The sequence below is a fragment of the Martes martes genome (genome assembly GCF_963455335.1).
Source record: "Martes martes genome assembly, chromosome: 14".
NCBI classification, from domain to species: Eukaryota; Metazoa; Chordata; class Mammalia; order Carnivora; family Mustelidae; genus Martes; species Martes martes.
The window spans coordinates 26,290,609-26,865,464 of record NC_137902.1 but is presented as its reverse complement, the minus strand read 5'-3'; the positions used below and the strand labels follow the sequence as shown (position 1 = coordinate 26,865,464).

At 45.5% G+C, this 574,856-nt stretch overlaps 13 protein-coding genes and 3 pseudogenes across 42 annotated transcripts in view; 6 read left to right on the top strand and 10 right to left on the bottom strand.

Annotated features, from left to right (window-relative positions):
* BTRC (beta-transducin repeat containing E3 ubiquitin protein ligase) overlaps positions 1-46,212 on the top strand; it is a 182,160-nt gene extending 135,948 nt beyond the window's left edge. For all 3 annotated transcript variants that reach the window (XM_080823445.1, XM_080823443.1, XM_080823444.1), the window contains 11 exons: positions 20,345-20,576; positions 24,120-24,306; positions 28,703-28,799; positions 29,579-29,716; positions 30,198-30,316; positions 31,976-32,225; positions 32,726-32,844; positions 34,733-34,843; positions 36,281-36,359; positions 43,071-43,263; positions 45,165-46,212. In XM_080823445.1, the coding sequence (XP_080679571.1) occupies positions 20,345-20,576; positions 24,120-24,306; positions 28,703-28,799; positions 29,579-29,716; positions 30,198-30,316; positions 31,976-32,225; positions 32,726-32,844; positions 34,733-34,843; positions 36,281-36,359; positions 43,071-43,232 (1,494 nt within the window). In that variant the 3' untranslated portion in view covers positions 43,233-43,263; positions 45,165-46,212. The remainder of the gene's footprint in view (positions 1-20,344; positions 20,577-24,119; positions 24,307-28,702; positions 28,800-29,578; positions 29,717-30,197; positions 30,317-31,975; positions 32,226-32,725; positions 32,845-34,732; positions 34,844-36,280; positions 36,360-43,070; positions 43,264-45,164) is intronic.
* A 23,331-nt stretch (positions 46,213-69,543) lies between these two features.
* On the bottom strand, positions 69,544-78,070 carry POLL (DNA polymerase lambda). 3 transcript variants are annotated; one of them, XM_080822784.1, is made up of 9 exons: positions 77,984-78,070; positions 76,993-77,157; positions 75,953-76,247; positions 75,602-75,767; positions 74,909-75,226; positions 74,002-74,175; positions 73,303-73,431; positions 70,874-71,042; positions 69,544-70,442 (listed from the first exon to the last, which is right to left on the bottom strand). In XM_080822784.1, exons 2-9 carry the CDS (start codon positions 77,105-77,107, stop codon positions 70,078-70,080), a joined length of 1,731 nt encoding a protein of 576 aa, XP_080678910.1. In that variant the 5' UTR covers positions 77,108-77,157; positions 77,984-78,070; the 3' UTR covers positions 69,544-70,077. The 3 variants fall into 3 exon arrangements, with proteins under 3 accessions (XP_080678910.1, XP_080678911.1, XP_080678909.1); XM_080822785.1 differs by having other exon boundaries at positions 75,602-75,764; positions 76,993-77,990; XM_080822783.1 differs by having other exon boundaries at positions 76,993-77,985.
* DPCD (deleted in primary ciliary dyskinesia homolog (mouse)) lies at positions 78,064-95,601 on the top strand. The gene is made up of 6 exons (XM_080822786.1): positions 78,064-78,203; positions 83,089-83,169; positions 87,850-87,974; positions 88,313-88,446; positions 94,784-94,886; positions 95,277-95,601. The coding sequence occupies exons 1-6, from the start codon at positions 78,140-78,142 to the stop codon at positions 95,379-95,381; spliced, it is 612 nt and encodes a 203-aa protein (XP_080678912.1). The 5' UTR covers positions 78,064-78,139; the 3' UTR covers positions 95,382-95,601.
* Positions 95,602-96,258: 657 nt separating this feature from the next.
* FBXW4 (F-box and WD repeat domain containing 4) lies at positions 96,259-176,898 on the bottom strand (the record flags this gene model as incomplete). The annotated part of the gene is made up of 9 exons (XM_080822782.1): positions 96,259-96,998; positions 97,199-97,340; positions 97,761-97,901; positions 109,554-109,619; positions 149,708-149,802; positions 154,932-155,064; positions 155,513-155,698; positions 158,530-158,625; positions 176,177-176,898. The coding sequence occupies 9 exons, from the start codon at positions 176,896-176,898 to the stop codon at positions 96,879-96,881; spliced, it is 1,701 nt and encodes a 566-aa protein (XP_080678908.1). The 3' UTR covers positions 96,259-96,878.
* A 64,796-nt stretch (positions 176,899-241,694) lies between these two features.
* FGF8 (fibroblast growth factor 8) lies at positions 241,695-247,415 on the bottom strand (the record flags this gene model as incomplete). Of its 4 annotated transcripts, none has more annotated exons than XM_080823173.1 (6): positions 241,695-241,985; positions 242,854-242,960; positions 246,204-246,384; positions 246,611-246,706; positions 247,243-247,279; positions 247,384-247,415. In XM_080823173.1, the coding sequence occupies 6 exons, from the start codon at positions 247,413-247,415 to the stop codon at positions 241,695-241,697; spliced, it is 744 nt and encodes a 247-aa protein (XP_080679299.1). The 4 variants fall into 4 exon arrangements, with proteins under 4 accessions (XP_080679299.1, XP_080679300.1, XP_080679301.1 ...); XM_080823174.1 differs by having other exon boundaries at positions 246,204-246,351; XM_080823175.1 differs by lacking the exon at positions 246,611-246,706.
* Positions 247,416-252,750: 5,335 nt separating this feature from the next.
* Positions 252,751-254,762, bottom strand: NPM3 (nucleophosmin/nucleoplasmin 3). 3 transcript variants are annotated; one of them, XM_080823584.1, is made up of 6 exons: positions 254,611-254,762; positions 254,216-254,301; positions 253,911-254,030; positions 253,686-253,779; positions 253,198-253,321; positions 252,751-252,905 (listed from the first exon to the last, which is right to left on the bottom strand). In XM_080823584.1, exons 1-5 carry the CDS (start codon positions 254,726-254,728, stop codon positions 253,206-253,208), a joined length of 534 nt encoding a protein of 177 aa, XP_080679710.1. In that variant the 5' UTR covers positions 254,729-254,762; the 3' UTR covers positions 252,751-252,905; positions 253,198-253,205. The 3 variants fall into 3 exon arrangements, with proteins under 3 accessions (XP_080679710.1, XP_080679711.1, XP_080679709.1); XM_080823585.1 differs by having other exon boundaries at positions 252,751-253,104; positions 254,611-254,747; XM_080823583.1 differs by having other exon boundaries at positions 253,217-253,321; positions 254,611-254,747.
* Positions 254,763-256,006: 1,244 nt separating this feature from the next.
* OGA (O-GlcNAcase) lies at positions 256,007-283,895 on the bottom strand. The gene is made up of 16 exons (XM_080823582.1): positions 283,262-283,895; positions 279,358-279,409; positions 278,638-278,735; positions 276,552-276,682; positions 273,937-274,108; positions 272,689-272,787; positions 271,793-272,077; positions 269,515-269,673; positions 268,428-269,041; positions 267,872-268,046; positions 264,573-264,658; positions 263,511-263,615; positions 262,455-262,540; positions 261,999-262,191; positions 259,546-259,705; positions 256,007-258,210 (listed from the first exon to the last, which is right to left on the bottom strand). The coding sequence occupies exons 1-16, from the start codon at positions 283,458-283,460 to the stop codon at positions 258,074-258,076; spliced, it is 2,751 nt and encodes a 916-aa protein (XP_080679708.1). The 5' UTR covers positions 283,461-283,895; the 3' UTR covers positions 256,007-258,073.
* Positions 283,896-288,315: 4,420 nt separating this feature from the next.
* On the bottom strand, positions 288,316-306,512 carry KCNIP2 (potassium voltage-gated channel interacting protein 2). Of its 10 annotated transcripts, none has more exons than XM_080823114.1 (10): positions 306,187-306,504; positions 293,141-293,236; positions 292,182-292,235; positions 291,399-291,523; positions 290,959-291,028; positions 290,718-290,788; positions 290,485-290,592; positions 290,185-290,289; positions 289,985-290,047; positions 288,316-289,671 (listed from the first exon to the last, which is right to left on the bottom strand). In XM_080823114.1, the coding sequence occupies exons 1-10, from the start codon at positions 306,257-306,259 to the stop codon at positions 289,624-289,626; spliced, it is 813 nt and encodes a 270-aa protein (XP_080679240.1). In that variant the 5' UTR covers positions 306,260-306,504; the 3' UTR covers positions 288,316-289,623. The 10 variants fall into 10 exon arrangements, with proteins under 10 accessions (XP_080679240.1, XP_080679242.1, XP_080679243.1 ...); XM_080823111.1 differs by having other exon boundaries at positions 288,320-288,752; positions 293,126-293,236; positions 306,187-306,407; XM_080823116.1 differs by lacking the exon at positions 292,182-292,235 and having other exon boundaries at positions 306,187-306,506.
* A 1,668-nt stretch (positions 306,513-308,180) lies between these two features.
* ARMH3 (armadillo like helical domain containing 3) lies at positions 308,181-482,938 on the bottom strand. 3 transcript variants are annotated; one of them, XM_080822779.1, is made up of 27 exons: positions 482,817-482,933; positions 475,524-475,603; positions 470,947-471,059; positions 467,637-467,693; positions 467,344-467,490; positions 465,383-465,490; positions 460,891-460,983; positions 460,042-460,116; positions 459,835-459,921; positions 455,512-455,568; positions 454,359-454,402; positions 453,223-453,283; positions 451,146-451,192; positions 450,548-450,623; positions 448,619-448,712; positions 444,987-445,088; positions 441,759-441,817; positions 439,717-439,782; positions 438,799-438,868; positions 437,667-437,727; positions 426,712-426,800; positions 408,972-409,054; positions 407,676-407,802; positions 389,447-389,522; positions 341,179-341,257; positions 312,131-312,247; positions 308,181-309,869 (listed from the first exon to the last, which is right to left on the bottom strand). In XM_080822779.1, exons 2-27 carry the CDS (start codon positions 475,600-475,602, stop codon positions 309,777-309,779), a joined length of 2,160 nt encoding a protein of 719 aa, XP_080678905.1. In that variant the 5' UTR covers position 475,603; positions 482,817-482,933; the 3' UTR covers positions 308,181-309,776. The 3 variants fall into 3 exon arrangements, with proteins under 3 accessions (XP_080678905.1, XP_080678906.1, XP_080678907.1); XM_080822780.1 differs by lacking the exon at positions 475,524-475,603 and having other exon boundaries at positions 482,817-482,938; XM_080822781.1 differs by lacking the exons at positions 308,181-309,869; positions 312,131-312,247; positions 475,524-475,603 and adding an exon at positions 338,224-339,825 and having other exon boundaries at positions 482,817-482,938.
* On the top strand, positions 367,571-369,081 carry LOC308355109 (large ribosomal subunit protein eL21-like; annotated as a pseudogene). Its single transcript has one exon. The product of its transcript is annotated as a large ribosomal subunit protein eL21-like (transcript).
* Positions 409,832-410,135, bottom strand: LOC308355366 (10 kDa heat shock protein, mitochondrial-like; annotated as a pseudogene). The gene has a single exon. The product of its transcript is annotated as a 10 kDa heat shock protein, mitochondrial-like (transcript).
* Positions 482,939-488,570: 5,632 nt separating the features above from the next.
* On the top strand, positions 488,571-491,097 carry HPS6 (HPS6 biogenesis of lysosomal organelles complex 2 subunit 3; the record flags this gene model as incomplete). The annotated part of the gene is made up of 1 exon (XM_080822412.1): positions 488,571-491,097. One exon carries the CDS (start codon positions 488,571-488,573, stop codon positions 490,977-490,979), a length of 2,409 nt encoding a protein of 802 aa, XP_080678538.1. The 3' UTR covers positions 490,980-491,097.
* A 26,148-nt stretch (positions 491,098-517,245) lies between these two features.
* LDB1 (LIM domain binding 1) lies at positions 517,246-530,904 on the bottom strand. 3 transcript variants are annotated; one of them, XM_080823393.1, is made up of 11 exons: positions 530,856-530,904; positions 522,223-522,325; positions 522,056-522,100; positions 521,865-521,940; positions 521,633-521,735; positions 521,288-521,460; positions 520,687-520,809; positions 520,363-520,446; positions 520,146-520,269; positions 519,798-519,946; positions 517,246-519,100 (listed from the first exon to the last, which is right to left on the bottom strand). In XM_080823393.1, the coding sequence occupies exons 2-11, from the start codon at positions 522,240-522,242 to the stop codon at positions 518,870-518,872; spliced, it is 1,128 nt and encodes a 375-aa protein (XP_080679519.1). In that variant the 5' UTR covers positions 522,243-522,325; positions 530,856-530,904; the 3' UTR covers positions 517,246-518,869. The 3 variants fall into 3 exon arrangements, with proteins under 3 accessions (XP_080679519.1, XP_080679520.1, XP_080679518.1); XM_080823394.1 differs by lacking the exon at positions 530,856-530,904 and adding an exon at positions 530,493-530,681; XM_080823392.1 differs by lacking the exon at positions 530,856-530,904 and adding an exon at positions 530,493-530,657 and having other exon boundaries at positions 519,804-519,946.
* An 11,932-nt stretch (positions 530,905-542,836) lies between these two features.
* Positions 542,837-559,222, top strand: PPRC1 (PPARG related coactivator 1; the record flags this gene model as incomplete). Of its 4 annotated transcripts, none has more annotated exons than XM_080822729.1 (14): positions 542,837-542,989; positions 546,754-546,942; positions 547,733-547,879; positions 548,011-548,112; positions 548,227-551,137; positions 551,437-551,490; positions 552,332-552,389; positions 553,384-553,451; positions 554,663-555,386; positions 556,357-556,503; positions 556,614-556,680; positions 556,799-556,920; positions 557,170-557,321; positions 557,624-559,222. In XM_080822729.1, the coding sequence occupies 14 exons, from the start codon at positions 542,837-542,839 to the stop codon at positions 557,725-557,727; spliced, it is 4,998 nt and encodes a 1,665-aa protein (XP_080678855.1). In that variant the 3' UTR covers positions 557,728-559,222. The 4 variants fall into 4 exon arrangements, with proteins under 4 accessions (XP_080678855.1, XP_080678854.1, XP_080678856.1 ...); XM_080822728.1 differs by having other exon boundaries at positions 553,381-553,451; XM_080822731.1 differs by lacking the exon at positions 542,837-542,989 and having other exon boundaries at positions 546,788-546,942; positions 547,834-547,879; positions 553,381-553,451.
* A 276-nt stretch (positions 559,223-559,498) lies between these two features.
* NOLC1 (nucleolar and coiled-body phosphoprotein 1) lies at positions 559,499-571,185 on the top strand. 2 transcript variants are annotated; one of them, XM_080822580.1, is made up of 13 exons: positions 559,499-559,705; positions 563,203-563,258; positions 563,366-563,508; positions 563,612-563,742; positions 565,767-565,932; positions 568,088-568,215; positions 568,342-568,480; positions 568,761-568,889; positions 569,085-569,195; positions 569,283-569,927; positions 570,113-570,219; positions 570,445-570,537; positions 570,687-571,185. In XM_080822580.1, exons 1-13 carry the CDS (start codon positions 559,586-559,588, stop codon positions 570,843-570,845), a joined length of 2,127 nt encoding a protein of 708 aa, XP_080678706.1. In that variant the 5' UTR covers positions 559,499-559,585; the 3' UTR covers positions 570,846-571,185. The 2 variants fall into 2 exon arrangements, with proteins under 2 accessions (XP_080678706.1, XP_080678707.1); XM_080822581.1 differs by having other exon boundaries at positions 559,541-559,705; positions 563,369-563,508.
* A 2,800-nt stretch (positions 571,186-573,985) lies between these two features.
* LOC308354991 (translation machinery-associated protein 7-like) lies at positions 573,986-574,176 on the bottom strand (annotated as a pseudogene). Its single transcript has one exon. The product of its transcript is annotated as a translation machinery-associated protein 7-like (transcript).
* Between the last annotated feature and the right edge of the window lie 680 nt (positions 574,177-574,856).

Below are 574,856 nucleotides of genomic sequence, written 5' to 3'. Positions count from 1 at the left end.
ATGAATATAATCATCTCTTTCTAATACAGTATTCGGGAGACCCTGAATTTGGCTCAGTGAATTTTCACAAAGTGAACACACCTGGATAGTCACTGAGGGGTTTTTTGTTTGTTTGTTTGTTTGTTTGTTTTTTAAGAAAAAGAAGAAAAGAAAAAGAACATTACCAGAAGCCCATTCCTGTCCTCTTTGTCACTCCCCTCCCGAGGGTAACACTAGTTTTGCCTCCTTTTAAACCTCATATAAATAGAATCATACAACACATATTCTTTATTGTCTGACTTGTTTCACTCAACATAATGTTTTTTGAGAGTCACATTGTATATCATTCTAATTTTTAAATTTTCATTGATGTGTCATGTTTCCTTATATAAATGTACCACATTTATCCATTTTGCTATAGATGTACATTTGGGTTGCCTTCAGATTTTGATAACTACAAGAAATTTGTGTATATTTGTTGGTAAATATGTACAATGAATACATGTATCCTATTGGGTATGTATCTAGGTGAGGAATTGGAATTTCCAAACTGGTATACAAATTTATACTCCCGAAAGTAGGGAATGAGAGTTCCATTGTTCCTTTTCCTCACTAACCAACACTTGATTTTTTGGCTTTTTCATTGTAGCATTCTGATGGTATATAGTGGAATCATGTTATGGTTGTTTTTTTTTTTTTTATTGTTAAAAAACAAAATTTACAATCTTAACTGTTTTTTAAAAAATATTTTATTTATTTGAGAGAGAGACAAACAGCAAGAGAGAACATAAGTGGGGAGGAGAGGGAGAAACAAAATTATATTTCTAATATAAAAAGGAGAAAAATAAGTATATGCACACTGTTATATTGTGTTTTTTAATTTAAATTTCCCTTAAAAGTTAAAAATTGAGCCTCTTTTTATATGTTGATTGACCATTTAGATGTGAAGAAAGCCTGTTTGGGTTTTCGGCCCATTTTCTATTGAGTTTTATGTATTTTTCTGAATGATTTATAAGGACTCTGGGATCATGACCTGAGCCAAAGGCAGATGCTCAGTGACCGAGCCATCCAGGCGTTCCTATGTGTAGGTCTTGAACTATGTGAAATCTTGAACTCTGAGAGTAAGCCCTCCAGCTTTGTTGTTATTCTTCAATATTACCTTGATGTTTATTGGCCATTTGCATTTCCATATACGTTTTATAATCAGCTTGTCAATATTTGCCCTCCGTTTGCATCACCTAGTATAGCACTTAGCACACAGAAAGTCTTTAATGTATTTGTTTAAATGAGATAACTCCGCACACCGCAAATTCCCGAAGTTGTAGTTTCCCTGATTTCTGATAAACCTAATCACATCTTAAATTTTCGTTATTTCCTTAACAGTTCTGTCCCTGATCATACCAACTAATGGTGGCCAGACAAGTTAGCATATTTTAAAATATTCTAATTCATAATTTCCCTTCTGAAATTCAGAGTTTCATTTAAAACTTTAGCTTCAGAGTTCGGTGGGCAGATCCTGATGCCGCCTGAATTGCCCAAATGGCTTTTATGTACTAGCAAATGATAACAGCTACCTTTATTGAGTGTTTATGTGACACACCCTTAATATGCTTAGCGGTTTATAGATGATCTCCTGTTATTCTTTTAACAACCCTGGGAAATGGGTGGTACTATTTGTTCCCCTTTACGTGTGAAAAAACTTGAGGCTTTAACCTCAGGCTGGGTAACCAGCTCGTTCAGGCCTACGTACATAGTTTGTACATTGCTGACGCAAGGATTGCACAAGGCTTGTCTAACACTATCTTTAAAATAATAAGTTGTTTGACTTAGTCCTTCAGTAATATCCAGGCTCCTTGCTATTATCCCTAAGAAAGTATCTACCAAAATGTCTTGATTCTGTCTTTTTCTCACCCTCACCCCACATTGTCACTGCTACTCTCTTGGTGCATGTCCATTCTGATACCAGCCCACTCTTGCAGCCTTATTTAATTTACAGGTAGGCCTGTTAGATCGATCACCACCAAAAAATACTATCTCCATGGAAGATGTGCTACAAATTCTGTGTGTAATTTCCAGTGAAACTTAATCTTTCAAATGGAAATTAAGGCTCAGTTCTTCTCCATATTCATTTTCAATACACTACCTTGACCTTGAGGACACTTGATGGCCTTTGGAATCTGAAAGAAAAAGGTCTCTAAGATACAGTGAGCTGTGGACTATAATGCAAAAATTAAACTGGTAGAGAACAACAGCTATCTGATCGTGAGCACTATAACCTTGATGAAGCATTAAGATCCCAGTAAGTTTTTCCTGTCTATTGGCAGACTCTTCATGTAGCCCTACTATTTTGATTTGGCCCTAAATAAGACAAACTGGTATATTGAATTGATAACGTTTTTTGAAAACGCATGAAGGAGTTTTTTGTTTTTGTTTTTGGGGATTTTTAAAAGATTTTATTTATTTATGACAGAGTGAGATACCAAGAGAGGAAATACAAGCACGCGGGAGCTGAGGAGGGAGAAGCAGGCTTCCCACTGAGCAGGGAGCCCTATATGGGGCTCAATCCCAGGACCCAGGACACATAGGATCATGACCTGAGCTGAAGGAAGACACTCAATAACTGACCACCCAGGCACCCCAGGAAGGGGTTTTTAATAGGACATTTATGGACATTTTTCTAGAAAACCTTTCCTTAAATGCTGGGAACTATGGAGAGAGGTGGATGGAGGAAATGAGAGTAAATATGAAAGAAATAAGTTATATTAAAACACAGAAAACTTCAAGATGACATTATTAGGTCTTCAGTCTTTAGTGTCAGCCCTAAGAAAGTTTATCACTTTTAAAATGTTAATTTCTTAATTATGGTATATTTTAGCATGTAGAAAAGTGAGAGAATAATAATGTTACCTGTGTACCTGTCAGTCAGAATGATAGCATTTCTTTACATTAGAAATGCAGTCCTTTTAGAAAAAGCATACTTATTCTTCAGATGCTGGAATATTTGCTTGGCCAAATAATATAAAGAAAATATTTCTCTTTTCACTTGAGGGGCATATACTTAAATTCTAATTTGTTAGTTTTTAAATAAGAAAATACAAAGAATGAATCTCTATTTTTAAATTTATTTACTCAGTTCTATTTTAATTTACCATGGAACTGAAATCATAGACACTCAAAATATAAAAGCCAGACTGAGCCTTAGATTATCCCGTCCACCCATTCATTTTACAGACGTGGTCCCATGACAGTAGAAACTTGCCCATGATCACATAGCTACTTAGTGATAGGGCTGGTCCATCATTCTGCTTCCCTGTTGCCGTGGGCCTGTTTATGTCTGTCAGCTATAGGAGAACTTTTCATGATGGTTTGTTTCCAGAGTATCAACGTTCAGTATGTGTTCCTTAAAAAGAAAATAAAGATAGAGTAACTTCAGAACATTTGATACAGAAAATTTCAAGAGAAAAAGTGGGTACCCTTGAGTTTCATATTTATAGTTTCCAGGTGAGCTTAAGCCTCACCCAGGTGAGTTTAAAAAGTTGGGTAGTAAATCAGGAAATACCTTTACAGAAACCATTTCATGTTTTAAGAAAAGGCCAAGTTCTCCAATGAAAGGTTGTGATTTCTATTTCTAAATCAAGTGCATAAACATTATGAAGTAATTGTCTTCTTGATTTTCATTTCTTACTGATTTCATTTCATCTCCCACCTCCACCCCCAACAAATACACACATGAAATCCTGGGTGGAAGTTTGCCCTATTCTGAAAAAAAAATTTTTGTGACCCTCTTTCCTCAGAAAAATAAAAAATCTAGTCTCTGGCCCACAAAAATCCCATAAAAATAGTGCCCTTGGTGGAGGGGTGTTAAATAACCTTGAAACTAAGTCACATGGGAACAGTTTTTCTGCCATTTTGTTTGTTTGTTTGTTTGTTTGTTTGTTTTGTGTTGTGTTGAGTGGAGGGAGAGAGAAGCAGAGGGAAAGAGAGAGAGAATCCTAAACAAGCTCCACATCGAGCATGGAGGCCGATACTGGACTCAATCTCACGACCCTGAGATCATGACCTCAGCCAAAATTAAGAGTTGGTCACTTAACCAACTGAGCCACCCAGGTGCCCCTTTCTGCCAGTTTTTGAGAGAGAAGAGGGTGGGTGCTGATGACAGCTGGAATTTTAGTCTGCTTTCAGCACAGCTCTGTCTTTGCTAATCACTAAAACAAAGTACAAAGTCTGAAGGAAGCAAAATGTGCTCTGTACACAGGATGTTAGCTCTTGGTAGAAACCAGTAAAGTGGAATTTGGAAATTATAATAATGCATTGAAAGTCTTGTTAGCATTCTAATAATTTCCTTATTGCTCTTCCCTCACTAAATTAGAGTGTTATGGGAATGTTTTGGCAATTGCTCTGAAAGATTGAAAAAAAAAATCACTGTGCACATGTCTTTTATTCCATGTTGTAGAACTTATTTCAAGGTCTTCCTTTTGCTCTTCTCTTTCTCTTCAACTTAAACTTAGTGGAAACATCAGTGTAATGGCAAACATCATTCCTTTTGGAACTTCTTTCTTACTTTGAGTCTTGGGTTTTTGCATAGTACTGTTTTACGTATTTTACTATACAAAACATTGAAACGAAACTTAGTATATGTGCTGCCGAAGCGAGCACCATTGAAATGAAACTTAAAAAACTTAATGGATTAAGGATTGCCACATAAGAGTACTTATGGCCAAAGCATCAGTGTATGGATAGTTGGCATCCTTGTGGGTGAGATAAGGGGACTCCAAATATGTTTTACTGTTGTACTCCCAAAAAAACAATATCTACTCTTTGAATTAGTTTGGATTAAAAATTCAGTTTACCAAACATTTTTGAGCTGCTGTTACATAGATGTAAAGGGCTTATATCATAATTTCTATTCTTCAGAGTTTATTTTAATTTTTTTATTTTTAAAGATTATTTATTTATTTGACAGAGATCAAATAATGGTGTCACATATATACCAAGTGACTTGTAGCAAACCCAGGCCTCCTCCTATAAGTAGCTATATTCTTTTTTTTTTTTTTTTAATTTTTTTAAACATAGGCTCCATGCCCAATGTGAGGCTTGAACTCATGACCCTGAGATCAGGAGTCACTTGAGCTACTGGTTGGGCCAGTTAGGTACTCTAGCTATTTTTTTTTTTTTTTTTTGAGGGGGTTAAAAAGGCCCTTGGTTCTTTATTGGGCCATGAGAAGTACCTCCACTGTAGCATGGCACAGGCTCCACATAGTGCCCTGATGTGCTATAGAAAATAGGAACTTTCTCCAAGCCTCATCCATGTTCTCCCATCTCTTGATAATGAAATGGAGATGTGATGGGAATCATCACCCTTCACTTTTATTTTTTTTTTAAAGATTTCATTTATTTGACAGACAGATCACAAGTAGGCAGAGAGGCAGGCGCGGGGAGGGGCGGAGGGCAGGGAAGCATGCTCCCCGCTGAGCAGAGAGCCCCATACGGGGCTCACCCTGAGACCATGACCTGAGCCAAAGGCAAAGGCTCAACCCACTGAGCCACTCAGGGGCCCTGTCCTTCAGAGTTTAAAATCTAATGTGAAAGTAAAGGTTTCTAGACGTAAAATTATTATAAAAGCAAAGAAGATTGTATTTGATAAAGGATTAAGCTAATTATAATCAGCAACTAAGTGTATTAAAGTCTTCTCTAGTTATTAAAAGCATAATGACAGCCCATGTCCTTACTATGTGCCAGGTACTCTTCTGAATGTCTTTACCTGTATTATTTTATTTTTAATCCTGACATTAACCCCTCAAAGCAAGTACTATAAGAATCACCTTTTTACAAATGAGGAAATTGAGGCACAGGTAAATTAAGTAATTTACCCCAGATCACACAGATCACACATTGAGTAAATGGTAGAGCTGGGATAGAATGAGTACCAAATTATGGCGTCGTTTTTTATGACATTCCATTACATAAACATAAATTCCTTCAAAATGATATCTGAACCAGCTTCAGTGTGGCACTTGTGGTCTTGGTGCTCATGTAAAACACTTTTGGCTGTAGAAAATATATTTATCCATCTATACAAAGAAGTCCTGGTCTTTTACATTTAGTCTTAGTCATTGACCTGGAGCTTTATAGTCATTAAAAAGAGGAAGGGCCAAAATTTCATTTTAGAAAAACTGTTCACTTTATGTAACAACTGCATTTTGAAATTTAATCTGAACTCAACTAACTTCTGTGAATCTGAGCAAGTTATTTTGATCACCTCTGCTAAAAAAACAGATGCTGCATCCAAACTAAGCTTCTCCTTGGATAAATTAAGAAAACAATTACCCAAGTATTCCAGAGAGAAATGTCTTTAGTCCCTTGATGCTCCAAGGGTTATTAAAGTTTTACCTGCAGATAACCAAGACTTCCAGAAGTTACAAGTCATTTACCTCATTCACTGCAGCTAAGAGAGGCCTGTGCTGCTGCCTCATAGGATTATTTCTTGCTGCATTTAACATGCATTAACAAGCATTTGGAAAGAGTTGAATTTCTCCTGGAAAGCTGAGTTGGCTTCTTAAGATCCCATTTAAAAAAAAAAAAAAAAAAAAGCAAAGAACAAAACAAAAAAAACCAAAAACAAAAAAACAAAACAAAGCAAAAACCCTTGTATTTTTCTAATCCAGGTTTTAGATCTACCTTCTCAAAGGCTTTCTTCAGGAACAAGTTTTACCAAGTCATTGAGTCCTTTTTTATTGGACACAAAAATGTAAGGATTAGAGCGCAAAGAGGAGGAGGGCAGTATTTTTTTTCTTTCCTTATTTAAAACTGGCTATATTTTTCCCATACTTTTTAATTGTGCTGTAAGTGTGTCTCTGTTTTCCTCTGGCAGCCAGTGCTTCTATCGTTCCCTGTTATTTATGGTAGAACTTAACTTTCTAATGCTAAAATAAAGGGAGGATGTGAGGGGGAAGTTGGGGAGAAGACTCTTAGTTTAAACTTTCTCCATCACAGAAATTTTATTTTGGTACTATTAACATTATTTAACATCCAGATGAGCAACCTCTCTCTGAGGAAGTTTACAGAAAGAGCAACCAGATTCCAGACAATTAAACTTTATTACTCTGCCTGAAACATTAAGTAGTGGTTTAGGAAAATGGTTTTTCATCTCCTCTCCTCTTGATGTTTATTGGTTATTGTGTGGGAGAGGACCTGTTTGTCCAACGAGCATATTGCCAGTGAACTTGGTCATGCTAGGTCCCTGTTGAACTTGGTTATATTTATTCTTGTCCCCCTCATCCCTCTCCCTCCCTACTTACCTCCCCATCTCTTTCCTAGGTCCTCATCTTTCTCCCCCTCCCCATCTCTCCCTACCCATACTTATCTCTCCAGCTCTTTCAGGACCCTTACCTACCCCCTCCCAAGTGCCCAAATGTCTCTTCTCCCCCATTCCCAGACATTCCTCTCCCTTCTCTCCTCCTCCCTCTCCCCCTTCTCTCACAACCTTCTCTCTTTCCCTGTCTTCCCTTTCCTCTAGCCTTCTCCCCTTCTGTCTCCTTATTCCTCCCTCCTCTTCCTCCTCTTCTCTCTCCTCCTCTCCATAGTCACAGTGATCTGTAATTCTGTATCCTCCAGGATCAGATCTTGACTTCTCTGAGTCAAAGGAGATAAATTTTGCCTGCTCTGATTAATTTGATGTTATAGACAAAAAAAAGTCCTCTAGATGGCACAGAAACATCCTCCTCCCCTACACATCAAATAATTGGCTGGTGTATATTTTTTTCAAGACCAGAAAGATATATACCCATCAAAATGTAAATGTTCTTTATTTGTTGATTGTGGAAATTATGGGCAATTTTTATGTTCTTTGTGCTTCCATGTTTTTCATATTGTCTATAGTATATCTATTATAAATGCTTTTTTTTTTAAACAAATCAGTCTTTCTCTGCTTGACCTCCCTCCAGATCCTTATATAATGAAAAGAAAAACAAAACAAAATGAAGAATCAGATTTGACGCTCTTGCAAGTATGAATTTGGTTTGCTATTTTGATGTTTAGTTTTCCAGATCATTTTAACTTTCAAAACTGTGGCCCCTTGGACTGCAGCATGAAGCCTTCAAGAATTGACATTATCGGGCGTTTGGGTGGCTCAGTGGGTTAAGCCTCCTGCCTTGGGCTCAGGTCATGTTCTCAGGGGTCCTGGGATCCAGCCCTACATCAGGCTCTCTGCTCAGCAGGGAGCCTACTTCCCTCCACCCCCTGCCCACCGCCTGCCTCTCTGCCTACTTGTGATCTGTCTGTCAAATAAATACAATCTTTAAAAAAAAAAAAAAAAGATTTGGCATTATCATAGCACATGGTGGATGTTAAATACAGTCTCACAAGTTAGGCTCAACTCAAAGTTCTATAGGACTTTTTCTGCCTTTCTCTGCCCTCCCAAAAATGTAGTTCATGTTTTGTTTTTTGCAGTCTTCTATACTATGAGTGTGGTCAGTGTGAATGGACTTGGTGATTTGTACATAGATTTGGTTTCAGCACTGTTCCCAGTTTTAGGGGTTAGAGGGAACTGGTATTGGTGAGCTGCCATTCTATTTTTGTTAGGCCTCATTATTGGCCCTTGTTTACTGCCCTTAGTACTGTTGATTATAAAAGGCATAAAATTCATACCGTACTAGGCTGTGATATCATCTCTGTTACAGTTAAATGTTAAAATTCCAAGTTTAGATTCAAGTTTGGCCAAAAGAAAAACTTCTAGACTATTTCCTTCTCATTGGCTAACTGAGGTGTGGGAGTTAAACATAAGATTAGATGGACTGTTTGAGACAAAGTTATGCGTTTCCTAGCTATAGTGTGCTCATTTAAGAAAGGGTTAAATGGTGTAGTTCGTGAATGGTTTTCTAGCTGCAGGGGTTTTTGAAAAGAGATCTAGGAATTATGCAGTTAATTGAATTCTTCAGGCATGGACTTATGGTCATTGAAAACATGTGAGTGAGCAAAATTCTCTTGCTTTGCTCCCAGATATAGTTCATACAGTGTCTAAGAAGTCCTGAATTCTTTTTTCTTTTTAAGAATTTTATGCCTATTTATGCAGGTTGGACATTTTATATGATAAATAGGACATTTTAAGAGAGTTTACACAGTGTATTTGTTCTCTTGCCTTGCCTCTCTCCCTGTTTGGTTTGTTTCTTTTGTTTTTGTTTTGTTTGTTTTTTTCATTTTCTTCTTATTTCCTCACTTCCCCAAGTCTGCATTACTGGTGCTTTTTCCCGTTTTTCCCCATCTTGTGAGCAAAGTTTTAACAGTACGTAGGAAGTTAACTGCCTGGAGTCTTTTAAATATAAGTAACACGCAACCAGTAATAAGCTTCGGTTGTTTTTTTGCTGCCTGCAAAGAAACATAAACACAGCGCTCATTTCTGGCAGGTTTTTACTGTCAGAGTTTCTCCTATTATATTTATCTTACAATTTGCCAGGGGGTGAAGTTATTAAGTTTTAGCAGCAGCCATCGATCAAGTTCACAAGTTAACACGATAAAGGCTCTGTGCCGCTCCGATTCGGGGAAATGATGATCCTCACTCGGTAATTAACTAAATGAGAAAGTTAAATCTTACTTGAGAGCTGGGAGAGATGAAAGAGAGGTGTTTGTCAGTTTCTCAGTGGAAATTAGAAGCAGTTTTCTGCAATTCCCTAAGCTGCTGCTCTGTCATATTTTACATAAGCTCTGGGAAAACGTCTTGTAATTAGTGCTGTCATGGAGGATTTTTTTTTTGCTGAAGGATGTTGGAATAATTCATTAGATTATCAAGAAAGGCTTGTGTCCTGAAATGATTAGCACAGTGAAATTTAAACCATTAACGATAACAAGTTTAGAGCTTGCTGCAGTGCAGAGGCACCCGGGGTATGTCTGTGCCTATTTCAATCATTTCTTATAATTAAACATTATGTCCTTTTTTCCCCCCATCAGTAAGACCCATCCAAAAATCCTTTTAAGGTGGCACTGCCTACATCAGGGGGTTTACCAGCCTTGGAGGTGTGTGTAGTTAGTAGCTGTAATAATGCAGCAGTAAATTAAACTGCTGTGAGTTTTTGGTTTAGAACAAAAGAACCTATTGGCCTGGAAGCTATGCAGTTGCAAGAGGGAACCCACTACAGAAACAAGAGCCCCAGTTTTGAAGCCTAGCAGTGTTAAGTGACTATCTTATCTCTTGAACTAGCCCCAGAAACCTGGAAATAATCAAAATGGCTTTGTTTTGATTTTGATGAATTTTTTATATGGCTTTTCCTATAATTAGTAAGTTAAAAAAAAAAAAAGAAAAGATTGGCAAGTGTCCAGTCTTTAAGTAATCATGTATACTGGGATATTTGTGAGTTTGTTTTTAGTGAGTTTTATTTGAAAGAATTGAAGTGATTGCAGGCTTTTTCTTGTTGGTTGTTAGAAACCAGTCAGATTCATAATGTGAACTTTCCTTCTGCTGACAAATCTGCCCCTTCCTGTCTTCCATGTTCACTAATCAGATCTGACATATTTATGAGTTCACCTAATATGTAATCATATTTAGTAGAAGCTGTTAAAATATTAATATAATAATCCCACTGAGAAATGTGATGCTTACTTCTGTTGAAATGTATGTCCCATTCTATATGTAGGGCCACCATTTTCTTTTCATTTGCACTCTCACTTCACCCTCCCCACCACCCCCCTCAAAAGAGAATGGAACAACAGACTACTTCTTTGGTTGCTGAAAGTTATAGTGGTTTTTTAACTGAAAATTAGAACAATAAAAGCTATGATCCCACTTTTGAACACTCATCACCTCTCATTCTGCATGTTCAATTTGTGGCCAGATCCTTTCTTTAATCCTTTAAAATTCTTAAATTAAAATCCTTTAAAATTCTTAAAAAGAAAAAAGAACTCAGGACTTCTAAGACACTGTATGAAGTTCAAGTTTTTCTTGAAATCCCCTGTTAAATAAAAGATACCCAGATACCAATGGTTCCTAACCCTTCTGGGATCCGTTTTGTTTCTGTCCTACCTCTTTGGGATCTCTAGAGCTGTTCTGGATCTCCCTAATATCACCACATCCCCATCTCTCTATGTGCTTGCTTATTTCGGTCCTAATCAAAATGCAGACAACACCGTTTCCATTTAATTTGGCCAGGACAATGTTGAACTTCCGTAAGAGATATTTTTGCCAAGAAATCAAGGAAAAACAAAAAAACTTTAAAGTCAGTGCTTTTGAATTTTTATTTAACTAAAATCTGGCAACCGCCAATAGAGAGTATAGTATAGCCCTTTTAAAAATCCTTTCTTTTCCCCCTCAAAGTTCTTGAATGTTTTACCCTTTTTCTTCTGGCCACAGGAACAAGAACCCTGGTTCTGTCACCTTCCAGGTTAATAACCAGATTAAACATTTGAAGGACCAGCCCTATTGAAGAAGTCAATTATTATATTGAAATAAGTGTGTATTATAACCCAAACTTAGAATTCTCAGCAGGTACTCCTTCCTCTAGTGAGGATAAAATACGTTTCTTCCAAATACTTCCTAATCCACCTCTTCTAATCTTGGCCATGATCTCCTCTTGCCTGGATTATTTTATCCACCTGATAATTGGTCCTCCTCTGTTATGCAGCTTGTTCTTGTTATCCCCTCACCATTCTCTACATGGCAGCTAGTATAAATATTTCTAAAAGATAAATCAGATGGGGGCACCTGGGTGGCTCAGTGGGTTAAAGCCTCAGCCTTCAGCTCAGGTCATGATCCCAGCATCCTGGGATTGAGCCCCGCATCGGGCTCCCTGCTCAGCAGGGAGCCTGCTTCCTCCTCTCTCTCAGCCTGCCTCTCTGCCTACTTGTGATCTCTGTCTGTCAAATAAATCAATAAAATCTCAAAAAAAAAAAAAAAAGGATAAATCAGATGATGTCATACTTGTCTCATTCGGAACCTCCAGGGGTTTTCCTTTACACTTTGGATGAAATCCAAACTCCTTACTGTGGCCCAGAAGGCCTTTGTGATCTGGCCCCAGGCCACCTCACTAACCTCATTTCCTGACATTCACTCTGTGCCAACCATACTAACCTTCTTTCTGTCTTTCATTTGAACGCACACCTTTGACTCCTTCATATCTGGGGGCCTATTCCCAGATCTTCACAAGACTGACCCTCATTATTCAGATCTCAGCTCTAGTGTTAACTCCTTTGCATCATTTCATGACCACCTCAGTTACAGTAGGCTGTACTATTCCCTTCCTTTTTTATCTTACCTTATTTTGTTTTCTTGACAATATTTATTGGTTTCTGAAGTTAACGTTTTTATTATATATTCTCTCCCTACTCCTCTCTAGAGAAGGTAAAGAAGCTGTGGTGCTACAGTTTCTCTAGCACCTAGAAAAGTGGCCAAAGAAGTAACTCAATAAATGGTTGTTGGTTGACTGATAACTCTAAGGTTCCAGCCTTAGTCCAAGTTCTTGTCCTATCCCTCCTAGGCTACAGCCTTATCCCCATTAGAACCCTTGCCCATTTTATTCTTAGACTCATTCCTCAGCTTAATCATTATGTCCCCTTTCCCCTGCTATGGGTTTCAATGCCTGAGTCTTTCCTCAAAGCCCTTTTTTAGAAGTTTTTATTTTAATCATCCAGTGTTCATCACAGCAAGTGCACTCCTTAATCCCCATTAACTGTGTCAAGCCCCCCCTTCTCAAAGCTCTTCTTAAAGCCAAACAGAATCCTTAAATATCATTTGCCTCTCTCTGGTCATAGATATTACTCTGTCTAGCCCTTACATCCCCAGTTCCAAAGGGTGTCCTATGTCTGGAAAATTTTTTTTCTCTACTTAACCCACACCCTTCCCTATGATTAAAGCAGGGTTTGATTGCCAGCTAGAAACATCTATCATCATTTCACCATCAAGTTCATCCAGTCCATACTGCATCTTCCAACCTGCACTCAATACAGTTAGCAAAGTGAGCTCACTTGATACTGCAGTGGTGGTGGTTAGGCTAGTTGATGTCTGTATTTTCCCTCCTGGCTCAGCTTCAAAGGAATTCATGGTAATTTTGAAAGTGGTGCTTGTAATATTTTTCAGGGGTGGTAGGTGGGAAATGTTAGCCTTTAGCCTTTGAGGACTAAGCTGAGGAGAGTCATATAAATGCTTAAGTCCTTTCATTTTATGTGCCTGTCATCTGACAGCTTCTTTCTTCCTTTCTTTCTTTTGGAACTGTTCGTTGTAAACAGAAAAGCAGAAGATCTGTGCAGTTAGTGTTACCATTAAACTGAGGTTGTTTGTCAGCTTTCCTAGACATTTGAACAGTAGTGGTTGAGTCATCAAGCTTTTGTTGGGAAAACCAAATCAATTCTATTGCCACCAGTCACCATTACCCTTTCTCCCATACACTCTAATATACAACCTTTTGATTTTTTAATAATTGAACTTTTCACTGTGCCCTTGTGGATTTTCAAAGGTTCTCAAATTGAAATTTTGCTACTTTTACTTTAGCCATTAGTAGAAAAATCTGTATGGGAGAATGATAGAGGGAAGAGGCTTGATAACAAAGACCTTTATCTCCTGAGCGCTCTATAAATGTAATATCTTAGTTACAAATGAAACTAATATTGCAGTAACATTTATCCTTAGGAATACTCTATCCTTGGAACTTTCAATTTTATTAAAATGTAATTTACATACAATAAAATACACCCATTTTAAGTATATAGTTTGATGAATTTTGGCAAATGTATACAGACAGCTGTGTAACAGTCAAGCTGTAGAACACGTTTATTGCCCCAGAAACTTCCCTTGCGTCCTTACCCAGTCAGTCCCATCCCCACATCCAGCTCCAGTCAGCCACTGATCTGTTTTTATCATTACAAATTAGATTGTTGTTCCTAGAGTTTCATATAAGTAGAGTCGTAAAGTATGAGTTTTGGTACCTGACTTCTTTTGTTCAGCATGTGTTTGAGATTCATACATATGATTTTGTGTATCTGTGGTTCATTCCTTTTATTGCTGAGTACTGTTCCATTTTTTTTTAAATTTTTTATTTATTTTCAGCGTAACAGTATTCATTGTTTTTTCACCACACCCAGTGCTCCATGCAATCTGTGCCCTCCCTAATACCCACCACCTGGTTCCCCCACCCTCCCACCCCGCCCCTTCAAAACCCTCAGGTTGTTTTTCAGAGTCCATAGTCTCTCATGGTTCACCTCCCCTTCCAATTTCCCTCAACTCCCTTCTCCTCTCCATCTACCCTTGTCCTCTATATTATTTGTTATGCTCCACCAATAAGTGAAACCATATGATACTTGACTTTCTCTGTTTGACTTATTTCACTCAGCATAATCTCTTCCAGTCCTGTCCATGTTGCTACAAAAGTTGGGTATTCGTCCTTTCTGATGGAGGCATAATACTCCATAGTGTGTATGGACCACATCTTCCTTATCCATTCATCCGTTGAAGGGCATCTTGGTACTGTTCCATTTTACAGATAGGTTTCAGTTTGCTTTTCAACTTTTGGTGGACATTGAGGTTTTTTTTTTCAGCTTGGGACTATTACAAATAAAACAGCTATGAACACATATATACAAGTATTTGTGTAAAGATGTTTTCATTTTGTAGGGGAGGTAAATGCCTAGCAGTGGAGTTGCTGGGTCATATGATAAGTATGTGTTCAATTTTTTAAGAAACTGCTCCCTGTGTTCTAAAGTAGTTGTATCTTTAACCATTATTGCCAGCAATGTATGAGAGTCCAAGTTGCTCTTCATCCTTGCCAGTATGTTCAGTATTTTTCATCTTAGCCATTCTCGTAAGTGTATAGTAGTATCTCATTGTGATTGTTTTTTAAAGATTTTTATTTATTTATTTGACAGAAAGAGATCACAAGTAGGCAGAGAGGCAGGCAGAGAGAGAGGGGAAGCAGGCTCCCCACGAAGCAGAGAGCCTGATGCAGGGCTCAATCCCAGGACCCTGGGACCATGACCTGAGCCAAAGGCAGAGGCTGAACCCACTGAGCCTCCCAGACGCCCCTCTCATGGTGATTTTAATTGCATTTCCCTAGTGACTCATGATATTGAATATCTTTACATGAGCTTGTTGGCCATCCATGATTCTTTTCTTGTGAAATGTCTATTCAGATCTTTGGTTCATTAAAAAGAAAAAACGAAACAAAACAAAACAAAAAACTAGGGTTATTTGTTTTCTTATTATCGAGTTTTAAGAGTTCTCTATATATACTGGATACAAGTCCTTTGTCAAAAATATGTATTGCAAATGTTTTCTCCCAGTTTGTGGTTTGTATTTTTTTTTTAAAGATTTTATTTATTTATTTGACAGACAGATCACAAGTAGGCAGAGAGGCAGGCAGAGAGAGAAGGGAGGAAGCAGGCTCCCTGCTGAGCAGAGAGCCCAATGTGGGGCTCGATCCCAGAACGCTGGGATCATGACCTGAGCCGAAGGCAGCGGCTTTAACCCACTGAGCCACTCAGGCGCCCCTGTGGTTTGTATTTTTATTTTAACTTTTTCTTTTTTAGAAATCAGAAGTTTAAAATTTTGCCACATGCTAATTTATCATTTATCTATTTTTTCCTTTAAAACAAAAAAGTCTGTGCTCTTGTGCCCTGGGTGTAAAATGTTTGCCTGTCTCAAGAGTACCAAGATTTTCTTCTATGTTTGCTTCTAGACATTCTGTGTTAGCTCCTCCACATAAGTCCAGAATCCACCTAAGTTAATTTTTGTACATGGTTGATAGTAAAAAACAAAGTCTGTTGTTTCTGTATGGGTATCCAGACGTTTCAGCATCATCTTTTTAAAGGATTATATTTTCCTTATTGGATTATCTTGGCACCTTTCTCAAAAATCACCTGGCCATATGTAAGTCTCTTTGTGGAGTCTGTATTCTGTTTCATCAATCTACATGTTTGTCCTTACAGCAAAGTCACACTTTCTTGATTACTATTGCTTTATTGTTAAGTCTTGAAATTCAGTCGTGTGAGTCTTCCATCTTTGTTTTTATTTTGTAAGATCGCTTGGCTAACATTTGGGTCCTTGCATTTTCATTCAAATTTTAGAATCTGCTTGTTAGTTTGCTTGCTGGAATTTCATTGCTACTACATTGACTCTTATCAATGGATCGATTGGAAAGATGAACATCTTAACCATATTCAGTCCCATTTGTGAACATAGTATCTCTCTCCATTTATTGAAGTCTTTTAAAATTTCCCTCAGCACTGTTTTGTTGTTTTCAGTTTTACAGGTATTAACACATATGTTGTTAAATTTATCCCTAAGAATTACATTTTTTAAATGCTACTGTACATTGTATAGGTAGACAGTTTTAAAAAGTGTATATAAATATATATATGTATGTGTGTATATATTTATTTATTTATTTAAATGAAATAAATAAAGTGCTTACTCTTGGTGGGGCTAGTGACCCAACAAAAGGAGCACAAGGCAGGGGTTATAAGGCTCATGGTAATCTGCTTCTTGATCTAGGCTCTAGTTATATTCTGAAAATTCATCGAGCTAATACACTTGAGATTATGCAGTTCCATGTACATTTGCGGCATGAAAATTTTAAAAATATATATTACACAGTGAGAAAGAAGGATGTGTTTTCAAAAGGAGAAGGAAAGGCCAACTCCAGCGGTGTCAGAAGTTCATTAAGAGTGTTGGTTTATTGAGTGTTTTCCTGTGTGCCAGGTGGTGAGCTAAGCATGGTTTTCTTAGATTATTTTATTTGATCCTCACAAAAACCCAGTGGAATATATCCTATAATTTGGCAGCTGAGGGAAGCAGAGACTCGGGGGTGGGGGGAATCAAGTTGTTTATGCCATGACACACAGCTAGTAAATTGAGGGGCTAGAATTTGAAACCAGGTCTTTGTATTGTAAGACCAAAGCTCTTAACGCAGTGTGGTGTAGTAGTTAAGAGTAACTCATTCAAAGTGATGATGGCTGAGGTGTGTGTCTTTCTACCTCACAAGGAAATACTCTGTTTTGGGGGTGGTAACTAAAATGCAGTGCCCGCTGGTGTAGCCTAGACAGTTGGGAAATTCATGAACTCTCAGTTGATATTTCATTTCTAATAGCCAAATAGTTTAGGTCCCATTTATGATTTGATCATTGGAAGTATAAGAAAGTCCTGGGGAGTCTGGGTGGTTCAGTTGATTGGCCATCAATATTTGGCTCTGGTCATGATCTAAGGTTCCTGGGATCGAGTCCCATATCCAGCTCCCTGCTCAGTGGGGAGCCTGCTTCTTTCTCCCTCTCCCTCTGTGATCTCTCTTGCTCTCATTTTCTCTCAAATAAATTTTTTTAAAAAGTATATGTATATGAAAGTCCTGACTGAACTTTAGCTCCTGCAGTGGAATAATCAAATAATCAAATCCTTAGGCATTTTTATCTGTTACTAGTCTTGATAAATACTGATCAAAGCATGACTCCCTGTGATTATAGAAACATCTGGTTTGTTGAAGGTTATAAATAGAATCATTTCATTACCATTGCTGATTATTGTTCTCTGTTACTGGCATTTCTGGAAAACAATACCCTGGGTAGCATCCAACTCCAGTCCATTTCTACCTTTCAAAAGACAAAAGGACAAATTTATAAAAGATGACGGAGTGGGAGGTTTGGGTTGTTGAGGTGAGAAGTGCCATTTGGTCAAGCTTGTACACCCACCCGTTCATTAGCTCACTAAATCTTACTCCATATTTCACTAGTTTTCCTTTTCTGAAATGCAAACAAATAACCTACACAAAAGGCAGCTCCGAAATCCCCCAAGGCCTGTGTCCAGCAAGGTTCTTATTAATCATTTTTAGTCTCTATCATAGATAAGAGTGGCACTTATGCTAGAAAACATCCAGCTCCATACACCAGGGCTTGCTTCTTACAGGTGTTGGCTTTTTCTGTGTAAGCAAAACGGCTAATACCATTCTTGAAAATATACTTTCAGATATCTATCAGGAGTCATTTGTAAAGAAGCCTGTATGCAGGATTTAACGTTTAGAAATTAAGCCAGCCTATGCCTCAAATTGATTATACAAATATGTTAGCTTTATGGCACATTCAGCATGTCCAGGCAGGTATGAGCTCCATAGTAACATTGGCCTCCCTGCCAGATTGGGATTGCCTCAGACAAATATGCTGAAGATCTATCAGATTACTTTGAAAAGTACCAGTTGTACCGCTTTGTGATTATCCTTTAAAGAAAGCCAACTTTTTTCAGAGTAGCAAGAGTTTCTCTTGATTTCTGAATCTTCTCCAAGTGTCAAATTTGCACATGATCCTTGTCTTTTTTTTTTTTTTCTCATACCCAGTCTGTCAGCAAATCCAGTTTGCTCTGCCTTCAAAATACACATTGAGTCCCAATTATTTCTTACCACCTCTACAGCTACCACTCAAGTCCAAAAGATTGTTCTCTTCCATGGACTACTGTGAAGTTGTCTCTTAATTAGTCTCCTTATTTCCATTTATGTCCCCTGTAGTCTATTCTTCACACAGTAGTGATCCTTTTAGAAGGTGTCAGATCATGTTACTCTCGGGCTTCTAGGTGATTCTCCATGTGACCTTTCTCTCTGCATAGCTTCCCATCTTCCCAACTTCCCTCTCCAGGAGGGTAGCCTGAATCTCTTACAGGGTGGCTCAAGGCTCTCAGAAGAAGTAAGCAGAAACTGTGGGCTTAGGAGTCCTAGAATGTCACTTTGTCCCCATTCTGTCAGCCAAAGCCCAGATTCAAAAGCTAAGATAAACTCTACCTTTTCATGGGAGGAATGGCATTCGTGTTCAGGCAGGGATGGAATTGTCCCAAGCCATCACTGGAGATAAGCTGTCACCACATAAATGATCTGGATGATCTGGCTTGGAATACTCCAACTTTACCCTCCACCCTGGGCCTCTTACCTATTCCTTGAACATGTCAGAGAGACTGCTACCGAGGACCTTTGCCCTCAAATTCCCTTTGCCCTAGATGTTTCTTCCCCCCTGTAACAAAATGTCTAGTTCCCACATTTCCTTCATGTCTCAGTTTAAATGTCATCTCTTTAGAGAAGCTATCTCTGACCCCTCAGACTTAAATAACTATATTAGTTTTTTGTTTGTTTGTTTGTTTTAAATTGCTACATAACAAATTATTAGGTTAAAATGGCACCCATTCATCAGCTCACAGTTTTCTAGGTCAGAATTCTGGCACAGCATGGCTCGGGTTCCTCAGCTCCTAGTATCACAAGACTGAAGTGAAGATGCTGACCAGGCTGAGTTCACATCTGGAGGCTCTGAGGGAAAATTCTCTTCTCAGATCATTGTTGTCAGAATGCAGTACCTTGCCTCTGTAGGCTTGAGGTCCCCATTTCCTTACTGGCTGTCATCTGGGGGCTCAGTCAGCTCCCAGAGGCTGACCACATCCTTTTACATGCGGTCCCCCTTCTTCTTCCGCAACCAGTTAGAACGAACTTTCTGCTTTTAAAGGGCTCATTTGATAGGTCAGACCCATTGCAGTAATCTCCCCATCTTAAGGCCAGCCGATTTGGCACCTTAATTAAATCAAAGCAGTACCTATGTGTTTGTTTGAATACCCGAGGGAAGATATGTGTACACCATCAGCTGAGAATCTTGGGGTCAACCATCTTAGAGTTTTGCCTACTACAATAACATGTAGTTTTTTCCTATTCCCTTATTTTTCTTAATAGCACTATCCACATTATATTTTCTATTTGTTTATGGTTTTATCATGCTGTACACACTGCAGTATAAGTGCCTGATGATGGAGACTGCTATTTTTGTTCAGTGTTGTATTCCTAGCACTTAGGACAGTGTTTAACACGTTGTAGGTGCTCAGTTGATACTTACTGAATGAACTAATAAATAAAAAGATTTTATGGCATGTAATTTTGATTTCTTTTTTAGAAGGAAAAGGTTAGATTGAGCATATAAATGTTACAGTTAAGCTTTATCTCCAAAGGTACTACAGTCTCAAATTATTCATCAGCCTTTCTTTGCATGGAAGGTTTCTTATTTGACTATTAAAAAATAAATTGTAATTGTATAAATGCCCAGTAACTGGTGTATACAAGAAAAAACAAATTAGCTTTTTTGCTTGCTAGTAATAACAACTTAGCATGCTTTCAGCTTTCAGTTTTCATCTGTAGATCTCCAAATATCTTCCTGTGAACTTTTAGAAAGGGATGCCTAGTTGACCAGCATTGTTCCTGATTTACCAATTTGCCGTGGTCTTTGTGTGGCTTTCTGTGTATTTGTTCACAAATATCCAGTTACTAATGAGTAACAGCGTGAGCTCCAACATACAGACGTAACAAAGCATGCCAGATAAGAAAAGTATCTATTTCCCTCATTTTCAATACTTACTGTCTATGTTTCTTTTAATCCAATCCTACAGACAAAACTTGCCAATGGCACTTCCAGTATGATTGTGCCCAAGCAACGAAAGCTCTCAGCAAGCTATGAGAAGGAAAAAGAACTGTGTGTCAAATATTTTGAGCAGTGGTCAGAGTCCGATCAAGTGGAATTTGTGGAACATCTTATATCCCAAATGTGTCATTACCAACATGGGCACATAAACTCGTATCTTAAACCTATGTTGCAGAGGGATTTCATAACTGCTCTGCCAGGTATGTCTACGTGTATTTGTGCGCTGTTAATTTGCCTGGAAGATATGTTACAATGGTAGTGGAACTAGAGTTTCATCTCTCTTTTTAAAAGTCTTTACTGGCTTGATTTTTATAAACTGAGTCCTTTAATCATACCTTCTTGGGGGTATAAATACCCAAAATCACTCTCTGGAAATAGAGACTCCTCTTTCCCCTGTCTTCTCTGTATCTCATGCCCTTCTAGTCATCCTGTTCTTACCCACTGAGAGATGCAAATAAAATATTTTCCGAGGTATTAACTTGATAATGTGTCTTAGTTTTTAAGATATGCTAACTTATATACTTGGATTTCTGTGGGAATTTACCAACAGAATATTTAAATTATAGGACTGAATAGGAAGCATTTTTAATTGAGTATTTTAGAAAGAAAAGTATCTCAGGAGTCTTATGACATTAAATATGTAAACTCCCAGCTTTGCAGTCTCACTGTTTGCAATAACCAAAGAGCTCTCAAAAACTGTATATATATAAGTATATATATTTAAATACAACACATGCACATACACACTTAAAATATTTTTTTTTCAGGGGAGGATGATGTGGTTTTACTGAATGCTCAATGTGATCCTAGGACACTATGTAGACATCAGTATTTGGGGCAAATACTATCTCAAGAAAACATAAGATTGTCCTCTTTGTTAAAAGTTTATTTTAGAAGAAAATATAGTGCAGGGATGCCTGGGTGGCTCAGTCAGATTGTCTGATTCTTGATTTTGGCTCAGGTCATGATCTCAGGGTCAGGTCAGGAGATCAAGCCCTGCCTTGGGCTCTATTCTCTCTCTCCCTCTCCATTTCTTCCTCCCTCACACTAGCCTCTTTCTAAAAAAAAAAAAAAGGAAAGAAAGAAAGAAAGAAGATAGAGTACAAAAGATGAGTGAATCTGTAAAATACCATATCTTGGTGTTTTTTTTTTAATTTTTCCAGTTTCCTGATTATAGAAGTTACAGGAAATTTAGGAAATTCAGAACAGTTTAAAATATAAAAATGAAATTTCCCAGTACCCCACCATTCAGAGAGAGCTGCTAATATGCTATTAATATTTGGGCCCTACTATTTAACTAATAGCTAATATGCTATAAATATTTGGCCTATTTTTTCTAGTTGTGTATATTTCTTTCTAAAGCTGGGATCATAAGTGTTTGTAACATTTTCTCTCACTGTGTTTTCTTAATGTATTTTCCTATGTGTTCTTTTAAAACATAATTATTTATAGTATTATATATTCTTTATGATGGCCGAAACACATATTATTTAACACCTTTTTGGAACATATGGGTAGTTTAAAATGTTTTTCCTATTATAAACTTTGCTGTGGTGGACATTCTTACTAATCTTTTGGGCATCCTAGGAAAAAATAACAGAAGTGGGATTCTTACATTAAAGAATTATGAACGTTTTCAAGGTTTTTAATACTTGTGCCAAACTGTCCTCCATGAAAAATATACCAGCCCTCTGTAAAACTGTGTATTACCCTCTTTGCTTAATCTTTGCCAATTATCTTTTTGTAAATTTGTTTTTCCAAAATTGAAATTTAAATCCCCCTTTAAAACAAAAGAAATACCTATTTATAGCTTAGAAATAACCATTTTGAAGCTCAATTTGTACCTATATTTTTTTGTTAAATAGAATAGACTTCTGCCCCCTCTTCACTCATTGGATTTTGTTTTAGCCATAGGCAAACAGTTTTCATTGTGTGAACAGTCCATGTGTACCTCATTACTGTGCTCTCCCCAATTACCAAGACATGCCACTATCTTAAGCATATATCACTAAGAACTGAACAGGAGTTGATTAGACCTGTGTATCCTTTGCCTAATCCTGATCCCTGGTGTGTATCTGCTGACCATTTTCTAAGATATTAAATCATCAGTCTAATGTTTTATGGCCATTTTAACTTAAAAACCTACACCATCTGGCTACATTTAGTAAACCAAACTACTTCAAAAAATGCCTATAATCCATTAATGTAATGGGTTTGTTTGGAGTGTTAGGTGAAATTACTTCCAAAGACTTACTGTAGGGACATAGTGAAAGATCAGGAACAATTTGATGATAGCCGTTAAAAACACAGGAATGGATTTTGGAAACTTCTGATGGCGTAGAAAGTTTCAATTTAAACATGCAGGAATTGTACCATCACTGTTTTTTGCACGAAGAACTAATTATTATATCTTTAATTGGCTTATAGTCATTTTCCTTTAATAAGAATTAGGTGATGGATGCCTCCATCTGCTTATGCTTAAATATGAACATGTGATGCCAGCCAAATGAAATCCATTTAATGCTTTCTTTTCCAAATCTGCTGAAAAATGTGACTGATATCCATACAATTTTATAATTAGAATAATGTTTAAGCACATTTGGATTGTTGCTAATGGCGTCCAAGTGTGTCTTTGTGTGCTTCAAGGAAAAGGCACAAAATGAAATGTGGTATTCTCTTTCCTATTTGTTAAGTTTGTGCCTCAGGGAGTCAGAGTATGAAGGAATCCTTCTGCACTGTTTAAGTCTTTAGCAAACCTCTGATATGTAACCTGAAAGAGAAGTAACTTCGAATGTGTTTGTCTCACTTGTGAATTAGAACAGCAACCAAAAGCTTTATTAGTATGATCATCCTATTTTATAGGATCTATTCCTCTGAGGCCTCAGTTACAGATTTGGGTGGTAGAGTATTTTAATTGGGAAGCCCATCCAGTTTAGTCACCCCAAGATCTACTTCCACTGTTTTCCTCTATACATCCTACAAAATGGTCTCTGAAATGCTAACCAAGTTATTTATTGGCCTGGGGTGTTTTTTGTTTTTTGTTTTATTTATTTGTTTTTGTTTTTGTTTGGTCAGCTGTCATTTAGGTTTTATAGCAGCAACTACTCTCAAATGTAGTTTTTTAAAACATCTGAAATTAAAGTCATACTTGAACTTAAACCTCTCTGTCTTTCCTCTCAGGATGTTCCTATTACCAGTCTGTATTTCCTTCTTCTCTTCTTTCTACATGCCCAAAATTCTATAACCCAGCACATTCTGACTTAGTGCCTCTCCCCCAGTACATTTAAAGGATATTTCTTTTACTGAACAGCTTTGGAACTGCAGCAGTAATAGAAAGAGAATGAGAAATGGACCTAATATAGAGATTTGGGGGGGTCTGAATCACAGACTTTGAGATGCCATCCATAGAACATCCCCTAGTGCTGAAATCCATATAGATAGATGTGAATTGTTTTTCTGGAATCCTTTTTATTTTTAATGTCTTGGGGGGTTTGCTGGTTGTTAGCTTTAACTTCCTTATCTAAAGGAAGATGGAAAATATTGTTCATTTCTGTAACCTTATGGAAAAATTATTGACACTCATTTTACCCAAGTTTCTGTTTGAAAAAGAAACTGGACCACACTAGGGACAATGATGTGCCTTCGGAGCAGAATGAATGCTATTCTGTTTTCAAGGACCTTTTGTAAAAAATAATTCACCACCTATATTCTTCTTCTTTGCCTGCACCCCCCTCCGCCAACAGCTCGGGGTTTGGATCACATTGCTGAGAACATTCTGTCATACCTGGATGCCAAATCACTATGTGCTGCTGAACTTGTATGTAAGGAATGGTACCGAGTGACATCTGATGGCATGTTATGGAAGAAGCTCATCGAGAGGATGGTCAGGACAGATTCTCTGTGGCGAGGCCTGGCAGAACGAAGAGGGTGGTAAGCCTTTTAACTTTCTTACTGTTACAGATGAACTTCAGGACCTGGCTGTTCAGAATCTTTGGAATAACACTGGGAACTAGTGAGACTGCTTATCATTAATAGGTGATTTTAGCTGGTTTATAGTACAAAATATAAAATAGTTGTACATGTACTTAGGCATTTTTCTTCTGGCCAATCACTGATAAATGACATCATAATGTGTTAATATGGCTTTACAAAAAAAATTATTAAAAACTGACTTCTATTGAGAGCATTCTGTTCTCTGGGCAGAAACTAGTGTCCTGACAAAGGGCTGAGAGGCAGTTTGTAAGACAGATGACTTTAAATCACACAGAAGCCATCAGATGCCTGAAATAATCCTGAACAAATAAGTATTTTCTCCTTCGGAAGATTTCTTGTCTTTAATCCATGCCTGTGGTGTTTTCTCACCTTTGTAATCAAAATTATTTTTACACTCAACTAGAATTAGAACTCTAGTCATCAGAAAGAATGAAGTGTGGGATCTAGAGTATATCACTTTTTCTTCATAAGATCCATATTTTCTCAAGATTGTACTGCTTAATCCCAAATTCCTTAAGGCATTATATAGTTAGCAGCCTAAGAGACTTCACCAATTTTGTTGTTCTTTTAACATACAGGTACCATTTCATTAGAACTTACAGAAGATACCTTCTGTATGTAATTTCCTCTCAGAGGATATCTCTAGAATGTCACTATAAGAAAGTTAGGTGTGAATATTTCATAAGTAAAATAAAGGTGACATAGTAAGTATTTTAGCTGATAGATATGCACCAGCAGGCATATGTGTGCTCAGGGATTTCCTGAGCAATTAATTTTATCAATTATTTATCTTGGACCATAAAAAGATACAAAACAGTTAAGAAAAGAGGATCAGCTTTTCTTAGCAATTTTCATTAAAATATAGTTGGCTGCTTTTTTTTTTTTTTGCAGCTTTGAAATTCATTAATATATTATAAACATAATGACCTCTAAGTATTATACTAAGTGCTTCAAGAAATTTTTGTCATTCTGGCTATTAAGAAGACTTTAAAATTTCTTTCAAATTCAGTTAAAGGAAGCAAACATCAGGCAGTTGTTTGGCTATATAAAAATGAATAAATGGAAGCATAATGTTATTCTTCTCAGATATGTTTTTATTTTTACTGTATAGAAAAATCAAAGCCTTCCATAACTTACTTTATACTTTGGAAATAAACTCTTTATAGTTTAAAAAAGCAAAAAAGTGTATAGTTATATGGGATTCCAAGTCCATCATTTTGTTAAGCATGTCAGGACCAGCCTTAGATACAGAGCAGTTGCTGACATGGGAGAATTTTAGGGTAGCTAGGAATATTCTACTACCCCTCATGGGAAAAGAAAAGAACAAAAAAAAAAAAAAAAGAAGGTCCTCCAAATTGGAACTCCTGGCCTGAAATCTCTTATCACAGGAATTCACTCCCATAGTGATAAAGGTTTTCTTCCCTGTTAAAATACACTTTGCTCACATTTGGACTGTAAATAATAGTAAACCTTTATCAGACATTGGGAGTTCCCAGATTCTTTTTTTGAAGGCAAGAAGAAGAAATAGATGGGCAGATTTGGGCAGATGCGTGTGAAAATGCCAAAGATAAGTGTAGGCTCCTGCTTGGCGGTGGCACTAAATAGCAAGATCTGTTACATTAGTTATAAAGAAAGAAAACAAACAAGATCATTGAAGAGATGGCCTTTTGGCCTTTTAAAGGGGTATGTGAAGGGATGGCTAAGGAATAATCTAGGATCCAGTATTAATTTTATTACTCTTTCCACTATCTGTTCAATCACAGGAACCCATTCCTGTTCTTTTGAGTATCCTTCAGAGTTGAGACCATATTCCTTTGTCTTAAACCACATTTGTCATCTTAGCTTGATAAAGCCCCATGAAATTACAAGTATTTGTCCATCCCATGAAGACCTCCACTAATAGTCCCTTGACTTTTCTCTGGCTGCTTCTATTTTTAAACGTTGCCTTTCTTCTTGTGTTAGTGTCCTCCCCAACTTTTTAAAAAATTTAATCTAGGATCACTTTCTCATCTTCTTTCAGATGGTTTTACTAAGCCTACTGTGTCAATAAAGTCTTTCTGTCATACCTTTCCCCAGATGCTGGCTTTGAAAGTTTCTTCCATTTCCTCCAACCAAAAATAAATAAATAAATAAAATAAGTAAATATAGTTCTGTAGTGAAACTTCAGGTTTAAATTCTACTCCACTGTTGTATTTTGTATCTACATGAATTTGACAGTTCATGACATGAACTCTTTTCGTTTTCTGTCTCGAATAATATTGAATGTGCTCTTTCTGCTCAGTAATGGTAACTCTTAAAAGTGTAATAAAAGATCACTTGGGGAAGTCCATTTTCTTAATCAGCAGATCACATTTTACGATAACATTCTAAATTTAATATTTAGCATTTATCATGTACTCACTTTCTCAGAGGTACTAGGCATTTCACATAGAAGTGGTCCCTGTTGTCAGAAGCTTCCATCATAAAAGGTTTTGACTTACAACACAGATCTAGACTGAAAAACTGATTTTTAACACTTTTTTGTAGCACCTTTAACTTGAAAGAAATTTAGATGCTTTAGCCAAGCATGAGATCAGAGGCTTATATGGTTTCTCTTTTCTTTAGAGAAAAGTTTCTGTAGAGATAAGTTTCATTACGTATGAAGAAAATCCTGGGGTGCCTGTATTCAATTATCAAAGATTAAATGGGGGGACAGGAATCTATGAGGGATGGTGGGCCCTGGGAGACAATAAAGTAGGTAAGAGTATAGGCTCTGAAGTAAGACTTAGATTCAAATTCCAGGTCTACTCGCTGGCTATGTGACCTTGAACAAGCTACCTAATGTCCATGACATTTGATTTATTTACCTGCAATACAAATGTAGTGATTCTTACCTCATGAAAGGATGTTGGAATTGAAATTACCAAGTCACATTTATTAACCAGACTTAAAATTTCTGCATGCAAAATCTGTTGTTTTCTTGCAGTGTGTTTACACAGGATAAGATTGTTCAGGAAAGTGTACTTGTAACCTAGAATTATCTCATAATGTGTCTTCTTTGCCCTTTATGTTGGCATATCATGTTTCTTGTTCCTATTAGCTCCCTTTTAAAAACTGTTACTTTAGCTTCTCCATTGTAGATTTCACAGAACTGAAAGCCAGTTACCTTCCTGATAGGAAATTTTCTCAACTGATTTTCAAGGTGTATAATAGAAGAGGGCAGGGGAGAAGCGCTCCTGGAGACATTGAACAATTAATTATATTGTAATGGAGCTATAGAGGGAGGAGTGGATGACTGGCCCAGAGAAAACATGATTTCTCTGGTGCCAGGATTACACTCAGAGGCATTTCTGCCTATCTCCACTTTGCAAGGCACGGTGCCAGTGAGAACAGCAGTTAGTACACCCATAGTGGGGTTTACTAGCTTCCACACCGTGTTTGGTGAGTTCTTAACTTCAGGATGAGGAATTAAATTTTTTACCCAGCAGGAAGTGATTGCCATTTACTGATTTTTTTTTGTAGCAAAGATCTAGCTTGGGATATGAGTATTCCAGAGATGTGCTGTCATAAGGAAGGAGATGCTAACAAATGTTGCTCACTGGGATCAAGCAAAGGCAGTAAAACGCATGTATGTATGTGCATAGCCAGGAACACACCTGTGAAAGAATGTCAAGCCTTAGACTTGAGAGCACAGTGCTCTTAGGCATTTTCGTCTTCTTCTATACCTGCTGCTGGACACTCCTGTGTTCCCTTTGTTTTCTGTCGAAATGAACTGAATTGCTGCTTTTAAAGCATAGCTATGCTGATCATGAGCAGCCTGGGCGCCTGAGCTGCCACTCAACCTTACCCCACGTAAGTTCAGACTAGAAAAAATGATCTCCATAACAGAGACATTCTCACTGCCCACAGTGCTAGGCTCCACTGACACAGGCACAGACTTACTCAGTTGGGGGGAGGGGGGACTGGAGGCAGGTGCTCAGTTCAGAGATAGTAGTTTTCATCACCAACAAAACTTTCAAAAGATAAGACCAATGCATCTATGTGTTACAGAGGTCTGAAAGACGAGTTGATAAGTTCTGATTATACATATTTTGTTTGTTGACCTTATAACATTATACTCTGATGGCTATACTGCAATTCATCATGTTGATAGTCAGTATTGACCTAGTTCTTTAGAATCTAGAAAGTTATTCCTTGGCATGGGACTCCTGAAATCAGGCTTAGCTTTGTGCCTTTCCAGGCTAGTCATAGATACCATATGGAATGGTGACTGTGAAAGCACTTTGAAGAACTATGAAGCTCCTTGTAAATGTATAATATTTTGATTTTTTATTGGGAAATATTTGTTTTTTAGGGGACAGTATTTATTCAAAAACAAACCTCCTGATGGGAATGCTCCTCCCAACTCTTTTTACAGAGCACTTTATCCTAAAATTATACAAGACATTGAGGTAAGAATCTATGTATATTTGAGTATTTGCCAAATAAAGTTGTTTTTGGTAAATAGGGCAGGTAAAATATAGTAAATTGCCAGGCAAAAAATTTTAAAGCTTTTAAAGATTGTTTACTGGTAGCTAAATGAGAGAGCAAAGATGGTATCTTCATGCAATAGCAGTGAGACTGTTAAAGTTGTACTTACAATCTGATACTCAGATATCTTCTGAATTGAGCCTCCCTGGAAGTTCACTAGTAGAAATGGCCACTACATATGTATGAGGAGCACTGAGCACATAACCTTATGTAGTTTAGAGCTTGACCTCTGTTGCCCTTTTTCCACCAGTTTATCATTTAATTGAATGAGTTATATCTGGGAGAGCGCTGGAAAATAAATCTTTAATAACTTTGCAAATGGAAAAATGTTATGCAATTTTAAACAGTGGCTTTTTTTTTTTTTAAAGATTTTATTTATTCATTTGACAGAGATCACAAGTAGGCAGAGAGAGAGAGAGAGGAAGGGAAGCAGGCTCCCTGCCGAGCAGATAGCCCGATGCGGGGCTCAATCCCAGGACCCTGGGATCATGACCTGAGCCGAAGGCAGAGGCTTTAACCCACTGAGCCACCCAGGCGCCCCAAACAGTGGCTTTTTAAAAACATTTTTAGTTTGCCGTAAGGTCTATATATTTAATAGAGTGAAGCATTGAACATTTGTCATTGGTTGCCATGAAAGTCAGATAAGAACTTAGTCCTGGTCCTTTCCTAATTACTTCCTCTTTACCATTCCTTCCCTCAGACAATAGAATCTAATTGGAGATGTGGAAGACATAGTTTACAGAGAATCCACTGCCGAAGTGAAACAAGCAAAGGAGTTTACTGTTTACAGTATGATGATCAGAAGATAGTAAGCGGCCTTCGAGACAACACAATCAAGGTGAGATCTGTTTAGTTATGGGAAGGTAGATGAATGAACAAGGGTGTCCACATTAATAAGGCAGTCTGAACATCTTATCTAAGCATTATTTCCAGAAAGTAAATGAGAGTTTTAGGTTGTTTCCAGTCCCAAAGCCTGAATCATTTCCTTAAAGGACAGTTACCTGCTTCCCGCCAGAAGCATGTACAGATAGATAGTCCTAGGGTTAAATTCTCTTCTTAAAGTGCATTGAATGTGCTATTGCTCCTTTGGGCCTCACATAATTATAGCCTACCCCTGTTCCTTAATGAAAAGGATAAAGTCTGCATTAGTATTGAAGCCACACATATATATAGTGCTTAGCTATACCTATAGAAAAGAATGCATTCTACATTGCTCTGGGCTTTGATTCTTTCGGGGAATCAAACACATAATAGAGCCAACAAGTCTCAGCAGCACCCCATTATCACATTGATCAAAAGGATCTTGTTTGCTATCCTAGATCTGGGATAAAAGCACGTTGGAATGCAAGCGAATTCTCACAGGCCACACGGGTTCTGTCCTGTGTCTCCAGTATGATGAGAGGGTGATCATAACTGGATCATCGGATTCCACAGTCAGGTAGAAAATTTCAAATGATCTTTCAAACTCTCGAGAATCAGATCTGCTCTGTTATTTGTCATAGATAGTAATTTTGTATATAGCTGCATGAACACAGTTCTGAAACTTCCTAACTAAAGAGGAATAAGCCATCAACTCTCCACATCATTGCGTCCACCTAGAAACCTTGATTTAGAAATGATTAAGGCAAGTTTACATTTTTGTACACTGAAGAAAACTACATATTCTGTTTTAATTTGGGGGAATCATCTATTACAGAAACTTGGTAAACCTTGCATTCTTTACAAAAACCAGCTCACAGAGGAATGATGTGAATGGAATAAAGCCTCCTTTCAGGTGGTTATAACTGTGGTATAGGCATGCATTATCTCCTTTAAAATGTGTACAGGTGAGCAATGCTCTCTCTTTGCCAGCCCCTCCCCTGCTGTCCCTGCAGTTTTTAATTGCAAGCTTTACTCAGGGAGGGGCCTTCAATTTCCAGAGGCGTTAGTGATTTGATGACACAGCCATTATGCTGCTGGAGTCCAGTGTAGCTTGAGTTCTGGGTACCAGCAGCACTGCTGGAAACCTCTGTTAGGAGTTTTGCCTTAAGCTAAAGGATTTAGCAAACATAATGCATCAAAAGTAACTTAAAAAAAAAAAAAGAAAGAAAAAAGGCAGTTAACTGCATTGTTAGACTCTCTAAAGTTAAATGTTTACCACTCGAAATTATCCTCTGTGAAGAGAAAAGGCTGTTCCTGTTTCTTGTCTTTTGACTTAAAGGCATAGCAAACTCAGTTCTTATAGTTATCGACATTTAACATTTATTGATGTTGTGGAGTGCCTCAAGGAAGCTAATCATTGTAGAGACTAACATCATTTATAGGATAAGGGACAAAATGATTTTCTAAAAGATGGGGTTAAATTGGAAAAGGAAATAAAATGTGTTATGAAAATCAAAGTAAATATATAAAAATAGAGTAATCAAAGTTAAATATATCATCACACAAAATTCCCAGGCTATCAACATCCCACACTCTGCTGCTGTAAGTTCCCATTTACAATGGGATGGCTATTTTTGATCTCTACCCCCATTCAAGGCACAGAAATGGGGCCTTAGACTTAGAGTGTAGTTCATCTTGCGCCTGGCCTGTATATGGTGAAATCGAAGATCCAGGGTAATTAGGCTCAAATCCATAGTACTAAGTCAGTGTGTTACAGAAGCTTCTTGGCCCATGTCAGTTCTGTTTCCTGAGGGCTACCCATGGGACACTAATGCTACTGTTATGGATCCGATTCCTACTTCAAAATGTATCTCATTAAAGGTATCAGATTGAATGTCATAAATTTTATAATAATCTTGAAGTCTGGGACCAGTTAGTAGGTGATCGTGGTTACATCTTCATTCCTAGTCCTCATAACTCACCTAGATTTCAAGTAGTTTGTCTTAAGGGTTTCACACTGGCAGCATCCTTTCCCTTACTTTTCCTGCTCTCCTAGTCCAGCCCTCTGTCTATGACTTCCCCCATGGTCCATCAGAACTCTTCACCTCAGCTCAGCCTCAAAGCTGCTAATTATGAAAATGGGGCGGGATGGATGGGGAATGTGGTGGTCAAATAGGATTATAGCCAGGAGCACCATCGAAACCTCAGATAACCTTTTTAATGTTGTTTGTTTCAGGGTATGGGATGTAAATACAGGTGAAATGCTAAACACGTTGATTCACCATTGTGAAGCAGTTCTGCACTTGCGTTTCAATAATGGCATGATGGTGACGTGCTCCAAAGACCGTTCCATTGCTGTATGGGATATGGCCTCCCCAACTGACATCACCCTCCGGAGGGTGCTAGTCGGACACCGAGCTGCTGTCAATGTTGTAGATTTTGATGACAAGTACATTGTTTCTGCCTCTGGAGATAGGACTATAAAGGTAATGAGGCATTTTTCAGTAAGTCCCCAACTTAGAGTAAGGGAGTTCATGTGAAAATATGAACAAACCAAATTTCATATTTAAACATCAGTGTAGAGTAATTTAATATTCAGGTACTAGTCTATGTGTAAAAAGGCAACGAGTTAGACAAGCCTTATGAAAATCTTAGGTATCTTATTCCTATAAATAATGGTGAGTATAAGAAGGGCAGGGGTAAATTTAGCTTCAAGAAAATTTGGCTGCAAATGAGATTAGCACCATAAGAGTAAATCAATTTGAGGAATTCTCATGTGATAGCAGCCAACTATAAATTAGCCCTTTGTTGTTGTGAATTAAACTTGTCCATTTTTTCCCCTCTCTGTTTTTGATTTGGTGTGGTTTGAGAAGTTGTCTTCCCCCTATTGGCTCAGTGCTATTTTCTGCTTTCCCAACACTCCAGTTGCCATAGATCTTACTAGTAAAAGCACCAAATAAACTGCCAAATGCTATTTCTGTTTCAGGTATGGAACACAAGTACTTGTGAATTTGTGAGGACCTTAAATGGACACAAACGCGGCATTGCCTGTTTGCAGTACCGAGACAGACTGGTCGTGAGTGGCTCATCTGACAACACTATTAGGTGAGCAGCAGGTGCTCTTACCCAGAAGGGATCACTGTTACCCTGCCATTCATTGTTAGCACACAGAAGTCTGGGTGTGTTATCTTCAAGTGTGTTATGTTTCTAATAAAATGTTTTTCTTTTTTTTTCTTTTCTTTTTTAAGTTTTGTATTTTTAAGTAATCTCTACCTCCAACATGGGGCTCCAACTTACAACCCTAAGATTAGGAGTCATCCCCGTCTCCAGCTGAACCAGCCAGGCGCCCCAGATATTTTTCCTTTCTGTAGCTTCTCATGGGTCAAAGGTTGGCCAAAAAAAAAAAAAGTTTGCCCCAAGCAGAAAGCACAGCAAAGCCTTTTGTTGATGTGTTTTCTTCCTGTAATAGTTTTATTACCAGATAGACCTGTTTTAAAGGCACTGCTTGAATGAAGAAGTGGACAAGAATGATAAGTAGTTGGAGGTTGAAGGCCCTCCTGTTTAAATTCCTCCTGTGTACAGTTGAAAAGTGCTAATAAATAGCCAATGGCCTTTTCTCTCCACCAGTGTTCTTAAAAAAAAAAAGAAGAAGAAGAAGAAGAAAGAAAAGATTTGTTTCCCTACTACATATTGTGCACTTTTGTTTTCTTCGCATTATGTAATTATCCAGGGAGTTGCCAGTCTTTGAAATTATGAAGAATCCACAGATTGAAATACTTTTTGGCGTTTTCCCTTCACAAAGGTGAATGACAGAGATACGAGTAGAATTTGGAAGATTTATCAGTCCTCTCCCTTCCTTCAAAAAGTACTAAGGTGAAAAGGCCATTTTAAAAACAAAACTGTTGGGGCGCCCGGGTGGCTCAGTGGGTTAGGCCGCTGCCTTCAGCTCGGGTCGTGATCTCAGGGTCCTGGGATCGAGTCCCGCATCGGGGGGTCTCTGCTCAGCAGGGGGCCTCCTTCCCTCTCTCTCTCTCTGCCTGCCTCTCTGTCTACTTGTGATCTCTCTCTGTCAAATAAATAAATAAAATCTTTAAAAAAACAAACAAACAAACAAACTGGGGCACCTGGGTGGCTCAGTGGGTTAAAGCCTCTGCCTTCGGCTCAGGTCATGATCCCAGGGTCCTGGGATCGAGCCCCGCATCAGGCTCTCTGCTTGGCAGGGAGCCTGCTTCCCCTTCTCTCTCTGCCTGCCTCTCTGCCTACTTGTGATCTCTTTCTGTCAAATAAATAAATAAAATCTTTAAAAAAAAAACAAAACTATTATTTTATCTAAGGAAATTGTCATTTCATTTGGTTCGGTCTGAAAGCATGCAATTTTAAGATTTTATTTAAGTAATCTTTACACCTAACATGGGGCTCACTAACCCACAACCCTGAGATCAAGAGTCTCACACTCTTCTGACAGCCAGCCAGGCACCGCCAGCTTTTTAAGTTAGTATATAAACGTTTTTGAGAACTTGCTTTTTGTTTCCATTATAGAGAAAGATTGTCCTGGACAGTGGGTGAAAACAGAGTGTCCTTAGTAACAGAGGTGGACATGCTTTGTGAAGGCAGGATGTCAGTGGCACCCAACATCTCTCGTTCTTATTGGTGATTTCAGGAAGCATTACTTTTCTTGGCTTGGTCATTTCCTTCACAGGCAACTGGGTACATTGAATTCATCCTTTTTATGCCTTGGAGACCCTGGTTACAGGATTATATAAAGTATTGTGCTTTGAAAATATATACTTCATTTGAACTTAAATCATACATTTTTTCTGCCTGAGTTATAAAGCAGAAAGGAAATAAATTACATTGAAAGCAATACATTTTTGAATGAATGTTGATTGATTTTATTTGGGGGCATTTTCTTAAGACATAAGTATATTATTACAACATGCCAAGCTTAGAAGAGAATACATGAAAATTCACTTGACTTAATTTTCTCTTCCAGATTATGGGACATAGAATGTGGTGCGTGTTTACGAGTATTAGAAGGCCATGAGGAACTGGTGCGCTGTATTCGATTCGATAACAAGAGGATAGTCAGTGGGGCCTATGATGGGTGAGTTTGCTAACAGGGTTTTAAAAAAAATGTACATCTTGATCCCTTCTCCCTTAGGATGTTAAATATAGTATTAACCTGACTCTGAAACATTTCGATCTCACAGAAAGGATCTGATAAAATATTTTTTGTGTCTAATTATGATAGACACAATTATGTTCTCCTCTCCTTTGTTTACTTTTCTAAAATGTTCTTCCCAGTCATTTATTTGCACTTGCTTGCTCATGATTTTCATTAACATTTTAGTTATTTGGTTATACATTTGTCTGTTTTACCCTATAAAACAAAGAACTGGGGAAACCCAGTATACCAGCATATGTGTGTAAAATAATGACTTAATAAAACTGAAATATTGAAGGCAGTATCTTTGGGGCATAGTGTGATAGGCTCTTGAATTTGGATCTCTTTGAATAATTCCTAAAAGTGCAGCTCTCTTGTCTTCACTTCTCCTAGCGTTTTAGTGACAAGTTTGGTCATCTTTATTTACTTTGGTCTAATTTCCAGTGGTTTTAGAATCCATTCATGTTGTGAATGGATCCCATGTCCAGCACTGCTAAACACATAGTAAACTCATACAAAAGTGTATTCACTTCTGAAGGACTCTTTATCATTTCTTCTTGTCAGAGTGCCTGACGTGGGGGGTAGAAGGCTGTAGTTCACATACTGACAGCTTTTTAAAAATCAGAAACTACCTTAAAATATTAGCTTAGTTTAGGAGCTGGCTATAGTGGTGAAGACAACTCATGCAGCAGGAATAGACCGTTCCTTCTGCTTTAAGTCGGCCATCACTGTTCTACCCGTGGGAAATTGTTCAGGGTATGAGGACATATTCCAGCTATGTGATATTTTCTCATTGCCCTGGTTTTGATCTGTTCCCATCTTTCTTGGATTTTGTCTGTTATTTACCTTGAGGAGACATGACTGTATGTTTGATTTTCAGAAGGGCTAAACTTTTCTTACTTAAATCAAAATATGAGAATTTGCTTGTATAAACTCCATAGTTCTTCAGTGGGCTCCAGTTGTCTGGTACGTGTTACGTGCGCCATTCTTAGAATTGACCAGAAAGAAGATGCCTCAGAATTACAGGTTTCTAGGTCTAAGTTACCTCTTATATCATTAAGACGTCTAATGTATAAGATCTCTTCCCAGCCAGAAAGTGTGGTGTAACTTTGCCATTCACTATCTTCGGCTTGGTTAAAGCTAACCTATTTCTCGTGTTTAGGTTAAACCCATACATTTTCCCATTAAGACCAATAGCCTCTATCCAAGAATGAATGCAAGAACCAAGTCTCCAAAACAAAAAAGTTTTTATATATTCGTGTGAACTGCATTTATCATATAAATCACATTCATCATACATATTTATTGCCATGACTTTTTGCTATTCTTCCTTAATTTTGCTTTTAATTAAGATTTTGTCCCCTTTTTGATCTTTAGAAAAATTAAAGTGTGGGATCTTGTAGCTGCTCTGGACCCCCGTGCTCCTGCAGGGACACTCTGTCTACGGACCCTTGTGGTAAGAGCCTCATTGTTTAGAAGGGGTTGGGGAACAGGAAGGAGAAGAAACTAAACATTGATGTGCTGTGGAATACAGATCTGGATTTGATACTTAGAAGCTCACAAAACCTACTACTAAGTGGAAAGGCAACCAATACATGACAATAAAATATGTTTATATAGCGCCTTTCATCCAAAAGTGCTTTAGAGACTATGTATGGAGAGGAGCGTGGCAGCTGTTTAACAGCTGCACAGCAACTCTACACCACAGTTTAGTACAGGAAGTGAGTAAGAATTCTGTATCCACCAGAAACGGTAGGGGGTACTTAGGGAAAGAGAGCATAATTACTCAAATTGGAACCTGTCCAGAAGCTGAGGACCTGCACACCTGTGCCTGCAAAAAGTGCCGTGGGAGCCTGTGGGAACCCCCGGTCAGCCCCCTAGCTCTGCAGCCTGTTCGAGGCATGCTGCCTCCAGCAACGTGAATCCCACTGCTTTTATTCCTCATATACCCCCTTGCCATGAACATCTTGACATTTGAAGAAAGAAGTGACTCAAAAGGAGGAAAGTCACATTTGAAAGCACTAAATTCTTTATCATGATGTTCACCAAACGCCCGGATGAGAAAATGGCCTAAGGTTAAAAGCTGCTGCCATTTGAAAAAGAAGATTAGGTGGGGCACCAGGGAGCGCAACACAGGAAAAAGATGAGAGGTAGCATTTGAAGCCCAGTATTCTGAATCCTAACTCTGAACATTTGGTGGTCTCTGCTCTGGAGAATCGAGAGAGAGAGAGAGAGAGAGAGAGGCAGGCATTTCTTTGTCTTCCTTGTTGGATTTAAAGCTCATTCTTGCAGCACCAGATCTGCTTTATCTGCATGTTTCACACATGTTTTTTACAATGTGTATTTTCATTCATTTACAATTAGTCTAAGTGAGGTCTAATTTACATACGGCAGAATTTACCCTTTTTCAGTGTATTTTTTCTGAATTTTGCAGTGTGTAAAACACCTCAACCGAGATCTAGAACATTTCCACCACCCCAAAAATGATGCCCCTTTATATTAATTCCCTCTTCCCCCACCCCAGCAACTATTCATGTGATCTCTTCCAGTGCTTCTGCTGTCTCAAGAATGTCCTGTAAAGTAAATCATGTAGTGTGTAGCTTTCCGAGATTCGTTCATGTTACTGCCTGTGTTCGTGCTCTGTTCTTTTGTACTGCTGAGTAGTAGTCCACAGTGTGGATGAGCCAGTTTGTTTATTTGCTCACCAGCTGAAGGACATTTGGAACGCTTCCAGTTTGGGGTGATGCTGAAAACATTGCCTTATAGATCTTTGTGTATACATACTGTTTTCCTTCCTCTAAGGGAAATACCTAGGAGTGCAGTTTCTGGATCTATGATAAGTGAGTGTTTAAATTTGAAAGAAACTACAGGCTGTTTCCCAAAGTGGCATTTTGGGAGTTCACAAATGCAAGCCATTTTGTATTTCCACTGCTGGAATGTATGAGAGTCCCATTTTTCCTTTTTTCCACATCCTTGATAGCACTTGGTATTGTCAGCTTTTTAAGAATCATAGCCATTTGAGTGGGTGTGTAGTGGTTGTAGTTTTAATTTGCATTTCTGTGATAATTAATGGTGTAGAACATCTTTTTATTTGCTTTTCTTTTATGCAGTGTCTGTTCCTATCTTGTCCTCATTCATTTATTGGGTTGTCTATGTAAGTTTTAAAAACCGACTTATTGAGATAAAATCGACATAAAATATAGAGGACATACTTTAAGTGTACAACTCAATAAATTCTGATATGTGTACATACCAGTTAAACCATCTACTTCAACCAAGATAATGAACATATCTTCATGCCCCCTCTGTAATCTCTCCTTCCAATCCCACCCCACTTTCTGCTGTTCCAATCCCCAGGTAACCACTGATCTGCTTTCTGCCAATATTGATTAGGTGGCATTTTCTAGGTTTTATTAACAGAATCATACAGTACAGTATTTACTCTTTTTTGTCTATCTCTTTTCACTAAGCATAATTATTTTGAGATTCACCCATGTTGTTGATTTATATCAATAGTTCATTGCTTTTTAAAAATTGCTGAGTAGGTACTATACTGTATGGTTATACTATAATTTGTTTATTCTTTTGCCGATTGATGAAAATTTGGGTTGTTTCCAGTTTGGGGCTATTATAAATAAAGTTTTTATAAACATTTGTATGCAGTGAAATGAACATATGCTTTCATTTCTCTGGGGTGATTGATAAGAACAGAATAGTTAAGTCATATGTTAAGTGTATGTTTTGCATTTTTAGAAACTGCCAAACTGTTTTCCAAAACGGTTTTATCATGTTACAGTGCATGAGAGTTCCAGTTACTCCACGTCCCCCGATACTTAGTACAGTGTTTTTGAGTCATTCTAATAGTATGTCGTGATATCTCATTGTGATTTTAATTTGCATATACCTAATGTTAATAATGTTCAGCATCTTCTCATGCATTTATTTGCCATCTGTATATCTACTTTGGTGAAGTATCTGTTTGAATCTTTTGCTAATTTTTTTTTTAAGATTTTATTCATTCATTAGACAGAAGAGATCGCAAGTAGGCAGAGAGGCAGGCAGAGAAAGAGGAGGAAACAGACTCCCCGCTGAGCAGAGAGCCCGATGCGGGGCTCAATACCAGGACCCTGAGATCATGACCTGAGCTGAAGGCAGAGGCTTAACCCATTGAGTCACTCAGGTGCCCCTGCTAATTTTTTTAATTGGTTGGGTTTCTTACTGAGTTTTAAGATTTCTTTCATATATTCAGGATAATATAAGTCCTTTCTGAGATTGGTGATTCACAAATATATTCTCCCAGTCCATATTTTGTTTTTCATTCTTTTAAGAGTACCTTTTGGAAATTCTTAATTTTTGTTAAGTCCAGTGTTTTAGCTTTTTCTGTTATGGATTGTGTCATTTGCAGTTATATCTAAAAAAAAAATCTTTACCTAATCCAGAGTTGCAAAGATCTTCCCCTGTGTTTTCTTCTAGAATTTTTATAGTTTTAGGCTTTACATTTTGGTCTGTGATTCATTTTGAGTCCATTTTTATAGATGGTACAGGTATGGATCAAAGTTATATGGATATCCAGTATTCCAGCACTGTTTATTCAAAAGACTATCTTTTTTCGTCTGAATTGCCTTCTGTAGCTTTGTCAAAAATCAGTTGACTATATTATGTGGGTCTACTTATGGACCTATTCAGGTCCATTGATCTTTTTGTCTGTCATGATGCCAGTATCATACTTTCTTGGTTACTACAGCTTTTTATTAATTCTTGAAGTGTACATCCTTCAACTTCGTTCCTTTTCAAAGTTTTTTGGGTCCTTTGAATTTTCATGTGAATTTTAGAATCTGCCAATTTTGGATTTTGATGGATCTAGATCAGTTTGGAGAGAAATAACTTCTTAACAACACTGTCTTCTGGTCCATGAACAAAGACATTAAAAACAAATGGAGCATTTTTGTTTAGGTCTTTAAATTTCTCAACAATGTTTTATAGCCTTCAGTGTAAAGGTCTGACACATCTTTTGTCATGTTTATCACTAAGTATTTCATATTTTTAGTGCTGTTGTAAATGATATTTTAATTTGGGGTATTTAAAATTTTTAATTTCTGATCTGTGCATTACAAGCATATAGAAATACGCTTGTTACTTCTTTTGCAATATGTGTACCTTTCATTTCCCTTGTTTCGTTGTACTGACTAAGACCTTCAGTACAATGTTCAAGAGAATTGGTAAGAGTGGTTGTCCTTATCTTGGGGAAAAGACACTTGGTCTTTCATCATTTTCACATACACGTATATAGATATATGTTAGCTGTAGATTTTTTGTAGATACCCATTATCAGGGGATTATAAAGTTTCTTTGTATTCCTCTATTGTTGAGAATCTTTATTAGGAATGGATTTTGTTAACTAACCGCTTTTATGTACACCCAAATGTTAAACCCAGTTTTACATCTCTGTGGATCCTATGAACATTAAAAAGAATAGTAATCAAGGAATACAATGAACAACTCTATGCCCCCAAATTTGATAACGTAGATGAAATGGATCAATTCCTTGAAAGATACAATCTTCTATAATTCACATAGGAAGAAATAGACAATCCGAATTGGACTATACCTATTAAAGAAATTGAATCAATAATTAATAACTTTACAAAACAGCACCAGGCCCAGATGGGTTCACTGGTGAATTCTACCAAGGTTTAAGGAAGAAATTATACCAATTCTTCACATCTTTCACAGAAGATAGAAGCAGAGTGAATACTTCCTGACTCATTCTATGAGACCAGCATTACCCTCATACCAAAAGCAAGCAAAGGTGTTAAAAGTACAGATCAGTATGTCTCATGAACACAGGTGCTCATCTCTGAGCTCATTTACTTCTTGTAAAGAATGTAAAATGCTGCAACTCTATGGAAAGCAGTATGGGGTTTCTCAAAATATTAAAGGTAGAGTTATGCTATGATCTAGCACCCTCAATTCTGAGTATATATCCCAAAGAATTGAAAGCAGGATCTCAAGGTAATATTTCCACTCCCATATTCATATCAGTATTATTCACAGTAGCCAAGAGGTAGAAGCAACCCAAGTGTTCATCAGCAGATGAATGAATTGGAATATATGTACAATAGAATATTATTCAGCCTTAAGAAGGGAAATACTGTCACATACTCCAACATGGATAATACTTGAGAACATTATTTTAGGTGAAGCAGATGAGTCACAAAAGACAAATACCTTATTATTCCACTTAGAAGAAGTAAGTAAAGTCTACACTGGTCAAATCCAAAAAGTAGAATGGTGGTTGCCAGGGGTTGGGGGCGAGAGAAATAGGGAGTTGTTGTTAAATGGGTATAGAGTTTCAGTTTTGCAAGATGAAAAAGTTCTAGAGATTGATTGTATAGCAGTGGGAATGTACTTAACAACACTGAACTATACAACGTTAACAATAGATAAAATGGTAAATTTTATGTGGTTTTTACCATGATGCAAATAAAATATTTTTAAAAATAAGGTAATAGGCAAACACAATTGTATAACTAATAAAAGTTTATTAGGCAGGATTTTTTGGTAATATTTTAAACACTTTGCTTAAAATCTAAGTGTAGTCTTGTCATGGTCCTTATATTTAGTGATTTCACAGTAAAGAAAATACCTATACTTAATTAAAAGGTAGCAAAATGCCAGGAAAATGAAGTAACTCTTTAAAAAAATACTCATCAAAATATTAGCAAAGTGAATCCAGTGATGTTTAATGTATATATGTGCATACACCATGACCCAAGTGGTATTTATTCCAGGTATTCAGAACTGGTGTAATATTCAAAAATTCAACTGTATAATCCATCTTATCAAAAAGCTAAAGAAGAAAAATCACATTATTATATCAGTACATGCAGAAAAGGCATTTGGCAAAATCCAGTGTCCATTTATGATAAAAACTCTTCAACAAGCTAGAATAGAGGAGGTACTTCCTCAACTTCATACAGAAAAATGCAAATTGAAACTCCAGTAACATACCAAAATGTTTAAAATTAAAAAGATTGATAGTATCAGTTTGTTGGTGAAGATGTGGAGCAACTGGAACTCTGATACATTGCTGGTGAGAGTATAAATTGGCACAACTTTCATAAAACTGGAAAAAAAAAAAAACTGTTTCCCTGTTCGTACTTAAACTAACATATACCTGCTCCATCTGCAGCCCCACAGCACTACTAGGTGAAATGAGAGCATATATCCTTCAAAAAACATGGAGATAAATCTTCATAGCAGATTCACTAAATAGCCAAAACTACAGTCAACCCATATGTCCACCACAAGAGAAAAGATTAAATGTGTTTTCATTTAATGGAATGGCAACCAGTAATTTTACAAAAGAACATTACATGCAGTAACAAAGAGGTATCTTGCACTGTTGAGTAAGAGAAACTAGGCACAAAAGAATATATACTATATGAGTGTATTTATATGAAATTCAGGAACAGAAAAAATGAATTGATGCTGAAAGCATTGGGGTGAAGGTAAACTTGAGAAGTAAGGAGCATGAGAGCAATTTTCAGGGTGCTGGAAATACTCTACATCTTGAACAAGGTGGTAGTTAATGCCAGTGTGCACTAGAGCAGGCTTGAACCTTGCTTATGAGAGACAGTTCTCAAATTTTCATGAGTTTTGCAAGTCGGTTGGTCTTACATGGGTAGTTTGAGATTAGCCACTGTAGCAGTTTTTACGCCATAAAAATGTATGAATACATTTACAAATTGGGGAGAATTAATTGATAAACATGTAGCAGCACACCTCGTATTACTGGTCATCAGTCTTGGCCTCTGATTTTAAAGGAATCCAACAGATACAGAAAGAAGGTAAGGCCAGGGAGGTACTGAGGAATGTTCTCATTCAGCCTAAACCAAGGAGAGTTAGCAGTAAGAAACCAGCATACTCTTTGTCATGGCTCAGCTCTAGTGAACATAACTTTGATTGTACAAAATCAACTGCCCAGTGTTTGACTTTTCCATTTTGCCCTTAATCCAGATTGCTTTTTCTCTGTGTTCTTGACACAGCTAAATATTAGAGATTATCGTCATTCACATAGTCTTTCCATAGACTTCTTTGATATGTTGCTGAATTTGTGTCCTTTTGATTTTGAGTAGTTCAAAAGTTTTTGTTTCTGCTGCTTTAGGAGCATTCTGGAAGAGTTTTCCGACTCCAGTTTGATGAATTCCAGATTGTCAGTAGTTCACATGATGACACAATCCTCATCTGGGACTTCCTAAACGATCCAGCTGCCCAAGCTGAACCCCCCCGCTCCCCTTCTCGAACATACACCTATATCTCCAGATAAATAATCATACAGTGACCTCATATTTGCCCAGGTATGAAAAAAAATTGTGTACATAGCACTGTGGGTAGGAGATGGAATATTGTCTATTGCTAGCTCATGGAGCCTTTTCGTACCCTTTATCTCCAATTCCTGTAAAGCAGGTGAAGCAACAGCTTGAGACAGGGCTGGGGCTGCACATTGGACACTGTCTTTCATCAAGGTAGCTAGCCTCTGTTCTAGACGATTCTTGATCTAGATATAGATGATCCTTATGTAGTAGAATGAATCATTTCTGCTCCAGTTATCTAATAGGATTGTTAAGAAAATAAAATGAGATTTGAATCAGTTTCAAAGCTAAGAGTAAGCTGTAAGGCCCATGACTTTGTAGTTCGCAGATCAAAGCAGTTCCTGTAACAGAGAGCCTTTAAACCAAGTAAATAATGTGTGGGTAGAAAATTTTTTGGTGACATCTCTTAGATGACTTCTCACAGCTCTGCCTTGTCAGTGTCATTGGATTATAAAACATGGCTTTTTTATCCTTATCCCCACCCACACCCCTTCAAAAAAGACCTTGAAAGTCACTCTGGAGTTGGTGACAACTCCTTGTATTCTCCCACTTAAGTCTCCAACCTTCCTCTGAGGCAGGAGAACATCCTACATTTCATCTTTATCTATGTGATGATATATTCAGATCACACCCAGTGTCAAGTAGTTCAGATCCGTTAAGTAGGTCATCACTGGGTTGGGGAAACTGCACTAGTGGGGAATGTTGCTGTCGTTATGGTTTCTTATTTCCCAGACTTGCCTTAGTTCTGTGGCAGAGGTACAAATTTAGTATACTTTTCTGCACGTCTTTCTGCAGTGGTTCTAAAGGGGGTGGTCCATGCCCTGCTGGACTCACTTCAGCGCTCACTGTTCTCACAGAGAACACGCTGCTTCCTGTCCCTTAGCCGGGTCACACAGGCAGGCTCAGGTGAGAATTCTAGATATGTGTCCCTGAGCAAGCAACTTCCAGAGCCTTATATTCCGTCTTAGTAAGATGGGTTGCAGTCCCTACCTCATAGAGCTGTTGTGAGGATTGCATTGAAATGTCATATTCTTATGTCAGAATTCTTAGAGCCCAGGACAGAACAAGCCCTCAGTAAAAAGTGGTCATCGTTAGTAATACTGTAATCATCATGTACCTATCCCCTCCTTTGCCAAATGAGATTATTATGGCATTTTGCCATATTTAATATTTTTCCTCTCTGTTTGTGTCTCTTTTCTCCTCTTCACCCCTGAAACAAAACCATTCCCTAAGAGTGTATCCCAGACTTTTTTTCCTTATCAAAGCTTGCTTTTTGGGGTGCTTTTTGTCCTCCTGAGGCTTCAGCTCTTGTCTTAACATAGGTGACCCTCAAACTTGTATCTCTAGTCCTAACCTCTGTCTTTATCTCCAGGCCACATTACAGCCACCACCTATACATCCGTCCTTGACGTTCTGAGGAGTGTGTCTGGTGCACACTTCCAACACTCAGACTTTCCCCTCGTCCACTCTGCCAGGACCCTCTGCCAAGTGGCCAGACAGCTTCATCCAGCTGCCCCACTTCTGCTGGTGGCACAACTGTGCTTCTGGCCACTGGGGGCCAGCACCTCGGAGCTAGCCTCACCTGCTCCACCATTACAGAGAGCAGGTGAGATCTTAGCAACAATCAGAGTGACTCTTAATCTCAAGATGTCAAGAGTCACTCTGCACGGGCGCTGTGGCCCTGAGCATGTCCGTGAGTCCTACCGTGTCCCCAGGCAGGCTCCGCAGCCCTTGACAGAAGCTCCTGCTTGGCATGGGCAGGGAGCAGGTGTTAGGAAGGACCTCTGAGCCTTTCTCCCAATTGACAGCTAAAATTCTTCTCCTCTTAGAGCAAGTGAGAAATGTAAGGAAAGGGACTAATGACTCTATGCTCTGTTTTCACACAGGACTCATTAAAGTTGCGGTATTTAACATATCTGCCAATACCAGGATGAGCAACAACAGTAACAATCAAACTACTACCCACTTCCCCGGATTAGCCGAGGAGTGGGGCTCTGAGACTCCTGTTGGGACACAGTTGGTCTGCAGTCGGCCCAGGATGGTCTGCTCAGCACAGCTGACTGCTTCCGTGCTGCTATCAGAAGATGTCTTTTATCTTTTGTGAATGATTGGAACTTTTAAACCTCACCTCACCTCCCCTCCTCTCCTCTCTGCACCTGTTTTTCCTCATTTGGTTCCAGACAAAGATGACTTATAAATATATTTAGTGTTTTGCCAGAATCTCTCTTGCTTTGCCGTTAAGCAGAAGAACTAGTTTCCCTATATAGCCTTCTGTGAGACCCAACTTCTAGGGGACAGGGGGTACAACTTCAAGCCAGACAGCACCCAGTTTCTCCCTGTGAACTCCAGGAGTGCCCAGCACCTGGCAGGACCAGCCCAGCCCCACTGTGCTTAGGAGAAGACAGCTGTCGTATAGCCTTTGGGGCGAAAAAGCAAGAAAAACAGTACACAACTAGAAGATCTGGGCCTCTTGCCTTTCATCTCTTTCTGTTTCTGTCCCTCCTCCCCTTTCTCCCACTCTCCTTCAACCTGTTTCTCTGCTGCACCTGCGAAGAAAGCGTATGAAGAGAAGTTCTCAGTTAACATGAGGCAAATCAGCGAGAAAATGCCACACTCGGAAGAGTTAAATGCTGTCCAGTCAAAATTTCAAACCCAGGCTTTTGCTGCAAGTGACCCTGTGTGGCAGCAGTGGGTTCTTAGAAGGTACTCTCATCATATTTGCAACTCTTCTCTCTCTCCTTCTAACAACACCCCCCTCCAAAAAAGGTGGGGGCAGGGGCAGAAATTGCCTGGGCTCCATCAATGGCCACATCTTTTCTGGACTCAGCAGTCTCCTTGATTCCATGTAGAGTGTGGAAAGGAGTTGCTGATTGCATTTCCTCTCATTAACAATTAGATGTGTAATAAAAAGCATTGTACTTCATCTTAAATCACTGGTAAGGCTCAGCCTCAAGAAAGATTTGAAATGGCCAGAGCCAGTCGCTGGGTGCATTCTGCATAATCGTTCACGTCTCTGACTTGCTCATCAGGGTCTGTGGGCACCCAGCTCCTGTGTCTTTGCCAAGACCATGATCAGAGTAGCTGAAGAGGTGGTCAGGGATAAAAGTGGATTTCTCTCTCATTTAGAACAGTAAATATCATCTCTCAGAAAGCAAGCTAATCACCTCAACCTTGCACTACAAAACCTTCCTCCTGCTTTTCCCAAACCCGGTATTTACAAAAGGGCAAAGCTGCCAGAAAGAGGATCAGGGTGAAGTTTGGCACACAGGGTTTACTAATGGGGCAGAAACTGCCTTCTCGTTCCTTTTCTTTCTCCTCTGGCCTTATTTAACTCTCCACTCTCCCCAGCCAATAAAATTTCTCTGGAAATTGGTAAGCAACATAAACAAGTGGACCTCAGCAAGGCCAGGCCACCCTGGCCACTTAAAAGGCAGCTGTATGAGCATCGGGCAGGGCGCATGTGCCTCCCCAACTCGGGAATGCAGGGAATACTACCAGCATGGGCTGTGCCAGCTTGTTTCCCGGGAGAGACACGGCGCTGCATGAGCCCCTTCATGTGGCGTGGGCACACCCATCGCAGGTCCAGAGCCACACTGCAGTCTCTAGCTTCCCTCTGAAGCTGAGCAGTCAGTCCGGCCTTTGTTTCTGTTCCTAAGCAAAGCAGTTGAGTAAAAGAAAAGCCTGCTTTTAGTCAGCTGCTGTTGAAAACATCAGAATGGAATCCAGTTGCAGATGACCTCAAAGCCAGACCACCTTTAGTTCAGCAAGGGGGAGAGGGAGAGAAAGCCATCTTCACCTTTCCCTTCGGATTTGACTAAATGTTGTTACTATGTATTGAGAGGCAAGTTGTGCATACGCGTTTTTCCTTTCCAGCTTTAGGAGTGCTTTTAAGCTTTTGGTTCCAGGTTACATTCAGAAAATATTTCACAGTGTAATATGTCATTGCCTGGGAAATACTTCCTGAGTATAATTCCCTTCCCAACCACCCAAATGCTACAGAGAAATGTTTTCTATTTCGCTGTCCTCAGAGTTCCTTGTCTATTGTGTTGATTGACTATTTTTGGCTTTTTGATTGGTTAAGGATTTTGCAACAGGTGAGGCAGAGGGCTGTCCGCCCTGAGTAAGGTCATACAGGTCAGGCATTAAAGAGGCATGGATTTCAAGCTGTTTGAAAATGTCCAATAGCCATAACTTTACTAGCCCTTCTGTTATATGCTGCTATTTAAAAGTGGGAGCTGTTGAATATTCATTGGTGCCCGGGGTTTTGCTCTCCCATTTAGGTTCAGTTGAAGGTAGATTATTTCTAAGATTGTTCTGAAGCCTGTCCAGTACATCATAAATGAGATCAAGGGTGGAGCCCACAGTCTGGAGCCATTAGCTCCATCGAGCATGTTCTCCAAGTTGTCCTTTGCTGCTGATGGAAATGGGAATGATGTTAAGTGGTCTGAAAAACTGAGTCAGTCACATTTCTCAGCTCTGGGGGTCATTTACCAGTTCATTGTAGAAGAAATAATCAGGTAAGTAGAAGTTCATTTCCAGAGAAGGTAAACCCCACTTACCATCTCTGCATGATTTCGGTGGGAATTGATTATCACTAATCCCCAACTGGGCTAGAATAAATGTAAAGTTTGACCTTTTTAAAAAGAAAAGAGAAACAAAGAAAGTCTCAATACATTGAAAGGACTGGTAGAAAAGGAGCTGAAGGAGTCTCTTGGCTCTGAAATGGCATGTCTCCATTGTAAATGAGTCTCTTCTCACTAAAATTCCTGTGTGGGCCTGAAAGAGGTGTTTCTTAAAGATGAGAGGAAGCCCCCTCAAAGGCGGACACACAGTGAGCGCGTGCATGCGCCTGCACCCGGGAGCTCTCTGGGCACGCGGGAGCTCTCCAGTCACACCCGGGCTGCTCGGACAAAACCAGCATGCCTTGCTGCACGTGTATTTTCACTGCTGAGAACATCCTTTTCCTTTCTTATGTGCAGTTTGAAAGTGGACATGAATTATGAATGGAGGCCTTTTACACTTGTCCCTTGGCAAAATTTTTTCTGGCGACTCTTCACCAGAAACTTCAGAGACAGGACTCTCTGGAACTCTTTTGACAAGTAATAAAGTCTGGCCCTCATAACTTGTTTCTGAACTGGAAAAAAAAACCCTGGGACCCCTAAATCATTCTGTTTTCTGCTTGAGTAAGAAGAAGCCTTTTTATTTTTCTTTTGTAAAGTCATAAGCTGAAGAGAAGAAAATATGCACTCTTCTCCTCTGCCATCTCCTGGTACCGTTGGTCGGAACAGCTGTGGTTGGTTTACTCCTTACTTACCATTTGATTGTATCTGGAAACCAAGGGCTTGAGGTGGGGCAGGGGGGATATTGGAAATAGTTAGGGTGGTTATTTTCTTTCCTAGAAGTAGATTAGATACCTTGGTATTGTTGACCTTCTTGGCATTTTCCATTTATTTTAGATGATAATACCTTCCTGGCTGATGTGCGAGCAGTCCAGCCCAGAATAGTGCAGGCATGAGAGCCTAGGCTGCAGGCTTAATTCTGGAGGAATCCAAAGGTACTTCCTGGTAGAAAAAGTGATGCTTAGATACCCACCACCTGTGACCATCACACACACTGCTGATCAGGTTTACCATATGACTTTAATCCACATTTCTGATCTTCCCTATTTGGATGAGCTGAACAGACTTTTCCAAGAGCTGGAGAACATGAAAAGGTGCCCTTGCTTCTCCTTGCTTCCTCTTTTCCCTTCTAGAATAACTCTTACTTGTAACCAGCACACCCAAAGCCTGCAGGCTGAGTTCATCTCCCAGGGCTTCATACAGCTGATCACTGAAAGACCAGAGCCCCTTAACTTGACCATTGGCTCAACATAATCAGTGCCAGAAAGATAGCCATCTCTTAGGGTAATAAAGCTGAGTTTTGCTTCTGCTGTTTTTATCTGTAGTTCATTTGTGACTTCACAATACTTGGAACTGAGGAGAGAAACCAAAAGAGCACAAATATGGGTGCCTGATTTCCGGTGGAACTTAATGCATTGATATCTGGAAACCTCTTCTGTTGGAAGTTGAGTACCTGTGATCTAAAATTTCCTGGAGGCAGATGACCTCTAAAACGTGTTCTCCAGCCCACCCAGCTCTTAGCTCGTGGTTGGCTATGTGTGTATTTAAGGGTCAGTGTGGAAAATGGCATTATAAAGTGTCCCTTCCCCTCTATCCCTTTCTCTTCTTGGACACCGAGGGGAAAGACCAACAAGGAGGGTGAGACCTTTGGGTACCAAGGAAACTAACACTTTCCCAAATCAGTGATCACCCAAGCCCACCCAGACTGTTGTGAGGTATGTTCGCTGGACTCCAGCTATGGGGCAGGCCTGGCAACGAATGTGAGCTTCCCTGAGAGCTTTTATTTGGCTCAGCCCTCTGTTCTCTAAACTCTAGTACTGACTGCTTTGACTTTTGTGGTTATGTTATCGTGATGTGTAGTCAAGGTACCAATATGTTCACAACCTAGGATCATGGTAAAATGGTGTGTTCTGGTTTTTTTTTTTTTAAACTGTTCAGAAAAAAGTAACAAATTACAAATACAAGATTAAAGAGTTTTCTAAGTGTCTTGTCTCTTTGCCCCAACATCAAGAGGACAATGAATCTCAATATATAAATTGAGAGAGTGAACCTTCTAAGATAATCTGACTTGAGAAAAGAACATTTAGAGAAGTCAGGGCCAAATGGTGTGGAAAAATGTGGGGCCCCTGGCAGACAATTAATGTTGCATGTTGAATTAAATCAAAGCCAAAATGATGTCTAATTTGGGAACTGGTCACTATAGCCTCAGCCTGGCACATCCCAGCCGGGCCCCAGAACTTCGATTTTCCTCTGCCTCCTCAGTGACTGAGAAGATGGGTTACCCCTGCATCCCATTTGATCAGTTTCTGGAAAGGTGAGCTCACATTTAGGAACAATTTCCAGAGAAACTCCACCAAGCTACAAAAATTAAGGGAGCTGGGCACCTGGCTGGCTCAGTAGGTAGAGCTTGCAACTCTTGATCTCAGGGTTTTAAGTTGGAGCCTCATGTTGGGTGTAGAGATTAGTTAAAAATAAAATCATTAGGGTTTTTTTGTGGGGGTTTTTTTGGTGCGTTGACCATCTGAGGGAAAACACTGCTACTCCAGGTAAACCCACCCCCTTCCCTCCTTAAACCAAACCTTGGCCAAACCTTGGAAGATGGGTACAAGGTTATCAGCATAGACAGACCCCCTGCACTCCCTCTTGTTTTCCATCTATGGGCTTTCAGTAGTAGTGCTCCTCCCTGCTTGACCAGACTCCTTGGATCTGTCACCTGTGGTCTCAGTGCCTGTCCTACCTGGACTGACACTGTGGTCGTGGGAGCTCTCAGACTGTTAGATGTCAGGGCCCCAGTGCAAAACTACCCTGCTAGGACTGAAGGCACATCAGATGCTCAGGAGCACCTGGCATTTTGCAGGTGGGGAATCCGAGCTGCAAGAAAGGGGGTCTCCTCACATTGCCTGAGACCACACCAGAGTCTCCTCCCTAACAACTAAGGACAGGGAGGGAGGAGTCAGCAGAGACCACCCAAGCCACTGGCACCTACTCAGTTATCACTCACCAGCTAGGCTCCCGAGCCCAGAATTGAGCAGAAGCTGGGCCTGGGTTTTCTGGGCCCCACTTTCAAGCCAGTGTCTGGAGAGCTGACAGGTAGGGCATGCCCTTGGAAGAGTCAGCCCTGAAGTCACTGTGTCCTAAAACAAGGCTGGCCTGGAATCCCTCTCCCCTTGAAACCCAGAGCTGCACAACCATCTGCAATGACTAAGGGAGGAGACCTCTCTTCTTCCTGATTGGCTCTTGCCAATTAAGAGCATTTTATTAGGCTGCTAATTAAAGGCACTTCGTTAGCAGCGGGAGAGGCCAGGTGGGTGCCTGGTGAGGTAGAGCTGAAGCCAGGAGAAATTGTTTTCCTCCCCCCATGGAAGCAGAGCCTCTAAGGGAGCCCTCTCAGTCCCCCAACGTTTCCTGCTGCGCCTGCCACACCCCTTGCTTTCAATTAGCAGCTCTGAGGGGAGTGAGGTCATTACCGAGCCCTCCCCTGCCTAAGGACCCAGGAGGCCCCAGGGGCTGCCCCAGTCCAGCTTCCAGTCTGTCCATGCACCTTGTTTGGAGTGACCCAGGGAAGGAGAGTCTGGGCCACCCAAGGGTTTGTGTTTGTTCTCCCCACTGAGGAATGGCCCACAGGTGCCCATCCCTGAGGCTGTTCGGTAAACAGGATGACCAGTCACTTGATCACATGCTGTGAATCCCTATGGCCCCTTCCTCACCAAAGGCTCACTATGTTACTAGGAAGTATATATAACCTTCCTACCAATCACTTTAGAGGAGCTGAGCCCACAGAGACCCAGAGTGGGCCCTCGCTAAGGGGATGATGGGTTTACAGTCCCAGCCACAAAAGATCCTGAGAGGACTCTGGTCCTGAGCTCATCACACATGGAGGCACTTCCTCTGCACGGTCCACATGAGCCCAGGCAAGTCCCCCTCCTCCAGCAAGAGAGGAGGGCCTGGCTGTGACTTAGGAGGCTGGCACACAGGGTCAGATTTAGCCCCTCTCCCGAAACCTCCCTGTCCCATCCTGCTGCCCTCCTCACCCCCTCACTTAACTGTAGAATTAACACCAGCCCAGACCGGGAGGGCAGATTTATGGCTAGGCCTGCCTCCCTCCATTTAACCCGAGGCCGGCCCGGGCTCCAGACACTAAATTAGATTTTTGACAATTAGAGAGACTAATGGGCACATAGCCATCCCCAGAGCCAGATATCCAGCAAGGCCGTCTTTTAATATCCACCACTGCCCAGCCGGCTTCTCCTGGCTGGCCTCCTCTCTTCCCAGATGGGCGTTTCTCTCCCATGCCCTGTACCTCTCCACTGGGGCTCTGCATGCACTACTGAGGTTCCTCTGGCTCCCTCTCTCTCAGGTTTCTTATGCCCACCTTCCCGCCCCATGCCCAGTGCCAGCTCTGTTCTAGGGCTCTGCCCCTCCTCACCCTCAGGACACCTCTCCCATCTCCACCTTCACCAGAGCCCATCCCTCTAATCCTCTCCATCTGCTGCTAGTGGACTGCAAGCCCCTTGAGGGCAGGGATTTGTGCCCTGTCTGTATCCTACATGCTCAGCCACCAGTGCATTCTCAGTAAACGTTTTCCTGAGCCTGCCTCCCGTCCTCCTCCCCCAGGGCCCCTGGACTTGCAAGACCGCCCACCTGCCCTCCTGGCCCCAGGCCCAGCCCTGGCCCTGGCCTGGCTCTGGTCTGGCTCCGCTCCAGCGTGGGCTGGATCCCCCTTCCCTGCCTCCCCTCAGCTCTGGCCAGTCTTGGGCTGGGCGGGTAATGAGATTGCAGTAAGTGGTGTTGGGGGGGGAAGCTGCTCACATTCACTCAGGCAGACTCATAGCTCTGTCAGGCTGATTGGTCCTGAGTGGAGGCGCAAACGGCCCCCCATGGACACGCTGAGATTGGTTATAAAATTACAAGCATTTGTTCTGCTGTCAGTGGCCTTCCCTCCCTCCCCTCTGCCTGCCTGCCTGGGCTCCCCACCCTCCCCGCCCCCAGCTCTCTCTCCCCTGGGGTCAGCCCACACACCCTGAGGGACCCTGGCCAGGGGCCACCACAGCAGACGGAGCCAGGAGGGTAGGGCCATCGAGCTTCCATCCAAGCAGGCCTTCATGCCTTGGCCCTAGGATAGTCACAGCTCAGGCTGGCCTCAGAGTGACCTGACCCGTTTCTCAGTGTTTCCCATTCCCTGAGGGTAAGTGAGGGAGGGTGGGGGCCCAGGACACATAGGTCTTGGAATCCAGATGCCCGCTCAGATCCCAAGCAGAGGAAGATGTCCTGAGCTCAGGCCTCCCGGACAGCCAATGCCCACAACTTCTGAGGTGGGTCTGTGAAGTGGCCCTGGACAGGGGTAAGGGGTATGGAGGGGTTAGTTGGAGGCCTTTCTTCCTGAAGGGAGGAGTAGCAGCTCCTCGGGGCCTCCCAGTTCACTGGGAGGAGTCCCCCTCTCTTCTCTTCCTGTGGCCAATCCCCTGCCCACTACCCTGACCCCAGATAAGGATAAATCAGGCCTCAGGATAGTACCCCCCACCCCAGTCCCTGAACCTGGGCCAGACCCAGAAGCCAGTATGGCCCACCAGACCCCCCACTGGAGTTACCCTGTACAAGTTGAGTCTCCTTGGCTTGCCCTCTGCATTCACCCTCAAAGGCCAAGGGTCAGTGGCCTTTGCAGGGCCCCAGTTCCCCCCAAGCTGGTATGCCCTGAAATGCAATTTTGTTCTCTGGTGATACTCTCACAGAGATACCACTCTTCACTGGCCCTGCTCCCCTGCCTGCTGCAAACCAGCCCAGTCCCACTCATGCTGCCTCTTGGCCTCCTTCCACGCTCAGTCCTCCAACAAGACCCCAGCCCCTGGCCCTTGCCTGGCCCTTCAACCCCAACCTCAATCTCTGCCTGTCTGTCCAGAGGCACCAGGACATCCGGTACCCGGCTGGGGACCGCTGCTGAGAGGACGGTTCCCCAGCTTGGAGTAGGGAGCTTTGGGGGGCAGCATGTCCTGGTTGTGGGCTACAAGGTGCTTTCCTGCCATCCATCATTCATTCTCAGCCTGGAATGTATTTGCTGTAATTACATCTTTAATTAGGGTGGTGACGGCTCATTGTTCACCAACAATGATGGATCAGATCCTCCTGCTTGCCATCCTCCCTCTGTCCAGCACCCTCCAGGTCAGCTCTCCCCCAGCTCTGGGGTTGGGAAGAATATGAGAACCTGCCGTTATCTCACTGAAGCCCAGAGCAGCCATGAGCTCCGCCCCAATAGTGATTATGTGCTTTTAGACCCCCGGGGACTCCGGGGAGGACTGGTTGGATAGACCCTGATTCCTCCACCCAGGGCTCCTTACAAAAAGGCAAGGCCACCAGATATCTCTTTGGTCCAAACTGGCCACATTGGGGGTGGGGTGGTGCTATGTTGCCCATCACCACCTCCAGGCCGGGCCCTGGGCCACAAGTTCTTCATTCACAGGGCTGACAAGTGCAACTCTAAGCTGTGGGGTATATGGGTGGGCAGTCCTATTTCCAGGCTCTCCTGTGCCTTAACCAGTGTCTTCAACCAAGGCCTCCACTGCCATGAGCTTACACTAACCCAGGCAATATAGGTCCAGGCCCAAGTCTGCATGTGGTGGGTGCTCAGTGACTACGGGAATGAACATTGGTCAGCAGAAATGTGTTCTGGGAGGGCAAGGCTTAGAGTGCCTCATTACATGCCATGGGGTGGTTGGAGCCCAGGCTTTGCAGAGGGGCCAGGATGGGCAGTGGACCCTTGAGGAGGCCTCCTGAGGAATAAAAACCCTAACCTGGGTTAAAATTCCAGCCTGGCACTTACTGGCTATATGATGTTGGGTGAGTTCCCTAACCTATGTCTCAGTTTACTCATTTATAAAATGGAGATGAAAGCAGTGCCCTGTTTCATAAGATGACTGCAGATTCACTCAGCCGCTGCACATGCAGTGGAGTCCAGGCTAAGGTGGTGGTAGCTGCAGGGGAAGGTGGCAGCTGAGCCTCTGCAGAGAACCTGCCTCTGCTGTGGCTGGTTCATGGCACCGGGAGCTAGGAGGTGGTCTCCATCTCAGTTTGAGGAAGGCCTTGCCCACTGCAGGCACTGTTGGGCACAGCTGGGGGAGTGGCAGGGCTGTGATCAGGCTGGTGTAAGGTAAGGGGCTCAGCAGTTGCACAGGACATGCTTGCTGATGGGAACTGGCTGACCACCTTTCACGACTATAGGGGTTTTTCCCCAGTGTAGTCAGAACCTAGTCTGTGTAGGAGCCCTGGTGGGAGAGGCCACCGTGCCCTGTCCTCATGTGGGGGGGTGGTGCTGGGAGGGAGAGCCTGGCGGCCCAGCAGGGGAGCCTAGCCTACCATATCTTTAAGGGTACTGAGCCTCAGGAAGGGGGGAGCGGGGGGAGGAAGACAAGTGGAGTCCACCATCTGCCCCTTCTACCTTCCAGCTCTAAAATTCCGACGTGACTTCCCTCCCTCTGTGGGGCCTTGTCATCTTCCCTACTCCCAGGGCTGGCTCCCTGCGCAGTCCCTCTTCCCCAGTGACCCTCTCCACCCTGCAGGGACCACCCCCCCTCCCCAGGGTAACTCCAGGGCCCAGGCTGGAAAGATGAGCCATACGTAGCGGTAAGTATGCGCAACATTACATATGTATATTGGAGAGTAAATAACCCCAAAAAGCGCCTTGTAAATAGACTCCGAGTTTATCCTTTATTAATGAGGCACCGAGTGCCCTGCTGTTTTAGAGCAGCGAGACTTTCATAATATCAAAACCTAAATTACACTTGTGTCTCTCATCCCAGGGACGAGCATCTTTAGGCTCTGTTTGCAGAGTGAGGAAGCAGGGATCCTTCCCTGCAGGCCTGGGATTTGTGGGCACCTTTCTCCTGGCTGGAGGGGGTGGGGGGGATGTACACCCACACCCAAGTCCCCAGAGAGCTCTGTGTCTAAGGCTTCAGGGTCTGGTGGGTGAGGGCTGCTTGGGATGCTGGCCTTCATTCTGTGGACAGTTTACAAGATCAAGGGGTGGCCCCTGGCTCTGGGGTTTGGAGGCATCGGATGGGACAGTTGACACTTCCCTGCACCCTCTGTGACCAAGTTACTCCCTGTCTCTCAGCTTCAGTTAACCCATGTGTAAAATGGGGATTGTATCTTCCTTGTAGGATGGTTGTGAGGAGTCAGAAGTGGGGGTCACTGCACACTAGGTGCTTGGTAGAAGTGCTGATGGTGATCGTGCAGACAGCAGTTAGCTCCCCTCTTTGGAAGAGGACACCAGTGTCTTCATTTGCTGGATCAGACCATGTGTGGGGCCACAGAGCTCCAGCCTCACCCTGACACCAAGGTCCTGTGCTTAGAGGGCATTACCAGGGCCTTGACCTGACCCCCAGCATGATCAAGATGTGACCTGCCAGTGGCCCCCACTCAACCCTGAGCTCAGACAGGGCCAGGAGCCTGCACCCTCTTGGCCCCCATGATTGTCAAGGTCAAAGGCCCCTCTCAGGCCCCTTGGGGATTGTGCTCACCAGACCCCAGGCCTAGGCCAAGCCAGGCTAGGTCAGCAGGTGGACAGACAGGCGCCGTGGGCAGGATTTACAGCCTGGCCAGCCAGGCTCCTGGTGCTCCGGTGGGCGTCATGTCGAATCTGTCCCATTATATGGACAGTTGAGTTTAATAGTCATTGTGTGCTTGCTCAGAGCCCAGCAAACATCGCGGGGCGACACCCCCTCCATGCGAGCAGCCTGCTCCCCAGCCACACGGCCCATCCGTACAGTAAATTAAAAATATGAATCACTTCTCCCCACTGCCTCCCCAAACGCTCATCTTGTCAGCCTCTATGTTGCCTTCATTTGTATTACCTTAATTTAATGTTAATTATGGTCTTCATTTACAAGGAACAAGCAAGCCCTGCTCTGCCAGGGGAACTTGCCCCTACCCCCTCCCCCTCAGCCCAGGAGGGAGAAGCCGGGGAAGAAAGGGAATTTGGGGGGCTACAAAGGAGTGAGGAAAGGAGTTGGGGGTGGGCCGGAGATGAGATCTGGGCCATTAGTGGCTGGTGGCCACTCAAGGAGGACCAGGGAGACTCCCCACCTCCACACGCCCTATCTTCAATCATTTATTCATTCAGCAGTTACTTATTGAGCACCTAGTATGTGCCAGACAGCAAGGGACCAGAATGATTGGGAAAGGAGACACCTCCCTCCCTGATGAGGGCTAGTGGAGTCCCCAACACCATCCTGAAGGGAATATGCCAGAAGGCAGCACCAGGAACACATCTTCCATGCCCCCGTTGGGCTGGTACCTGAGTCAGTCCAGAAAGCTAGGATATGGGCAAGAGAGCTCTCCCTTCCAAGCTCCCCCTCTTGGCTACTAGTGTCATGCCTACCCCAAACTGCTTAGTACCTGGTCCAGACAGGAAGTTCTTTCTGGAGTCTTTCCTGAGTCTCTCTCGCAGCACATCAGCCTAGGCTCAGAGCCTGAGTATGGCCAGGAGTGGAAGGGTGACTCCCAAGCTACACTGCCTCTGGAGGGCTGGGAGGAAGACATCATGGGGACCACCACCCATCACCCCACCACCCACCATCCCACCACCCACCCCTGCAGACTTGCCCAAAGTCCTTGCGTCTGAGAGGCCATGTGGCTGTCCCTGCGCTGTCACACTCTGCCGATAGAACACACAAGCCTGTAGAGCCTGCAACCGTCTCAGTAAATGTTGGTGGCTGATGTCACACGTGTGCACACAGGGAGCTGGCAGAGGGCCACCTGCACTCAAGCTGCCATTAACCACGAACCAGCCCCTCCCCCAGCACATGTCTCCTCGACTGGGGAAGAGGATCTCCAGCTGGGAATAGCTGCTTGACAGATGAGGCTGTTCTGAGTGTGTGTCTGCATGTGTGTCCGTCTCCGGGGAGCTTTGATCCACACACAGGGGCTTGCACCCCTCCAGGTTCCGTGTGCCCCCTCGGGTTCCGTGTGCCCCCTCGGGTTCCGTGTGCCTATTTGTATGTGCAAGAGCTTGTGTCCACCAGGCCCACGCGCATGTGTGTGCGCGCCTGTGCTCATGCACACGACACTCCCCCCCCCCCACCTCCGCCCCGGCTGTCAGCGGCGCTGATGACATTGGCGCAGAGGAAAGTGATGACAAATGCCCGTTATCAGCGAACGAGGCCGATGACAAATGGGCGGGCGCCCGAGCAGCCCCATTACGCTGTAATAACAGAAGATGGATGGCCTGGCGCCCCCCCCCACCCCCACCCCTACCCCCTGCGCCGGTAACGGGAGCCGATCCGGCTCCGCCCGCCCTGGAGGGAGCCGAGCTGCCCACCCGGCCGCCAATCACGGCGGGGCCCAGACGCCCAGGCCCAGGAGCCAGGAGCCCACGCGGCCGCCCGCGGAGGAGGAACAAAGCGGTGAGCTCAGCGGGAGCTCTGGTCGCACTGGGCGGCAGGCCTGCCTGCGGCCAGGACACGCAGCTGTGCACACACATGGCCCGTACACGCGCCAGCCGCCTGTGTCCTTGCACGGTGCACCTGCAGCTCCTGTCCAGGCACAACCCCCCACCTCATGGGTCCACGCACACGTGTTTTTGTGCCATGTATGGACATACATCTGCCGCCCAGATCTAGGTACACACCCACCAACATAAATCCATGCACACAGAGCTTGCATACTCATGCACCTGTGATTAGTACACATCGCTACAGAAACAGCCCTTATGTCTGTGCACATGTGTGCTCCCAACATTCCTGTACATGTGTGGATATGGAAGTATGTATACACATAAGAAGAAATGCTTGTTTGTGGACACAGCCCTACACACCTCTGCACACATAATTCAGGGCTTCCAAACACACACACACACACAGCTGTATCAACAAATATTAACTGAGCCCCTATGTGTCAGCCAGGTACTGTGGAGTTACAGTGATAAATATGACACCATCCCTGTCTTCCAGAATTTTAAGTCTACTAGAAGGAGCAGACAAATGGCTATGAGTGAAGGCAGAAGATAATTTGTGCTTTGACCCAAGTACCTAGTTGTAATGTGAGATTTCCAACAGAAAAATCAGAAAAGTCTTCCTGGAGGAGGTGGCTAAAGGAAGAATAAATGCTCAAAAGGAACTGAATTCTGTTTAAAAAAAGGGGGGGGGTATGAAATTGGGAACCTGTAAGAGGGAGTGTTTTGGGCCAAGGAGTCTAAGGGGTCAAGAGTCCAGGTGAACGGCACGGGGTGAGACTGTGGGAATGAGATTTATCACACAGATTAGGGCCAGGATGCTGGAGCTGGGAAGAGTCCATTCACTACCACACATCAGAGACCTATTCTATGTGCTCCTTTTGCTAGAATATAAGCTCCCCAGGGCATGGCACATGGTTGCCACTCAAGACCCGTTTATCGAAGGAATAAGTGATAGTGTGAATGAATGAGCACACGAGTCCACACATGTGCACGCTCTGGGCATCCAGTCCCCCAACTTAAGGGGTACATGCAAGCCAAATATGTTCCCCTATCCTATTGCCACTGCCCTATACTTTCTCCAGGGTTGTTCTGTTACCCTGTCTACTTTGGCAGAAGAGCGCCCTTGCCTCAGTGGTCCCCACATTGGGTGTCTCCTTTGCAGACAAAGCAGGACAGGAGTTCAGGATGAGCTGATTGGGGAGGAGCCCAGAACCCTGGGGTGACAGGGTGAGAAGAGGATATGATTTGGACCCAGAGGAGCTGAATTCAAGTCTCAGCTCTTCCCTCTGCTGACTATGCCTCTGAGCTTCAACTTTTTCATCCACAAAATGAACTATAAGGTGGAAAAGCACTTATACAGGCACCTGGATGCAGAGGTTTTTAGGGGAGATCTAATCTAGAGGTCAGGTATTGAGAAAGTTAATTCCTTCCTCTCCACTCTGGGGTTCCTGGGGTGTCAAAAATAGACTGAGGACTCAGAGGATGACCCAGTGACCTCAAAGAAGGGGAAGGGAGTCGCCAGACTGGGAGGAAAAGAGTTTGATCCACTATCAGTAGGAACCAGATGACCTAGGAGTTGAGACTCAGGCCCCTCCCTGCCTCCCCAGACTACCTGCAAGCAGGGAATGGGCCAAATATTAGGTGCCCCCAGACTAAAGTAAACACTCTGACTTTGGGTAACTTGGAGTGAGGGGAGACAGAGGACACCTCCAAAGATATGGGCCAGGGGAGGGACCTAAGTGGAAGGGATGGGGGGGCACCAAGGTTCCTCCCTATTTCTCTCCCAGGGTGCCCTGCCTTCTGCCAGAAAGGAACTGACCTGCTAACTTTGGCTCCCCAACATGTAACTGTCTCCTGTCTACAGAATGCAAGGAGAGGGAAGGGTTTCCAGGACCGAGGCACCTTTCTCCCTCACTGTCATGGGACCCACTTGGGGTCTCTGCAGTTCTTCCTCCCCCTCTCCTATTTTAGCTGTGTTAACCATCACCTTTCAGTCGCATCAAGAGGCCTTCAGGGAAAAAAAAACCAGCAAGGAGACTGCAGTGAAAGGCACCAGGATTAGAAAGAAAATGCCGGCTAATGGGCTTCATCCCTCCTCCCTTACCAGTTCACTTTTTCTGTAGCGTTATTGACCCGTCATTAGTTATCCATCCAAGGTCGCTGGGCCTGGCCAAGCTATAAATCTTGGCGGCTGGAGCAGGGCTCCAGGCAGAGCAATGGTTCCTGGGATGCAGGGGAGAGCTCAGCCCCCAGCACCGCCTGGAGAGTCACAGATTGCCTAAGCCCTGGGAGGGCTTCCGCTGAGGGGCTAGGCCCCTCTTCCTACCCACCCTCGCAACTACCACCCTCCCACTCCACTCTTCCCTTCCATTTGCTTCTCCAGCGCCACCTCTTCCTTCATCACTCACTCTTTTCTCCTCTCCCCATCTTTCTCTTGTTTTCCCCCAAGCTCAGAGTACAGGTTGGGGAGGGAAGGGGGGATGGGAGGGAGCGGGAAGGTACTGGTCTAACTGGTAGCCTCTTACTGAGTCATCTCACCCCACCTGATCTCCCAGTTTAGAGCTTCCAGGAGCAAGGACAGAACTCACCCAGGGGGAACCTGAGGCACAGAATCCGGACCAGAGGTGAGTCTGGGGAAACCATCCCACCCTATTCAGCATCTCGGTCACTAGTCCAGGACCTTGCTAGGTGATGGGGAGGGTCTACCCACCCAAGGAGGGGCGTTAGGCCACATCCCCAGTGGCTGCCTCCGGAGGAGGAGCGAGGGGCTGCGTATCGGCAGCGCATTCTGGACCCTTCCAGCCCTATCCTTCTTCTCCCCCGCTTCCTCGACGCCGGAGGAGCTCCGCTGAGCGGTTCCTCCCGGTACCTGGAACCCTGTCTGCCACACCCCCAGCCCGGCCTTGGCTCACTGCCGGCCTTCTTCGCGGGTCCTCTTCGTTGGTCCTCGCGTGCCCTCTGCTGGCGCATTCTGGGAAGCGCGCCCTTCGGCCTCAATATCTACCCCGTTCCGGCCCTGTACACCTGGCTGCAGCCACCCAGCCCAACCTAAGGCCCGCTGGTAGGAAACCCATTTGCGACGACGCCCCTTTCCCTGAAGATGACCTCTGGGGCATTCCTCCGTTTCGCCATCACCCTGCGTCAGAACAGCCGCTCCCATTCCAGATCCCAGAGAAGCCTGATTTTCTGTTCCTGTGGGGTGGAGGGAATGAGGTCCAGAAAAATAGAGCTTGAAGCATGGAGAAGAGAGCTTACCTCTTGCCTCTTGCCAGGCTCTGGAGTGGCATCTGTCTGAGTCTGTACTTCACTAGGGACTGTGAAGCCACATGGTTGGATACTACAGACTGGGCGGCAAGTAGGACTTCTCTAGGGCATCTTCCTGGAGCCCTGCTCCTACACTTGGTCCTGCAGCTTCCATAGGCACTTGGGTGGGGGAGGGTCATGGAGGCCCTTAAGGTGCGGGGTGGGGAACCTTGGCTCTCAGAATCTCTGAGGTGGGGACTGCAGTCCTTAGCCCCTGAGGTGAGAAGCTGGAGCTGCCCAGAGTTCCAGGACTATTCTCTGTCAGGGACAAGAAGGGCATGGCCTCTAGAGTCCTCTCTCCTGGGGTCAGACACTGAGGGTCCTGGGCTCTTTCCCCATTAGGCTGTTTAGAGGGAAGAGCGACAGGCCAGGGGGTGATTCCTTTCCAGTGGGCATGTGGCCTTGCAGGCAGGTAGGGTGGCCTAACTAGAGCCCCCTGTCAAAGTGCTCCCATGCATCACTGAGTCCAAGGTCACAGTGAAGAGAAAAGATATGTCAGCTGGGGGGAGGTGGGGTCTCGGGCCAGGCTGGGCACCCATCAGTCCCTGTGTGGCGCCCATGTGAGATCAAGTCAGGCATGAGTGGGGCTGACCGGGAGGGGTCAGAGGTATGCAGGGACATGGGTGGGGGCCATCTCTCAGGCATGTATAGGAATATGTATGAGCTCTAGAGCCAGGACCCCTGCTTCCAGCGGGGTTGGAGCTTAGAGTCTGTGCCCCCCACACCACTAATTCCCTAAGGGAGGTTAGAGATCAGGGACTCCCATCTCAGGGCAAGTGGGCATTTGCTGATTCAAAACCCCACGTTTCAGGGCCAGGGACTCTGTCCTTAGGAACCCTCCACAGACTAACAACTTAGGCCTCTTTGTTTTAGATACATGGGAGAAGAAGAGAGAGAGAGGCTAGAAACAAAGCCCAATGAGATCTGGCTATCGAGGAGCCAGGGAAACCAATTGGGCTTTCTGGGTCACAGAGACCAAAGCTGAAACCCAGCTCTGTTTCTTCACGTGCTGCATAACTTAGCTCAAGTGAATGCACCTCTCTGGACCTTACTTTCCTCATCTGTAAAATGAGGGTAATGCCACAACCCGTGGGGCTGTTGGGAAGGTCGCAGGATATAATCCACATGCAAGCTAGGTTAGAGGTGGACTGGCCAGGCTTAATCAGTAAACACTGCTAAAATCTTGCTGAAATAAACCAGGAATATGGTACACCTAACCTAGGTCTCCTCACTGAAGACTTGCCAGAGCTTGGGAAATAGCAACTGGTCTTCTCCAACCTACAGAGGAGCTAGTGCCTTCCAGTAGGAATCAAAAATATCTTCTAGGACCCACCCAGGCTCCATGTATAAATATATTTAAAAACTCTGGTTTGGAAATAGGGAGGGGATCTCTGGCTTGCAAGTGTACTGAATTATTCAGCCCGCCTCTACCTATATCCTAGAAGGCTCTGCCTGACCCCATTCCATAGAACGTCCTCCTGTCAAGGAACCTTTCCTGTGCGAGGTGAATCCCTGCTCCTCATAACTCAGGGGTCCAAGCTTCACCTGGCAGAAGTTACAGATTTCAGTGCTTGTAAGGGTTGGGTCCCAGGTAAGACAATAGGGAGCACTGAGGACTTTGGCAGCTCCAGTCAATTGCTGCCCGGTGGGAATACGGGGGAAGGGAAATGGCATGAGGATATAGCCCCAGACTTCTTCCAACTTCATCTCCCTCCTTGCCATCATAGAAGCCTCCTAAAACACCCTTCCTCTAAGTCTCCGTATTAGTTTTCTATTGCTGCGTAACAAATCATCACAAACTTAGTCCCTAAAAACAAAATCCATTAATTCTGTCAGTTCTTTAGGCTGAAAGTGCAGGAGGGCTCAGCTGGGTTCTCTGCTTACAGCCCCACAAGGCTGAAATCGAGGCGTTGGCTGGGCCAAGTTCTCACCTGGAAGCTATGGGAAAGGTCAGTTTCTTTGCTCCTTCTCACTGTTGGCAGAATTTGGTTCCTTGTGGTTGTAGGACTAAGGTCCCCATTTCCTTGCTGGCTGTTAGCTGGAGGCCACTCCCAGCTGCCCCAGGACTCTCCCTGGTCCTCGAACGCAGCCTCCTCCATCTTCGGAGCCAACGAATGTGTATTGACTCCTCCCCATGCTTCAAATCTCACTGCCCCTTCGCTACTAGCCAGAAAAAACTCTGCTTTTAAAGGGCTCATCGGATTAGACTCGGCCCACCCAGATCATCTCCCTTTTACCATACAAGGTAACATAACCATGGGAATAATACCTCGTAACTGAAGACTCCAGCCACACTCAAGACAGAGGGGATAAAGGTCCCTGAGGGTCTTCCTTTGAATCCTGCCCATCCCAGTCTTGGGGGGTGGTGGTGAAATCATCCCTCTCTCCTAGTCCCACCCCCCTGACTTCTGTGAGACCCTAGCTCGGCCAGTCATCTCCCACCTCTCAGAGATCAGTTTCCTCATCTGTACAATAGGGCAAAGATACAGTCTAAATCCCTCCCAGTTTCACGTACTCGTTGTGAGTCAAGAAGATGGAGAATCCTGCCCCTTTGGACGGTGGGGCCCCACTGAGAAGAGCAGGCCCTCAGTATCCACCCAGCAACCTTGCTGCGGGCCTTGGGAAAGGGCCTCACCAAGGAAGAGCAGTAGCTGGGGCAATCAAGTGGCCTAGCCAGGGTACGCAGTGTCAGAGGGTCAGCCACCCAGCTGGCCTAGGCTGCAGAGGCGCCACTTCTGCTGGCCAGAGCCGATGGGCACCAGCGAGGCCCCATAGAGGAGGCCGGGTCCCCACTGGAGTCTGTCCAGGGGAAGGTGGCCTGCGCCTCGTCAGCAGGACTGTGGGGCAAAGACCAGGTCAGGTGGGCAGCCGACCCTCCTCCCTGCCTTCTCAGCTGGAACTAGCCTCCAAAATCCATCTCCCGAATCCATCCTGTCTGCCCCCAGTCTGGGCCTCTGGGTCTCCAAAAGGGCCTTCGAAGATTTTTCCTACCCCTCCCGCCTCACCCTTGCTGGGCCGGGGTAGTTGAGCCTCACACCCTGGACCCTCTGGGCTGTTTCTGCCCAAGAACCAGCAGGGGGCCTCAGGGCCCCTCATCCGGGAGCCCCTGTCAGTCATATCTCACACACACACACACACACACACACACACACACACGCACACACACACCCATAACAGAGCTGCCTCTTCCCCCTGGCTCCCCTCCAGTCCTCCCCAGGCTCCACTTTCTTTTCTTCACACAAGCTCCCCTTCAGGGCTCCCGCCAAGGCCTGGCCAAGGGGCTGGAAGGAGACCCTCCCCAACTCCAGCCAAGCGGGGAGCTGGGTAAGAGGCGGGGAAATGAATATTAATTTATCATGATTAGGCAAATCCGGCAGGGAGAGCCGATTCCGGAGGAGGCTAAAAAGATGAATTTCAGCAATAAAATTAAATAAGGACGGACGGGCAGCCCCTCCTCCCTCCTGCTTTGCTGATCTCTCTCTTTCTTACAATTTATGAGGCCAATTATGAAGATGAGGTTGGAAGTTCCTGGAACTTCACTAAATGCAAACGGCGGTCCCTGCTGTTCCCATCAAATTAATTAACCGCGCGCTATTGATGGCCGCTCAAGGCTGACGCAGGCGGCCCGCCCTGCGGCCGCCTCCACGGACACGAGGACCCGGGGTCCAGAGCTAGCCAGGGCCCCACCACCTTCTGCAGTCCCTGCCCAGCGCTGCAGGGGACTCCAGGGACCGCCCTTCCAGCCCCCAGGCCCTGCCCAAGCTCTTGACAACATAGGGGCATGCCCATGGAGGTCTGGACCAAGTGCGCACACGGACTCGTATGTGGGGCGGCCCACACATACAGATACAAAATCCTGAATGTGCAGCACACAGACATGCAGCCTGGAATGCACATTAGACACATAGGCCAAAGAACATGCAGTCGAATAGACACAGGCACAGTGACAGCTCAGCTGAGGGACCAGAGCCCAGTGGGTGAGGGTATCTTGCTGTAGCGGGACCACTGTGCCTAAGGTCATGGACCTGCTTGGTCAGGGCCAGGCCGGAGTCCTGCAGAGCCTCGGGTCAGGTGAGGTTCCATAGCCACTCAGGGAGCAAGCAATGGCCCCCTTACGTGGTGCTGCTGGATTTGGGAAATATCCTCCATGGCATCCTCAGACTCCTTCAACCCCTGGGTCCTCTCCTCATCTCCAGGCCCTTCTTCAGGAAGGTTCCCTCTGGGTCTTTTGCTGGGGCTCAGCTTCTGCACTGACCTCCAGTGTGGACAACCAGGGCTTTGGAGGTCCCCATTCAGATGACGGGGATGAGGCTTGGCCCAGGGTCTCGGGCCACCTTTGGGTCTTCAACCCTGAGGGTTCCCCTGTTCCAGAGCTCAGAAGCAGGGCTGCCCAGTGGCTTGGGAGTTCTAGAAAACTAGCCGGCCGCTGCCTGGACTGAAGGGCAGAGTGGACATGGGGCTAAAGGTCTTGGGACTGGGCCTCAGGCCCAGGGCAGCATCTAGGTGTCTGTGAGTCTGGGGGGCAGCAGGTGCCCCAATAGCTGTAGCTCCCATGTGAGGCTGATCCCTGAGATGGTGGGAGGGGATGAAAGGGGGTCTCCTGAGGAGTGAAGGAGAGTGAGGCTAATGTCTTCTCCATGCTGTAGTCCCTAGTCCTGGCAAAAGGCAGCCCATCCCGTTCATTCATTCATTCATTCCTTTCTTCCTTCATTCATTTTTAAGCATTTTATTTGAGAGACAGAAAGCACAAGCAGGGAGCGATGCAGAGGGAGAGGGAGAAGCAGGCTTTCCACTGGGTAGGGAGCCCAAGGTGGGCTCAATCCCAGGACCCTGGGATCATGACCTGAGCCAAAGGCAGACACTTAATGGACTGAGCCACCCAGACTCCCCAGCCCAGCCCATTTAAATGGACAGGAATCTTGTAACTCTCCTGGAGAAGCAAGACGAAGGGCCTGGGGTTTCCATTCCCAGCCCTTGAAACCTGGAGAGTAGGACATGGCTGGACTTGCCCACCTTGCCATGTCCACTCCAGGCCAGGAGGCTCCTGGCCCTGTGCCTACATCTACTTCCCATGAGCAGCCAGGACCCAGGAGGAGAGTGTGGCCTTTTCTTGTTCCACTTTCAGTGCAAGTCTGGGGTCAAGATCAATGTCATTCCCTCAGCCCCTGGGAAAAGATGAGGCTCCCAGCTTGGCAGGGTTAGGACAGAGCAGTCTAGAGAGGTCTGTATCTTGGGCACAAAGTGTCAGGGGGAAACTGAAAGTAAGGGAGGCTCACACTGACCACGTGGCAGCCAGCTGGCGAGGGCTGGGATGCAGGGCCTTGCCCACCTCCTGACCCTCCCCCTCTCCAGGCATATGAGGCTCCCACCCTTCCCCACACCCCAGATGCACATTGTGGGGGGACCTCCTCTGCCTCACAGCAGGTCCTACCACTCACTATAAAAGGAGACCAGGACACACCCAGGTTACTGGTCCCCTACTGATGCAGTAACACACTTAGTGGTAAAACAACAAAGTTATTACCACACAGTACTACTGTTTTGAAGTCTGACACAGGTGTCAGTGGAATAAAACAGGTGTTGGCGGGGCTGTGTCCCCTTACGAAGGCTCTGGAGTAGAATCTGTTTCCTCGCCTCTTCTGGTTTCTAGAGGCTGCCCACGTCCCTTGGCTGGTGGCCTCCTTTCTCTATCTTCAAAATCAGAAACGTTGCATCTCTCTGACCTTCCTCCTGTTGTCATATCTCTCAGTGTAGGTTTTCCACTTGGAAGGATTCATAATTAGATTGGGTCTACAGATAATCTCATCTCAAAATCCTTAACCTTAACCACATCAGCAGTGTCTTTGGCTGAGCACAGTCACATATTCACAGGTTGTAAGGATCAGGATGTGGACATCTTTGGGGGATCATTATTCTGCCTACCATTCACGTGGTCTGGCCATGGACAACTCTGGCTCAGGGATAGCGTGATGACGGCTGGGCTTGGGGCAGAAAGTAGGCCTGTGGGCCCTTCTCCTCCTCAGGACCATGTGGCAACTGGGTGGTAGTCTTGGGGTACTCAGTTGCTAGACGGGATGCCAGTTCCCACCAGGTCTCCAGAATTCAGTGTCCCTTTCCAGCAGAATGGGGCACAGGGTGACATGCTTAGTCAGAAACCAAGTCCAGACTCTGAAGTACCTGGAGAACTTTCCAATACAGTCTGCTTAGTTTGGACTTAGAGAACAGTCCTAAACTGGGCAGCCTTTCTCAAGCTAGAAATCCCTCCAACAGCTCTTCTCCTGGGCTCCTGTGTCAGACTGAGCAGCCAAGAGGATACCACCTCCAGAATGGGTCTCTCTGGAAGGTGCAGACATGTTCCCTTTTTATCCCAGTTTCCTGTTGTCCTTACCAGGTGGTGGGACCAGGAGTTTACATGGATTGAAGGTAATGTCTGGAATTCTGAATGTCCTGGGAGGAGGAGAAGGCACCAGGAATGGGGTCAGTTTTCTGTTTTCAGACACAGAAGTCGGCACTATCCTTCTCCGTGGTTCTGGGGACTTCCTGTGTGTGGGAAGGGGTTAACTGGTCAAGTTACCCCATGACCCACTGGTTCCCTCTTGTAGCCCTGGAGGCCCTATTTCTCTGGTCCTGGAGAGGCTGCTGAGCAGGCCAGGGCCCTGAAGTGGGAAGCAAAAGGAGAAGAGAAACAACTTCTACATTTGGCCGTGGACCCTCCAGGCTTTGGGTTTCTGCCAACTCTGAACCTTGCTGGGCATGAGGGCAGACACTGGGGGTCCAGTCCAGAGTAGAACTGGTGGAGCTTGTGAGTGGGGGCCAGAAAAAGCCCTGGGGGCCCAGGAACTTGCCATTTATTCATTCCAGGCCCCAGTCAGCCACACAGCCCTGGGAATAGAAGCTCTGAGGAACTCACCCCTCACAGAGGCTTCTGGGCCTTTGATGTGAATGTCTCTGGTTGGCACTAGGCTGTGTAAGAGGCCCCCAGTACTCCTTCCCCAGTATGACCATGCAGGTGGGGCCCCTAGTTGGGACTTCAGGGTTCTGAACTAGGGTGTCTACTTTGAGGCTACCAGGATCCCCAAACTAAAAATCAGGCCAGCAAAGGCTGGCTCTGGGATTCTCATTACTGACGGAGAGGCAGGCCTCAGCACCTGCACCCCAGCCCTGCCTGCCAGCCAGTGTGCTCCAGCTTGAGCCCATCTCTGAAGCTTCCAACCCCCCTGCCCCATGCCATCAGGCTTTTCCAGGCTCCTCCAACACAGCCGCCTTCTCCTGCCCTGTGCCCATTATTCTACATAGTTGGTGTGCCCGAAACTTCTTCCCCACTCCTCTACTCCCCTCACCAAATTCTCCATCCTGCGAGGTCCAACCTCCGAGCACCATCCTGGTCCCTCAGCTGGACTTGCTCCTATCTGCTCTATCAAACTAAGCCCCTTAGCCTGACGCCCAGTCCTCCGCATCTGGCCTCCTCCCGACCTGGCAGAGGCATCCTCTCCAAAGCATGTTTAGTTGTCCCCAAACTGGCAAGCAATTTCCCTGCCAGCCTGCCCCTCCCTTCCTTCAAGCAACCTTCTCTGACTGCCTCAGCACTGTTGGTGGCACACAAGTCACCATTTGGTTATTCCTAATGAGTTTCATCACCTCTGTTTATGTCCCGATAGCTTGTTCCAGGGCAGGGCCAAGAGTTGCTGATGGGGAGACAGGCGCTCCTAATGCCTGACTCCATGAATTCTCCCCTTACCCATCCCCCTCTACCCCCTTCTGAGCTCAGGAGCTGACTCAAGCCAGCCTGTCTGGAGAGCAGTTAACTTGCCTTTCTGGGCTCCCATTCAGCTCCCATCTCCAACCCCACCCGGGTGGAAGGCAGGCAGCGGCTGAAGCAGCTCACAGACACCAGGCAGTCGGAATGTCAAGTGCACTTTACTGGACCCCTGGGCCTTCAAATGCTGTCCTTATGGAGCCTCGGTTGCCCCCTCCCCACACCTCCGGCTGCAGAGGACACGGGCTCAGGGAGGGAGTACATAGGGCATAGCGCATTCTCTGGCTCCACAGGGTCTTGGGGGTGCTCAGCCACAGCCGTCTGCCCCTCCCCTGCAGCCCCCGTCCTGCCCCAGCAGCCAGAGCCTCCTTGGGTAGGGAAGAGGGGGTGTCTGGGCCTTCAGTACAGGAAGCTGGCTTCACACCAGCACCTGTTCTTGCTTAAAATGGGGCAAGGGGCCACGTACAAAACTCTACCAGGGCAGTGGTGACATGAAGGACAGCAGTCCGCTCCTGTTGAGGAGAGGGCCGGGACGAGCCTGGGAGCCAGCCTGCCCCTTCCCTCGGGCCCAGGTGGCTGAAGTAGTGAGGCTCAGCCCGCTAAGGCTGGAGCCAAGTACTAGATGGCCAGGTGGGGTGGCCGGTCCGGCGTGGCACTCCCTTCCCCAGAGCCGTGGGTCACCAGTCCCGCTCGGCTGGTTCTCGGTAGGGTAGGCCTAAAAGCCTGAAGACATCCTTCTCTGTGGGGGTGGGCAGCACTCGGCCAGGCCCCACTTTGAGGCCGTGGGTGTCCCGGACCACAGAGGTGCTGAGGGCATGCTCTGACAAGCTCATGCCCTTGGTCTTGGCCAGAGCCCGCATGGAGCGGTTGAAGTGGGCAGAGCCAGTGAAGTAGAGCAGGGCGCAGGCGAACTCGCTGTAGGGCACAATGATGATGTCCAGCCGTCGGTGCCGCCGTCCCAGCCCGGGGAGCTGGCACACCCCCAGGTACTTCTGCTGCTGGCCGTTCTCCTCCTGGCTCACCAGATCGTCTGTCAGGAACCCTGGCGCAACATCAGAAGGCCGCTGGGAGGGCAGGGAGCCAGGAACAGGCTCTCTGTCCTCCCAGGTCTCTCCTTTTCATCCCTGTGTCCTCCATTCCCAGCTCCACGAATTGCTGGGTGACCTTGCCCTCTCTGGGCTGCCTCTTTGAACCGTGCATTCCTCCCTGTGTCCCCTGCAGTGTCTCAGGCAGGTGAGATGAACCTCGACCTGCAGGTGGTAGTGAGCACCTGTCACTGAGGGAAGGAGCAGTGGACTGTAATGGCTCCTCCCTATAATGGCTCTGGCCACCAGGGAGAGGTGGCATTCTCACTGAGCAGCGGCCCCCTGCACCCCGCTTCCTGCCTAGAGCTTGCGACTCTGAGATGCTCCCTCCTGGGGGCCGCCCTCCCTGCACTGCCCTAGCCCGCTCACCCGGAGACAGAGCTTGTACCTTGGCGCCGAAGGCTGTCGAGGAGAGGATTGAAGATGCCCTGGTGAGACCGGCCGTCCGGGTGGGTGAGCAGCACGTCCACGTCACCACAGCTTGCCTTCCCCCGGCGGTAAGAACCACACGCCACACACAGCAGCCCGGGGCTGAAGGCCTGAGCCGCTTCCCGGACCTGGGAAAGCGCAGGGAGGGCCTGTGGGCTTCAAGCCCTGCAAAGAGTTCCTCTCCTAGGGCAGTGTGAGAGACTTCCCTGACCCAGGAGCCCACACGTCCAGCTGATGCCCCGAGCCAATCCCCGGATGGGGGGTACAAGCCTGAGGGAAGGCCCCGAGGAGCAGATGCCAGAAGCCTACCCTGGGGAATGGCACTTCCCGGCTTCATTAGGACAGAAGAGAAGAAAATGTGCTCCCACCACCTGAAGAGTGATCTAAGAGGTGTGTACTCCGATTGTGAGAGAAGGCACTGGTCTTTCCTCCTAGAGTTCTTTAAGAGCAGGGAGACACACCTTCTCTCGGCTCCTGCCCCAACCCATGTGCCCAGGTCTGTCCACTTAGGACAAAGGGCCAGGTGCCTGGAAGCCCTCTGCCAGGTCTCCGCAGCACCAGGCATGGATCTGAAGCTAAAGGCAGAGTGTGTGAGTTGGGGCTTGAGACCTGAGCAGGTGGCGAGCAGGGTGCCCCAGCCCAGGCCTCGGCGGAAACGAAGCCCAGAAATACAACGGTACCTACGGTAAAGGAAAAGAAAAAAAGCAAAGTGGGAGGCAATTCTGAGCCAGTGCTTACACCCTTACTTGGAGGAAAGAGGCTGAAGGCTTGGAGAGGGAGCCAAGAAAGAGGGGGCTGTCGGCTGAAGGATCATCCCTCACTGAGGGAAATAAGCCCATTAGCCTCTACCCGGCAACACGGAAGCCTTTCATATGCAGACGGCCTCCACGCCTCTCCCCCAGGACACTGAGATTTCTGGGGCCCTGGATACTTTGGCCAGGACACCTCAATTCTCCAACAGCCCAGGCTCCTAATCCCTTCACTCCCTTCTTGAGCCTCCCAAGAGGATGGGAGGAGACCTAGGATGAGTAATCTCATCAAAAACTCCTAAAGCTGGACCCCTTGAATGCCAGGTGGGAAGCTCCCGCTGTTCCAGTGGGTTGGGGGCTGGGGGCTGGAAGCTCACTGGGACATTCTCCGCTCCTGGACACCGTGGCTGAGTGACAGTGTCATCACTAGCACCAAGACCTGGTGATGGGTAGACAAAAGGGCCTGTCCGTCCATCCTGTGCCAGCCTCATAGTCCCATAGAGGCTGGAGGCCTGGAGTAGAGCTGGAGGCTGATTTCAACTAAGGTGGGCCAGGGTCTCCATAGAGTCCCACCTTATCAAAACCTGATTCCAAAGCAGCAAACCTTGCCCAGCAACCAGCCCCTAATTCTGACCCCAACTGATATATACAAATGATATATCTAGCCCCAAATATACCCTAGTCTCTCTCTCTTCTTTTTTTTTTTTTTACCCTAGTCTCTTTCTAATTTAGGTTTTATATGAATTTAATCCCTAACACAACTTTATTTATTTATTTATTTTTTAAAAGATTTTATTTATTTGACAGAGATCACAAGTAGGCAGGATGCAGGCAGAGAGAGAGGAAGGGAAGCAGGCTCCCTGCTGAGCAGAGAGCCCGATGCGGGGCTTGATCCCAGGACCCTGAGATCATGACCTGAGCCGAAGGCAGAGGCTTAATCCACTGAGCCACCCAGGCGCCCCCTAACACAACTTTAAATCAAACCCTAATGTTGGCCAAATCTTAATTAAAAGCATCCAATACCAAGAAAACCCTACTCTTAATTCAGGCCTAACCTTAACTCAACTCAACCTAAGCTTTCCTCTGACCCTAGACCTAATGGAACAGGCACTGTGCTTCTACATCAACTCTAACCCAAACTCTGAACCAGCCTCAGGTTGTGCAGGAACCTTCAGGAGGACTGCACATCTGAAGATAGAAAACTTTGTACATTTGCACAAATCGTGGAGGCAAAGAGTCCATAGTTTTCATCGGGTTCTCAGAAAAATTTGTGAATCAAAGAACATTAAGAACCTCTGCCCTGACCCAGCCTCACCTAACCCAGTTCAAACCCCAGGACCTTCACGTAGTTCTGACCATAAACTGCCTCTAATCCAGCCCTACCACCGTTCCAGCGTGCAAGCCCGTGCTTACTCTATGCTCATCCGCAGACCTGGTGTGACAGCCTTCCCCAGCACAGCCACCCACCCTCCCCGCTTCAGTCTCAGCTGGCCCTTTCCCCATGGTCCCAACCTCTGGTGTCTCACAGCTTCTTACGCCTGGCTCCCCAGCTTGAGGGATCAGGTGTCTTGGTTTCGAACCGGGCCCTGACCTTATAGCAAGGCCCGGCTCTCCTCACTGCTCTGGGACATCGGCTTACTGTCTGCTCAATCTCTGTAGCCTCCTCCCGGGGTATGCGCTCCAGGAAGTCATCATAATGCTTTAGGCCAATGGCCTGCTGGCTAGTCAGGGAGGCCTGGTCGCGGATATCTTCTAGGGTCCGGAAACCCTGGAAAAAACAAGACAAATGAAGAGGCCATGAGCAGTCAGGGCCAATGGAGAGGCAGGGACTGAGCACATATGCAAGGCTTCCATCACCCCCAGATTCCAAGGAAGGCCTGAGGCAGGATCAACCCCAGGAGTGGTTGGATCTGTAATCTGTGGGACTCAAGAAAGGTAGGGAGCATGGGAGACTCACCCCAATCCAGTTTGCCACAACCCTAAAATACTGGTTCATGTCTATTTATTAGTCTGGGGGATTCTGGGCATTGCCAGGTTGGGGAACCATTGATCTAGATACTCAGCCCTGAGCCCTGGTCTTCTCAGGAAAGCCCTTGCTGGTCTGAGACAGAGAAGCACACTTCCTATCTCTCTGCCTCCATCACAGATTAATGCCTTGAGGCTATCTGGCAACAGAGCAGTTCTTGGAGCAGGAAAGGGGTCTACATGAGCCCTCATGCCCTTGAAAAGTGGTCTCCCTATAGTCCTGGTTCATTCCCATCAGAACACAAGGTATGAGAACTGCGGGCAGGACCTCTGAGAAAGCAAAACTGAAGGGGGTGCAGGGACATGGGGTGACCTGTTGGTACCACATCTGTGCAGTTTTGGTTCCAGCTCCCCAGATGTTGGAGAAGAGCTCCAAGACAGGCACACTCTCACTGATATGGTCCAGCTTCCGCAGATGCCCACTCTCCAGGATTTCTACGATCTTCTCGGCCATCCGCTTTCCAATCCCGGGGATACTGAAAGCCTCCTGGGGGAGGAGGAGGCAGAGGCAGGAAAAGAAGAGTGATAAGATGAGAGGCCTAGAGCCAGCGGTGGGTTAGCAGATGCCTTTAGCAGGTATCTGAATAAATGCCAGCTTGGTCAGTTAGCAGCTGATGGCTGTGTAAAGTCTGGGCATAAGTGAAAACGAGAATTTTGGATGGGATGGGCTGGGTCACTTGTCTTTTGGTTCCCAGAGGAATGGAGATCAGCACAGGAAGTAGAGAAAAGGCAGCAGTGACCACACGAGTCACCACTGTCATGGCAACAGCGAGAGCGGGGCATTCACTGAGGCCTTTCTGCGGCTCAGGTCCAGCACTGCAGGGAGCACGGCAGAGTCCCTCACTAGTCTAAGTTCCTTTTCACTGCTCAAAGGGTTTAAGTAACTTGCTTAGAACCACAGAGTTAATGAAGGATGGGAACCAGAATTCAAACCCTGGTCTTTTGGCCTCCATAGTAAACTTTTTAAAAACTTTCTACTATGGGAAAAATTCCCATAGTAGAGAGAACAGTGTGATGAATCCCCACTACCCGTCAGCATCTTCCATAATTATCAAGAGACCATCAATCTGCTCTCATCTATCTCTCCATTTTATTTCTGTTGTGCAAGTCTCAAACATCATAAAATCTTAACCACTCCACCTGATCGCCACTTGTGACTGGTGCCCAGTAAACAGAAAGCCCCCCATCTCCCCGCATCCCCTGCCCTGGCCCCCAGGTACCTGGTAGGAGGTGACAGGCTTGTGGAAGCTCTTGAGGGCATTGATGGCCTTGGTATAGCCCAGGGCCCTCCACTTGTCTCCCTGAACACTGTAGGCTTTGGCCAGCACTTCCAGCTTCTCTGTGATGTGGGGGTTGTAGTTGACCGCCTTCTGGCTCGAAGGCTGTGCACAGACCCATTTATCCAGGCCCTTAGGGGCTGGACTAGGCTCGCCATCTCCCTCGAGGGAGGGGGAGCAGTGGCCACTGATAAGGGCTTCCAGATCAGCTGCGCTAACCTGGGTCTCTTCCCCGTCACTGGTTTCATCATCACAGCCAGGCTTGAGGTAAGGAAAGAGAAGAGATGACAAATTCATGCCCCTGGCCCCCAGAAGAGCTCCTCAAAGGTGGGGGCTGAGTCTCCTAGTCAGACCCAGGAATGAGGCTGGGTCTCCTGCATCAGACCTGGGTCTCCTTAACTGTGGGGCCATGTTCCATTTGGCTTCCCCTAGCACCCAGCCCTAGACTCCCCAGTGATAGGTGGTAGATGTGGGCCTTGGCAAATGCAGGCATGATGATTGTTGGGCAGAGTCAAATGGCCTCACCATAAGAGACGCTTCCTCTGTCAGGGCTGGAGACTTTCTCAACAACCACTAGGCCGTTTCTGGACCTAGTTCCCAGGGGAAGGGAGGTCTGAGGGCTGGGAGGCTCCTGACCTGGGCTTGGGTGCTCGGGGCCTCCTCTGTCCTCCGGGGAGGAGATACAGGCCTGGTGGGAGGGCGAGGAGGCGAGAGGGCTGTGCTGAGCACAGCCTCCTGGGCTCCAGAAGGCACAGAAGAGTCTTGGTCTGCCTTGCTGAGCTGTGGTTGGTCCAGGTACCTGCTGGGATGGTGATGGCAAGTTTAACACCCAAAAGCCTGGCCCTACCTCTGCTCCCAATCCTCTACTCTGAAATCTTGGTTTTCTACTGTGTCCAATTAAGACATTGAAAGTTATTTTTAATAAATCAAGAAGAGAGCCCAAGATGCTGCCAGGAAACACCTGAGGAAAGACAGGGGCCAGCCCACCTGTTGGGGATGCAGATGTTGAATCCTGCCGTGTCCACTAGCCTTTTCTCCTGCAGGCACAGGCTCAGCCAGGTGGATTTCACCAGCTGGGCACCCTGGGGTAGCTGGGGCAGTCGAAGGAGGCGGAGGGCTCGCTCACAGTCCATGCCTTCATCCACCACAATGTGAGTGACCCCTGGGGCCTGGGCAGCGCATATCTGGCCTCCATGCTGAGTAATCTGCTTCTCAAAGAGGTCTGCCCGGGCTCGCCCAATGCCACTGGGCACAACATGGGCCCGCAGGGAACTGAGCCACTCTGTGGAGGGGACATCCAGACACCTATTGTCATAACTGTCAGATATGATCCAAATGAACCCTTTACAGTCCTGTGCCCCCAAACAATCATTTCCCTTCCATCCAGACAGCCAGCCTTCGGGGGATTCTGCTGCAGGCATACAGTTAATTTCCTCATGAACCATCACTTGATTTAAGGGCCACGGATGTCAGTATGTCCTGTTTCCTCATGTAACCTAGAACGGTGTAGACACTGCTAGAGCACATGGTAGGTATCCTGCATATCGCTTCATTTGATCATTTATTCTTTCAAGTATTAATAGACACCTACCTCTGTACAAGGCATAAGGCACATATGTCTTGCCATCTTAGGCCTGGCTGTGTAAGAGTTCCTCCCCTCCCCTCCCTGCCACAGAGCTGTTATTTATTTGTCAGCTTGGCTGCAAAATAACGTAACTCTGGGGACCTGAGTCTCCCGCCCTTTATCCCTCTTCAGGCAACCTCCTGGAAAGCAAAGGATTCTGCTGGTCATTTCCTTAGGGACCAGAGAGTATTTTCTGATTGATGAACGTTTAGGGGCGGAGTAGAAAATAACACAGCAAGTGGCCTGTCAAAGACTGAGGCCCAAGCCTAGTGCAACAAGGATACAAACCAACCTGCAGGCCATGGACTGGCATAACCTGCTCTAGTATCTGTTCCTTGACATGAACAGTATCGGAAGCCTGAGGGTTCAAGTACGTGAGGGTTCTGAGAGTGGATCTGCTCACCTCCTGCTTCTTCTCCACCTTCTTGCTTGGGTTTCTTTGCAAGTTCTTTTGATGATGGATTGGCATGAATTTTCCTCCGCTTGGGAAATGCCTTCAAGATGCCCCCAGGGTCCATTGAGGTATGGCCAGATCACGGCCTAATGGTTTTAGGTTTGATCAGGGCAACTGTCATGTGGAAACCCAGAATTGAGGTTACCCAACCCTTTGGCTATGAGGGTGGTGTCTCTAATGACCAGGCTTTGGGGGCAGTAGCTCAGTTCCCCAGGGGGGATGGGTCTCCCAAAACCCAAATGAACTTCAGCAGTTTAGCGCAGCACTTACCAGCCTTTCAAAACCAGAGTACTGGGGGAAATAAGGGGACGAATGAGACTAATGGAGAACTCTTGGGGGGTACAAAATGATACTCCTTAGAAGGGTTGCTCCATAAAAAGATTCAGTGCAGTGTCTGCCCTGCTGCATCCCACTTTGAAAGGGGCTTACCAAGGGGATGCCAGGCTAGGAAATGGAGCTATATCTTTAGAAAGGGCTTGGGCTCCCAAGAGGGTTGAAGGACTGAGAGAAATCTACATATAGATCCCACATGACCTTTCTCTACCGCATCACAGACCCGCAGAGGAAACCCTGGTGGTGGCGGGTGTTCGGGAGGCGGGGTAATGGTCTACACCTGCCCTGGTGGCGGGCCTCTCGTCACTGGGGTGCTCAGTCCCGCAGCTGCGGGGAGATGGGGCATGGCCGCAGCAGGTGTGGGGCGCCTTCCGAGACGGGAGGAGTCTCGGCCTCACAGCTGGGGGTGAAGACTACCGGCAGCTGTGGGGCGCCCGCTGCGTTCGCAGCTGGCGCGCGCCGGGAACTCCCAGCTGGGGACCAGAAGAGGGCTGGAGTGTCCGAACCCTGCCCTAAGGGCCCCCCCTGGCCGCGACGATTCGGTCCGCGACGGGGTCAACTTCAGGCCTAGCGGGTCACCCACGGTGGGCAGTAATAAACCACTTACCTGGGGAGCCAATGAGAGCGCACGGAGGGCGTGGCGCGTGGGAAGTGGGGGGGTGGGAGGGCAAATGCCCAGAAGACCTTCCGGGTCGGCCGGAAGTGACCGGAGGCGGGATGGTTGCCATGGAAGCGGACGGTCGCGCCACCAGGCGGAGGGAAGATGGCGGTAACGGGATGGTTGGAGAATCTGCGGACCGCCGAGAAGACGGCGCTGCTGCAGGACGGTAACTCGAAGCCCCCCACGAGCTCCCTAGTCCTTTCCCCCAGGGTCCAGCCCTCCGCGTGGTCGCCTCCACGAAGGGCCTCCGAGCCTGGGACGGCCGAGCGGGAAGGGCAGCGGCTGCCAGACTAGGCCCAGTCCTGCATTGGCAGATGAGGAAACTGAGGCCCAGAGAGGTGACGTGACTGGAACACGCGTCTCTGGACACCTCCTAGTTTCCTCTACACCACGTCTCCCCGCTCTGAGTTCTGTTACTAATAAATATTAATTCCGTTCGTACTCGTTATGTCATTTGCTCCCGACAGCTGTCCCAAGAGGCTGTCAGTTTTCCACCCCATTTTACAGAAGAGGAAACTGAAATTAAAGAGGGTTTTAGACCGGCCCTAGCCTCTCGTCCAGTCAGTGGGGTTCTGTTGCTGAACGCAGCCTGGCGTCATGAAGAGGTGGGAGACCTGGGCTCTAGTTACTACTCTGCCATTAAGTGCAATTACTTTACTTGCTTGGGCCTTATTTTCCTCATCTGTAAAATGAGCTGGAAGGGCTACCTTTGATATCCTTTCCAGCTGTAATGTGTTTTTAAGAGAACTTTTAAATGTTCTCCGGGGTCTGTAGGGAAAACAGCAAGGGTCCCAGCGCTGTGCCTGGAAAAGGTGGGCATAGAGGTAAGGAGTCCTGATTTTGTCTCCCCCTAGGATTGGCGGATGTAGGACCCCCAGTGCTGCAGGGGTCCTTTGCTGGACCTGCTTGGCAGCCAGATGAATTAGGTCTAACTCCTGTAGCTTGTGGGAGACCAGCTGGAGGCACCCATCCACAAGCAGAAGCCAATCAGGGAAGCGTGGAAATTAAAATCACCTGCTCATTTGCTCATTCACGCAGCATTTAGGGAGGCTTTTGCTATGTGCCAGGCTCTGTACCAGAGCAGAGAGGGGGAAGAAACGATATGTAAATAAATAAGAATGTATGTTAAGTGGAGGTTGGAATCTTCTATAAAGTGTATGAGAGCACTTTGAAGGTGGGAGTCGTCGGCTCTTTGAAAGAAGACCTCACAGAAGAGGTGATGTTTATGGGTCCTAAAGAATTCATCTGTGTTTGCTAAGTGTAAAAGAGGGAATGACTCACACGTAAGGAAAGGTATGGATTTGCAAAAGCATATGGCTGATTACTAGGGGAATAACAAAACATTTAGTGAGGCTTAAGCATCCCCCCAGTCATAACTACCCCCTCCCCACACACACACACTGTGTCAGGTACTAGGTGCTAGGATGCAAAGGTGAATAAAAGTTCTCTTTTATGGTGGGAAACGAAGAGGGATTTTGGATAAATTGGGGTATGTTTTGATCTCCTACGCCAAGCTAAAGATTTTGGACATTATCTCATAGGACTGTGGTTTCTGGTTTTATTGTAAAAAAATAGATAACGTAGAATTTACCATTCTAACCACGTTCTGTGGCATGAAATATATTCACATTGTTGTGCAACCTTCACCGCCATCCGTCTCCAGCACTTCCTCATCTTCTTCAGCTGAAACTCTGTACCTCTTAAACCCTGATCTCCCGGTCCCAGCCTCTGGCAACTACCATTCTATTTTCTGTCTTTATGAATTTGACGACACCAGGAACGTAATCACATAAGTGGAGTTACACGATATTTGTCCTTTTGTGACTGGCTTGTTTCACTTACCATCCACTTATTTCACTTCAGTGTCCATCTATGTTGTTGCCTGTCTCAAGGCTAAATAGGATTCCAGTGTACACACACAAACACCATGTTGTGTTTAACATTCATCTGTTGCTGGACACAGGGGTTGCTTCTACTTGTATAGCTATTGTAAATAATCCTGCTGTGAATACGGGGGCGCAGATATTGGAGTCCCTGCTTTCACTTCCTTTGGTCACTGGATGGCACCTCAACAAATATTTCATCGTGTAGGATTTTGCCAGGTTTTTTTGTTGGTAGCATTACAAAACAATGTTTTTGATCTTTTTCCCCCAAACCAAATAATAATAATAAATAATAATAATGTTAAGTATATGGATACATTTTGTCAAACCTCTCCCATAGATTTACCCTCCTGTTGGGTGTGTGGGTGTGGGGAGGATGTTACCTTCCTCCCATGAGAAAGCACTGCTATTAGTAATGAGAATCCAATACTCTTCAAAATTTTTTCAGAAAGAATTTATGCTTGTTGTGGAAATATGAAAAATAAGTAAAATCACCCATCAATTACCATCTAGAGATAATCATAATTTACATTTTTTAAAAGATGTTATTTATCGATTAGAGAGAGCACAGGCAGGGGGTACAGCAGAGGGAGAGGCAGAAGCAGGCACCCCCGGGGAGCAGAGAGCTTGATGAGGGGCTCAATCCCAGGTTCCTGGGATCATGACCTGACATAAAGGCAGACACTTAACTGACTGAACCACCCAGGTGCCCCCCATTTTCTTTTTTTTTGAGATTTTTGTTTTATTTAATGTTTTAGAGAATGAGAGAGAGGGAAAGAATGGGGGGAGGGGCAGAGGGAGAGAATCTCCGGCAGAGCCCAACGCAGTGCTCGATCCCACAACCCTATGACCCCGAGGTCATGACCTGAGCCGGAAACAAGAATTGGATGCTCAACCAACTGAGCCACCCAGGCACCCCTATAATTTATGTTTTCATGCATAAACTTCCATATTTCTTCCATGCATGTACACATACATTTATTTTCTTACCAAAGTATGCTAATATACTTAAAATTGTTTATTAGCCACATATATACACATACATATATATCTGTAGAGTAAATATGTTAGAATAAAGTACAGATATGGGGCACCTAGGTGGCTCAGTGGGTTAAGCCTCTGCCTTCAGCTCAGGTCATGATCTCAGGGTCCTGGGATCGAGCCCCACATCGGGCTCTCTGCTCGGCAGGGAGCCTGCTTCCCCCTCTCTCTCTCTGCCTGCCTCTCTGCCTACTTGTGATCTCTCTCTGTGTCAAATAAATGAACAAAATCTTAAAAAAAAAAATAAAGTACAGATAATTATTATATAATCTTTGGGTAAAGGAGGGTATTTTGAGCACAACTCCTGGGTAGTAGCCACAAAGGAAAAAATAGTTGACTGTATAGAAATTATGGAGTTGTTTAGGAAAACCCACTTTAAACAAAGTTAAAAGGCAATTGAAATAATATTTGCAACATACATGACACATGGTTAATATAAAGGTCAGTCAGATTAGTAAGAAAAAGATAAATGCCCAAATAAAATACGCTAAGGTCTAAACATAATAATTCACTAGAAATATGACCAATAAACCTTTGGAACAGTGTTCAACCTTACAGATATTTAAAGCTATGCACATTATCCTAGTTTGGTTATTAGAGCATGGATTTTGGCCTCAGATGAGCTGAAATCTGGGTCTGTCATTTCATAGCTTTATGAGCTTGGACAAGTTACATGAACTTTAAGTCTCGATTTTCCTCATCTGTGAAATACAGGTAATGGGGGCACATAGGATTATTTAGAGAATTAAATGCAATAAAACATGTGAAATGGCTGGCCAGTAGTAAGTCCTGCATCCTGCCTGGACTCCAGATGGACTCCGGGGGAGAAGAGGGTCAGGCTGGACACCTCTAGCTACTCACAGGCAGCACCTTTGACCGCATTCCTACCAGGAAAACCCCGTCCGCCTCTGTTAGCCATCCAAATGATTTAGGGTGGTATAACCTAGGGGCACACTGAGAAGCCCTGCGAAGTTGGGGGTGAGTTTCCCCAGAATACAAATTGGGAATGACTCAAGGGAATTGTGTCCAGGGGAATGAATTAAATGGAAAAAAGGCTTGGTAGATCAAATACAGTTGCAAATTTTAGGTAGCGACTCCTTTAACTGCTCAAGGTCCTTGGAGCCCTTACTCATCAAGTTTAGTTTGGGTACCTGTCCCTGTTATTAGGCTCACTGAGGAACCTACCTATGTCAACTCACCCATTTGTAAAAATAGGGGAAATTACATAGTCGCTTTAAAAAAATGCTTATGATTATAATATATAGGTGGAAGAGTTGGGCTAGGAGACTCCCCTGGGTTCTTGCATTGTTTCAGTGAAAGTTGAATCAGTGTTCTTTCTTTCAATTAATACTTAGCTGAGCTCCTAACGTATGCCAGTCACTATGCTTGGTGTTAGGGAAACCATAGGCAAGCAGGATAAAACCCCTCCTATCTAATAGTGACAGGCAGTAATCAAAGAATCGCACAAATGTAAATCGTAACTGAGGTAAAGATGAAGAAAACATAAAAGGACTAACATTATGTGGCTGCGTGCCAGGAGTGGCTGAGAGATATGCAGAAGGCACAGCAATGGTGTGGCTAGAAGGAGTGCTTGGTCAGGAAACCCAGTTCGGTATCCCGAGTGCATAGGCTTGGTTTTGGGAACTGGGAAACAAAGATAAATATGGCACTGTTCCTGGAGAGAGGATGCTCTTTAACAAAAGAGCATATCATACCATGTGATAAATGCCCCACTATGGATATGAATAAAGCACCAGGGAGGCCCAAATAATAAGGAAGTGATGAATTTTGCCAGTGTGGCTAAAGACTTTCCAGTGCAGTGACATTTGAGCTGGATTTTGAAGGGCAAGGAGTTCAACAGATGAGAAGTGTGGAGCTTTGCTGGTAGAGGGAACTGCAGAGCGAAGACGTGTTCAGAGAAAGCTGCAGAAAGGAAAGGCGTCCCAGGTGGGCAATGATGGGCAACTAGTGGTGGGCAATGATGGGCAAAGAGTTCATGGGCAGCTCTGGGAGGGTTCCTCATGCCCAAGCCCAAGGCTGTTGGTGTTTCCCAGGTAGATCCCTCAATGTGCAAGGCACAAGGTAAGAAGAGGCATGGGGGTAAGGCACTCTCTGCTTTGTGCGTAGGGAGAAGGAAGGTGCACTATTTGTTCCCAGATGGAAAGGAAATGGCCGAAGAATATGATGAGAAGACGGGCGAACTACTTGGTAAGTAACGGGGGCTTCCACTGGGCCCATAGGAACGCTGGGGGTGACCTAAAGCACGGGTAAGCAATTCTAGCCTGAGGCTTGAGGGAGAAACTGAGCACCAAAGGTGAAGTCAGGGGAGACTGAGGCCCTCGAGGCAAGACTGTCCCTGAGAATAATGTGAGGTCAGGGCTGGACACCAGGTGGAGTGTCTGCTTGACCAGTAAATGCCACCTGACTCCCAGACCCATGAGAATGTGAGGAAGTCTTCCATAGGAAAAGTGTTGGGGAAGAACTGTATAGAGAAGGCAGAATTGGAAGTGAGCCTCTACTCCGGGCTGAGTGAGTGGAGGGAAGGGCAGGCTTTCACTGTGTTTCCTTGCTTGCGTGCTTGTTTTCTGAAGCCACAGCAGCAGCAGGCAGCAGCGGCAGCAGGTACTGACCTGGCCTCAGAGGGCGCACTGTTAAATCTGACCCTTACCTTGGAAATTGTCTGAATCAAAGGGGGTCTGGAGTGGAAATGGGGATTTTGCAACATTTTTGTTTTCATGCCTGCAGCTCTTTTCCTCTAAGACTAGACTCAGGAATAGGGGCTCCAGCCCAGGTTTCTGGGAATTATTTGATTTGTCCATCCTCTGTGCCCAGGTATGCACATCAGCATTAACTGACTTCCCAGAGCTGGGTGGCTGCTGCTTTGACCCAGGGCCTGAGGCTGTCAGCAGTGGGAGTTGGTCTCTTTATTAAGTTCCACCTGAAATGCTAAATCCAATGGTGGAATCATGGGTTGGGTTATTTTCTTGTCATTATTCTTGACTTTAATTTCTTCCTGGGCCTGATCGACAGGTAGTATTGGCAAGGGAATTTCTCTTTCCCTTTTTCTGACAGCTCATAAATGTCTAGAACCGACAACACGGATTACACTGGTTTGCATTTTCTTAGTCTGCAGTCTTAAAATGTGTGTCCTGCGCATGTTCAGTCGCAGAGTGAAGTGTTGATCCCTCCTTATTATGAGCTGCTTGGGCTCCAGTCCCAATTGGTTTAGTCTGGTGCTATTAAAAATCTTGATGTGTTTAGCATATGACACTGATTTGGTGGAAACCAATACAGTAGTAATATCCTCACAATGCATTGTAATTTATAGCGCTCCCAGGGGGTGACAGGCTTGGAATGCCTAACAGGGGCGAGCTTATGAAAGCAGAGGTCACGTGGGCTAACCACCGCCATTGCCAGGTCCGAGACTAGCTGCAGTTCCTCCCCGCAGCCCCCAGCACCACCTCTCTCCTCCACTCAGAGCAAACAACCTGCCTATAGCTGCTGTGGCCATAAAAACAAATAACCCCCAGCCTCTTAGTTATGCTTGAACATGAAATTAAAATGAAAAACAAGTTCTGGTACCTTCCTCTGTAGCATCCCACATTAACCTGTCACTTCTCTTGGCAGGTGGGGAATAGACAAGAGTCTTCAACTCCTTTTTTTCTTAAAAGCAGAAATGCAGATTGATAGGCGAACACCGGCTAAAGTTTATCTAATAATAATACCATAACTTTTATTAGGCACCATGCTAAGTGCTTCATTATGAGTTATCTCATCGTACCATCCTCATTACAGCCTGATGAAGTATGTACTGTTGTCTCCTTTTACAGTCAGGAAAGAACGGAAGCTCTAAGAGGTTCAGCACCTTGCTCAGAATTCCATAGCTGGTTAGTTTCTGAGTTAGGATTTAAGTCTGAGTCTGCCTGGTTAAGAGCCCATGCTTTAATGCACAACAACATACTATTAGTTGTTGAGAATATTTAATCCTGTTTTCTTATTAAATTTTGTTACCCCCAGAATGACTGAAGAAGGGGCTGGTGGGAGCAGGACAGAGCTGGGCAGACAGGAACACCCCACTTAAACCACTGGACCCTTTGAACAGCTGGTCCTTACCCATCTCCAACCACTTCACCCTACCCCCACCAGCTGCCCTTGCAAAGTTATTAATTTTTAAGTATAAACAATCTCAGGGCCTGAACTAACTTGAGCTTGAGCACTCTATAAAGTAAAATACGGACACGGTTATTGTGGCCATAAATGGGAATTGTTTCCATTTTCCCAGCTAACTATACAAATGTGATAATTGGCTAAACTGGTTTTCTGTTCGAAAAACCCAGAACGTAATTTGCCGCTGGTGCATCTGTGTAGGAGGGAGTTCTTCCAGTTGGTGTTAATAAGCATAGTGGTGTCATATTTTTTTCAACCCTCTCAGGGCTATTCATTCCCACCCACACAATGAGTGCTGTATGTAGTCATAGAGGGAAAACCTGAAGGGCCCCAGAACAAGGATCGGAACATCAAACCAGTCCCTGAAGAACACAGCACATCCAGGGGGGCAGAGGCTGAAGGGCAGGCCATCCCCCCGCGATTACATTTGGATTACCGGCTTAATCTGCTTTGGTATTTGACCGCCAGCCTCGCCACCCCGGGCTGCATTTGGAGGACATTGAGCACTTTCATCCCCAAGCACTTCGCCGGCTTTATAAATGACCCACTCGATTCCCTTCAGCCTCCTCAGGGATGGGACGTGGCAGCTGTTTAATAGCCACAGAGCAATGTTGCAGTGTTTTAGGGCAGAAAAGAAGAGCCCTGCCTCCAGTTTGAGCGGCAGGGAGTGTTTAGGGAAGGGGAATGTAATTATCCGCATTGGAAGCAGGCCAAGGCTTGGAGCTTTGGGGAAAGAGGCCTTCAGGACCTCCACTTTCTAGCCCACCTGAAAGATGGGGCTTCCTTTCAGCAGTCTAGGACAGCAGCCTGCTTCCTGCTGACTTAGGAAAAAGCCCCCAGGCACTGCCTCCTTCATATATTCCCCCACAGACCCTTTAGGGTCATGGAGAGTCTCCTTTGCAAGGACTGACCCTGGCTCAGCGGGAAGATAGGACAGCATCCCAGAGAGCGACCCTCCACACACCAGTTTCGGTTTAACATATAATCAAATCAGAGTGACAGCAGGTGGAAACAGTCCTCTGTTGCTGCAGGAACTGTCCTTGAGTTCAGGAACAAAGACAGGACAAGAAAGACAAGACGAAGTGTGTATTTGCATGTGTGCATTCATGCCCATACACTTGGGAAAAATAACAAGGACTTCACCAAAGCCGTTTATTGGATCTTATAATGGAATGAGTAGGGAGACTTTCTTCTACATTCTAGCAAAGAATTTAATCCCAAGGTGTTAAAAAAAAAAAAAAAAGAAAAGAAAGAAAAAAGAAAGAAAGTGGTGAAAGAGCCAGAAGGCTGGCCTCCAGTTAAGTGAGGTACTACACAAATAGATTTGGATATACTCCCGGTCACAGTCCATTCACTTAAGAGAGTAGAAGTATTTGTGAAAAAAAAAAAGTTGCCTATAAAGCATATTTCCAAGTTTTACTCTTCCTTATTAATTTTCATTATAAACTTGGAAATGTGTTTCTAGGGAGAATTTTTGGCCCTAAGACGTAATAAAATCACACTGCAGAATGCAGCAGACCTTATAAAAGCACATATTCAAGGGAAAATTCTAATTTTACAGCACACTTTTGTGTTCAGCTTGCATGCCTTACTCAGAGCAGGGAGGGTGTTTGGGTTTGGCACAGCGGCTCCAAAGGTCTTGAAGAAACCCATCCTGAGACTCTGACTCCAGGTCTCACCCACCCCAGCCCAGAGAGGGGAGTGGGCTGGAGCAGCTGTGACACAACACTGGGCACTTTCTGACCTATTAGCTCCTTACCACGGTGTCAGGAGGGCTGCTGGCGTTTGGCGGCACTTAGGCTGCCCCCTCCCCCACCCAGAGGACCAGAGGACACCAGCGCTGCAGGATGAGAGAGGAGCCCAGGGGTTCCAGCTCTGGGCGGGGCGGGGGGGGGAGCTCCCCTGCTGTGATGGCTGCACCTTGAAGACATGAATGACTTGGGGTTTCCCAGAATCCTGGTAGGGGTCCTCAGGTAATGTCCACAGAACTAGTTGTTTCCACTTACAATTTCCATACCGAATGGACCTTACTTGGGGGAGAAAAAAAAAATCTTATGTAAACATGTGGGTTGTAAACCGAGGTAAAATGGAGACAATTGTGTGCATTATAAAAGGATGATCCTGTTCTGCAAGAAAAATTCCCATGGTGTATAAATAACACATTCGAAATCCGGTGTGTGCCTAACGTTTTGTTTAAATACAGTTCTGGGGCTGTTGTTTTAAGCCAGGTATACCTGAAATGAGTGAATTTCTGTATTTGGACTTTCTAAATCATGAGACCAATCTGCCTGTCAGGTTTCATCTTCTTATTTTCCCTTGGCACATTTATAGAGGGAAACAAATGCATCTCAGTTCATACTTGTTGGGATCCAAATGTTCCCCGTTACCAGGAGCCCGTTCCTAATCAGCACATTTCTCCCCTGCTTGGAATCATGCCTGGAAGATTCTTAACTCCACCTGGCTCCCTTCAGAGCTTTGGTCAATCCCTTTTGTTTGGGCACCCATGATACGGGCTTTCCAGATTACCCAGTATCGAAGTGCTCGGCTGGGCTTTGAGCTTTCGGCAGCTGTGAGGTCTTGCTCACTTGGACAGAGGTGGCGTAAAGACCCACCATGGCCACTTCTCTCCCCTTCCAGTCATCTAATGTGGCGTCAGTGATTCAGCAGGAAGAGCAGAGTCCCTTCCTTTCCGGTAATCCCATTGCTTCCTTCTCTCCTCAGTGAGAAAGTGGCGTGTGAAAAGTGCCTTGGGAGCCTTGGGCCAGTGGCAGATGGAGGTGGGAGAGCCAGCACTCCCTGGAGCAGGGAGCCTGGGGCCTGAATTCATCAAGGAAAACAATGCCAATGTAAGTCTCTCCGTTAGGTCGGGAGGTGGGAGTGGGCCGCTGGCCCTGGAGGGCAGACACCATGTCTTATTCACGCCCTTGTCTCCCGTGTGCCCACCTGTGTGCCACACTCTTTGTGGACACAGAGCTCTGGAAGGGTCTGCTCGAATGAATACCCAAAGGGTTTGGGCTTGGTCATCCCGGGACGAGGGCTCCAGGCCCGGAATGTCCCAGCAGTAGTGGGAAGAGATGAGGGTCTCCTCCTGTTCTGTGCCCCAGGCAGAGCTTTGCAGAGCAGGGGGCCGTCCCTTGTTCGCTCTCACCAAGAGCAGTCCCTAAGTTGGTTTTGCCTTCTGCAGCCCATCTTTATGCGCAAGGACACCAAGATGAGTTTCCAGTGGCGGATTCGAAACCTCCCCTACCCTAAGGACGTCTACAGTGTCTGTGTGGACCAAACGGAGCGCTGCATCATCGTCCGAACAACCAACAAAAAGTAAGTGGCATGACAGGCACCCGCTGACCTGTGTGTGAGCGTGATGGGTGGGACTTGCCCTGGGGTGGGGGGGTGCTCAGACTGCTCCCCACCCCAGAGGGCAGAGCAGCTTCCTCCTCCAGCTCTGAGGGAGGGCGGAGGGCTGCACTAAAGCCCGAAAGAGTGCTGAAAGCTGGAGGGCTTCTTTTCCTGAAGCCCAGCTTGAATAATGTAATCAGTTCCCTCGGGTGGGAAAATCAGACGAGGAATGTCTGGTCCAGTAGCTGGCGCATACTGGGGTTCACCAGGCATTTGTTGAATAATGAGGGCATGAGGAATCACCTGGCTGTTAACTTGTGATCTTAGGTGGTTCTGCTGTAAGATTATTACCTTGACCCCTGGCTGGATCCAGTCCATGATGAACTTGCCTGGTGACATCACTGTTGGGGCTGTCAGGGCGCCATGGCCTAGAGGGCACACCCAGTTGAGCAGTCGGAGGACTGTGAAGTACTTGTCCGGGGCAGCCAGCCTTACCCTGCTCTCCGTTGAGGGGCGGTAGGCAGGGGCTTCGGCCTCCTGAAAGTCTCTTGCATTCTGTTTCCGAAGGGGTACCTAACTTCCCTTTATTTCTCTCCTGCTGGGGGCAGGCAAGGGGGGGAGACAAAGTGTAGGGTCGAGGGGACAGAGGTGGCCAAGGAGGAGATCTGATCCAGGCAGGGCTGTTTCTGGGCTGACCATCTGGGAAATGCGTTGATCCTATGTAGATTTCCAGAGCTGTGATTGATCACAGGAGAAGAACCCTGTTAATGAGCTGGTGGTCTTGACCTGGGCCTGGGGGATTGAAGCATAGGACCAACTCCCATGACATACAGTTGAGGTATTAAAATGGAAGGTTTTCTGAGTGATGGGTCCACACACTAAAGCCACCCAGCGTGCCTTGTGGGTGCTGAGCTTGGGCTACAGGTGGTGCCATCCGTCTGCTCGTTTACCTGAGGGTCAGGAGGACCCAGCTCCTGTCCGGCTCCCCTCCCGGCTTCCATGGGTCCATGAGGCCCCCAAGAAAGTGGCACAGCTCCCAGGCTCCCCTGGCACATCCTTGGGTTCTGCCCTCTGCTTATGACCCCCGTCTGCTCTCACTCTGGCAGGGTTAAGGGGATGGGGAAGGGGTGGAGATGAATGAATTAATTTCAAGATTATTGCTCTTCATGCAGCCAGCAGCCCCTGCAGTGGGCCTTGTCTATAAATATGAAGTCATAATAATAAGGGCTTGCGTTTATAAAGCACTTTGAAGCCCTCAGATAAATGGCAGTTTATTCCCGTTATTGTTCTCATCATTAATGGGAGTCAGGGCCTAAAGTGGAATTTAGCAATTTCAGACAACAGAGAAATTGCCTTTAGGAAAACAAACTCTGTGCTTCAGCAAGCATTCCCCTGCGTAAGAGGCCCTGGGTCCAAACTGGGAACAAAAGTGCTTCTGATAGCACTTGAATCTGCAGCCTAGCAGTTTGTGGAGCTGGCTGCTGCCTCCCTTTTGTCCCCCAGAGGTCACTGTCGAATACAGATACGAGGCAGAAATGTGATTACTGGGGAGTGAGAGGAGAGAGTCTAGCTAGCTCACCAGAAATTTCATCTGCGGGCAGATCCTCCGGGTCCCATCTGCTGCCCGTATCCAGCTGTAGGCGGCGCTGTTGGCCAGGAGCAACATGGCCCGACGCCCACTCCTGCGCTCAAGGCAGAGGGGAGACAGTTTTGAACTGATGGGTGAGGCCAGGTGGGATGGCAGTAAAGCCCCTGAAAGGGGCAGGGCCGGGGCTGGATCCCCACAGAGAGGAGGGGAGTATGTGCGTGCCGCTTTGGAGCCCGCACGGAGCCTCTGGTCCGGTGGCCCTGCCTGGCTCAGCCCAGAGGTAGGAGAGAAAGGCCGCTAAACCTTTAACCGGCTTTTTCTTGAGCGGACTGGCATTTTCATCTCCTACCAGCGGCAGTAATGCTTCTTACACCTTTACTACCACTAATTTAATGACTCAATGGTTATTCTTTTGAGCAGGATACTCCGTTTTTTCAGGATCTGTTAAAACTCTGTTTTCTGATCATCACACCATGCAGTGTGGGGCAGGGTGCATATTTTCATTCTCATGTCATATCTTAGCGCTTCTATAAATATGTCTGTAAAGTCAGCGTGCTGAACTGACTTGAGAAGGGAAAGTTAGCAACAGTCTAGCTGCCCCAGCATCTGTAGGACCCACACCGTGGCATCTATGATTTGCCTTCTTCTGTTGCCTGCTGGTTCTGTGCCTGCCCGAGTTCTAACGTTCTGGAACATGGTTACCAGTAAAAACCAACGTTCCTTTGTCCATACCTGCCTTGTCCCTGAAGGACTGGGTTGTCCACTTCCCTGGAAAAGGGTTGATTCCAGTGTATCATGTCCTTGGCCTCTGGTATTAGTGAGGGGATGAATCAGGGAAGAAAGAAAGAACTTTTCCAGAATCCCGGTGTGGTTCTGCCTGCTCCTGGTAAGAGTGTCTGTGCAGAAAGAAGATTCTTAGCTTCAGCCTAGAGCTGGCAGCTGTTAAGTAGAATGGACCAGGGCACTGGATTGGGAAAAGGTTGGCTTAAATCTGTCCTCTGCCCCGCACAAACTAATATTTTGGGCGAGGTTTCCTCATGAATCACAGGAGAACACTCAGACCAACCTCACAGAGTGTTTGGGCAATTGGATGAAATCATGTGTACACAAACTTCCGGCCCAGTGGCCGGCCTGAAGTGTGTCTTCAGCAATTCTTTGGAAATTGGAACTTGGCTGATTTGACATTGGTGACATTAGCACTGTGGGAGGTGTTAATAGGCATCACTAGAAAAAAAGGATTCCGTGGTCAAATAAATTTAGGAAACTGGATTAAAAACAAGTTTCTCTTTGGTAGGACATATGGCAGTCTTAGTATGTGAATGTGCGTTGTGAGTCTAGGAAGGGCTGCTGTAGGCAGGGATGACCGGCTTGCCTGGAGCTGTGATGTGTAAGAAAGAGGGGTTGCCGACTGCTTTTCTTTCTTTCTTTTTTTTTTTTTTTTTAAAGATTTCATTTATTTATCTGACAGAGATCACAGTAGACAGAGAGGCAGGCAGAGAGAGAGAGAGAGAGGGAAGCAGGCTCCCTGCCAAGCAGAGAGCCCGATGCGGGACTCGATCCCAGGACCCTGAGATCATGACCTGAGCCAAAGGCAGCGGCTTAACCCACTGAGCCACCCAGGCGCCCGCCAACTGCTTTTCTAAGGGTGGGATCGGCTAAAGGCTTCTCAGGACCAGTCTGGCCGAGCCTATGCCCCCGCCCTGTGGCTCTAGCGGGCCTGCTTCTGCTTTCAGCCTCTCTGAGACTCTCTCTAGAGGCCTGGCCTCTTGTCCCTTCTCAAGTGACTGCAAAGGAGAATAGGATGGGAAACGACTAGAAATTGGGAAGGGGACACAGCAGAAGGAGGTTTGGGGTACTGTGGGTCATTTCCCAAACAGCCCAAGTGAAGGAGCCATCATTTTGGCACAGTTTAGGGGAAGGTACAGAGTTGGCCTGTTCTGGTCCCTTTGACAAGTGAATTCAAGTTCATCTCGTTTGTCTAGTATGGAGACGAAAGGTCATTCAGCTCCTTTATTTGAGGAAGGAATCTGGAGGAAGGAACTAGGGCCCAGAAGTGGAGGGGCCTGCTGGGATCACGGGCCAGGACTGGGAGTTGTCCTGACAGCCTTCGCTTCCCTGTGTCTTTCGAACACTTCTGACATTCCGAAAGGGAAGCCACTGGGGTGCAGTGCCCAGAGGACCTGCAGGCTGGCTGGATCCTAAGGGAGAGTCCCTCCCATATCTGCCCCAACCTAGACCAGGGCTCTGTCACTTCGAGGAGAGGGTGTGGAGAGACGGAGGCTCAGGAGGTTTGGGGGATTAGTACTTGTAATAGGGGCTTCTCCATGGATGGTTTTGTGACTCCAGCAAGATACCGGTCGGTTCCTCGGTTTTCTCTTCTGTGAAAGAGGATAATAAGAGCAGCCAATGAGGGGGTTGCTTTGAGGACTCCATGTGTGTGTAGAGCAGTGCCTGGCCCAGGCAGCATAACAAGCGTAACAAACGTCACCTGTCATTGTGTGGCTGAGACTGAGAGCAGTAACAGGCGGTGGGCACAGTTGATACCTAAAGACATGTTCGCTGTCTCCCTAGGGCTGCTCGAGGCTGAGCGGTCTGTGTTTTCCAGAAGCACAGTGGGTCCCTCTCTAGGCCAGGTACTGGTGAGTAAGTCAAGTGTGGTTCCTATCAAGGCGAGCCCCAAGGCCAGGGGATGGGGGTCCGCAGTGGGTGGGCTGCACCCTGAGTAGAGGAAGCAGTTGTCCCATACGCCCTTGAACATTGCCCAGCAGGAGTCTAAGGAAAGTTGTGTAACTTCAACCAGTAAACTAAAATCCACTAGAATAGACTCAAGACAAAGCAGAATGTCCACACACACTCTGCCTCCAGCCCTTAGCCTGGCGGTGACAGGTGTGCGAGTGGGACTGGGCAGAGACAAGCCATGCACAGCAAGTTCCCTCTGAGGCCAAGGCCGCCCTGGGTTTCTTTTTTCAGTCCCATTGTCCCAGCCTGGGGAATATGGTTTGCTGATGCCCCTCTGAGGGTACACAGGCATGTCCCTGTCCCACCCTGGTGTACAAGCCAGGTAGGCAGAAAGGATGTCCCCATGCTCTATTCTGTAAGGCCTTCCACGGGCCCTGCTGGTTCGGCTGGGCTGCACGTGCCTGGGCTGCTTCTCTCCCAGTTCTGTTTCTTGTGTATATTTGCAAGGAAGATGTTAACACTTCCTAACAAGCCTTTGTGTTCATCTAATCTCTGCTGTTTAACCTTTGACTCCCCCCTATTATCAGTGTCTGCCACCTTTGCTGGCCAGCCCAAGGGCCCCAGGAAGAGCCCTCAGCCCCTGCTACGAGGAGGATGAGGCAGCATTCCACCCGCTTTTGCAGGCAGATGGATCGCCTTTCCCTGGGGCAGAGCTTTGGGAAATAAAGCAAGCTTGTGGTGCCATTAGGATCCCCCAGCCCCCACTCCTTTTGAACTGTCAGCCTTTAAGTAAACATTCTTCCCCTGCTGCGGGTCCCAGCACCTTGGCGGGAGCGGAGAACCTGGGAGGAGAGGGGCCCCGAGAGCCTCCGCTAAACTCCCAGGGATTTGGGCAGGAGAGCAGGGCAGAAGTGCTGCATTGATGTCAACTCTCTGAGTCCCTGGGGCCCCGGGGCTTTTGAAGTGGACCCGCAGTAGCTGTCACCACCAGGACCAGGCCCCTCTGAAGTATTCAAAGCCCTGTCCTCTCCGGGCCCCTCACTTGAGTTGCTGTGTACCTGCCCTCGGTGTTTCCCTTCCCAGCCCGCAGGCCCACGGTGGCCACAGGGACACCAGGCCTGGGGGGCAGGTCTGCTGGCAAGTGGGGGCCCAGGCTCCACTTCCACCAGGGAAGATGCCACACAGGCCTGCTGCTAGAGAGGAGGCGCTCTCGGTGACGGGCACCTGACTTGGGAGTGGGGAGCTGTGTCCCGGCTCCCCGGATGGCTGGCCGTGAAGCTGGTGAGACCCGTTACCTCCCTCTTCGGTAAAGGTCAAATTTCCTGTAAAATGAAGTCCAGTCATATGCGTCATGGCTAGGTGTTGCTCTCTGGGTTTTTTGGGTTTGTTTTTACTAAAAAGGATCGTTAATCTCTGGACTGGCCCTTGCAGATGACAGGGACTGTATATGAAAATGGGGGCTGGGGGCAGGGAGTCTCAGGGCCAGCAAAGTAGTCCAGAGATCCCGCTTGAGATGAGTCACACGGTTTGTCCTCCTAGATTTCTCCTTGTGGATGTGCTTCCCTCTCTGGCCTACAAGTGGAGTCAGGCCCCTGGGGCCTTCTTGAAAGACCACAAAAGAGGGAGAAAGTAGCTGGGGCCTTCGGAGAAAGTTGCATGTAAATGGAACTGTTGGTTCCCAGCTTTGGGGAACAGTCCTAGATAGACTTATTCTGTCCCTTGTTAGCATACATGTTCCCACCTTCTTGGGGTGCAGCAGAGGCCTGGCCTACCCAAACTGTACATTACATAGGCTGCTTCTGCATGCCTTTGAGTGAGCCTAAAGCATGAGTCACTCCAATCCTTGGTCTAATCAAGGAACCGTGAGGGGTCCTGCCCTTGGCCAAAACGTCTTTCATTCATATGGTTGTTCTCAATGGTTTCCCTTCTTCCTCTTTGGCTCTGTGGAAAGTGCGGAAGAACTGTGTAGGAAGTCGGTACCAGAGGGCCTGCTGCCCAGTTGTTGGGGATCACTTTGCGGGATGTTTCAGTGACCTCTTGGTGTTCCCGCAGGTACTATAAGAAGTTCTCCATTCCTGACCTAGACCGGTACCAGCTACCTCTTGATGAGTCCTCGCTGAGCTTTGCTCATGCCAACTGCACCCTGATCATCTCTGTAAGATGAACCCAGACTTCTTGGCCACTGCATCAGGGAGAGGCTCCTTCTTTCCCTGCCCATTTCCCATCCCATGGGAGTCCCCGGTTCCAGCCCCAACCCCTGGCGTCTGCTTGCTAGACAACAGGCATCCCTCCATCAGCAGGGGGAGAGCAGGGTGGGGAGCTCAGCTGATCTTAGAAGTCACAGCTGGAAGAGGACAGAGGATGACGGGGAGGGGTGGAGATCGCAGGACTGGGACTCTGGTGGAAGGCTCCTCCCCGGCCATGTGATCTTGAGCAAATCATTCAGCCCTGAGGCATCAGTTTCCTCATTTTCAAATAATGGGATCAGAGTGTGTATGTAGGGAGATGTGACTGAATGATGCTCTCTTCCTGGTTCCGTCCACAGTACCGGAAGCCGAAGGAGGTCCTGGAGGCTGAGTCAGAGCTTCAGAAGGAGCTGAAGAAAGTGAAGACCGCCCACAGCAGTGACGGGGACTGTAAGACCCAGTAGCGGAGCATCCTTGAGCCTGCGCCTCGGGGGGTGTGGTGACCGGACCTCGGGCAGCACGGCAGTGGGGGAGGCTCTTTGGACTTTGTGGCTTGGGCCTTTCTGGAACAGGGGTACGTCCTCTCTTCTAAGAGCTCTGCAGGCTCTGTGAGAACTGGGCCTTGGTGTGCACTTAGCCCCCATATCATGGTCTGATCTCCCAAGTAAAGTCGTTCTGAGTCACTGCGGGGCGACTGCCCTCTTGTCCACCTCTCCACGCGCCTGTTGCCAGGGAGGGTGGTGGTGAGGATACTCCCTTCTATCCTCAGGGACCTTCAATGTCAAGCCTTTCACATAGAGGGAAGCATGGGTCTCTGATGGAGCAGAGCTGGGGGAGCCCTGAGCCTAATGCTGGGTGGGTGTCTTCCCCATCCTGTTTGCATAAATTGAGGGACGCTAGGCTGGTGGAAACCCTGGGCTGTCTCAGCTTGCAGAAGGGCCCAGATGAGCTCCCTATGGTAAGGGAAGGTAAGGTAAAGGAGAACTTTTTGCAATACAGAAACCTTGGAAACAGTCCAGGACATAAGACATTGTGGGTGTGAAGGCAGGAGGAGGATCGTATTGTTGCAAAGAGTGCATGTGTGTGCGAGTAGGCTGAAGAAGGGTTTCTGCAGATGGGGAGCAGCTTAGGTCCCCAACAGCACGAAGCCCTTCTATAGTCCCCTATCTGTACCCCTCAGGTAGCACACACCCCACCACTGGGGCCCAAGAGGTGAGTGTCTTATGGATGCTGAGCTATGAGGCTGATCTTACCCTTTCCCCAACACACCCATCCTCAAGTTTGAATATGTCGTTCCGTCTCTCACCGCCTCCCAGGACTCCCCAGCCAGAGAGGAACTGGAACTGTGAACAATCAAGCTTTATTTTTACAAAAATGAACATTGTAGCATGTCTTAGCAGCCAGCCTGAGATTGGGTTGTCTCAGAACTCACTCAAAACTGCTGGGTTCCCTTTGTCCTTCCTCAGTTTCAAAGCGAGACCAGCCCACAGTGCCCCAGGAATGAGCCCCAAGAGCTTGGTCAAGGGAGGGGACTGACTGAGGAGGTAGGGGTCAGAGCAGAGGATTGGCAGCCTCACCCATCCTCCCAAGGAAGGGGCAGAAAGGGACGGCTGGAGCCCCCCCCACCTCATGAAGCTATCACAGCTCTAAGAAGGGGTGAGGGGCAGGGCTGGCCTGTCCAGACGAGATCCTTGCTCTGGCCAACAGGGAAGCAAGGCCCAGCCAGGTTCAGCTGTTCTCTCAAAGCAGCAGATCCCTTCTCTCCATCTAGTTCCTGGGAGGGGTACCCCCCAATTCCCAGGAGTCAGCAGCCTTTACCTGACGGTGCTCAAGCACTGTGGTCGCAGGTCTAGGAGCACAGGCATCGGGGGGTGGGGGAGGGCAGAGGTATCCCTGCACCCTCCAGACGGAGAGGTCCCTGAGTAGCTGGCCTCCCTGGCCCACAGGCTGGGGTGGCCCTGTCACGGGTTCTGAAAGTCCAGGACGTGGAGGTTGTAGGACAGCGCCGCATAGAGGTGCTTGGTGGTGAAGCGCAGGCAGTACACGGGGCTGCTGAGTGGCGTCGAGGTCAGCGGGAAGGCCTGCAATGGCGGGAGGGACGGGCATGGCAGAAGCAGCCCGAGGGGAAGCGGGAGGAAGCCCTAACCTGTCTGGTCCAGCGCAGGGGGCCAGGTGGCATGCCGACTCCCCTGCTTCTCCAGGCAGCCCCCCCCCGCCCCCCAGTACAGCCACTAGCAAGGAGTCCTGGCATCTCAGAGCGGGAGGAGTGCGGCGCACTTACGTGGAGGCAGGCCCTCTGGCGCCGGTCCCACAGCCGCACCACCCCGTAGTAGGAGGACCCGGTAGCCAGCAGGTGGTTGCCATCGGTCTGCAGGCAGTACAGGGTGCTGTCGTGGGGCTCCTCCCACTCCATGACACATTTCCTGTGCGGGAAGAGGCCATCAGAGGGAGGGTCAGGGGTGCCCGCCACCCCAGCTTCCACAGGGACCTTAGAAATCCATTCTGGCCCAGAGGCAGAAGCTGAATCACCCTCTCTTTAAAGGACCAAGCCTCCTCTGTAAAGCTCTCTTTCTAGCCAGTGCCTGAACCCCAGGCCACCTGAGGCCCTCGCTTGTGCTTCCCATGGCTGGCTACATGTCACACGACTTGGGTGGCAGGGCAGCAAGGCGGGCAGAATGCTGATGGGCGGGCCCCTGACTCCCCAGGCTCTCCATCAGCACCCAGTGGCTGTGGTCTCCAGGCCAGGGGACCAGGGCTGCCACTCCTCACCTCCACCTGCAGGGTCTGTACCTTATGGGGGCGCCCCAGGAGGGCCGGGACTGCCGCCCACCTCCCACACTCACCGGACACTGGCTCGGAGGTCCCAGTAGCGAACATAGGTGTCATAGCCACAGGACAAGAGTGTGGAAGGGGACTCGTACATGACATCCAACACCCCAGCCCCTGGGGGGAAGTCGCTGCCCAGGTGCATCATTAGCTGCCCACTGCGGAGAGAACAGAGGGGTTAGAGGAGGAGAGACTGTCCCACCTCGGCCCCCACGCCGGCTGGTAACCTAACGGCCTCAGTCCCTGGGGAAATGCCGCTCTCCCTCCTGAGCTAAAATCAGGCTCCCTTCGGATGGGGCCGAGGGAAATGGCCCAGGATGCCCACCCTGTCACTCCAGTCCCAGTGCCTGCCCCTCCCCCAGCTGAAGGCCTGCACCACACCTGCTCGCTGCCCAGCGGCCGTTCTCAGGATGGAAGAATGGGCCCTGCGGCCGGGCCGGCCCCCCTCCCGTGCGCGCACACACACACTTGGTTACTTTATACTTCTTGATCCTGCAGGTCATGCAGTTCTGAGCTGCCTGAGTCCAATGCCTTAATTCCTGCCTGTAATCTGGGGCTCAAACCTCATTGGGGATAAAGACCACACAAAGGGAGAAGGGGAGTCCCAGGAGATGTTAAAACAAGTAAACACCTTTGTGTCTGGGGAGAGAAATCGCTGAGAAAGCAGCTTAGCTGGCCGGTCCCTGGTGTTCCTGGCCCGGCTGGCCCCCGGCCCGGGGCGAGCACGCCTGTGTGATCACAGCCCCCAGCCTGCTGGGCTGCAGCGCGCTCCCCACCCCTCGCCCCTCCCGGTGGCCGAGAGCAGATTACTGAGAAGAACAATTTCTTTGTGACTGTGTAAGTCCCTCCGTGACCGCGGCAGTGGGCAGACCCCTCGCCCTGATGCCAGACCCCTAGCAACCACGTAGGGGGGCCTTCCGGCCCTAGCAACTACCCCTCAACATCAAGTGTACCCGCTAATCCCTGTGGCTAGGGAACGGGGAGAAGCAGGGAGTTTCTGCAGGATGGGGGGGTGGTGAAGGAGAAGAGGGACACCTTCCGGGCCTGATCCCGAACTTGCACCCAAGAGCCGCCGGGCCCTCCTCCCTGGCAGGACGGGAGAATGAAGGCCACGCACGCTTCCCAGGTCAGAGGCCCCGGCAGCAGGAGGGAGCACTCCCGGCTCTCACAAGCAGTGCTCACCACCAGTGTGAGAGCAGACTTCAGCCCCAGGCCTTCCCGCTCTCACCCTCAAGCTCCCTTCTCCCCAATGGAGCCACCGTCTTCCCTAGAAGCTGAAGGAACAGAAGCGGCAGCTCAGGGTTCCCTTCTACCTTTCCCCTTTAGCCCTGGGCAATGAGGAGACCCCCCCAGGAGGGACAGCACTGCAGTCGGTGGCAGTCGGTGGGAGGGCAGGCCCTTAGAGCCCCTGCCCCCAGCCGCCTTGGCCGGTGTTCCTCTTTCGGGGTAGGAGGTAAGCCTTTGTGGTGGGGGACCCTGAGAGGGATCAGGCTGAAGGCCAGACCCTAGAGATCACGGACCTTCGCTCCCAGGCAGGGCCCGTCTTCACAGAAGGGCCACCAGCCATGACTGCCCCACCCCAGGGCAGCCCGGAGTCCCTAAAGGAGTCCGTCCCCCACCCCCACCCCCCTTTTACAGGTGCTCCTGGACATTTGTGCACACCCAGGTAGGGGGCTGTTTGGCTCCACAGTTCTCCCTCCTTCCAGATTTGGGGGCCCTGCCCCTTCCATTAGTGAGGCCTTCAGGAATGACGGAGGAGCTCTCCCCTTTAATCTGTAGAAGTAATTTCATGTTTGTTTGAAATAGAAGATGAAAGGCGGTGGGGGTGGGGGCGTGAAGCCCAGCACGGCTCTACCTGCCTCCCCCTGGTCCCGGGATTCAGAGGGACCGAGAGCTGGGCACCCGTGGGCCAGACGGGCAGCTGAATCGGGACCGCAGCATCAGGGCAACACCCAGACCAAGTCACCCTGGGCCCCTGTCCCAGCATCCAAGCCACCCCTAGAAAGGATCATGCCAGCATCTATGATAAGAAACAGAATCCTGCCTGCCGAGGGAACCCCGAGGGTAGAGTGAGCACCGGCCGGGAGGCCAGGGCTAATCGCGCAGCCCCATGTCTGCCGGCCCAGCTGGGCCTGAGACAGTTGCTGCAGCCTGGCGCTCGGAGTCCCTGAAATGGCCACACACACTTCAAATGGGCCAATAAAAAGATACAGTTTCTTTGGCCTCTGGGCCCGAGGCCCTCCAGACTGCTGTGCGGTGCCCGGGAGGTGAAGTCCAGAGCCTCCGCGGACACAGCCGGCTCTGGGAAAGGGCCCGTCCCTCCAAGCAGCAGCCCCGCGCAGCCCTGGGAGCCCTGCTGGGGCTTTGATTTGGGAAAACAAACAGAAATGGCACCGTGGGCCCTCAGTGGCCCCCACCCCAAGACCAATTTAACTAGAAAACTCTAGCTCGACAGCTCTGGGGAAGGGAGCAAGATTGGCCCGACAATAGCTCCAAACTTTGGGGAAAACAGGGACAAAACAAGCTGTCTGTCTCCTCAGCCCCTCCTCTCGGGCTCCTTTTCTTCCTGCAAGTGTGTTCTTGTAAAAACGATTAGATTGCAATTTGTATAACATGGTGACCCCCAAATTCAGACGTTTCACCCCTTTTCTCCAGAAAGAATGTCAAGAATGCTTCTCGGCCTCTCCCTGTGGGGGGTGTGGGGGGTGCAGAGCCTTGGCTGTCGCACAACTTGTGTGGGAACAGGACTGCCCCTCAGAGTCCCGGGCCACGACGGGAGCGAGGGCCGGCTCCGTCCCTGCGGAGGGCCAGACAAAAAGGCCGTTCCCTAACAGCCGGGGCACACAAAGCCTGGGCCCCCAGGAGCCGCTGAGGGCTGGGGGGTCCTCCACACCCCGGCCTCTCCCGAGCCTGACTCCAGCAATTCTCTTTGCACCCAGGGAAAGATAAAGACTGAGGGGCCGCCCCTGTGAGCCTGACGAGCAGGCCGCCGAGGGCAGCGTTCTCTGCGACGCGCCAGAGGACCTGGGCGGGAAAAACAAGCAGAGGGCGGCCTCATCCCCGGGACACCTTAAGCGGGTGAGCAGGTGAGGGAACCGGGGCTCCCACCCCGCTGCACAGCAATTCCATCTCAACGGAAGAGGGAGCTTCGGAAGGAGTTCCCTGACAGAAGGAAATCTAGTAAGACACGGACCCCTCTATTGCCATCTTTAGGGGACATCTAGGGACAGCTAACTGGAGGCCAGTAGTGGCCCTGAAGACCCAGATGTCCCAGTTGGGAAAGCCCCTCCCTCTCCTGGTCTGGGCCTGCTGAGCCAGAAGCTGGTGCCCACCCTCCCCCGAGTCCACTCATCCCAGCCTCCACCTGCCCCCCTGCCCGGCCTGCTTGTGCTCCCAATACAACCCACAGCCCGCAGGAAGTCCTCCAGGGCCAAAGGGCCCCGAGCTGGGAGAAGCCAGATCCCCGACCCACCTCCCGGCCTGCATCTAAAAATGCCCGTGGCCCCCACACCCCTTCACAGCCACTGTTAACACATGGGGTCCCCGAGGATGTTCCCTGGAGATCCTAGAGGTTCTCGTTCCTCCGCCTGGCATGGACGTGTGACCCGAGGATGCAATAGGGGCTTTTAGGACAGGGCAAGGAGGAAGAGTGACACACAGTTCACCTTCCCGAAGCTCAGCTCCCAGGGACAGAGGATGCGAAGGTATAAGCTGGGCCAGGCATGGTCACTCAGGAGAGGAGGCTTTTCCTCCTTTTCCTCCAGTCTCCTTTCTCTTCCTTTCTTTGAGCAACAATCACTTAATGAGCACCTTCTGTATATAAGGCATTGTGCTTTACCAGGAACTGCAGGGAGAAGTCAAGGATGGCTGAGAGGGTTCTCCCTGTCCTCTAGGAGTTTTCAGTCCAGGGGAGGGAGTCAGTCGTGTACCCAACTAACAATACAAGGGGTGACCGGAGGGGTCCCAGAAGAGAGAGAGAAGTTTTACTGTCAGAAGACAGATAAGAGAACACTTTGGCCTGTGGGCATGGAGTGGTTCTCTAGGGAGTGACAGAAGCGGGACAGGCAATGACAGGAGTGGGGGGGAGGGATATGGCCCAGGTGAGGGACCCGCCCCAGCAGGGGGGGCCAGAGTCAGGGCACCGGCACTGGCACCCTGTTTGCACCTGGCAGACCCTCCCGTCCGGCCAATCCTTTCGGACCACGACTGCCCCTGGGTGCGCGCTGCTCAGCGGACATGAACTCTGGGAGGGGCAGGGAGTCCCCAGGCTTCTCAGCAGTGGGGAGCTGGCCTTGTCCAGCCCTCTCTGGTGGGGAGGGCCAGAATCAAGGAGGCACATTAGGTCCCAAATGTAATACCAGAGTGGTGGAGACAAGAAGCCCACGGAAGCCTCACCTGCCTCGGTGCCATCAGGCGAGTGGGAAGGGCCCCGCCGGAGCCCACGGCCTCGCCCCTGCATGTGTGCGCGCGCGTGCATGGCCCCCGCGCCCGCCCGTGCACACGTGTTCAGACACAATGGCTCAAAGGCCAGGCAGCCGGGCAGCCCACTTTGTACTGCTAACAAGGGGCCCGTAATTACAGGAAGGGGCAGCCGGGCAGATAAAAGGATACAAAATTTCAACATCTGTTGCCATAAAGGGATAAGGAGAAGTGAAACGCAAAGTATCAGTTTGGTGTCAGCAGGCAGAGAGCCAATTTCAAAGAGTTCAGGGGGACAGAGGGGACAAGAAAGAAAAAGGAAAGAGGGGGGAGAAAGAAAGAAAGAAATTACAGGGTTCCTTAAAGAGGTAAAGAAAAAAGAAAACGAAAAAATCTGTCAGTAATACTTTCAAAGGAGAAGGCAGGTACTTTAAAGAGGGCAGTTCCCCAATCACCCCGACCGAGGGCCAGGCGCCCGGGGCAGAGGCAGAGGCGCAGGCAGAAACGAAGCCACACCTGGGCCGGGTGGGCACAGCCACTTCCCTCGGTGGGACCCAGCCTGTGCTCGCGACACCATGTCCTGCAGGCCGGTAGAAAGGGCGGCAGCCTGGCCCTCACCTTTCTCAAGGCCACCCCGGGGCCCACAGTGGCTGACAAGGCGGCCCTGTGAGTGCTCTAAGGGTTACCAACTCCAGCCATGGGGGCTAGGGTCAGGGAAGGCCTTGTGGCGGGGGTGCTGTCTGCACCGAAGAGTAAGCAGGATCCAGAGGGGGGGTCCAAGCACGGGGCAGGGGCAGCTAGAGCAGAGGCTCTAGTGGGAAAACAGAGGGCATCTGTGGGGAAGAGTGAGACACCTATCTGCCCCAACTTTGGGGAGAAAGAGAAGACTCAGGGGCTTTAGGGTAGACAAAGAAGAGTGATGGGGAACAGGGATGACTTTGGCTGAAAAGGGAGAGAAGGGGATGTGTGCAGGGGCCCACACACACTCACGTGCCTGGACTCGAACAGTCAAGGCCCTAGGAGTACCCAGGTCACCTCAGCCCACACCTCTCCCCATCCCAGTCCCCAGGCTGGCTTAAGGCTGCAGCTGTTCCCACTAGGATGGCTGTAGGTCGGCGTTCATAGGCCTCCATCCCGTAGCCCACCCGCGCCAATGCTAGATCCAGCTCAAATGCCCTTGGCCAAAATGCAGAACCCACGGTGACAGCAAGCCTGGAAGGAGGGCTGTATATGGTGTCCCGCCAGTCCAACCTCCCAGGCCTTTCGGCAGCTGGGGGTATATGCCACACAGCACCCTCCTTGGGACCTAGCTGAGGCTCTTGCTCAAATGCACACAGAGCACGTAAGATGGGCCTGGATCCCTTCAGACCCCAGGCTCAGGAACGGGACAGCTTTGGCCCAGCTTCTTGGGGTCTGATGGGACCATGGGGCCTAGCAAGGGATGCTTCAGTGGTTGGCTGTTGGCACTGTGTGTCAAGATAGAGCCCTTGGGGGCCTGCAACCGGGCCTGAAGGCCGGCTCCCCTCATAGGAACACTCTGGCACTTCCGAGTCAGGTCAAGGACTCCATCTTTCTCTCTGCCTGGTTTAGACAGGTTAGAAAAGGAAGAAGGGAGACAGAGAGAGCCAAGCTCTCGCCATCCAAGCAATGGCCATATGCCCACAGTTGCTCTCTGACCTGTGTACCCCAGCCAGCACCTCCCCCTCCCCAGTTCATAGGGAGAACAGAGTCTCCAAGGGTCTTGATGGAACGAAGGGCCGAGGGAGCCATGGTCCCTTTGAAAGGGTCCCCGGGCACTGTGAGAAGTAGCCTAAGCCTGACAGCAAGGCCCCGAGACATAGCAGGGAGAAGACGGGTCCAGCAGGGTCCCTACGCTCCTCCCAGGGGTGTCCCAGCCCCCACCATCATCCTGAGGGCGGCCCCCGAGGGGTGATGCTCCGAGCAAAACTGCCCCTCCAGCACTCCTTCCCCCAAGTCACAGCACACACATAAAAGCGAAAATCCCGGCACTCCTCAGGTTTCAGCAGTGACAGGTTAAAAGCAAGGAATCCACCCAGCCCCGCACAGCGCCCGCCACCAGGTCCTGCCGGCGGTGCCGCTCCACCTTCCAGATTGGCCTGTCAGTCAGGCTTTGGCATTATTGAAAGATCAAACTCCGTCCTGCCTGTTCATTACCTTAATCCTATTTTCTACATGGCTTTATTATCTGCTAGGGCTTCTCTGGGAAAGACAGCTACAGACAGTCACCCTGTCCGTCCGCTTCCTCCCACCAAAAGCAGATGCCTCCAGCAGGCCATCCTTCCTTCGAGCTCCATACCCCTTGGTCCTCCAAGCTTCCCTGGGAACCGGACGGATGTTTCAATGAGGCCTGGCTCCTCATGGTGGTGAAGAGGGGGTCTGAGGGCCAGAGAGAAGACAAGGCCACGTGTTGCCTGGGGTGGCGCTGCCACTGGCCACCCAAAGGGAGCAGGGACACTTTCTCATTTGGGGTCTTCCTGGGTTCTGGACGGACCCAGGGTCTAGGGTTTAGGAGGAATTAGGGATTTCATAAGTGAGTGCTATTCAAGGAGCTGGTGTCTTATAACTACGTCCTGACCCTAAATCTGTGCTCAGGAGTTACCCCCCCACACACACATACACACCAAGAAAACCACAGGCAGAAGAAGCCCTCCAAGATGACTTGACCTTGGAGATGAGAGTCGGCCATGGTGGTGCACCCCCCTTCCCAGCCGCCCCCCCTCCGGCACATTCGCAATCCTGAGCACAGGCCAGGGAGGATGCCAGGCCCCAGGGCCAGCCACATGCCTGAGACTGACCTTCAGCAGCAACTCCCATCCTGTGGCCTGCAGCCTCGGGTACTGTCAGGAGCCTTCTCTGGGCCATGAGGTCAGCAGGACCACTTGGCCTCCAGTGGTCACGAGGCCACAGGTATTTGGAGAATTAAAAAGCTGAGCCTCTGCAAACTCTAAGGTCCTCATGAGGAAGGCAGCCACGGGTGAGGAAGCAGAGAGTGGACATGGGTACCGTATGGGCACGTTTTCAAAATAACGTCTTTTTCATACTGACTCTGTTAAGCAGAGAGAATTAAATCTCATTTACAAATGTGGAAGCCGAGGCCCAGAGAGAACCCCCTTATCACAGAGCTGATCCACAGTAGAGTCAGTTCTAGAACCCAAGACTGCCTGACCAGCAGCCTGTGCTCCCTCTGTAGCCGCTCACAGCCTCCCCAGCACACAGCAGAGGACGGGTTCCTTCTGTCTGCGGCCCACGCAGACGTAAGAAGTTGCCAGTGGCAGGAGTCTGGCAGGGCAGGCCATGAGAACAACTCTCTTAGGCTGCAGGCACCCCAACATCCCAGAGCCTACAGAACAAAGGAAGCCTTGGAAGTCTCAGCTGTGTTGGCAACAGTACGACGCGACCATCAGCTACACTGACAACGATGGAAGATCTAGGGGCGCCTGGGTGGCTCAGTTGGTTAAGCAACTGCCTTCGGCTCAGGTCATGATCCTAGAGTCCCAGGATCGAGTCTCACATGGGGCTCCCTGCTCAGTGGAGGGTCTGCTTCTCCCTCTGACCTCTCCCCTCTCATGTTCTCTCCTCTCATTCTCTCAGATAAATAGATAAAATCTTAAAAAAAAAAAAAAAAGATGGAAGATCTAGAATGCAGAAGATGGGGCGCCTGGGTGGCTCCGTGGGTTAAAGCCTCTGCCTTCGGCTCAGGGCATGATCCCAGGGTCCTGGGATCAAGCCCCGCATCGGGCTCTCTGCTCAGCGGGAAGCCTGCCTCCCCCTCTCTCTCTGCCTGCCTCTCTGCCTACTTGTGATCTCTGTCAAATAAATAAATTAAAAAAAAATGATTTTAGAATGCAGAAGATGACAGCACCTGCCACTCATCAGCTCACACCCGGAGTGCTCTCCACTCAGCTGTGGACATCCCGTTTCAAGAGGGATGCAACCAGATAAACTGGAGAAGCTTTCAGCTGAGAATGGTCCTCAAACAAGTACGAAACCAAGATTGCAGGTCACCCACCCAGTTACCACTCACTTTCTTCCTTGCGGACCCAAATCGGAATCTGTACCCACTCACCTCCCCAACAGCCAGGATGCGTGTGGGGGGTGGGGAAGCCAAGCTCTTCCCCAGACCCTGAAGGTCGGTCTGGACAGCTCATTCCATTTCCCTGGCCACGGTTTGGTTTGGGGCGAGTAGTGGAACACACTTTTGGCTCACTAAATACGAGAAGTCTGCTCGGGGCTCCTCTAAAAGGTGTCCCCATCTTAAGAAGAGACCCCAGGCAGGGACATGTCCTCTTCCTTCCTTCTCCTCTTTGGGTACTGCCTTATGGGTTCGTAGGGCTTTTGTGAACAAGCCTGAGGGTAAAGGCAAAACCCACTTTGAGGTGGCAAAGCAGAAAGCTGAGAAGACGGGCTCCCGACTTTCATGGAGCTGCCGAACCCATCAATCCTGGAACCAGCGAACCACCCAACTCCTGGACAGACTCCTTGTCAGTCAAGATAATAATCCCTCTATTGTTTGAGCCACTTTGAACTAGGTCCTCATTACTCAGAGCCCAAAGCACCCTAACTGATGTTCACGAGCGACAACTGAAGGTCCTCAGACTTTTGGCCTGATAAAGAGAAGACACTGCAGGAGCAGGACCAGAGTTCTCCGATATTTAAAGGCCTGTCTTCAGAGGCACGATTCAACTTGCTGCTTATTCAGGATCACAGCTCCTGGAAGCAGATCGAGCCCTGATGAAGGACAGGCACGAGAACTCTCAGAGTGATCCAAAGACGTCATATGCTATCTGGGGAAGGTGGGAGTTTCCTATCCCTGTGGTTGGGTGACCCCCAAGAGAATGTTGTGGGGAAAACCGTATCTAATGAAAACATCTCATGTGTTTAAGAAAAAAGTCTTTCGGAGGGTGCCTGGGGGACTCGGTTGGTTGAGCATCTGCCTTTGGCCCAGGTCATGATCTCAGGGTCTGGGGATCGAGTCCTGCATCGGGCTCCCTGCTCAGCAGGGAACCTGCTTCTATCTCTGTACCCCACCCCTCCTTGTGCTCTCTTTCTCTCAAATAAAATCTTTTGGAAAGACTGACAATACAACAGATTTTTAGGAAAGCAAAAGATATGACTAGTACTTTCCTGGAGACGGAGAGAGAAGGAGACCAGCGAGAGCAGCGAAGGCATGAGATAGGTGGGCAGAGTGCACCCTCACCACTCCTGTCAATCACGGCATTGCAAACCACAACAGGGGCCCTGGGGCTAGGGGGAGATTTCTCACACTTCACCCCAAGAGCACAAAAAGAAACAGTCAATAATTTGGACGTCATCAAAATTTTAAACTTGGGTCTTTTATCCTGTCAAGAGGATAAAAAGTTGGGGTGCTTGGGTGACTCAGTCGGTTAAGCATCTGCCATTGGGTCAGGTCATGATCCCAAGGTCCTGGGATTGAGTCCCACATTGGGCTCCCTGCTCAGCAGGAGCCTGCTTCTCCCTCTCCTCCCCACTTGTGCTCTCTCCCCCCTCTCTGTCACGGTCTCTCTCAAATAAAAATCTTAAAAAAAAAAAAAAAAAGGCTGAAAAGACAAGCTCCAGACTTAAAGGTATAGGCAAACCACCTGTCTGACAAAGGATTCATATCTAGAACATATAAAGAACTCTCAAAACTCAACAGTGAAAAAGCAAACTATTCAATTAGAAAATGGGCAAAAGACCTGAGCAGAAATTTCACCAAATATACAGAGGGCAAAAAAGCACATGAAAAGATGTTCATCATCATTAGCTATTAAGGAAATTCCAGTTAAAGCCACGAGACAGCACGCCTGTGAGAATAGCTAATACAGAGCTTTGTGACGGTTCCAAATGCTGTTGAGGATGTGAAGGACCTAGATGTACCCTACACCAGGGCTGGATTATAAAACGATACAAATATTCAAATCATTTGGGGCATTAATCCCAGAGAAATGAAAACCTAGGTCCACATGAAATCTTACACACAAATGTTCATGACAGCTTAAATTGCAATAGTCAAAAAACTGAAAATAACCCAAATGTCCTTCAGTGGGGGGTGTGCTGCTCAGTGGGGGATCGCTTTGGTGCGTCCCCCCAGGGACCACTACGAGCAACCTCAGGTCAAGTGTTCTTGGTATAACTGCTATGCTTGCACGAGAATAATACTGGGGAAAAAGCAAATCTCAAAAGGTTACATACAAAAAAAATAAGGGTTACATACATTATTTCACTTATATAACACTTTCAAGCCAACACAATTACAGAGACGGAGAAGTGGTTGCCAGACATTAGGGACAAGAAGGAGTACCGGAGGGGACAGGAGGCAGACTGTGACTATGAAGGGCTCCAACAGTTCCGTATCTTTTTTTTTTTTTTTTTTTAAAGATTTTATTTATTTATTTGACAGAGCTCACAAGTAGGCAGAGAGGCAGGCAGAGAGAGAGGAGAAAGCAGGCTCTCCACGGAGCGGAGAGCCCGATGCGGGGCTCGATCCCAGGACCCTGGGATCATGACCTGAGCCGAAGGCAGAGGCTTTAACCCACTGAGCCACCCAGGCGCCCCAACAGTTCCGTATCTTAACTGAGGTCACAGTATTGTTAATCTACACACAGGATAAAATTGCACAGAACCACCACCTACACACACACACACACACACACACACACACAGAAATGACTACAATCTGAATAAAGTTCTATGGATTATACCAATGTCGATTTCCTGGTTCTGATTTATATTACGTATTAGCCTACATATTATCTAATCTTACACAGGTAGCTTGCTGTCCTATTCCCGGAACTTCTTATGAATCTAAAATTATTTAAAAATAAAGAACAAAACAAAAAAATTCAACAGAACAGGAAACAATTGGATGGGAATGTGTCAGGTCTGCCAAGGCAGAGAACTGTGAATAAAACCTGGATGTATTTTAACTGTTACTGTGTAATTGTCTTTATGGATCTGTAGGAGGTCACTTCCAAAATTTCTGTATTTTAGGATAGATGGGCTTTTACGTCACCACATAATCGGGCACTCCTTACAGAAAAAGTATCACAAATTCAAATTGTTGTTATCCTCATTTCTACATGAAATGATTTACCCATTAGAAACTCCTTCCAACAGTTTCCTTGAGTTAATTAATGGGGCCAGGAGAACGCGCACGCCTTGGAAGCAGTCATGGGTCCTGGGCCGGGCGGGGCGCTTCCCAGCCTCCTCCTGGACCACCTGGTCCCGCCAGAAGCCAGAAGCCGGAAGCTGCAGCCCGAAGCCAGAAGCCAGAAGCCGGGGCAGGTCCGGCCCGAAAGTCTTTGCTGTGCCTCCCTGGCTGCTGCGGTCCCACCCCCACGGGAAGCCACGGGGGCTCAGGAATCTCTTACCTGTTGAGGTCCCAGATTCTTAGGGGTGAGAAGTGCCCACAACAAGCCGTCCCTGTCACAAAAGAGCTGCCAAACAAAAGGAGAGCAGAGTCAGGGCGGGCTTGTCAGAACTTGTGGCGGCGATGGCGACACAGTTGCAAGTGCGGGGCTCGTTCTCCGTTCTCCGGGGATCACCCAGTGGAAACAGGATGAGAAAAGGGATGAGGGAGGGTCGGAGAAGCTACAGGGAGACAACTGGAAGCGCACGGAGGTCAACGACCCTCCAGGGGTCCCGAAGGTGTACGGACAGCAGAGCTTACCACGCAGAAGGGTCTCGGGGTCTCTGCCCACCAGAAAAGCACATCTCTACCTGTGCAACCCTCAAGCCAAGGGAGGGCGGGCCAGTCAGGCTGCAGAAAAGGCCTCCGCGAACAGGCCGTTGTTGGGTTCGGGAAGAAGATGCTGCGGCCAGAGGTCAGGGTGGTTGGGGGACACTGCTGAGGGTGTTTGTAAGAGCTAGGGAACCGTGCTGCAAGCACAGGGCAGGCGGGACGGCACAGGAATGAGCGGAGGGAACCACCTAAGGCCAGTAACCCAAGGAAAAGATGAGACAGGTGGTGTGCTGGGGTGCAAGGGCGGCAAGACAGAGCGTGAAGGGCTGGGCAGCCGCCACTGCAGTAGAGTGCAGCACAGTGATGTGCCCTATTCCCCCAGAGTAACTCTTAAACCTCTGAAAAATTCACATGCCACCTGCAGTTCCATTTTTAGGTGGAGGCACAGGACTGGTGGGCAAGCTCTGTGCTGTGAGCCAGGCCACCTGGAGCCCCAGGACCACACCTGGGACCTATGTGCCAGACCACACCTTGGTCGAGGACTCACTGGCTGGGGAGGGATGCCGGCAGGAGCCCCAGCTGGGACACCTAACCTGGAGCAAGAGAGGAGCTCTGGGGCGGGGAAGGGCTGTGTCCCTACAGGTCAGGCCCTGGGGGTACAGGGGCCAGACAGACTAATGACACGTTGGCGGTGTGGGGCTGTGGCCCATTCGCCCTGGCCCTGCCCAGCACCTGTGGCTCTCTGGTCCTAAGCAGGTCTGCGGGCAGACAGAGTTCTGCAGCGAGGGCTCTGAAGAAGTCTGTGGCCTTGGTGGGGTGTGGGGAAGGTGGCCGGCAGTTGCTGGTGTGGGAGGCGTTGGCCAAGCCACTGATGAACAATCGACACTGCAGGGCCAGTGTCTGCTTTTCAACCCCAGGCTGATAAAAAGGCCACAGGAGCCATCCTGGGGCTTCCGTGCCTCAAGCCAAGACTTCCTCTAGGGATATGCGCCGTCATTCCAGCTCTGTCCCAACCCACACAGGAATGCCAGCAACCACTCCACTGGAATGGCAGGCCAAAACAGCTAGTCTGTCCTGCCCCAAGTGACTCCCTGCCTGGAAAGCAGCCACTGGACACTGAAGCCCCAAACTACAAAGCCCAGAGATGTTGTCTTCACCTCCCTCCCCTCGACATTTTTCTCTTGAGGGTAATCCATTAATAACTGGTCAAGCCAATTACCTTGCATTGGAAACATAATAGCCACTTGGGAAGCATCCGAGCAGGCAATTGGGCTCTTCAGACTTTTAAGGAGCACAGGCCAGGTGAGGAGCGTCAGCAGAGACACAGACATCTCCGAGACAGGCCTCAGACGGGCCACATGCCACATTAGTGACAAGGTAAGCTGAGATGAGGGGGAAGGGAGGAAGCCCCCGAACCTGAATCTGCCACTCCCAACAGCTCCCAGAAGGCTGGGGTGAAGCCGCAAATGCCTTCTCCTGGGAGCCGCCCCCGTCCTTCTCTATTCCTACCCCGTCCATCTGCCACCAGCAAGAGCACCTCTCACCTTCACACCACACAAAGGCCTTTCATGACTGGCCGACATAGCGCCCAGAAACGTTCTTTTCCAAAAGCCGCCCTCTTCCCTTGCCCAACCCTGTGGTGCAGGGAGAAAGAGAAGGAAGGAGAGTAGAGAGCCCCCACCACCCAGGGGGACCTGAGCGTGTAATCAGATTTAACAGTCGGTAAAAGCCCTGTAAGCAAGTCGAGCAGCTTCGCAGCCAGGTCCCACTGGGGACATACACTGGGACTCACACCCAGACCACGGGGACTGCCAGGATCATGGGGGTGAAGCTGGCTGCAGACACAGCCCTGCACACTCTTCCTCCCTGCTTGCGGCCACACGTGCTCCTCAGCTCGGCCTCCAGAGCCCATGGACTTCAGGAGGCATCAGGCAAAAGCCACAGACCAGCCACATGCAGGGTCAGATGACAGCAGTGTGCCCAGGGGCACAGGGCACACAGAGGGGGACACACGGAGGGGACACACGGAGCACAGGAGAAGACGGAACTTGCAGTCCTGGGATGCCCAAAGGATGCCTCCCACCACCCAGGAAGTTCACCAGAGAGAAGCTAGGATTCCCACCGCACAGGAAGGGAAAATGAAGTGCCGGCCCAGCTCCCAGGAATTTTCATGAACCCCCTCCGCAAACTTGCTCCTCTCCCCAGAGCCACACCAGACAAGGGGCTCCCAGCCTCAGGAGCCGGTGGGGTGGGACATGTGCATCGCAGGAGGCCTCCTGCCCCACGAGCTCGCCTCCACCAGGCCGTCTCGCCTGCACAGAATGCCACCCCGCCTCCCGGGCAGCAGCCCACCTTCGGCCACCAGCAGATCGCCCACATCCTCACTGGGCCAGGTCCTGCACCCCACGGGCCGAGGTTCCCGACAAATGCTCGGAGTCACCCTCAGTGGTCACACGCACCACCCCTTCAACAGCGCCTCCCAGGGGACTACTCTGGGAGTCTGACCCGTTCAAAGGTCTTTGCTACCATCTCATCTTAGAGTCTGAAGTTACAGAAAAAGCCAGCTCTCCTCAGAAAGGAAAGAAGATTCAAATGGCTTTTGCCCTCCATCCCATCTCATTCTTGGGGTGTCTTAAGGACAGGGACGGCAAACCCGCGCTGAAGCAGAAGCTGCTAGCTCCCCAGGGGACTTGACCAGCCTTCCTCTGAGCCCCCACCATGCTTTATCTTGCCCTCAGGGGACACATGGTATTTTGGGGGTTATCTCCCCATCTTCCCTTTGAGATCATGGACCAGCCAGTGGCTCCTGCATCCTCTGGTGCCCAGTATGGGGTCTGGCCTAGAAGTACTTGGTACAAGTCTGTGGAACCAGATGGAAAGGGCCCTCTGGAGTTCACAGCCAGCAAGGCCGGGGAAGCTAGACATAGGAGCTGTGAAGGCAGTCCCTCTGCTTCCTAAGTGACTCCCACATCACCAGACTCAGACCCGAAGGGCACATGCCACAGTCCCACAGGGCTGGGGCAGTGAAATCCCTCATAAGCACCACAACCAGATTAAAGATGAGAAGTTCCAACAGTACTTACACATTAATGTCACAACACACACGTTCTTGTACAAGCACACACTCTCTCAGCTTGAGGGTCTAAAAGTCATTCTGATTCTGGGGCATCTGGGGGGTTCAGTCGGTTAAGCATCCACCTTCGGCTGAAGTCATGTCAGGGTCTGGGGACTGGGCTCCCTGCTCAGTGGAGAGTCTGCTTCTCCTTCTCCTCTGCTTCTCCCCACTCATGCTCTCCATCTCTCTCTGGCTCTCTCAAATAAATAAAATCTTTTAAAATAAGCAAGTCATTCTGATTCTATAAACTCCACTCTTTTCAGATGAGAAAGCCCCATCTTGCCCCAGACCTTGTCTAGATTCCCAACCTACCTTCCCGGGCCCCCGGGCCCCAGCTCAAGCAAACCTGGCACCCCAGAGTTCATCCTTAGGCCCAAGAAGATGATGCAGGAGGCCCTCATCTCAGAGAGATGAGGGAGAGGTCTCTCAGAGAGAGACCCCAGGAGCGTTAGGGGTTCTGGTACTCAAACTGAGGGCTGGAAAACAACAGGAATCAGAAGAGAGGAGTAAGGGAAGAAGGGAAATGACTCGGGCACGAGCAGGCCAGGAAGAAGGAAGGCTCTTGATGCCTCTGCCCGCTTCAGGCCGTCTTAATGACACTCGTCATCTGTGAGCCCTTACTACGTGCCAGGTTCCGAGGAAGGGTACCAGAACCTCACCCCACCTAATCCTCATGACCCACTGTAGCAGGAACCACTGTCCTATTTTACAGGCCAGAAAACTGAGGCCCGGGAAGAAGTGCACCCTGCGCCAGCTCCCATGGGGAGCCACGAACAGGGCTGGAATCGGAGCCCAGGCCCAGCCCGGTGCCTTCTCTCGCCAGCACCTCTTGTGATGCCCGACACAGACTGAAGACCCCACGTGCTTGTCGGGTGAACAAATGGACGACGGGACAAATGGCTCCACCTGGAAGAAAAAAGGGGCGAGCGAGCGGCTCAGAGGCGGCAGCGGAGCAGCGTGCTTCGCAGCTGTGCCCTGTGGCTGGCCTGGAGCCACCCAGCTGGCCCGGCCCCGGCCGCCTCTGGGCCGCGGCTGACACACTTTGGCAAGGGAGGCCACCAGAGCTGTCACATCATTCACCAACATGCCCATCAAGTGTATTCAGTTCTCTTCAACCCGCATTGGCATTTTAATTACTGTTGGGTAAACTAATTTGTACAAATGAAGGCCGGGCTGCCTAATAGAATATGCAAGCTCCCTGACCTCTGACAGGCACTGACACGAGATACAAAGGCCGCCGAGGAAGGCTTTTTATCTGAGCCTTATTACTCTCTATTACTCTAATTAGTCAGGCTCCAGTGCTCCTAATTGGAGGAAAAATTGCAATTAAATCAATTTTTGATGGGCTGCAAGTGGGCTCCCGAACCGCCCTGCTTGTGAAACACTGATATTATAGCGGCAAAGGTCACGGGCCCCATCGGCACCTGGGGGCCCCCCCGAGTTCCCGTGGCCCCCTCCGAAAATGCCTCAAGGAAACCCCAGCCCCTCCGTCGGCACGGCCGGCAAGGGTGGGAAGGAGGGAGTCATTAGAACATGTCAGGTCTCATTGCTGCAGCCGCCATCTGCTAACCTGCGCCACTGACATCATTACGGTGGCTCGGTCCCCAAGCAGGAATGCAGCATGGAGGTCACACAAACTGGCTGGGCCAGGGCAGCCAGGAGCAGGAGTGCAGTGACAGCCCCATGAGGGAGGGCCCGGGGAATGGGAGCAGGAGGGCGAGGGAAGTCAGGAAGGGAGACGCGAGAGACACAGACCGGGGCAGATGGAAGGGTATAGTAGCCAGCTCCCCGGCCAACGGGGCACTCCAGGCCACCCAAGGGGAAGGGAAATGTACATGTCTGGAAAGGAAAGCAAAAAGAGAGAGGCAAAGAAACCTTGTTCTCTCTCTGGAAAACATCCCACATTGCAGTTGGGGAACATCCTCCTAAATGCTGTACACGGACCAGAAGGCTGAGAGCACGTCAGAGCTGGGGCAGGAGCATGCTGGTGGGCCTACCACCCACAGGAGCACCTGCCTGTAAGGGCTGGGGGGTGCCGAGAACTATGAAGCTGTGGGACCATGGAGGGGACAGTAAATATAACTGTGTTCATCAAACTAAAGATAATAAGACCAAGAGGCCTATCTGAAGCTTGAATGTATCCAGTTTAAGGCAAATAAAAAGTAGGTCCATTTCACATGATCTCAAAGAAATGGCAGAGACAGAAAATATCAGTCCAAAAGGGAGTTTAGCCAACTTCATGGATGGCTGAACCAAAATGGGTTAACAGAGAAAGGAGGTCTTCAAGGGGTCAAGACCAAAATTACATAAGGTAAATGATGGTCTTTCTACTTACTGGAATACTACACAATTGTTTAAAATGATGCTCCCGAAGCATACAGGCAAGATGCTTATGATACTATCACAAGGAAAAAAGTAGAGGACAAAGAACCTTCACACAACTATTTATTTTTTTATTTTTTAAATTTATTTGACAGAGAGAGATCACAAGTAGGCAGAGAGGCATGTAGGGGGTGGAGGAAGCAGGCTCCCTGCTGAGCAGAAAGCCCGATGTGGGGATCTATCCTAGGACCCTGAGATCATGACCCGAGCCGAAAGCAGAGGCCCAACCCACTGAGCCACCCCCGTGCCCCACAACTATTTTTTTAGAGCCTATGCATAGAAAAGGAAAGAGTAGAAAGAAACACGCTAAGATGCTCAAAGTGATTATGTTTGGGCAGCAGAGTAATTATCAATTCTTTCTTTTAAATTTTATTTTCCAAATATCCTTCGATGAGCAGGCACTACTTTTTAAAGGGAAAAATGTATTTATGCCTTCTAAGGGAAAACACAACATAACCGGACACCCCTATCTACAAACTCGTGGCCAAGAGCAGGTAGCCCCAACAATGAGCTTCCCACTAGAACAGATGTCAGCAACCATGGCCCGGGACACCTTGGACTCAAACTCTGGGACCAGCCAGTGGAGCAAGGTTAGTCAGGAAGCCCAGATCAGGGGCTCTGCTGGCCTCCTCCTCCCGACGAGACACTAGCTGATAGCAAGCAAGAGCAACTCCTGACTCCAGCAGCCGGCAGAGGCCCGGAACACCCGCTCAGTCACACACGCAGCCCCCAAGCCTCTCTTAGCTCAAGTGCATCGATTCAGGATGGTGCAAGTGGCCACCTAGAAGGTCAGGTTCTAGACAGAGTATCCAGAGGCTGGGTTCCAGTGTTCACACTCCCACTGCAACCCTAACAAACAAAGGCCAACAAAGCAAGCTTGCTGCTGCTCCATGGGTGAGTGCAGTCCTGCAGCTGGAAAACGCCTCCAAAGAAACACACATGGTCATTTTCCTTTTTAACCAACAGCAAAAGCTCAGCCTGAAGATGGAGGTAAGATCCTGGCCCAGGTTAGAGGAGAGGAATTTTGAGGTAGCTCTTCCCAAAGGGACACTTTCCACTCAAGAAGTAGGAACTCAGAAACTTGTTACAGTGGAAGGACAGAAAAACAGAGAGGAAAAGTCAAGGACACCAAAAACAAGAAGTCACTGTACAATCTATGTGTTAAATGAGATGTGTTGGGGGCTGCAGGGAGAAGAGCTTCTGTGCTCTGTTTTCCATCTGCATGATGTCTAAGTACAAGAACTGCTCTACCTGATCCCAAGACAAAGAAATGGCAAGATGTCTCAGTGAAGCACAAGCTGGCTGAGAAATGATGACCCAAGACGCACACAACTGTGTGCCCCGCAAGAGGCAAGGGAAGAACTCAAGATGGTCACTATTTGCAGACAATATAATTGCCTACTGAGAAAATCTAAAACTGACCTGGAAAACTCTGAGTGACTAGCAAGGCCAGCACTCTGTGCACACAGTGAAAAGGGGCGTGGCCTTGGGGCTCCTGGCTCTCCCACCTGGTAAGTATCTGAACTTGGACAAGGTATTTAACTTCTCTGATAACTTCTCTTCTACCTGTGAAACAGAAATAACAGTGGCTAGGCATGGGCTTGTTGTAAAAATGACAGGAGATAAGATACTTAAGCAGTGTGTGGCACACAGCAGATATCTGCAGACTTTAGCTATTACTACACACCAGCAATCACCAACCAAAATGTAACCAGAAATCAATTCCCAAGAAAGAATTTAAAAGTTGTAAAATAGCCAAGAATAAGCCTAACAAAAACCCCAAACCACCACCAACACGAAACAAGACAGGCGCATATGAATTTAAAAAAAAAACAAAACCCAACTATAAAGCTTTACTGAAGGACACAGAATTGCTGAATAAGTAGGAAGATATACCATGTTCCTGGATAGGAAGTCTCAAGATCTAAAACTGTCACTTCTCAAAACCAAATAAAACTGTCACTTCTTCCTTAATTATTCAATAAATTCAATACAGTCCCACCCAAACAAGATTTTTTACTTAATCAATTGATTCTAAAATTCACCTGGAAGTGGAAATGCACAAGAATAACCAAGAAATATTTTTTAAAGAACAACAGAAGGGTTTTTGTGTTTTGTTTTTTTCTTAAAGATTTTTAGTTTGCGGGCAGAGGGTGGCTCAGTTGGTTGGGTGTCTTCAGCTCGGGTCATGATCTCACGGTTGGTGGATGGAGGCCTGCCTCACTCTCTGTGCTTAGTGACGAGTCTATCTGAGATTCTCTCTCTTCTCGCCCCCCCACTACCTCCACCGCCCCTCTGCCAGCTCATGCACACTCACACTCTCTCTAAAATAAATAAATCTTAAAAAAAATAAAAGCTTCTATTTTTACGTAATCTCTATACCCAGTCTGGGGCTTGAACTCACAACTCCGAGATCAAAAGTCACATGCTCCAATGACTGAGCCAGCCAGGGGCCCCAAGAAAGAAGTTGTTCTACCAAATATCAAACATACTCTAAAGCTGCAGTAGGATGTTCATGCTGGAACAAATAGATCAATGGTTTAGAATAAGACTCCAAAGCTATACCCATACATTTGTAAGGAAAAGTAAATCCTAAAGGTTTTTGTGTTTTTTTTTTTTTTTTTATTAAAGATTTTATTTAGGGACACCTGGGTGGCTCAGTCATTAAGCATCGGCCTTCTGCCCAGGTCATGATCCCAGAGTTCTGGGATCAAGTCCCACAACATGGAACCTCCTTCTCCCTCCCCCACTCTCCCTGCTTGTGTTCCTCTCTCACTGTGTCTCTGTCAAATAAATAAATAAAATCTTAAAAAAAAAATATTGTATTTATTTGACAGAGAGCACACAAGCAGGGGGAACAGCAGGCAGAGGGAGAGGGAGAAGCAGGCTCCCCTGCAGAGCAGGGAGCCCAATGCGGTGCTCCATCCCAGGATCATGACCTAGCCAAAGGCAGTCTCTTAACCAACTAAGCCACCCAGGCGCCCCCTAAACGTGGCTTTTAAAGACAGTTGAGGAAGAGTGACCCAAACAGTAAAGGGTAAAGATACTACAAAATACACATTTGGAAAGAAAATAAAATTAGAGCACTACCTCAGAACAGACCTCAATTACAGCTGGATTAAGGACAGACACCTTTTCAAAAACTACATGAAAGACCATAAAAGTATTAAAAGAAAATATAGGAAGATACTTTTACAATTTTGGAGTGGGAAAGACATTCTTAAGGGGATACAAACTCTGAGGCCGTAAAGGCAAAAAAGGACAGAACTCTTCACACAACCGAACTCCCAAATGACAGAAGACACTATCAACGTCAGCTGAAAGGAATTACCAAATATATACAATAATCAAAAGGTTCATATGCAGAACATATCAAAAAATCTTATAAATCACCAGGGGAAAGATAGATTAATGAGCAAAAAATTTTAATAATTTATTTTAAAAATACACATGGCCAAGAAACATGATGAAAACCTCACAGTAATCAAAGAATTTCAAGTTAGACCAAGAGCGACAATGGCTACATATGCTTCTAGACCATTTACTGCATGCCAGGCACTGTTCTAAGCTCATTATATGTGTGTATTAGTTCACTTAACCCTGAAGATATTCCTACATATTTGATGATAGTTTTCCAGATATAATAATAGTATGGTAATTAGACTTTTAAAGCATCACTGTCTTTCAGAATATACGCCAAAATGTTCATATGTTTGCTTCACAAAACTACAGAAGGGATAGTGTGTGGGGCATACTGAAGCAGCAGGATTAACCAAGAACTGGCAATTAGTCTATTGCTATATATTTTGAAATTTCCCAAAAGGAAAAGGTTTTTTTTAAGTTACTATGAGGCATTAACTACCAGTATCTTTCCCCTTTCACAGATGAGGAAACTGAAGAATAGAGAGGTTACAAATTCACCAAGGTCACAAGACTAGTATGTGGGAAGACTCAGGACTTGACCTCAGCCAGGTGGGCTCAAGTCCAGCTCATAATCACTCTTCTATAACCACTCCCAAAATTAGATAATTTTTTACCCATCAGAGAAAGCAAAAAAATTTTTTAAAGCAAAAAAACAAAAAAAAACAGAACGGGGCGGGGGGCGCCTGGGTGGCTCAGCCAGTTTAGCGGCCAATTCTTGGTTTCAGCTCAGGTTGTGATCTCAGGGTCCCGGGATGGAGCCCCACGTCTGGCTCCCTGCTCGGCGGGGAGTCTGCTTCTCCCTCCCCCAGTTCGCTCGCGCTCAGGCACATGCACTCTTTCTCTTAATAAGTCTTAAAAAACAACAACAACAAAAAAACACAACAACCTGATATTACCCAGCACTGGTCAGTCTAAGAGGAAACAGGTACTTGTAGACCTTGTTTGTGGATGTGCATATTCTGATCCTGTCCAACTAGAAGGCAACTGGCAGCATCAAAATGTTTAAATGCACTTATCCCTTAATCCAGCAAGTCTCTTCCACGGCTCTTTCCTAGAAAAACACCTGGCCACATGCACAGAGACCAGACAAGCCCCGGTGTTTTTTCAGGTTTGCTGAGGTACCTGAGGGGCTGGCATCTGAACAGGGGCATGAGGTGGGAGGATGATGAGAACCATTAGGATCAACCGGGGCTCCACAAACAAACGGAGGAGAGCAGAGCTCGCCTGCAGAACTGCTCAGATAAGCCAGACATACCCTCAACACGTTTATTTTAAAATCGGATTCTTTCTAGACATAACTCACATTAACAAACCACAGAGGGACCTTGAAATTCAGAGTTAACCCAGATTTGGGCAGGAGCACTAAGTATTTATAATATCAACAGAGTAGAGAGATGAGGTCAGGTCAAAGAAAAATCTGCATGACCCACGACCCTGAGGCCTTACATCCCTGACCTGCTGTCATATTTAGGCTCAGCAATGGAGTCCCTAGAAACGGACCTGGCTCTTATTTTTATTCTCAATATTCCATAAGCACCCATGTGAGGAGCACCAATGTCATCTTCATGTGACAAGCATCAAAGCACAATGAAGACCTTCTAGAAAGAGGTTCTTTCTGAGGAAACAAAGGTTAGGACAGCCCACAGACACGACCCGCCACAAGACTGTGTGGCCTTTCCTCATCCAATGGCCTCATGACTCTAGCAAGGCTTAAAGAAAGAGAAGCTCTAATGACCCACCAATGAAAAAGAGTCCCACAGTGACATCAGCAAACTAAACACAGGGAAAGAGGGTGTGAATGTCAACCTACAGATTCACCACCATCATACGCACCCCCAACCACTACCCTTTCATCCAAACAAGGCAGGAGAAGACAAGGCGAAGCTCTATACTCCTCACATTGTCTGATCCCCGCGGCACGTTCCACTGTCACCCTGAAGGCTGGCGGCGGGGGGGAGGGCGGGTGCGGAGTTGAGAAAGGGAAGGGGGCCTCATGGAGGTCGACTGGCCAGCTGGGCCTGCTATGCATCATGAAGGACGCACAGCAGGGGCTCAGAAGTACAAGTCATGACGGGAAGAAATGAGAGGGGTCTGTGTGCACAGCAGGTGAAGGCTGTCCCTCAAGAAAGAAGAGCTCCACCCTAGAGGAGGGCTGGCAGCTGACCTTGGCGTGCAAACAGAACCAATAACTAGTGTCCACTCCTTCCCTCTGATGGGAGAAAAGGGCCCCCGAGCCCTTGCTTTGGCCACACAGACGGAGGCCTACATTACAGGGGGAAGTGGGAAGCTGGGGATAGCAGAAAGGGCAACTGAAGTCCTTTCCTGCCAGACTTCCATCACAGGGCTTTCCAGAAGGTGAAGTTCTGGAAACTTCAAGGAACCCGTTTCCAGATTAGTTAGCAGCAGTGGAAATCTTGACCTGAACTGTGTTCCTCCCCGAGATTTCCTGCCCTCTTGACCATGGCACAGGAGAGGAGAGGAGAGGCAGGAGTCTGTCTTCCATCCTATTCTGCGAGGTCACCCATACTCCCTGAGCGTCATTCAGGCCTCCCGCTAGTCGCTGCCCTCTGCAGGAGGCTCGACCGGGTCAGAGTCTGTCATCCCAGACACTCTCTCTGCCCCACTGGCACGACGCGGGGCCACTCACCGTTCATCTGTCTAACCTCACGTATCCACAGCCAGGTTCTATCCCCTGTGCAGGCCCCATTAGGAAGGCAGCCGGTTTTGGTAAGGACTCTATTAACAGCTTACAGAGGAGGAATCTCTCAACAGCGCATCAGTAATAGAGTGAGGAAGAGGGGGCGCCTGGGTGGCTTAGTCAGTTTAGCGTCTGCCTTCGGCTGGGGTCATGATCCTGGGGTCCTGGGACTGAGTCCCGCGTCAGGCTCCCTGCTCGGCAGGGAGCCTGCTACTCCTTCTCCTCCCTGCTTGCTGTCTCTGTCTCTCTCAAACAAATAAGTAAATAAAATCTTTTTTAAAAATATGAGGGGCGCCTGGATGGCTCACTCATTAAGCATCTGCTTTCAGCTCAGGTCATGATCCCAGGACCCGGCAATTGAGCCCCACATTGGGCTCCCTGATTCTCCCTCTCCCACTCCCCCTGCTTGTGTTCCCTTTCTCACTGTGTCTCTCTCTGACAAGGAAATAAATAAAATTTTTAAAAATAATAATAAAATAAACAAATGTGAAAGCGAGGAAGAGGAGGCGAAAGGCTAAAGTTTGACAGTTCTCTCCAGACTCTTGGTTTGAGAGCTGGTGGCCAAGGCTCTGAGCTCAGGCACCAGGCACATATTAATGCCATTCACATAGACATTTTGGGGCCAGATGTCATGGAGTAATACGGTCTTTATGAAAATAGTAGACCCCTATTGTTCGGTCTGCCCTACAATCTCCCTCCATACAGGTGATCCTGAAAGACTTCCTCCTTGGCCACAGTTAATGGGTGGAGGGGCGGGCAGCTGACCCAGGGTGGGCCAATGAGCCTCTGTCCTGGGATTTTGGGAAGCCAGTCACTCTCCCTTCAACTATGAGTTGACAAATTCGGGGGCTCTCGGTAGCCTCCAGAATAAGCTGGTAAGCTGGGGAAAGAAAGGTGCGGAGGTTGAGGACAAAGATGAGCACCCCAAAAGGATAAAGTCCCGGCAGCACTGCGGCCTGTCTGGGCCCAGCCACCCCAGCTTACGTGTGCGCCTCCTCTGGCCTAGTGGCTCAGCTTCACCCTTGGATTTCATGAGCAAAACATTCCCAGCTCTACTTATGTTAATGCGGACTTGGTTTCTGTCCTTGGAACCAGTCTGTCCTGACCATCAGAGCCTGCTCGGCAGCGGCGGCGCTGCTCCCGCATCTGACTGTTTCTCCCTGACAGCTGCGCAACAGGCTTTGCCAGGCGCCTACTAGACACCAGGAGGCCCGGCTAAGGACACCTCAACCATGAAGTCCATAGCTGGTGTGTCTACCAGGAGAGCAGACAAAGTGGGACAGCACAGGCTGGCCTTCAACTCCAGAAGGGGGTGAGGTGGTCTCTCACCCTGGGGCCCAGGAAAAAGTCTACTCTCCCACTCCCAACAGAGGTAGATAGGAGCAGATCATAAAGGCGTCTGGCTGGCTCAGTCGAAAAATGCATGCAACTTTTGATCTTGGGGTGGTGATTTCAAGCCCCACATTGGGCGTAGAGCTTACTTTAAAAAAAAATTTTTTTTTTAAGATTTTATTTATTTATTTGACAGACAGATCACAAGTAGGCAGAGAGGCAGGCAGAGAGAGAAGGGAGGAAGCAGGCTCCCTGCCAAGCAGAGAGCCTGATGCGGGGCTCGATCCCAGGACGCTGGGATCATGACCTGAGCCGAAGGCAGCGGCTTTAACCCACTGAGCCACCCAGGCGCCCCCCCCCCAAAATTTTTTTTTAAAAAGAACAGATAATAAAGATGTGCTTGAAGGACTGGTTTAGGCTTTTGAAGGCAGAAAGCCCTGATCCTGAGAGATTTGGCTCTTGGATCCTTTCTGACAGACTGAGTACAGATTCTGCCAGCACCCACACAGCACCCCTGCCCAGCCAGTGCCTGGGACCCCTGGAGCATCAGCTCCCCGAGGGCATGGCCAAGTGAAAGCTGCGGTCCCAGCACCTAGCTGATCTGAACTACAGACACACACGGAACAACTGGTAAGATGGAGATGAGAACCTGGGAGTTCATTCTATGTTTTCTTTGTGTTTGAGAGTTTTCAAGATTAAAAATTAGAAAATACACACACAAAAGTAAAACTCTGTAACCCCAAGCAGCCCCTTTGTCGCAGCTCCTTTTCTCTCCTCCCACCCTGACTCCGTAAAAACAGGCCCCTAGAGCAAGCAGAAAAGAGATCTGGCCATATGAGCAAACTCAAATATTCCATCGCTGGATCCCTCTGAGGGACACACCCAATGCAGGAGGAACCAAGCGGGAAACCCACATATCGCAGGTACAACTTTTTCTTTAACCCACTGAGCATCCCAGGCACCCCGGTACAACTTTTTCTTTAAAAAAAAAAAAAAAAAAGCAGAGGTATGCCTGGGTGGTTCAGTCCTTAAGTGTCTGCCTTCTGCTCAGGTCATGATTCCAGGGTCCTAGGACTGAGCCCTGCATCAGGCTTCCTGCTCAGTGGGGAGCCTGCTTCTCCCTCTCCCTCTGCCAATCCCTTTGCCACTCCCCCTGCTTGCGTACTCACGCTCTCAAATAAATAAATAAAATATGTTTTAAAAGTAAAAAACAAAACAAAACACGCATACTTCAAACAGTCCCCCAAAACCCACTCATTCTTTTTAATTAAACTGGACTTAGGTCAGGAAGCCACCTAAAGTCACAAATCAGAAACCAGGTATGAAGAAACCAAGGCTCATTCATGGAAAACCACTTTCTAGAGAATAAAATAATAAATATCATATGTCGTATAAAAACTCTACAAATACATCACCATATAGTCTGTAAACAGACACGCTCATGTGCCGATGCACGTCCACCTAGTCTATTTGTATAAAAAATCTGAAACCAAACATGACCTGTATTTGAGCTTCGTGTTCCTCTGAAGACCCATCTCCTCACAGGTAGCCACTGTGTGGAGCCTGTCACAGCGAGCAGCGTCCCCATTCCTGTTTCTGAGCTATTCCACACCCTCCCTGAGTCCCCCAAATTCCAACCAGCCCCTGCTCTCCATACAGCCTCCCCTCCATGCTCCTGCTCCGGACTTTGTCAGCAGCCCTCACCTCCCCACTGCCAGTCTGCAGGCACCAAATTCTACCTCTGAAGGCCCCCTGGTAGGCAAATAACTTGGCATATTTGTTTTCTGGGAAAAGTCAACCCCTCGATGTTTAATTTCACCTCTTTGGAACACTGGAATAATGTTCCAATAATAATAATCATGAGCCACAGGGAAACACTGAGGCCAGGGTGGTACCTGACTCGGGCCAGGCCCACCATCAGTGCCACCAGGCCCTCCCTTGAAGTGCCAAGACTTGGGGCAAGGTGGGGTATGGTACCAATGCTACCTGTGATCTGCGGGTATACACGTGCATACACACTTGCAAATGACCAAATTACAGACTTTGGACAGAAAAGTCTCCCTCCTTCCCCACCATCTTCCCCAGATAAAATCAGATCACCTTGTCTTTCCACCTTGCGTGTCCCATCAGAAATTGGGGGTGGGGGAGGGCTGCCAACTGGAAATGCCCCCCCACCCCATATGCGGGATCTGCCAAGGTAGATACCAAGAAAGTACATGCCAGGCCACTGATTTCTCTCCTGTGGAATCTCCACACCTCACCCCTGCCTGAGCAACATGGGGAAGAACACCGTGGAGATCAGCCTGTCCATCCATCACTCCCCTCCAGCCCGTTCCCAGCCCAGGGCCAGGAGGTGGCTGCTGGCCATTCAGCCCTCAGCGGCCGACTGTCCGAGGTGGAAAGCTATTTCGTGGCTTAGCTCCCAGGTGCTGGTATTTGGCTCCTGGGAGGAGAGAGAACATGGGCCCAGGCACAGCCCTGGGACAAGGTGCCTGCCCAGCTGGGTTGTCTTGGCCTTGCCACCCTCTGCTGAGACGGCACATGTAAGTGCACGCGTGCGCAGACACACACAGATACACACAGACAGACACACACAGCCTGTGTTTGCTCCCTCCTGTAAGGGGGCACCCAGGATGCCACACAAACACTCACACAGACACACCCACCGCCACAGCTTCTTGTTTCCACTCCTGATGAGGACAGGAAAGCAGGTCCGTGGACACACTCACGGCCCACACATACACACCCTGCCACACGACGTGTGTAAGCACTGCCCAGAGGAGTCTCTCCCCAGTCTTCCTGCGCACTTGTGATTCTTAGTCAGCCCAGGTGTTAAGCCCCTGCCATTTTCTCTCCGCACCCCCACCCTTCGGCCTGTGTCTGTCCCTCCCTCTGCCCTCCCACGGTAAGTGCTTTCAGGCCACACAATGAGTAGGAGGAGGAGAAACACTTCTATTGAGGAAGGCGTTTTGTTGTTTCATCCCAAGGGAGGGGCAGGGGTAGGGAAGGGGGGGACCCACAAAATTTCTAATAAGCAGTTTCTCTCCTCAAAGCTAAAATGATTTTCTTTAATTGCTCGGTGGGAACAGTTTATCATGGGGGTCTCTGCCCTCCCCCCCCAAGCCTAATTGACTTACTGAAGTTTAACAGGGGCTTTCACCTGGAGAGACTGCAATTATTCCCCCCATCCCACATTCGTACCTGGGCTCTCCCCACAGGGGGCCTTTGTTCCCCCTAAATACAGCAGTGACACAAATGTCCTCAGCAGCAGGGGAACGCAGGGAAGTGGTAATTTTCAGCCCAACGCAATTAGCTGAGGGCTTTTCAGCCTTCCCAGTGAATGGTAGGCAAAGTTCGGCATGTGGGAATGGTGAGCCAGGCGGCTCTGTGCAAGTCAAACAAAAGAGGCCTCTGAATTGGGCCCCATGGTGAGCCAGACCAGGGCTGGTGGGGGCAGCTGGGACTGGGGCCTGGACGAGGGACCTACATCACCATCCACCCAATCCGAGTCTTCCAGTCAGGCCCAGTGGCCCCAGGCAGCTAGCTTTCTGGGAGGTGGAGGCACGCAAGATGAGACTGTTGACTTGTACCTACTACCACAGCCCTGCATTTATGATGTAAAGTACAGGCAAAAGATGATGGACCGCGCTGGGGCAGGACCGGGGGGCCCGAGGGCCACAGTGCTATGTCTGTCTGGCTGTCCCCAGAGGCCCTGGGGCTGGAGCTCACATTACATTTTGGGCCTTCACAGACACCTCCCAGTCGGGAAATGGGAAGCTTTAAGGAAAGAGACTCTTCTGGGAGCTGAGACAGGGAGACCCACGGCCTCTTGAACACTTACATCTACTGTTGCTGCCACAGCCGCCCCTACCGCCCAGCTTGGCAGAGGAAAAACAGCTCTCTGCTCAAGGTGGCTTCAAGGCTAGAGAGGCACAGGGTAGAGGCAGCACAAGGCTTATCTGGGGTCAGTGCTGAGGTGTCCAAAGGTCAGAAATGTGGGCTCCGGCAGTGGCAATGACCACCGAGCCAACAGCAAACAGGTCTGCCAGCCTCTCACGACCAGCCCTTACTGAGGGAGAGAATGAGGGGCTGAGCTCAGTGCCAGGCGAGAATGCCCAGGACGCAGGCCAGCACAGGCACCGGGCAGGCCGCACCATGGTGCACGGGAAGGGCCAGGTGCCGGGACACAGGAGGCTAGTGTCCAGTGCCAGCTCGGTGGCTCACAAGCTGGCTCACGATGGGCAAGCCTATAACCTCCTGGGACCTCACATTCCTCGTCTGTAAAACGGGAAACAGAACAATGTTCTTTAACTTGCTAAAAAGGCGACAGAACTTGTGAGAGTTAGCATCTCTGACAGATTTATAAAACTGGAAATGGGTGGGGGGGCAGAAGTAGGGGATGGGGGGAGCCCACCATGTGGCCTCCGACCCTCCTGCCATTGACGCAGACCTACAGGCCCCTGTCTGCAAACAGAAGCAGAACTTCTCCAGGGCCACTCTGCTACGAACACCCCAACCCCGCCCAAACCAGGGCTGATGAAAAAGAACAAAGCTGCAACCGCCCACCACACACACCGCTGTCTGCAGACCGGCCTCCCAGCTGCCCTCGGACTCACTACCAGAAGTGGGACCAGGCGCACACCGGCCATCCTCGCCACACACTGTGGAGTCTGAGAGCCCAGGGGAACTGTGTGCAGGCACAAGTGTGGCTGGGGGCAGCTGGAGCCGTGTGGCACATGGCTTATAGGAGGTGGTCAGGTCAAATGTTGTGCCTGTTAACCCACCACTGAGATCCAGCCACAAGGACCATCAGAATCGGTCGTGCTACTGACACCACGCTCCACACTGGCCCCGCTGCTAGGAACTACTACCATTCCCGCGCTCAAGACCCGGCAACAGAGGTTCAAAGCAATTCTCTATAGAAGCGTCTACAAAGTAAAGGGTGGCTAGTCCAAACACCCACAGTTCAGAGACATGAAAGCAGACCCTCCCCTCACACCCCGCTATTCCTAAAACAGCCTCTTCCCTCTGGAACAGCCCAGACCAACACACAGCAGGGGCCAAGCAGCCTGTTGCTCAGAACAGCTGGCCTGGCTTCTGTCCCCCCGTCTTCTACTGCCCCTCATCAGTCCTGGGTCCCACCTCCCCAGGCTGCCCTCTCGCCTCAGGTGGAAGCTCCTGCTCTGGTACTGGCCGCCCCCTCACATAACAAGGCCTTGCCTGGGTTATTCCTTCTACAAGTACCCGAGAGCACCCAACCCAGCCCCATGCTACGGGTGCCAGGGGGATCAGGGAAAACAAAACTCAGAGGCCTGCCCTTAGGCAGCTTAAGGTCCAGTTAGAGAATCAAGTCTTCAATTCACATTAAAAAAAAAAAAATCAGAAGAAATTCAAGACCATCAACAAGTTCTAATCCCAAGGGATTAGAACTTGTTGATTAGACTCCCAAAGGATCCAATCCCCTCCAAGGCTGGCAAGGCAGACAGTGTCACACAGTAGCTAGAAAGCATGAACTCCGGAATCAGATGTTGGGGCTCAACCCCTAAGCGCCTCAATTACCAGATTTGACTTTAGGCATGCTAATCAAGCTCTCTAAGGCCTCAGTTTCCTTCCTTGTAAACAGGGGGTGAGGACAGTACCTGTCTGGGAGGCGTAAGGAACTATAAAGCATTCAGCAGGGCACCTGGCATTTAGCTGCCATCATGGTCCTCATCGCTGGCTAGGCTGCACAGAGGCACAGGGGACGCCCAAGTAAGAAGCAGCCTGTAAGGGGAACCTACATCATTCCCCTCCTGAAGCACCCAGAACTAGGCAAGAAGAGAGACCTTGGGTTCACTGTGCCCATTCTGCAGACCACTTCAGAAAGCTACTGTCAGTGCTGATGACAGACAGGACAATTTTAACCTGGCCGGGGCCACAGGAGATCCTGAGCCAACCAGGAGCCCTGAAGGGGCAGACTGGAATTTGTGCCCCCTTTAAACTGACCACAGCCCCCTTTGTCCTCTCCCGCCCCTTACTCTGCCCTCAGCCTGCTGGCTGGAATGTGGGGCCTGGGTGCCAGAAGGCCCAGGCCAGGCAGGAGGCCGGGAGGCACAGGTGGTTCTCAGAGGCGATCCCTGGGCCCCAGAAAGCAGTTCCCCCACAGGCGCAACAAAGCTGGGGCTTGTTGTCGGTCAAGGCGCCTATGCTTGTTTGGGCTACGGCCCAGACGGTGGGGTGGCCGGGGCAGGCCAGGGGATGCAGAGCTGAGGGCAGCAGCCAGCCCTTTTGGCACCAGCATCCTCCTTCCCTGGGTTTCTCACTTTGTTCAGCACAGCAACCGAAGGAGGCCGGGGAAAGCACTTTTCACTACCCAGCAAATAAAGCCACAGGGAAAGGGAAAAGGATGAAAGGTTTGGGGGTTTTAAATTTTGGTTTTGGGGTATTTAGTTGGTTTGAAAAAATAATAAAAGTAAGTTGTTTCTGCAATCCAATTAATTTCAAACCCAGGATTCAGAATGTAAATAGCCAACAGTGATCCCACAGCACCTGATACCTATCAGCCCTCTTCTGAGACTTCAACTCCCAGTGGAGCCAGAGCCAGTCCCGAGAGGCCTGGAGGGAAGCTTCTGGGTCGTTGTTGTTGTTGCTGTTTTACCTCTCGGTAGGGGTGGTCAGGGATGGGGCACAAGTATGGCTTCAGTCCTAGCATAAAACTCGGGCCTCAAGCTCCCCGGGTCCACACGTACCCACGTGGTCCTGCCCATCGCAAATATGCACGGCTTTCAAATGGAGGCCTGACACCAGGGACTACCAGAGTCCATGTCTTCCCAAGAATCAGGTTCTCCTGGCCCCAGCCTTGGACAAGGCCCCCTACAATGTGCGGAACCGATGCCAAAGGGGACCATAACTTACTTGTTTCCTTCATTATCTCTAGGATGAGCATCCTCACCCACAGGCCATTCTACCTCTGGTAGCTCCCTTCGCCTGGGCCTCTGAGCATGGACTCCGGAACTTTTCTGGTCCTACCACCTTAGAGGATGAGTGGAAGGACAATTCTCATGGCTCTCTGGCCTAGGAGAGGTTTTCACACAGGCCTTCTAGAAGACACTGGACATGGGAGGCCTTCCCTAAGCAGCAGCCTGCACAGCCCACCCACTTCCTCAGGTTCAGCTCAAACTCCCCCTCATGCTTGCTTTCAGACAGGTATTGTCTGGTAGCATGTTTTTAATCATGCATTTTTGAAATCAACAACTATAAAAAGCATGGATTTTTCTCTTTGGAAAAACATGAGGATACCAAAAAGCTCCTTTGATTAGAAGTTTCCTTTCCCACTAAGCCACTTGGGATGGGATACAAATCTTTTAGAAGAATGAAACCAAGTGTCACAAATTTGCAAACACACTTGACAGTAGTTTGGGTTCCTGATTTACTGGCTAGGTAGCGCCCCTCACTTCAGGCTTTCATTGCTACGCGGTCCCCGTGCCAAATACTGGACACTGTTAGCCACTGACAGAAAACCAACTTCCCATTCTCCCCCTCCCCCACCCCAACATTCTGCTCCCTCTGTGGAAAAGCCAAAGAGTTTCGACCCTGATGATAAACCGCTCGGAAGTGTCAGGTCAGCTGCGACCCGCACAGGCCTCGGCCCTCTGCCAACTCCACAGCTCCTGCCTTGTCGGCTCTGGTCGGCATTCTCCCACATGCCCACAGCCACCTGCAGGGACTCGCTTGAGAAGCCCACAGCTTCTTCCAGAGAACATTTCCTTGCCTGCTGCCACCAAGAGGAGGAAAATTCACAGACAAGAGGAATCCCAAGGAGAAGCCTGGGCAGAAGATAAGCTAGAGGGATGAGAGAACTTGAGGAAACACGGGGACTGCCAGAAACTCCATGACCAGGTTCCCAGCCCCCTCTCCATGCTCCAAGGAAGAGAAGACATATGGGCATTCATATGTGGCCTTATGCTGAGGTGTCTTCTTGAGGGGATGCAGTCCCAGGAGAAGCAGGGACATCAACACAAGTCAGGAAAGTGAAAGGCAGAGGAACCCACATGCATCACCTCAGGAGAGCTCCTGTGAGGGGTGGGGGGCCCCCAGAGACCAAGGAATCTGCCTGCTACCCTGACACACACTTTCAGATGTGTGGGCTCAGAGACAGGGGGCAGGTACACACAGAGCTCAGAACGCAAAGGCCGAGGATCCTGCAAATAAAAAAGCAGCGCTGGCTACCGGTCACTCAGCTAAGGTGCCAACCACTGCCCCAGATCGTCTGTCATTCCATCTCCTCTTCTTTGGGAAGTGGGAAGTGCAGAGGAATACTCTTCCTCTTTGGGAGGGGGCGGAAATGGAGGGAAGGGGGGGAGACCTACAGGTGATCAGTGAGCTCCTAAGTCCCAGGTTCACCCAATCAAGTGGTCCCCAGGCCACTGAACAAAGGGACTAGGCCTCCATTAGGATTTAGGTCTACCAGCCCCAGAAGACAGCCTGGGTAATTAATGTCCTCAGGAAGGCTGAGCTAAGCAAAGACTTGTGGTAAAAGCAAAGGATGATTTGGGAGAGAGCAAAACCTCCGGGCCTTTGATACGACATGACAAGCACGGATTCTAAATGAGATTTTGTAGCTCTGCGCTTGGTACCACGGCCATGGGAAGAAATTCTCCCATGACAAAATGCTGTCTTCTCTCAGCTTCCCTGAGAACACTGAACACCAGATAATCCAACTGACTAGGCAAAACCTAGACAAGTCACTTCTTTGAGTAAGCACTCCAGATCAGGATTCTCTTGGGATGGATTATATTCTGGACACGATCCCTAGGGTAGCAGCAGCAGGAAAAGGAGTCAGAACTGTAAAGCCAAGTTCCCTGTGTCACATCATCTTCCATGGACAGGACCAAGCCACCCTTCTGCCTGGATGGAAGTTAACATGCATCCCACCAGGCCCAGTTGAAAGCAGCATACTCCTGCCCTTCTCTGGCCCCAAAGGACAAGGTCCTGGGCATCCGGGAAACAACAGCTGTGTCAGACCACTGCAATGCAGCTGAATTCCACCATTTTGAACTTTTAATTCAAAAGTTAAAATAGTCAGATATCAGGTCTCCCAGGAAGGTGAGGTTTCTAATTGACGTTTTTGTTTTGTTTTGTAAGGATTTTGTATTTATTTAACAGAGACAGAGAGAGATCACAAGCAGGCAGAGAGACAGGCAGACAGAGAGGGGGAAGCAGACTCCTTGCCAAGCAGAGAGCCCGACGTGGGGCTTGATCCCAGGACCCTGAGATCATGACCTGAGCCGAAGGCAGAGGCTTAACCCACTGAGCCACCCAGGTGCCCCATCTAATTGACGCTTTTCTCAACATCCCCAAATCCCTCAATCTTAGTTGCAGAGGTGAGGCTCCCCACTTTCACCAGGGCTTCTTCACTTCTTTATTGTCACAGAACGAGGAAGGCCTCGAAGCACCCTCCCACTGCCCACCTCTCTCCTACCTTGCTCTGCACTTGGCTTTAAACCCCTGGGTGCTCCATGAAGTTACCAAGAGCAATTCCTGCCTCTTCCCCCAACCTCAACATGACTGTACTTTTAAAGGGAGGAAAACAGTCTGGGGATCCCCAGAGAGGCCGACTGCACTCTTCCCCCTTGTAATGAAGCTTAATAATGAAATGCCCTGCACTCCACTTAGTAAGAAATGCTCATTTTCTCCAGCTGAACACCTCCATAGATAGATCTAATTTGCTTCCATGTTTCTACCTCTTTCCTCCATTAAGCCTGCATTTAAAAGGCTGTGATCTGGTGTGCCCTCCCAGCCAGGCACTGGCAGGACAGCCCGGGATGGAGGGGGAGGTGACGATGTTTTTGACAATCTTGGAGCCCCAGGCTGACCATCCCTGACACCCCTTCCCTCCATGGTCACATCCATACACATAAGCTGTGTCTCTATTAGGCTCTTTTGGAGCTGGTCCACAAAATGGAAGAGAAGGGAGGGGAAAAACAGCATTTGGAAAAGTTAAGGGAAAAGAACAGTAAAAGGAAAAAGGGAGGGGGTGGGTACCACCACGAGTGCCTATTTCTCAACGAAGGAAATGTTCTCTGCCACACGGTGGCCCAATGTAGGAGCTGCTCCTTACTGCTGGGCCCCTCTGGGACTCAGGCCCCTCAAAGGCCTTGGAGTTCCAGCAGCTTTCCCCTGGTCAGGCCTGGCAGTGGCACTGGCACCAATTCCTGAGACAGTCTGCAGGGTGCCAACAGCAGCACAGAGGAGACGCTGTGCTTGGGAAACCTTGGCGGGATGCCTCCCCAGGGCCACCTCATCTTAGGGGCCAGCCCACATCTCTGCCTTCTGATCGTATGGAAAGTGAGGACACAGTCCATTTCTAAACACTGGACTCCTCAGCTGAAGGCCTCCAGCACTATACCAGATGCCAGGGCCATGGCCTGGCCATGGTGGTGGGTGGGCAGGGCCTCACCCACTGGCTCCCTGACTCAGAGGGATCCTTGCACTCTCCTCTCACCAGCAGTAGAGCAGGCCACATCAAGGCTCCCAGTCTCCCCCTCCTAGAGGCACATGCACACATGCCAGGGTTCAGAATGGGTAAAGACCCTTTCCCCCAACTTCTGACACAGAGAGATGAATGGTAAAGACAGAAGATACTCTATTGGACGGTCCCCAGTGAGTGTACCTGTGAGGGGCCCCAGTTCTCCTCACTGGGGAACACACCTCCCATCCTGACCCGGCATTCTAAGGGACTCTTCCTTCCAGTGCCGGAGAGGAGCATTTGCGATTTGTCAATGTTCTCCCAGACACTGGCCTCTTTCCTGTCCGGTCCTGTTCTCTTCTCACCCTTACCAATCGCCGGAGAGTCGTCTACAGCAGACTTGTGCTCTCCCAGCGCCCCTCCTGCCTGCCCCCACCTCCCCAAACCCCTGCAGACAAGGCCCTGCCCTGACTCCCTGAGGCTCACAATCTGTGCTTCTGCCAGACTCAGTCACGGGGGGGGGGGGGGGGGTGTAAGTCATTTCAAGCTGGCAGCCCTACACGGTAGAACGAACTGCCCCTTGAGGCGGGGGGTGGGGGGGAGGGCGAGCGTGTGCCTGAGCGTCCCAAGGTGCTCGGGCTTTCTAGGCCCCCCACGGTGGTCTGTGACAGACACATGGACGGGGAACCCTGTGCCAGCCAGAGTTGGCATCTCACCCTACCTCTCAAATCTGCCACTCGCCTCCAGGGCCGAAGACCCTCCAAGAAGAGGCCCTGCAAGACAAAGGCCCGAGGCCCCCCAGCCCGGCCTCTCAGCCCAACACAGGCCCGCATTAAAATCAACACTCCGTGAACACACAAAACTGACAGGGCGGAGGGGGAGCACACATCGGGTACAAAGATCGGGCTCTCAGGAGACGCGGCCTGTTGGTCTCCCATGTTAGCTCCAAGCCACTAAGCGCAGGGTGGGAAAGAACGCCGTCGCGGTGGCAGGCTCCCGCCTGGGCTCCAGGCTCGGCAGCCTTTTCACGGGGAAGATGCCTCCACCTAGAAAAAATGCAAGCATTGTGTGGGGACCATTAATGCATGCGCCTCTGCACATTCCTTCGAGAAGCAGGAGCGCACTGGTCCCTGAGCCCCCGGCCCTGTGCCCCAGTGATTGTACAACAGGCCTGGAACACACTGCACATGCCACCTGGTCCTTCCCCCCAGGCCCCCGGCTCTGAGAGCGGTGGGAAGGGGCCCGCCAAACACCCCAGCTTCATTGTGCCCCAGAAAGAGGGGACTAATTACTCGCCTACACTCTGGAGCGTCCAGGGAGAAAACAGAGGCCAGTGGGGTGGAGAGGGTGGGAAATGGGGGTGGGGGGCTTGAAGAAGGGAGAGAGAAAGCCACAGGATACATTTCAAAGTTTCTCTAGCAATTTGGGGGTGGGGGAAAGAAAGCCTGGTCCTGATGTGAAATCATACAGAGGTCAGGGCTGGGTCTCCCACCCTTGTGAGAAAGTGGTGAATCGGGGACGGTTTATCAAACGATCATTTTTTTCTTTTGAAACCGGGAGGCAGCAGCCTGGACAATTCTGCAGATGTGCTTGATGAGTTAGGGACAAAAATGGCCCTTCTCTGCCCCCCTCCTCCCCTCCTTCTATAAGGGCTCCCATCGGGGGTTGCTTCTCCCTCCACTGCCTCCCGGGCCCTCCCCTCCCTTCTTCAGTGGTCAGCTGAGACCCCCACCCACTGCTTGCTTTTGTACTCTTGGCCTTTGGACATACTGACAGGGGCCTTTATGAGACCCCAATCAAGACCCCCATGTCACAGGTACCTAGTAGAGACACCAGACCTTTTCAAACAAGGGACAACAAGGAAAATCGGCGGGCCCATTGTCTCTCCTCTGTGCTAAGTGAGATGAAAGGGACCCGCGGCCCCCTCCCCACAGCCCGCCTGCCAATCACCTCTAGTTATTAAGGTCACAATGTGTAAATTCTTTTGACCTGCACCTAATCAAAGATTCACCGGCCCTTTCAAATCCGAATGGGGAGGAGGGGAGAGATTCCCTCCCATAAACCCAGCAAACTCTCCCTCAATAAAATTTCTCTCTCTGATTCCTTCTCTGCTTCCCATCTCCACCCCCTCGCTTCTCCTCACTCCGCCCTCCTCACCACCAGCTTCAAACACAAATGACAAGCCCCACGGAATTACTACCCCGAAGAACCTGAGGAGGATTTGAAAGTTTCTATTTAATTCCCTTTAAAGAAAGATTTCAGACAGGCATAGTTGCCCAAGCAAGCCCAGGACCAGGGCAGCCCCTGCGGCTCTGAGGCCAAATTGCTCCAAACAGCGAAGTGATCAGTTGGCTTTTTATGTTCTCCTCCATCGGCCTCTCGCTTTGCTCCGAACACCATCACGCATGGAGCAAACACCACAGGAGAAACCCAGAAAGGACACCCCCTCATTTTGTCACTTAGCACCTCCAGCTCAGCTGCTGACCCTCTGAAACCGAACAGAGGGAAAAATTACCCAGCCCAAAGTAGGCTGCCCTCAAGGAAAAGCACCGCAGGGAAGCACAGAGAAGAAAACAAGAGCCCGAGGAAAGAACTTGAGAGAAGGCCAAACTTGGAATTTATTGTAGTTCAGAAAGTACATAATGCTTAAGTCAAGCAAGGAGAATCAACTGTTTGCAAATCTCCATGCATCAGTATCAAGGCTATGCATTTTTACCATATCTATCCTATGTGTCACATAGAATGGGGAGGAAACATGAATTTACGTACACTGTCCACTGCCGACTCTCACTGGATGCGCACTGGATGCGCTGCTCTCCCCCAGCTCCTAGCCTTTCTGATGGGACCTTTGGCCTCTTGGTTTCTCCTTGCCCGGCTGCCTTGACTTCTCTGCGCTTTCCCTTGACATGAGTCCCTCGTGGTATTTCAGCTGTTGTCTCCATGCCATATCTGAGTTCCAGGCCACCATCCCTGGCTGTCGCTGGTCATAGCTACCTGACCGTCCCACTACCGCCCCAGACCAACAGGTCGAAGATGGAACTCAGCCTGGTCAAAACCAGGCTGCCTTCAGTTACCAGGCTCACGGAGGAATTCATGTGGGTCCCTTCCATCCCTGCCACATGCAGCTGTGACCACTGAGTTCTTCCTGAATTCAGTGCCATCTTCCCACTCTCCCTGGGAGCCCAGACCCTTACTGCTTGCAAACCAAACTCCTGGAAAAGTATCCCAAGGGCCTCAGCCCCTCCCCCTCCAAAGCATTCTGTACACAGTGCGGCCACATTAACCCTGTAACTGACTCAGTGTGGTCACAAATCTTCCAAAGGCCCCTGCCATCCTCAGGTTCAAGTCCAACTGCTCCTCAAAGCCCCCAAAACGCTGCCCCAAATGTCTCCTCCAGCCTCACTGCTCACCACTCCTTACATAAACTCTCCACCCCAGCCGGCCACACTGGTCTCCTCTGAACCCCCAGACTTACAAGGAGCTTCTCCATCCCTTACTAGGTCTTTGTTCCTCCCATCCCTGTGCCTCAAGTTCCCTCCTGTAATGTAAACAGAGCCACCATTAAGTCCCACTTCATATCCCATGTCACCCAGAAAGCCCGCCCCCCCATTTCACTAAAAGGTTACTGCTTTCCTCTGATTTCCTGTCAAGAACCTTGGCCGCTGATGGCACTCACACTCCATACAGACTGGGATAAATTGTTGTCTGAGTACATGCACTGTTTTCCCAACTGGACTGCGAGCTCCTAGGTGGTAAAAACTGTGTCTTGGGCTTCATACTCCCCATGTGACACTGCACATAGAAGCTTTCTCAAAACATTGGTAAAGGCAGGCATTTGGACATATATCACATGCAAAAAACAGTCCTGAGTTTACACTACCTTTTTAAAAAAATCCAATATTTTAGCTAACTTCTTTCCCCACAAAAGGGCCCAAGCATGAAACCAAGTTTAATGCTGCAAAAGTAAAAGTAAAGAAGGACTTTTTCAGGGTGACAGAAATATTCTAAACTGAATTGTGGTGATGGTTGTACAACTCTGTAAATTTACCAAAAATCATGGAGTTGTATACTGAAATTGTCTCTTAAAATGGGCAAATTTTATGGTATGAATTATACTTTCATATAACTGCTTAAAATAAAAGCTAAATGTAGGTCCATGCAACCTTGATTTAAATAACTATGTAAAGAAAAAAGGAAGAATTCTTTCTATAGTTACCTGGTGCTGAAATGGATATTTAAATGCCTTTTATGTCTGTGCTCATTACAAAAACATTTAAATACAAAAAAAACCCCAAAAAAACAAAAAAAACAACCAAAAACGAAAACAAAAAAATGGGAAAGGTCAACAGAAATCCCCTAATAAGAATTAACTCTGAAGAGACAGTCAATAACTATTATACTATTTTGTGACCTTTTTTTATTTCATTTAATAATAGGCTAGGACATCTTCTGAAGTCAATAAATAAAGGTCTCATCACCCTTTCAGTGGTGAGGTGGATACCACAAAATATTTAGACAGCCCCCATTACTGGATATTTATGTATGCTTAACATACGTCTTTATGCATGCATCTTGCACACTTGTCTGGTTGTCTTAGGATAAATTCCTAGATGTGGAATTTATGTGTCAAAAGGTTTTCGTATTTTTATTTGGGTACTCACTGCCAAAGTAATGAAATTTTAAAACTCTAACTTTCCCTCTTATTCCTGGATCCGCCCTTACCCGCCTGCAAAGGATTTTCCTGGCCACAGACCTTTAACAAGTGGCAGAATCCTTTGAATAATCTGTATTTTTTCTTCCTTAATTTTTTGTTTTTATTCTCAACCACAGTTCACCCGGGATACTAGTAGGATTCAAGCCGGCCAGAAAGGAGGGTGTTGTGAACACATTAACCCATGTGTCCCTCTCTCTTGGCCAAATGTGAGAGATCGCACCCTTCGTCCAGCTGACCTTTTTCTTGGGTCCTTCACCTTAGGACCCCAGTCCACTCACTCACTCGTTCTCCTCCCATTCAGGCTGAGGAGAAAAGAGGCTCAGGCTTGGCCACCACAGCTAAAGCTACAGTCGCGACAGAGAAGAAGTAACAGGAGAAAGAGAAACACCCTACAAGACAGTCCTCGGGAGAGAGAGACAGGAGGGTCACGTGCTTGGAGCTGGACGCTCTCTGCAGTCCCTGGAGGCCACGATGCAGCAAGTTCAGAGTGAGGAGCGCATGCTAATAAGCAGTGGAAGCATCCTATAGGGGAGTGTGCTCCTGAGACGCCAGAGTGTGGCCCAGCCACCCCCGGACGCACCCCGGGCAAGACTCGAGCTAATCTCGCTCTCAAAATTCCCCAGTGAAGAAGGAAGGAAGGAAGACTCCTGGTGGCCACAGGCAGAAAGGGTGAATACATTTCACTTTACCCCCGACAGCACAGCGTTCCCCTCCCTATCTGTTCGGCCCATGTTTGTCAATGTGCAAGAGGGCCACACAGAAAGGGGTGGAAGCAACCCCACAGCCGCAGGGCAGCTCAACTCCTGGGGCATCCTTGCACTTGAAAAGCTCTTGCCTCTGGCCTCTCTTATGTCTTCCTGTCTAGCCCTGCTCCTAGAAAAAAGCTAGTCTGAATCTTCCCACCTGACCAGCTGGTTGCTCTGCCAGCACACTGAATGCAGGGGTCATCCCCTGCCTCTCCCCACCTCCAGCATCGCCAGAGCAACCAGAAGCAACCAGACAGCAGTGTCTCCAGCCTGGAAGCAGAATGCCGCACATGCTCTCTAGATGCAGCAGGTGAAGCATGGGAAATCGGAGGGAAAAAGCCCAGTGACCCCACGTTAGACTTCAGCAAGCCTACCCACAGCGTAAAGAGGGTCAGAGAGAGCAGAGGATGAGAGCCATGGCTTTAACACCTTCTCCCAGGGGGCACACTCCCAGGTCCCCCAGCCGGCACGATGACAAGGCTCCAGTCCCCAGGGCCAGAGGGCACGCCGAGGCGTACTGACTTTAGATGGGGCCTCTGTTTCCAACCTTCTGTGAGGATCAAATACTATACTATGAGCACCCTGATCACTGTTTTAGAAGCTGGATTATGGCTTTGCTGTAGGAAGAAGCAGAGGTGGAGACAGCAGCGTAAGCTGAGCAGGGACGGAGACAGGTCTGAACACAAGAGCACGGAAAAGATACAGGTGTGTGTGGAGGGGGCGGGAATGACAGCAAAATACAATTTATAATTATTTTAATCTCCTGAAAGATTCTCTCCCATAACTTGAAATTCTCTTCTGCACATTAGGCCCTGCTCAAGATTTTGGAGGTTATCACATCCCAACTGGAACTCCTTTTGCCCCCTCCTTTACTTTTTTGTGCACCATTCATGTTTTAAATTTGCATTGCAAACTATGAAAAAGGAAAGCTTCTGCAGAAAGCAATTTCCTGGGCCAGCAGCTTTTGGACTAATATTCCCTTTGCAATTACCACAGCTTCTGCATGCACATACTCTCCTCCCTCCTCCTTCTACCGCTCTTCACTGTCTTGCCAGCACCTTCTGTCTGAGCCATGCCGATCAGATACAGGGTACTACAGACCAGGTCACAAACTACCGCCTCTGAAAATGCCCTAGCCAGAGAAAGGAGCAAGACCAAGCGGGAAAGGAGGCAAGGACCTTGGGTAGTTGGCTTGGTGGGGCACCCCAGAGGCAAAGGAATTTCATCTGCAGCCCACAGGCACAGAACTTACACAAGACAGGAACTAAAACCCCTCCCCCAAAGGTTAAAATCTGGAAACTTCGGAAGAGTCCTGTTGAAGAAACTGCTAGAGAGGCACAAGGATTAGCAGATGTCCCAGCCATACAGCCAGGGTTCTCTTAGTCTTGGTCTGAAGGAAGAGAACACAGTGGTCGGCTTGCTGAGGCATAAACTGTCCTTCACCATCATCCTGCGGAGAAGCTCTAGTCAGCACAGCAGAATTCAGAGTCTACACGGACTTTCGGAGCACCTTTACAGACAGCTCCCCAGATCAGCAGTGTCAACACATTCCACTGCGGTTCTATATGACAGTGTCCATGCTTTCTCCTGTCCCAGCTCTTAGGTCCCCAGCTCCTAACCTCCCAAATGGTACTACTATAATAACGGAACTCACTCACACCCAGAGATGGTCACGGGCAGCAGAAATCCTGTTCTTGGGTCTTAGGCCCATGGCCAAGCAAGGCCATGTGTGACCGCCCTGAACTCAGACACTGTAGACTGCCAGCTGGCCAGCCCAGGAACCAGGACTCTGGGAAATGGAAAGGTGGTAGGGGAGACAGGGACACCTTTTCAAAAAACTTGGTTTGAAATGAAAACAAGGAACTTAAGACTTGACTCCAAACTGAAGTACCAAAATCTGTCCCAAATGGCCCAAGATTCACCTACTTGCAGCAGGAGGATGGGGGGGGGATCCTCCAACCCCTGACATCACCCCCCAAATGCACAAACATTATGCTACTGATCCAGCCACATCTCGTCATGGCCTTATTCACCTGGGCCCAGTACCAACCCTCCCCTATCCCCAACTCTACTTGCAAGTGTGAGCTCCATTGCCCGAAGAAACTAAAAGCACAGATATTTCATGAAGACGCCTTTTTTGATTGATCTAAGTGTTACAGCAAACAGGTGGAGAAATCTTCTTAAATATACGAGTATTATCATGACAGAGCCACTGGAATGGATCAGTGCTGTAAGTCAGACAGGGCTAGAAGTTTCCGCCCCACCATCAGGTTCCTCTTTAGCCTTGACAGATCAAACTCAAGCCGAAGCAGGCTACAGAGATCAGCTCGGCATCCGAGCCAAAGGTCTTCACAGTGAGGGACCAAAGCTGCCCTGGCTGGGCCTCTGCCGGCCCGTGGCCCAGATTAATCACCACCAGGCGGGGCCTAGACACCAAGCTGCAACCTGAGCCCAGCAGCACCTGCGCGGGGGTCGCCCCCGCCCCTCCCGCACTCCTCTCGGGCAGGACTCCAGGGCGTGAGGGTGGCCACCTGTTGGCCAGGCTACCTGGAGCAGGAGGGCAGGACACTCAGCCACCCTGAGCCCTGCAGATAAGTCACGGATAGTGCGCACGGATCCGTGGAGAAAGGAGGAAGGATACGGCAACTCAAGCAGTAAAGTCAACCCTCCGAGAGAGAAAATTCTCAGCCTCTGGACAGAGAAAGAGAAAGGTGCCAGTGCTCCTCTCTTGACTGTCCAGAAGGAAACTCTCCTGGAGACCACCAGTGGGTGAACTCAGCCCTGAGACTCTGAATTAATGAGATGCTCTGGGCTGTTTGGGACACATTCTTGTCATCTACGCATCAACAGGATGCTGCTGGGGAGGACAGAGACCAGAGCAGGGGTGTCTTTTCAAAACACCCCCAAATGCTGCCAAATATGCCTTACGAGAGGGAGCTTAGAAACAATTCTCCCTGTCAGGGCACAGAAGGGTTTCCTCTGAATACCAGAACCTCAGAGAACAGGTCTCAAATGAGCTCCTAGATCGGTAAGGTATTTCAAACACCCGTACCCGCAGAGCAAGCAGCCACGTACGGCGTGTGTACACATTATCTGTCAAAGCTAGAACGCACTTTTCAGGACCAAAGGGCCCTATTATAAATTCTTCTCAGATGGCAATCTCTTTTATATTGTTGTTTCTCTAAGGAGAGTAGGAAGTATTCTTGAGGCTCAAAAAAAAAAAAAAAAAAAATCAAAAGGAGGAAGATAAGCATGAAGATCTGTATCTTCGAACCATCTGTCCCAGGCCCTCACTCGTGGTACAGGGAGCAGGCACTCATGGACGCAGCCTTTCCCACATGCCCCGTGGCTCCAGGGAAGGAAGAGTGGGAAGGGGTCAGAGGCAGAATAGAGTGTGTGTCCCTTGAAAGAGGAAAGGAAAGCACAGGTCGGACGGGAGGAGAAAGAGCTCCTACACAGCACCTTCGTGTTAGAGGGAACACCCACATCCTGACTGGTCCACCTCGTACCTCCAGAGCTCCGGCTCCGGAATTCCCTTTGAACTCCGGCTGCAACCCAGTGAGGACAGAGCAGTGGCTACAATTACACACTTGCTTGGGGGGGGGGGGGGCGTGCATGTGACAGGCCATGAAAGGTCCCTGCCTATAAAACGACTGGAAAACAAACCCCTAATTTAAATGTTAATGAAAGTGCTGTGGAGACATCAGAGGCTTCCCGGCTGCTCAGGGAACAGCTACACCAGTCCCAGAATTTATAGCTCCCCTTCGCCCTCCCGCCTCCCTCTCTGCCTCATCACCCACTGAAGTTTAAAGAGTACGTGTGTGTGTACACACACACACACACACACACACACACACACAAACCCACCAACTAATTTTAACATTAACTCCATGCTTCCACCTGGGGATGTGGACTGCTAAATTATGTGCTGGCAGAACAGTGATCAAAGGTGGACAAACACAGGCACACTGCACACACAACCCAGAGAAGTAGGGGCGGCTCCGGCAGGGAAAGGACGTGCTCTCTTCCCGATGAGGGGAGAGAAGAAACCGCTGTGGTGCAGGCAGGAACTGGAGCCAGGAGGGGCGGGGTGGCAGGCCGGTCCTCCAGGGTGCCAGTCCCCCCGGCTAGGAACTCAACACACCGTACTGCCCTCCGACTGGTCCCTGCCACACGATGCTGTCTAGTTCACAGTGGCTTCCCCAGGGCCTAGCAGTAACAGGGACTAAATCGAGACGGGGTGGGGGGAGGGAGAGAGACAGACAGCCGTGGAGAGAGAGAGAGAGAAAGAACGCGACAGAGACTGAGGGACGGCCATGTCTCCCTGTCGGGAGGCAGGCTCTCTGGGCACGGCCGCATCTTCAGTGCCCTATCTTCTGCAGCGGCTTCTGCTTCTATTTGTGGTGTTTTATTTAAGTCTGCTCTTGACCACTGAGCCAGCCTTGCTGGCCAGGGAAGAACTGGCTCCCACAAGTGGGTTCTGGGCCAGCCCGGGCTGGTTGGGTTGCTGGTCCTAGGCCAGCAGCTCGGCACATGAGCCTCCCTGAGCCTATCCTGCCCTGGGCAGTGGCAGAAATCCAGGGTCTTGAGGAAGTGAAACCCACCCCCGTGGCATCTCATCTTTGCTACCGATAGGTACACTTGCACCCGCCAGAGAGGCTTGGCTTAGCCAGGTGGGGAACTCTAGGGTGGTGGGCACTGCACTGAGATTCGGCAGGACCAGACTCCGTTTCAGTCATATCCCTATACTGATCCTTTTCCAATTTACACTCATTTCAGGTTGGACCAGGTGGCCCATCTAGCATCACCCAGAGCTTCCTTCTTTCCCCAGGTGTCATGCCCCCTCTTCCCACCATGCCTGCCCCCGGCCCCTCTGCAGTGTCCTTGTGCCTCTGACTCTCTCATCTAGGACCACCACATGCAGAAGGCTCCCTCCTGTGTGCTCTGCAGCCTGGCAAAGGAGGACACCGAGCCACTCTTTGCTTAGGGAAGGTCTCCTTTCCCTAGATGGGTCCACGAGGAAGCTTCCCTCTGCCCTGGCCCCAGGAAGGCAGGACAGAGAGACCGAATTGGCCACAGGTAAAGCCACAAGGTAAAGCACAACCAAGTCAGCCATCAGAGTCTCTCCTCAGGTTATTGAGGTTAGGATTCCTTTTCACAGCCCAGCTCATCACCAACCAAAAAGAGCAAAACTCAGAGGCACAACCATTACTTTTGACTCATTTTCCCCTAAAAGCTCAGAGTTATGCAGTCCAGGGCCACAGAACTGCTGAGCCGCTGGGAACCAAAAGAATCCAAACTGAATGTTGGCTGCCTCTTTATTCCAATCTTTCAAACCTCTTGGTCAGAGAAAACTCCAGATGCAATTACCTTTCACTAAAGAAAGGTGTATTTCAACAGGCTGGTGAATGTGCATTTACCACACACACAACACACAGTAAACCCTGTAGCCACTGGAACAAACACCCTGCTCTCCCAGCAACCCACCCCCTCCCCAAACAGTACACAGTGACTGCTTTCCTTCCAGACTCTCCCTCACCTCTGGGAGAAATGAAGCAAGCAGGGGCAGCTCCTTCATCAAAACCCCCCAGAGACCACAACTCACTTTACAAATTTGAATCGGTACATTTCATGCAGACTTGGACTATTCCGCCCAAAAACAAACAAGCCACCACAGTAAGCAAAGTTACACAAAATTATATTGTATACTTAATAACACAGCTAAGTCAATTTTCTACACCTATACCACTCAATGTATTTCCCTAATGACAGAAACAAGAGAGACGGGATTAAAACCCAAGTGTCCTGGGAAGCCTTCTGACCACACTCACACGATAGCAAGCGTTGTTTGGAGATGAAGAAAGGAGTCGGCTGAGCACCTCCTTGTTCTTGGAGGACAATAAATATGGTACCTGCAGAGGAAGGAGGAGCTGTGGGTTCCTCGCTCTGCCCCTAGCAGGCAAACAGGGCGAGCGGGTCTCCGGATTCACGTCAGCCCCCAGGGCCCCACAGCTGGCTTGGAGCGCCCCACCCCGCACCAAACCAAAGATCAACAAGCACTCACAGGCGCCCGGGAGAGCCCAGGCCTCACGGATATCCTGCTCTCCCCGACCCCTCTGCCTCAACTGGGGCCTCTAGGAAGACAGAATGTTCCTCAGGCCCCAAGAGCCTTTCAAGGGCCGCAGCTACCATCCACCACGCATCCATGGTGGATGAAGGCACAGCAATGACCTGAGCCTGCCTCGTGGGCGTCCCTCAGCACCCCAGGACGTGGCTCTAGGCAAGAGACCTGAGCTGAAGAGCCACCTCCTCTGGCCCACACTATGTGTGGCCTGCATCAGTCTTCCCTGAGGCTCACTTTTTCCCTCTGCTGGGGAGGGGTGTGATGGTGGCACCCCCGTTCCCCTCAGCCAGAGAAGGCAGAGTTCCGGGTGCTCAGTGTCACCTGGCAGCTGTTACAGTTCCATCTCACCCCAGCCCTGTGTAAAACCCTCCCGGGAGCTGCCATCTCCCAAGAGTCTGGTCAATACGTAGGGCAGCGGGAGGAGCAAGGAAGGGGTCTTTAACTGTGCCTTATTTCCTCACTCTTGAGTATTTGCTAAATTTATTCAGCTGGCAATAGTTTTTAAATGGCAATAAAATTTATTGCCCATTTTAAAAATTATGCTTTTCAGGGCGCCTGGGTGGCTCATGAGGTGGGTTAAGCCTCTGCCTTCAGCTCAGGTCATGATCTCAGGGTCCTGGGATTGAGCCCCTCATCAGGCACTCTGCTCAGCGGGGAGCCTGCTTCCCTCTCTCTCTCTGCCTGCCTCTCTGCCTACTTGTGATCCCTCTCTAATAATTTTTTTTTTAATCTTAAAAAAAAAAACTATGCTTTTTCTGTGTTACTCATGTAAAAGTGCTTGGAATCCAATGTGGCCTCAGGAGGTCGTATGGGAGCTATACAAGCACACCCGGACATAGAGCCTTAGGCCCTGGGTGAGTCTCCCACAGCTCCTCTCTCCCATCTCAGGCTGTCCTCCTTTCCCTCATCAAACAGCTCCAGGCTGCACCTACTCTCCAGAAGGATCGCTTCACCAGTAAGTCAGGAATCTTAAAAACAGGATCACTGGTGTCAGGAAAAGAAGACGGGCAGGAGGGCACACAAGCAGTAGAGAAAAAGGCCCTTGTCTTCCACCCTCCTGTGGAGACTACTGGTTTTCCTTCTGTGGTTTCAAGTACCTAAACACAGCTCTAAGCACATATCTGGTATTAAATATCACCCTCCACAGCTGTTTACCAATCAAGAACTCAAGGTCATGGGAGGAAGGAAAGGTGACATTTGGACACAGGATGGAATACAGGCTTTCTCCCAGTCATGAGCACCTCAAATAAAGCCTGAGGCTTGAGGTTTCGTGTTTCCTACTACAAGTGTCTAAGCACACACCTAAGAAAAGAAGGCAGCAAAGCACAGCTTTGATAGATATGATGCATAGCTCTGACAAATTGTTTTCAATAGAAGAAAGGTTAATTGAGAAAAGGGATGTGGCAGGTCTCCTAACCGTTCAGGATCCTTCTAAAGGGATGAGGGAGCAGTGAGAGACTGGGAAGTCATCGCGTCAACCAGGAATACATGCCCCAGAGGGAAAGTGCTGCCCACCCCCATCATGTTCTTTGTGAGGGGTTCACGGTCACATGCCAGTAGTGACCACACGCACACCGATGACCACACTCAACAGGGTGTGTGGCAGGGAGGGGAACAGAAGAAGTGGGCGAGGGCAGGAACACTGGGGTGGGGGGGAGGAGGCAATTCCTGCTGAGGGTCCCCCACCTCAAGAAGACTGTGGACGAGTAGTGTAGCTCCAGGAGGGCCCAGAAAAGTCCCCAGCCAAACTGGAGACATGAGAGCAACTAACCCCTCTGAACAAATGCTACCCCAGAGAGGAGAGATTCTGGGTGACATGGTGAGATAGGCCTTTTAGCATTGCAGAGCGTTGTTTTTTTAAGATTTTACTTATTTGCCAGAGAGAGATAGAGAGAGAGAGAGAGACACAGTGCGCGGGCACAAACAGGGGAGCAGCAGGCAGGGCAGCCAGAGCAGGCAGAGGGAGAAGGAGACTCCACCCCTGAGCAAGGAGCTGGATGTGAGACTTGATCCCAGGATCCCCGGATCATGACAGGAGCCTAAAGCAGACGCTTAATGGACTACACCACCCAGGCGTCCCTGTATTTTCACTTTCTTAATATCTTTTGAAGACTTTTTTTTTTTAAAGATTGTATTTATTTATCTGCCAGAGAGAGAATGCACACAAACAGGGGGAGCGGCAGGCTGAGGGTGAAGCAGGCTCCCTGCTGAGCAAGGAACCCGACGCAGGGCTGGATCCCAGGACCCTGGGATCATGACCTGAGCTGAGGATCATGACCTCATCCCTGCCGAGTATTTTCTGATCATTTCAGGTCATCTTCACAATCATCTAGTGAGGTCTATAAAGGAAACTGTATCTACATTGAATAAATGAGGAAACAGGCTCAGAGAAAGGAATGACTTACCTGAGGCCACCCTGCTGGTGGTGACAAAGCAGCCTCTTCCAGAACAGACCCCGAGGCCAGGAGGCAGGGTCTCCCCAGATTGGAAAAATGGAAGCATTCACTGACAGGTTCAAATTCATGGACAGGGGGAGAAGAAATGGATTTAATAATGGAATGAAGCAGCTCTAGCCCAGGACACTCAGGGTAAGAGAAAACGGAGGGGAGAGCAGCAGCATCGACCCTGACCACCGAGTAAAGCCAGGGTCCCAAACAACGCAAACAATTTTCAAAGAGTCTACAACACCACCTGTCGAGCTGGGGAAAAGGTCATCTCAAACAACTGCGGTTCAGGAGCCGAAAAGCCAATCAACAGTGAGCGAAAGAATCATCTTAGGGCCAAGGAGGTACACCAAGAGGACAAGCAGACTCTCAAGGAGAATGAGAACAAATGACCCAGGTTTTCACCGAAGAGGAGGCACATCAAGGACCTAGCAAAGGGTCTGGCACAGGGCAAATGACTAATAACACACGTGTTGTGGCCGTTATAGACTAGTACTGGTATTGTCAGAAAGCTAGGTCGATCCTCAAAGCCAGGCTGCAAGTTGTGACCAAAACAAAATGCCTTTTGTTCTATATGTTCTATATGCTTCTTTTTTTTTTTTTTTTAAAGATTTTATTTATTTATTTGACAGAGAGAGCACAAGTAGGCAGAGTGGCAGGGAGAGGGAGAAGCAGGCTCTCCACTGAGCAGGGAGCCCGACATGGGGCTTGATCCCAGGATCTTGGGATCATGACCTGAGCCGAAGGCAGAGGCTTAACCAACTGAGCCACCCAGGTGCCCCCTATATGCTTCTTAATGACGAGGCCAACTCGGACCTCAACCTTTTTGACTGAAGCTATCTTCAACCATTGCCATGCTCTACTCTGTTACGGGTAGCCTGACACATTCCAGAGAGGTGGCTAGAGTCGAGGACCAAGGGATGGGGTGCTAGTTGAATGGCCATGTTCTTTGGTCTAGATCACCAGCCCTGAGGGGCTTCCCTCTACCATCGGACACACCCCAGCCTAACCTAGTCTCCTGACATCAGCAGAAGTCCGTAAGATGGTTACCAGCCCACTTGCCACCTCCCACAGGCTGTTCAGCCTTCCTTCAATCCTTACACACATCCAGCCCACAGACCCCCAAGCCTGGCCCACTGGCTTTAAAAGGGGGAGCAATGGAAAACCACTGTGGAGGGGACCCTGCCTGATCGCTCTGTTCTCCACTGTCCGCTCCCACACACTTAGGCCTCTCTACTCCCTGCTGATCTTTCCTTCCCTCTTTCCTACGATTGCTAGAATGATTTGTTCTGAACAGCGACAGGTTTATAGGTTAGCCGACACCTCCGCTCTGTGGAATTTTAATTAACTTCTCCCATCGTCAATATGCTAAGGAACGGGGTCTCCATTCTCTGAGGTCAGCAATGTGTTTCAGGTCCTGCTATATCAGCCGTCAAATTGAAGAATTAATGACGTGGCTAATCGGCTCTAATTCTTTAGAAAGAAAAAAATTTGAAAGGGAGTTGCAAAGGGGGCAGGAGGAGGGGTGTAGGCTCCGTGGGGTGAGGAGAGGGAGGCTGAAGGGGGCTAAGTTGGGGGGGGTGGAAATCAACTCTCTCGTAAAACTAGTGACTGACTTAAACCCCCTGTTGGAGGGTGGCAGCCCTACAGCTTTCCCACCCATCACTGAGGTGAGAAGTGAGGGCCAAGGGTAGTGAGGGAAGACCCTAGAAGAACACTCTGGCAGAGCAGGTGCAGGAGGAGAGTCCATGTATCCTGCTGGGGAGGAGAGAGGCTCAGCCTTGGTTCGGGAAAGCCTAGAAAGCAGAAGTCAGGATGCAAAGCTCACTTGTTTACTGGTAAAGCCAGAGGAAAGAGGCCGAAGAGTAAAGTAAAGCCACCATCAAAAATTTAGCACTTCTGCCACAATTATCACTCTACCCCCACATACCTGCCTTTGGATGAGGGCCCAATTGGACATGGGCCTCACACCTGTCCTGATGACTCAGCTCTGGAAGGGATACTCCAGAAGACATTTTCCAAGGGGAACAAACCAGATGTGGGTTGTGAGAGCAGGCTGGCTGGTGCAGTAACTTCCCAGGGGAGCTAACAGGCCTCTGCTTTGGAAGTAGCCCCAGAGGGCATATGCTCCAGAAGGGGCACTCTTGGAACAGATGGCCTCGGTTACATTTTAACGGTATCTTTTCCCTCATATTTCCGGGGTAGATGCCTAGGAAGTTATCTCTGGAATGCTGTCTCCAACCCATGCATATATGAAATGAGCCACAGACTCAAGCCTCTGGAGGATTTTCAAAATCTCCAGAAGACCGGCTCAAAGCAGCCTGCAGTATACGGGGGAAGACTGCCGAGCCCACCCGACCTCAGAAAATAAAGCATTATTACACAGGACAAAACCATACCCCAAAACATCTCCCTTACCTCAGTACTGGGCTGATAGCGATGGACCAGACTCGGTCTTCAGTCTGGATGGTGTGTAAGCACTGCCCCAGCCGACCCGAGGCCAAAGGCCATACCTGGAAACAGGAGAGAAGACGCTCTCATTGGCACTGCCTGGGGTTGAGATGTGGGATTGAGTGTCCCAGGGAGGCGGGGGAGGGGAATGGGAAGTCCTTTCTGTCCTGCAAATGCTGAGCTCGGAGGAGCAGAGGAGCCGTCCCAGCCTCTGGCTCACCGACCTGAGACCTGACTCCCATACGGACCGCCCTCCTTAACGTCCACCTGAGAGCCCTTTCTGCACCACCCAATTCTATACCCGGGAATCAGAAGTCCACACTCTTCAGCTGAGACCTGACTCAGCAGGGTGCACAGGTGGGACTCACCTCCTTGTGTTTGTGGGTTTTCCTTTTTCCTCTCTCTCACCCAGATTTTCCTTTGGGAGGTAGGGAGGAGGATCATCAAGGCCCAGTGTGGGGGAACAAGGACAGCAAGGAGAGAGGAGTAAAAAGAGAGACATAAGGGAAGGAATGAAGGGAAGAAGAGAGGCTTCAAAGCACGAAGGTGGTGTGTCGTTGTTTGTTTGTTGATAATGCCCAGGATCCAGTGCTATTCGTGTCAGCAGGGAATTTAGCACCTAGTGTCACCAAAAGTAGCAGAAAAGCTTAGCTCTTTTAAGCTCCCATATCTTCTACAGGTTAAAAATATTGCTTGGAGCACGTTATCTGGTCCCTATCAGTCAGGAATGTACATTAGCAGCCACTCCGGGCTTAGCTCTAATCAACACTCAGGGAGCCCTCAGCGGCCAGTGCATTTAGAAATCTCCCATTAAGCACAAGGCCCCCCTCACCTCACCCAACCCCAGATGACACACTCGGGGAAATAAGCCTCTAACCAAACAGAAAGGAAGGATGTACAGGGCTGTCCCAGACAGCGGCCAAGGAGGGACCCTGAGGCTGCAAGATGGATCACTGACCTCTCAAGGTCCCCGCAGTGCTATAAGGGGAACACACAAAAGCCAGTCAGGACCTTAGATGGAAGAACTTTCTAGAGACATTCCTTGAGTTTAAGGGGCAGGTGACAGAGCGGGGGTGGTCTTGCCTTCTTAGGGTCACATGACATGTCTTCCCTATAAAAGGAGAAAGTGTTTTAAGATTTTGTGTATGCATGACAGGGGGAAGAGGGTGTGAGTTCCTTCCAACGTAGGAAAAGAAAATAAACTTAACAAGAAGATCCTGAACAAGGACGGGCAGAAAACAAAGGTAAATACCACAACCTTCCTGGAGTGCCATGATTCTGGCTTACTCTGGATCTACAGCCAGGCCACTCTGCCTGTAACAAGATGCACTTTTAATGTCTTCTCTCACACAGTCCCACTCCGAACGAGAGGTTTGCCTTTCCTCAGAAGCCAACTCCCTAGGAGGCAGGTAGGAGGGTGGGGAGACACTAAGGCCTCTGATTACACAATCTCTGGGGCCAACTCCAGTCCTGAAGTCACCAGTGCCCCCCAAGAAAGGGGCTGGTGGATTCCATGGTGCAAACCACAGCACAAGGTTCCTGGTCTCTAGGAGTGGCTCGGGAAGCTTGCTGCCCATGCTGAGCACGATGTTAGGGAAGTGGCCAGGAGGCCCCTGGCCGCAGCAGCAGCAGCACACCATCCACCAGAAACCCGAGTGTCATGACGCCCGAGGGAAGGGAGTTGACAACAATATGCTGATCACACCTTACTCTCAGTGGTCAAATCCAAAACAAACCCACCCCTGGAAAAGATAGAACTCAGCAGAAGTGGACATTTATACAGTCCTTTCAGAAAAGCAGTTGAAGACAGGCATCAAGACCCTTAAAACGACCAAAGCCTCACACCCAGTCATTCTATCGCTGAAGCCCTACCTGAAGATAACGATCCTAAAACGAAGAGAAACCTGTGCAGTAAAAATGTTCCCAGCAGCCTACGGTTGCAGAAGAGCAGGCGTTGCAGGAAGAGCAGGCATGGGCTTTGGAATCAGACACATGTGTCTGCACCCAGTTGTTACTTATTAGCTCTGATCTTAGGGATGTTTCAGAACTCCTTAGCCTCAGTTTCCTCATGTGTACAATGGGAAATAATACCTATCTTTTGAGGGCTTCAGAAAAGTCAAGAAATGCGTAAAGCACCAAACACAGTAAGCCAGCATCTGGCAGGTATCCAGCATTCAGCAATGGTGGGTCTTATTACTCATTAAGCCATTAAAGATGGCACAAATAATATGTAATAATAATAGGAAACCTTGTAACATAAAGTAGCTACAGTAGGGTAATGGAGCATGCAAAACATACTATGAGCATAATTATGTCAAGAAACAATTCTCCTAAAGGAGAAAAGGTGAAAATGAACAATTGTCAAGTGTTCAGCATCGTGTCTGGTTGCTTATACATAAACAAGCAAACCTCTGCATTGAAAAATAACTAAAAGAAGAAAAAAAACCAACAAGTTCAAATGTTTCTTCCTTCATAAAGTCTCCCCTTTCAAGCCAGATGTGATCTCTCCACCCTCTTTCTTTCTGGCCCTCTCCCTAGGGCCTCACACTTCACAGTCCTGGCCACTTCCCATCAGCTTCCTCGCCACTGCAGGCACGTCTCAGCTTGCCTCCAGAAGAGGCCATCTCTTCCTCACCTTTGATGAGCCCCAGTGCCTTGTGCACTGCGACTTGCATATAGTAGGTACTTTTAGGAATGAATGGAAAAATAGAGAACTAAAGGAGACAAGGAAAGAATGGTCAGAACCAGCCCAGGACCACTGAGAACATTCCTACATTCCTATCACATCTCAGGACGGAGCTGGCCTCCCTAAACCCCAGAGAGGCAACCCACACTAAGTCACGATAAGTTTGAAAGTGGCAGGGGGGAGGAGGAAGAAGGCTCTCTGAGCAGTCCCTAACTCAGAAGTCTTACAAAGAAAATGTTTTCGTTCCTTTCACCCCAATAAAAACAAATTTCTTTCCTAAAACACAGTATGTATTTGGGGAAACTCCCAACAAACAGGCTATAGATGTTTATAGGCAAGCATGACTAAGTTCTCATGAAGGCTGGCGTGTATCAGAAGCAGCCTACAGAAGCAGCTATGGGACTGCAGAAACCACCAAAAAGAATGGAGGGCTGGTTATAAAAGACCAGCAGTGGGTAATGTAGAAACAGGTCAGGAAGATGAAGACAGCTAGAAGCAAAGACAGCAACAGAGAGGGAGCAGACACAGCAACCAGAAATCTGCAAAGATGGGCTGGCCTGGAGATCACTGGGGAATCCCAAAACAGCAGTCCAGCTTTTTGGAGTTGAAGAACAAGGACACAAGGGGAAATTCTGTCACTGACTTAAAAGAAATCCTCAATGGGAAAAGGATGAACTGTGGTGACAATTTTAAAATTAGAAAGTACCTACTTTAATGCTTAAAAACAAATTGAATCTATCAAACAGGGTTGAGTCAGTACTTAAAACATGAAACTAGGGGCGGCTAGGTGGCTCAGTTGTTAAGCATCTGTCTTCAGCTCACGTCATGATCCCAGGGTCCTGGGATCGAGCCCCGCACCGGGCCTCCTGCTCCACGGGGGGCCTGCTTCTCCCTCTCCCACTCCCTCTGCTGTGTTCCCTCTCTTGCTGTGTCTCTCTCTGTCAAATAAATACATAAAATATTTTCAAAATTTAAAAAAAAAACATGAAACTAACCCAATATCCCAAATATTAGGATTACTACCGTTTGACTACAAGTCCATCCCCCTGGACTGCTACCTTTGGTCATAAAGCTTAGTTTTCATTGCTCTGGGTGTCAGACCCCAGAGAAGAGGACAGAAGAAAGACATGTCACTGAAAAGAGGGGTCAGGGGAGACTTGAAGCCATAACAGGAAGATGCCAGAAGGCAATGGGAGTATTTTTAGGTCGCACATGCCAAAAAGATTTCTATGCAAATTGATTTCTGAGGAGTAGAGCAAGTTAGGGCCAGTCTCTTTGGAAGGAATGGTACAACGACGGTGACCAATCAGAAACCTGAAATAAGTACGGGATAAGGGAAACAGGAAACAGGCAATAGGAAATTCAGTTTCCAAGTTGGTTCAAAAGATTTTTCCAGGTGTTTCTCAGGCTTCCTGTGCTGGTGTGCACGTCTCTGACAGAATACAAGGTAAGGAAGTAAGGAAGAAATGAGCTAAGGGAGGAAAAACTTCCAGAAGTGAAAGGACCATATGCAGTCCTTCTTTTTATATAAATTGGTGGCATTTTTATACGAAGGACTAATCACCAGAGGGTACCTGAAGTCAGAAAAGTTAACGAGTAAAAACTGCAACTTCCCTCTCCAGAGACCCTCCCCAGGTGTCGTAGTGGCCCATTTGCTGACATGAGCAGGCATTTTTGCTCCTGTTGGCACTATGGAGTCTCCAGATGCCGGAAAACAGGCAAGTACGATACTGTCGGGCCTCCTGCACCTCGATTGAATTGTCAGCGCAGTTTTCACAGCAGCCCCAAGAGACCAGGTATGTGCGGGCCCAGCCTGGGGCCGCTGGACACAGGGAGGGAGAAAGACGTTCTTCTCTGTCTCATGGGTGGAGGCCTGTTTGACTCAAACTCGGAGGAGTGGAGTCCCTAAAGCAGGGGTCACACTACTTATCGGCCTCGTTCTGTTCCGCGTTGGCAGATGACTGACCACAGACCAGGCAGTTTGGCAATGACGCACCAAAATGCCTTTCTCTCCTCGTCTTTCTACTGCTTGCTGACCACATCACTCTCCAGAGAAGCAGTAAAAACACATTTTAATTATCAGCCTGATTGCTTATAAACAAGGTGGTGAAAAATTAACCTCCCTAAACAGAGAGCAAGCAAAAGGAGGGAGAGTTTAAAATAAAATATTGGGGTCAGAACTCAGCCCACAAACTTGAGGAAATACAGCGCAGGGAGGAAAAGCTAGCCAGGCCCTCTGTTTTTGAGTTCACGCCACATTTCAAGTGAGTGGCAAGCTTCCCAGCCACTGTCCACTCCTTTCTCAGGCCAGCTGGCAGGGACAGAGCCTGGCATGGTAACCTGCATGCCAGAGGCACATAAGTGAGTCCTTTATCGTGTCGTTCCCCCCCTACCCCCACCCAATGCCCTCAGCCAATCCCAAGACTCAAGGCCCTATCCACCCTCTCCCACCCCACTCCCTATAGACAGGCGGGAATAACCCTACGTAAGGGGGAGACCACTCACCTTGGCCGTTCTGTCCCTGGAGCCACTCACGATGATGCCCCCTCTGCAATCCACACAGTTCACCTCCTGTTCATGAGCCGAGTACTTGACAGTGAAGGTGCTATGAATCTTATGAACACCAATCTTCCCATCTCTAGGAAAGAAAGAGGGAGCCCACCCCCAATAGCCAATTATTCTCTCTGTCGGAAGAGAACAAGGCTACAGAAGCAGCCTGAGTCTCCAGTGATGTCCAAATTTGCTGTGTTAAGCAATTCAGCTCAACAAGGCACCGAGCTCTGAGACACCTCTACTTCTTCAGTACACTTGGGGCTGAGCAGAGCTGAGAGATAAAACAAATCTCCCCCATGAGAGTATCAAAACCAGCTTCACTTTTCATTAAAGCTCTTCCTGTTTTCCCTCTCCAGCTAACCCTATTAAATGCCTTTGGGTAAATCTCTCTGCTACAAATGGGGGGAAAAAACACTCCCTCTTCTTACGGTCTCCTTCCTCACCTCTTTGGAGTTGAGAGAGAAAATCAGAGGCAGACAAGCAGAAGTCCCCTGAAGAATGCTAAGGGAGAAGGAGAAGCCTGCAGCACTTACCCTCCCGCACTGATAATATGCGAGTTGGCCAGCACGAAGTGGCAAACGTCCTCATCATGCCCAGCAAATACTCCCAGGGGCCGACGGTTCAAACTGGCACCATCTGGGCGGAACTGATAGGCCAGGATGAAATTAGCCTGGGATATGTACAGAGAATCACCTTCTAGCTGCATCCAGGGCATCTGACTGCAGAGACGTAAAACACAATTTAAGAATTATCAAGATACAGCATGAAAACTCGACTCCAATCTTTGGAGAGGCTGACTGATCCCCAACTTAGCAAGGATAACCTGCACAGCTAAGCCTTCACCTCCCTCCTCTCCTGTAAAATTATGTACCCCTAGGCCACCCTCAGGAAACCAGAGAGACTGAGTTTTATGGTAACTTAATCTTCTTTGGACTTTCTAATAGAAAGTCAGAACTAAAAGATCAATTAAATATCACTCTGAATTAGAGAATGCTTAAGACTCAAATTACTGGCAGCATAGACTTCTTGGGGGTAGGCAGAGCTCGGCGAATTCAATGACTGGGACGTGGAGAGGGTTAAAAAAGAAACCTTCCACCCAGATGAAGTGATTTTCTTTCATTCTGCATCCTCCCTGATTTGAAGTGTTAAGCAGTAAGTTTCGAGGTTCCAAGACTCCCACACATACTTCTTACTTCTTTCCCCAACACAGCAGATGGAGAAAAGAGAAGAGTGAGCCCCAAGAAGCCCCATTCCCTTATCCCGCTATAGCAAAGGGGTCATTCATAAGTGAAAGAAATAAAAGCCATTTAGGAAAGGATGCTAAGGCAGTGGTTAGTTATCTAGGTCCGCCCAGGGGATAGCTGTTTCTGTATTAGAGGGTAAGTGGGGCAATGGGAAAACATGGCTGTGCAGTAGTCCACTACAGTTTGGGGGCTCCAGGGAAATAGTCAGCTCTCCTAGGCAGCTGATAAAAGAAATCCACAAATAGTTAAAGATTCCCTCTATAGTCTGGCAGGAGGAAGAAAGGTCAGAAGCCACAGGCCAGTCCCACGGCACAGAATGAGCCTTAAGAAAGAAGTCTCTGTCAGGGGTGCCTGCATGACTCAGTCAGTTAAGCGACCAATTGATTTCAACTCAGGTCATGAGTTGAAAGATCAAGCCCTGAGACAGGCTCCACTCAGCGTGGAGTCTGCTTGTCTCTCTCTCTCTGCTCCTCCCCCTCGCGTGCGCTCTCTCTCTCTCTCTGCCTCACAGACACACACTCACACACACACACACACACACACACACATAAATAAAGTATTTTAAAAGAAGGAAAGAAAAAGAAAGGAAGGAAGAGAGGAAGGGAGGGAAGGAGGTAGAAAGAAAGAAAGAGAGACAGAGAGAAGGAAGGAGGGAGGGAGGAGAGAGAGAGAAAGAAAATGAAAGAAAAAGAGAAGAGAAAAAAGGAAAAGAAAAGAAAAAAGGAAAAAAGATAGAAGGGAAGGCAGGCTGACTCTGCCAGACCCGAGGTTCTCGGTGGAGACTAAGCCCCTTTCCAAGGCAGACCTCCCAGCAGCCTGTCCTACTCTACCCAGGAGTTCTGTAGCTACCCGATCCCAAGCTAAGCACAGGGACAGCGGATTCATCTGCATTTACAGAGTCACCATCTCCCACTGCCAAGCCTGTCTGAGCGAACTGGGCTGTGTTTCTTCCTTAATACAAGCGTCATGGGAATGTGGAAAAGTTCTGCAAATTGACTTGACGGGCCATTAAATGCAGCTTGGACTTTGTAGTAGCTGAGTTTCTGCTCAGGAGGTTTTTACAAGCATGTGCATATATTATATAGGACATGTGAAGAGTGTGTATAGATGCCTATATTCTCACTCATTATGTGCTTCTTTCTTCAACGGCCCCTTGCACGGGTCTGTGGCACACTCAAGTGGGGAGCAAGCAGAAGGGGCTGGAATGCATGCGTTTAGAGCCATCTGGTAAGCAGCCACTTGCCTAGGATGAGAAACCAGGTTCACGCCAGGCAAACAGTCGAGAATCCCGGGGCAGCCTGGTAACTGCTTTGTGTGTTTATTTGCCAAACTGCTTTGAAACCATCCCCAAAAAAGACATCAGAGACAAAACCTTGATAGAGAAATAAACTCTACTTTCTGGTATTAAAAGGCAAAAGCGGGAAGCACAGGATGAAGTTTTTTACCATAAAAATCTCTCTCCCCCCAAGTAGTTTCTTTACCATCACCAGCGCCAGGACCCACACACACTTTGCAGCACCCACCACCCAGGAAAGCAGCAGAAACTGGACACCAGCAAGGGAGAAGGGGTCCTCAAAGGAAGAAACCTGAATGCAGGTCAACTTGCAATGAGGAACCATGATGTTCCTTATCCATTCCAACCAATTGATAAGGAGCACTTTTCTGGTAGGGAGTCAAGTGGTAACTATGAAATAATGTAGCATCAGTGAAGCATAAAATGTGTGGTATTAGCAGTCCAAAGCCACTGTCTAACTTTCCTCGCAGTCCCGAGCTCTACCTCCTGTAACATCTAGAGCCAAGCCCATAGGTCCCATTTTGCCTTCGTAATAAAGTTGGGCTGAGGGCTAATGGAATGAAGGAAGTGGAGGTGTGAGTCCACAGAGTGGATTTAAACTAAACAAGCATAAAACAAGACGGGTTGAAACCCTGGCTTCATTTCTTTCTTTCAATGAGGTACATTAACAGCGGTTACCTCTGAGTTGGCGCATTATACGGAAGTTTTGTTTTCTTCTTTAAACTTTTCTATTTTTTCAAATCTCTACAATACACGTGTTATTTTTATAATCATAAAAATGTGGAATTTGTTAAAATAAAGCGCACTTTTTAAAAATTTTTACAAATGTAAAAAAAAAAAAAGAAGAAGAAGAAGTTGTCCCTCTGACGCCCCATTCATGATGTTTAAAGGATCACCAGGGCCACACCACTCAAGAGAGACACATTTCCACTCTAGCTAGGACCAGACTTTTTACTTTCCAGCATGCTTTTCTGTCGCAGGTAGCTTTAAAAGAGGTAAGAGGCTACTTTACCTGCATCTCCACTTGAGCAGAATCCCCTCTCGGCAGCGCCCCAACCTCCAGTTCTGAGACACCTTCACCCGTTCCTTCACCGGGACACTGGCCATCCTGTTTTCAGACAGAACAGATAACCTAGTCATGACAACTCATCGCCAACCACAGAAAATTCTATAGGCTTATGAGTCAGAACTCAGAGGAGTATCTAGAATACGTCTAGATATAAGTGATGGGGTTAGGACACAAGAAAGGAGTAACTTTCTCTCCCCGCTCTAGGATAACCAAGAAATCCAAGGACAACAGTCTGTCCATGACACAGTCTATAGCAATGCCAAAGCAATCTAATAGAGAAAGGATAACAGGGAACTGGAACCACTGGCTATCCCTAAGGAAAAACACGAACTCTGACTCCTACCTCATATCAAACAGAAAATTAATTGAGAATGAATTTAAACATAATATCTAAAACTATAAGTTTAATAGAAGAAAATATATCAAAATATCTCTGCAACTTGGGGGCTAAGCAAAGGTCTCTTAAGACACAGCAATAGCATGAAAGAAAAGTCTAATAAATGAGACATTATCAAAATTTTAAATTTTTGCTCACCAAAAATATACATTTAATATACTTTAATATACACCACAGTCTGGGGGAAAATGGTCACAAAATGTATATCTGACCAATGGCTTATGTCCAGAAAATATGAAGAAATTATAAATATATGTGTATAATTGTATACATATGTATATGCATATATTATACATACATTTATATATGTATATATGTAATTTTATATATGTAATTGCATGTGTATAATGTGTACACACACACAATTGTGTGTGTGTGTGTATATGTATATATATATGAATATATTTTATTTTTGAAGGCCAGGAAGGAACTCTGCTACAACCTTGGTGGGAAAGCAAAATGGTACAGCCATTTTGGAAAAATGTCTGGCAGTTTATTATAAATCTAAACATATACCTACTCTATGACCTAGCAATTACCCAAGAGAAAGCATATGTCCACAAAAAGACTTGCACAAGAATGTTCATTGGAACTTTAGTCATAACAGCCAAAAGTTGAAAACAGCCCAGGCAGCCAACAAGAGGAGAATGGGCAAATTCACCCGACAGAATGCTACTCGGTAATAAGAAGGGAAGAACTACTGATACACACAGTAATGTGGGCGGATCTCAAAAACGTCCTGCTGAATGAAAGAAACGTTACACAAAAGAGTTCATGTTGTATGATTCTGTTCATGTGAAGTGTAAGGAAGAGAACTAATCTATAATGGAAGAATCAGAACAGTGATTACCACTGGGAATCCTGTCACTGGGAAAGGGACGGACTGGGAAGGAATATACAGAAACTATCTGGAGTAACATTCTATATCTAAAGCTTAAGGGGATTTGGGTTATACGGGTACGGACGCACTTGTCGAAAATGCATCAAATGAAAAAAAATACACCCAATGAGACATTTAAGATTTGAGCATTTCACTGTATATAAATTTTTGATAAATGAAAAGGCCCATAAACTAATATATACCAGGTATATGCACACACGCTGAAGCATTTACAGGTGAAGCGTACTGACCTCTACAACTCACTGAAATGCAAGATAAAGCAAATACAGTAAAATGTTAACTACAGAATCTAGGTTGTGGGTATATGAGTGTTCATGGTACATTTCTTTTTTTTTTTTTTTTAATTTTATTTATTTGACAGGCAGAGATCACAAGTAAGGGGAGAGGCAGGCAGAGAGAGAGGAAGGGAAGCAGGCTCCCTGCTGAGCAGAGAGCCCGATGTGGGGCTCGATCCCAGGACCCTGGGACCATGACCTGAGCCGAAGGCAGAGGCTTGAACCCACTGAGCCACCCAGGCGCCCCAGTTCATGGTACATTTCATTCAACTTTTCTGTTTTAAATTTTTCATTTAAGAAAATGTGTCAATAGTACTATCTGGGTGAGGAAAGTTAGCACAGTAAGAGCAACAGGAATGGCATAATTGATGACGAGGTTGGAGTGGTAGGGGACAGGGAGAAGGGCTCAAAGCCCCTCTGAAAATGCACCTTCGGGCAGAATTTTGAAATCATGAGCAAGAATTTGAAAACTTCGTTTTAGGCCCCATAGCTCCCCTGCGTTCCCTTGCCTACTCCATTGGACAATAAAGGCACACTGCTTGGAACACAGAGTGATAACTACCATGTCTATTGAGAAAAGAAGAGAGAGACTTGCATTTCTTCCCATCTCTGCTATACCATCACATTTACTACCATTTGCTAAAAGGCAGCAGTCAAGTCCTGCTTTCAAGATTATAACAAATGCAGGATAGAAAAGATGGTTTTGGGGACACCTAGGTGGCTCAGTCAGTTAAGCATCTTGATTTCAGCTTGGGTCATGAGCTCAGGGTCATGGGATGGAGCCCTGCGTGAGGCTCTGCGCTCTGTGGGCAATCTGCTTGAAGACTGTCTCCCTCTGCCCTTCCCTCGACTCACACTCTCTATCTCTCAAATAAATAAAAATCTTTTTTCAAAAGTTTCCTTCCTGTTGCTTAAGTGTGTATAGTACTTTCTCTAATTATGGGTAAGACTGAGTATCTGGTTATATGTTTGAAAGCCATTAGCATTCCTTCTGGGAAATGCTTGTTCATACCCTTTGTCCCTGTTCCTACGAGGACTTTGGTCCTTTTCTTGTGAGTTTGTAAAGGCTCTTCATATAATCTGTATTGTCAATTTTGTTCCAATTTATTATTCTTTTTATAGCATTTTGCCCATGTGGACACTTAAAAAATGTTTACATATCCATGACTTCAAGTCAATCTTTTGAAATACTTTAAAGAGAGTGAATGTTCAGGAAAGGGTTTCTTATAATTTTCTGGATAGAAGAGATCAACCCAAAATAGGGTTGTTGTTGTTTTTAGTAGGCTCCATGCCCGATTTGGGGCTTGAACTCACAACCCTGAGATCAAGGATCATATGCTCTACAGACTAAGCCAGCCAGGCGCCCCCAAAATACATTTTTATTTTAACCTTACTATGGAAAATCTTTCAACATAGTGAGTAGAGTTTAGTTAACCCAACTGAACACTATTTTTAAAATGATTTAGAATGTTCTATAATTTCTCTGGATCATAACTCCAAAGATAATTTATTTAACATTTAGTACGGTGTTTATGATGAACCAGGAACTGTTTTTCATTTACCCAATGTCTATGCATATTAAGTATCAATAAGTGTTTGTTGGGGCACCCGGGTGGCTCAGTGGGTTAAAGCCTCTGCCTTCGGCTTGGGTCATGAACCCAGGGTCCTGGGATCGAGCCCCGTATCCAGCTCTCTGCTCAGCAGGGAGCCTGCTTCCTCCTCTCTCTCTCTCCCTGCCTCTCTGCCTACTTGTGATCTCTGTCTGTCAAATAAATAAAATCTTTAAAAAAAAAAGAAGTGTTTGTTGATAGTTAAAAATTATATTTAGATAGTTCACAATTATACTTCCCGTATTTTATCCAATTAGAAGACCTTGGAAATAACCAATAAACAAACTAGCTGATACTTCAATTTAAAAAGAGAAAGCCAGAAAGCACCCAAACTGATATGAACTTAATATATAACAAACAAAGTAAAATTTTAAAGTAAGGAAAAAAATCACTACTTCATTAGTGTTGTTGGGTTTTTATGTAACATGTTCCCAAATTTATGAGAAAGAAGGCAGGGAAGAGGAATATACATGCCTAGAAAGAACATGGCAAGTAAATACTCTAAAACAGTAAACTGGCAGGGGCACCTGGGTGGCTCAGTGGGTTAAGCCTCTGCCTTTGGCTCAGGTCATGATTTTAGGGTCCTGGGATCAAGTCCCGCATCGGGCTCTCTGCTCAGCGGGGAGCCTGCTTCCCCCTCTCTCTCTGCCTGCCTCTCTGCCTACTTGTGATCTCTCTCTCTCTGTCAAATAAATAAATAAAATCTTTTTAAAAATCAAATAAAATATATTAGTAAACTGGGTCCCATTTCCCCTCACTTACTGGGGATGCTATAGGACAGTGAAGGAATGGTCAGACCAATATACTGGTCTGACACTATAAATTATTTATAAAATGAACAATTAAAAAAATAAAATAGTTAGCTGTGGATAGTCATCTTTGTGTGTTATTTTCTTTGTGTTTTTCTGTATTTCCCAATTTTTCTACACTGTAATACTTTGGTGAAGAAGAAAATACTCATTAAAATAATAATAATGCCTTTAAAAAATAAAAAATAAAATAATAATGCTGGTGACAAAACTGGGTTATCAATGGAGAAAAAACTGATTTACATTATATCTCATAATCCAATTTAATAAATCCCCCTAAAATGAAAGTGAATTTAAAGGTTTTTTTAAAGACTTCATTAGAGAGAGTGAGAGAGAGAGGGAGTGAAGCATGAGCAGGGGTAGGGGCAGAGCGAGAAGCCGATTCCCAGCTGAGCAGGGAGCCCCTATGTGGGGCTTGATCCCAGGACCCTGAGATCATAACCTGAGCCAAAGGCAGATGCTTGACTGAGCCACCCAAGGTGCCCCTTAAAATACTTTTTAACTAGAAGATTTTAAAGCGTTTAAATGTTAAATGCTGCACAGAAGAGAAAGAAGAGATTAAAATGAGAACAACAGAGTACATACAGGGGAAAATTAACAATACTATAGGTACAAGTTTTATCTCTAAAACTTTTAAGGGACTGATAGAAATCTACCAGAATAACACCCGGTCTCCAATGCCCTCTCATCCATAACCAACAGCAGATAAGAACAGTCCCACTGTGTCCTCAGAAAAAATGCTGAGGAAACATCCCACAACGTTAATACAGACATGCATATTAAAACAATTATTAAAGTGCCACCTCGCATCTATTACTAGGTGGAAAAAAAAAAGGAAGTTGGCTTTGGTTTGATGAAAGTTTTGGGTTTGGTTATACATGGTGGGTAGCACACTGGTACAGCCCTTCAGGAAGGAATTCTGTCTAGGAGAACTGTTAAATGACAGCTTCTGACCCAGCATTCCCATTTTCAGCACTAAATCACCAAGAAATAATTCAAGAGAAAAATATATATTTTTACAAAGATATTTATAGTTGCGGCTATATATTTGAGCTAAAACCTGGAAACGGCCCAGATGTTTGTCTGTGGGGGAGAACAGTACACTCATGCAATGGATATCCTGCCACTAGAAATGACAGATGTGGGAACTGCCAAACATTTTGGAAAGGACCACAGTGAGCGATGGTAATTTTAAAATGAAATCCAATTTATAAAGATAGAGGTGAAGATATGCTACATAAAATTACGCCTCTGTAAACACGTCAGAAGAGGTAAATAGATGGTGCTTTGGAAGTGAGTTTCTAGATCTTACATATTTATACAGATCTCTCTCACATAATTGTTGATCATTAGGTCTCTCAATTTACCTTTAACTAAATAGTAGAATCAATGAAGTTGTGGGAAAAGCCCAGAATGCACACTTAGGAAACTAGGATCTGAATCCCAGTTCAACCTCTTATTAATTATAGCATTCTGGTGACCTGACTTCTCTAATGGCCAATACCTTCCCCCAAGAAATGAGGACAGTATATCTCACAATCATGGTTTTTAAAAGTGACAACTAAAACAAAGTACTGTGTAAGTACAGAAAACGTTCATTCTTTTTACATAAATATAAATACAGGTAGTAGTTAATACCAATTAATAGTGTCACTCTTGAAGCTGATCCAATAACCATTTATTTTTCTCCTAACTAATTAATTACAATTATTAAAAATTGTTCCAATGTCAAACAGTAGTCCTCTCTCAGGCTGAATGATAAGGATTTGAGTGTACACACATTAAAGCTAAAATATGTTAGTGAATTTGTCACTGGGTGAATGCGGTCCCCAGTTTCACAATGCTAGAGAGCAAGCCTCGTGATCAGATGGAGAGAGAACTAAGCAGAGCAAAGGACAGTTAACAGGATGGACCAAAGAATTAAACTCTTAATGAGAAAGATCAGACTCCCTGTCAATCTTCTCTGCAAATCCCTCCCAGGTTATAAAAGAAGACATCCTCTGTAGCTCACCTTTCCTCTGGAGTTAGGTCCAAGTTAAGAGGTAGAGATGAAACCAAAAATTGAATATTCTGGATCACAGCAGGAAGGAAGCAAGGGGGAAAAAATCAATATATTTCCTCAACTGGGTTAAGGACAACACTTCTCTCATCTCTCTGATCACTTAACTGCCATTTGCTGACACTTTCCTAAGGGTCAAAGCACTGCCCTGAGGGCCTGATCACCCCAGCAAGAAACTTTCAAAGTTGAACTTAAAAAGCTGCTGCCAAACAGCAGGTGCAGGCGTCCTCTCCCACAACCAACGCCATCCTCACGACACTTGGCTCTGGCCCTTCAAATCAAATTTCAACTTTGTCAAGCCACTCCCTTTGGCTCCAACTTGAGAAATAGTACCACTTTGTTAAAAGCAGCTTAACAACTCAGCTTTTTCATCCCTTTCGTCCACTCCATCATCCTTGATGGTTAGTTTCCCTAGCTAGTGGCGAAATCATATGGCTTCAGCACCTGAAACATCAGAAGGAATAAAACAATCTTTCTCTGAAAACAGGTACCCATGCTCTCCTCCCTCCCCCCCTTGGGACCTGTCACAGTCCAGTCAAAGGGGCTGGTAGAATAAGGCAGCAGACGTGCCTAAGAAGACAGGAGCAGGTGCCCCTTGGAATTCAATAAGGACCCTTGTTCCCACCTTTGAAATGCTCTCTGGTTGGCTGTTTCTCCAACACACTTGCTGGTTTAAAGTGGGGGTGCTCCCCCCGAAAATGATTAGTGCCCTGTAAATAAATCTCTCACAGGGCTGTTAATGCGGCGTTAGAATCTCTAACCAGCCTGTGGGCCTGGTGGAACTCCCATTTTCCCAGCCCACCTTCTCTTGCCTCAGGCTCATTTTCCACTTGGGCCCCCTCCCTCTCAGCTTTCCGGCTCTTAGTCACCATTACAGTCTGACTGCATTCCTGGGCACAAGACCTATTTTAAACAAAAACAACACAACATGCACCCGTGGTAAGCTATGGGGCCCCTTAAAATCTTGGCAACAAGCGAGTCCAGAGGGACAGAAATTAATCTAGGCAGTTATCTACAGTCCCCTTCCATTTCACGTCTCCTCCCTCACCCGGCAAACTCAAAGCAAATAAATAAACCTCGTCTGAATAAAAATGCCTTGTGCTGAAGGAACGGAAACGCAGGTATCTCAGGGAGGTCTGAAACTCCTGGATCTCAACTCAGTTTTCCTCCTTGCCCCATCCTGCAGTTCGGCTCCCCTGGATGCTGTGAAGGCCACTGCCCTGCATGACTGGCATGACTTCCATAAGCCTCAGTCCCTGCTGATTCGGGAACGCTGGCAAAGGTGGGGAGCCTGTCCACAAACGGAGAACAAGGCCATCTCAGGGCGCCCGGGGCTAAGGAGGGGAGATGGGACTATTCAGAATGATGCTCACGGCTTGGATTTTAACCTTGCCTCTTGATTTATTTGGTCCTGCTTTCCAGAAAGATCGTCCCTTGTATTGCCCGTGCCTACCCTACCTTCTACCAGTACTAAGAATTCGGCTTTAATGTACAAGTATTTTTTTTTTAATGTAGTTAATTTTATTCTTTTTAAACCACAAAATAGAGTCTTTGGTGGTACAAATGTTGACTAGTCACAGTCTGGCCAACAGTTCCCATCTGGGGAGGAGGCAGTCAGTCAATGGCCAGAACTCCTGAGGGGTCCCTTTAAAATGCTAACACCCAGGTTAAAAGACTCAGGCAAGGGCGCAGCAGGCAGTGTACAAGTATTTAAACAGCCCAACACAGGACACTTCTCACTCTTCATTTACACTTGTATTGGATTAAATCCTCCAATGGCCTCAGCAGCTGAGGCCTATAATTAAGATTTTTAAAAATTTTTATTTGTTTGTATGTTTGTTTGAGATCGAGAGGGAGAGAACAAGCACAAGGTGAGGGAGGGGCAGAGAAGGAGAGAGGAAGAGAGAGAATCCTAAGCAGGCTCCACACCCAAGACAGAGCCGGACATGGGGTTCAATCCCACCACCAGGAGATCGTGACCTGAGCCGAAATCAAGAGTCAGACACCCAACAGACTGAGCCACCCACACACCCCAAATAAGATTTTTTTAAATCAATGAATAATCATTATATTGTGTTAAACTGCTTACCCTTCTGGCCAGGAAACAGGGACACAGCCCCAACAGCCAGGGTAAAGTAAGACTGTTCCCCACAGTGATGAGAGCACCATGTACAAGATGAGGCAGCAGACCCACCTGTTCCTTGCAAGGTCTCACCTTGCTCATCCAACCATACCTCCTGTGGTCCCACACCACACAAGCGAACTCTGGCCAAGCCCATCTCTTCTACATTCATTCCTACCCTTGTACCTTCTCCTGAATTGTCAGCACCAGCCTACCCTGTCCCAGACAAACGCCTGCTTCTCTGTTCTGGGCACTAGCCAAATTCACCCATTCTTCAAGATCCAGCTTACATCTCTACTTTCCTAAGTCCTGCAAACAGTCCTCTCCCTCTCATGTGAACCCCTGGACTGAACGTACCACAAACTAAGGCACTGTTAACTTTCTGCGGCTTTATGTCTTATTTGTCCAATACAGTCCTAAGTTCCACAAGATCAAGTCTTAGCCTCTTAGTACTTCTAAAAGTACATCCCAACCGGCATGCTGCAGAGCAGTGGTACACCAGGAACTCCGAACAACTGTACCATCACACTTTAAACAATTTATAGAATTGACTTTCATTCAACTCAAGATCCACCTACTTTCATGAAGATTTCAGACAAACCACTGAGCCACAATGTGGCCCCTGGCCTGATTTGCTGAAAATAAGATAAAGATAATGCGTTTGGAGGAAGGTGTATGAATGGAAATAAGAGAACAAGATCAGGGCAGGAAACAGTTCTACTCAAACAGGAACATACCAGATGGTGAATAAATAAATATATAGGTTTTCAACTTTCTAAAACTTGGTTTTTTGAAAAAATTTACCTTTTAATCCTTTCATGTACTACCAAAAATTCTAACACCATATAAAAGTATGTCCTAGACACAAAATGGGAGAACCCTGGGCCTATCATAATAGGTATTTTGATAGCTACTGTTTAGGAACCACTTAAGTAAGTCCTCCCTTTGGCAAGTCACACTTTCAACAATACTTGCAGCTTTTCAGGAGCCCAGACACACTACCTTCTAGCTCCAAAGTCCCTTCTTAAAAATGTATGATACACCACACCTTTAGGAATTCAACCAAAGCCTCCAAATTCTTATGCTACAGAAGCTCGAGGGAAGGAACTTGAGCAGATAAATTATCTTAATGTGGTACCACATGTCAAAGCTGTCCAAAGAAGTTTCAGAAGCTCTAGGCATAACCTCAATTCATAACCCTGAATACAGGATTTAGGACGGTGTTCACACTCACCTTCATTTCCTCCTACTAGGCCAAGTTCTGTATTTGCAAGGCACTTGACTGTGTATGTTCTCCAAGATGCTGAGAGATATTAAGCAATGGGAAAATTTTATGGTCAAACGCTTTAGACAATGCTGGTTGAAACAAAATTAAACAGGTCTCTTGACTGCAGGACTTCTCAGTGTCTTTCATTTACCAACAGGCATTGTGAACCTCCAGGAGAAGCAATATGGAGCACGGCATTTCCCATACTCATTTGATCACAGAGTAAGTTTTTTCACGAATCCCACTGTACAACTTTCAGAAAGGCTGATCTAGCAGTTTCTGAGCATAAACAACAGCAAGAAAGATGCTACTATATTTTGTGAACAGGCCATCCTCTCAGTGAGTCATGAATTAGGCACTAGCAGTTTCACAAGTGGACTTTGTTCTCATAGCTTGAAAATGACTTTTCCCTGGGCTCCCCATCTGAAATGTAAGGAATAATTACACTGCTCTGCTTCTTGGGGTTGCTTTTTATTGTTTTTAATCTTGCAACTGTGTTCCATATTAATCACTAAAACAGGTTCTCAGCCCAAGTAGCCAGGCTTCAAAATCCCTGGTGCCCTTCCAACCTGGATGAAGGGATGGAAAGAACATGAACCAGACACCACCCAGAAAGTTTTTACATCTCCAGTTTCGAGGCCAGTATGATAAAGTCAAACTGCAGCCAAGGTACCGGATAAATGAGAGGTTCTTCTTTAGTAACTTAATTCTAAAGAGAGGCCCCTCTTGGGTTCACACAGCAGCACCTGTATCTGAATCTTGACTCACCTTTTCAATATGGACTTTCTAAAAAAAAAAAAAATCCCCCACCCCTCCAAGAAACATGGGAGGTTAAAGCTGGTGCTACAGGAAAGAAAGAAAAAGATGTACTGGAAGAAGACTATTTCCCCTTCTCTGCAGAGAAAGAACCCATTACAAGCTCATGAGCAAGGGAAATACCATTCCTGCTGGTGAAAGAGCTTTCCAGGAAAAGTATCTCAACATATTTACTATAAAACAATTTAATTTCCCTGTCCCATCACCTGCCACCCCATCCCCGTTCCCCCCAAAAAGCCCACAGATTGTGGATTTCCTCTCTTTCTTGGCAGAGTTACCAGAAGAAACATAATACCCCCTCCGGACTGCTCCCAACAGCTGCTGGAACAAGATGGGGAGCTGGGGGTAACCTTCCAAAGCTGCCTCTAAAAATGACCATTCCCCCCGCCCAACCAGGCAGCCAGTGAACACGAGGAGAGACCCCAAAAATGACAGCATCCCCTAGTCCAAAACATTTGCCTCCACCCATCTGATCTTCTCCACTTGACCATAAGCTGAAAGCTGTGTATAGTAAGCCCCCACTCTGTGTCTTCGCTAACATGCGTTTCTTCAAACAGTCCTTTACTAGTATCTTTTATTTGTTTGCTTAACCCACCAACTTGCAAGTTTGGATTTTTACCAAACTCCTAGTCAGTATAATCTCCTTGTCTCTGTCCACCTCCCCAAAACCACATGCCTTGTACACACACACACACACACACACACACACACACCTCTCCTTTCAGGTCAAAAGCCTTGAAAAGCCAAAGTCTAGGAACAAATTCAGCAATGACTACACCATATCCCAGCCCTCTCCCTTTCCCCAACATCATCAGACACTAAATGTGCTTCGGTTCTGGTAGAAAAGCCCCAACACCAGGCAGGGGAGAGACTCCCCCTACTCTTCAGCCTCTCAGCTGAGACCACCAACAAAGAAGTTCATGAATGTCAACTGGGAGCAGAGGCAATATCTCTCTCTGCTGAAGAGAAACTGGATGGAGCCTCCAGCATCATTCCCCAAAGGTGACAGCCGGGGTTGAGTGAAGACCGTGAAAACTGTACAAGAGCTGAGGGAGAAAATATAATGTAAGGAATGATTCGGAATCAGGGGCAGAAGAAGGTGGAGGGATGAACTGGCTGACCCCAAATGTCTTTTCCATCTCTAACTCCTATGATTCTTTGACCTCCAATTTTGTGCTGCAGACAAGGAATGGAAAGTCAACAGACGTGGCGATGTTTTGAAAGAGCCTGGCGGTCTGCTCTTGTCATTTAGTGGCCCTTGCATGTATTTTTTAAGGTGTCTCTAAGCCCTGTCTTCATTTCACAGTTGTCACCTTTCTCAGCAATTTGAGCTCATGTCAAATACCAAAAAGAAGGAGAAGAAGAAAGAATGTACTGGCAATTAATTGTAGGCTAAAGAGGGGCAGCCCAGGGCCAATTGGGTGGCCCAGACTTCTAGGGAGGGCAATGAAGATGGTTTGGGTCTAATGGAGAACTGACTCAGAGTTGAGACAAGGCAGCTAAACCTCTAACAAGAGATAAATTCTTTCTGCAGATAGTCTCATCCTCGGCTTTAGATCAGTTCAAGCACTCACATGATTTGGGATTCACAAACATATTCTTAATTAGCACAACCGCCTCATTTCCACGGACTATAACTGGATTTCCATCTGAATTCTGTTCAAATCTGAGCAAGACTGCTGAATAGAAAGGACTTTCCTCAATAAGCCAAATCTGGGGCTCCTGGGTGGCTCAGTCAGTTAAGCGTCTACCTTCGGCTCAGGTCATGATCTCAGAGTCCTGGGATCGAGCCCTGCATCTGGCTCTCTGCTCAGCAGGGAGCCTGCTTCTCCCTCTCCGCCTGCCACTCCCCCTGCTTGTGCTCTCTCTCTCTGTCAAATAAATAAATAAAATCTTAAAAAAAAAAAAAAAGAAAGAAAGAAAGAAACCAAATCTTTGGATTCTCAACCTTGTCTGATGGTTAACTCACCTGAGATAAAATCTGGAGCTGAGCCAAAATCTGTTTCTGTAGATCAGAGTGAGGGGTATGCCAATTTTCCAGAAAATTCAAAACTTGACTCTGTCCTCACTTTTTCAAACAGCTGATCTCACCTTAAATTTTCACCATTTACTGGCCTTCAGAAGAGTCTACCTAAATACTCCCTGTTCCATAGTTCTGAGTCAGAACCAGAGATGAACCCAGTGCTAGGGTCAACCTAGAGTTAAGGTTACATTGTCACACAAAGATAATTCTTCTTTGTCTCAAGATTAATTTTTTAAAAATCTGTAAGGTTCCTAAGTAACTTCACTGTCATTTTGATTTCAGCAGCTCACAATCTTTACCTGAGGGGAAGGTGCTAGGCACAGAAAATTCAAAGTATGGGGCAATGAAATATTTTCAGAGATCTCGTCCCAACAGGAGCTGCTCATCTTACAGACTGTGAAGACTCTGGGTTTCCTCCATGTTTCTGCCTTGAATGTTAGGAAATTCATCCCCTACCATTCAAGTTTTAGAAGACTGCAAAGGATATAAGCAGCGCTATATTCCCACACGGTCTTGGAAGAAAAGGCTTCTTCCATTCTTCCAGTTTGCACTGGGAGGTACTAACTGCACCAGACTGTTTCCTGCTTCCACAGGTGTATTGTTTTATTTATTTTAAGCCAGTGGACTGAACTCAGCTTTTATTAATTCACAAAACAATTCAAAATAAAGCCCTTCCAGAAAGGCTAAAGAGAAATACATGCAACTATGAAATTTTCAATCAACTACAGAACAAGTTAAGTGACTCCCCTTCCTAGGTAAGGCAGGAAGGCAAAGGAGAAAGCCTAAGCTATTTTAAGTTGCTAATTGTTTTCTGAAAATCACTGTTCAGACCTTAAATGTAACCAGGCAGCAATGCCTTCTCCAGGTCAGAGTTAGGAAAGGAAACTTTATGCTTTCTAGACCCCAAAAATGCTCTTAGGTGCAATCATTTTAAAACAAACAAACACACTCTGCTTATCTGTGTCCATCTCACCACTTTGGACGTTAATCATCACTGAAATAGATACCCTGTTCTCCAGCCTCAAAGAGCTCCAAGCCTGCGAGACCCTGGCTGAGGAATGAATGTACATGCCAGGGCAAACCCCTCAGAGCCTTACTTCCTAAACGCCCATTGTTAATTCTAGGCAAATCTACCACAAGTAAATGCAAGGGCGTACCAGCTATTGCGCAAAGGATAGCTAAAATAAAATTCAAGTTTGAAAACACGCAGGACTTAATTTGGGAGGAATTAACATGAGACTGGCAAAAATATCTTTAAAAAACTCTTAGATTATATAAACAGCTATACTGTATTCTCTGCTCTTGTTCATTTTCAGTATTAGAACTTACAGATAGCACCTCTGCTCTTCCACCTGTCATACTGTCTGCCTACTTCTTGCATTTAGCCTTCATTATAAACTGACAGGGTTAAATTTCACTCATTTGCTCTTGAAGACCGAATTAGGTTAGCTTCCCCCCTACTCTTCAGGGAAAACTTAAAAGACCACTATATGAAACATTTCCTTGATTTTTATATTAAAGATATTTCTATTCCCCCAGGCTTCATAAAACCTTCAAAGAAAACTGATTTTAAACCAGATGACTGACTCAAACTGTCTTTGTGTTCACTTTTTTTTAAAAAGCTCAGGATACCTACGCATGTTCACTGTTTGGGCAAGAGGCCTGAAGGGAAGCAAATTATTTGTTTGTGGTTTTAAAGTGGCCAAAATGCCTTCAAGCACAAGTATAAGACCATTAACAAATCACAAGGAACCAAAGCAGTTCATCTTACTCAACAAAGCTATGATCAGTTAGGAACAGCCAAACTGAATGGGACTTGCCCTGGGCCGGAAGGTCAGTAAACCTTAGCAGTTTGTGTTTCTGAGAATCAAGAGGCTCTTACAGCAGGGAGTGCAGACCCTAGGCCCACAGGTTCTGCTGTCATGCTTCCAAAAACATTCAGGACAGGTGAGAGAAACTAAGCTTTGTGTGTGTGTGTGTGTGTGTGTGCGTGTGTGTGTGTGTGTGTGTGTTTTCTCCCACCTCCTGTCTTTCAGTAGCACCTCCAATTCAAACCATCTCTTTTGCTAAATATGGACTAGAGAAGCCAAGCAATTAAAAAGTTCCATTTCACAACAATTTATTGAATACCTACTATGTGCTGGACACTGTGTTGGTTCTTCCGCATTCATACATTTAAGCCTCGTTTTACTGGGTAGTAAAATGTAAAAGTATAAAATTCTTTATAGATGATAAAACTCAGGTCCAGTGAGGCTGTGTAACTTCTGATTAAAAGAAGTTTTGTGCTGTGCTCATAAAAACAGCCCACTCTCCAGTCTGCAGTTAACTAGCCCAAATCATAAACTACTGTCCTGCCACTATGCAAGCAGCCAGAGTCTTATTATACTTTGGGCCCAGGCTCTCTGACGCCCTTAGAGGACTGGGGTGTATGCTGTCTCCCTCCGGGGATGAAAACCACCTCTCTTGGTGGCTTATCACGTCTCTGCAGCTGTCCAGAAACAGACCACACTGGTAAACATTCTCTCCACCTGCTGTAACACGCATAACTTCTTCCCTCAACTCAGAAAACATGAGCAGCGACCCTGCTCTTTATCAAGTGCTGTGGTAAAACAACTTCCCTAGAAGGTCGGAGATACCCCATCCTAGGACATGGGCAAGAAATCAAAACACACATGGCTAATAAATAATAAAGCCATATCACCTGACAGTCTCAAAGCACTTTATACTATAAACTCATTTTCATTTTGTTGTTTTTGCTCACAGAACGAACACTCATTCCCATTATCTCTCTTTTAGAGCATTTGAAAAGGAAAGAAAAATAAACATCAATTCTTTCATTCATTCAGTCTCCATAAGGAAAGAAAGCTTTGCCTTAGCTGGCTTGGGTTTCAGTCACTTTAGCCAACTTCCCTTAAAGGTCAACTGATCAGTCCTTTGAAAGAATTTTTCTTATAAGAAATGAAGGTAACAAGACTGCATGCCAAAAGATCCCAAACAATCATTATCATCATACTAGATAACAAACCTCACTAGATAACTAGACAAAATCATACTAGAATAAAAGTTAAGCAAAATAATCAGGTTCCAAAATTTACAAAAGACTATAGTAACCTTGTACATCATTAGTAACACCCAGGTGAAAAACGTACTGAAAAAGAGACTACATTCACAATAAAAACAAAAAACATAACATATACAAGAATACTTAGGAATAAACTTGACAATAGATATGTAAGAACTTTACAGTGAAAACAATAGAAACTTTTGAAAAGGCACAGAATTTTTTTTGCTGGGGAGTTGAATGGGAGTGGAGACCTGACACACCACATAAAAAGGATAAATCTAACCCTAACCAATATCAGATTCTACCAAAAAATAACAATATTTAAAACAGTAGGAAAATGGAAAAATATATCTGCAGAACAAAATGAAGTTCAGGTGTGTGTGTGTGTGTGTGTGTGTGTGTGTGTGTGTCTATACACACCTAAACTTAATGACTGACAACATAAGCTTTCTTAAACAAAGTGAAAGAGAATTATTTAACAAAAGGTATAGTGATAACTAGGTAGCAGCTTAGGGGGAAAAAGAGAAGGTAAATTCACCCTTATTCACCAGAATAAAACTGATATTGATGAAAGTGTTAACTACCTTAAAAAAATCAAATATAAGAAAGCCAACAGAATATCTTTGAAAAAGAAGATTCATCAGGTCTATGGAGAAATTGTAAATTTCTCAGCTTTGGGGTAAAAAAAGAAAAAAATGACAAAACACTGACAGATTCTGACATACTTAAGTGTAAAACTTCTACAGGCTAAAAATAGTAAAGTAAAAAGGACTGGAGAAAATATTTGCATCAAAGATGACAGATGAGAGCCTAGTATCTATGACCCACAGGATTCCAAATTTATGAGAAAAACATCAAGACCCCAATAATAAATGGGCAAAGACTATGTACAGATGATCTCACAGGTGAAACAAACACATGGAAAAATATTTATTGGGGTCAGTAGTTAAAAAAAAAAAAAGCAAAAAATAAAACTTTGGGATACAATCATATGACCATTTTAGCAGATTTTTAAATTTTCACATGCAACTGGTTTAATGATTCTTTGCTGGTGCCACCGTAACTTGGTAGAATTTTACAAACCATAACCTTTGATCCAATAATGCCCATCTTGAGCATTTTTCCTAAGGAACTAATTTAAAAATGTGTGGTATGTGACGTATCTCAAAAGCTGTTACCCAAAAATGCTTTATTCGTTTCACTGTTGTCTATAATAGCAAAAATCTGGACACAACATTAAAGTTTAATATTAGAGGAATGTTTTTAATCTCATTATGATAAAGTTTACAAACATTTATTATGCAACTTTTCTGGCAGGATCAGTTAAACAGCAACTGAGATGGGGGAAGAAGTATACAATTGAAAAGTAATTTTAAATAATGAATAGTTGCCTAAAGGTAGTGATATTATAGTGCTTTGCGGATTAAAGAACTAATGTTGTTATACTGTTTTAGAATTACTTTTTAAAACCCAAATTGGATGGAATTTTAAGTGCAATCTAAAAGCTTTTACTCACCCAATTCTATTTTTTTTCCCCCTTCCTATTCAACAGCTCAAATGGCTCAAGTACGTTTTCCACTCAGGTCTCAGAGCCTACCCAAAACAGGCCAGACTGCAGTAGCATGCCTTTGTATACCACCTGGACCTAAACCAGTCCCCTGCCATAAGCAGGCACCCTTTTTGGTGTCATTCTGCCTGTATCAAGTCAAACTACAGTTGACACTTGGACCAGGGGCCTTCTTTTCAGGTCTGAGCCCTTTTCTCCATATTCGATTTTATCTGAGTCCTGCAGCCTAACAACCTTCAGAAGAGGATGAGCGGATGAATGTCCATAACAACGTTCTGATAGGCCACACAGTGGCCTTGGGTCCTACACCTGGACCCAAGGAGGCGTCGGAAGCCTCAGACCAGCCTGGCTCCTGGGGCTGCTGAGGCACCGGGCCAGTTACCATCTGCGAGGGAAGACACAATTACAAGCTGAAAGCAGTGCTTAAGATGGCTAATTGTGAGAAGCTGCCCAAAGAGGGTACCGACTGAGGGATGCTCAAGGGAGGCTTCCTGGGGGCGGAGAGGGGTAGGGCTCCGATAGGAGAGGGGCCCTTGGGGAGGGGTCCCCGCCGAGGCCGGGTTTGGGCCTCGCCTTCGGGGTGCGACACAACCCCGGGCCGACCAGGCCGCGGCGCCCCGCCCTTTCCCGGGACGCCGGCCGGCCCGGGGCGGGGAGCGGGCGGGTGAGCGGGCGCTTACAGGTCGGTGCCGAGCCGCGTGAAGCCGGAGTTGAGCGAGGCCCGGGCTATCCGGCGCCAGAGCAGGTCGCAGCTGGTGAAGCGCCGCAGCCAGCGGCACACCTGCGCCAGGCGGCCGAGGGCCCGCATGTCCAGGTAGGAGCAGATGAGCAGCAGCAGCTCCTCCGGCAGGCGCAAGAGCGCTGGCCCCGCAGCGGCGCGGCCGTCCGGCTCCCTGGCCGCTGCCTCCTCCTCGGCCGCCGCCGCCACGGCCACCCCTGCCGCCCCAGCCCCTGCGATGCAGCCCCAAGCCTGAGCCCCTCGTCCCTGCGCTCTCCCCGGCCTCGCGTCCTCCCGCCGCCCAGGCCTGACTTTCCATTCTTCCTTCTTCCCATCACCTCTTCCTCTAGCCTCCCTCCCCGCCCCTGCGTTCCCCTCATCTCCCCTCACGATCCTTCTCGCCCCTTCCTCCACGTTTCCGCTTCCTTCTCCTTTCTCCCCCGGGCCTGCCCTGGCTCCCGCCTCGGCCCCCAGCCCCGCTGCCTCTTCGGCTTTCTGCAGCCCCGGCTTCCCTTCCGCCCCGCTTCCTCTTCCGCCCTGCCCTGCTCCCGCTTTTCCCTTCCCCTTCCCCTTCCTTCGCTTCCCCCTCGCAACTTTCCCTTCCTGCAATTTCCTCGCCTCCCCGCCCTCGCCTTCGCCCGGCCCGCCGTTCCCGGGCGGCCCCGGGTGGCCCTGGCTGCCCATGAGCGGCCGCGGGCCCAGCCCAAAGCAGAGGCGAGCCGCCGCCGCCGCCGCCGCCGCCGCCGCCGCCGCCGCCGCCCCGGGAGGAGGCGACACCATGTCGGACCGGGTCACATGGGGCGGCGCGGGCCGACACCTGGGCCCGCCCCTCACACCCGCGGCCGTGGAGCCGCTGCGGGGTGCGGGCCAGGCCAGGGAGCGGACCCCCTCCCCCATGGGCAGGGCCACCGGGAGCTCGGGATGGAAGCACATGCATTCATTCGTCTGGCATGCGAGGCCGGCTGCGGGGCGCCAAAGGCCCCAAGAAGAGCTTCCGCCTTCTACGAATCTACCTAGTAGTACCTCTGCCCTCAAGAAGCATCCACTTGGGTGGCCTTCCCTCTCTAGGAGCCCTCCTCTTCCTTGGGTGATGCCTCCTTTCGACAGGCCACTTCCCAGGGCCCCCTGAAACCGCAGCCCTGGAACTTGGCACTTTCCTTAGGCCGGGTCCTCCCACAGGATAGGAACCCGGTCCGGACCGGGAGTTGGTGTTTTAGACATTTGGGGAGGCTGCAGTCCTCTAGGTCCTGAATCCGTAACTCCCAGTGATGTTATCAGGAAATGGCAAAACCTGGGGCTTCTTACTATTTACCACACAAGTGCAAGTGGACTCTCCAAGGTCACCCAGGAGTCCTTCCCCCACACCACCCACTCCATTCACAAGGGCACCAATCTGAAGGGAGAGCTAAGAAAACCCTACAGAAGTCCACGCAAGCTGTCCAACACATCCCCCTAGACCCTTGTAGCTACTGAGTAACTGAAATGTGGCTGGTCCAAACTGAGGTGTGCTATGCGAAACCTACAACAGATTTTGAAGACTTATATAAGAAAAAGCATGTTATGTATCTTAATACTTTCATATTACATGTTGAAATGAGAAAGATTTTTGATGCACTGGGTAAATAAAATATATTTTAATGTAACTACTAGGTAATTTATAGAGGCCCCTGGGTGGCTCAGTCAGTTGAGCATCAACTCTTGATTTGGGCTCAGGTCATTACCTCAGGGTTGTGAGATGGAGCCCCCATCAGGCTCTGTGCTCAGGGGTAGCCAGCTTGAGAGTCTCTTTCCCTCTGCCCCCCTCTTGCCCACACTCTCACTCTCTAAATAAATTTTTAAAATCTTTTAAAATAAGGGGCGCCTCAGTCATTAGGCTTCTGCCTTCGGCTCAGATCATGATCCCAGAATCTTAGGATAGAGCCCGGAGTTGGGCTCCCTGCTCAACCGGGAGCCTGCTTCTCCCTCTCCCGCTTCTGCTCCCCCTGCCTGTATTCCCTCTTGTGCTCTGTCAGATAAATAAATAAAATCTTTAAAAAATAATAAAAATTAAGTAAAAATTAAATAAAACTGTACATGTGACTTGCATCTATAGCCCCAACTGTTTTTCTATACATAGCACTGGACTAGGCAGTAAGATTTGGGAGGAAGATGACTAACCCTGTGTAGCCTGTACCCCAAATCCTGTTTGAGCGTTTTATTTTGTATTTATATCTGAAGGCCCATTTTCAGGGAGCAAGAATGAATGAGAAATCACCTCTGGAAATTATTCAATACCTAGGAGAGCCAAGGGGAGACCTAGGAAAGCTACGATACTGCATTATTATGCTGCAGAAGCATCATGTAACAAGGTCAGACCGGAATCTGGCTTTGCCCTAGAATTACTTTTTGATCTTAGCAAAACAACAACAAAAAACCCCACCTATCTTGGCCTTTTAGTGTTCTCAGTTTATAGTGGAGATAATGCCTCTGCCTTACTTTCGAGGGATAAATGAGATGATCCCTGTAAAATGCTTTGAACTCCTCTAAGAAAATGCTCAGTAATAGTTACAGGTCAAATCCTGTTACAAAAAATACCCTTAAAAAAAAAAAAAAGAAAAAGAAAAAGAAATGCAACAAAGGCTTTGAGTAGAAAAAGATTTCCCAACTCCAGCTAGTGGTTTACTTAAATAAAAATAATATTTGATATGACATTCAGTACAACTAAAGAATTTAGACTATCTCTTAAAGATTATAAAGAAATTTATTCATAGGTATCCTACTGTTAGAAGGTTTGAGGCAGGAATACTACAAACTGAGGCAAGGTCATCAACTCAACATTTATTGATTTTGCTACATTTATGTACCATGAGCCATGATGGAAGGAAGACAGATAAATATAGCATATGGTTCTTATATTTTGTGTTCAGATGTAGACATATTTGTAATTTCTTATTATTTGACTATTTTTTAACCATTCCTCTATAGAGTAAAGCTGAGTTTATGCACATGACCTAGTTTTACTGGAGAACTGGAAGACACAAAAAAATTATTTAATTAACCCAACATTAATCAAGTCAAAATCTACCTTCACAGAAATGTGACTATTCTTTTTTTTTTTAAATATTTTATTTATTTATTTGACAGAGATCACAAGTAGGCAGAGAGGCAGACAGAGAGAGAGGAAGGGAAGCAGGCTCCCCGCCAAGCAGAGAGCCCGATGCGGGACTCGATCCCAGGACCCTGAGATCATGACCTGCGCTGAAGGCAGAGGCTTAACCCACTGAGCCACCCAGGCGCCCCAGAAATGTAACTTATTCTTTACCTGTGTTACCTTTATTGGTGGAGAAACTACACCATCATTTAAAAACATCAAATCACCCTCTTTCACACTCAAACTAGAAATCAAGTGAACTGTTTGAACTAGAATTTATGGTTTAATGATTTACCCAAAAAAGACTACTATGTAGAAAGGCAAAGCCAAAATGGAAAATTGGCATATGTTCTGTTACTTGGTGGTGATGTGTATCCCTAAAGTCCTGAGCATGAGAAGAAATCCAGGTAATTTTTACCTCAAAATTCTTTTTCTGGGATAAAGCACTTAAAAAAAAATCAACTATGGCTAAAAGATGGGTTTATTTTTTTATTTTTTATTTTCGGCGTAACAGTATTCATTGTTTTTGCACCACACCCAGTGCCCCATGCAATACGTGTCCTCCCTAATACCCACCACCTGGTTCCCCCAACCTCCCACCCCCCACCCCTTCAGAACCCTCAGGTTGTTTTTCAGAGTCCATAGTCTCTCATGGTTCACCCCCCCTTCCAATTTCCCTCAACTCCCTTCTCCTCTCCATCTCCCCATGTCCTCCATGTTATTTGTTATGCTCCACAAATAAGTGAAACCATATGATACTTGACTCTCACTGCTTGACTTATTTCACTCAGCATAATCTCTTCCAGTCCCGTCCATGTTGCTACAAAAGTTGGGTATTCGTCCTTTCTGATGGAGGCATAATACTCCATAGTGTATATGGATCACATCTTCCTTATCCATTCGTCCATTGAAGGGCATCTTGGTTCTTTCCACAGTCTGGCGACCGTGGCCATTGCTGCTATAAACATTGGGGTACAGATGGCCCTTCTTTTCACTACATCTGTATCTTTGGGGTAAATACCCAGTAGTGCAATTGCAGGGTCACAGGGAAGCTCTATTTTTAATTTCTTGAGGAATCTCCACACTGTTCTCCAAAGTGGCTGCACCAACTTGCATTCCCACCAACAGTGTAAAAGGGTTCCCCTTTCTCCACATCCTCTCCAACACACGTTGTTTCCTGTCTTGCTAATTTTGGCCATTCTAACTGGCATAAGGTGGTATCTCAAGTGGTGGGTTTTTTTTTTTTAAGATTTTATTTATTTATTTGACAGACAGAGGTCACAAGTAGACAGAGAGGCAGGCAGAGAGAGAGGAGGAAGCAAGCTCCCTGCTGAGCAGAGAGCCCAATGCGGGGCTCGATCCCAGGACCCTGGGATCATGACCTGAGCCGAAGGCAGAGGCTTTAACCCACTGAGCCACCCAGGCACACCTCAATGTGGTTTTAATTTGAATCTCCCTGATGGCTAGTGATGATGAACATTTTTTCATGTGTCTGATAGCCATTTGTATGTCTTCATTGGAGAAGTGTCTGTTCATATCTTCTGCCCATTTTTTGATATGGTTATCTGTTTTGTGTGTGTTGAGTTTGAGGAGTTCTTTATAGATCCTGGATATCAACCTTTTGTCTGTACTGTCATTTGCAAATATCTTCTCCCATTCCGTGGGTTGCCTCTTTGTTTTGTTGACTGTTTCCTTTGCTGTGCAGAAGCTTTGATCTTGATCAAGTCCCAAAAGTTCATTTTCGCTTTTGTTTCCTTTGCCTTTGGAGACATATCTTGAAAGTAGTTGCTGTGGGTGATATCGAAGAGGTTACTGCCTATGTTCTCCTGTAGGATTCTGATGGGTTCCTCTCTCACGTTGAGGTCTTTTATTCATTTTGAGTTTATCTTTGTGTATGGTGTAAGAGAATGGTCGATTTTCATTTTTCTAGATATAGCTGTCCAGTTTTCCCAGCACCATTTATTGAAGAGACTGTCTTTTTTCCACTGGATATTTTTTCCTGTTTTGTCGAAGATTATTTGACCGTAGAGTTGAGGGTCCATATCTGGGCTCTCTACTCTGTTCCACTGCTCTATGTGTCTGTTTTTATGCCAGTACCACGCTGTCTTGGTGATCACAGCTTTGTAGTAAAGCTTGAAATTAGGTAACGTGATGCCGCCAGTTTTATTTTTGTTTTTCAACATTTCCTTAGCAATTCGGGGTCTCTTCTGATTCCATACAAATTTTAGGATCATTTGCTCAAGCTCTTTGAAAAATACCGGTGGAATTTTGATCGGAATGGCATTAAAAGTATAGATTGCTCTAGGCAGTATAGACATTTTGACAATGTTTATTCTTCCAATCCAAGAGCATGGAATGGTCTTCCATCTTTTTGTGTCTTCTTCAATTTCTTTCATGAGTGTTCTGTAGTTCCTCGAGTACAGATCCTTTACCTCTTTGGTTAGGTTTATTCCCAGGTATCTTATGGTTCTTGGTGCTATAGTAAATGGAATTGATTCTCTAATTTGCCTTTCTGTATTTTCATTGTTAGTGTATAAGAAAGCCTCTGATTTCTGGACATTGACTTTGTAACCTGCCACGTTACTGAATTGCTGTATGAGTTCTAGTAATTTGGGGGTGGAGTCTTTTGGGCTTTCCATATAAAGAATCATGTCATCTGCGAAGAGAGAGAGTTTGACTTCTTCATTGCCAATTTGGATACCTTTTATTTCTCTTTGTTTTCTGACTGCTGTTGCTAGGACTTCTAATACTATGTTGAACAAGAGTGGTGAGAGTGGGCATCCTTGTCGTGTCCCTGATCTCAATGGGAAGGCTGTGAGCTTTTTCCCATTGAGAATGATATTTGCTGTGGGTCTTTCATAGATAGATTTTATGAAGTTCAGGAATGTTCCTGCTATCTCAATACTCTGAAGAGTTTTAATCAGGAACGGATGCTCGATTTTGTCAAATGCTTTTTCTGCATCAATTGAGAGGACCATGTGGTTCTTCTCTCTTCTCTTATTGATTTGTTCTATCACATTGATTGATTTGAGAATGTTGAACCATCCTTGTAACCCAAGGATGAATCCCACCTGGTCATGGTGGATAATCTTTTTAATGTGCTGTTGGATCCTGTTTGCTAGGATCTTGTTGAGAATCTTAGCAGAAAGATGGGTTTATAATGAAAATAAATGTATATATTCTTCATGGAGTACCTGAATAGCATTTTACTATCAAAGAAAATAAATATATTAATAGTCCCCAAAAAAGGAGAGAGAAAGAATACAGTGGACTTTAGAATATTTTTAAGAAAAGTCATCAACTCCCTTGAAGTTCAAATTCAGGAAGCAATCATAATAAAATAATGTAGGGAATGAAATTTACCTTTATTTTTATAAGACTTTTTATTAAAATTTTAATTTGCTTACTAATAAGTAAACTGAGGACATTAGACTACTTTCAACTTAGTCAGAAACATGGAACGGAGAATATATTAAAACTTAACACTCAGGGCACCTGAGTGACTCAGTTGTCAGGTGTCTGCCTTTGGCTCAGGTCATGATCGCAGAGTCCTGGGATTGAGCCCCGCACTGAGCTCCCTGCTCAGCAGGAAGCCTGCTTCTCCCTCTTCCTCTCCCCCTGCTTGTGTTCCCTCTCTAGCTGTGTCTCTGTCAAATTAAAAAAAAACAAAAACAAACAAAAAAAAAACAACCAACCTTAAGACTCAATATGAACTTCATATTGGGTATTTAGAAACACTATTTACTTTTAAAGAGGATTTTTAAGTATAGAAATAAAGTTCTTTGTGCATGTCCATGTAAGTGATGTGCATAGTAGTGACTATTGCTGTTACAGGTAATAATGTATGCTTAGGATTGTAAACAATACTAGAATTGTGTGTTCCACCCACTCTTATAAACATAGGAGGCAGTCTCAGACAGGAATCTATGTACCTATTGGTCAAAGACTCAGGGCTCCAGCCTTCAGCTTTAGGAAGTGGGCAGATTTAACAGAGGAATCGTTCTGAGATGAATTAGAAAGAGATTATTTTGTGAATGATAGTTTTCAATGGCATATACCGGTTCAGATGCTCATCATTATTCCTGTATAATAATGATAGCTTATATTTATTAAACACTATTGATCAAGCACTATTACAAGAGCTTTCCATGTATTATCTTGATCCTATCAACAGTCACATGAGGAAGATACTATTAACCCAGGTTTTTGCAGGAGATGAGACTGAGGCCTCTGGCCTTATGGTTCCTAACTGGCAGTCTAACCCCAAAGCTATACTCTGAACCATGCCTTTACCACACATAGCAGAGAATGGAAAAAGACACTGAATTCAGGGTCCTCTGAGATCCCTTGCAACTGATAGACACACTTAATACTAGTATACTTTACCTCTGACCATCAAGCAATTCTGGTATCTAAATAAAAGTTGCTTCTAAGTAGTTAAAGTAGCTCCTTTCTCATCTCCAATACTTTCTAAGAGTTAACTATGTAGACCTCCAGCCTCTTAGTGCGATCCTTAATCTTTCTGCAAAACTTTAAAGGGACTTGTAGGAACTAATCTATCTTGCAAAAGAACATTTAACTAAAGTTTAACAATTTGCTTCAGCTTCAATTTCCTCTGTTAAATTTAAATAACAATATATGGGCGCACCTAGTTGGCTCAGTCGGTTAGGAATTTGCCTTCAGCTTAGGTCATGATCTCTGGGTGCTCTCTGCTCAGTGGGGAATCTGCTTCTCCCTCTCACTCTCCTGTGCTCTCTCTCTCTCTCAAGGAATAAATAAAATCTTTACAAATAAATAAATAAATAAATAAAATAACCATATATGTATGGTACATATTATATAACCCCTTTTTGTAAATTTATCCCTGTTTGTAAATATGCAAGGGGAGATTTTGTGAAATGATGCTAATAATGGTTCTTTCTATACCATATAATCTAATAATTCCACTAATGGGTATGTACCCAAAAGAAACAAAACACTAACATGAAAAGATAAATGTGCCGCTACATTTATTACAGCATTATTTACAATAGCCAAAATACAGAAATAACCTAAGTGTCCATATACAATGGAAAAGGAAGATGTGGCGTATGTACACACACACACACACACACACACACACACACACACACACACACACACACACCTGCTGGAATATTATGCAGCCATAAAAAGGATAATATTAGGCTACTTGCAACAATATGGATGGACCTAGAGGGTATTATGCTAAGTGAAATAAGTCAGACTGAGAAAGACAAATACCATATGATTTCACTCATGGGAAATCTAAAAAAACAAAACAAATAAATAAACAAAAAGTAGAATCAGACCTATAAATACAGAGAACAAGCTGGTGGTTGCCAGAGGGGATGGGGAGGGGAGTGGGCAAAATAGGAAGGAGAGTGGGAGACACAGGATTCCAGTTATGGAATGAGTAAAGTCACAGGAATGAGAGACACAGCATAGGGAATATAGCCAGTAACACTGTAATAGCGTTATATGGTGACAGATGGTAACTACCTTGTGTAAGCACAGCATAACATGTAAAGAAGTTGAGTCAGTATGCTGTACACCTGAAATTAACACAATATTGCGGTCAACTATACTCAAATGAAAAGAAAATTGTTTAAGCAAGCTCCAGGCCCAGGATGGAGCCCAACACAGGGCTGAACTCACAACCCTGAGATCAAGACCTGAGCTGAAATCAAAGAGTCGGACACTTAACTGAGCCACCTAGGCGCCCCTCAAATAAAGTTTTCTTGAAAAATAATGGTTATTTCTAGGTAATAAACTTTTAGGTTTTACTTTGTACTTTTCTGTATTCCTTGATTTATTTAAATAGGAAGCATGTATCACCTTTACAAAGTCAATAAAGTCTAACAAAAAGAAAAAGTTGTCATGAGTCCAAACACGCCATGCAGTAAGAAAGTTGGAGATTTGAAGCCTAAATTATTACCAGAATTTTTTTTTTTTTTAGATTTTATTTATTTATTTGCCAGAGAGCTCACAAGTAGGCAGAGAGGCAGGCAGAGAGAGAGAGAGGGAAGCAGGCTCCCTGTGGAGCAGAGAGCCTGATGCAGGGCTAGATCACAGGACCCTGAGATCACGACCTGAGCCGAAGGTAGAGGCTTAACCCACTGAGCCGCCCAGGCGCCCAACCAGAATTTTTAACTAGCCACCCAAGTTTCATTAAACTTTACTTATTCCATCTAAAATATGTATCATGTATTAGTAAAATAAGGAACAAATTAGAGTATTAGAAATGAGAAGAGGGGCACCTGGGTGGCTCAGTGGGTTAAAGCCTATGCTTTTGGCTCAGGTCATGATCCCAGGGTCCTGGGATCGAGTCCCGCATTGGGCTCTCTGCTTCAGCAGGGAGCCTGCTTCCCCTCCACCCTCTGCCTGCTTGTGATCTCTGTCTGTCAAATAAATAAATAAAATCTTAAAAAAAAAAAAAGGAACAAGAAGAAATAAGAGACCTAACAATGAATACTGTATCTATAAACAGGTGAGCATCTCACAAATAGAAGGATGGAGTCTAAAGTTTTGTTTTCAGAAATTATCGGGTTGGTAGTTCATATTCTTGATGTTAGATATACCATCAAGACCTTCTATATTTTTATGAATCCACCATCTTTGTTATATTCAAAGACAAAAGATTTTTATTTCATATGAAACAATTTTAAGGTAACTGGGTGATGGGCCTTAAGGACAGCACTTGATGTAATGAGCAACAGATGAATCACTAAATTCTACCCCTGAAACTAATAATATACTATATGTTAGCTAAATTGAATTTAAATAAAAATAAATAAATAAAAAGTACAGTTTAAAAATACTTTCTGCAGAAAAAAAAACCAGAAGGAAATACGACCAAATGCTAGAAACGGATGTTTATGAGAGAGGGAATCATGGATAGTTCTACTGCTGTTGCTTTACACTTTTCTGCATTTTCTAGGTCTTCTGCAGTGAACACGTATTACATAATCAGTTCTTGAAAATCCTAATAAGCATTTACATCTAAATGTAAGAAATAATCAAATTAGTTCATTTTAATATTTTAGTATTAGTTCATTTTAATATTAAAGTTAATTTTACACATCATCCATGCAGAAGAATCCCTAATAATTTGTGTTCTATTTCATCTTCACTAAGGCAGAGCATTAACTCTCACCCATCCCCACTCCTAAAGTGAGGGCTGCACATAGCGATTCCTTCTAAAGAATACAATATGGGGGGCACCTGGGTGGCTCAGTGGGTTAAGCCGCTGCCTTCGGCTCAGGTCATGATCTCAGGGTTCTGGGATCAAGTCCCACATCTGGCTCTCTGCTCAGCAGGGAGCCTGCTTCCCTCTCTCTCTCTCTCTCTGCTTACTTGTGATCTCTCTCTGTCAAATAAATAAAATCTTAAAAAAAAAAAAGAATACAATATGGAAAGGCGGGGGAGAGTAAACTTACAGTGGAGAAAGCTGACAAACACTATTTCAGCCAGGTGATCATGGTCAACATCAACAGTTATAAGTCATGTTGATAGTAGGTACCCTTGATATATTGTGATGAAAATGGTACTTTTTTTTTCTTTAAGCTTTTACTTATTTATTTGAGAGAGAGAGAGAGAGAGAGCATGTGGTGGGGGAGTGGCAGAGGAAGAGGCAGAAGCAGACTCCTGGCTGAGCAGGGAACGTGACACAGGACTTAATCCCTGGACTCTGGGATCATGACCCAAGCCAAAGGGAGATGTTTAACTGACTGAGCCACCCAGGCACCCCTGAAAATGGTACTTTATCTCTGTGGCATTCCTCCCCAAAACCTATAATCTCAGTCTGATAATGAAAAAAAAAAAAAATCAGACAAATCCCAACTGACAGACATTCTACAAACTAACTAACCAGTGCTCCTCAAAAATGTCAAGACCATCAAAAACAAGGGAAGTCTAAGAAACTATCACAGCCAAGAGGTGCCAAAGGAGACATGACACGGGGCACCTGGGTGGCTCAGTGGGTTAAAGCTGCTGCCTTCGGCTCAGGTCATGATCCCAGGGTCCTGGGATCAAGCCCCGCATCGGGCTCTCTGCTCAGCAGGAAGCCTGCTTCCCCCTCTCTCTTCCTGCCTCTCTGCCTACTTGTGATCTCTGTCTGTCAAATAAATAAAAAAAAATCTAAAAAAAAAAAAAAAGGAGACATGACAACTAAATTTAATGGGCTATCCTGGAGCAAAAAAGAAAAAGGATGTTAGATATAAACAGGAATTCTGATTGGTCCATTAATCATTTCAAATACATGATACTGGGGCGCCTGGGCGGCTCAGTGGGTTAAAGCCTCTGCCTTCGGCTCAGATCATGATCCCAGGGTCCTGGGATTGAGCCCCGCATCGGACTCTCTGCTCGGCGGGGAGCCTGCTTCCCCCTCTCTCTCTGCCTGCCTCTCTGCCTACTTGTGATCTCTGTCTGCCAAATAAATTAAAAAAAAAAAAAAAGATTCATCTTCCAAAAGGACAGATATCATTCCAAGATACTGTCCTAACTTTACAACTATGAGAAAACAGACATTTCCAAGTACCAATTTTATAGAAATGATATTATGTATTTAAATATATAAATGTAAATATACACCCATATATACAAAATTTAAGGACTCCATACTCCATATCTATGATGAGTAGAACAAGTAAGGGGGCTGGCAGGATACAAATACAGAATGTAACTGTGGGGAAGAGAAAACAGATTCCCAGATCTGTCAGTTAGGTAATGTTATCATTAGTCTGAGATAGCCTTCTCCATGTCAATAGGTGATATAGAGTATACCATCTGCATTAGGATAAGATAAACTCCTGTGTCACCGTGTGGCACGGGAATTTGTGATTTTTCTGATCTCTGTCAGTAGGAAGACTCATTTGGCACAAGATGATAAAAGATAAAAAACTTAAAGATGAAGGAAACCACAAAATCTTGTGAAATATTCATGATCAACTGGGGATGTCTTTAAATAAATATTTGCTTATAAACCAATATCCATACAAACATACATAGATAAATAAAAATAAGGTCATCACTAAGATAGAATACATGCAGGGCATCCAGCTGGCACAGTCAGGTGAGCACCAACTACTGGTTTTAGCTGAGGTTACGATCTCAGGGTTGTGAAATCAAGCCCCACATGGGGCTCTGCACTCAACATGGAGTCTGCTTGGGGTTCTCTCTCCCTCTTCTCCTCCCCTGTTCCCCCCCCTCTCTAAAATAAATAAATCAATCTTTTTTTTTTTTAAAAAGGATACATGTAAGTATGATCTTATAAGTTCTCTTCTAAGAAAAGAGTGGTAATTATGCTCTAGAAAAAAATTAAGTATTTTTAGTAGTTCTGGAAGAAAGTGCCAGATCAAATATAAATATTCGGCTCAGGTCATGATCTCAGGTTTATGAGATTGAGCCCTGTGTCCCGCATGGAGCCTGCTTAAGATTCTCTTTCTTCCTCTCCCTCGCCCCTCCCCCCAGCCCTCCCTCTTTTAAAAAAAAAAAGAGAGAGAAGCGGAGAGAGAGAAACACAAAAAGCAACTTTTCTGGAGTTTCAATTACATTATTCTGAACAGATGGTGGGGTTGTATTCAGTTGTTAAATATGAACAAAACTTTGGATGTAAGTGAAATAAGGATAAGTCTTGTTTAATTTTTTTGGTTTTTACTTTAGTAAAAAAAAATGGATATATACACACACATTCATATACTACATCAAGAGAAGTTATGGCCTTTGTACTAAAATTGCACTGTTATCCTTGAGATCCTGTATCACTGCTCCCTAAAAATTATATATTCTATATAACGTACCTATTTTCTTTTCTATAGCAGCTGTTTCAAACACAAATGCAGAGATGAATGAGGAAAATCCCCTACATTTAAAATCCACCATGGAGAGAAAAGCAGGAAGAGGTCCAAGCTAGCCCCTGGGGATTTTCCCAGGTTCAGTAGATTGACCTGGAAAACAAGGAGTACAGCTTGAGCTCTTCTTCCTTTAACAGCGCAAGCACTGGTCAGAGAAGTTTCCAAACACATGGAGCTTAGTGAGACCACCTGCTCCTGACACAGGACAATGGCTACTGGACCACCAACTCTGTTGCTTCAAGTCAACACCAGCTCTCTTTTACAACAGATGACAGGCTTTCTGCCAGAAGAGTCTCCCAGTAAGAGTGAGCAAAGAAAAGCTAAACTTCTATCTGCAAGAGAAGATCATAAATCAGGAGCAAAATGAACACATTAAAAAGCTGAAACTGAACTTGGTCTGAAAGTAGAACCAAACAATAATCACACAGATATCAGCCCTACTCAGGCAGAGTTAAGAGTTCAAATCCTTACTTAGCAAGGGCATGGGCTTCCAAGTGCTATGGAGCCACCAATAAGTAGAGAGAAATTTTTGCCCATGTGCTCATGCATGCTTTAAGCATGCATGACCCTGGACCTCTTCCTGCTTCAGGGGATCTAATCTATAACCTCCCAAGATCTTCATCTCTTAGACCACTCAATAACAGGAGAGAAATCACAATGGTCAGGCCCCACGGCTTACCTCGCTCTCCCAAAAGAGCTGAGGTCAAGTAGAAGTTCCAATTTCTCAATTTTGCCTCCTTAGTCACATATGAGATAGCATGTCGAATTGGTTTTTAATTAGAGGTGTATGAAGCAACATTTAATAATATTTTGTAGGTTAAAAGAATTAAAGCTCATATCAGCTATTGGAAGGAAATTCTAAAAACAGAATCTTATGTTAACCCATATAGAAAAATCAATGAAAATTGGGGTTTTAAATGTTTAAGCAGTTATGTCATGACACAAACCGGGCAGGATCCATGATTATACTGAGAGGAAATAATTCAAAAAAATTATTCCAAGTCTTGATGTCACACAGCTTCCATAATGCAATTTTTCTGAAAACTATAAGCCCATATCCCTTTGGGTGATTTTTTTTTTTTTACATTTTTAAATGTTTAGAAAATAAATCTGGAAATTTGTCCAAGAGCCCTCCACGTTTCAACTCAGTCACTTACTTACAGCACCTAGGATAGAGTTATAGATCCAACCTGTGAAGAAACAAGCCACTGACAGACAACAGAAGCATTTGGAACATATGTATTACACACTGTTTAAATAAATCACAGAACATCTGTAGAATAGGATAGTAAGCAACTGTGAAAAAGAATGAGGAAGATCAATTTGAAAATTTAAAAAAAAGAATAAGGAAGAAGATCATACGCATTGTTATAAAATGAACTGTAATATACACTGAGTGAAAAAAGCAAGATACAGAAGACTGTGTAGAATAGAATGCCATTTGCAGAGAAAACTACATTTGTGTGCATTGACTTCTGTATGCCAAAAACCTCTGGAGAGTTACACAAAAACCTAGTACCAATGTTTGCTTCTAAGGAGGGGACCAGGGCGGCGTGCTATATCATACTTTCCGAATTTTTAACTACTAACCATTTATATGTATCACCTATCAAATCACAAGCTTTACCTCTCAAAAGGAGGCACACTTTAAAAAGTGAAAGGGCATTTTCAAGCATGTTTTGGGTAAATGGAAGAGGCCATAATGAAAGAAATTGTCATTACTTTGTTACAGAGAGCTACAGTTGACAAGGGGGAGGGGGATTTTGCAATCTGTTAACTGGGATGTCAGAAAGTAGATCAAAATGAATACCCAGACTGTGAAAATATGGTGATTACTGACAGAAGGAAAAAGCATCAAGTCCATCCCATTGCATTTTAAGTCAGCAGTGATATGTTAGGAGAAAGGACTGAGCAGGAAGAAAATACTGGAACTCAACTACAAATGATAAAAAGAGAAAGAAAATCACTTGAGAAATAAAGCTTCAGAATGTTGTAGCATCACAGTAAAATGTATAATTAAGTTTTCAAATGAACCCCAGCAGATCCTGAAATCAGTAAAACAATTTCACTGTCTCTAAACACACAAACACACCCCGAAAGCACACACACATTCAGACACATGCTGTAAGCAGCCGATAATACCATTAAGACAATTCTGAACTTTATGGCTATTTCTTTTTTAGGGGTCATTCTTTGCATTTTTACTGCCCTAAATTTACCTCTTCAAGTCACAGCAATGCAGACTGAGCTTTCTTTCTTCTTTAGTTTTGTTTCCAACCAAATCTTTTTGTACATTTCTGGAATTTAAGCCACCTGAGTTACTCCTACTTATCTATAACACCATTGCTTTGAGGGATTAAAGCAGGTTTCTTGTAATACACTCAGATCAAGAGTTATCTGAGTGGAGAAGAATATCCTGTTTGAGCTGGGGATGGGGACTCTTTTTTATTTTTTATTTTTTATTTATTTATTTTTTTGATCTTGAGTTGTTTTGATTTCCCCTGAGAGCAGTAATCTTCCGCAAGTAATATTTTGTAAAAAGCCCCCAACCCACCACAAAACATTCCAAGTGATTTTAACTCCTGAATGAGGTTGGGCTACCTGAGTGATTCTCTCTCTTCTCTTCTTTGGCAGAAAGGATTAGAAACCTCCACAGAACTTGCTCTCTATTAAAGTGGAGTGCTGTGCATTCATTGGCAAGAGGTGAATTGTTTTCAGATTACATGTGAAAGAGTGTGTGTGTTTCTTTCCCACATCAAAGACTTGGATGGAGGCAGTTCTGAGTATTGCCAGGGATGCAAGAATTGGTGCTAAAGTGATTAACAAAATTGCTTTCCTGCAAAAGAAGCACAAAACATTACCTAGGGATTAGAGGAGGAGAGGGCAAGATTAAAGGTGATGTTGAATTTTGGGTGGAATATCTTATCCATCTTTTTCAAATCATGCTTCAAGGATTCTGCGGCCCCTCCTCAGGGAAACCTGAGCAAATCGAGGTCTTGCTTTCTCAAGTTTTGTACACAGGGGCTCCGACAGGGAAAAATTAAAACGACTAACATAAGCAGCACTTGTGACCTGCATATCTTCACCTCACACTGCAAACACATTTTGGATTTTGGGTGCGTTTCATTCAGCACACCCCAAGGACTCCCATTAATCAAAGATTCTTTCATGTGTAATTGGTATGTGTGCCCACCTGTTGGATGTAAATGACAGTGTTTTGTAGAATTTCTGGAGTGGTCTGGTTTTAGTAAATCCCTGCTTCATTAGTACAGCACCCCATTTTAAACCTCTTTCCCAGTGAACCCCTCATCTAGCCAAAATGTAAACAACCACCAAAAAAAAAAACAAAAACAAAAACATAGAACCGATATTCCAAGTAGTGAAGGAAAGACCATATAGCAAGCCTCACAATTACTAGCTTAGCTTAGGAAATTATTTTAAAGGATATCTCTAAAATGCCCTATGACAGTCTTTGTCACTTAGAGTTTTTTCACCTCTTTCAAAAACTGAATTTAGGTTGCCCTTCCTCCAACAAGTGCTCTTGACCTTAGTCTCCTAACTCGAGACAGGCAGAAACATATAGGTACATGTAACTGCTCTGGTGTGAATAAACTTCTCTTCCTTCTTGCTTTCTTCCTTTAAAACATTAAGTGCCCAAAAGGAATGAAACATTTATCTGGCTAGGTGGGAAAAGCATAAAGTTGAGTATAACAGCAAAATAAATAAATTTGAAGCAATATATATAGTATGATGCCATTTACGAAAAAAATTAACACAAAAAACAGTATCTCAACTTGAGGGAACATATATTTGTATGTAAAAGTACAAAAAGAGAACAGAATTATACATCTTAAACTCATGGTAATGGCCGCCTCTGGGAAGGAAGATGGGAAATGAGATTGAGGATAGCAGTGAAAGGGAATTTTAGCTACATCTATAACGTCTATTTCCTTTAAAAGAAAAAAAACCCATTAAGCTCAGATGATTCACTTAGGCATAGTTAGGGGATGTGAAGGGTCATTGAAATTCTTATCTAAAAACACAGCAGAGGTTTGAGATCTCATCTTTGTCCTCAAATTATTCTTTCACATAATATATGGGGGTTTTTTGTCAGACAGAACTTATGTCTCACTTTCTTTATAACAACAATAAAACCTGTTTCAAATTGATTAAATAATTTAGAAGAGTTGTTATCTCCTCTTTTCCCACAATAACATTATCCTCACAAATTTCTGTGCCATGGTGATGGAACTGGATCTTTGTGTGTGTTCTGTAAAGAATATGAGTCCTCAGTAAAAAGAATAAAAAAACGAATAAGTAAATAAGAACAATTTGCTTGCCGCCTGGCAAGCAAGAGTTTGTGGGTGTTTGCATTTTGAAAAGTTGTTTCTCGAGGTTGCCTGTGTGACTTCTTCGCCTTTAGGAACGTGTTGAGAACAATAATTTTTTATCTGTCTTTCCCCCGGGGTCCCGTAAGGTCACTGGACATAAGATAGCTGTGAAATTTGACATTGTTCCAATTTAAATGCTTTACTCCAGCAAGTGCAAGACGGTGGGCGCGTCGGTGCGGGGATTGCCACGGCCAGGCCGGTTCTGAGACTCGCCAGCCCTCCAGGCTTCAAAGCCTGCCATCCTTGATCTCACTAAAGAATGTTTTTGAATTCTATGTCCATCTAGTGGTTGCCTGCAAAGATCTACTTGGCTTTTTCTTTCTTCCTTTTCTTTCACACTTGATCAGTGAGATTCTGTTTGTGATGGGGGTTTCGCCCCCCTTGGTCTTTAATTCTTTCACAGGTGGTTTCAAAGTGTCTATCCTTAGTCACTGGTTTCTATAAACAAGCAGGAATTCATGAACCCGAGTCACTGATGGCTCTCCTCACGCAATTCTCCTCTCACTTTGAAAATAGACTGTTTTGTGGACAGTAAAGTACAGTTCTTTTTCACAGATGAGATTAGAGGCTTGAGGGGAGGCTAGAGGGAGGGGAGTTTCTTTCTTTTTTCTTTTTCCTTTTTTTTTTTTTTAACTGGAGAGGCTTTGTGTTGTAATTCATTTTAGCAAATGCAAGAACTTTACTTATTTTACACTCAGTTGCACCTTTGGTTAAAGATGACATGGTACTAAGCAGAAGGTGCTGGGAATTTGCTGATTTCCTCATTAATTCCATCATCTCCAGCATCCCAAGTATAAGGGTAGGAGCTGAAGATCCAGTGGTGACAGAAGCCAGTGTGGTTGCATATCCAAGGAATGAAACGATCTCAGCTCTGCAGGAGAATTCTGATGTGCCACAGGGGTGGCCCCACCTCACATCACTTCCTCCCCTCTGTGGGCTGAGGAGTTTCTGCCTCGGACTCAGTTCCTCTGGTTGAGGTTTTAGAAGGAATGGGATTCAATGCCCGTCTGTAGCAGTCATTGGTCTTTATGGTTTTCATATAGATCCTGAAAGTTAGGGAGTTGATGGATTTATTATATTCTGAATTGTGTGGGGGGGGGGGGAACGGAGGCCAAGTTTCCTAACACATCTAGAGGGAAAAGATGCATGTGCATCTTGGGCCACCCTGGTCTCCAGGAATATGGGTGCACACACTGAATTAAAGTCACTGCCTTCAGGGGTGCCTGGGTGGCGCTCAGTCCTTTAAGCATCTGCCTTCAGCTCAGGTCTAGCTCCCTGCTCTGTGGGAAGCCTGCCTCCCCTCTCCCTCTGCCACTCCCCTGCCTGCGCTTGCTCTTTCTCTGTCAAATAAATAACTAAAATCTTTTAAAAAATAAATATAAAATAAAAAAATAAAAATAATAGTTACTGCCTTCATTACAGCTCAAATTAAAATAGATATTTTTATTATTTTAAAATACTTTCTCTTTATGAAGATTTATTTGAGAGAAAGAGAAAGCACTGCACAAGTGAGAGGGGAGGGAGGGGGACAGACGAAGGGGGACAGAGGAATCTCAGGCAGACTCTCTGCTCAGCATGGAGCCCAACATGGGGCTCGATCTCACAACCCCAAGATCACGACCTGAACTGAAATCAACAATCCAATGCTTAACCTACTGCACCATCCAGACCCCCCTAAAATACTTTCTAAGTGTAACACACTTTATCAGAATCAATTTAAAAAACATAAATTGTGTATACCCAACATTGTTTGTAATAGCAAAAACTACAATTAAACAACCTCAATGTCCATCAGTGGGCAGCTAGCAAAATAAACCATGACTTGTCTGTCTATGGAATAATATGTAATCATTTGAAAGAGCGAAACTGGAAAAGAGTGACATGGAAACGTATATCTAAGAAACGGTGCTGAGTGAAAAAAAGTTAACAAATTCTACTACAAAAATGGTATGTATTAAACAACCCTATATATATGTGAGGTGTATGTATGTATGGGCTCAAGGGAGGTAGTCTAAGAGGATTTTAATCTTATCTGTAATGTTTTACTTTTTTTTTTTTTAAGATTTTATTTATTTATTTGACAGACAGAGATCACAAGTAGGCAGAGAGGCAGGCAGAGAGAGAGGAGGAAGCAGGCTCCCTGCTGATCAGAGAGCCCGATGCAGGGCTCGATCCCAGGGTCCTGGGATCATGACCTGAGCGGAAGGCAGAGGCTTTAATGGCCTGAGCCACCCAGGTGCCCCATGTTTTACTTTTTTACAAGAAGGATGTATATATGTAATTCTCACATAATTAAAAATCATTTTTAAAAAATTTTAATGATTTTTAAAGCCAAATTGAAGTAAAAAAAATAAAATTACCTATAATCTGCTACCCAGCCTTCCATATAGTCTTTTTTTTTTTTTTAAGATTTATTTATTTATTTGACAGACAGAGATCGCAAGTAGGCAGAGAGGCAGGCAGAGAGAGAGGAGGAAGCAGGCTCCCCGCTGAGCGGAGAGCCCAATGTGGGGCTCAATCCCAGGACCCTGGGACATGACCTGAGCCGAAGGCAGAGGCTTTAACCCACTGAGCCACCCAGGCGCCCCCCCCATATAGTCTTTTATATATATATATACTGTCCTAAAAATTGTTTTATTGTGGTAATATGTATATAAAATAAAATTTACCGTTTTTATCATTTTTAAGTTTACAGTTGAGTGCCATTAACTACATTCAAATTGTTGTGCAATCATAACCACTATCCACCTGGAGAACTTTTTCATCTTTCCAAACTGGAACTCGGTACCCAATAAACAATAGCTCCCCATTTCCCCTTCCCCCAGCCTCTAGCAACCACTGTTCTACTTTCTGTCACTAAGTGTTTGACTACACAGGTACCTCAGGGTAAGTGGAATCATACAATTATTTGTTCTTTTGTATCTGCTTTATTTCACTTAGCCGTGTTGTAGCATAGGTCAGAACTGCATTTCTTTTAAAGGCTGAAAAATTTCCACTGTATGTATACAACACCTTTTGTGTATGCGTTCATCTACCAATGGACACTTGGTTTATTTCCACATTTTTTCTATTACAAATAATGCTGCTATGAACACTGGTGTACAAATAGCTGTTTGAGCCCCTGCTTTCAGTTCTTCTATGTCTGCACCCAGAACTAGAATTGCTGGATCAAATAGTAATTCTATGTTTAATTTTTGGAGAAGCCTCAATACTGTTTTCCAAGTTGGCTGCACCAGTTTACATTCCCACAGTGGGAATGCACAAGGGTTCCAATTCCTCCAAATCCACACAACAACTTGTTTTCTGGGTTTTTTTAAAAAAAGATTTTATTTATTTATTTAAGAGAAAGAGAGCACAAGCAAGGGCAGGGGGAAGGGGCATAGGGAGAGAAAGAAGCAGGCTCCCTGCGGGAGCCCCACTCTGGGATCATGACCTGAGCTGAAGGCAGATGCCCAACCCAATGAGCCACCCAGGTGTTCCTGGGTTTTGCTTTTTTTTTTTTTAAATAATAGTCATCCTAATAAGTGTGAAGAGATTCTATACTTTTAAAAATTAAAAACTGGCCTCAACTATAGCTTAATAAAACCCTGACATCTTTCTATGCCAATAAAATTCTTCAACAATATCATTTTAATGCCTAAATCGCATTCCACTGAGTAAGATGTACCATAATTTACTCAACCAATTCCCTATTACTAGAAACTGAAGTGTTTCCTATTTTTTGGCATTATAAAGAGTACTCTATATTTACATTCTTGACTTTGCTTTAAATTTGCTTATAAATTCTTAACAGTGATATTGCTGGGTCATAGAGCATATACATTTTTTTAAGCTTTGAAGATCAACATTCAATTTAAAATTCAATTAAAAAGAGGGATTGGAGGATAGAATCGCCACTGCTGCTACACACTTAAAGACCCCAAGCAAACTACTACTTAATCAGTTGAGAAATTCGCTCACACAAAGTAAAGAGTGGGTATTGTCTGCTAGCCCTCCAGCAATTTGCCTTTCACCATTGACCTATGTGGAAACTTTCAGCTTAGGAAAAGAATGCAGAAGCCTCTTACTTGGAAGGCTTGGTTGGGTGGTACTCGGGTGTTACAAGAGTCTGTGTGTGAGCATTTTCATCACTGGAGCTCACTACTGGATTCAGGAACAATCGGAATCTCTTTCACTCTGCCCCTTACTGAAATATGATGCTCTCTCTGGGGTGGAAACAGCAGATGTATTTAAGAAAACCCAGGAATAGCACAACAGAGAAAGTAGGTTCAAGAGGAGGAATCATCCAGGAGGGAGCTTTCTTCCTCCTTTCTGTCCAGTTAGTAGTTGCTACAGCCCACACCCCCACAGAGCCTTGGACTTGGAAATCCTGGACGAACTTTAATTATGTCACTCTGCTACTCAGAGACTTCTGACACCCATCAGCTTTGTAGTCAATACGAACCCCTTTGCCTAGCAATCAAGAGTCTGGGTTCCAAGGACTCTATCCATCCTTATTGCCCCGGCATGAAACCTCCCATTCCCTGCAAACTGGTCTATTTACTTTATTGCCAGCAGGCAGCACATACTGTGGAAAGACCTTTGGACCTACACTTCAACAATCTGGATTTGAACCCTGCCTCTGCCATTTCTTTAGTAGGTGACCTTGGGCAAAATATTTAACCTCAATGAGCCTCAGTTTCCTCATCTGTAAAATAGGGATGACAAAGCCTAATTTGCTCTATTATCATGTACATGTTAAACTGGACAACGGCATGTCAAAGAAGTTAGTACAATGAGGAGTGAATGGAATGTCTTCTTTATCCTGGCCTCTGAGCCTTTGGTCCCAACCTGTTCTCTTCTGGAAAAGTCCTCTCTCATCAGAATCCCACCTAGTCATCAAAACAAACTCATGTTTTGGCCCCCTTGAAAGCCCTCCCATGAAAATCCCCAGCACTCCCCGACTAGACTATTCATTGGACAGTTGTCTAGACTACCTGGTATTGGCCATACTTTCACCATGTCTTTATTCTCCAAAGGAAAGAAACCATGCCTACTACCTATTACCTACCTCTTTCCCCTAACCCACTTTTCTTCCTCTGCATCAAGAACATTTTAAATATAGCACACAGTAAATAAATATTGCCCTTTTCACTTCCCCTGCCCTTCAGGACCTGCATATGTATCAGTAGGTCCGTATCAGTCCTTCTAAATAGACTCTCTCCTGGCATGATTTTCAGGAAGCACAGATTCCAATCTTGCCCCAGTAAAAATCATAATTAATGTATAGCACTTCCTTGCTTATAGCAATAGCCTCTAAAGTCAACGGAATGGATATTGTTATTATTACCCCTATTTCTTAGGGACTCAGAGCAGTTGAGCAATTTGTCCAAGGCCACAAAGCTAGTGTATAGCAAAACTGCAAACTGAACTAAGATCTACTGATTACAAAGCTCATGCTCTTGGACTCACATAATAAAACCTCTCTCCATATTTGACTGTTAATGAACACTGTTCCCTCTGTGGAGTAATGTTATCATTGAATTTTAAGTCCCTGCCTAAGAAAAAGATGGTGGTGTTCTTGGGAAACTTCTTTAGTGTTTGCAGAGAAGCATACATCATATACCAGTGCTCAGTGAAATGTTCCAGGTGAGAACCTTGTATAAACTATCTCCTCGGGACTCAGAATGAAAGCTGGGCTTACAGTGGGAAGGGAAAACTATCTTTTCCACTATATCTTAATTAATTGCAACTTGGAGCAGCCCTCTTAGAAATGGTTCCCCCCAACTTTATTCCTGACTTTCGTAGGTGACCTTCTGCCCACACCCCTCAAGACTCAGGGGCTTCTGCTCCAAGGCCTTGGCTCTGGTTCCCAGGGGTTCCTCCCCTGCAGTCACCCTCCATGGATTAGGGACCCTCCAGCAAAGGGCACAACTCATAACCACAGTTCTAGGAACTCATAAGTCATCCTGATTAGAGATGCTCGCCCTACGTGGTCTCCTAGCACCCCAGCAGCCTCCTCACTATGCATCTCATCTGCCAGCAGCTCAGCAGACATTCCTCAGATTTAGGGAAGGTATGAAACCACAGATGGTTTGCCTGCAACCCAAGGCATAGCCATGTTTCTCAGCTACCTCGGTCACCGAGTAAGCAACAGTTTGTCTATCTACGGTGTCGGTCTACCTGTCGTCCCAGGAAAAAACAAAACAAAACAAAAACCCTGGAAGCCATATAAATCCTGACTTAGCTGTTACCCCAGACTCTGTGGGTAATAGTTGCTTAAACTCATTTCTTCCTTGCCCCACCTTGGACACTTGGGCACTAAAGTCAACTTTGCTGAGCTGCTTCTGGATTTGTTCACTGTACATAGACATTATTGAGAACTACCTGCTAGGCCGTGGGGTATAAAAAGGTGGGGTATAGTCTTCTCACATATTTCTCAACCTAGTTTCCAGCACAAGCCCCATTTTCTCACAACCAACATCCTCGCATCCACAAGCAGCCCCAAGTTGCACAGAGACTGACCATGTTCTCCATCTTGTTGATTTCTGAGACAAACATTAGCATAAACATGAGCACAGCAATGGCTTGATTATGTTCTAATTACTCTGGGCCAAAAGCAGGAGTTAGATCTCAACTTGTATGCTATTTTGGACTCACGTGGAACCCCAGGCACAATATGCCTTCATCTTAACCCACATCACTTGGTGAAGCCCTCTCTCATACTACTGTCACCGATAGTTTTCCCAAAACTACCATTCTGTCTCCAACACTAAGAGTTCAAACACTGGGGCACCTGAGTGGCTCAGTGGGTTAAAGCCTCTGCCTTCGGCTCAGGTCATGATCCCGGGGTCCTGGGATGGAGCCCCGCATTGGGCTCTCTGCTCAGCAGGAAGCCTGCTTCCCTCTCTCTCTCTGCCTGCCTCTCTGCCTCCTTGTGATCTCTCTGTCAAATAAATAAAAATCTTAAAAAAAAAAAAAAGACTTCAAACACTGCTCCTCCAAAGATCTTAACCTTGAGACTTAGACATTATCCTTTATTCCTCAACAGCACCCTACCTCCCTCCTCCCTAGCTGCTCTTTAGCCTAACATCAACTCAGCCAAATGAAATAAACAAATATTTACAGAGTGAGGAAGTAGGGGGAGGTGGGGAAGGGACAGCTGTGATTACTGACCCATCCTGCCCCAGCTTCCCCTCGCTCAGAGTGTCTTTGGGAACAAGCTCAAAATGGCAGTCAGAAGATAAATTTTCGTTTCTTGTACTCTCCTGAAGACCAGCAATGGGCAATTCCGATTTGAAATTTTAAAAACCATTTATAATAGTATCCAAAAAAACAAATGCCAGGTACAAATCTAACCCAACATGAATAGGACCTACACCTAGAAAACTAGATAGTACCGATGAAAGAAAGAAAAGGCCTAAATAAATGGAAAGAGTCTGTGTTATTAGGTCGGGATACGAAGTTCAATCACTTGCCTCTATGCCAGCAATAAACAACTAGAATCAAAATTTTGAAAACGAAAAAAAAATTTTTTTTGAAAACGATACCATTTAAAAGTCTTGTTTCTGGGTGCCTGGGTGGCTCAGTGGGTTGAGCCTCTGCCTTCGGCTCAGGTCATGATCCCAGGGTCCTGGGATCGGGTGGCATCGGGCTCTCTGCTCGGCAGGGAGCCTGCTTCTCCCTCTCTCTCAGCCTGTCTCTTTGCCTACTTGTGATCTCTGTCAAATAAATTTAAAAAAAAAAAAGTCTTGTTTCTTAGACTCATGAATTCAGGTGATTAGCAGTTCCAACCTGACTATGTCCTTTAGTCAGAAATCCTGGGTTCTTGCACCTTCGTGTAGCGGCACAGATGGCATCTCTAACTTACAGTCCAAGCTGTCCTGCAATTCTAACCACTGCTGGATCCCTCTGAGGCACTGTTTGTGGAGTTCTTTTTTTCCCCCCCTCCAAGCCTCTTTTATTTAGGCAGCCACACTTTCCCTGGAGGTTTCCCTTCCTCATTCTCAACCCCTCCCGCCTCTCCTGCTTCCAGCTGGTTACTTCCAGCTTTGGTCTGCCACTTCCAAAGGCACCTCCAACCTCCAGCAAATCACAATGCCTTGTGTCCCGTTTCCCAGCTATTGTCTGGCTTCTCTGTTCTTCGGTCCTCTTCACCTCCAGCTCCTCCCGTGTTCTTCCCCAGGGTACAGGTCAGTCTTTCAAGAGTGTACGCGCCACGTTTAATCGTTTTCTCTGAAACAAATATTTGCATATGCAAACCCCACATTTGCCATATGGTTTTCCCTACTTCCCACCCAGAGGAACTCTCAATTTCATATATATTTGGGGAAATGAACTTTTCCCCAGATGGTCTCTCCAAAGCAAGGTCAGAGTTTGTGTATTCTTTCAAAGGTTCTGGGCAGAAGCTAGAATGACTCGTGTTTTCTTGGTCCCATCAGCAGCTGTGTCATCAGTGCACCTGAGAATGGGACATAACCTGACTCTTTCTTAGCTAACAACACACCAGAATTTGAGGGAGATGTTGAACCATAAACTCTATCCCCAGGGAAGGGCAAGAAACCTGCCCAATTGTTCAAACAATTCCAAACAAAATCCCCTAAGAATACTTCCACGGGGAGAGAAAAAGAGCACAAATATTAGAAAGACACTGAACCAGGTGTGCCGAAAAGGGTTCTTAGTCATTCTTAGCTCTGGAAGGGGATGGGGCAGCCCCACATCTCTACTGGGAACCATATTTCCCCTTTTAAATCAGGGAAGAAAAAAAAAACAACAACATAGCCCCAAATAGAGAATGTTTTCTTTTGTAACTGGAAGCAAACATCGCTGATGGCTTTAACAGCTGCCTGCCAACATGGCCTGAGAAGCAGGCAAGCTCAAACATTTTTTTGAGATCAACACATGTACAGACATACAGTATATTAGGTCAAATTATAAATCCAGGAATAAAAGAACAAATAAACAAGTTTCAGCTTTCTCTAGCTTCTGCATCCAACACCAGCCAAACTAGACTCTGAAGCAGAGAAATCTAGATTCCAAGAAGGCAGGTCTCCCAGGAGTTCAAGGCAAACCTCGCTCTGGTAGGAAAAGAAGGTGCCGTTGTAGATTAACTGGTTGAAGGCTGACCAGGTCCAGGCCAACCACCCTGTCTAGCCCAGGCTTCCTTGTGTCAGCCCGCAGACTCTGAGGATGTGTGGCAGGCTAACTATAGGCCTGCCATTGACTTGATCTTTGACCCCAGTAAATCATTTAATATGCTGTGTGCCTTTATCCATATGTTAATGTTTGGTGTAATTCGGATAAGAATTCCAGCAAGTATAGGTGTGCACCCATTAGGACTAAATCTTTCCCTTTAGAGTTTCTAGGAAGAACCTTCTGGACAGCTGCATTGCAGAGAACCAAGATATCTGGATGAACCAAACTGAAATGTTAGCAATGGTGAGATGGCATTGCCTTAGTTATGGCTAAAAAGCAGAAGAATAAATTGGTTCTTTGGTTATCAAAACTGACACAAGACTGTGTGACAGTCTTGCCTTAGGGCAAGAAATCCACCAGAGTATAGTAGGTATAAGAATACTGAATTATTTTTCTGAACCCACCACTACACTAATTAGGTGACCTTGAGCAAACCACTTAGGCCAAGGTTGTTCAGACATCAGTTGGTCATGAAATCAATGAAATAAATAGGAATGACACATTTTTTAATGAAGACAAGTTGAACAGAATAGAAGAATATCAGTGCTTAGTCCACAATTAAGTACAAGCACTATTACATGTGTGTGGATGTGTGTTTCCTGGAGTCATGATGGACAATAAATTTCTTACAAGAGCAACAAACAGAAATGTTTTCCAGTCCACAGCCTAGAGCACAGGGTTTTGATTTCCCATCTACTGAGTGGAAATAATTCCTTTTAGACCCATGCATGTATAAGTACACATGCATATTCATATACATGTGTGCATATCACGGGCACCACAATGTGTCAGGCTCAAAGGTACGACATACACAGGCACAGAAAGGGTCTGCCTTCATGGAGCCTTGGCTAGTAGGGGATCCAGTACATAAAATCATTACATAATTATTTAACTACTATTGTGATAAGGCCTACAAGAAACTTACGAGGTACGAAGAGAGCATGTAACACAGGTTCTTAACCTGGGCTGTAAGACCATGGCCAGCCTCCTCAAGGAAGTGACAAAGGAGGCACAGAGTGATATACGCAAAGACGTGGAGGCAGAAAGACCAGCCAGTGTGAGAAGACCCTCCAGAAGGAGCAACAGCATTAGTCCTACCTCAAAGACTTCTGCGAGGACCAAAGAAGAGGACAGTGGAAACACTTTGTAAACTGTAGCACTACTCAGGCAATAAGGTGTATTATTATTTAAAGCAATGAATATAAACATGACCTAAAGACAAGCTTAGTTCCCTTTATGCATCCACTCAGTGACCAGCTGAGCAAGCCCAGTACCAGACACTAGTCTAGGTTCTGAGGATACAGCACTAAGTAAGACAGGACCACTGCTCTAGAAAGTTTCCCTTTTGGAGGGAGAGACAGACAGTAAACACATAAACAGGTAGCGTCAAGAGCGGTACAGTGGGCGAAGGAGTTGAGAACAATGAAGGTAGGGGAGGTGTTTTGGACAGGAAAGCAGGGCTCTCTGTGAGGGTAACAGCGAGAGCTGAATAAAATGAAACCTGTCACCTTCTGATGATATGACCTTGGAATATATCACCTAACATTTCAAGACTCAGTGTTACTCAATCTGGGAAATACGGTACTGATCCCCACCTCCTAGGACTTCCTTGAGGATTAAATGAGGGAAGGAATGCAAGGCCTCCAGCACGGAACTGGCATGAACGACGCTTACCACTCCTGTTACTGAGTGTCTGCTGATCTCATATTCAAGGTACTAGGAACGTGTTCAGAACGATACAGGGGCTCCTGGGTAGCACAGTCAGCTGAGCGTCCGGCTCTGGGATGCAGCTCAGGTCCTGATCTCAGGATCATGGGGTGCAGCTCTGCATCAGGCTCCTGCTCAGCAGGTGGTCAGCGTGAGATTCTCTCCCTCTAGCCCTCCTCCCACATACACTCTCTTTCTCTCTCTAATAAATAAATCAATCTTAAAAAAAAAAAAAAAAAAAGAACAATAGAGAATGACAACAAGGAACAAGCAGGCCTACTATTTTCAGACCAGGCTGCACAAATCCCTCAAAAGGAGTCATTACTATGTTCAACTCTGTGTCGGCTGGGTCCAGGAAGTGAGGGCTGAGACATAGTGAGGTACTCAAGAAGGCTGGGGTAGGGGCGGTAATAAAAGAGGGGTGAAGCCAGACTGGGCAAGGACAGGCTCTGGAGGAAAGACTGCTGGTTAACAGTCCTACACAGGCAGAAATGGCCCGGCCCTGCCCTTCCCCCCATGCTCAGGCACCCCACCATGCTTAGCATGGGTTGCCTATGAAGAGCATGGGTTTGGCTGGAAAGGGCAGCCACATGGTGAGTTCTTCCTTGAAGGGAGGCGGGAGTGTATGCAGCCACGGCTGCCACAAACTCCCAGCCTCACACAGGGAATCCTTGGAGACTTTTTTTGCTGTCAAAGCAACAGTGTTTCCTTGGGAGAGGAAAATGTGATTTATTCTGACCTGGGGAAGCTGCCCAAAGGAAAAGCACTCTGACTGCCAGAGAATCCTAGTCCTGATTTTCTGATATTCTGTATCTATTAGGACTTTTTGGCCACATGTTACAGAAAACCCAACTCAAAATGGCTTGAACAATAAAGAACATCTGTAATCTCCAATAAGAAGTCTGGAGGAAAAAAGAAGACATACACAAATGGCCAACAGACCCAAGAAAAAATGCTCAACATCACTCGGTATCAGGGAAATACAAATCAAAACCACAATGAGATACCACCTTACACCAGTCAGAATGGCTAAAATTAACAAGTCAGGAAACGCAGATGTTGGCGAGGATGCAGAGAAAGGGGAACCCTCCTACACTCTTGGTGGGAATGCAAGCTGGGGCAGTCAGCCTGGAAAACTATATGGAGGTTCCTCAAAAAGTTGAAAATAGACCTACCCTATGACCCAGCAATTGCACTACTGGATATTTACTCCAAAGATACAAATGCAGTGATTCAAAGGGGCACCTGCAACCCAATGTTTATAGCAACAATTTCCACAATAGCCGAACTATGGAAACAGTCCAGATGTCTACTGACAAATGACTGAATAAAGATGTGGTTCAGGGGCTCCTGAGTGGCCCGTCGCTTAAACGTCTGCCATCAGCTCAGGTCATGATCCCAGGGTCCTGGGACCAAGTCCCATGTCAGGCTCCCTGCTTCTCCCACTCCCACTCCTGCTTGTTCTCTCTCTCTCTCTCTCTCTCTTTCTCTCCCTGTGTGTCAGCTAAATAAATAAAATCTTTAAAAAAAAAAAAAAGATATGGTGTGTGTGTATACACACACACACACACACACACACAAAATGGGATACTACTCAGCCATTAAAAAATGAAAGCTTGCCATTTGCAACGATGTGAATGGAACTAGAGGGTATTACGCTAAGCAATGCTTAGCATATGCTATAGCATATATATGCTAAGCAATGCTTAGCATATGCTATAGCATATATATGCTAAGCAATGCTTAGCATATGCTAAGTGATGCTGTCTTTCTCTCAATCAGAGAAAGACAATTATCATATGATCTCACTCATATGTGGAATTTAAGAAAAAAATAGGATCATAGGGGAAGGGAGGGAAAAATAAAACAAGACAAAATCAGAGAGAGAGACAAACCAGAAGAGAATCTAAATCAAAGGAAACAAACTTAGGGTTGCTGGTGGTGAGGGAGGGTTGGGGAATGGGGTGACTGGGTGATGGACATTAAGGAGGGCACGTGATATAGTGAGCACTGGGTATTAAATAAGACTGATGAATCACTGACCTCTACCTCTGAAACTAATAACACAGTATATGTTAATTAACTGAATTAAAATTTTTTTAAAATGTAAAAAAACCCAAATTAACAATTATAAAAAACAAAAACCTGTTTATAATATTTCTGAGACAAATAAAAATGTATACATTGACTAGGAAAAAAAAAAGAAGTCTGAAGGAAGGAGGGCCCAGAGTTGTTTAATTTCTAATTCAATGATGTCATCATTGTATCACTATTGTGTCATTGTGTCATGACTTGTTTTTCAATTCTGACATCTTCATAATATCAACATAGACTCCATTAGCACTCTCCACAGTTCAAGACTGCTGCTATAGTTCTAGGACTCTCTTATGGACAAGAGAAGACTTAGCAGAAAAAGGCAGGCCCTATCTTCCTGTGCATCTCTTTTTATCAATGAAAAAACTTTTCTCAGAACCCTACCAGCAGACTTGCCCTCATGTCCCATTGGCCAGGATCTCATCACATACCCACCAACACAAGTCACCAGCAAGACCAATGAGATCGGTCATGATTGGTGGGCCTGTATACCTGGGAGGATGAGGTTAAGAAAATCCTTTTACTTTTATTTTTAATATGTGACTTTATATAAGTATATATGTATACATAAACATACATTAGCAATATTAAAATATAATTCCCAGGGGCGCCTAGGTGGCTCAGTTGGTTAAACGTCTGCCTTCAGCTCAGGCCATGATCCCAGGGTCCTGGGATGGAGCCCCACGTCGGGCTCCCAGTTAAGCGGGAAGCCCACTTCTCCCTCTCCCACTCCCCCTGCTTATGTTCTCTCTCTCTGTCATATAAATAAATAAAATCTTTTTTAAAAATTAAATAAATAAAATAAAATATAATTCCCATTCTAATTCAATTTTTTTGAACTGAAAAAAAATTGTCAATCATCACGTTTTTAAAAATTGTGGTAGAATACAAATAACAGAAAAGTGACCACGTCCAGGAATGCCTGAGTGGCTCAGTCAGTTGGGCATCCGACTCTTGGTTTTGGTTCAGGTCACCATCTCTGGGTCATAAGATCGAGCCCCACATTGGTTTCCACACTCAGTACGGAGTCTGCTTGTGTTTGCCTTCCATGTGCATGCAGGCGCGCGCTCTCTCTCTCAAATACATAAAATATTTTTGTAAAAATTGCCCATCTGGGGCACTTGGGTGGCTCGGTCAGTTGAGTGTCTGTGTTCAGCTCAGGTCATAATTCCAGGCTCCTGAGAATGAGCCCCACATCAGGCTCTCTGCTCAGCGGGGAGTCTGCTTCTCCCTCTGCCTCTCTCTCTCTCTCTGTCTCTCATAAATAAACAAATGAAATCTATAAATAAATAAATAGATAAATAAATAATAGAAATAGAAATTGGCCATCTTCACCATTTTCAAATGTACAGTTAGTCAGTGGCATTAAGTACATCCACTTTGTTGTGGTACCAGCACCACCATCTATCCACAGAACTCTTTTCAACTAATAAAACTGAAACTCTGTACCTATTAATCCATAACTCCCATTCTTCTTTCTCCCAGCCCCTGGTAACCACCACTCTACTTTCTGTCTCTATGTATTTGACTACTCTATATATTTCTTCTTAAGTAGAATCATGGAATATTTGTCCTTCTGTGTCTGGCTTGTTTCACTCAACATAATGTCCTCAAGGTTCATCCATATTACTGCATATGCCAGAATTTCCTTCTTTTTTAAGGCTAACCATATTCCATTGAATGTATATGTCAAATTTTACTTATCCATCACCCACCAGTACACTTAAGTTCTTCCACCGTTTGACTATTGCAAATAACGCTGCTATGAGTATGGGTGTATAAACATCTTTTTGAGACCCTGCTTTCAATTCTGACGGGCATATACCCAGAAGGGGAATTTATGAGTCAAATGGCTAAGTCTATTTTTTATTTTTGAGGAATTGCTGTGCTGTTTTCCAAAGAAGCTGCACCATTTTACATTCCCACCCATGGTACACAAGGGGTCCAATTTCTTCACATCCACAACAACACTGTTATTTCCTGGTTTGGGGTTTTTTGGTGTTTTTATATAGTAGCCATCCTAACTGGTATGAAGTAGTATCCCATCGTGGTTTTTGATTTGCCTTTCCTTAACAGTTAGTGCTGTTGAGCATCTTTCATGTGTTTATTGGCCATTTGCACATCTTTGGAAAGATATCTATTCAAGTCCTTTCCCCACTTTTTTTACTAGGCTGTTTGTTGTTGTTGAGTTGTAGAAGTTCTTTATATGTTTTAGACATTAATTTCTTATCAGATATATGATTTGCAAACTTTTACCAGTCTGTGACCTTTTTAAAGTTAAAAGCTTAGGGGTGCCTGGGCAGTTCAGTCAGTTAAGGGTCTGCCTTCGGTTCAGGTCATGATCCCACAGTTAAAAGCTCAGGCTACAGAGCCTACTGCTTAGAGTCAGATACTAGTTGTGCCACTTACTAGTCTGGGGGAAGGATGAACAACCAGGCAACATCCAGGGTCTGCCAACAGGAAAGAAAGGGACAAGGCAGTTAAGGATCAACCAGCAGAGTCCAGGACACAGCAGTAGATGTCAAAGGCAGGTAGGTGTAGATGGGGCTTGTTTCAGTTTTTCAATTAAGAAGGATTAAGTGTCAAGTTATAACAGAAGGTATTCCACTGAGTGCTGACTGTGCCAAGTTCACACACTCAGTCGTTTACATATATTATCTCATTTCATTTACTCATTCAACAAGTATTTGTTGAAAACCTAATTTGTTGAAAACCTCACTGCTGAGCTAAAAACAAAATAAAACAAGAAATCAGACACTGTGCCTGCCCTCAAGGAATTTACAGACTTTCGTCAAAGAATCAAACAACTTACAATGATGCCTAATGTTATAAAGAATAGGTCCACAGTCCTAGGGAAACTGACCTGATCAGGCAGGTCAGGGAAGACTTTTCTGGAAATGGAGGAAATGGAGCTTGAGTTGAGGTAAGAAATAAATGTTCCAGACCCATCAGCCCCATGAGGTGGATATGATTATTATCCCAACTGGAATGTAAGCTCTGGAAGTATACGGCCTTGTCTATCTTGTTCACCAATATCTCTCTGTTGCTCAGAATAGTGCCCGACACAAAACAGCTCTGAGTAAACATTTGCTGAATGAATGTATCTTCATTTTATAGTTGAAGAACTTGAATCTCATTAAGATTAAGAGATTCAGTAACTTAACCAAGATAGGAGATTAAGTGACTTAACCAAGATTACAGTGCTAATAAGTGGCAGAGCTGGGTTTGATGCCAGGCAGTAAGCTCTGTAGCTTGAGCTTTTAACCTTTTAAAAAGTCATGTTAAAAAAAAAAAAAAGTAAAAAGACTTCCTTAAGCCCATCATTCCAGGCATATAGAAGTAGTAAGTATTCTCCGTGGCCTCCAAAAGCATTGATTTCAACTCACTAGTAGGGCCCGTTGTAACTACACTGTATAGTAGTGGCTTTCACACATGACTATCTTCCTTCTTTCCTCCTAGTAACAGCAAACTGTGAGCTATTTAAGAGACTGTATCGAAATGTATGCATAGTACAGCACTTAGGAATGCACGCTCAGAGTTCAGACCTGATGAAAGCCTGATTCTGCCGTTAACAGTTACCTTAGGTTCTTTTTTTTTTTTTTAAAAGATTATTTATTTGACAGACAGAGATCACAAGTAGGCAGAGAGGCAGGCAGAGAGAGAGGAGAAAGCAGGCTCTCCACAGAGCAGAGAGCCCGATGCGGGGCTCGATCCCAGGACCCTGGGATCATGACCTGAGCCGAAGGCAGAGGCTTTAACCCACTGAGCCACCCAGGCGCCCCTAACAGTTACCTTAGGTTCTTGACTCAACCTTTCTAAGCTTCTGTTTCTTAGTGTAGAAAATGGAGTTAATAATAGAACCCACACCTCGCAAGGTGGTTATAAGAATTAACTGAGGTATGGTCGGTAAAGCACTTAGAATAGTCCTGGGCACAAAGTAATAAAGTAAAAGTTTGCAAAATACTCTATACTGGAAAAAAAAAATAAAACCAACATCAACACCCATCCCACACTCAACTGGAAGAAAAATTATATAGTGTTTTTTTTTTTTTTTTCCTAGGGCAGGGATGGGCAGGCTTCAGCTACTTGGCTTTTCTTCATTCCAAATGCACTATTGGCAGCATCACCCTGAGCCACAACCTCTTGTGGAAGGAAGGGATTGGCCAGTAAGGGGGTGACCCAAGAGGGTCCCAGAATCCCCAAGTTACTTTCCCCTCCCTGGCCCTGAAGGCTTCACGCTGCTTCTGCTCAGGCCTTGCCAATCCTCCACCTCTTCTTTCTGTTTTCCCATCTCCCTCCCCACTTCAAACCCTGGGAAAAAAAATGAAGAAAAGCACACCAACCAAGAAGCCTTTTCACTTCATTGTGTTTTCCAGCTAGACCTGAACAGACAGCAATCAATTCAGCGCTCTCTCGCCCTCCCTCCTCTCTCCTTCTCTCTTCTCTTGTCCTCTTTGTGTTCTTTTTCTCTCAGACTGTGTCTTCAGGCTTAGGAAAAAGCATTTACCTCCCAGCAGCATGAGGACGCAAGAAGCTTCAGTTGCCAGTAGCAAACACACTGTGATTGTAACAGGTCCCCCTGGCCCTCGGCGCTTAGAAAGGCAGAGAAGCAGGGATCCCACACGGATTCTCTGAGAAACTCCTGAGCTGAACACTTCTGTCCCAACCCAGGCTAAGCTGCAACGAGTCACACAGAAAACCTCAATCTCCCACTTCCTCTGGCCAAGAACCTTCTGAAGTCCACACCATACCCAGACACGGAGTTTTCATTCCAAGTTTGAGGAAACCTGGCCAGTTGGACTTGGAATCAACGAGGATGAAGAAAGAATACACCTTTTCCATTTTCAAAGCAGCCTAGTGGGATTTTGTTTTTTTCCAACAGGGTAACTCCAAATTGGCAGGACTTTCAAAGTTACAAATTTCCATGTCCCCAGCTCTCACTGAAGAAAAATTTCCTGGTTAGGTTGGCATGTGTGGAGGTTTGGGGTGTGCAAGTGAGAAACATTTAACAAATAGTTAAACCTGAGCTATGAATCAAGTAAGTCTAAACAAGATTCTCCCCATCCCCATGCTGTACTAGTCACCCTCCTTAATTCCTATCTCAAACGTATATTCAAAAATAACTACTATTTATCAAGCGCCCAGTAAGTACCAGGAACTGAACTAAGTGTTTTATTTACTTATATTGACTCATTTTATCTTCACAACTATGCAAGATAGGAGTTATTTACTGTTTCTCTCTGAAGAAAAGACAAGTAATTTCCCCAAAGTCACACAGTTAATAAGTAGCAGAACCAGAGTTCAAATCTCATCCCCAACACAGTAACATGGATGAATCTCAAAATCACTCTGCAAAAATGAGAGAAGCCAGATAAAAAGAGTACTTACAGGGCTCCTGAGTGGCTCAGCTCATTAAGCATCCGACTCTCGATCTCAGCTCAGGTCTTGATCTCAGGGTTGTGAGTTCAAGCCCCATACTGGGCTCCATGCCAGGTGTGGAGGCCACTTTTAAAAAGGAGGTGGGGGGTGCCTGGGTGGCTCAGGTGGTTGGGCGTCTGCCTTCGTCTCCGATCGTGGCCTCTGGGTCCTGGGATCAAGCCCCATGTTGGGCTCCAGCTCAGTGGGGAGTCGTCTTCTCCCTCTCCCTTTACCTCTCCCCCTGCTTGTCCTCTCTCTCTCTCTCCATCTCTGTCTCTGTATCTCTCTCAGATGAATAAATAAAATCTTTAAAGAAAAAAAAAGGGGTATTTACTGTACGAATCCATGTATGTAAAATTATAGAAAATACAAACCAATCTATGGTTAACAGAAAGCAGATCAGTGGCTGCCTGGGGATAAGGTAGAGGGAAAGATGAATTACAAAGAGGAGTAAGATTTTTTGCACTTTTGTGTTTTGCACTTTTGCAAATCTGTCTTATTTCTGGTTTTATAGATGACATGACTCTCATATTTCCCCCTTCATTCAGTCTGTTACAATAAATGCAACAACCTGGATGCAATGAATGAAGCTTTTCCAAAAGCTTCATATTCTGCAGCTTCTGGAGAATTCACTATATACTTGTGGGAGAATAAGAGTAAAAAGGGCAAACAACATCTATTATTATAAAAATAGTTTGACCTTGTAGAACTGTGAAAGGATCTTAGGAACCCACAGAGGTCCCCAGACCATACTTTGAGAATTGCTGATTTAAAGTGCTCACAACTGGGGCACCTGGGTAGCTCAGTTGGTTGAGCATCTGACTTGATTTCAGCTCCTGCAGTGGTGTTGGGTCATAGGATCAAGCTCCAAGTCAGACTCCAAGTCAGTGCTCACCAGGGAGTCTGCTTGAGATTCTCCCTTTCCATCTGCCTCTACTCCTCTCCTTGCTTGCACACACACTCTCTCTCTCTCTCTCTCAAAAAAATAAATCTTAAAAATATATAAACTGTTTATAACCAAAAACTATTTATTCCAGTTCTAATGCTACCACCTCCATTATTTTACCTCTCCTACCCAAGACCTTGTGAAATCCTGAGAAACAGAGGAAGAAACTGGGACACAGAGAAGCCATCAAAAGGAAGGCTATACTGATAACTCTCCTTCAAAGTTCTTTCCACCCTGAGAATCTGTGGCATGGGATATTTTTCTTTTAAACAAAATCAAGAGAGCCAAAGGCTCAGCAGGACCTAGATGCACAGGATGGGGGGGGGGGTGGCTAAAGCACAACAATGGAAATGTCAGAGTTTCCTTGTGACCCTCTCCTATAAAGAGGAACAGCTGTCTCCTCTCAGGGCTCTGCTCTGGCTCACCCCAGCATGGATTTCACAGGAAGAACCTGGGGCTCTGAAGAAATTTCAGACAGATCTGAGCTCTTACCTGATCCCTAAAGAAGTGTCTGCCCTGGTTGAACCCACCTCTGGTCTCAACCTTCAATCCAGATGAAAACTTCGCCCTGGCATGGGGCAGCAAACAGAGGGCATTAAGCTTAGGAGTCAATCAATCAGAGTGTGAATACTGTTTCCCCTTCTGATAGGCTATATAATCTTGAGTACATTACAGAACTTTTCTGAACCTCAGCTTCCTCATTTGTAGAAGGGAAATCATCTTATCTTTCTGACAGGATTACTGTACATACTCAGTGAGATAACAACACGTGGACAAATCCCAGCAGAGGACCAGGCACCTAACAGAGGCTCACTCTTAGTGACCATTACATTTTTATAGAAAAACCAAAGGGCAAGATGGAAATACCACAGATTCTAGCATCAGATATCCCTGGGTTTGAGTCCTAACAATACTGCTCTGCGCAAGTCATTTCAATCACCTTGCAGAGTTACTGTGAGGGCTGATTGAAATAATGTCTATAAATTGCCTGGCATCAAGCCCATGCCCTCCCTGTCATTATTACTGAGCATTTGCCGCTGTGGCTACAGGGTCACTAACTCCCAGCAAGAACCTCTCACCTCAAGGGTCCAGCCCTTGGTATTGCTGTTGACAGGTTAGGACGGCTGGCTCTCCATCAGACCTGATAGGACTTTTCCAAAGGACTTAACACCAGTTCCCACTTGCTGTTTCTCTCCCCCCAAACATACCAATTCTCCTCCCAAATATGCCAACAAGGGAAGCTGCACGGAGGCCATAACATGATAGGAGAGTTAACACCCAGGGGAATTGTTCTCAAGTAAGAGGCAGAACAGACACTGCGAGTAAAAACCCCCCACACACAGGGGAGAGGCTGTACACGGGCTCTGGAGTCAGGCTCGGATTCAAATCCTGGCTCTACTACTTACTTAGTAACTGTAGCCTTTTTTTTTTTTTTAAACTGTAGCCTTTTTAAGCTAGTGTCTCACCTGTAATTGAGAATAATGGTAGCTAAGTGTAAAGAGCACTTAGCACAGTGCACATAGAAAAAACATCAACAAGTTTTATCCGCCATCACTACTTCTATTACTGTTACAGCAGGAGTCCAATGTTTTTAACAATAATACCCATGCAGCTCACATTTCCACCAAGACACTAGGATCGAGAGCAGCAGCATGGCACTGGAAGAAACGGCCTGTCTTCACATTTGCGTACTTTCCAGTTTCTTTAGGAAGCACCAGTGACTGGAATAACATAAAACTTAACAAAGAGGAGAAGGAGAAGTTTTAAAGCTCACCCCGAGCTCATCCACAGAGTAAGCACTGATCCCTGGCCTTGGAGGACGGGGCCACGTGATTAGGACGCGCCTGCCTGCGCAGAAGCAGGCAGTGGTGCTTGGGAAACCCGTCTGAGAGGACCAACCAATCAGAACGCGCCCGGTGAGCCAGGTCTCTCTTTTGCTGGGAAGCTCCTGGGCCCCAAGTGCCACGTGACCTGAAGTGGCTTGGTTGCCGACAATACTGGCACAGTGCGGCTCTCGCTTGAAGGGACCGGAAAAGAGTTCGGAGGGTGGGAAGGGATCGCGAGACGAGCACATCTGGAGAGATGGTGCGAGAAGAGCAAAGATCGGGAGATAGGATAAGGGCGCCCCCCCCCCCAAGTAGAGCGAGGCACGGGAAGCACAAAGATGAGGAGATGGTGTGAAGGAAAGACAGAGGTGACTGGTGTGTCTGGGACCTGTGCACAAGTGCCTCCTACTTTCCTCTCCAGAGGCTCACTCTATGCCACTTTATAACCTTTAATCCTGGGTACCTGGGTGGCTCAGTGGGTTGGGCCTCTGCCTTCGGCTCAGGTCATGATCTCAGGGTCCTGGGATTGAGTCCCTCATCGGACTCTCTGCTCGGCTGGGGGCCTGCTTCCCCCTCTCTCTCTGCCTGCCTTTCTGCCTACTTGTCCTCTCTCTGTGTCAAATGAATCCAAAACAAAACAAAACAAAACAACCTTTAAAAAAAAAAAGGGGGGGGCACCTGGGTGGCTCAGTGGGTTGAGCCGCTGCCTTCGGCTCGGGTCGTGATCTCAGGATCCTGGGATGGAGTCCCATCGGGCTCTCTGCTCAGCAGGGAGCCTGCTTCCCTCCCTCTCTCTGCCTGCCTCTCTGTCTACTTGTGATCTCTCTGTGTCAAATAAATAAATAAAAATCTTTATAAAAAAAAACACCTTTATAACCTTTAATCCTGTAAAGGAGGCTAACGAACCTTGCTCATACTTCCACTGAACCTCGCTTATACTTCCACTGATCTTAAGTGATGTAGCTGAATTTCATCCTTGGATCTGACTCCTGGATCCTTGGCTGTCTCCTGTGAGATGAGCCCAAGGATCCCCAGCTCCACCTACTTTCGTGGGACACCCTGAGAGAAAAGACAGAAGAGGAAAAGTGATGGCAGTGCAGGGAGCAAGGGAAGGAAGGAGCTGATGTGGAAAAGAAGGGAAGAGTTTGTGAAGAGGAGGGAGATCAAAGGAGAAGAGACTAAAAAAGGGACACAATGTGAGGAGAAAAGGGAACAGTTAAGGGGGAGCAGTAGGAAAGAAGTCAGGAGAGGAGCAGGAAAGATGGAGCCATGGCCCAGCATGGGCTTAAGCAGAGGAAGGTGGAGAGAGGATGATGGTGGGATCTTCAAAGAGTCAGAATCACCTGGAGCATAATACAGGTCCCCTGGGTAGCTCAGTAGGCTGGGCATCAGACTCCTGATTTGGCTCAGATCATGATCTCTTGGGTCATGAGATCGAGCCCAGTAGGGCTCCACGCTCATTGAGATCTGCTTGAAGATTCTCTCCCTTTGCTCCCCCCCCCCTCGAAAATAAATAAACTTTAAAAAAAATTTATCACCTGGAGCATAATCCTAAAAGCTGAAAGAACAAGGGTTGGAGTTTAGTAGGTATTTGTGGTTTGTTTTCTCTTGCTGTGAAAGCATGGAGCATGGGGATCACTGCCATGGAGCTGGTGACTGGCTAAGCAGCTCAGCAGGAGAGTCTGATGGAGGCAAGTTGGAACTTGCCTTCCGACCTGTGCTGTGGGGATCTCTAAGCTGAGGCTGGGTTGCCATGTTCAGTTTATCCGTGAACCGAATGGGCTCCCCCAGTACACTATTCTCATCAACAGTTTGATCCAAAGTCTTCCCTTTGGGCCATGTTGTGGTTTGTGGGGTTTGGGTTTAAAAAAAAAAAAAGGTGGGGCGCCTGGGTGGCTCAGTGGGTTAAGCCTCTGCCTTTGGCTCAGGTCATGATCTCAGGATTCTGGGATCGAATTCTGCTCGGGCTCTGTGCTCGGCAGGGAGCCTGCTTCTCCTCTCTCTCTCTGCCTGCCTCTCTGCCTACTTGTGATCTCTTTCTATCAAATAAATAAATAAAAATAAAATCTTTTTTTTAAAAAGATGTATTTTATTTTATTACGAAGGTAATGATTTTAAAAAGTCTTTATCTTCTTTTTTCCTCTAAAAATCTGAACAGGTCCTGTGTTTGATCTTAAACATTGTGGACTAAGAAGGGCAGATTTTTCCTTTCCTTCTTGGGTTTCTGTTAGCATCCTGGGGTTCAGTCTCTTGAAGGGAAGGTCTGAGAGGAAGAGAGCATAGCACATAGAATATTACTCAGCAATAAAAAGGAATGAAGCACTGTGACACACTTCAACAAGGATGAACCTTGAAAACATGCTGAGAGAAGCCAATCACAAAACACTATATATTGTATGATTACATTTGTATAAAATGATCAGCAAAATTCAGAGAGACAGAAAATAGATGAGTGGTTGCCAGGCCTGGGAGAGGATTTGGGGGATGCTAAAGGGAATGGAGTTTCAAAATGTTCCAAAATTGATTGTAGTAATGGTGCAGAACTCAGAATATACTGAAAACCATTGAGCTGTACATTTTTTTTTATGATTTTATTTATTTATTTGTCAGAGAGAGTGAGCACAGGCAGAGTGGCAGGCAGAGGGAGAGGGAGAAGCAGGCTCCCTGCTGAGCAAGGAGCCCAATATGGGACTTGATCCCAGGACGCTGGGATCATGACCCGAGCCGAAGGCAGCCGCCCAACCAACTGAGCCACCCAGGCGTCCCATGAGCTGTACATTTTAGATGGATAAATTGTATAGAATGTGAATTATATCTGAATAAAGTTGTGAAAGAAAGAAAAGGGGCGAGGGAGGGAGGGAAGGAAGGAGTGAGCGAGCAAAGAAGCAGAGGTGGAAAAGATTGTATCTAATTTAAGGGGACTTGAATGGATCCGTGTGACTGGCATTTAAGGAAATAGTTAAGAGTGAAACTAAGGCCAAAGAATGCAGGACCTAGAACTTCATGTCAGAGTTTGAACTTGATTGACAGCCAAGTTGTCAAATACAGTAGCCTCTAGCCATATGTGGCTAACGAGCGCTTAAAATGTGACTAGTCCAATTTGAGTGTGCTATAGGCACAAAACACACAACAGATTTTGAAAATTTAGTATTAAAAAATGTAAAATTTCATTAATTTTTGTATTGATTGCGTGTTGAAATAATATTTTTCTGTATCGTGTTAAATAAAATATATTGTTAGTCTTACTTTTTAAAATAACTTTGTAAAGTTATTTTATTTTTTAACATGGCTGCTAGGAAGTTTTAAATTACGTATGCAACTCCCATTACATTGCTACTGGACAGAGCTGTTAGAGATGAGTGGGAAGCCATTGAGAATTCTTGAGTCAGCACAGGGGTTGGCAAATGTTTTCTGTAAAAGGCCAGATGGTAAATATTTTAGGACTCGAGGGCCATACAACCTCTGTTGCAACTATTCAACTCTGCTGTTGTTGTATGAAAGCAGCTATAGATAATGCGTAAACAAATAATCAAAGATACATTCCAATACAACCTTATTTACAGATGCTAAAATTTGAACGCCACATAATTTTCACATGTCATGAAATAGTCTTCTTTTTATTTTTCCCCAAGCATTTAAAAATGTAAAAAACATTCTTAGTTTGTGGGCCGTATGAAATCAGACAGTGAAAGAGATTTGACCCATAAGCCAGAGTTTGCCAACCCCTGAGTTAAAGAGTTAAGCCAGAGTCTCTGAAAATCTTGTGCAACCACCAGTAGCCCTGGTGTTCTCCCCACACTCAGGCACACAGTGCTTGGAAAATTCCTTCTCCTTTGCAAGCAGCATGGATTCACATAACATTTGATCTGGAAGGGACTGTAAGGATCATATGCTCCTACCTTCTTATGTTACATTTGAGGAAACTGAGTCTCAAAGAGGTAAACTCACATAAACAAGGTCACATTGCAGCGAAGAGGTTCGAAATAATAGGAGTAATTGCAAGACTATCAGGGAGCAGCTGGCAAAAAAGGAAGGGTCTAAGGTCAGACTGTGTACCCAGGCCCCACTTAGGGACACTGAATTCTAGCTCATCCTTCCAACCATTCATCAGTTCTTCCAATCATCAATTCCTTCTTTTTTTTTTTTTTTAAGATTTTTATTTATTTATTTGACAGAGAGATCACAAGTAGACAGAGAGGCAGGCGGGGGTGGGGGCGGGGGAAGCAGGCTCCCCGCTGGGCAGAGAGCCTGATGTGGGGCTCGATCCCAAGATCCTGAGATCATGACCTAAGCCGAAGGCAGAGGCTTAACCCACTGAGCCACCCAGGCGCCCCCATCACTTCCTTCTTGAGACAGCTTGGGTGCCGGGCCCCATGTGAGGCTTTGAGGAACCAGACATTAACTGGCCTTGAGGAGCTCAGTATAAGAAAAAGACATTTTAAAACATATCTTTTGGGGCACCTGGGTGGCTCAGTCATGAAGCGTCTGCCTTTGGCTCAGTTCATGATCCCAGAGTTTTGGGATTGAGCCCCACATCAGGCTCCCTGCTCAGTAGGGAGCCTGCTTCTCTCTCTGCCTGCTTCTCCCCCAGCTTGTGTTCCCTCTCTGGCTGTCTTTCTCTGTCAAATAAATAAATAAAATCTTTTAAAAATTTAAAAATTTAGGGGCGCCTGGGTGGCTCAGTGGGTTAAAGCCTCTGCCTTTGGCTCAGGTCATGATCTTGGGGTCCTGGGATCGAGCCCCGCATCGGGCTCTCTGCTCAGCAGGGAGCCTGTTTCCTCCTCTCTCTCTCTGCATGTCTCTCTGCCTACTTGTGATCTCTGTCTGTCAAATAAATAAATAAAATCTTTTAAAAAAATTAAAAATTTAAAAAATTTAAAAAATTTTAACGCATATGGGGTGCCTGGGTGGCTCAGTTGGTTGGGCCACTGCCTTCCGCTCAGGTCATGATCCCAGAGTCCTGGGATCGAGCCCCACATTGGGCACTCTGCTCAGCAGGGGGCCTGCTTCTCCCCTTCTCTCTCTCTCTGCCTGCCTCTCTGCCTACCTGTGATCTCTGTCAAATAAATAAACAAAATCTTTTTTTTAAAAAAAACCACATATCTTTTATGTTTTATGGTAGTGGAGACAGAGTTCTTGGAAGGAGACAAAAAAGGCCCAAGCAATGATCAGAAGGACAAGTAGGAATTAGCCAAGTAAAGGGGAAGGTGGGAAGAATATTTTACATGCCAAGACCTGGAACAGAGTGGCCAAAGTGTTTAGGGAACTTAAGCAGATCATGGGCGTGGAGCTTTAAAGTAGGAGGTGAAAGTGGGAAAGGTGAACCTGAATGTCAATTGGACCCAGAACATGAAGATCATCTGTTTAAAGTTAAGACATTGGTCTTGATCGCATTAGGTGGTGAGGAGACACGAGAGGTTTTAAACAGTGAGGTAAGACAGACTGAATTTTAGAAAAATCACATTGGCAGTTTGCCAGGCAGAGTGGAGAGAGGATTCCATGTGGAAGGACTGGCCTGAGCAAAGGCCTAGGTGAACTCGAGGCCTGGTAACAGCAAGTGATCTGGTGTGACTCAAGCAAGCGAAGCATGACAAGCAGCAAGAAGAAATAAACCTGGGAAAGAACTGTGTACAGATGGGAGAGGGTCTTCGAATCCCGGCTGAGGAGTTTGGATTTGATTGTTCAGGTACAGAGATTGGTCAGAACCCCATGGCAGTAAGTGGGAAGGTAGAACACAGACTTAAGGTCAGGTTTTCCTAGCTCTGCCATGTACTAGTTAAACCTCCGTTTCCTCAGAGGTACAACGGATAAAATGACGAGGATTAAGCAACAAAACATGTAAAAAGTGCTTATCACTTTTTAAGAGCCTGACACAATGAGCACTCAAAATATCAGCCCTAAACCCCCACCCCCCCAAAGGAATGCATCACATCAAAGGGCTCTCGGTTCCTACCTGAGGGAAGAGATTCTGCTAGGAGAACATTCTGGGGCGGGATGCCCCTGACCTCTTATTTTTCAACTTGAGCTAACTTCCCATTGTTTATGTGGAAAACCACCGTGAGACTACATCTACCCACATTTTGGGGCAGTTTTCTCTAAGAAGCGCAGAGGAACTCATGTACCCACCTCTGGTGTTATGTGCACCTTTCTCCAGAGCCGGGCCCAGAAAGCCCGCAGCGTAGTTTAAGAGCACTGGGCCTCCTCCCCAGGACCCTATGACAACCTTTGCATTCACATAGCCCTGATTATCTGTTAGTTTCATATTCATTTTAATGGTCTTTTAGTGGTCTTTATGTGCAGAATAGTTTATATATATATATATATATCATGTGTGAGAAAGGAAAAATATTTTATGTATTTGTTTATGAAGTCACAGAATAGCTCATAAGAACCTGGTCACGGGGGGCGCCTGAGCGGCTCAGGGGTTAAGCCTCTGCCTTCAGCTCAGGTCATGGTCTCAGGGTCCTGGGATGGAGCCCCGCATCAGGCTCTCTGCTCGGCAGGGAACCTGTTTCTCCCTCTCTCTGCCCATCTCTCTGCCTACTTGTGATCTCTCTCTCTGTGTCAAATAAATAAATAAATAAATAAATAATTTTTTTTAATGAGAACACACATATATACAAGTTCTACATGAGGTTCTCAGTAAAAAAAAAAAAAAGAAGAACCTGGTCACGGGTCTTCTCCAGGATGGGGTATGGTGTGCATAGAAACAAAGGTTGTGGGGGGACTTACTTTCTACTCCTTTGTACCTTCTGAGGAACCAGGTATATGTATCATCTAGTTAAACAAATCCAATTAAAAAAATTCAAATCCAATAAATTTTTAAAATTCAGAAAAGCACCTCTGCTTTTCTGTAACAGAAGTCGATCAGGTCCACTGTTGGTTTAACCTCCAGTTGTGCTTTCCGCTGCCTTCCTCTGTAGTCCAAAGCTGGAACAGTGAATGAGAGGGTGACAGTCTTGGTTTCCATCCCCCACTGCAGAGGTTTGAACCCTTCTGTCACCCAGGCCTCCCAGCTGGGGAACGGGGAGAGTGGCCCTCGCCACCTTCCCCACAGGGGTAGCGTTGAGAGCTAGCTATCTGTTGGTAAAGGATTTCAGGACCTGGGAATGAAAGAGAATATATTAACACAAAATACTCCTGCTTTTTAACCCCACATAGTTCTAGGGAAATCTAATATAAAGGCCTCAGATCCACTTACAGTTGCTGTACTGAAGACGAATGCTAATTAGTGACATTGACGATTGTCATTTTCTTTGTAAACCCACTTGATGACTGGGAGCTGCAGGAATCTTGCTATATGAGCCTTCTTTCTTTGAACAACAAAGTCTCAGTCTGACCTACCCTAAACAGACAGGAAACCTGCCCACCTCAATTACAGGTCTCAGCTGAGAGGCAGTGTTTCGTGTCCACACTGTCTATCTAGACAACATTTGCCTAACCGGGTCCAGTGACTGTGGCTTATCTTTTAATGAGGTTCTCCGTTCCTTCTCTCTCCAGTGCCCTCATCTAGAGTGAGATGCACAGACAGCATTTAGCAAATGGTGGCTGAACTAAGGGCTGGCTGACTTCAGGATTGCCCTCCTTTTGCTGATAGGGAAATAGAGGCACACAGTAGTGCACTGCCCTGCCGGAGTTCCATCACATAAGAAATCACTGCTGTGGGCAGGAGTCCCAATTCAACTCCTAAAGCTTGTCTGTTCCATTCTGTGAATGGTGAATGCCTGAGAAGCTCCTACATTTCCATCTTCAAAGTCAGAGAAATAGGAGAAGCCACCTCACAGCGAGTCCTAAGTCTAGACAACCCAAGTAAATGACTAAGCCACCATCCCTCCCCAGATCTGGTTCCCCATCTGTAAATAACGGTGCAGGCAGGATAATCTCTCAGGTCCCTCTGCTTTCCCTGTGGTCTGGGCATACAGCCGTGCGTCCACCAGCCACCGTCCACCGCCTCTTCCTCCAAGCTGTGTTTCTTTAATTCTTTGAGTTTCCCAAGAATTTCAAGGGGGCGCTGCGAAGCCAGCTACAGGCAACCAGCAGGCTCTTCCCTCCTCAGAGCTGCCTGAGTGCTCGGGTCTCCCTGCTGGTAACCAAGCCCTTGTCTGCCTTTCGAGCAACCCAGCCCTTTCTTATTGTTGCTGTCTGTTTCCATTTGCTCCTTTTATTCTCCAGGTTTTCCTTGACTCTGATGTTTTTCCCCCTGCTGCACAACAAGCCCTTCTGATCTCTGTGAAAGGCAAACCCGTGTCATTCTTCCAAATCATCATTGTATGACATGTTTTTATATCAGCCGGACAAAGGAGCTATTTGATCAGGGGGTATGGTGTGTGATTGTAAGAAATTCAGCTAGTCGGTGGCAACCATTGTTCCCCAAGCGGCTCCCTGACCCCATTCTGTTCCAGGAAAAACTCCCTGAGAGTGGCCTCTATTCATGGAGTAACACCAGTCCGCAGCCGCGCTCCGGGAGCATGCTCAATTCCTAGCGGTGTCACCGATAGCTGCCCACGGCCATCCTTTAACTCTTTCATCAGCATTAGGTTTCCAACCCCACAGCTGTTATCACGGCCGCGCGCTCAGGGGGTTAGAGATATAGGCGTGCTCTCTGCTCTCCCTCTTATCTCGGAGAAATTCAACCTTCCTTTGAAATGGTCATTTGGAAATTACCCGTCTGCTGCTTTCAGCTCAGTAGGCCTGGCTAGCACGCCCTGCCCTCCTCAGTTTTCCCCTGAGGACCGCCTCCCCGGTTCTGCCAACTCACAGGCCCTGCTGCTCGGTGGCGTGCCTCCTGCGAGGTAGACCAGTGGCCCCTCAAGATGGTTTCTCACGGGCACCTCAGGTGGAACTAAGGGGCCCCTCACCCCGACCTTCGAGTCTTGGTGCAAATCAGTCTCCCAAAGATGAGGAAACACTTCCACACACTAATAAATATTACTTGCTTAGCTCTCCCTTGCCTTCCTTCCAGTACACATGGGGCCCCTACGTGTGTAGGACCCTGTGTCCAGTACTGCAGAAGAGACAGAATCATATTAAGATTGGCCCTTGGCTCCAGGAACTCAGCGCCTGAGAGGAAGAGAGACAGTGGACTTGGGTTCGCAGAAACATCCATACCACTTGCTCATCGTTAATCCTGTGCCATTAAGAGGGTGAGGGATACCCAAACTATTCGGCCCTAACTGCCCAGCACACAAACTACCCAAACGATTGGACTGCTCAACACCACACACAGTTGTGAGCTATATAGCCTTCTCAAAAAGTCTAGCCTGCCCTGCCCATGTGGATCTTAGCATGCTACATCTACAGAACAGCCCTGAAAACACTAGAAGATTCTGGGAAATGTCTTAAAACCTAATAGCATTGGGATTTTCCTTCTTGTCACTGTGCTCATTTTACAGAGACGAGAACTGGAGGCACCCAGTCGATACCACGCAAAACCAGTGGCCAAGCAAAGCACTCAAAGCGAGAGCCTGCTGTTCGTTCCTCTCCTGGTTCATTTTTTAATTCATTAAGATCTTTTTGTACAAAAACCTGGCTATAGATTAGACTATTGTCTACTTCCTACTATCAGGGAGTCAAGGACCTCAAAGCCAATAAAAATGCCAACTCAAGAGTCTAAAATCCTAAATGAGGTCATGTCTCTGCTTTATCCACGATCCGTGTTTCTTTGCCTTGAGTCAAAAGAGCGGCTCCTCCAGCAAGACACGCAGCCTGGCTCCTCCACCACCTCCAGGTCCTCTCCGGCCCCAGGGGAACATCCGCAATGCAATAGCTACAGTACTCGCAGCTATATGTATGGTGAACAAATAATTTATGGTCCAACCACTAATTCATGTTACAGCACGGATGCACCTTGAAAACATTACGCTAAGTAAAAGAAGCCGACACAGAAGGCCACATCTTATGTGAATCCAAACCTATGAAATGTCTAGAATAAGTAAATCCATGGGGACGGAAGGGAGATTAGTAGTTTCCAGAGTCTGGGAGGAGGGAGGGAATGGAGAGTGACTGTTTACGGCATGATGAAAATGTTCTAGAATTAAATAGTGAAATGATACACTGAAAACCACTGAATTGTATACTTTAAAGGGGAAAAGTTTGGGGGCGCCTGGGTGGCTCAGTGGGTTAAGCCTCTGCCTTTGGCTCAGGTCATGATCTTGGGGTCCTGGGATCGAGCCCCGCATCGGGCTCTCTGATCAGCAGAGAGCCTGCTTCCCCTTCTCTCTCTGCCTGCCTCTCTGCCTACTTGTGATCTTTCTTTCTGTCAAATAAATAAATAAAATCTTTAAAAAAATAAATAAATAAAGGGGAAAAGTTTGTGCTATGGGAAGCCCAGCAAAAAAGCAAAAAGAAAAGGAAGGGGGAAACGCCACCTAAAAAAAGAAAGTTGGAGGGCGCCTGGGTGGCTCAGTGGGTTGAAGCCTCTGCCTTCAGTTCGGGTCATGATCCCAGGGTCCTGGGATCAAGCCCCGAATTGGGCTCTCTGCTCAAAGGGGAGCCTGCTTCCTCCTCTCTCTCTGCCTACTTGTGATCTCTGTCTGTCAAATAAATAAATAAAATCTTAAAAAAAAAAAAAAAAGAAAGAAAGAAAGCTGGTCATCCAAGCCAGGATCAGGACACTGTTGAAGTATTAATAATTACTTTGGGGAATATGTATAAACGAGGGCCTACCCAGGCAAGGATTTTGTGGCCACTAGTGGTCCCAGGGACCATGTGGATCAGTGTTCTCAGCTCCTAAATCCCCCAAGCCATTTAAGATTCTGTTTCTTCTTGAATGTAACTCCTCTTTTGTAACGAGCTTTAAAAGTTTACTCTGTGACATTGAACCTCTTCCTACTCACCTGGGATTTGCCCATTCATCCGTTCATGCCCTAATCCCACAGTTACAAGGTACCGCTGTGCTACTGTACCTCAGCATAGGGCTGAGGAACATAGATGAAAAAGTCAAGTTTCCTTCACTCCAGGAGTTCACTCACTACCGAGAAGGTTGACATTAAGTAAAAGGAAGTGCATTTGAGACCGAAGAATGTTTTGGGTACCAGGAGGCCCGATGAAGGGGAAAGTTAGCTCTTCCTGAAGCTGGGATTTTCTAGATGCCCACTCACTGCTTGACTTCCCAGAGGGACTGTGATGGCCCCACTCGAGGAAAAAGGAATGCCTTCTTTGTCTTTGGTTTTCTCTCCCATTCCACATGGTCCCTGCTGGCAAATGGCCTGTCATGGCCAGCACACCTTGGGACACCACCACCTGAACAGCTCTGGAACTTCTTTCGCTGGGGGTGCCCTGTGCTCCAACTCAGACTCCCATTCTCTGGATGTCATCTGGATCTCTCCTTCCTAAGTGCATTGTGTTCTTGCCCATTTTTCTGCCCACTCCTGAAGGCTTATAAGGTTAAACCCCTTGATCAAGGTCACACAGCTGGTTAGTAACAAAAGCCAGGCTAGAACCCAGATTCAGCCCTCGAAGTGAAGCCCTTTTGAGCTTCCACTGAGGGGTTTTATTTTTCTAACAAAGTGCCTATAGCCTGAAGAGGGAAACCCTAGTCAATCCTAAATCGGTTTTTTGTTTTGTTTTGTTTTCTAATTTTTGCTTTAGCTGTCAGCCTGGGCCATCCCAGGGGCAGTGGGGGCAGTCATAAGTAAATGATTAGTGACCCCCCCACCCCCCACACTGAAGGGTGCATGTCAAGGTCTCAGCACAAACATCAGGCTGGAGTTTCTGACCCCTTACAGCCACCTGTGTAACCCCAAGTCCTAGGCTACGTACGTACGCAGCTCAGAACCCACAGGCCATGGGGCGCCTGGGTGGCTCAGTTGGTTAGGTGACTGCCTTTGGCTCAGATTGTTGTGTCAGGGTCCTGGGATCAAGCCCCATGTCAGGCTCCCTGCTCAGTAAGGAGCCTGCTTCTCCCTTTCCCTCTGCTACTCTGCCTGCTTGTGCTCTCTCGCTCTCTCTGTAAAATGGATAAATAAAATCTTTTAAAAATAATTTTAAAAAAAAGACCCCACAGGCCAGTGGTGTTTCTTTTCTTTTAAATGGTTTAACAATCTTTTTTTTTTTTTTTTTTTTTGTGGACAGAAAGAGAAATCACAAGTAGGCAGAGAGGCAGGCAGAGAGAGAGGGGGAAGCAGGCTCCCCACTGAGCAGAGAGAGCCCGATGCGGGGGCCCAACCCCAGGACCCTGAGACCATGACCTGAGCTGAAGGCAGAGGCTTAACACACTGAGCCACCCAGGTGCCCCAGTGGTGTTTCTAACTAGGCAGGAGGAGCAACAAGATCCAGTGCCCCTTTAATACAGTAGAAGTTCACAGTTGGAGGAGTCAGAGGCAGAAAAGCTTGGAAGTTAAGCTCTTGAGTTTTAAAGGCCGGCAGATCTGGATTTAAATCCTGGCTGCATAACTGAAGGGAAAATGTTCCTTCACTTTTCCAAACCTCAGTTTCTCCAATCATAAAATGAGAATAACCACTTATTTAGGGGATAAAATCCTCCTAGGGATAACAGCTACTAGAGTATTGTCATGCGGGTAAAATGAGATGAGGCGTATGAAGGACTTAGCACAGTCCATGGGAGATAGTAAGCACTTAATAAATGCTAGCAATTGTTATTACTTTCCTTTCTAAAACTCCCTCTGGTCTTTGAAGGGTTCCAAACTCTGGAGATGATTGGTTAAATTTCCTCAAATCATGTCTGCAGCCCTCTTAGTTGCCCCATCAATGGCAAGACCAAGCACTAAGCCAGCAGATGGGACTTCCTTCATTCATTTATTTACCAAAATTAATGAAACACCTACTATATTCCAAGACCATGTGAAGAATTACAGTTCCCAATAAGTAGTTATAACTCGGTGTTATTGCAGAATAATGTATGAGACCACACCACAAAGGATTGCCTGGGTGACACAGAGGGGAGGAGACAATTTTAGGTTTTGAAGGGTGGGTAGGAGTTCGTCTAGGTAGAGGGAATAGTACATGAGAAGACAAATGCATGGAAAAGCACAGAGAATTTGGGAAACAGTAAAAAGGTCTGTATCACTAGACTCTCCCACAAAAGTGGAAGGAGAGAAGCTGGGAAAACTGTGGCCAGATTGTGAAAGGCCTCATGTTGAGGAATTTAAATTTCATCCAGCGGGCGTGGGGAAAGAGTAGATTTTTAAGCATGCAGGTGACTTGAAACAGTCCTTGGCTTCGTTTAGAAATTTTTGTTCTGGCTACTTTGTAGTGAAAAGAGTGCACATGAGCCCCAATCTTTTGGGCAAGGGAGGAGATCGTGACCTACCAGAAAGGTGGAAAAGTGCTGCCACCGCTCAGGCCCCAGAGGACAGAGAGGTCGGTTTCCACTATGCTATGAGCTTTCCATTCAGCCCAATTTCACACAGATTCTGAGGGACTTGCAAAGACTCTGGAATTTTTTCTTTAACAGAACAGAGTGGAGGTGAGTTCCTCTCAAAGTTGTTATTGTTGGTAGGATTTAAAATCGGTATTGATGGGGCGCCTGGGTGCCTCAGTGGGTTAAGCCTCTGCCTTTGGCTCAGGTCATGGTCTCAGGGTCCTGGGATAGAGCCCCACATCGGGCTCTCTGCTCAGCAGGGAGTCCGCTTCCCCCTCCCTCTCTGCCTGCCTCTCTGCCTACTTGTGATCTCTTTCTCTCTGTCAAATAAATAAATAATCTTTACTTATTCTTTATTCTTTAAATCTTTAAAAAAATAAAAAAATAAAAATAAATAAAACAGGTATTGACCTTGGAGTCTAGACACTGGACTCTTACCTCTAATGCCTGAAGAACCAACTGTGTGACCTTGGGCCAGTAGGTCTCTGTTCCTCAGTGCTTACTCCCTTCTACCAGGTGGGAACTCTTCCCGAACCACACAGGTACCTGTCTTAGATCACCTTTTCCATTATATCCTGCTCTGCGTTATTAGTCATCGGCGTGCTTTGCAGAGTGGAAAGACTAGAGTCCACAGATCTGGCTTCTAATCCTAGCTCAGCCACTTGCCAGCTGTGTGACTTAAAGGCATTATTTTGCTCTGCAGAACCCTAACGTCCTCCTCCGTAAATCTGGAATATTGATGTCTAACACACAGAGTCCTTAGGTCAATACAAGGAATAATTGAAACAGTGTATAAACACAGTGCCTGAACCATAAAATACTCACTAAAGAACATTTACGTGAACATACTACACACACACACACACACACACACACACACACACACACTTGAACCTAAGCACTTAGCTTAAAACATTTATGAGTATGGACTCAGTGTCAATATTGATATTTCATTTATGCCTGGATTTTCTTATCTTTAAAAGGTAATGAGGGCGCCTGGGTGGTTCAGTGGGTTAAGCCTCTGCCTTCAGCTCAGGTCATGATCTCAGGGTCCTGGGATCGAGCCCCACATCGAGCTCTCTACTCAGCAGGGAGCCTGCTTCTTCCTCTCTCTCTCTTTGCCTGCCTCTTTGCCTACTTGTGATCTCTCTCTGTCAAATAAATAAATAAAATCTTTAAAAAAAAAAAAAAGTAAAAGGTAATGATACTGACTCATCTGCCCTGAATAGTTGGAATAAAATTAAAAAGCACACGCATTTGTAATTGCCTATTTGACATCCAGCTGTCACTTGTATGTGCAGCTTCTCTCACTAAAGTGTGAACTCCATGGGGACAGGACCAAAACCACTGCTCTCTCTGTGGATGAGAAACTGGGTGGAGCCTAGGGCCTGGTGCATGGCATCAGAAAGAATCATTTTTAAGCCCCACATTCCACACGGAGCCTGTCCCCAAGCCGGGAGGTACCCTCCTGTCCAGCCCCACTACCCATTCTCAGTCACCACCTTCTGCTGACCACCCAGGCTCATGCACAGGCATCACAAAAGTTGCCTTCTGGGGCACCTGGGTGGCTGTTGGTGAAGCAACTACCTTCCACTCAGGTCATGACCCCAGGGGTCAGGGATCAAGCCTTGCATCAGGCTCCCCGCTCAGTGAGGAATCTGCTTCTTCCTCTGCCCCTCACCCTGCTTGTGCTCCCTCTCTCTCTCTCTCAAATGAATAAATAAAATCTTAAAAGAAAGAAAGAAAGAAAGAAAGAAAGAAAGAAAGAAAGAAAGAAAGAAAGAAAAGAAAGAAAGAGAGAAAGAAAAGAAACGTTGACTTCTTAGCCTAAGACCAGTCACTAAGGGCAGCCACGAGCCAGGCCTTGAGATGGTTGAGGAAGTGAGCAGGGACCAGTGAGGGTCTCTCTCCACCTGTGGGGTGGGACCAGCCCTCCATGCCCTCGGTGCCCTCTGTGCTGGCCCCAGGGGAGAGTCGTCAGGGCAGCCTGAGCTCGGAAAACTGCAGGAGAAAGGCTAGTCGGCAAGACCACAGCCTCTGGCTCAGCTCCTGGCCTTCGGCGTGGCAAACGTCCTCCTTCTCAGAGTCCAAAGCTGCCTGCCACTCAGCGGCACCACAGGGAGTCCCACACCTACGCAGCAGTCGGCCTCCTGGGACCCAGTCCAACTGCCTTCCCTTTGCCCCGCTCAGCCTCGTTCTCAGGATCCTCAGAAACAGAGCGTTTTGCTGGGTCGGCTCCGGCAGCCCTCAGCACCACACAGGGCAGGCTAGTAATAATAGCTCAGCTAAGCACCTTATGTATGGGGCAGGTCTGGGGGCTCAGGCCCTGGAGAACACAGAGCTGCTCTCAGGTGGGAGCAGAAGTTTCCCTATGGCCTTCCAGGTTACCTGCAAGGCCTAAGCTCTCTGAGGTGCCTTTTAACCTACATCGGAATCCCTAGGGGCCAGCCGGGAGGGGATGGAGGAAAAGCCACCCAGCCTGCCGGGTGTCTTCCTCAGGGCTGCCCAGGCAAAGGGGGAAGGGAATTCCTCGAACAACAACCAAAGCCTTGACTGTTTCCTCTGGGCCCAGCACTTTCCAAGCACTTTATGAGTATTATCTTTGGCCCTGCACTTCTAAATAGACACTATTACGAATCCTGTTTTACAAACGAGGAGTCCTCACCCCAGAGAAGTGAATCACTTTCACATGGCCACAGGAGCCAAGCTGGAGAAGGGACCACTTCCTGGGGTGAAAGGACAACTTCCTTTGTCTCATACCATGACATGAAGGGGACGACAGGGTTTATTTTAGGGGGAGGACAGAGAGACAGGGAGAGAGAGAATCTTCAGCAGGCTCCGCACCCATCTGGATCCCACAACCCTGAGATCAGGACCTGAGCCGAAATCAAGAGTCAAACGCTCAACCGACTGAGCCACCCAAGCGTCCAAGAGTTTATTTAAAAAAAAAAAAAGAACAAACAAACAAACAAACAAAAAACTCAGGTTCTTGGACTCTAATGAGGCAGTTTAAGACTGAAGAGTACGTTGTGGCAGAAGCTGCTTCAGTACTTCCGAGTCCTAAAGCCCTGGGTTCAGATCCAAGGTCAACCACTAATTAGCTCTGTCTGTTGGAGCAAATGACTTACTGCGTTGAGTCTCAGTTTCCCCATCTGTAAAATGGGGCTAGTAGTGCCCAACTTGCCCAGCTGTCAGGAGGGTTGGAAATGACACAGACAGCACACCTGACATCTGATGGGTGCTTGACACATGGTAACTGTGCCGGCGACCCTCTCTCCCCTCCCTTGGGTGAGCAGGCGGCCCCGTCGCTGACCAATCCAGCAGCCCACTGGAGTAAGTGGAAGCAGCTGGGAGGGGGTTGGGGGGAGAGGGGAAGGGAGGGCAGCTTGAGTGACTGCAGGCCAGCCCTGGGGGCCTCACAGGGGATATTGGCCCTAGCCACAGGTGCACCAATTACTCTCCCATCGAAAGCCTGGGGGTGCACTTCCCCTTCGTTTCCCGCTCGGCTCAGCCCTGACCTTTGGTTCTGCAGAAGGCAGTGGCAGCTCCACAGCACCAGTCCACTGGCTGGTCGTTTGTCTTCAGGTTTCACGGCCTCCCTGAGGCTCCCAGTGCTTCTCGAGCTTTCGCTCCCTTTCCCAGCCACTTCCCAGTTAGCCTGGGAGCCTCTCAGTGGCAGCTCGGGTTTCATTCCTGGGAGCTTTGTTCCGAATGGAAGTTTCTGGTTGGGATAATCCCTGGGTGTGAGTGGTCAGTGCAGGAAGAGACGGGGAGCCTCTCAGAGGCTGTGGGAACAGACCCGCCGGTCCAGGTGCTCTGAGGAGGTGCTCAGCGGCTCCTCCTGGAGGCACCTTCCCGAGGCGGTGGGGGCCCAGGGGGAGGCCCTGGACTGCAGGCCTGGAGCCCACCCAGCCCTTCCTCCCTGGAGGGTCCCCGCCCCCATCTTCCCCCTAAATGCCCCAGAGAACCCTGAAGAGCTCGGACCGTCCATCTCCCTCACTCCCTGCCCCAGCTGACATGTCAGACACGAAGGAAGAAACAGAGGGGACGTCAGTCCCTCGGCTGACCGAAGCGAGTCTTGTGTACATTTATTTTATGAAATAGACTTCTGCACAGGTTTTCCTCAGGAAATTAGGTTCTGCTGCTAATTCTTTTTTTTTTTTTTTTCTGAAAACAAATACTCTGGTTCAAACCTCTTTACCTTCTTGATGAGGAAATTAAGGTTCAGGAAAAATGCATTTCCCTGAGGATTCCACAGCTGCTCCTCTTGACTCATCTTCTCTGGGATCCGTCACGATCCAGCCAAGTGGAGTAAGCTACGGACCGCCCGCACCGCTGGTCCGTGAACCCCGGTGCAAGGGGTGCGGCCTGGAGGCTGGACCGCCTCGTCCAGGCCTTTATCTCCAGCAACTCCACCCCAACCCCACCCCGTGTGCCCTGAACGAGCTGGGGCTGACCTGAGCTGAGCCGAACTCCACTGGGGGCCGCCCAGGGTCCCTGCTCCCACCTGGCCGTCTCTGAGGCAGCAAGGCCTCAACCCTGAGCCATGGGACGTCCTCCCCAGGACCCCTCTGTCCTCACACACCCCTAGCTCTTCAGCTGTCTCAGGCTTTCCCATGCCTCATCAGAAGTGACTGGCCAACTCTGGCCATCTGCACTGGAAGGGAAGCTTCGAGAATCCGGGGTCTTTCTGACTTGCTCACTGTTGCCTCTTAATACTTGCTTTCATACCTGGCACAGAGGCGGTCTCCGGTAGGCTTGGCAGGTATCAGTTTGAGGCCCCTGGGGAAAGGAAAAGCTTGGCATCAACTGGGAAGAAAGCAAGCCTTGAATGCTGGTTCTCCGTGTTCTCTCTGCTCCTCTCTCCTTCCGTTCTTCCAACAGATCACTGCCTCCCCGGCCCCTGCTTTAGGGGTTGGGAGAGGGGAGGCAAGGCCGGGTCTGAGGAGCAGGGAGGCAAGACCCGCACACTGGCCTCTGGGACTGAGCCGGAAGACCATCCCCCTTGCAGGACATTGGGACATCTGTCCTCTCAGTTCTCCCAGACCTCCTGGCACACCTACCTGGGTAAGTGGGAGGGAGGGGTAAGTGGAAGGGAGGGGGCAAGGGCAGGCGTTCTGTGCACGGAGGACATTGCCCTTCATCTCTCCCGGCTTCCGGGCTATCTTGGGCCATTGAGCTCCTAGAGCTATTTCCCCAGGAAACTAACCTTCCTAGAGACCCTGCCTTTCTCCCGGCTCCTCGGTGGGCTTCTTAGATGATGTCACTGGGCAAACCCAGGCTCGCTGGGACTTCACTCTGCCGGCCCCACCCCTCCTCCAGAGTCCCTCCCCACCCTTGTTAGGAACCATTGTTAAGGCACTCTGCCAGACGCCTTACAAACTCCTCAGGACAACTCTGTAGGGAGGAGTCTGTGACCCATTTGGCAGGTGAGGAAGTTGAGGCTCAGAACAGTGAGGCGACTTGCTGTGTACTCGGTTAGGGAGCTCCAGAGCCAGGATTCAAGGTTAGTTCGGTCTGACTCCAAAGCTCTGACTCCTGACATCACACGGAGCCACAGCCCATCTCTGGCGGCTGCTGTCGCCATTTTTCTGAGTCCCTTCTCTGACTTGCTTAGGCCTGGCCAGGAGCGGGGATGGGCAATCAGTGTCAGTACGAATTCCAGAGGTGTTGGGAGAGTAAGAGAAGATTCCTTTACCCTTCCCTTCCCTCTCTCTACCTGCCCCACCGGTGTGATGGATGTGTCCCCGCAGGGAGGCCTGCCACCAACACCATTCCCTCTCTCCCTCACGTGGCGCACAATCCCGCCTTACCAGGCTCCCCAGAGCAGAAAATCATCATTCCAGACACTGCTGAGTGCATAGGCTCTGACCCTGCCCCCTCCTCTCTCTCAGCACACACCTCTGGCTTTAGTCTTCTGGTCACAGAAGTCACACCTCACTTAGGAGCTTTCTCCCTGGGCCACTAGCACCTCTCCCCAGGACCCCCCACATTCCCCCCAAGGGAGGATTGGGCCTGGCTTGATGGAAGTGGCTGGAACTGGAGCCCAAGGTGGAGAAGTCAGCCCAAACCCTTGGAAGCCAAAGACCCAGCACCCTCCCAACCCGGCCTCTCCTATCAGACCTGAGATCGGGCAGATCCGACATGGTGTGTTACCCACGATGAATATTTTACGATTTTGCTCCTCATTACTGAGAGTTGCGGGAGGCAGGGAGGGGAGGGTGTCCAGAAAGCCCAGGGAGAGACCGGGCAGGACAATGAGGTGGGAGGGTGTGCAATGGCCCAGCAGAGGCTGTGATGGGACAGGGGGCACTTCTCCGTGAAGAGAGATTTAGCAAGAATTGGTGATGTTTGTCAAGTTGAAATGTTAAATATCAGAGACTAGAAATAAGGAGAAGGACAGAAAGGTCGAGGTTCTGAACCCGGGGGGTTTGGAAGCTGTGTGTCTGTGGGCGGACAGGGACAGTGGGATCTGGTGTTGGCCCTGGCCACTCCCATCCTTGAAAGTCACTGGCTGGATCTTCTGGCTGTTGGCTTGGGTCCCCAGCCCTGTGCCCTGGCTCCTCGAGGGCTTGCCAGTCTGCCACTCCCAGGCCTCAGGCCCAGGCATTTTCTGGTTCTCTGGGCTCGAGGTAACGGGAACCGGCAAACTGTGAAAAGCTCCATCCCGGCTTCTCCTTACCTCCTCAAGGCAGTGTCCAGTTCTGGCCCCTTGTTCTGAGTACCTCCAGCAGACCCCAGGCCAGGGCCCATGTGATTCTTCATGACCGGGGGCCTTCATCCCCTAGTGCCAAAGCTGCAGGCCTCCGTGGACGTAGGTTAACACCCTGATTCTCCTCTTGACCATATCCTCCCTCCACCATCCACAGCCAAGGAAGGAAGGGCGGAGAGACGCAGCTCCCAGACCGATCCAGCAGCCTGAGCTCATTTCCCGGGGGCGGGGGGGGGGGGTTGAGGGTGGGTAACAGGCTGCAGGACTGAGCCGGAGCCCTTCTCCGCATCTGCCAGCCAGTAGGAGCACAAGGCTCAGCTCTGGGGCCTGCCCAGAATGCCAGTTAGCTCTTGAGGGTCAGCAAGAGATCGAGATGGGGAAGCAGGGCAACCAAAAGGACATACTGGCACAGCCCCCCACAGTTCCATGGGACTTGGGGATCCCCCCGAGTTCCTGCCAGCTCCCCATCTGATTCGCTACTTACTCCTCATCGCTTCTCCACTCTCTAGCTCTTAATTCCCCTTCACTCTTTCCTTTGAAGTCCCCTGGTTGCTGAGGACATCCAGGGGTGGGGAAGGAAGCAGAATTTGAGGAGGTTCTGATATACCCTTCCCCCGGGCACTGCTTAGATGCTCCTTTGTCTGGGTTTTGGAAACAGGCATTGCAGCTTGAGGATACTGGGGGTGAGCCCATGTCGGACAGCACTGCATCTCCTTTTAGTAAGATTGCGCATGTCTGGATGGGCTCCAGGGGTCACCCATCCCAGGACCACCCTCAAGTCTCCCTGACCTTCGGGCATTTCAAGCCCAACCCAACCCTGGATACAGAGAACCCCTAACCTGCTGTGTCCACTCAACAGCTTCCCAGTCTCCTCTCACTTTATCAGTTGATTGCTTCCACCAACGTTTACTGAAAACTCACGACAAGGAGGTGCGAGGCATTGGTTCAGCACTGGATATGCATCAGGGTCCCTCCCTGCTCTCCTGGGGGTTGGGGGGGATAGACAGACCAAAAGCAAGCAAATAAGAAACAAGATAATATCAGATAAGGATAAGGGTAATAAAGAAATAAAGCAGAGATCTACAGAACGAACAGTCAGGTTCTTCTTGAACCTGCAAGTTCAAGAAGAACAGCATTGCAAGTGGAGGAAACAACACATGCAAAGGCCCTGGGGCAGATGCAAGACTGTCTTGTTTGAGAAGCTGGAAGGAGGTGTGCCCCCAGTCGTTAAGTGACTAAGCCCTAAGGTTAGATGGACAGTCAGGCCAGAGCAGGCCAGGGACCATGTGGGCCTTGGAAAGGAGTCTGAGTTCAATTCTAGATAAGGCGGGAGTACAAAGATGAGATTTGTGTTTTGAAAATTCTGGCTACTGAGCACAGAAAGGATTGTCGGGAGTTATGAGAGGAATCAGGGAGAGCAGTTAGAGCTGTTGCCATAAAGACAGACTTGAGCTGATGACGGCTTGGAGCAGGGAGAGGGTGGCGGAGAAGTCGAAGAGTAAGGGGACTGGAGTTGAGTTAGGTTCTGGAGGTAAAGACAGTGTGATGACAGGCCGGGAGAAGCTGAAAGAAGAGGCCAGGAGACTCCCAGGTCAAACAGACCCTACTTGTTGGCTACTTCCTCTTGGCCCTGGTGTTGTTTGGGGAGTAAGACACTTAAAGCTTCGGGCCCAGAAATTGTTGTCTTGGTCCTGTATCATCACGACACTACACCGTTTTGGTTTTCCTCCCACCTACCTCATGGGCCACACTTTCTCAATCTCCTCCCTTGGTTCCCCCTCTGTCCTGACCTCTGCAGGTGTATCCCGGCGCTCAGACTTGGGGCTCCGGCTCCTCTCTTCTCTAGCTACGCTCACTCCCAAGGGAACCCATTCCATCTCCTGCTTTAAAAATCACCCGTGTGGGGTGCCTGGGTGGCTCAGTTGTTAAGCGTCTGCCTGCAGCTCAGGTCATGATCCCAGGGTCCTGGGATCGAGCCCCACATTGGGTTCCCTACTTGGCGGGAAGCCTGCTTCTCCCTCACCCACTCCTCCTGATTGTGTTCCTTCTCTTGCTGTCTCTCTCTCTGTCAAATAAATAAATAAAATCCTAAAAAAAAATAAAAACACCTGTGTGCCGAATACTCCCAAAGTTGTATCTTCACATTAGACCTCTCCCCAGAATTCTAGACACGTGCACAACTGCTCACTCACCATCTCCTTTTGTGTATTTCTTTAGTCAGCTGAGATGTAATACATCCAAAACTAAACTTCTACTCTTCCTCTCAAAATCTGCCCCTTCTGCAGTCTTCTCTGTGTCAGCTCAGGCCAGAAACCCTTCACATTCCCTCTCTCTCACAGCCCATATTCAAATCCATCAGCAAGTCTTGTCGTCCCCACTTGTAAAAACTGCCCCCAATCCCAAACTCTTCTCACTGCCTCCAATCCGCTACTCTCTGCAGTCTGGATTACTTCAGTAACTTCGTAACTGGTCTCCCTGGCTCCCTGGCTGTCTGTTCTCCACACAGCCGCCAAAGTAATCTTGTTAAAACTTCAGTCAGAGCCTGTCACTCTACTGCTTGGAAGCCCCCAATGGTGTGCTATTTCATTTGGAATCAAAACTGAAGTCTTTTCAGTGGCCCTGTGTGATCTGCCCTCCACTACCACCCCTTTCTATTTCTCTGGCCTCACCTCAGCTTCTAACCTTCTCCACGCCCCTCCCCAGAAAGTCTCACCTCCCCAGAGAGGTGTCTGCTCAAACACGAAGATTTGAGTGAGGCCTTCTCTGTGCACCCTATTTAAAATCACTGCCACCCTACCCTACCTTTCACACTCGTTCCCTTCTCTGCATTTTTCCCAATGTGGTTCTCAGTGTCTGCCATACTATGTACCATTTGCTCTGCACCCCCTCGCCCACTAGACTATGCGCTCCATAATGACAGGGCTTTTGTCTCATTTCCTGCTTGTCCCTCTACCCAGAATAGAGCTTGACCCACACACAGTAAGCACTCAATAAATATCGAATGAATGAATGAAATTAAGGAAAGACCTACAACCCTCAAGAGGCAGCCTGGGCCTGGAAATTAACACCTGATTTCCAGTACTAATTTCGATCCTAGCTATGCACCTTCTGGGCCCTAGGCTGTCTGTCTCTAGATGGTGAACAACTCCCGATGTCCTTTGCTGCATCGGCTTTCTAGAATGATGCTTGCCCACAGCCTCCCCTTCTGTCACTCAGCTAGGGTAGAAGGAAGGGTTGGGCGGAACCTGGTGGAGTGAGAGAAGAGAGCCCTCACTCACTCTTTCTCATCAAGATTTGGGCGGAGTCTTTGCTGGCCTTGAAATGAAAGACAAGGTTCTAGTTTGGAGCAGGCAGGGTTCTGGGAGGCTTTGGGGAGGGAGGAATGGGTGAGTGGGTCCAGCCCCACCCTCTGGGTGGGGACAAGCGGAGGCCTGGCCACTAGACCTGCTTCCTCCTCGTGGGGAGTCAGTCCCAGTGAGGGTCTCATGGGCGGTACTGCTCGAAAAAAAGGAGGGGGCGATCAGGACGAGGTAAGCACTGAGGAGAAGGCCTTCTGTGGGAGTCACCTGGGCCTGCATGCAGGTCCTCAGTGAGTCCTTGGAGGCTGAGCCTGGCGTAGGCCTCAGGCAGCCCCCCAGGGCCCTCACAGCCAGCGTCCACTCTAGGGCAGAGCAGCGGACCTTTTGGCTGAGAAGAGTCCCGTCCTCCTCCCTTTTCTGGGCCTTGCCACGGCTCCCTGCTTGTTTTCCCCGAAATAAATGGACTGAGCATATTGGGCCGGCAATAACCCCTTGAAATCAGTTGTTATCACAGTTAACAACCAGTTTGGCTTCAGTTCAGGCTGTTAACTATCAAACCACTAAGTGCCGGTAATGATTGATTCTCGGCCAGTTGCAGCTTGAGTGGGCTGTAAAACCCCATTAGCGAGGGCTCTATGGAGGCAGCAAGGCAAAGATAAACAAGGTGGTGGGTGCTCTAGCCCAGCCTGGCCCCACCGCTCTGGGCTCTGCTCCCATGGGTCCCTGACCCGGGGTCCTGCCGGATGTCAGCCCCTTCCCAAAGCCCCAGGCCGCCCCAAGGATCCCCCCCCACCCTCTCCACTGCCCCTAGCCACCACCACCAGTGCCGCCACCACCACCCCTCATCTCCCTCCTTTCTGTAAGGAGGGTCTGGCTCTCCAGACAGCCCACCTCTTCTCCGTCACGGCCACCACGGCACAGTTCCATCCACCACCCTGGAGACCTCGGGCGTCCCCAGCCCAGGAGGTTGCAGGAGTGGCTTTGGCCTAGCCAGTGACCAGCCTCCCTGCTCCGTGGCCAGGATCACAGGCAGAGAGAGCCTGACATTCCACCCCCACCCCAGACTCCCTCCGACCCTATGGCTTCCCCCAGGAATTGCTCTCAAACAAATGAAATGTGGGCAATTACTGGGCTGGGGGCTGGACAGGCGGCCGTGCAGATGAAAGCGTTTCCTGGACGGTCTCTTCATTTGCATGGCATCAGAAGCTGCTCAGAAGGTGTGACTTTTCCCACAGTGAGACCCGAGCTCCTTGCACAATAAAGCCAGGCTGCTCACCCAGAATTAATTAAAGGGGGAGGGGAGGGGATGGAGCAGAGGAGGAGGCCCTAAGAGCTGGAGGAGCTGGAACAGAGATGTCTAGACCCCCCTCCCCACATCCCTGGTGTCTGTGCGCTGGGAGACACCTCCTCTATCCAGAGCCCTTCACCCCCACAGCAAGCCAGATGAGGTGGCATGGCCAGAGCCCAGGGTCTCCCCAACCTCTCTCCTCCAAGGCTTCCCACTGAGCCATGGAGCTCCTGGTCCACCTGGATGGCCTGACCCTGGAACTCACAACTTCAGCTCTGAGAGGCCCATGTGATTAGGAAGCCTTGGGGTGCCCCCCACTCCAAGGAAGTGCCAAGGAACAGGCCCAGAGGGAAGAGGTTTCTGGATTGGCCCAGTAGCTGGGCTGTGGGACCAGCCCAGGGGCACTGTCAAAAGAAGGCAGCAGAAACGGCCAGAACAGGAGGCCTCAGTGATGAAGCCCTCAGGAGACCTGCTACCTCTGGGCTTGGGCTGTCCCTCGATGTGGCATGATGCCAGGCTCTCCAGTCCACACCCAAACACACAGCTCTCTGCCCATCAGGCCAACCCTTATGCCTACACCCTGACATGCTCTGTCATTGCCATAGCTTGGCCTGGGCTTCCTTTCTCCACAGCAGGGCCGTCTGGGGCCAGTCCTTCTGACCCATGAGCTGCTGCTTCTCCTCTGGGCCAGAGTCTGAGTCCTGCTCTCCACCTGTGAACTTCCCTCCTGGCCCCCTGCCCAGCCCCTCTTCCTCTGGGCCCCATCTCTCCAGGGCCGGCAGCCTCTCCCAGGGTCATGGCCCCAGGGCCCTTGCACAGCACCTGAGCTCAGCACCTTCTGCTCACAGCTGTCTAACCAGATCCTCAAAAGTCAGCCCTGCTCCATGTCACAGTTGTCAACACCGGGCTTGGCGGTCTTCCCCTCCGGCCTAACCCCACCTTGGACCCTGGCAGCTCCTCTTTTCTTTCATTCACTGGAGCCTGATACTCAGAAAGAACCAGCTCTGGCATCTCCAGCCTGTCTCCCAGGAAGATGTAGACACGTGGAGAGGTGCTTTTTAAAGATTCATTGAAGACACCTGGGCGCTGAGCCGGTTAAGCGTCTGGCTCAGCAGGGAGTCTGCTTCTCCCTCTGCCTGCTCTGCCACTCCCCCTGCCTGTGCTGTCTCTGACAAATAAATAAGTAAAATATTTAAAAAAATAAAAACAAAGATTCACTGAATCCATGAATGGAGCTCTGGCCCTAGCAGAACCCTCTTTTCTGCCCCAGAGGTGGCTAGGGGTTAGTGTTGGCAATGACTCCCGTTAGGAGCTATAAGGTCCTTCTCTGAGAGCTCCCAGGACCAGCAAAGAACCTCTTCTTGACCCTTTCCCTGCTTCTGTCCTATCAGGAGAGCCCCCAACGACAGGCACAGGTCCTAAGTCAGGCTGGAGGGAGGCTATGGGCAGAGCTGGTTCTGATCAGGACAGCCCCAAGGCAGCTGGGGAAGGGGGAAGGGCCCGATCCCCACAGGCCTTGCTCTCCAACACACATTTTTAATACTCGAGTTAAATAAATAAATTTCAGGGGCCCCTGGGTGGCTCAGTGGGTTAAAGCCTCTGCCTTCCGCTCAGGTCATGATCCCAGGGTCCTGGGATGAGCCCCACATCAGTCTCCCTGCTCAGCGGGGAGCCTGCTTCCTCCCCCCCCCCCCTCTCTCTCTCTGCCTGCCTCTCTGGCTACTTGTGGTCTCTGTCTGTCAAATAAATAAATAAAATCTTTTAAATAAATAAATAAATAAATATTTCAGTCATTTAATAATAATACACATCCACCCCACCCCACCCCCCACTGACACCCACCCTTAAAAAACCTGCTCTACGTCCCCACTCTTTCCTCCCTGCCCCCACGGGGGGGGGGGGTAAGCCCGGCCAGCTTACCCTGCAGGCCCAGGGAGTCTCAGGAGTACCTCTGCCGGCCTGGAAAAGCCCCCCTCCCACCCAGAGGGAACCCCCGCCGGAATCCCAGTCTAGGCCACTCCCCGCCTTCCCAAAAGCGAAGAAGACAGACACCACCGCCAAGTGGAATACAAAAATAGAGCCTCTCTTTTGTTTAAAAAACAAGACAAAACAAAACAACGACCAAAAAAAAACAAAAAACAAAAAACAAAAAACAACCCAACAGCAAACAATTATGGACAGCTAGAACCCGGGGCTCCCCCAGCTCCTCCCCAGCCTTCAGCAGCGCAGACCTCGGCTCCCGGAGTTTCTCCGTGCGCCCCCGCGGCAAGCGGCTCGGCGCGGCGGGGAGGGCCGGCGGCGCCTACCGGGGCTCGGGGGCCCAAGTCCTCTGGCTGCCGCGCAGGCTGCGCGTGAAGGGCGGGTAGTTGAGGAACTCGAAGCGCAGACTCTGCTCCGTGGTGTGGTGGCCGCGGGGCAGCCGCTTCATGAAGTGCACCTCGCGCTGGTGCTGCCGCGTCTTGGAGCCCTTGCGGGGCCGGCCCTTGCGGGTGAAGGCCATGTACCAGCCTTCGTACTTGGCGTTCTGCAGGGCCGTATAGTTGTTCTCCAGCACGATCTCGGTGAACACGCAGTCCTTGCCCTTGCCGTTGCTCTGCAGGTAGTGGGGCCAGACGCGCGGCGTTACGGGGCTCTGGCTGGAGACGCCCCCCGCCCCCACCCCAGCAGAGGCAGAGGGCAGGCGGCCCCAGACAGCAGGTGGGCACCCCAGCAGATGGCAGGGTGGGCACGAGTGACAGCCCCACCCCCGCCCGGGCACCCGCTCTCTAATCCCTCACAAGCCGCAGCCCACCCGGCAACTTCCTGTCCTCCCGGGCAGCAGTGACACATGGCTGTCTCCGGAGGGGCTGGGCCCCAACACAGAGGGCCAGAGAGGGGGCCCAGACCCTCCCTGCCCTGGCCTCCTGCCCACCAGTCTGGCCGAGAGGCTCGCACCCGTTTCCCCAGCTGCACCATCCCCCTGGGCCCCTCAAGACCCCCGGGGCCCCAGGGCAGCCACTCCATGGGGGAGGGGAAGCCTGCGGGGAGACGAGGAGCCCCGAGCCCCAGAAGCCCAGGAAGCGGGGAGCTTGAGGCTGGAGAAGAGCCGTGACTAATGGGGCCATTTCAGAGCTCGGCCGAGGGGCTGGGCCTGCGGCTTACTGAACATTCCAAATGCTGGTACCATGTAATTGGACATAATAGCAAAGCAATTTGGCGATTTGTTAAAAAGATATATGGAATTTACCAACCCCCCCACCAGCCCCTTCCCTAGCCTTCCTTCTTCCTCCTTTGCCTTTATAGCTTTTCATCTCTCAAGCAGTTTCCTTCTCTCTCACCTCCCCCACCCTCCACCCAACCACTAGGTAACCCCAAGGTGGCCCTGGGTCTCTCTGCCCACCTCCTTGGGATCCTGGAGGAGCTCTGCCTGCCCAGCCCCCTCCCTAGGACCCAGGGACCCTCCACTCCTTCTGGGGCCTTACCTTGGCAATGAGCTTCCCTTTTTTATTCATGCAGATGTAAAGACCAGTCTCAGCTCCTCGAACTCGAACCCGGCTCCCAAAGGTATCTGTCTCCACAATGAGCTTTGCTGTCAGGGAAGGGGGGGGGGATGGTTATTGGAAGCGCCCTGACCCCACTGTACCACATTGTCACCCCAGCTGACTTTCAGACCTGTCACATCCCAGTAGCAACTGCTCCAAGAGCAGGTACCCAAGACATGGGATCCAGCCCCAGCCCAGCTGCCACCATGCTAGACGACATTGGGAAAGATCGACTCCCCTTCCTGGTCCTCAGGCCCCTCACGGATGTACACAGGGGGATGGACAAGAGCATGAAGCACAGACTGGGATCTCCCTCTGCCTGCTCTGCTGCTCCTGTGGAGGAATCTTAAAGCCATCAAACTGAACAGACCCTCTTTTAAAACCAGATAGTACTGACTTTTCACGTCAAGGCTTCATGACTAGAGTTCTACTCTCATCAGAAGATCTCTGGGAATCCTTCAAACTCAAAGTAGTACATGCACATGCCTCAGAGGTCACCACAAACTTCCAGGGCGCAGCAGTGACACGAGTTCCGAGGCAACACATAAAAGCACTCTCTCCTGTTTCTGGCTCCTCAGGTTCTATCTCATGTCCTTGGCCAACCCCCCGCCCCAACCACCACCCCGTTCTGCTGAGATGACAGGGAGGCCGGCCACTCTCCCTCCACACACAGCCTGCTACTTTCCCAGAACCTCAGACCCCAGCTGGGAGGCTTCTGCTCTTCTCCACGCTTCCCCGTCACCACTGTCCCCAGCCCCAGTGTCCAGAAATCAATGACTCAAATAGTCTTTTCTCTTTCAACCCCCATCACAGCTGGGCTTCTCACCCCAGTGACCAAACACTTTCTGTGGGTGAGGAGGGGAAAAAATCAGGCATGCCTGCCTCTCAGTCTGGAAAGTCATTGAGACAGGGAGCTGAATTCTGTGCCTTCTTCCCTGGTGCCCCCCCCCCCCCCCCGACAGCCAACTTGCCACAGAAGTCCTGGTCCCGGTCTAGTCCCTGTGTAATTCCTCCCTTTGTGGCTGTCCTCAAGGAGGGAATGAGGGCTGACTTAGCTGTTGGGGATAGGCCAGGAGGGGCTGAGTCTTCTGTCCTCTCTACTCCTTATCCCTCCTTGAGAAAGCAGTTCTGGGATTCCCAGAGCTGTCTCCCAGCCTGCGCTAACAGGCAGCACCTTCTTTGTCGCCAAAACTAAAGGGGGAGGATGGGCAGCAAGGTCAGCAAGGCAGCCCCCGTTGCCCCGCCTGATACTACCCCCACCCCTTCACATAGGCACAGAGCTGGGACCCAATGGCCAACTCTCCAGTCTGGCTTCAAGTCAGCCAGGGAAATGCAGCTGTCACGTCCCCTCCCACCCACCTCCTCTTGGACCCAGCCACGCTGCTCATCCCTCTCCTGCTCTGCCTTCCAGAGCAAGGAGTAGCTGCCGTGAGGGGCCCAAAGGGACGCTGGCTGGAGAAGGGGCCAGAGGATCCCACTCGGAGGATTCTGGCCAAATGGGGCAGACAAGGATGGCACAATCCCTCTATTCCTTCCTGGGACCCATAAGGAAGCAAGTGGGACCTCTCTGCTCTTCTCCCCCAGACTCATACTGTCCCGGCTGCACACCCTAAGCCTCTGCTCTCGGGCCCTCCGGCTCCCACTCCTGCCTGGCAGGCAGGGATCCTCAAACCTGGAAGCCTTCCTGCACTTGTAAGGACAGAAGTGGGCATCAGACTTCTGAGGTCTGAAGATGAGCTTCTCCATGGCCAGCTTAGCCTCTTCTTCCCTCCCCAGAACCCAAGGATGCTGGACCATTTGCTCCAGTGGAGCAAACCCAGGAGGAGCTAAGCATTCGTTCCCTTTCCTTGGAAGCTGAGAAGGGCAGCAAGCAGCCAGTTTGGAGGGACAAAGGGACAGCAGACTGGCCCTGCCAGCCCAGCGGGGGAGCTCGGCCACCGGGCAGGCCGCCCCCCACCCCCCACCCCCCACCCTGAGAGCCCCCACTCCCCTTCCTGGATGGAGCTGGGGAGCTGGGGCCGCAGTTTACGGCGGCTTTCCCGACCAGCCTTTTGGAAAGCTTAACATTTTCAAACCTATTCTTCCACCCCAGTGACAGATTTATCCCGGGAAAATTATGTCTCCTTCTCCAGCTTTGAAGGGAAGTCAGCTACGTCGATGCAGAAAAAATGCAGTGAGACATACTCGATCCCCCAAACTGGCTCGAGAAGAGGAGAAAGTATTCAGGAAATGTTAAAAAAGGTGAAAGTAAGAAGAGTTTTAATCGCTCTGCCAGACGCGGGGGTCTCTCCAGAGATTCATAGAGAACAATCTTGAACCTCTTTTTTAACATTTACAGACTTGCAACTCCTTTCAAACTCCACATCTGAAAAAAGGCTCGTTCTTTTTCTGTTTTATATCATTCTTCATTTTTCTTCTTAGCTCTTAAAATGCCTCACCTTTTTATTACATTTTAATAGAGTCTTCCCCTCTCCTTTCATGCTTGTTTAACTTGGTCATTATTTAAAGGTTTTTAAACTCACAATAATCGCTCTCTAAAAACAACACCAGCCGCCCAGAGGGCTTGCTTTTCTCTTGGTACATCCAGGACTCTGGAAATTGGCCTTGTTTCAAGGCAGGAATATTGAATGTTTTAGAAATCAATCAGTCCTCAGCCTCTCTGCCCCGCAGTAGCTCCCCGGACTCACCGCCCCACGGGGAGTCAGGAGCCTGGCTCTGACCACTACCTGGGTTCCTGGGTCACTGGGGTGGAGAAGGGGCCCCTTCCCAAGCCTAGTGCCTATGTGCAATTGGCCCTTCTGGTCAAAATATGTAAAGGTTCATGGCACCCCCTGTCCAAGCTGGAAGGGCTGGGGGGATTTTTCTCCCGTCTCTTTCCCAGCTCTCCTTTTGTGGACCCAGGCGACATATCCTCTTTCAAGTGCTTCCCTTAAACCTGGGGCCCCTCCCGCAGAACCCTCTGTCTCCACCTGCAGCTGGGGAGGGGTGTGTGAACGGGGGAGGTAGAAAAGGAGATGCCTGGATTCATTCATCTGCTGGGTAGAGAAGGGGCACCTGTGGGCCAAGTACTCCCCAAGGTCCCTTCCCTAACCCTCTTTTCTCCAGCTGACCCCCAAGATGCTTTTTTGCCTTAACTCCTTCCCTTCTGAGCTGGGGAGTCGGGAGAGGCCTCTGGCCAGCACGGATGGGGCTGGCAGGTCTGGTCACAGCAGGCCAGCCAGGGGGAAGGAGGGCGTGTTCTACAAGCTTCTACAAGCTACCTTCACCCTGCCCCGTGCAGCTTGCCTTACCGAAGGGGTCCCCGTCTTCTGCCATGGCGTTGATGCGCTTGTTGGCCAGGACCTGCACGTGCTTCCCGCTGGTGCGGCTGTAGAGCTGGTAGGTCCGGATGAGGCGGCGGCTGAGCTGATCCGTCACCAGGCTCTGCTCCCTCACATGCTGTGTAAAATTAGGTGAGGACTGAACAGTTACCTTTAGGAAATTGAAAAATACACAACACGCCATTATAATGCTACTCTGCCCAGGGGCCCGAGTGGCCCCCATCACCCTGCACAGGCCTCCACTGCCCCAAGCAGCCTACAAGGGCTGGGGGGGGGGGGTCCCACCACAACAAGCCAGCTCAGGCCCCAGCACCCAACCCGGCAAAGTGGAGCAGACCCAGCCTACCAAGGATGAGCTTGGACCGATCTGGACCTACCTGTTGGGAAACACCCTGGGACTCCCCACCAGCTCCGATCAGGGAAGCAAGTTCTCTGCCCAGAGCCGCCGCCCCTAGCCCCCTCCCCACGCCTTCCTAGAAAAGCAGGGCGCTTCTAAGTAGGGAGGCAGCGCTGCCCGACCGCTGACATTTATAAAGACAAATTTACAGAGCAAATGTTGAGAGCGCAGAGAGCCTAGGCACCTGATCTTTCGGCCAGACCCGCCACAAGTCTCCCCAGAGAGAAACGGAGAGAGTCCCTGCGGCCGTCCCCGGGACTTGTGACAACGAACGCTCCCTGGCCCCAGTTCACCCCCCTTCCTCGGCAGCCAGGTGTGGCTGCCCGTAGAGTTCCCCATCCACCTCAGCCTGTCTAGGAGGTGTGGGAGACAGCGCTGGAGTCCGAAACCTTGGGTTCGAGCTTCGCCGCACACTAGCTGTGTGACCTTAGGCAGGGCGCTCCCTCTCTGTTCCCCGGCTCCCTCCTAGGGCAGGTTCCGGGCTGGATTTCTAAGGTTCCTCCCAGCCCTGCCGCGCTGGCCGCAGGGTCGGTCCTTGGGCCCCTGCCCGACCTTGCCAACCGGCGGCCCCCGCCGGCCCGCCCGGCCCCGCCGCCGCGCAATGCGCCTTACCTGGGCTTGGAGGCAGAGAACCAGCAAGTGCAACAGCCTGTGGGAGACAAAAGCGGGCGGGAGAGAGAGGGCGCCGGGTGAGCCGAGAGGGCGCGGCGGCTCGGGGCCGGCGGGGACGCGGGGGGCGGCGGCCGTACTCACAGGCAGCTCAGCGCCGAGCGGGGGCTGCCCATGGCGCGCGGCCCGGGGAGCACCGAGAACCCCGGCGGGATCACGCCGGCCCGCGGGCGGCCGCGAGGGACGAGCCGAGGGCGGCGGCGCCCGAGGAAGGCTGGAGCGCGGGAGGCGGGCGGCGGTCCGGACGCGGCTCCGCGGGTCCCGTGGAATGTCGGGCTCGCCGCGCCGCGCCGCGCCGTGCCGAGTGGCTCTGCGCCGCTGCCGGAGCCGGTGGCCGCTGGCTGCTCAGGAGCCGGAGCGGGCGGGAGGGTAACGGGCCGGCAGGGTGGGTGGGTAGGTGGGAAGGGAGGGGGAGGGGTGGGGGCGGGGGGCGCCGCACCGGGAGCGAGGGGGGGGAGCGCGGGGCGGGCGGCCGGAGCCCGCAGCCCCCGGCTGGGAGCTGGGGCCCGGACGCAGCCCGGGGCGGGGGCGGGGCGGGCCGGGGCGGGGCGGCCGGCGGGTCTGGGATTGGGGGTCTGGGCTAGGGGAGGGGTCTGCGGACCGCGGGAGGGGCCGGGGGCGGCCGGTGGGGGCGCCTCCCCCATCCCCCGGCTGACCCCCTCGCGCGCTCTAGGGGTCTGGACCCGCAGGGATTGGAGGGGGCGCCTCGGGCTTGGTCTTCCTGGACCGCGAGTGCGCCGGGGTCCAAAGGTGCCAGGTCTCCACCGTGGGGCCGGGTCCGCTTTTGCCTCAGGCGAGGCGGCGTGTCTCTGAGCCGCCTACTGTGTGCTTCGGCCCCGCGTGTCCCCTGGAAGTGGTCGCCGACGCGGGAGTGAATGGCTGTGCGCTCCGCAGTGCGTGCGTCTGCGAAGGGGACCCGACCCCCACCCCCACCTTTCTGACGAGTAACCCTTCCTGCGGGCGTCTCCTGTCTCGCCCGGTCTCCAAGAAGACCCTGAGAGCGAGAAATGTCCCCTCCCCCATTATCACCGTCACCGCTGCCTGCATCCCACAGATACTGACCTGAAGCTTGAGAGGAACCATGAGCCACCTATGTCGGAGAGTCTGGAGGTCCCTGGTAGGACCCACAGTCGCTGCCGCCCTCCCAAAGCAGCAGGCGGTGGGGGACAAAAAGAACTACTGTCAGCTGCATCTCCTGGAGAAGAGACTTAGATGCAGGCCGCCTAGCCTTTCCCTCTCAGAGTCTCATTATTTGTGCACCGAGGCATTTACACACCTACTGGACTAGACGTGCGCTGGTGCTTTGTGTCAAGCATGGGGAGGTGGCCAAAGGAAGTAGTGTCTAAGCCTCTCCCAGACCCTCAGTGTGTTCCCCCAGAGGCTCCTGGAAACCCTGAGCCATGGTGCTTCTTTGGGAGGGGCTTGGGTGGTTGACACTTCATGAGGAGCAGGTGGAGCTCCTGATGCCCTACCCAGCTACTTCCTCTGCCCATGACCTCCCCTGTCCCTCTGGCACCCCATGTCCTTGAGAGTTGGACTGGAGGGGTTGGGGTGGTCCTGGGAAGCCATTAGGCCAGGGGCAGTAGGCAGGTCCTTGTCCAACAGTACAATCAAGTTCTACTACCCCCCCTTTCTCTGTGCCCCACTTGTCCCCACGCCCCACCTTTCCCCACTCCCAGGCATAAAGCTAACACTGAGCTGTGCATAGATGGAAAATCAGGGTCAGAGGACTTGTCTCAAGACCTCATCCCTCCTCAAAGAAGGAGACTCCCTGAGCCTACCTGTTCCTCCCTCCAGGAGTCTGTTCACTCTTCTGGCTCTTGCACACACAGATCTCTAGGCAAGGCCCATGTCTTTTAGATCAGAAGTTGCAGAACACGGCACCAAGCTGGGCTGGGTTGTTCTGCAGTTGGCACTTGATGAATGAATCATGAAGAAACTGGCTGAGCATTTAGACCTCAGCCCATGAGTGGCTTCCCCAGGAAGACTTGCCTTCAGATAATAATTATAAGCACTACTGTTTATTAAGTACTTGTATTTGCTAAAGGCTGAATTTGCACTGTCTCCTTTCAACCCCACTAAGCGGTGAGCCCATTAGAAGGGAGACAGGTGAGGTGGGCTCCAGTGCCCACAGCCCAAACCAGCCCTTTTTCTTACTGTCCTCTGTCTTAGAGGCCTGCAGTCCACTCCCTAGGTGTCTACCTCCTTCACTGTGCTGCTTCCAACAGGCAGAATGCTCACCATCTTAAACACATGTCTGCACATAGTAGGCTCCTGAAAATGTTTGCGTGCATGAGTGAATGAGTGAGTGGAGAGACGGAGAGCAGAGGGTGGGAAGGGCATTCTCCCCACCAGGGACTCAGCCCTCTGGAAACTGTCTGATGAGAACAGCATTGGGCAGGACCCAGGCTGGAGTCAGGGCAGTTTTAGTGTGCATAGTCTTGGAGCCACAACTAGAGTCACTCTGGGCGCTAGCCCTTCCCTGGAGTGGGGATGGAGGCCAGAGAGCATCTGACTCAAAAAGTCCAGCCCTGGTTCTGGAGCTCCAAGAAGGTTCTGAAATCCCTACGCTGAACTTCAATGGTCTTAACCCACTCTGTGCCCTTCACCAGAAGAGATGGGCATCCTGGGACCTAAAAGCGTGGAGGTCAAGGTTTTATTTAGTACTACACTTTAACCTCTATCAAGGGGCCTTTCTATAGGGCAGAATTCCTTTACATTTGGAGAACTTCCCCCCAAATGAACCCTCATCAGTATGGGAGATTGTTCTCATCTCCCCAGAAGGCTATGTTTCGGGGTTGGGGTTTGGAGTGGGGGGAGGAGATGGGGACACCCTCACAAAGGGCGCTGGGTCCTGCTCGGCCTGCCCCCTGAGTGACAGATGCAAATATGCCGTCGGGGCCCCAGCAGGCCGCTCTCTCCCTCCCTCCCTTGCTCGCTTCCCGGCCAGCTCGCTTCTTCCTTTATCTTATCAAAGCCCCGTAATTACAATTGCTATTTTGTTTCCTCGAATCTGCAATCAGAGCTCCCCGGTCCTGATGAGGGAGCGCCTGTCAACCTGATCGCTGAGTGACAGCCCGGCCACCTTTCCCGGCCGCCCCCACACTCCGCAAACACAAACATACACACACACACACACACACACACCCTCGCCTCCTGAAAACACAAACACACACTCCTCGCCAACACAAACAGCCCCTCTCCGCAAACACGCCCTCGCCGGGACCCAAACACACACCTTCAGCCTCTTTCCAAACGCATCCCTCGCCCCGGCCCACCCCGGGCCCCTCAAATCCACACCAGCGTGCGCGGGGCCGCCGGGACTGCGGCTCCTCCACTGCGCGCCTCCTGCGCCCGGCGTTCAAAGCGCCGCGGACTCTCCACCGACTGTTCAAATGCAAATCGCCAAGACTACGTTAAGCACTTCGGGCCCCTGCCTGGGAGACGTCTTCCCTCGCCCCGCAAATACAGGCCTGCTCATCCTCCAGCGCTCTGCAAACCTCGGCGTGCGCCGTCATCCCTCAGTGCTTGGGGCCAAAGTGAATCGGCAGCGCTCCTACTGTGCGCTGAGCCCACAGAAGGAGCAACGAGGAGAGGCGGGGCGGAGAGGGAGAAAAAACAATTCCCCCCTCTGTCTGCCCGGCGCCCTTGCGGGCCGGTAAAGTCCTGGAAGAAGCGGAAAATGTGGATTGGGCCCCCACTGCGGGCAGGAGGGCGCTCGGCGCCTGCCTAGGTCCCGGGGAGAACCACCCCGGAACAGGGCTTACGGGGAGCGCTCAGCGGCTTCGCAGGGGTAAATAGCCGAGCTGGGCCACGCACAGGGGTTAGACGGCTGGGTTGGGAAGGCTTCCCCCAGAGATGACTTTTTGCTGCATTCAGCCAGTCTCCCGCGCCCCCAACCAAGCACGTGCCGAGGACTCTGTTATAGGTGAGAGGAAGAAGAGAAGGGCTCTTACAAGAGCTCTTCTAGCGAATGAATGAATGAATCAACAATCAGTCAATCAATCAAAGAACGAATGCAGTCAGCCTCAGTGACTTAGTCCTTGCTTTCTGCCTAAACTTCGGCACCCCAGGCCGCTCGCGGGCGAGACCACCCCCCCCGGGGGGGGTCGCTGCTTGGGGAGTCGCTCGGCCCCTGGCGGTTTCAACCTCGCCCACCAGAGGGCGCCAGCTGCAATTCTCCCCTCCCTCGGGACCCCCGCCACAGGAAAGTGAATGGTCTTGAGCCTGGTTGGCCCACCACGCTGGCTCCCCGTGGAAGCAGTTCAGGAAACCCCTCTTGGAGAGGAGAAAGGGGACTGCGACCCCGGATCATTGCAACACAGAGAGAAATCTCCTTCCTTTATCCTCATCTTGAGAGAAAAGGAAGGTTAGAGCTCCTCACCACCGGGAAGTGGGGAGCCTACTCCAGGGAAGTGTGAAGTGGGAATGCCTTCCCGTGTTGTGGGACGCTCTCCAAAGTTTACCTTACCCGCCCCAATTCCAGTCCCTTCGGGTTACCTAAGGACCTCTTCCACTTGCTCACCCATTTGCCCAGCAGCCAGTGTGGGAGGGAGGGGGCCTGGCCCCACCACCCCACACCCCACCAGGCACTGTACTCTGTCCATCCTCAGCATGTCTGGCCCCAGGCTGTCTCAGGAGTTAACCTTTTGTTTGTTTGTTTGTTTGTACGGGGGGCACTGAAATACGCCCTCCCCCCCACCCACCCACCCATCAACACAGCTGCTGAACTGCTGACCCCAGAGCTGGTCACATACACACTAATGCTCACACCAGGTAGTCTCCTTTCTCTTCCTGGCACAGCAGCAGTCAAACCTCAGAACACCTGATTACAGGCACCAGAGACCCCCAGATCAGGTGATGTGCTGGGGGTCAGGAACCCTTTAGGCCAGGAGGCTGAATCCCAGGGGCCTCTCTCTGCCCCCATATGCCAGGCCACCCGGATTCTGGTTTCCCTGTCACCCAATCTGGCCAGCCCCCTCCATCTGGCCCCCGGAATCAGGTTTCTAAGGGCCCAGACCAGCTCAGAGACAGCCTGTAAGACTGGAAGGAGGAGCCAACAGTGGCCTCTGCCCTATCCCTCACAGGTCCTCTCAGGGCCTGAGCCCCTTCGTGGAGCTAGGGATGCACATTCCTCGGACTGCTTAAGTCCCCTTATCTGGCTCCCTGCCCATCAGCCTGAGTGCTGACAGAGGCCCAGGCCCCTTGTTTGGATGCTGATAACCTCCTGGGATGGCCCTCCCCCACCTGTAGGGACTGGGTTGGTGTTGGGAGGTCCTCTTTTAGCAAGGCAGTTGGGACCCAGGCCTGGCCCGGGGGTCCTAGGGATAGCAGGATCCCACATTTCCTCACCCTCCCCAGGCCCAGGGCCACCCTCAATGCTGCCACAGTGCCACCTGGTGGTCCCTAGGGGAATGCCACACCGGCAGGTAAAGAAGCCACACAAATGAGTTGCAAAAAAACTCCACATCACTTTATTTAAACCTTTATCCAAAAATGTAAAAAGTATTAAAAATGTGTAGTCCTGAGCTTCAGATGCTGATCTCCAATCCCACAGGCAAGGGGGAAGGGAGGGTGAGGACAGAAGTTCAGAGTTCCTCCCAATCCTGGGGAAAAAGAGAAGCCCAGGTAGGGCCTACGATTAAAAAAACCCCAGGGCTCTATGAGGGATAGGACCACCCTCTCTCCTAGCACCAGCCCAAGACCCCACCTCTCCACCCTCTTCAATGGAGAAGCCACATTTAAATTTCTTAAAACTTGTACAGGAACATGGTGCATGGCACATGTGGCAGGCAGCTAGCCGACCTGAGGAGAGCAAACAAGGGGTCAGCATCTACGCCTTCACCTGCTTGTCCTACCCCATCTCAGTCCTTGCTGGGCACCCTTCTCCCAACTCACCAAGAAGGCTAAGGCCTACCCCCCTGCTTCTTGGCAGGCAGGATGGAGCACAACTCAGCTTCTTCCTCCTCACTACCTTCTTCCTCACTCTCTTCTTCCTCAGAAACGTCATTGCTTATAGTAACTGGTGGAAACGTAAGCAGTAAAGGAAGAGGAGGTTAAAGCCAGACCCTTTTCATACCACGTATCATTTATTCATGCCCTGTGGTGCTAGACTTGCAGGGATCCTGACCTCTCAGAGCTTATGATCTAGGTGGGAAGAACCTCAGATACTAAGATGACAGAAAGCCAAAGGAGACCACATTAATGGAGGTGGGGAAGGTGGGACAGGTTTCATGCAGGAGGTAGGCTTGAGTAGGACAGAAAGTGGAGGGTATAACCTGTATGGGAGCTGCACTAGGTGATAAGGCTGGGATGGGGCAGGACTGTGGAGCAGTGGGTGAGACCTGATGGGCGTATTCACCAGAGGCAAAGTAGAGGACTCTCACCGATCTGGTGCCTCCCAGTGATCCGCACAGGGCCAGAACCTGACTTCAGGCGGAAGGTTACAGGTGGCTGAAGCTGGAAGTCATCCAAACTCAGCTGGAAGAAGACAAGGATGAAGGCCTGGCCTGCTCCATCTTGTGATGAGTCAGTTCTCCAGTCCTCAATTCCTCACCCTCACCCCCACCCCTATCCCCCACTTCACCACCCGGCCTGGCAAGGAAACTCACCATGGGTTGGCAGGACAACTTGAGGTTGGCCACGGGGACTGCAATCTCTTGGTGGTCATGATTCCTGGCCACGACTTCTACCACATTACACTCATCTTTGGCCCCTTCGGTGAGGCAGAGCTGGGAAGAGTACACAGAGCCTCTGGGTCTCCTCAAACAAGGGTTGGCACCACAAGTGGAGGCTTCTACCCTAAAACTTGCCCCGCCCCAGTGGTCCTTGGATCACCTAACCAGGGAAGCACCCATGTAGGGGCCACGCAGAGAAAGTGACTCCCAGCTATTTGCCACCATTCCCCGCCCCTCACCATGGTCAAAGCCAGCACATGCTCCGCATCGTCTTCTTCCTCTACCTTGAAGGTGAAAGAGCGGGTGTGGCCGGAGAGCTCACAGCCTGGAAGAGGTAACAGTGTGAGTGTGTCTGAGTGTGCATGGGGGGGCGTTCCACCAAACCTCTGTCACGTGTAGTAGCCAGGGTCAGACCGGCCATTTACGCGCCCACTTCTCAAGAACACCTGGGGCGCTCGGCCCAGGGCCCACCTCTGCACGTTTGGAGCAGGGGGTCGCACCGCCCCCTTCCTCTTGCGCTGCCGCGTGCGGAGCCCCCTTCGCCCCCACCCACGTCGTGTATCCATTTGCATTCCTGTTCAGCCCTACCCCTGACCGCCCCAGGACCACCTTCATCCCCTCCTTTCTTCAATACCGAAAAAAAAACTGTCCATGGTGACCGGAGCCGGGACCCGCAGACCCCCGATACCCCCGGCCCGGGCTCGGCTCTCTTGACTCAGGAACGCTAAGGCGGCGGCGGTGCCGGCGGCCATGCTGCAAGGGCCGTCTGGGAACTCCACCCCCGACACGTACAAAGCGGGGGACTAGCCGCTGGTTCCGGCCCCGCCTATTAAAGGAACCGCAGGCGTTTGAGAGAGGGACCGAGGCGCAACCTGTCCAGGGCAGCCCGCCCGGCCTGTGGTCAAACCGTCGTTTGGTCCTACAGGGACAGTGAGGCACATGCACAGAAGCAGGGATTTTTTTTTTTTTTTTTTTTTAATGTGAACACCCTTGCTTATTTCCGTGACCAGGGCTCTCAGAGTGGCTCCTGCCTCCATTTTCTTTAGTTCCTCTCACCCTCTTCTGTCTCCACTCCCCCAATCCAGGGTAAGCTTTCATTAAAGGGAGAATAGATATAAAACTGGAAACCTTTCCCAACTCTCCTTGTTAATGCGAATTTCAAGGTAGGGTTTTTTGTTTTTTAAGATTTTTTAAAAATTTATTTGACACTGATAAGAGACAGCGAGAGAGGGAACACAAGCAGGGGGAGTGGAGAGGGAGAAGCAGGCTTCCCGCTGAGCGGGGTGACCAATGCAAGTCCATGCAAAGCTCGATCCAGGTGACCTGAGCCCAAGGCAGCGCTTTCCTTAGAAAAGCAAAGGAATTACGCTAATTTGCCTTTGCTCCAAGAAAGCCCCTCGAGGATTCTTACTTTTCAGCTCTGGGTATTTTCTATTAGAACCAAGGAACCACTCGGTCCTCTTCCTTGTATGCTTCCTGCTCTAACGACCTTAAGTTTACTGTCCAGAAGGCGTACCTTTATGGAGCTTTAGATGCTGCTTGGATGCTGGCGATTGTTAGCAAAGCATGTCATTTCGGATTTGGGGGTGCTCATCCTTGCAGATACATTGTGGAGTTTATTAATTCCGAATCAACCCAAAACATCCTTCCACCTTACACTCCTCAGTCACATAGTTTCAGGAGGGCAACTCCCCATCCCCTCCACCGCCCCCCACCATTCACCTTTTGACCAAAGAATCTGATGAACTGTAAAGGCAGCTAATTTGAATGTGTTCCTTATCCCACTAGACCGAGGGAACTCATTCAAATTAGCTGCCTTAACTCACACCCAGGCTGTGGGGGAGGGTGGCTTGGCCAAGAGCTAGTCTACTTTTGTCTTTTACCTTGCCTTGAGGAAAATCTGGAAGTCTTTTTACTGAAGATGGGAATGGGAAAGTGCAGCCCCCAACTTGAAAAAGCTGTGGAGAGTACTTCCTTGTAGGTGACGCATGAAAGGCAGGAGAAAAAGTACCAGGCAGAAACAAGAAGTAGGTTTACACAGTACACCACCACACACATTCACTTCAAGTTTTATTTTGCCTCTTGCATGGTCTTCAGATAGTTTTACAGTTCGTTTTCTACAGGAACTGAGCTGTGATCTAAACAATCAACAAAATGTCATTCCAACCTTAATAAATATTCATAACCACAGAAGAGAGCATAGCACTTTACCATCCTAGAGTGATGAAAGTACAGGCCTGGACATCTGTTGCATAGTTAGCATCTATGACCAGAGGACCAGCCAAATGATTATTATAAGCCAAGAGAAAACCACAAGCAAACTTGCTAAAAATCCTGATTCCATAGGTTTACCCTGAAATCCTCCAGATAAATGCTACAATTGTCTACTAGCGTACAAAATGTACTTGAAGAGACAACCAAGTGGCACCAAGCTGTTTTAAACAGTATCTTATAGAGATCTTCCCTTCCCCTTAACCCTTTAAAATGCAAACTTGGTTCCAGCTTTCCAACATCATACCCTTCTATCAATTAAAGGTTTCCACCCTGAAAATGAAGGTCCTTCTTCCCCCTCCCTTACCATTCAGTGCACACTCACAGGCCCTGGTTCAAAGTCACTAGATACCACTAGGTATGATGCTTTAAGACTCAAAAGCCCACACTGATGAACTTCATGAAGGAAAATGTTTAAAGTTTCCTTCTCCTTGCCCCTCCCACCTCAGCTCAAAGTAAAACAGCTGGTAACAAAACTGCAGGGAAGCAAGATAACAAAATCCTGTTCTGAATTCATGGAAAAGTCAGCCAGCCATGATGAAAAATGAATCCTGCAGAGATTACCTGCTAGCCTCATGCTCAGAGCCTCTAAAAACACCAAACCTAAATTAAAATACATGAAGCGTTCATAATCTGTGGTTAAAGGAAAGAGGGGAAAAAGGGGTAACCTCTAAGTCACTGGTTAAAGTGTGCTCATTTGTTTAAAAATTAGATTAAAAACATGCAAGAATTAAAGACTCTGATTTAATAAAACCAGTTGTAACAGGTCTTGAAATTAAAGGACAACTGATCTCAGGGCAAATGGGACCAATGAGTCCCTGAACCCTACTTGACAGATGTCAAAACTAACATTTCACATGCTGACCTGCATCGAGGTTAATTTCCAGAAGTGACTGCTGCGAAAGATTGAGTCCCATTAAGTTAGGCTCGTACCCAAAGTGGTCATGGCCTAGCCCTAGGTGGGAGGCACTTCAAAAATAATACAACTTCTAAAAAAAAAAACCAAAAAACCCCAAACACAAACAAAACAAAGGGAAAAGTAAAGAAAATCCATCTTCCACTGATTTACATTATTCAAAGTGCCATCCTGAACCACACCCTTTCATTTTTCAAAAGGAAAAAAAATTACAAAAACAGTGAACACAAACAATAGTCAGGTTACAGCTAGTTTATATACAAAAATTTACAAGTTTGCCATTTTTAAGCTTTTGCCACAAACAACTGCACATTTGTCCCTACAAAAGCACAACATGCCTGAACCAATGGTCACCAGAAGAGACAACTGGCCATGGCTTTACAAAGAGCAGAAAAACCGCCCCAAATTAAAATCATTTATTCAGCTTAAAACTATGCCACAATCATCCCACTTGGAATCTCTACCTTGAAGCCTCTGAAACCTATGAAATCTTTCTCATTTCTGCCATGTCCCCTAAGAATGAAAGACATTTCATTCAATAAGCCAAAGAGGATGACAAATGATTTTGATTACTATCAGATGAGAAATGCAACCACACTGGATGCAGAACACAGTGCTGACTACATTTATTGAAGACCCCCTCCCTATAAGCCCATGTAAGAGGTCTTGGCACCTAACACAAGACCCAAAAAGGAGGCCCACATCTGTTTCAAACAGGATTTGCATCAATACTATCTTCCAACCAGTGAGTAATCTCAAAGTGTGATGGGTGAGTTTTACACAGTCTTCGTTTCCAATCCCAATTGGCTGATTTGTTGCCATTCCAGAGGCTGAACTGTATGAAGACCCCAACCACCACCCACCAGGTTAAGTTAAGAGACTTTCGGACAGTTCAAAGTGCCAACAAGTATCACAGGCTTCGACCAAGTATAACCACATCCTTTGGAAATCCTTCCATTTTTGCAATTTCAAAACAGCCTAACTTGCTGTAAAATTCCAGAATTCTTTTATCATCTGGTCTCACTTCACAGAAAGCCCCCCGGGAGCCTAGAAATGAAACAAATATTCAAAATGTAAATGTCAGTTAGAATCATGGATAGGAATTGTGAAGAATCCTTAATATATATCAAACAGATGATAACAGGACCTTGTCTACAACAGCCCCTAAATTTCATATAATTTTTAAAATTCCTATCAATATTCAATGAATATTAATATTTATCAATACCAAATATTGCAGTGGCAACTATCCTAAGTGATGGATATGTTAAACTAGCTTGAATGTGGTGATTACTCATGATGTATTTCAAATCATTTAAGTACACCTTAAATATATACAATTCTTGATTGTCAAAAATACTTCAGTGTAAAAAAAATTCAACTGTCAGTGAAACTCTTCCCCAGAAAGAAAATCTTCTGAGGAAAAGGCTGTAAGAAGCCTCAAATTAAAACAAATGGAGCAAAGCAAAGAATACCTCTGTTTAATGTTTTTAATATAAAGTACCTCTGAAGGGCCCACACGGCAAAGGCCATTCCAGCCCATGTCACAAACTAATATAACCAGAATATGTTGTATACTCTAAGACATACTTCATATACCTGTCGTGATTCCGTTCTAAGAACACTGAGAATTATGCTGTCTTCAGAGAGAGTTGTTTAAATTATTCCACAAAGGGGACACCACTGACTTAAATGATAACAAAGATGCAAACAAGTGCATTCCCACTTATCAACAACCCTCTAAGGACTGGTCTCAAACAAGCTGCCCATTTTTGTACTGCAGAAGAACTAAAAATAGTTTTCTACACTATTGGTTATGTATAGGTTATGTATAGGTTGTGTAAAAAAAAAAAAAAAAGAAAATGTAGGGGCACCTGGCTGGCTCACTAGGCAGAGCATGTGACTTGATCTTGGGGTCACGACTTCAAGTCCCATGTTGGGCAGAGTGTACTTTAAAATAAATAAAAAATAAAGTCTAGAATATTTATTATCTAGTCCTTTACAGAAAAGTTTCATACCACTAAAATAAAGAAGTATATCCAAAGGTTGAAAATGGCAAACAAACTCAAGCTCTGCATTCCTAAATGTAGTTTCTTCCAAAGGTTCACTTCATTTTCAGTTATCATAGTGAGTCTCCTGGCAAAATAAAGTTAACCTCATGTGTTCACTTCTCATTTCAATGGAGCTCAAAATAAGCATTTGTAGTGTAAAAGAGTGGCATTTTCCAACTATTAATACACATACAATTCTTACACCACTAATAATTCAGAAGCCAAACCATAAATGATGGGGAGGGGAATGTAAATTCACTGTAATTTACTTCTTTTTTTATCCTGTCCCCACTTAGCTCAAACACCAGCAACTACAGGAATATGTACTTACCATTAGCCTTCAGTGAAGACAGGAGGCAAGCCATCATGCTTTTGGCTACGCTTGGGTCAGTTACTTTTTTGTGAATATCCATCTTTATCAGGGAAGGGAAGTTGGCAAGGAAAGTTTCTGGCAATACTTCCTGTTCTTCATGGAAACTCAACATTATTTTCTGTAAAAATTTGAAAGAGTCTCTTGACTTTTAGCAGCTACTCATTATATATCTATACCCCAACTACAGAACCCAGCAATAGGAAAAGGAGAGCAACATTCAGAAACTCTTCCAGTCATCATGTAATTATCACATGAAGAATTAATTAGCTTATAATTCTAGTATTTTCACTCTTAAAAGTTTGTCTAAAGGTAATGTGGTGTCCTGGATTGGATTCTGGAACAAAAAAAGGACATTAGTGGAAAAACAGGTGAATAAAATGTGGAGTTTACAGTAATGCACTAACATTGGTTTCTTAAGACTTGGACAAATATAGAAAATGGGTGAGGGATATATAGGAACTCTGTATTATCTTTGCTAAATCTAAAAACAGTTGAAATTTAAACAAAATTTAAGTTTGTATTGCTTGGGCACCTGGGTGGCTGGCTCAGCTGGTTAAGCAAATGCGTTTGGCTCAGGTCATGATCCCAGAGTCGAGAGATCGAGTCCCACATCGGGCTCCTAGCTCCACTGGGAAATCTGCTTCTCCCTCTGCCCTTCTTCCCTCTCATGCTTCCTCTCACTGTCTCTCTCTCAAATAAATAAATAAAATCTTCTTTAAAAAAAGTTTGTATTGCTTGCACAAAATGTACATTTAAAAAACGTTGGGGCGCCTGGGTGGCTCAGTGGGTTAAAGCCTCTGCCTTCAGCTCAGGTCATGATCCCAGTGTCCTGGGATCGAGCCCTGCATCAGGCTCTCTGCTCAGCAGGGAGCCTGCTTCCTCCTCTCTGCCTGCTTCTCTGACTACTTGTGATCTCTGTCAAATAAATAAATAAAATCTTTAAAAAAAAAAAAAAAGTTCCAGGGGCGCCTGGGTGGCTCAGCGGGTTAAGCCTCTGCCTTCGGCTCAGGTCATGATCTCAGGGTCCTGGGATCGAGCCCCACATCGGGCTCTCTGCTCCGTGGGGAGCCTGCCTCCTCCTCTCTCTCTGCCTGCCTCTCTGCCTACTTGTGATCTCTGTTTGTCAAATAAATAAATAAAATCCTTAAAAAAAAAAATGTTGCAGCAGACACCTTGGTCATTTTCTTATGTTCCTATGCTGTGAACTATAATGATCAAGTATATGAAACAGTAAAACATCAACAGCTCACTCATCAGCATGCTGTGGTTATAATATCTATGTAATCCCGAGTAAGTGAGGCCACTCCAAACCATCCTCTTATTACATAGCCATATGGCTAGGGGCAGAAGGTAAGAAGTAGTAATAAACTGTAAGAGAACATAAGTAAATTTGTATGGGGAAGAGAAGTAAAGAATTTCAGAAAAGGGGAAGAGGAACAACATGGAAGAAAAAAGAGGTCACAAATAAAAGGGTCCAAATATATACCTAAATGTATTTATTGAGCATAAACATTATCAAAAAGGAACTATTTTTAAATATACATAAGCTGATGTATAAACCAAAATAACTGTGGAGAGGAAACTGCAGAGGATAAGAAAAATTCTGGGGGCCCCTGGGTAGCTCAGAAGGTTAAGCATCTGACTCTTGATCTCAGCTCAAGTCTTCATCTCAGGGTCCTGAGAGCAAGTCCTGCACTGGGCTCAAGGCTGGGCATGGAGCTTATTTAAAAAAAAAAAAAAAAAAAAAAAAAAAAAAAAAAAAGTGCTCATATCTGGAAACAGGCTCTAAGTAGCTCACCTCTTTTTTTTATTACAATGAGAAATATAGTACCGAGAAGGCAAGTGAGCCTCCTGACAAACAAGCAAATGAGAGATTTTAATTACCTAAACTTGCCCTGAATCCCCAAAGGGACCATTTAAGTCTGGTGATTCGAAAGAGGGAGGAAAAAAAAAAGTCTATTATTTTATTTTTACTTGAGGAAGTATTATAACATTTCCAAATTAAAAAAAACTCCATAATGTTGAGGGAACAATGGAAAATGCCATGCGTAAGGGGGGGCCTGGGTGACTCGGTTGGTTAAGCATCTAACTCTTGATTTCGGCTCAGGCTGACATCTCAGGGGTCATTGTAGATCCAGCCCTGTTTCAGGGTCCGCTCGTGAAACAAGATCCGCTTGTCCCTCTCCCTCTGCTCCTCCCTCCAACCCCCACCCGCATGTGCTCCCTCTCTCAAATAAATTAATTACAAGTCTCTTAAAAAATAAAAGCTAATGTTAAAAAAAAGTATCATACTTAAGAACAAGCAGCAAGAATTCTTTTTTGTAGGAAATCTAGAAAGCACTGATATTTTTAAGATATATCTGCTTACTTTAAGAAAAATTACTGTAGTATAACTCTAAACCTGTTATTACCTCAGCCTCAGAGAGTTCTTTGTCACCATTTGGCTTGGTGTACTTCTCCTGCATGAAGGGAATCCAAGAAATTTTACATTTCTTAATGAAGGGGGTAACATCTACAGTGCCCAGGGCATAACCACATATGCCATCTTCATCTTCTAGGACAAAACAGTAATCCAGGCTGAGGGAAAGCAGCCCTCCTACTAACCTGCTCAGAAGAAAAGAAGGCAGAATAAGTTTATAACACACAACTTTAGACTTCAGTGATGTAGGTCTAATGTACTTGAATGGCAACCTATGGAAACTACATCTGGTTTAAGAAACTGAAAATGCACATTAATATTCTAATTTTATTAAAATTAAAGTGGGATTTCTAGAAAACCTTATTTCTAGTCATCACCTCCCCTCAACCTGATTAACCTATGAAATGCTACTCCCAAATCCAACAAATCCAAATACTTCATCACATACTTGTCTCCAATAAGGTCAGGCTGACTTTGAAAAGGTAAACCCACTCCATCGTCATACATTTCTCTGCAAATCTTGTACACGGAAGCCTGAAAATATAATCTAGTTAAACAACGCATCAAGAAAAAGAGCAACAGAATTTAGTACTAGGACTCATAAGCTAGACTGGACTTCTAAGACAGGAAATAACAAAACACCTGGCCTGTCATAAATACCACCGCTGCTTGTTAAATAAAAATTTATTTACAGAATCCTATTTGTTGTATCATTAGAAAACAGTATGGTTATAGTAAACAGAGAGAGTTGCTTCACTGGGGATAGTTTCAGGTAGTTAAGCAGTGGATTCAAAATGCAGCATATAATGTTGTTGAGTCTCTCCATTCTGTATTGTCCAAAATGTTTTAAACATGCTGTCTTTAAACAGACTTGCTGTTTCCTGTAGGCTGATTATCAACAGCCTACTGACACTTCACAACTGAAAACTACAGAATACTAATAGAGAAAATCAATGAAAGACAACCTATCTTTTGGACACACTGATTATATTAATTCCAACTCTAAATACAGTTTAGCTGATCTTCATAGAGGAGGACTTGAAGGCCTTAGCTCAAGACGTTATGAATCTAAGTTCCTTATCAGGTTCTTCCTCAAGTATTACCCCTCGTGTGTTCAATGTTTGTTAACTTTTCCACCTAAAGTACCTATTTGAAGACAGAAATACTTTCTCAGGTCATGAACCTGGCTGGAGTCCTTGGATCAACCCTCACTGGGTTCCCTGCTCAGCAGGGAGTCTGCTTCTCCCTCTGACAATCCCCCCTCTCATGTTCTCTCAAATAAATAAAATTTAAAAACAACTTTTTTAAATAAATAAAATACAAAACGCTTCATAATTTGCATGCCATCCTTGCACAGGGGTCATGCTAATCATTCTTCTATCATTCCAATTTTAGCATTATAGCTGCAAACACACCAGAACCGATTTTTTTAAAACAGGGAGTTCAAAGTGAAGTAGTAAGTGAGCACCATAACCATATACCAAGTGGGTAGGCAGACAATTACCTCATCTTTAGGAAAATATGGTCTGATAGTATAAACTTTGGAGGTAGGAGTCAGTGGGGGTGGTTGAAAAAAGAGATCATTTGCCCCATCAATAGGCAGCAAACGCTGTGGGAAGAAACAAAAAGGAGATGGATTAGTGTTGGGAAGATATCCATTTCTTTAAATGGGTGTGCACTGCAGATTACCAACTTAACATTAACTGGCTACTGCAGGCAGACCTAAAGAAGAGGGGTGTACTATGCTTTACTAAAATAAACACCTCTTTGCTGGGGGAAGGGGGTGCTTCTGAATAGAAATTACCCAAACTGAGTTACATAGCTTTAGTGGCATATTAATGGAGATTTAAATTTATAGTTAAAAAAAAATCTATTCCAGTATCACAAATCTATTGTTTTTTAAACCAATCTTATATAGACCATCTCTGTACTAAAAGATGGCAGAACAGAATGTCAGGAGGAGAGGTTTGGTCTGAAGAGGGTTATCTGTCCAGGAGACGCTTTATCCCCAAAGCAATGCGCTTCAGTTTGCTGCGCGCAGCAGAGCACCTGTTGGGGGGAGAAAAGTAGAGCACCTGAAAAGTCCATGAACAAATTCCAACACCAAAAAAGCTTCTTATTTTGTTCAAATTTTCATTAACAGATTGTTCTTTAGAGTACACGTTTTATTTATAAGATAACTGGGAAAGTATTCAAAAGTCCTTTCACCATTCACTTGCATATTATTCATCCTTTTTGCTCATGGAGTTTCCACTGGCAGACAAGCATGCGCGCATTGTGCATTGCGGGCGCAGATTAAAATGGTGTGCGACCTGCAAAGAAACAATGTGAAGTGTATACCTAGAGCCGCTGCGCTTCGCAGGCGCGGGGGGAATTGGCAGCATCTCCTTCAGAAATTACTGTGAAAGAGGAGGAAAATTTGATTTAAAATCCAGCTATGTAACTAAATTGAATTTGGGACTAGAAAGCCTTCGGCAGACCAATCCTTCCAGCCATCTGATGCGCAACATAAGGTTTCTCATAAAACAAAGAAAATGTCAATTCAGTTGTGAATTCATATTGATACCTGGAACTCTCCTGCTAGACCACCTCTAAAGGCCCAGGGTTCTTGGTCTCCAATTAAGAACTGTGCTGAAGAATGACTACGACACCCTGTTGAGATCAGATCCAAGCGGAGAACGTTACGAGAAAGGGGATTTCCTGGGGTCTCAAACGTCCAACACACTAACAAACACTTTGTGGAAATAGCTCTCTAACAATAATAATCCAGGGTTTCAGGACAAGGCTGTGATAATAATTTTATCTGTAATGTAATTTCAATACCAATGTTTCTTCCTTTGATTAATGATTAATCACTGTAAAGAGTTCTACCCTTTAATTATTGGAAGGAAAGTCAATCTCAAGTCTGTCTGGGTCATCAAGTTTATATATTCCCTAGATACAGCTGTTAAAAAAAAAAAATCAAGCCAGCTGCTTGCTCTGTAGTGAAATTACAGTAATCATGAACTAAAATGAATTAGATAAGACATTTTATTATCACAGCCCATGAAGGAATTAAACCTGTCTGAAGTCACATTTTACATTATGAGGAAGGGTACAGGAAGGGAAAAAGGGGGAGGGACGGGATTAATCTTGTCAGAAAACTAAGGTCAGCAGACTAAACAAAAGAAATTGTTCAGTAAGGTGACAACAAAACACAATGAAAACTATTTTTTCTAAGAAAGACAATCCAATTCAGACTTGGCTAATACTAATAGCAGTCAGACAAATTCTAAGAACTAAGGAGAGCCAACTGATGCTCCTAATTTATCCAGAGCTAAGAAATACTTTTCTTAAAAGTATGACAGTATCTGGCTCTTCTGATTAACCATTATACTCTTTGGAGCACACTGAACACATGCACAGAGTGGCAGGGTTTGAGGTCCAGAAGTCAGCACTAAGGTCACCATGACTTAGCCAACTTCAGAGGCTATAATAAAGGAAACTAACAACAAGAAATAATGGAAAGCAAATTATTTGGAGGCCAAATCAAAAGCACCTGCCTAGTCTTCTGACAAGATAAAGCAGCGCAATATAGTTCTTTTCCATTTGAAGACAGCATTCTACCTCCTGTTCAAGTTAACAGTCTCATCAGTACAAGATATAATGTGCTAGTCAGACAGTCCCAAAGCAAACCAGTTTTTTTGTTCACAATTCAGGCCCATTAAGAGATTATATCCAGGTTTGTCATTTTTTTAGGGGTAGGGGTGCTTTAAGAAAACATATATAGTATGTAAATTTGTAAAATAAATATGAAATAGGGTCAAAATTTAGGTTAAGAGAACATGCCCCATTCCATAGCTCAGTGTAAATTTACACTGCAGGAAAAAACTAGACTCTCAAACTTTATGATCAGCCAATTTATCCTACCCCCCACTTTGAGACTACAACATAACTAGCACTTCCAACTATTACAATAAAAAGCTGCATGTACGAAGAGCTGTGTAAATGAAAACATGGTTAATGCCTCAGTCGCTGCGCAAACGTGACTTCAGTTCATGTCTACTGCCCTTAAATCTGAGCTACCTCACAGATAGAACCTTTCAATTTAAACTAATTAATCATGACGCGCTGTGAACATCTGCCGCTGTCCATCCAATAGTAGTAGACACTTGTGCTGAGGATTCTCCCATCTGTACACAATGGGGAAGAAGATAATAGAAGTCGTTAGTAATCAAAAGAACTGCATAGCCACATTCTTTAAAGGACTGAATGCCAGCTGGACTGGAGAGAAGAGGAAAACAAAGGGTTCTACTCAGTAACTCCCTGAAATTACTATAGATCCGTGAAAATATTCTCCTTGTCGTGAGCTTTTTGTAAAGCTATGTGGATGGCAAGACAATTACTTAAAACTTCTAAGATGCTCTGACCTTGAATGCACAATAGCTAGCTACACAATTTGGGAAACTGCCCCCATGTTTGCACAGTACAGAAATAAAATCGGAGAGGAAGCAGAAACAATACTGTATATAATCAAAAATTTATTTTTTAGTAATTCCTGAATTTAAAAACTCAGTATCAAATGTTTTAAATGATACTTTCCCAAGCTCAAGAATCCAGATTTCAGACTAGAATCTTAGGATTTAAATCCCTGTAAGAGATTTAATTTTAACTCCCTGGCCAGAAGCCTGGAAGGCAAATGTTGTCATCCAATAACCAATATAGAGGTTTTTCCTGAGCCTAGACATAGATATCACAAAAAAAAGGAGTCCTGGAGCCTTTTAACAAGAGTTAAAAATTCTCCATCTGTTGTGCTAAATATACAGAAACCCAAAGTTCTATATTTTCAAACTAACAGAGACACTACTTTTAACTGCTAATTAGTTGTGTCAAAGGAAAGCTATTATTTTTTTTAATATTTGAGAATCCAGAAGTATATAGGCAGAAAGTGAGAAATCTCACTGCTACTACTCCTTAATCTAAGCTCACAGTGTTCACACTCATCTGTTTCACAACCAAGACCAAGTAACCCATCATAGTATTTGTGACTACTATGAAAACTATGACATGTCAGTTAGCCTTGCTGCCTGCTGTGTGCTGTATGTTAAGTCCATTACATATTCCTTATAGCTGGATTGAAACCTGGAAATGAAATGAGGTCCCTGGAGAAACTTGGCCATGCTGGTGCTTTTTACCAAGTTTGTTGAGAATTTCCCCAAAAAAGAAAAAAAAATCAGTTTTCAAGAGACACACAGAAGTCCATTTAATGAAGGAGAGAATTTTCAGGGGATTGCAATTTTCATCCCCTGCTAAAACCAATTATTTGGTAGAGGAATAAACAAAAAGCCATGTGAAATAATACCAAGTAGCACCAGAATAGCCTACCACTAAAGCTCGCATGCGCACAGGGCTGGGAGGATAGCTTCCTCTTGCCAGGCCCCTTAGGTCATTTCAGCAATTGTTCTGTTAAACACAGCAATTAATGTTACCAAGACACAGCAAGCAGCAGAGAGCTTACAGTCACAATTCATAGTGTCTCATCTCCAAATCAGATAAAGCGCTAGACAGGGTTCCATCCAGGAAGCATTCAGTCATAGCAAGTTAAAGTCAGTACTTTTCTAACACATTTTAAAGATATTTCTGCTGCATTAGCCCAAGGGAGAAAAATCAATTTGATGTATTTACAGAGACTTGCATCTCAAGTTTGCCAACAATGGCTATACCTTTAAAAGAAATCTAAGCAAAGAATTTAAACGGAGTTGGAAATTTGCCAATTCCTTACATATTTTTCTCCCTGTGGGGTAATCTCTTTCTTTCTTTTTTTTTTCTTTCCATTTTTAAGGGACAATATATCTGAGGAAGAGAGATTATTCCTGGTGCACCTACCTAACCACTGTACAAAAGACTTCACCATAGACATTATACTCTTGATATCCCAAACATAGGAGTACATGTCATAAAGGATTGTCCTGTTGGCACAGTTGGAGAGCCGAGTGAACATTCCCATCACCAATCCGCACATCTCCTCAAACTTGGCTGCTCGTGACCGCCATTCTTCAATCTATTGAAGATCAATAAAAATATGACTCAAAAAACTGCTAAAAAACAAAATAACCTAAAACATATTATAAACTGTTTGTATTATCAGGAACCTGCAACTTACCCTAAACATTAAAGGATCACTGGGCTTAAACTCTTTAGACAAGCAGTAAGTCTGCGTCTCCCCAAACTGACAAATATTTCTAAAATAATCAACTCTGACTTTCCTTCTTTCTATGAGATTCTATGCACCAGAATCAGCAGAGTCCACATCCACTTTACAGAGCATATTCTAAGATGTGGTCAATTTCAGAGAATTACCAACATACTCATTAAAGGCTTCCTCCATATCTTCAGCATGGGGACCCACACAGGCTAAAGAGGATAAATTACGCATACTCACTTTTTCAGAGTCTTTTCCTTTGCAATTGACACTAACAACACTGCTATTTGCTCGAAGCCACTGGAACTCTCTTAACATCTGTGCTCCTTTGGGTCCATGCTCATAAGGAAGGTAGAATAGGTCAGCAAGCAACTGCAAATCCTCCAAAGTCACTGGTTCCACAGTGTATAGAGGCTTTTCATTTGGTCCTGGCACAAACTGCTCCTTGTTTGTCTGTTCATCAGTCTGCATAGGGGCAATATCACTAATGCAATCTTCCTGCATAGACATCTCTGGGGATTTTGATTCAGCTATGCTCTCTTTATCTGTGTCCATTGGTTTCAATTCCTCAGCCATTTTAGCTTCAACAATTTCCGTTAGTATTTGACTGTCATTCTTGTGGTCTGTTTCTTCTTGTTTTTCCACTACCATGTCCATGGGTTCCTCATCTGGCTGTTTTTTTTCTTCTTCCTTGGTCAGAGCTGTAGGCTCACCACTCAAGGCTGCTCCCTGGCTCATAATGGGCTCCTGATAAACTGTTGTAACTACAGTTGTGGCATTTAAAGAGGGTGCTGCAACTAAGGGTGTCCCATCAACTACACTTGCTTTAGCTCCACTGTGTGCAACTTGCCTACCTACAAAGACAAATCACCACAAAGATAATCAAGAGTTAGAAAACAGAACAAATCAGATCTAGAGAAATGTTTTCTTGTATCTGTAACTGAAGCCTCAATTTGAGATTCTAAATAATACTGAGCCCAGAGAAAAGCACAATTTCTCTAAACCACCAGGGAGGTAGAGGGAAGAGAGAAAAAAGGAACATAATAAACATCCCCTAAATATGCCAATATGTATTACCTTCTCTTTTGAAGATCTAGATGTAAAAACAATTATTCCAAAAGAGGTTATTTTTAAAACAAATTAGCATTCCATCAAGATTAAGAGCTAGCTACTTAAGACCAAAAGTTAAGATTTTAAAGACCTTATTCTCTAGATCCCTTCCTAAATAATATTTTGTTTGGTGGGCCTATGACAGACACATCAAATGTTGTTTACTTTAGGACTCAAGCATGTAATCTAACCCCCTTAAAAGAAGGGCCCAACTTACTGCTATACTGATGAGGTACACCAAACTCCTGCAACCATTCTGTTAAAGCTAACTTTAGAGCCATCTGTGGACTATAGAGCACATCAGTTTCAATATCTTCATCACTGCCTTCATTTTCTAACTTTATTTGGATTGATACAGTACTGTCTTCACTGTCAGCTGCAAAGAAAAAACACAAAAAACAGTTTTGATTACAAAAAGCCTCCTGATGAGAGGGACAAATGCAAAACAACATTACAGTACAACTAGAGAAACAAAGAATAGGAACAAGAACAAACCTTAAACATAAAAATGCAAACACAACCTTAACTGAACCACTTCACCTGTAGTCATCTAAATATACTGCTAAATATTAACATCCCACTTGAAATACAGAATACTACGTTTAGAATCACTGGAAAAGTCGTTCACAAATGTTCACTGAGTACCAATCATTGGGAATGTGAGGTTTAAGACACTATAATTTCTATAAAAAAACATTTCCAACCCCTTCAAGGGGCTTATAACTATAATGGGCAAATCATGAAAAAATAAGCAAATTAGTAACTGTATTGAGTAGGGGGGAGAGAAAAATGAGCAGAGAACCCAAATATAAGCACAGATAATAAGCACATAATGAAGCTCTCTGAACCAGGATGTGTTAGAAAAGATAAGGTCTGAATTCTGGATACTAATATCCAAAACCCTCCTATTCTTAGCTTTCCTTCGTATTTCCCTGCATTTGGCCCAGTTTGGCTAATATCTACTACTCCTTTAAGTGCTTCATGCTCTGCCTTAAAAGAGACAGGAGGTAGAGCGGTGCCTGGGTGGCTCAGTCCGTTAAGCATCTGACTTTGGCTCAGGTCATGATCCCAGCGTCTTGGGATCAAACCCCAAAAGTTAGGCTCCCCGCTCAGTGGGAATCCTGAGAGAATTCTCCCTCTCCTTCTGCCTGCTGCTCTACCTGCTTGTGTTCTCTAATAAATGGAATCTTAAAAAAAAAAAGAATAGGTGCCATGTATACAAAGACCACCGAAATCTTATTTTTTAACGGAGAGAGTCCACAATGAGCCTTAATGGAAGGTTATTAACCCAATAAACAGAACTGGAAGTAGGAGTACAGAACTCAGGAAAAAACAACAATACGACTACATACCACACTCAAGCATCATAATGTGACATCTCCATCCTCCATAGTTCAAATTTTCAGTGGCCAGTGTTTTCATCTCTTGCCCACCAACCCTAACTCATACTCTGATGCAGTTTAAGTATTCCATCCTCTATGAGACTGTTTCTTACCACCACTTCTGCTTAGCTAACTAATCACTTTTTCCTCTGTATTCCCACAGCATTTTGTAGACAGCTACCTCAGCATTTATCAAACCATAGCACAGCCACCTATATGCTTCATTCAAAACCAGACTATGTCCTTCAAAAGTTGGGACTACTTTTTTCTTTCCATCTTAGTGCCAGGAAGGTGCACTTGCCACATCTTAGTATGTGTTTCAATGTCAATGAATGTGAGGCGCCCAGGTGGCTCAGCCCGTTAAGTGTCTGCCTTCAGCTCAGGTCATGATCCCAGGGTTTTGGGATCAAGTCCCGCATCGGGCTCCCTGCTCAGCAGGGAGTCTGTTTGTCCCTCTGCCTGCTCCTCCTCAGGCTTGTGCTTGCTCTCTCTCTCTCAAATAAATAAAAATAAAATATCCCATTTAATAAAAATCACCAGAAAAACACCAACTGAATCAGAGTTATTCTAAGGATAACAAGAACACTCAAAAGACTACTTTGTCTAGTACTCAGATTTCAAAGACTAAGTCACATTTAAAAAGCAAAGAACCGGGGGAAAGGGGAAAGCAGAGAACCAAGGCCAAGAAATTAAGTAATCTGTCCAAAGCCACTCAGCCTATCATATCATATGTATCTCATTCACAGAACTAAACATCACACTTTAAAAACCTCTTAAGAATTATGACGACAAAAAAAAAAAAAAAAAAAAAAGAATTATGACGACAGGGGTGCCTGGGTGGCTCAGTGGGTTAAGCCTCTGCCTTCGGCTCAGGTTATGATCCCAGGGTCCTGGTATTGAGCCCCGCATCGGGCTCTCTGCTCAGCGGGGAGCCTGCTTCCCCCTCTCTCTCTGCCTGCTGCTCTGCCTACTTGTGATCTCTCTCTCTGTCAAATAAATAAAATTTTTAAAAAATTTAAAAAAAAATTATGATGACAAAGGAACACACACTTGCGAACAGCTCTAAACTCCAGCTCTTCTCCCCCAAAGTCAGGGATTAAGCAGTGTACTCACTCATCACTACATCTTTTCTCACTCCATTCATGTTTGATTTGTACCAGGTGGCAAGGGTATGGATGGCAACATAGTTAGCTTCAAATTCACAATTTGGGTTAGTAAGGACTCCTTTTAACCGTGGGATGAGTTCTGTGGATCTTCCCTTGTATGGCCCCAGAAACAGTCTCTTCTGATCATAATCATTAGCATGAATGTTATCCCAGATTACTGGAGCTCTCTTAATAATCTTAGAAACCTCTTCAATGGACTCCACCGGAATTTCTTTAGAAACAACTTTAGGACCTAGAAACAATAACAATCATTTGTTAAAAGACCCTCAAACATGATTCCTCAAAATATACTGCATTCAACTTTTTACTGTATTTTGTTATATATACACTTTCCGACAATTTTTCTTTTCAAAGTAACACAATATGTCTTTTTACTCAGTTTTACCCAACCGTCCCCCCAGTATTTCCTCAGATCACATTTCTAGAATATAGAATAGTAAAAAGAGGTTTGTGCAGACTTCCTCAAACTGCTACATTAAGAAATAAATCTTCATGTAAACAATTTCTTTTTCCATTATAATGCAGCATGGTGATTACTAGTTGACAATCCAGCATGATAGCTTTCATTTGATAAAATAAAACTCTCTTAAGGCTGAGATCAATACCCTTTAGCCCAGTTCCCTATTGTTTATCAACAACCAATACTCAGATTCACTGCAAAATCCTCAAAGATGTTTTTTAGACTAAATAAAGAATGTATATTTCATTAAAAAAAGAGAATTTTAACAACAAAGTTTTCTGGTTCAGGCTCAGTTTTCAAAATGTATCCAATTAACCAGAACAACCAGTTTTTTCTAAGTTTTAGCTACCTAAAGTTTTACTGTATAAATCTTAAAGACTTACCTGTCCAAAGCACTTCAATTCCAGGTAGAAGCTTTTCACCCACAGTCCTTAAATAAGGAGACTGAGACACATTTGGATAACAGAAAGTGCCACAATATTCTGAATGTAGGAGGGAAAATTAAGTAAAATAGTCAGGAATAAAAAGGCCATGGGTGTTTAAATGGGGAAGGAAAATGTCTACCAATTCTAAGTTCTTTTCATCCAAATAATAAACAACCTCCATGTCATGTCCCAAAGCAAGTAAACTAAAGTGGGTAGTTCATTAAAGAATCAACTCAAAAAAAGACTCAATTCATAAATCTGATACTCTTCCTCCAATAATACAGATCGATCCTTATGATCCTTACAGTCACTAAAAATACAAGTTTACTAAAGAAATAATTGGAATTTTTAGCATTTTCTACATAATTCTGAACCACCTACATTTCTCAGTAACAATTACAGGCCAAATAAAAACAAATTGATAATATCCTAACAGAAAGAATGCAACATTATGCCCATGACTATTACTACTCAACTGCAAGTAAACTGTAATTTGCAATGAATTAAATATTTCCACTCTAATCTTACTAAACATGATTTGAGTATTCATGTAGTATCAGACCACTGAGATAAGGTTCATGGCTCACTACTTGAAAAGAGACATACAAAGCTAAATTCAGACTAAAAATTCTTTGACTAACTTATCTCTTCCTGAAAAAAAAAAAATCAAGTCAGGGGAAATTTCTTATAAGCCAATTTTTGAGACTGAACTAAGAGAGGCTAATACATTTTCAATGGAAGAAAGGGGGAGCGGGAGGACAAATTAGCAAGTTTTCTATGCTGACTACTGGATATAAGAGCCCAGATGGAAGTGGGAAGAGTGAAAAAGGATACAGATATGCACAAGCAGAAAAAAGGAACAAGTAGGAGGAAATGAGAAGTGACTAAGTTAAAAGCAATGTTAATTTGCCTTTTCCTAGTTTTTTGTTTGGATAATACTATCTTTCTTTCAATCCTGAAAATATACTGCTCAGATACTTCCAGTACTAAAAATACACGGTATCTTTTGCTTGTTCAGTTGCTGTTTATTACTCCCTAAAAGTTCTTCAATGTAAGGCCTTGAGAAATGTCTTCTAGAAAAATAATTCCTAACTTTATACACCACCAAAGGGAGAAGGGACAACACAGTAAAACCCATACATGATTCTTTGAAAGTGATGTATTTCAAGAAAACTAGTTAAATGTAAAGCATATTATATACAATACCTGTGGGACAGAAGAGGAAAGTTTCTGGCTCTCCTAAGTACTGATAAATTTCATTTGTGATGGAGACCTGGGCATGAGCAAAAGAACTGAATACCTCTTTGTCTGCTGCACACATATTATGGTCAATATCATCAAAAAGCAAGGCAAATGACCTGCACCCAAACTGAGAAACCTAGAAAAGGTAAAACAAACAAAACAACAAAAAACCAAGATGTTGTAAAAGCTCATTTTTTTAAAAAAATTATTCATTTATTTGAGAGAGAGCACGTATGCACATGCAAGCATGGGAAGGGCAGAGAGAGGGAGAAACAAGCAGATTCCCTGCTGAGCCGGGAGCCCAACACGGAAATGGGGCTCAATCCCAGGACCCCAAGGTCATGACCTGAGTTGAAACCAAGAGTCGGGTGCTCAATCAACTAGAGCCACCCAGGCGTCCCTTTAGCAGCTCATTTTAGAGTTAAAATAAAAGGGGCATCTGGCCCAATCAATAGAGCATGCAACTCTTAATCTCGGGATCTTGAGTTGCAAGCCCACACAGGGTGTAGAGTTTACATAAAAAAACAGGATCCCAAATATTAAAGCAGACAACAGTTGTACCTAAAAGTCAAACATTTTCCTTAGAATGTTCAAAGCCAAACCTATTATTTTTATATTTTCTATGTTAAACAGCTAGACAAGTTTAGGAAACATTTTAATTTGGGTTTGAATGCAGTATGCTCCAACAATATGGCCTATCTTACCTCCTTGGCTGATGATTACAGAAGACCAAACAGAAAAATACAAAAACACAAATGACATGTGAACTCAAGAAGCGAAAAAGCAAGGCCTGTTCTAGTCCCAAAGACACACTGATCTTAATTAATCTCTGCACATAAACCTAACTAATCCATGAATCTGAAGGAATACAGCAGTAGTATTTGAACAAACAGGAAAAAAGTCTCTTAAAAAGCCTGAGTGGCTCAGTCAGTTGAGTGGTGATTCTTCTTGATTTCTGTTCAGGTCATGATCTCAGGGTTGTGAGATCAAGCCACATGAAGCTCTGCGCTGGGTGTGGAACTTAGATTCGTTCTGCCCAAAAAAAAAAAAAAAAAAGATTCTCTCTCTTTCTCTGCCCCACGTGCATGCACACACTCACAGTTTGTCTCTCTCAAATAAAAAAAGAAAAAAAAAAAAAGGCGGCATGTTCATGGAAATGTAACCTCCTTATTCAATTTTTAATTACCTTAATGCCATCAATAATATAAACTTTTGTTGGGGTGCCTGGGTAGTGCAGTTGCTTAAGCTTCCAACTCAGTTTCAGCTCAGGTTGTGATCTCAGCATCATGAAACTGAGCCCCAAGGCAAGCTCTGAGATCAGTGTGGAGTCTGCTTCAGAGTCTCTCTTCCTCTCCCTCTGCCCCTCCCTCCACAAAATAAATAGAAAAATCTTTAAAAATAAATAAATAAATAAACCTTTGCCGAAAGAAACATGCACAGGTCTGTAAATATTATGTATCAGAAAATTTACCAGAGAAGATGTGCAGTTTTGTTTTTTTTTTAAAGATTTTGTCAGAGAGAGAGTGTGCTTGCATATGCACATGCACACACATAAGCAGGTAAGTGGCAGGCAGAGGGAGAAGCAGGCTCCCTGCTTCTGGAATCTGATGGGGGACTTGATCCCAAGACCCTATGGTGTGCAGCTTTTATGTTAAGCAGAATGTAGATTCCAATGAGGTTTACCAACGGGTTTACAGAGGTAAACCTCAATGGTAAACCACAGTTTACACGTCTCCCTAGTCTGTTTTCCTTCTAATCTTGGAAAACCAGCCAACCATTTCCAGACTGAATTATATCTCTTGTCTTTATCAACCAATGGAACTGATGTCTAACAGGTTAAAAAAAAAAAAAAAAAAAAAACCCTGTTGCTGTAACCTTGGTCACAAATCCAGGCAAGTACCCAATATATACAGAGCTCCTCAAAATGTGATTCTGGACAACCTGAATTCTGAGGTAAGCCCCCACTCGAAGTCCATATCCCTACCCCAAGTCAGTTTAAGAATCTCTGGAAATGGACCCTAGCAGCATTCTTTTAAGCATCACTTCTAAGCATTTTTTAAAAGATTTATTTATTCGACAGGAAGACAGCCAGAGCCAGAGAGCACAAGTGGAAGGAATGGCAGAGGGAGAGGGAGAAGCAGGCTCTGCACCAAGCAGGGAGCCCGATGCTGGCTCAATCCCAGGACCCTGGGATCATGACCAGAGCCGAAGGCAGACACTTAATGACTGAGCCACCCAGGCACCCCAATAAAGCTCTCTTGACTCACAAAATATCCTACGAAGAGCATTAAAATTAAAAAGTTGTACAAAAGCAAAGAAGTATAAATTTGGTTTCTTTTTTTTTTTTTTTTTAAGAGTTGGCTCCATGTCCAGTGTGGAGCCCAACAAGGGGCTTGAACTCATGATCCTGAGATCAAAACCTGAACTGATATCAAGATTCAGACACTTAACCAACCAACCATGCCACCCAAGCACCCCAAAATTTGGTTTCCTTTTAACGTCATAAAAGCAACTCAGAAAAAAACGTTTAGTTTCAAATACTGATTTAGGGGAAAATAATGAAAAAGTAAAGAAGTTACCTGGTCCAGTTTGCGTTTCAATGTAGATACTTCCTTGGGGTTAGAAAAGGTAATATCCAAACCAGGTGAGATAGCATAGATGAACTCTATCTCGTATTCCCGTGCAGCAGAGATGAGAGTCATAAGTTGCTCTAAAGAAGAGAGTCCATGTATTTAGAAAACAGCACAGAAAACTAAAAGAACCTTCACCTTTCAACTAAAGAGAAGAGTTCATTCTCTCCAGTTTGCAATAGCTCAAGAAAGAAAAAGTTCCTTAAGTTTTACAGGACTGTCATATCCAATGTGACAACAGGCTATATAAAATACCACAAACCTCATGTGACTTAATGTCATCCTAAAATCAATAAGCATTCTCTTCCTTTCACTGCCATTTGTCTTAATATTAAATTAAGCACTTCTCTTACTGAATATAAACCATTTTTTATTTCCGACAGTATTTAATATGGTTTCTGTTTCTGCAGTCTCTGAACAACTGAAATTCTTTTTTTTTTTTTTAAGATTTTATTTATTTATTTGACAGACAGAGATCACAAGTAGGCAGAGAGACAGGCAGAGAGAGAGGAGGAAGCAGGCTCCCCGCTGAGCAGAGAGCCCGATGCGGGGCTCGAACCCAGGACCCTGGGATCATGACCTGAGCCGAAGGCAGAGGCCTAACCCACTGAGCCACCCAGGCGCCCCAACAACTGAAATTCTTAATAAATCCACATAACTACTTTGTAATTTGGAAAAAAAGAAAAACATGTTCTTAACAAGCAGGGTTAAGTAATGGCCTTAACGATCCTTATCCTTTAAGTTTTTAAAATGTGACAGAGAATTTTCCTAAGTAAAATAAAATCCTATTCTATATACCACAGGATGTATCTTTACGTAACTTTCAGTGGTATCTCAAGATAGTCATTTGACTATATTTTGATTATTGATCACATAAAATTTCATTACCAGCACCACCAAAAAATAATTAAGTTGAACACACACTTAAATTAGATAGAGTAGTAAGCAAAAACATTAGATGGAGATGGAGTACGTTTTAATTGCTTCTTCATAATTTAAGAAAACTTTCTGCCTTCAGTGCCTTGGCTGCTCTCTGTAACCAAGTATCTTGTCAGCTACATGTGTATACCATTTAATTCCAAGAATAAAAACGTTTCCCCATTTACATGTCCTCAAAGAAAAGCACCACTTATCTAATTTATAAGGAGATGCTGTGATGTATTACCTTATTTACAAATTTTATGTACTTAACATAAGATGACACATAGCCAGGATAATTTGTGATGGCTTTTCACTTCAGTATAAGCCTAGACTAGGGGGAAGTCTTTATTTTTTTTTTTTTAAGATTTTATTTATTTATTTGACAGACAGAGATCACAAGTAGGCAGAGGGGCAGGCAGAGAGAGGAGGAAGCAGGCTCCCTGCTGAGCGGAGAGCCCGATGTGGGGCTCGATCCCAGGACCCTGGGATCATGCCCGGAGCCAAAGGTGGAGGCTAACCCACTGAGCCACCCAGGCGCCCCAGAAGTCTTTATTTTAAAGAAAGGCAGAACAAGTAATCAAGTGGTCAAGACCAAGCTATACTTTCGTCTGAAGCAAAAGGATCAGTAATACTGATCCTGTCTTTACTTAAATAAATTCTGGTATCTTGTTCATGGATTTTTTTTTTTTTTGGCCTTAATTTTGACTTAAAACTTGCATAGGATATTATTTATCTTGACCACTGATTTCTTTTGGAGCCCCTTAAAATCTGCACCCAAGGCAAGCACCTCACTTGCCTTGCCCTAGGCCTAGCTCTGTTTCAGCACCTCTTTGTCCAGTGGCCCACTGTTCAGACCACTGACAAAAGTTATAAAGTACAATTTATGATTACAGAACAGGTGGGAGTCAAACTGGCATAACCATGAATCACACCATGGCTGTGCAGTTAGTGCTGCTCTTTCAATCTACACTACAACTCACACAGAATTATCAGAAAGAAAAAAAGGAAACTACCTACAAAAAGATAATGAAATATAATTTTTGTACAACTACATTTGAAATATAGCTGTTTTCTTACACATTCTGAATTTATGGATTAAAAAGAAAAAGATTACCAGCTTCCTCCACAGAATACATCTCTCGCCAAAACATCCTGTGTTTGTAGTCATCTTTTGGGGCATATAAGTATGTATTTAATTCCCACTTCTGGAGCCTTAAGGGGAAAGAAGATTATATATGTATAAATAGGCAATAAGTATAGGCTATAAATCACAATTTTTCCCTTTTCTTGGAGCATCTCCATCTCTTAAACAGCTAATAATACTCTGGGGCAGCAGCTTTTAACCTTTCTGTAATCCAGTAGAAAAAAATTCAGTACTCCAAGAAATGTTAACATATTAAGTCTTTTTTTTTTAAGATTTTATTTATTTGAGAGAGAGAGAGAGAGAGAGGGAGATCACAAGTAGGCAGAAGCAGGCAGAGAGAGGGGGAAATAGGCTCCCTGCTGAGCAGAGATGCAGGGCTCAATCCCAGGACCCTGAGATCATGACCTGAGCCGAAGGCAAACACTTATTAACCCACTGAGCCACCGAGGTGCCCCAACATATTAAAGTCTTAAAAACAGCTCTGAGTGACACAGGTGAAGTCCAAAACCTACTGCTTCCCCAGGGAACTTTGAAAATCTCTGGCTTAAGTGAAGAAGAGGTAGCAGACAGGGCAAAATTAACTTCTGCAACTGAGAAATCATCAAAATGCACCACTCAGTGTTAGTTTTTCTTCAAACAAAAGGAAATGTTAATGGTTTAAGACTCTCCTTCAGAAAGTAAAAAATTTACCTTCTAAAGAGTTCTTTTCTCTGTTCCATAACCCAAGGTCTTCCATAAAATCCTAGATTCAAAGTAAGAATGAAATTATTTTCAAGTTTCAAAATGTGGTAAACTGTTGAGTAAAGCACATTACAAAACATACAATTCCATTTTGTAAAAAAGCATGTACAATATACCAGCATCTGAAGGCTATTTAATAAAACATTAAGGTGTCTCTGATAAAACAACTTTTATCCCTTTTTGCTTAAATTTTCTAATTCTTTTCTACCATTAACAGCTATTACTTATACAACAGTCACTTTTAAAACACCTAAATGTCATCTCTTTTCACTGCCAAAAAAGACCAAATAGGTTTAAATTTAACTTTTTAAAAAAAAATTTTTAATCTCTACACACAGTGTGGGGCTTGAACTCACAAACCCAAGAACAAGAGTCACATGCTTCCCAGACTGAGCCAGCCAGGTGCCCTTAAAACTAACTTTTCATTATTTTAAGTAATCTCCACAACTCATGACGAAGATCAAGAGCTGGATGCTCTAATGACTGACCCAGTTAGGGTTAGATGCCCCTAAATCTAACTTTTTAAAAGATCTCAATCTTACAACAGTGGAAGAGGGGAAGCAAAGAAATCCCAAACCACTAGTAGTGACAATTACTACCTGAAAGATTTAAAAAGTTAAACTGCCTTTAGAGTGGGGGGTGGGAGAGTAAAAAGGCAGGGGGGATAAAATAAGGAAGAGAATTAGAAAAAAATCTGATTGAACTAATTTTATGATCACTTTTTTTTTTAAGTTCCTGATATAATAAAAGGGTCCAAAAATGCCTTAAACTATTTTCACAACAAATTCAACAGTGGAGCTGGCCCAAACAGGAAAATCTCAAGTTGTCTCAATTCCAGAGCAAAGGTTTGAACGACTGGAAATTCAAGAATGTGACTTGCTCCACTGTCCCAGAAGAGGGGTTGGGGGAGGGCAAAACACTACTAACACATACTGCAGGAAACAAATCTGCAGAGGAATGAGTTAAGTAGTGGTATAAGCACCAAACTAGTATTTGCAGCTCCCTTGTGTGCTAATCAGACCTAACAGTTCGCCTAACCTTTATTTTCCACCTCAGTCTAATCACCTACAAGAGGTAAAGACAACCTCTCAAGAGTAATGAGGATGGTTAAGACTGTATCACGAACACAGTGCTCACTTCAGCAGCACATATACTAAGATTGTATCATGAACACAAAATGCTCTACACACACACACACACACACACACACACACACACACACACACACAGTCTACTTAAGAGACTACCTAAAACTGAAGTTTCTGTAATGCATTAAACTCCAATCGCTAGACAGGATGGTTATTCTGCACCACAAACAAGAATGACAACCAAACAAAAATCCCTTGCATACTTATGTATGAAACTGCAGCACTTTCAAACTTGACAATTCAGTGTTACCGCTTACAAGTAATTTAAAACATTTGGTAAATATGTATTTTTATTCTTTAAGATTGATTGATTTATTTGACAGAGAGAGAGACAGAGATCACAAGTAGGCAGGGACCAGCAGAGAGAGAGGAGGAAGCAGGCTCCCTGCCGAGCTCCCTGCCGAGAGCCTGATGCGGGGCTCTATCCCAGGACCCCTAACCCAGGACCCTGAGATCATGACCTGAGCTGAAGGCAGAGGCTTAACCCACTGAGCCACCCAGGCATCCACATTTGGTAAATATTATACAAGTCTTTCTAGATTTCCTACTACACTTGGCCTTATCATTTTTCTCTTAAAGGAACAGCCATTATACACTCCTTCAGAGTTGTTCCAATATATAAAAGAAACATTTTGTCTTCAGAAACCCTAACTTTGGGGCGCCTGGGTGGCTCAGTGGGTTAGAGGCTCTGCCTTTGGCTCAGGTCATGATCTCAGGGTCCTGGGATCGAGCCCCATATCGGGCTCTCTGCTCTGCAGGGAGCCTGCTTCCTCCTCTCTCTGCCTGCTTCTCTGCCTACTTGGGATCTTTGTCTGTCAAATAAATAAATAAAATCTTTAAAAAAAAAAAAAAACCTAACTTTGCTGACAGGTTCATGGTTTCGGTTAACTGTCACTACAAAGAGGAAACAGTGCTAATTACATGAGTTATGACCAACAAAGGTCTGTGAGGGAAAGAAAATTTTTAATAAGGAATCCTGCCAGTACTTCCAGAATTTCCTTTCTTCATTCATTTTAAGAATGGGACCAACTTAGAACTACCCCTTCCCCCCAAATCTGGTGCTCAGTCACCAAGAAAAACATATATACAGAGAGAGAAGGAACAATAGATGACAGACAACTCTATTCTCTGAGTAGTTCCCTTTCAACACTATTCTGGGGAAAAAAACAACAACTTACTTAAACCACAAGATTTTCTCCGTAATTGCTTAAGATGTAACAGGTAAGCTTCTTTGGCTTCATTCTAGCCTAGCTCTAAGATTTCTATATATCTCCTAGCACTCCCTTCTCAACCCTCCACCCCAAAATCTGTGATGACAAAATACAGACTTTTTCTAGAATCTCCCTGCACGGAAACAAGCCCAATGAATACAGCAACAGATTAAGTCACACAAAGCAATCGTGTTTTCAAAAACAAGGACTCCAATCAAATATATATAAGTAGTTTTCCATTCTGTCTTTCCCCCAAATTCTGCAAGACCTTTAACTTGTGAATTATTTCACTCTTTACTTGTAGCCACATATTAATCTGTTCTCTCCTATAATTAAGCTTTATCTAAAATACCACAACCACCACCCATCCTTCAAATGAATATACACGCTAACATTGGAAAAGCTGAAGCTTTCAACCAATAGGGCAACCCTTCTAATTCTCCGTACCTTTTTTGTTTTTTTGTAAAGACTAATTTTTATACAGCGTTACCCCTATGCACACCATTATATATTAGAGACAACTAATAAAGCAAACAGCTAGGAAAGTCTAGGTAGGCCCAAAGACTTCTAAAAATTAAAATACGTTCTGTATTCAAGAAAAATAAATAACGCAAGTAACTGGAGATTTCATATAATGTTCAGTAGAACATTTATCCACTATTTTCATAAACTATAATAGTCTTCAGGCCATTTTCCCCAACGACCAAGGAAAAAAAAAAAAAGTCGGCATTTTTTCGAAATGGGAAGGGAGAGTCAGAAGGGCATTTTTAATCCTCTTCTGCAGTCCCTAAATTCAAATTCTGTATCTCTGATACTATTAAAGCCAAAGCTCCATCCCCCAGAGCCAAAGCACAGCAGCTGGCAAAGGACAATTTTCTAGGCTGCTAAAAAAAACTCCAAAGGGTGGGGGCATGCGGACCGGCCAGCAAAAAACAAAAACAAAAAACCTGAGCAAAGGGGAATTTGTAAATCCCTAGGCCGACCGTGCGTCTCTTCACTCCAGGAATATAAGCACATCTATGTAGGTTGATGTTTTTTCTCCCCAAAGGGTTGATTTTTTTTTTTTTCTTTCCCTAAAGGGTGAGGACAGCAGCACTACAAACGTTTTATCATTTGTAGAGACCACTCTAGGGAACAGGATCTCGAGGTACAAAGACGTACAACTCAGAGCCAGCCTACCACCAGGCTCCTTACCGCCGCCTCCGCAGGAGCAGCCCTGGCTCCAGCCCAAGGCGGGTGGGGTCAGGCCAGTTAATAGCCAGAGAAGAATTCAACGCTGCATAACAACGTGAAGCGAGAGGCGAGCGCCAGGAAGACTTGCCCACCGTCTCACTGGAGTCTCCCCTCGTCTGTGGAAGGTCAAGTTTCGGAGCCAAAAAAGTGACCCCCTTTTAAGACCTCCTAAAGCATCCCCTTCACGAAGAGAGATTGTGTTAGTATTGAGGCGAAACCGGAGGGAGGACGCCGTCGCCCAGCCCGCGCCAGAGCGCTCACCTTCCACTACGCCACATAGGAACCTCCGAGCCCCTCCTGCCGCCCCGGCCACCGCTGCTCCCCCGGCCCCGGCTGGGTTGTCTTCTCCAGGGACCGGAGCTGCTGGCGGCTCCAACGATGCCCCCGCGGAGGCGGCAGGGTTGGAGTTGAGCTCGCTCTCCCGCTCCTCCAGCGCCGCCTGGCTCTCCTTCTGCACCATCCTCCTGCCCGCGGCCGCCGCCACCTCTGCGGGTCCTCCTCGGCCTCCGTCCGTTGGGCCGCCGGCCCGGAGCCCTGGAAAGGGCCTCGGCTCCAAGCGCGCGCCCTTCCTGCTCCTTCCCCTCCCCCTCTACCCTTCCCCCTCCCTCTCCGCAGGGACCCGAATGCCCGGATGAGAAGGGCGGCGGCACCGGCGCGAGCCCTTTGTCAGCCGCTGCCTCAGCCTAAGCTGGGGAGCCGGAAGCCTAGGCGGAGAGCGAGGCCGCGACCTCTCGTCCCCTGGAGGCAGATAGCCAGACCTCCGTCTCTTGCTCGCAGTTAGACTCTAGTGCCTCCGGAAAATCTTAGTTCTTCCGCCGTTTGCCCCCCCAAGCCCTTAAGTCTCTTCCAACACTGCCTCCACCGCCCGCTTCCTGTTTATCCGCACTGCGCCTGCGCCGGAGACCGGCTCAGACCGGTCCTCTCAGCCCGACTCCCCCTCCTCCTTTTGGGCCAGCCTATTGAGCTTCACTTGGTAGGGGGAAATAGAACAGAGGAGACAAGAAAAGCGGAAGGTAATGAAGGTAATGGAGCGTACCATTTATGTTCGCCTCCCTCTAGAACAAGCCTGGCGCTCTGGAACGGACCATTACCTCTTCTGAAGAAGGGGAGTATGGGAGGAGGCTGCAGCCAGTTGGGGCAATAGGGATGGGATAGGAGGGTGAGAAAGAGGTGTTTACTCTCTCAATGCGCAGGCGCGGAAACGAAGCCTCTAGTTCTTAAAGAGATAGGAAGAAACTGACCTATTTTCTATCGAGATTCTTCTAATAGGTTGTCTCATTACATCAGCCTGACCCAGGATCGGTTCTCTGAAGACAACATTCGGAGGAGCTCAGCTCACCCCTCTGCCTTGAATCATTTTCCCCTACCCACAGCTGGGCGCTAACCCCTTTTAAAAATTAAGTCATTAGTTCATTCCTTCGCTCGGCGGAGACCAGTTGAGCTTCCCTCTTCCTGGGCTCTTGGGCCACTGTGAGCTCACAGTATGGTGGTGGGGACAAGCAAGTACATGCACAGCCCCCACACGGTGTACCCAGGTGTTGCGGGAGCTCAGAGGAGGAACTGACTTAATCCTCCTTTGGAGAGAGGTGGCAGCTATGGCTTTCCTTTTGAGCTGGAACATAAAGGATGAGTAGGAGTTAGACTGAGTAGAGAGGAAGCGAAGAGAGCACTCCAGGCTAGTGGGACAGACAGTACAATTGTGGCGAGGGGTGAAAAGGCCTGGCATCTTTGGGATTGGGGAGCGTGAACTGTGTTAAAGGAAGAAGTGAGATTCTTGGGCATTAGCATAAACATCATTTCCTTAAGGAATCCTTTCCTGGGCCCTAGATGGGCTTGGGTCCTCTTTTGGCCAGCCGTTTGTGCTCAGAGCTCCGTCTAGCCTTGTCACAGACACTTTATTTACATTTATGTCGGTTAAAAGATCTGTTTCAGCTTGCGAGGTATACATGTGAAAGGAGCATCAGTCTCATTCGGATCATTAAGATTTAGTATTGTCGATATCATCTTCAACTCCTCCAGCGGTAGCCCAACTTGTAGCTCCAGGGGCTCTTATAATCCCTCTTTCTTTTTGGTCATGGAGTGTTGAGATGGGGGTTAGAGGCAAGCATTTTCTTAGGGGACCTCTTGTGATGCCAGCTGAAGCCATAAGAAGCTTCAGTGGATATTGTGGTGCCTTGGAGGATTTGGGGTTATCATTCCGGCTAACCTCAGCCCTTAGTCTCATGACGCTTTCATCTTTGAGTCACGCTTGTCAACTGCTAGCAAATGGGCTATTTCATCTGCTGTCCAGACTCTGGAATCCATGGCCCAGGCAAGATCCACTTTCCATATCTGCACCTCTCAAACTTAAATTTCTTGAATTTCTGCCACACACTCTCTCTCCAAACCATACCTCTACCCCTTAGTACCTCCAACAGGAACCAGAGGTTAGTAAGCCTATGATAAATATTTGTGGAAAGAATGAGATAGGGCCCTACATTCACAGAGTTTAAATTCTGGTTAGAGAAACATACAATAATAAATTCAGTACACACGCAGGGTCTCAGTTTGTAGTAAGTGCCATGAAGGGAGGAAATCAAGTGATGTGATAAAGAGTAACCACAGCAAGGAAGGGCCACCTCAGATGGAAAAATAAGTAGCAATCTTCGAGTGAGCCACGATAATGGTATGGCCTAGGAGTGGAGACAGAGAGAGGCAGTGCACCTTTGGTGGTGGAATCATCATTGATTAAACGAGTAGAGGGAGGGGGTGCCTACCTGGCACAATTGGTAGAGTCTGGGAATTGTGAGTTCAAGCCCCACATTAAGCACAGAGATTACTTTAAAAATAATAATAAAATAAAGGAGTAGAGGGAAAGGAAGAAATGAAGACTACTAGGTAGATGGTATCATTTATTAAGTAGGGAAGACTGAAAAAGTATGAATCAAAGCTCCATTTTTTTTTTTAAGATTTTATTTATTTGACAGAGAGGGAACGGAACACAAGCAGGGGGAGTAAGAGAGAGAAGTAGGCTTCTCACGGAGCAGGAAGCCTGATGCGGGGCTGGATCCCAGGACCCTGTAATCATGACCTCAGCCAAAGGCAGACACTTAACGACCAAGCCACCCAGGCACCCCACAAAACTCCATTTTGAACATTTGAACATGTTAAGTTTCTCTCTCTCTCTCTCTCTCCTCTGTCAAATAAATAAATACAAATCTTTAAAAAATTAAAAAGAGTGGGTTCCTGGGTGGCTGTTAGTTAAGCGTCTGCCTTCAGCTCAGGTCTGATCCCAGGGCCCTGGGATCAAGCCCTGAGTCCAGCTCCCTGCTCAGTGGGAAGCCTGCTTCTCCCTCTTCCTCCACCTGCTGCTCCTCCTGCTTAGACTCGCTGTCTCTCTGTCAAATAAATAAATAAAATCTTTTTAAAAATGAACATATTAAGTTTGACCATTACAGGTCCATATGAATATGTAAAACAGTCAATTTGATATGTGGGTTTTGAAACTCAGAGGAGAATTCTGGGGATATAAATTTAGGAATCCTCTGCATATAGATGGTGTTTAAAGCCATGGACGTGATTTGGAGAAGAGACTCAGGTCTGAGCTATGGGGCTCAATGGTAGAATTCCAGTTGAAAAGGATGAGTATCCAAGCAAGTGTTGAGAAGTAGTGGCCAGAAAGGTAAGAGGAAACCAGGAGAGGATGAAATACCAGAAGGCATGAAAGGAGTGTTTTGAGATGGAACAGTTGACAACATTCAGAACCCAACCAGTGGCCAGAAAAAAATTATCAGAATGCCCACCCCTGTTTATTTCTGGATCCCATTTGTGTGCCTTGGCTCTGGGTTCCCACCTTACCCAGCCTTAGACTTCAACTTCCCTTAAACTTGAATCTACCCTAAAACATAGAGACTGTCTCCATACCTAAGATACATACACACACTCACCATGTTCATTCATCCAATCATACAATTATTCATAAAATTATTGAATACTCATTATATGATAGGCCTCAAGAATAGGATGGGGGGGGGCAGGAAACCTAGTTTAGCACTCAAGCAGCCCTCAGGAGCTTATGGTATCAAAGAAGACAATCACTCAAATAAATATACAGTAACAAACAGAGAAGTGCCACAAAGGAAAAGTATAGGGTACCATGAGAACCTGTCATAGTGTCAACTTGTTTAGACTATGCATGTTATGCATGGCATCCATCTTTCAATCACAAATCTTTACTATGTCCCAAGGCAACCCTGGGCAGAGACTTGGGAGACTGGGTCTAGTCTCTATTCTCCTATAAACTCACTAGGTGACATTGAGCAGGTCCTCTCCCCTCTTTGGGCCTGTTTCCTTTTCTGTACAAAGGAAGGCTGAGAGAAAGACTAGACCACAGGTTCTTAACTTCAGGTCCATGACCAGGCTTCAGGGATACAAAAACATATGAAAAAGTGTGCATTTTTTTTCTTCTGGACATTGGGTCCATAACTTCCATCAGATCCTTCAGAGGGCTGTGACCCAAAGAAATCCAAGGACTTATGGAGCAGATAGTTGTGTGATAATGTGAGCAGGAAACACAGATGACAAAATGAGGGATTCTGGAAGTAAGTTTTTCTTTCTTGGACACCACACTCCCCCGTTGATCTTGTCAATGTTTTTAGTGATGGAAGAGAAAGCCTAATCCCCCCACTATGGATAGTGAAGCTTAGCCACCACATAATGGTACCCTAGAGAAGGATGAGAGGAACCTACCACTGGCGGCCCCTCTCCAGAAACAGAACAAAGAAAGGTAGCCATTCCACATATGAAATCTCTATTACCCTTTGTGTCACTTGCTCCATGGTGCCTGGGTCTACCCCATCTGATCCTTTATCATTTTTGGCTGGAGTAGACACACAAACCATGTCCATATTGGACATAAGTTCTCAAAGGAACTTTCTTTAGAAACTAAAGGGAATCCCCTGCAAGGAAAGCACTTTGAGGTTAACTAAGATGTCTGTAAATTAGAAATTCTTGATTCAAAAAAAAGAAAGAAAAATTCTTAATTCAACTTGTAAGAATATCTAGCAAAAAGATAGCTGATTTGGTATAATCTTTGGGATATTAATACCCTGTCTCTCATCTCCTCTAAGGATGTGGAACAGAGATTCACTTGGGGACCTCTCTGAGGTCAGGTAGGTTTCCAATCCTTCCAGAACCTGTGTCTCGATCTCCTGCCAGGGGTAGGCTATGCTATGGGAAAGAGAGGCACTTTCTTTGGAATCTAAAAGGCTACAGGTGCAGGAATTAGTGTTGTGAGGTATGTGTGGAGTAGGAGGGACAAAAAGGCAGAGACAGCAGCCTGTGCATAGCCATTGTGTTTTATTGGATTGGTGTATTTTTTATTTTACAAAATATACAGAGGAGCCAAAAACGCAAAGCAGTCAACAGTGTTCTGATGGGAAAGGGGGCTCCCTCAGGGCCCTTCCCCTCAGATCCTGACTGACTGGGAGGGTGAGCTAAATGGAACGAGCAGGTTTATTAAAGGGTGGCAGCATGGCAAGGGTGGTCCCTGCCTTCTAGGTGTGTACGGGGGCATCTCTGGGTAGATTGAATAAAGCAAGAGGAGACCCTAAGTAGGAATTGAGGAGGCTATATGGGGTGTTGGAACAGAGCCTGGGTAGATCAAAGATTCTAGTGAATGCCTCCTCACAGGCATGCTATGCCTGCCTCCCTCCTTCCCCTTTCTTCTAAGGCATCCACTGGATGGTCCCTGACTCACTCCATGCCTCCAAGTCTAGAAGAAATGGCAAATGAAAACTTAAGTTGTAGCCATCAGGGAGGGTAGGCTAAAACTTTGGCAGATACAGCTGGGACATCTCCCACCCATATTCCCCTGCTGCTGCCTCCACCCCCACAAACAGGAAGTAAGGAGAGGAAGGAATTCCAGGCTTGAGCCAAACATCAGGATTCCAGGCTCTCCTGGAATACTGAGGAGAGTATGGAAATTTCTGGGGCATTTCCAAGGAGACAGAGTCTTCTGAAGGGCCTGGAACTCATATTCTGATAGCCTGGGGTGGCAAACCTGTGGAGCTCAGAGCTATAGTCTGGCATGCCTTGAGGTGTCATTGAGAATCTCCAGGCCTTTCTGAACTCTACCCCAGCCATTTATGATCTAACCACCTGGCTCAGGCCTTCTTGTCCCCCTCCTACAAGGCTCTCAAAGGCCCTGGTCTGAAAGGCCAGTCAGTGCATGGACAGAGCAGACTCTCTGAGAAGGAAATCTTAGAGGAAATGCATATGAGGTCAGGGATAGGGAAAGCACCATAGCAGGAGACATTTTGTCTAGTGTTGTAGTTTCTAAAGTGGCGATGGAAGGTGGAGAACCATTTATTTCCTATAGCAGGGGTACCCTCAGCACTGAGTGTCAGGCAGGAAGAGGGTGGGAGCTGTTGGGAGTTGGGAACACCCCACAGATACATTCTACCCATGCCCTGGCCCCTTTAGCTCCAGCAATCTGGACCACTGAATCCCCAGGCTCTTAGATTCCTACAGCCCCCAGGGCTGGGCTAGGATGAGGACAGACCTGGGAAGAGAAGGGCTAGTTCCACCTGCACTAGGGCTAGAGTATGGTCCCCCCAGGACAACTGACCCCCTTTCCTAGGGAGCTAGATGACATTGTCAAAGAGCTGCATGGACCTCATGATGTTCTCGTCCTGTAGCCATGGTGGGGGAGGAGCAGATTGGAGAGAGAGAGAGAGAGAGAGAAATAAAAAAGAGCTTATCAGCAACACAGAGAGGGACATTCACCTGAAATCGGGACATTCAGAGACAGAGGCAGCAAGGAAGGAGACACCCGAGAGATCTGAAGTAGGGAAGGGACAGTCCTCCCCGAGTTGTGAAGGAACTGGACTCAGGAGTATGGGCAAGTTAGGGAGATGATACTGTCCCCAAAGGAACTTTCTCTTACATCAATGAATTGGACCCTGAGTCCAGATCATGGAAAATGTGGCTGGCAGGGGTCCGTACCTTTTGGCAAGACTCAATGAATTCCTCAATGGTCACCACGCCATCCTTGTTCCTGTCCATCTTCTGCCAAAAAGTAGTCAGGTAGAGAGAACAGGAGGGATGACAGGAGAGAGGAAGGCAGAACTCAGTCAAGTTCCCTGCCAGGACCTTGCCTCCTTCCCTTCACTCTAGGACCCTCCAGCCTACCCAGTCCCAGGCACCTGGAAGAAGCTCTCCACATGTTCCCTTGGGGCCTCCTCTCGGAGTGCAGGATAGGTATACTTGCCCATCATGTCATAGATGGATTTCATGATATCAAGCATTTCCTATTAGGCCAAGAGAGAAAATAAACCTTCCTCAGAACCTCCAGGCTCCGAATCAGGAGGCCTAGAGCCTAGGGCAGACCTCACCCCTCGCTGATGAAGCATGAAGCATGTGTGGGTCGCATTTTCCTCCTTAGGGCCCTTTGCACCTCCCCCCCCCACACACAAAAGCTCTCCAACTCTTCAGTTGCCCCACACCTCCTTGGTGATGCAGCCATCCTTGTTGAGGTCATACAAGTTAAAGGCCCAATTTAGTCTGTCGTCTATGGTTCCCCGGAGAATCACCGACAAACCAGCCACAAAGTCCTGGGAAGGAGACAGAGGAGATATTCAGATGCCCTTTACCCAATCCCCAATATGAGTTTGGCCTGTGGATCCTGGCCCTGAAGCCCCAAGAAACAGGCCTCCCTGACCCACCTCCTCCAGCTCACCTCAAAATTGACGGAGCCATCATGGTTGGTGTCAAAGGCATTGAAGAGAAAAGTGGCGTATGTGCTGGAGTCTGTAGGATAAGGGTGGATACGTTTGGCTTTCAGACAGGAGATGACTTCCTCCTTCTGTGGGGTTCCCCAAACCCTTCTTATCACTTGGCATTCCCAGCCACTCCAGAGCCCTCTCCCCAACTCAGCCTAGAGATGGATAGCTGCTTCATCTCAGGCCTCGCCCCCTCACCTCCTTGAGGAAAAAACTGAGAGTAAATCTGCTTGAAGTTCTCCTCATTGACAATTCCGCTGGGACACTCCTGGGAGGTGGGGGGAGAGTCAGAAACCAGACTGAGGGCAAAACAAAACCCCATTCCACTCACCACCACCTACTCCATGCCAGAGGCTCCCAGAGAAGGAAAATATTCCTGTCACTGGGGCTCACCATGTAGTTCTTTTTAGGAAGGCAGGACTTCTCAGTGAACAAGTTTGAGAAACACAGAACTAACCAGCAGGCCAGTCTACAGGCTCCACCTTGCCTCAAATTGGCCAGAGCCTCCCGCTATAAGTCTAGGGAAGAGGGGTCCCTCCCCCTCCCCTTTCCCTCACATTCCTAAAGCATCCAGGCCAATCTTAGAAGTCCTGGATAGGCCTCTCCCCTCACCCAGTTTGGCCCTGCTTTGCACTCACATTCTTGAAGCCCCGGTACAGGACCTGCAATTCCTTGCGCGTGAATTTGGTTTGCTCCTGCAGCTGCTCCAGACCCTCTGGCCGGTGACACACCGTGGACAGTTCAAACTCATCCTCCACGCTGTCTGCAGGGGGGCAGTGTGGGGGGAGAGGGGGACAGCCGCGCCTCAGGCCCGGCCTCCATGAACCCTCTTCAAAATCACCGACCCACCCATCCTCCCCATCTCTAACACCAGAGATCGGCCTGCCAACTCCCTGGACCCCGGATATCAAGGCAAACAGAAGACACTGGTTAGCTTCCAGGTCTATCAGTTGGCTGGACCCATCGGCAGGCCTGGCCCCAGAGCCAGGGGTCCGACTCATCGCTGGCCCCTGGGCCCTTGACCTGGTTGAAGGGGAAGGACTCCAGCCCCATCTTCGTCCCAGAAAGGGAGGGGTAGAGGAAACGGGTTCAAGAGGAAGCGTCTGAGGATCCAAGCTCCGGGCCTTTCCCCACTACAGCCCCCGCACCCCATCAGCTCAGCCCCATACCTGCCCCGCCCAGATCCTTCCCTCCAGCCAATCCCCGCCTATCCCAGCCATGCTCGAGCCATGCCCCGCCCAGCTCCAGCCAAACCCATCCAGACCCCACCCCTACCCTGCTCCCGGTAAACCTTAGCTAAGGCTTCGTCCGTGGCCCTATTTCAGTCCTGCCCAGCTCCCAACATCCAGTCCCCAGGCAAGTGCCCCCACCCCACGTTCCCGAAGGCCCCCGTCCCCGCCCCCACCAGGAAAGTAAGTCACCTGGGTCCAGCGGGCGGGGTCTGTGGGGGCGGAGGGAAGCTGGGACTGCTAATGCTGAAGGGAGCGAACTGTCACCGAGAAAGTGGAAGACCCGGCCAAAGGCAGACACACACCTCGCCCCTCACTCAACAGCAAATCTCACAGACCTGCGTGTTACAATGCACACACCCACCCCCGCGCGCAGAGGCACACATAATGAACGAGCACAGACACACACAAAACAGACCCCACGCACACATGCATGTGGGACTCACGACTGTCATTTTCCCGAATCGACCCCCACGTGGGACCCAGTGGAATGAAACACAATGACACTCTCAAATAACTACAAATGGGTCTCCCTGGCTTGCAAAATTCAGTATGATCCTATGGGGTGGGCAAGGCCCAAACTGAGGAAACAGGCCCGGAGACAAAGTGAGGCCACTCAGTTCGGGACCAGCTGGGACTAGGAAACCCAAGTATCCTGGCATCTGGAGGAAGGTGGGCTCCATCCTAGGCACCTGCATCCGGTCAGGGCAGGGGAGACATGCATCTTGAGGCCCAAAACATGCCCGGGGCGGGCAGGGGGCCACAGACGTAGGCACTATGGCACGCACAGACCTCACAGCTGTCTGGTCTTGCCCCGCCACATTGGCCATACCCACACAGTCTCAGGCCTCAGCCCTGCCACTCTGGCCACGCCCAGACACCCGGGGCTCACTCATTTTGCTGATCGGTGACGTCCACAGACACTTGGGCCCCGCCCCCCAACTGGCCACGCCCTCACATTCCGCGGGCTCCTGGCCGGGTAGCTGGACCCTCCCCACACTCGGACCTACCAGCGCCCACCCCCACCGGTAACGCGCGCTCGCGCGCGCACACACACACACACAAACACACACGCAGGCCCGCTTCTGTCACACTGGTCACACCCCGACACATACGGGCCCCGCCCCCGGAAGCACAGGAGAGGCACTTGCTTTCACTGACTGAGGGCAGGGCCTGGGGCCCGCAGCAAGGTAGCAGCTTGAGGAACCGCTGCTTCAGCGCTTTTTTAGTGGGCCCCGGAGGGTGGCCTGGGAAGAGAGAAGACCCCAGGAAGGCACATTAACCTCCACTACCCTTCCATCCCCCCCCACCACCACAAATCAACCCTGAGGGCTGGGGTATTGGGAGAGGACTGGTGGAGAATGGTGAGAGTGGCTGGGGCTGGGTTAGGGAAGCCCAGCGGGTTTCACAGGCATAGAAAGTCCGCTCAGGCATCTTGTATAATGGGGCGCAGTTGGGGACAGTGAGGCCACCAAGGGGAGGTGGCATTGGCCTCCGTGCCTGTTGACCCAAGGCCCTTGGCTCCAGTGCTATAGCTGGACCTCTGAGTGTGATGTTCAACCCAAGTACTGCCTGGGTAGGAACACCTCTATGTCTCTCTCTCTCACACACACACACAGTGACAAGCATGTATAGTGACACACAGAATGATAAATTACGGTGATGGATGCCATACAGAGACAGCCTGATACCATGCAACTCACGCAAACCCAATGGCCTAATTAAGCAGGCCCCAACACATGCACACACACACAGGTACACACTTTGATACAGTATTCCTTAATACAAACATGTACAAATGTGGCCTAGGAAAAATGACACACATATATGAGGACCCACACAGGCCTTCTTACATGCTGCATGATCAAACCATACAAAAACACATGGGACATCATGACACGGTGTGTTAAGGGCAGTATAATACACTGTGACCCTGTAACATTATGACACATATCGAGGTCACCACGACACATAGCCGTATCATATTGTGACTTAGGTACCCATAGCACCCAGATACCCAAGACTGCACATCACCAACAGAACCCATGCTTGTTCTGCCCACCCTTCCTTATATAACTCCTCATCCCAGGGCACCTAGAATCTCCCCGCCAGTGGAACAAAGTTCCTCTTCAGCTAAGTCATCCACCTAAAAGTGTGTCCCCTCCCACGTCTTTGAAGGTGATGCGATAGCAAATTTGAAGCAATAACAGACCTTGGAGATGAGTATTTTTTGTAATGTGGGGCTATCCAGAGCCGCTGACCACAGTTCCCTTCACTCCCCCTTATTTACACCTGTGTCCTACAGCTCTAATTGCATCCCAAGGAGGGCTCTGCATTGGTGTGCCTGTCTCCCGACAGCACCCGGCTCCAGACTCTGGGATCAGAGTCCACAGGGCCCTAGCACAATGACTGGCCAACTGAAGTTGGCCACGGTCCATTCCTGGAGGGGCCCAATTTCCTTGGGTTGTAGGTTACTAGGGCATCCCAGCTCCCAGGCAGGCTCCACCCCCCAAAACCAGGCCTCACCCTTCACGACCCCGCCCTGCTCCCAGGAGGTAACTGCTTAAAATAAATGCCTCACCCTCCAATGCATCCTCTCTTCCCCTCCCCCTGCAGAGCTATGGAGAAGTAGGAGAGAGACCATGGGCTGAGTGGGGGATCGATGGCGGCCTGGCCCCCAGCCCAAGGCTCCATTAGCCCCGGCTTTGGTTTCCCAAAGCCGGATTGCGCCTGGGGCCTCCGGTGGTGCGGTGGTGCGGTTGCAGCTGGACTGGGAAGGATGGGGGAGGGGGACGGCACCCCCCCACCAACCTCCCATCTTCACACTTCCCCCCTTTCCCTGGTCCCCTCGCTGCTCCCAAGACTCCATCTCCTCTAGGCTCCCCTGAAATGTGGGAGGGGAAAGGGCTGCCTTCAGCCTACTGAACACCTGGGTTTCCTGAATGACCCCTCTTCCCACCACAGTCTAAAGGGCATGGCACGTCAGAGCCAAACTGACTTCATACTTTCAGGATTGGATGAACCCCAGTTCATCTAGGACCAACCCTTGCTCCCAACCCCACTCTGATAAATGCAGCAGAGGACAGCAGGTGATTTGGGAGTTTCCTGCTCCTACTGAACCCTAGAGCAGCCAATTCATTGGCCCTTTCTCTTGTCTCCACTTCCCCTTTCACATCTTTCCAGTTCTCCCTGGTGTCTACCCTATAGCCTTCCTATCATGGTTCTTGCCTATTTTCCTGTCCCTGGTGGAAATGGAGAACATGGAGCTGCACAGTCTGTGTGAAGAGGAGGGAGAGGCCAAATCTCTCAGGGGAGGCAGAGCACACTCCCTTCTCTACTTCCAATATCACTCTCCTCTCTCCTCACTAGACTTTGGGGTGATGTGGAGAATTGATTTCTCATTCCCAGTGTCCAGGCCCTGGAGATCCTGAGACAAACTGGGAAGGCAAGGGGCCCTGGGAAGCAAGGTCCCTGATATGTTCTACCCCTCACTCTCTTGCCAGAGCTGATCTATAAACGTCTCATTCACAGTGTTCACACTCCTGTCCCTCCTGAACCCACCCCCATTCCAAGCCTGGAGTATGGAGCTGGTATTTCCTCAGGGAACTCTGAGAGCAGCCACACACACAATCCAGTACCCCAAGGGGCCCAGCCACACAACCTGCCCCCTCAGGGACAGTCATATTCTCCATCTCACAAAGCCACATACCCTGTCCCTCTGACACATTAAATCACATCCCTGTCACATACAAAGGCTCACACAGTCACACACTTGGTCCTTTTTCACACAGACGAACACATGGTCACACCCCCTGTGTCTCTCACACACAGTCCATGAGCACTCTGCAACTTACACCAGCAAGGATGGAGGTGTGGAGAGTCACACACATCTTCAGAGCCACTGCGGGCCCCTGGCCCCAAAGGGGCTCCCCCAGAAGTCTGGTGTGATCTCAGGATACCTGGAATTTCCTTTCTCTATGCCTGATAGCTCTGCCTGTTTCCAGACCTCTCCTCATGCCCCCAATAGAGTCCCCTCATCTCCATACCCCAGTCCTCCCATGCTGTGCCCTTCATCACCCCCCCAAAAACACCCTGGCCCCTGGCCCTCTCTCTTCACCTCCCTTAGACACCCAGCCCCCGGATTCCCTCCTCACCTCCCCCAGAAGCCCCTCCCCGACACCCACTCCTTGAATTTCCCTCTTTACCTCTCTCAGATGTCCTGTTCCCCAAGCACCCCTCCTCACCTCCCCCAGATGCCATATCCCATCACTAACATGCTTACCCCTGCCCCCAGTCATAAAAGCAGAGGACCCCCTCCCCAGAGCTGCGGGGTAGCTGCTCCTCCAGTCAGCAGCCCAGACACAGCCAGATACCTGGGTTACCTTCCAAGGAGACAGGCTCAAAGAGGCCAAACTGCTCCAGGACCTTGACAAACAGAGCGAGGACCACAAGAACAGCAACCATCTCCAGCCCTTCCAGGTTCATGGTGGGCCTGGGGCATGGCCGACCCCCCCTCCAGCTGAGGCCGGGGCACACTGGCAGCCCTCCTCACACCACCTCCCCCTCAGGCTCCCCAGCAGGAGTAGGACCGCCGGCAGCCTCCCTCCCCCTCTCCCTCCCAGGATCTCCTCCCTCTCCCGCCCCCTCACCCCGCCTCTGCCCCACACACCTCCCAGCCACAGCCTCTTCCTCTTTCCAGGGCCACTTCAGCCTACAGACTGGCATCTCCTCAGGAGTCTTTGGTGAGAAGGATATGGGCCAGAACAGGCCAGGCCAGAGGAGGAAGGCGGTGACCCGCCTCTGTCCCTGAGGACAGCTTCCCCCAGACACCTTGTGGCTACTCTGTGCCAGAGGGAGGGGGCAGAGGGAGGAGCAATGCTCAGGGAGAGGGCAGGGAAGGGCAGTGTATGTGTGTGTCTGTGTGTACGTGTGTGTATGAGGGAAACTGTGAGCCACGCATGTATAAGAAACAGATGTATGTGGCAGAATGTAAGTTGGCTAGGTGTTTTCTTGTGTGGGTTCCTGTGTCTGACTATGTGTGTCTCTGTGTGTGGTTTACACAGAATTGTGTATATGTCTGCTAGGTGTGTGTCTTGTATATATGGGTAAGTGACCTGGGTGTCCCTGGTACGTGTGTGTGAGTGCACTGGAGTGTTTCTGAGTGTGTAGGGGTTATGAGGCATGTGTGTTTAGCAGGGCTGCGGGATGTGGGTCTGAGGACTGATAGTAGAGATGTGTCCTATATTAGGAGTATGGGTCTGCAGTGATTGTGTAATTGTATCTGCGTGGAGCTGTATGAGAATATAAGTGGGGAGAAAGCAGTGACCTCTCCAGTCAGGAGGACACTATCAACATTGATCTGTGGTTGCCATGGTGACCATGAGGCAGAAAGCACTCCCTTTCCATAGGCCACAGGCAGGGAAACTGAGGCCCAAGGGAAGGAGGATTAAGTCCAATAGCCTAGGCAGGGAAAAGGCTCCTTAGCCTTATCCTGACCCTCTGGGGAGGCCCCTTATTGTGGCTACATCTCCCCTCCCCCACCCAGATTCAAATTCCTTGGGAGCAGAGTGAGTGAGCTCCTCCCTTCCTCTCACCCAGGATCTGCAAGCCTTGCCTACTCCTTGAAAATCGTTACTGGGTTGATGGAGAAGCTGGAGTATGAGGGAAATCTGAACCCTTCAAGGAAACCATCTACCTCTCCCGCTGGAGCATTCCTGGAGCCCCTCCCCCAACCTCCCTCCTCCTTCCCAGTAGCGGTAGTGGTGGTGGTGGCTGTGTGCATGGGGGGGAGGGGCGGGTATGTGTATTTGTAAGTGGGGGAGAGGCCTGTAGAGCCAGTGAGCCAGAAGACAGGAGCCTCTGAACAGCTGCCACAGCTGGTGAACACTGACTAAGCACTCACTATGTGCTAGATAACATGCTATGTGCTTATAGTCATGATCATACTTTAAAAAATGTTTAAATGAAATTCAGATTAGTTAACATATAGTGTATTATTAGTTTCAGGAGTAGAATTTAATGAATCATCAGTTGCATGTAACACCCAGTGCTCATTATATCAAGCACCCTCCTATCACATTTTTTTTAAGATTTTATTTTTTTAAAAAAGATTTTATTTATTTATTTGACAGAGAAAGACAGCAAGAGAGGGAACACAAGTGGGGGGGGGTGGGAGAAGGAGAAGCAGACTCCTGGCTGAGCAAGGAGCCTGACGTGGGCCTCAATTCCAGGACCCCGCGATCATGACCTGAGTTGAAGGCACACACTTAACCGAATGAGCCACCCAGGCACCCCTAAGATTTTATCTTTTAAGTAATCTCTACACCCAACGTGGGGCTCGAACCTACAACCCCAGAATCAAGAGTCACATGTTCTTCCAACTGAGCCATCCAGGTGCCCCCAGACATGATCACATTTAATTTTCATAATTAATCTATGAAGGAAGTACCATTATCTCCATATTACAGGCGGTGAAACTAAGGAAAAACGAAGTTAAGAAAAATCACCAAGATCAGTAAGCGTCAGAGCCTCAGTTTTAACCCAGCCTGACACGCTACACTGGTTCCATTCTTAGACAGCTTGCCCAATCGGGAGGCCAGGTTAGGGGGGCTGACCCCAGAGGGAGTCCTCCCTTTTGTCCAGCTCTGGGATGAGTGTGTCTCCCCTCCAGCCATGGGGTGAAAGTCTGGGTGGGGCTGTCCCAACCACTTCATTTGAAGTTCACTGATCTGCAGTTCTACATGGCCACCACTGGGGGTCAGGCGTCCATCTCATACCTTATTTTACCCCTTCCCTAATACCCCACCCCACAACATTCCTGGAAAGTGTGGAAAGGATGGGAGGAAGGGTGTGCCACAGGCTGGCTTGGTCCTGAAACTGCTTTTGGTTTCCCACACCTTAGAGGTTACGGATTTACAGGTGAAACCATCAAATATCTCCCTATTACTGCCCAAATTCCACACCTGGCATTTAATTCCCCCTATCCTCATCAGCAGATTCCTTTCTTTCCAGTCACTTTGGCCTCCTCACTGTCCCCCAAACACATCAAACTCGGTGCTATCTCTGTGCCTTTGCTCCTGCTGTGAATGCCCTCCTTTCTGTTCTCCTTCTGTTCTACAGTTCTTACCTAACAGGACCTCCAGCCCTCAGCAGGCTCCCAGCTACCTGAATTTCTAGTGAACTCAATTTTGGGCCTTCAAAACTTAGCACCTAATTCTGTAATGTTATTAAGTGGGAATAGTAAAAAGAGGAAGCATAGCATGGTAGGGAACAGAGTGGGCCAGAGTGCCAGGTTCCCTGGGTTGAAATCCTGGTTTTGTCAGTTGCAATGAACTGGGCAAGTTCTTAACCTGTGTGTGTCTCTGTTTCCCACCTCATATGGTTGCTGAGAGGAGTAAATGAATTAATACATGGAAAGCTGTTAGAATAACTCCTGGCACAGAATGACTGTGAAGTGTTTGCTACCATTATTAATAACATAACATCTCCTCCTCCTTACATTTCTGTAACCCTTAATTAACAAAGCATTTCCACAAACGTTGTTATCTTAATGGCTTCTTATGACAACCCTATGAAGTCAATAGAGTCAATAGTATTGTGCCCATTTCACTGATGAGATAAAGGAGGTCCATAGAGATAAAGAGACATGCTTTACGTCACCTAGCCAAGATGAAAGGATGCATATTTGATCCCAGATCTTTCTGGATCAGTCCTGTTTCCTCAACTAGATTCCAAGCTCCTAAAGGGCAAAGATGTTTAAAAATTGGATTTACATAAATTGAATGCCAGGCTCTGATCTGATGCTTGTAGAACAAAGGTAACTAAATGGGGTTCTGGCTTCCACTGGGTAAGGAGAGACAGCTGAGACAGGGAGAGAGAATTTTAAAACTTCTATTCATTCAAAACGTATTTGTTATGTGCCTACTGCATAGTAGGCACATAACCACTATGTGATAGGAACTATTCTAGGCAGGCCAAGAAATACGCTGTAAAAGCTCATTTAACTGTAAAAGCTCTCTAACTGGGAGGTCAGGAAAAACTTGGAGGGGGTATTTTTTGAGCTTTTTTTTTTTTCTTAAGATTTTATTTATTTGTTTGACACAGAGAGCACAAGCAATGGGAGCAGCAGGCAGAGGCAGAGGGAAAATCAGGCTCCCTGCTGACCAGGGAGCCTGAAGATGAAGGGTTCCATCCCAGAACCCCAAGATCTCGACCAGCGCTGAACACAGATGCCTAACCAACTAAGCCACCCAGGTGCCCCTGAGCTGGTTCTTAAAAGATGGCTAAATGTCAACAGTCTATCTTAACAAGGGATCCACATTTATTGAGCACATTTTGTGTCCTGGACACTTTACATATATTATTTCACTTAGTCCTCATAATACACCTGAGAGATAGGGTCTATTTCTCCTTTGTTTACAGCTGACATGGTCAGAGTGAGTAGTAGTATACCCATTTTCAGATGAAAGAATTGAGGCTCAGGGGAAGTGATTTTCCCATGATAGCACAGATGATGAAGGATGGATCAAGACTTAAACCAGGACCAAAGATCTGCCAGCCTGTCCTTCCAATGTGTGTGGGGGTGTCAAGGAGCCTTGGATGACTGTAGCTTAGTTTGTGTTAGGGGAGCCGTAAGTGATAAGACCAGAATGGCTCAGATTCCATGGAGCCTTGCATGCCAAGCCAGACTATCTGGAATGAAAGAGGCAGCACAGTCACATCTGGTTCTCTGCTGCTGATTCACAGATGGAGCGATTGACAACCTCGCAGGCTGTTTCCCTGTCCCTGGACCCTCCTCTTCTGTCCCTCACCCTCACCCTTCAGAGACCTTGACCCAGCCTCACAAGGACTCAAGATCCTTAATTAATAAGGCCTCTGGTGGTAAGGTCTGTAAATGAAAGAGTGAGTTGTTTTCCAGATTCTCCTTTCTCCCCACTGAGAGACCTTTCAAGTCCCAGGGCCCAAAGAGAAACTTGCTCAGATCTGTCCTCCCTAAGCATCCCTGTATCACTTAGCTCTTCACCCAAGGGACTGAAATCTTAATGGAAGCACTTCAGGCAGAATGAGGGCTCAAGGGAACACTATCTTGAAGCATTAGGTGGGCCTTCCTTAGGTCCCTCAAATCTCACTGCAGAGATACTCCTAACATTTAGTTGTTTATGTCTCACAGTTCAAATCCAGAATACTGCCCTAAGAGGGACCCCACCCTATGTAGCTGTACCATTTTCATCTGTCCTTGACCCCCCAGTAAAGACCCCAGCCAGTGAAGACCCCAGAGCTCTTCTCTCAGTCCCCCAGCCCCACTCCATCCCCAGCCAGGCCAGGAGACACAGCCCCCAGCTGCATTAGGTGATTAATGAACTCCCTAGGCTTTGGGGCTATTTTGGGGCCTGGAAGTCATTCCTGCTATGATTGAGAGCTGGCCCTGCCGGGCTCCAGCCATCTGTCACAGGAGACAGGTCCAAGCGGGGGGCTTGAGGGACGCATGTTCCCCAGGAGACTGCCAAGCAAAGCTCTGGCTCAGCCCTATCTCCCTTCCTTCTGGGGAACACATGGCAAGGAGAGGCCTCCAGGGGTTCAAGAGGATACCATGGAGAGAACCAGAGAACTACAGATCCCAGACTGCCTTGGGGCTAGGTTGTTTTGGTCTCTCCAGGCCAGGTGGGGTGGTGATGCTAGGTTCTGTGGGCCTTGCCCAGGCAGCCCTAAGGAAACCCAAGTGGAGGTGTGTGTAAATCTCAGCAGTACCATGATATGATATTCACAATCCACATATCATAAATTCCACACATCCCAGACCAAGGTACAATCTTGGGAAGACTACAGAACTCACTTAGTGTGACTCAGGAACCCTCAACCCAACCCTAAAGCACAGAACCTCAGGTACATGCAGTTTCAATGTCACAGAATCCCAAAGATACACAACCCCAAGGATACACAGACCTAGTGATCACAAGCTGAGTGATGCATAGCCTTGTTCATACAGACTCCCGGAGATAGATAAAGTGGTGATATACAATCCTTATGCCACACTAGTCTATTCATCGCATCATTCATGAACTCACTAGCTGAGTTCATGTTGGTCCTGTCCCACCTCAGGATTTTTTCCTTCTGGACACTGACCCTCATCATCTTAAGATCCCATTAAACTAAGCAATTTAGGAAAGGGTTGTGCCTCTTCCCTGTTCTCCTGCAAGCTTCCTCCTTTTATCCCTTCGAGGAGCCTTGCCCCTTGCATCCACCTGCTTAAGGCCCCCTCCTCTATCCTCAGTGAAAAGCCCTGCCTCATCCTCCACCACTTGAGGGACCATAATGCCCCCGATCCTTTCCTCTTTGAAGACCTCTATCCTCCACCTTCTCTGTAAAAAACCCTATTTCTAGCTCCACTCTGTCAGGGAGCTTGCCCTTTAAACCCTTTCCTTTGAGGGATCCCACTCCCTCCATCTCTGAGGGGCCCTTCCCCTCCCCACCCCTTAAGGTTCTTATCCCACTTCACTCACTTTTTGAAGGGTCCAGCCCCTTCCTCCCTTCCTCATACCTGGCGACAGCGAACCAGTCACCAGCTGGTAGAGGGATCTCGCCGCCTGCCCCAACGGGCTCCGGCACCTGCGGGGGCATCGGTTCATGGTTCTGCTGAGAGCGCACTGGCCAAACTCCGCCCCCAAGGCCCGGGGCGGTCGGGTCTCCGCCCCCACTCGAGTGGGCCCTGCGTGGGCGGCGCGGGAGGGCCGGACCTGCAGAACCAGAATCTCGCACAGCAGAGTTTTCTTCCGCTCGCTGTCTCCTCCGGGCTGCAAGGGGGAAAACGCACCCTGGCCCCGTCATCTGAAGCACCCATCCTTAAAGTTCCTGGACTGGGCGGGGCGGGGTGGGGGAGGGGAGGACCGACTCTCTCACAGCCTTCTTTGGGAATGTTTTCTGGATTTCTGGTGGGGAGGGGAGGTAACCACGGGTTGTGAAAAAGGAGCTGGACGAGGGGATAATGAACCTTATTCTTTATTGCCTCTCTTCAGCCCTTCCTTCTCTGCCTGTCGCACACCTCCTCCTCCCAGTTTGGCACGGAGAAGCGGGGGGTGGGGGTGGGTGGGTAAAAGGACACAGTTGTCATGGCAACTTCCCACACTTCCATACTTCCTAAACCAATGGGAGAGAGAGAGCAAGAGGAAGGAGGAGGAGCTGGACATCGTAGTGGGGTGGTAAGAAAGACGTGGCTCCCAATCCCTTTCCCTCATAACTTTGTGTTTTGTGTCCCTCTGTCTTGCTCCAGTGGCTTCACATTCTCCCATCGTACGCCGCCAGCCAAATGCATGACGAACAAGCTCTCCTCCCCTCATTCCCAGCCCCGACGCTTTCCAGGATTCCTCTCTACCGGGCTGTACCCAAAGTAAACCCTTTCAGAACCCAGTGACGGCTTCAGAATGCCGGGACAGCCTACAGGAGAGATATAGTTCCACTCATCCGACCGGGATCCTGCATTTTTGGCTAAAAATCCTACATTTAGGATTTAGGCGAGAGTCACCTCTAAACTCCATGCAAATTTTGCTCTCGATTTGGAGGCGACATTCCCGTTTGGAATCAGCTCCGTAAGCATGGTAGCTCTAAGACCACACGGGGGCGCCCCAGACTGGGGAAACGGTATTTAGGAACAGGGACCCGAGTTCAGGCCTTGGCCAGCCAGATCCCAACTCTCTCCTCACCGTCCCCAGTCCTTTCTTTGCTTCAGGGTTGAACAGGACTGCCACTGATTGCTGCTTTTTCCCACCACGCCGCACTTCCAAGTAGCCCTCCCAGGCTTGGAAGACCAGAGGGGGTAGATCTGGGGCGGAGTGGGGCTCAGATTCTCCGCATGCCCCCCCCTCCCCAAATCTCTTCCAGCTTTGTGTATGGAGAAGTGGAGGAGTAAAGTGATCAGGGGTATACCCAGGATGCCTTGATGACTTAAGAACTCCCTCTCTGTCGACCTAATAGACCACACGGAAGCCAAAGACCACCCCCATACCCATCTCAGGAATCCTGCCTGCCCAGGGAAGGAACTTTGGGAACTAGGAAGGCAAGGCAGTACATCCATCCAGAGTGCTCTTCAGCACCTCGGACAATGATTCCCCTTCAGGCTTCAGCTCAGGCATCTCAGGGCACCCAGCACTTTGTATCACCTTATCAGGGGGAGTCCCAACCTCAATTGTCTGCTGCTGTAAGATAAGCCTTCCTTCGAAAGGAGAGCTCCTGGTAGTGCTATTTCTACTTTCCAAGTCATGTGTGGAGCTATGTACAGTGAGGATGCTGATGATGAACACCCATTCTTGGCACTAGTCAACATCTGACCTGTTTCCCTTGGGAGGCAGACAAGCAAGATGTAGTATTCTCTATTACAGAGATGAGAAAAGTGAGACCCAGAGAGCAAAAGTAATAGAAGCCTCATTCCTGCACCTTCCAATACAAGTGCTTCCCACTTTCGCCCAGTCTCCCTTTCAAATAGGCAAGTGGGAAGGGAATGATTCTACTAAAGGGGACAATCAATTAAAGCAGGAAGCAAACACTGACTAATGTAGTGCTAATGAGCGCCCTAGGGCCTTAAACTCCCAAGGATCCTGGGAGAGAACAGAGGTCAAAGCAGAACTGGACCTTTGGATTCCATCCCAGTCTGAACCACATCTGGGGTGCATATCTGGGGCCTGCTTGGGCCAAAGGGCTCTCCCTTCTGGGAGTCTCAGCATAGGAACTAGGACTTCCCCAGGGTCAATGAGAAGGTGAGACATTTTCCCAAGGCATTAGATCCTAGTCCTGTTTCCCATCCTGGAGACTTAACCTCACTCCCCTAAGGACAGACAAGGATCATGGGCTCCCCCCACCTCCCCAACTTGTTTCAGATACAGAAGACAGTCTCCCTCCTCCCATTCATTGTTGGAGTTCCTGGGCAGGTTGCACAATGAGACAGAAAACACACACACATGGAAAAGTATACAAGGTGACATAGTCACCCACACAAACACGTGGGTCTGTCTACCAAACCCAGGAATATGTGAGGGCCCAGGCGTACTCCATACAGCAGGAGACAGAGCATGCCTGGGCAGCAAAGTAGTCTGGGGAGGCCACACAAACCTTCCAGACCAAGAGCTTCTATCTCTGGGTCTGGAGGGGAAGCTAGATGGGATGTTTTCCTTCAGGACTGGATGAAGTTCTTAGAGGGTGGTTGAAGGTGGTTAAAGGAGCTTCAGTTGAAAGAATGATCTCTGAGTACTTTCCTGGGCCGGGGGGGGGGGGGGGGGGGAGGGGGGCGGGAGCTATGACCCAACACTAAACAAAGCCTCCCCAGAAGGGCCAGGTGCTGTTCTTGGGAGCCAGGCTGGGCAGACTCTAGAGTCCCTCCTTGAGTCCACCTGGGCTGTTTGTGGAAAACGCAAGGAAGCAGTGGTATGTGGTAAAGGCCCCCTTCTACGCCAGGAAACCAGAGAGGCAGCAAGGGTAAGACACGTCATAAACACTCAAAGAACCCCACTGCAGACATTGCCACATGAAAGTACACAATCAGCACGAAATGCCAATATAATCTGCGTAGTCTCACAATTACAAACACAATACAACCTACTTTAACAAATGCTTGCCCCAGGAGGGTCACAGTCAATGAAGTCTTACAAAGAGATATACCCCCCATAAAGTGAAGCCCTGACACAGTCTGATAGTCACATGTCACTTCATACAGAGTCACACACTCAAAGCAGAGAGCTGCACATAGAACAGAGACATGGTCAAAACAACTTCATTAGTACAAGAGTCCTACACAACCTCACTGGAACATCTGACAAGATCATACAATTGCACAGTCAACAAAAACACTCACCCTATCACCAAGCCTAGGGCACATGGCGACCAGCTGAGGGAGGCGCACACACATATACACACACAGACACACAGAGAATGACAGGCGCTCACGCACGTAACACCTCCCACTCCAGACACTCTCCTAGCTTTGTGTCACACACGCCCACACCTGCTGCCTCTTCCCACCTGCCCGCCTGTCTCCCCCACCCCCACGGGACCCAAGGCTTTAAAGCCCACTGTCCGGCTGCCCCGAACAGCCTGGAGGGTGCCTGGGAATGGGGCAGAGTGTGAGTAAGGGCCTGGCCAGGGTCAGACAGGCTTAAGGGTCTGGGGGATGGAATCTACGCACCCGCCCGCGACCCCTGAGCCCCTGACTCACCTGTAAGCTGGTCATAGGATCCGTCCAGATCTCGGGAATCGGACAAACTCTCCTTGCGGCCCTGGCCCCGCATGGCCCCCGGCGCCCCCGTCCCGTCCCGCCTGGGCCGTGGGAGGGGGCGCCGGGTGGCCAAGATAGGGCGCTCACACGGCGCCCCCTGGCGGCGTTGCACGCTGTTTGGGCTGGGGCTGTCTGGGCTGGACTGGGGTCCCGCTGCGGGTCCTGGGGCAGGAGCAGGAGGCTTGGGCAGTAGGTGAGCGCAGAGCCGGAGGCAGAGCGGAGCTAAGCACCAAGCCACAGCCAAGCCGCCTCTCTCCTCCCGCCCCCTCCCCGCGGCTGTCACCGCCGCCTCCCCCCTTTGGCGCTGCCGGGATTGGCTCCCCCTACCCCCGCCCCCTCCTCTTTGCCGCTCGGGGGAGGAACCCGGTGAAAGGGTGAGCTGGGAAGTGCGGGGAGAGAGACTGGTTCTCCAGCAACACTACCCCCTAAACCTGAAGCTATGGGTCCTGGCGGTGGAGGAGGGAGCAGGGCCAGAAAGGACACTGAGGAAACAGTGACACCCCCCTCCCCGACCCCGCCCCAACTCTTAGGCACTCCTCCCACCATCAGCACCGACCAGGGTAAGTCTGTTAAGTGTCCTGTCCAGGTCATTCTCCATGTCAGCCCCATCTTCTCTATTGTTCCCCTCCCATGTCTGGGTCTCCGCCAGTGCCCACCCTGCTAGGAGGGGATCAGGGATGCAGTGCAAAGATGAGCCCAGCCTCCAACAGGTTCATCTCAGGCCAGTGGACTACAGTTTTCTCTTCTCTCAGAAAGGCCCCCAACCCTCAGCCACTGCAAGACCCCAGTCTCTGGGCTACATTCATTCTGAGGGTACCTTCTTCCCTGATCTAATGACCCCCACTGGCCCACCAGGAAGAAAAGGAAAAGAGTGAACCAGGTGTTTCTCAAGACGTTCTTGTTCTTTTGCTCCTTCTTCCCTTTCAACTTTCCTGCCCTTCTCTCTTGTCACCTGCCCTGTCCTAGATTCCTTGTTTTCCAGATTTGGGGAGTGACTGATGTGGGGGATCCAGGTGAGGATGCAGAGTGGGAAAGAAATGCTCTTGGTATGAGGCCCCTTCCCTTGGATTAGCTCCTTTTCTGAAGCCAGGGGCTATCACTGAGCTGGGCTGCCTCCAGCTCTCCCAGGAATGGCTACTGAGTGACTGAGCCTACTTGTCTGACCTTCCCCAGGATCTCCACTGAGCTGTGAGCACAAGAGCCCCCAGCCCACCAGAAGGGGCGGGGGCAGTGTCTGGTGGATCTGGATGGTGTGGTGGCAGTGTCCCATGTGATCCTCTCGCCTGCCCAGTGGCTTCTCTGGAAGAGTGACCTGCTGAGACTGAAAGCTTCAGCTAAAGTGACCCCAGCACATTTAATGTCTTCAACTGGATTTAATTTCTAAGCACTTGATTCAATTAACTCAGCAGGAATTGTGGTAGGAGTTCAGGCATGAGAGGGGGACAAGCAGCTAAAAGAAGGGCTGTCTCTGGGAGCAATGCCCTGCTCCTGGCTCTCCTCTGGCTCTGGAGGGTTCTCCACAGACCTGGCATAGATGCTGGGGCATAGACAGAGCATGGGCAGTCCCTTTAGGGGTTGAATTCTAGATGACGATAGGACTCCTGTTTGGAATTCTTAGAAAGGATATATGTCAATGGACCAAGAGATGGGCTTTTACAATGGAGGGCAAGGAGTCCTTCGCTACTGCTTCATGCCCTTGTTCATTTCATAGGAAAGGAATCCATAAGCAGGAAAGGCAAGGAAGGCTATACCTCTCTGAACATAACTGGCTTCCACTAGGGCCAGGAGACTTAGGAAGACAGTGAGCATAGGCAGGGGTTCCCTAGGCAGACCAGACTAACACCTGGGAGATGACCTTAATGCTGTCATTGAGAAATGAGGTCCGAGTAACAGAGATGAGAGAAACAAACAAACAAAAGACGCTTAAAAGACCATCCCGTACAAATCAATTTTAATAACTTCAACTTGCCATAGGCTTCCAGCTCCAGCTCCTCTGGAGTTTATCACTGTGGAGAACACTACATGCCCCAGGCAGAGCTACCCCATCTAGTGTTCAGTGACCCAGCCCCTGATTGCTCAGGAATCTGCATCTACACATGGCAGCATGCTGGTGGATTCTCTGGAACGAGTGCATATCTGCTCAGTGCTGGAGCCACAGCTCTGGAAGGCAAGTATCCTAAAGAGATTTGAAGCTAAGTGGAATAGCAGCCAGGGAGGTCCCAGACCTGCTCTCACTGCTGGTTCCTGCACTTATTCCCAGTGTCTTCCTGTGCTGCTTGTTCCCTGCCAGCCCGAGGGCTTTAGAAAGTGCTTTAGAAGGGGGCAGATCTCAGAGCAGCAGCTACTTTGAAAGCAGCCGCAGGGTAGGGAAAGCCTACATTAGTCCAGTGGAGGCTGTCCAGAGGAGGAAGATGGCCAACTTCCCAAAGGCCAGGAGACTTGCCTGTGGCTCCACCCAGAATATGAGTAGACAGAATGGCCTCTCCATGATGCTCACCTGGCCCCTTTCAGATGGAGGGTTCCCTGCCGCCAGCAGGTTCTCTCCCTTCCAGGCACCAGACCACAGCAGGAACAGATTCCTCCCCAGAGGAAATTCTTAGGCAGGCTGGATGTAAACAACAGCCGGGTGAGGGGGATGAGGGGGCGGAACAGTGGAGGGGAGCTCAGCAGAGGCAGGAGAGGCTCCCAGAGGAGAAGGTGATTGGGAAGGTGGGGAGGCTGCTGGAAAGGGAACCAGCAAAGTAGGCACCTGAGGGCTCCAGAAAACCTGTTAATGTTTATTTCACACACACACCCTAAAGACAGTTTAAACCAGACTGAAAATTAAAAGCTAAGGTTGTGACCCTACAGTGCTGACCAATCAATGGGCTGGAAGGCAGGGGAGGTAACAGGTACTCCTGGTGCCAAGAATCAAATCCAGAAATTGGTGGCAGGACAGCAGGGCACTGGGCAGACTCTAATCTCCAGTCTCCTAGATTTAGAAAGTAGAAAAAAGGTCCTCCATTCCTACACTACCTTGAGCTGAGCTAAGGGTCCTAACGATTGGACAGAGTGCCTGCAGGGGCAGGGGACACAGATTTCAATCCCAGCTCAGCCCCAGGCCCAAAGAAAGCAGAACTGGCTCTATCTACATCCGAGAGTCTGTTTTCAGAAGCCTCGGAGAACCACTGACTCTAGGGATAGTGGCATCATCCTAAGACTTGCCCCAACAGCCCCTGAAAATTAGTCAGCAGCCACAATTTGTAATCTCAATTGGAAATGTGAGGGGGTATCCAGGGAGCCCACGCTGGAAGTCCACATATTCTTGAAGGCTTCTCCCTGTGCCCACCCAAACCCTCCCCAAATAAGATTATCCCAGGTTTCCCCCCCGGCCCCTGCTGTCCAAGCTCCACTGAAGCACGGCCTTCACCGAGAGAAGTCGGTATCTGTGTTATTCTCCAACCTTGGGGACCGCCCCTTTCCCCAGTCCCCCTCCAGCCCAGGAGCCTCATGGGTAAGGGCAGTCAGCAGCTGCTCAGATATGCATGGCCTCAGGAGATAGTGGAGAACTCCTTGAGCAGGACTTCCTGGCTGAGTGTGTGGAAGGCCAGGTTTCTCCGGACGTTGGTGCTAATGGATCGAACCTGGGAAAGGGTTGGGGAAGGTGAGAGGGCACAGGCAGAGAGAAAACAGAGGAGACGGTTGGTTACACACAACAGAGGGCAGTGCCTGGGGGACAAAGCCAGGATTCAGTGCTACATGTTTCTCTTAGGAGATGAACCTTTAATAGCTATCATTTCTGCAGGCAAATGAGCAAATAGTTATGTTTCAGTGGAAGGAAAGAAGAGGGGCCGAGAGACAGAAACTTTAGTGGATGTGAGAAGAACATCTGGGCACCTGAAGAAGTAGAGGTAAGCACAGACAGGGAAGGAGGTGGAGCTCAGACCTTTGTCTCTGCCTCAGCCATGCAGAGGGGGACAGGTCTGGTCAGTGGTCTGACAGAGGAGGAGAAAAATGAGACCAGAAAATGAATTTATGATCTTCTCACTCTTTCTTTGTATTCATCTACTTTTCTGGGTTGGAAAGAACACCTAGAGATACAGCCCCTGTCTGGCATAGATGGCAGGAGTACGATGCAAGGAGGCCAGTGACCGGAAACAGGTTATACAGTTTGTGAGCCCCAGGCTTGGAAGCAGGACCCAGGTTTAACTCCTAGCCCAGTAGTCTTTCCAAACCACAAAGAAGCGCCCCTGCTTTACAGGAAAGACTGGGGCATACCCCTGCTCTGTCCCCACTGCTCCCCTCACACTTTCTCCCCACAGACTGAGACCCCTGCAGGAAGTGCTGCCTGCATCAGTGGAGAAAGGACCTGTGGAGATGGAGTCAAAGGGCCAAACTTCCTACTCTGAGTGGGTTCTAGGAGGAATCCACTGCACACTTGAAGGAGCATTATTCATGGGAAATAGAAGTGAATGCTGTATGAGAGACAAAGTGGGGAAAAAGGAGAAAAAGTATGTGGATTTACCCTGGGTCCCAAAGACCAGGGACCTTTCCTCCAGTTCCAGCTTAGCTATGGAAAATGTAATGAAGTCATCAGGCAGGTGGCAGAGGAAAGGGCAGCATGGCAACCAGCAGGCAGCTCAAGGTCATTAGCTCCGAGTGGGACCAGACCCTCTTTGCTACCTTGTGTCAGAGGTACAGATATAAGGAAAACTGAGTCAGGTGAAGCTAGTACCAAAGGGCCAGAGACAGAGCTCCCCTCTCTCCTCTACACTCTTTTCATCTCCAATGTCCTACCCTCTTTGTGAAGTCTGGTCCCCCAGTAAAACCCCCATATCAACTTAAAGACTTGCCATGCACCCCGTAAAAATGTTAGACTCTGCTCTCTTTATATTAATGGCTTCCCCCTGTTCCCAACTCACTCACTTCCAAAGATCTTCCTCACCCTGGGGAAGTCCAAAATCTCAGGACTCTCATGTCAGGGTCAGAGTTGGGCTGTATTTAGCACAAGACAGATAATCTACAATCCAGCACCTTCATCACAAACTTGGCACGGGGAAGTAAAAGGTCTGGTCTGAGGTGCGTTCTACCCGAGCAGTGGGAGGGCTGAGCTACGGAAAGGAGGTACAGTGTGTCCTGGTTTTGGCCCCCAGACACAATGTTCATTTTCAACCAGGCAGGTGGAGTGGCAGGACTGAGACAGGCAGGCCTAGCTCCACCCCCCACCGCCCCAGCAGCTCTGAGCAGAGGGCAGGAGAGAGACCACCAACAGGGAGAGCCTGGTTCTGTGGCAGAGCTGACTGGGAGGTGGAGTAGGAGGCAGAGCAAATGCTCACTGGCTCCAGGTGGCCAAGGGTGGGGGCTGCAGAAAGCTGAGTGATTGGAAGGGGGGGGCGGGGGTAGGGGTGAAGACTGGAGAACTAGATTGCGGGGGCGAGGTGGGGGAGGGCATTCAGACCAGGAGCCAGTTAGGAATTTAGGAAGAAGTGATTGCATAAGGAGAAGAATCAATGACTCTCATTAGTTGCTTGGTGGACAGGATAAGGAGTAATGAGCCAAAGCTGCCACTGGGAACACATGTCAAACCCCAGGCCCAGCTGGAGCTGTTCAAGGGCTGTCTCCATGGCCGCAGAAGAGAGATGGATGGGCAACGCTGCCTCAGAGAGTCCTAACCCTCACCCTTCCCCGCCTGGCACCAGTACCCTGGGGAATATCTTCTCTCACTGCCTGGTCCTGGGCTACTTTGGAAGAGAAGTGGCACACCCAATCTCAGCAGAGCCCTCGTTTTATTTCACCAGCCTTTGGCAAACTGTGTTCCCCAGACGCACACCTGAACAGTATAACCCACTGGCTGGGAAAGGGCCCTCAAGACACACAGGTAGGGATGGAGGCGGGGCAGACTCACCAGCTCTTTGAAGAAGGCAGCTTCCTTGTGCTGCTCTGAGTAGCGCTCATACTGGTCCAGGCCATCCTGTAGCTTCAGTGTGAGCGTGTCATAGTTGGCTCGTACTACCTCCAGCACCTGGGGGAGGTCAAGGGCCAGGCAGGACTTAGGCCATTCAAAGCCTAGGTCACTCGGTCCCCACACCCCTCCTGCTGCCCTACTGGGTTGGAGTCAATCTGGAGCAATACCTCCAAAGACTATGCTCACTATTTATCACCCACAAGAAAGTCTGGATACACATAGCAATTCCTCAGATTTCTGGGACCATTTATTTATTTATTTTTTACGATTTCATTTACTTACTTGACAGAGAGAGAACGAGCAAGCGCACAAACAGGGTGAGCAGCAGAGGGAGAGGGAGAAGCAGGGAGCCCAATGTGGGGCTCGATCCCAGGACTCTGGGATCATGACCTGAGCCAAAGGCAGATGTTTAACTGACTGAGTCACCCAGGCACCCTCTGGGACTATTTTCTAATTTCTTCTATTCCTGGCTTTTCCTCACCCATCCCACAGGGCCAGCAAGGCTGTTTACTTGGGATATGGTAAAAGAGCACGAGAAGAGGTGCCAGAACAGTGAGTGTCTGAGCTCAGTAGCATCCTGACACCATCAGTGTGTTCTCAGCCATATCCTGCAGCTTTCTCTGGCCAGGTTGTCACAGTTGCTGAGTAAGACTTTGCCAATGTCTCCTTTTTCCCTTTCTGGGAACCACATTTCTTCAGTCCCGGGATGTTCCTCAGCACCATCTGCCACTTGTTTTCATCTCTCCATGCCAACTCAGTCTTCCCATCCATTGCCTGGATGGAACTTTTGGGCCTTCCAGCCTTGGGATGTAAGGGATACTTTCCTGACTACGCTAGAGCTGACTGCATCTTTTGTTGTGATGAGGGCTCTCTCCCCTTTCTCTAACTTTCTGTGGGGGTGGGTGGATTCAGACCTCCACTGACTCCAGGAACCGTGGACCTCTGTGTTTCCAAAAGGAAGTTCTGATGTGACTTCAATTGTTAAGACCATGAAGTAAAGGTAAGGACAGTTAGGGGGAAAGGCACTACATCAAGACAAGTGAGTTGGGCAGAAAGGAAAGACCAGGAGATGGAATGACTGTTCATTCACTGGGGTAATCTGGGTGCTAGCTATTTTGTAACTTGATCTGACTAGGGAGGGAAGTCTATGATGTCATGGAGAGCTCCCAGCTCAGTAAGGAACTTGGGAGGAATGAGTGAGGCTTAATTTTTTTTTTTTAAGATTTTATTTATTTATTTTCCAGAGAGAGAGAGAGAGAGAAAGCGTACAAGGAGGGGGCAGGGGCAGGCAGAGGAAGAAGCAGGCTCCCCTCTGAGCAAGGAGCCTGATACAGGACTCGATCCCAGGGCCCTGGGATCATGACCTGAGTTGAAGACAGATCCTCAACTGACTGAGCCACCCAGGCGTCCCATTGTGAGGCTTAATTCCTTTTTTTTTTTTTTTTAAAGATTTTATTTATTTTATTTGACAGACAGAGATCACAAGTAGGCAGAGGCAGGCACAGAGAGAGGAAAGGAAGCAGACTCCCTGCTGAGCAGAGAGCCCGATGCAGGGCTGGATCCTAGGACCCTGGGATCATGACCTGAGCCGAAGGCAGAGGCTTTAACCCACTGAGCCACCCAGGCGCCCCGAGGCTTAATTCTAACAGAAGGCAAGGGTGAAGAGTAAAAGCTAGAGTCAGGACGGTCAGAGGGACTGAAGACGGCCTCTTGAGGGGGTGCAAAGTACCTCTGGGCTGTTCTCACCAATTCACTCTTATGCTAGGACACACTTCACTTGGTAGCAGACACTTCTGTCTGCCAAGAATTTCTGAGGGGCGAGTAATGATGGAGAACACAGGGACGGATGTGTCCTTGAGTCTGGGGGAAAGGGACAGCTAGGGCAAAGGTCTGGCCTAGGTTCCAGGTTCAGTCTCCTTTCCTCCAGACACCCAGCTCCTCAAGGTCACTCTGCCTGGCTATGTTCCACAGACCCTATTATCAGCTGGCTCCTTTGCTTCTAATTCCATTTGTCAGCTCTGTCAGCAGGAGGACCGGTACTCAGCAATGGCAGTCACCCACAAGATAATCCAGCCCTCTCATGCATGCGGGCTGTGCTTGTACCCGAAATACCTAGAGCCAAGGTCTTGGTCCAGAATTGAATGTCTCAAACCCCCCGAAAAGCAAAATTCCTCCAAGATGGAACAGCCCCCAGGAACCAGACAGAACAGAATAATGCATGCTTCCTTAACCCTGAACTCTGGGCAGCCTCAGCAATGCCAATGACCCAGCATCCCGGGCTCAGCCTTCCCTAAGGGATATCAGGTTAAGACAAATACCATGCTAAAGCCAATTCTGAGAAGAAGGTGCAGCATGTCAAGAGATACTATATCCTGAGAGCCTCAGGCTTAGGTCATGCTGCCCTGATCACCTGGGCTTTCTCTTCTTGCCACGGCCTAGTGGAAGATCTAAGATCTCACTCAGAACAGGGATTTTTCACTTCTCAATAAATTTGGCTTTTGCCAGAAGAATTTAGTTCAATTTTTTAAGGGAGGTGAAAGCAGAGAACGTCCTTAAGCTATCAGTTCTTTGGAAGGAAACCACAGGCCTGGCTGGACTTAGTGCATGATTTCAGCTGTCCTCTTATCCAGGTCTTACTTCCTTTCTTCTTTTTTTACCCACAGGTAAGTTGCCCTTCAGTTCATTCAGCCTCTTCCAACTCCCACTCTATTCACCTCTCTTAAATCCCCAGGAGAAGAAGATATTCTAAGTTTAGGTCTGGGCCCTAGCCCACTTGGGACTCTGGAACACTAAGCTACTTACTTTTCTATTCTAGGAATTTGCTTTCCGTAGCTTCAGACTTCAGGAGCACATCCCATTTGGGCTTCCCATTTCACACTGGCATGGGATGTGGCAGAGGGCAGTACTCAGGCAGAAGGCAATCTCCCAGGGTGCTTGTACCTTAGGTTTTACCACAATTTGCAATCTCAGTCTCTGGCTTCCTGGCCATTCCCAAAGTCCTTCCCCATTTCATCAAGTAACACTCTATCTCCCAAGTGCAAGCCCACCTTCTGTCATCAGGCTGTTGGGCTTGTGGGCTTCCCGGAACCATGCCCACCACCTCAGCTCAAGGCAGTCCCTAAAGCAGAAAAACAGCAACAAGCCACAGGCTCTCTAAGGAGTCCCTAGACCACCACATATGGCCCTCAGTAGACAGAAGCCTGGGTCCCTGCAAGGGACCTAACAGAAAGAGAACTTAACTGGGAATCCCACTCTTACTATGGATCTTAGACAATTTACCTAACCTCTTTGAGCCTCAGACTGTTTCTCTCTACAAAATGGTATTTTTTTATATTTTATTTATTTATTTGAGAGAGAGAGCACGAGTGCGGTGAGGGGAAGAGGGAGAAGCAGGCTCCCTGAAGCAGGACTTGATCCTGGAACTCCCGAATTATGACCTGAGCTAAAAGCAGATGCTCAACTGACTGAGCCACTCAGGTATCCATATAAAATGGAATTTGAACTCATCTTCCTAAAAGCACATGGGAATAAACATTTTGATTCCTCAAAGTAACATAAAACTGATAAAAACATTATCATCCCAATGGCTACACAGCCATTGGACAGCTCATGGGACTCGAGAGGAACTGTCTTCATAGCCTAGGAAGTACTTACCTACTTCAAACTAACCTAAGGAACCTATGTGTATAAATAATTCTTCATCACAAAGGAACAGCTTCTGGATTTAAGTGGAAGACACAAATGGCCTCAGTTTCAAAGATCACATGCCCTCTTCTTTGCCTTGAAACACTCTGCCTCAGGTAAGGGAAGAACAAACTGGGAGTGGGAAAGGGACCTAAACCCCTCCCCTGAGATCTCTAGAGGAGAAGGGCCTGACCTAGGCTTTAAGGTCAGAGAGACATAAATTTTGGTCCCATATCAACCACTAGTGAGCTAATGTAAGCTTATACACATTACTTAATCTCTTTGAGCCTCAGTTTTCTTATCTGTAAAATGGGGATAACACTACCTACCCTATAACCTTATAAAGCTGATATAAGGATGATATGAGATGACGGTCCAGTGTCTGGCACATAAGGAATAGCTAATAAATGGTTACTAATTTTACAATGAAAAGTTCTTTCTGTTGACAATAGATATTTGGTAGTTCTTATCCCCAGATAGTTCTAGCCACAAGCCAGGAGATAGGGCCTTGCATGTCTTCATTCAGATTCTGGTAAAGAAGAAACCTAATTTCTCTATTCAATATGAAAGCAGGCTTCCACAATGACCGTACCATCCTGAGTGTAACTGGCAATGCATTAGCCAGAAGTCAAAGAATGTCCACTACCCACTGCTTAACAATCTTGGTGTAATGCAAGAGGATAAAGGTTAAAGGAAAACTGAGCAGAGATGCCCAGAGAGGCCAGTTTTGCATAATACAGGTTGTGAAGCTCCTGGCCATATGAGGATCAGGAGGGAGAGAGATCCCAGTGCACAAACTTTGTTATTTTAAAAAAAAAAAAAAGTTAGTTCAAATCGCTGAAGAGGTTTCAGACACACACACCTTTCCCCAAGCACATATGATAGGCATTCCCCACAGACTATTCAGTAGCCTGTGCCCCATTTTTTTTTAACAGAGCCTTTGAAATGGAAAGTAACTTCTAACCTAAAGATAGCAGCAAAGGAGAATCACCAATGGAAAAGTTCCTGGCAAATGACTATCCAATCTTGATGTCAGAAGTCTATGCCTTGTGCCTGAAAAATTGCTTAGTCTCAAATATCTGATGGACTGAATTCCCAGAATGAAAATTAGACAACTAAGTAGTAGGATGTGACCTGACAGCAAACTTGTGTTCGTTTCCTTCTCAGTCTGAACTGACACCTACAGTGTAACCTATCTGGGCAGAGTAGGTAAGGCTGCCACCAGCCCACTTCCAGCCAGGGCAACATGTAAGGCTTTCCCTAGAAGCCAGGCTGCCAAATGAGGATGAAACCACAAGAGGACAATAGAGACTTCTTATAGAACAGGAAATAAACATGGAATGTATCAAGAGTGCAGTGGGATGTAATAGAAAGGGGCTATAGAGTTAGAGGAACCTGGGTTCCTATCTTGGTATCATCATCTAGTACTCATACGACCTAGATCTGTCTAAGCTTTAGTTTCTTTATCGTGGAAACAGTCATCATCATACAATTTTTTCTGATATTATAAAGATTAAAGATAATATATGAAATAAACATAAAAATATAAATCATAAGATCCAGCCAACATAAGGTATCAATGAATGAAGGCTATTGAGATTGAAACAAAATAAGAAACAGATGTAAGAAACACCTGATGCATTTGAATAAGATGAATGAGGTGGTGAAATGGTGGCCACGAAGGTCGGGAGCTCTCACTAATATATAAGGAGAGTGATATGGAAGGCAACCATACCTCTTTTTGCCAAAGTGTTAACATGGAGACAGAACCATAGAAATAATAGTTCTGGAAGGGAACCTCTGAAATCACCTACCTCATCCATGGCCCTCATTTCACAGATGAAGAAACACATATCCAGAAAGATTGTAAAGTACCCAAAAACACAAAGCTGGAATTAGGCAAGACAATCTTCTGACTCCCAATCCAGTGCTCTTCCTGTACTGGTAAGCTAGTTTAACCTGGGGCACATTCCTTAGTTTACAGGCTAAGCTTAATTTTCCAGAGAATAAACATTCAAGGAATTCATACTCACTCCTAAGTAGTGGGAAGCATGATCTGTAGAGAGCTGGAAAGGTAACCTGGTGAAAGCCTGGTTTGATGCTTACATTTTCATTACTATCAGGTTCTTCAGGGCCTCAGGGCTTGTCAGTTTCCACCAATAGCAGCTGCAGATCCTGCTCAGCCCTGCCGTAGTTGGTATCAACTACCACCAAAATGTACAGACCACTCCAAACTCAGTATCAGCAAAATCTAGTTTGGGTTGCTATTTTATTTTTATTATTTTTATTTTTATTTTAGAAAGAGAGAGAGCACAGGCATGAGGGGCAGAGGGAGAAGGAGAGAGAATCTCAGACTCTGCCCTGAGTACGGAGCTCACACAGGACTTGCTCTCAGAACTCTAAGGATCATGATCTGAGCCAAAACCAAGAGTCGGACACTCAACCAACTGCACCACGCAGGCACCCCTGGGTTGCTATTTTAATTATTTAGTACTCATTTAGAAGCCTGAAATACAAAGGTCTTTAATCTTCCATGGGCTTTCTTTGGCTGCAGCCATCAGGTGGTCTCCAGGCTTGGGACTCGGGGTGTTCAAGAGATTCAATGAGGGGCACCTGTGGCTCACTCAGTTAAGTGTCTGCCTTTGGCTCAGGTCATGATTTCAGGGTCTTGGGATAGAGTCCCATGTTGGGCTCCCTGCTGGGCCTCCCTGCTGAGCAGGGAGTCTGTTTCTCCCTCTCCCTGACCCCTTTCCCTGCTCATGCTTGCTCTCTCTCTCTCTCTCAAATAAAGAAATAAAATCTTAAAAAAAAAAAAAAATTCAATGAATAGGGGCACCTGGGTGGCTCAGTGGGTTGAGGCCTCTGCCTTCGGCTTGGGTCGTGATCCCAGGGTCCTGGGATCGAGCCCCACATCAGGCTCTCTGCTCAGCAGGGAGCCTGCTTCCTCCTCTCTCTCTGCCTGCCTCTCTACTTGTGACCTACCTCTCTCTCTCTCTCTCTCTCTCTGTCAAATAAATAAAAAATATCTTAAAAAAAAAAAAAGATTCAATGAATACCTTGTACCATGTGAACCCTCTCTTCCCCCCTTTTTAAGTAAGCTCTATGGCCAACAGAGGGCTCAAACTCATGACTCCAAGATCAAGAGTCACAGACTCCACCGACTAAGCCAGCCAGAGGCCCCAAAATACATTCTACAATGAATGCTCATACCTCAAGGCCAATTTTCCATTCTCTGAAAGAGACTGTTACCACCCTGTTCCCACTTCCATGCCCTTCTGCTTTAACCCCTAATCATAGAAAAATTAATCTCTGGATGATTTGAAACAGATATAGTAATTATGAGGAGGAAAGAGATAAAGGCTTTTCAGAGGATTTTCATAATAATCTCCATCTATCTCTCCCACTGGACTCTGGCTATCTGCTCTATTTCAGATGTTTATTCACTAGTTAGAGAATATGATTTTTTTAGCTCCATTTTTTTTTTCCATAAGGTGGGAAGAGACAGCTTGAGAGATCAAACTCTGTAACCACAAGCAAGCGCATCACCAGATGTAAATCTGCTATTACCTTTACTTCTCTCTCTCAGGGCTTGAGAGAGCTTACCAGCTACTGCTTATTCTATGAGCTGATGATAAGAGAAATAATAAAAGAATTTGGTCCATAGCAAGTTCTTGGGAAATGAAATTCAGCCCCTGCAACGGTTCCACCTTTGGGACAAACCTCTCCTGGTGCCCAGAGAACCAAGAAGATTTGACTACAAAGGTTTGCTCTCCATGCCACCTATCTAAACTGTTCACTGCTCTAGCATAATGCCCCATCTCTAAAGAAATAGTGCTGAGCAGAATAGGCCTTCAACAACAATCGGTGGCACATGGAGTGCTAGAGAGGAGAGAAGCAGCCACGTAGCTGCAGGCAGTTTGTATGGTAAATGCAGGCTAAGATCTCATTGTCCCTGGAAAAACACAGGTAAGTCAGCCAGGAAGTCAGAAAACTTTTTCCGTCTACTACCCAGTAAACTTCCTCAAACTCAAAGGAAGATAGCCTTTCCTCTAAAAATGAGAATGACTGGGGCGCCTGGGTGGCTCAGTTGGTTGAGCAACTGCCTTTGGCTCTGGTCATGATCCTGGAGTCCTGGGATCGAGTCCCACATCCGGCTCCCTGCTCAGCGGGGAGTCTGTTCTTCCTCTGACCTCTCCACTCTCACACTTTCTCTCTCAAATAAGTAAGTAAAATAAAAAAGGGGGGGGGGCTTCTTTAAAATAAATAAATGAAAATGAGAATGACCTATTCAAGGCATTGCCTAGCTCCCTTCTCTGAATCCGTTATACAGCCAAAATGCTCTGTAAATTTTGGCAAGAAATTGAAGAGAAATTGGAGGTCTGATCCTTCATTTTTCTCTGAAAGGAACTAATCTATGTAGCCAGCCATCCTTCCTTGACTTTCCCCAAACCAGACCTTCCCCACACCTGGTGATGTGTCTCCCAATGAGGAACAACCCTCTCTTCTTCCAGAAGCAATAAAGGTCTGTCCCTAACCTTGCGATCTCACCAGTGTAAGGACAGCCTCTCAGTGGCACTCTCACAGTTAAGTGGTGCTCTGGTCAGGTGTTGGATTGCATGGAAGCAGAATGCAGATGATAAAGAAGCAAAAAGACAATTCTTCCTCCACCCTAATCCATATTTATTCTTCCAAATTCAGAACAAGCTAAACAAGGAGCAGAGCAAAGATGTTCGCCAAGTAAAGACCTTGATGGGTCACTACTGGGTCTAGCTGTACTTGGTCCCTGGAAAAGAGTTTCAACCAACAGCTACTAATTTTCAAAAGAACATAGGAGTACGGCTGTATTTCACTCCCATGTGGAATTTAAGGAACACAACAAAAAAATGAATAGAGGGAAAAAAAGAGAGACAAACCAAAAAACAGACTGCTAACTAAAGAGAACAAACTGTTGGGTGCCTGAGCGGGGGTGGGTGGAGGATTGGTGAAATAGGAGAATGGGATTAAGAGGACACTTACCATTATTTTTTTATTTTTTTATTTTTATTTTTTTAAATTTATTTGACAGACAGAGATCACAAGTAGGCAGAGAGGCAGGAGGAAGCAGACTCCCTGCTGAGCAGAGAGCCCGATGGATGCGGGGCTTGATCCCAGGACCCTGAGATCATGACCTGAGCCGAAGGCAGAGGCTTTAACCCACTGAGCCACCCAGGCGCCCCCATTTTTTTTTTTTTAAGATTTTATTCATTTATTCGAGAGAGAAAGCACATGAGGTGGGAGGGTCAGAGGGAGAAGATGACTCCCCGCTGAGTGGGTAGCCAGATGCAGGACTCAATCCTAGGATTCCAGGATCATGACCTGAGCTGAAGGCAGATGCCCAAAGGACTGAGCCACCTAGGCGCCTGAGAGGACACTTATCTTTTTTTTTTTTTTAATTAACTTATAACGTATTATTTGTTTCAGGTGCACAGGTCTGTGATTTGTCAGTCTTACACAATTCACACTGCTCACCACAGCACATACCCTCCTCAATGTCCATCACCCAGCCACCTCATTCCTCCTACCCCCCGCCCCCAGCAACCCTCAGTTTGTTTCCTGAGATTAAGAGAGGACACTTTTCTTGATGAACAGTGAATAATGTATGAAACTGCTGAATCACTATGATACACACCTGAAACTAAAATAATGCTGTATGTTAATTATATTGGGCGGGGGAGAGTATGGCTCTAGAATCAGTCTGTCCAAACTCATCCTAGCTCTACCTCTTACTAGCAGGTTAGCCTGGGTGAGCCTTGGTTTCCTCATCTGTAATATGAGGATTATAATAATGTTCTTCAGAGAGAAATACAATTGATATAAAGTGCCCAGTCATACCACCTGACACATAGAGAGTGCTTTACATTATTAGGATTCTCTTTAATTTTAATATAACTCTACTAATAACTGCTTTTTGTTTTTCTTTTTTAATTCAATTATTTAACATACAGTGTGTTTTTTTTAAACAATCTTTCATCTTTATCTCTTTTTTTTTAATGATTTTATTTTATTGGAGAGAGAGAGAGAGAACATAGCAGAGGGAAATGGGACAGGGCTCAATCCCAGGACCCTGGGATCATAGCCCAAGCCAAAGGGAGACGTTCAATGGACTGAGCCACCCAGGAGCCCCATAACATATAGTGTATTATTAGAAATAACTGCTTTTTAGAGCCTGAAATTTCAAGCCTTGTCATAAATGAGCAAACTTTCCCCTCCCCCACTTTTTGAAAGAGATGAGTCTTCCATAGGCTTCCCAAAGAGGGATTTCCTGTGGAGGAAAGAATGTGTGAGGCAGAGTGGCAGGTCCTCTCCTGGAGAAATAAACATGCTACTACCACCGATTTCCTTACTGAAACTGTGTCACAGCTAGATTCTCAGCCCCCTGAAGGAAAAGACCCTGTGTTATATTATAGATTTTCCACAATGCCTAACAGAGTCCTAAGAAACAGCAAACACTGAACATGTTTGTGGACTAATTTAGTAACACTTAGGCCCAACCAAAAAGGAAAGGAATTTCTCATCAAGGTCATACAATAAGATTAGAGTTAGGCCATCACAGTATACCCAGCATTCTTCTCAGCGTTCTGATCGGCTTCTAAAGCCTCAGAACCAAGTCCCGCCTTTAAGGAGTGAAAAAGCAAAATGGAGATTCAAGATAAACCACCTTGGACGGACAGACCCATAGACAGAAGCACATACAGGATGGAGCCAGCAGTGCTTAGTATGGTTTGGAATCAGCTGCAAAACTAACCAGTAAGAGTGTCACACCTTTTAAAATAGGGAAAACGCAAGAATCCAAGATCTCTCCTCTTTAGTCCTCCATCTCCTCCGCTTTACATTACTGTGTCAGTTACTTCTGAGTGCAAAAATTTCCACCAGTGTAGTAGGGCCCCTGAAACAGCAGCTGCTGGGAGGGCCATTAGCTCTGATAAGTCTGCAACTCTAGCACTGACAGCCTAGGCTCTGTCAGGTCCTACCACCTGAGGGCAGACTGGTTAGGCTCAGCCCTGATGCTGAGAAAGTAAGTCCTGCACAAAAGATGAGCAAAAGGTTGAAAAGGTGGGTAAGAACATTACTTTACTTCCCAAACACACAATCTATAGCTTCAATTTCTCAAATCAGGTTTGACCCATTCTAAACTGTCCTTTTGAGGTGTGTTCAATTTAGCAATGAATTTCAACTGCACATTCTCAGCTCAACTGTGCAGGGTAGTCATTAGATAACTGTCCAAAACAATCTAAGCAGATACATGGATGTTCTTTGAATAGCCAGGTTCAGAGTCTTGCTGAGCTATTTTTAGCACTTCTTTGCATACTGTAACTAACAGATTTGCGTCTCAGAAGATGAGGAGAAGAAACAATAACGTTCAGAAGCTCCAAGACTAACTAGTACCCAGAGAAGACTGTTTACTTCCTTCAGATACCGTTTGCTTAACCTTCTCTTATACAGGGCAAAGCCTGTCCATCGAGACCTGGCCTAAAAGGGACATGGTGATCAAGCACACAGTTAAAAGGACAAAATGTCAGCTATGCAAGGGCTTCATGTTTCAGTTCTCTTTATTGTTTTGAGGTTTGGGAGTAAGCCTGTGTAAATCATCAATGTAAAGCTGGGACCTGGGCCCAAATACAGAAGGGAGAAATGGGGAAAGGGAAGAGAGATCTCTTAGTGGATTATCTTAAAATGAGTATTAAAATGCTCACTATGTATACTGTTTTCATTTTCCATTCAAGACTCTCTCTTCTACTGACTGAAGTATAATGTTAATGTTATGAGAGTTATGAGAGTAATGTTACTGTTAATGAGAGTTAATACAAGGGAAGGTTTTCTGAAAAGTGAGTGAAATTTAAAAACTTCAGCTGAGTAAGTCCAGGTATACTGTGATACTTTAAAGAAGTTCACGACTTCCACTTTCGGTCATGATGGAGTAGCTGAGAACTGTGAAAGACATAAAGCTCTTCAGACACTGGTAACAGGGAGTGCAGGACAGGTACCCCGACAGAAAGAAAACCAAAGATGAGCACGAAGGTCTTGCTGGGCTAAGGAGACAACCCTGGAGTTTGGGGAGACAGAGGTGGCTAGAACTTGTGAGGCAGATTACCAGAGGTGGCAGTGAGGCAAAGAAAAGAGTGCAAAATTTGCAGTGTTCCCACCGAATCTGTCACTGATAATAAGGACTGCACGTATAGGGTAAAACTCAACAGGATGAGACCAAACAAGAGGATCTGTAAGCTCACACAGGACTGAGAGCTGTTTGAATTTGACCAACCAGAAAGAAAAGCACCTGTGGAATACCCATAAGCATTCCTAAGAGACTCCAGAATGCTCTCACCTTAGTGGTAGAACTCAATTAGCCCTAGGGCAAAGGCTACTCTAAACCTACCCAAACAAAGACTAAAAAGTTTCATGGCTGAATTTAGTCAGAAGGAACAAACTCCCAGTTATGAAATAAATAAGTACTGATCATGTAATGTACAATCTGTTGACTATAGCTGACACTGATGTTTGGCATGTTTGAAAGTTGTTAAGAATGAATCCTAAGAGTCCTCATCATAAGGAAAAAAATATTTTTGCCCTTTCTTTGGTATCTATATGAGATAGATATTGATTAAACTTACTGTAGTAATCATTTCATAATATACATAAATCATGTCATTGTGCTGTACACCTTAAACTTGTAAGTGGTGTATGTCAATCATATCTCAATAAAACTGGGGGAAAAAAGAGATCACAAAAACAACAAAAAAGGCAGTTTGAAAGGGACCATGCTATTCCAAAAGAATTTACCTGCCTTTCTGAACAAAGTCCAGCACTACTTATTTATTTATTTGTTTTTAAAGTTTGTTTTTTTTTTTTTTTTTTTTTTTTTGACACAGACACAGAGAGAGAGATCACAAGTAGGCAGAGAGGCAGGTAGAGAGAGAGGGGGAAGCAGGCTCCCCGCTGAGTAGAGAGCCCCATGTGGGGTTGATCCCAGGACCCTGAGATCATGACCTGAGCCACAGGCAGAGGCTTAACCCACTGAACCACCCAGGTGCCCTAGTCCAGCACTATTTAATGAAGACAACAAAATCTAGCACTCAACTACGTAATACTGACAATGCCGAATATCCTATAAAAAATTACCAGACATGTAAAATGGTTCTTAAGATTTTATTTATTTATTTGACAGAGAGAGATCACAAGTAGGCAGAGAGGCAGGCAGAGAGAGAGAGAGGAAGCAGGCCTCCTGCTGAGCAGAGAGCCTGATGTGGGGCTCGATCCCAGGACCCTGGGATCATGCCCCGAGCTGAAGGCAGAGGCTTTAACTCACTGAGCAACCCAGGCGCCCCACCTGTAAAATGGTTCTTTTGGTTAGAAGGGAGCATTAGTCAAATGAAACAGACCCAGAAATGAGATACTGGAATTAAAAGCAAGGACATTTAAATAACTATTATAGGGGAGCCTGGTGGCTCAGTGAGTTAAGAGTCCGACTCTTGATTTTGGCTCAGGTCATGACATCACAGTCATGAGACTAAGCCCTGTGTTGGGTTATATGCTGAGCATGAAGCCTGCTTAAGATTCTCTCTCTGGAGTGCCTGGATGGCTCAGTGGGTGAGGCATCAACTACTGATGATTAGGTCAGCTCATGATTAGGTCCTGAGATTAAGTCCCACATTAGGCTCAGTGGTCAGCCAGAGTCTCTGCTAGTTCCTCTCCTTCCCCTCTGCCCCTCCCCCTGCTCCCTTGTGTATGTGTGTGCACACTCTAAAACACATAAAATCTTTAAAAAGAAAACTCTCTTCCTCTTCCCTCTGCCCCACCTCTAAAATAAAAAGAGCTATTATAGGGCACCTGGATGGCTAAGTTCTTGAGCATCTGCCTTCAGCTCAGGTCGCTCAGGTCGTGATCCCAGTGTTCTGGGATCGAGCCCCTCATCAGGCTCCCTGCTCAGCGTGAAGCCTGCTTCTCCCTCTCCCACTCCCCCTGCTTGTGTTCCCTCTCTCACTGTGTCTCTCTGTCAAATAAATAAAATCTTTAAAAAAAAAAGGTATTATAAATGTGTTCAAGTATTTAAAAATGTCCATGAACATAATAAGAAACAAAATGGAAGATGTAAAGGACAACATAATAAAATTGCTGAGAACTAGTATTACAGAATATCAAAAGCAGCCAGAGGGGAAAGAATATATTATATAGAGAGGGAAAAAAGAGAAGAATTCACATTTCTTGTCAGAAACTATATAAACCAGAAAACAACAAAATACTATCTGTGCCCCCCAAAATGTACTGTTAAGCTAGAATTCTATATCCACCAACACATCCTTCAGAAATGAGGGTGAAATACAGATCTTTTCAAACAATCTGAGAGAATATGTTGCCAAAAGTCCTGCACTACAGAGATGTTAAAAGAAGTCCTTCTGGCAGAAGGAAAATTACTTTATCTGGGTCTATAAATAGGAATGAAGAACATTGGAAATGGCAAATACATGGATAAATACAAAATACTTTAATATAAATTTTAAAATGAGAAAAAAGGTAACTGACTCTTTAAAGCAAAAAATAATAGCAATGCGGGAATTCCTATGTTGTGTGCATTCCTCCATGTGCCTATGTACACTATTAAATTTGGTTTTTCTCCTGTTTAAGAAATAATAATACTAATAGCAATGTATTTATAAGACCTGGAAGAAAATTTATAAATGTATGACAACACTAGTACACAAGGAGCAAATAGAAACAAATGATTGCAAGGTTATTACATGTTACATGAAGTCATATAACATTATTTTGAAGGTACACTGTGATAAATTAAAGAGCAACCACTAAAAACCAAATGAAGAGGTACAGCTAAAAAGTCAACAGTGGACATAAAATATACTAAAAGACACACAGTTAATCCAAAAGAAGGCAGAAAAGAAAAAAAAGAACAGGTGGAGAAAAAGGAAAAAAAAAAAAACCCAGTAAAATGGCAGATTTTAACTCAGCCATACTGATAAATAAATTAAATGTAACACTTCAATCAAAAGACAGACTGTCAGATTGGACATAAAATTAGGATCCAACTTTGGGTTGTCTAAAGGAAATTCACCTAAAATATAAAGACACAGGTTGAAAGTGAAAAGATGGAGAAGGATATCTTTCTGAAGACACTAATTAAAGTAGAATTGCTATTGTAATATCTGACAAAGGAGACTTCAAACGTGGATGGCTCAGTTGGTTAAGCATCTGCCTTTGACTCAGGTCATGATCCCAGGGTCCTGAGATCCAGCCCTAGGTCAGGCTCCATGCTCAGCAGGGAGTCTGCTTCCCCCTCTCGCTCTGTGCTTGTGCACTCAGTCTCCTGATCTGAGATCATGAACTGAGCCAAATCAAGAGTCAACACTTAACTGACTGAGCCACCCAGGTGCCCCAAATCCTATGGGCATTTAAAGGAAAAAAGGATATAGGCTATATATGAACAACTTGTGCCAATAAATTTAACAAGACACATTAATAAATAACTTCCTTGAAGACACAAATGACTAAAACTGGCTCAAGAACAAGTAGAAAACCTGACTATCCCTAAATTTATTAGAGAAACTGAATTAATAATTAAAATACTTCTCCCAGGGACACCCTCTGCCTACAGCTACCCCCGCCTGTGCACTCACTCTCCTTCTCTGACAAATAAATAAAACCTTTAAAAAAATGTTTCCCACAGAAGTATACTTTGTGTTTCAATTTACTTTGAAACACATAAAAAAATAAGATGGACTGATGGAGAGCCACTTATGGATCAGGTATGTGATAAAATAAAGTGTAAACGACAGAATCTAGGTGGTGATTATATTGATATTCACTGTGTAATTTTTTCATCTTTACTGTGTATTTTCAATTTTCTTTCTTTGTATTTTTTTTGAGAGAGAGAGAGTGTGTGTGTGTGAGTGGGATGGGGGGCAGAGGGAGAGAATCCCAAGCAGGCCTCATGCTCACTGTGGAGTCCCATGTGGGACTCAATCCCACAATCCTGAGATCATGACCCCAGCTGAAATGGGTACCCAAACAACTGAGTCATTCAGGCACCCATGAAATTTCTCATAATAAAATGTTGGGTAAAAAATTCTTCCCGCAAAGAAAACTCTAGGCCCAGATGCCCTCACTGGTTAATTCTATTAATCATTAAGCATGAAATAATCCAATCCTACACAAACTTTTTTTCCTACACAAACTCTTTTTTAAAAATGGAGGGAGGAATAGTGCACAACTTATTTATAGAGCAACATTATTCTAATATCAAAACCAAAGACATTGCAAGGAAACTATGGAACATCCTTATATGGAAACATCGCTTATAAACACTGATAAAAATAATCAACAAAATATTAGCAATTCAAATTCTGTAATGTATAAAATAAATACTGCATCATGATCAAGAGGAGTTTATCCCAGGAATATAAGGTTAAGCTAGTATTATAAATAATCACCGTAACTCTATATCAGAATAAGGATTAAATTCAGGGGCAACTGGCTGGCTCAGGGAGTAGAGCATGCAACTCCTGATCTTGGGGTTGTAAGTTTGAGCCCCACACTGAGTATAGAGACTACTTAAAAAAATACTTAAAAAGGAGAGAGAAAATCCGTATAATCACCTCAGTATATGCAAAAAAAGCACTGATAAAATTCAACATGTATTCATGATAAAAAATTCTCAGGAAACTCAGAATGGAAGGAAATTTCCTCAACCTAACACAGGGAATCTCTGAAAACTGACAGCTAACACATTACTTAATGATGAAAGACCAAATGCTTTCTTTTGGAAATCTGAAAGAGAGGTCTACTCTTACCATTTCAGTATTTTACTGGAGGTCCTAACCAGTCCAATAAGGAAAGAAAAAGAAATCAAAGATACACAGATCTGAAAGAAGTAAAACTGAAATTATCAGTATACAACATGCTTATGAGCACAGGAAACTCTAAGGACCATAAAAAAAGAATTAAATATGAGTTTATCAAAGCTTCAGGAAAAAAGGTCAATATAAAACTATTCTATGTCTAAACACTAAGAAAAAAAATTGAAAGTCAAAAATACCATTTATGTAACATAAATAATGAAATAAGGGGAAAGACTAAACAAAACAGGATGCTCAAAAACTACAAAACACTGATGAGAAAATGTAAAAGATCTAAATAAATGGACGTATATTAAGTTCATGGATTTGAAAACAATATTATTAAAGTGTCAATTCTCCCCAAAGTTCACCTAGTGTTAATGCAATTTTAATAAAAATCTAAGCAGACTTTTTTTTATAGAAATGGACAAGCTAATTTCACTCTTTATATGGAAATGCAAAGGACCCTAGAATATTCAAAACACTTTTTTTTCTAGTAAAAATATGGAATACTTCACAAATTTGCGTTTCAAACTTGCACAGGAGCCATGCTAATCTTCGCTATATCATTCCAATTCTAGCATATGTGCTGCCTTGAATGGATGACCCATTCAAGGAAGTTCATTTAACCCAACTTAACGAAGCCTATATCTTTTGAGTACTGGCGGAAATACTGGCAGCACATATTGAGGCCATAGGCTGTATTTCCAGATCAGACTGTGTCAGTATGAGCAGATGCAGCAAGAAGCAGCACCCTGGTCAAATTTCCTCAGATGGCTCCAGCAGAGCTGCTGGTGACCCATCTTGCTCTCTCAGATGCAACAAGACAAAAGGTGATAGTAAGTATACAGTGTAATGACAGCACTGCATACGCATGTAATGGGTAAAATTAAAAACACAATTCCAAGTGTGAGAAGAATATGGGGTAGCTAAAACTCATATTCATTGTCAGTTGGAATGAGAATTGGTACAGCTTTTTTTTTTTTTTTTTAAGATTTTTATTTATTTATTTATTTGACAGACAGGGATCACAAGTAGGCAGAGAGGCAGGCAAAGAGAGAGGGAGAAGCAGGCTCCCCGCTAAGCAGAGAGCTCGATGTGGGGCTCGATCCCAGGACCCTGGGATCATGACCTGAGCTGAAGGCAGAGGCTTTAACCCACTGAGCCACCCAGGCGCCCCTGAAATGGTACAACTTTTTAAAACAGTTTGGTAGTTTTTCTTTTTGTTAAAGATCTTTATTGAGACATAATTTATATACCATAAAATTCATTCATTTAAAGTATACAGGATATTCACATATCTGTGGAACTATCACTATGATCTAAATTTAGAACATTTTCATGAACCCCTCAAAAAACTTCATACCCATTAGCAATCATTTCCCATCCTGTTTCCCAACCTTAGTCCTGGGTAGCCATTAATCTGTTCTGTCTTTATAGATGTATCTATTCTGAATATTTCAAATAAATAGAATCTTCTGGCTTTTTGTGAGTGGCTTCTTTCACTTAGCATATGTTTTTAAGAGTCATCCCTATTGCAGTAGGTATCAGTACTTCATTCCTTTCTGTGGCTGAATAATATTCCATTATACGGACAAATCATATTTTTTATCTATTCAGTTGCTGATAGACATTTAGGTTGTTTCTAGTTTGGGGTTATGAATAATGCTACTATAAACATCTATGTAACAATTTTGGGTGGACATATTTTTTAAAATATTTTATTTATTTATTTGAGAGAGAGAGAGCGAGCGAGCGAGCATGAGCAGGGAGGAAGGGGGCAGAAACAGACTCCCCTGTTGAGCAGAGAGCCTGACACAGGGGCTCGATCCCAGGACCCTGGGATCATGACCTAAGCCAAAGACAGATGCTTAACTGACTGAGCCACCCAGGTGCCCCAGGTGGACATATTTTCATTTCTCTTGAGTAAACATTTAAGACTGTCACAACACAGATAAATCTCAGACACAAAAGAGCACATATATATTTATGCAAAATTTTATAGAAGACAAATCTAATCTATAGTGACAAAAAACACACGGATGCTTGCCTAGGGCACAGACTCATGGAAGACTGACTTTAAAGGAGAACTTTTTTAGGTGATGGAAATGTTCGATGTTGTGGGGGTGGTGGACATACGTATTTGCATAAATATGTCTTATTATATGTCAATTATACAATAAAGTTTTAAAAAATTCAGTAAATAATGGCTAGTTTAAAAAAAGATGTATGGCCATGGAATAAGCTTATGTATTTTTTTTTTAATGATGTTATTTATCTATTTGACAGAGAGAGAGGCAGTGAGAGAGGGAACACAAGCAGGGAGAGTGGGATAGGGAGAAGGAGGCTTCCTGAGCAGGAGCCCGATGTGGGGTTCGATCACAGCACCTGGGATCATGACCTGAGCCGAAGGCAGACACTTAATGACTGAGCCATCCAGGAGCCCCAGCTTATGTCTTTTTTTGGTCTTACTATTCTATTTTTGGTTGGGGCCAAGAATGATTCAGATTGATATATTAGAAAAGTAACTCTGAGTTAGGAGTTCTCAGTATTTTGACAATGCCAAGGATTCCCCTCACTGTGTTCCTCCCTTCTACTCCTCTACTCCTGGAAATCCTCCCTGACAACTTAAATGGACTGTGTGTAGCAATCAACAGTGTTTAGAATAATTTTCAGCTGGGCACTAGCCACCTGAGGTTTTTCTAAGTGGCTGTACTTACCTGAACCTTCTGACAAACTCAAATCATTTGCCAAGCTTGGAGGCTTATAAGGTCCTGCTTTTACCAACCTAATGATGGTCCTGATTTTGCATTTTTTTTTTTCTTCTAAGATTGTATTTATTTATTTGACAGAAGGATCACAACTAGGCAGAGAGGTAAGCAAAGAGAGAGAGGGAGACAGGCTCCCTGCTGAGCAGAGAGCCCAATGCCGATGCCGATGCCCATGCCGATGCAGGGCTGGATCCCAGGACCCTGAGATCATGACCTGAGCTGAAGTCAGAGGCTTAACCCACTGAGCCACCCAGGCGCCTTTTTTTGCCTTTTTAAGAAAATGAGGCAAAGATAAAGATATGAGACAGTCAGGATTCTCCTTATGGAAACCCACTTCAGAAGAAAGTCATTGGCCCACCATTTATGGATTTCTGAGGCAATATTTCTCTAGGTTATGAGAAGAACAGGAAGGTTTTATCTTAGGTTTATAAAGGATCAGGTGGGGCTATAAGCATGTCACATACATCCCCTGAGGTCTACAGGAGAGAACACACAGGCAAAAGTCTGAGCAAGAAAGCAGCGATGCTGGTTCTTATACTGTGAAATCTTCAAGGGGAGGCATGAATTTTGCATTTTTACAGCCCCTGGCTTGGCACACAGCAGATACTTTTGCACTGAAAAAAATGAATCTCAGAAATTTGAGGCTAGGACATGTATTCCTTGTCTTACTGCACTAACCAAAGAAAGACACTCAGAAGTAGAGAATTCTTAGACCAAGAGAGGTTCTGAGAGCTTCCTTAAGAGGTAAGAATTGGTTCTTTTTTAAAACACTTTAGCCCAAAGTGGCTGAAACAATGAAAACAAGCCAATAGCCCAGGAACTAGAACAAATAACAACCAGGTAACAAAATCTGACTCTACTGAGTGGGGACCCCTCCCTCTAATGATGTGTTTACAGTGACCTTCAATCCAAGACAACCTGAATCTCTCTCCAGGGCACAGTCATCCAATATAATTGTTTGGAACCTAGGATCCAAAAGGTGGACACAAATCTCTTAGGGGAAAAAAAAAAAAAAAGATAATACCTTTTAAAAGGTAACTGTTTCCTCTATACAGCCATCCTGCATATAATATGTAGACATTTCCCCCCTTTATTTTCTCTTTCTATTTTCATCTCCTATACTTCAGGACTAAATTCAATTTCAGAACCACTGTAAGCTGGCCAATTCCCCTAGTCCATCCATGTCTTTCAAGCCTGTCACTGAAGGGCTTTCCACTGCCCTGAGATTTATTGATCTGACACTGGCTCTGCCCTTCAGCAAGGTGGATCAGACAATAAACCTCACAGAGGGTGATTAGTGAGAGGCCATCAGCTGGTTAAAGGAGTGGTGACAGTGACTTTCTTTAATTTCCCTGGGCAGTTGCCCCACCTCTCTGACTTTATTTGGCTGAAGCCCTAGGCAGCCCTCATGAAGCTTTTCTTTGCACTAATTACAGATTCAATGTGCCCAGGCCCTTACCCTCTACAAGCAAGGCATGCAATCACACTAAGAGGCAGCCAAGGTAATGTGGGTGGGAGAATCATGACACAAATATCGCATCAGGCCTTCTCCTTCTCTGTGGCTTACTGTAGGCAGGACACTCCTCCCAGCTCAAACCAAGAGGCAGGTGTCTCTGTCTTCCCCACCTGAGGTTTCTTTCTTTGGAAACATCACATCTCAGGGAGGGAGAGAGGAAAACATTGTCTCTGCTCCTAACTCACCAGCAATGTGACATGGGGGTCTCTGCCTCCCTGTCAGGCCTCACGTATCCATCCCTCCCTAAAAGACAGAATTCTTTAACAGAAATCCCAGTTGGGGGCTACCCACAATTTCCCGCTAGCTGAGTGGGTCATTTTTAAGATTGCAACTTCCTTTGCACAGTATCACCGTGAAAGGTCAAAGTGCTGTCATGGCACCTAGCAAAAACATTTCCAGTTAACACAGCCTGTAACAGACAAATGTTTGCATGGCAATATTTTTGGCCTCTAATGTTAGCAGAGTGGTAAACCATACTTTTTCCAACATATGTTATAGAGTTTTGAGCTACTTTCTGAAGAAGAGGTTGCAGTAGAAATAAAATAAAAGTTCCCAAAACTCTATTTGGAAGGAGGAAGGTAGCTAAAAAAACAAACCAAAGAGGGAAGTCCTACTTGTACATGCTCATCTAATAATTAGAGTAAAAGATCCTTCTCAGATTAAACTAAGAAAGCAAGCACTGCTGTCTCCTGTAACCTCTGGAAAAGCTGACAACTGGAATTCCTACAAGCTGCAACACTGTTCCTCTGTGCACTGCCAATGAAGCTTCACTGGCAATGAAGCCTGACTGAGGAAGACCAGAAGTTCATGTAGTGCACATTTCAAAATTCATATTTAGTTAGAGAAAATGCTGTCAGCAGCTGAGAGGAATATTAAGCTGAACTCTTCACCAGGGACCTCTGCATTCATCTAGCTTGGCTGTGGGATATTGATTTTGAGAGTCTTTGTTTTGTTGCTGTTGTTTTAGCAAAATGAAACTACTACTTTAAAAATTAAAATTCAATGTGCCACCTTTTGGAGTTTGACCCATGTAACTATATTACCTATTAAAATAAAATCTCTCTCTCTCTCTCTCTTTTTTAACTCACCATGCTCCTTTGGTGTGTGGAAAAGCTTTATTTCTCATAGTGACTTTGCAGACATGCTTGATGGAATAAAGAGACTCTTTCCTCATTTATAAAGTTATCATAATGTGCCAGGACCCTCTACTTAGGCATTTCTGCCTACCTGGCAGGCAACTCCTCAAGCCCCTGTTTAGTACTTACCTTCCTCAACTGAATGGTCCCTTCCCAAACCAGGACTTTTCCCCATGCCCCAGGAGTGAGCCCTGCTATCTGCACCATCCTTGCTTCTCCTTCCACCTTCCTCTCCCTGGCCTTCCTCCTCCTTCAGAATACCTGGCAAGGTCAGGTTGTCACACATGCCTCAGCCTGACGAAGGGAAGAAGCTCAGACGTCAGTGTTAGATAGACCTATGATCATGTTACGGCTTTGCACAAGCAGCTGTGGGACCCCGGGCAAGACTTATTCTCTTTAGCATCCTCATCTATAAAATGATAACGGCACCTACCCCAAATAGCTGATACAACACTTGAGTAAATAACCTATGTAAAACTGTCAAGCTCAGTAACTACTAGCTGTTCCTTTCCTTTTATCTATTTATGTCCTCTTAAAATCCAAGATATCATCTCTCCTTTCTCTGGCAGTGCAGCCCACCTCCTGGTCCAAGTAAAACTGTGGCCATCCTAGCAGCACATCATCAGCTCACGCTCTTATGTGGACCTTCTCAAGATGCCCTATATCACATAAAGTTGATTTCTGAGGTTAAACAGCTTGTAAGAAAGTCCCTCTGCCTCTGACTCTGTCTTTCCTGCCTTAGTGAGACCAGTTAACGAACAACTCATACCAAACTTTTTCTGCCAAATAGGTCACCTGAAAGCTGGAGTCTAAGTGACAGCAACGAGGAAGCCAATGCTGTGTCCCATGCTTGCACCCAGTAGGAGTTCGCACAGCAATCATCACTCAGTTATAGAGAGGCAGTGCAAAACTACAGGCTGTTGTAGAAAAACACAATGCCATGTACAAGAAACTGAGTCATGGCTATCACAGGAGTCCTAAATCTCAGATCTCCAGCGTGTGTCTCTGTCAAGGCTGCTTTGCATGGTGGTTAAGGCCCTGCTCTAAGACAAGAAAACATCACAGCGGCTCTCAGAGTGGGCTATTCAGAGGTCTCAATCGCCCTGGGGAGGACCGTCTATCAGTGGTTCCCAGGGGGAAAGTAGGGTACACTCACCCCTGCTCAGAAAGGCCTGCCTCATAGCTTTACAGCCCCCTTCTCCCAGTCATCCTCAACAAACAGTGATGTGATGGCACTGGCTCATACACGCTTGGCCTGGGAGAGGTGACAGTTAAATTTTCAAGCATTGTGAGAGCCACAGGGCTTCACACTGGTAGCCACACCGGGAGCAGTGACACCCAACACTACAAATCAGCCCCCTTCCCAACCGCCACCTCCGTCAGCAGTTCTTCAACATATACCAGCACACCAAGGGCCCCCAACTCTAAAGCTGAAACATCAGGCTCCATTTCCTCATAAGCCTTGAAGCTCTTAGGATTATCTCCCCTGAGATCTTTCTGTGCTTCCTCTTAGATGTTCTCAAGTAATGGGTGCCACCCAGGGCCCCTAACAATGTTTGCCCCACGGACTAGGGCTTTTCTCTCATTACTGTCTCACTCCTCTGTGGGAAAATAAAGCTAAGTTTCATTAGGATTTCTAAATGCCTACCATTTATTTGTAGTGGCTCTTATCTTAGGATCTGGAGAAAATCAAAAGGTTTAGAAAGATTACTGGTAGACAGACATAGTAGCTTCCAATGTAACTTTTATTCATTCAGATATGAATCACTGTTTCCCTAATTTACCTTAACCTAATCCTACAAATAAGTTAGATTCTTTGCTTTGTCACAATACTTTTGAAGGTACTTCTTGTAATATAAAACATTATACATGCCTCCTCTGATTCCAAAATACAAAGCCCTAGTGAGAGTGGAGACTTAAAGAGATAATGGGGGGAGGGTTACTATGTCCTGTCCTATGGTTCTGTGACATATGGGGATGCCAGTAGACCAGCTTGTGATACTCCTGGAAAATTCCTAAGTCTGTATGTAGAGAAATTTTTAGCTGGCTCCTGAGCCACTTGCCTGAAAGGTACATTAGTTTCAAAAGAGGTTTGCCCCCTCCTAGAAAAGGATGTAGAATGGTGGTTGCCAGGGTGAGGACAAAGGGGGAAAGGTAAGTTGTTCAACAAAAGGGCTTTAGTTTTGCAAGATGAAATAGTTCTAGAGATCAATTGTGCAAGAACAAGCACAAGTCAACACTACTGTACTGTACACTTAAAAATGAATGGCTACAGTAAATTTTGCTATGCGTTTTTTTACCAACTTTTTTTTAAAAAGCTTGGTTTGCCCATTAGGTCTCATCACATGCCTAGCACTGAGGCTAGTTCATATTAGGCCTTTGATGAACACTTACGAATTGAATCAAAGGCAGTACAATTAGAACAGAGATTAGCGTTAGTACAGTAGGGATTATGGAAGTTGTGATGAAAAGTTAAATGACTGGACTGTTGTTCTTTTTTTTTCCCTCCCAAAGATTTTATTTATTTATTTGACAGAGAGAGGTTGACAGAGCAGGGGGACGGGCAGGCAGAGGGAAAGGGAGGAGCAGGCTTCCCACCAAGCAGGGAGCCAGAAGCAGGGCTTGATCCCGCGATCCTGAGATTATGACCTGAATCAAAGGCAGACAGATGCTTAACTGACTGAGCTACCCAGGAGTCCCCTGAATTGTATTTCTAAGTCATTCAGCCTCTGGGTACCCTGTGACCCAAGGACAAGATTTACAGAAACTCTGGGACTCTTCTCCCTTCTGTCTGTCTTTTTTCAGGTCCTGGCTTTGAGTACATTTTATAATCTATGCCTCTTCATTTATCCAATCCCTAACCCTGCTCTTTGAAGGTCCACCCAATTCTTTCCTCTATATGGCATTTCTTGACCACCACAACCTACAAAGATCTTCCTTTAACAGGAGCTCACAGATCCTACTGCTAGTACTGGTCAGCTATCAATAAGCTGTAAGCCATCTCTTGAATTTATTCCATCTTCGGAGAACAAAGACCGTTTATCATATTTCTGTATTCCTCAAATGGCTAGCACAATCTGAAGCACACAGCAGGCACTAAATGCTAAAATACTGATAGCTGAAGGAAGGCTAAAGAAAGCAAGAGTGCAGGGTGCCTCAGTGGCTCAGTACCTTAAGCGTCTGCCTTCAGCTGAAGTCATGATCTCAGGGTCTGGGGACAGAGGCCCTCCTCAGGCTCCTGCTTCTCCCTCTCCCTCTGCACCTTGTACACCTTCTCTCTCTCTAATAAATGAATAAAATCTTTTTTAAAATAGCATTTTTAAAAAAGATTTTATTTATTTATTTGACAGACAGAGATCACAAGTAGGCAAAGAGGCAGGCAGAGAGAGAGAGAAAGGGAAGCAGGCTCCCTGCTGAGCAGAGAGCACGATGCGGGGCTTGATCCCAGCACCCCAGGATCACGACCTAAGCCGAAGGCAGAGGCTTTAACCCACTGAGCCACCTAGGCACCCCAATAAATAAAATCTTAAAAAAAAAAAAAAGAAAGGTGGGCTAATCATTTATTTGTTTTCCAATGGGAGATTTCAAAGTCACAAAATTGGTCATCAATGTGACTTAAAGCTTAAGGAATCAGGTGCTCAGAGAAGGTTTTGACTTGAATCCTAAATTGTGACTATGTACTCTAGATATTCAGGGCTCTAGAGAATCTTCTATAAAGTTCTACCATGAAGCCCTCTCTTACCTATTAGGAAATTAGAGCTGACATAAAATATTTATACAAGAGAGAGAATGCACATGTGCACACACAGGAGGCAGGGAGGGAGAGAGGGACAAGCAGACTCCTTGCTGAGCATGGAGCACCATGCAGGGCTGGATCCCAGGGCCCTGAGATCATGACCTGAGCTAAAGTCAGATGTTTCACTGACTGAACCACCCAAGCTCCCCTTTTAAAAAATATTTTCTTTCATTTTGCATAACATCTAAAATTATTTATTCCATTAAAATTTTACTATAGTGAAATGTGTTTTCTTTCTTTTTTTTTTTTAACATTTTATTCACTTATTTGTCAGTGTGGGACTCAAACCTACCATCCCAAGATCAAGAGACACACGTTCCTCCCACTGAGCCAGCCTGGCTCCCCAATATGGGCTCTATTTAAGAAAAAAAAAAAGGACATATATAGAGAGACAGAAAGTATAACAGTGGTAACCTTCAAGAGGGGGGAGGGAATGGGTAGTTATTGTTTAATGGGCATAGGCTTTCAGTATGGAATAATGAAAAAGTTCTGGAGATGTACAGCAGTGATGGTTGCATAATGACATGAATATACTTAATGCCACTGAACTATACATTGGAAAATGGTTAAAATGGTAAATTTTATGTATATTTTACCACACACACAAAAAAGGAGTCAAAATGAACAAGCTTCACAATCAACCTTGGACAAATGTTACAGTTTATTATACTAGATAATGCACAACCATTCAGTTACACTGAGGGTACTGACTGTTTCAAGGGCTTTGTCCTCCATGAAGACAATGAGAAGTAACTGAAAAATGTCATGTATCTCTGGAAATCTGAAAAACAGCTCCAGTGTGAGAGAATGGACTTTATTTATTAAGTAATAATGAATTTACAAACATCACCTTGAAATGCCTCAGACAGAGGCTGGGATGTGTCTGGGTGTTGTCAGAACTAAAAAATTCACAAATCTCTTGCCAGAACAAAATGGCAGGCTGGGCAGGCAGATCTAGCAAGAGCCCTCTTTTGTCTGCTATATTACAAAGTGCTATAAATTCTAGTTAACACCTATCCATGGTCTTTAGGTTTTATTTTAGGAGTACGTTAGAATCTACTTGGGGACTGAGTTCCTGATTTTTTCTTTGGACTTAGTTTGAGGCTAACAACTGCAGGGCCCTGCTGGATCCCAAAGCCAGCTCTTTAGGAAGCTGTGAATACACTTAACATTAAGTGATATTAGCACTGATATTCACAAGTGAAGGGAGAGAAGTGCTGCACACATGTTGGAGATTATCAAGGCAGTCAAATACTTCTAATCCGATAGTGCTGAGAATAAAACCAAGTGCACTGTAATGCTGTCATTCAGCGCCCTTCAAAGTCAGTCAGGGAAGAGAAGCAACAACTATTTTGAGGGCAGTTTTGAAAAGGGTCCCAGAATAGTATCACCCTTTCCCCACTCCCTAAGTGAAAAGGATTGCTAAGAGAGATAGCAAGTGTACAAAAACTCCATGACACAAGGACTACACTTAGATTATTCACCACTATCCCCACTACCCAGCACCATACCTTGTAAACAGCAGGCATATAATTATTTATTCCTTTGAGAGCTGCTATCCTTTCCCCATTCTTGAATAGGGCTGTATACTCTCTCTCCCCACAGAAATCGCCTCGTCTCTGGCTTGTGGACTCTTTCTGAGACACTTTCATCACTTCATTTAACTTTGAAAGAAGTTGGAGGAGGGTGAGGACACGTGCTTGCTAATCATCCTTTTCCAGATTGCCTTGTGCGCCAGAATGGATTTTTATTATTGGTCTGTGGCTGCTACTGCTGTAAAGAGATTTCAGCCTGACCTTCCCAAGCTGCTGGGGGGTGAATACTGCACGTGGCTCACAGGGAAAATGTGTCCTTTTTTAAAAAAAAAAAAAAAAAAAAAAAGCTTTTAGACTAACCAGAGCTCACTGTGGTAGGAAAGTCACCCTTTCTTTCCCCATACAAAACTCAAGATGTTGAATTCTTTTGCATAAAAATGACATAGTAAACTGATCTGAACTGGTCCAACAGGAAGAAGGTAGCATCCGGAAGCACCTCACAGAGAGCAATGACATCAAAGAACAGTACTCATGAAAAAAGAAAATGAAAGCCATTTATAAAAGCAGTTTAAATAAGAGGATGGAAATCTCACAGCTGGCCTCACAAAAGAGAACAAATATGTCAAAGGGAACAACTGATAGTCTAATAGAGTCCTATCCATCTGGCTGAGGAAAGAGCCACTGGTGGGAATGCTGAGAAGCCTGTCTGTTAGGAAAAAGGCTGCCTGCTGCCTCACTGAGTGAGCTGAAGAGCTTTCAGAAACACTGGAACACAGGTTCACACCAGAGCTGGCTGGCTGTACCAGCAAAGGACTCAGAGAAGGGTTATACTGATACATTGGCCAAAAAAAAAAGGGGGTGGGGGGAGAGGAGAGTATGTTTTTTTTGGTTTGGAACTTATACCTGGGCTTTCAACTCATGACTACCCTGGCCCTCCATCTTGGGAGTTGGCAGGGGTGGGGGAGAAAGGAGATTGTGTGAATAGAATGTCTCATTTTGTGCTTTTAAAAACAGGACTCAAGAGTCTCATTCTGAAACATCAAGTTCAATCCCATGCCACACTAATGCCCCATCTGTACTTTTATATAATGCAGAGCTGAGTGCAGGCACTTTGGGAGAAGGGGAAATCAGGCCAGACTCAAGGAAAACAAACACTAATGCTATCTGCATCTCCAGCTCAGTCCACACCATAGAAAAACCTCAGAAATATTTGCTCAAGGTAAACAGAACTCAATTACTAAGGAAAATCTGCCCCCAATGAGGGCTTATATTTTAACACACCAAACAGCATCAAATTAAGCTGAACTCAGAGTTTTTCTAATTGGCAGTTTTATCCATTTCTAAGTTCTCATTTCTTATTTTTAAATATCAAAATGACTCTCTGCCTAAAATTAAAAAAAGAAATGCCTATCACCCACTCTAAAATAATAATTCACTAAATTTTCACCTACATATCTTCTATATAATTAAATGAACCCTTCCAATGGCACAAAAGTAGAAGCCATCCTTCTATTTAAAGTACTATCAACAAATCGCTTACTAATTGCTCTTAGAAGCCTGGTTCCTGCTACCAGCTCAGTCACAGAATACTTCAGCTATCAAAGAGAGGACAACTGCTTGATCCCAGCCACAACTTATTAGGGTCACTCTGGGGAGGGTACTGGCTTACCTGCTCCTCTGACAGTTGGGATATGTGATTCACAGCAGCATAGGATTCAATTTTGGGGTTAAAGTGATTGATGATAGCTCTGAAAAAAAGAATTAACATTAATATGGCATCAGATGGAAGAAGCAGATAAATGAGTAAAAAACAAGTATCAAGTACCCTCTAGTTTAGAGTATGAGTGCACAGGAGTGATTGTCAGAAGCTAACTATCTTTTTATTGAGCATGGGGATGAACCTGAGAACTCTGAAGTAAGAAGTGTTTAAAATTTTTAGGCCAAGAGTAGAATCAAATGTCTCTGCTCTGCAAATGAACTAGGGGAGGGGAAAAATCTCAACCAAACAAAAAAACCAAGCATCCTTCAGGCAAGAAACAGGACCCAGGGGGGCTGTCCACTAGGGGGCCCTGCTGTTTCAGTCAGAAAGAAAAGTTGTTTGCTCTGCTCTGACTTGGGAGAACAGGGCACTCGGTAAAGCTGGACCAATACATAGGTTAAATACAATCTTTGAAGAATCTGAGTTTTGTCAAAGCCTAGAACCAATCTTCACACTTGTTATTTAATAATTTCAAGGCAAAATTTTATTTCCAGACATTCAAACCAAAATCTGAGTGTCATTTGCAAACACTTCCTCTCCATCACCCTCACACTCAAGGTCACTAAGTCTTATCAAACCTAGTTCTTAAAAAAATCTCTGAAATCTGAAATAAAGTTCCCTGAAACCCATGCTTTTGGTGTATATGTAGGTCCTTGTCATTTCTTGTTTAGTGCAGTAGAAAAAGCACAGGTTTCAGATCAGAGTTTATCGTAAGTCCACATTGATACAAAATAGATTAAATAAATGGGGAGAAGAGAAAAATCTTTCTAACAGAATAATTCCAAATAATATGTGTAGGTACTCTCCCCTTTAGGAGGTGGAACTTGGTTCCCATTCCCACGGAAGGTAGGAGAGACTTAGTGACTTATTTCCAAAGAACAGAGTAGTCAAAAGGAAAATAGTAACTTTACAATAAAAAATCTTGGCAAATGCTACCTTATTAGCCAAATGATGAACGTAAACATGGCCAGTGATTCATGTAGCTGTCGTGTTACCCCTGGTATGATCTTACGATCTTTACCTCTGTTATATACTTCCCCAAACCCACAACCTGTCTCATCATGAGAAAAACATGCGACAAAGCCAGTTGGGGGCACTCTATAAAATACCTGGCCAGTACTCCTTAACACTGTCATGGTCATGAAAAATTGTACTTGAGAAATTGTCACAGACCAGAAGATACTGGGGGGACATGACACCTAAGTGCATGTGATACCCTGAACTGGACTCTGGAACAGAAAGAGAAAATTAATAAACTGGCAAAATCCAAATAAAATATGGAGCTCAGTTAATAGGACTGTGTCACTACCAGTTTCTTGGTGATGAATAACTGTACCTTGGTAATGTAAGATGGGGGAAACCTGGTCGAGGGGCATATAAGAACTCTGTGTACTATTGTTGCACTTTTTCTATAATTCTAAAAATTATTCCAAAGTTAAAAGTTTATTAAAAAGTATGTGTGTACATGCACCCATATAATTGTGGTAGTACAACAGAAATCAATGTTCTCTTTTAATATAACATTGATAGTATGAAACTCTTGAATCATTTAATATGGGTATAAAAGTATAAGTCAGACTTCAAAAAAAATCATGGTTTGACCATTTGTTATTTTGGATTTTTAGGAAGCTACATGTCTCAGAGGGAAAAAGTGGGAATAACACCTACCTTAGCACTTAGTACAGTACCCAGGAATAGTACATTGTAGGCATAAAATAAATGTTTGTCGAAAGAATGACTAAATCTTAGAGGATTCTTGCAACATTTATATAATAAAGCAATGTCAAATATCTAGCACAGTGCCTGGCACACAGCTGGTACTCAATAAATATTCAATGAATGAATACACCAAATGGGACAGTAATGGGTCAGGAACAGAGAAGAATTCTGGTAACTTATTTTTTTCAGAGACTACCAAGAAGGGTAGAGATGTTATCTGCAAGTTAAGGTTGTAATTTGGTCTAAATCCAAAGTGGGAAAGAATTTGGACCAAGTAGGGGTCAAATATTTTTCTCATTCAGAAGGTGAGGTTTGAGGGTATTGGCAGGGATGACAACAGTCCAGGAGCAGAAAGGAAAACCTGGAGCCTAAACCCAGTAAGAAGACAGGGGAGGAGGTTTAGAGAAGAACTGAGAATCCCCCCAAACCCAGCAGCAGTACCAAGTTCAAGTTAACTCAGTAGAGAGTATAAGTCATAGGGTCTAGCATCTAAGAGTGACAGATCAAGAAAATGAAATAGAGTAATCAAATCTAACTATGACTAGACCTCAGTTATTTTAGGAAGAAAAATCTGAACTCTGTAATACATTCATTTCATGGTTTTATAATGGTTTTTTCTTTTGGGTTTTCCTTAAACTTCTTAGTAAAATTTTTTTTGAAAAAATGTTTTAAAAAAATTCTGACTCAAGTGAACTAGGGTTGTTTGTTTTTGCTTACCTAAGTTTGGAAAACAGAGAACTCCAAAGTATCTTCATGTCTGTCTGGGTGGGTGAGTAGCAGCCATGGGGGCCCAGGTGGCAACCCAGTGAAGCTGGTGAGGTCTGGACAATGAAATAATCCCTGGGAATGAATGTGATGGGGATGCTATAATTCTGTTCCCGTTCTATCCGAGGAATTCTTACACTAGCAAAGAAAGCATGGAAGCAAAAAAAAAAAAAAAAAGGAGAACAGAAAGGAGAAATAGAAAGAAGGAAGAAAGAAGACAGGAGAGGGAAGGGGAAAAGGAAGGAAGGGAGGAGACATGGAATGAGGGAGAGAAAGGAAAAGCCTGGAAAGTATTCTCCTCAAAAAGTATATTTATTTCCTTCCCTTCTCAAAGTTGTACCTGTCAAGTGTCACTTGGATCTACAGATGGTCTATGTTGGCAGGGCATATATGCTGATATTGTTTGAGCATATTCATCCTGAGGGTATGACAGATATGACACTCTGGGAATTTGGAATAAGGATAAAATCATCCTCCAACCTCCCCTTTGATACTCCCATCCCAGAGCCTCAGGTCTCAGCAGGTAATTAAAGCCAGATGGAACAGTCTAAACCCAGTTAGCAGTCTCTAACCCAGTACCCACAAAGGGCACAGAGTTTTTGCCTCTGCTTTATTTTTCTTGCTGTTTCTTTGGGACAGTTAAAAATCTGAGTACTAATCTGATCTACTAGAGGTGGCACATGCAGGGCTCTAAGCCTAAGAGGTAAGAAAAATTGTCTGATACTGGCTGTTCTCCTTCCAGGCTCTTCAGCAAGGAATTTCAGAGAGGGCTTGGAAGCTTCCTATTAAAGTTCTTGGGACCTCATATCGTTGAAATGGAAATTTGTTCTGAGATAGCAAAGAGATGACAAAACACTGAAACCAGGCTAAGTCCGCCCACACTGAGTAACACATGCCTTTGCAGTGACTGAAATACTTAGCTGCTCCTTCCCCAGGAAGTCTGCAGCCTGCTATAGGGCTCACCTGGGTTGTGATTCCACACTGCCCCATCTGGCCAGGTCCTAGAATAGGATTTATGCTAGTGGGAAAAAGATGACATACTAGATTTATAGATGAGGAGCCTCTCTCTTTTCTTTAGGCTTCCCTTCCCACTGATATCATCTCCAAAAGGATCTACTACCATCTCTTCTGAATATTTTTTTTTGGGGGGGGGGGTTCCTCAAAGATTCTAACACTAGCTCTCTTTCCTTTTACAGATCAAAATCTAACAGGTAGTAACTATCTAATGCTTAAGTCTAAAACTTGAGTGTTCCAGCAAGGAAGAAATGGCAATTTCTCTCACTTCCATCCTGCCCTCTACCACGTGAGGACACAAGGCAGCAGGCAGCTGTCAACTAAGCAGAAGAAAGTCCTTACCAGAAATTGACCCTGCTGAACCCTGATCTGGGACTTCTGGCCTCCAGAATTGTGAAAAACGAACATCTGTTTTTTAAGCCACCTATTCTAGGACATTTTGTTCTGACAATTGAGAAGACTAACATATAGATAATCTACTCTCCACAGGACCCTGGCCATTTGGGCAAAGCAGACTCCAAACCAGAGTCCATCTTTAGCAAAGTAGTAGAGTGGATAAAGTCTGCTTCTTATTCTGTAGGTGGACTTCCTCTCTTTAAACCCTTTATATTGTGGGTTATTATTTCCTTCCCTTCTAGAAGAGGATCCTGAGGTTTCTATGCCTCAAAGTTCCAATCACAAACACCACAAATGTAGCTACATGGGTGACCAGTTTCCTAGGCAGAGTGTGTCAGGCCCTTTAGCCTTTACTAAGTGAGAAACAGAGACTTCAATAAATGAGGATCTTGCAGGGGTTTCTGAGTGGCCTGTGCCATAGTGAAGACACACACACACACTGAAGAGAGACAATGTCTGAAAAATAGTAGGATGGGCAGCAACATACTGGCTAAGAAAGAGATGTTTGTTTTTCCTTTCATTTGCATCTCAAGGCTGATTTTCATCTAATCACAGCCTTCCAGGTACTTAAACAAAACCTAGTTTATGCCAGCCAAAAGCTTTTAGGCTGAAAAGTATTTTAGAAAAGGGGACTTAAAAGGAGGAAGAGGAGTAGGAAGAAGAGGAAGGTTTGAATGGGCAAAGAATGAGAAATCATAGCCATTATGAAAAAATTAAAATATGACAAAGATGACCAAAAAAGATGTCCCTTTGACATAGGTGGCAAGATAAATGGGAAAAGGATAGTCTAGTCAAGACATAGTGCTGGCAAAACCAGGTATCTACACACAAAAGACTGAAGTTGATCCCCTACCCCACACCACACACAAAAATTAACAGAATGGATCACAGATCTAAAATGTAAAAATCTTAGAAGAACACATAAATCTTTGTGACCTTGAGTCAAGCAATGATTTCTTAGGGTACCAAAAGTAGAAGTGACAGAAGAAAAAGCAGGAAGAAGATTTAAAGAAGTAAGGCCCAAGGAAAGCGAAAGAAGTCTGGAAGTCCAACTTTGTGGGGGAAAGGGAATATAATTTCTAATCAAACTCCCAGCTTTTTTATCCCCCATTCCGGCTTTATTCAAACTGAACTAAATGCTCCGTGAGAGCAGGGACCAAATTTATTTTGCTCACCAATATATTCCTAAGACTTTAGCAAAACACCTGGCATACTGAGAGATTTCAAGTTTTCAAACTGAATGAATAAATCAAAGTCTAAGAAGGTTTTCGTTCAGTCTCACCACAAGGAAGGAGATCCACGATCACCAGCTAAAAAAGTATGTTTTCATACTTTCAAAAGTATGAAAATAACAATAAAAATGTTTTATCCCCATCCCAAGAGAAGAGGTGGCTCAGACATGAACAGCTATCCTTCAAAGAAGGAATTAAAGTTGTCCCTGAAGACAGTAAAGTTTTCTCTTCCTCAAGTCTTACCAGGAGGCTACAGAAAAGCTTTCTGCCATTTCTTATTAATCTAATATTTTCTAAAAGTAAGCCTACGTTTTTGTTTGTTTGGGATAGGGAAGGGTAAGGAAGGACTGGGGGAGTGTGTTATACTCTGTTACTGGGTCTTCTAATACCGTGTATTAGGAAGTCCCCAAAGGGAAAGACAAGAGAAACAGGCAATGTCATAGTAAAGGTAAACTGCTAAAACCAGCCACAGAGAGAGAGCTCTGTACCCAAAGCACCTTTAAGGGCAAGAATCTGGGCCACCCTCTAATGCAACTGCCAACTTCTGATTGCCAAAGACAGGGGTCACTTACACAAACTGAAGCAAAATGAAGTGGACAGATGGAACAGCAAGGCTGAGCCACAAACTGGCTAGGGATTTCTTGGTCCATTTTTAACTTATTCTCTCTGACTCATGACTCTGCAAAGCAGCTTTCTTTTCCCTAGTGCTGGGTGGATGATGGCTGAGACACATAGTTAATGCCCAACTTACCCACAAAACACAGAAGAATGTTACCTTAACAATGTAGAAATGTAGATTAATAGGAAATGGAGACTCTTTCTCATATCCAGAGGGAATCTAAAGCAAATCCTCCAAAGATGCAAATCCTCACAGTCCCAGCTATCTCCCACAGACAAAAGCATCTAAGGGTCTTTTATGAAACAATAAATAAATAATAGTTTCACCCAGAAGCCCAGAACATGGTGATTGTTTCCTTACTGAGCTATTTGAAGGAAGCCCCCTATCTCTATAAGCTGTTTTGTAAATCCTTCAGGCAGAAAGGAGGAAAACAGGCAAAGCCTGTTTATAGGAAAAGTTTCTGTAGCTCTTATTCCAAGGAAGTAAGAAACATAACTGGTACACTCAAGATGGTACACACTGGGAATATTCTTAAAAGTTTCATTCTAAAATTACTCCTATAAGGCTACCAGATTTAAAGAGTCTGATTATGGGTACATATCTGAAGCCTGATAAGAATAAATCTGTATCTTAAGCCCCAACCTCCTAAGAACTATAGTCCTGTATTTTCAAATACTTGCTAAACACGTACACCTGGACATCATGCTTTTACTTACATGATTTTCTTCACATGGAATGCTATTTTCTTTACTCCTATAAAGCTAAGTCTTACTTTTCCCTTAAAGGCCCAGTTAAAATACCTCAGCTTCCCTGAACAACATGGTATGTATAACACAAAAAGCAAGGCTTTCCGGGCAGTGGACCCAAGTTAAAATCCGGATTCTTCCACTTCTAGACTGTATGACCTTGCACAAGACACCAGGCCCTCTAGTATTAGTTTTTTCATGTTACTGGATTGCCTTTGCAAAGCTTTCCTCTCTGTTTTCCTATATATACCATCTAACTTGACCGCAAGGGAACTTTTTTTTTTTTTTAATACAAGCAGCTTCCCCTTTCCAATACCTAAAAAAGCAGTCCAGATATAATATACTATAGAGTTTATTCTCAGATATCTGGGATTAAAGACAAGAAAATCATATTTATAATTGCTTCTACCTGGGAAATCTTTAAACATACAGGTAAGAGACTGGCTTCTGAGAAGGGGTAAAGGTAGGACTGAGTGGTATGTGGCAGCAGATAAAATGGTTCATGTGAAGTTGAGTTATTTAAAAGTTTATTTATTTTAAAGTAATCTCTACACCTAAGGTGGGGCTCGAACTCACAACCCCAAAATCAAGCATCTCACACTCTTCCAATTGAGCCAGCCAGGCACCCCGAGTTATTTAATTTTAAACTAGCCTTTCTTTTCACCTTCAGAATTGCCTCACATACTCCCATTTCATGCAGTAATAAGCTTCCTTCCTCATGGAGTCAATGAATCTTTAGACCATCCAATTCAACAACAACAAAAAAACAATTTCCCTTGATGCCTGTTAACAGCAGTGCATTACAAGCCTCAGAGACTCTGCTGATTAACATTAAGCAAAATAAAACCTCAAATAAGAATACCTTCTAACCTTTTCACTTTGAAACTATCTAGTCAAAACTTTAGCGACTGACCTGTTAGGGTTGTTCCTCTAACTCATCCCCTACATGCTAGGCTTTACCTTTCATACCAATTATCCCCTTTCTTATACTGCTGTTCCTGTGGCCACTCATTTCAGGACCAGAGACACAACCGTGGGTTCATTTCAACCTTACTGGAGAAGGCATTTTGGCAACCATCAGGAAGGATGTGCTACTGGCCATTGCATCTAGCTGCTTGACTTGCCCAAAGATCCAACTATGTAAATTGGTCTACTTTATTACTAAAGAGAACTTGATTTATTTGTGTTCACAAATTTATTAGTTGAAGGGAGTGGAACAGAAAAGGTGTGTCATTAACTACACTATAGTAACCCTCATAGTTCAACCTAAGGAATGATAGGAGTTCAGCATTTCTCTTGATTTCTAGGTGAAAAACACATGTGTCATAGTAGATAACTTATTCACCTACCGGACTACATTCTCATCCAGTCTCAGCACTGAACAAATGAAGGTTCACAATTCATTAACTGGAGGGAAACAAGAAGGAGTTAATGTGTACGAAATGTACATGCACACGGCCTGAGGGGCAGTTGCCTCATTTTCTGAAGCTGTGTGCATGACTACGCATTTTGGCAGTTTGGGCTTTCTACCTTGATGCATGACTTTGCCCAATGTAGGTTTCCACCTCATCACCTGCTGGAAGTTAAGCAATTGGTCATAGCTACTTTGCTTGAAAAATGTGCTAATTTCTAGCTACTATGGCCCCAAACCATAGATTTAAGCCAAGTAAGATGCCATGGGCTTTACACTTTGGCTAAATTATCTCCTCTAGCTCTGCTGTAAGAGAGGAATGGAATTCCTTCTTGCATTACATACCAGCCTGACATTTTTCCACTGTTTCTACAATCACAATGAATGTAAATGGAGAAGAACAAACCACAGGAGTTGAAAGAACCACATAAGTAAAATGGACCATCTACATTTCCATAAAAGACCTCACTTAATCCATTCCCCTTAGGAATGTCTACTGTTTATTAAACCTTACTCTCAATAAATGAACAGAGGTTCCTAAATTTTCCTAGGATCAAAACAGCTCCAAGATTAGCCAGTCTCTGCTCAGATCCCATTGCTCTGTGCTACAGATTCCCTTACACCATCTCTAGCTACAGGCCAGGAGTTGCTGGCAGAGTTCCAGGGGATACAGAATGCAAACCCTTGATAGCCTTTACAATTACTTTAGCCCTGGATTTCCTATCTCCAGAGGTAAGGCCCCTCTACACTCTCAGAAACATCTAGTAAATATAAAAGAACAAAATAAGTCATGTGAAAGGGCTATTAGATCTTCTGTCTCACTTCAGGACATAAGAAAATCCTTTTTTTTTTTTTAAAGATTTTATTTACTTATTTACTTATTTGAGAGAGAGAGAGAGAGACAGTGACAGAGAGCACAACTGGGTAGGAGAGGGAGAAGCAGGATCCCCACCAAGCAGGGAGCCAGACCTAGGGCTTGATCCCAGGACCTTGGGATCATGACCTGAGATGAAAATAGATGCTTAGCCAACTGAGCCACCCAGGCACCCCAGGACATTAGAAAATCCAAATACATGCCTGGAAAGGCTTCTGAGGCAGTGGGGATCAGCTCAAAATCACAAGAAGTGACCTAATTCTAATTAATGGTGAACTAATTATAGTTAATGGTGAAAGTTCCAATCCCTTGAATGTGACTCAAGAACTTTTAAAAACCTGGCATGAGCCAAAATCCTGAAGTATTTTAATTACATATCATTCCCATTAGCCCAATTAATCAATTTATTATAATATATTTAAATTTTTTTTAAAGATTTTACTTTTAAGTAATCTCTACACCAATGTGGTTTGAACTCACTTCTCAAGATCAAGAGTCATATATTCCATCGACTCAGCCAGCCAGGCGTCTCAATAAGATATTTACCTTTTAAGCACGGAAAAGGAGTGAACAGGAGGACAAAAAAAACCCCCGCAATCGGGGCACCTGGGTGGCTCAGTGGGTTAAGCCTCTGCTTTCGGCTCAGGTCATGATCTCAGGGTCCTAGAATAGAGCCCCATATCGGACTCTCTGCTCAGCAGGGAGCATGCTTCCCTCTCTCTCTCTCTCTTTGCCTGCCTCTCTGCCTACTTGTGATCTCTCTCTGTGTCGAATAAATAAATAAAATCTTAAAAAAAAAGCCCCAAACAACAAAACCTGCAACTGACTAACTTAGGCTTCTTTTTCTATCAGGTCAAAAACAGGGCAATTGTTTTAGTCGATCACATGCCGCTAGATTGAAGGGAGAGGGAAATATTCTGTGGACCCCATACTAGTTAGAGAAAAAGAGGCACATGGGTCCCTAACTAAGTTAGGAGAGCTGTGCATATACCTCAGCGGCGGGGAAGGAGGAATGGGGCAGCTCATGTGGACAAAGGAGAAAGAAGGTCGTCAAGATTTCTGAGTGGTCCAGTGTGGGCCATATGGACACCACTCTAGTAAGGAGTGGTCCTGACGTTCACGAACAGGAGAGAGGGAATGGTGGCCATATGGATCACATACTGGTGTTCAAGTACTCCAAGTAAAGAATGAAATTAAAAGACATGGAAAGAGGTTTATGTTTCATCCCAGGGGGACCTTTGAGAACTCCTCAGGAAAGGCAATCAGCGAGTCTGCCAAAGTAATTAAGCAAGTGAACATTTACCATAAAGCCCACATCAGTTAAGTGAACAGAGATGAATCTTATTACAGTGCACTGTCAGCTCTGAGCCTGCAGGTGCTAACCACCGACACGCGGCATCACTCGGCCCTCTCTGCCTGCCTGCCCACTGTGATGGAGAGCTTCACCCTTCTTGTCAGCTCGGAAAAAGCAGGCTGCTTTCACTGGCTCTGGCAGTGACTTATGTGGCCTTCAGAGAGGCTCTAGCACAAGTGGTTGCCTATAAAAAGCCTGGGTGTAAACAGTGGGGGCAGGCTGGCTCGAGAAAGAGGGGACAGGTGTGGGAGAAAGCAGGGGAGCTGGGTAGCAATCGGGTTAGTAAGGTAAGAATGAGATAGTTGAGGAAGTTGAGGATTAAGGGAAGAATAAACAAGCTGCTCAAAGTGTTGAACCATTCTGCTTAAGTGAAGTTGATAGTTCTCTGAAAAGGAAAAACGTTAAAACATCACTGCAGGGGCGCCTGGGTGGCTCAGTGTTAGGTTAAAGCCTCTGCCTTCAGCTCAGGCCATGGTCCCAGGGTCCTGGGATCGAGCCCCATATTGGCCCCTTTGCTCTGCAGGGAGCCTGCTACCTCCTCTCTCTCTCTGCCTGCCTGTCTGCCTACTTGTAATCTCTGTCTGTCAAATAAATAAATAAAATCTTAAAAAAAAAAATCACTGCAAACTACTTTCTCCATGAAAAGGAATGTTACTGAGGAATACTGCTTTTGCAATGTTAATGGCAGCCTTAATATCAGCTTTATTCATGAGTTAACACCAAAGGTCAAAAGCCAGATTTCCTCAACAACCTAATCATTATCTATTATCGAACAAAATGCACTGTTTGCTAGAGGAAATGAGTATTTATCAATTATTCTAAGATTTACAAATGGCACTTGGTGCACCTTTCAGCTCTATTTCTTTCTGCAAACAAGTATGAGAGTCAAAAGGAAAGCCCTCAACAGACTAAAGGGCAGCTTCCCATGTCAGAGACCCAGGCTGCTTCTATCAGATAGAAACCTCACTGGAGAAAGGCTCTAAGAGCACCTGTGAGGACAAATTCAAAAATCATACAGGACTTTCAAAACTCATCAAAGGGCATGTGTTTATCCCTCAAACGAGTGGATAAGAGCGAACAGCTAAGTAGGTAAGGCCCCTATGTTCAGAAAGCAATAAATCTCTAACTCATTATAGAGGGAAGGTCTGAAAAACCTTTCTAAGAGACAGGACAAGCCAACTAAGGAAATGAGATGGAATGGGTTGGGGCCGAAACTGATGGTCTCAAAGCACACACTCGAGCAGGCACTCCTAGATCTAAGCTTCTCTCTAGGCCCTGAACAAGAGCACAAAGAGCTGTGGAAGAAAATGATTTGTACCACAGCTCTTTGTTTACAACAGGGCCTGCAGCTTCCCTACATTCAAAGGCAGTGGGAGGTAGGAGAAGCAGGGGAGACTAGATGACTACTACGTAGATCCAAGCAGCGCTGCCCAGGAGAGGACTTAATGGGTGGATAAATTTGGGGCCTGATTTCCTGACAGCACCTCCAGTAATAGCTAGTAAAGCAGTGAGAGCCAGGGTGAGGGCCAGCGCCAAACATTCATCATAATAGTGCAATGAGTTGACGGTCTTTGGGGGAGAGTCTATGAAATTCCAGAGTAAGAAAATGAAGCCCTCATGGAGAGGGTGAGGCGGTTGGCTCTGGCAGATTGTCTCTACGGGAGGCTGGGTATAATTGTTTTATGCTCACAAAGATGTTATTAGCTGTTTTCTCTCCAATATACCAGAAATAGTGGTAAGATTTTTTCCCCTCCTGAAAAGGTGACACTACCAAAAGGAAAAATTTAGTTTGAAAGCAATTACAGAACTTTGTTTACCCTATATGCACCATTTTAGAAAGAGAACTTCTCTCTGTTCTCCTCCTCCCTTACTTGTCAAATTGATTGCTTTTCCACAGAATGAAGGAACACTCTATCCCTAGAAAAAAGGTGTATGGTATCTGAAGTTAAGGGATGGCTGGCATAGCCTGTGACTCAATAGTTCAGCTTGTATGACAAACACTTGAATACCTACTACGTGCAGGTACTGTGCTAGGCAATGGGGGAGGTAAATGAAATGTGATCCCAGATAGCAAGGAATTTACAGATTAGTGGAAAGATAAATACCACAGACAGATAATGTCATTATGATGCACTAAGGACTAGACAGTAGACAAAAGGTCTCATAGGAACACTGAGGAGAGCTATTTTGCCCAACCTGGGAGCTTCGGAAAGGCAGCCTGAAGGAGATGGTGGATGAAAGGCGTCTTGAGATGTTAATTTAATCAGGCATGGAAAGGTGAGATGGTCCTAGTACGTATGCTTATAGGGATAGAGACTAATACCCAATTTTTTTCTAAATCAGACTACAGAAACCTTACTAGGTAAGTTAAATGTGGTTAATGCATTCAAAAAACAGGCAAATTTTCCCCAGTAAACCAAAGAGAAAAGTTAGCGTTTCCCTTCCCAGGGTCTTGTTTTCAATCTTTTCCAGCAGGATCCCTTTGTGAAAGCCATGAGACCTTTGCCTGCTGGGGTCCTTTTTGCTCAGTGCTGACTCCAAGATGCTCACGGAGATGGGCTATGGCAGCTTCTGTAGATCCTCTCTGCTAAACTAAGTGTAAGCACAAAGCAGCTAAGTTGAAGGCAGGCCTTTCAGCCTCACATGAGAGTGACTGGATCTCAGCTGGGTCTGCCCATCCTCTCCAGCGTGTCGGTCTCCAGCTGGTGATGCAGCTGCTTCACTTAGAGCCACACTGAAGCCTCTATTCTCTCATCTCCACCAAACCATACTGAAGAGACTAAATGGCTCTGCTCTGCAGCTGCCTGTTAATTATAACCGCTTCCTTAGTTCTCTTTTGGCTTATAAGACAATAATACACATTTGGGAAGGTCCTCTGTAAGAAACACATGAGAGAACTTTTAACCTCAAGAAGAACCTGAAAAGACACCTTACTGCCAAGAGCAGTGAGGCATCCAAACCTCTAGAACAGGGCATGGGAAACAGTATGAGAACACATAGATTTCTTCAGCGGGGCCTCCAGCTTACATAAAGAACAGGAGCCCACCACTCAGCCAATGAGAGGATTTTTAAGGCATCCTGAAAAGCATCTTTAAAATTCAGTGAATCTGCAACATAAAAATAGCATTAACTGCCTTGACTTGTTACTTAAAAAAAGGGAAGAAAAACAATGCATAATGCTATCAATAATTCATTTCCAAGTGGCTTTAGTTGTCTCAAAGCCCCATTTCATATAATTAAAACCTTTTGGCTGTCCTCTTGTTACCCTGGAGGGAACTAGAATTCAGTAAATTCTACTGTGTTGGGATAAACAATTCAGATCATCATTGAGAAAGGGGTCTGTTTCTCTGGTAACAATTCCAAGCATACTTCCTGGCTATACTGGGTTAGTTCAGGAGCTGTCAAGACTGTCTTTCCTGTTGTCTATTAAGATCTGAAACAGACTTTTATAATGGAGCTCCAAAGACACAACTGGGGAGCACAATCAGAGGGAGAGCCCTATAAACACTTCCTAGGCATCTCAATATCCACTTACCTAGCTTAGTACCCTGAGGTCAGCTGATAATTCTGGGAGGCAATAAGGCCTTGGAAGATGAAACCATTTATTCCAGCCATCCATTTATCCACTCAACCAACATTTATCGTACCATACAGTACTCTGCTAGGGGCAGAGATTACAGAAGTAAGGGAAAGCTTGGTTTCTGTCTTAGGAGCTCACCATCTAATGATGGACACACATATATACAGCCATTGAAACAAAAGAAATCTTACCATTTGCAACCACATGGATGGAATCACAGGGTATTATGCTGAGCAAAATAAGTCAATCAGAGAAAGATAATTACATGATTTGACTTCATTTTTGGAATTTAAGAAATGAGACAGAGGATCATAGGGGAATGGAAGGGAAAATAAAGTAAGATGAAATCAGAAAGGGAGACAAACCGTACCTCGTTTTTGTTTTGTTTTTTTTTAAAGATTTTATTTATTTATTTCCAGAGAGAGAGTGAAAGAGTGTGAGAGTACAAGCAGGGGGAGCAGCAGGCAGAGAGAGAAGCAAGCTCCCCGCTGAGCAAGGAGCTGGATGCAAGACTCAATCCCAAGACTCTGGGATCATTACCTGAGCTGAAGGCAGACACTTAACTGACTGAGCCACCCAGGCACCCCAAGAGACTCTTAACTACGGGAAACAAACTGAGGGTTGCTGGAGGGGAGGTGGGTGGGAGGATGGGGTAACTTGGTGATGGGGATTGATGTGCATGGGGGGCACTTAACATAATGACCACTGGGTGTTACAAATAACTGATGAATCACTAAATGCTACCCCTGAAACTAATAATATATATGTTAATTAATTGAATTTAAATAAAAAATAAAATAAAATTTAAGGAAAAAAATAAAATAAAAGCCATATTGTAGGGTGATAAATGCTCTAAGAGAAACGTACAAAGTCCTGTGGCAATGCCACTGTGAACGGTTCAGCCTCAAAGAATCCAGGAAGCTTTCGAGGAAGGTGACATCTGGGGTAGATTTTGAAGCATAAGCAGGATTTTGTTAGGAAAGAAGAGGAATGGGAAAACATTCTAGGTAAAAGCGTATGTGAGGGCGCAGAGGTATGAAATTGGAGACTCTACAGCTAGGTCTAATTTGGCCAGATCTTAGGATAGATTGGACAGTGATAGTAAATAAGGTTACAAAGGTAGGCTAGGGTCAAGGTGTCATATGAAGATGTCTGGACATTATCCTATCAATGATGGGGAATCCCACTAGATTTAAAATGTTGTGATTTGGGGACACCTGGGTGGCTCAACAGGTTAAGCATCTGCCTTTGGCTCAGGTCATGATCCTGGGGTCCTGGGATCGAGTCCCATGTTGGGCTCCCTGCTCAGGGAGGAGTCTGCTTCTCCCTCTCCCTCTGCCCCTCCCCCTGCCACCCACCCCCGCCTCTCTCAAATAAATAAAATCTTTTAAAAAAATAATACTTAACAAGTGTTCTTATTTATATATCCTTGCGATCATTTAGGAATGAAGTTACTAGGAATGAAATTACTGTGTCATAAGGTTTGGGTAACTCAGACTTCACTGGATATTGCCACACTGCCCTCAGAGTGATGGTACCAACATACTCCCAAGAGCAGTGTAAAAACCTGTGCTTCTGAAATTCAACTCCAGTGACCGAATACACTGAACAGGAGCCACTGTACAGGGAAGACTAGAAGCAGAGAGAATAGTCAGAAGGCTCTTGCAATATGAGACATTATGAGGTCTTAACTAAAATGGTGGTTGTCTAAATGGAGAAGAATTTACTTGAAAATTCTTAGGAGGTAAATGTGAAATAACCTACTGACTGATTGGGTGAAGGCGAGAGAAAACTTTAAAGCAACCTTAAGATTTTTACTGTAGGCAACTGAACAGATGATGCTGTCATGAACTGAGATGGTTCTTAAATTGTGGAGGGAAGGCAATAAGGCTTATTCTTTGGAATGTCAAGTTTGAGGTACTTGTGAAACCTCCAGGCAGGGTATGGAGTTCAAGAGGCAAGACCATACTTGTGGTAAAACCTATGATGCTTGTTTACCCTGGGAGCTACAAGGAATCAGATGTGTAGGCTCAAAGCAGTTAAGAAAAAAATAAAGAAAACAGCACTTTCTACTAGTTAACAATGGTTTCTTTATTGCAGGGGGAAAAAAGTCAGTTACGTGCCCCAAGAAACAAGGTAGGTACCCTCCCCTTGAATTAATTCTATATCTGATTTTCCACCTGTCTAGACGAAAAGTAAAACCTTCAGCCTAAGGTGGAACAAGCAGGGATGAAAGAAGACAGCTTCATAACACTAGACCTCAAAGAGCTACCACGCTGTGCTTTAAATGTTACTACCAAAGTGGAGACAACCTGACATCCTGTTTGACAAAGAAAAGCTCCTTTGAGTGTATCCTACTCAAACACACTTGAAAATTTCTATAATTTGCTGTGTTTTGAACTCCTTGTTCTTCCAGATCTATGGAAAAGTGTTTTTTAAGCAAGAAGAAAGTATTTACTGAGAAGTTATGATGAATACTTCTCCACTCTCTGCCTAATTTCAACAAAGTGTGTGTGAATAGAAGCTCAGAAAATGGGATGATTGTTGTGAACCAGCAGTTTCATCCATAAGATACAGGAACGGTTATGGGGCACCTCAGTGGCTCAGTCGGTTAAGCATCTGCCTTCAGCTCAGGTCAAGATCCCAGGATCCTGGGATCGAGCCCCATACTGGGCTCCCTGCTCGGTGGGAAGCCTGCTTCTCCCTCTCCCACTCCCCTGCTTGTGTTCTCTCTCGCTGTGTCTCTGTCAAATAAATTTTAAAAATCTTAAAAAAAAAAAAAAAGATACAGGAACAGTTGGCAATCTACTAACAACCAGTATCAGGCCTGTTTTTTAGTAATAAATGATCTTGGAAAATGCAGGGTTAAAAATCTGGAGTTATATCCTAATAAAACAATGTGTTGGTCTCTTTTTTAAAAAGATTTATTTATTTGAAAGAGAGAGAGAGACTGCATTGGAGGAGGGGTAGAGGGAGAGGGAGGAGGACAAAGAATCTCTCTCTTTTTTTAAAAAGATTTTATTTATTTATTTGTCAGAGGGAGAGCACACACGAGCAGGGGGAGTAGCAGGCAAAGGGAGAAGCAAGCTCCCCACTGAGCAGGGAGCCCGATGTGGGACTCAATTCCAGGACCCTGGAATCATGACCCAAGCCAAAGGCAGATGCTTAACTGACTGAACCACCCAGGCATCTAGGCAGAAGAAAAATCTCAAGCAGACACCCCACTGAGCATGACGAAGCACTCTATCCTACAACCCCAAGATCATGACCTGAACCCAAATCAAGAGTTGGACACTCAACAGACTGAGCCACCCAGGTGCCCCCGTGTTGGTCTATTTTTAGAAAAAGAGATACAGGGGTGCCTGAGTGGCTCAGTGGGTTAAAGGCTCTGCTTTCGGCTCAGGTCATGATCCCAGGATCCTGGGATCGAGCCCCGAATTGGGCTCTCTGCCCAGTGGGAGGCCTGCTTCTCTTCCTCTCTCTCTCTGCCTGCCTCTCTGCCTACTTGTGATCTCTGTCTGTCAAATAAATAAGTAAAATCTTAAAAAGAAAAAGAAAAAGAAAAAGAGATACAGAGCGGCAACAGAAACCAGATTAAAATGTCCCATTTCAAATCTAAGGTGAGTAAGGAGTCAACTGTCCCCACCCCCTGTTCTACAGTGTGAGGATGGGTATTAGTCAACCCCTCCATGTCTAGAACTGTTCTAGGAGATTCATATGTGGTTATTTAGTACTTGAAATGTGGTTAGGGCAACTGAGGAACTGAATTTTTATTTTAATTTTTTAAAAAGATTTTATATATTTATTTGACAGAGAGAGAGATCACAAGTAGAGAGATCACAAGTAGGCAGATAGAGAGGAAGAAGCAGGCTCCCTGCTGAGCAGAGAGCCTGATGCGGAGCTCGATCCCAGGACCCTGGGATCATGACCTGCTTCCCTTCCTCTCTCTCTGCCTGCCTCTCTGCCTACTTGTGATCTCTCTCTGTCAAATAAATAAATACAATCTTAAAAAAAATAAAAAATAAATAAAATTTAAAAAGATTTTATTTATTTATTTGACAGAGAGAGTGATCACAAGTAGGCAGGGGGAGGGGGGGCGCAGGGCGGGGGGAGCAGGCTCCCTGCTGAGCAGAGAGCCCAATGCGGGGGTTTGATTCCAGGATCCTGGGATCATGACCTGAGCCGAAGGCAGAGGCTTTAAATCACTGAGCCACCCAGGCGCCCCTCAAAATGTTTTAAATTACAAGTTCCAAAAAAAAAAAATTACAAGTACTTTTCTTTAGATTTGGATGATACTGCTCAGTTAATACATCAGTATTTTCGGTATACTTTGTCTTGAAGAACTTCCAAATACACACAGAAATTTAGTCAATTTTCAGCCTAAAAACCTGAACTCATGGCACAAATTTTCTTTTTTTTAGAGAGAGACAGAGAAAGAGGGAGGAGGGAGTGGGGAGAGGAAGAGAGAATATTAAGCAGGCTCCACACCCAGGACACAGTCCAAGACCGGGGTCCATCTCACGACCCTGAGATCATAACCTGAGCCAAAGTCAGATACTTAACCAACTAAGCCACATAGATGCCCCTGTCATTTTAAAACAAAATTAAAGTTTCCCCTCTGTTCATTCTACTACATGGTACAAATTAAAAATATATGTACAGTTTTCTGAAGCAGATTCTATAAATGTCATGGATACAGCTGTTAAAATCATTTAATATATACCTGCAAAGTCTATGAACATTGCCAGTTTATGACACCCTAAGAGAATTTAATGACAATGGCTATAATCATCATGAATTCTTTGCGGATGCTCATTGGTTCAGGTGAAGGTTTACAAAAAAAGATTTATTATACTGTTATTTTCAACTTGAGATTTTTTTAAAAGATTTTATTTATTTAAAAAAAAAGATTTTATTTATTTATTTGACACAGAGAGAGAGAGAGCGCACAAGCATGGGGGAACAGCTGAGGGAGAGGGAGAAGTAGACTCCCCACCGAGCAAGGAGCCCGATGTAGGGCTTGATCCCAGGACCCTGGGATCATGACCTGAGTAGAACACAAATGCTTAACAGACTGAGTCACCCAGGAGCCCCATCAACTCAAGATCTTTTTTTTTTTTAAACAAATTTTCTTTCTTTCTTTTTTTTTTTTTTTAAGATTTTATTTATTTGTTTGACAGGCAGAGATCACAAGTAGGCAGAGAAGCAGGCAGAGAGAGAGGGGGAAGCAGGCTCCCTGCTGAGCAGAGAGCCTGATGCGAGGCTCTATCCCAGGACCCCGGGACCATGACCCGAGCCGAAGGCAGAGGCTTTAACCCACTGAGCCACCCAAGCGCCCCAACTCAAGATCTTCTTGAGACAAAGGCATGCTTGCCAAGTATTTAATAATTTAAAACTTTTAATTTTAATTAATGAGTTAAATTTGAAGCTCCAAGAAAAGGAAAAGCTTATTTTGTGACCCACCTGCCTAGGTATTTATGTCAAAATAGAAACTTTTCATAAGGGACGCATACGCCCTGCCTCGGGCTCCCTGTTTAGCGAGGAGTCTGCTTCTCCCTCTCTCTGCCCTTCCCCCTGCTTCTGGTCTGTCTCTTGCAAAAAAATTAAAATCTTTTTTTTTTAAGAAAGGAACTTTTCATAATATCAATAATTAACACATTAAAAAATTTTTTTTTGACAGACAGAAAGAGCATGAGTGGGGGGAGTGGCAGAGGCTGAGGGAAAGAGAAAAGCAGGGGCGCCTGGGTGGCTCAGTGGGTTAAAGCCTCTGCCTTCGGCTCAGGTCATGGTCCCAGGGTCCTGGGATCGAGCCCCACATCAGGCTCTCTGCTCGGCGGGGAGCCTGCTTCCTCCTCTCTCTCTGCCTGCCTCTCTGCCTACTTGTGATCTCTGTCTGTCAAATAAATAAATAAATATTAAAAAAAAAAAAAAAAAAGAGAAAAGCAGACTCCCGAATGAGCCAGGAGCTCTACAAGGGGCTCGATCCCAGAACCCCACAAGATCGTGACCTGGGCCAAAGTCAGACACAGTTTAACTCACTGAGCCACCCAGGGGCCCCAACACATTTTTCTAACATGAATCAACATGGAGAAGACTCTAATTGTAATTAACAACACTCACTAGTGGCAAAAGCTACAAGAAAATTTTAGGAAATGTTTTGTTAATATTGATAAATTTAGAACTACCATAACTATTTCTGCCATACCTCTTTGAATTTGATATTAACAAATTTCCTTAATCTGGACAGATGTAGCTTTGAAGTCAAATAAATTCTAAAAAAGATGAATCAGTTTTATCAATGTGGACGCAAATGTTAAAGGGAAACGATTTTTAGGTATGCAATTCAGTTACTGGAAAACTTTTATGTATAGTGGGACCACAGACATCCTTGTCACATTCTATCTCAGGTATAACTTGGTATATGATTCTACTTTTTCAACTGTAAATTCTATGAGATCTAAATATAGATCAAATATTTCCAATGAAAACACATCATCTGAGGGGCGCCTGGGTGGCTCAGTTGGTTAAGTGACTGCCTTCGGCTCAGGTCATGCTCCTGGAGTTCCAGGATCGAGTCCCACGTTGGGCTCCCTGCTTGGCAGGGAGTCTGCTTCTCCCGCTGACCTCTCTCCTCTCATTCTCTCTCTCAAATAAATGAGTAAAATCTTAAAAAAAAAAAAAAAAAAGAAAGAAAGAAAGAAAGAAAGAAAAGAAAACATATCATCTGAGTTGAAATGTGCTTTTTTTTTTTTTTAAAGATTTTATTTATTTATTTGACAGATAGAGATCACAAGTATGCAGAGAGGCAGGCAGAGACAGAGAGGAGGAAGCAGGCTCCCTGCCGAGCAGAGAGCCCGATGTGGGGCTCGATCCCAGAACCCTGGGATCATGACCTGAGCCGAAAGCAGAGGCTTTAAGCCACTGAGCCACCCAGGCGCCCCTGAAATGTGCTTTAAGTGTAAAAGATCCACACAACTTCGAAGACTTAATATTTAAAACATACTAAGAATATAAAATACCTCAGTAACAATTTTTATATTAATTGTTACAAAGACAATTTGGGAGCATACTAGGTAAATAACATTTTATTAAAATGATTTCACCTGCTGGAAAATAAAATTATACGCGGCTTATAATATAGTTATATTGGACCATGCTGTTTAGAACCTGCTGCAAATGCTTCCCATTACTGTTCCGCTTGCTATTCCTGTGGTCTATACTTCAATGTAAAAAAATCATTACAATGATGGGGCTCTGGTAGGTTAAAAACACTAATGGTTGAAATTCTCTTTAAAATGTCTCGTCTTGGGGCACCTGAGTGGCTCAGTGGGTTAAGCCTCTGCCTTTGGCTCAGGTCATGATCCTGGCGTCCTGGGGTCGAGCCCCGTATGGGGCTCCCTGCTCAGCGGGAAGCCTGCTTCTCCCTCTCCCACTCCCCCTGCTTGTATTCCCTCTCTCGCTGTGTCTCCCTCTGTCAAATAAAATAAATAAAATCTTTAAAAAAAAAGTCTAGTCTTTAGTGAATAAATAAATGCTGTACTTGACGACTGCCGCTGACACGAGCAGGAAGAATTACAACTGAACTTCATCTATGGAATTTACTACCAAGGGGAAAACAACCTCACTAAACTCACTCATTCTAGCAGCTTTTTGTAAAATCCATCAGGTTTTCTACTTGGATAATCATGTTGTCTGAGAATAAAGACACTGTATGTCTTCCTTTCTAATCTAGATGCCTTATGTTTCTTTTTCTTGCCTAACTGCACTGTCTAGAATCTCCCAGATAATGCTAAATGCAGGTGATGAGAAAAGACATCCCCAATTTGTTCCTAATCTTAGGGAAAAAGCATTCAGTCTCTCACCGTTTAGTATGATAGCTGTTTAAGTTTTTCATAGATGTCCTTTATCAGCTTAAGGAAGTTCTCTTCTATTCCTAGTATGCTGAGAATTTTTATCAGGGTTAGATGTCAGATTTTGCATTTATCAAATGACTATAAACAAACAAAAATCCTAAAACAAAACATACTTCTACATGCACATATTATCTCTGGAAGGACACTCAAGAGGTGGGGGAGGGGATTTCCTTCCTCTAGGAGAAAGCCCTTGCTGGTAAGGTCAGACAGAAGGAAGAACATCCACCTAGACTACACAAAGTCAAAGGCCCCTACATTCCAGTGGGTAAGTGTGCTCAACACTCCTATTTAGTTTAGGGCTTAATGTGGACTCTTCCTTCCTGGAGTGACTTTCATGACTGCATAGGGCAGAGGGAACACTTCAGAAACCATCTGGAAGCAAATACTGATGGTCAGCAGTAGTCTATAATCTCCTGGAGCTTTTCAAAGGAGCTACAGTGGGAGCACAGCTATCCTGGTCCCACTGCATCTCAGGTACAACATGATTGTACCTGGGCTTCAGATGTCCTTCCAGTCTCAACTGCAACAGGATTTTACCCTATGAAGTCTTGCCATGGGCTACTACCTATATAATACAGGTCAGGAGCTAAGGGAACAGAGTTGGTACACAGGAAATACATAGTAAGTAATAACTGACTAATTAAGAGTTAGCCAAGATAGACCTGCTTTTCCCACTTGGATGAAGTGCTATGTGTCTACTCTTGTACAGTCAGTAAATTACCCCATAATCCTTTTTGGACAGAAGGAGCATAAAAATGCAGTAATCCGACATGATACACTGCTAACATAAGACTTTATCTTATAGTATTTCATTATCACCTATTCATCCAGTCAAAAATTTTATATGTCATCTTATAATTTCTTTCCCTACCAAAAGTTTTCCTTTTTTACCAGGTTAATTACAGTGTTTTAATTGCTACTTGCTACACCCTGCAAGCACTGGTGAACATGCTAAGTCAAAATAAGAAAACAATAAGCTACTTGATAGAGATGGTTATTTGAGAAAGTCTCATTTCTGATTAAATTAGTTTAGTTTAACCCTAAGCAAAATGATTACAGTTCTGCTCCAATAGCAGAGTTCATCTAGTGTATCTACATTATTTATCACACTCATGGAGGAGAAGGGACAGATTTTTTAAAAAGGAGATACAAATTAATATAAAGTTTTAACAGATGGGGTCTTGGTTGGGGACCACGCAGCCCCTTCAGGTCCAGTGCTGAAAATCATTTGGTTGAAAACAATGGAAGACCCAGAGACATCTGCTCAGGGAATCAGCATTTTGCTCAATGTAATCTGTTCGATCTGGGCCAGAATGATAGCCACACATCTGCTCAGGGGTCCTCAGCAGTTAGCACACTAAGTTGCAGCCACAGAGCTGTACTGAGTATCATTACTACAAGTAGTGCAATACTATTACCACTGTATACTTTCTACCACTATATAATTTCCCCCACTGGTCAATTTTTAGGGATACTGAATAGATATTGAATAGTTTGGCATTCAGAGAGGTGCTCCAAGTTGGACATGAGAAGCGAGCATTACATGCAGTTCATATCGTTGGAGACATGGGGAAAAGGGAGGAAAAAGGCACAACAGCTATCAGCAATGATACGGCACTTGTGGTTCACCTATCCCTAGGCTCCTGACATTGTACAAACCTTCTTTATAAAACCCGGAGCATGACAAAGCTTTTTGTTCCAGTCCAAAAGCAGAGAGGTGTGGAAACTGTGTTTGAGGTTAGCTCTGGGACAGAAACATCTCTGGGCACTATTTGGGTCTTATAACAATTCAACAGTGGGAGGTCCCAGATAGAACAAGTAAATAAAAACTAAAACTAAGTCCACCCAACCTCAAAAAACTGGATTCAAGCTATAAACTGGGGAAAAGATCCTCTTATTTATGCCTGATGCCTACCAACAAGGTATAAGAGCACCTTACCCGTGATTTCTTTTTAAAACAACCCTCTCATCAGGATACATGTTTATATAATGCTAACACCTAAGGAAAACCACCACAACCCACCTTCCCTCTGCTTCCACTCAAAAATTAATAAAAAGCCTTGGAATTTGGAAGCACCATGAAGAAAATCCAAGTCCTCCAACTGTAGCTCCTGTTATTCAAATTATTTTTAAAAAGTTGCCACATATAAAGTACAGTAGTGATAGTCAAAGTTGAATTTCCTATTCTTCCTTGTGAAGACATTTTTTTCCCTAATTTTTAAACTAAAGTATAATTTGCGTTTGGTAAAATTCACCCTTTTTAATGTATAATCTACAAGTTTTGAAAAATGCATACAGTCATGCAATCAGCACTGCAATCAAGATCAGAATAGTTCCATCACCCAAAAGTTCCTCTGTGCCCCTCCCTCCAAAGCCTGCTGACCTGATCTGAGTTCTGTCCCTACAATTTTGCCATTTACAGAAAGTCATATATATGGAATCATACACTATGTAGACTTTTTTAAAAAAGATTTTATTTTTGGGCGCCTGGGTGGCTCAGTGGGTTAAAGCCTCTGCCTTCAGCTCAGGTCATGATCCCAGGGTCCTGGGATACAGCCCTGCATCAGGCTCTTTGCTCAGCAAGGAGCCTACTCCCCCCTCCCCCCCCGCCTGCCTCTCTGCCTACTTGTGATCTCCGTCTGTCAAATAAATAAATAAGATCTTTGGGGAAAAAAAAAAAAGATTTTATTTTTAAGTAATCTCTACACCCAATGCAGTGCTCAAATTCACAATCCTGAGATCAAGAGTCTCACACTCCACCAACTGACCCAGCCAGGCGCCCTGCTATGTAGCCTTCAGTCAAGTGTCTTTCATACTGCGTAATCCAACTGAACCCACACATGTTGCTGCATGCATCAGTAGTTCTTTCCTTTTCATTGCTAAGTAGTATTTCACTGTATGGGTGGACAACAGTTTGTTTATTCAATCGTCGGTGCAGGGTCATTTGGGTCATTTCCAGTTTTCAGAAAATGTACGGATAAAGCCACTGTAAACATTTGTTCAATCCAAGTTTTCATTTCACTTGGGTAAATATCTAGGAGTGGACTGCTGGAAGATCCACTTTTGAAAATATCTGCCTGGTTCTAGGTACACTATTTTGGTAAAGCGGATAATGCATTTCCCCAACAGAATAGCTCTGATGCTCTTTCTCTGATACGTCTCTTCTCAGTCCACCTTTATCACTTCTCGGCCCTCCTGGGTGCAGGAACATCTCCAAACCAGTATCACTTACAAATTTCATTACAGTTCTGTTCTTGTTGTTGTTTTTTACTTTCATCCCTAGATCATTAATAAAAATGTTGAATATGCCTGATCTCCTCACTGGCACCCTGCAGCACCCTAAGAAACAAACTCTTTCTTCCCCCACACACTACTATTTAGCTTTACACTTGTTTTACCTCTTCCACCAGTAGCTTCTCTTCTATGTTCTTGATCACTTTTCAACTGAGCCAAGACTATTCAGTATCTCACCTTTAATAATTACAGGAAAACCAAACAGAGCTTTTCCTGACTCATTTGCAGTTAAGTGTACTTTCTGAAGTCAAAGATACATACAAGGATCAACAGAGGGCACACAGAAACCTTGAGGTATTACCCTCTAATATCAGCCTAAAAGCTACACAGGGCTTTGTTCTTCCTAAGATAGTATCCCGTCCCAAAAACAATCTTTCAAATATATGCTGTATTAATTAAACTAGAGAAGAGAAAAAAATGTCAGCGTAATTAACACACAAAGAAACAGTATGGCCTAATTAATCACCATGAAGAGCAATCGAATAAAATACTATGCATTTTTATGGAGCAATTTAATCTGGCAAGTAATTAATCACAGAAACACTAAGCAAAACAAATGGATTTCCCTTTAAGGAAGTCACATTTATCATCTGTAATGTATCCCAAACTCTAATTTGTTATCCTGACTCAAAATTATCCAGGAGACAATGAATTGTCAGCTTTAATAGAACACTGATTTCTTGTGAAAAAGAACACTGAGCTTTTCAAATCAAATTACAGTCCCTGAGCACCCAAAGAGCTAAGGGTTATGAGCTGAAGTACATGTCAATAGACATGGAGGTCTTAACTCTTAAGAGTTCTAAATCTAGGTCAGTTCAGTGAAATCCATAAATAATTGCTAAATGATTCATGAAAGAAAACACTTAGCATTACGAGTGACAATTATGGGTCACAGATATTCTGAAAACCCAAAGACAGGATCCTCAATAACTGACAACAGGGGGAAACAGAGCTGTTCATCTCAGAACAAGCAAAAGGTGATGATAGGGGGCAGGTACATACATAAATTTCACACAGTGAAATTTAACTCAAAGAAATCTTGGCTTGCTCCTTCCTTCCTTCCTTCCTCCCTCCCTCCCTTCCTCCCTCCCTTCTTTCCTTCTTTAAACAATGATCATTTTCCCTAGGCCCCAACAGCTTCACCAGTTTGAAGAATACCAACAGCTGATTTTTTGAATGGCCTCAATTTTCAAAGACAGAGTGATACACACTAGCTAAGAAGGTCCAAGAAACTATCTTCATATCTCCTCCTTCCTCAGCCACCCTCTCTGCTTGGCTATATTTGAGACTAGAAGAACTGCCCTTTTCTTTGCCAAGGAAGTTCATCATGGCACTTGTAAGTCTTTCCTTTAAATTCCCATCTCTGGTTTTTTTTTTCCCCCTTTATGTACTAGTCTTGAAGGGCTCTCTCACGCTCTCATTCTCTCTCTCTCTCTCTCTCTCTCTTTTTTTTTTTTTACCAAACTCCTATAAGTTAAAGCATCTGACAGAGTCCCAGACATTTGCTGGCTGCATCAAAGTGGTTTTCTCTTTACTGACCTGCTTGACCTCCAATGCTGGATCCCATGAAAGCATTCAATACTTATTCAACTGTACAGATAAAGTCAGGCTTTTCACACTTCACCCTGACTGTATACCCAACTGAAAAAAGCTGTTTTAGATACCTTATTTGACCCAGGGCCTTTTCCTCCAGATCTTAACCCTTACTTTCCTCTCCAAACCTTTTTGTTTATTAACCCTGGCTTACACCTACAACTTCTTTCTGAACTCTTCCACTCTGCCCTTCAGACCATTTCTCTTGTGGAGAATCTGACACTTTTGCTCAGTGATTCTCTGAAATGCAGTCTCTGAATTGTCCTGTGGGCTCCCTCCATCAGCCCAACAGTAACTGAAGTACTGTGACTTCCAGCCCATTCCAGATCAGGCCCAGTCAGTTTCCTGAATACCCACTTGTCTAAGACAGCAGACCTCTGTAGATCTATATTCAACAGATATTCACTGAACACAGGCACTGTGTTACTGAGTTAGACCTGGATTGCTGCCTGTCTTCAAAGAGGTCACAGCGTAGTAAAGAAGGCAAACAGACAAGCAGATAGTTACTACTGTAGATGGCTAGGCCCGGCTCTATGGATGAAGCAATAATCAAGGTGCACTACTTCAGGAGGTAAGCCGACAAGCTAGGGAAGAACATCTAAAGCAGGGAGAAAGTGTGTGTATGTATATATAGGGTCGGGAGTATGAAACAGTTTGTCCAGAGAACTATAAGTGTCTCTGTTTTGTCCAGAGAACTTCATGGCATAGTTGCAATGAAGACAGAGAGTCCAGAAAGCATATTAAGAATGGAACTGGGGCCTTTCGGCCGGAACCGCCATCTTCCAGTAATTTGCCAAAATGACCAACACAAAGGGAAAGAGGAGAGGTACCCGTTACATGTTCTCTAGGCCTTTTAGAAAACATGGAGTTGTTCCTTTGGCCACATACATGCGAATCTACAAGAAAGGTGATATTGTGGACATCAAGGGAATGGGCACTGTTCAAAAGGGAATGCCCCACAAATGTTACCATGGCAAAACTGGAAGAGTCTACAATGTTACTCAGCATGCTGTTGGCATTGTTGTAACAAACAAGTTAAGGGCAAGATTCTTGCCAAGAGAATTAATGTACGCATTGAGCATATTAAACATTCAAAGAGCCGATATAGCTTCCTGAAGCGTGTAAAGGAAAATGATCAGAAAAAGAAGGAAGCCAAAGAGAAAGGTACTCGGGTTCAGCTGAAGCGTCAGCCTGCTCCACCCAGAGAAGCACATTTCGTGAGAACCAATGGAAAGGAACCCGAACTGCTGGAACCCATTCCCTATGAATTCATGGCATGATAAATATAAAGAAAATAAAAGACCTCAAGATTGTAAAAAAAAAAAAAAAAAAAAAAAAAAAGAATGGAACTGGGGACGCCTGGGTGGCTCAGTCAGTTAAGCCTCTGACTTCGGCGCAGGTCATGATCTCAGGGTCCTGGGATTGAGCCCTGCATCAGGCTCCCTGCTCAGGAGGGTGTCTGCTCCTTGCTCTCCCTCTGCCCGCACCCCCTCATTGTGTTCTCTCTAAATAAAGTCTTTTTAAAAAAAAAAAAGAATGGCACTGTATGCCATGCTACAGAGCTTAAATTTTTTTAAAAGATTTTATTTATTTATTTGAGAGAGAGGAAGAGAAAGCGAGCACAAGTCAGGGGCAGATAGAAAGGGAGAAGTGGACTCCCTGTTGAGCAGGGAGCCTGACTTGGGCAGATCCCAGGACCTTTGAGATCATGACCTGAGCAAAGGCAGATGCTTAACCAACTGACCCACCCAGGTGTACCCAAAGCTTAGATTTTATTCTGCAGGTGTTGAGGGAGCCCGTGAAGAGAATAAACATAGGGAAGTAAGCAAGAGAGAGAGAAAGAGGCACAGAAGATTAAACTAGAGGCTTAGAGAATCCAACTGATGAAGAAATGGGGAGAATGAGTAAATTAACTGTGGTTTATTTACATAATAAAATACTGCTCAGCAACAAAAAGGAATGAACTACTAGATACTAGATAGTTGCACATCCACGTTCATAGCAGCATTTTTCACAACAGCCAAAAGGTGGAAACAACCCAAGTGTCCAACAGATAAATAAGCAGAATATGGTTTATACATACCATGGGATGCTATTTAGCCTTAAAAAGGAAGGGAATCCTGTCACATGCTCCAACATGAACGAACTTTGAGATCATTATGCTAAATGAAATAAACCAGTCACAAAAAGACAAATATGACTCCAGTATATGAGGTATCTCAAATAGTCAAATTCCAGAAACAGAAACTAGAATGGTGGTTGCCAGGGACTTGGGGGAGGGGGATCTGGGGGGAGCTGTTGTTTAATGGGTATACAATTTCAATTCTGCAAGATGAAAAGCTCTGGAGATCTGTTGTAGAACAACATGAATACACTTAACACTACTAAACTGTACACCTACAAACAGTTAAAATGGTAAATTTCATATCTTTCTAAATACAATATAAAAGTATTTATTTTAAAAAAAAAGTATTTATTTTTAAAAGGGAATGAACTAGGGGCGCCTGGGTGGCTCAGTGGGTTGAGCCGCTGCCTTCGGCTCAGGTCATGATCCCGGGGTCCTGGAATCGAGGCCCGCATCGGGCTCTCTGCTCCGCGGGGAGCCTGCTTTCTCCTCTCTCTCTGCCTGCCTCTCTGCCTACTTGTGATCTCTGTCTGTCAAATAAATAAATAAAATCTTTAAAAAAATCTCAAAAAAAGGAATGAACTAATATACACAAAGTGGATGAAGTTCGAAAAGATTATATTGAATGTAAGGAGATAGGCACAAAAGAGGATCCACTACATGATTCTGTTTATATGAAGCTCAAGAACAGGAAAAACTAATTTATGGTCAGAGAAGTCAGAAAAGTACACAATTCTGGGGACTTTTTGCAGTGATGGAAACGTTCTAAGTCTTGATTTGGCTGATATTACATAGGTATATACATATATAAAAAGTCCAATTACACACCTATGATTTTGCACATTTTACCATATTTAATACTACAATTAAAAAAGAAACAAAGATAGGTTTTCAGTTAGTTGGTAACATTTTATTTATGTTTATGTCTATTTATGGTAACATTCTATTTATGAGCCAGGTGAGTGGCTCATAGATACTCATTTTAGGATCAAGATTTATTACAAATATACATTAATATAGTACTCTATAGAATTTATTGAATAGTTCATATAATTTTTAAGTAGGAAATTAATTCTGATTAAATGGGCAAAAGAAACAGATTTTAATCCATCTCTATCTAAATCCCAACTAGTAAATTATCCCATAAGGAAGATGATGTACAGTCAAATCTCTGGTCAGAAATCTTCCACTCCCTTCTACCCAGACTGAGTTCCAACTATAAGTAGGTAATCCTGCTGCCTTTTCAGCAGTGTCACCAACATAAATGCAGGAGAGGAGAGACCAATGAGAACCAACTGTATCTGGAACATCCTTAAGATTGAGAATTTTCATCATATGAAAATATTATCAAATGTAGAGAAATTAATGTTCATTGGTATACAGGGCAGTGAAAATGCATTATCACACCCTGTGTTTGACATCTCACTCACATGTTATTGGTTTAAAAGAAATTATATGGAAACCAATTAGAACAAAAAATCTCATTAAACCTCTTACAATAGGAGCCCACTTTGCTAGAGCATGCATAATATCTGGGCCCCAGGGAGAAATGTATAATCGAGGTAAAATTAATCAAAACCTACATAAAAAGAACAGCAAGAGACAATTTAAGAGAAAATCTTTCTTCAGTGTTAGAAATTCCTGAAGTCTGATCACTGAGTGCCTAATTCTGCTTATTATTATCTTCCAATATGCAACACTATATTTATAATTAGGCTGATATCACAGTAAAATGACAGTAAGATGCAGACACAATTCATTTAACAATTAATGTACTGAAGCTAAAAATTCTTACCATGTCATTAATTGCCAGCTTAAAACGCTGCCTCAGTTTCAGTTTTAGATGATCACACACCTTCTTTAAGAACCCAGGGGAAATGCAATGCACAAGGCAAGGCTTGTTTAGAGGAGAAATAGCAGGCAGCAGTGAATTTCACACTTTTCTCTCCCTGTGGACCCTAACTCAGAAGAGCCTTTACTGTGACCACCAAGCTTACTACTAATTAAAAGAAGAAACAGTAAAGAGCATCTTCTTTCTCAGTAAAGCCCTCCCACCTGACCTCACTCCAAACCGCCTCTTCATTGTTCTCTACCTGTTAGGTTCTAATTTCTTAGTATAAGAAGAACTAAGGCTTGCTGCGATCTTTTTCCTTCTTCTTCCCCTTCCTCTTTTAAAAATTTAATTTATTTATTTCAACTGGTAAATCCCTCTCCTGGGGTTTTAGGAGAGTAGGAGGACAGAGGAAGATTTGAACCATTCTATGAAGGTTGTCGTCCCTGATTTTTCTATAAAAGGATTTTATTTTTCTAGTCTGGCCCTGGCTGATGATTCCCCACCCACAGATTTTTCTTCACAAATTTATTTTTTACAAAGAGCTTTGCAGTTGATTCTTAAGGAGGTTTTATTCCAGTCTTTGAGGCCATTTTATATAAGAGCAGCAAGCCAAAACCCAGAAAGGGGAGAAAATATTCCCAAATCATCCACCAAATCAGTAGCAGAGTCAGGATTAGATCAAAGCATCTGGACAAAAATTTAGAAGGCATATTTATCAAATGTGCTGATGATACAAAGCTGCAAAAGAAAACCGATACATAGAATGACATAATCAGGACTCAAAAAATATCGTGATAAACTAGAATGACAAGCTGCAATGAACAAGACACATTTAATAAGGCTACAATCTCATTTAGGTTAGTTTCAAGGAAAGATCAACTGGAGATGTTCAGGAGATTCATGACACAGTAACAGTAGCTCTGAATGGTGAGATTTTAGAGGATTACACTTTGTTCTTTGCACTTCTCTGCATTGTTTAAAATTTCTATAATGAACAGGTAGCATTAAAACAAACAGGGGCGCCTGGGTGACTCACTTGGTTAGGTGTTGGCATCTGACTCCTGATCATGAGGTCATGATCTCAGAATCATGAAATCAAGCCCCGCATGGGGCTCTGCATTCAGTGTGGAGTCTGCTTGTCCTTCTCCTTCCCCCTCTACCCACTCTGCGCACGAGTGTGTGCGTGCTCTCTCTCAAGTACATAGATCTTTTTTTAAAAAGATCATTTATTTATTTATTTAACAGACAGAGATCACAAGTAGGCAGAGAGGCAGGCAGAGAGAGAGAGAGAGAGAGAGAGAAGGAAGCAGGCTCCCCGCTGAGCAGAGAGCCCAATGCGGGGTTCGATCCTAGGACCCTGGGATTATGACCGGAGCCGAAGGCAGAGGCTTTAACCCACTGAGCCACCCAGGCGCCCCAAGTACATAAATCTTTAAAACAAATAAACCACCACTCGAACACTACTACCAACTTAATAATTTAAGGATGGGGGAAGAGGTAGCTTGACAGCAGGTCACTTCAAGCAGAGTTCAAGGTTTTAGTGGGACCTAAGTTTGTAATGGACCAGCAACACAATTCAGCTGCTGAAAAACTAATGCAATTGGAGCCTGCAAATACAATGTGTCCAGATCCTGGGTGCTAACAGTCTCCCACTAACCTAAACTACTCCGAGCATATCTGGATCCAGTTCTAGGTGTCATTCAATCCAATAAACATTTACTGAATGCTTATTTGGAATGAGGCATGCCCTAACCCCGTACTTTAGGAGGTAAACTGAGAAGTTAGAATTTCTATGTCTAAAAGACAATCACAGTATGCCAAAGATTTTAAAACCATGACATATGATGAACAATTGAAGGAAGAGAGGATACTACAGAAGAGTAGGAATATACATTTTAGTGCTTTGAAGGAGTTAGTATGTAGAACAGAGAGTACTTTTTTCTTCTTTTTGGTGTTGCACCTGAAGGTTCAGGTTATAAAGAGGAAGATTCCAACATAAGGAATAGATTCTCATCATTTTAAAAAAGATTTTTTTTAAAATTAATCTCTACACGCAATGTGGGTCTTGAACTTACAACCCTGAGGTTAAGACTTGCATGCTCCACCAAATGAGTCAGCCAGGCACCCCAAAATTCTCATCATTTAAAAAACTGAGTAGTCTATAGCCTAAAATATTAAGCACTATTTCACTAAGTGTTCAAGGAAAGGTTGGGTATGACCCCAACAAGTAAGATATATGACTTGGGAAGGAGACCAGATTAGATGGCCTCTTCAGCTTCTTCAGCTTTCAGGGTTCTGAGATCCTGGCACCGCTAATCTGCAACACTGAAGTCCAGCAGAATAAAGGAGGTATGGCACCTGGCATTCTGGTATAAATATGAGAATTTAGAGTGATTATGCTCCTATGAGCCACTCCTCTTTTTGTTTACAACATTAAAAGAAAACCAAAGTTTCATCTGCTGAAGAGATGCCTATTACGTCTGCTGACAGGATAATATACTGCTACCCCATAGTAATGGCTTCCTCAACCCACTAGTAGATTAACAATCTACTGTGTTCTATGTGGTTAGAAAACCTAAGTTAATTGGCCAGAGTTCCAGACTGACTTTTAGGAAAGAAAAAATGGAGAAGGAAAATTAACGGATAAGAGAAAGAACTGTCCACAATTTAAAAAGACTCCTTTTTTAAGTGTCCTAGATATGGGATGGAAAGAAAGAAATTAGGGACCTGAATTATGCCTACTGATCCCATTTGTGGCTAGGATTTATAGTAGTTACATTTAGTAACCAGCATTTTGTGAACTAAGTCATGATTAAGTGTCTATACTTTCTAGCAAGAGTTCCTTTTGAAGAAGGAAAAAAGAAACCAACCATTTCTCAGGTGAAAATGAAACTTTTTGTCTTACCCTGGGATCAACAATAATTAGGGAGGAGCACATCCCTAAAGGACCAAGGACAGCTGTACCAGCAAAAGCACGCCATCTCCAGAGAGCCAGAGGATGAGAAGAACTGGCTGGGAAAAAGCAAAAGCCCAGGAATAATAGACTTTGGACGGCTAGACTCTAGCCCCTTCCCACCCCAATGAACCTACTATAAAATATGTCAAATACCTTTCTTCCTGACCTACTAAGACAGAAGCAGCAATTCTAGGTCACCTTGACTGCCCCTTTGGTTCTCAACTCCTAGCATTTAGAAAGAGTTGTAAAGACAAGGAAGCAGTAACAGAAACAAAAGAATAAAGAAACGCTCCTAAAACCAGAGGGTGCTTTTTTTTTTTTAAGATTTTATTTGTTTATTTATTTGAGAGAAGGGGAGGAGCAGAGGGAGAAGGACAAAGCAGACTTTGTGCTGAGCACGGAGCCTGATGCAAAGCTCAGTCTCAGGGTCCTGAGATCGTTACCTCAGCCAAAATCAAGAGTCGGACGCTTAGCCAACTGAGCCACTCAGGCACCCCAAAACCAGAGGCATCTAAAGAAAGGATCCCAAGTCAATCTCACACAAACACACCACACTTCCTCTCACTCATTCTTTCTCTCTCTGAGTCTCTCTCTTCTCAGGTTTTTGATGCTTACCTATTAAAAAACTGAAAAAAGCATAGGGTGAGATCTACTGACTAAAAGATTAGCAGAATAAAGGACATACATCACATGGCTCATCTCAGATACCCATAAAAAAGTCAATGCTAAGTTTAAAACCTAATTTACCACACCACAAAATTATAGGTATGAGATCCAATTAACTATGAGTGGGACAACTGCAACCAAAGGCCTTTGCTGTGTAGATACACAACTAGAGAAACAGAATGAATGCAGAGAATGTTGTCAGACTGAGAACCTAAAAAGGAGAGAATTTGGGGGTCATTCACTCACACACATGGGACCAAGGGCTAGAACATTCTGGAGGAAACTGACAATCACATATTTCTTCTCCAGTGCTCTCAGCAATTTCATCTGCTCAGAATCAAGCCCTTTCAACTTACCTCAAGGCCCAGGACTCTTTTTTTTTTTTTTTTTAAGATTTTATCCATTTATTTGACAAACAGAGATCACAAGTAGGTAGAGACGCAGGCAGGGGCGGGGGCCGGGGTGGGGGAGGGGGCAGGCTCCCTGCTAAGCAGAGAGCCCAAAGCAGGGCTCGATCCCAGGACCCTGAGATCATGACCTGAGCCAAAGGCAGAGGCTTAATTCGCTGAGCCACCCAGCTGCCCCATGGCCCAGGACTCTTAATTACCTCTAGTCACAAGAAGCAGCTATTCTAGTATCACTGGCTCAGTCCCGAATATAGTCCCTCCAAACCACTTCCAAAATGGTCAAATAAGTACTTGACATAATTCATTAAGAAAGAGAAAAATATCAATGTAAGTAACAAGTAAAAAGACTGTCTGATTGTTTTTTTTTTTTAATTTTATTTATTTATTTAAGAGAGAATGAGTGAGAGAGAGCATGGGAGAGAAGATCAGAGGAAGAAGCAGACTCCCCAAAGAGCTGGGAGCCCGATGCGGGACTCGATCCTGGAAGTCCGGGATCATGACCTGAGCCGAAGGCAGTCGCTCAACCAACTGAGCCACCCAGGTGCCCCTGTCTGATCGTTTTCTAAAACAACATTCAAAGGTCACCAGATACATATATAAGATCTCTTCCAACTAACTCACCATTACAATTTTTCTCCAGCTGGCTATTACAATCCTATAAAACCCTAGCCTTTACAAAAGGTGAGGGTCCACACCTGGGAGGCCTCAACTGACACTCTCAGAGCATACCTGGAACCCACTAAACAGGTACTTCTATTTTACAGCCCAACAGCTTGATTCAGGATAAAGGGCTGAGTTCAAGGCTGACTTCTTTTCTCCTAGGAGTCACACTCCAGAAACAGTCCCTTATCTGAGCCAACAAAAATAGGCCACAGTCAGCAAACCCTACATTGCTGGGAGAAAATGAGATGCAAAAGACAGGGCACAGGACAAGAATATTTTGCACAAACCAACGCTGACTCCAGACATAAATGCACACACCTAACAACTCCTTAATCCATTCCACATCAAAGTACTGTGTCCTTCTCTCAAAGCTATATACCTCCAAAACAAGTGTTTACCAATTAGTGCTGCTACTTTTGCACCATACTCTTTGTTAAAAAGTTCAACATGGAAGCATCAAGAGCCAGTGAGCTCTCTATACATTTTGAGCTGTAGGCTAGTAGCTCACCAAAGAATGGAGCAGGATCTAGAATGCTGTCTTTAACACCTACATGTGAGAAAATCTCTCACAAACAAAATGTATCTAAACTCTAAATACAGACTTTTTCCCCACTCTCACCTAGTCTTAGCTCCAGAGATGATAAAGTGAACAGAATTAGGATCCTGTTTCTAATGCATCCTTACCTTCTCAGGAAATACATGAAATTCTCCTTTTTAGTGTGCTTTTTAGCAAATAAAGTTTACTATAGTGAGTGTTGCATGTGTATGTTTAGATAGAGCTACATAAGAGTGATATTTCTATATCTCACTGGAATTTAGTATAAATCTAAACAATTTCTTTTTTTATGAGTTTTTTTTAAGATTTTATTTATTTATTTAACAGAGATCACAAGCAGGCAGAGAGGCAGGCAGAGAGAGAGAGAAGAGGAAGCAGGCTCCCTGCTGAGCAGAGAGCTGGATGTGGGGTTCGATCCCAGGACCCCGGGATCATGACCTGAGCCGAAGACAGAGGCTTTAACCTACTGAGCCACCCAGGCACCCCAAATCTAAAGAATTTCTAATTCTAATAAGATATATATGGTAGACCCTACAGCAACCTCTAATGAAACAACTAAAAAAATAGTGAAAAAAAATCATTAAAGAAATCAAAGTGCTACATTGGAAAATATTCATTTAATGCAAAAGAAAGCAGTTAATAAGGTACAGGGGAACACAAAAAACATGAGACACATAACAAACTAAAAGTGAAATGGCAGACATAAGTCCAGTTATATCAATAACAACATTAAATGTGAATGCAATAAATAACCCAATCAAAAGGCAGAGATTAACAGACTAGATAAAGTAACCAAGATCCAACCATATGCCATCCACCAAAGACACATTTTATTATTATTATTTTTTTTTTAAATTTATTTGTCAGAGAGAGAGAGGAGCGAGAGTGAGCACAAGTAGACAGAGTGGCAGGCAGAGTCAGAGGGAGAAGCAGGCTCCCTGCCGAGCAAGAAGCCCGATGTGGGACTCGATCCCAGGACGCTGGGATCATGACCTGAGCCGAAGGCAGCTGCTTAACCAACTGAGCCACCCAGGCGTCCCAACCAAAGACACATTTTAGATTCAAAGGTACAAATAGGTCAAAAGTAAAGGAATGAAAAAAAGATATGTCATGACAGAAATGAAGGCAGAGATAATTCAACAATAAAAACTGGGCACTGGGGGCGCCTGGGTGGCTCAGTGGGTTAAAGCCTCTGCCTTCGGCTCGGGTCATGATCTCAGGGTCCTGGGATCGAGCCCCGCATCGGGCTCTCTGCTCAGCAGCGAGCCTGCTTCCCTTCCTCTCTCTCTCTCTCTCTCTGCCTGCCTGTCTGCCTACTTGTGATCTCTATCTGATAAATAAAATCTTAAAAACAAAACAAAACAAAACAAAAAAAAACTGGGCACTGGAGCATGGCAAACCAACCAAGGGGAAGCCCTTAAACTCCTAGGAATTTTGTATGCCAAAAACATTCCCTGTGCACAGGATTCAATACTGTATGACTCATTAGGGTCTGCTGTGGTTGGTCCTGGACATTGAGAAGATCATGTGATGTTGGAGTAGGAGGATTTATCTTGGTGACTTTAGGATGTTGGTTCCTTTGTAGGTATAATTACACAAAGCTAAGAATCCAGGAAGAACTGCCAGAGAAGGAATTAAAAATAAGATTTTATAGGAAAGTACCCACCTTGATCCTGAAAGAAAACAAACCAACAGCAGTAGGAGCAAACGAGCAGTTGTCTCTGATGTCAGGTTGTAAATAATATCATTCTGTATCTCTGGTCCCTTCTAGGTCCACCTAGAGCCAAGGGAACTGAATAAAGCTGGATATGGAAGGGAGCTGCTTTCTAGAATGAAGTCCCATGCAGATCATCAGAACCAAGGCTGGTAAGACCTCCAGACTTGCAAAGTAATAACAATTAAAAAAAAATGATAATAATGAACACTTACATAGCACTGACTGTGCTAGGTATTGACTGTGTGCCAGGTACTATTCCAAGTGCTTTACATATATCGTCATTTAATCATCTCAGCAATGACCCATGTTCCATGAGGAAACTCAAAGCAAAGAGTGGTTTAAAAATGTATCCAAAGTAAGTGGTAGAGCTTAGACTCAAACTCAGAGAACCAAACTCTATATAGAGTCCCTGTTCTTTTTTTTTTTTTTTTTAATATTTTATTTATTTATTTGACAGAGATCACAAGTAGGCAGAGAGGCAGGCCGGGGGCGGCGGTGGGGAAGCAGTCTCCCTGCTGAGCAGAGAGCCCGACACGGGGCTTGATCCCAGGACCCTGAGATCATGACCCGAGCTGAAGGCAGAGGCTTAACCCACTGAGCCACCCAGATGCCCCAGAGTCCCTGCTCTTAACCACTACGTTGTGCCATATCTTAAATAAGCAGAGCAATGAACAAACCTAAAAAACAAAACTGAACAGGGACATACAGAAAAAATGTGGAGTCTCAAATTCTATACTCAACAGTTAATTCAGTCTGATTTCAATTAACAAATCAGAACTGTGGTTAACTCAAAAAAGCAGAGTGGGTGCTGGGAGAGACACACGCAAAAAAGTGAATTTGGAGCTTTACCTTACACCATATATAAAAGTTTCCTTAAAATGTATCAAAGACCTAAATGTAAGAGCTAAAACTATAAAACTCTTCAAAGGAAACATGAGAAAGCTGCAGGACTTGAATTGGCAATGATTGCTTGGATATGACACCAAAAGCATAGTCAACGAAAGAAAAAAACAGATAAGCTGGACTTCATCAAAATTAAAAACTTTTATGAATCAAAGGACACAATCAACAGAATGAAAGGGAATCTACAGGAAAAAAAAAATCTGCAAACCATGTACTTCATAAGAGATTGAAATCCAGAATATATAAAAAATTCTTAGAACTCAACAACAAAACTGCCAAACAACCCACTTTAAGAACTGGCAAAGGATAGGAATAGACAAATAACCAATAAACACATGAAAAAGATAACCATACCACTAGTCATTATGGAAATGCAAGTCAAAACTGCAATTCAATACCACTTCATACTCATTAGGATAGCTATTACCAAAAAATAGAAAATAACGAGTATTAGCCAGGGTAATGGAAACTGGAATCCTTGCACAACACTGGTGGGAATGCAAAATGGTACAGCTGATATGGAAAAGGGTACGGTGATTTCCCCCCAAAATTAAAAAGAAAATGACCATATGATTCAGCAATTCCACTTCTGGGTATATACCCAAAAAAAGAAAAAGCAGGTTCTCAAAAGATTTGTACACCCATGTTCATAGAAGCATTGTTTATAATAGCCAAAAAGTGGAAGCAATGCAAGGGTCCATCACTGGATAAATGATAAATGTGGTATACATACAATGGAATATTATTCAGTCTTTTTTTAAAAAGTGGGGGAAGAAGGGGTGCCTGGCTGACTCAGTCAGTGGAGCATGGGACTCTTGATCTTGGGACTGTGAGTTCAAGTCCCATGCTGCGTGCAGAGATCACTTAAAAAAACAACAGAAGGAAATTATGATATATGATATAACATGGAAGGACCTTGAGGATATTATGCTAAGTAAAATATGCCAGGCACAGAACGACAAATATTGTTTAATTCCTCTTATAAATATGTTCCTAGAGTAGTCAAACTCACAAACACAGAAAGTGGAATGGCAACTGCCAGGGGCTAGAAGAGGAGGGAACGAGGAGTTACTATTTCATTTCAGTTAAGAATATGAAAAAGATGCCTCATGGTGATGGCTGCACAACACTATGGATGCACTTAATGTCATAGAAATGTAGATTTAAAAATGGTTAAAATAGTAAATTTTATATTATGCATATTTTCTTGCAATTTTCTTTAAAAAAAGCAAAGTGAGGGGGTGCCAGGGTTGTGAGATCAGCCGCTGCACTGGGCTCCATGCTCAGCACGGAGTCTGCTCTAGATTCTCTCTCCCTCTCCTGTCCCTTCCCCTCCCACACTCTCTTGGGCTCTCTCTCTCCAATAAATAAATCTTTTTTTTTTTTTAAGATTTTATTTATTTATTTGACAGACAGAGATCACAGGTAGGCAGAGAGGCAGGCAGAGAGAGAGGAAGGGAAGCAGGCTCCCCGCTGAGCAGACAGCCTGATGCAGGGCTCGATCCCAGGACCCTGGGATCATGACCTGAGCCAAAGGCAGAGGCCTTAAGCCACTGAGCCACCCAGGCGCCCCTCCAATAAATAAATCTTTAAAAAATAATAATGATGATGATAAATCAAAAAAATTTTAAAAGGAAAGCGGAAAAAGACCCCAAGGGAAATATATAAAACTAAAGTCACACTCACCTGAAATCACAGCAGCCCCAACTAAAAATCTTATTATTCCATTACAAATATCTGGATCTCTTCAACCAAGACTTCTTTACTGTACTGTAGTTCACCAAACCTAGCTATGACCTAATGCAAAACCTCACTTTGCAGCATAAACCAAGTTAGGGGAAAACAGATGATTAGCCACATGGGATTCAGTGTTTGGTTTTTTATTTCTAGCTGTCCTCTTAAGAGATCAGAGAACAGCAACTATTAGAATAATATGTAATGCTCCCAGTCACTGGGGAAACGATATTATACCAGCCTCATTTTGGTGCGTTGTTTTAATCTGCATAATGCTTTTTATTCTCTGTAATGGGAGATCAGCAGGGTCTGCTTAACAGAAGAAAGGTCATTACTGATAAATTCTAACCCAGGGGATAATCTGAGCCTGCCTGTCTGCCACTTTTGAGCAGACAAGTGGTTTAGAAGCTTATTTTCATGTACTTCTTGCTATTCAAGAGTCATCAGCCCAATGCCTCTGCTCCTGTCATTTGACTGTGTTGGTCCATATTTACTTTTCACTATACTACATTGCATCCTTCAGCTAAAGTGCCTGGTGTCAAACTGTTCCTCCTCTCAACTCACCAGTATCCATTCTGATAAAAGAACTGTGACTCAAAGGCAAATTCTGTAGCCTAAACAGGTTCATGGGCAAGCGGATTTGGATGGACTCTGCCTAGCTGAGACCTCACATTCCCTTTCCAACCCTAATTGCAACCATCAACAGTGAATGTGCGCTCCCTGATTACCGCCTGAGGGCTTTTTCTCCATGACATTCAGAATTCTATATGCAGCCTGCTCCAAAGGGTGCTATGCTCAATGAACTCCCCTATCAGAGGCTGCTGAGAGCTATTCTTGTTCCCCAGCCTCCCTAGCAGAGTGTACATTTAAAGCTTTCCTCCTCCCCCTCCTCCCCCTCCTTTTTTTTGAGGGAATATTTTTTAGGATGAAGGAAAACAGCTACATAAGCACATAAGCAGGAAGTGGGGGAGGACTACTTGAGCACTGAAACAAAGAGATCATGGAGCAAAGAGAGGGACAAGAGGCAAACTTACAAGGTGAACAATTAAGACACTTACAAAGAAATGCACTAAAAAACCTCATTCCAAACCCCAAGCTTGTCACTAACCACAGCAATATCTAAAAAGTCACTCTTGTCAACCCTTGGAGGCCTAATGGATAAAAAGGCATTGCCAAAGAAAAACTAAACTTTAGTGCATTCCTAATACAGGAAAAATTTAATATATTAATTACAGAGTTAAAACTTTATCCACCTTAAGAAAATTACAGATCAGGAAAAAACCTATTTGCAGTGATTCAGCCACTATTTCTGTGAGCAACCAGAGAATAGGATTGTGAACTTGGTGCTAATAAAATGCTAATTAAGTGAAAAGCATTAAGATGTTAACTTCAGTAGATTCATTAAGGGCTTCAAATTACTTACCTTGAAAGTTGTTTGGTTAGAAGAAGGTCAGATTTTAGTCTAACATTTTTCTTTTTCTCTTTTGACTAATTAGGTTAATAGTCAGCAGACATCTTCCTAAAGTACAGGATCTCGCTAGGGTAACCTGCTAAGTGGTGGCAGGAAATATTTAGCATAGAAGTCTCCAAGCAAAACTTCCCAAGTGCTTTCCTTCCAGTCCTGCATTTGGCCCCTCAGAGTATTTTTCCTTTGTGGACTGAAAGGTCCCCCAATGATAGGTCCGTGATCAAAGGAGCGAGACTGATAGAAAGTGAAGGTCAAGCAAAGCTTTATTTCGCGCCAAGCATTGAGAATCAAACCGACCGGTCGGGGCGGTCTCTTAAAAGGGGCAACGCCTCCCTGCCTTACAGACTAACTTTTTTTTTTTTTTTTAATTAAATTTTTTATTTATTTTCAGCGTAACAGTATTCATTGTTTTTTCACCACACCCAGTGCTCCATGCAATCTGTGCCCTCCCTAATACCCACCACCTGGTTCCCCCACCCTCCCACCCCGCCCCTTCAAAACCCTCAGGTTGTTTTTCAGAGTCCATAGTCTCTCATGGTTCACCTCCCCTTCCAATTTCCCTCAACTCCCTTCTCCTCTCCATCTACCCTTGTCCTCTATATTATTTGTTATGCTCCACCAATAAGTGAAACCATATGATACTTGACTTTCTCTGTTTGACTTATTTCACTCAGACTAACTTTTATAGAGCAAAAGCCATGTGGTTGGGCCTGGCCACACGCAGGTGGCCAATGAGATTGTAACACACAGAGAAAGCTGCACAGTCATGCTAGGTCATACACGGGTGGCCAATTGAATTATAATTTACCCTAGTAGATATTTGAACTAGCCTATCACCTTGGTCAGAACTGGAGCCCAAAAGGCGAGACCCACACTCTTTGGTAGCTAGGGGACAGTACCGGCGCCCCACTGATTGGATGTCTGCACCTGGCCTGACCCGCCCTTGTATTTAGGCTTTGTTACCTGGGACTGGTTTCCCGGGCTTGCTTTTTAAGTAAGATCCCTGAGTGGGGAGGGGAGGGACAGTTTAAGTTTTATTGCATAAACAACAAAATCACTGTTTAACCAGATGGAGCTGCTCTGGCTAAATAGGCCCTTACAGGACCAGCTGATCTGTGAAGGCAGCTGAAGTAACAATTATACAAAGTAGAATTTTAAAGTAATGTTTTATTTTTCTTGTGGCAAAACAAAGGAACAACTCACCTATGGGAAGGAACAAACACAGGGCCCTGAACATTAATGACATCAGGTGTTTCAATAAAAATAGCAGTTTCAGGGCACCTGGCTAGCTCAGTCAGTACATTCATCTCAGGGTTGTGAGTTCAAGCCCCACGTTAGGCATGAAGGCTACTTAAAAAGAAATAGTTTCTCAAAAACACTAATTTGGAAAAACATTCAAGCCCCTATGTTTACTGCAGTATTATTTACATTGGCCAAGATATGAAGGCAACCCAAGTGTCCATCAAGAGATAAACAAATAAATTTGTGGTATATATACATATATATTCACATACAATGGAATATTACTCAGCCATTAAAAAAGACTGAGATCTTGCCACTGACAACAACATAGATGAACTTAGAGGGTATTATGCTAAGTGAAATAATGTCAGACAGAAAAAGACAAATACTATGATTTCACTTACATATGAAATCTAAAAACCAAAACAAATAAGCAAATAAACAAAAACAGACTCATAAATACAGAGAACAAACTGGTGGTTGCCAGGTGGGTGTGGGTAGGGGGATGGATGTTATAGGTGAAGCAGTTTAAGAGGTACAAATACAAATTGTTCAGTTACAAAATAAAAGCAAAGATTAAAAGTACAGCATAGGGAATATAATCAATAATACTGAAATAACTATGTATGGTGAGAGATGGTAACTACACTTATCATGGTGAGCACTGCACTATGGATAGAATTGTTGAGTTGCTATGCTGTGCACCTGAAACTGATACAACACTGTATGTCAACTATACTTCAATTTAAAAACCAGCAGCTTCTAAGCAGCTGCATTTTTAAGAATCTCTCTGAAGGATCAAACAGGAAGAGAGAGACAAATTGTTTAAACACAAATAACTCTGACAATTAAAGAACTGGCATGACTAAGCCACGAAAGACAAGTGAAAAGCAAACAGACTGACACTTGAGCAAATTTAGGCCTCCAAGCATGTGGAAGCACTTTGAATTTTCACTGTCACAATCTAAACTCCAAAGAACATTAAAGTCTGCAGCCTTTCTGCTGCCTTTCACCTGCTGGTAAGATACTATGTTAGGGCTGCCATTAGATATATTGCATCCCAGAAGATTCCAAAGACTTAACTTGTAGCTGTCATCAACCAACAAACCAGCTTGAGGCCCTCTCTGCTGTTAGATGTCTGATAATTTCACATGCAACCCAAACATTTTCCAGGGTTATCAAAGAACATACTATAGGAGAGGTGGCTAAGAGTTCATTTACTCTGCCTTAGAATCTTTTCCAGCTGTGAGATCAGCACTGATAATCTCTGTAACAACAGAAGGAAGTGTTGCACACTATCACAGTTTTACTTCGAAGTCTTTGTATACTTTATCCTTATTAATAAGCTTGGTGGCCAATAGTTAAACATCCCATAGTATCCCTGGGAGACCCATGGGTCCAATTTTCTGACAGTTTCTTGTTTTCTAAATCACCCAAAGTTAAGAGTGTCATGGATGCACAACACGAGCTCTTAGAAAAAAACTGAAGGAGCATAAGGCAGCACTCATTACCGCTGGAGTGGAATGCAGACTTGGGCATACCACATTTTCACCCTCAGCTAAGAGAATACTAACTTTGAGAAAAGAAACTCCCTGTACCACCCTCGTTCAAAGCATCAAAATCTACCTAAAGCAAAACATCTTTCAAGGTTAAGGATAACATCTTAACTTTCATAGAAGGAACAAATGAAGACATACTTAGGAAACATTCTAAGGAAGGCTCAAATGCTAATCCTACATACAATATGGCAATCATTCAAAAAAACCAAACAGAGTTGTCATATGATGCACCAATTCCACTTCTAGGTATATGTCCAAGAGAAGTGAAAGCAGGGACTGGACAGATATTTGTACACTCACGTACAAATAACCAAAACACAATGACCAAAAGGTGGTAGCAACCCTCTTGGGATTTCATCAATGGAAGAATGGATTAAAAAAACATGGCATATACATACAATGGGATATTAATCAGCCTTTAAAAGGAAGGAAATTCTGACTCATACTACAACAGGGATGATTCTTAAATACATTATGCTTCAGGCCAGTATTTTATAGTTAACTAAGTCCCATCACATATGTTATATAATTCTCACAACTATTTCCCCATGAAGGAATTGATAATCATCATGATCTTCATTTTATAGATAGTGGAAAGAGGTCCATAGAAGCTAAATAACTTGCTCAAGGTCACACATTAAGTGGTAGAGACAAAAAAATTTTTTTAAAAGATTTTATTTATTTATTTGACAGAGATCACAAGTAGGCAGAGAGGCAGGCAGAGAGGGGGAAGCAGGCTCCCTGCTGAGCAGAGAGCCTAATGCGGGGCTCGATCCCAGGACCCTGGGATCATGACCAGAGCCAAAGGCAGAGGCTTTAACCCACTGAGCCACCCAGGCGCCCCAGAGACAAAAACTTTAAATCCAGCTTCTCTAACTAAAATTTCCATGCTCCTTTCAGTACATCATGCTGAGTGTTCTGTTTACCTCCATGGTAGCCTCTGATGCAACTCAATGGGAGCCATTATGATATGGAAGAAGGAGCCCTGGGGTGCTGGGCTGGCTCAGTCCAGGTGTCTGGCTGGATTAGTCAGTAGAGCATGTGGCTCTTGATCTTAGGGTTGGGAGTTTGAGCCCTAAGTTGAGTGCAGAGATTACTTAAAAACAGACACTGGGGAGGGTATGTGTTATGGTTTGCCAGACAACAACTGTGGGATTTCCTGCAATTCACAATATCTTTAAGACTCTGTTTCCTCATTGGTAAAAAGTATTTTTTTAAAAGCTTACGATATACTCTATGGAGTTTGAATACTGAAGAAGATGGTATATAAAAGAGCACAAAACTTAGCACTTATTAAGGGAAAATAAGTGTCAGAAAGGAAAAAAAGGGGGCGCCTGGGTGACTCAGTCATTAAGTGTCTGCCTTCGGCTCAGGTCCTGGGATCAAGCCCCTCATCGGGCTCCCTGCTCAGAGGGAAGCCTGCTTCTCCCTCTCCCACTACCCCCTCCCAGCTTGTGTTCCCTCTCTTGCTTTGTCTCTCTGTGTCAAATAAATAGTAAAATCTTAAAAAAAAAAAAGAAAGAAAGAAGGAAGAAAGCAAGGAAGGAAGAAAGAAAGAGAAAGATAAAGAAAGAAAGAAAAGTAATCTTTAGCTGGCTTAGCATTACCACTATTTTGCCCTGATCTGGCCTTAGTGTGGTAAGTGACAAACACATTTTCCTGTAATGTCTTGAGAAAACTGACTGGATCTTTGATACATTTTTAAAAAAAAAGATTTTATGTATTTGAGAGAGAGTGAGAGAAAGCATAAGAGGGGAGAAAGTCAGAGGGAGAAGCAGACTCCCTGTGGAGCTGGGAGCCCAATGTGGGACTCGATCCAGGGACTCCAGGATCATGACCTGAGCCGAAGGCAGTTACTTAACGAACTGAGCCACCCAGGCGCCCTTTGATACTTTTGACATATACTTCAAGTCTAATTCATTAGTGACAGTGAAGATGAACTAATTATTCCCTGCAGCAAGTTCATCAAAGAAATGTGAGGAATGAAAATGAAGGTAGAGGCCTGATGGAGACTTGCAAAGAGAAGAAAGAGGTCATAGTTATAGGCATCCACTCAAAGTTCAGCCCAGTCCTTTCTGGGCTATTCACAAAAAGCATAGGCCAAATGTTTAAATCAACTGTTTGACGGCCCTTGGGAAGAATAAGGACAGCAGCCAAGTCAGAAGCCACCAAAAGGGAAAGCAACAAAGTAGGAGATAAAGCAAGCATAAAGGAATATGATCAAGGAAACAGGTCCCAGATGAAAAGGAGCTGCCTGGAAAGCCTAAGTAAATACATGAATAAATAAACACAACATAAATTATACCCATATGAACTTCAAACTCTAGCCCAGAATCTGGAGCTTCTTTAAAACACCCACATTTGTCATACAGCCCTTGGGTCACAAAGGGATATTTGGGAGAAGGCAGTTTGTAATCCCTGATTTTTATAGAAAATCACATTTATCATAAGGCCTTACTACAGTATCTGGTTTATTTGCTAGGTACAGATATACATTTGTGAGATTTATAAAGCTATGTTTGCAGCAAAATGTCTCTGGGGTCAGGTAAGGCAGATTAACCTTCAGTGCAGTCTTGTTAGCACATCTCACCCCTAGGCCCTCTCATTCCAGCTCTCCCAACAAACACATTTCACACTTCTCTCCTTTTGTTCCCAGACGTGCCAAATGCCACTGTAAATCACTACAGGACATTTTACTTCCCCCCCACCCCCAAAAAAAGAGAGAGAGAGAGAAAGAAAAAATAAACAAAAAAGAAAGATATGTAGGGGCGCCTGGGTGGCTCAGTGGGTTAAAGCCTCTGCCTTCGGCTCAGGTCATGATCCCAGGGTCCTGGGATCAAGCCCCGCATCGGGCTCTCTGCTCAGCAGGGAGCCTGCTTCCTCCTCTCTCTCTGCCTGCCTCTCGGCCTACTTGTGATCTCTGTCTGTCAAATAAATAAATAAAATCTTTAAAAAAAATTAAAAAAAAAAAAAAAAAAGAAAGATATGTAAATAAACACTAAATCCCAGACCTGTCACACATCAGAATCTATACCAAGTTGTAGATGTGCATTACCATCACGGGGAATGTCTGGCAAGGCTTACATCTGGAGCTAAATCAAGTCTCCCCATCTGTTGGGTTTGCCTCTTCTACTCAAGCGTTAATTTTTCAATTGTTTGCAAGAACAATTTAATAAGTGTTGAGAAAATGGGAAATGATAGGCACGAAGGGAACGAGGAATGTAAGGAAATTCAGCTTGGTATTTCATGATACTGAAAGCACATTCTCTCCATTTACGAACAGCTCACTCCTGTGGGTGTGTGGTATTTCCTCAAGACCCTAAGCCAAACTCCATGTCTGACTTAATTTTATCCAATACATATAGCACTCCGTAATTGCTTTGCTGTTTCATAAGGAACCTAAAATAACTTAGCCCCATGAGCTCCATTTGCCTCTGTTTACCACAAATAGAGCCATGTAAAGCAAAACGTCAAAGTTCCAGATCCCCATGAATCATTCCCTGAACTCACAGAGAATGGCAGAAAAAAAAATTTTCAAAGATAAGCTTTCAGATGGCCTATACACAGAAAACACTTTGGCAACAAAGATGCCTGAAAAGGGCTTGCAACCATGTCTTGGTACGAAAATTCACAGAACAGCACTGTGAGCTATTTCAATATGACAATATGAAAGTCTCATGCACTCCTGCTTTTCTTGATCAAGTACGACATTTCTTCCACTCCTACAGACATCAGGGCTTAAAATAGCAGTGGTGTTCAACACACTCCACTCAGCAAGGTACAATAAACCTCAGGATGAGCCAAGGAATGCTGAAAGAGGTAAGTTCTCATTCCTTACCTGATATTAACCAAGGCATGGGTCACCTTGCTAGCTGCTTCTTTCCACTGGCCTGCATTGGTAGAAAGCCTCAGGACTGTAAGGAAGAAAAGAAAAAAGATCTGTTAGACCCCCAGTATAAAACACAAAAATGAGGAATAAAGACACATCTCAGAATAGCTTTATTAGAATAACCAGAGCCTACAACAACATTCCATTTAAAACTTCCTCATCTTAGAGAAAAATATAAGGGCTTATTCTCAACTACCTTCACCAGGATTTTTTTTCTCTAGCCTTTTTTTTTTTTTTTTAAGATTTTATCTATTTATTTGACAGACAGAGATCACAAGTAGTCAGAGAGGCAGGCAGAGAGAGAGGAAGGGAAGCAGGCTCCCCGCTGAGCGGAGAGTCCGACGCGGGGCTGGATCCCAGGACCCTAGGATCATGACCTGAGCTGAAGGCAGAGGCCTTCACCCACTGAGCCACCCAGGCGCCCCATTCTCTAGCTTTTTTTCACTTTCTATCAAAATACTCCTCTGCCTTGGGTTCCCCTCCATACACTCCCTACTAACAGATTTCCATGCTTAGTTTTTACATTCATTTAAAATCTACATTGAGGCGGTAAGGCAAGATTAACCTGGCAGCCACATTTATCATTAAATCACCTCTAATGGCTGATTTAGTGGAAGTGGCTGGTTTGAGTAAGTATCCCCTCCTGCTCCATACTTACCTTTCTCCTAAAGGTTTCAGCTGGGTCAAACAGGACACATTATTTTGTCAGATAGAGGACAGTCATGTTTCAGTCAAGGAATAACCTGCTTTAGCTACTATAACTTAACTGTGTGACCTGCAACATGAATCAAGAGGAAGAGCCTTCTCTTTTCTGACCAAGTTCTATCTCTTTTCCACGCTCACCAGTAAAAGGAAGGAAGATGGAAAGACAGAACAACCTCAGTCAGCTAAGAGCTTCAGGACCATACATTACAGTATTGATACCATTTCAGAAAAGAGACAAACCAGCACAACTGCTCCTTGGAAGAGCAAGCACATGGTAGGCACTCCAAGTTTATGTTTTTAATGAAAGAATACTTAATAAGAGCCAAGTTTACTATGTGCCAAGAAGTGAACAAAGTTAGGTTATATAAAAGATAGCAGAGAGATGAGGAAACAGACTCAAAGGAGACAAATAATTGATCTAAGTCATCCAAACAGTTGTAAGTAACTGAGCCAGAATTCGAACCCGAGGGTATGACTCTAGAGCATGTACTTAGAGTAAATGGTTATGAGTATGAACCCTGAAGCCAACTGTCAGAGTCCAATTCCTGCACCTGCCATTTACTACGACAGTAACAGCAATACTTACATGAAAGGATTCTTATGAAAATGAAGTAAGTTAATACATATAAACCCTTAGATCAGTGCCTGGCACACAGTAAATGTCGTATATTAGCTATTAGTATTTAAATACATGGCCTCCTAAACAAATGAATGAATATATCTGAGACTTTCCCAGAGGAAGGAAAAGTAGAGCCTAACAACATTACGTTAAGAAATTAAGAAACGTATAACCAATTTGCTTAGGAATTTTATACCTGAGAACCATCACTACCTACTCCTGACCAGTATTCCAGCCAGGAAAGAAACAGCAGCAGCTAAATCTGAGGGAAGGCCTATGGCTGCAACAGGGAAAAGAAAACTCACCTGGCTGCTCTGCATCACTTCTAGCAATACCTCATTTTTATAAATTCATGTAATTTTATGAAAGAGAGTAGGGGAGCCTTAATAAAACATAGTATCAGAACACTGCCTTTCTAATTTACAAGATTTAGTGCAGGGGAAGTTGGTATAGTTCCAAGTTAAAGCTCTTCAGTCTGAAATCCGGTTTTATCCAGTGTATGTGCAAATTCAATCATGTAATGAACACAATTGTTTCAGCAGGTCAGACATATCTTTTCCAACTCAACTGTGAAACTCCTTAGATGTGTTTCACTAGATCCTCCACAAGATCATAAATTCTCTGAGGGTGGGGACCAAAACATTGATGGAATTGAGTTGAATTTTCCTTTCCTTATTTCAGTGAGATATTTAACTCTGTCCATGGATTATTTCTCTGTAACATTCTGTCAGCTCTGTTCCTTAGTGAACAAGAACCAGATGACCTCATCACTGCATTTCCTTTGGAAATGCCATAGGCTTTTACATTCTTTTCTGTTACCAAATTTAAACACAAAATTATTTCAAAATGCCCTAAAAGCCTCAAGCTAAGGTAATCTTTTATGTAGTAAATTATGGTTCACAAAAATAACATAGTACACAGCCATTTTAAAAAGAGACGTAAGTAATAGTAAAAACTGGAAACAACCATAATTTCCATGAAAAGAATGGTTAAATAAACTAAGCCCACACTGTACAAAAAAAGACACAGAAAGATTTAAGAAAATTACAAAAAAAGAAGAATATTTTATGACACATGTTTTAAAAAACACAAAATAGAAGGATAACATGATTACAACTATGTAAAACTATGCATACGTGTAGGCTAATATACAACAATGAAAACAATCACAGCACTATAAAGATTACAAATTTTTTTTATCTTTTCCATTTTGATTTTTCTTTTTCTTTAGTATTTATAATTATCTTTCTTTTTAATAAAAAAAACACTTCAAAATATGGTATCATTTATGGTTCAGGGCAGCTCCTTTGGAAGTCTTCCTACTCAACGGACTTAACTGCACCAAATTAATGTCATCAGAATATTAAATGTGTGCCTTTATCAAAAGTGTTTCAGTGAGCCTTCCTCCTCTAGCCAAGACAGAAGAACAAAACATAATTTACCCTTCTACCTTAAGTGACTGGACAAAACAGATGAAACAACAACTACCAGACATTGGACTACAGGCATATTCAACTGTGATCCCTGAAGAAAAAAAACAAGGTGAGCCCTACGATTACCCCAGCTTACTGCATAGAGAAGTTTCTAGCCTGTGGGGCAGGAGGAAGAACCTATATAGAATAGAGAAGTCTTGCCAAGCCAAAAACATAGAGATCAACAAACACTTGGAGAGGCCAAGGTACCTAGAATTTGTGAGGCAGAGTACTGCAGAAGAAGGAGTTTGACAAAGAACTCTGGAGGTCTACAGAAGGGTCATCTTACATCTTTTTTTGAATACTGATCTGCATATATAGATCGAAGAGGAAAATACTCAGAGCTGGAAACAAAGATCTATTGGAAAGGAAAAGAAATTAAGTTCACAGAGGGCTCCACAAATAAAATAATTTGTTTTTCCCCCAGCAAGTGTACAAAGACTTACTCATACACTGGTTTTCAGACAAAGTCTGCAGATGGGTACTATGTTAGCAATGGGGCCAAATTAGCCTACATTAAAGATTGCTCTCAACCTCCCCTGACAACCCTTAAATGCAAACCTGAAAGGATAAAGCTGATTTCCAAATAACATAACCACATTCTAGAACAAAGTTTAACATATATAAAATAACAAAATCGAGCACTCACAATATTAAAATCACAATGTCCAAAATCTAATTTAAAAATTACTAGACATTCAAAGCAGAAAATATGACCAAATAGGCAAGAGAAAAACCAGTCAATAGAAACAGATCTAAACATGAAAGAAAATTAGCAGAATTACCAAAAAAGGACATTAAAACAACTACTGTAAATATGCTCCATATTCTCAGGAAGATTGAGGAAAATACAAATACAATGAGGAAAGAAACGGACACATTACAAAGAAGTCCAAACAGAACTTCTAGGGAAGAAAAAACCTGAAATGCACACTACACTGGATAAAATGAATTAAGATTAATGAGATTAAAAGCATATTAAAAAATACATAAGAAGCATCCAAATTTGGAAGAAAGAAGTTGTCACTATCTGCATATGACATGATACTATATAGAGAAATACTAACAACTTCACCAAAAAACTTCTAATTAGAGCTAATAAATGAATTCAGTAAAGGGAGCCTGGGTGGCTTCGTCGGTTAAGTGTCAGCCTTCAGCTCAGGTCATGATTTCAGGGTTCTGGGATGGAGCCCCACATTGGGCTCCCCGCTTGGCAGGGAATCTGCTTCTCCCTCTACCCCTCCCCCCAACCTGCATGCTGTCTACTAAATAAAATCTTAAAAAAGAAATAAATTCAGTGAAGTAGCAAGATACAAAATTAATACACAGAAATCACCGTGTTTCCATTCACTAATAACCAATGACCAGAAAGAGAAATTAAGAAAACAATCCTATTTACAATAGTATCAAAAACAATAAAATACCTAGGAATAAATTTAACTTAAGAGGTGAAAGACCTGTACTTTGAGAACTATAAGACACTGGTGAAAGAAATTGAAGATGACATAAATAGATGGAAAGAGGGGCGCCTGGGTGGCTCAGTGGGTTAAAGCCTCTGCCTTCGACTCAGGTCATTATCTCAGGATCCTGGGATTGAGCACCGCATCAGGCACTCTGCTCAGTGGGGAGCCTGTTTCCCCCTCTCTCTCTGCCTGCCTCTCTGCCTACTTGTGATCTCTGTCAAATAAATAAATAAAATCTTAAAAAAAAAATAGATGGAAAGATATACCATGATCATGGATTGGAAGAATTAATAATCTTAATCAGATTCAGTTCAATCCCTATACAAATACCACTAGCATTTTTCAGAAATAGAGCAAATAATCATAAAATTTGTATGGAACCATAAAAGACCCTGAATAGCCAAAGTAATCTTGAGAAAGAAGAACAAACCTGGAAGTATCATGCCACCAGATTTCAAACTATACTACAAGGCCTCAATAATCAAAATAGCATGGCAGTAGCACAAAAACAGATACACAGATCAATGAAATAGAGTAGAGAATCCAGAAGTAAACTCACATATATTCATCTATGGCAAAGGAGTGAAGAATATAAAATGGAGAAGAGACAGTCTCTTCAATAAATGGTGTTGGGAAAACTGGACAGCTATATGCAAAAAACAGAAACTGGACCACTTCCTTACACCATATACAATAAACTTAAAATGGACTGAAGACCTAAATGTAAAACCTGAAACCATAAAACTCCTAAAAGAAAATACAGGCAGTAGACTCTGGGACATCAATCTTAGCAATATTTTTTTTGGATCTGTCTCCTCAGGCAAAGGGGAAAAAGGAAAAAGAAACAATTGGGATTACATCAAAATAAAAAGCTTCTGCATAGAGAACGAAGGAAAACATCAACAAAACAAACCTACTGAATTGGAGAAGACATTTGCAAATTATATATCTGTTAAGGGGTTAATATCCAAAATACATAAAGAACTCCTACAACGCAACACCAAAAAAACAAACAATCTAATTAAATAACAAGAAGACTTCAAAAGACATTTTTTCAAAGAAGACATATAGATGGCTAATAGACATGTGAAAAGATGCTCAACACCATGACTCATCAGGGAAAAGCAAATCAAAACCACAATGAGATATCACCTCACCTGTCAGAATGGCTAGTAACAAAAAGACAAGAAATAACAAGCATTGGCAAGGACAGCATGTGGAGAAAAGGGAACCCTCATGCACTGTTGGTAGGAATGTAAACACAGCCACCATGGAAAATAGTATGAGGGATACTTTAAAAATTAAAAATAAAAACTACCATATGATCTAGCAATTCCACTTCTGGGTATTTATCCAAAGAAAACCAAAACACTAATTTGAAAAGATATGTGCAACCCCACGTTCACAGCAGTATCATTCATAATAGCCAAGACTTAAAAACAACCTAAGTGGCTATCAATGGATGAATGCATAAAGAAGTTGTGGTATACACACACACACACACACACACACACACACACACACACACAATGGAGTATTATTCAGCTATAAAACACAAGGAAACCCTACTATTTGTGACAATATGGATGGACCCTAAAGACTTTATTCTAAGTGAAATAAGTGACACAGAAAGACAAATACTGTACGATCTTACTTATACATGTAATCTTAAAAGCAAAACAAAACCGGGACGCCTGGGTGGCTCAGTTGGTTGAGCCGCTGCCTTCGGCTCTGGTCGTGATCCCAGGGTCCTGGGATCGAGTCCCGCGTCAGGCTCTTTGCTCAGCGGGGAGCCTGCTTCTCTCTCTGCCTCTGCCTGCTTGTGTTCTCCCCCTCTCTCTCTGACAAATAGATAAATAAAATCTTTAAAAAAATAAAATAAAAAAATAAAAACAAAACAAAACAAAACCAAACCCATAAAAAAAGAGATCAGTCTTGTGGCTACCAGAGACGGAGGGTAGGGAGAGGGGGAATTGGAAGAAGGTAGTCAAAAGATGCAAACTTCCAGTTACAGGATAAAGAAGATAAATAAGGGATATAGGGACACCTGGGCGGCTCAGTCGGTTAAGCCACTGCCTTCAGCTCAGGTCATGATCCCAGAGTCCTGGGATCATGTCCCACATCGGGCTTCTTGCTCCATGGGGAGCCTGCTTCTCTCTCCGCCTCTGCCTGCCACTCTGCCTGCTTGTGTGCGCGCTCTCTCTCTCTCTGACAAATAAATCAATAAAATCTTTAAAAAAAAAATAAGGAATGTAACGTACAATAGGAGAATATAGCTAACACCACTGTATAATATACAGGAAAGCTATTAAAGAGAGTAAAATCCTAAGAGTTCTCATCACAAGGAGAAAAAATTTTTTCCTTTCTTCCTTTTTTCCTTTTACTGTATCTATTTGAAAAGATGGATGTGAGCTGGACCTCTTCGCTATATATGTAAATTAAACCATCATTCTGTATGCCTTAAACATCATAGTGACGTGAGCCAATTATTTCTCAATAAAACTGGGGAGGGGGATGAAGGTGCAGTGCCACTTCTAGCATGGCAGAGTAAAACCCACTACAGCCTTTCTCTGATTATAGCTAAAAATCCTTTATTAAATATAAAAAGTAACTACCTGGAGGCTCTAAAATTGAGCATAAGCACACATATTATAGAAGGGAGTAAAAACTTGGAGAAACACCCACAAAAGGAGTTTCGAGTTGCCTTTTCTCCTATTTTTCTTTCAAGCTTTCACAGGGATATACAGGGGAAAAGCTGGATAGATGACTAAAACTTCAATAGAAACCTCACCTTTCTGTAGACAGAAACCAGGAAAAGGGGCTTCTGCTGGTCAGAGAACATAGAGAGAATCCTGGACAAATCAGGAGAAAGTGTTCCCCTAATTCTGTATAATTCTGTATATAATAGTTGCACAATTCTCAGGCTTATGCCTGAGCTAAGCAAATATGGAACAGAGATACGAGCAGCAAAGCAAAAGCTTTAGGAACCAAATGGGTATTTGGTGGGGTGTGTGTGTGTGTGTGTGTGTGTGTGTTTATTTGTTTGTTTGTTTGAGAGGGGGAGAGAGAGAGAGAGCAGGGAGGGGCAGAGAGGGAGGGAGAAAGAATCTGAAGCAGACTCCATGCTGATCGAGGAGCCCCACGTGGGGCTCCATCCCACAAACCCAAGATCATGACCTGCTTCTGTTCACTCTCTTGCTGTGTCTCCTCTCTCTGTCAAATAAATAAATAAAACCTTAAAAAAATACTTAAAGATAAGAACCTATCAACTCAAAATTCTAAATCCAGCAAAAATACCTGAGAAATGAAGGAAAATTTTTAAAGCTTACCACCAGAAGTCCCACTCTAAAAGAAATGCTTTTAGAGCATTTCTTTAGAAGGAAATTTCTTTCTTTCTTTCTTTTTTTTAAAGATTTTATTTATTTATTTGTAAGAGAGAGAGAGCACAGGCAGACAGAGTGGCAGGCAGAGGCAGAGGGAGAAGCAGGCTCACCGCTGAGCAAGGAGCCCGATGTGGGACTCGATCCCAGGAAGCTGGGATCATGACCCGAGCCGAAGGCAGCTGCTTAACCAACTGAGCCACCCAGGCAACCCAGAAGGAAATTTCTTTAGAAGGAAATTAGAATCTTCTGGAATAAAAAGAGCAATGGAAAAAAAAAAAAAAGAGCAATGGAAATAGAAAATATCTAGGTAAAAATAAAAAAATTTTTCTAAAATTCTTTAGATTATGGATGATAGCCCATATTCTAAAGTCCATATTCATAGGCAAAAATTATGGCAGTGTCTGGTAGAGTTTTCAATATATGTAGATGTAATACATACAACTATAACATCAAAGTAAGTGTGGGGGTTGGTGATTATGGGACACTATCTAGTAGAAAATTGTTATATTTTATTGAAGTGATACAACACTAGGGGTGCCTGGGTGGCTCAGTCAGTTAAACGTCTGACTCTTGAGCTCAGCTCAGGTCTTGATCTCAGGGTCATGAGTTCAAGCCCCATACTGGGCTGCATGATGGGCGATAGGCATTGATCCTACTTTAAAAAAAAAAGTGAAGTGATACAACACTAACTGTAAGTAGCCTAGGAAAGGTATAATGTATAATGTAACCCTAGACCTGCTAAAAATACACAAAGAAATATAGCCAAAGCCAACTGGAATATTATATGTTTATGTATATGGTATATATATATGGATCGTATATGTATATGGTATATGCATATGGTTTAAATATTGAATGAGAGAAAAAGACTGTGACACTGGATAACAAACAAGACCTAACTACAAGCTCTGTACAAGTCAGCCATTTTAGGGGCACTTGGGTGGCTCATTAAATTAAGCATACGAATCTTGATCTCAGTTCAGGTCTTCATCTTAGAGTCGTGAGTTCAAGCCCAGCACTGGGCTCCATGATGAGCGTGGAGCCTACTTTAAAAAAAAAAAAAAAAAGCCTCTTTAAATATAAAAATATAGATAAGTTAATAGTTATAGATAGAAAAAGATAAACACATAAACACTAATCAAAAAAGAAAAACCAGGGGTAACTGGCTGGCTCAGTCAGTAGAGGATGCAAATCTTGATATGAGGGTTGTGGGTTTCAGCCCCACATTGGGTGTAGAGATTAAAGATAAAATCTTTGAGAAAGTGGGAAAAAGAGAAAAACCACAATGGCTGTATTAAAATCAGACCAAACAGCTTCAGAAAAGGAGTATTACCAGAGATAAAGTAGGACATTACACAAGGATAAAAGGGTTAACTCACCAAAATACGATAATCCTAAATGTGTACACACGTGACAGCAAAGCTACAAAATATATAAACCAAAAAGTGAAAGAACTAAAAAAATAGATAAACTTACAATTATAGTTAGAGATTTTTTTAATTTTAATTTTTTTTTTTTTAAGATTTATTTGACAGAGAGATCAAGTAGGCAGAGAGGCAGGCAGAGAGAGAGGGGGAAGCAGGCTCCCTGCTGAGCAGAGAGCCCGATATGGGGCTCGATCCCAGGACCCTGGGATCATGACCTGAGCTGAAGGCAGAGGTTTAATCCACTGAGCTACCCAGGCGACCCTATAGTTAGAGATTTTAACAATCCTCTCTGTCCCTTTAGAACAAGTAGACAGAAAAATATGTGAAAACAGAGACCATACCAAACAACTTAACCAAACTGAAACTCAAAGAATAGTCTACTCCAAGAGCAGAATCAAGTGCAGAAGAGTCGTTTACCAGGATAGACCGTATTCTGGGCCATAAAACAAGTCTCAGTAAATTTCAAAGGACTGAAATCATATTAAGTATATCCTTGGACCAAAGCAGAATTAAACCTAATATTACTACCAGAAAGATATCTGAAAAAAATTAAAAATCCCCAAATTGGGGCACCTGTTTGGCTCAGTCAGTTAAGTGTCTGTCTTGGACTTGGATTGTGATCCCAGGGTCCAGGGATCAAGCCCCATGTTAGGCTCCCTGCTCAGCGGGGAGAATGCTCCTCCCTCTCCCTCTGCTGCTCCCCGCCTCCAACTTATGCTCTCTGTCAAATAAATGAATAAAATCCTTAAAATAATTAAAATAAAATAAAATAAAATAAAAAATCCCAAATATTTGGAAATTAAACAAAATAGTCCTAATAATCCAAAGGTCAAAGAAGAAATCACAAAGGAAATCAGAAAATATGTTGAACCCGAATGGCAATGTAAACACAACAAATGAAAATGTTTGAGATGCAACTAAAGTACTATTTAAAGGGAAATTTATAGGACTAAGCATTTATACTAGGAAAAAAAAAAGTCTCAAATCAGTGACCTAAACTTTTATCCTAAGAAACTAGCAAAACTCAAAGCAAGGGATGCCTGGGTGGCTCAGTTGGTTAGGCGGCTGCCTTCGGCTCAGGTCATGATCCTAGCATCCTGGAATCAAGTCCCACATCAGGCTCCTTGCTCCGTGGGGAGCCTGCTTCTCCCTCTGCCTCTGCCTGCCACTCTTCCTGCCTATACTCTCTCTCTCTCTGACCAATAAATAAATAAATCTTAAAAACAAAACAAAACAAAAAAAACTCAAAAGCAAGCAACAAGAAGAAAATTAAGAGCAGGAATCTATGAAATAGAAAACTAAAAAACGAGAGAGACAAAAATAAAACCCACTATGAAACCAAAAGCTAGTTCTCTGGGGAGAAAAAAGTTAATAAACCTGAAAAACATATAGCCAGACTGACCAAGAAAAAGAGAAGACATAAATTATCAATATCAGGAATGAAAGAAAGGAAATTAGTACAGACTCTACAGACACGAAAAATTAATATTACAAACCACTATATGCCCATAAAACTTAAAAAAAAAAGATAAGTATATCCATTCCCACCACTCTGATTTAATATACTACTAGAGGTCCTAACTAGTGAAATAAGACAAGAATTAAAAGGCCTACAGATTAGAATGAAAGGAATAAAACGCTTTTATTCCCAAACTACATAGCTGTTTACACAGAAAATTCTAATAAGATTATAAGTCACTAAATCTAGTAAGTGAGTTTAGCAAGATGACAAATTCGGAAATTAATAGTCTTTCTATATATTAACAATGAGAAAATAATAATTGAAATTCTAAAAAATACCATTTACAATAGCACAAATTCCATGAAACGCTTTAAGATAAATTTAATAAAATACGTACAATATGTTTGATGAAAAAATCAAAGACTTCAACAAATGTTTATGGGCTCTAAGATGTTATTACTAAGATGTCAACTTTTCCCAAAATGATCTATAGATTCATCATAATCTTTTTCAAAAAAAGATATTTATTAGGGCACCTGGGTGGAGCAGTCGTTAAGTGTCTGCATTTGGCTCAGGTTGGGATCGAGCCCCACCTGTATCAGGCTGCCTGCTCAGGAGAAGGCCTGCTTTTCCCTCTCCCACTCCCCCTGCTTGTGTTCCTTCTCTCGCTGTGTCTCTTTGTCGAATAAATAAATAGAACCTTAAAAAAAAGATATTTATTTATTTGAAAGAGAGAGAAAGAGGGAGGGAGGGAGAGAGCACAAGCAGGGGAAGTGGCAGAGGAAGGAGAAGCAGACTCCCTGCTGAGCAGGGAGCCCAGTAGGCTCAATCCCATGACTCTGAAATCATGACCCAAGCCCAAGGCAGATACTCAATCAACTGAGCCACCAAGGTGCCCCTAGATTCATCATAATCTTAATCAAAATTTCAGTGGGGTTTTAACAAAAACATATTTAAATTTATATGAAAAAACAGCCAAAATAATTTTGATACATAAGAACAAAGTTGAGGAGCACCTGGCTGGCTCAGACAGTAGAGCATGGGGTTCTTGATCTCAGGACTGTGAGTTCAAGTCCCACACTGGGTATAGAGACTGCTTAAAAATAAAACCTTAAACTTGGCGCGCCTGGGTGGCTCAGTGGGTTAAAGCCTCTGCCTTCGGCTCAGGTCATGATCCCAGGGTCCTGGGATCGAGCCCGAGCCCTGCATCGGGCTCTCTGCTCAGCGGGAAGCCCGCTTCCACCTCTCTCTCTGCCTGCCTCTCTGCCTACGAGTGATCTCTGTCAAATAAATAGAAATTTAAAAATCTTAAAAAAATAAAAATAAAAATAAAACCTGAAGAAAAATCTTGGGATGCCTAGGTGGCTCAAGAGGTTAGGCAACCAGCTCTTGAATTCAGTACAGATCATGATCTCAGGGTTGTGAGATTGAGCCCTGCATCGGGATCTGTGCTCAGCGAGGAGCCTGCTTCTCTCCTTCTCCTTCTCCCTCTCCCTTTGTCCCTCCTCCTACTTGCACTCTCTCTCTTTCTCTAAAACAAAACAAAAACACTTAAAATCTTACAAAAAAAAAAAAAGTTGAAAGACTCACATGAACTGCTTTTAAAACTTACCTTTTTTTTTTTTTTTTAAAGATTTTATTTATTTGACAGAAGGAGACACACTGAGAGAGGGAACACAAGCAGGGGGAGTGGGAGAAGGAGAAGCATGCTCCTTGCTGAGCAGGGAGCCCGATATGGGGCTCGATCCCAGAACCCTGGGATCATGACCTGAGCCAAAGGCAGATGTTTAACGAATTAGCCATCCAGGCACCCCATAGAGAAAGATTTCTTAGATGCTACACAAAAAGCATAAACTCATAAAAGAAAAAATTAATAAACTATATTTATCAAAATTAAAACCTTCTTTAACACTTTGCAACTGAGTCCAAGAAAAATGGAAATCTGCTAGCTGGGTTATAACAAAAATCTTTCCCTAATTGGTGGATGAGACTGAAAAATAAAATGGCGCACCTGGGTGGCTCAGTTGGTTAAGGGTCCGACTCTTGGCTTCAGCTCAGGTCATGACCTCAGGGTCGTGAGATCAAGCCCCACATCGGGCTCCACACTTAGCATGGTGTCTACTCAAGACTATCTTCTTTCCCCTCCCTCTCCCTTCCCCTCTACTCCTCCCCCTGCCCAAGCTCATACATGTTCTCTCTCTCACTCTCTCAAATAAATAAATAAAATCTTTAAAAAAGGAAAAACAAACAAAAATGTCTTCAAAAGATATTGTTAAGAAAATAAAAATACAGGGATGCCTGGGTGGCTCAGTGGGTTAAGCGTCTGCCTTCGGCTCAGGACATGATCCCAGGGTCCTAGGACTGAGTCCCGCATCAGGCTCCTTGCTCAGAGGGGAGCGGGCTTCTCCCTCTGCATGCCACTCTTGCTCATGCTCTCTCTCTGACAAATAAATAAACAAAATCTTAAGAAAGAAAGAGAGAGAGAGAGAGAAAGGAAGGAAGGAAGAAAGAAGGAAAGAAAGAAAGAAGAAGGGGCGCCTGGGTGGCTCAGTGGGTTAAGCCTCTGCCTTACTCTCAGGTCATGACCCAGGGTCCTGGGATCGAGCCCCACATCGGGCTCTCTGCTGGGCAGGGAACCTGCTTCCTCCTCTCTCTCTCTACCTGCCTCTCTGCCTACTTGTGATCTCTGTCTGTCAAATAAATAAATAAAATCTTTAAAAAAAAAAAAAAAAGAAAGAAAGAAGAAAAGGGAAAATGAAAATACAAGCTAAGATCAGGGAGAAAATAATTGCAAAACATGTAACTGAAAATGTACTAGTGTATAAAATATACAAAGAAACCTCACATCTCAAAAACAAACAAACAAAAAAATTAAAAAACAACCAATTCTCCTTATAGGAGAACTCTAAATAATCTATGTAGATACTCTCCCCTGAAGGAGGTGGAGCTTAACCTCCCCACCCCCACTACCAACTTCAGTGCTTACTGCATTTAGTGACTTGCTTCCAAAGAACAAAGTATGGAAAGGGAGGAAAAATCACAACTCTGCTGTGGAGAAACTTTGCAAACACTATAACCAAGTGATAAAGGTTAGTATCACCAGTGATAATTCATGTTGATAGCATACACACAAATGTTTGACTTTGTGGCACTCTTCTGAAAACCCAGAACCCCAGTCCAACTTTGAGTAAATCATGAGTCATTTCAAAATTAAGGAAGCTTCTCCTGAAAACTGTCAAGGTCATGAAAAACAAACATTAAGAAACTGTCAGACAAGAGACTAAAGAGATATTAGAATTACATGTCACATGGGTGGAATCCTGGAATACAGAAAGGACATTAGGAGAAAAATGAATAGAATCTACAAATAAAGTCTAGAGCTTAGTATGTGCATGTATGGTAGAAAAAAACATATATCATAAAATTTACTGTTTTAGCCATTTTTAAGTGTATTGTTCAAAAGTTGTTAAGTATGTTTACATTGTTGCATAACAGATCTCCAGAACCTTTTTATCTTGCAGAACTGAAGCTCTATACCTATTAAAAAACTCCCTTTGTACCCTTCCCCTCATCCCTTGGTAACCACCATTCTATTTTCTGTATCTACAAATTTGACTACTTTAGATACTTCACATAAGTGGGACCATACAATATTGTCCCTTTGTGGACTGGTTTATTTCATTTAGCATGATGTTCTCAATGTTCATCCACACTGGAGCATAACAGATTTCCTTCCTTTTTAAGGCTGCATAGCATTCCATTAAATGTATATACCACATTTTATTTATCCATTCATCCATTAATGGACATTTGGGTTGCTTTAATCTCTTGGCTATTGTGAACAGTGCTGCTATGAACATGGGTATGCAATGCTTTTTTTAATGGGCAAAAGATCTTCAAAACCAAAGATGGCAAATAAGAAGGGGAAAGATGTTCAACATCATTATTCATTAGGGAAATACAAAATTAAAACCATAATGAGATATTGTGACACACCTATAAGAAGCCAAAAACAGGGCGCCTGGGTGGCTCAGTGGATTAAGTCTCTGCTTCGACTCAGGTCATGGTCTCAGGGTCCTGGGATCGAGCCCCACATCAGGCTCTCTGCTCAGCAGGAGCCTGCTTCCCTTTCTCTCTCTCTCCCTGCCTCTCTGCCTAATAGTGATTTCTGTCAAATAAATAAATAAAATCTTAAAAAAAAAAAAAAGAAGCAGCCAAAAACAAACAAACCAACCAACAAACCAGTGCTGGCTAGGATATGGAGGGACTATAACTCTTATATATTGCTGAAGGAAATGTAAAATAGCACATCTCTTTGGAAAACTGTTTGGTGTTCTTCTTTATAAGGAACATCTTAAACATGATAGCCAAAACCCATTTAGAGGTATGTAACCAAGTGAAATGAAAGCTTGTGTTCACATAAAACCTTGTACAATGATGTTAACAGGGGCTTCACTCATAATCGTTAAAAACTGGAAACCTTGGGGGACCTGGGTGGCTCAGTCATTTAGCATCTGCATTCAGCTCAGGTCATGATCTGGGATTGAGCCCTGCATCAGGCTCCCTGCTCTGCAGGAAGCCTGCTTCTCCCTCTCCCAGTCCCCCTGCTTGTGTTCCCTCTCTCACTGTTTCTCTGTCAAATAAAGAAATAAAATCTTTAAAAAACTAAAAAAACTAGAAACCTCCCAGATGTCCTTCAACTGAAAAGTGGATAAACTAAGCTGGCATAGTCTTACAATGGGATATTATTTCACAATAGAAAGGAATAAACAGGGGTGTCTGGGTGGCTCAGTAAGTTAAGCATCTGCCTTTGGCTGAGGTCATGATCCCAGGGTCCTGGAATCGAGGCCCACATTAGGCTCCCTGCTCATGCTCTCTCCTGCTCTCTCTCTCTCTCTCTCTCAAATAAATAAAATCTTTTTTTTTTTTTAAAGGAATAAACTACTGATACATGCACCAACATGGATGAATTTCAAATAAGTTACTATGTAAAAGAAGTCAGACTCAAAAGACTACACAATCTCACCTTTGGGTTTTTTTTGAAAACAAAACAAAACAAAACAAAACAAAAACTATGAAAAAAAGAAAAAAGGAAAACTCTGAGGCCAGGGAACAGATTCGTGGCTGCTGAGGGTTTAGGGTGAGTGAAGAAGTTGACCTCACAAGAGCACAAGAGACATTCTGGGATGATGAAACTCTTTTATATCTTGATTCTTTGGTGATAATTATACTTCTAGGGGCGCCTGGGTGGCTCAGTGGGTTAAAGCCTCTGCCTTCGGCTCAGGTCATGATCTCAGGGTCCTGGGATCGAGTCCCACATTGGGCTCTCTGCTCGGCAGGGAGCTTGCTTCCTCCTCTCCTCCTCTCTCTCTGCCTGCCTCTCTGCCTACTTGTGATCTTTGTCAAAAAATAAATAAATAAAATATTTTAAAAAAAATTATACTTCTGTACACATTTGTCAAAACTCAGAACCGTACATTAAAAAGGGTGAATTTTACCATACGTGTAAATTAAACCTTTAAAAACTTGACTTAAAAACTAAATGTTTTAGGGTGCCTGGGTGGCTCAGTTGGTTAAGCATCTGCCTTTGGCTCAGGTCATGATCCCAAGGTCCTGGGAACAAGTCCTGCATCGGGCTCCCTGTTTAGTGGGGAGTTTGCTTCACCCTCTACCCTTCCCCCCTGCTCCTGATCTCTCTCTCTCTCTCATTCTTCCTCAACACATAAATAAAATCTTAAAAAAAAAAAAAAACAAAAAACTAAACTAAATGTTTTTTCATCATACTTTATTCAAAATGGAAAGCACTGAAACATGCTGTTTGTTCTGTCTCATTTAGGGATACTTTTCATTTCCCTATTTGTGATCTCCTGGTTCACATTTTAATTCCCTTGGCAGATTTGAGCATGCCCAGATATTCTCTCTTATCTTGCTGCTATAGCTACAAGGGCTTACCTCATTTGACTGTGCACATGGCCCAGTTGAGTAGGTATGTCAGGCTTCTATAAAATATCTCTCCCACTTCAACTTTCCTGCCTTTCCTCATTGAAAGATATCTTTATTCATCTATTAATGGATGCTAAGGCCTCTAGGGCAGCTCTTCACCCTTGGAAAATTCTACATTCTCAAAAACAAGGATTTTGGTAAAGCTGGGTGGACACAAACCATATAAGGAACACTGAGCACATTTGGCAATAGGAAGTCTACTAAAGGGTTCTCATGGAAGACTTCTCAGCTCCTAAAAAAAAGATGATGTGTCTTAATATGACAACTAGAACTTGTTATTCTCAAGGGAGCTGACCTGATGCTAAAGCTATTATACTAAGAAAGCTATTATATTAAGAGAGAGAGAAACAGAAAACACCTGGGTCCTTGCAACACTGCTGAGCATCACATCACATCCTTCTGGAATTGTCATTCCTTAGAATTCTTGCAAGGTGAAATAATTTTCCTTATTGTTCAAGGTAGTTTAAGTCAGAGGTTTCTCATACCTGCAGGTGAAAACATCCTACTAATAGAAGGTCCTACTCCCACTGCCTAAAATGTCATAGCAAAGCTATCCATGGCTGTTAAAGTTTTCCTCTACTGCTCTAAAAAAGAAAATTAGAAAAAAATTTTGTCTTCCTAGGCAATTCTTTTCTACTGTTTGTATCAACTCTTTCTCCTAGTACTTATTCCAAATCCCCTCCAGTTTTCACATGATATGGGAGAGAGTTTTCACAAATAGTCCCAACAAAAGGGATATAGCAAACTAATCTGCAGGAATAGGAAGTGGACTGGTGGTTGCCCAGAGAAAGAAAGCAAGGGATAGAAGTGCTAAGAGGAGGTAGGAGGGATATAAAGGGATAAAGGAAACCTTTGGTAGGTGACAGATATGTTCGTTATCCTGATTGTAGTGAAAGCTTTGTGTATATAAATGTATGTCAAAAATTGTATACTTTAAACAACTGCAGTTTATTTTATATCAATTATACCTTAATAAAGCTAGTAAGTGAGGGAGTTTTTTTTAATAGTTTTAGTGAGGGGCTTTCTGTTTCTGTGCAATCTATAGAAACCTTTCCTGACCTTTCAAATTCCAGGTAGGTTTATAGACTCTTCACTCAAATTAACAGGGATACGTGTCCTCTTTCAGAAATAAGTTATATTTACTATGACCACAGAGTAAATTTTCATTAAGCCAATCACCAAAAGGCTTGGAAGAAAGATTTTTATCTACTGCCCACTTCTTCTTGTAGGTTATGCTAAAAATACATAGGTACATTAAAACTCTTTAAAATCCTGTACCTTCTCAAATCACACAATGTTCCTTTGGGATCCAAGCTCTTCTATTTGCTGCTGTCAATCTCCACCTACTCTTTCACTCCCATCTCACTGGCAGTCACTAAATCCACAAGCCTCCCTACTTTCTCTCTCTCACACAAACATAAGGGCCACAGGGATGCTAACCAGCTTTGTACTGAGATGAATTATGAGTTCCCAAAAGCAAAGAATTCCACATATAACTTCCTATTGCCTGAGAAGAGACTTCTATATTTCTATGCCAAGCAGGAAACCAAGCAACTAGAAGAGAATCTTTTGTAGTTTTTTCTTCTTACATGCCAAAAATCACAGCTGACAGGGGGAGGGGAGTAAAAAGAAAAGAAAGCTTACCCATAGAGTAGAGGTTGTCAAAGCTCTGGTGCATGCGGATAATCTCATAGTAGAGTTCATCATAGCTGCTGGGAGTGGGCAGGAATGTGTCGCCATATGTGATAAACATATTAAAAAGGTTCACAATCTAAAAAAGAAGCAAAAGCCCATACACAGGGATCATGCTATGAAGACCAGAAGGGTACTGTCAATAGTATGCCTTTGCCAGTTCTTACTGGCTTGTAAGAACTCAATGTTAAATTTTCAGGAATTTTGTGAGCTGGTTGCTTAACAAAGTCATTATTATAAATTGACACATAAACTAACGGTTCATTAAATTATATTAAAATGAAAATAATACTCAAACTCACAACTTCCTAATTATTTTCTATCTTTTGGTATTTGTGTTCTTGAGATTAATTTACACTTCTTATACCTGTGTGGTGGGAATATCATATAATAGGGTGTTATGGCTCATCTCCCTAGCTCTGCATTCAACAATGTCACATTGTTAGCTTGAAATTGGCCATGATGGGAGTAGTTGTACCATAGAAATCCACAAATGCTACAAATCAGGGCTTTTTCCCCTCAAACATTAAACATTTATGAATACATTGGGTAACATCCTGAGAAGACAGTCAAAAGGTACAATGCCCTCCTTCTATCCCAAATAACCAGTCAGATAAATAGGCATCTGTAATGTCCCTCTGAAACCAGTGGAGCCATAATGGAACCATTCATCTGGCTGGGACACCTCCAAAGGGTTAGCTCTGTACCAACATAGAGACTACAGTAGCCTAGTTCAGTCTCTCACCAGGGACTAAGGCTCACAGAGAGCGGACCCATACCTGCCCCTACGAAACAATATTCTCTCATGAAAAAGAAAGAGTCTCAAGTTTGCCAAAGACATAGGTGAGAGAGGAAGAATGGGGAGCACCAGTCTAGAGATTCAAATTCAAAAAGAAAATGAAGGCCTGGCTCCCCCTATGCCTTAGTCCCCAGAATACTAGCTCCTATTTCAACCTGGCCTATCTATCTTAGTGTGTGGCTTCAGAAAAAGCAAAAAAAATGTTTTTAATGGAAGTACAATTGACACACATTACATTAGTTTCAGGTGTATAACATAGTGATTCAACAAGTCTATACATCGTGCTGTGCTTACCACAAGTGGTGCTACCATCTGTCACCATGTAACACCATTACAACACCATTGACTATACTCCCTATGCTGTACCTTTTATCCTCATGACATATTCTTTCCACAACTAGAAGCCTGTTCCTCCCGCTCCCCTTAAGAAATACTTTTTTGTTACTCACCATAAGGGCTAATGTAAAAATGTTGTGTTTGGCCAAAAGTACGGTCTCATTTGACATAAGGAACTTCAGCAAATTTATCAAGGCTTAACAAAACAAAAAACAAAAACAAAAACAAGCTTATTAAAAGAATAATCAATAGAGTTAAATGAAAGCAATGAAAATAGATTTAAGAAATCCAAACAGGGCTACAATCAGTAAGTCACAGCTACCAAACTTTTTTAAAAGCACGTAAGGTAGATATATCTAAAGCAAGCACTGACCTTCCCAAGCACATATCTTCTGCCCACGGAAGGTTTTTAAAAATCTACTTCTTTGGGGCACCTGGGTGGCTCAGTGGGTTAAAGCCTCTGCCTTCGGCTCAGGTCATGATCCCAGAGTCCTGGGATCGAGCCCCGCATTGGGCTCTCTGCTCAGCGGGGAGCCTGCTTCCCCCCTCTATCTCTGCCTGCCTCTCTGCCTGCTTGTGATCTCTCTCTGTGTCAAATAAATAAATAAAATCTTAAAAAAAAAAAAAATCTACTTCTTTGTGCCACTTTTTTTTTTTTGGATACCAATAGTTTATCATAAAAGAGAGACACAAAAATGACATGATGAGGGGCGCCTGGGTGGCTCAGTGGGTTAAAGCCTCTGCCTTCGGCTCAGGTCATGATCCCAGGGTCCTGGGATTGAGCCCTGCATGGGGCTCCCTGCTCAGCAGGGAGCCTGCTTCCCCCTCTCTCTCTGCCTGCCTCTCTGCCTACTTGTGATCTCTGTCACATAAATAAATAAAATCTTTTTTTAAAAAAATTACATGATGAAAGATTTCACAACTTCACTGGAATGGGCAGCTTCACTTAATGTCATTTCAATAATGATTTCTTTCAGTCTACATACTTTCTGAGAATGTCACCATATCTAAATAAATAATCCTTATCATCTAGAACTACTTTGGTGCTTCCATATTCTGAGAGAAGAACTTGATCTTAAACTTTCACACTAACTGGTTAAATCTCTCTACCCCTTCCTTTAGAGCCCAATCTAACAGCTACTACTGCTGCCTGCAATACTATTCCTTGAGATTTTTCTGGAAGCATAATGCCTCCTCTGGTTGGTTTTGGCAGCTCTCCTTTCAACTAAAAGTTGTTCAAAGAGGGGAAGAAACTTTCTAAACGCCTGTCCTGCCATGACTACAGCTGCTGCAAGGGAGACCCACACTCTGACCTCTTTGTGCTACTTCTTTAATAGCAATTAAGCTTGGAAATCTGACTACAAAAAGGACATCTTAGGGACTCCTGAGTGGCTCAGACAGTTAAGTTCTGATTCTTGGTTTTGGCTCTGGTCATGATCTCATGCATCCAGCTCTGCGCTCTGTGGGAAATCTGCTTGAGATTCTCTCCCTCTGCGCTCTCCCTCCCTCTCTAAAATAAACAAATGTTTAAAAAAAAAAAAAAAAGACCTCTTAGTATTCCAAATTTACTCCTACACAGTGATTTCCCCACCAAATTTGTTCAATGTATAGATCAAAATGAGGATCCCCCTCTTATCCCAGGCGGCTTGCATGTCATCTTGCTATGTTTTAGCTGTGCATTTGTTTCAAACATCATGGCTAAGAGGGACATCTTTCCATTTTAACTGGTCACCAGATGTGCCAACTACACTGGACTTCAGCTCTGGATGGGAAGAGAGCTCATAAAGAGAAAAAAAGCTCTTAACTATTCAAACAAAAGGGCAGCTTACTCTTTCCTCTCTCAACCATGACAGCATTTGCCAAAAAGGTCCCCTTTCTCCCTGGTATGCTTAATGAGAATTAAAACCCAAGCAACCTCAGTTAAAAGACTGACTGCCAAAAACCCTAGCTTACCACTGTAGGTATAAAGACATTTTGCAAGTAAATATTAAGCATAAAAGAAATCATCGGTTGCCTTGTTCTCTTTCACCCAAAACCATGAAGTAAATCCTACTTCTGTGCCCATCATGACTACTGCCGCTGTACCAACCTCCCCTACTTGATGGGAAAGTAGGAAGAAGGGGTTCAGCAGCTGCAAGCAATTGGTGGTCCTTCTGTCTTCTCCCCCTCAACCCTCTCTACTCCCACAGACACAAAAAAAGGCTTGACCTCTCCTTTTCTAAGACCATATCTGCTTCTTTGCCAGCAAAGAAGACCATTCTCCCATGCTGTCTGAGCTTTGTGTGAAGCTTACTACCCTTCGAGAAGAGATGTGAGCTTTGATTTGAAGCAGCAGGGAATGATGAGTAGGAGTAAGACTCTCCAGATACTTGCTGCCTGCCACACAACACTCCTTACTCTCAACCTCTGAAATCAGAGGTTCAGTAAGGAAACAGCAGGCAAGGAAAAGTACAAGGGCCTGTCTACACTCTGTTTCTAAAGTCTGAATCTTCCCCTCAAATAGCAAAAAAGCCTTACTAGAGATGAAGGTCATAGGCATCCTCATTTATGAACTCCTCACCCTTGCACTAACTCAAGTTCTCTGAGGTTTTATAATGGAAAGGCAAATGATAGGCAGCTGGCCCTTTTGATGTTATCTGTTAACAAGCAATCTGTTGGACTAGACCCAAAAAAAGCTCCATAGGAGCCCATTCTGGATCACACGACCTGCTTAACTCCTACCAGGAGCTCAGAGAATGAAGGGGACTAGCTAGAATCCATATAGAAATGACTAACCCAGCCCAAACCTCTCTCTTTAATGAAGATCATCTTACCAAGTTATTTAAGGGCTGCCCACTCTACCCACTACCCCCAGAGCTTAGACAAGCCCTGTTAATGGATAAATCATCTGACACTCAGACTCTAAAAACTTACAAGAGACAAAAGAAAAGAACGGGTAAAGCACGTGGCACAGGGCAAAACAGCAAAACACAATGGCTCGAGAGAGACAAAGAAGCTTTTGTACACGTCCAATCAAGGAGGGCTTTTGTCCCTAGCACATACAGCACAAAGATGCGGCCTCAGCAGTGGTTATGTGGTAATTAAGTAGCAGAAAACCTGGAGGAAAGGAAGTGGGAGCGATGATTTATTGCTCCTCTGTTGGACTACAGCTAGTCTTGATCTCTGGGATTCAGAGTCAGGGATGACAAAGTGATAAATACAAGGGGAAGAAGAGAGCAATTCTGGCACAGGCCAAGAGGCAACCTATGTCCCAACTACCACAGACATCAGTGGAGCCAAACAGTTTTGAGAAGAATTCAGCACTGCAGTACTCTCAGGGTCAGTGCCAGGGAAAACCTGCATTCTGCCCCTGATAATTCAGGCAGGGATACCTACCTACTCCATACACAGCCCCCCACCTCCAAAAAAGGCCAGGGTTTTCTCACCTGGAACTGGTCATTCTCTAGAGGAAGGCAAAGAAAATGAACAAAGCAACCTTAAAATCGCCTCCCACAAGCCTCTTACATCAGGGACCACAATTCCTCCTCAAGAGGGAATGCCCCAGCATCCCATGGGATAGTGCTTTTTGAAAATCATCATGCTTTGCACTCATTCTGTCAACTGTTCGGTGTCCTCTCTATCACCACGCACACAAGGTCTGCTATCCTCTGACCTGATGTATTAGGAGTTCTAAGTCTGTGAGGCTTCAGGATAGCTGATTTTTGGAACTAGAAAGGACTTTAGAGATCATGTAATCCAGTATCCTCGTTTTTGAATCAGAAAACACCTCTTCCCACCACCACCCCAAGTAGCTAGTGACTAAGCTGAGACTAGAACCTGGTCTCCTGTTTCGTGTGCTTTCTCCCATTCCACTAAGATTAAATAAAAGTGCCAGATGGAGTTAAATGTTAAAGGGAGAGATGCTTACCTACAAATGGTGTGCTTAGATCTGCTGACTACACTATTCCCAACACTCCTCTTGACTCTGCTTTATAACCTTCTCCATCTACCAGCTATTTCAGTTCATTTTCATAAATCTGGTCCACTCTTTCTCTTGATCCTGAAGTACTTATTAAGAGTACAGGTGTTTAATACCTCATTATTACCTTTCTACTGCCCATTTGCAACACTAAAAGACTCCCAAGTAGCTTCTCTCAGCGTCAACCACCTCAGCAGGGCCTCTGTATCTGCTCTTGTTGCTCTTCTCTACAGCTCACCTGTCACACACCTTTCTCCCCTCTTCTGTTTCTGCCTCCTTTGTAGTATCTTGAAAGAAAGAAAAAAAGAAAGGAAGGAAGGAAGGAAGGAAATGAGAAAGAAAAAGAAAAAAGAAAAGAAAAGAGAAAGAAGGAAGGAAGAGGGAACGAAAGGGAAGGAGGGAGGGAGGGAAAGGGGAGTAACAGCTCGTAACTGTCAACTAAAACTGTTCCTATCCCCCTTGCTCAGCTTTGTCCTCTTTAAAATTAAGATCTGAACATGGAATGTGATTGGATCTGGACTTTAAAGGGAGCCAAGGGCATCTGGATGGCTCAGTCAGTTAAGTATCCAACTCTTGATTTTAGCTCAGGTCATGATCTCAGGATCGTGAGATCAAGCCAGTGTCAGGCTCCCCACTCAGCGGGGACTCTGCTGGAGATTCTCTCTCACTCTCCCTTTGCCCTTCCCCCTGCTTGTGCACCTGAACATGCTCTCACTCGCCCTCTCTCTAAATTAAATAAATAAGTCTTTTTAAAAAAATAAAATAAAATAAAGGGAGCCAAGATCCCCTTTCTTTATGCAAAATCAGAACTGAAACAAAATAAGACAAAAACACTGGTATAAATAATTAGCAGCCAGGCTTATTCATAAGCTGTTATGGTACAGAGCTATGCATGGGATTTAAGTGCAGGCCAAAGAAGAGAACAAATTCCTATCAGACAGGGGCAAGTCAAGGACAGGAGAAAACTGGCACTCGGGATCTCAGTGCCAACACATAAGTAGCACAGAGCTCATCGTGGCTGGCTCCTGGCTCACCACTCTCCACATGCACACGTACACACGTACACACACACACACACACACACACACACACACTTTTAGAAAATTGCCCTTTATCCACTTGCCCACTTGGTGTCATCTGGGCACATGACCAGCCAAACTGTTTCACAGATAGTCACAGAAGTAGCAGTACATAAGAGAAGAGTTAAGATAACTATAAAAGATAAGAGGTTGGTTGTATAAACACAGCACTGTTCATTAGTCATATTTCTGTAAGAGCTTGGTATCAAGTACATGTTGTAGTCATTGTGGAGATAAGGGGGGGGCAGGATGTCATTTTTTTAATATAACCTTTTGGTTTATCATGTTTCCAATTTTTTTTTGAAGATTTTTTATTTATTTTAGAGATAGAGGGAGAGAAAGAGAGAGAGTGGGGGGGAAGAGCAGAGGGAGAGGGACAAGCAGACTCCCCACTGAGCATGGAGCCCGACGACTCGTGGCTCAATCTCACTACCCTGAGATCGTGACCTGACGGAAACCAAGAGTCAGATGCTTAACTGACTGAGTCACCCAGGCACCCCTCCAATTTTTAAATAGTTTCTATAAGGGGAGAAGAGGCTAACACAAGCCCTTCTTTACCAAAGACTTGATGCTTCATCTGATATATTTCCAAAGAAGAAGGGCCTATGTTAGAGTAACTCAACACTGTGTAAACAGTGTTACCCCTTTGGTGAACAATGGCTGCTGATCCCCACAAAACAGAATGGCAGGGCTTATCGAAGAGAGTGTCCTTTTAGATGCAGACAAGCTTTGTAGTTTAAACCTTCCAGGCCTTAAGAGACAATTCTCATCAGCTTCCATCCTCCATAGCCCCCAGGAATGGGCTGCCCCAAAACACCAACACCAGAGAGACATATCATATAAAGGAATGTATCGTATCTTCTTGCTGAGTAACAACAACCACAGGTTAATAACTGTGCCAGAAGCTCACACAAAGTATCTCAAACCTTCCTCTTTTCTATTGCCCTCTATGTGACACCTTAAAAAGAGACTTAACTACAGAAATCACTTGCCCCAAACTACACTCATCTCTTTTCAAAGGGAGAAATACAGTGGCCATAAGTGCTAAGGAAGGTAACATATATTAAGTGCCTGCTAGATGCTAGGTATTATGTAAAGCACTGAAAGTACATTAAACTCATCAAATCCCCGTAACTATCCAATGAAGATGGTATTACTGGTCCTGATTTACAGATGACTAAATTGAAATTCAGAAGGGTTAAATAAGTTACTCAAAGTCACATAGCTAGTTGGAGCTAAACTGGATCAAGGGCAACAACATATTGGGAAGAAGGTCCATGAACTCCCCTTGCCAAGGTCTATACAGCTGTACTGGTTCCTCCTAAACTTAAATTAAAAGAACGTTTGTTGAGGGCGGGAGAGCTAGCTTTCTAGGGTCAATACCCATATTTGCTACCCAAACCATAACTCTTAGTTGAACTCCACTGACCTGGCCCTTATATATCAAAGTGGCCAAATGAAAAAATCCTATAAGGTCAAGTGCATCTCTCTCATAACAATGTGAGGATTTCATTTCACTGACCGAGGACACTTCAACCTGCACACTCTCAAAAACAAGAGGTGAAAAGGAAGGACTCAAACAAGTATTTATACACCCATGCTCATAGCAGCATTATTCATGCCAGCCAAAAGGTGGAAGAACCCAACATCAACTGATGAATGAATAAACAAAATGCAGTATATGCAAACAATGGAATAATATTCAGCCTGAAAAAGGAAGGAAATTCTGACACATGCTACAACATGGATGAACCACAAAGACACTATGATAGTGGAAAAAGTCAGTCACAAAAGGACAAATCCCGAATGATTCAACTTATATAACTAGAGTAGTCAATTCACAGAGACAGAAAGTAGAGTGGTGGTGGCCAGGAAGTGGAGGGAAGGAGAAATGTAAGAGTTATTGTTTATAGGGTACAGATAGTTTCAGTTTGGGAAGATGAAAGAAATTCCGGAGATGGAAGGTAGAAATGTTTCCAACAATGTTGTGAATATACTTAATGCCACTGAACTGTACATTTAAAAATGGTTACTGGGTGGCTCAGTGGGTTAAAGCCTCTGCTTTCAGCTCAGGTCATGATCCCAGGGTCCTGGGATCGAGCCCTGCATTGGGCTCTCTGCTCAGCAGGGAGCCTGCTTCCCTTCCTCTCTTGCTGCCTGCCTCTCTGCCTACTTGTGATCTCTATCAGATGACTTAAAAAAAAAAAAAAAGGTTAAATTTGATGTATGTTTTATCAATCAAAAACAAATAAGAGGTCAATGTTTTTCTTTCTACCAACACTAGCAGGAGCCCCACAAACATCCATCCCAACTTTCTATAACCTCAGCATAAGTGACTAGCTAAAATTTACATCACAGTATACACAGCACAGAGTACATGGCCAAACGCGCAAAAATGTTTCCTCTTTGATGGGCTAAAGAAAAGGAGCCAAATACGCTCAATCAACAGAGAGCCATGGACTCTTGGGCAGGAATGCAAATTCAAAATGAATCCTGAGTAGCCTTCAAGACAGCAACACTATGGCAGCCTTCAGAATAATGATTAAAGTTCACCATCAAAGCCACCAAAGCACTTAAGTACCAACAATAGTCTAGGAAATCCTTGGGGATTCTGGATTAGACTGCTAATCTTTGCTAACTCTATTAAATGAGGCTCCAGATACCCGGCTCCAAATACTCTTAACCTACACTGAGTGAAAAATAGAGAAGTTAGGTCAGTGAGATATTTGAGGTATTATATTCCACATGCAATATGGTTAAGTTGTAGGGAAGTAGGTGCTCCGTACACACTTGTTTCTTCATTGGAAAGTCTACAAGGCACTTTGAAAATTTTGTTTCTGGGCTCTTTTTCAGGAACTACAAATTGGCTGCAACTGCTGCCTCTTCTGACTCTACTAGAGGCACCAGTCAGTCTCACACTTAGCTTTGGCCCAAGCTCCTTCCCGTGGGGATCTTGCACGTCAAGTATGGCAAGAGTGCGCCGAAATTCTGACTTCTGAATGCAGATACATGTGGAATATAAGATAGCAAGCAGGTTCTGGGAAGCTGAACCAGGAATAGGTACCTTGATGGTTCCCTTAGTCCCAAGTGAATTCCCAGAGGCAGAAGCAGCTGATCTATTTCTCAAATGGGAAGAGTTCGGTGCCATCCACTTGAGAATCCTGCCACCTCACACAGGCCTCCCTTACCCACAGGGAGCCTTGTTTGCAGAGCTGCTCTTAATATCGGTGTACCCCACATGATGAGGACTCCCCCAGAATTTTTTCCTGAACTGCTTTGAATTCAAGGAGAGAGTAGCAGCAAATCGTGTTGCCATGTAGAAGAGTAGAATGAATAATGGATATGGGAACTTCTCCAGGACTAAAACCTGTCCCCCACACTGAGGTAAACCAGGTGCAGAGAAGAACAAGCCAACTACAGGAAGACACAATTAAGTGGTAGCTCAGATGCCTGCCTCAGAGAAGCAAAGGGGAGGATTAATTATAAAACCAAGTGAATGACATTTAAATAGTATTAAAAACAGGAAGGAGACAGCCTTTAGCAGAGCACAAATAAATTGTCTCCAAAGAATCAGGTCAGAAAGAGCTATTATTTTAACAGTTCTAACATACTATAAAGAAAAAGAGAAAGAAAGCAAAGACAAGACTCAAACAGGCCCCATGTTGTGGCCTGGCACGGAGCTGGGAGGAAATGCCAGAGATCCAAAACAAAATGCACTCATTTGGGGAAATAGATAATTTCACAGTGACTGATAGAAGAGAAATATTAGCATCTCACTTGCTTAGAAGAAAGGAAGAGAAACTCCAAGGACAGGCTAGAAATAGCACTAGTATAACAAGCCAATGCCTTCCAAACCCCAGAGGCACTATAACTCTAGCCAATTCCAGCATCTCTGGACAAAACCACCAATTACCCAGGGACACTGCCAACAATCAGCAGGCTCCCTGTCCATCAGCAAAGTGGCGCAGGAAGGACTTAGAAGCCAACACCTACCAGTAGAATAAATACAAAATACACCAGGTGGCCTCTCAGAACATAGGTATCTGTCTGGCTGCAAACCCAAGCCCCTCACTTAAAGAGGCCAATGAATGAAACAAGAAAATGAAATGGCTCTGGTTGTATGCTATGAGCCCTCCAGGTGAACACAGCAGAAAAGTTAGTACATCTGATGGGAGGATTCTGGGAAGACAAGCAGAGTAGAAAGCACCACGTATCTCTCTCCCTACCCAGACAATCATTGCAATGACGGAATGTGTCTGATGTTAACTATTTTGGAACTCTGAAGTATGGTAAAGGTTTTCAATTTCCAAGGGAAGACTTCGATGGTAAATTTTGGTAATTTTGATCAATTTCAGCACTTAGCAAAGTAGCAACTAGGCATTCCCCACCCCACCTGCCCAGCCATGTTGCCGAGCAAGAGCATGCACACAGCTTGTAGGAGGTAAGGTGGGCAAAAAAGGAGCCTATCCCCCAAATACTGGAGATCTGCGCTTAGAGAGCTGATTCCTGCTTCTGATTACGGAGATGCAGACAAAGAAGCAAGCTGCCATTGTTGCTGCACCTCCTCTCGCTGAGGCAAACCCATCCCCACCCAGGTCAGTTACATCCATGATATTTAAAAGGGCCAGGTATGCGGTGCCTTCGGCTCAGGTAACGATCTCAGGGTCCTGGGATCAAGGCCCACAGCGGGCTCCCTGCTTAGTGGGGAGTCTGCTTCTCGTTGCCCCATCTTGTGCCTGTGCTCTCTCTCAAATATATCAGTAAAATCTTTAAAAAAATAAATAAATGAAGGGCCAAGTGCCCTTTTTTTCTCCACCTTCATTTTTTTTTGTATGTTTCTTCCCAGGAATAGAGCCAGACATTTAAGACTACAACATTCAAAAACAATTGCATAGGGGCACTGGGGTGGCTCAGTCAGTTAAGCATCTGACTCTTGATCTCAGCTCAGGTCTTGATCTCAGGGTCATGAGTTCAAGCCCCATGTTGGGGGTCCTTTAAAAAAAAATTAATTGCATATACAGGGAAATCTAGAAAGTAGCTGCACATGCCCAAGAAAAGGCTCAGAAGACAGCAAAGAAGACATTAAGTTTACACTCATGCTGAACATGGGCAGAGATAGCCTACAACAACAAATAAAAATGTTAACCAAAAAAAGCAAACTCTGAGGAGGAGAGAACTGATTTCTTGAACCTGAAAATATTATATTAAGTGAAATAAGCCGGTCACAAAAAGACAAACACTGTATGATTTCACTCACTTGGGGTGCTTAGTGTAGTCAAAATCATAAAGACAGAAAGTGGAATACTGCTTGCCAGAGGCTGGCAAAGGGAGGAATGGGGGGGACGCCTAAGTAGCTCAGTGGGTTAAGCCTCTGCCTTCGGCTCAGGTCATGATCCCGAGGTCCTGGGATCGAGCCCCGCATCGGACTCTCTGCTCAGCGGGGAGCCTGCTTCCCCTCCTCTCTCTGCCTGCCTCTCTGCCTACTTGTGATCTCTGTCTGTCAGATGAATAAATAAAATCTTTAAAAAAAAAAAAAAAAGGGAGGAATGGGGTGTTCTTGTCTGGTAGGTATAGAGTTTTTGTTTTACAAGATGAAAAGAATTATGGGAAGAGATGGTGGGGACGGCTGCACAACAATGTGGTAAACATTTGATACCACTGAACCACATACCTAAAAACAGTTAAGATGGTAAGTATTATGTGTATTTTAACACACACACACACACACACACACATATCAACAGGCTGCACTGCCTAAGGGCTCCACACCCCTCTAGATGAACTAGAAAAAAGAACAAATTCTTATTTTAAATGGAAGTTAGGTTCTGTGTTACATTTTCCTTGCTGTTGAAGTACATCTGCTTAAAAGGGAAAATAAGGTTCTCAACTATCTCCAATTCCCCGTTTACTTGGGGACACTGCAATTCTCACAGTTACCACCCACCCTCTTCTTTATCATGAAAATGAGCCCTTATGTGAAAGTTCCCATATGGAACTCAGACTTTGGGAAATGCAGGACCCCTACACCTTGTTCCTGTGCAGCTGCCTCTAAGCATGTTCAGAAGCCAGTGCCTTCTAGGGTCCTATACCACCTGCTTATTTTTTCCAATACTGCCCAGCTGAGAAAGAGCCAAAATCATCACCCTTTAAGAAATCGAATAGTCAGTGAGACCACATCTCAGTGGAGGCATGTGACGTAGAATCAAGAACTTTACTTCCTGCCAAAATGTGAGAAAAACAGTAACAGACCTGTCCTGCTCACTGGAGATGCAGGGAACAATGATATCTCATGAAACCAAGTATGCTCCTTTAGAACTAGTACCGGCAGAGCAACAAAAGCACAGCTACTCCTTCCTCTGTCTCTTTTGGTTGACAAGATGCTAATAGGCCTATGAGAGTTGACATTTCTCTGGAAAGGAAGTGACTTCATGTGCAGAGAAAAGAACAGAGATTTCTCACTCTTTTCAGGGGCTTTTTGGTGGGAATCTTTTTCTCCTTCTAACAGGCTAAACCTGTTAGAAATTCTTATCTTTTGCTTCTGCCAAGTTTTTGAGGGGATGAAAGAAAAAGTCAAAATAGTATAAATTTTAGACTTAGCCAAATGTGGTGATTTGAAGGAAAAAAGAGTCTTCTGGCATTCTTTTTCAGTCCTAGGGCTTTCTACACTGTTGTACAGAATCTTTCATAACAAAATTATGGAAACAGAAAAATGCCTTCTAATGACCCTGTATTAAAACATTCTGAGAGAAATTGATCATACACAGAAGGAAGAAGCCTCCATTTTTTTGCACATAGAAGCTAGAGCAGTCTTAATTAGGCACATCAAGCCTAGAATACATCTTGTAACATATTCCCTACATCAGAGAAAATTTGGGGGAAAGAGGAAGAACAATTTAAAAAGCAATTTTAAAAACAAAATAGCAACAGCAGCTGCCAAAATTCCTCTCCCCATCTACTCTAGCTGTTTATTGCTTTGTCCTTCCCTTCTCCCCATACCTTCTCCAAAACTAAAAGAAGCAATATTGTAGAGTTATATAAGATCTCACCATCAGAGGAAGCTGGGTGAAGGGTGCGAGAACTTGCTATACTATTTTTGCAACTTCCTGTGAGCCTATAATTATATCAAAATTGTAAGTTCAAAAAAGAAACTAAACAAACAAACAAAGCTGACAATTAAAAGTTCAAAGGATAGTTTCCCGAAACCAGGAGGGGCTACCAGGCTGTCAAAGCTATACTTACTTATACAAGAACACACAGGTCAATCTATGGCTCAGGTCAGACCTTCTCTTGAAAATTTTCAGTCCTATGTGACAACACCTACAATATAACAAGCTTCCAACAAAAGCCTCACTCCCAGTCTCAAGGTACACCTAACCATGAAGTCACAGACTTCTGCTAGTGATGAGAAAGCCAGCTGGATCCACAAAGCTGTGACACACTCTGGGTTTTCCATTTTTCCCAGTAGGTATCTAAAAGGTCAGGCCATGTACAATTTCTCTCTTTTTCCACAAAGCTATGAATGCTTTGGATGCTATTTAGCACAGTGAAGCTGAACAGATTGTTTTGGGGGCTTTGGGGGCCTTTCTTCCTGCAGGGAAGCAAATGTTGCCTAGTGATCTGCATCTGAGCATAGAAGTCAGGAACTCTAAGTTCTAATCATGACTCTGTTTAGTATCCGGTTCCATGATCCTTAGCAAGGCACTTACCCTCCTATACCTTCACTCCCTTCCCCAACAAATGATGATAAAAATAATGACTTATCACCCAGGGATGTGGCAAAGTGAAAGGCTAAGAAGGACAGTGATCCATAGATAAATGTCGAATATAAAATGTCAGTATAAATCTGCCTTTAAATCAACCCATGTTTTCAGACTGTGGAAAGCTACACTATTTAAATGCAGGCTGCCTCCCCAGTGCCCCTTCTGCCTGCAGTGGAAGGAAGTAAAATAAGCTGATTCCATGAAGCTCTGTTCAGGTCTTTTCCTCTCTAACAACTACATGCTTCTCTCTAAACATTCTGCTCATTCTTTGGTTAATGGCTTGGAAACCATCAAAGTTTCCATTTTTACTTAGTTAAAAGCAATCCATGTATCTGTAGATAAGGAAGAAACAGACAAAAGAAAGAGAAATCACCCACCACTCCCTTTCATATCAACAATTCAAATAGGGGCATCTGGGTGGCTCAGTGGGTTAAGCATCTGCCTTTGTCTGGGGTCCTGATCTCTCAACTAAGTAAATAAAATCTTTAAAAAATTTTTCAAATGAAAAGAGGATAAAGTCAGCTCAACAGAAACATGACAACAAACATCCTACTGGATTCTATTATTATTACTGTTGTTGTTATTATTGTTATCATTGTTGCTGTTACAGTTGTGAGACTCAAACACAACACTGTGCTGCTTTAAGAGAATGCTGAGGGGCACCTGGGTGGCTCAGTGGGTTAAAGCCTCTACCTTCGGCTCTGGTCATGATCTCAGGGTCCTGGGATCGAGCCCCGCATCGGGCTCTCTGCTCGGCGGGGAGCCTGCTTCCCTCTCTCTCTCTGCCTGCCTCTCTGCCTACTTGTGATCTCTGCCTGTCAAATAAATAAAAAAATAAAATCCTTAAAAAAAAAAAGAGAATGTTGACGCATTACTAATAGAAATTCTACATGTCCACTTATTCATTTATTCATTCCAATGTTTTCTGAGACCCTGTTACAAGCCAAGTAGTGTGCTAAGGATAAAGTGATGATAAAAACATGGGCTCTGCCCTACAAAAAGTTTTTTAAGAGGAAAGAAAGATATTTAAATAAATCATTATACAGACTTATGCACACATTGCAAAACAGTGCAATATGCTAAAATAGAAACCTGAAGTGCCATAGGAAGACACAGGAAATAAGATATAGTGACCAACATGCTCTTTATCCCCAAGAAGTTCAGAGAGGAGGTTGGGAAGCTAAAATTCCTAGGAGGAATACAGTATGATCAGCAAATAAAGAGAAAATATTAACACAGATAATAAGATATTCTGTGAAATGAGAAGCAATTGGGAGGCCATGGAACCTAAAATTAAGACAGGGATTTTTAAAAAATTTTTATTTATCCATTTATTTCTTTTTAAAGATTTTATGTATTTGACAGAGTGAGAGACAGCGAGAGAGGGAACACATGCAGGGGAGTGCCAGAGGGAGAAGCAGGCTCCCCGCAGAGCAGGGAGCCAGATACAGGGCTCAATCCTAGGACTCTGGGATCATGACCTGAGCCGAAGGCAGAAGCTCAATGACTAAGACAGGGATTCTTAACACAGGACCATGGATGGCTACAGAGGGTCTGTGAACTCTCTGAAATTATATGCAAAATATGTATATGCAAATGGACATTTTTCTGGACACAAAGATCTTATCTTTCATTATATTCTCAAAGGTAAAGACCTATTTCCTAGCATCTTATCCTAAAACCCAGTTTTCTATCTCTATAGAGGATAGTTTTAAGACCTAATCTTTTATCCAAAATAGGAGATCTAGGTAGGCTTAGAGGTCAGAGAAGAGCTTCTGAACTTTCCATAACTTAGTGAAAAATAGTGATTACTAAAAAGAGGGCAATGACAGAGACAGGCCTTCTTCCTTTCCCTACTCTAGTTAGAGTTAGCCTAAATATATTTCCCCACATACTCAGATACTATGGTGACGGGCATCATATAAATAGACAATGGCAGCAGGGAGAAGGTCAGGGCTTATATCTGTAAAATCAAGAGGCCAGGCAGGATTAAACCCCCAACTAATACAGCTACCTTGTTCTATGGGAATTTGGAAGGGGGCCTCTGGTTACCTTCCCATTAACAAGGAGTGACTGCAGTCAAACAGCACAGGAATAAAAATCACCATTTGAAGTGCAGTGATAACACACACCCACATTCCAAACAACAAAAGGCATTTGGGCCCTAGCCAATTGCTTCCTAGACACCCAACGGCTTCTGTGTGCCCAATCTAAAAACACATGCCTTACCAGTTTTATTTATAAATAAAATTCAATTAAAGTTTTCAGCACAGTATGGGGATCTATACACATAAGCATATTTACCATGGTGAGGTTCACACACCTCCAGCAAATCCTTAAGTCTAGAAGGCAAAGAAAGAGTAAAAACATGGGCTTACCAACATATGAGGGGTACTGCCAGCCAAGGAGTGGGCGGATCCACCATAACCACATTTATATTCACTGATTGCAATATTATACATTATTACGGGCTCTGATGCATCAGATGTAGTAGAGTATTTTGCAACGTTCCTTAACACCTGCTGCTCTGCATCTCACTGTGTATGAATACAGGGAGCCAGGGTTCCAGGAGGCTCACCCAGTCTATATAGGAAAAGGACCTAACCTCACTTGGCAGAGAACTCCAGTACAAATGCCTATGCCTCAGGAACAAGAAGTCATCCCAACATCACTAATAATCATCATGTACTTTTCCTCTCAGCCTATCAAGGCTTAGGATGCCAGTCAATCAGTCGTGAAATAGCACAAAATTACAAACAAGCTGCATATGACAGAAAGTACTCCAAGACATAAAGTCAAGTGATCGAATAGGATAAAAATGGTCTCCTGCCTCACGATTTCCTAGCCAGAATGGGGAAATGCTAAGATCAAGAAAAGATAAATACAGAAGACATTTTTAATCTCTTTAAAAGATAACTGACTCTTGGGATGCCTGGGTGGCTCAGTCTGTTAAGCGTCTGCCTTCAGCTCAGGTTATGATCCCGGGGTTCTGGTATAGAGTCCCACATCAGGTTCCTTGCTCAGCGGGGAGCCCGCCTCTACCTCTGCCTACCACTCCCACTGCTTGTGCACTCTCACTCTCTCTCTCAAATAAATAAAATCTTAAGAAAAAAAAAAACTGACTCTTTAAACAAAAATGATGGCAATAGGGGCACCTGGGTGACTCAGTGGGTTAAAGCCTCTGCCTTCGGCTCAGGTCATGATACCAGGGTCCTGGGATCAAGCCCGCATCATGCTCTCTGCTCAGCGGGGAGCCTGCTTCCCCCTCTCTCTCTACCTGCCTCTCTGCCTACTTGTGATCTTGGTCTGTCAAATAAATAAATAAAATCTTTTTTAAAAAATGATGGCAATATATTTTGGGGTTTATAACATATGTGCCAGTAGGTTATATGACAACAGTACCACAAAGGACAGGATACAAAGTGGAGGAAGGAAAGTAATGGAAAGCCCTGGGCCCCAGTAAGACAGATGAGGGTAAATGGTAAAAGGCAATGTAACAGAACAATGAGGAAGAGGACCACACATGATGAGGATGGGAGAAAAGCCAGAGAGATCCCAGGGACCAGAGATAGGATGGCTAGGATAGAAAGGAAAAAAAAAATAGAATACAAGAGAAAAATCAAACCCAAAGAGAATCAAAAGCAGGCAGAAACAACTATTAGCACCAACTCATTAGTACTACAATGGGTAACTTCATCCCAGTTATAGATAAACCATTTGTACTTGTTTTAAGTCCTACAACTATACCAACATCCACAAATTTGTATCATTTTTGTGTTTTCTCTTTAATCCTAAATTTTTGGAACCTAGCAATCATATAACTATTCGTAGACAACCACAATAGTCCTATATATTAATAAGAATTGTTCCTACCTAGGAAATTCTAACTTTAGTCATTTCAAGCTCTTCTGATCTCTTTAGATCTTCCGACATTCCCTCAATCTCAAACTCTCACACAATCCTACTCTTTTCTCCTAAAATACCAAAATGCAACTATTGCCACTTAGTGTTATTCTCCTGTTCACTCTTCGCCACCATAGGCAGTAACTGCAAAGAACTTGCTAATCCATTAATTAAAGATCTCTACTTCCCATTATAGAGGACTAAATTTAGAAAGCCAAATTGGGTTGGGAGGAAACCACGTGTCACAACAAGTGAGATGAATTCCATGGAAGGGGGTGGGGTTACTGGCCTGTTTCTTACAAAGCCTCTGACACTAACACACCCTCCTCTACTGAGAATACACACAAGCTCTTCCATGGGTGGGGCAACCATTCATCACTGTAATCATCTGAAGAAAACTTGATTGTACCATCAGGTCACAAAAGCCACGGGACCTATCAGCAAGCAAATGCCTCAGGGAGCCTGTCTCCTGGCTTTCCTGAAACCTCCAATTTAGTTACACAAAAGAAAGGGGTGGCAAGCCAGCATTAATTGTACCCTTAGAGAAGAGCCACTTCCCGCCCGCAGGGGTAGCTGTGACTTTACTGGGCGACCAAAGATACAAAGACAAAAGTAAACACTGTAATTTGCTGTTTTTGTCTCTGGCACAGAGGGTGTGGTACAATTGACACTGTCTGTAAACAGTAATAATGCCAGATGTAACACAAAGAACAGGATTCCCCCCCATCTCTCCACCCCCTCCCCACCCCCTCTCCCTATGACATTCCTCCTGAGATTACTCATCTTGAGGAAACACACAGAAGCCTCCCTATAGTCCATATGCTGCTACCACATGGAACTGAGGGAGAATCCAAGTTTGTACTGACTCCTCCTACCTCTTATTCAAAGCAAGAATCATGAGAGCTCAGGATATATTCAATTGTTTCTACCAGCTGACAAAAAAATACAGGGAGCAGAAATTTAGGAGGAAGTATGGACCAGATATGCGACATGCCTACATCTGGATAAGAACAAGGCTGAAATGACAAAAAGTATAAATGAAAATAGAAGCATCCAAATGAACTAAAAAGTTTTTAAAAATTTCATCTGTCCCTAGGCCTAGGGGTTCATAAAAGAGATAGGAAAAGAAGATTAATTCAAAAGAGAAAGTTACCTGACCATAGCTCCCGCCAGGTGTAATGCAGGCGTACTCTACACTTCTTCTGGTAGCAAAGCAGTTTATGTACTACCTGAATGCAGCGTCTGTAACAGAGAAAAACTGGGATAAGCCTAAAAGTATGCTGAAACTCACCACAGATACTGTTTTCTTTACGAAGGCAGCTTTGCTAAGGCCACTAAAGATGCTGGAGATGAATTTGTACACAAGTAAAAGAAAGAAACTTCACCTCGCTGTGCATAAACTGTCCCCCCCAACACACATGCACAGACAATGCTTGTGCTCATTTCCTTTATCACTAGGAAAAGGGGGCTATAATCACATATAGGTCAGCAGTCGATCAGGTATTACGGATACCATTCCTTGAGTATCTTTCCTCTGAGAAAAGCATACATCAGTGGACCTGACTTAAGACTACTCCATTCAACGTTGCACACATAGGCTATAAAAATACAAAATTAAAGACCATGACCTGAGCTAAAATCAAGATTCATACGCTTAACCGACTGAGCCACCCAGGTACCCTTCTTCAGAGCTACTGAAATTTATTTTTAATTTAAATTAATTTTTAAATTAAATTTTGGTTTAGGAGCTCTTGGGTGGCTCGGTCAGTTAAGCATCTACCTTTGGCTCAGGTCATGATCCCAGGGTCCTGGGATCAAGCCCCATATCGGGCTCCCTGCTCAGTGGGGAGCCTGCTTCTCCCCTGCCTACCATTCCCCCTGCCTGTGCTTACTCTCTGTCTCTCTCTCTCTCTCTCCCCCTCGATCTCTCTGTGTCAAATAAATAAATAAAATCTTTTTAAAAATTCTTTATTTAATTCATAATTAATTTAAATTTTATTTACATTAAAGTTAAATTAGGATGCTTGGGTGGCTCAGCCAGTTAGGCGTATGGGATCAAATTCTATATCAAGCTCCCTGCTCAGTGGGGAGTCTGCTTCTCCCTCTATTACCCCCCGGCCTCTGTGCTATCTTTCTCTTACACTCTCTTTCTCTCAAATAAATAAATAAATAAAATCTTTGAAAAAAGGGAGCTAAATTAAAAATTCACTCTTCAGTTGCACTAGCCATATATCAAATACTTAACAACCACATGTGGTTAGTGGCTACCATATCAGACAGCACAACACAGAACTTTTCTATCATCTCAAAAACTTCTACTAGGTGGTACAATTCTAGATTACTGGAATATTCAACATTACTCACATCACATTAACATATATGTTTGGGAGAGTACTTCTAAATAAGCAGTTAACAGGCTGAGATGAAAGACTTTTCAAACATTATAAACCTAACAAAAAATATTTTTTCATCTCTGATTGGGAGAGGGTTTTGAAAGCATAAAAAGCCATGGTGGATAGTACAAAGTAGAATTCAGCTGAAATTCACTTCCTAAAAATGAGTATCTTGTGTGTGTTTTTTAAGAATGATTACACTAAAACCAAATCATATGGGAAATTACATTTGTAGCAAAAAACACAAAAGCATTACTATGCTTAATGTGTATGTTTATACAAATCGATAAGAAAAAGTAACATCCCTAATAAGGAAGATGAGCAAAATAAATAGCCAACAAATCCCCCACCCCACCAAAGGGGGGAAATATGGAAAGTTAACACCTTTCTACAATGTTCAACTTCACTTTAAATTGGCATATTAAAAGATTATTTTTATGTATCAAATCAATACAGATAGTAATGTTGACAAAGGTACAGCGAAACAGCCACTTACACCTTATCAAGGAAAGTATAATTGGTACATGGCCCCTTTAGGAGGCAATCTGGCAATCTCTATCAATAGCCTTAATAACGTTTATACCCTTTGACTCACAAGCACCACTACGGAGAATTCAGCTTTACCCAGAATACAAAAACTAAATGCTTTTTTTTTTTTTTTAAGATTTTATTTATTTATTTGACAGACAGAGATCACAAGTAGGCAGAGAGGCAGGCAGAGAGAGAGAGAGGAAGAAGCAAGCTCCCCACTGAGCAGAGAGCCCGATGCGGGGCTCGATCCCAGGACCCTGAGATCATGACCTGAGCCGAAGGCAGAGGCTTAACCCACTGAGCCACCCAGGCGCCCCCAAAAACTAAATGCTTTAAGCAAAAAGATGTTCATCATAACCTCATTTGTAATAAAAGAAAACTGGAAACAACTGTGGAAATAACATCCAATGCTGAGAGACCAGTAAGTAAATCATCACACATACAGCTGTTCTCCCTTATCTGTGGGGGATACATTCCAGTACACCCAGTGGATGCCTGAAATTGTCAACAGTACCAAACCCTCTATGTTCTGTTTTTCTCCTATACATAGATACCCATGATAAAGTTTAATTTATAAATTAGACACTGTAAGAGATTAACAATAACTAATAATACAATAGAGAAATTATAACAATATACTATAGTAAAAAGTACGTGAATGTGGTTTCTCTCTCAAAGTATCTTACTATACTGTACTCACCCTTCTTATGATAATATGAGATGATAAAATGTCTATGTGGTGAGATGAAGTAAGCTGAATGATGTAGGCATTGTGATCTAACATTAGGCTACTACTGATCCATGGTATACAGGAGGAGGATCATCTGCTTCCAAACCACAGAAAATGAAATGACTGAGAAGCGGAGACTACTATATGTTATGTACTAAATTATGTCCCTTCAAACTTCATATGTTGAAACCCTAACCCTAACCTAACTAATGTGACTGTATTTAGCTATAAGGCCTTTAAGAAAGTCCTTAAAAAGGGGCGCCTGGCTGGCACAGTCAGAGGAGTGTGCAACTCTTGATCTTGGGGTCGTGAGTTCAAGTCTCACATGGGGTGCAGAGATTAAATAAAAAAGTAAAAAAAAAAAGAAGTCATTAAAGTTAAATAAGGTCAAAAGGGTAGAGTCCTAATCTCATAGGGCTGGCTTCTTCATAAGAAAAGGAAGAGACCCCAAGAGTGCTTGCTCCCACACAGAGACAAAAGGCCCTGTGAGGATACCTTGAAACAGTGGCCATCTGTATATCCTGGAGAGAGGCCTCTGGGGAAACCAAAGGTGCTGGCACCTTGATTTTGGACTACCAGCCTCTAGAACTATGAGAAGATAAATTTCCATTGTCATACCACCCAATCTGTGGTTGTTATCGCAGTCCAAGCAGACTAAAACCTGGATATATAATGTAACCCCATTAAGCTCTTTTTATTTTTTAAGGCTTATTTTAGAGTGAGAGAAGCAGGGGGTGCACTGTAGGGGTGAGCGGAGGGGGGGTGCAGAAGGAGAGAGAGGGAAGCAGACTCCCCGCTGAGCAGGGAGCCCAACAGGATGCTGAGCCATGACCTGAGCCAAAACCAAAAGCTGGACACATGATAAATAAGCCACCTAGGCAGGGCCCCATGGAGCATTTAAAAAGAATATCCATTAAGAATTTTTCACAATACAGGGCGCCGGGGTGGCTCAGTTGGTTAGACGACTGCCTTCGGCTCGGGTCATGATCCCAGGGTCCTGGGATCAAGCCCCACATTAGGGGTCCTGGGATCGAGCACCACATCAGGCTCCATGCTCAGTGTGGACCCTGCTTCTCACTCTCCCTCTGCTGCTCTGCCTGCTTGTGCTCTCATTTTCTCTGTCAAATAAATAAATAAAATCTTTTTTTTTAAAGGAATTTTTCACAACAGAAGATATTTATGTTACAATGGAAATTGAAAAAACAGCATGCAAAATGTATGATAATGGTCACAACCATATTCAAGCATCAAAAAAAGATTTAATTTTGACGTTAATTTGGACAGTAGGATTACACGGTGAATTCTATTCTTTCTCTTTTTTGTTTTCTCCAAATTTTCTACAACTCTATTTTTATAGCTAAGAAATCCACCATTTAAAACAAATTCATATTTAAAAATTTTAACATCGGGGGCGCCTGGGTGGCTCAGTGGGTTAAAGCCTCTGCCTTCGGCTCTGGTCATGGTCTCACGGTCCTGGGATTGAGCCCCTCATTGGGCTCTCTGCTCAGCGGGGAGCCTGCTTCCTCCTCTCTCTCTGCCTGTCTCTCTGCCTACTTGTGATCTCTGTCAAATAAATAAATAAAATCTTTATAAAAAATAAAAATAAAAAATAAAAACTTTAACATCCTCAGGGCATCAGGGTGGCACAGTCGGTTGAGTGTCTGACTCTCAGTTTCAGCTTGGGTCATGATCATGGGGTGGTGAGATCAGACCCTATGTCAGCCCCAGGGCTCAGCATGGAGTCTGTTTGAGATTCTCTCTCCCTTTCTCTGCACCTCCCACTTGTACATACACTCTCTCTCCCTGAAATAAATCTTTAAAAAAAACTTTTTTAACATCCTCTAAAAAGGGTACAAAGGGACTTTTTAGAGAAGAGAAATGTTTTATACCTTGACTGGGATAGTTGTTACAAGGATGTATACGTTTATCAAAACTCATTAAATTGCTCATCCCATTGCAATACTGTTTATAAATCCTTGGCAAAGAGAGTCCAGAAACACAATGGGCAGATCATGAGAGAATAATATGGAGAAAACTTGGATATCTGTAAACCAAGAATCTAAGTACTCAACAACATCATTTCTTAATTCAAGTTAATGCCCCTTCTACTTTTGCCAAAGTCGGGGGAAAGTCCAGGTAGACATAAAATCCTTGGCTGTGATGAGTACACAGAAAAACTGGAGTCTGTATACACCGCTGGTGGAAATGTAAAATGGTGAAAACAGTGTAGCAGTTCCTCAAAACGTTAGACATAGAGTTACCACATAACCCCCCCAATTCCACTACCAGGTATATACACACAAAAACCATATATCCATACAAAAACTTGTACATGAATGTTGATAACAGCATTATTCATAACAGCCAAAGATATAAACAACCCAAATGTCTATCAACTGATGAATGGGTAAATAAAATGACATCACCCATCCATACAACAGAATAGTAATCAGCCATGGAAAGGAATGAGGTACTAATACATGCCACAACACAGACGAAACTCGAAAACATTGTCACAAAAAGTCACATGGCATATGATCTCCCTTACACAAAATGTCAAGAATAGACAAATATACAGAGACAGAAAGTAGACTAGGGAGTAGGAAAGAAGAAAAAGAAGCCCAAGGCTTAGACTTTATCCCTCTGAAAATCCAGGCTCATCACACAAATCAAAAGATTCAGAAGAAATTGTCAGACTTCTGTTTTCATTCATTCATTCAACAAATATTGGCTGTTTATCAACTAAATGTCTAACACTTAGGGTGCCTGGCTGGCTCAACTGGAAAACCATGTATTTCTTGATCCAGGGTTGTAAGTTCAAGCCCCATGTTGTGTATGGAAATTGTTTAAATAAATAACTTTTAAAATTTTTCCAAAAAAATTACGTAAAATAAACATCTAGCACTTAAGTCTTATTAGAACTAAGTTGTCAAATTCCTAGAAAGTAGACCCAGATAACCTGCTGGTTTTAGGCAAATGAAAGAGGCTTTTCCTCTTGAAACTGGTTTATTGTTGTTACTGTTATTGTTGTTTAAGATTTTGTTTATTTATTTGACAAAGAGACAGACAGTGAGAGAGGGAACACAAGTAGGAGGAGTAGGAGAGAAGCAGGCTTCCCACCAAGCGGGAGCCCAACACAGGGCTCAATCCCAGGACCCCACGATCACAACCCAAGCCAAAGGTCCAATGACTGAGCTACCCAAGTGCCCTTGAAACTGTTTTGACATGAAAGAATGAGGCTGAGAAAACAGAAGAGACAAAAGAAGTAAGGCAAAAGAGCACAGCACAAAGTGGCTCTTCTACATATTTGACCAAATGTAATTCAACTAAAGGGCAGCTTCAAATAAAGAATACTTCTGGAGCTGGGATTCTATGCTCAGGTTCTATGGTTTTATTCTGAGACAAAGAGTAACCTAAGATCCTACTAACTTCAGCAGACACCATAGGTAGCAACCTATAGAGAATCAATCTGACAGCTCAGGAATCAAGTGAAAGTAGAGGCAGCTAATTTCTTCTTAGGCTTCCTAGAAAAGAGGGAAAGAGGAGGGCAAAAAAAAAGAAGCCCAAACAAAATAACAACACTATAAGGGTGCCTGGGTGGCTCAGAGGGAAGCCTCTGTCTCCGGCTCGGGTCATGATCTCAGGGTCCTGGGATCGAGTCCCGTGTCAGGCTCTCTGCTCAGCAGGGAGCCTGCTTCCACCTCTCTCTCTCTCTGCCTGTCTCTCTGCCTACTTGTGATCTCTCTCTGTCAAATAAATAAATAAAATCCTTTAAAAGGTTTAAAAAAATTTTTTTAAATAATTCTCTTTTACTCTCTTAATGAACTAAATTGTATCAAAACTGCTTATCAAGTGACATAAATTATAGTATAAATCACCCCAATAGTTTCCAAATCAATTACTGATTTTTAGACATTATGGTGTGATCTCCTGTTTGATGCAACTGTCACTAGCTACAAGATGCCCTGGTTCAAGCCATGATTTAATTTAGGAATATATAAACTCTTCTATCAATTTCTCCATTAAGCTGGTAGTCATTAGGTACCTGGTGCTGACAGGCTTGCTGCAGCCAGCAAAGACAGCTGGATGCTGCCCATACATGGCCACCCATGCACAATACATTCCACATACCAGCATTTCTCACACAGCCTGGATCTGGACCGCCTGCACCCTGCCTCTACTGATGATGTCATCCCAACACTGAACCACCCAGGAGCAGCAAGGAGATACTACCTATGCTCCCACCCCTGCTGCTACCAATCTCTGGTTCAAAGACCATATTCACTCTGACACTGTTCCTAAACTCTGTTCCCACCTCTGCAGCCACCCAAACGGTGACATAACCGGCCTGGTAGTCTCAATAACTTACACTATTTACCAAACAAAATGAAAATTTTAACAACTGCTACAACCTTAAAATACAGACCGGCTGAATTACTCCAAATTTACTGCTTCTTTGGCATGTTTTTTACACACATAGTGGTTTCCTATTTCAACATGAGACAGTTCCGCTTTAACCGGAAGTCGTCTTTGAAGATTTTTATTTTTATTTTTATTTGAGAGAGAGCACAAGTCAAGGCAGTGGGGAGAGGCAGAGGCAAAGGCAGAGGCAGACTTCCCTCAGGGGCCCAATTCGAGGCTCGATCCCAGGACCCTGGGATCATGACCTGAGCCAAAGGTAGACACTTAACTAACTGAGCCACCCAGGCGCCCCTAACCCGAAGTCTTCTTGTGTGGTCCACTAAAGTTTCTACTTTTTTCCGGTGCCTACTCCCAGGTGAGAGAATCTCTTACTGAGAAAGAGTCCAAGTTTTCTGTGTTAAGAGTAGCTTAAAGGAAAGTTTACTCTCCCCGAGACAATTTCTCCTCACTCCTAAATCCTGTGGCAGCAGTGGGGATGGCAGCAAGAACCAAGAATACAGTGAAGAATGAAATTAATTGGTTAAAGTTTCCCCACCTCTTACTGCTCCAAGCAAGACTTTTCTCTCTCTCTCTTTTTGGTATACGCATCTTTCCCCATTATTACTTTACCTACAGCATTCATACACAGATGTGAAATTTTTCATTTCTGACCCAGATTCTGGTTTTGAGTATTAAGTCTTTCCACACTCCCTATTTCTTCATATTTCAGCAGGAGGATTATAAACTTATCTGAAATGGCAGAAATTCATTTTGCTTTCAATTTCTCATTCTGTGGTATGCTGCTGAAAAGCAGTACATAATGAAGTGAGAGTAGCAACCAGGCCTGATGCCCAGCTGGGAGCAGAGAAGTTCACCTAAAAAGGACTTGATGCTCCAAATGCCAAAAACTGGGAAGAGAGCTGGAGGAGGGAGTGGGGAGACCTGAATATATGCCCATGGGTAGTAATGAAGAAAGTGTATTCAGCCTGACGGTGGAGTCTTCCACCCAGCTTCTGTCAGTTTGATTCCTCATTATCTTCTCCATCTTCCCTAACCTCAGGACATTCAATTAGGGAGCAGGTGGAAAAAGCAACTGAGAAAGCAATGTAATACCAAAAGAGGTAGAAACTGGGGGGAGGAGGGAGTTAAAATATTTATGCAGACCAGGTTCACTGGCTGTGATGTGAGGATCTGGGTAGACAGGCACATACCTGTAACTCTATGTGCTGAACACACAATCTTATCATGTCATCCCACCTTCAACCGTCCCCATCAGCCACTTAATCTCAGGCAACCATTTTTCTACTCTCCTATGCTTCCTCCATGCGCCCTCCACTCTCATCATCCTGAATTCCTTTCTACCTTCCAAACATGCCACACTTTCAAACCTCCAAGCTTTTGAACATGCCGGTCCCCTGCTTGTGTGTCCCTCCCCCTCTCTTCCACACAGAAAACTCCCACTGTTTCTTCATGACTCAGGTCAAATGCAACCTTCCCTGTTATCTTCTCTGATGCCCCAGTTAGCATTAGTCACCCTGTGCAAATCTTTCTGTCACTTATCACAGCAGCAGTTAAGGGTACAGCCTCTGGGGTGAGAGAGACCTGAGTCTCTCCGATCTAGGGAGTCTGAATCGTGGTAATGCAACTTAACTTGGTGTGCCACTGTGGTAGCTAGCCTGCAAGATGGCCCCCAGTGGTCTGCACCTCCTGGCATTTACATCCTTACATAAGGAAAGACCAACATAGACTAACAACTGTATCGGGGTTGGTATATATGACCAGCAGAAATGGTATGTCATTTGAGATTAGGTTATAAAAGACCCTACGGCTTCCATCCTGGACTCTCACTCTCTTCTTTCTCTCTTGGATTACTTGCGTTGGAGGAGGCCAGCTGTGGTGAGCAGCCCTATGAAAAGGTCCACATGGCAAGGAACTGAGGTTTGCCAACAACTATGTAAGTAAGCTTGGAAGCGAATTCTCAAGCCCAGTAGAGCCTCAGATGCCTACAGGCCCAGCTAACACTTTTTTTAAAAAAAAGATTTATTTATGTATTTGAGAAAGAGAGAGAGAGAGCGTGCGCACGAGGGGGAGGGAAAGGGAGAGGAAGAGGGAAAAAGTCCCAAACAGACTCTGAACTAAGCACAGAGCCCAACATGGGGCTTGATCTCACAACCCATGAGATCATTACCTGAGCAGAAAACAAGAGTTGGACACTCAACTGAGCCCCCAGCCCCTCACCGCCCACCCCCGCCAGCTAATGCTGACTGCAGCCTTGTGAGAAACCCTACGCCAAAACTATCCAGCTACGCTGCTTCTAGATTCCTCAACCACAGATATTGTGAGATAATAAATATCTGTTTTACACCACTCAGCCTGAGGTCATTAGTACACAGCAATAGATAACCAATACACTGAAGATGGGATGGCAACCACTTGGGATTTATAGTAAGAAAAGCTGAGTTCAGGTCTAGGCAATGGTGCTTACTAACAGAATAACCCTGGGCCAAGCACTCAGCCAACAGAGTCTAAGTTTCCTTAATCAGAAAATGAGAAAACTGAGACTGTAATACTACACTAAGGGTAAATAGCATATCCTAAAACAAGAACATAAGATAACCAAGCTACAAATAAAGTCTGTAGTAAAATAAATCTGATCCCTAAGGCGCTAAGGTTCAGAGACACACTTAAACTGAAAACTTATCTAATCAGTTTCATTTAAAAAAAAAAAAAGCAGCTTTCATGGTGTTTGAATTAAAATAAAGAATCAGGCTTACTTCTAAACACCAAAAGAAAATGCAAACAGAAAAATGAAAACTGTGGGGCACCTGGGTGGCTCAGTCTGTTAAGTGTCTGCCTTTAGCTTAGGTCATGATCCTGTGGTTCTGGGATCAAGCCTCACATCGGACTCCCTGCTCAGTGGGGAGCCTTCTTCTCCCTCTCCCTCTGCTCTTCCCCACCACTCATGCTTGCTCTCCCTCTAATAAAATCTCAAAAAAAGAAAAAGATAAGAAAAAAATCCAAACTGCAACCTACTTACCTAAAAGTAAAATTTGTATCATTATTTATACCTAGGAAACCAAGATCAAAGTTGGAAGTCTACTCTATTCAGAGTAAAATTGTTTATACCTCCCTAAATCCCAGGTCTGTCTCTAGAATGAGGCACAGACACTGCTATTCACCAAACTGCTCTCTTGCTGAAAAAAAATGGAAGTTGCAATTCTGTTGTCAGACTCAATTCAGATGCTTTTTAAGGAAAAAATGTATATATTTGAGATCACACCATTGTGGCACAGCTGTTCTTGGGCATTAAATGTAAGACGAATGCAGAAACAGTAAAGGAAAGAGAAAGCCTGAGGACTTAGACTTTATTAAAATATGATGATTTTCGGGGCACCTGGGTGGCTCAGTGGGTTAAAGCCTCTGCCTTCAGCTTGGGTCATGATCCCAGGGTCTTGGGATTGAGTCCCACATCAGGCTCTCTGCTCAGTGGTGCGGGGGAGCCTGCTTCCTCCTCTCTCTCTGCCTACTTGTGATCTCTGTCGATAAACAATCTGATCTCCTCAGGAGGCGGGAATCTGCCATCCAGGTCACTATACATATAATTTGCCTAGCTAGAATAGTTCTGACTAGGCTGCTGTACTATGTAGGATAACAAGAGACCAAAAGCTCTATTTCCCTGGTCTTTCCCTACCTTCTAACTACTGCTGACTACTTTAACGCCAAAGCCCAGGGATGACTAAGTGGCCTGCTGGTATTCCATACCTTTGGATTACAGTAGCCACCCATGATCACTGCTTCAGTGCATCAGCCCTGTTCTTCATGTAGTGTGCCTAAAGTGATAATGAAGATATGTGCAGAATCCAAACTGTGGTTTGTACATTCTCCCCCCTTCTGTAAAGATGTATAAATCTGGGCCATAAAATACTCCCTGACACTTCTCCATACACAAATGAGTTTTTCCTGAAGTGTACACAGAATTTTGTGACTATAAATTTCCTATCACTCAATTCTGTAAAATAGATTTACACACATTAAGTGAACCATGGTACTTACACATACAGATCCATAGGAAACTCCTTCATCATGTGTGTTACAATAAACTCTACCATTAGGTCTGAGGGGGAAAGGAGAACAATTAAATCAATCAGAATGAAATGCATTTCATGCCTTTCAGTTGGAAAAAACCTCAGTATACCTTGCACTCATGCTGAATGACAACTACTAACCACATCTTTATTCACGTGCACTGTAAATTTATTTTATATAAGGTACTTGTTGCAATACCTTACTTTACACCTGCCACTTGTAAAGTAACAAGAAAATTAGCTCACTCTCCTATTTCCAGAAGGATACCTTGACCTACCAATAAATGCAGGTGCACAAGAGATTTCATTGCACAGATAATTTATACCATGGCACTAATGCAAAATTCCAAAGGGAAATCATATTCTGAGAACTGAGTGATGAGGCAAATGGAGAATAAATTATGGATCACATCCATGTAACACCCCATGTTAAGCTCTGAAGTTATGTCAGCCTATCTCATCTCACAATCACGCTCAGCCTGACAGATATTGATTGAATGGTCTGTGGGGCTTTGGGTCAATAGAGGCTTATTATATAATCTTAATTACTGTTTCTAAAATCAAGTAGCTCTAGGAACCAGGGCTGAATATCCAAGTGAAATGGGATTAAGAGTTCAGATCATTCCCCTAAGGAAAACGCAGAATTGTGGGCAGACAAAATCACATAAGATAGAATCCCCTTACTGTCAGCTCTGTCAGGCTCATCTCAACTTAATTTACTCAAGAGGAAGTTTTGTATGTCTGATCCGTGAGCTTCAAGCCTCCTGGCCAGCTGACACATCAATCTGGACCAAGAAGGGAACCGAAGAATTTAAAATTTTGATCAGGAATAAGATATTTTACAAATTTAAATCATGTATCAGGCTTAGACTTAGCCATTTGTCTCCCTGGAAAGATCTTTTTCTTTAAACAACAGAACCCTTTAACTGAGCATTCTATTTGTTGGAGTTGGTAACAATAAACATGGTTTCTTAGACCAGAGAAAAAACGTAACTAGTACCTTCTCTGAGGGAGAAGCACAGCAACCAGGACCTACCCCTCCTCTTAATCATGAAAATCCGTCACTGGCTCAGAAAAGTGTCAATTCTGACGAGACTCACCCAGTACTGCACATACTAAGGGACGGCAGGGAAGGTTCTTGTCCGCGGCTTTCTTCCTGTGTCTCATAGGCTTCACACAAAAAAGAAATGAAATTAGTAGACACCTGAACTGACATCCAATGGCTCATCATGTTTTTCATGCAAATAAAATCACTACTACAGAGATGCTACCTTTTCTTTCTTTTTCTAGTCATGGGGGTGGGGTGGGGCAGGGAGGACTTGTAAATGCTTCTCAGTTATCAATGCAGGCCTGTGACAAAAACACAATTCACAGCAAGACAACAGCCCTAAAGGGCACTGGACCATACTACAATGGGAAAGCTGTTGTTTTTATTTTGATTTTATCTGTACAAGTGACATTACTAACAACAAAAGAGGTATACTGGCATTTTTCTTTGATAAAATAATAAAAAGAGCAGAAGGTAACTGTGTGGAGGCAGCAACAGTAGCCCATTGCAAAAAACAAAAGTAAGTTTCAATATAAACCTTAAAGTGTATTTCTGAACATACCTCCAAGTTTGAAGTAATTCCCTGATACCTGCATATTCTATTTCCCCACTTCTCAAATAAAACAGCATCTGGTCTAAACTAATCAAAGATCGTACTACATTTTGAAAACAAAAGGCTTAGGCCCATCTCCTTGTTGAAATCTACATTACTGATACATTCTAATATTATTGCCATGGGGACATGGTTGTGGATCTTTCCATCGTCTCTTGAGTAAGAAAGAGCTCCATGACACGAAAAAAAAATCCCAACAACAGGCTTGGGCCTGCTGAACAGCAGTTAAGCAAAAGCCCTTTAGTACAACATTCCACCCACATTTGTTCTAAGTAGGATCAATCTCATCCTCCCCAATCCTGCCAACATACCAAAAATTTCCTCTAAGAAAAAACAAGAAACAAAAGTCACACCTACCATTCTGTGTAAGTTTACTCGAAAATTCATATTGTCGTCATGCAAAAATGCATTTGCATACTGATCCTAAAAAAATAGAAATATGGAGAAAAAGTAAGGAATGAGAGCTATACTTGGGAAATTCAGTTTATCATCTATCACACTTGCTACAAATCCTTGGACTTCAAGAACTACTTTCAAGGGGTGCCTGGGTGGCTCAGTTGGTTAGGCGTCTGCCCTCAGCTCAGGTCACGATCCTTAAATGCCAAGATCCAGTCCTGCATCCGGCTCCCTACTCAGTCGTGCTTGCTCTCTCTCACTCTCTCTCTCTCAAGTAAATAAATAAAATCTTTAAAAAGGAAAGAAGAGAAAAAGAACTACTTTCAAGGACCTGTTAAGAGAGCTAATGGGATAAGCCGAGAGTCTTAGTGTCAAACCCTACTTAAGCCATGAGCTTTTAATTGGGCGTAATTTCCCGTGTGTCTCTAACTGGTCAAAAAATCTCTCGGCAAATTACAAACAATAAAAAACTAAGGCACAGGACTCAGGCAAATGCTGAGAGGAATCTGTTTTCCTATTCTCTCTTCCTTGCCATCTGCCCAAGGAGCCTGTTCTGTTTGTGACAGCTTGAAGGTTTTCATCGGGGCTGCAGGATACATGTGCAGACTCCACATGAGGATCCACGATCAAGAAGAAAGGTCTGCACTCTGCCGGGAATGGACTTGGCACAGCAGGAGAAAACTGCTACACAGGCAGCATGGCAGTAGGCAAGACCCCGTCTATCTCTGGCTTTGCTGAAGACTGACAGAAAATCAAAAACCTCTCACCCACCAATCGGTAATGAGCATCCCTTGGCCCTTTCCCAACACCTTTTCTGAAGATCTGACATGCCTACAGACTCCAATTACTAGAACTGTTACAATTTGTGGAAAACAACTCCTTTAAAGATTTTCTTAGAAAGATTTTTGAAAAGCAATTACACCAGGTCCACTGCTAATAAGCAGCTCTTCTGTAACCATCTACCCATAACCTGTGAAAAGTAGGTCATCTTTTCACAGAGAACACAAAAAGGGAAAGGATGAGCAAGATATTTACTCCATGTGGACCACCTTTACTGTTTTTCTTGAGAGAGAAAGATCAAAATAAGGGATAATAAAGGAGGTAGCTAAAGCGAAAATTTAGCTCTAAATTGACTCAAGTTCTGCCCATAACCAGGGATCTGCCTAAGTGACGCCATTTGGTCCCTGTGGTTTTCTTTTTACACTTGTGCTGCCACCAAGACTCAGGGTGAGTTTAGGCCTAATGAATCCAACCAAAAGAGCCTCCTTATAAAGAACCTTTTATGTTTACTCTCAGGCTCTTCTTCTTCACCAAACTGCAATCAGCCCAACTTTACTCGGTTTCCAATCTCCCTCTTTCATTTTTCTGTCCACCACAGGAAACTTGAGCTCCTTTTTTCATTTTGCTAAATGCAAAAGACCCAACATGAGCAGCTTCAAAGGGGCAGGATTATTTCTTCTACAGAGGCTTAAATCTCTTATTTATTTATTTATTTATTTATTTAAAGATTTTATTTATTTGACAGAGATCACAAGTAGGCAGAGTGGCAGGCAGAGAGAGAGGAGGAAGCAGGCTCACTGCTCAGCAGAGAGCCCGATGCGGGGCTTGATCCCAGGACCCTGAGATCATGACCTGAGCTGAAGGCAGAGGCCTTAACCCACTGAGCCACCCAGACGCCCCTAAATCTCATATTTAAAACTCTTAAGAGCTCATGTCTTCCAGTTCAAAATTATAGCACTTATCATAACACAGTTCATTACTAATTCAACCACTAAATACTAATTGAGGCTCTATTATGTGCTAGACACTGAAAATACACTGGTGAAGGACCTTGCTATCAGAGCTTACATTCTAGTGGGAGGAGACAGATGATACAAAGAGGAAAGATTTTCTTTCCCAACCTTTAGGATCCTTAAAGTCAGGAACAGGAGACGGGAAGAAAAAAGATAGCACTTTGTAAGAGATTAGCTAATATCAGAAGAAAAGTGACACCTGACACCTACCTCTGCAATACACGTAAGTATAATCAGACAGAGTTTGCCACTGTGAAGCCGGTGCTCATCTGTAAAGAAAAAATAAACAAACCCTTCTCTCCATATCATCCAAACCAAGTTTCTATAGAGAATAAAGATGTGTGTCACCACAAAGATCATTTCTACTTTCCCCCTCCACACAAATTCCTGAATGAAAAATCAAGAGGAATTCTTGCTTTTCTACTAGGCAAAAGAATCCCACAGAAGATTTTTTAGAAAAATGGATCGCTAACCACCTTCCTGAGAATCTAATTATTATGGTTCCTACTGTCATGGCCCAAATCAGGGCCACACCCTTTGCTTCCATATCAATCCTTTGCTTCTGAATAGTCAGGTCTCTTCCCTTCCCCACACCTTCTCATCTACCAACTTCAAGCACCACCATCTACAGCCACATCCCACAAAACCTAGAAAGGTTTTATAACTGTTCTTAGCAAACTGGCAGTGGAATCAGAAACAAACTAACTGAAAACCAGGGTCCAGCCCCTGCCTTTTACTTGTACTGTGCACACTACGTATGACTGGGAAAGCTGTAAACATTTCATCATATTTCTTTTCTTCTGGACAAAGTTATTCACTCCACAAATATTTACTTAATACCTACTACGTGGCAGGCACTATGCTAGGCATTACAGATATAGCACTGAACTGAAGAAAGGTCCCTGGTCCCCAGAACTCACATTCTAGTTAATAAAAAAGAAGGCAACCTCAGTGGCAGGGCTTTAAGCCCACACAAATGACCAAGAAAGAGCTACTCCATCACTGCCAATTACCACATCAAAGCTTATTTACTTCCCAGGATCTTTGTGGGTAAGGGGTGAAATGGAGGCGAGAAGAGGGTCATACCAGCATATCCAAAATGGACAAATGGTTACGATGCTTCAATTAGCTTTGACAGGACCTGGCTTGAAGTCCATTCTGAGAAAAGATCTATTAACAGATTACAGTGCTACAGAAAGGAGCTAATAGAACTCACCCTGACATTAACATGCTACTTCCTCAAAGATAAAATCAACTAAAACCTGACAATTAGAAGGCATAATGGGGGTTGTAGGCCAGAAATACATTCACTTCCCCTCACAGACACAGAGTATATACACAGTAATGATGATAATACTTCCTTGACATTCCCTATAGAGCTTACATCAGCACTCCTACGCACCCAGCCAAGAAATGCCCCTGCCTGTGCAAAACTAGAGTCATGAGACTCTTCTACCTACCTCTAGCCACAGAGTTTCTCTGGCACTATCCTCCCCTTCCCCAAAAGCTGATGAGCAACTCCTGTAAAAAAAAAAAAAGCCCGCAGCTATCTCTCCACTTAAAAAAAAAAAAAAGTGTTTCTGAATACAAAAATAAGGCATATTTCATTACAAACTTTTTTATATTCAAAGAAGCACAAAAAAAGGACAATAAAAACTAAGTTTAATCATCCCATCCATATGTCCTGTTAAGATTTTGATGAATCAACTTTAAAATTTATATATAGGTATACATATATTTTTTAATATTTTTGCCTATGTCTATTTTAAAGGTTGAGCAGATACTCCTCCAAGTCAGAACAACACCCAAGTCAGAAGAACCTCAAGAAAAAAAAGACTTTGAGGGCAGAGCTGAATCAAGGGAATGATAAAATGCCGCAGACTAGAAAAGACAAGAACTACTGGGAAGGGAACACACAGGTAGCTTCAACATCATTAATATTTGTTCAGTTGAGTCTACCACTCACATGTTCATTTTATTATTATACTTTATAACTCATGCTATTTAATATACTTACTAAGAACTCTATAATTTAATATTCCTATATATTAGAAGTATCTTTTTATAGGTATCAGACAATAAATATATAATTAAAAAGAAAGAGCTAAAATCTAGGGTGTGGGGACAAAGCAGAGCCAAGAAAAAGTTGCTTCTATTGCTCCTAAAATCATAATGAAATCCTGTTAGTCAGGGCATGCAGAAGGTCAGCGGCTTAACAGCAAGACAGCTGAGCCAATGTAGCCACCCAGGAGCCATTTTCCCCCCTCCCCTCTCTCTCAGTCTCACAGAAACCATTTTTGAAATTAATTCTTCATAGTACCTAACCTTGCCTGTTGCCATATTTAGGCTGCCTGCTGGCAAAGACCTGACTGAGCCTGAGTTTAGAAAGACAGCCTGAGACCACTCACACTGTAATTAATCTGCCCTCAATTTTGCCTTCCATTTTACATATGACAAAGTGACCAGGACAAACAGCTTTACATGATCATTAAAGCTAAAAGTAAGTTCTAAGGGCCTCAATTCATTGTGTTATATCAAGCAAAGCTACAAATTCATTTGCAGGGTCACATCTATGCAGTCTCTCTCTTCTGTGGTTGCTGTGACATTTCTAGAGAAAGAAAGAGGTTACCCCCCCTCCGCCATAAAGGAGAAGCAATGGCCTCAAGAAACAGAGATACACAAAAGTCTTGCCATCCTCATCTGTCAGATCTCTCTTGCCAAGTCTCAGACGTTCACCATCTCTGTAGCTCCCAATGGACTGAATTATATACTGGATAGAATCTGCTGGGTTTCCTCCCAATCCCTTCTCACACCTAGCCCAAATATTCCCCTTCCCTACCATCAATTAAAAGATCACAGAGAGATCATAAACAGATGAATAGCAGGAAACTAGAGACAATAAACTCAAACTTTTCCAACAGCCAGTCCTCTTCTGCTTCCACTCTGCATCTCTGGATGGGTACTGACACTTCTATTTTAAGTGTTAAGGAACACTGTCCCTCTTAATCTCACCTCTTCCTACTGTACTTGATACAACAGTCCATGAATTCTCACCACAAGCTGATGCTTCCAGTGCTTGTCCTCAAAAGGGAATTCCCTGAAGTGTGCTAATCCCCCCACTTCCCACACAAAAGAGTTTGCATCTACTTACCAAAATCTGCTAAAATGACTTGCTAGTTTTTGTAGAGACCAATTTTTTTTCCTGTTCTATTTTTGAAGTACTCCCCCTCTAGCTCCAGGTTTTCCCAACACCACCTAATTGCCATCTGGCAGTGAGAAATTACTGTTTTCCAGTAATCAGGACCATCACCCTATACAGGAGGCCGCAGTGCTTTATCCTGTCAAAGCTTCAAAGTATTCATGCTGCTCCTTAATTCTAGCTAAGTCGCTGCCTGCCACACCCCCTGCTTCCTGAGCCCCCAAAATAGCACGCCTTACCTTTGGTGTCCTGCATGACAATCGAGCTATACTTCAAGAACGTTATCAGTAGATTACTGGTCTGTACATCTGCATCCAGTGGGAGTTCCACAGAACTTATAACTGGAATAGAACAGATGAAATGCACTTAGCCTACAACATATTGCATCTAACACTTCTACCTACATAGCCAATTTGCAAGCAGGCAAGGAAATCACTAAATAAACTTTTTCCACAAAAGAGGGAGGACTAAGTGCTTATAATAAAACCCTTAGCTACTGTTCCTAGACCTCTAGAGCCCTTCCTACTCCCAAGAGTAAGGCCAGTACCCTTCTCATAATCTAAAAGGGCCAGTCTCCAGGAACAGTGCTTTTCTCCCCACATCCTAAGAAGGGTCTTTTGATTCCACTTCTAGCTTCAAGTAACCCAAAAGTGTTCAGGGCCCTTCTGAAGGCACTCTGACTTGTACCTAAGGGAAAGATCTGTATTGAATATAAATGAGCCTTGCTTTGATGAGTCTCCTGCTTAAAATAAATGACAATTCATTCCTAATAAGGAGAAATCTTGCTCAGTTCTGACAAAAAGCCTTTAGGCTGGAAATACCCAAGATGGAATGGAAAAAAGTCACGGCAGAACTATATTCAAATTCTACTCCTTAATCCCTTTCCCCCTAAAAGGGAACCTGAAAAAGAATACCAGGCTGAAAACAGGTGGGCATTACTGACTGGGACAGCCTAGAAACTGAGTTGTATTTACCCAGCTGCTTGCTATTTCCAAAAGAAACTACCCCTTGTCCCCACTCTCTGAGCCACAATCTTAATGAACAATGAGGGACCAAACCAGGGCTGGGACCCACACAGAACAGGCTTTTTTCTTTTTCTTTTTCTTTTTTCCTCTACACCCAACATGGGGCTTGAACTCACAACCCTGATATCACAAGTCCCATGCTCTACCAACAGCCAGCCAGGAGCCCCCAGAATAGTCTTAACGTAGACTTTTCAAGCTTCTAAGACTTTAAATTAGACTTACACATCTTGTTAACTGTTTTTACACTAAGACATAATATAGAAGCAAAAGGAGACTCATGCTGGCTCAGACAGGCTAGAGAATCTATAGCTTTCTGCTGTATTTTCACCGACAGAAGACTTAGTTGAGTTTGGGATATTATTCATAATATGTATTCATAATCACAATGGATCCCTCTGGAGTTATTACGATGTATGCTGAGAACATTTATTAACAATGAGAAACATTTGCATATAATGGTTCCATAACACACAACAAGCACAACAAAAGTCATATAAGAAGAAATTAGCATGCCCAATCCTTGGCTCTTTTCCCACAGTTCAGCCCCCCAAAACTAATAAAAGACAAATATATTTTTATGTTGAAATACTAAAAGGTCTTAATTCATACTATGGGTTAATGACCTGAGACTTTCCACTCAAAACTCCAGCCTATTTTGAACCTCAGGGCCCATAATTCTTCCTTTGTCCCATACAAAGAGGCATCTAACTGGTGAGTGGAACTTTTTTCCCACTCACACACAGCAGTAACTGGAAAAATGTCTTATGTAATATGTAGAAATATAGAAGTATATGTATTTTTAGTTTACCAGAAAGTCCTCTCATGCCAAGGCTGAGTTGTCAAATGTCAAGTCTGAGCCGAGAACAAATGTTACATCTAAACTGCTGGCTTTTAAAAATAATGGCTCCAGTGACATACCTTTAAATATAACTGGGCCACTGAGCACCACTATACATAATTAAAAACAAAACCTGAAACAAGGTTATCATGCTTAGCATCCCTATAGAAAGGAAATGAATCAGGAGAGAGGAAAAAGAACAAAACAGAAGAAATAGAATAAAATCCCTCACAAATTAAAATCTTGTTCCTAAAGAAGAGTTATTCCTTGATCTTTGGCTTCATAATTCTTCCCAGCAGCCTCTGTCAAGGGAGACAGTCATTTGAAAGTGGGCTGACTCCATCTTCCCACTAGAAAAAATAAAACCTCACTGGTTGTAGGTAAGTAAGCACAAATCCTGCCATTGCATAATCAAGTGTGTGGGTGAAAGTGTTCACAATGAACAGTTTGAAAGGCAGTTCTCTGAAGCATCCAAACCCCAACATCGCATGGGACTCAGATAGATAGATAGATAGATATTTTTATATATATACGGCGTTTGATATCCATGGTAACCAGGCAGGCTTCATCCTTAAAGAGAAACAACAATATTTCTACTGGATTTTTCAGTGACCTGAAAAAGCAGAGACAAGTAGGCAGTCCTTACTACTTGCTCCTTCTCATTAAGATATTTTGGAATTTGGCTTTCAGTTCTAAACAGATCCAGTTTGCTACCATAGACTTGAATATCAATGGCACCTCCCTTACACGCTTCTGTACCAACGCCTCTTTCACCACTTTCAACTGCCACCGCTGCATGTGCTAGACGAAAATTTGAAGGAGAAAAAGCAGATCAAACAAGGTCATTTCACAGACCACAGAGAGGCACAGAGAAAGGACTGAAGTTAAATTTCCTGTTTCTTTACCCGAAATTCAGTAAATATTTTAGGCAAAACACTGAGTATTAACAAAGATTATTTTTAGGTTAATATACTCTATCAAACACACTTAGATGACAAACTTCACTGGGGAAAATTCATAATTTATTTCCTGTTACCCTGTTCTTAAGTTCCAGCCATAAAATTTATAAAACAGAAATTCTGTGTGGGTGGGTGGGTGTATTTTAGGGGGAGAAGTCTTAAATACCCACCAAATTCTCAATTATAATACACTCAAAGCTTATTATTTTCCCACTGGAAGGGCTGGCAGATACATACCAGTGAGTAAAATCCCGGGTTCACTTTCTCATCCATGTACTCAACAAGTCTTTATTAAGCAGTGACCACGCCAGGCACTACACCAGACAGACAGCAGTGAACAAAACAGACATGGTCCTTGTCCTGACCCATGTCCTGGTTCTTAGTCTCAATTCTCACTAACATGTGGTGATCCACTTATTTCTCTGGCCTCAATTCCCTCATTTGGCCAATGGTAACATGAGATAATATTACTATCTTATATTCATTTCAGAGAGATAGTCATAAAATACCTCATCAGAGCCTCACAAGTACCCTAAGAGTTTGGCAGGATAGGCATTACTGACCTCAGAGGTCCCTTTCAGATCTAGCACCACATGATTCTACAACCATTCCCTGAGGACAAGTTAGAGTTATATAGCTTCTTACACAAAGAAAAACACTTGACTTTCTTTTCCAAAGCTTCCTTTAGAGCTTTAGAAGTCTTTTTTTTTTTTTTAAAGATTTTATTTATTTATTTGACAGATAGAGATCGCAAGTAGGCAGAGAGGCAGGCAGAGAGAGAGGAGGAAGCAGGTTCCCCGCTGAGCAGAGAGCCTGATGTGGGGCTCGATCCCAGAACTCTGGGATCATGACCTGAGCCGGAGGCAGAGGCTTTAACCCACTGAGCCACCCAGGTGCCCCCAGAGCTTTAGAAGTCTTAAAAGACAGCACCTCAGAACAATTTCTTAGCTGGAAGAATTAACAACTGTGTTCTTTGTTCAACACAGCTATGCTTACCCTGAAAGATTCAAGATCATATTAGTCAAGAAAACAAGAGGTGGTGGGCTTACCATCAGAGGAGGGCGGCGTGGTCCCAAGTGGTGTGGCTGGGGTTGTAGGAGCAGGACTGACAGGGGTCGTCACCAAGCCCATTTCTGGATGACTCTGAAAGAGAACAGAAGCAAGAAAGAAAAGACGTAACCCAGTTCTGAGTATCCTCTCCATAATATCCTTTCGTATTCCCGGCCTCATAATTAGATGGAATGCTCACTTAGGAGGGACTGCTTTTACACTGAGTTCCCCTGAGAACCTGATTCCTGTTGATGCTTACTAAACTCTAATAAGAAGCTCTGTGGGCTAGTTTTCTTTAAGCAAGTAAGTTTCCATTACATAAATTTTTCTGCAGAACCCTGCAAAAAAACTGGGGTAAACAAATACATGAGATTATTCCAGCAAAAAAAGGGTATCTGAGTCCTATCTGAACCTGGGCAAGGACTGCTCTCATCAGACTCTCATCAACCTAAAACGTTATCTATAGACTGTTCTGATGACCACAGAGTTGACTAGTAAGTACAGACAAGGCAAGTAGATGAAGTGCTATAAAAAGAGCTATGCAGACAGCAGCCTCCCTTTCCCACAACCAACAAGAGTACGCAGGGTGGAAGCAGAGACACTGGGGAGACATCCACTGGGACCAAAACAGACAATTCCTCTGTTCCTGACATTCCTTAGCCATCTCTGTCACATGAGCTCTTAAGAATTAAGCTGGGTGGGGCACCTGAGTGGCTCAGTGGGTTAAGCCGCTGCCTTCAGCTCAGATCTTGATCCCAGGGTCCTAGGATCGAGTCCCACATCCTGCTCCTTGCTCAACGGGGAGCGTGCTTCTCTCTCTGCCTCTCCCTGCCATTCTGCCTGCTTGTGTGCCCGAGCTCGCTCTCTCTCTCTCGCTCGCTGACAAATAAATTAATGAAATCTTATAAAAAGAAGAAAAGAAAAAGAATTAAGTTGAGTAATGGCTACTCCCTTCTCTTCCTCAACAGCTTTTTGCAGTGTTCCACCTCCCTCACCCTCCTTTAAAATCAGCTACAGAATTCAGAGAGCAGACAAACATAATGGAAATAGTGGATAAAATCTCTCATGTTCTCTTGATAAATAATAAGTGTCTTCCTAGGCAGACCCTAAGCCAGAACACCACTTTTTAAGCATGACCTCGTTTTTTTGTTGTTAAAACTCAGTGATTCCATATACATCTGCCCTTTGAGAAAAAGGCAAAAGCAAATGTTCTTTTAAAAGAAACCTACATACATATTTTAAACACTCTGACTTTAGGATAAAAACATTTTATCAATTTTTAAAGACATCCTTCATGGACAGCACTTGAGTTCTCAGCCTGTGTTAGTCCCCTTCTCTACCAGCTACTGAGGATATCCTAAGCTGCGTTAAGAGACCCAGCACTCAGTATTCTAGGACTTCCCACTTTCAACATTTGTAGACCATTTTGTTGTTGTTGTTGTTGTTAACAGCTAGCCTTATGGTAGACAAGATTTTTTTTATTTTTCCTCTCTGGAAATTAGTGAAATAATAAGACAAGTGACTTGGCCTATTTTATCTCTAGTTTTAATTCCACAGTGGTTTAGAAAGCAGAAAGCCTGACATATGGGCAGATAATACCAAGGGATTGCCAGTGAACAAAAAGAAGTAATCTCCACTCAAAATGAAGTAATCTCCACTCATCTCGGTTAACAAAATCAGGAAACTGGTCAAAAGAATTAGAAGACTGGTCAAACCCAATACTCTTCATTTTATCAGAACCACTTCAGCACCAGATGGAAACATACATATTTGGAGACAGCCTGAAGCAAAGACAATTGATGTACCTCTGTTACTATGGCCTACCAATACAAAGCAAGGTTTAAATAGGCACAGCCAGATAGGCTTTTCAGTGAAGTGAATCTGTATGAAATTCGGGGAGAAGCACTAGAGTTTTTAACATAACCAACCTGCGCTAACACTGTGATGAAGTTACGATTTAAATGAACAGCTTCATAAAGTGCCAGAAGGATGGCCTCATTGGTTCTAAAGAAAAAAAAAAAAAGAGAACAAATTGGAGAGTCTCTTACAATGGAAGAGTTAAAACAGTATGATCAGCAAGACACAATTTCACCCCAGATCCTCATTACCAATCCCTTTGCATTTCTAATGTTCCCTTTATTTCGTCTTAGGGTTTATATAAAGGGTATATAGGGCCTTAACTTTAATTCCTTAGGACTATTTCTTATCTACTTCATTCCCTATTTTCCCTCTCACTTTTCCACCCCAATCCAGTTAAGTCCTTCACTGGCTCAGACACCCAGCCTCTTTCATTTCATTCCAGAGACAGCTGGGAACCATTTATCAGCTTCTTAGGGCTACACAGATATGATCAAAGTAGTGGTTTCTAAGGGTCCGTTCTTGTTTAAAACCCAAGAAACACTGGATAAATCACCATGAAAGTTTGAATCTGTAAAAGATTAGCAAGAGGTAATGTTTCAGATTCACATCCAGCCAGAGAGCCCACACTGAAGTTCAAGTCACTGCACAAGAATGTGAGGCACTTACTGTACTGAGATTTTCTCATGGGCATCTGCTATGAACATGCTGCCCACCTGTGGAAGAAAAGGGGAATTGCATGCTTATAGCACAGAAATGGGAGAGGAGATCTGTGCTTATGAAGCCTTTGATCAGTGAAAAAATAAGTGGCGTGCAGACTGAGGGAACATGAAACTCTGGCCCACCAGTCATACAGACCAAAACCAGCCCTATTTCAAGATCTTCAAAGATTCACAAGTAATAAAATGAAATAATGAGAATGCCACTAAACTATCTTTCCTTAAAGGGCCTTAAAAAAGAACAATCAGGGGACGCCTGGGCGGCTTAGTCCTTAAGTGTCTGCCTTGGGCTCAGGTCATGATCCCAGAGTCCTGGGATCAAGTCTCGCAGCGGACTCCTTGCTCAGCAGAGAGCCTGATTCTCCCTCTGCCTGCTGCTCCCCCTGCTTGTGCACTCACACTCTCTCTCTCTCTCCCTGACAAATAAATAAATAAAATCTTCTACAAAAAGAACAATCAAGACTTTTATCCAGCTCTCCTTTTCAATGTGTAAATTTAGTTAACTACTGACAGCAAGTAAGTGTTAACATAGGCCTCCTCATCACTTGGCATCTTTCCTGAAAGCTGCTTACTTGAAGTCAGAAACTCATGCAGAGTACCACAGAAAGCACACTGATTTCATACCCAACACAGTGCCATCTTCAGTTTGAGTTTCAGACCAGAAATGTCTATGTGAGACCCACTGTCCAGCTTTCAGATCACAAAATTCTTAGGTTGTGTCACAGGCAGGGGAGCCAAATAAGTAAACAGAGTAGGTTGCCTCCAACGTGTGTGACATCAGAGGCACTGAGAAAGATGGCTATCCCTCTGAAAATACCTTTCTATCTGCCTACCGATGTTCCCAAACTACACAGCTGGAACTTCCTTTGTTTCATACAAAACTTCTTCTTCCTGGCTAAAAGCAACAATCCCTGGAGCAGTTGTATCTAATTCATTTAACCAAATACCAACATAGCACTCACTCATACTGCTCTGATCTCTGACAGACTTTACTCATTTATGCTTCAAAGTTAAAGAGCTTAGCAGATCCTTTTCTCAGAGAAAGCTCTGAGAAAGGAGGGAAGAAGACAGGCTTTGGGGAGAATAACTGCCCATTTCGGGGGTAGAGGGATGACTGTTTTTTGCAAAGAACTCAAAAACTATCTTACCCTATAGGTCACTATTTGAATAGTAATGTCCAAGGAAAAAGACTTTCTGAATCTGCCTAGATTCTAAGACCTACCAGATTTATCTCTTAAAAATTAGTCCTAGGGGGCACCCAGAGGGCTCAGTCATTAAGTGTCTGCCTTCGGCTCAGGTCTGATCTCAGCGTCCTGGAATCGAGCTCCGCATCAGGCTGCCTTCTCAGTAGGAAGCCTACTTCTCTTTCTCCCACTGCCCCTGCTTGTGTTCCCTCTCTCTCTGTGTATCTCTCTGACAAATAAATAAATAAAATCTTAAAAAAAAAAAAAAAGACTAGTCCCGGGTTATCTGGCCCAAAATGCCTATGGTACCAAGGCTGAGAAACCTTGTTCAGAAGTCTTACAAAATGGACCAAACTTTCCTAAACTAGGGACCTCTCAGTCCATTAAATCTTTAGAGGAGTAGCTCAAATCTTTTCCATCAATCCCTTGACTCCAGGACCAGCTCTGAGGAATCAAGTGGCCATAGCAGACAGCAAAAGAACACTCGGGGCTACACTCAGATCTAAACTCTCCTATTCAATATTCTGCAGGGTCAGTTCTCAAACACAGCTAGCTCTTCAGGAGGCAAAAGTCTGACTTAATATGTATGCTTTTTTAGCCTTTAAAAAACTGAATTAATTAATTTGAAAATATCAGTCCCAGGGCAATCAGAGCTCTCCCTTTCCTACCTTACTTGGGTTTGGAAATCAATAAAAGAGATACAGCTCTCAAAAACATCTACTCTGAGACCCTCTCCCCTCATCATGCCATCATCTCAAACATTTGAACTTCTGAGTCCAAATTTGTCTACCCCTACAGACCTCTTAAATTCCTAGCAGGACAGAAAAAACAAGTCGGACTTACCATATTTGTTAAAGCAGAGAAAAAACCACTCTGGTGTTCTTCTTCCTTGTCTTTATACTGCCTGAACAAAAATAACTAAATTCAACTTTTGTATTACTTATTAAGTATGTCTTTGTCCTTGGCATTCTAGGTGATCAGGGCAGGGCACTCACAGAATTCAATGATTTCAGAAAACAAAAGCATTGGGACGATCCAGCCATAGTAGTTCCCCCTGCAAGCCAAAACGCATGCATCTGCTCTACAGGCAGCGTGCATCAAAATGCCTGGCTACTCTGGGAGAGACTCAGAAAGCAAGCTGCAAACGTGTGAAACTGCTCTAACATATGGCTGATCCAGTTATTTCCCAAACAGACTATTACTTGAAAAGTGTAACAGTGAAATTACTTTCAGGCTTTAACAGTGAAAATCTTGTTTGTTTTTGAAGGAAGAGGAGGGAAATCTGTGAGCTAAACTATTTGTGGAGATGGGGCAGATTTGAAATTCCACATCTAATTGTGTGTGAGCAAAGTCTGAAGAGGAGCAAGCAAGATACTGTCTGGCCCTTGCCAGGATTAGGAACACTTCTGGTTTCCATTCACTGAATACCAGACACCTTCCTCATCCAGAGCAAGAGGGAAAGCAAGCGTCAATGAAGAGAGCCCCAGAAAAGACAAGGACTCTGGGAAATTGCAGATGATTCCTGATGAAAAAGCAGCATCCATTAAACTAGAGCTAATTCAGTATGTTTTCTCTTTTTACTTATTTTTAAGTATACAAAATGTGGTGCTTCGCAAATTTTTTTACATAGAAAATTGTATTTGTAGGATACATGGGGCTAAATGGAAGAGCCTGCTTGTGGCTGGAAAACCAGTTAAAATGCTCTGCAATAAAATATCAAAGGTTTCAAAAGAATGTGCCCAATTGCTTAAAGAAAAGATGGACACTAATTTGGTGGCTACTTTACCCCTGGTATTAGATACAACCCCTGCTAAGACCATCAAGCTGAGCTACAACAAATACATCTGCCAAAAGCTAAACCTAAGAATACTCTTCTAGGATAGGTAAGGGAAGTTCACCCAAGCACCTGAGCAAATCTGTTTTCTACTCAACCAATTCAAATGAAAATGAAACCCTTCCCCCTGTAATGATGGACTTACCTGTTGTACTCAGATAAAGCCTGAGCAATCACAAGCCCCATTCCCTAAGGGGGGAAAAAAAGACAGCATGGATGAAATAAGGGGCTGGTGGCAATGCCAGGCCAGGGAAACATTAAAACACTAATTACAGCCCCACAGTCCGGATTTTCCTGATCTAACTATCTTGATCTCATTTAAGAGAGTAACAAGGGGTAGGGTGGGGGGAAATGGTTCAGCCCAGATCGCTGACAATTTCACTGGGATCATTTTTACCTCAATAGAGAAGACTAAGTTAGAATCTTCAAACAAAAAGCTCTCGTATGTCTCCAAAACAGTCACAATAAGAGTGACAATGAGTCTCACATTAAATGAAGGTGCAGAGAGACAAACCACTCTTTCAGGCCACAGGAAAACAGGAGGATAACAGAAAGAAGCATCCAATAAATGTAAAAGTGACTTATCAATTTTCCCTTTAGAACCTGCTAATAAACGTGACACAAAGATCAATTCAGGCCACGAGGATGAATCATGTATGGTTTTTTTTTTTTTCCATAAGGGAAATCAGAAGAATGAAGAGGGCAAGATGCCAGACACCTCATCATCTTCTTCCTCCCTTACTCAGAGAACAGATATTATTTTCTAAACTTTCAAGAACATATGTAGCAGGTATACAGATCATCTTCCATGTTCCAGCTTTACCACGTCAAGCTGTAAATGCCATCTGGCTAGTTCTACAAGAAGGGATCTCCCACAGGTTAGTCATCCAAGCCTTGATTTGTTTTTTTTTTAATTTTCAGCTTTATTGTGGTATAACATACAAAATTGTAAGATATTTAAAGTGTACATTATGCTGATTTGATATATCATCTAAGCCTTCTTATTCTTGGGAATGTAATTTATTGACTGTAGGATCACCAACCTCTCAGCACACTAGAACATGAAACAGAACCAACCATTTCATCATGATTAGCCAACCAATATCCCCTCAAACTTTCCTTCCATGACGAGAAGATAAAATATAGTAAGACAGACACACTGATGCTCTAAAATGAAATATCGATTCCCTCTTTATAGCCAGCTGAAATTAACACAACAGCTCTCTGTTCTAAATATCCACTAAAAGTGAGGCCACCAAAAGCAAGTAATAAGAATAACACAGGATCCACATACTCACATTGAGCGTAGCCTCATCATCCACAATAGACAGCTTCACAATATAAGGATTCACAGACTGTTAAACAAGAGACTCAAGGTGAGCGTGACTTAGTTAAGAACCCATTAGCTTATTTAACAAAATGTTAACAAAAATGGTTCTATAAGGCCCCCTGTAGTGATGCTCCTAATACCCAGATTCAACCCATCCTGCCAGCTAACTCCCCCATTTCCAGTAAATCTCTCAGCATGCACAACAATCACCAAATACACACACACACACACTCTCTCTCTCTCTCTCTCTCTTTCTCTCTCTCTCACACACATACACACACACACACACACATACCCCAATTCTGTTCTACTTGCATTTTTCTCCAGGCGGATCAGCCCAGGCCTGTGTCTTCTACTTCTCCCATCTTTCCATCTTATTTATTTCTAAGAAGTGAACACTCCACAAAACTCACTTTGTCCTATCCTGCCAATAATCTGAGTCCACAGGGAGAGCCGTCTTGGGAGGAACATAAAGCTTCTTTGCCATAAGGCACAAATTTATAAGTTGCTAACTTACAGTCTCATCCCAAAGGCTCCCTTATCACTCCACAAACTATATGCAAGGACTGATTCACCCACCCGTAAAACAAAGCCACCTTGGGGGTGGAAAGTGGCAGCTGCTTAACAGCCAGAGAGGCCATTTATGGATCCAATACCCAAATAACACTGCAGGGGAACTGAAAAAAAGGATGTAATTACCCAAACTACAATCTGGTCAGAACACTGGGATTTAATGATTGTCCCATCACTTATATAGCACTGGAAGATTTCTTGAGTTTTTCCAGACCCAATCTCAGCTGGGCAACATATGGAAATGGACATATATTTAAACTCATTAAGCAGTTGGGCCATCTCTTACCAGTGGGATGAGAACCAATGACCTACTCACCTTGAAAACACCCCACACATGGGATGTGAGGAAAGACCTCATCTAGATCAGGCACCAATTCTAACCCAAGGGAAGCAAGGAACAATACGGGGTAGTTTTTATAGCAACCAAGAAAACTCATTACTGAGAGATTTGGAAACCCCCCACATAGACCTTATTTAATCAAGTTTCTGAAGGTATCTTTGGAATGTCAACTGGGAATAGACAAAGATACAGCTTTGCTTTCTTAACAGCCCAAATGTATACAAGGTTTTCTACAACACAGCCCAAGAAGGTAAAACCCACTCTGTTTGTCACTTGACCTGACAGAGGAAGGCTCTCCACACTGATTCCTATAACCACCAGTCAAATCCTACTGATGCCACAGATGTCAGACAAGATCCAATGCAAGTGGATCCTCAGAAAAGAAAATCAGCAGCAGGCTGACCTAGAGATGCCATGATGAAGAGAACAACAATAGAAGGAGCAGGCCACTATTTCTTGGCATAACTGTTTAAAGTTCTTATCCCTCACCTTCCCAAAAGTCCACTGTTTTAAGTAATAATAAGGATCATCTGATTAACAAGAACAACCTATGCGTTAGCAATTGAGGAAAAGGTAAGGGGGCAAAAAGCAGGGGTTTGAGTTCTAGCTCCTCTACTAGGAGTTCCAGCTCCTTACTAATTGTGACAAGAAAGGCACATTTATTAACCTAAGCTCAACTTACTCATCTGTAAAATGTGGGTATTTTCTTTCTCAGGGTTATTATGAGACTTAAATGACATTAGACATATAAAATCCTTAGCATAGTATCTGGCAGATGGTAAGGACTCAATGATTGGTACCTATATATTTTCTCCTTTAACATTTTTATTACATTTGAAGAAAGCTTTTTAGGGGAAAAAAAAGGACAGAAAAAGAAAAAGACCAATTTGCAAGTGGACAATAAACAATTTTGTAATTTCTTGGAAACATCATGTTTAGGATAACAGTTGGGGACCGAGTCATTCATCATAGGAGACTGGGCTCACCGAGAAGGCCAGGATCTTAATACTGTGAAAATTTCTATTCTACCAGATACTGAGTTTCCTTTAACACTATACACCTGTCGTGCTGGTCAGTCACAGTTTTAAACTGAAGGCAATCTACTTTTCACTCACAAGACAGAATTACAAACTTACAAACTCAGTGAGCCTGCACAGGATTACTTTAATGGGGCTCTGCCTTTATTTGATCTAAACCATACTTACTCTTTCTCGTTGCTTTTTTTTTTTTTTTTTTTTTGCCTCCTCTATCTCTTAAGAGAAAATAATGAAAATGGAATGCATTATTTGAGGTGAAGAAGAACTATTTACATTTACTACGTGACATCTTTTCCATCACTTCCATTCCTTAAGTCCAACAACCTTGCCTTCCCTGTGATTAGGTGGGCACCCTGCCTCTCTGGCGCCCTTTGCACATTACTAGGTTACAACTTTCCCCAGCTGTCATGGGATGGATTGCAGTGGGAGCCAGAATGCTGTTCTACCCAGCACACACTCTGTCATACTAGTTTGCATAAAATTTCACCAGCTTTTGGTTTTGCTATGTTCATCTGGAATTCCTCATGTTCCTGTCAAAGACCTTCTTGCTCCATGGTCACTAGGCTTCCTTAATGGTTTCTAGTGAGTGACTTATAGCAAAAGCTGCAAAGCCCAGATAAATTATGCCCACCAGCTTGCCCTTGCCTACTATATTAATTCTTCTGTGGCTTCTGACAGACTAGAGATGCATACCTCGCTCCAGAAATATGATTTTCTCTAGTTCCTTGGCCATGTCCAATTTTTCAGGCTGACATTTCAGAGAGCCCTGCTGGGCTGTGCCAGGGTTCAGTTCACATTTAGAGAAACCAAGCCATTGCCTCAGAGTGGCCTGCAACCAGCAGAATGTTCTGAAAATATTCATTACTGATGATGGTGCTTTCCTATTACACATAACTCAACTTTCATTAACTATCTTCAGCATTTTTCCTCAGCTATTTTTCTTGCTGTTGTAATAAGGCCTCAGAGGCTATTACACATGACAGAGATCAAAATGGCTACCAAGCCAACCTCCCCAGATCACCAGTAGAACAGGTGTTGGTGATAAATTACATATTTATTAGTAGTTCTGCACACCATTTGTCAGTTCTTCCAAGACAATGAAAGCAATCAGCTCCTGGGAATTACACACATGTTAACTCTGTTCCACATATTCCAGGCCCTCTTTTAAATATTTCTCACAGCCTCTCTTTCTTCCATACTCTCCTTGTAAGAATAGACTCCTGATTTTGTGTTACCCATCACTCTCAACCTGACTAGGAACCATCTCAAAAATCACTAAGTGCGGGCACCTGGCTGGCTCAGTCAGTGGAGCATGTGATTCTTGATCTTAGGGTTGCGAGTTTGAGCCCCACACTGGGTATAGAGATTACTTAAATTTAAAAAAATCTTTAAAAAAGAAAAAAAAACCTCTAAGTGAAGAGCCAAAAGATCAGAAATGAAAAGCCTCCCTCCAGCTGGCCCACTTCTCACAGCACTGCTACTTGCTGAGTGAAGAAAGTCAGGTCGCCTCAATGCAGCTCCTGACTTCTGGATTCAGTAAAGTACTCCTAGTGTCCATGATTCAGTGCCAAAAGCTCCCTATTCCTCCAAAGCCGTCCCCCAAGAGGCCTCTGGTCTTCCCTGAGGGCCCTCCTTCCTTATCTGTGTATTCTGCCTTTTGAGAAGAATCAAGTAGAGGCACGAAACCAAGTATAAATCTCTGAGTTCTGTTTTTTAATCTCAAAAACCTCTAAATCTCTCCCTGGTTATTTTGGGAACAAAGAGAACACCAGAACTGACATGGATAAGGCTCTGTCTTCAATTTTCTATTTAAATCAGAAAGAGTTCCCTGACCAACAGTGGTACTTACACAAGTGGACCGCATTATGGAAATCCAATAAACAAAGTCCAATCTTTCAAAACAGATGCATCAGGTCACTGGTTCCCAATCCTGGCTAATCATCATACTCAACAGGGGAATCAAAAAAAAAAAAAAAAAACAACAGATTCCCAGTTCCCACCCCCAAGAGATTCAGATTCAGTGTGTCCAGAGTAAAGCCCAGAAATTTCTTCTTTTTGAAAGGTTCCTAGGTGATTCTAATAAGCTAGGTTCGAGAACCACTACATTAAGGGATGGTTACTCACTTTATTAGAAGTTGCACCATGGGATTCCTTTAAATGGCTACATCCTCTGCCCCATGCATTTAATAAAGAAGTTTTAGAATTTGATAAATCAAAATTAATCTATATACCATATACCAAGAACATGTCTTCGACATTAAAGTAACAAAGTCCCCTAGGAGTGGCCACATTTAGGAAGATTATAGAAAGATCATAACTGTCCATTAAGGGGCCCACTTACCTCATATTTTCTATAGTTCACCAACAAAGCCAAGAGGACAACAGCATCATACCCATGCTCCCTGCGACTTGGGGGGTGAGACAGTATCTGTACCAAAAACAAGAAGTGAATGAGTACCAGTTCCTAGTTCCTAGGAATGCAGACAGAGAAGATTTGAGGAGGTGGTTTACCCAAAAGAGAGAGAGGTGACGGGGGGAATTGACCTACCTGTAAAATTGCTTCAAATATGCTGTTGATCATGACATACTCTAGGATAGTATTCTGGCTGATGTTGTCTGTCACCTGAATGCAACAAAAGGCTTTTTAAAGTCTATACTGAGGCACTCTGGTATCTCAAGTATATCTCCTCCCCTACCATCTAAGATAATCAGAAATGTTAAAACATTCTGCTAAATACTCAGTAGACCTTTAATAAGCTCCCCTGAAGCTACCAGAGCCTGAGTAGGCAGACACTAGAAGGGTAAGAAATTAGCAAATTAAAACTTTCCAAATCTCTGAACTTCTCATTGTTTCCCTGACACCCTCACGTAAGCATTTACTTAACAGTTTCTTTACATTTCTCAAATGCAAAGGAAGAAGTTTCTGATCAAGCAGTCTTTGAGTGACGGCAGGGAAAGACAACTGCCTAAAGTAAATGAACAACACCCTGCCCTCCTCCCACTAGGAGATACAGGCCAGCTGCCAGTTATTATCAAAATCAGAACAAATAAAGAGAATCACAAAAACTGTTTCCAGGTAAGACCTGGTGAGAAGGGCAAATCTGACCATCCAGAAGACAAGAAATCTCTAGGAGTGGTACCGCTGAAGTGATAAATATCGCGGGCCCTGCAGGCCAAAAATGCCAGCAGTTGCTCCAAAGAGCAGTTTCCAGGAAGTGAAAGCCCATTCAACTCACTTCCTTCTACACATTCACCTGCAGTGGAGTGATGGGATGCCCGAGCAGGGATTTCTTTCTTTTCTCTTTTCCTTTCTAACTTTAGGCTCAAATATTCAAATAAGCTTGCCCCTGCTGTTGATAACACCCTTGACAGAGAAACATATAGATGGGTCACTCACAGTCACTAAGCAAAGGAGAAGTTTCAGACATAAACTCTTCAGACTTTCAGAACCTTCGGCACAAAGCAATGAATCCAAACTCTCCATCAAATTCTGAGAAAGAGATCCATTAAGTATTAAAACATACCAAATAACATCTCTACTGTGTCTCTGTCCAACTCTGGGTTATGCTACACAGGGTCATGTGTGTAACATACAATGAAGCAACCATACCCGTCCCTCAGGCCTAGGCCTTGTAAGATTAGACAAAGAAAAGGAAGACTTCAACGTGTAGCTATTTGGGGAAAAATGCTTTAGAACAACTGCACAGAACAATAAAGATTTCACTACTTTACCAAGTAAGTCTTTGCAGCCTGCCATTCTTATATAAACCTTTAGATTAGAATGAAGTAAATTGTTTAAAGGCTAGTAATAGTGGTTAAATAACAGATTAAAAACAATAAATAATAAACTAATTAAAATTAATTAAATTAAGAAAAGTAAGTGGTTAAAGATTAATAATGGTTAAATCATTATAGATAAAGTATATCATCTGATGAAGGCACACTGAACAAACAACAAAGACAATATCACTACAGGCAATCACTGGCCACATACACTATCCAACAAAGCTTGCCGTGTCCACTCTGGCTGATTCTACTAGACAACATGGTTGGAGTATATTACTTGTATTATCAATCAGCTATAGACCCAATCCGATCAAAAGATGAAACCCTCACACACTACAGCAAAAGAAACAAGAAAAGAAATATTTGACACTGAATGAAGGAGGAGAATGAATGAAGAAGAGGATTTAGCATGCTGGAAGCTCAAGTGAAGGTTCAAAATAAGCTACTTCAACAAATATACAGTGAGGGTCTACTATATGGTAAATACTGTGCTTTCAAAGAACTCAAGGAAAAAATAATAACCCTTGCTCTCAAAGCATTTTTAGTCTACTAGAGGACAAAAATAAGCAAAAGCAAACAGTTTTATTTTTTCCTTTTCAAAAATTTTTTATTTAAATTCATTAATTGAATTTATTAAATAAATTATTGAATTTATTAAATTAATAAATTTATTAAATTCAATTAATTAACAGAATGTACTGTTAATTTCAGAGGTAGAGGCCAGTGATTCATCAGTCTTACTAAGCAAACAGGTTTTTTTTTAAAGATTTTATTTATTTATTTGACAGAGATCACAAGTAAGGAGAGAGGCAGGCAGAGAGAGAGAGGGGGAAGCAGGCTCCCTGCTGAGCAGAGAGCGGATGCAGGGCTCAATCCCAAGAGCCCTGAGATCATGACCTGAGCCAAAAGCAGAGGCTTAACCCACTGAGCCACCCAGGCACCCCTAAGCAAACAGTTTTAATTTAACAGTTACTATGACAGAAATATACATGGAGAAGGGGAATTAGCTCAGAAGTCACCTATTCCAGGATTCCTTAGGGGTGGGTTATATTTTGAGAAATCAGTAGGAATTAATTAAAACTTGAAGAGGAAAAGAATTCTAGACAGGCAGTATCATGATCAAAGACACATGAAGAATGAAATGGCCCTGGGTATGGAGCTGGAATACAACTTCAAACTTCCAAATTATGGAAGTACAGAATGAGGCACAGTGGTGAGAGATGAGGCGCAGTGGTGAGAGTGGAGATGGGAGAAATAAATAGGAAGCAGATCATGAAAGCTCTATAAGGGTAGCTAGGGAGTTTGGCCTTTCTCCTGTTTGTGATGGGAAATTAATGAAAAGTTTTGAGCAAGAAAGATTTGAGTGTAAGATATATCACTGTGGTATCAGTGTGGATGACGGATTTAAATATGGTAAACCTGGAGGAAGGGAGACAAATGAGGACTAATCTGTCCATTTTCTGAGCAAGTTGCCATGTCTTTTTTGCCTCTGTATCCCCAGTACCTGGCACATCAGAGCCAACCAACACTGGTCAAAAGAATGAATGAAGGAATCATTGCAATAGTTCAGGTGAGAGACAACGGGGACATTGGCAGTGGGGAAAAAAAAGAAAGAAAGGTATGAGAAATATGAAACTGAGGCAAAATTAGCTGATCTTGGTGATCGTCTGGATATGAAAGATGAAGGGAAGAGTCAAGAATGACTCCCAAGTTTTTGGCTTGGGTGACTGAGACAACAGGTGAGGCCATCAAGTTGGGGATGAATGAAAAAAAAATAGATGAAGTGAAAACATTTTGTAGATGTCAAGCAAGAGGTACTTTAGGGATGTGTGAATGGGTATATTCAGCAACTGCTTATAGAGTATACAACTCTGAGACTCATGACAGGATGTTAAAGCAAAAAACAGAGACTTAGTAATCAGCAGCATACAGGCAATAGTGAGAACCATGAGAATGAGAGGGATCTGGGATTTCACCACCATATAAATATGAGCTGTATAGGAGAGAATTAAAAACTAACTCCCGAGAACTAAGTCTTCGTATATTTATAATTGTATATTCACAACTTTTTTGAAAAATAACCTAATCCCTACAAGGATTCTTTGTCAAATAGATTATTTTAAATTTAATGAGTGATAGAAAACTAATTCTTCAAAGTTCATATTATAAACAACCTTCATTCAAGATAGTGTCAAACACTATAAATCAGATAGCTGATAAGGGACTTATATCCAAAATATAAAAAGAACTCTTACAACTCAGCATTAAAAAGACAAATAACTCAATCTAGAAATGGGCAAAGGATTTGAAGAGACATTTCTCCAAAAATATATATATAAAAGAAAGACAAAAAACAATTGTCGACGAGGATGTGGAAAAATCAGAACCCCTATACATTGCTGATGGAAATGTAAAATGGTATAGCAACCTTGGAAAACAGTTTGAAAGTTCCTTGAAATATTAAATGTAGAGTTACCATATGACCCAGCAATTCTCCTCCTAGGTATATCCCCAGGAGAGCTGAACACCTATATCCACACAAAAACTTGTTCATGAATGTTCACAGCAGCCTTATTCATAATAGCCAAAATGTTGAAATATCCCATATATCTATCAACTGATGAATGAATAAAATGATGCGGTATATTCATACAATGAAATATTCATCAGCCAAAAAAGGGAATGAAGTACTGATACATGCTACAATGTGGATGAACCTTGAAAACATTATGCCACGTGCAAAAAGCCAGATGCAGAAGACCACATATAATTCCACATCTGTGAGATGTCCAGAATAGGTAAACCAAGAGAGACATAAAGTAGATTAATAGTTGACAGGGGCTGGAGAGAAGGGGGATGGAGAATGACTACTAATAGGTACATGTTTTCTTTTTGGAGTGATAAAAACATTCCAAAATTAACAGGGGTGATGGTTGAACAACCCCGTAGAGATACTAAAAGCCACTGAATGAGGGGCGCCTGACTAGTTCAGTCAGTAGAGCATGTGACTCTTGATCTTTGGATTGTGAGCTCAAGACCCACATTGGGTATACAGATTACGTAAATATAAACTCTTAAAAAAAAAAAAAAACCCCACACACACAAAAAACAAAAAGAAACCCAATGAATTATTACATTTTAAAAGGGTGAACTGTAGATGTGAATTATTTATCAATAAAGCTTTTTTTTTTAAGTGTCAAACAACAGAAATAAAAATTCTGATAAAGTCACTGTGTTAAATAAGAAAACTTAAGTTTAGAACTAAAGTTACCCTTGTATATTATATTTCCCTTGTTATATTTTATTTGAGTTCCTAAATGTTTTTAAGGATATATGAGCATGGGGCGCTGGGTGGCTCCATCAGTTGAGCAGCTACCTTCAGCTTGGGTCATGATCCCGGGGTTCTGGAATGGAGCCTCATGTTGGGCTCCCTTCTCAGCAGAGAGCCTGCTTCTCCCTCTCCCTCTGCCTGATGCTCTGCCTACTTGTGCTCTATCTCTCTGCCAAATAAACAAAAATAAATAAGCAAAGAGATCTTGTTTGCAAATAAATGTAAAAAATATTATATACCCATTTGCAATTAAGGGTTATATTTATTTTTGTTTGTTTGTTTTTAAGATTTTATTTATTTATTTGACAGAGAGAGACCCAGTGAGAGAGGGTACACAAGCAGGTGGAGTGGGAAAGGGAGAAGCAGGTTTCCCACCAAGCATGGAGCCTGATGTGGGGCTCGATCCCAGGACCCTGGGATCATGTCCTGAGCCAAAGGCAGATGCTTAATAACTGAGCCACCCAGGAACCCCTGCAATTAAAGGTTATATATTTTTTAAAAATGTATGAGCACATGCTATAAATCAAAAAATAAACCACTCAGTCTTTATCTTGCAGGGGAAGGATATTTCAATTTACATTTGAATTTCAACTCTTCCTTTATTCAGACAAACCATATCTGTAAAACAAAAATATTCAAATTCAAGAACAAATTCAACCATTTGTATCTACCTGAGTGCAAATCGTCTAGTACCGTAACTGTCTGCAGATGGTATCCATGAACAGCTGTCAGAAGCAGCCATCCACAGGCACATCTGCAACTTATGCCTCACCTTCATGCACAACTCTGCCTTGTCAAAGCCCATCAGCATGTTGATAATGTCAAACCCAGAGGTAGATTTATTCTTTTGATGGACTCCTCGAATGAGTGCACACAAGGTCTGCAGAGATTAGAGAAAGAATTCTTTTGTAGAGAGAAGTCTCAAAACATGAAGGGCACTGGATCTGCCACCTCACACTGCAACCTCAGAACCTCCTCCTTACACAGCTGACATTCAATTGCTCTGTCCCTCTCAGCTCCAAAACTGTCTGAGTCTTACTATGTGCAAAATCCAGAAATGAAAAGAGGAATAGCAATTGAAACTGCTATCATCCTCTTTTTTTGCTGTTTTTTTGGCCTCATCCTCTTCAAAAACTGCACTGCAGAGATTGGAAGGTGAATTCAAAAATAAAAACAGTTCTTGAGTTTGAGTCATATGATTGGTGGAGCTTTCCTTTATTTAAAATTAATTCTAGTATTTACATTATAATTGATCATTTTTAGTATTTTTAGTAACTACAAAAGTTATTTCAGTCCATATAACGACCAATTGCTTCAAAACTAAAATTCTTTACACTCCCCATCCACTACTGACTAGCTGTGTAATCCCAGACAAATTAGTTAACTTTTCGTGCCTCAGTTTTTTCATCTATAAAATGGGAATGACAATAATAGCAACCATCTAATAGGGATGTTGTGAAAACTACGTGAATTAACACCGTAAAGCACCTGGAATAGTTCCTGGAACTTTGTTAATGCTTCCAAGAATAGTGCTTGAAACTTTGTTAAAGCTTAACAAGCCTCATTATAATAATGCAAGCCATTACAACAATGTACTATATTTTTATGGGTCACCAAGTGACTTAATGCCAATTTATTTCCAATGAATTAAAAACAGTTTACCATTCATGCCCACACAGTGAGTCACTGCAATTATAGGAAGCATGATTTCCCACTTTCATTTCAGCTTTCAGTGAGCCCCTACAACTGAGATGCCCAAAATGCACAGTCCTTCTTTCTGGAATATCAGTTCAATAGGTAATTTCTACAATCTACAGATGAGAAAACCGGGGCTTGTGAAGTGATTTACCCAACTAGTAAGTTAGAAATTTAAACCCAATGTACCAAAAGTTCCACTAAAATCTTTTATGTTGTCATGGAGTCTTCATATTCTAAGCTTGTCAATCACTGTCCTAGCTACTCAGCCTGATCTAGGCTACACTGGACCAACTATACTATAAACTTCAGAAATTTTGCTCATCATTCCTTCATTAAAAATTTGCTTCTAAAGTGCTGAGTATTTACCAGACACTGTCCTACATGCTAGGAAGAAACTATCAAAGTCTTTGCTCTCAAGAACCCTATAATGTATCCCCATCAACCCAATGTTTGGCAAGTAACGGTCATTCACGAAATAATTATTCAGTGACCACGCCACTTAGCATAAAGAACAATGATTCTTAATGTTTTCTAAGTTACAGACCCTTTTGAGAATCTGATGAAAGCTCTCTTTTCAGAAAAAATGTAGCTACATACATAAAATATTACATATAACTTCTGGGAGTCAAGGACTCTCTGAAACCTCAGATTAAGAACTCCTGATCTAGTGAGAAAATACTCTATTAAGAATCTCTTCTGATTTTTGCTGTAGACCATCCATGACTCATAGCTTTCCCTCTACCACTTCCTTTCCTCAAATAATCATAAGAATTCTGTCAATCTGCCCTGGCATTAGATAAAATTATATAAGTGGACAAGATTACTAGTACAAGTGTCAATTTGTTTAACCAGTAAGATGGCTCAACAAACATGGCATAGATGTTTATGATTGAAAGGAAAAAAAAAACCAAAACAAAATAAAAAAAACAAAACTTGATACCTAAGGGCAACTTTAGGTTCCTCAGGTCCCAACACATGTGTTACAATTCCTTTCCCCTATTAAAAAAAAAAATCCCTAGTCTCCCAACCTTGTACCTGCAATGCATTGACAACTCGAATTGGATGTTCCTCTCCCAGAGCCTGGATGCAGTGTTGAAATAAGCAATTAATATTATCCTTGATCTTCATTAACTCCTCACCATCAAGAGATTCCAGCTTGCCTTCTAGGTAATCCAAATTCACCTACCAAGGAAAGAGTAAGGGTGTTATTTTTAGTAACATTTTTAGTGAACTGTATTTAATGTGAGTGCATTTTTAGTGCAGCACCTAGAATATATGAGAAAGCAACTTCAGTTACCAAGAAAATCCAGAGATATAATCAAGTTTACCTTCATAAGGAAGAGCTCCTCCCAAAATCGAGGACTGCACTTACTGGGGTCTTCGGTCTGAAACCAGAAAACAAGCAGGTTCAATATTCCCAGCCAACACTGAAGCATTAAGAATACATCTGAAAGGGGCGCCTGGGTGGCTCAGCCACTTGAGCATCCAACTCTCGGTTTCAGCTCAGGTCATGATCTCAGAGTAGTAGGATAGAGCCCTACCTCAGGTTCCACACTGGGTGGGGAGTCTGCTTGGGATTTTCTCTCCCTCTCCCTCTGCTCCACCCCAGCTCACACATGTACGCTCTCTATCACCCTCAAATAAATAAATAAATCTTAAAAAAAAAAAAAAAAGAATACATCTGAAAGGGTCACTTATGCATAATAAACATACCTTTCAAAATTAACTTTCAAAATGCTTGGTCATTCTATACTGTTATAATAGGGAACAATAGTTTCAGAGGCTTTTTTCCCCAAAATGTAAGACACTGTGCATAGATATATATTCCCTGTGCCAAACGTTAAATAATGGCTCAAAGAATCTCCCTCAAATCTTTACCTTCTAGCAAGAAGTGAACATAACCATCTAAATAAGATAGTCACATTATGATATGTCCCCATCACTTCTGTAGGGTCTTCAAAGCCCTTTCACATACATGAAATACAACGGCCCAGAGAGCCAGGTATGGTAGATGTTATCAGTATCCTCCTTTTAGCTGAGGCACCTGGGTAGCTCAGTCAGTTAAGTGTCTGCCTTCAGCTCAGGTCATGTTCCCAGGGTCCTGGGATTGAGCCCCCACTGCGTCAGGCTCCCTGCTTGCTTCTCCCTCTGCCCCTCCCCCAACTTATACTCTCTCTCCCTCTCTGCCCCTCTCTATCAAATAAATAAATAAAATCTTTAAAAAAAACAAACAAACATATCCTTCTTTTAGGAAAGAGGATCCACAAAGTTATTTACACCAGTACAGGAGCCAGAACCTAGAACACATTACCAATACTGCCATGGTTTACAACATCCTGTGTTGACTGCTGCTACTTGACCTCCTATATGCCTTTAGTTCTCTGTACAGAGCTTTTAATATTCTCTTTCCTTAATTGGAATTGGTCCAAAAGATTAACAAAATTATAGTGCTAAGATACAAATCTTCTCAGCAATAATTTTCAAACAGAAATTCTAAAGAGTCAAAGGCTCCTGTTCAAGGAGCAAAATAAAACAAGAAATCCTACTTTAGGGGAAAGCTAATGACATAGAACCAGTAGGTCAATCACCCACTATCACCCTTGAGTTGACCTTTTAAAATTACTACCAAAATAAACAATAAATAAAAGTACTACCAAGAACTAATATCTTCCATTAGTTAAGAACTCTTGATCTAGTAAGAAAATACTATACTAGGAATCTCTTCTGGGTTTCTTTTTTTAAAGATTTTATTTATTTATTTGTGAGAGAGAGAGTGAGAGTGCACACAAGCAGGCAGAGGCAGAGAGAGAAGCAGACTCCCTGCTGAGCAAGAACTCCCCCCCCCGCATGTGGGACTCGATCCCAGGACCCTGGGATCATGACCCGAGCCAAAGGCAACGGCTCAACCAACTGAGCCACCCAGGTGCCCCTCTCTTCTGGATTTTTATCTGAGAATGACACAGAGAAGCAACATTTCTGGGCTTCTCAAAAGATGCTCCTACAGTGATTTTTTTTTCTACCTCTTTCTCCTAGGAGGGGTCACACTCACACTTTGACTCTCACACTTTTTTTTTTTTTTTTAAATTTGAGAGAGAGCACAGTGGGGAGAAGCAGAGGGAGACAAGAGTCTTAAGCAGACTCCAGGCTGAGCGCGGAGCCCAACGTGGGGCTTGATCTCACAGCCCCAAGCCAAAACCAAGAGTTGGATGCCTAATCGACTGTACCATGCAGGCACCCCTTGACTCTCACATTTCTATAATGTCAAGTTGTTATCTATATATGAAACTCAGACTACTCATGGGTTGGCACTTCCTATCCTCAAAGCTCACTCAATCAATAGTCCCATGCATACCAACCTTACTTAACATAGAAAGAGTCCTAACAAGATCTGAGTACCCACTCATTTTCTCTATATAACCACCTGTAATGACCTGTGCAATTCTGTATTAATTTTTTGCATATCAAACTCTATCTCTAAGGCTTGCCAAGAGTTAAAGGTTTTACTTGATCGCATTATTTATTCTGGGTCATGTGGCAAAGTTGAACAAGTAAGGGCCCTGGAGTCAAAAACTAAGGTTCAAACCATGACTCCATCACCTTCCAGCTATGATCCCAGTTTACTCATCTGTAAAATGCTCTTTACATGGCACATGTGAAAACATGGCACTCTTGCAGCATTCTTGTCAGAATTAATGTACTTAGTGATGCACTTATACGCCAGACACATAGTAGAATTCAAAACATGGTAACTTTTTTATAAGTATTATTCCGTTTTACATGCACTAGTTATGATCAGAATTTCAGAAGGTAAGTATCCCTGTAGTGTATGTAATTACTCTAACCCTCCCTGAAAGGGTAGATTTCACAACAAAGGCTTGGACCATGGTCAATCAGAAGTTATGAAGACCCAAAGAAAGCTTCAATCCAATCTAATAATTAATTACTAATAACTTGTCAGTTATCTTATATAATTGGAGAATATGATAGACTAAGCAATTGTTCTGTCCACTAACAACTTGAGATGGAATATAATAGTTCATCTTTTAAAAATATTTGAATCACAGAATTCTAGGGCCAAAAGGAACTTCAAGGAACATCTAAGATAGAAGAGTCCTTATGTTAGATCATACAGAAGACAAGTCTTTCTTAAAGATACTCAGAAAAAAAAGCTTTCCAATCTTTCCTCCCTCTTTCAATTGTTTTACTGAGCTCATGGCAACAATCTATAAGAACAACAATCTAGGGGCACCCGGCTGGCTCAGTGGGTTAAGCCTCTGCTTTGGCTTGGGTCATGATCTCGGGGTCCTGGGATTGAGCCCCTGCATAGGGCACTCTGCTCAGCAGGGAGCCTGCTTCCCCCCCATCCCCGCCTCTGCCTGCTGCTCTGCCTACTTTTAATCTCTTTCTCTCTGTCAAATAAATAAATAAAATCTTAAACAACAAAAAAAGAACAATTTATAATTATTAATACATGATCATAATTTCTACCGTACAAGAGCTCGCACTCACTCTCACCCTTGCTCTCTTTCTACCTCTGAAGAACTGAAAGGTAGCAGGCAGGGATGAGCTTATTTCTCATTTTGGAACAAGAAACTAAGGAGTCAAGCTGTGCAGAATTGTCAGAGCTCCAGGCCTTACCATAAAGATCTCATCATACATCAGCACCACTTTCTCCTTCAGTGGCTTTTTGGAGGCTGAAGATTTCCGGAGCAAACCCCCTCGTTTCTCCACCTGTGCCATGGTTAAAGAATCTGTGAAAAGAAAGCCACAATCAGTGCTATAAATGCTCTCCAAGATGCTGGATAGTCTGTCGAAAAGCTCTCAATGGGAAATTTTTTAGGAAGGAGAAAAATGATAAACAACCATGTAATACATCTTGTGCATCTGTCCAACACCCCATCCCCTGACCAGGTAATTTCAAGGCTTAAATCATTACTTGGCCTACAGCAAAACACATTTTACATCTTTAAAACATGCCAGTAGACAAGGCTTAGAGCAGATCCAAAACCAAGAAGGAAAGTGTAACTAGCTCCATCTATAATAGATCTGGCCATATATTTGAGGGTGATGGAAGGAAGGCTGCAAAGCACACACTGCCCACAGACTGATGGTGAAGTTGAATTTCAAGTATTGATTGAGCTTAGGACCATTAAGGCAGGAAGTGTGCTGCAGACTGATGTGCTCCATTGATTTCCCCAAAGTAAGTAGGCCCTCATCACTGCAAAGTACTTGGCCTTCACTGCCTCATAAATCACACTGCACTTGACTGTCTTCAGAAATTCCTCTGGAAAGAGACCCAAGGCAGAAAATAGCAGTTATAAGAACAAAAATTAAATCTGATTTCAAAATAACCCAATACAACAATATACTTCTTTCAGATCTAATTATATATATTTATAACAGTATTGCAGATTAAACCTCAGTGTATTTTTCAATTCTATATGAAAGCAATTCCATGAAACATGCCCAAATTTCCCATCTTGTTTCAAGGAATTTCAATTTTTTACAACTGAGAACTTGAAATCCCACAGGTCTCCACTGTGGATTTACACATTTCCCCTCACTTCCCAGATTCTTTCTACTGTTGACAAAATTCCTGTCTCTCTTAAATTCTAGGCTCTAGTTGTGAAACTTAATCTCACCCAACAGCAAGTATGCACAGTAGCAAGGAGCCTGATTTTTACTTCCAGAAAAATCCAAAGCAACAGAATAAAATTAATTTTGTTCAATGACTTTTGGAAAATAGGTGCTATCTTTCAAATCAAAATCAAAATTTTATTTAAGGAAGAGATGCATCTAATAGTGTAAAAGATTATATCTCAGACACTGTCTTTCTTTAATATATATAGCCACAAATGAGAGTTACCTTTGAGCACAAAAAAATACAAAGCACAGAAAATTTCTCCAACTAGATATGAAGCATCTTTAGCACAGGGACTACATCTTATTCTTTTTCTATAAGCACTTGGCTCAGGGTATAGGCTCAGCGTATGCTCATCACTGACTGATTCTGAAATAAGGGGGGAGGACCTAAAAAGTCCTAGATGTGACCTAAAATTTTATTAAGATCTGTCTCTATCAAGGCCTCACTGAGTCCTCAAATTCCATTATGATCCAGAGAAAACTGAAGGAAAAAAATAACAACAACAACAAAAAAGAGAGAAGATGTTTTGGGGCAATTTATACTATATTGATCACGGCTTTGCCTTAAAGCATGAAATACAGCCTCTGTTCAAAACATTCCTGTGTCTTTTAAATAGGCTGTCAAGAGGAAGATGTCCTTATGGGGGGAAAATAAATTGGAAATCAACAGGATCCCATTAAAATAAATCAAATGCAATGCAATTCTAAGTTTAGTGGATATAGATCTTTCATGTGTTCAGCTTCAACCAGTTGATTAGCAAGAATAGCAGGAACTGTGAGTTCCTGGATGTGAAAAGCACCTGTTTACAAACAGGCCCCTCTGAGGATTTATAATTGGGTTACAGCTAATCAATGTCCACCCCAAATCTAATAAACTCACTTTCCCTATTTCAGAATCAATACTTTCTAATAAGCAAAAGGGAATAGGAGAGTGGGGAAAAAACAATTCCAATCCAAAGTACCAAGTTTCCTAAGAAGTTAAATTATTTTCATCACTCTCCCTCCATTTGGAACAGGGGGAAATTCAGCCAAAGGCCTCATCTCATTACTCTCTGTCATCATCAGAGGCAACTGGAATTTACCACCGAAGCTCGTCTGAAATGTGACTGGAAACTAACAACATAGTCTCCTCCTCCTGCCAGCACTTCTACCCATGGAACACAGAAAAGTGTTCGGAGGATGGTGGACTAAATGCAGAACCCCTAAAAGTTTTGGGGGGGACTTCAGAAATTCAGCCTCTGCTCTTAAATTTAGAAGTAAAATATCTGACTGGTAGAGCACGTCAGTAATGACAGTGTAATTTATGTCTTCCAGGGTTTTTCTCCTCTTTCACAACCCTCCTCTTTGAAGAAAATGAGGAGCTGCTCAGGAGCAGCAAGGCATAATGGACCAACCAACCAGCAGACAAGACTAGAATATAGGACACTGAGTAAGTCACTGTGCTTCCTAGTTTCCTTACACATAAAACAAGGAGCCTGAACTAGACATACTATTGAATGACCCTCTCAGCATCACTGAAATACCACAAATACATATGAAACACCTAAATGTTGTAAAGCAGTGGTTTAGGCACTATGGGGTTACAAAGAGGAAACGACAGACCTGATCCTCTAGGAGCTCACAATCTACTGGCAGAGACAGACAAATAATAACCCCACAGCACAAGGCAAGTCATGAGAAACAGAGTAAAAGTACAAAGAAAATGTTATGGTACCATGAGGAAGGAAAAGAAGCATTCTATGACTACACTATGACTTCTGTGATCCGGGATTTTAAACCCTTCTGGCAAAGAAGCAAATACAGCAAGCCACAGTAATCCCACAGAAATGTCATCTTAGACTTTAACACAGTTTCTCAGAAATAAAATTTAAGAGGCAAAGTATAAAAGAGAATCAGACAACATACCAATACTAATTTCACCTACCATCCAACTTAGGAATGGTTTCAAATCCTCTCAACCCAATGGTAAATCAATGAAGTCTTTTATTCCTAAAACTCAGAGATTGCTGGTCCCATGACCTGCTGCACAACTTCTCTCTGAAAGACTCAAGTCACACAATTTTTTAAGAATATCTTTAGGCAATCCAGCCACAAATGTCTTAAATCCACATCACTTCATACCTCTTCAGGATAAAATAACCAAATATCAAGATTTTTTTTAAAGATTTTATTTATTTAAGAGAGAGAGCACGGTGGGGAGCGGGGAGACAGCACGCAGAGAGAGAGGGAGAAGCAGGCTGAGCTGGGAGTGTGCTGCGGGGCCCTGGGACCATGACCTGAGCCAAAGGTGGATACTTAACTGACTGAGCCACCCAGGTGCTCCAAGATTTTAAAACCTAAAGCCAAACACTTCCAATGTCTAATATGCAAGAAATGCTAGGTATATTTAGCTATTCATTTATTGTCTTCTTGAACACAACAAAATACATGCCAACTCTAGTATCAGAAAATTAATTTAATAGAAATTCACTCTAATTTCTAGAGTTAATAGTTAATCTACCAAAAGTCTTGGTATCTTATCTATATGAGATGATAGATATTAACAAAACCAACTGAGGTAATCAACTCACAATATATGTAAATAAAACCATCATCCTATATACCTTATACACTGATGTATGTCAATGATTTTTCAATAAAACTGGAAAAAAATCTAAAAACAAAACATCTTGGGTTTTATATACACTTGGGTTTTTATACACTCATATATAAACTTTAGTTTTCTTTCCTTCAGTTTGCCAATCTATAAAAAGAAGCAGTGGTAAGGATATGCAGAAAAGGGAGACTCTGTGCACTGCTGGGAATGTAAATTGGTTCAGTCACTACAGAAAACAGTATAGAGGTTCCTCAAAATATTAAAAATAAAACTATGATATGATCCAGCAGTCCCACTTCTGTGTATATATCCAAAGGAAACGAAATCACTGTCTTGAAGACATATCTGCAGCCCGATGTTCACTGCAGCACTATTCACAATAGCCAAGATTTGGCAACGACCTAAGTGTCTATCAACGGATGAATGGATAAAGAAAATGTGGTATACACATGCAATGGAATATTATTCAGCCACAAAAAGGAAGGAAATCCTGCCATTCGGAACAACATGAATACCCTTACGTGAGGTGATGGATGAATGTGTTAACGAACCTCATCATGGTAATCATTTCATGTGTATCAGAGCATCACATTTTATACCTTGAATTTATATACCGATGTTATATCAATTATAATCTCCATAACAGATCAATTATATCTCAAGAAACCAGGGAATAAAAAAGCCATGGAATAGCTTTCCGTAGGCTTCCAAATTTAATGGCCTGTGGCTCTAGGTTCACACTGATAATGGACTGTTATCAAGTTATCACCCTCTCTTCACTGTCAGGGAGGCTCCAAAACACTATAGGTAGATGCTGAAGTAAACATCCTAAAACATTTCACCTAGTACATTAAAAAAAAGGAGAAGAAAAGAAAAAAGAAAAGGAAAAAAAAGAAAATGAATAAAAACAAGTGGGCCCATGATCTAGAAGAAATCATGCATAGGTCAGGGATTCATTTACTCCATAGGTACTTACAGAGCACCTGTTCAGTGCTAAGCGCTAGGGATACAGCAGTGAACAAGACAGATAAGGTTTCTGCTTTCAGAGTTTTCATTCTAGAGGGGGGAAAGACAACAAACAAGTTGAGACAGTGACAAATACCTTGAAGACAAACTATCTAGGGGGACTACATTAGGCTAGGAGATTAGAGTAGGCCATTAAGATAAGGGATAGGTGAGCAGATCCGAATAAAAGAAAGGAAGGGGGGGCACCTGGGTGGCTCAGTGAGTTAAAGCCTCTGCCTTGGGCTCAGGTCGTGATCCCAGCGTCCTGGGATCGGGCCCGCATCAGGATCTCTGCTTGGCAGGGAGCCTGCTTCCTCCTCCTCTCTCTCTCTCTAACTGCCTTTCTGCCTACTTGTGATCTCTATCTGTCAAATAAATAAATAAAATCTTTGAAAAAAAAAATAGAGAACACTTGCTTAGCACTTACTATGCACCAGGCACCATTCTAAGCATTTCATATATATTAATTGATTTTATCCTCACAGACCTATGATCCAGAAACTTCACAAAGGAAGCATAGGGGCGCCTGGGTGGCTCAATGGGTTAAGCCTCTGCCTTCGGCTCAGGTCATGATCCCAGGGTTTGAGCCCTGCATCGGACTCTCTGCTTAGCTGGGAGCCTGCTTCCTCCTCTCTCTCTGCCTGCCTCTCTGCCTACTTGTGATCTATCTCTCTGTCCAAAAAAAAAGAGTCAAATGCTGAGCCACCCAGGGGACCCTAGTGTCCCTCTTCTTAACCACTGTGCTATACTGTCTCTCAAAAGGCAGAGGAGAGGGCAGAGTGGTGTGTGACCTACACATAAACAAGGCAGAGGCTCTGCAGAAAAACTGCAACCAGGTTCCAGGTAAGTGAGGACGAAGAGTATGTATTCACTGCCTTAATGAACAAACTCTGGGGTGTCCAGATATCTTGAGTTTCAACACACTAGTCTGCCAATGGGTAGAGGTGCCACAGTAAATAGTAAAAGCTGCACATGCACGTCTGACACACACTTGTGTATATAAATATTGATAATGGTAAAGTGCTATACAAGTGAATGGAATGCTAGAAAACTTGAAGAAAACACTGGAGAGGAATCTGTCTAGAAAGTTGACAGATGTATCCAATAAGATAATTAAAAAAAAAAACAGCTGAAACACACTGATATCCACAATCTACAAGATTTAATTGATAATATTTTAATTGGGCTTAGCCAGTGCTCTGAGGGTAATTCTCCACCAGAATTTCATAATGAATGGAAAGATACAGTAAGACAGAGAGATGAAAGGGAGAGTAAGTCAAGGATAAATCTGTACAGCCCTGAGCTTAGGACAGATTATGCTTTCCCATCACAGAGCTGTGATCAGTTGTTGTAGAATCTCCTGAGGTGCCTCCTGAAAATACAGATCCCTAAGCCCCCTATCCCCACTACTGAAACAGACTTTTCAAGATAAAGACTAGGGGTCTAGATTTGTTTTTAATTTTTTGTTGCTGTTGTTTTTGAGGATAGTTGACACTAAGGGTCTAGATTTTTTTTTCCCTTAAGATTTTATTTATTTATTTATTATTTATTTATTTGTTGTTATTTATTTATTTATTTGACAGGGAGGGACACGTGAGAGAGGGAACACAAGCAGGGGCAGGGGGAATGGGAGAGGAAGAAGCAGACTTTCTGCCAAGCAGGGAGTCTGATGCAGGGCTCAGTCCCAGGACCCTGGGATCATGATCTGAGCAGTAAGGTAGACACTTAGTGACTGAGCCACCCAGGAGCCCCAAGGTCTAGATTTTTAATAAGCACCCCAGGTTAGTGGTTCTCAATTGTGGCAATTTTTGCCATCCAGGGAACATCAATGGCCAGAGACATTTTTGGCCATCACAACTGGTAAAGGAGATACTGCTGGCATCTAACAGAGGTCAAGGATGCTGCTAAACATTCTACAATGCACTGGACCGTTTCCACATCAAAGAATTATCTGGCCCAATATGTCAACAGCACTGAGATTGCAAAACCCTTCCCCAAGTCATTCTGATGCTCACTAAAGTTTGCAAAGTACTCATTAAAGCCTTAAACTCACCAAATGCCTTGAAAGGAGCATGAAGAGAAGACATAAGACAATTTTGAGAGGATGAATAAAAGTCGTCACCTCTAGAAAAGACACTGGAACAACACTCACCTACTCCCAGTTCATTCTTCCCATATTAACTCACTAATGGCACTCCTTTCCTTAGGGCCTTAGCCTCAGTTTGTCCATCTGTGAAAGATCACTACAAGACACACTGACTATATTAACCCACAATGCTTAGTGAAGAAGATGAAAATCCTATCTGCCCAGGAGTTATGGGTGAGTCAAATATCACCACTGTCTGATCACTGGCTACTAACCCAATACACAAGAGGAAGCAATATGTTTATAAAACCAGAAATACAGTCTCCTGGCTCTCCTACAAGTCGTGTGTGTGTGTGTGTGTGTGTGTGTGTGTGTGTGTGGCTGTGTGTAAAATTCTTAGGCAGAAGTTATCTGCTCCCTAAGTTCTTCTGCAAGGCATATACACTCCCTGGAGGTAAATACTAGCACTAAGAGAAGGGAGGGTGTTTCTACTTCCAAACCCTAGCCCTTAACTTCTCAAACTAGTTCCTAATATGCCTCTCCCTTTCTGAAGGCCCAAGGATTTAGGTTACTTGCTGGATTCACATCCTACTGTTTCACATGATTCCTTGACAAAAGCTTCTCTCATAGGGACCCAGGTTCCACCAATTCCACCCCACACACTGGTTCTAAAACAAGCATATAACGTCTTTCCATTTTAATGGATTTTTAGAGCTAGGTACTCCAGTCTCTCATATCTCTGAAATGAGAAGAGAATGAGGCCTGCACTCATAAAGCCACCTCTTTGAATTCCCTTTATGGATAGGCCACAATCCTCTTATGCTATCACTTTTCTTTTTTTAAGTTCTGGAGATAGAATTCATCACTCATTCCTCCAAGCACAGCCTCCCAATCAAGGTGCTATATAATAAATAACACTACTGAATATTCACTAAATACTTGGCACTGTTCTTTAAATGCTTTAAATATACTGTATTTAATCTTTACAACAACAGATAAAGTAGGTACTATTACCATGACTTTACAACGAGGATTTCACTTTGCCCAAAGTAAAACAGCCACAAATCTTTCTCTCTGGTAGCCCTTCTCCCTATCAGAATACCCCATTAGTGCAAAAAATCAGGTGTTGACTAACAAAATATTCAAAATCCAAATTCAGTTAAAATTCTGTGGAAATTCCAAACGGATATCCATAATATCAACTTTCCCACTTTATCCAGGAAAAGTCAGTCAACTCAGGGCTGACAAGCACCATTCCTATTTTCTAATTACTAGGACAGAACCAGACTGATTCAGTAGGTACATGAGCCACTATGGGGCAGCATCCTCATCTTACATGTCCTCTGAAAAGGGCTCAACTCAGAGTGGGTGTTTAGCCTATACTTGAAAGTGGAAGTAATTCAGGGACTTTCCCAAGACTAAGCAGTAAATGGCCAAAACCAGGAATTTCCCAATCCTTACCCTAGGGTATCAGCCATCGTCTTCATCTACTAGAGATGAAGTAGCTTCACAGAAGAGAATTCAAGCCAGTCCCAACAGAATCTACTGAGTCTGCCTACTTGCACTAACTAATAATACAGCTGAAGAGGTTTAAACAAACATGACTACCTCAGCTTCCCTTTCAAATTATTTTATACAAGATGGAATGCACTTGCACCTTCATAAGGAGGAACCAACTCCAAATTGACAGGATTTCAGGCAACTTTGATTGAAAATCACATTTTTCTGACATCTCCCAAAATGAGAATTCATTGTAAGATCCTCTTCTCAATGAGCAGGAGCATCCTTTAAATTAATACTGTCTATCTCCTGTTCAAGCCCTGAACTTCCTCAAGCAGAAAAATGTCACTCATAGCTTCTTCATTTCCTTTCCTGTTGAACCATACAAGCCTCATGAATACCACCTAAGTATAAAATGAAATTTCTAAGACAGACTCCCATAATCTTCTTAAAGAAAGCCCAAAAGGTAACTGCAACCTTACAAACTAACATTGATCACACTTTATAATAGCACAGCCACAGTACAAGGTAAAAAGGGGCCCCAAAATTACTAAGTTATGATCCCTGCCTTGAGAAGCTCATTGTTCAGAAGTACATATTCTGATTCTTCCTTAAAAACAAACAAAACAAACATTATTTTTCCCAGGATTTTTCATATTTGCCTTCACTTACTCAGAGCTATTCCCACGATATTAAGCTCACCAGGCCTCCTTACTTCCAGCTGCCTGGTAGTATCTCGGCGTGCACACCTCACAAGCAACTTGATCTCAGCATAGCAGACTATCTCCCTTATACCTTATACCTATCTCCCTTATCCCTTAAAAATCTGCTCTAATTTTTTTTTTCTAAGATTTTATTTATTTATTTGACAGAGAGAGATCGCAGAGAGGGAGGCAGAGAGAGAGGGGGAAGCAGGCTCTCAGCTGAGCAGTAAGCCCAATGCAGGGCTCAATTCCAGGACCCTGAGATCATGACCTGAGCTGAAGGCAGAGGCTTAACCCACTGAGCTACCCAGGCACCCCTGCTCTAATTTTTCTTTTTTTATATATATACTTTTTAAGATTTTATTTACTTATTTATTTGACAGAGAGAAATCACAAGTAGGCAGAGAGGCAGGCAAAGAGAGAGGGGGGAAGCAGGCTCCCTGCTGAGCAGAGAGCCCGATGTGGGGCTCAATCCCAGGACTCTGAGATCATGACCTAAGCCAAAAGTAGAGGCATAACCCACTGAGCCACCCAGGCACCCCTGCTCTAATTTTTCTAATCCATACTCTGGTCAATGAAATTCCCATTCACCCAATCTCTCAAATTAGAAACCTTAGGGGTGCCTGGGTGGCTCAGTGGGCTAAAGCCTCTGCCTTCGGCTCAGGTCATGATTTCAGCGTCCTGGGATCCAGCCCCCCATCGCATCAGTCTCTCTGCTCAGCAGGGAGCCTGCTTCCCTCCCTCTCCCTCTGCCTGCCTCTCTGCCTACTTGTGATCTCTGTCTGTCAAATAAATAAATAAAATCTTAAAAAAAAAAAATTAGAAACCTTAGCCTACTCTCTCTCACTCGTCACTAGGTCATGTTGCATCCATCTCAGAAAGACTTCTAAAATCCATTCTCCTCCTCTTCATTCCCACTGCACCCTTAATTCAGACTCTCAGTCAACTACAACAACTCTAATTAGTCTCACTGCTTCATTTCTCATTACTTTAATCCACACTTCTGTCACTCCCTAACATAAAAAACTCCAGTGGCTCCCTAATCTCTTTTCAGTCTTACCTCCTGGCAATTTCCCCACCACACATCCTGTTTGGGACAAATTTTTGAGACTTAAACATCATGTTATTTTTTCTCTTCACACGTTTACCATCCCTTTGTGTATGCTGTGCTCAACTGGAATGCCTTGCCTTATTTGTACAAGCTCCTACTCATCCTTCAAAACCCCACTCAAGTATCTCGTCCCTGCAAAAATATCTCTGACTCTCCCACATATGGCAATATTCCCTTCACACTGTATAAACTCCTTTATATGGATAGGTAACACACAGCACAACAATTTTCATATGAATACATTTCTCTGATATCCTTGAGAAAAGATACTCATATTTCTAACCCCAGTGCCAGTTACATAGTACATACTCAATGAATGTGTGTTGAATAAACAGTTCGCCTTCATATATCCTGGACCTGTTTGTGATTTGGTTATTTTCTCCAAATTTTATGGATTTTTTTTAAAAGATTTTATTTTTTTTTAAGATTTTATTTATTTATTTGACAGACGGAGATGACCACTAGGCAGAGAGGCAGGCAGAGAAAGGGAGGGAGAAGCAGGCTTCCCGCTGAGCAGAGAGCCTGATGTGGGGCTTGATCCCAGGACCCTGAGATCATGACCTGAGCTGAAGGCAGAGGCTTTAACCCCCTGAGCCACCCAGGCGCCCCCAAATTTTATGGATTTTTGAACTTAACTCTATGTGCAATTCCAACTTTCATAAATGCTTTCAGTTTTCAAGGTTTTTTTTTAATTATGCAAATGTTGGACAAATTAATTATAATGCCTAAACATACAATGAAGAAGTCTTAAAGACTCACCTAATCACTAAGAAAAGAATGGAAATTCCCCCTTTACAATCGTAACAAGAAGGATCCACCTTCCTTTAAGACTAATTGACCTGCTATCCCAAAAGCTTCCACATAGGAAAACTGTGCAGACTGGTCCCGTCTAAGAAATACTCAGTTAACTTGGGCTAAGAACAGGGGCACAAACCATAGTTGTTCTGGTTTACGAAGTCACTGAGAGCTGACAATAGCAAAGAAACCGTTCTCGCTAAGCTCAAACTTCTGCTGGAAAGAAAGAACTAGGGAGGGTATGATGATCCAGATAACATTTTCCCAGTCTGGCCCAAATTCCTACCCCCCCCCCCCCCGCCCCAGTCTCCAAGAGGCAGCACTCCTCGGTCTCTGATAGCGCTCCTTCCCCAGGGAACCAGCTTGTTCTCTTATTTCTTTTCCACACCTGCCTGGGAACAGGTTTGTTTCCCAGGCTCGCTCCAAGTAACCCCGAGAAAACACAGCAGCTTCACTGATTCTGTGTATAGGCTTTAGCCCAGCGGTCAGAGAATTAAAAGAGGGGCAGGCTGAAGGCCCTTCCAGGACAATTGAAAACTTCAAGTGACCGGCCCAGCCTGCCTCTAACCCTTCTCAGAGGTCCTGCCCAAAGCCCTCACCCCGGGGCCAGGCTGGACTGGGCAGAAGGCCTCCCAGGGGCGGCGACAACCTGAGGGAGAGAAGCTCAAGAGACTGCTTGAGGCGTCGGGAGCAGCCCCATGCTGGGGTCAAAGGTCAGTATCTCCGCCGCCAGGACGGCCAGGCGGGGAGCGGGAAGGCCGCGACAGGCACCGGAAGGTCGCGAGGACCAGCCCCTGGAGGAGCAAAACGCTTCTTGCTCGGCTTCACCGCCCGGGCCCAGCCTCCCAGCCGCACGCAGCCTCAGCCCGCCTCAGCAGCTTCCCTCCCTCCCCCTCCCTCCCTCTCTCCACCTCTCCCCCCTCCTCACCGCCCCCTCCCCGTCACCACCGTCGTCCCCTAGGCGAGCGTAGGCCCCGCCCCTAGAGCCGCCTCGGGGCCAAGGCCTAACCCGCAGGAGCTGCAGGGGTTAGCCAGGTTCCGGGACCCGCCCGGGCCGGCGCCGCTTACCGAGCCCTGGGCTCCTCCTCCACCACCCGCGACGCTCCCGGGCCCGCTCGCTCCCGACGCCACCGACGCCGCCGCTCCTCTGGGCTCACGGACGCGCTCCCTACCTCCGCCGACCCTTCCCCCGTCCCACGGTGCCCCGCTGGGTCCTAAAGCCCGCTGGGTGATAGGTACGTCCGCGCCGGTTTCCTGAAGCTGGCTCAGAACACGGTTCCCAGCAAGCATCACAAGGACTACAACTCCCGAAATGCACCGCGAGAAAGATATTAGCAAAAGAAGTATCTATTGAGGGTCTCCTGGATGCAAGTCTTAATAGCTGTTTTTTAAAATATAGGAGAATTATACATATACACCTTTTAAATACAGCAGACTCTGAATTGGGCAATTCCACGTCTAGGAATAAAAATGTATATGTTCCATGGGGCACCTGGGCGGCTCCGAGAGTTAACCTTGACCCTTGGTCTCGCCTCAGGTCTTGATCTCTGTGTCCTAAGTTCAGGCCCCGCATTGGGCTCCACGCTGGGTGGTGAGCCCCCTTATAAAAAAAAAAATTTTTTTTTAAAGTGTATGTTCCTGGGGCGCCTGGGTGGCTCAGTGGGTTAGAGCCTCTGCCTTCGGCTCAGGTCATGATCCCAGCGTCCTGGGATCGAGCCCCGCCTCGGGCTCTCTGCTCGGCAGGGAGCCTGCTTCCCTTCCTCTCTCTCTGCCTGCCTCTATGCCTACTTGTGATCTCTGTCTGTCAAATAAATAAATAAATAAAAATCTTTTAAAAAAAATAAAATAAAAAGTGTATGTTCCAGGATGTTTATTGCAACTTTGTAAATGAAAAATAGGAAACAGATCCATTCAACAAATACCTACTGTGTGCCTACTATGTGTAAAGTACCATGCGTTAACTGGACAGCTAACTTCCCTGAGTCTTAGTTTTCTCTATGCAAAATGGAAGATTAAAAAAGGGCTGGGCAGTGTGTGTGTCTGCGTGTTTGTGTGAGCGCATGCAAGGTCCGCACACCTGCATGTGTATATGAATGAATAAAGTCATTCAATCCTTTTTTTTTCCCCAAGATTTTATTTTTAAGTAATCTCTATACCAGAGATGCCTGGGTGGCTCAGTCGGGTAAGTGTCTGCCTTTGGCTTTGGTCAGGATCCCAGGGTCTTGGGATGGAGTCCCGCATCTGGCTCTTTGCTCAGGAGGGAGCCTGCTACTACCTCCTTGCTCAGGAGGAGCCTGCTACTACCTCTGCTTGTCACTCCCCCTGCTTGTTCCCTTGAATTCTCTCTCTCTCTCTCTCTCTCTCTGACAAATAAATAAATAAAATCTTTTTAAAAAAAGTAATCTCTACACCAAATGTGGGTCTTGAACCTACAACCTAGAGATCAAGAGTCACATGTTCCACCAACTGAGCCAGCCAAGCACCCCATGTCATTCAATCCTTATGACTTTATGAAGTAAGTATTTCACAGGTGAGAAAAAGGTGTAATTAGATAGCTTGCCTAATGCTCCAGAGTTAGTAAGAGGTGAAGGAGAATTTGAAGACAAATCCTCCCAGGAAAGTGATCTTAAAGACCTAGAAGCTCAGGTTCTGTTTTGGGGGAAAAATTTTTTTTTCTTGTCTATTTACACAGTAATGTAAGATGAGATTAGTGGTAAAAAGGTACACCTTAATAGAATATTAGGGTGAGAAGGGCCAAAAGGAAAGTATCTTGAACTAACTTAACCCCCAATAGTTCCTGAACACCAGTTAGAAATCTATCCACCCGAATAAACCCCTTTTCATACCTGATTTCCTTTTTTTTTCTAGATTCTTTTATTTATTTGTTTATTTATTTATTTGAGAGAGAGAGAGAGAGAACAAGTGGAGAGGAGGGGCAGAAGGAGAGGGAGAAGCAAACTCCCTGCTGAACAGGGAGCCTGACATGGGGCTCCATCCCAAGACCCTGAGATCATGACCTAAGCGAAAGGCAGATGTTTAACGTACTGAGCCACCCAGGCACCCCCATACCTGATTTCCTTTTAACAAATGTTTGTTGAGCACCTACTGAATACGCAGTTCTGCGAGTAGTAAAAACAATAATTATTGGGGCGCCTGGGTGGCTCAGTGGGTTAAGCCTCTGCCTTCGGCTCAGGTCATGATCTCAGGGTCCTGGGATCGAGCCCCGCATCAGGCTCTCTGCTCAGCAGGGAGTCTGCTTCCTCCTCCTCTCTCTCTCTGCCTGCCTCTCTGCCTACTTGTAATTTCTGTCAAATAAAATCAAAATCTTCAAAAAAAAAATTATTAATACAATGCTGAGATTATGTTATAACAAAGTGATAGATAGATACATTGATAGATATACAATTCATTGTTTTAAATATCAGACAATGAGTTATCAAGGTCAGGCTTAGGAAGGCTCAAGTTGTAAATGCTCTGGAAGTTCAGAGAAAGGAAAATTCCATGTCAGTCTCCGGAGGCTTCCTGGAGGAAGGTGAAGTTAGAGTCATGTCTTAGAGGAGAGGGTATAACGGTGAAGCAACATAATACACTGTCCATGCCTAGGTCCAGGAAGTTAATTAAATACAAATTCAGACAAGAGTTAAGTTTAGAAGGCCATACACTGAATAGGTAAGAGCACGACATCTGGAACACTGTGGAATAAATCCCGACTGCCACCTCCTTGCTGTATGACTTTGGACAATTACCTGAGCTCTTTAAACCTTAATTTCAGGGTGCCTGTCTGGCCCAGCTGGAAGAGCATGTCACTCTGGATCTTGGGTCATGAGTTCAAGCCCCACATTGGGTGTAGAGATTACTAAAAATAAATAAACTTAAATAAATAAATAAACCTTAGTTTCCTACCTGAAAAATGGGGATAATAAAAGGCCTATGGCATATTGGTTTGGTTATCCAGCCTTGAACCCTTCCTCTCCTATTCTGGTGACCTCTTCCTTTGGGTAGTGTTGGTGAAAAACTAGGCCCTGAGCAACCAAGGTAAATGAGTTCATGTGACCTGGGCTTGGCCACAAGGTGCAGCCTCCAAGGGCTTTGACTCTTGGTCAAAAGATGCAAAGATCAGGGCACCTGGGTGGCATGGTCAGTTGAGCATCTAACTCTTGGTTTTGGCACAGGTCATGATTTCATGGTCACGATTGCATGGTCATGGGATTGAGCCCAGAGTCGAGCCCCACATCAACCTCCGAGATCATTGTGGAGTGTGCTTGGGATTCTCCTTCCCTCTCCCTCTGCTGCTCCTGCTCATTCATTCTCTCTCTCTCTTTCTCTCTCTCTCCCGCCCCGAAATGAATAAATAAATCCTAAAAAAAAAAAAAAAAAAAAAAAAGCAAAGATGAAAGGATGGTCAGAATTCATTCATAACACGTATTTCCTGGCTTTATGATTCCTGCTGAAAAACAGTTGTACTTCCTATTTCCTGTCTTCAAAGAGTGTCTTGCTTCCTGCTCATTTTCCACAGCTGCCCCTTCTGTCTCCTACAGGTTCTGTGAGCCCCTTATATTCTAATAAATTTCACTTTTCCTTAAGATAGCCTATTTCTGTAACTATTCTGTAACTCTTAGCCAAAAGGTTTCTAAGGGATATCACACACATAGACATGTGCTCACTCAGGCTTACTCATTCCTTCACCAAACATCTATTGAAGTCTTTCTTTGTGCCAAGCTCTAATCTAAAAGTGAGGATACAAAGATGAAAGAAATCCTATGACAACTAGGAACAGCTGGAGGAGGAGCAAATTTGGGCAGGAAGGTGATGTTTAGGGCATGTTGAGATTGAAATGTCTGTGAGACATTCAGCCAGAAATATTTAGTAGACATATAGGTACCCTTTTTTGGAGCTCAGCAGAGATACCTAGGTTGTAGATAAATATTTTTGAGCCATTGGCTTAGGGGTAATTGTTCAAATGAAGAGGGCGAAAGAAAGAAAGGAAGGAAGGAAGGAAATAAATAGGGGCGCCTGGGTGGCTCAGTCAGCTAAGTCCCTGACTCTTGGTTTCAGCTCAAGTCATTATCTCAGGGCCATGAGATCAAGCCCCACATTGGGCTCCTCACTCAGTGTGGAGTAGGTTTGAGATTCTCTCTCCCTCTCCCTCTGCCCCACCCTCGTGCTCTCTCTGTCTCTAAAATAAATAAATAAACCCTTTTTAAAAAAGAAAGAAAGAGGAAAGGGCCCATGAGAGAATTTAAATACCAACATTTATTGATGAACCAAATACTATCTAAAAAAAGAGGAAAACAACAGGAGAAAGATACCATGGAAATCACAGGAGGGACTTTCAAAAAGGAGGTCATCAAACTTCTCAAAGAGAAAAGGAAATAAAAATATACTTGAAGACCTCAGGAAGATCTACCACAGGTGATTTGAGGAATAAATAGGAGAGAAAGTGGAGGTAGCAAATGCTAGAGGATCTTTGCAAGAAACTTGTCTAAAAGGAGGAGAGGAAGCCACAGCAATAGAGATGGTGGAGAGATGAGGATGAAAGAGTGACTTCTGGGGCGCCCTGGTGGCTCAGTAGGTTAAGCCTCTGCCTTTGGCTCAGGTCACGATCTCAGAGTCCTGGGATCCAGCCCTGCATCAGGCTCTCTCTCAGCTGGGAACCTGCTTCCCCCTCTCGCTGCCTGCCTCTCTGCCTACTTGTGATCTCTCTCTGTCAAATAAATAAATAAAATCTTAAAAAAAAAAAAAAAAAAAGAGTGACTTCTGAGACCAAACAGACTGGAGAATGTTTCTATGTGGAGAGCAAGAGGACAGAAGGAAGCTGATGAAATAGAAATGGATGAAAATTCTCACTGAAGTTGTTGGGGGAAGGAGAGAGAAGCAGGGTTCATCAAAAGGAATTGTATTTGGAGGGAGAAGGAATACACTTGAGAGGGCAGTTGGGTAGGAAGGACTCCTGCATATCAATTTGTAGGTGTTGCTAGAGAAGAGGCACTCAGTGCCTCTAAACTGTGTTTTAATTTTGTTTTCTAGCAAATTCTTAGTTTTGGTGATGAATTGTTGATATAGAAAAGAGGTATGGTGCAAGGACTCTGGACTCAGATTGCTTGTGATCGAAATCACACCTCTCCCTCTATCCGCTGAAGAGCCCTTTGATCTTGGTCAATTCACTTAACCTCTCTGTGCTTCGTTTTCGTTTTCGTATCTGTGCCAAGGGCTTGTTGGCGGGGGTGGGGAAGTGGGGGGGGGGTGTTACTGTAAGTATCAACTGTTATTATTATGTTCCATTAGATAGTCAACCCACTAGTTAGTTCCGTGAGGTTGAAGTTTTCTGTTTTGTTCAGGCCTCCCTACTCAGCCGGGAACTTAGCAGGTGCTTGAGAAAAATTTCATGACCAACTGGGGTGAAAGAGAGAGGCTTGGAAGGAAGGAAAGCCTTGGGAGTGTAACACTTTCAGTTCAGGGCTCAGCCTGAAAGATTCCTGGGTAAGGCTCTGCGCTTCCCCGTGCTTGGGGCGTTGGCCTACAACGCGACTCAAGCAGCGTGGGTAGTACCGGCAAGAAAGGAGGCGCTGAGACCCTTGGGTGCTCGGGAGGCTCCTCCCCCGCGAGGCTCCCGTGGCTCCGCCCCTGGCGGGCGGGGTCGCGCCGGCGGGGCGTGAACGGGGTGAGACGGAGCAGACTCCCGGGGCCTGGCGTCCGCCCACCTCATCGACGGGGGACGGAAGTCTCGGCCCGGCACTGTCTGCAGCCGGGAACCCACGACCGAGCGCCGAGCCTCGCCCCACAGGGCGGCCAGGCTCGGTCGTGCACCCTCGCCGGCGAACTATGAAGCGTATGGGGACTCTGCGGCTGCTTTCCGACCTCAGCCACTTTAGCGGCGCGGGCCGTCTCCGGGAGTTGCTGGCCGGGGACCCACCCGTAAGAGTCCGCTGCAGCCCAGACGGCCGCCACCTGCTGCTCTTGCGACCCCCGGGGTCGCCGAGCCCGCAGCTGCTGGTCGCGGTGCGTGGCCCCGGCGCGGAGCTGGAGCGTGCCTGGCCGGCCGGCCACCCCTCACCACTAGATGCCTTCTTCCTGCCGTGGCCGGCGCGACCGGCGCTGGTCCTGGTGTGGGAAAGTGGCCTAACCGAGGTGTGGGGCGCGGGAGTGGGGCCTGGCTGGCGGCTGCTGCGGAGCACCGAGCTGTGTCCGGGCGGTGGAGCCCGCGTGGTGGCCGTGGCGGCGTCCCGAGGCCGCCTGGTGTGGTGCGAGGAGCGGCAGGATGGCGCTGAGGGCTGGCAAGGGCCGCCTGCTGCTTTCAGCCACTGTGTGTGCTTCCGAACCCTGGAGCCCAGCGCGGAGGCCGGCACCAACCTAGGCCGCACACACATCCTGCTGCACCACTGCCCCTCTTTCGGACTACTGGCCTCCCGCAAGGACCTCTTCCTGGTGCCCACTGCCACTACCTGGCCTGGCGTGAGTCACATTCTGCTCATCTGGAGCCCAGGCAAGGGCAAGGTGATGGTGGCTGCCCCATGTCTTGGCCTCTCCCACAGTCAGAGCCTGAATCCCGGACGAGGGGACACATGGGACTTCCGGACACTGCTCCGAGGCCTTCCTGGGCTGCTGTCCCCCATGAAGCCATTGACTGTACATACCTGGGCCCCAACTCCCCAGGGACTGTTATTGCTTGACTTCAGGGGCACTGTGAGCCTGGTGCAATCCCATGGTGGAACTCGGGCTGTGGGCACACTGCAGGAGGCACCTGCAGGCCTGGCAGGGTCTGTAGCACTGGGAACATTTCATGGGACTCTGGCTTGTGTGCTGGGCTCCACGTTGGAACTGCTGGACATGGGCAGCGGGCAGCTGCTGGAGAGAAAGGTCCTAAGTACAGACCGAGTACATTTACTGGCACCCCCAGCCCCTGGCATGGAGGATGAGGAAGAGCTGGAGACCCGAGGGGGTCTTCGTTTGCTTTCAGCCTTGGGTCTGTTTCGAGTAGGCTGGGAAGCCCCACAGGGCCTTGAGGTGCCTTCAGCGGAGGACCTGGTGTTCGAGGAGGCCTGCGAGTACTACCAGCGACGGAGCCTGCGTGGTACCCAGCTCACCCCAGAGGAACTGAGACACAACAGTACATTCCGGGCACCTCAGGCTCTGGCCTCCATTCTCCAGGGACATGTGTCCCCATCTACACTGTTGACCACACTGAGGGCTGAGCTTCGAGATTACAGGGCCTTAGATCAGCTCAAAGCCCACCTGGTGGCTGGGGATGATGAGGAAGCTGGCTGGACTGAGCTGGCAGAGCACGAAGTGGCACGCCTGCTGAGGACCGAACTGGTGGGAGACCAGCTGGCCCAGCTCAACACGGTTTTCCAAGCCCTTCCTACAGCAGCCTGGGGTGCCATCCTCAGGGCCCTGCAGCTCCAGCCAGACGGGAATGGCAGGCTGAGATCCCATGCTCCCCCTGATGTGTGGAAGAAGGTACTAGGAGGTACTTCAGCTGCAAAGGAACCCCCCAATGGGATACTGCCCGTCTTTGAACTTCTGTGCCAGTGCCTCTGCCGGCTAGAGCCGAGATGGCTGCCACCCTTTGTGGAACTGGCACAGCAGCAGGGTGGGCCAGGCTGGGGGGCGGGGGGCCCGGGGCTGCCCCTGTATCGTCGAGCCCTGGCAGTCCTAGGTGAGGAGGGGACCAGATCTGAGGCGCTGGAGCTGGAGCTGCTCTTGGGCAGTGGGCGGCCCAAAGCTGTGCTCCAAGCTGTGGGGCAGCTTGTCCAAAAGGAGCAGTGGGAGCGGGCTCTAGAAGCAGGCCTGGCCCTAGGCCCCTCTAGTCCCCTGCTTCGAAGTGAGATCTTCAAACTGCTGTTGGCCGAATTTGCCCGGCACCGTCAACTTGATGCTCACCTCCCTCTCCTTTGCCGCCTGTGCCCACCAGACCTGGCTCCAGCTGAGCTCCTGCTTCTACTACGGACACACCTTCCAGATGAGTCGGAGCCCCATACCCCATTCCCTGAGCCAGGAACAGAGCCTCCTCTCACCGTGGGCTTGCTCAGAACCCTGCTGGAGCAGACTGGGGCTCAGGGACGGCCCTCGGGCCCAGTTCTAAGCCTGTATGAGGACATCCTATGGGACCCAGGCACTCCACCCCCCACCCCACCTCGGGGACCTATGACTACCCTCCAGGCATCAGACCACCCAGGCTTGGAGGCCTGGGCACCATCTGGACAGGGCCTCTGTGTGACTGACACAGGCTGAAATTCATTTCTAGGACACAGCAATCAGGGAAGGTGCCTAGGAGCTGGCAGAGAGCCAGGGTGGGTCCTACGTGTGCAATACTTTTCTCTCTTCTAGAGCAATTTTAAAATATATATATATGATAAATATATGATCTAATATATATATTTGGTCTTTGACGTCAAGTTATTGTGCTGGTGCAGAGCTCCTAAAACCCTTGGAATTTCCTGAGTGATAGGAGTGCCTTTTGTTATTCATAAGGAGCTTCTTTAGATCACATCTGCATTTACGCTAATGAGGTAACTTAAGGTGGGGACACCCACCCTAAGGATGGGACAGGTCACCTGAAAGACCAAGGGAGGAGAGGGTTGGAACTTTCAGCCCTATCCCCAGCATCCTGGGAGGCCAGTGGGGCTAGATATTGAACTCTATAGAAACTCCTGAATGAGGAAATTCTGTGAGAGCACATGGAGGCGCTGGGAGGGTGAAACCCCCCAGAGAAGGCATGGGAGCTGCACACACGCCCCTCCCCCCAACCTGTGCTTTGCCCTATGGATCACTTCCATCATGCTATTCCTGAGTTGTAGCCTTTGTAATAAACTTGTAAATGTAATTAAAGTATTTCCCCAAATTCTGTAAGCCATTCTAGCAAATCGTCAAACCAGGTTGTAGCATGGGAATGGCGTTTCTAGCCAGTGGGTCAGAAGTACAGTGACTTGCAACTGGCATTGGAAGTGGGGTCAGTCTTGTGGGACTGAAACCTTAACCTTTGGGTCCTGCTCTAACCCCGGGTAGTTTGTGTAAGAATTGAATTGACATGTGGGACCCCCATCCAAGTACTAACCAGGCCCGACCCTGCTCAGGGTAGCTCAGTTGGTTGAGGGACTGCCTTCAGCTCAGGTGATATGACAATCCTGGAGTCCTGGAATCGAGTCCCACATTCCCGCTCCCTGCTCAGCAAGGGGTCTGCTGCTCCCTCTGACCTTCCCCCATCTCATGCTTTCTCTCATTCTCTCTCTCAAATAAATAAGTAAAATCTTGAAAAAAAAAAAAAAAAAGGACACCCAGTTGGTATCTTTAGAGAATTAGTTGTCAGTGTTGGAAAGCACTCCAGAAATACACATACAAGTTGTGTGTTTTTGAACAGCTGAGGGTCTCAGGATTGTGGGTAATGGAGGGAGTAGCTGAATCTGAATTTGTTGGCTGAAGTGACCACTTCTATTAATAAAATAATTAACATTTATGAGTATTTAATATATGCCAGACACTCTGCTGGTCTTTAAAAATTCCCACATTTAATGCTTCTGATAACCCCAAAGGAAAAGTACTAATAGTATCCACATTTTTACAAGTGAGGAAATAAAGGGTTAGAAAGATTACTTGACCAAGGTCAGGCAGCTAGAAAGTAGCAACTCAAAGATTTGAGCCACTTCACTGTACAGCCCAGTAGCTTCTACTTGCTTGGGCTTGAAGGCACTCCTCTTTCCTGGTTTAATGCTAGCTGTGTCACGTGTTGTGAGGACGGGGATCTGCAGAGCTGCACGCATTCTTCCCCCCAAGACTTCTGAAACTGGGTAGGAATTGTGGTGGGCTCTGGGCCCATGCCTGTTCGCCCTGGGATTCCTGGAGCAGCCCCGGTTGAGGGGAGGAGCTGCCACAGACAGGAGAGCTACATGCAGAGCCCTTTGGTTTAGGAATGAGAGGCACTGAAGCAGGGCTGCTGGGAGGGCCCACATTGCTGCTGACTCCCTAGGAAATAAAAGCATCTCTAACACTGATGTCCATTACCTGGATTTAGTTGCAGGATTACCTCTAAAGAGGGCTTCCCTGCCCACATCTGTTCAGGTGACATCATAGCCTGGTTCTGGGCTCAAGGTAGGGCCCTGGGTGCTGCTAATCACCATCATCCTGGGCCCCCAGCCATTCCTTGTCCAAGGCTTGGGACCAACGTAAGGACCACCATTCAGCTTTGTCCTCAGCTGGGTCCTACAGCTTAGAATTTGCTCAGCCTCGTCCTGGGCTTAAAGTGGCTCTTAGGCTCCTATGGGACTAGGGACAGGTCCCCAGTCTCTCCGGGAAAGGGGGGCAGCCCCTCAGGCTTGTCCAGGGCTGACAGTCTCATGGAGGTCCTGAGGTGGCTCATCTGCACGGCCAAGTTCCAAGATGGCTCCTCGGCCTCATGGAGGTCCTGAGGTGGCTCGTCTGCACGGCCAAGTTCCAAGATGGCTCCTCGGCCTTACTAAAGCCTAGGGATGGTACCTTGGCCTCATCTAAGAACTTGGATGGCCTCCGTCCTCACCTTCAAGCCAGGTTGTTACCAACAGCAGGAGTCAAGCTACTAGCCCTTAAGCTACTGCTCCTCGCAGAGGCCGAGAACTAGGGAGGACCTAGTCATCCCTCAGTCTCCACCTCGGCCCTTTCCTGGTTTGGGAGGGGCTCTTCCTCCTCTTCTACGTTTTGAGACTGGACCCATTTGGCTTCTCAGAGAGAAACTGGAAATGGACAAAAGCAGGGATCCTCTTCCTGTTCATAATCCTGCTGAATGGTGGTTGTTTCTTCTCAGCCTAAGATTTGGCTTGGGTCTCTGTGTGAGCTCAGAAGAAAAGGAATTGTACTCAGTGGGCTCCTGAGAGCATGAGCAGAAGAAGTGGACCAGGCTTTTTTTTGGGGAGTTGTATGGCTCAAGGAAGTTCCTTAGGGCACCCACTAGTAGGACCTCCGGGTGGGGAAGCACCCAGCACAGCACCTTTTAGGGGAGCAAGGGGGCATAGATGGAAACTTGCTCCTGCTCTTACAGACTGGCCACTTATTTGCTGTTGTCCTTGCTTATGCCCCACCTCCAATGTAGGAGGTACAAGTGATCCTGAACCATGTGTCAGGACTTTGGAGAATAGCTTAGGGATGCAGATATTATTGTGTGACTGGGTTCTGGTAGCGTGTGTGAGGCCATCAGAGAGATGACTCAGATGTGGTCTTCCTGAGTCAAAGGACTCTGAATAGGTGAATGGAGATCCCAAGTCTGAGGTCATTGGTTGGTAGGGAGTGTTCTAGGGCCAGAGGTAGAGAGGGTCCCTGGACAGGACATTGGGACCTGGGGAAACGGGTGATCTAAGAGATGAGGTCTTTGATCTTGGGTGTCTGGGTAAAGAGGGGTGATCTAGGGCTGAAGGTTTTGAGCAGTAAACAAGGTCCCAGGTTCATGGCCCCTGGACAGAGGGAAGTAGGAGGGCCTGAGGTCCCTGGGTGAGGGAGAGGGCCCTAGGCCAGTGGGTAGGAGCATTTCCACAGGGAGGTGTCACCTTTGGAGCTCTCTGATGTCCCTGGATAAGTGAGGGAGAGGACCTTAGGCCACTGGGTAGGAGCATTTCCACAAGGAGGTGTCACCTTTGGAACTCTCTGGTAATTCACTTGGCAGAAGCCTCTAGAAAGCTAAAGGTGAAGAAGTGAAAGAAGCTGAAGCTAAAGGTAGCCAGGACCAGAATGCAGTCTGGACAAAGGAAAGAAAGTAAAGCCTAAGGCTCCTCTACCTGCCTATATGGCCCTGGAGTCCAATCCTCTCTTTTTCATCTCCCTACTGCATACCAATATTCCCAGTTCCAGCCTCCTACTTCCCCGCCCTCACCAGGAAATCCCTTTTTGAATGCAGACCACACGTTTTACACCACCCAATGGTGGACCACAGGACTACAGCCACCAGAGTCTTTTCCAGCCTGCGGAAGCCAGAGACCAGAGCTCCACCCCTCCCTCTCCATGTGACCTGTAAGACATTAGACCTGGTGGCTAGGGTGAGCCAGTGCCCAAACTACTCCAGCTTTCCTCCCGTACACTGGCTTAGCCCTAGGCCTGGCCCTGGCCACCTGTCATGGAGACTCTTAACAGACTCCTAACAACTCCAAGTTGGTGTCCCTGTCTCCTCAAATCTAAACTTGCTTATCCAGAGTATTGTAAAAAACAAATCAAATCAAACTCTGTCAATATTCATGGTAAAGGCCAAACACATCTCTTTCCTCACAAATGGCCCTGCTTCTCTTTCCAGTCTTCTTTCCACTCACTTCTTCCTCCCACCCTGTATAAAATATATGATACTTGGAACTACTTGTGTTTCCCTGAACTTGCTAGATTTCCCCCTCAGTCTGTACCTCGTGCTTAGCAAGCTTTTCACTCTCCTCTCTGCCAGCCTAAACCCTTTAGCATACACTCCAAATGTCATCCCCCTCTCCTAAGACTTCCCTACTCACCCCCAAGAGATGTAATGGCACCTTCTCCTGTTCTCCCACAGTTCTTGGTACATACTTCTAAAAAAGCATTTATCAAACTGACTTGTGATTGCCTAGTTATTTGTCTCCCTGATTCGCAGACAGGTTCCTGGAGGGCAGAGGCCATAGTTATTTGTGCTCTTGTATCCTCAGCGTGTATCACTGTACCAGGGGCATAGTTGGTTTGATTATAGATGCAGGAACTGGCTGGTCCCTATGGCCTAGGGTGCAAAGGGATTAGGTTCTAGCCTTTAGGGATTCTCTGACTTTCTTCCCTCCTTCCCATAGGCCAGACTCACTGTTTGGTTGATCCTGAACTGAAATTGATGGGGATAGGTCAACTGAATCTGAAGGAAGAACCAGAACACCTTGGACCAGGGGTCACAGAGGTGGAGGGAGTTGCTGCACCAGGGCCACCTTGGGATTTGGGGTGAAGGTGTAAGGAATGGATGTAACTGTACTACACAGGGCCCCTGATCTCTAAACCAAGAGGGAAAGAGAGGTGGGAAAGCCTTGGGTAAGGCTTACGTGGAGGGATGGGTGGCAGCGACTAGTGGGGGCTGTGGGGTGAGGTAAAAAAACTGAGGATTAGGGCACCTTGGTGGCTCAGTGGGTTAAGCCTCTGTCTTCAGCTCGGGTCATGGTCTCAGGGTCCTGGGATCAAGCCCCGAGTCGGGCTCTCTGCTTAGCGGGGAGCCTGCTTCCCCCTCTCTCTCTGCCTGCCTCTCTGTCTACTTGTGCTCTCTCTCTCTGAGTCAAATGAATAAATAAAATCTTTAAAAAATTTTTTTAATTTAAAAAAATTTTTTTTAATTTTAGAAAAATTTAAAAAAAATTTTTAAATGAGGATTAATTCCCATATTGAATATGGCTATCAGGGAACTTGTCCTTAGGAAGTATTGCGCATTGTTCAGATGCACCAGAATTTAGTTCACACTTTCTCTGCGTGGTCAGGGAAAGAAAGGGAGTCAGAGAGTGAGAAGGGGGCAGGTCTAGACCCCCAAGCTCCGTAGGGAGCCACCTCAAGCTGGAATGCCTGGCATCTTTACCACTCTGGGGAAAAAAGGAAGAAATCTTGAGTGGCTGCCTTAGGCTCCCACTCAGTGTCTGCTTAGGCACAGGCTCCCCCTGGTGGTTACTCTTATCATCGCCATCTCCACCCTTTACCTTCAAACATGCACATACTTGCCCATTTATTGACTAAGGACTGAGGAAGCCTCTGGAGGTGGTAAATTAAGGAGGAGGAGGTCAGGGTAGAATTCAAGGAGCAAAATCATGGAAGGGGAAAGGAACTTGGATTTGTGTTGGATGGTATCTCCCAGAAGAAAGAGGTCTTGAGCTGCCAGCATGCTTTCTCTCTAGGGTTGGAACTCTGCCAGCCTGACCTGGATACTTTGATCCAACTGGAGAGGAAGTTGGAAGGCACAGAAGAGTTTCCCGGGAAGACACAGTAAGGCCATATTTTACATGAATTTGAAATATAGGAATAAAATGTCAGGCATTATTCAAAATCAATAAAGTCTCTGGGGTGCCTGGGTGGCTGTCAGTTAGGCATGCGACTTTGATTTTGGCTCAGGTCATGATCTCAGGGTCATGAGATAGAGCCCCAAGCCCCGTGTTGAGCCCACATGGGCCCGTAGGGCTCCAAGCTCAGTGAGGAGTCTGCTTCTCTCTCCCTCTCTCTCTCTCTCTCTGTACCCCCCACTCATGCACTCTCTCTCTCTAAAATAAAAAATCTTTTTAAAAAAACACACAAAAAAGTCTTACTTTATGCACAAAATGTGAAATGGAAGTGAAACTCCCTAAATAAAAACTTTTTCAAGAATCACAATTTAATGGACGCCTGGGTGGCTCAGTCGGTTAAGCGGTTAACTGTCTACCTTCAGCTCAGGCCATGATCCCAGGGACCTGGGATCGAATCCCACATTGAGCTCCCTGCTCAGCAGGGAGCCTGCAACTCCCTGCCTGCCATTCCCCCTGCTTGTACTCTCTCTTTCTCTCTAACAAATAAATAAATAAAATCTTAAGAAAATAACATTTTAAAGGCTAATAGTGTGCATTGTAAACTGATAGCCCATTATTACCCAATGGGTCCCCATTTCTGTTGGTAACAAAAATTCAGGTGGGAAACGAGGCTGAATCAGGTCATGATGTCAGGACTGAATGGCCAGGGTCACTCACCAGTTGTAGGTAGAAGTCTTGGAGCAGTTTCTCCTCTAATTGCCAGAGGGAAGGCCTGAGCCTGGTTCCAAAGGTCTCTTCATCCGCTCAAGAACAAAGATGAGGAGAGACAGAGTCAGAAAGATGAGTAAGAGTTTAGAATAGGACCAAGAGACAACCAGATGGGACTGGGGAGAGGGGCCTGAGAGAGACAGGAATATGTACTTATTCTGGGGAGAAGACGAGGCTCTCAGGTGTGAATGGTGGGATGATTGAGGAAGGAGCAGAGAGGGGGTCCGTTGGAGACTCTCACCAGAATTACAGCTAAAGTGTAGAGCCAGTGAGTTAACTGGTCTAGGTCTGGTCTCCAGAGGTTTCCATTATCTGGGAAATAAAGGAAAAGAGAAAGAGCTGTGACGGGCTGGGTGGGGGGGGGGGGCTTTCCAAGAATGAGGATGGTCAACCTCATCCTGGGCCTCCCTCAGCTGAAGGTTCTGGAGAAGCAGACTGTCTAGGTCTTTCATAGGTTTCAGGTTCTCAGACTTTGGCAGCCTGATTCCAAAGTGATACTCAGTCATCTCAAAGTCTCTATTATCTTTGCTTTGTACTGGGGGGAAATGAGGAGAAGTGGACATTGTCCCCCGCAACAACCCCCTGCAGGCTCTAGGAGCAGCCTGGAGCCACAGAATTAGAGGACAGGGCTTCCCCAGCAGAGATGGACAGAGCCCTGACTCAGGTTGGAAGGATACAGAGGGGGAAGCAAAGGAAAGCCTGAGAGGAGTTGTAGAGACAAAGGGGACACAGATATAGCCAGGTCAAGGTCCTGGGCCAAGGCTGGAAGACACTGACCTGAATATAAGTGAATCGTTGTCTAAAGGGGAAATCAAGTGACCGCTCCTCACTGATTAGATTGGCTCACTGTTCTCATGGTCCCTTCAGGGACAGTGGAGGGTCAGTATGGGATAGGGGACTTATGGGGAGCTTTGCAGAGGGAGAAAGGACATATGGGTGACCCACTTTTCCCCTCCACCATACTAATCAGGCCCTAGTCAGCTCCCCAGCAAGTAGGCCTCCCCTGTAAATGCTGAGAAAGGGAAGGATGTAAGGAGGTCTTTTACAGGGCATAAGGGAAAGGCTGCTTCAGAAGAGGGGATGGGAATGGTTCCAGATTAGAAAGTTTGGAAGTGCATGGCCAAGAGGGATCAAACCGGAGAAGCAGACTCAGAAAGACAGAGTGGAGAACACTGGTTGGATTTCTTAAAACTTTGTGACTTCTCCGATACAAGATAGTTTTTCCCTGCAGAATGCAGCACTTTCCCAGGTGACCCCAGAAGATCTTTCTACTGAGGCCTTGGTGGGGTGTGGGCTTTGTGTAACCGAAGCTCAGGGTGGGCTCTTGTTTCTGTGTTTGTCACTCTTGTTAGTCTTGTCCATCACCCGCTTAATTATCAGCAGTCAGACCCTTAACTCAAGGAGGGCTCCGTGCTCGGTGTGAGGGAAAGCCAGGAAGAGAATCTGTGGGCAACCCATTTCTTCCCCTGTGAATAGTTTTTCGGAAGCAGAGCTCCAAGGGATCATGTGGGTGGGAACAAAGGTGAGAATAACAATTGGGAGATGCTCACATGCAGCTGTCTAAGAGATAAGGAGGAACATGAGTGATTACCCTGGTCGCTATTTTCACGCCAGGGCTGAGAGGAGAGGACCAGGGCTGGCGGAAAGTGCCCAGAATTCCTGAAGGTTTCAAACCTTCCCCAGGCTCGTAATTTGGTAGCATTGGGTCTCTTTCCCCATCATGATCAACTGTACAGCCTTCGGAGGGGAGATACCATGTGATTGTCTTTAGAGAGATCTTTGCAGAGGGGGACAATGAAGTGCGGGGAGTATGCCCCACTCAGGATCCACTCTAGAAGTGTGAGGAGCCCAGGCACTGAATGGGTAGACAGTCAGCAGGCTGGGGCCCTTCTAGCCTGTAGGAGGGAAGAAAGTGAGCAGGAAGGATGGACAACTGCAAGCCTTGTCTGGCTTCAAGTTCAAGAAGAGAATCCCCAGAGTGGGAGAGAAAGAACCCTATCTGAATCATTAGGCCCTGGCAAGAAAGGAGAAAACAGGGCTCAGAGAGCTAGCTAGGATTCAAGGAAGGAACCTTCTGGGGGCTTTACCCTGATGGTCTCCCCAGCCTAGTAAGACACCCCCTAGTCCCACTTTGTTTAGGATCATATGGGGATTCATTTTCAAATCATATGGTGGGAAAAGTGTTTAACAATGTCAGCTCATTAACACCTGGGAGCTGGAAGAAAAACTGGGCAAAGACTGGAACCAGCAGCCCTGCTTGCCTCACTAGCCTCATGGAGGCAGAAAGTCCTCTGCCCTCCCCACTCCAAATCTTGATGTGAATTGGACACAATGCCCTCACTTTGTCCCACAGAGAACAGTAGTCTGGATTCTGCCAATGCCGGCCCTTCCCTACTATCAGCATTTGTGCACCTATTTTTTAAAAACATTTTGTTTATTTATTTTAGAGAGAAAGAGAGCGCTCAAGGGGAAGGAGGGGCAGATGGAAAGGGAGAGGCAGAGAATTTCTTTTCTTTTTTTTTTTTTTTTAAGATTTTATTTATTTATCTGACACAGAGAGAGAGATCACAAATAGGCAGAGAACCAGGCAGAGAGAGAGGGGGAAACAGTCTCCCCGCCAAGCAGAGAACCCGATGCAGTGCTCGATCCCAGGGTCCTGAGACCATGACCTGAGCCAAAACCAAGAGTTGATGCTTTACCAACTAAGCCACCCAGACACCCCTTACCCGTCTCACTTTAAAGGCTCTCAGGGACCAGGCTGGGAATCAAGGTCTTCCCCATCATAAAGGAACTTCTTAAAGTGGAGTCAGATTTCTCCTCTCAGACTCAGACTCTGATTTCGAACTTCTGGCCTCCAGAACTGTGAGACCATAAATTTCTGTTGTTTTAAGTAACAAAGTTTATGGTAATTTGGTACAGCAACCCTAGAAAGTTAACATACACATCAAGAATGAGGTCTGTTTGGGCGCCTGGGTGGCTCAGTAGTCAAGCGTCTGCCTTCAGCTCAGGTCATGATCCCTAGTCCTGGGATTGAGCCCCACATCAAGCTCCTGGCTTGGTGGGGCATCTACTTCTCCCTCTCCCTCTGCCTGCTGCTCCCCCTGCTTGTGCTCCCCCTCTTTCTGTCAAATAAATAAATAAAACAAAACATTTTTTAAAAAAGAAGAAGATACCATCCATTTAAAAAAAAAAAAAAAGAATTGAGGTCCATTCTTTCTCATCAGGTCTCCCTAAGGATAGGGTGTATATTTTGGGTGGAGGCTACATTTTCTGGGCCAGAGACAGGCTGGCAAGAAAGGATAGATAATTTCAGGAGGCTCCTCACCAGGCTAAGGCTGAGGTTGAGCCTTAGGCCATGAACTTGTCCTTGCTGGCAGAGCTGCTCCCTGTACTTGCTCAGGCTAGTCTAATATTGCTGCCCAGGATCTGAAGATCTTGGTCCAGCTGGTCCCTCTTCTTAGTGAGCTGAGAGACAAGGTCCCCATTGCTCTGCAGAACCTTTTTTGAAGCTTTGGTTGCTAGGAGAGGAGCCAAGAACAACAAACAGGACCCAGGCCTTGGTGTTGACAGTGGGAAGAGGACCTGGCTTTGACCTCAGCCCAGGGAGGCACTGTGCTGCTAGGTCAAGCTGAGGCTACAATCCTGGGGACTCCTTGGGTAACACACACACACGCACACAGAGAAAGAGCATTCTCATGTCAAAGGGCCTCCCTATCCATCACTTCATCTGCTCTTCCTGCTCTCCAAAGCCCAGAGGACAGGGGTTATGATGCCCACATTACAGATAAGAAAACTATGCTGAAAAACTGGCAAGCTAGATCCTTGGCTAACAGGTGAGAGCCAGGACTAGAAAGGAGACAAGCCTGCAGGCTTTAGGCCAGTGCCCATCCCCTTCCCCTGGGGACTATATTCACCTTGAATGACTTTCATAACTTTGAATAACTTTCATAACAGAGAACCTTAAGTTGAGTCTCCCTCAACTTCCTCAGCCATAAAATAGGAAAAATAATGGTATCTACCTCACAGGATAAGTTTTGAGGATTAAAAGAGAGAGAATGTGGCAAATAACTACTGTAAGTTGTAAATTGTATACATATCGCTTGGAGGGCACTCATCATTAGGAAACTCGGGGATCTCTAAGGTCAGTTTAACTCTTCCACACGGGAGGAAACAGGCTCAGAGGTTAAATGACCGAGTAAACTCACAAAGTACAGTAGAACTGGATCCTACAAAGGGGTTAGGTTCTAAAGTCACGGTCTGGGTCAAAACTGGTAGAGTCAAAACATGACAATTCCAGGGCACCTGGGTGGCTCAGTCATTAAGCATCTACCTTCAGCTCATGTCATGATCCCAGGGTCCTGGGATCGAGCCCAGCATCGGGTTCCTTGCTCGGTGAGAAGCCTGCTTCTCCCTCTCCCATTCCCCCTGCTTGTGTTCCTTCTCTTGCTGTCTCTCTCTCTGTCAAACAAATAAAAAAAACTTTTAAAAATTTTAAAAATATAAATATATATAGTTGGTCTTTGTCTCCATTTCTGGCACAGAACTCCTAAAACCCTTGGAATTTCCGAAGTGATAAGAGCAATAAATGTGCCTTGAAATTCATAACAAACCCCTTTCAGCTACACCTGAGTTTATGTTAATCAGGTGACTTCCAGAAAGCATCCAAGGTTGGGGGGCTGGTTGCCAGGGGGACCAGCCCTGTGATTGGAGGCACTTCCCATCTCATCCCCCTCCCCAGACACTAGGACAGGGTAAGGAACTGGAGGTTGAATCAGTCACTGAGGGCCAATGACCTTATCAATCATGCCTGAGTAATGAAGCCTCCATAAAAACCCAAAAGGATAGGGTTTGGAGAGATTTCAGTCTGCTGAACTGGAGTGCATCTATGCATCTACGTACCAGGAGTCTGGTGTATTCCAGGCTCCTCAGGGATAGAGCTCCTGTGTTCAGGAGTCTTCCGGACTTTGTTCTATGTATCTCTTCATCTGGCTGTTCATTCACATCCTTTAATATCCTTTGTGATAAACTGGTAAGTAAACAGGTTTCCTGAGTTCTGTGAGCCGCTCTGGCAAGTTACTCAAACTGAGGAGAGGATCGTGGGAACATCCAATTTATAGCCAGTCTTCTAAGTATAATAAAAAAAAATCGGCGGTTGTGAGGAGGCTTGGCTTGCTGGCTCAGTCCGTAGACCCTATGACTCTTGATCTCGAGGTCATGAGTTCAAGTTCCACACTGGGTGAAGAACTTACTTTATTTTTATTTTTATTTACAGATTTATATATTTATGAGAGAGAGAGAGAGCAGGCACATAAGCTCCAGGCAGGGCTGGGGAGGGGGAGTGGTTGCAGAGGGAGAGAGAATCCCAAGCAGACTCTGCACCCAGCATTGAGCCCAGTGCAGGGCTCAATCCCATGACCTCGAGATCATGACCTGAACTGCAACCAAGAGTTGGATGCCCAACTGACTGCACCACCCAAGTACCCCAAGCAAGAGCTTATAATAAGGGGGTGCCTGGGTGACTCAGTTGGTTAAGCATCTGCCTTCAGCTCAGGTCATGATCTCAGGGTCCTAGGGTCCAGCCCTGCATTGGGCTCCCTGCTCAGCGGTGAGTCTGCTGCTTTCTCTGCCTCTGAAATAGGCAAAATAAATAAATAAAATTAAATTAAATTAAAAAAAGAACCGACAATAAAATAAAATAGGGGCACCTGGGTAGCTCAGTCCTTAGGCAGCTGCCTCCGGCTCAGGTCATAATCCCAGGGACCTGGGATCGAGCCCTGCATCAGGCTCCCCGCTCAGCGGAAAGCCTGCTTCTCCCTCTCCCATTTCCCCTGCTTGTGTTCCCTCTCTCACTGTGTGTCTCTCTGTCAAACAAATAAATAAAATCTTTTAAAATAAATAAATAAATAAATAAATAAATAAATAAGGGGCACCTGGGTGGCTCAGTGGGTTAAGCCTCTGCCTTCAGCTCAGGTCATGATCTCAGGGTCCTGGGATCGAGCCCCACATTGGGCTGTCTGCTCCACAGGGAGCCTGCCTCTCTCTCTCTCTCTCTCTCTCTCTCTCTCTCTGCCTGCCTCTCTGCCTACTTGTGATCGCTGTCTGTCAAATTAAAAAATAAATACATAAATAAATACATAAATAAAAATAAGATACACTAAGTACGGCGGTCAGTCAGAAGCACAGGTAACAATCTGGACCTGAGTCTGGTGGGACCAAATCCGTAGTCTGTGGGATCTGATGCTATCTCCAGGCAGATAGTGCCAGAATTGAGTTGAACTGTAGGATACCCAGATGGTGGGGTAAAACAGCTTGATGGGGTTGAAAAAAAAACACACAAAATGAAGATGACCTTGCAGGGCAATTCAGTGATCCCCTAGCAAGCCCCTGCAGTCTGGGGGCAACAGGGCAATAGTATACCATCCGAGTTCCCACCCCTCCTAGTCCCGCTGCAGACTGCCTCTGCCTTGCCCGACAGGCTGGATTGGATTTTTCCGATGGGATCCAGTCCATAAATAGTGTTTATATCCATGTCCTTGGAGGTAAAGGGAGCAGGGTCAGGATAGCAGGAATAGGGAAAGTTTGAGGGACAGGGTTTTCCTGCCCAAAAATTATCCTGAGGAGAAGGGACAGAGAAACGCGACCGGATGGTCTGGGGTCTTACATCTGTGACTGTGATGCCTGGAATCTGACACTCCCATGGGTGTGACTGAGGCTCTCCCTGAGGCCTCTGGCAGGCTGGGATTCAGAGGTGGGGGTGGGATCCTAGTCTGGGACGCCAAGGGAAACTCCCAGGGGTGGAGGGAGAGTTGAGTCTGGAGGATGGACTTAGAGAGGAGTTGTTTCTGAGGGAGTAGCCACTGTAGGAAATGGCCTCACATAGCTGCTTGTTGCTTGTGAAGCTGCAGATGTTCTAGCCCCTGGGGAGACAAGGCGGGAGGGCAAGGGGGAGAGCACTCAAGGCCAGATCATAATACAGAGTGGGGCTGAGAGAGTCAGAAAAGGAGAAGGAGGTAGAGGACAGGTGAAGCTACTGCTGTTAGGGAGGAACGAAGGTGGGGAATCAGGGATGAGAGAAAATGGAAGAGGATCAGGGGCCGAGTGAGAGGAACTAGGATATGAGCAGGAGTTGGGTTTGGGGAGCTGTGCATCATGAAAGGGGATGGTTCTTGGAGGGTTGGAACCCAGGTAGTCAAAGTGGGGAGCAAAGTGCACAGGGTGTGGCAGCGTCCCAAGTTAGGATGGGATTTCCCTGAGACCAGAGGTGGCTTCTGGTCTAAGGGACCAGTTTTCCGATAGAAGGGGTGAACACTGGGGTCAGGGAAGGCCAAGTAAGAGGAGCACCATCGCCACCCTCAGGAAGCTGGCAGGCAGGTTGGTTGTGGTGGAGGCCGGGGTGGGGGTGGGGGGAGCTGCATGGACAGAACTAACAGCCTTGCAGAACTCCCACAGCAGCCAGACAGGCTGAGGCCAGACAGGAAGAGCACCAGACCAGAGATGTAGGCAACTGCCAGGCCCAGTTGTGTAGCCTGCCTCAAATTTCAAGACCTGGGCGGAAAATCGGAGGGAATATGGTCTTAGGCTTCAGCCAGACATCTGGGTAGCTACTCCTAGTCCTACCTCCTGTGTGTGCAGGGCAGGGAAGGGTGGTGGCAGGGGTGGCCTCTAGAGGTCTGACCTACAAACAGAGCTCCCCTTCCCATCCTGCGGCTGTCCCACTGGCTGTTCTTGCTTTTTATGCTCTCAGCAAGTCTAGGTCTGGGTGGAGGGGGGAGGCAGAGTGATGAGGCAGAACGGATCTAATAAGCCAGCACCCACTGAGGAAAAGGGGACAGCTTCTCCCATGCCCCTCCTTCCACTATCCCGAAAGCATCCTGATGTCCTGACATGGGACAGTGGGGCACTCCAGAGCCTCTGTGCTTTATTGCTACACTGGCCCACATAATTTGCTATTTCCTTGTTCCCAACTCTCCCATTCCACCACTCCAGGCCTCCCACCTCAGGGTCCCATCCATTCCCACTTCTGTGGGCCTTGAAGCATCCCCAGGGACGATGTCTTGGCAGTGAGCTGGCTGGGAGGGGGAAGTGGGGGGACTACTTCTGGTGTGACAGATGATGGGGACAGAGACATCCTTACCCACTGCCCCATCTCTCATCTCCCAGGGCCTCTGGGCATATCACAATAGCTAATCTTTATTGAAAGCTTACTCTGTACCAGGCACTTTCTAAACTCTCTATATCAATTCATCCCCCTAAGGATCCTAAAAGAGGTGCTGTTAGGATTCCTATTTTAGAGATGAGGAAACAAGCTTAAAGAGGTTAAATGACTGGGGCGCTTGGGTGGCTCAGTCGTTAAGCATCTGCCTGTGTTCCTTCTCTCGACGAGTCTCCCTCTCTGTGTCAGATAAATAAATAAAAATCTTAAAAAAAAAAAAAAGAAGGGGCGCCTGGGTGGCTCAGTGGGTTGAAGCCTCTGCCTTCGGCTCAGGTCATGATCCTAGGGTCCTGGGATCGAGCCCCACATCGGGCTCTCTGCTCGGCACAGAGCCTGCTTCCTCCTCCCTCTCTCTCTGCCTGCCTCTCTGCCTACTTGTGATCTCTGTCTGTCAGGTGAATAAATAAAATCTTTAAAAAGAAAAAGAAAAGAAAACACTTTAAAAAAAAAAAAAAAAAAGAAGAAGAAGAAGACGTTAAATGACTTGTTGAGGGTTACCTGCCTATAAGTGGTTGGGCAAGAATCCAAAACAGGGGCTTCTATAGCAAGAGCCAATCTTCTGGGGTGCCTGGGTGGCTCAGTGGGTTAAGCCTCTGCCTTCAGCTCAGGTGGTGATCCCAGGGTCCTGGGATCGAGCCCCGCGTCAGGCTCTCTGCTCAGCGGGGAGCCTGCTTCTCCTTCTCCCTCTGCCTGCCTCTCTGCCTACTTGTGATCTCTGTCTGTCAAATAAATAAATAAAATCTTAAAAAAAAAAAAACAAAGAGAGAGCCAATCTTCTGAACCACTGCGGCATGATTACTGCAAGGATCCCTGTTTCAGTTCATGGCACTAGCACCCCCTCATTTCCTCCCAACCTCAGCATTGCCTTCCATCCTTCCGACCCATCACTCCATATTCAGTGAGCAGCCAGACCATAGTAGCTATTCTCCGCCCCACCTGTCCTAACACAGATGCCCTAATTTGGCCCTACTCAGGTGTTTGTAACTTCCCACCAGGATTCTGTCTCTTTTATGGTTAGTGTTTGTTGTTAAAAAGGTAGCATAAGGGGCGCCTGGGTGGCTCAGTGGGTTAAAGCCTCTGCCTTCGGCTCAGGTCATGATCTCAGGGTCCTGGGATCGAGCCCCGCATCGGGCTCTCTGTTCAGTGGGGAGCCTGCTTCCCCCTCTCTCTCTGCCTGCCTCTCTGCCTACCTGTGATCTCTCTCTCTGTCAAATAAATAAATAAATAAAATATTAAAAAAAAAAAAAAAGGTAGCATGAGCGGGGTGCCTGCGGGGTGCCTGGGTGGCTCAGTGGGTTAAGCCTCTGCCTTCGGCTCAGGTCATGATCTCAGGGTCCTGGGATCGAGTCCCGCATCAGGCTCTCTGCTCGGCAGGGTGCCTGCTTCCCCCTCTCTCTCTGCCTGCCCCTCCGCCTACTTGTGACCTCTCTCTGCCAAATAAATAAAATCCTTTAAAAAAAAAAAAGGTAGCATGAGTAATTACAGGAAATTTGAAAAATGGCAAAGAGAAGAAAAATTCACTTAGAATCTAGTCATCTTATTATCACCATTGTACTTTCTTCCCATGTAATTTTTTTTAAAGATTTTATTTATTTATTTGACAGAGAGAAGCACAGCGAGAGAGGGAACACAAGCAGGGGGAGTGGGAGAGGGAGAAGCAGGCTTCCCGCTGAGCAGGGAGCCTGATGTGGGGCTCCATCCCAGGACCCTGGAATCATGATCTGAGCCAAGGCAGATGCTTAACAACTGAGCCACCCAGGCACCCCTCTTCCCATGTATTTTTATTATGCATAGACCTTTTTACATTATTAGAACCACTTTGCATAATAATTCTTGATCCTACTTTTTCAGTTAACCTTTATCATAAGGGGTTTTTTTCGCATTCTTTTAATCTCTTGGTAAAGGTCATTTTGATGGCTGTATAACATTCTACTATTAGGATGTCCCAGCCATTCTCCTACCCATCGCTTTCTGAAGTTTCCTTATTTTCTGTATTATAAATGATGCTGTGATTCCCAGAAGTGGAATTAGTGAGTCAAATGATGTACACATTAACACAAGCTGCTTTTCTGAGAGATTAGTTTGCTCAAAGTGTATGATATGCTAGTCTCTTCATATCCTTCCCAGCATTAGGTAAGGTTCCCATCATTAGGTTGAAAATCTTTGCTTATTCAGTATAATTCCGTTTATATACTTCAAAAACAGGCAAAACCAGGGTGCCTGAGTGGCTCATTTGGTTAAGCGACTGCATTCAGCTCAGGTCATGATCCTGGAGTTGAGGGATAGAATCCCGCACCGCATCGTGCTCCCGGCTCCACAGGGAGTCTGCTTCTCCCTCGGACCCTCTCCCCTCTCATGCTCTCTCCCACTCTCTCTCAAATAAAATCTTTTTTTTTTTTTTAATAAATAAAGGGGCGCCTGGGTGGCTCAGTGGGCTAAAGCCTCTGCCTTCGGCTCGGGTCATGGTCTCAGGGTCCTCGGATGGAGCCCCGCGTCGCGCTCTCTGCTCAGCAGGGAGCCTGCTTCCCCCTCTCTCTCTGCCTGCCTCTCTGCCTACTTGTGATCTCTCTGTCTGTCAAATAAATAAATAAAATCTTTAAAAAATTAAAAATAAAAATAAAAATAAATAAAATGTTTAAAAAAAAAAAAACAGGCAAAACCAGTCAAGGGTTTAAAAATCAGGACAGGGGCACCTGGGTGGCTCAGTGGGTAAAGCCTCCGCCTTCGGCTCAGGTCATGATCCCAGGGTCCTATGATCGAGCCCCTCATCGGGCTCTCTGCTCAGCGGGGAGCCTGCTTCCTCCTCTCTCTGCCTACTTGTGATCTCTGTCTGTTAAATAAATAAATAATTTTTAAAATCTTTAAAAATTATATTTTTTTTAAAAAGGAAGATTAAAAAAAATTAAGACAGTGTTTACCTTTGGAGGGGAAGGACTGTGAGGAACACTTCTGGGGTGCTGGGAGTGTTCTACTTCTCTCTCTAAGCACTGGTTACAGAGTGTGTTCAGTTTGAGAAAACGGTCAAATTGTACATTTATTTATTTATTTTTTTAAAGATTTTATTTATTTGACAGACAGATCACAAGTAGTCAGAGAGGCAGTCAGAGAGAGAGAGAGGAGGAAGCAGGCTCCCTACTGAGCAGAAAGCTGGATGCGGGGCTCGATCCCAGGACTCTGGGATCATGACCTGAGCCGAAGGCAGAGGCTTTAACCCACTGAGCCACCCAGGTGCCCCCAAACTGTACATTTATGATATGTGTACTTTTCCATATGTTATACTTCAATGCAAAGTTCACTGAGCACCCCAAAAACATAAGCAACAACAAAGAAAATAATCAGAATTCATCAAAGTTTACAAAGTTTTGTACTTCAAAAGACACCCTTAAAAAAGTAAAAAGACCACCCACAGAATGGGAGAAAATATGTGTAGATCATATATCTAATAAAAGACTTGTATCTAGGGGCACCTGGATGGCTCAGTTGTTAAGCGTCTGCCTTCAGCTCAGTTCATGATCCCAGGGTCCTGAAAACGATCCCTACACCGGGCTCTCTGATGGGAAGACTGCTTCTCCCACTCCCCCTGTTTGTGCTCCCTTTCTCGCTGTCTCTCTCTGTCAAATAAATGAATAAAAATGAGTAAAATCTTTAAAAAAAAGATTGTATCTGGAACATATAACTTTTTTTAAGCATTTTAAAAAAATATTTTTATTTATTTATTTGAGACAAAGAGAGAGAGGGAAAGAGAAAAAGAGAGAGTGAGAGAGCATCAGCAAGGGGAGGGGGAGAGGGAGAAACAGGCTTCCCGCTGAGTAGGAAGCTTGGCTCTGGGCTCCATCCCAGGATGCTGGGATCATGACCTGAGCTGAAGGCAGATGCTTAACTGAGTGAGCCACCCAGCCTCCCCTAGAATATATAAACAACTCTTAAAACTCAGAAATAAAAAGACAAGTCAGTGAAATATGGGCAAAATAAATGAATAGATATTTCTCAAAGATGTACATATGGCTAGTAAGCACATGAAAAGATAGATACTCCATATCATCAGTCATCAGGGAAATGCAAATCAGAACCATAATGAGATACCACTTAGCACACTTGAGGATGGCTATAATAAAAAAGACAATAACAAGTGTTGAGGAGGATATAGCAAAATTTGAGCTTTCATACATTGCTGATGGGAATGCAAAATGGTGTGGCCACTTTGGAAATCAGGCAGTGGCTCAAAAAGTTAAACATAGACTTACCATAAGACTCAGCAATTCAGGGACACCTGGGTGGCTCAGTCGGTTAAGTGGCTGCCTTTGGCTCAGGTCAAGATCCCAAGGTCCTGGAATCGAGCCCCGAGTCAGGCTCTCTGCTCAGTGGGGAGCCTGCTTCTCCCTCTCCCTCCGCCTGCTGCTTCCCCAGCTTGTGCACTCTCTCTGTCAAATAAATAAATAAAATATTTAAAAAAAAAAAAGACCCAGCAATTCTACTCCTAGGGATGTGCTCAAGAGAAATCAAAATATGTATTCACACAAATACGTGTACATAAATGTTCACAGCAATTTTATTCACAGCAGCCAAAAAGCGAAAACAACCCAAATGTCCATCAACTGATGAATGGAGAAATAAAATGTAGCATATCCATGCAATAGAATATTATTTGGCAATAAGAAGAAATGAAATACTGGCACATGCTGTAACATGGACGAATCTAAAAACATGTTAAATGATGCAAGCTAGTCACAAAAGACTATATATTGTACGATTCCATTTATACAACATGTCCAGAATAGGCAAATCTGTAAAGACATAAAGTAGATCAGTAGTTGCCTGCAGCTGGGCTAGTGGGTGGGAAATGTTGAGTGACTACTAATGGGTATGGTTTTCTTTCTGGAGTGATGAAAATGTTTTAAAATATTGTTGTGGTGTTGGTTGTACAACACTATGAATATACCAAAAGCCATTGAATTTTATACTTTAAATGGGTGAATTGTATAGTATGTAAAGTATGTCTCAATAAAGTTGTATATATCTATATCTATCTATCTATCTATCTATCTATATATCTTCATATATCTTTAATGTATCAGGAAAAATACTAGTTTAATAGACCAAAAAGAGCCATATTATTTTAATATATATTAATTCTCCTACTATATTTCTGTGTTTTAGCCTTCCTACTTGTTCCTCTGAAATTGTCCTTTACATATTTATCTAATGAGAAGCCCCTTTTTTAAAACTTGTTTTATATTATTATACAGGAATAACTGGGTGGCTCAGTTGGTTGAGCGACTGCCTTCAGCTCAGGTCATGATCCTGGAGTCCCAGGATCGAGTCCCGCATCATGCTCCCAGCTCAATGCGGAGTCTGCTTCTCCCTCTGACCTTCTCCCCTCTCATGCTCTCTCTCACGCTCTCTCACTCTCAAATAAATAAAATCTTTAAAAATTTTTTTTAAAAATTTATATTAGTTATACAAAAAAAGTGTAGCTCATATTTGTGTAAGATGTATAAATATATGTAATTTGCATAATATGTAAATGTATATTTCCCAGAATATCTGCTTTTTTTGCATGGAGAAGGGAGAGCATGGATCTAGTTTGGTTGTTTATTTTTTTATTTTTATTTATTTATTTTTTAAAGATTTTATTTATTTATCAGAGAGAAAAGGAGAGCACAAGTTGGGGGAACAGCAGGCAGAGGGAGAAGCAGGCAGAGATAGAAGCAGACTCCCTGCTGAGCAAGGAGTCTGATGTGGGATTCAATCCTATGACCCTGGGATCATGACACTTAACTGACTAGCCCACCCAGGCATCCCTGGCTTTTTATTTATAGACACACATACCAAAGTTGTGAATTTACTCTGTATGTAGTCAGATTGATCACTCTTTTTTTTTTTTTTAATTCAGGTGAAATTCACTCTTTTCCTTTCTGATTTCTTCTACAGCATTTATACTTGCAAGTTTATCCTCCCCACCCATAGTCTTAGAAGATTAATAAATACTATTTCATCTACTTTCTTCTGGTTTTATTTGCTTACATTTAATTCTTTAATCTTTAATTTTATGATAAGTTAGGATCTTTTTGTTTTGGCTTTTTAAGTTGCTAGCAGTACAGACTTTATTACCTTCTAATTGTCCCCCATCTCTAGTCCTATACACTATACCAAGCTAATCTTATTTAAAAAAACAGATCTAAATACTTCACTTCTCTGTTCAAAAACTGCTGGTAGGCTTCCCATTCCCAATAAAATTAAGTCAAACTTCTCAGCCTGTCATTCAAAACCCTCTACAATATAGGAAGGTTGTGGAGGGCAGTCTTGCTGATTCCTTCTCTCCCACACCATTCCTTCTCTCGACACCCCAAAAGGCTACAGTGTGCCTTTTGCTGCTACAGACCCACTTACTTGCTCAGTTGCCTTCTCCCTAGACCCTCCTGCTTCAGTACCTTCCCTAAGACTTTCCCTCGACTTAGAATGCCTGTAGGTCCTCACAGAAATCACCTGCCACAGCTCCCCCACTCTTCAATAGTCACAACCAATTTCACCTTCAGCAAGAAACCTTCTCAGATCTCTGGTCAAAACACATTTCTCGGGGCGCCTGGGTGGCTCAGTGGATTAAAGCCTCTGCCTTCTGCTCAGGTCATGATCCCAGGGTCCTATGATCAAGCCCCACATCGGGCTCTCTGCTCAGCGGGGATCCTGCTTCCTCCTCTCTCTCTCTGCCTACTTGTGATCTCTGTCTGTCAAATAAATAAATAAAAATCTTTAAAATTAAAAAAAAATATTTCTCTGCTTATCAGTCTACAGCTCTTGCCAGGTTTGTAATGCTGCTCCCTGATGTAGGCTTTTTACTCATATTGTGGCCAGGTATGACTTTCCCCTGCTCTGGGAGTTTCTGGAGGGTGGGGACCAGGTCTTAATAGGGACCTGCCTTATGTCATTCAGTGACAACCCACTAAAGATTTTTTTTTTTAATTTGAGAGAGAGAGTGAGCAAGAAAGAGAGCACAGGAGTAGGGGCAGAGGGAGATGGAAAAGCTGACTCCCCTGCTGAGCAGGAAGCCCAACACAGGGCTCAGTCCCAGGACCCCGGGATCATGACCCAAACAGAAGGCAGATGCTAACCAACTGAGCCACCCAGGCACCCCAACAACTCATTACATTTAGATGAAATTCAAAATCCTTGCTGACTCTGTGACCCTGGGCAAGTTGCGTGGCCTCTCCTGGTCCTTAGTTTTCCCCCTTAGTTTCTGGCTATTAGCATTCTCCTCTTCATGGGAGATAATAACAGTGCCTAAACACAGAAACTGTGGTTAGCTTTTAATGAGATCATTGATATAAGGGATTTTTTTTTTTTGATATAAGGGATTTCTCACAATACTTGGTGCAGAATGGACATTAACTGCTGACAACATCATCATCATCCTCAGCACCACGGTATTGTCCCATCTGGTCTCAGCATCTCTCTCGTGACCTTTTCTCCTTGCTCACTGGACTCAGATCCCACTGGACTTCTATCGTTCCAACCTGCCCAGCATTTCCCGGCATTAGCACCTGTTTCCTCTACCTGAAATCCTCTTCCCCATGCTCTTCACCTGGATCAAGTCCCGCTTTGGGCTCTCTGCGCAGTGGGGAGCCTGCTTCCTTTTTATTATCCCTACTTACAATTTCAAATAAATAAATAAAAATCTTTAAAAAAAAACATATCTCTACATATGTCTACAGCTCTTGCCAGGTTTGTAATGCTGCTCCCTGATGTAGGCTTTTTACTCATATTGTAGTCAGGTATGACTTTATTTATTTGAAATAATAAATAAACCCTGAATTCTGTGCACCTGCTCTTCACCCTTCATGTCTTCGCTGATAGAACCTGAAGAGGCCTTCCTCAACATACCGATTAAACCACTGAGGCACCCCCCACCAGAAAAAAGTTTTAGGAATACAGGTATCACCCGCTTTTCAAAAGTTCATATTAGGGGCGCCTAGGTGGTTCAGTGGGTTAAGCCTCTGCCTTCGGCTCAGGTCATGATCTCAGGATCCTGGGATCGAGCTCCACATCAGGCTCTCTGCTCAGCAGGGAGCCTGCTTCTCCCTCTCTCTGCCTGCTTGTGATCTCTGTCAAATAAATGAATAAAATATTTTTTTAAAAGTTCATATAAAAAAAAACTTCACGTTAAACCACTTCACTTTTATGAAAGACCTCCATTAGTATCTATTTTCAACAACTGAAAAACGTCTGAAGATTTTCACTTTTGGGGCACCTGGGTGCCACAATTAGGCACCTGACTCTTGGTTTCAGCTCAGGTCACGATCTCAGGATTGTGAGATCGAGCCCTACATTGGGCTCCATGCTCAGCGAAGAGTCTGCCTAGGAATCTCTCTCACTCACTCACTCACAAAAATAAACAAACAAACAAATCTAAAAAAAAAAAAAAGGGCTGAAACGTTATTTTTTGAGTCTAGGAATCCTCAAAAAAATTTTCCATATAAATTACTGGTCATTGCTTCTTTCCATTATACCATTTTTTGACAGGTTGCATAGGAATGCTCTACTTTTGGATAGTGGGGGAAATCTGTACATATGGCAAAGATAAATATATAAAAAGGAAAAAAGAATGATGGAATGATGGGAGAGGAGTGGGATGGGGATGGACAACAGATTTCAGTTATTTCCGAGGTCCTAACTTTCATGTTGATGAGATCTTGCAACAGTATTAAAAATAAATAAATGTGTCCTGTGCATGGAACAATGAATGTGTCATGAACCAAAGTTATGATTAATCTAATTCTGTGCACCTGATATCCTTAAAGGAAAAGAAGAGAAATTATGCTCACCTTCTCCAAACAAATTTACTTGTTTGGGAGTTATGGTGAGAAGATTCTTCTACCCTCCACCCTCTCTAGGGTTTTTCTCCACGGACTGTCTCTGGTTTCTCCTCCTGCAGAGGTGAGCTGGTGGGGCAGCAGGGAGGGGAGTAATCCAGGGTTTGGCTACTCCAGGAAAAGGGTCCCGGAACTGGTGGGAAAATGGACCCTTCCCAAGGTTGAAATGGGAACCTGGAGATGTAAATCAGCTTCTATTTCTATCCAGCTTCCCCCACTCTCCAGTCTAGGAAGGGCAAGTGTGTAGTTTCCCACCCATTTCCTGTTCCGCTTCATCAAAGACCTCAGGGTGGGGGTGGGGAGGAGACTTAGAGGTGAATCCTGAGAGATGGGGCCACACGGTAGATAGTTGTAAGGATTCTGGATACTGGGGAGCTGGGACTAGTACGGGTCAAACCCAGCATCTTTAAAGTTCAGCTTAGAACTAGAGGGCTGCTGACTCAAAACAGTTTACATCTTCCCTTCCTTTCAGCCTGGCCCAGAACACTCCTAGGCCATTTTCACCACTTCTTGCTCCTCCTTTGCTTGCCTTCGCTGCCCATTCTTCTTCCAGGCTGTAGCTCCAATCCTGTACCCTCACTTCATCTTCTACCAATCCCCAAGATAAGGCCCTGCTTTGTGAAATAAGTGTTAGGGGAAGACCCTGGAGGACCAGCTTAGAACTTTTCACCTTCCGAAAAGGGACTTGAGGTCAGATTGAACTGAGCTGGTCTGGCTGGGCTGGAATCTTAACTTTGGGGAAGGGGTTAGATAGAGGTCAGGATGAATTGGGCTAAGAATATAAAAGAGGTGCTAGAGGTTGTGCTGGAATTCCTATGAAAGGGGTTGGAGGTTAGACTGGATTGAGCTAGAATAGAAACATAAGGAAGGAGCTTGGCTCAGGCTGATCTCGGGGTCTGGGGGTTGAGGGCTTGTGTCTTTGCACTGGGGCTGGTACACAGATGGGCTGAACCAAGCTTTTCAGCATCATGCTGGGCGCTGGGGCTGGGCCTTGAAGGGATTTCCGTTTCCCCCCACCCTAGCAATTCCTCCAGACTAAGGGCCTTCCCCAGAGGGGCTGCTGGGGCAAATGGGGAGGACCCAGGGGAGGAGCCGGAACTAGGGTTCCAGAGGAAGTCACTGGCCACTATGCTTCCTGAGTTCAAAAAGTGGGTTCCTTTGTCTCTCTGGCTCACTGCCTTCCCCCACGCAGGACAGAGTCCAGGCCTGGCAATCTACCTCTTCCCATGACCACTGCCTCTTCTAAAACACATACACACACACACACACACACACACACACACACACAGAGACACAGATATGAACCTGCAACTTTGTCACACACTTGCTGGCACGGCAGCCCCATAACACAACACAATACTGCGAAGCCATGCATTTGACAACATGCCCTCATTTACGTACTTGTAGCCCCCCATTCACACCCAGCAGTCAGGCCTTCTCTGCTTTGTTCAGCACCCTATCTCTACCACTTAGAGTTAGGCCTGGCACCTAGAGAGGGCTCAATGAACAAATAAATCCACCAAGACAAGTCCCATAAACAAATACATAGATAAGCCTACATACAGTCACACATGCAGTGTTCCATTACATACCCATATCCAAGCCCTCTCCCAGCCCGGTGGCCACATACATACACCGGCACGCACTCCGGCAAGAAAGCCGGCTATACACACACATAGTTCCAAACGCGATCACACTGCTGGTAGGTGTTCGCTACCACTCCCAGGGTGATCTGGCTGGTAAATGTCCATCAAGTCAGGCCTGCAGAGGAATGAAGTGGCATGTGCACGAATGCAGGCGTTGGGGTCCTGAGGCAATGGGCAGTGAGGAGCTGGGTTGGCAGCAGGAGGGGCCAAGTTAATTGTGTGGATTGGAGAAGGGGTGAGAAGGGTCATGTAGTCAGTCCTTTCCTCTGGTTTCTTCCTGCCCGCTGGGGAGGTGAGAGTAGAGGTATAGGTCTTTGAGGCTACTTCAAATCCATAGACTTTAGTAGGAGAATAGTCCGAGAGGCTGGATTCCCCTGCTTGGGATGAAGAGCCTGGGCAGTGGAATTGGTGGGTGCTAAGATCCCACCCCCCAGCTGACAGCAGGGTCTCCCTGTCTTGCCGATCTTCTTTAATGGTTAGAGAGAAGACGACTTGGGAGGAGTAACCACCTGGAAAGGAGTCTAAAAAGCAGGCTATTCTTCCTTCTACCCAAGGAGCTTCTGGCTGCCCCTAGCAATTGCACTTAGGCACCCTCCTCCGTGTCCCCACCCGAAGTCAGCAGGCAAACCCAGCTACTCTCATACTTCCTCATCCAGGACCTAACACCAGGGGACACCAGCTCAGGGAGCTCAGCTGGGCTGGCAAGCTGGAGGCTGGGTAGGGACAGGAATCTCACTGACAAAAACAGGACCAAGTCTCCCAGTCATTCTAACCACCCAAAGCTCCTCCAACCCAAGCCTAGGCAAGGACCCCGGCCCTGACCCCCTCCCCCAAAAGTCTGATCCAGGGCCTTCCATCCCAGGAAACCTGCCTCAGGAAGGCCACTGGTCTGGCAGCCCCATGGCAGTTGGGGGTGAGGAACAATTGTCCCAGGGGACAAGGAAGTCAACTTTTGAGGAAGACAAGGGCCAGTCTGGGACAGGAGGAGCAAGGGCAGAAGAGTGAGGAGCGGGGGTGGGGGAAAAGACTGCTTGGGACAGAATTTTTAGGCATCAATGACCAAGACAACACTCTCAAACCAAAAAGTCTCTTTATTGATCGGTACCATACATGACTCAAATGGCCCAAAAAAAAAAAAAAAAAAAAAAGGCATTACATTTGAGGTGGGACATCCATCTTCCCCACCCCTTCCCTCAGCTCCTGACACAATACCCGCTCAACAGTGGCAGCTGGAGTGAAGGAAACTGGGTGCGGGGGACCCCAGAATCCAGAAGGAAGAGTAGGGGGGAGAGATGGTGCTAACACTTCTGGAACTGGCCACAGGAAAAGGCAGCGAAGCCACAGAGCAGGGCCCAGACCCATGGGACCCTACTCCTGGCCTCACCCTGGGCCCAGAGCCTCCGAGTGTCCAACTGTGAAACAGAGCTGAGGATCCTGGCTGCTTCCCCCCTCCCTTCTACGAAGAAGGGGATGGAAGCGATATTGGAGATGAAGACCCTTTACTTCGGCTGGGGAATAGAGGTCTATTGCTCCCAGGTGGGCTTAGGGCTGGGACACCCTCTGTGGCTCCTTCCCCTCGGTGGAGGACAGGGGAGGACTAAATACACAGTCTGAGGAGCTGGGGGGAAGAGAGTACTGGAGAGAGTGGATGAGCCCCCCGCCCCCATCCCATGCCTGCCCAACTGAGACAAAACAAAAAACAGCAACAAACACAGCGCTCCCTTCCCTCCACACTTCCTAAGGGAGGGTGCCTCCCTTCCCCCCATCCAAGACGGCTGCTCTAGTGGGGGACTTGTAAGAACATACACACCATGGGGGAGGGGGGTGGGGATGGAACAGTGGGAGTCACAAGCACTAGGACAGCAGGCCAGAGTCCTGGAGGATGGGGAGACGGAGACAACAGCAGGGGGTTGTCACAAAGATGAGGCCATCAATGGCCTCCTACCCCAAGGCATGCCTTCCCCAACTCCAGTCACCCCAGAGGAAAGGGAAGAGAGATGGCAAAGTATGTCCTTGGTCTGAAGCTCTCCAACTGTAAAAAATGGCAATGCACACCTCCACCCCCACACTCACCTCCGCCTGGGCCCCAAGCCCCACATCTGCCAGGAGTAGGGAGGTAGCTGGACTTTTTAATAAGGGAAAGAGGGGGTACATGAGTGATTTTTTTTTAAACTTACATTTTTAATAATATTATTTTTTAAAAAACTTGGGAGCTGGGATAGGTGGCTGCAGGGAGGAGCCAGAGCTTCAGCCCTCTACTACCAGCCACCTAGGGGAAGGCTTAGGAAAGGGGCACTCAACCAAGCCCCATAACTTTAAGTCCCTAAGGGTTGTGGGATAAACAACCCCAGGCTTGAAGGGGGTGGGATCAGGAGGATGGGGAACCCAGAACCTGGGGTGAAGATGGAGGCAAATGCCCTGGGGGATGGTCAGGACATTTCTGAGAGGCCCAGGGTCCACGCAGGCATCCAGATGAGTAACCCCTTCCCCCAAAAGGCTCTGCAGAGGCCAGGCCCAGCCCAGGGCCACTGGGGGGCAAATCTTGGCACCTGCCCCCAGCGAGTCCAGTTCCTCCCTGAAGTGGGTGGATGGAGGCTGCCCATTTTAGATGCTCAGTCTCTTCATTCTGTCTTCTGCTCCCTGGGGCTGCGAGGGGTGGGGCAGGCAGGCAGAGCACTGGGTGGCCATGGCAAGGCCTTTACTGGGAGGCCTGTGACGTGGGGTTCTCCGATTTGCTTTCTTGGCTGGATGGAGGCTTGCTGTTCCAGGGGCTGTTGGCGCCCAGGGCGGGGGAGTTGTTAAAGCTGTCCTCGTCGTCAATGCCGTTGGCCGCGTCAAACTGGGTGTTCTCCAGCCGGGTGATGAGCCTCTCGTCCTCGTCCCCGAACTCCCCGCCCATCAGGGTGGGCTCCCCCACCACCATCACATCCTGAGAGTGGCGGAGGTCCCCAAACATAATCGGGGCAGGGGCTCGCCCGGCCCAGGGCAGCAGAGAGCCCCAATACCCACCCAGGAAACTCAATACCCCCAAGCCCTTCTCACCCCAATTTAAAACCCCAACTCCTCTGACACCCTCAGTCCCTGGAATCCTTCCCAATGAAGGACTGCAGAGCGTCACAGCCTTTAACCCACAAACACTAGGTTCTAGGAGAAGTCAATCTACTCCCCTTGCTCCCTAGTTCATCTCCCCCAAACTTCAGAGGGCTCCTAAACTTCGTCCACATGTAAGACAGAGGAAGCAGATAGCAAAACACCAATGGGGAAAGTGTGTGCATGTGCATATGTGCATATTCTAGATGTGCACACGTTCAAATTCGTGTGTCCCTCTGTCAGTGTGTGTCTCTCTAATGATATGTGTGCCTCCAAGCTGTCTCTCCTGAACATCCATGTTCTCACGGCTGTCTCTGTCCCTTCATGTCCTATGTTCTGAGTCTGTGACCACAACCATGCCATGGGACTGACAAGGACTCTCATCAGTGACAGGAGCCAGCCCATGCTGGCCGAGTACACCAGGAAAAACTGTCTTTGCTTCTATGCCTGCTAGTGAGCTCAGGCTGGGGCAGGGTCAAGGGTTAGGGGTCAGCAGTAGGGCAGCCCAGAAGAGAGAAGAAAGCCGAGATGCTTACAGGTACCTGGCTGGAGAGGGCGAAGGTGCTGGCTGGGCTTTTCTTCTTGCTGTTGCTGTTGTTGGTGTTGCCGCCCCCCGAGCTCATGGTGCTGCCCCCTGACATCTTTCGTTTCCGCCGCTTGCTGGGCTGCTGCCGTGCGGGCTCCGCTGTGCCAGGGAAAGGAGATTTAGGAGGGGAAAGACCTCCAGTCCCTTGCCTCATTCTGGTTCCTAAAGAGCCTGAGCCTACCCGGATCCCAATCTCGCAGACCCAGGAGTGAGGAAGGGGCTTTGTGAGGGGACGGAACCAGGGCCGGGGAGTGCCACTGGGTCCTGGTAAGAGCAGGGGCAGGTGGAAGGCACTTACCGGGGGGTGCTACCATGCGCTGCCACTTCTGGAAAAGGCAGGTCTTGAGGCAATCACGGGGGCTGAGGCTGTAGGTCTTGTGGCGGGACATGAGCTCCTGCATGGGCTCGAGTATCACACAGAGCTGAGGGGAGACCACAAGGTGGCTTGTCAGGGGAGAGCTGACCGGAGCGGACACCCAGTGGGATGGGCAGAAACTGTGCAATCAAGGACTCACTCGGAGGTAGTTGAGAGTGGAATTGGACAGCCCACACCGGGTGATATTTTTGGAGAGCTGATCCAGCATCTGGGGGTCCTGGGCCTAGGTGAGGAGGAGGAAGAGAACACTAGCACCTGGGCTGCACCTGCTCATCTGACCTATCACCTGAGCATTGTGATGCTCCTGAGGGAGAAGAGGAGCTGCTATGAAACCCATTCTTCAGACGGAGATACTCTAACCCTCTGTCTGAGGTCACGGTCACAAAACGCCAGACCCTATTCCAGCCACCCTTCCCAGTGCCTGCCCTCAACCCTGGCAGCCTGGGTGCTGCCTACGACTCACATGCATGGCAAGGATGCTGCGGGGGATGAGCTCTCGGTGCTGCCGGATGCTGAAGTGCCACGTCTTTATCCGCATCATGTCGTCAAACATGAACTCTAGGTACAACCGGCCCTCCACACACACCTGGAGACAAGCTTGTCACGTCCCTGCCCCCTCCCCACATACCTGAAAGTGCACCTGTTCTCCCGTTTGCTCATAACCCTCCCACTGAATACACTTCTGCCACCTGCCCCTGAATCTGGGCGCATAACTAACCAAGACCACACGCTCACACACCTGTCAACCCCCTCCCCCCACATACACACGCACAGCAGCAATGCTGAATAGACCCTTATCCTCCTCCCAAGTAGCTAGTGATACACTCATCTGCTATAAGCTCAATGAGGGCAGGCTCTCTTTCACCGGTGCACCGCTGCGGCCCAGAAAACCGTTACGTGCAAACTCGGTAAATGCCTGATGGGTGCTGTGCATGCCTACCCTCCCTTCTCGTCTTGGCACTTCCCGTTCTGCCTCCCTGGGGAACAGCTGAGCATATTTTGGGAGAAAGGAGGGGAATCAAACCCAAGTGCTTCAGTGTTCCACATCCAGCTGGGCTGCTGACCTGGGTGAACATGGGTTTGCCGTGCTGGGTCACCATGCTGCCTTGGTCACAGTCGAGGGACACAAAGTTGCTGTGGAATGCCTCCTTGGGATGCTTAAGCACATAGTACAGCTCCGTAGCACCCCCTTCAAAGATGCTGCGGAAGTAGCGTGGGATCAAGGTCCGGCCAATGGCTGTAGAGATGGGACAAACTCAATAGAACAGAAGGACTTCCAAAGGGGTCAGGCAGATGCCATCATTGCCAAAACAGATCCCCAGAGACAAATACCTACTCCCAGTCCTTAGATGGACACAGGAGGTATTACTCTCACAGCAGAACCAGCAGGACCCCCAGAGGCCACTCACTATATCTCTTTGGTCCATCCTCCAGGCAGAAAGTGATGGTTAACATGGCATCATCCTCAAAGAACTCAGTTGTGAAAGCATCCCACCAGAGATTGTCACACTCCTAAGGAGCACAGGGCAGGATGTTTGTATGTTTGTGTGTGTGTGTGTGTGTGTGTGTGTGTGTTAGAAGACAACCCACAGGGGTTCCCAGATGGTCCTCCTCCTCCCAGCCCTCTTCCCCTGGTCATACCTCTGTCCAGTTTTGAAGCCGTTTGTTAAGCTCAAATATTCTGTAGTCAGTTTGGTTGCCATATGGTGTATGCCTCCTGGGGGAAGTGAAGAAGGGAGGTTAGTAGGAAAAGAGCATTCCCACCCCACCCCCCACTTCTGCCTTCAGCCATATAATGGAAAGCACCTCCCTCCTTGCTGGACTCCACTTACCCAATCCCAGGCTCCAGGTATGTAGGCGGGTACATGGGAGTTGGGCTGTGTAAGGGAAGAGGCTATGAGAATGGAGTGGAAGACAGGAATTATTGGGGAGTGTCACTCCCTCCCCCTTTCAGGCAGGATCCCATCTAAAGAAGAGATGGGAAGTCGATAAGACTCACCCCACATCCCGATCTAGCATGGTGCCGGGATGAAAGGGGGGGAAGGCGTTGCCGTTCGGGGGCTCCTTCGGTGAGTACAGCTTGAACGACTTTGAGGAACAACCTAGAAGGCAAAGGAAGAAAGGGTCCCCTGAGTCCCAGATCTTTCCTGGAAGTCTTCTAGATTGTGCGGACAGGGACTAGTCTTCCAGAGCCCCTGGAGTGGGTGGACTGGGGATGGGGATGACCCAAAGGAACACCTACCTCTGCTTCTAAATCTAGCTTCAATTTTGTTTTATCATGAAACTAGAAGTCCTCAGCCCTAATACCCAAGACCATATTTCTTCATGTGGCTGAGCCCTGGATAACAAAATTGAAACTGGGAAGAAATGTCGATAACCATAAAATAAATGAATATCCAAACATTAGAATCTAATTTTGATAAATCCCCTTTTCAGCTATATTATATTGTTCAATCATCACAACCACCTTGTGAGGTAGCAGGGTCAACTACAAAAATCCCCATTTTACAGATGAGGCAACAGGAAGCTCAAGGGGTCTTGCCAAAATCACAGAGCTAGTAACTGTGGCAGAGCTAAGACTTGGGCCTAGATCTGATTCCCATATCCTGTCGTATTTCCACCCCTCTATTGCCCTCTAGAGACCAAGCTGGGGGAGGGGATATGAGGTGTGTGTGTGTGTGTGTGTGTGTGTGTGTGTGTGTGTGAGAAATTTGCCAACTCCCTGCCCCTCCTCCCCACCCCAGGGTCTCAGGAGGGCAGGGGATAGAAAGATAAAGGGGAGTGGGTGCCTGCTGGGTGCCTCCCGCCAGATAACCAGTTGGGCCTTCTGCCTCCTCCACCAACGGCCACTCCCTTATCAGCCTAGCCCCCTCCCCCACACCCACCGTGGGTCTAGTATTGTCTCCAAACCAGAAACCCAAAGCCTCAACCTCCTTTCATGTCTGAGACTTGCAGTAGAGAAAAGGAGACAGACAGGCCTCCAATGGATTCCACTCTACTTACAAACCTAGGCCTGGGAAGGAACCTAGGCTCCCGGGGGCTCCGTCTAGGAGGCAACTGGTAACTAGACAGAGGTCTCTGCTTATGTTCTCTATGCATGGGCACACGTGTCCCCTATCTACCTCAATGAGCAGCACACTATTCCTGGTGTACTATTTCCTGGAAATCTTACATTCATAGTTGGATATGAACCAGGCACCCCTGCAATCCTATCTTCCCCCTCTCTACCAGATAGGAGGGGAAACTGAGGCACAGCTAGGAAGGTCCTGGCCCCTAGGTGCTTCCTGGCATCCCTAGAACTTGATTACGTTTGGAAGGGTGACCATATTGGCTGTATCTAACCCCTCTCCCCAAATTAGATGCAAAATCTATTTTGTTCCTTAGGGGAACAGACAAAAGAAGACCCTGTGCCAACATGCATCATTTAATTACCTCTCCAGGGCCCCCTCCTCACAATATGGGCAAAAGGAGGGTCCCAAAGGGGCCTATACTACACAGTTCCTGAAGGTGCCAAGACTTAGAGCCTGTGTGTGCCTGCACATGCGTGTGCCTCATCCTGCCTAGCAGGCTTCCACCCTCAGCTCGCCCTGACATGCCTACCAAGAGCTGGAACCCAGCAGCCCCAGGCAGGACCAGGGCTCCTGCAACAGGCCCTTGCCCAGTGCATGATCTCTCACAGGCCAATCCACATGCTCCCAGCACACAGCCTTCACATGCCCGTCTGGACTGAATGAGGAGTCTGTATCCTTAAGAAAGAGACAGTCCTCCCCGCTGACTCCCCCACCAGTCCCCAGTCTCCCCACTCTGTAGATGGGTAGACTAAGGCCATGTAAGAACCCCCAGCTCCCAGAGACTACGAAAGGCCAGGTCTGGCCAATGAACCCAAGAGTCTAGATTATAAGATCTAGTCCTTGCCCCCTTCCTAGGCCATCCTTTCCCCAAAAGCATCACTGCCTCTGCCCCACAGTTTCAGGGCTACTTGATTGTGTCAGCTCAAGACCCTCAGAAGATAGGCAGCACACCTGGGTTCCTCTCTAATTCTGAAAAAAGTTTCAGAGCTTCAATTTCTCTCACCAGAGACCTGGCAGACATTGCCTGGGGCTGGGTACCAGTTCTAAGAGCTAAAGCCCAAAGCTTTGAGGCCTCTATTTATACCTCCAGTGAATGGACACAAACAAACTCAGCACCTCCTCAGAGCCATAGCAACTCCCAGTAGCCCCAGCACAAGGGCTTGGGAGTGAGAAGAGAAGGGGAGGGAACATCACCCAGACCATCTGTCCCTGTTGCTGCCTGTCCCCAGCAGCAGGGGTAGAGGGAGCAAAGAGGGGGTGGGGGTGAAGGGGATGTGTCATCAGCCTTGGAGTCAGACTTGCCCCCCCCCCCCCCACACACACACAACGTCTAGCAATCTGGGAGCCCTTAGGAGGAGGAAGAAGAGAGGTAGGCCCAGAACTAGTAAAGTTTTCTCAGGATGGAAGCTGCATCCTGGGCCTGAGGGGGGCACCTCCAGCTGGGCATTTCCATGGTAACCAGCCTGACCTAAGGGCAGGCCCCCTCCCTTTGGGGGCTGACCACAGGTCAGTAGGCCTGAGAGCCCTGGCCTCTATGAGCTGGGGCACCTCTCCCCCAGCTAGCATAGCAGGCCGGGGCCAGACCCAGGATCTTCCACCCACTCCCAACAGGCTTGCAGGGTGCCCAGACTTACCTGGGAGAACTGAGGGGGCCAGGAGAGGTGCAGGGAGCGGCTGGAAGCCCAGAGGGGCCTTGGCAGGGGTGAGGACTGAGGGGGCCAACTTCAGCCGCTCATGTCCCGAGTGGGACAGGCAGGCCTGGCTGGGAGCTCCACTCTGCCGGCCGCACAAAGACTCGCACGCACAGCCTTGGCCCGCCCCGCGGCGGCCACAGCCCCGGGGGAAAGTTACAATGGCCACTGGGCCGGGGGCTGGGGGCCAGGGGGCCGGCCTGGGGGGCGGGGGGCCGCGGGGAGTCCGGAGCCTTCTTTGTTTGCAAGGTTTCCCTCAACAATGGCTGCTCCGCTCTTTCCTCTCTCCTCCTCCTCCTCCTCGGCTCTCCCCGCCGCCGCCTCTCGCTGCCTCTGCCTCCAAGCAGCCCGCCCGCCCTCCCCAGGCCAGCAGGCCCCTCCACCGGGGCACCAGGAGAGGCAGGGCCCGGCACTCACACTCACTCACACTTGCACACGCACAGACACACGCAGCGCCCGCCGGCTCCCTTCCTTTTCTCCCTTTCTATCCCTCCCTCCCCGCTCGCTCTCGGATCTCCGAGCCTCTCTCAGAATGAGGCCCCAGGGCGGGCAGAGGGTGGAGCTGCCCCCACCGGCCCCGCCCCCTCCCTGCGAGGAAAGAGGAAGAGGGAGAGAGGGAGGGAGGGAGGGAGAGACGGAGGCAGGCAGGGAGGACTGCTGAGAAAAACAAAAGAGAGACAGAGACCGAGAGAGACACAGGGAGAGATGGAGACAGAACAGATTGGGCCTGGAGAGACCTGGAGAGGGGAGGTGTGTGAGGCCAGGAACTGAAATGCCCCCAACCCCCAGCCCCAAGCCTGGTGCTCCGGGGTGAGCAGGCTAGCCAGAGCCACTGGCAGGGATGGAAAAGGGTGCTCTCCTCTCTGAAGACTCCCAGTATCTTCAAACTACCTCCCCAACATCCCCCAAATCTCTCTTCCTCTCCCCCTGTGATCTTTCAGGTTGGAAGGCTGGCCAGAGCTGCCACCCTGGGCTTCCGCCCCTGGTGAAATCCCAGAGCAGCTGGGGGGAGCCTCCAGGGGGTTATTTTTGACAGAGACACACTCTGCTTCAGTGGGTAAACAGTGACTGGAGGGAGAGGGACATTCCAAGCTCCCTCTCCCCAACCCAGCTAAGTTCCTAACCCCCTTCCCTAACCCCCACCACCAGAGTCTCATGGGTGCAAGGGAAAGAGGCACTGTCACAGCTAGGGAAGGCCAATTTGCCCACCCAGCAGTCCCCAGAAAGGACCTAGTGTGCTGCTGAGTCCTACCCTCATCCCAGGGGGGAAAAATGGTATGTGGTTACTGAAGTAGGGCCTGCTTTCTAATGCAACAGGGAAATCCCAAGACAGGAGGTGTTTCTAAAACTTGGATAGTGGTCCAGGCCCTACTACCTGGACAGATAGGAAAAAGGAGAAAGGAAACACACACACACACACACACACACACAGGAGGGGATGAAGCCATATAGACCTCCTATCACTTTGCAATTTGAGTCTCTGATCCTTATTCCCTGCCCTGCCCCCCCACCCCAAGCACACTCACACAGCCCCGCACAGCCCCGCACAGCCCCGCACAGCCCCACAGCAAGGTTTCTCATGACAGACACCAAGGCTGACTTGCAGTCCTACTGCACCTGGCTCCCTGAACACCCTCCACAATGAATAACACCTCTTCCTTTCACATAAATCAGAACCTGATACAGACTTCAACCTGCGACATACCTCAAAAACCAAATAAACCCAAACCCAAGACACACACACGTACATAGTCTATGACAGCCCTGACTTCTGTACACATTGGGACCTGCGACACATGCCCTTTGACCCCAACACACACACCCTAAGCTGCATTATACCCCCAAAACCTGCGACAGACTATTACATACACAACCTGACTGTCTATTATCCAGGGACTTACCCCATACACCACCCTCCCTGAAACCTGCATACCATTCTCCATCATGTTCTGACCATAGGATATGCTCCAGCTTTCACAAACATATTGAAATCTATGACATTCAGCCAGACCCTGCAACATACTGCCTACCACCAGGAACTGAAATATTCCACTGACTCCCAAATAAACAGCCCACTCTGAGATGACCACACTTCTCCCCTACTGACAGGACAATTCCTGTCATTTGTTTAATGCCTTTAAACTTCCCAAAGTGCATTCATAAGGCAGTACCTCAAGAGATCCCTACTGAATACGGGGCCAAATACGATGCTAACTTGAGCAGATTATAGTTGAGACAGGAGGGCCTGAATTGGAACCCTGGACTTCTAGCCCCACTCATACAAGCCCAGCCCTGGGGCACGGCAGCCATTCCTACTCCCTTCCCCCTCCAAGGAATGGCCACTCCAGGTTCCAAATGACTGTCTACATGAGGAAGAGGGATGGGTGTGTGCTCTGGCTTCTGTCCCCCGTTTAGAGCTCAGAACCCCCACCCAGTTTGTCTCCTCAAATTTCAGAAAGGCCCCCAAATACCAAGAAGTATCAGGACTCTGGCCCATCACTCAAAAAGGGGCCCTGCTCCTGGTTCCCCTTCTCTAGCAAGTCTGCTCCTTTCTCAGTTCTGACTTAATTCCCCCACTTGTTCAGGAGCAAAAGAGGTCCAGCTAAAGAAACAAGTCGAAGTCAGAAGGCCCTAAAATTGGTGGTGCAGGGAAGGGGATGGTGCAGTGGGGAGAAAGCACAGAGCAGCCAAGAACGACAAAGGTGATGAAGGAAAGAAGAGCACCCGTCCTGGAGCTGGAACTCTGAAGGGCAGCAGCCTGTCCCAACCCACAGGATAAGGTACCAGCACTGCCCCCTGCCCGGGCCCCTGGGGCTCCCTGACCCAGGCCTCCAGTGTGCCTGCCCCCCTTCCTTTGTCTGTGCCCGGCCTCCCGTTGGCCTGGCGCTCTGCCATCCTCCTCTCCTGGCTCCCAGCCGCCACCACTGCTGCCTCCTCCCCTCCCCCTACTCCTCCCTGCCTTAACCCTTCTGAGCCACATGCTGCCCCAGACAGGCCTAGGCTCTCTCAGCAACCTGCCCTGCCCTGGTGATGCCCCTTAGCAGAGGTTCTCCCTGCTCCTGACCAAAGCTTCAGAAGCTATTACCTACTCCAAAAGCATTATGGGAGCTGGGGGGGTAGGGGTGTATATGTCTGTATCTTGTGGTGTTTCCTTCCGCGTTTGCATGTGTGTGGGTCTGCGTGTGCTCTGGCTTCCCTCAGTCACATGTGTGGGGCATGTGCTGTCTCTGCTGGGCTGGGGGAGGAGGAGGAGCCGGGAGACAGCAGAGCACAAAGGAGAGACTCAGACAGGCAGGCAGGCAGCAGGCAGGCGGCCTGCCAGGGCGCCTCGGCCCCCACCCCAGGCCTGCTCAAGTGTGGGGGGTGTATCTGGGCCTGGACTGTACATGCTGCCATGATGCCCTTGTGTTCAACCATGTGCTCCCATCCAACCAAACAAGCCTGGTCCCCTCCCTTACTCCAACTCCCAACATTTCCCACCCCCAGGCCACTCCAAGGCCCCTCCCCATTTGGTTCTCCTTGAAGTCTAACCTCCATCCACTCTCTGTGCTATCAATCCAAAAGACTTCTTCACAGTCAGGAAAAAAAACTCCCCAGTCTTAGCCATCTTTTGCTCCCCTTTCCTCCAGCCAGGAGTGTCACCCAGACACACAAAAGGAACATGTCTTTTGGGGCACTGACTGAAGCTGTCCTCCACCACACACACACCCCTGTGCCATGGGTCCTCTTCCCATCCCCATGCTGCTCCCAGGGAAACTGAAGGGGAAACTTTATCCTTTCTCCTCCTGGACCCAGACACCCTGCCTCAACTTTAGGACCAACCTCTCATTTACCTCTAGCCTGACAACCCTTCCATACCCACCTCCTACCCACTATTTGTGGGAACTATGAATCAAAATTTAAGACTCAGCCCTCTAGCTTGTTCAGAGCCTTAGTTTCTGCTAAGTTCCTGTGTGGTGATGGAGGATGAAGGCCATGGGGAGGACTCACAGTGTGGATGGATCTGAATGGGTACCCAGCATAGGGCAATTATAAAGAAAATACACATATAAACATGCACACCAAGCTGGTAGGAGGAGGAAGGGCACAGCAGAATTCCAGCTTGGTGAGCTCTTCCCTTTCCTCCTCTCCCCCACCCTCTGCAGCAGGAGCCAGGGGTTCCCACACCCAGATATTCCAGGATCCTCAGGTTCTCTCTACTAGTCCTCCCTCCCTTAAGGACTCCCCCATGGCCCTTAAACGTCAGCCTCAGCAGGCACTTTCAATGTGTGCCCAGCCCAGCTTGGCCTGTGTCACATGATTTTCAAGGAAGCTTCAGCACTGGCAGCTCCCCTTGGGGATTGGGTGTATATGTTTGTTTGTGAGTGTGTGTGTGTGTGTGTGTGTGTGTGTGTGTGTAGTGGGGATTCAGTTGTGGAGTATGGGGCTCCCCAGAGAACAGGGCTTGTGGAGAAGCCAAGGATCCAAACCAGGCTAGATGCTGGGACACCTGACTTTCAGAAGAAAGCTAACTCCAGCCTGGGACAAGAGGAGCTCCTGCACATAATTCAAAAACCCAGAGTCCCGAGGAGGAGGATAAACAATGTTCTGCCGACCTCTGAAGACCACCTCTCCAGTGACACAGCCTCTCTCTTTCCTTCTGGCAATGAGGCAGAGCCTTCCCCCTCCCCAGGAAAAAACTCACACCCAGGCTGTCACTAGCAAGAGCTGATAAGTGTTTTGGGGAGACAGGGATCTGGGCCTGAGTCCTCTTCCAAGTTCTCACTCTGGGGTCAAGTACTGCCCCCCTGAACTTGACTCCCACAAATCACTCTATTTCCTAACTTGCTTGGAGCCACCATATTATCCCTCCCACTAGGGTGGAGATGCCAGACCCCGAGGGCCCAATTATCTGCGCCGCCCCCCCCGTCCCCAGGGTACCTCTTGTCCCTCAGGAGGGCTAACCTCGCCTGGCAACAGGCAGGAAAATTTGGAAGGGGGGGCAAGATGGGCCCCAATCAATCCCTCCCCCCAAACACAGTCCACAGAAACAGCCTGGAGGGGGGTTATCACAGGAAAAGTAAGAGGGAATAGGCAGCAGGGATGGGGGGGGCAACCCAAACCAGCCAATCACAACTCTATGATGACCTGAGGGGGGGTCAAAAGTCCAGACTCACTTCTGATTGGCTAACACCCTGGAATTCTGGGAATTTCAGCCCCCCAAGCCCCTCCTCAATTAGCGTCCCCCACCAAAACACACATACACACACACACACACACACACACTCACACACACACACCCGCCACGGACACACTGACTACCCCTAGCACCCCCTTCTCTGCCTCTGGGCTTCTACGTATCAGCATTTGAGAGCCCTCCCCCGGACTAAGGCCCCGCATACCCCTCATAGCCCCGACCTCCGCCATGCCATCGACGCTCCCCACACAAGTTCTCGCCAAACAAGGGGTGAGGGATCTGTCGGGAGGGCTTGGGAGGGAGGGGCCGGGCAGCCGCGCGCCCCACTCACCAGGACAGGCACAGCCCACTGACATCTTCACATCGCCCGCCGCTGGGGGCCCAGCCGAGTCACGGTGCCCGCCCCGCTCGGGGACAGGCCGGGCATGAGCCGCCGCCGCCACCCGCGGCCCCGCTGCCCTCGCCGCCGGCCCGGCCCGGCCTCGGCCCGGTGCTGGCGGCCCCTGGCTGCAGCGAGGGGCCTGTCAGGCGCGGAGCAGACAGGAAGGAAGCCAGGCAGGAAGGCGAGCTGCCTCTGCGTGTGTGCGCACGGGTGTGCGTCTCCGGAGTGTGTGTCCGTGTGTGCGCGTGTGCGTGTGCGTGTCTGTGCGCTCCCGCCGCCCTCCCCGCCGCCAACGCCGCCGCCGCCGCTCACCCCCTCTCCCTCCCGCGTTCGCTCGCGCTCTCGCTGTCGTCCGCGCTCGCTCTCCAGCCCCAGCCGGGCTGGGCCGGGCTTTATTAATATGCTAATTGCCTGCTAGTGGGAGGGGAGAGCCGTGTCAAAGTGACCCGGGCGAGCGCGCAGCGAGCGACGACGTGCGTGCGCTGCGCGGCGGGCGGGCGGCGAGGGGCCGGGAGCGTTGAGGGAACGGCATGCATGTGACGCAGCTTTTAAAAAAGGAGACGGAGGCTGAGACCCCAGAGGGGAAGGGCGGGGGGAGAAAGAAGAGGCGAAGCCTAGCACTCGGTGTCCGTCCTCCGGGTGCCGCCGAGTTGGGAGCGTAGCTGAGCCGGAGCGGGAGCCGGGACTGGGGGAGGCGGAGCCAGGGTGGGCCGTGAGGTGTAGCTCTCCCCTCCACCTCTGGCGCGCTCGGGGAAGGAAAAGGGACTGCCGACACCCCCTTCCTCCCCCTCGCTCATGCTCTCTGAGACCCCAGTCTTATTCTGGAAAGCCTTTAAATCCCGTCCCCTCCCCCTCCACCCCAACCTGGGCGGGGAGAGCACTCTCCTAATTCCTGAAGCAACCCAGCTCACCTCCTCCCTAAATTAACCACCCCTCCTGTGCCTGCTAAACCAGTTAGGACTAGAGCCAAAGGGTTAATTAAGTGGGGTCCCCCCCTCCCCAGCCTAAGGGCTGGGATCTGCATTTTGCTGGGGGGAGGGGGGCAGTGGAATGACCGCCAGGTTGGGCTGGGGAGGGGGTAATCCGCAGGCCTTCCTTCCCCATTGCGGGCTCTGACTCATCAGTCAAGACACTCTCCTCCCTTCCCCCTTTCTCCATCCAGTCTGGGCCTCCCCCCCCCACTCCCCCCTCGCCTACAGGCTGCTCTGCTTTGGGGGCCTCGAGACTGGGGAGAACAGGAAGGAGACCCCTCCAGTGACCCCTACCCGAAGGGGCTGAGGCGTTGGTGGGGGGTGGGAAGGATGAAAGTCGGCCTGGTCAGTGTAACGAACACTTCTTCCCCAAGGAGGAGCCTCCCAACCTTCAGGCACTCCTCAAGGACTCCCCAGCCCAGCCCTAGGAAGGGGGGGCCTCCATCTCCATCCCTTCCCAAAAGCCCAGCCTTAGCAGCCTCATAAACAGGAAATACCTATTAGCAGGGAAGAGGGAGGGGAAGGGAGCTGTTTGGGAGAGCTAGCCCTTTTCCTTCTGGGGGGTCCCCAGCTACCAGCTTAACCTTTAAGGTGGGCTCTGGAAGTAGACACTGGGGACCTGGGCTGGTGTCCCCTCTCTAGGGCTTCTGGCCCAGACTGGGTAGGGGATCCTCCTCCCCTTTGTAATTTGGGGGAGGGGATGCTTGATTGCCCTCACTCCTGCCCAGAGTTTGCACAGCTGACTCGACTAGGTGGGGGAGGGTTGCAGATGTGGAGGTTCAAGACACCCCCCCTTCTCTCCACCATTGTTTTTGCTGAGGGAGCATGAAATGATGGGGAGATGCATAGTCTGGGGATTGAAAAGAGGGCCTGGGGGCGCCTAGGTGGTTCAGTGGGTTGAGCCTCTGCCTTTGGCTCAGGTCGTGGATCTCGGGGATCCTGGGATCAAGCCTCAAGTAGGGCTCTCTGCTTGATGGGGAGCCTGCTTCCCCCTCTCTCTCTGCCTGCCTCTCTGCCTACTTGTGATCTCTCTCTCTCTCTCAAATAAATAAATAAAATCTAAAAAAAAAAAAAAAAAAAAAAGAGGGCCTGCCTAGAGAGGCAGATCCCCTCCATATGCTTAGGAGAGGGTGGAGGAGGGGAGCTGTGATCATAGCCACACTCTTAAGGCCTGCATTCCCAACCACCTTGTGGATTCCCCCACTCCAGGGGTGGGAGGGGAGAGCGGAGCTGTAGAGACCTGACTGAAGCCATCCATACTTACGCAGGTGTTTCTTTGGCAGCATCCCCTGCCTATATCTATCTCCTCGAATTCCCCCAGGCAGAGGTCAGCACTAGAGGGAGTAAGGGGAATCTAAAACAACAGAACCCACGCCTGGAATTTGGGATACCGGGTTTTGAATTCCAGCTTTGCTCCTCTTTAGAGCAAATGATGAGACAACTGACTTCCCTACTCTGAGCTCTGGCCTTACCTTCTGTAATTGGTACCTGCAGCTTGGTGAGAATCAGTAGACAAGGTATGTCCAGTCACCTAGCCTGATGCCAGCCATATAGTCAGTTCTCAGTATACTTTAGCTCTTTTCTGCTTTCTGTGGGGTTATCTCTTATTTCTAGAGTGTCAGGAGTGGGCTGGATTGGACTGGAGGATTAGAAATAGTGTGGAGGAGAGGGACTGCTTGCTTTGAACCTTTTCTTTCTCTACTGTCCATGAGATTGCCTTCCCCCAATCTTGTGACCACTTACCCCTGAGGCCACTCATTCCAAACAACTAGCTTGGCCAGATTCCATGGTGATCACCAATCACCTGGGTGGACAAAGGGTCTTGCAACCCACTGGATAGGGACTTTGCCTTCTGTGAATGAATCTGAAGTTCCATTCTAGATTACACATATGGAAGCTGGAAGTCAAGAAAGAAGCAAAACTGTGTCAATCCTACAGTTTGTACCAGGCACTGTGCTAGGTGTTTCATACCTGCAATCCCACTTACTTTTTTTCTTTTTTCTTTTTTTAAAGATTTTATTTATTTATTTGACAGACAGAGATCACAAGGAGGCAGAGAGGCAGGCAAAGAGAGAAAGGGAAGCAGGCTCCCTGCTGAGCAGAGAGCTTGATGCGGGGCTCAATCCCAGGACCCTGGGATCATGACCTGAGCCGACCTGACCACTGAGCCACCCAGGCGCCCCCCCCCACTTACTTTTCATAACGATCTTAGGAGGAAGATGTTATTACCTCCACTGAACAAGCAAAAAACTGAGATTCAGAGAGATTAATAAATTTGAACTTGTCTGTAAAACATTCTTCTCCTTCTTCTTGTCTACTAATTAGTTAATGCCTCCTTTAAACCTCAGTTTCCAGCTTCATCTCCCTCTGGGAAGGAACCCCTCCCACCCCAGGTGATCTAGTGGCCCTGTTTTCTTTCTTTCTTTCTTTTTTTTAAAGATTTATTTATTTATTTATTTATTTATTTATTTGACAGAGATCACAAGCAGGCAGAGAGGCAGGCAGAGAGAGAGGGGAAGACAGGTTCCCTGATGAGCAGAGTGCCCGATGCGAGGCTCGATCCCAGGCTCGATCCCAGGACCCTGAGATCATGACCTGAGCTGAAGGCAGAGGCCCAACCCTCTGAGCCACCCAGGAGCCCCTGGCCCTGTTTTCTTTAAGGAAATACCATCTCAGTTCGGTTGAATGGATGATTAAAGTAAATGGTTTAAGTCCTTGAGGAAGCAGACTTAAAGAGGTTAAATATCTTCCCATGGCCACACAGTTAACAAGTACTCAACCTAGTGCTCTTCTCCCTGGTTTACTTTTAGTTATGGACCAGACCTGGGGAAGGAGAGAACACCCTTGGAGCAATTTTCAGAATTGTGGTACTGGCAAAAATGGGAAGTTAAGAGCTGCCTGGCAGGTGGACCTGGGGTGTGGTAGGGAGGCAGGAAGCCTATGTAGAAAGACTTTAATATAATGACATGTCCAAGAGGATGGCAAGCTTAGCTGATTGGGATGGATGGATATGAGCACCTAGTATTTTTTTTCTTTTTGAGGTGAAATTACATGCCATGTATTAATCATTTTAAAGTGAAAAATTTGGGGCGCCTGGGTGGCTCCGTGGGTTAAAGCCTCTGCCTTCTGCTCAGGTCATGATGCCAGGGTCCTGGGATGGAGCCCCGCATCAGGCTCTCTGCTCAGCAGGGAGCCTGCTTCCCCCTCTCTCTCTGCCTGCCCCTCTGCCTACTTGTGATCTCTGTCTGTCAAATGAATAAATAAAATCTTAAAAAAAAATAAAGTGAATAATTCAATGACATTCCAGTATTTTTTAATACCAATCATTAGCGCAAGATGGACTGTAGACATGGGATGAAGTAAAGTAGGAGGTACTGAGGGGAAGAGGTGAGGTGAGGAAAGGAGGGAGGGAGGGAAGCCCTACAGAGAGGCAGGCAGCAGAAGCAACTAAGTCAGCTTGTTCCCAAAAGAGGTGGGCTCCTGCTTCCAGCTCCTAGAACCTGTCCCATCCAACGCCCTCTTTTGACCTTGACTTTGTCCTGCTATATTTTCTCCCACATTTCTTTACCCCTGAAACACCCACAAATATTGGCATCACTCTCTTTCAAGGATGAATTTTCTTTTTCCATTGAGGATGTAGATGATATATGTCTTAATGGCTATATCCCTAGCACCTAACAGAACGCCTAGAACCTAGGATATGTCCTACAACTTTGGTGAGTGATATAAGAATTTGGACAGGATTTATCCTCCTCTGCCCGAGCACATGATGCCTTTCCCTCTTGTCCATTTACCATCATTATCACCATCACCATATACAACCACCACTTCTTTGTCTGCCAAAGCAGTTTTCTAAAGTGTGTAAGAAACTCCCAGGAAGGGGTGCCTGACTGGCTCAGTCCGTAGACCATGCAACTTTTGATCTTGGGGTTGTAAGGTTGAGCCCCACATTGGGTGTAGAGAAATAAAATCATAAGAAAAATCATAAGAAAAAAAAATCATAAAAAAAAACCACTCATAATCTCCCAGGAAACCTGTTAAATATACAGAAGTCCCCACCTTCGGACGGAAGAAATCTTTCCCGAGAAGGAAGAGGATCTGAGTAGTCTGCATTTTATTTTATTTTATTTATTTATTTAGTTTTAGTAGTCTCCATTTTATTTTATTTTATTTTATTTTTTTAAAAGATTCTATTTATTTATTTGACACAGAGAGAGAGATCACAAGTAGGCAGAGAGGCAGGCAGAGACAGAGAGAGGGGGAAGCAGGCTCCCCGCTGAGCAGGGAGCCTGATGCGGGACTCGATCCCGGGACCCTGGGATCACGATCTGAGCTGAAGGCAGAGGCTTTAACCCACTGAGCCACCCAGGCACCCCTAGTAGTCTCCATTTTAAAGAAATTTCTCTGATGATTCTTATGCATGCCTATGTTTGGGAACAGTTCCTTTTTTTTTTTCCTAAAAGGGTCCCTGCCCTTCAGAGCATTCCCACCAAGTAGATGAAACCTATTCATTCATTTCTCTTTCAATAAGCACCTGCTTAGTACAGAAATAGAACTAAGGAGCCTCACTGAGTACCTCTGCCCCAGTGGATCAACCCTTCCTTAGCTTCAATTTTTCCCTCAGTAGAAGGGGGATAGTAATCTTTGCTTTTCTACTTCTTCTGGGGATATTGAAAGAATCCAATGACATATGGCAGCAAGTGGAAGATTAAACCATTCCTTAAAAGTGGGTTTTGGGAACTAAAAATTAAGCGCCCAGAGAGAAAGTGCCTGAAGGGCTGCAGGTCCACGGCAGAGTAACTACAGTCCAGGTATATTAATTATCTAATGCGGTGGAATAAGTTAGCCTCAAACTTAGCATTTTAAGACAATAAGCTTCTGTTATTTCACTCAATTTTTTTCCGGTCAGGAATCCAGAAGTGGCTTAGCTGGTGTTTTAGCTCAGGGGCTCTCACAACATTGTAGTCAAGCTGTTGTCGGGGTCCACAAGGTTTGACTGGGGCTAGAGAATCTGCTTCAAGTTCCCTCTCGTGGTTGTTGGTAGGCCTCCGTTCTTCAGTGGCTGTTGGACAGAAGCTTCAGTTTTTTGCTTCGTGGACTGTCCATAAGGCTGCTCTCACAACATGGCACATTACTTTCAGAGAGAGAAAGAAACAAGAGCACCTGGGCTGAAAGCCTTAGTCTTTTGGTAATGTCATCTCAGAAGTGATAGATTATCAGTTGTACTTTATGGTATTGGTCATACAGATCAATCCTGCTACAATATAGGGGTGTGTGGGGGGCTAAGAAGAGTGTGAATAAGAAGCAGCAGAGATTATTGGGGGCCATCTGAAGGTTTCCAAACGCACCATGTCTGGTCTTCAGCATTGGTTACAGGCCTAGAGATTCAATTTAAGTAGTGAATCAGAACATACCAGATTCAGGAGACTGACTCACACAGATTAAATACACGTGAAACGTTATCTTGGTAGACTCTCCCTCTTCTTGGAATACTTTAGTTAAACTCGTCTTCCTTTGAAACACAACACATAGGTTATGGGTTCCCACTTCACAGCCTATGTGCTGATTGTTCTTCTGACCTCAGAATGCTCTTCGAACGGCTAAGTCCTCCATGTGCTTCTGGTCTTACTTCACATGTCTCCTCAAAGGCCTTACCTGTTCACACCATATAAAATTGTTCCCACTTAACCTTTTACACTCTTATCCCAAATATATTTTTTTAAGATTTTTATTTATTTATTTGGCAGACAGAGATCACAAGTGGGCAGAGAGGCAGACAGAGAGAGAGATGGGGAAGCAGGCTCCCTGGTGAGCAGAGAGCCCGACGCATGGCTCGATCCCAGGACCCGGGGATCACGACCCGAGCTGAAGGCAGAGGCTTTAACCCACTGAGCCACCCAGGCTCCCCCCAAATATTTTCTGATAGCACTTAATGGCTCTCTGATATTATTTTGACTCTATTTACATTGCAGATTGTCTCCCCAGTAGTACTTGAGCTCCACTAGGGAGGGTTTTTGTTTTCTATTTTGTCATTGCTGTATCTCCAATGGCTAGAACAGTGCCTGGTATATAGTAGGCACTCAAGGAATAAACCAGAGTGCTGATTTGCTAATTCACACTGGAAAATATGTTGTGTGAACTGGGCATTTTGTCTCACTTGATTCAACACACATTCTCAACATAGAAAATGATATGGGAAGGGGCGCCTGGGTGACTCAGTGGGTTAAGCCTCTCTGCCTTTGACTCAGGTCATGATCCCAGGGTCCTGGAATCAAGCCTGAGTCAGGCTCCTTGCTCAGTCGGGGAGCCTGCTTCTCCCTCTCCCACGCCCCCTGCTTGTGTTCCCTTGTTCGCTGTGTCTCTCTCTGTTAAATAAATAAATCTTAAAAAAGAGAAAAAAAAAGACAGAAAATGGTATGGGAAGTCAGTTACTATATCCTGTAAGTCTTTGGTGAGCATGGAGTCAAGCAAGGACACATGATGGGAGTTTCCCAAAGTTTGGTGGTCTATGAGGTTTTATTTATTTATTTATTTTAAGATTTTTTTGTTTATTTTAGAGAGAGAGAGAGAGAGAGCTAGCAGGAGAGAGGAGCACAGGGAGAGGGAGAGAGAATTTTTTTTTTAAAGATTTTATTTATTTATTTGACAGAGATCACAAGTAGGCAGAGAGGCAGGCAGAGAGAGAGAGAAGAGGAAGCAGTCTCCATGAGGAGCAGAGAGCCTGATGCGGGGCTCCATCCCAGGACTCTGGGATCATGACCTGAGCCGAAGGCAGAGGCTTTAACCCACTGAGCCACCCAGGCGCCCCTGAAAAATAAAATCTTTAAAAAAAATAAGAAAGGAAGAAATGCACTGGCCAAGGAGACAAGAAACTATGACACACCTGTCTGGGCGGCACTGGAGATCCAAAGATATATTCTTACCTTTTTAAAAAAAAATATTTTATTTACTTATTTGACAGAGAGAGAGAGAAAGCACAAGCAGGGGAGCACAGTGGGAGCTGGAGAAGCAGGCTTCCTGCTGAGCAGGGAACCCGACATGGGGCTTAATCCCAGGACCCTGGGATCATGACCTGAGCTGAAGACAGATGCTTAATGACTGAGCCACCCAGGCACCACCCCCCCTTTAAAAAAAAAAAAAGATTTTATTTATTTATTTGACAGAGAGAGAAAGAGAGAGAGCACAAGCAGGGGGAGCAGGAGGCAGAGGGAGAGGAAGAAGTAGGTTCCCTGCTGAGCAAGGAGCCTTATGCTGGACTGGTCCCAGGACCCTGAGATTGTGACCTGAGATGAAATCAAGAGTTGGATGCTTAACCAACTGAGTCACCCAGGTGCCCCTATATATCCTTATCTTTTTGAGTAGATTCCATGCAGACATACTTATGAGAATAGACTGTTTCATCAGAAGATGAAAAAACAAAATGGCACAGTTTTCTGCTTTAACATTAATGTTCTTCCCAAAGCCCTATCACCAGAGTAATGACCATAATTAGAGCCCAAATCACCCAGTATTTATTGGGCATCTCTTAGAATTTGTTTCTTCCAGGCTGCTTTTTCTGCCCAAGGGTCCTGTCCCAGTGCTATAATAAAATCACTTTTTGGAAGGGGGGGTGCCTGGGTGGCTCAGTGGGTTAAGCCTCTGCCTTCTGCTCGGGTTATGATCCCAGGGTCCTGGGATCCAGCCCCGCATCGAGCCCCGCATCAGGCTCTCTGCTCAGTGAGGAGCCTGCTTCTCCCCCCACCCCCTGCCGCCTGCCTCTCTGCCTACTTGTGATCTCTGTCTGTCAAATAACAAATCGAATCTTAAAAAAAAAATCCCTTTTTGGAGGAAAAAAAAGGATATGTTTCTTCCATAGAGGAACAATTGTGCCATCCCGTATTGGTTCTTAATGATTTCTCACAGGCAAATTATTTCCAAATTCTTGGAAATAAAATTTAGTGTTTCTCTCATTTCACAATTTTATGAAAAAATGGTGAACAGATTCAGTTTCTGAATTTGTGGCTTTTAAAGCCCATTTGGAAAGACAAAGCTAATACACTTGAAATATTGAGAAAATAAAAGGAGGTTGTATTAATTTATGTGGGCTGCCATAACAGAATACCATAGACTAAGTGGCCTAAACAACAGAAAATTGTTTTCTCGTAGCTTTAGAGACTGGAAGTTCAAGATAAAGGTACTCGAAGAGCTGGTTTCTGGTGAGACCTCTTTCCCTGGCTTGCAGGTCTCTCTTTCTCTTCTGATACCAGTCCTATTGGATTAGGCTCCCATCTTTATGATGTCATTAAATTTAATTACCTCCATAAAAGCTGTATCTCCAAATACACTCATATTGGGGCTGGAGCCCTTCACCATACAAATTTTGCCTGGATGAGGAGGAATGTTACAATTCAGTCCCTAACAGAGGTCCTTTCCTTTCATGAATTTTTTTGTGTGTGTGTGAGAATGTATGTTGATATAACCTTCCTAAAGAGCAGTTTGGCATTATCCGCTGAAATTTCAATTGTATACCCTTTAACTCAGCAATCTCTTTGGAAGGAAACTATTCCATAGATAGAATGTACAAATGGGTGAAGATACATGTACACGTGTACAAGAATGTTCACTGTAACTTAATCTGTAATAGTAAAAAATTTGAAATAACTTAAATATAACTTAAATAATAGTATAGTCATATAATGGAACTGGTACTCACTAAGGTATCAGTAAATAAGATCTCAGTAAAGACTAGTATATTTTTACTAGAATATTGTTAGTATATTGAAAAAAAGCAAGTTATAGAATCATATATATGGAATAGTCACTTTTTTTTTCTTGGTAAAGACTTTTTTTTAAGATTTTATTTATTTATTTGACAGATGGAGATCACAAGTAGGCAGAGAAGCAGGCAGAGAGAGAGGAGGAAGCAGGCTCCCTGCTGAGCAGAGAGCCTGATGTGGGGCTCCATCCCAGTACTATGGGATCATGACCCGAGCTGAAGGCAGAGGCTTTAACCCACTCAGCCACCCAGGCAGCCTGATAAAGACTTTTTAAAAAAGATTATTTATTTATTTGTCAGAGAGAGAGAGCGCACGCACAAAGGGGAAGCAACAAGTAGAGGGAGAAGCAGGCTCCCTGCGGAGCAAGGAGCCCTATACAGGACTCAATCCCGGGACCTGGGATCATGACCTGAGCTGAAGGCAGGAACTTAAGCGACTGAGCCACCCAGCCATCCTGATTTTTTTTTTTTATTTTTTATTTTTAAGTAATATTTACACCCAATGCAGAACTTAAACTTTCCCTATATATTTTTACATGCATACAAAAAGTGTGGATGAAAACATACCAGAAGCAACAAGGATTAAATTTATGGAGTAGAACTAGAATTTGCAGGCCAAGAACATTTTCTATATAGTTTTGTGCCATATACATATATATACACATGTACACATATATGTGTATATATATATGCATAATTTTGTGCTATTTGGTTTTTATATTTATATTTTCTTATATATATAATATGCAATATTATATATATAAATTATGGTTTTTGTCTATTTGATTTTTTTTTACATTTATTTATTTGAGAGTGAGAGCGACAGCAACAGCGAGAGCATGGGCAGACAGGGGGAAAGGGAGGGTCATAGGGAAGGGGAGAGAGAAACTTAAGCAGACTCTACCCTGAGTGTCAGTGCAACTGGGGCTAGATCTCCAGATCCCAAGATCCTGACCTGAGCTGAAACCAAAGAGTCAGATGCTTAATGGACTGCACCACCCTCTTCAGCATCATTGAAAAGATTTTAAAACTTTTTTAAATAGAAAACTTTATTTATTTATTTATTTGGCAGACAGATCACAAGTAGGCAGAGAGGCAGGCAGAGGGAGGAGGAAGCAGGCTCCCTGCTGAGCAAACAGCGGGGATGTGGGGCTTGATCCCAGGACCCTGGGATCATGCCCTGAGCCAAAGGCAGAGGCTTTAACCCACTGAGCCACCCAGGTGCCCCAACTTTTTTTTTTTTTTAAGATTTTATTTATTTATTTGAGAGAGAGAGAGAGAGCACGAGAAGAGAGAGGTCAGCAGGAGAAGCAGAGTCCTTGCTGAGCAGGGAGCCTGATGCAGGACTCCATCCCAGGACTCCAGGATCATGACCTGAGCCAAAGGCAGTCGTTTAACCAACTGAGCCACCCAGGTGCCCTAGAAAACTTTTTTAAAAATAAGGAAACAGTAAGAATGAGCTTCTAAAAGGCAAATGAATGACTAGCAGTGATAGTGATGGACTGTGGAAATATAGCGAAGGATCATGGTTGGTTGGGATAATCAGAAAGTTTTCCTGGATAAAAGAGGTCATGAAAGATATTTCCAAGTTCGAATATTCCAAACAGAAAAACGCAGGAGAACACCAGTTGTCTTTGTAGGACAGCAAGGTATGTGAAGCAGCAGGAAATACTTTGGTAATGAGGTGTCAATGTAGGTTTCTTGAGTAGCCCAGAGAGACCCCAAGGATGTATTTTAAGATTAAGTTCTACAAAAAAAAAAAAAAAAAAAGATTAAGCTCTACAAACTTCCATTTATAAGATAACTTAGTAGTAGATAGGTAATGTGCAACATTACATAGCTAATACTGCTGTATGATATATAGGAAAGTTGTTAAAGAGTAAATCTCATCACAAGGAGAAAAAAAATTTTACCCATGTGAGAAGATGGGTTAGCTGAATCTATCTATGGTGCTAATCGTTTCACAGCATTTGCAAATCAATCATATTACATGCCTTAAACTTACACAGTGGTGTATATTAAATATTTCCTAATGAAACTAGAAATAAAGGAAGATTAAACTATAACAACAACAAAAGATTAAACTAGCGGTAGTGGCGCAGTAAGAGATGAGGTGAAAGTTAGCTCCTGGGGTGCGGGTGCCCACTAGGGGGTGCTGATTCAAAGCATAGGTGCACTGGGGCTACGTCGTAAAAGGAAAAGTACCGCACTATAGAATGTCAGATAAAGAGGGCGTTTGGACAGTTGGACAAATTAGGAAAATAAAGAGATGTGTAAATGCTAACGCTCCCTTTATTACCGCACGCTCCCCAACCCACAGAACACAAAACCGAGCATGACGATATTACTGTAGCACGTGCCACTGAGGTACCACTTAAAGCAACTACTATTCCCAGGGTCCTTTGCGAAGCCAGAGCCCTCTTCCCAGGTGGGAGTGGGTCTCGCCGCAGGGCCTTTTGGGATCCGTAGTTTTGCAGTGTCTTCCGGGAATTGTAGTTCCCTTCCCACAATCTGCTGGGCGAGGCGGCGCCGGCGACCAGAGCTGCGCTGGGTGTTCAGGGGCCAAGATGGCGGCGCGCCGGGGACGGAGAGACGGAGTCGCGCCGTCTCTGAGTGGGGGCCCCGGACCTGACCCCGGCGGTGGAGTCCGCGGCAGCAGTTGGGGGAGTCGGAGCCAAACGCCGTATGGGACTGTGGGCTCTGTGAGTGGCGGGGAGCAGGTGAGAGGCTGGCGGGCGGCCCGCGGCTGGTAGCACAGCGGCGTGTGCCGGGCGGTGACACGTGGACGCCACAGGAAAGGGAGGAAGCTCTTGGGAGGCGATGCCGGCTGGCTGCGGGAGACGGGTTGGGCCGAACGAACCTGGGCTGTTTGCTGGAGGAACGCAGGCAGAGACGGGGGTCCCCACAGCCATTCCTTCGGAACGCCGGAGGGGCATAGCCGGGTGTTGGAAACATGGCCCGTTCTGGGGGTCAGAGATTGGGACTTGGAATCCAGGGTTAAAACCTGTCTCTAAGGATGCTGAGTGGGGGTGCTCCTAGCACCGCGCTGCAGTGCCTTTTCGAAGCCACGTGGGGTGGGGGGAGCAATTTTCCCGGGAGAACTTGTCGGCTTCCCCTCCCCCTCTAGGCGGCTCTGGCACCCACGTGGGTTGGGCTTCTGGTTGGTGGGGGGTGGCCCGCGGGTCCACGTGGGGGCGGGGAGGGTATGTCCACGTGGCTCCCGCTCCAGGCTGCCCGGCATCTCGTATCGGCGTTGGAGCCGCACTGCTGGGAACTGGGTGTGTCTCAGCCCGTCCCGCCATCTCCAACCGGGTTGGGGGCCCCTGGCCGGGGAGGAAGGTAGGGGCTGGTAGAGTCAACTTTGCCCAGGGTCTTGGAGTAGTTTTTTTCTCCTGCATTGGTCCCCGGCCCCTCGATAGCGAACGGTGAAGGACCTTCCAGATGTGCGGGGAGTCAGTTCCCTGCGGATGGTGGAGTGTTTTGGGGAGGGTAGAAGGCTGAGGTTAAAGCGTTGTGGAGTAAGCTTGTGGTGGCTTCTGTCTGACCGGCTTGTGGTGGCTTGTGAGTCATGGGCACTGGCGTTTTGGTTGCCTGCGGACCTGGCTCATTCGTGATTCAAGGTGCACGGGGAGTGTCAACGCATACATGGGACAAGTCTAAGTAAGGGAAAGAATCCTTTCTCCTTCCCTTTTTCCTTCAGTCTCTCTTTTGAGGAAGCAGCTAAGGCTTGCTTCTGTGAACTGACACATAAAAATTGAGGTGATCTGTATTTAAAGCTCTTTGGAATTTTGCTGGGGATGGGAAAAATTGGAGGCGATTTAAGAACTATTCAACACTAGTTGAACATTTATTGGATGGGGGTGGCTGCTTCTGTCAGATTCTGTTTCCTTGGTCTTCATTTCTCCATACTTAGAAAGTGTTATCTCACTCCTCAGCAGAGGGTTTCTTAAAAGTTGCCACCTAGAATGGTGGGCAGGACTTAGTCTGAACTGTTATTTCATAAGCAATTAAGCTGAGTCCTTGAAAGCTTTTGGGTGTTTTGTTTAGCTTGGGTTTGGGTTTGGTTCTAGGTGGGAATTGGGCTGCAGGCAATCTTAGTTCCAGCAGACCAGTCCACAGGCCCTTGCTTCTGAAGCCCTAGCTTGGGAGCTGCTCACCTTTTAGGGGAGAGGCAGGAAGGATCCATGGCCCAGCTGTAATCCAGTTTAGGTGGTCTTCTGGGGTTGGAGAGGGTCTCGTGGAGAGATTGTTTCTTCTCTCACCTCCCCCCTAAGAAAGGTGGATATGTGGAAGCTAGTCAGTCAACCAATATTTATTGAGTGAGATACTACGTTCAGACATAAGGGATCCTGGGGTAAACAACACATAGTCCCTGTTCTCTAGGCTCATATGGTTTTATTGGGATAGACAGGTAATAAATGATGAGTGGGACAAAAGGAAAGTGCAACATATTTGGGCTTGTATAATGAGCAGGGTCTGGGAAAGGACATTTTAAGTTGAGACTTGAAGGCTGTGTGTTGTGGGGGAGGAAAGCTTTCATCAGAGGAAATAGTATAGGAAGGCCTTGAAGTGGGAGAGAACCTGACTTATTGAAGAAATGGAGAGACCTGTATGTCTGTTGCATAGAGAGAGAGGCCCAGTGGTAAGAGAGAACACATACTGGAGCAGAGGAGCCCGGTGGGGAAGACTGTAAGTCATATTAAGGAGTTTAAATCTAGTGCTAAGAGCAGTAAGATGCCATTGGAGGGGTTTAGGGAGAACCTTAAAAAGTGATCAGATGTGTGTTCTTAATAGTTTGTAGCTGGTTTTGAACCCTGTAGGGACAAGACTGCGTGTGAGAGAGCCAGTTAGGAGGTTGCTGAAGTTAGGGATGCTGGTGGCTGGCTTTTAGCCTGGGTTTAGCCCCTAGATGATTTTGGTAGTCTGAGTGCTGTGCTCTTTGGGGATTGAGGGATAGGTGAGGTCAGGGGAAGAGAGGGGGTATCTCTGATTGGGGCTCCAGTACCTGCCTAATGGGGGTGGTGAGTGGGTCCCAGAGCTGGGCATTGTTTTAAGATTCTGGCCTAGTGGCTGGGTCAGGTAGGTGGCAGGGCAAGTTGAGATGCAGCGTCCTTGCTCACGCAGGAGTGTTTGCTGAGCTAGGTGCTATTCAACTGCTGGTTGTAATTACAGGATTGTGAAGGCTTGGGAGGAGTTAGTGCCTAAAACTCGCCACCTTTCACTTCCTCTCTCGAGCTGGCCTCCTAAAATGTATCTAGCCTTTCCTCTCTGGGCATTGGAACTAACTCCTCAGCTTGGTTAGGAGGGTGGGAAGGGGGGTATAGTCACATCTGTTGCCTTCCTCCTCCCCCCTTTGGAAGAGGTACAGAGTTGCAGAAGGGGATGGGGAATTAGCTTGTCCTTGTTTGTTCCTGTTCTTTGGCCTTCATCATCTGTTTCCCATAGTGGAGATACCCCTGGTTCTGGCCTCTGGCCTTGCCAGCCCCTTTCTAGCTCCTTCTGGCCCTGCCCACGCCCACGCTCTTGACAGGCCTGGGCCGGTGGCTCCCTGCCTGTCAAGGCTGAAGATGTTGCTGGTTTTCAGGCAAGTAGTAGGGTGGGGTTTTTCTGTGTACTGAATCAGCGAATCAGGTTTTCTCTTCTGTGCTCACATGGTTGAGGTGGGGAACTTTTCCTTTGGGACTACCACTGATAGGTTGAGTGGCACATTGTAGGGCCTTCAAAATTTAAAAAAAAAATGTGAATTAAGTGTGTATGTCAACTCTTTATAAGATACTGTGCCAGGCATCATAGATCATCAGGAAGTAGAAGCACAGTTTAAACCCTTCCAAGTTCCAAGAAGGATATAGGCTGTTATGGTACAAAGGGTTATTTGGCTCCAAAGGAACTTAGAATCCGCTTTTAGTAATGATGCAAAGAATATAATGATTGCCAGAAAAATGAGTGCTACGGGAACCTAATTGGATTGGGTATGAGGAGAGATCAGCATGGGTTGGGGAAGTCTGAGTTGTCTTGAACAAGGTTGAGTTTGAGCTAAGCAGAGGAGAAAGGCCCGAGTGGGACTTGAGGAAGGTAAGGTGGTTGGAGCTGAAATTGCCTCCGTGCTGACCACCTCTCCTTTGGTGTACCCATCAGACTATCTGCCTTTACGACTGCCAGCAGACAACTTTTCTGAACAATTTTGATCTTTCTCATGTTTTTACTCCCTAGTTTAATAATCTGTGGCTCCAACTGTTTCTGGATGAAGTCCAAACTTTTTTTTTGCCCAGAAGGTCCTTGAACATTGCCATTCTGACTGGTGTTTTGGCTCATGGGTTGGGTTGTACTTCTCTCTACCCAGCAAGTCCAGAGGTTTGGTTGGCTTTGGTGGTGCTTCTGCTGAGTCTGAGGCGATTGGTGGAGCTCCTGGTTTAGAGAGGCTGTCACACAGCTACCCTGGAAGTCCCATGCTTTGCAGTCCTTATGACCATCCTGTTTGCCCCAGGTGCTGCTGCACGAGGAGGGGGATGATTCTGGTTTTGTCAGTCTGTCTCGGCTTGGCCCCTGCCTGAGGGACAAGGACCTGGAGATGGAAGAGCTGATACTGCAGGATGAGACGCTGCTGGGGACCATGCAGAGCTACATGGATGCCTCCCTCATCTCCCTCATCGAGGATTTTGGGAGCCTTGGGGAGGTGAGCTGGAGCTGGGCTTAAATGTCTTCAGGTGGGAGCTTTGCATTTGAGGATGTGGCCCAGTGGTTCTGTTTTCCCAGGATTTTGGTTCCTGGATACCCAAACCAAGTCCTTTTTTTTTTTTTTTTTAAAGATTTTATTTATTTATTTGACAGACAGAGATTACAAGTAGGCAGAGAGGCAGGCAGAGAGAGAGAGGAGGAAGCAGGCTCCCTGCTGAGCAGAGAGCCCCGATGCCATGTGGAGCTTGATCCCAGGACCCTGGGATCATGACCTGAGCAGAAGGCAGAGGCTTTAACCCACTGAGCCACCCAGGCGCCCCCCAAACCAAGTCCTTGAAGTGTGTTTTTTGTCTCTCAGTGAGAGTTGGGCTGTAGGATGCTAGACCATGTCCAATGTGAGGATGCCCTGGCAGGCTTGCACAATGGTCCAAGGCCTTTTCCCCTGCATGGGCCCCCATCTTACATGTCCAGAGAGTTCCAATTTGTTTTGAGTCCAATTCCAGCCTAGCCAAGGGTTGTCTATTGAGCATCCACATCTTCCCCGAGGGTGGAGGGAGTATATGAAACATAAGCCTAGCCTCAATTCTGATAGGCCTCTCTTGGCAATAGGGAGGTGGGAGATGGCAGTGAATGAGATTGGAGCCCATGCTTTCTGGCATTCAGATCTCTCTGGGAAATTGAGCTGAACTCAGCCTGGGAGACTATTTCTCTTGGCGTTCAGTCCTTCTCAGTGGCTGGTAGATCATTAGGGATGATGGTGGAACCTTCCTGTTGTCTTTCTGGAGCAGAGCAGGTTATCTCTGGAGGACCAGAATGAAGTGTCGCTGCTCACAGCTCTGACAGAAATTTTGGACAATGCAGATTCCGAGAACCTGTCTCCGTTTGACAGCATTCCTGACTCAGAACTGCTTGTGTCACCTCGGGAGGGGTCCTCTGTGAGTGTGGGACTGCCACTGGGGGGGGGGTGGGATGGTGTTGGTTGCTGCAAAGGATAGAGCCATGACTGTGGGCCTTCTCATATAGTTGTGAAGCATGAACTCATCTCAGGTCTTTTCCTCCCTCTCAGCTACACAAGCTGCTCACCCTTTCCCGGACACCCCCGGAACGTGACCTCATCACCCCCGTTGACCCACTGGGGCCCAGCACAGGCAGTAGTAGAGTGAGTGGGGTAAGCCTGACCAAGGGAGCCTCAGAGACTCCCAGGAGGGAGGAGTGTGTGGGGACAGGCCTAGAAAAATGTATCCCTGGAGAAAACTTGTGCAGCTTCTCCTCTTTCCTACAGGTTGAGATGTCTCTCTCAGATCCTCCTTGGGACTTCTCTCCACCTTCCTTCTTAGAGACCTCATCCCCTAAGCTTCCTAGCTGGAGACCCCCAAGATCAAGAGCCCGCCGGGGCCAGTCCCCTCCTCCCCAGCAGCGTAGTGATGGGGAAGAAGAGGAGGAGGTGGCCAGCTTCAGCGGCCAGTTGCTTGCTGGGGAGCTCGACAACTCTGTGAGCAGTATCCCAGACTTCCCTATGCACCTGGCCTGCCCTGAGGAGGAAGATAAAACTGCAGCAGCAGAGATGGCAGTGCAGATAGCTGGTGATGAGAGTATCTCCTCCTTGAGTGAGCTGGTGCGGGCCATGCATCCATACTGCCTGCCCAGCCTTACCCAGCTGACATCACTCGAGGATGAGCTTCAGGAGCAGCCAGATGATTTGACACTGCCTGAGGACTGTGTGGTGCTAGAGATTGTGGGCCAGGCAGCCACAGCTGGTAATGACCTGGAGATTCCAGTTGTGGTACGGCAGATCCCTGCTGGGCCCCAGCCTGTGCTCCTGGATGACTCGCTAGAGGCCAGTCCAGCTTTGAAGCTGCTCATGCCTACGCTAGAGTCGGAGACAGAGGTTCCTGTGCCCAAGGAAGACCTCTGCCCTGAGAAAGAGGGGTTGTCAGTGGACTCAGAGGAAAAACTGGAGTCAGTCTGCTTGTTGGAGCCCAGGGAGGTCATGGAGCCAGTGATGCCCAAGGGGCCTCAGAACCCACCAGCCAACACAATGCTGAGCTCCCAGAGAGCTCGAAAGGGCAGGAAGAAGAAGAGCAAAGAGCAGCCAGCAGCCTGTGCAGAAGGCTATGCCAGGAGACTGAGGTCAGCTTCTCGTGGGCAGTCTACCATGGCTACAGAGGTGACCTCTCAGGCAGGAAACTTGCCTCAGGAGGAACTTCAAAGAGAGGTTGGGCCTCCTCGTAGTAGAGGGAAGCCCCGGGCTTGGGCTCGGGCCTGGGCAGCTGCCTTGGAGAAACCTAGCCCTGGGAACTTGGAGAGTAGTGCTGGGCAAGCTAGTCCTGACAAAGAAGATCCTCTAGACCTTTACTCCAATCTGGTTGACAGCATCCAAGCCAACCTTGTTCCAACCCATGTCTCTGCTCGAACAGATCGCATGCCACTTGACTCTGTTGAAACCAATCCCACTGAAGTTAATCCTGTTCTAGCTGATCCTGTACCTGTTGATCCTGCATTGGGTGACCATGATTCAGCAAACTCAGAGCTGGTGGACCCTCTCCCAGCTGACCCAGTGCTGATTGACCCAGTCTTGGCTGACTCAGCAGAAATTGACTCTACAGTGGTTGTTCCCATCTCAGATAACTTGCCACCAGGTGACCCTGTCCCAGTGAGCTCAGCACCAGTTGACTCTGTTCCCAATGACCTGGGTCCAGTTGATCCTGTGCTGGTTAAGTCTAGGCCTTCTGATCCCAGACGTGGTGCCATGTCATCAGTCCAGGGGAGTCCAGCTCCCCAGATCCTTCCAGAGTCAGAGTCCTTGGACTCCCTAAAGGCCATCATCCCTGAAGTCCAGGAGGTTGTGGGTCCTCTGAAGGTAGAAAGTGGTACCAGTGCTACAACCCAGGAAGCCAGACCTCGGCCTCTTAGCCTATCAGAGTACCGGCGACGAAGGCAGCAGCGCCAAGCAGAGGCAGAAGAGAGAAGTCCCCAGCCCCCAGCTGGGAAGTGGCCCAGTCTCCCAGAGACCCCCACAGGACTAGCAGACATCCCTTGTCTTGTCATCCCACCAGCCTCATCCAAGAAGACGGGTCCGCAGAGAAGCCCTGAGGTTCCTCCTGAAGCTTGCTCTGTGCCTGTGGGTCCCAGCCCTGCTTCTCCTAGTCCTGAACCACCTGCAAGCAAAGCTATGGCCTCAACTCCCACAGAGCAGCTGCCATCCCAAGAGCTGCCACTACCAGCAAGACCCCCACCTCCTACTGTGCAGCCCATGCCTCCCACAATGCCCACTGCTTTGCCTTTCCCCGCAGGTGGGCTAGGCATGACCCCCATGCTGCCCCTTCCTACAAGCAGGCAAGGGATCCCCAGTCTGCCCCCACCACCCTTGCAGCCTCCCAGTCTTCCAGTGTCTATGGGCCCAGTGCCACCTGATCCCTATACTCACTATGCTCCTGTACCACCCTGGCCTTGTTATCCCCCTGTGTCCCCTTCTGGCTATCCTTGTCTGCCCCCCCCACCAACAGTGCCCCTAGTGTCTGGTACTCCTGGCACCTATGCTGTGCCCCCCACTTGCAATGTGCCTTGGGTACCCCCTCCAGCCCCAATCCCACCTTATAGCTCCAGCTGTGCCTATGGGCCCTTGGGATGGGGCCCAGGGCTGCAACACCCTCCATTCTGGCCTACTGTGCCACCACCTCCTTTGCCTCTAGCATCTGTTGGGAGAGCTGCTCCTCCACCCAAGGTGGAGCCCAGTGGCATTCCAGCTGGCCCTTCTGAAGGTGTACTTCCTGGGTCAGTGGCTCCTTCCCTCAGTCTTGGGTCAGCTAGCCAGGGAGCTCCACAGGTGGAGCCCACCAAGGTGGAGGTCAAATCAGTGCCTGCGTCTCCCCATCTGAAACATAAGGTGTCCTCCCCAGTACAAAGCCCCCAGATCAAGGCTCCACCATGTCTGTCTGCTGAGAGTGTGGCTGTTGAGGAGCCTGTATCAGAGAGGCTAAAGCCTGAGACCCAGGAGACCAGGCCCAGGGAGAAGCCCCCCTCTCCTGTTGTCAAGGCTGTTCCCACACCCACACCCACACCAACATCAAAGCAGAGCACTGTAACTAAGCTGCCTGCTGTCCACCCAGCCCGTCTAAGGAAGCTCTCCTTCTTGCCTACCCCACGTACTCAAGGCCCTGAGGACGTGGTACAGGCTTTCATCAGTGAGATTGGTAAGTGCTGCACAGTTTATTGATGTGAGTGAAGGGCATGGGGGTTAGATGGTGAGCATACTCTATAGAACAGGACAGACCACTTTGATGGGGCTGGGCTTTGTGGGTTTGTTTGGAGGATTGTTTGTTTGGAGTGTTCTCCAGAGCTCTGGGTTGGTTTGATTCCTTCCTGCTTTCTGTTGCTGTCTTTGTTTCCTTAGTAGAGTGGACAGGGGGAACATAAAGGAAGAAGTGAGGTGATTGGGGAATTCTAGGACCTGGGTACTTTCGTTTCCAGTCCTGTGTTCTGTGCTTCACAGGAATTGAGGCGTCAGACCTGTCCAGTCTACTGGAGCAGTTCGAGAAATCTGAAGGTGAGGAGCCTGGGTAGCTATGCTGAACCCCTTTCTGTTGCTATTTTCTTTGGTCCAGCCCTGTTGTTAACTTAGATGTAAGGAAGGGAGTGGTGGAGGGGCAGTCTCAGAGAATTAATCTCATTCTGATAGGAGTGGGGAGATAAGGTTCACTGCAGTGCAACCTAAGCCAGGGAGAGGGTGGTGATACAGCATGCCAAGAACTATCAAGAATGAATGGATGTGGCGATCCAAGAGGGTTGGATTGGTTGGGGACATTTTTGTAGAGGATAGTAGTAGCTCTCAAGCTGGGCCTTGAAAGACAGGATGTGTGTGTGTGGGAATAAAGGCCAGCTATAGGAAGGGTGGTGTGTGGTGTGTTTGGAAGGCAAGGGATAGCTCACCTTTCTCAGTACAAAGCAGGGCCCTAGGTACTGTGAGGGTATTGTGTCCTGTTCTCAAGGAGCTTATGGTCTGATTGGGGAGGAAAACAGCAGAAATGACCCCTGAATTAGTAACAAATATCTATATAGTACAAGGAAAAATATAAAATATGGTAAGTGTAGAACAAATAGACCACAAGTCCAGGAAGTTAGGTTACATAGAACCTTATATGCTAGGCTTAGAAGTTTGGGCTCTGTCTCAGATTTAGTGAGTAATTAACAGATGTCTCTGAGCAGAGACGTGATTAAAAACAGTATTGGCGTACCTACTAGAAGACAGTGGATCTCTCTTGGGGAGAGCCCAGTGAAATATGTAGGTAAAGTGGATTTTTCTTCTTTGGGCCTCAAAGCAAGCCCTTCTGCACCTTCTCAGTCTGGAACATCTGGTTGGCCTTTTAACTAATTTGGTTTTTTTGCAGCCAAAAAGGAATGCCCTCCCCTGGCTCCTGCTGACAGCCTGGCTATAGGAAACTCAGGGTGAGTATGGAGACATACAAGCAAGTTACCCTCTAGCTGTTGGTCAGCAGCTGGCTGGCGCTGCAGGACTCTCAACTGGATGCCTATGTTGCAGGGACTTTCAGTTAGCTTTAGAGTCTCTCCCTGTTACCCTGTGCCTCACTCAGCCCAGCACTATTGGACACTGTCTTGGATGGTGAGATAGGGGGATGTGTACCATCCTCTGCTGATGGCAGTCTGGGATTCCAAATGTCCTGGAGGTACTTTTTATCTTCTGGCAAATTGTGCCTTTGGGGATTTCTTTCCTTTCTTTAACAAACTTTAAGCTTGCTCAACACTGGTGATGGTATAAGGTCAAGTGGGGAAGATGTTCATGGCTAGGGCTCTCCTGACTCCTTGAAGGAGGCACCCTGGACATCCTTGTTCCCCAGTCTTCCAGCACTGAGAGGCCTTTTTTTCATTTATCATGTTCATGCTACCCTATCCTGTTCTGCCAGGCACCCATCCACATTGATTTTGGGTTGTTTTGAGCTAGGTAGGCAAGGTTCCTGGCTTAAAGGAAGTGGGGGCTATTCAAGGTCATAGCCAGCCTGCCTCCTAGAATTGAACAGAGTGGAGTTGAGACCCAGTCCACATTTCGGTCACTAAGAGCCCATTGTGCTGGAGGAGAGTAATAGGGGCAGTTTTTGTATCCCCCCCCCTTTTTTTTTTTTTTAAGATTTTATTCATTTATTTGACAGAGATCACAAGTAGGCAGAGAGGCAGGCAGAGAGAGAGAGGGGAGGAAGCAGGCTCCCTGCTGAGCAGAGAGCCCGATGCAGGGCTCGATCCCAGGACCCTGAGATCATGACCTGAGCTGAAGGCAGAGGCCTCAACCCACTAAGCCACCCAGGCGCCCCTTGTATCCCCTTCTTCTCTGCATACACCCCTCTCCCATTCCTTTGTAAGGAAAGCAGATATGCAAGATGTTGAGGAGGCAATGAACCAGGCTTTCCCTTTTCCCCCCTGCCAGCAGCGTTGACACTCCCCAGGAGAAGAGGCCCCTAGACCGGTTACAAGCCCCAGAACTGGCCAACGTGGCAGGTGGGTTCAGAGTGGGGAACTCTGCCTTTGATTAGTATGCAGCAAATGTTTATAGAGCCTGCCCTGCACCGGGTGTGTGTAGATGTTGGGAATACAGAGATCTTGATCTTCATCGTTGAAGTTCTCATAGTCCAGGGAGCAGATGTATAAGCCAATGATCAGAGAGATTATATGTTAAAGATGTTAAAGAAGCCTTTGTGGTTTATTTATTTATTTTTTTAATTTTATTTTTTTTATTTGACAGACAGAGATCACAAGTAGGCAGAGAGGCAGGCAGAGAGAGGGGAGGAAGCAGGCTCCCCACCGAGCAGAGAGCCTGATGCGGGGCTCGATCCCAGGACCCTGGGATCATGACCTGAGCCGAAGGCAGAGGCTTTAACCCACTGAGCCACCCAGGTGCCCCGCCTTTGTGGTTTATAGTGGGGTCTGAGATGGGACAGTCAGGGGAGGGTTATATATAAAAGGTGTAATCCTTGAAGCAGAGGTTTGAATAAATCAATCAGATAGATTGGTAATGAGATAGATTACCAATCAGATAGATTTAGGGGATGGGGCATTCTAGGGAGATGGAGCAGCTGGAGTGAACGGAAGAAACAAAACCAGCCTGGTATGTTTGGGGGAGTTGTTTGGTTTGGCTAGAATATAGTGGCTGATGGGAATGGTGGGTAGAATTTAAGCAAGAGATGAAGCTGAAGTGGTAAGTAGGAGGTCAGATTATGGGAACTTTGAATGCCGTGTTAAGTTGTTTGGACTTTATCTCGTGTATTGAGGAAGCAGTTGATTTTGGGGTGCTCCCTCTAGTGGGAATGTAGAAGACAGGATAGATGGGTGTGAAGCCTGAGGTAGGAGATTATTGGAAGATGATTACATGAATCCAGGCAAGATGCAGCCCTGAAATCAGGCAGTGCTGCGGGGAGGGCTGGGTCTAAGAATGGAGAAGTAGACCAGGCAGGAGCTGGTCATAGCTAGGTTTGGGCAGTGAGAGGTTGAGGGGTTCAGGAGGACCCTAGCTGGCTGGGTTTCTATTGCTTTGTCCCCAAGATAGGGAACTTGGGGGAAGGAGTAGTTGCAACAGTGGGAGAAGTTGGGCTGTTGACTATTGTTATTTACTTTGTGACATGAGGTGGGGGTCTGTGGAGCCTATGTACGCAGTGTTAAGAAGTGTAGAATCGGATCTCATCCTGCTATCTCCATCCTCCCTCCCCTCACAGGGCTCACCCCACCAGCTACCCCTCCCCACCAATTATGGAAGCCCCTGGCTGCTGTCTCACTGCTGGCCAAAGCCAGATCTCCTAAGTCTACCGCCCAGGAGGGAACCCTGAAGCCTGAAGGAGTTACAGAGGCCAAACATCCAGCTGCAGCCCGCCTCCAAGAAGGGGTCCATGGCCCTAGTCCAGTCCATGTGGGCTCTGGGGACCATGATTATTGTGTCCGGAGCAGGACTCCCCCCAAAAAGATGCCTGCCTTAGTCATTCCAGAGGTGGGCTCCCGATGGAACGTCAAACGCCATCAGGACATCACCATCAAACCTGTCTTGTCTCTGGGCCCAGTCATTCCCCTCCCCCCACACACAGCTGCCTCACAGGAGCCACTTGATCACAGGACTAGCAGTGAGCAGGCAGATCCCCCAGCTCCTTGCCTCGCCCCATCTGCCTTGCTGTCCCCTGAGGCCTCGCCTTGCCGGAATGACATGAACACTAGGACTCCCCCCGAGCCCTCAGCCAAGCAGCGGTCAGTGCGCTGTTACCGAAAAGCCTGCAGGTCAGCCAGCCCCCCAAGCCGGGGCTGGCAGGGCTGTCGGGGCCGCAGCAGCCGTTCTGTCAGCTCTGGGTCCAACCGGACCAGCGAAGCATCTTCCTCTTCATCTTCATCGTCGTCTTCCTCATCCCGGTCCCGGTCCAGGTCCCTCTCCCCCCCACACAAGAGGTGGCGAAGGTGAGCTCTGATGGCCTCTTAGGTCCTCTTCATGTAAGAAGTCCATGTCCTCTCCTCCAGTTTACTTTGAAAGCTTTTGCACATTGAGTTTGATACTCTCAGACTCTAAGGCTTCCACTTCTGTCCTTGGCTTTTGTCTTCTCCCCCTTTCTTGAATTATTGAAGGAGGCAAGCTGTGAGAAGATAGCTTCTATCCCCTGTTTGAGTTTGGGGTATCCCTGAGGTCTCCTGCTTCCTTGAGCCCTGCCTTGGGGAGACCATTAGGGTTGGATCTTGCCTGTGTTTAATCTGTCACATACTATATCAGTTCTCACTTCTGCTCTTTTCTTGGTGGGCTGTCGGAAGGTGGGATAGTGGGTTGTTGATGGCAGTTCTTCCGTTGAGGACAGAGTGTGGACAATTCCTTTGTTATTGTGGCCTCATGTATTTTCGGGCAGCACCTTTTTCTCAGTAACAGACTCAAATTTTCCTGCTTAATGCATGAAGAATTCTTGGTTTTGGAACCAGAATGACCTCTTGAGAAATTATCTCTATTACAGGTCTAACAAGTCACCTCCCTTTTATGCCGTGGTCACAGCACTGCTGTGAGACATGTTAGGGGAGCAGGAACCCAGAGACCTAGGCCTGGCACCCGCAACTAGTTGTAAGACCTAGGGCGCAGCCCTTTATCTCTGAGTCTCCATTTATTTTTCTTCTTACCGACTTGTTAAATATTTTTTTAATTGCATGATTGAAAATAACTATGATCTATGATTTGTGCCAAAACACTCTAAAACATTCCAGATACATCTAAAGTTCACGAGGGCCTCAGTTTTGTCATCTTTGGAGTTCTTCTAGACCTCTTTTGCTTTGCTTTGTTTTTGGGCCTGAGCTTCCTGACAGGGAGGCAAGGCTGGGGCCGAGGTGAGGTAAGTAAGTAGAATATTTCTGCACCGCTCCCAGCATTCCCGCCTGCCCCTTTATCCTCCAGATCCAGTTGCAGTTCCTCTGGACGTTCCCGAAGATGCTCTTCTTCCTCCTCCTCTTCATCTTCCTCCTCATCTTCATCTTCCTCATCCAGTTCTAGAAGCCGGTCCCGCTCCCCATCACCCCGACGGAGAAGTGACAGGAGGCGGCGGTGAGTATGTGATTATGGAGTCTGTGCATCTGGGATGCAAGTGCCTGAGAGTTCTGAGACTTGAGGTATCTAATGTCTGGGGGGCTGATGGCTCCTTCTTCTCATGTTAGGTACGGCTCTTACCGTTCACATGACCATTACCAAAGGCAGAGAGTGCTGCAGAAGGAGCGTGCAATAGTGAGTAGAGGAACAGGTCTTGGGAGAATGGGGCTTGCCCCTGGGCCATGAGCTTTGAGTGTCTCCTACACTGGTAGCTCTGGGTCATGATGTATCAATTTTCCTTGTTCCAACATAGGAGGAGAGAAGAGTGGTCTTCATTGGGAAGATACCTGGCCGCATGACTAGGTCAGAACTGAAACAGAGGTTCTCTGTTTTCGGAGAGATTGAGGAGTGCACTATCCACTTCCGTGTCCAAGGGTAAGCTTGGGCCCTAAGGTCAGAATGTCCTTTCCTTCCCATTCATCTACCGTGATGCTTGTTGGTCTTTCCCCCTTGCTCTGGTGTGCTCGGCAATGTAGGATGATAGCTTCACTCCCACAGTCAGAGGGTTGGCCATTGGGGAATGAGAAGAACCACCCCAGTCCCTCTCTGTACCCTGGGAAGTACCTGTTTTCCATGGCATGTGCCCAGATAGCCATCCTGGCCTTGCCTCATCTTCCTCACCAGTGACAACTACGGCTTCGTCACTTACCGCTATGCCGAGGAGGCATTTGCAGCCATTGAGAGTGGCCACAAGCTGAGGCAGGCAGATGAACAACCCTTTGATCTCTGCTTTGGAGGCCGCAGGCAGTTCTGCAAGAGAAGCTATTCCGATCTTGGTGAGTGGAAGAGACCCTGAAGCTTTGGTATACTTCATACTGTCCCCAGAAGGGTTCCCAGCCTTTTTGAGAGTGGGGCTCTCCTTCATGGAGCTAACAATGCTGAATGTGACACAAAGAACCTGGGGGTGGGATGAGAGGAGAAATGGGGGCTCTTCTGTTTTGTTTTGTTTTGTTTTTTAATTAAAACCAGGGTGATACTATTTCCATCCATTATTGGGGTGGGAGGAGGCTGGCTGTTCGAGGACCCTGTGGTAGGGAAGTGTTGTCAGAGACCTTGATGTCTGTCTCTATTTTTATAGACTCCAACCGGGAAGACTTTGACCCTGCTCCTGTAAAGAGCAAATTTGATTCTCTTGACTTTGACACATTGTTGAAACAGGCCCAGAAGAACCTCAGGAGGTAACCCTGGGCCCTTCTCCCCCTCCCCTTTTTCTTTGGAGGTGTCCAACCTCCTCCACCCTCCCCTCCCCCACTTTAGGGGAGAGAGCTGCTAGTGAGGAAATGACTGTTTTATAAAGAAATGGAAAAAAGTGAAATAAAAAATGTGTTAAATCAGATTTTTTTAAAGGGTTATTCATTTTTTATAACAGGCATTGAAATAAGTTAACTTGCATTCCTATGTTCTGATGGGGCTGAGGGGTACCCCAGTGTTTGGAAAATCTAAGTTACTATGCAGACTAATAAACATCAACTAGAGAGAATTCCCAAGTGCTGTTGTGCTTCTTTCAATGGTGCTAGTGCCAGACATACTCACTTTTCCAATCTGAACACAATCAGGGACATGCTTATCTCCGTTTAGTTCCTAGGACCTTTCTTTGGTCAGGTGCAAAATCCTGTTGGACTTAAAACTTTGTTCCTTAGGATGTGTTGTCAGTGAAATCAGTTTTCTAGGGCAGTGCTTCTCAAGTTTAAAAGGAAATTTGAATTACCTGGTGATCTTTTTAGAATGTAGATTCTGACTTCTGGGGTGGGGCCTGAGATTCTGCATTTCAGACAGGGGGATGCTGATGCTACAGTCCCAAGGAAGGGATTTTTCCCACTAAGGACCTAGAGGAAGCTCATACTTGTTCCAAATAAAGGTTTTCTAAACTGAGGCTTATGTGTACATGTATGTACAATTTTAGCTTGAGCACAATGCTTGGCACACAATAGTTACTCAGAAGAATGCATACATGTGAATAAACATGGGTAAGAGGGAGATCTGTAGGAGTTTATCTAGGAGAGTGCCTATTTTGAGAACAGCAAAGGAGAAGTATGTCCCTCCAGAAAGTGGATCCTTACCTTCCCTGACAGGTGTTAATGGGGAAGCAATCAAACAGTAGTGGGTAAAGGGGTTGATGCCTGCTGATGTGAACTGAAATGTAATGGAACTTGGAATTAACTTGGCAGACCTGGGCATTAATTTTTGAATACTCAAGACAGAGGCATTGGGAGGGTTTTCTAGTTCTCCCACAGGGAGAGTTCAGGTGTGAACTGTGATTCAGGAGATGGAAGGATAATTTCTAGGATTATAGGTTTGCAGAGATTGCTACTGTGTCGCTCAGGGTTCGTTCACAATGGCTTTTCCCTTCAAGGAGCTGACTTAATGCTGAATGAATAAGTAAGGGGGAAGGGGTTGTCTCAAGGGCAAATCATGATTGAAAGGGGCAGTTTTAGGGATCGTCTGTTACCACTATTACCTTGGATAATCTGAAGAATCCTCTGCAGTGAAGGTGAGAATTGGAATGGTATCCGACATAGAGGGCCTCTCTGGGTGTTTCAGGAAGGGAAAATGAAGGGTGGGAATCGGCTGGCGCCGCGAATGGGGGTGACTGGGAGATCCTGTGACCCAGTCTAGAGATTCCAAAGACAGCTCAAGCCTTCCGGTCCACTCTACTCGAATGCAAATCCCAGTTGCAGCTCTTAAAAAAAAAAAAAAAAACGGTGGCTCTAGCTGAAAGGGCGCGCGAAGGCTGAAGTTTTCCCGCCACTGGCGAGGGCGTGACCCGTGACGTCAGGGCTCCGCCTTCGCAAGGTGGTGGACGGAGGGCTCCGCCCTCACCAAGATGGCGACGCTTGTGGCACCGGAAAGAGTTTATAGATTTCACCTCGATCCTGCCACCAAATTGGAGGCGGGACTGCCCTGCGGAGTATGCCCGCCCCTTCCGCTGTACGCCGGCGCCGCGTGATGACGTCACAGTGGGTCCGCCCCCATCCGTCCGGGTTCCCGAGTTCCTGAGTCGTGAGCGTCGGCAACGGTAGTGACGCGTGTTGCCCGGAGGATGGCGGACGCCAGCTTGCGCCGCGTGGTTCCCAGCGACCTGTATCCCCTCGTGCTCGGCTTTCTGCGCGATAACCAGCTCTCGGAGGTGGCCAATAAATTTGCCAAGGCAACAGGCGCTGTGAGTGCGGGCTTGGGACAGGGGCAGGGGTGGGAGGACCACAGGACTTCGGGCCCTCACAGGGTTAGGTTTCCGGGTACCGAGGTCTCTAGGGTCCTCCAATCCAGTCAGTATCTGCGGGGCCTTTGTGCCGAGCTCTCGGCGGTGACCCGGGAGCCTGGAGTCTCGGCAACTTGTCCCCCACGAGGTCTCACTAGGTAGCGTTGAGTCTTGTTGCCTTTTTCTGTTGAGCTGTGCAGCGACGGCAGCGTGGGTTCCTCGTGGCCCAGGTCACGTGGTTGGCGGAGTGCGGCGAGCTGGAGGAAGCGTGGTGTCCCATCGGAGGCATTGGAGGCTCTTGGTTCCTTCTTGGGTTTTACGTTGGTTGATGCAAAACGTGACTTGACCAGAACTCAGTCGAATTTACCCGGGACTCAAAGATGAAATTGCTTTAGAAATGGGGGATGGGATTTTCGTTAGTAAAGAAGAAAGTGAGAGTAGAGGTATACCAAAGCAGAATTGAGCATCACAGCCCTACCAGGCAGTGGGCTTGGATCTTTGACTTCTGGAATCAAACACATCTAGATTTGGGACTAGGCTCTCTTGCTTCTTAAGATGTGTAACCTGAACAGCTTGCTGAACCTCTCTGAGTTTGTTTCTATTCCTACAGAGATGCCATCATCCATTTTATAATATTTTTGCGAATTTCAGTAACGTGATAAATATGAAGTGGCAATCCCAGTGTCTGGTGCTCAGGAAGCATCAGTGAGTGAAAGCTGTTATCATAGTTATGGTAATACATAGTTATGGTAATATAGGATGGTCCAAACATATGTAAAAAATGGACCAGGGATGTGAAAGGGTTGGAATCTCCCGCAAGAAAAGCAATCATGGGTCGCCTGGGTGGCTTAGTCAGTTAAGCGTCAGGTCATGATCTCAGGGTTCTGGGATCAAGCCCCACATGGACCTGCTTCTCTCTCTGCCACTCCCCCTGCTTGTGCTTGCTCTCTCTCTGTCAAATGAATAGATAAAATCTTTAATTAAAAAAAAAATCCTGATGCATGGGAAAGCATTTTGAAAGAGGGTAGAGTGTAGTCTTTGACAGTCTTCTTAGCCTTTGACTCAGAAGTTAAATTTATTCTTTGTGGCAGAATCAGGCTGCGCAAAGACAGGATCAAATCAGCTTCAGAAAGGGCTACCTTAAGCTGGGACAGCCTGCCTTGTGATCTCCTACAACTGCTTTCATATGGGAACTGTTTTTTAATTGACCATTAGGGAGGCTGCAGAAAGTATTTTCACAATGGGCTGGATGGAATTGGGTCTTTTTCAGAATCAGGATTTTTTTTTTTTTTAAGATTTTATTTATTTGACAGAGATCACAAGTAGGCAGAGAGAGAAGGGAAGCAGACTTCCTGCTGAGCAGAGAGCCCAATGCCGGGCTCGATCCCAGGACCCTGGGATCATGACCTGAGCTGAAGGCAGAGGCTTTAACCCACTGAGCCACCCAGGTGCCCCAGGATTTTTTTATATAACAAATACTAATCTTTCTGCAAAGCTTACTGAAGGCCAGATGGTGTTTCCAGATGCTAAGTCCTTTATATGCATTATCCCTAATTCTCTCAACAACTTAATAAGATGTACAGTATTATCTCCATGTTATAGAGAAATAAACAGTCTTGAAAAGATTAAGTTATTTGCTCAGGGTCACACAGAGGCAGAGGTGAATTTCACATTTATACACATGTAACTCTGAGCCTGTACTCTTGATGGCACTGCAATGTTTTCATTTTCTTTTGGTTTCAACTTACAGTCTTTTATCAGTGTAATTAATAGCTGAAAGTAATTTTTGTACTGAGTATATAACTTAGCTTTTTTTTTTTTTTTTTAAAGAATTTATCTATTTGACAGAGATCACAAATAGGCAGAGAGGCAGGCAGACAGAGAGGAAGGGAAGCAGGCTCTGAAGCGGGGCTCGATCCCAGGACCCTGGGATCATGACCTGAGCCAAAGGCAGAGGCTTTAACCCACTGAGCCACCCAGGTGCCCCTATAACTTAGCTTTTTAACCAGTTTTGGAGGCTGGTTTCCAATGATTTGGTATTATAAACCATATTGCAGGAAACGCTCTCTTCTGTTAGTGTTTTTGTTTCATGGGTAAGGATGAATTCCTAGACAAATGAATGCATTGCTAGCTTAAAGGGAAAGCACATTAAAAGATTTTATTTTTATTTGAGAGAGAGATTGCGCACGTATGAGCACAAGGGAGGCAGGGGCAGAGAGAGAGATGTAGACTCCCCGCTGAGCAGGGAGACTGTCACTGGACTGGATCCCAGGACCCCAGGATTATGAGCTGAGCCGAAGGTAGACACTTAACCGACTGAGTCACCCAGTATCCTGGGAGAGCACATTTTTTTAAAGGCTTTCATAAATAGGATTCACTGGGGATAGATGGTGACAGAAACCGTGAGTATCCCAAGTTTTTGATGTCAAAAATTGGAAAGTACATAAATAGGGTTTTTTTCCTCTTTTTTATTTTATTTTATTCTTTTTATTTATTTGACAGATAGAAATCACAAGTCCGGAGAGAGGCAGGCAGAGAGAGAGGGAGGAAGAATTAGGCTCCCTGCTGAGCAGAGAACCCGATTCGGGGCTCGATCCCAGGATCCTGGGATCATGACCTGAGCTGAAGGCAGAGGCTTTAACCCACTGAGCCACCCAGGCGCCCTGTTTTTTTTTTTCCTCTTATTTTGTGCAAGTAAGAGAAGTCTTAGAAAGATATAACATTTACACCAAATACAGCAAGTATAGAAGAGGTCACTTTTTTTTTTTTAAGATTTTGTTTATTGGGACACCTGGGTGGCTCAGTTGGTTAAGCGGCTGCCTTCGGCTCAGGTCATGATCCCAGGGTCCTGGGATCGAGTCCCACGTCGGGCTCCTTGCTCAGCAGGGAGCCTCCTTCTCCCTCTGCCTCTGCCTGCCACTCTGTCTGCCTGTGCTCGCTCGCTCTCTCTCTAACAAATTAAAAAAAAAAAAAAGATTTTGTTTATTTATTTGAGAGAGGAGGAGAGTAAGCGAGTGTGAGCAGAGGGTAGAGGGAGAAGCAGACTCCCTGCTAGGCAGGGAGCCTGATGCGGGGCCCCATCCCAGGACCTGAGATCATGATGTGAGCTGAAGGCAGATACTTAACTGACTGAGCCACCAGACACCCCAAAGCAGGTCACTTTTTTTTTTTTTTTAAAGATTTTATTTATTTATTTGTCAAAGAGAGAGTACACACAAGCAGGCAGAGAGGCAGGCAGAGGCAGCGAGAGAAGCCGGCTCCCCGCTGAGCTAGGAGCCCGATGTGGGACTCGATCCCAGGACCCCGGGATCATGACCCGAGCCGAAGGCAGCGGCTCAACCAACTGAGCCACCCAGGCATCCCAAAGCAGGTCACTTTTAAAGAGAGAATAAAATCTGATTTCCTGCTAGAACAACCAGGATAAAATTTTCTAACTGAGTTCTTTTTTTCTCCTATAGACCCAACAGGATGCCAATGCCTCTTCTCTCTTAGACATCTACAGCTTCTGGCTCAAGTAAGTCCTCCTGTATCACTGTGACTGGTTTTCCCCCAAGGAGTTGGGCTGTGTTCCTTGATGTGGGAAGATCCTGATCCCCCAAAAGTTAGCCTCATCTACCTCAGCAGGTCCGCCAAGGCCCCGAAGCGGAAGGTACAGGCAAATGGACCAGTGAGTAAGAAGGCTAAGAAGAAGACTTCATCCAGTGATAGCAGTGAGGACAGTAGTGAGGAGGAAGAACCCCAAGGACCTCCAGCTAAGAAAGCTGGTAAGGCTGGACAAGGAATTGGTGTTAGTGGTTCCCAGAAAGGTATTTGTAGCCTGCCTATACCACGTGGCTGATTCTCACTGGGGTTTGTGGTTCTGTTCAGCTGTACCTGCCAAGCGGGCCAATTTGCTTCGGCATCCTGGAAAGGCTGCAGCCAAAGCATCAGAGAGCAGCAGCAGTGAGGAATCCAGTGATGATGAGGAGGAAGATGACAAGAAGAAAAAGCCTGTTCAGGTTTGCACCTTTGGGAAGGAAAGAGGTTGTTGAAGGGATTAGAAAGAAGAAACCTAGAGTCCTGGCTTATAGCTTGGAACCAAGGGATGCCAGTGGGTGTATAACAGGTGACTACGGGGGTGCCTGGCTGGCTTAGTCAGTAGAGCATGGGACTCTTGATTTCGGAGTTACATGTTTGAGTCCCATGTTGGATGTAGAGATTACTTAAAAGGTAAATAAATAAGGGGCGCCTGGGTGGCCCAGTCGGTTAAGCCTCCTACTCTTGGTTTCGGCTCAGGTCATGATCCCAGGATCCTGGGATCAAGCCCCGATTGGGCTCTCTGCTCAGCAGGGGTTCTGCTACTCTGCCTCCCTCGCCCTCTGCCCCTCCCCCCACTCCCAAGCGTGTGTGAGTGTGCATGCCCCCTCTGTCTTTATAATAAAATGAATTTTTATTTATTTATTTATTTTTAAAGGATTTTATTTATTTATTTGACAGAGAGAGAAGATCACAAGTAGGCAGGGCAGGGGGAAGCAGGTTCCCTGCCAAGCAGAGGGCCCGATGTGGGGCTCAGTCCCAGGACCTCGAGATCATGACCTGAGCTGAAGGCAAAGGCTTAACCCACTGAGCTACCCAGGCGCCCCATAAAATGAATCTTTAAATACATAAATATGTAAAATATATAACAGGTGACCATGGCGGAGAAAATAGAAGAATGAAGCTTGGAAAGGGTATGTGAGGGTGAAGTTGCACTCTGAATCTAGGGGAAGCCATTCTGTTTCCAAGGTGGCATTCATTTTTTCTGGGACACTGTCTAAGATCCCAAGAGTAAATAAGAGTATGTTTTGTAGACAGGTATTGGGAACTCTTAAGCAGGGAATGGCAAGGACAGGGTTGAGTTTTTCTTTATCTCTTATTCTTTCTTTCTTTCTTTTCTTTTTTTTTTTTGTTAAGGTTTTTTATTTTTATTTATTTATTTATTTTTAAAGATTTTTTTACTTTATTTATTTGACAGATCACAAGTAGGCAGAGAGGCAGGCAGAGAAAGAAGGGAGGAAGCAGGCTCCCTGCTGAGCAGCAGAGCCCGATGCGGGGCTCGATCCCAGGATGCTGGGATCATGACCTGAGCTGAAGGCAGCGGCTTTAACCCACTGAGCCACCCAGGCGCCCCTTGTTAAGGTTTTTTAAAATTTATATGACAGAGACACATTGAGAGGGAATACAAGCAGTGGGACTGGGAGAGGGAAAGCAGGCTTCCCACTGATCAGGGAGCCCGATGCGGGGCTTGATCCTGGGGCCCTGGGATCAGGACCCGAGCCAAAGGCAGACGCTTAAGAACTGAGCCATACTGGCGTCCCTTCTTTCCTTTTTTTAGAAAGATTTTATTTACTGAGAGAGAGAGCATGCACATGTGCACACATAAGGGAGGGCCGGGGGCAGGGGGAGAAGCAGACTCTCCACTGAGCAGGGAGCCAGATGTGGGGCTCCATCCCAGGACCCTGATATCATGGCCTGAGTTGAAGATAGACGCCTAACTGACTGAGCCACCCAGGAGTCCCTTTTCCTCCCTGACTCCCTTTCCACCTTCTTTCCTTCCTTCCATCCATCCATCTGTCCATCCGTCCGTCCTTCCCTTTTTCTTGAGATTTTTAAATTATTTTTAAGTAATCTCTGTTCCCAGTGTGGGACTCAAACTCATGACCCCAAGATCAAGTTGCATGCTCTACCCACGGAGCCAGGCAGGTGCCCCAATATTTTTGTTTCCCATGAAGAATTTGGTGCCCTTTTCAGATACTGTCTTTTTTCAGTACACTCTGTGTCACACATGGTGCTTGAACTCATGACTCCAAGATCAAGAGATGCATACTGTACCAACTAATTCATCCAGGTGCCCTCAGATGTTGTCTTGCTCAGCATTTATTTGCTCTTACTGATCCATTAGCTCCTAAAGAATAAAAGTAGTCTAGGATGGTTTCCACCTTAGGATGCCCTTTGGGTACCCAGAACCTCTTGCTGATTCTCTTCATTGTGTGTTTCCTCACAGAAGGGAGTTAAGTCCCAACCCAAGGCAGTCAAAGCTCCTCCTAAGAAGGCCAAGAGCTCTGATTCTGATTCAGACTCAAGCTCAGAAGATGAGTCACCAAAGAACCAGAAGCCAAAGACAACACCTGTGGCAGCTAAAACTCAGACTAAAGCCTCAGCCAAACCAGGTACTCTTTCCATTCCCAAGAGGCCAGGCTGGGGACTAGTTTGCTCTGGGGACTAGTATTAAAATTGCTCATTCAGGGGCACCTGGATGGCTCAGTCAGTTGAGCTTCTGCCTTCAGCTCAGGTCATGATCTCAGGGTCCTGTGATTGAGCCCCACGTTGTGCTTCACGCTAGGCATGGAGCCTGCCTAAGATTCTTTCTCTCCCTCTCCTTTCGCCATTCCCCATCCCATGTGTGCATGCTTGTGCCCACGCTCGCCTGCTCTCTCTCAGAAAGAAAAAAATTGCTCATTTAGCATAGGGGTGAAATGGCACTGTTGTTGAATTAGAAATACTGCTTAGTGTCTTTTTTTTTCTTAAAGAGGCTTTTTATTAATAAGTGGAACATTTCATAATTAGGGATTAGTAGCTAGAGAAACAGTCTGCAGTGAGGAAAAATGTAGTTTTTTTGTTTTTCGTTTTAAATCTTTGCTTTTTAAAAAAAAATTTATTTGACAGAGAGAGCTCACAAGTAGGCAGAGGCAGGCAAAGAGAGGGGGGAAGCAGGCTCCCTGCTGAGCAGAGAGGCCCATGCGTGTCTTGATCCTAGGACCCCGAGATCATGACCTGAGCCAAAGGCAGAGGCTTAACCTTCTGAGCCACCCAGGTGCCCCAAAAAATGTGTTTTAAAAAATGGTATCCAGAGGCACCTGGGTGGCTCAGTCGGTTGGGTGTCCAACTCTTGATTTCAGCTTGGGTCCTGATCCCAGGGACATGGGATTGAGCCCCATGTTGGGCTCCACTCAGCAGAGTCTGTTTAAGAAATCTCTCTTTCCCTCTCCCTGTGCTCCCAGTCTTGCATGCTTTTTCTCCCTCAAATAAGTTAATCTTTATTATTTTTTTTAACTTATTTTCTCTTAAAGATTTTATTTATTTGAGGGAGAGAGACAGCGAGAGAAAGCAAGAACAGGGGAGGAAGAAGCAGGCTCCCCACTGAGCAGGGAGCCTGATGTGGGGCTCGATCCCAGGATGCTGGGATCATGACCTGAGCCAGAAGTAGATGCTTAAGATCTGAGCCATCTAAGTGCCCCCTAAAATAAATAAATCTTTAAAATAAAGGGTATCCCGGGGCACTGGGGAGCTGAAGCCTCTGCCTTCGGCTCAGGTCATGGTCCTAGGGTCCTGAGATCAAGCCCTGCATCGGACTCTCTGCTTGGCAGGAAGCCTGCTTTCCCCTCTCTCTCTGCCTACCTCTCTGACTACTTGTGATCTCTGTCTGTCAAACAAATAAAGTAAGTCTTAAAAAAAGTATCCATTTGCCATTCTTGTTCATAGATGATTTACATTCCTATAAATGCCATTTTGTTATGAGCACTTGTACATCTATGTTTTGTATTTTTCATTGTCATCATCTCTCCTATGCATTTACTCTGTAGGACCTGTAAGAATTTAAAGTCTTTCTTGTAGTATTCTTGTGATGACAGATTATGATTTATAGGAGCTTCTCTGAATGAAGTCGGAGTAAAAGATTTCATAGAGTACATTTGAATTGTTTACATTTTTTTTCTTTTTTACGATTTTATTTATTTGAGAGAGAGAGAGAATGTTTACACATGAGCTGGGGGAGGAGCAGAGTGAGAGGGACAAACAGACCCCCCTCTGAGCCCAGAGCCTGTTGCAGGCCTTGATACTGTGACCCTGAGATCATGACCCGAGCTGAAATGAAGAGTCAAATGCTTAATGGACTGACCCACCCAGGAGCCACCACATCATATCATTTATTAAAGATAGTCTCGTGTTTGAAATTGGTCAGGAGGTCATCCTTTGATAGTCATCCGTGGCAGTTTCCCTCATGCCTACTCTAAAGGCAAGAGAATTAGGGTGCCTGGGTGGCTCAGTTAAGTGTCTGCTTTTGGCTCAGGTCATGATCCCTAAGGTCCTGTGATTGAGCCCCACATCGGGCTCCCTGCTCAGCAGGAAGCCTGCTTCTCTCTCTCTCCCACTCCCTCTGCTTGTGTTCCCTCTCTAGCTATCTCTCTGTCAAATAAACAAATAAAATTTTTTAAAAAAGTAAAATGAAGGCAAGAGAATTGATAGACTCCTAAGCTCTAAGCTAACAGGTTTCCAGGGTCCATTAAGGCCTTGGTATTTCTTACCCAATTTTTTTTTCCTTCTTAGGTACGCCAGCTCGCGTGGCACCTAAACTAACCAATGGGAAAGTGGCCAGTAAGAAGAGCAGCAGCAGCAGCAGCAGCAGCAGCGATGAGGAGGAGGAGGCAGCAGCGGCGGCAGCCATACCTAAGACGGTTTGGGCCATAACTTCTACCAGGGGACGGGTGGGGGGGGTGGGGGAGTGAGGGTGTCTCCATTTCCTGGCAAGATTAGTTGGACCAACTTTCTCCTGTGGTAACTAATTTTTCCATACGACGCAGACTATACCTAAAAAGCAAGTCGTGGCCAAAGCTCCAGTGAAAGCAACGGCTGCCCCTACCCAGAAGAGTTCCAGCAGTGAGGACTCTTCCAGTGAGGAGGAGGAGGAAGAGCAGAAAAAACCCATGAAGAAAAAACCAGGTGAGGTTTTTTTTCCCTTAAAGTTATTTATTTGTTTTTTTTTAGAGAGCACAAGCGAGCATGTGCACAAGGTAGGGGTGGGGGGGAGGGGCAGAGGGAAAGGCAGAGAATCCCAAGTGGACTCCCTGCTAAGCGTGGAGCCCCACCACAACACTTGTCTTTCCTTTTTTTAAAGATTTTATTTACTTATTTCACAGAGAGAGAGCATGTGCACGTGTGCATAAGCAGGGGGAAGCAAGTCCCTATAGTTTTGTGTTTTTTTTTTCTTTTTTTTAAACAGGTCCCTATAGTTCAGTCCCCCCACCTTCTGCTGCCCCATCCAAGAAGTCCCTGGGAACCCAGGCTCCCAAGAAAGCTGCAGAGAAGAAGCAGCCTGTGGAGAGCAGTGAGGACAGCAGCGATGAGTCTGGTGAGTCCCCTCTGTGAAGAATGGGCCTGGGGAGTAGATGAGGAATATAAAAGACAAAAATGCCTCTATGCCTTTTGTTTTTCACTGAAGCAAGACAGGGCTTAAGTTTCTGTGTGGGTCTTTGCAGCCTCCTTTTTGTTGCTTTTGGTTGGCTTGGGACTCTGGTCCCAGCCTAATGCCATGGGTTCTCTCCAGATTCAAGTTCTGAGGAAGAAAAGAAACCTCCAGCTAAGGCAGTCATCTCTAAAGCAAACACTAAACCAGTTACAGCAAAGAAAGCGCCAGAGAGCTCTTCAGACAGCTCAGGTGAGGTATATGGAGGCCCTCAGGGTGGTGGGAGCTCCAGGGGCTCTCTTCAGTCTGATTTCTATTTATTCTTTGCTCTCTGTCTAGACTCTGACAGTTCTGAGGATGAAGCTCCTTCCAGATCAGCCGGTACCACCAAGAATCTACCAAGTAGGCCGGTTGCCACTCCCAAGCAACCTGCAGCTAAACCAGCCGCAGCTCCCAAGCAACCTGTAGGTAGTGGCCAGAAGCCTCTCACCAGAAAGGCTGATAGCAGCTCCAGCGAGGAGGAGAGCAGTTCTAGTGAAGAGGAAAAGATGAAGACAACTGTGGTCACCCCCAAGTCCAAGGCAGCGGCCAAAGCAGCTCCATCTTTGCCTACCAAACAGGCCCCCCAGGGTGGTGGGGACAGCAGCTCTGATTCAGATAGTTCTAGCAGTGAGGAAGAGAAGGAAGAAAAGATGTCAAAATCCCCAGTTAAAAAGAAGCCACAGAAAGCAGCAGGAGTTGTAGCCTCTTCCAAAGCTGTTTCCACAAAGCAAGCAAAGGCCGAGAGCAGCAGCAGTTCTTCCTCTGATGATTCCAGTGAGGAAGAAGAGAAGGAGAAGCCTAAGGGCAAGGGCAGTGTAAGGCCACAAGCCCTCAAGACCAATGGGACTTCTGCAGTGACTACGCAGAATGGAAAAGCAGACAGGGATAGCCACGAGGAAGAAGAAGAAAAGAAAAAGGCAGCAGTAGCAGTTTCTAAGCCAGGTCTATATCCAAAGAATCCGTCTCCTTGGTTTGTCCCCCCAAGTATGGGTGGGATATACACTTGGGGGATGGGGTAGGGAGAGGAGGAGGCCCACAGTTAGGCTTCCAGTTTTATGCCCTCGGTGTGGGAACGTGGGAGGAGGAATAGGAAACTGGTCTCCTGAGTGTGGCTTTTTGTTTTGTAGGTTCAGGAAAGAAGCGGAAGCAGAATGAGGCTGCCAAAGAGGCAGAGACTCCTCAAGCCAAGAAGATAAAGCCCCAGACTCCCAATACATTTCCAAAAAGGAAGAAAGTAAGTTATATTGTTTTCTTGCCGGGAGCCAGCCTTTAAAGAGTAGAAAGGGGCACCTGGGTGGCTCACTTGGTTAAGGCCTCCAACTCTTGATTTCCCCTCAGGGTCGTGAGATCTTGACAACTCTCTGCATGGCCTGGCACTCTCGAACATGTGTAGCTAAGGAGGGCTTTTCTGTTAAATGGCCACTGTCTTTAATTTATTTCTTTCTTCATTCTTCTCCAGGGAGAAAAAAGGGCATCATCCCCTTTCCGAAGGATCAGGGAGGAGGAAATTGAGGTAGATGCTCGAGTGGCAGACAATTCCTTTGATGCCAAGGTGAGGGGAGAGCGTGTTTGCTGTTCTTAAGGGGGCTGGGTGGAAGAGAGGGCAGGTTTTTGGTTCATGTTGCCTTGAGCAGGGAGAAGAAAGTAACAGGGCCTTGGTGTTGTCCTTCTGTGTATTAACCACTCCTCTCTGCTTACCAGCGGGGTGCAGCTGGAGACTGGGGGGAACGCGCCAATCAGGTTCTGAAGTTCACCAAAGGCAAATCGTTCCGGCACGAGAAAACCAAGAAGAAGCGGGGCAGCTACCGGGGAGGCTCCATCTCTGTCCAGGTCAATTCCATTAAGTTTGACAGCGAGTGACCTGGGGCCATGTGTGCTGAAGCAGGGGTGATGATCCAATGCCACTTACTTTCCCCAATGGACCTGGGAAACCCTCAGCTCTATTAAGGAAGGGGCTTGGCGAGGACAGCAGTTTAGAAGAGGTCCGAAGACTTTGCATTGTAACATCCTCTCTGGCCCTTTTCTGTGTTTGTAGTTTTGTACAGATTTGTTCTTGAGTGTTGAGTAGCAAGGACATAATAAGGGGAGTGTTCTTTTTTAAGAAAAAGAAAAATTTTAGTTGTCATTCCCTTCTCCCGGTTCTGTGGAAGTCCTCATGCTGAGAAATTTGTATATTTTATATTAAATCATTTCCTATTGATTTTTGTTGTGATTTCACAGGTGGGTACCCACAGATAAAATCTTAGCTATTGCCCAAGATGTAGTAAAGGTTACATTATGAGTTTTTATAATTGGAGAATTCTGTCATTTGTTCACATTCATCCGTCCTACCCCTCACAGCTTTGGGAAGGGGCAGTTAAGAATGGTTAATGTATATGTTTGCTAAGCATGCACTGTGTAGTTCATCCTCTTTCATGGGGTTTAAGACTGATGTTTTCAGCGAGCATGGACGTAACTACTTTTGGGGATAAAATCCCTTTTTGTTACAGTTAAAATTCTGGTGTAGTGTGAATGCTGTGGGGTTAGTCTAAATATCTTGTTTTCTGTAATATTAACATTTAATGTTTGCAGTATATGTTTAGTTTTTTAATTTGAAAGCATAAACTTTTCTATTGTTCAGAGACTTTTTTTGATGACCCTTAGTAGTACTAATTTAAACACTGCATTTCCTTGTTTTTTACATTTTAGAGAACAAAATAACATTAATCTGAAAAGTACATATCACTTGGTATTTCTGTTTTAGTAAAAGTGGTGACACAAAATTAGCTTCATTAACTCTTATGTGATTGGAAATCACTGATCAAGAAAATGGAAGAATAAAAACTGTAACTAAAAACCTCAATCCTCAGTAGGAATTAGATTACATTAGGCAAATTTATAGGTAACCTGTGTATGTGCTAACGGAAATGGGAAGAACCTTCATGAAGCATATTAGGTGGTAAAACTTGGTGGGGTTGGGAGAGCATCCCAACAAGATTGTTGTTTGTAGTTGGAACATGGGAGCATCTGAAGTGCCCCTTTCAGAACCTTAACTGTCAGTAACAGTGGAGGTAACAGTAAAAAAAAAAAAAAAAAAAAAAAAAAAAAGTGAGCAGAAATACGACTCTGAGGCCAAGGCAGTGATCCTAAAGCTGTAGGAGATGACAGTGCTTGGCCAGAGCAAGATGTGGAGGGAGGAGGCAACAGCAAACTGGAGGCTGGGGCTGTTTCTGTGGTGGGAAAATGTGCCCTAGCTTCATGTACGAGGGAGGTGTAGGTTTTAAGATTAGCCTCCCCTTGTTCCGATTCCATACTTGCCAGGTAACTTGATAGTAAGTTGGTTTTCCATGTAACTGCCTCTAGGAAGGATATGCAGCTTTCATGCTGACATAGGTACATCAGTCTCCATGGTAAGAGTTATCCTTCTTACTACAAAATAATAAACTGGCTGGTGTATAATGTGTCTTGGGAGTTTTTTATTGTGAGTCCAAAGCCCTCTCACCTATTTAAACCAGAACAACTTGGATGCCAGTTAGAGGGCTGGAGTGAGACCTGTGAGTTCACTGAAGAACTTTCTTGACAGCAGTTTTCTGGCTTTTCGTGGTCATATCTTGTGTCATGGTGCCTTGTCCCAGGCCATAGTCCAGATCGTGCATAGTCTAAAACTGGGGTTGGCAGAATGGCCTATGGGCAAGTCCGGTCCGCAGCTTGTTTTTGTAATGCTTTGATGCTAAGAATGGTTTTTACATTTTAATTTATTTATTTGTTTTTAAGTAGGCACCACACCCAACATGGGGCTTGGTTTTTTACATTTTAAAAGTGCTTGAAAGAATATGTGGCTGACTTTATGTGGCTCACTGAGTCTACAGTATTTGCTAACTAGCCCTCTACGGAAAACTTACTAATTCCTGGTCTAAGTCAGTGATTTTGCAACACTGGCTGAAAATTAGAATCATCTTGGAAACTTAAAAAATACTGAAACCCAAGGGCCCATCCCAGACCAGCTTGAGTGTGTCAGACCCTGGTGCTCTCTGGTGGGGCCAGGGTGTAAGGATTTTTTTTTAATCTTCTGAGTGATTCTAATATGAGCAGCTAAGGTTGAAAGCCACTAAACTAAGAGTGTTTGAAAATAATTGGGGCGCCTTGGTGGCTTGATTGGTTGAGTGTCTGACTCTTGGTCGTGGGTCGTGGGATTGAGCCCTGCATTGGCTCCGCTCTCACAGTGTGCTGGAGATTCTCTCTCCCTTTTGCTCTTTCCCTGCTTGTGGGTGTGCTCTATCTCTAAAATAAATAAATCTTAAAAAAGAAAAAAGAATTGGTATTTTTTCATTATTCTCATGCTTTCGTTTTCAGATATACTTAAAAAATCTGATACAATAAAATGAAAATTAAATTTCCATCTTAGCTGTTTCCTGGGACTTGATTCTGTGTCTTCATAGTTTTGTTGAAGGTACTGTTACATGCTTCCACTCATCTTTTTCCTTACACAAATGGGGTAGCTTGCTATATGCAGTGTTTCATAACTTTGGAGCTCATTTTATAACACAGTAGCTCATTTTTAATGGCTGCATGGTACTCCATTGTAGTAGGAAGCAGTAGTAAGTTATGCAAGCCAGTAACATTGGTGGATGTTTGTTTTTTTTTTCAGTATTTTGCTACTACAAATAGAGCCACAGTGGGTATTCGTTTTTCTGTTGTGTTGTTGTTTTTTTGTTTTGTTTTGTTTTTTAAAGTAAATTACCCCCAGTGGGACTCAAACTCATAACCCCGAGATCAAGAGTCACACACTCCTCAGACTGAAACAGTCTGGTGCCCTGCATAGCAAATGTTCTTGTACATGGAACCGAGTATCTGTGGATTTTTAAAAAAAAATTTTTTTCTAAGAGTTTATTCTTAATTGTACAACAGGTTCTAAAACCTCATTCTAGCTGTAGATAGCAACAGATGGTATGATAGGAAAGCCAGATGTTTAAACAGGAATGGAGTTAAGGATCATCATTGACTCAGGCACAAGGAACCGCTTATCTTTTCTCCCGTTTCTTAATTCCACCTGTGGTGGGAGGAGGTGTTCCCCCTGGCCTTTGCTTTAAGCTCCTCGAGTTTCTTCTGTTCTTTCTGTTTCTGCTTGAATGTCTTACCTTCCTCGTCCCATCTCCTTGGCCTGCTTCATGGGCTGTTTCAGGAGTTTCTTGCCACTCTTGTGGCCAGACATGGCAGCTGCTGTCCTGTGAGGATATTTTTCTAGGAAATACTCTAACAGTGATTGTTGGGTCAAAGGATATGTATGTTTAACATTTTAATTATTATTGCCCTCCAAAGCCATTGTACTAATTTGTAGTTCCAGTAACAGTTTATGGAAAGTGCTTTGCCTTCTTCCCCAACATTTGGATCATTTGGATAAATGAAAGTGCTGAGTCGTCGTCTTTTTTTTTTTTTTTTTTTTAAGATTTTACTTATTTGACAGATCACAAGTAGGCAGAGAGGAAGGGAAGCAGGCTCCCTGCTGAGCAGAGATGCAGGGCTGGATCCCAGGACCCTGAGATCACCACCTGAGCCTGAGCTGAAGGCAGAGGCTTAACCTGCTAAGCCACCCAGGCATCCCAGTCTCTCTCTTTAAAAAATATTTTTTGGGGGGGCACCTGGGTGGCTCAGTGGGTTGAGCTTCTGCCTTCGGCTCAGGTCATGATCTCGGGGTCCTGGGATCAAGCCCCACGTCGGGCTCTGCTCAGCGGGGAGCCTGCTCCCCCCGCCCCCCCGCCTGCCTCTCTGCCTACTTGTGCTTTCTCTGTGTCAAATAAATAAAATCTTTAAAAAAAAAATTGGGGGGGGGCGCCTGGGTGGCTCAGTGGGTTAAGCCTCTGCCTTCTGCTCAGGTCATGATCCCAGGGTCCT

Bases quoted from the DNA above. Each gene is read 5' to 3' on its own strand.
- POLL (XM_080822784.1), bottom strand. From the start codon at position 77,107: ATGGACCCTGGGGGCATCTTGAAGGCATTTCCCAAGCGGAGGAAAATT. The intron at 76,248-76,992 runs GTGAGCAGATCC...TCCCCTCCACAG, and splicing joins AGGTGGAGAAGAAGCAGGAG to AGTGGCTCAGTTCCCTGCGG. The intron at 75,768-75,952 runs GTGGGCTGGCCC...TCACCATCCCAG, and splicing joins AACATCTGCATCCCCAACAG to CAGGTACCTGGACCAACCAC.
- DPCD (XM_080822786.1), top strand. From the start codon at position 78,140: ATGGCGGTAACGGGATGGTTGGAGAATCTGCGGACCGCCGAGAAGACG. The intron at 78,204-83,088 runs GTAACTCGAAGC...CTTTGTGCGTAG, and splicing joins GACGGCGCTGCTGCAGGACG to GGAGAAGGAAGGTGCACTAT. The intron at 88,447-94,783 runs GTAAGTGGCATG...GTGTTCCCGCAG, and splicing joins GTCCGAACAACCAACAAAAA to GTACTATAAGAAGTTCTCCA.
- NPM3 (XM_080823583.1), bottom strand. From the start codon at position 254,728: ATGGCCGCCGGCACCGCCGCCGCCTTAGCGTTCCTGAGTCAAGAGAGC. The intron at 253,780-253,910 runs GTGAGTTTCCTT...GTCTTCTTCCAG, and splicing joins AGTTGTCCTGCCAACCCATG to CTGAGTTTGGATGACTTCCA. The intron at 253,322-253,685 runs GTGAGAGTCCTC...CGTTTCCACCAG, and splicing joins CACTGGGAGGCACCAGATCG to TTACTATAAGCAATGACGTT.
- OGA (XM_080823582.1), bottom strand. From the start codon at position 283,460: ATGGTGCAGAAGGAGAGCCAGGCGGCGCTGGAGGAGCGGGAGAGCGAG. The intron at 274,109-276,551 runs GTAACTTCTTTA...TACCTTTTCTAG, and splicing joins TGAAACGCAAACTGGACCAG to GTTTCTCAGTTTGGGTGCAG. The intron at 259,706-261,998 runs GTAATAACAGGT...AAATTTTTACAG, and splicing joins AAGAACTCTCTGAGGCTGAG to AAAATAATGTTGAGTTTCCA.
- KCNIP2 (XM_080823111.1), bottom strand. From the start codon at position 306,259: ATGCGGGGCCAGGGCCGCAAGGAGAGTTTGTCCGATTCCCGAGATCTG. The intron at 293,237-306,186 runs GTGAGTCAGGGG...CTCTCTTCCCAG, and splicing joins ATCCTATGACCAGCTTACAG to GCCACCCTCCGGGGCCCACT. The intron at 290,290-290,484 runs GTGTGGGGCAAC...TTGGCCTAATAG, and splicing joins ATGGCTGCATCACCAAGGAG to GAAATGCTTGATATCATGAA.
- ARMH3 (XM_080822779.1), bottom strand. From the start codon at position 475,602: ATGAAAACTCTGAAAGCAGAAACCTTATCTGTCTTGTTCACTGCTGTA. The intron at 453,284-454,358 runs GTAAGTCCATCA...ATTTTTGTTCAG, and splicing joins GCTTTATCTGAGTACAACAG to GCAGTATAAAGACAAGGAAG. The intron at 445,089-448,618 runs GTAAGCCCACCA...GTTCTATTCCAG, and splicing joins CACGCCGCCCTCCTCTGATG to TTATAAGTTCTGTGGAACTC.
- LDB1 (XM_080823394.1), bottom strand. From the start codon at position 530,517: ATGTCAGTGGGCTGTGCCTGTCCTG. The intron at 521,941-522,055 runs GTAAGTGGAGTC...CACTTCCCCCAG, and splicing joins TACCTGGAGCCTGGGATTGG to GAGGCATACACCATATGGCA. The intron at 521,736-521,864 runs GTATGACCAGGG...TGTGCTCCTTAG, and splicing joins GGCTTCAAAACTGGACAGAG to GAGTGTGACAATCTCTGGTG.
- NOLC1 (XM_080822580.1), top strand. From the start codon at position 559,586: ATGGCGGACGCCAGCTTGCGCCGCGTGGTTCCCAGCGACCTGTATCCC. The intron at 563,743-565,766 runs GTTTGCACCTTT...GTTTCCTCACAG, and splicing joins AGAAGAAAAAGCCTGTTCAG to AAGGGAGTTAAGTCCCAACC. The intron at 569,928-570,112 runs GTCTATATCCAA...TTTGTTTTGTAG, and splicing joins AGTAGCAGTTTCTAAGCCAG to GTTCAGGAAAGAAGCGGAAG.